Source organism: Plasmodium knowlesi (assembly GCF_000006355.2).
Source record: "Plasmodium knowlesi strain H genome assembly, chromosome: 1".
In the NCBI taxonomy this organism is placed as follows: Eukaryota; Apicomplexa; class Aconoidasida; order Haemosporida; family Plasmodiidae; genus Plasmodium; species Plasmodium knowlesi.
In genome coordinates, this window is record NC_011902.2 from 9,879 (window position 1) to 487,378 (window position 477,500).

General features: G+C 38.8%; 97 protein-coding genes and 6 non-coding genes across 103 annotated transcripts; 52 read left to right on the plus strand and 51 right to left on the minus strand.

Moving 5' to 3' along the window:
• Positions 1-584: 584 nt before the first annotated feature.
• On the plus strand, positions 585-6,812 carry PKNH_0100200 (SICAvar, type I (fragment); the record flags this gene model as incomplete). The annotated part of the gene is made up of 5 exons (XM_039113730.1): positions 585-1,244; positions 1,763-2,485; positions 4,596-5,255; positions 5,484-6,149; positions 6,369-6,812. Coding segments are annotated over 5 exons (3,153 nt in total), but the record flags the coding sequence as incomplete, so codon positions are not given.
• A 4,275-nt stretch (positions 6,813-11,087) lies between these two features.
• On the plus strand, positions 11,088-13,716 carry PKNH_0100300 (SICAvar, type I (fragment); the record flags this gene model as incomplete). The annotated part of the gene is made up of 2 exons (XM_002257463.2): positions 11,088-11,600; positions 13,282-13,716. 2 exons carry the CDS (start codon positions 11,088-11,090, stop codon positions 13,714-13,716), a joined length of 948 nt encoding a protein of 315 aa, XP_002257499.2.
• Positions 13,717-14,378: 662 nt separating this feature from the next.
• PKNH_0100400 (Plasmodium exported protein, unknown function) lies at positions 14,379-15,875 on the minus strand (the record flags this gene model as incomplete). The annotated part of the gene is made up of 2 exons (XM_039113731.1): positions 14,379-14,984; positions 15,804-15,875. Coding segments are annotated over 2 exons (678 nt in total), but the record flags the coding sequence as incomplete, so codon positions are not given.
• A 1,534-nt stretch (positions 15,876-17,409) lies between these two features.
• Positions 17,410-18,331, minus strand: PKNH_0100500 (uncharacterized protein; the record flags this gene model as incomplete). Its single annotated transcript, XM_002257465.1, has 2 exons — positions 17,410-18,066; positions 18,263-18,331. 2 exons carry the CDS (start codon positions 18,329-18,331, stop codon positions 17,410-17,412), a joined length of 726 nt encoding a protein of 241 aa, XP_002257501.1.
• A 3,547-nt stretch (positions 18,332-21,878) lies between these two features.
• On the plus strand, positions 21,879-22,223 carry PKNH_0100600 (small exported membrane protein 1, putative; the record flags this gene model as incomplete). The annotated part of the gene is made up of 1 exon (XM_002257466.1): positions 21,879-22,223. The coding sequence occupies one exon, from the start codon at positions 21,879-21,881 to the stop codon at positions 22,221-22,223; it is 345 nt and encodes a 114-aa protein (XP_002257502.1).
• A 3,388-nt stretch (positions 22,224-25,611) lies between these two features.
• On the minus strand, positions 25,612-26,098 carry PKNH_0100700 (conserved Plasmodium protein, unknown function; the record flags this gene model as incomplete). Its single annotated transcript, XM_039113732.1, has 2 exons — positions 25,612-25,713; positions 25,889-26,098. The coding sequence occupies 2 exons, from the start codon at positions 26,096-26,098 to the stop codon at positions 25,612-25,614; spliced, it is 312 nt and encodes a 103-aa protein (XP_038969360.1).
• A 9,531-nt stretch (positions 26,099-35,629) lies between these two features.
• On the plus strand, positions 35,630-37,729 carry PKNH_0100800 (chitinase, putative; the record flags this gene model as incomplete). The annotated part of the gene is made up of 1 exon (XM_002257469.1): positions 35,630-37,729. The coding sequence occupies one exon, from the start codon at positions 35,630-35,632 to the stop codon at positions 37,727-37,729; it is 2,100 nt and encodes a 699-aa protein (XP_002257505.1).
• Positions 37,730-38,806: 1,077 nt separating this feature from the next.
• PKNH_0100900 lies at positions 38,807-38,879 on the minus strand. Its single transcript has one exon. It is a non-coding gene; the product is annotated as a tRNA-Ala (tRNA).
• Positions 38,880-39,459: 580 nt separating this feature from the next.
• On the plus strand, positions 39,460-39,543 carry PKNH_0101000. Its single transcript has one exon. It is a non-coding gene; the product is annotated as a tRNA-Tyr (tRNA).
• Positions 39,544-41,157: 1,614 nt separating this feature from the next.
• PKNH_0101100 (centrin, putative) lies at positions 41,158-42,044 on the minus strand (the record flags this gene model as incomplete). The annotated part of the gene is made up of 4 exons (XM_002257470.1): positions 41,158-41,198; positions 41,321-41,422; positions 41,742-41,847; positions 41,970-42,044. The coding sequence occupies 4 exons, from the start codon at positions 42,042-42,044 to the stop codon at positions 41,158-41,160; spliced, it is 324 nt and encodes a 107-aa protein (XP_002257506.1).
• Positions 42,045-43,705: 1,661 nt separating this feature from the next.
• On the plus strand, positions 43,706-49,078 carry PKNH_0101200 (conserved Plasmodium protein, unknown function; the record flags this gene model as incomplete). Its single annotated transcript, XM_002257471.1, has 1 exon — positions 43,706-49,078. One exon carries the CDS (start codon positions 43,706-43,708, stop codon positions 49,076-49,078), a length of 5,373 nt encoding a protein of 1,790 aa, XP_002257507.1.
• A 995-nt stretch (positions 49,079-50,073) lies between these two features.
• On the plus strand, positions 50,074-50,610 carry PKNH_0101300 (uncharacterized protein; the record flags this gene model as incomplete). Its single annotated transcript, XM_002257472.1, has 1 exon — positions 50,074-50,610. One exon carries the CDS (start codon positions 50,074-50,076, stop codon positions 50,608-50,610), a length of 537 nt encoding a protein of 178 aa, XP_002257508.1.
• Positions 50,611-51,651: 1,041 nt separating this feature from the next.
• Positions 51,652-55,551, minus strand: PKNH_0101400 (uncharacterized protein; the record flags this gene model as incomplete). The annotated part of the gene is made up of 1 exon (XM_002257473.1): positions 51,652-55,551. One exon carries the CDS (start codon positions 55,549-55,551, stop codon positions 51,652-51,654), a length of 3,900 nt encoding a protein of 1,299 aa, XP_002257509.1.
• A 1,722-nt stretch (positions 55,552-57,273) lies between these two features.
• Positions 57,274-57,705, plus strand: PKNH_0101500 (conserved Plasmodium protein, unknown function; the record flags this gene model as incomplete). The annotated part of the gene is made up of 1 exon (XM_002257474.1): positions 57,274-57,705. The coding sequence occupies one exon, from the start codon at positions 57,274-57,276 to the stop codon at positions 57,703-57,705; it is 432 nt and encodes a 143-aa protein (XP_002257510.1).
• Positions 57,706-58,842: 1,137 nt separating this feature from the next.
• Positions 58,843-60,786, minus strand: PKNH_0101600 (conserved Plasmodium protein, unknown function; the record flags this gene model as incomplete). The annotated part of the gene is made up of 1 exon (XM_002257475.1): positions 58,843-60,786. One exon carries the CDS (start codon positions 60,784-60,786, stop codon positions 58,843-58,845), a length of 1,944 nt encoding a protein of 647 aa, XP_002257511.1.
• A 4,960-nt stretch (positions 60,787-65,746) lies between these two features.
• On the plus strand, positions 65,747-72,802 carry PKNH_0101700 (erythrocyte membrane-associated antigen, putative; the record flags this gene model as incomplete). Its single annotated transcript, XM_002257476.1, has 1 exon — positions 65,747-72,802. The coding sequence occupies one exon, from the start codon at positions 65,747-65,749 to the stop codon at positions 72,800-72,802; it is 7,056 nt and encodes a 2,351-aa protein (XP_002257512.1).
• Positions 72,803-74,896: 2,094 nt separating this feature from the next.
• PKNH_0101800 (conserved protein, unknown function) lies at positions 74,897-77,056 on the plus strand (the record flags this gene model as incomplete). The annotated part of the gene is made up of 10 exons (XM_002257477.2): positions 74,897-74,900; positions 75,068-75,132; positions 75,296-75,373; positions 75,493-75,582; positions 75,759-75,853; positions 76,004-76,096; positions 76,191-76,257; positions 76,402-76,538; positions 76,745-76,817; positions 76,970-77,056. 10 exons carry the CDS (start codon positions 74,897-74,899, stop codon positions 77,054-77,056), a joined length of 789 nt encoding a protein of 262 aa, XP_002257513.2.
• Positions 77,057-77,852: 796 nt separating this feature from the next.
• PKNH_0101900 (uncharacterized protein) lies at positions 77,853-78,467 on the minus strand (the record flags this gene model as incomplete). Its single annotated transcript, XM_002257478.1, has 1 exon — positions 77,853-78,467. The coding sequence occupies one exon, from the start codon at positions 78,465-78,467 to the stop codon at positions 77,853-77,855; it is 615 nt and encodes a 204-aa protein (XP_002257514.1).
• A 3,403-nt stretch (positions 78,468-81,870) lies between these two features.
• PKNH_0102000 (uncharacterized protein) lies at positions 81,871-84,978 on the plus strand (the record flags this gene model as incomplete). Its single annotated transcript, XM_002257479.1, has 1 exon — positions 81,871-84,978. One exon carries the CDS (start codon positions 81,871-81,873, stop codon positions 84,976-84,978), a length of 3,108 nt encoding a protein of 1,035 aa, XP_002257515.1.
• Positions 84,979-85,944: 966 nt separating this feature from the next.
• On the minus strand, positions 85,945-97,716 carry PKNH_0102100 (conserved Plasmodium protein, unknown function; the record flags this gene model as incomplete). The annotated part of the gene is made up of 1 exon (XM_002257480.1): positions 85,945-97,716. The coding sequence occupies one exon, from the start codon at positions 97,714-97,716 to the stop codon at positions 85,945-85,947; it is 11,772 nt and encodes a 3,923-aa protein (XP_002257516.1).
• Positions 97,717-99,180: 1,464 nt separating this feature from the next.
• PKNH_0102200 (conserved Plasmodium protein, unknown function) lies at positions 99,181-108,027 on the minus strand (the record flags this gene model as incomplete). The annotated part of the gene is made up of 1 exon (XM_002257481.1): positions 99,181-108,027. One exon carries the CDS (start codon positions 108,025-108,027, stop codon positions 99,181-99,183), a length of 8,847 nt encoding a protein of 2,948 aa, XP_002257517.1.
• Positions 108,028-111,143: 3,116 nt separating this feature from the next.
• Positions 111,144-121,436, plus strand: PKNH_0102300 (basal complex transmembrane protein 2, putative; the record flags this gene model as incomplete). The annotated part of the gene is made up of 1 exon (XM_002257482.1): positions 111,144-121,436. The coding sequence occupies one exon, from the start codon at positions 111,144-111,146 to the stop codon at positions 121,434-121,436; it is 10,293 nt and encodes a 3,430-aa protein (XP_002257518.1).
• Positions 121,437-122,267: 831 nt separating this feature from the next.
• PKNH_0102400 (NOL1/NOP2/sun family methyltransferase) lies at positions 122,268-125,528 on the minus strand (the record flags this gene model as incomplete). Its single annotated transcript, XM_002257483.1, has 1 exon — positions 122,268-125,528. The coding sequence occupies one exon, from the start codon at positions 125,526-125,528 to the stop codon at positions 122,268-122,270; it is 3,261 nt and encodes a 1,086-aa protein (XP_002257519.1).
• Positions 125,529-128,821: 3,293 nt separating this feature from the next.
• On the plus strand, positions 128,822-134,485 carry PKNH_0102500 (conserved Plasmodium protein, unknown function; the record flags this gene model as incomplete). Its single annotated transcript, XM_002257484.1, has 1 exon — positions 128,822-134,485. The coding sequence occupies one exon, from the start codon at positions 128,822-128,824 to the stop codon at positions 134,483-134,485; it is 5,664 nt and encodes a 1,887-aa protein (XP_002257520.1).
• Positions 134,486-136,635: 2,150 nt separating this feature from the next.
• PKNH_0102600 (uncharacterized protein) lies at positions 136,636-139,053 on the plus strand (the record flags this gene model as incomplete). The annotated part of the gene is made up of 1 exon (XM_002257485.1): positions 136,636-139,053. The coding sequence occupies one exon, from the start codon at positions 136,636-136,638 to the stop codon at positions 139,051-139,053; it is 2,418 nt and encodes an 805-aa protein (XP_002257521.1).
• A 1,829-nt stretch (positions 139,054-140,882) lies between these two features.
• PKNH_0102700 (uncharacterized protein) lies at positions 140,883-142,569 on the plus strand (the record flags this gene model as incomplete). Its single annotated transcript, XM_002257486.1, has 2 exons — positions 140,883-141,467; positions 141,667-142,569. The coding sequence occupies 2 exons, from the start codon at positions 140,883-140,885 to the stop codon at positions 142,567-142,569; spliced, it is 1,488 nt and encodes a 495-aa protein (XP_002257522.1).
• Positions 142,570-150,048: 7,479 nt separating this feature from the next.
• PKNH_0102800 (SICAvar, type I) lies at positions 150,049-164,676 on the plus strand (the record flags this gene model as incomplete). The annotated part of the gene is made up of 13 exons (XM_039113733.1): positions 150,049-150,198; positions 150,299-151,196; positions 153,969-154,111; positions 154,449-155,105; positions 155,660-156,280; positions 156,652-157,272; positions 157,538-158,036; positions 158,489-158,598; positions 159,078-159,686; positions 161,006-161,623; positions 162,203-162,925; positions 163,258-163,947; positions 164,263-164,676. The coding sequence occupies 13 exons, from the start codon at positions 150,049-150,051 to the stop codon at positions 164,674-164,676; spliced, it is 6,753 nt and encodes a 2,250-aa protein (XP_038969361.1).
• A 3,482-nt stretch (positions 164,677-168,158) lies between these two features.
• PKNH_0102900 (KIR protein) lies at positions 168,159-169,903 on the plus strand (the record flags this gene model as incomplete). Its single annotated transcript, XM_002257488.1, has 3 exons — positions 168,159-168,185; positions 168,392-169,279; positions 169,613-169,903. 3 exons carry the CDS (start codon positions 168,159-168,161, stop codon positions 169,901-169,903), a joined length of 1,206 nt encoding a protein of 401 aa, XP_002257524.1.
• A 1,375-nt stretch (positions 169,904-171,278) lies between these two features.
• On the minus strand, positions 171,279-174,896 carry PKNH_0103000 (calcium-dependent protein kinase 3, putative; the record flags this gene model as incomplete). The annotated part of the gene is made up of 1 exon (XM_002257489.1): positions 171,279-174,896. One exon carries the CDS (start codon positions 174,894-174,896, stop codon positions 171,279-171,281), a length of 3,618 nt encoding a protein of 1,205 aa, XP_002257525.1.
• Positions 174,897-177,071: 2,175 nt separating this feature from the next.
• PKNH_0103100 (E3 ubiquitin-protein ligase, putative) lies at positions 177,072-189,856 on the minus strand (the record flags this gene model as incomplete). The annotated part of the gene is made up of 8 exons (XM_039113734.1): positions 177,072-177,097; positions 177,383-177,519; positions 177,697-177,831; positions 177,985-178,145; positions 178,245-178,366; positions 178,528-178,624; positions 178,806-189,473; positions 189,776-189,856. 8 exons carry the CDS (start codon positions 189,854-189,856, stop codon positions 177,072-177,074), a joined length of 11,427 nt encoding a protein of 3,808 aa, XP_038969362.1.
• Positions 189,857-193,831: 3,975 nt separating this feature from the next.
• Positions 193,832-197,593, plus strand: PKNH_0103200 (phosphopantetheine adenylyltransferase, putative; the record flags this gene model as incomplete). Its single annotated transcript, XM_002257491.1, has 1 exon — positions 193,832-197,593. The coding sequence occupies one exon, from the start codon at positions 193,832-193,834 to the stop codon at positions 197,591-197,593; it is 3,762 nt and encodes a 1,253-aa protein (XP_002257527.1).
• Positions 197,594-198,077: 484 nt separating this feature from the next.
• PKNH_0103300 (protein phosphatase PPM12, putative) lies at positions 198,078-201,977 on the minus strand (the record flags this gene model as incomplete). Its single annotated transcript, XM_002257492.1, has 1 exon — positions 198,078-201,977. One exon carries the CDS (start codon positions 201,975-201,977, stop codon positions 198,078-198,080), a length of 3,900 nt encoding a protein of 1,299 aa, XP_002257528.1.
• A 1,299-nt stretch (positions 201,978-203,276) lies between these two features.
• On the minus strand, positions 203,277-204,281 carry PKNH_0103400 (peptide chain release factor 2, putative; the record flags this gene model as incomplete). Its single annotated transcript, XM_002257493.1, has 1 exon — positions 203,277-204,281. One exon carries the CDS (start codon positions 204,279-204,281, stop codon positions 203,277-203,279), a length of 1,005 nt encoding a protein of 334 aa, XP_002257529.1.
• Positions 204,282-205,684: 1,403 nt separating this feature from the next.
• On the minus strand, positions 205,685-209,112 carry PKNH_0103500 (mRNA cap guanine-N7 methyltransferase, putative; the record flags this gene model as incomplete). The annotated part of the gene is made up of 2 exons (XM_002257494.1): positions 205,685-206,238; positions 206,355-209,112. 2 exons carry the CDS (start codon positions 209,110-209,112, stop codon positions 205,685-205,687), a joined length of 3,312 nt encoding a protein of 1,103 aa, XP_002257530.1.
• A 2,348-nt stretch (positions 209,113-211,460) lies between these two features.
• PKNH_0103600 (conserved Plasmodium protein, unknown function) lies at positions 211,461-213,791 on the plus strand (the record flags this gene model as incomplete). Its single annotated transcript, XM_002257495.1, has 1 exon — positions 211,461-213,791. One exon carries the CDS (start codon positions 211,461-211,463, stop codon positions 213,789-213,791), a length of 2,331 nt encoding a protein of 776 aa, XP_002257531.1.
• Positions 213,792-214,962: 1,171 nt separating this feature from the next.
• PKNH_0103700 (conserved Plasmodium protein, unknown function) lies at positions 214,963-219,000 on the plus strand (the record flags this gene model as incomplete). Its single annotated transcript, XM_002257496.1, has 1 exon — positions 214,963-219,000. The coding sequence occupies one exon, from the start codon at positions 214,963-214,965 to the stop codon at positions 218,998-219,000; it is 4,038 nt and encodes a 1,345-aa protein (XP_002257532.1).
• A 1,384-nt stretch (positions 219,001-220,384) lies between these two features.
• Positions 220,385-222,940, plus strand: PKNH_0103800 (origin recognition complex subunit 2, putative; the record flags this gene model as incomplete). Its single annotated transcript, XM_002257497.1, has 1 exon — positions 220,385-222,940. One exon carries the CDS (start codon positions 220,385-220,387, stop codon positions 222,938-222,940), a length of 2,556 nt encoding a protein of 851 aa, XP_002257533.1.
• A 438-nt stretch (positions 222,941-223,378) lies between these two features.
• On the minus strand, positions 223,379-225,877 carry PKNH_0103900 (DNA replication licensing factor mcm7-like; the record flags this gene model as incomplete). The annotated part of the gene is made up of 1 exon (XM_002257498.1): positions 223,379-225,877. One exon carries the CDS (start codon positions 225,875-225,877, stop codon positions 223,379-223,381), a length of 2,499 nt encoding a protein of 832 aa, XP_002257534.1.
• Positions 225,878-228,610: 2,733 nt separating this feature from the next.
• Positions 228,611-236,753, minus strand: PKNH_0104000 (inositol-phosphate phosphatase, putative; the record flags this gene model as incomplete). The annotated part of the gene is made up of 2 exons (XM_002257499.1): positions 228,611-229,262; positions 229,423-236,753. 2 exons carry the CDS (start codon positions 236,751-236,753, stop codon positions 228,611-228,613), a joined length of 7,983 nt encoding a protein of 2,660 aa, XP_002257535.1.
• Positions 236,754-239,682: 2,929 nt separating this feature from the next.
• Positions 239,683-242,904, minus strand: PKNH_0104100 (RNA helicase, putative; the record flags this gene model as incomplete). The annotated part of the gene is made up of 1 exon (XM_002257500.1): positions 239,683-242,904. The coding sequence occupies one exon, from the start codon at positions 242,902-242,904 to the stop codon at positions 239,683-239,685; it is 3,222 nt and encodes a 1,073-aa protein (XP_002257536.1).
• Positions 242,905-244,237: 1,333 nt separating this feature from the next.
• On the minus strand, positions 244,238-245,041 carry PKNH_0104200 (40S ribosomal protein S29, putative; the record flags this gene model as incomplete). The annotated part of the gene is made up of 3 exons (XM_002257501.2): positions 244,238-244,246; positions 244,394-244,493; positions 244,986-245,041. The coding sequence occupies 3 exons, from the start codon at positions 245,039-245,041 to the stop codon at positions 244,238-244,240; spliced, it is 165 nt and encodes a 54-aa protein (XP_002257537.2).
• Positions 245,042-246,344: 1,303 nt separating this feature from the next.
• On the minus strand, positions 246,345-248,262 carry PKNH_0104300 (cysteine-rich secretory protein, putative; the record flags this gene model as incomplete). Its single annotated transcript, XM_002257502.2, has 8 exons — positions 246,345-246,443; positions 246,628-246,659; positions 246,811-246,889; positions 247,058-247,122; positions 247,510-247,645; positions 247,824-247,866; positions 247,990-248,054; positions 248,158-248,262. The coding sequence occupies 8 exons, from the start codon at positions 248,260-248,262 to the stop codon at positions 246,345-246,347; spliced, it is 624 nt and encodes a 207-aa protein (XP_002257538.2).
• Positions 248,263-249,259: 997 nt separating this feature from the next.
• On the minus strand, positions 249,260-250,498 carry PKNH_0104400 (ATP synthase subunit C, putative; the record flags this gene model as incomplete). The annotated part of the gene is made up of 4 exons (XM_002257503.1): positions 249,260-249,303; positions 249,431-249,551; positions 249,810-249,911; positions 250,265-250,498. The coding sequence occupies 4 exons, from the start codon at positions 250,496-250,498 to the stop codon at positions 249,260-249,262; spliced, it is 501 nt and encodes a 166-aa protein (XP_002257539.1).
• Positions 250,499-252,346: 1,848 nt separating this feature from the next.
• On the plus strand, positions 252,347-256,057 carry PKNH_0104500 (importin-7, putative; the record flags this gene model as incomplete). Its single annotated transcript, XM_002257504.1, has 1 exon — positions 252,347-256,057. The coding sequence occupies one exon, from the start codon at positions 252,347-252,349 to the stop codon at positions 256,055-256,057; it is 3,711 nt and encodes a 1,236-aa protein (XP_002257540.1).
• Positions 256,058-256,325: 268 nt separating this feature from the next.
• On the minus strand, positions 256,326-262,001 carry PKNH_0104600 (conserved Plasmodium protein, unknown function; the record flags this gene model as incomplete). The annotated part of the gene is made up of 9 exons (XM_039113737.1): positions 256,326-256,338; positions 256,473-256,540; positions 256,708-256,803; positions 256,993-257,047; positions 257,222-257,321; positions 257,450-257,780; positions 257,900-260,209; positions 260,342-261,150; positions 261,296-262,001. 9 exons carry the CDS (start codon positions 261,999-262,001, stop codon positions 256,326-256,328), a joined length of 4,488 nt encoding a protein of 1,495 aa, XP_038969363.1.
• A 1,046-nt stretch (positions 262,002-263,047) lies between these two features.
• On the plus strand, positions 263,048-263,603 carry PKNH_0104700 (conserved protein, unknown function; the record flags this gene model as incomplete). The annotated part of the gene is made up of 3 exons (XM_002257506.1): positions 263,048-263,063; positions 263,238-263,322; positions 263,516-263,603. 3 exons carry the CDS (start codon positions 263,048-263,050, stop codon positions 263,601-263,603), a joined length of 189 nt encoding a protein of 62 aa, XP_002257542.1.
• Positions 263,604-264,512: 909 nt separating this feature from the next.
• PKNH_0104800 (conserved Plasmodium protein, unknown function) lies at positions 264,513-265,102 on the plus strand (the record flags this gene model as incomplete). Its single annotated transcript, XM_039113738.1, has 2 exons — positions 264,513-264,812; positions 265,049-265,102. The coding sequence occupies 2 exons, from the start codon at positions 264,513-264,515 to the stop codon at positions 265,100-265,102; spliced, it is 354 nt and encodes a 117-aa protein (XP_038969364.1).
• Positions 265,103-266,319: 1,217 nt separating this feature from the next.
• Positions 266,320-266,598, minus strand: PKNH_0104900 (60S ribosomal protein L37, putative; the record flags this gene model as incomplete). Its single annotated transcript, XM_002257508.1, has 1 exon — positions 266,320-266,598. The coding sequence occupies one exon, from the start codon at positions 266,596-266,598 to the stop codon at positions 266,320-266,322; it is 279 nt and encodes a 92-aa protein (XP_002257544.1).
• A 2,769-nt stretch (positions 266,599-269,367) lies between these two features.
• On the minus strand, positions 269,368-274,677 carry PKNH_0105000 (conserved Plasmodium protein, unknown function; the record flags this gene model as incomplete). Its single annotated transcript, XM_002257509.1, has 1 exon — positions 269,368-274,677. One exon carries the CDS (start codon positions 274,675-274,677, stop codon positions 269,368-269,370), a length of 5,310 nt encoding a protein of 1,769 aa, XP_002257545.1.
• A 7,190-nt stretch (positions 274,678-281,867) lies between these two features.
• PKNH_0105100 (conserved Plasmodium protein, unknown function) lies at positions 281,868-283,661 on the plus strand (the record flags this gene model as incomplete). The annotated part of the gene is made up of 1 exon (XM_002257511.1): positions 281,868-283,661. The coding sequence occupies one exon, from the start codon at positions 281,868-281,870 to the stop codon at positions 283,659-283,661; it is 1,794 nt and encodes a 597-aa protein (XP_002257547.1).
• A 1,022-nt stretch (positions 283,662-284,683) lies between these two features.
• PKNH_0105200 (DNA mismatch repair protein MSH2, putative) lies at positions 284,684-287,251 on the plus strand (the record flags this gene model as incomplete). Its single annotated transcript, XM_002257512.1, has 1 exon — positions 284,684-287,251. One exon carries the CDS (start codon positions 284,684-284,686, stop codon positions 287,249-287,251), a length of 2,568 nt encoding a protein of 855 aa, XP_002257548.1.
• Positions 287,252-287,857: 606 nt separating this feature from the next.
• PKNH_0105300 lies at positions 287,858-287,930 on the plus strand. The gene has a single exon. It is a non-coding gene; the product is annotated as a tRNA-Thr (tRNA).
• An 854-nt stretch (positions 287,931-288,784) lies between these two features.
• Positions 288,785-288,856, minus strand: PKNH_0105400. Its single transcript has one exon. It is a non-coding gene; the product is annotated as a tRNA-His (tRNA).
• An 879-nt stretch (positions 288,857-289,735) lies between these two features.
• PKNH_0105500 lies at positions 289,736-289,808 on the plus strand. Its single transcript has one exon. It is a non-coding gene; the product is annotated as a tRNA-Lys (tRNA).
• A 958-nt stretch (positions 289,809-290,766) lies between these two features.
• On the minus strand, positions 290,767-290,839 carry PKNH_0105600. The gene has a single exon. It is a non-coding gene; the product is annotated as a tRNA-Lys (tRNA).
• An 882-nt stretch (positions 290,840-291,721) lies between these two features.
• On the minus strand, positions 291,722-297,364 carry PKNH_0105700 (conserved Plasmodium protein, unknown function; the record flags this gene model as incomplete). Its single annotated transcript, XM_002257513.1, has 1 exon — positions 291,722-297,364. The coding sequence occupies one exon, from the start codon at positions 297,362-297,364 to the stop codon at positions 291,722-291,724; it is 5,643 nt and encodes a 1,880-aa protein (XP_002257549.1).
• A 3,347-nt stretch (positions 297,365-300,711) lies between these two features.
• PKNH_0105800 (rhoptry-associated membrane antigen, putative) lies at positions 300,712-303,703 on the plus strand (the record flags this gene model as incomplete). Its single annotated transcript, XM_039113739.1, has 6 exons — positions 300,712-300,805; positions 300,934-302,049; positions 302,217-302,963; positions 303,130-303,177; positions 303,399-303,440; positions 303,615-303,703. The coding sequence occupies 6 exons, from the start codon at positions 300,712-300,714 to the stop codon at positions 303,701-303,703; spliced, it is 2,136 nt and encodes a 711-aa protein (XP_038969365.1).
• A 2,029-nt stretch (positions 303,704-305,732) lies between these two features.
• On the plus strand, positions 305,733-307,748 carry PKNH_0105900 (AAA family ATPase, putative; the record flags this gene model as incomplete). The annotated part of the gene is made up of 1 exon (XM_002257515.1): positions 305,733-307,748. One exon carries the CDS (start codon positions 305,733-305,735, stop codon positions 307,746-307,748), a length of 2,016 nt encoding a protein of 671 aa, XP_002257551.1.
• A 2,132-nt stretch (positions 307,749-309,880) lies between these two features.
• On the plus strand, positions 309,881-313,993 carry PKNH_0106000 (conserved Plasmodium protein, unknown function; the record flags this gene model as incomplete). The annotated part of the gene is made up of 1 exon (XM_002257516.1): positions 309,881-313,993. One exon carries the CDS (start codon positions 309,881-309,883, stop codon positions 313,991-313,993), a length of 4,113 nt encoding a protein of 1,370 aa, XP_002257552.1.
• Positions 313,994-315,192: 1,199 nt separating this feature from the next.
• Positions 315,193-316,158, plus strand: PKNH_0106100 (mediator of RNA polymerase II transcription subunit 10, putative; the record flags this gene model as incomplete). Its single annotated transcript, XM_002257517.1, has 1 exon — positions 315,193-316,158. One exon carries the CDS (start codon positions 315,193-315,195, stop codon positions 316,156-316,158), a length of 966 nt encoding a protein of 321 aa, XP_002257553.1.
• A 3,943-nt stretch (positions 316,159-320,101) lies between these two features.
• Positions 320,102-323,086, plus strand: PKNH_0106200 (E3 ubiquitin-protein ligase, putative; the record flags this gene model as incomplete). The annotated part of the gene is made up of 1 exon (XM_002257518.1): positions 320,102-323,086. The coding sequence occupies one exon, from the start codon at positions 320,102-320,104 to the stop codon at positions 323,084-323,086; it is 2,985 nt and encodes a 994-aa protein (XP_002257554.1).
• Positions 323,087-324,418: 1,332 nt separating this feature from the next.
• PKNH_0106300 (RAP protein, putative) lies at positions 324,419-327,780 on the plus strand (the record flags this gene model as incomplete). Its single annotated transcript, XM_002257519.2, has 3 exons — positions 324,419-327,285; positions 327,457-327,516; positions 327,690-327,780. The coding sequence occupies 3 exons, from the start codon at positions 324,419-324,421 to the stop codon at positions 327,778-327,780; spliced, it is 3,018 nt and encodes a 1,005-aa protein (XP_002257555.2).
• Positions 327,781-329,041: 1,261 nt separating this feature from the next.
• PKNH_0106400 (ribosomal protein S8e, putative) lies at positions 329,042-329,821 on the plus strand (the record flags this gene model as incomplete). Its single annotated transcript, XM_002257520.1, has 1 exon — positions 329,042-329,821. The coding sequence occupies one exon, from the start codon at positions 329,042-329,044 to the stop codon at positions 329,819-329,821; it is 780 nt and encodes a 259-aa protein (XP_002257556.1).
• A 1,413-nt stretch (positions 329,822-331,234) lies between these two features.
• On the plus strand, positions 331,235-333,967 carry PKNH_0106500 (cytoskeleton associated protein, putative; the record flags this gene model as incomplete). The annotated part of the gene is made up of 3 exons (XM_039113740.1): positions 331,235-333,212; positions 333,453-333,655; positions 333,869-333,967. The coding sequence occupies 3 exons, from the start codon at positions 331,235-331,237 to the stop codon at positions 333,965-333,967; spliced, it is 2,280 nt and encodes a 759-aa protein (XP_038969366.1).
• Positions 333,968-334,911: 944 nt separating this feature from the next.
• PKNH_0106600 (conserved Plasmodium protein, unknown function) lies at positions 334,912-335,247 on the plus strand (the record flags this gene model as incomplete). The annotated part of the gene is made up of 1 exon (XM_002257522.2): positions 334,912-335,247. One exon carries the CDS (start codon positions 334,912-334,914, stop codon positions 335,245-335,247), a length of 336 nt encoding a protein of 111 aa, XP_002257558.1.
• A 265-nt stretch (positions 335,248-335,512) lies between these two features.
• On the minus strand, positions 335,513-335,722 carry PKNH_0106700 (DNA-directed RNA polymerases I, II, and III subunit RPABC5, putative; the record flags this gene model as incomplete). Its single annotated transcript, XM_002257523.1, has 1 exon — positions 335,513-335,722. The coding sequence occupies one exon, from the start codon at positions 335,720-335,722 to the stop codon at positions 335,513-335,515; it is 210 nt and encodes a 69-aa protein (XP_002257559.1).
• Positions 335,723-336,692: 970 nt separating this feature from the next.
• PKNH_0106800 (conserved Plasmodium protein, unknown function) lies at positions 336,693-339,758 on the minus strand (the record flags this gene model as incomplete). Its single annotated transcript, XM_002257524.1, has 2 exons — positions 336,693-337,490; positions 337,659-339,758. The coding sequence occupies 2 exons, from the start codon at positions 339,756-339,758 to the stop codon at positions 336,693-336,695; spliced, it is 2,898 nt and encodes a 965-aa protein (XP_002257560.1).
• An 898-nt stretch (positions 339,759-340,656) lies between these two features.
• On the plus strand, positions 340,657-342,053 carry PKNH_0106900 (EKC/KEOPS complex subunit BUD32, putative; the record flags this gene model as incomplete). The annotated part of the gene is made up of 5 exons (XM_039113741.1): positions 340,657-340,692; positions 340,958-341,446; positions 341,587-341,655; positions 341,823-341,895; positions 342,016-342,053. 5 exons carry the CDS (start codon positions 340,657-340,659, stop codon positions 342,051-342,053), a joined length of 705 nt encoding a protein of 234 aa, XP_038969367.1.
• Positions 342,054-345,213: 3,160 nt separating this feature from the next.
• PKNH_0107000 (heat shock protein 90, putative) lies at positions 345,214-347,947 on the plus strand (the record flags this gene model as incomplete). Its single annotated transcript, XM_039113742.1, has 2 exons — positions 345,214-346,626; positions 347,141-347,947. 2 exons carry the CDS (start codon positions 345,214-345,216, stop codon positions 347,945-347,947), a joined length of 2,220 nt encoding a protein of 739 aa, XP_038969368.1.
• Positions 347,948-349,353: 1,406 nt separating this feature from the next.
• PKNH_0107100 (heat shock protein 86 family, putative) lies at positions 349,354-352,026 on the minus strand (the record flags this gene model as incomplete). The annotated part of the gene is made up of 1 exon (XM_002257526.1): positions 349,354-352,026. One exon carries the CDS (start codon positions 352,024-352,026, stop codon positions 349,354-349,356), a length of 2,673 nt encoding a protein of 890 aa, XP_002257562.1.
• Positions 352,027-353,498: 1,472 nt separating this feature from the next.
• Positions 353,499-354,431, minus strand: PKNH_0107200 (inner membrane complex protein 1d, putative; the record flags this gene model as incomplete). Its single annotated transcript, XM_002257527.1, has 2 exons — positions 353,499-354,227; positions 354,399-354,431. 2 exons carry the CDS (start codon positions 354,429-354,431, stop codon positions 353,499-353,501), a joined length of 762 nt encoding a protein of 253 aa, XP_002257563.1.
• A 1,067-nt stretch (positions 354,432-355,498) lies between these two features.
• PKNH_0107300 (Cg8-like protein) lies at positions 355,499-356,143 on the minus strand (the record flags this gene model as incomplete). Its single annotated transcript, XM_002257528.1, has 1 exon — positions 355,499-356,143. The coding sequence occupies one exon, from the start codon at positions 356,141-356,143 to the stop codon at positions 355,499-355,501; it is 645 nt and encodes a 214-aa protein (XP_002257564.1).
• Positions 356,144-359,917: 3,774 nt separating this feature from the next.
• On the plus strand, positions 359,918-362,596 carry PKNH_0107400 (heat shock protein 110, putative; the record flags this gene model as incomplete). The annotated part of the gene is made up of 1 exon (XM_002257529.1): positions 359,918-362,596. The coding sequence occupies one exon, from the start codon at positions 359,918-359,920 to the stop codon at positions 362,594-362,596; it is 2,679 nt and encodes an 892-aa protein (XP_002257565.1).
• A 700-nt stretch (positions 362,597-363,296) lies between these two features.
• PKNH_0107500 (protein SCO1, putative) lies at positions 363,297-364,250 on the minus strand (the record flags this gene model as incomplete). Its single annotated transcript, XM_002257530.2, has 1 exon — positions 363,297-364,250. One exon carries the CDS (start codon positions 364,248-364,250, stop codon positions 363,297-363,299), a length of 954 nt encoding a protein of 317 aa, XP_002257566.2.
• A 2,528-nt stretch (positions 364,251-366,778) lies between these two features.
• Positions 366,779-370,253, plus strand: PKNH_0107600 (chloroquine resistance transporter, putative; the record flags this gene model as incomplete). The annotated part of the gene is made up of 14 exons (XM_039113744.1): positions 366,779-366,869; positions 367,074-367,339; positions 367,566-367,644; positions 367,765-367,858; positions 368,020-368,152; positions 368,360-368,431; positions 368,630-368,705; positions 368,846-368,928; positions 369,105-369,155; positions 369,324-369,380; positions 369,558-369,650; positions 369,780-369,824; positions 369,975-370,029; positions 370,174-370,253. The coding sequence occupies 14 exons, from the start codon at positions 366,779-366,781 to the stop codon at positions 370,251-370,253; spliced, it is 1,275 nt and encodes a 424-aa protein (XP_038969369.1).
• Positions 370,254-372,675: 2,422 nt separating this feature from the next.
• PKNH_0107700 (cg1 protein, putative) lies at positions 372,676-375,840 on the plus strand (the record flags this gene model as incomplete). The annotated part of the gene is made up of 1 exon (XM_002257532.1): positions 372,676-375,840. The coding sequence occupies one exon, from the start codon at positions 372,676-372,678 to the stop codon at positions 375,838-375,840; it is 3,165 nt and encodes a 1,054-aa protein (XP_002257568.1).
• A 722-nt stretch (positions 375,841-376,562) lies between these two features.
• PKNH_0107800 (glutaredoxin-like protein) lies at positions 376,563-377,543 on the minus strand (the record flags this gene model as incomplete). Its single annotated transcript, XM_002257533.1, has 1 exon — positions 376,563-377,543. The coding sequence occupies one exon, from the start codon at positions 377,541-377,543 to the stop codon at positions 376,563-376,565; it is 981 nt and encodes a 326-aa protein (XP_002257569.1).
• A 389-nt stretch (positions 377,544-377,932) lies between these two features.
• On the minus strand, positions 377,933-385,408 carry PKNH_0107900 (Cg2 protein, putative; the record flags this gene model as incomplete). Its single annotated transcript, XM_002257534.1, has 1 exon — positions 377,933-385,408. One exon carries the CDS (start codon positions 385,406-385,408, stop codon positions 377,933-377,935), a length of 7,476 nt encoding a protein of 2,491 aa, XP_002257570.1.
• A 1,146-nt stretch (positions 385,409-386,554) lies between these two features.
• Positions 386,555-390,531, minus strand: PKNH_0108000 (Cg7 protein, putative; the record flags this gene model as incomplete). The annotated part of the gene is made up of 2 exons (XM_002257535.1): positions 386,555-388,417; positions 388,813-390,531. The coding sequence occupies 2 exons, from the start codon at positions 390,529-390,531 to the stop codon at positions 386,555-386,557; spliced, it is 3,582 nt and encodes a 1,193-aa protein (XP_002257571.1).
• A 1,055-nt stretch (positions 390,532-391,586) lies between these two features.
• PKNH_0108100 (conserved Plasmodium protein, unknown function) lies at positions 391,587-392,233 on the plus strand (the record flags this gene model as incomplete). The annotated part of the gene is made up of 2 exons (XM_002257536.1): positions 391,587-391,827; positions 392,025-392,233. The coding sequence occupies 2 exons, from the start codon at positions 391,587-391,589 to the stop codon at positions 392,231-392,233; spliced, it is 450 nt and encodes a 149-aa protein (XP_002257572.1).
• Positions 392,234-392,896: 663 nt separating this feature from the next.
• PKNH_0108200 (ribonucleases P/MRP protein subunit POP1, putative) lies at positions 392,897-396,766 on the minus strand (the record flags this gene model as incomplete). The annotated part of the gene is made up of 4 exons (XM_002257537.2): positions 392,897-392,940; positions 393,105-393,197; positions 393,344-393,721; positions 393,901-396,766. The coding sequence occupies 4 exons, from the start codon at positions 396,764-396,766 to the stop codon at positions 392,897-392,899; spliced, it is 3,381 nt and encodes a 1,126-aa protein (XP_002257573.2).
• Positions 396,767-398,204: 1,438 nt separating this feature from the next.
• Positions 398,205-399,746, minus strand: PKNH_0108300 (lysophospholipase, putative; the record flags this gene model as incomplete). The annotated part of the gene is made up of 1 exon (XM_002257538.1): positions 398,205-399,746. The coding sequence occupies one exon, from the start codon at positions 399,744-399,746 to the stop codon at positions 398,205-398,207; it is 1,542 nt and encodes a 513-aa protein (XP_002257574.1).
• A 1,616-nt stretch (positions 399,747-401,362) lies between these two features.
• Positions 401,363-402,616, minus strand: PKNH_0108400 (prodrug activation and resistance esterase, putative; the record flags this gene model as incomplete). The annotated part of the gene is made up of 1 exon (XM_002257539.1): positions 401,363-402,616. The coding sequence occupies one exon, from the start codon at positions 402,614-402,616 to the stop codon at positions 401,363-401,365; it is 1,254 nt and encodes a 417-aa protein (XP_002257575.1).
• Positions 402,617-404,572: 1,956 nt separating this feature from the next.
• On the plus strand, positions 404,573-404,770 carry PKNH_0108500 (conserved protein, unknown function; the record flags this gene model as incomplete). Its single annotated transcript, XM_002257540.1, has 1 exon — positions 404,573-404,770. One exon carries the CDS (start codon positions 404,573-404,575, stop codon positions 404,768-404,770), a length of 198 nt encoding a protein of 65 aa, XP_002257576.1.
• Positions 404,771-405,508: 738 nt separating this feature from the next.
• Positions 405,509-412,735, minus strand: PKNH_0108600 (conserved protein, unknown function; the record flags this gene model as incomplete). Its single annotated transcript, XM_002257541.1, has 3 exons — positions 405,509-406,500; positions 406,613-409,327; positions 409,567-412,735. 3 exons carry the CDS (start codon positions 412,733-412,735, stop codon positions 405,509-405,511), a joined length of 6,876 nt encoding a protein of 2,291 aa, XP_002257577.1.
• Positions 412,736-415,172: 2,437 nt separating this feature from the next.
• On the minus strand, positions 415,173-425,227 carry PKNH_0108700 (conserved Plasmodium protein, unknown function; the record flags this gene model as incomplete). Its single annotated transcript, XM_002257542.1, has 7 exons — positions 415,173-419,762; positions 419,921-420,152; positions 420,342-421,069; positions 421,247-421,391; positions 421,540-421,667; positions 421,805-422,533; positions 422,678-425,227. 7 exons carry the CDS (start codon positions 425,225-425,227, stop codon positions 415,173-415,175), a joined length of 9,102 nt encoding a protein of 3,033 aa, XP_002257578.1.
• A 1,521-nt stretch (positions 425,228-426,748) lies between these two features.
• On the plus strand, positions 426,749-428,266 carry PKNH_0108800 (uncharacterized protein; the record flags this gene model as incomplete). The annotated part of the gene is made up of 1 exon (XM_002257543.1): positions 426,749-428,266. One exon carries the CDS (start codon positions 426,749-426,751, stop codon positions 428,264-428,266), a length of 1,518 nt encoding a protein of 505 aa, XP_002257579.1.
• A 2,004-nt stretch (positions 428,267-430,270) lies between these two features.
• PKNH_0108900 (conserved Plasmodium protein, unknown function) lies at positions 430,271-436,414 on the plus strand (the record flags this gene model as incomplete). The annotated part of the gene is made up of 1 exon (XM_002257544.1): positions 430,271-436,414. The coding sequence occupies one exon, from the start codon at positions 430,271-430,273 to the stop codon at positions 436,412-436,414; it is 6,144 nt and encodes a 2,047-aa protein (XP_002257580.1).
• A 428-nt stretch (positions 436,415-436,842) lies between these two features.
• PKNH_0109000 (uncharacterized protein) lies at positions 436,843-437,955 on the minus strand (the record flags this gene model as incomplete). Its single annotated transcript, XM_002257545.1, has 4 exons — positions 436,843-437,022; positions 437,266-437,434; positions 437,540-437,719; positions 437,870-437,955. The coding sequence occupies 4 exons, from the start codon at positions 437,953-437,955 to the stop codon at positions 436,843-436,845; spliced, it is 615 nt and encodes a 204-aa protein (XP_002257581.1).
• Positions 437,956-438,815: 860 nt separating this feature from the next.
• On the plus strand, positions 438,816-440,087 carry PKNH_0109100 (DNA repair protein RAD14, putative; the record flags this gene model as incomplete). Its single annotated transcript, XM_002257546.1, has 1 exon — positions 438,816-440,087. The coding sequence occupies one exon, from the start codon at positions 438,816-438,818 to the stop codon at positions 440,085-440,087; it is 1,272 nt and encodes a 423-aa protein (XP_002257582.1).
• Positions 440,088-440,411: 324 nt separating this feature from the next.
• PKNH_0109200 (conserved protein, unknown function) lies at positions 440,412-441,835 on the minus strand (the record flags this gene model as incomplete). Its single annotated transcript, XM_002257547.1, has 5 exons — positions 440,412-440,488; positions 440,624-440,710; positions 440,874-441,092; positions 441,227-441,464; positions 441,596-441,835. The coding sequence occupies 5 exons, from the start codon at positions 441,833-441,835 to the stop codon at positions 440,412-440,414; spliced, it is 861 nt and encodes a 286-aa protein (XP_002257583.1).
• Positions 441,836-443,002: 1,167 nt separating this feature from the next.
• Positions 443,003-443,774, minus strand: PKNH_0109300 (60S ribosomal protein L34, putative; the record flags this gene model as incomplete). Its single annotated transcript, XM_002257548.1, has 2 exons — positions 443,003-443,296; positions 443,616-443,774. The coding sequence occupies 2 exons, from the start codon at positions 443,772-443,774 to the stop codon at positions 443,003-443,005; spliced, it is 453 nt and encodes a 150-aa protein (XP_002257584.1).
• Positions 443,775-446,334: 2,560 nt separating this feature from the next.
• PKNH_0109400 (conserved Plasmodium protein, unknown function) lies at positions 446,335-447,114 on the minus strand (the record flags this gene model as incomplete). The annotated part of the gene is made up of 1 exon (XM_002257549.1): positions 446,335-447,114. One exon carries the CDS (start codon positions 447,112-447,114, stop codon positions 446,335-446,337), a length of 780 nt encoding a protein of 259 aa, XP_002257585.1.
• Positions 447,115-447,964: 850 nt separating this feature from the next.
• PKNH_0109500 (uncharacterized protein) lies at positions 447,965-449,071 on the minus strand (the record flags this gene model as incomplete). Its single annotated transcript, XM_002257550.1, has 1 exon — positions 447,965-449,071. The coding sequence occupies one exon, from the start codon at positions 449,069-449,071 to the stop codon at positions 447,965-447,967; it is 1,107 nt and encodes a 368-aa protein (XP_002257586.1).
• Positions 449,072-449,588: 517 nt separating this feature from the next.
• PKNH_0109600 (50S ribosomal protein L1, mitochondrial, putative) lies at positions 449,589-450,743 on the plus strand (the record flags this gene model as incomplete). Its single annotated transcript, XM_002257551.1, has 1 exon — positions 449,589-450,743. The coding sequence occupies one exon, from the start codon at positions 449,589-449,591 to the stop codon at positions 450,741-450,743; it is 1,155 nt and encodes a 384-aa protein (XP_002257587.1).
• Positions 450,744-451,478: 735 nt separating this feature from the next.
• Positions 451,479-454,877, minus strand: PKNH_0109700 (cell division cycle ATPase, putative; the record flags this gene model as incomplete). Its single annotated transcript, XM_002257552.1, has 1 exon — positions 451,479-454,877. The coding sequence occupies one exon, from the start codon at positions 454,875-454,877 to the stop codon at positions 451,479-451,481; it is 3,399 nt and encodes a 1,132-aa protein (XP_002257588.1).
• A 2,035-nt stretch (positions 454,878-456,912) lies between these two features.
• On the minus strand, positions 456,913-457,461 carry PKNH_0109800 (uncharacterized protein; the record flags this gene model as incomplete). Its single annotated transcript, XM_002257553.1, has 1 exon — positions 456,913-457,461. One exon carries the CDS (start codon positions 457,459-457,461, stop codon positions 456,913-456,915), a length of 549 nt encoding a protein of 182 aa, XP_002257589.1.
• Positions 457,462-460,462: 3,001 nt separating this feature from the next.
• On the plus strand, positions 460,463-463,066 carry PKNH_0109900 (conserved Plasmodium protein, unknown function; the record flags this gene model as incomplete). The annotated part of the gene is made up of 1 exon (XM_002257554.1): positions 460,463-463,066. One exon carries the CDS (start codon positions 460,463-460,465, stop codon positions 463,064-463,066), a length of 2,604 nt encoding a protein of 867 aa, XP_002257590.1.
• Positions 463,067-464,414: 1,348 nt separating this feature from the next.
• Positions 464,415-464,867, plus strand: PKNH_0110000 (conserved Plasmodium protein, unknown function; the record flags this gene model as incomplete). The annotated part of the gene is made up of 1 exon (XM_002257555.1): positions 464,415-464,867. One exon carries the CDS (start codon positions 464,415-464,417, stop codon positions 464,865-464,867), a length of 453 nt encoding a protein of 150 aa, XP_002257591.1.
• A 429-nt stretch (positions 464,868-465,296) lies between these two features.
• PKNH_0110100 (histone deacetylase complex subunit SAP18, putative) lies at positions 465,297-467,543 on the minus strand (the record flags this gene model as incomplete). The annotated part of the gene is made up of 1 exon (XM_002257556.1): positions 465,297-467,543. One exon carries the CDS (start codon positions 467,541-467,543, stop codon positions 465,297-465,299), a length of 2,247 nt encoding a protein of 748 aa, XP_002257592.1.
• Positions 467,544-470,945: 3,402 nt separating this feature from the next.
• PKNH_0110200 (regulator of chromosome condensation, putative) lies at positions 470,946-473,012 on the plus strand (the record flags this gene model as incomplete). Its single annotated transcript, XM_002257557.1, has 1 exon — positions 470,946-473,012. One exon carries the CDS (start codon positions 470,946-470,948, stop codon positions 473,010-473,012), a length of 2,067 nt encoding a protein of 688 aa, XP_002257593.1.
• A 1,853-nt stretch (positions 473,013-474,865) lies between these two features.
• Positions 474,866-475,380, plus strand: PKNH_0110250 (protein MPODD, putative; the record flags this gene model as incomplete). The annotated part of the gene is made up of 2 exons (XM_039113746.1): positions 474,866-474,994; positions 475,237-475,380. 2 exons carry the CDS (start codon positions 474,866-474,868, stop codon positions 475,378-475,380), a joined length of 273 nt encoding a protein of 90 aa, XP_038969370.1.
• Positions 475,381-475,432: 52 nt separating this feature from the next.
• On the minus strand, positions 475,433-476,461 carry PKNH_0110300 (coatomer subunit epsilon, putative; the record flags this gene model as incomplete). Its single annotated transcript, XM_002257558.2, has 2 exons — positions 475,433-476,290; positions 476,444-476,461. The coding sequence occupies 2 exons, from the start codon at positions 476,459-476,461 to the stop codon at positions 475,433-475,435; spliced, it is 876 nt and encodes a 291-aa protein (XP_002257594.2).
• Between the last annotated feature and the right edge of the window lie 1,039 nt (positions 476,462-477,500).

Consider the following 477,500-nt stretch of genomic DNA (forward strand, 5'->3'; position numbering starts at 1 on the left):
GTCAGAATGTGGTCTTTGGGGTGTCAGAATAGGGTCTTAGGGGTGTCAGAATAGGGTCTTAGGGGTGTCAGAATAGGGTCTTAGGGGTGTTGGAATAACGTCTTAGGGGTGTCACAATAAGGTGGTAAGGGTGTTAGAATAAGGTGGTAAGGGTGTTAGAATAAGGTGGTAAGGGTGTTAGAATAAGGTTGTTGGGGTATTAGAATAAGTTTGTAGGGGTATTGGAATAAGGTTTAAGGGTATAAGAGTAAAGGTTCCACGGTTTAGGACTTAGGTTTCAGGGTTTAGGAATAAGGTTCCAGGGTTAGCTTTAGTTACTTTAGGGGGGGGAGAGGAAAGACTCCTCGCCGACAGGGACCGGATACTACATACTAACCGGATACTACATACTAACCGGATGGTAGAAATCAGGATGGAAAAAGAAAAAAAAAAAAAAGAATGTATACTTATACATATACATGTATAAGTATATGTATGTATATACATATACGTATGTATATGTATATATGCATATGCATCTATGCATATGCATATATATATATATATATATATATATATATATATATATATATTCCTCTTTACAGAACGACTTTTGGAAGAAAGGTGGCGAAGTTGACAAACTATGGAATGAACTATCCAACGCCATGAGGACAAATGGGGACAAAGACAATGGAAATGTATGTGGTCAAATGGAAGATGGCAGTGCCACCAATGGTGGCACTGCCTCCAGACAAGCGACTGACCCTGAAAGGAAAGCATGCCAACATCTTACAGCAGGTTTCAACCAACTAAAAGAAAATCCATCTTCCAAGGACAGTAATTACCCCATCTTGAAGAACAACCCACTGTTAAGACAAACAGTGGGTTGTTTCCTTCTTAAGGAATATGCAAAAAAAATGCAAAATCAATCCACATGTGTTATCACTTCCGGTTTAGAGAAGGCTTTCAAGTCATGGAAACCAGAAAAAAATGGACGATGCGCGAGCGGTATCGCCTGCATTGACTGTAATTGGGACGATAACGAATATGACAGCTGCGACGTGAAGATTACCACAAATGGCACCCCATCGAATGCAAAGACCGCAGTTGGTACTGTACTCGACGAGAAAAAAAATGAGTTGAAATCAACTATGGACAAAATAAACGACACGAAGACCTTATGTCAACAACTCCAATGTGCCGCACCCAGATGGTTCGAAAGGAACAAAGTAACGAAGCAAAATGGTACTGATAACAGGACTTGGGTAAGTATTACTACCAATAGGCAACCTACCACCACCACAGCATTGTGGGATAGGGAAAAAGGAAAAAAAAAAAGAAAAAAAAAAAAAAAAAAAACTTTCTTCTGTTTCCTGGTTTAGGAATAAAGGTTGCATGGGTGTTAGAATAAGGATGTTCGGGTATTCGAATAAGGTTTTAGGGGTGTTAGAATACAGTTTGAGTGTATGAAAGTGAGGTTTTAGGGGTGTTAGAATAAAGTTTGAGGGTGTTAGAATAAAGTTTGAGGGTGTTAGAATAAAGTTTGAGGGTGTTAGAATAAAGTTTGAGGGTGTTAGAATAAAGTTTGAGGGTGTTAGAATAGGGTTTTAGGGATATTAGAATAAGATTTCGGGGTTAGTTTTAGCTACTTTAAGGGGGGGGAGGGGAAAAACTCCTCGCAGACGGGTACCGGATACTACATACTAACCGGATGGCACACCAACCGGATACTACGCACTAACCTATCAACTACATATATAACCTTTTTTTCTTTTTTTTACAGTGTGAATTTTGGAATGAAGGTGTCAAACCCGAACTGACGAACTTGTTCACAGCAATTCAGACGGATGGAAAGGGCAAATCAAATACAATCACTACTGCCAGAACATGCCAGGGCTTTGGTTATGGTAACACTGATAGTGTCGAAAGAAAAGCATGTAATTATATCGCGGCAGGACTACAACACATTAAAGGCATTACAGGTAGTAGTAATGGTGTTGCACAGTCTAATGATCAATACAAGGAACTGCTCGATAGAGCAGTTGCTTGCATTGCTCTTAACATGTACGCTGATCAAATAAGAGAAAAGTCGAAGGATAAATGCCCCATTGATGAATCTAAAATACAAAGAATGTTTGATTTTTGGAATGCAATTAATAATAATTCGTGCTTGACCTCTGCTAGTCGTGCTAATAATAAAAATTGTTTTGTTTGTAAAAGGCTTCAAGGCTCATATTTTGCTGATTGCAATCTAAGTGTTTCCAACACTTTGGTTGATACAACATCACCACAATCTGGTTCAAGGACAACTTGCACTGATAAGGACAACAATACCAATAAGAATGTCTCCAAAAAAATCGACGACTTGCTCAAAGAAGAATCTAAAATGGAAGGAACATTAAAGGAAATAAATAAAATGAACGATTTCTGTACTCAACTCCAATGTGCTGCAAGGAAATGGAAATTAGCAAACAGCAAAAATGGGCAAATTGGAACACTATCTTGGGTAAGGATGGACAAATGCATATACATATGCACATATATAGTCGTATATATGTACATATATATGTATATATATGTATGTATATGTATATATATGTATAGATGTATATGTATACATATATGTATATGTATATATATATATATGTATATGTATATATATATGTATAATGAAAATGGATGAAAAAAAGAAAGTGAAATAAAAAAACAAAATAGAGAAAGGATATTCAGATTCCGCGTTTAGAAATGACGGTTGTTGGGGTGTTGGAATAATGTTGTTTGGGGTGTTGGAATGATGTTGTTTAGGGTGTTGGAATGATGTTGTTTGGGGTGTTGGAATGATGTTGTTTGGGGTGTTAGTATAAGGTGGTAGGGTTATTGGAATAAGGTGTTAAGGGTGTTAGAATAAGGTGGTAAAGGTGTTAGAATAAGGTTGTATGGATGTTAGAATAAGGTGGTAAGGGTATTATAATAAAGTTGTAAGGGTATAAGAGTAAGGTTGTAAGGGTGCTGGAATAAGGTTCCACGGTTTAGGACTTAGGTTTCAGGGTTTAGGAGTAAGGTTCCGGGGTTAGCTTTAGCTACTTTAGGGGGGGAGAGGAAAGACTCCTCGAATCCACCGCCCAATCCAAATCCATCTCCCAAGTGAAGGATACCTTATCCACTATCACTAACATGAGTAAGTCTTTCTGTACTCAACTCCAATGCGCAGCAAAACAATACCACAAAAATAAGCATAATGGTGCGCAGCCCAAACCGCCCCTATCATGGGTAAGAATTGTGTGTCGCCTTGGACATAGAAATAACATATATACTTATACAAATATGTATATGTATAAATGTACATATATAGTCGTATAAATGTACAAATGCATATGTATATGTATATGTACACACATATATGTATATATGTATATATAGGTATATATAAGCGTATATATGTATATATAGGTATATATATGCCCATATATGTATATATGTATATATCTATATATATGTATATATGTATATCTATATCTATATGTATATGTGTATAATGAAAATTGGATGAAAAGGAAGAAAGTGAAATAAAAAAAACAAAATAGAGAAAGGATATTCAGATTCCGGGTTTAGAAATGAAGGTTGTTGGGGTGTTGGAATGATGTTGTTTTGGGTGTTGGAATGAAGGTTGTTGGGGTGTTGGAATGAAGGTTGTTGGGGTGTTGTAATGATGTTGTTTGGGGTGTTGGAATGATGTTGTTTGGGGTGTTGGAATGATGTCATTGTGGTGTTGGGATGATATTGTTGTGGTGTTGGAATGAAGGTTGTTGGGGTGTTGGAATGAAGGTTGTTGTGGTGTTGGAATGAAGGTTGTTTGGGGTGTTGGAATGATGTTGTTTGGGGTGTTGGAATGATGTTGTTTGGGGTGTTGGAATAAAGGTTGTAGGGGTGTTAGAATAAGGTGGTAAAGGTGTTAGTATAAGGTGGTAGGGTTATTGGAATAAGGTGTTAAGGGTGTTAAAATAAGGTGGTAAGGGTGTTAGAATAAGGTTGTAAGGGTATTATAATAAAGTTGTAAGGGTATAAGAGTAAGGTTTTAAGGGTATGGGAATAAGGTTCCACGGTTTAGGACTTAGGTTTCAGGGTTTAGGAGTAAGGTTCCGGGGTTAGCTTTAGCTACTTTAGGGGGGGAGAGGAAAAACTTCTCGAAGACAGGGACATCATACTACATAACCTACCACCAACCAACATACTAACACAACCAACATACTAACACAACTAACATACTAACATAACCAACATACTAACACAACACAACCAACATACTAACATAACCAACGTACTAACACAACCAACATACTAACATAACCAACGTACTAACACAACCAAACATACTAACATAACCAACCTACTAACACAAAGAGAAGAAAAAAAAAAAAAAAAAAGAAAAGGACATATATATACACATATACATACATATGTAAATGTATATATGTATATATATATATGTATGTATATATGTATATATATATATATATATATATGTATATATATATGTATACACATATGTGTATACATATGTGTATACATATACATATATATTTTTTTTTCTCTTTCTTTTCTTCTTTTATGATCAGGATGACATAAACCTTGTCGTTAATGAAGAATTAAAGAAACTTCTAGAACATATTACGGATGATCAGAAATGGGAATCCGTTGCCCAACACTGCAATGGCAGCATTGGTTCTTCGACAGACGACACACCAGGAGAAAAAAAAGCAAAGCAAAAAGCTTGTAAGCTTTTTGCTTTAGGTTTAAAACACATTTCTGATATTAAAGACAAAAACCAAAACGACGATGTTGTACCACTTAAACAAACTATGATGTGCGCAGCACTTAATCTTTATGCTGATCAATTAATTACAAAAGCAAAAGATCAATGTCCTCTGGATGGAACTAAATTGACGGATGCAATACAACACGCTTTTAATAATAGTAAAACCATTATGAATGGAGGAGCTTCATGCAAAACTGGTAGTACTAATTCTTGTTTTGTTTGCAAAAGAGAAGAAAAAACTTTTCACAATTGCCAAATTGGCCAAAATCAGAATGACAAAGTAAAGCCCAAATTGGAGTCATTGCTCAAAGACAACGACAAAACCAACCCCAACAACATGGACAAAACACTAGAGGAAATAAATAAAATCGAAACTTTCTGTACTCAAGTCCAATGTGCAATCAAACAGTACGGAAAGTCAATAAATAATAAAACGGGCCCAAATGGAACAGTTAGTTGGGTAAGGGAACCCACATTAATAACAACTACATATATATATATACTTATACGTATATATGTATATGTATATACGTATATTTGTATATGTATATGTATATATGTATATGTATATATATGTATATATGTATATATGTATATATATGTATATGTGTATACATATGTGTATACATATGTGTACACATACATATATTTTTTTTTTTAACTCCCTTCCTTCTTCTTTAATTATCAGAGCGACATAGACAAGGACGCCAAAGACGAATTAACGGAACTTCTGGATTATATGATAAAACCGGATAATCAGAAGGACGTTGCCGAATACTGCAAAGACAAAGAAGATAAATGGAATGCAATGGGCCATAAAGAGGGCAAAACAAATAAAGCAGCTTGTTTGCTTTTTGCTTCAGGATTAAAGCACATTTATACCCATGGTATTGTCCAAAAGAATGGCCAGGTTAAGGATCATGTTAAAGGCCCATCGTTTGAACAAACGATGGGTTGTTTATTTCTTAAGGAATATGCAAAACAATTGAAAAAAATGGCAGAAGAACAAAAAAAATATAGGGTACATCCTAATTGTAGTGTAGATTCTGGCATAGATCATGCTTTTGAAAAAAGTAAAGTCATTATGCAAGCATCATCTCAATGCAAAAAGAATGTTAATAACGACTGCTTTGAATGCGACCTAAATAAAGGTTATGACAAATGCTCCATTGGCGATGACGATGTAGGAAATAAAGCTAAAAATCTGTTCGAAGGGGAATCGGAACAAAACCATATGCAACAAACTTTAGAGAATACAGTCTGTCCCATCCTTCTTACGGATATCCTTACCCCTTTTCTTCCTTTGGCTCCTGTCTCTATTGGTCTTTCTGCTATGGCTTATTACCTTTGGAAGGTAAGATAAAAAAAAAAAAAATTAATAAAAAAAAATATATATATATATTTTAATGGACAAAATTAATTATTAAAAGGAAAAAAAATTTTCTTAATGGTTAAAAAAAAAAAATTTTTTTAATGGTTAAAAGAAAATAAAATAAATGTGTAAAAAGAACATTTCACAATCTTCTTAACAAAAATATCTTTTCATTTTTTTTTTTTTTTTTTTTTTGTGTAGTATTTTGGTCCTCTTGGTAAAGGAGGACCACGTTTCAGAAGATCTCCTGCTGAAATTCCTGGTTCATCGATACAAGAACACCTACTCGATCATGTGGAAGAAGCTGGTCCACATGAATATCAATTGGTGAAGGAACGAAAACCTCGTTCTGCTCCAACGAGAACAAAACGTTCTGGTCCCGTGAATCGTCGCACGATTATTGAAATTCATTTTGAAGTGTTGGATGAATGTCAAAAAGGGGACACACAAGTGAACCAGAAGGATTTTCTGGAACTTTTGGTTCAAGAGTTCATGGGATCGGAATTAATGGAAGAAGAACAGGTTCCTAAGGAAGAGCTTTTTATGGAAGGGGTTCCTATGGAAGAGGTTCCTATGGAAAGTATTCCTTTAGAGCAGGTTCCAATGGAACGTGTTCCAAATTTAGGTTCCGGGTTTATGGTTTAGGGTTCAGTGTTCACAGTTTAGGGTTCACAGTTTAGGATTCACATTTTAGGGTTCACAGTTTAGGGTTTAGTGTTTAGGGTTCACAGTTTAGGGTTCACAGTTTAGGGTTCACAGTTTAGGGTTTACAGTTTAGGGTTTATGGTCTCAGGTTCACGGTTCAGGGTTTAGGGTTTAGGTTTGACGGTTTAGATTTTATGGTTTCAGCGTTTAGAGTTTAGTGTTCACGGTTCAGGGTTTATTGTTTAAGTTGAAGGATATTGGTTTCACACCTTTTGTCTTTTTTTAATTATGTGATAAACAGACATAAGGAGTTTGAATATTCATGTTATTTCTTAATTCTTTTTAAACTTCTTTTATTATTTATTTTTTTTTTTTTTTCCTTTTTATTTGTTCTTGAAAAAAAGAAAAAAGAAGAAGATTTTTTCTTTCACATTTATTCCTTATTTTGTTTGTAACTTTATTTATTTTTTTTTTTTTTTTGGTGAAAGGACAACTTTCCTTTATAGGAAAAAAAAAAAAAAAAAAAACATTCTTCTTTTTCTTTTTAAGAACACACATTCTTTTTTTTTTTCCATTTTCAAAAAATATTTTCTCTTCCTTTTTTCTTTTTGCGCTTGCGAAAAATATTTTTTCTTGTTCTTTTTTTTTTTTTTTTTTTTTTTTTGCGGAAAGCAGGAGGATGAGCGCTCGCTCATATTGTGATGTGTCCTGGCCGCGCACACCAAAAAAAAAAAAGAAAAAAGAAAAAAAGGACGGTAGATGATGAAATATATTACAGTTGCAAAAGGTCACAAATATAAAGGAAAAGCACACACTTATCCGGCACAAGGAAAAATTGTGTGTACATACGTGTTGGCACAAACAACTTTATCGAAGTACACATACACATTACACCAGAAATTTATACAGAATAACGGGAATATGCGAAAATGCCTGGGTTCAGCGTCCCGGGTTAAAAGTAAAGTTAGTTCCGTGTTAAGGGTAAAAGTTGGTTCCGGCTTAAGGGTAAAGTGGGTTCCGGGTTAAGGGTAAAGGTGGGTTCCGGGTTAAGGGTAAAGGTGGGTTCCGGGTTAAGGGTAAAGGTGGGTTCCGGGTTAAGGATAAAAGTGGGTTCCGGGTTAAGGATAAAAGTGGGTTCCGGGTTAAGGGTAACGTGGGTTCCGGTTAAGGGTAACGTGGGTTCCGGTTAAGGGTAAAGTTGATTCCGGGTTAAGGAGTAAAATGGGTTCCGGGTTAAGGATAAAAGTGGGTTCCGGGTTAAGGATAAAAGTGGGTTCCGGGTTAAGGATAAGGTGGGTTACGGGTTAAGGATAAGGTGGGTTACGGGTTAAGGATAAGGTGGGTTACGGGTTAAGGATAAGGTGGGTTACGGGTTAAGGATAAGGTGGGTTACGGGTTAAGGATAAGGTGGGTTACGGGTTAAGGATAAGGTGGGTTACGGGTTAAGGATAAGGTGGGTTCCGGGTTAAGGGTAAAAGTTGGTTCCGGGTTAAGGGTAAAAGTTGGTTCCGGGTTAAAAATAAGGTGGGTTCCGGGTTAAAAGTAAAGTTGGTTCCGGGTTAAAAGTAAAGTTGGTTCCGGATTAAAAGTATGGTAGGTTCCGGGTTAAAGTTAAAGTTGGTTCCGCGTTAAAAGTAAAGTTGGTTCCGGGTTAAGGATAAAAGTGGGTTCCGGGTTAAGGATAAAAGTGGGTTCCGGGTTAAGGATAAAAGTGGGTTCCGGGTTAAGCATAACATAGGTTCCGGGTTAAGGGTAAAAGTGGGTTCCGGATTAAGGGTAAAAGTGGGTTCCGGGTTAAGGGTAAAAGTGGGTTCCGGGTTAAGGGTAAAAGTGGGTTCCAGGTTAAAAGTAATGTTGGTTCCAGGTTAAGAGTAAAGTAGGTTCCGGGTTAAGAGTAAAGTAGGTTCCGGTTTAAGGATAAGGTACGTTCCGGGTTAAGGATAAGATAGGTTCTGGGCTAAAGATAAAATAGGTTCTGGGCTAAAGATAAAATAGGTTCCGGGTTAAGGTTAAGGTGGGTTCCGGGTTAAGGATTAAAATGGGTTCTGGCTTAAGGTGAATGTAAGATCAGGGTTTGGAGTTATGGTGATAGTAGGATCATGGTTTAGGTTTAAGGTGAAATTATGATCAAGGTTTAGGGTTAAGTTGAAAGTAGTATCAGGGTTTAGGGTTAAAGTGAAATTATGATCAAGGTTTAGGGTTAAGTTGAAAGTAGTATCAGGGTTCAGTGCTAGATTGAATGTAGGATAACGGTTTAGGTTTAATTTGTGTAGAGTATAGTTTTAGGGTTTAGGGTTTTGGTTTAATCTTTCTAGAGTATAGGTTTAGGGTTTAGGGTGTAGGTTTTATGTTTGTAGAGTATAGGTTTAGGGTTCATGGGTTCAGGTTTTAGGGTTTAGGATTTAGGTTTAAAGTTTGTAGAGTACAGGTTTAGGGTTTAGGTTTAATGTTCTCATAGTATAGGTTTAGGGTTCATGTTTGAGGATTTTGAGCTTATATTAATGTTCTATGGGAGAAGAATGTATAGGTGTATGTATGGGTGGATGAAAATGGATCAAAAAAAGAAAAGGCTAGTGATTGTATAGAGGAGGAGAATATGATTTGTTTGGGAAATAAAATAAACATAAAGGAGGACGAACAAACAGGAGGAAAACATAAGGGAAGGAATTAAAAAGGGAAAGAAGAAAAGAAGAAGAAACGAAATGAAATGCAAGTGGAAAAAATGTATTATGCAGGAGAGTTTGCGCACATTTTTTTTTTCTCTCTCCTTGCTTTTTTTTTCACTCTTTTCTTTTATTCCTTATTTCCTCTTTTTTTCTTTTTCTTTTTTATCTATTTTCCTTTTTTTTGTTCTTTTTTTAATATTTTTTTTAATTTATATATTTTTTATTATTTTTATTTCCTTGTAAATAAGGAAATGTTTTTTCCTTATGGTGGAATACTCTAATTAGAATGGGAAATGAATTGTATAGTAGTTGGAAATGTGGGAGATGTTCTTTTTTTTTTTTTTTGAGAATGAACTGTTTTATTTTTAGAATGTGGTGGATGTTCTTTTTTTTTTTTAGAATGAACTGTTTCTTTTTTCTTTTTTTCTTTTTTTTTTTTTTAAACTTATTCTTTCTAATAAACCTATAATTTATAATAAGCCCATTCTTTTTAATATAAATATATATAGAGAAGGACACACAAAGAAAAAAAGAATTTTTTCTCACATGTTAAGTTGAAGCAAAACTAAATACAGTACAAAAGCAAAACCAACACACTGGAGAAAAAATGGCACCTTTTTCTTTTATAATAACATCCACATTAATCTTCGTATAGCTATAACTATGGCACCGGACACAGTATCACAATCAGGTATGAATACTAAAAAGGGAAAAATATATATTTATAATATTTTTTACAACTATAGGAGAAAATTTTGTGTGGGCTGAAACGTATATATATATGTATATATATATTATATATTATTTTTTTATCCCCCACACCAAATTTTTATTCATATTTATTATTCATGTTTAAGGAAAAAAGGGGGGGGGGATGAAAGTGTGAGGGATGGAGGGGGGAAGGTTTCAAGTGTATAGGCTTCCGGGTTTAGGGTTCCGGGTTCAGGGTTTAGGGTTCAGGGTTTAGGGTTTAGGGTTCAGGGTTTAGGGTTTAGGGTTCAGGGTTCAGTATATAGGAGTAAGATTCCGGGTTTAGGGTTTAGGGTTCAGTGTATAGGAGTAAGATATCGGGTTTCGGGTTCCGGGGTTTAGGGTTCAGTGTATAGTAGTAAGATTCCGGGTTCCGGTTTTAGGGTTCAGTGTATAGGAGTAAGATTCCGGGTTCCGGTTTTAGGGTTCAGTGTATAGGAGTAAGATTCCGGGTTCCGGGTTTAGGGTTCAGTGTATAGGAGTAAGAGATCGGTTTCCGTTTTCCGGGTTCCGGGTTCCGGGTTCAGGAGTAAAGGTCTTATGGATGTTAGAATTCAGATTCCGGGTGTTGGAATAAGGTTTTAGGGGTATAGGAATAAGGTTTTAGGGGTTTAGGAGTAAAGTTTCAGGGTTTAGGAGTAAGGTTCCGGGGTTAGCTTCAGCTGCTTTAGGGGGGGAGAGGAAGACTCCTCGCCGACCGGGACCGGATACTACATACTGACCGAATGGCAGTGGCGGTGAAACCGGAAACTACACACGACAACCCGACAACCAAAAAAGGAAAAAAAAAAAAAAAAAAAGAAAAATTTTGAAATCATAAATTTGAACATCTCTTTATTTCATTCACTTTTCAGGACCAATGTCAAGTTCGAGTTCAAGTTCAAGTTCAAGTTCCGCTTCTTCAGGTTCAGGTGGTGGTTGGTGGGACGTAGGTCTTTCAGGTGGTGTTGCTCGTGCTCGTACGCCAGCACCAGCCGCACCTTCGGCTAATTCCAGTATAACGAGTAATGTATTTTCCGCTATTCGAGGATTTTGGAATTCTGGGTCACAAATTATTGAGAACGTGCGAACAAGAATTGCGACTGCGCTGTCTCCAGTTACATTGATCACATCAGCTTCATCCGCCATTAATAGTGTTTCTAATGTAGCTCCCTCAGTTATAAAGACAGTTCATACAGTTGTAGGAGGTAAACTAGAAACTTCTGCTCCAGCACCTACTCCTCCTCAACCAGCCCAACCGGCTGCACGGCCTGAACCAGTTACTCCTGCTCCCCCCACGAAGCCTACAAAACCATGGGATCGGCTTATCCCTTTTGTTGCGTTGGCTCCTGCTACAGTTGCTATTTCTATTTTTTCCTACTTAATCTGGAAGGTAAGCAATAAAAAGAAAAGGAATAAAAAGAAAAGGAAAAGGAAAATAAAAAGAATGAAAAGGAATAAACAAAAAAAGGAATAAAAGAAAAGGAATAAAAGAGAAGGAATAAAAAGAAAAGGAAAGAGAAAAAAAAAAAAAAAAAAAAAAAGAATAAAAAAAGAAAAAAAAAAGATTGAATGAATGAATGTGTATGGGGTGTATATGTATAAGATTTTGCATTTTTAGGTTGTGGGATTTATAATATTTTACGGTGTATATGTGTAAGATTTCGTATTTAGTTTTGCGGGATTTATAATATTTTACGGTGTATATGTATAAGATTCCGCATTTTTAGGTTGCGGGATTTAATATTTTACGGGGTATATGTGTAAGATTTCGTATTTAGGTTGCGGTATTTAATATTTTACGGTGTATATGTGTAAGATTTCGCATTTGTAGGTTGCGGGATTTATAATATTTTACGGTGTACATGTGTAAGATTTCGCATTTGTAGGTTGCGGGATTTATAATATTTTACGGTGTACATGTGTAAGATTTCGCATTTTCAGGTTGCGGGATTTATAATATTTTACGGTGTATATGTGTAAGATTTCGTATTTAGGTTGCGGTATATAATATTTTACGTTGTCTGCGGGATATAATATTTTACGGGGTGCATGCGTAAGATTTCGCATTTTTGGGTTGCAGGATATAATATTTTACGGTGTATATGTGTAGGATTTCGGATTTTTAGTTTGCGAGATTTATAATATTTTACGTTGTCTGCGAGATTTAATATTTTTTGGTTGCGAGATATAATATTTTTACGGTGTATGTGTAAGGTTTCGTCTTTAGGTTTGCGTGATTTAATATTTTTACGGTGTATATGTGTAAGATTTCGTATTTTTAGGTTGCGAGATTTATAATATTTTACGGTGTATATGTGTAAGATTTCGTATTTAGTTTTGCGGGATTTATAATATTTTACGGTGTATATGTGTAAGATTTCGCATTTTCAGGTTGCGGGATTTATAATATTTTACGGTGTATATGTGTAAGATTTCGTATTTAGGTTGCGGGATTTAATATTTTACGGTGTATGTGTAACATTTCGTATTTAGGTTGCGGGATTTAATATTTTTACGGTGTATATGTGTAAGATTTCGTACTTAGGTTGCGGGATTTAATATTTTTACGGTGTATATGTGTAGGATTTTGTATTTAGGTTGCGGGATTTAATATTTTTACGGTGTATATGTGTAAGATTTCGCATTTTCAGGTTGCGGAATTTATAATATTTTACGGTGTATATGTGTAAGATTTCGTACTTAGGTTGCGGGATTTAATATTTTGCGGTGTACATGTGTAAGATTTTGCATTTAGGTTGTGGGATTTATAATATTTTACGTGCATATGTGTAGGATTTCGTCTTTAGGTTTGCGTGATTTAATATTTTTACGGTGTATATGTGTAAGATTTCGTATTTTTTAGGGTTTAACGTTATAAGAACAACAATTATGGCATGTTATTTAGATGTTTTGGGGGAAAGATTCTTTTTTTATTTTAATCCAAAAAAAAATAAAATAAAATAAAATAAAAGAGAGAAAAAAAAAAAAAAATAGAAAGAAGAAAAAATATAGCACTCCATAATCTTCTTAGCATAAATATTCTCCCCCTTTTTTTTTTTTTCTTATTGTAGTATTTTGCTCAACTGCGTAAGATAAGACTCTACAGAAGAGCTCCTTTAAGAATTCCCGGTCCATCCGTACAGGAACAACTCCTTGATCATGTGGAAGAAGCTGGTCCACATGAATATCAATTGGTGAAGGAACGAAAACCTCCATCTGTTCCAGCGAGAACAAAGCGTTCTGGTCGCGATCCTGCTGATGGTGGTCGCGTAAATCGTCGAACGATTATTAAAATTCATTTTGAACTGGTGGACGAATGTCAAAAAGGGAACACAAAATTGACTCAGAATGATTTTCTGGAACTTTTGGTTCAAGAGTTTATGGGATCCGAATTAATGGAAGAAGAAGAACAGGTTTCTAAGGAAGAGGTTCTTATGCAAGGGGTTCCTATGGAAAGTGTTCCAATGGAACGTGTTCCAATTTTAGGTTCCGTGTTTATGGTTTAGGGTTCACAGTTTAGGGTTCACAGTTTAGGGTTCACAGTTTAGGGTTCACAGTTTAGGGTTCACAGTTTAGGGTTCACAGTTTAGGGTTCACAGTTTAGGGTTCACAGTTTAGGTTTGTTGTTTAAGATGAAGGATATTGTTTTCACACCTTTTGTCCTTTTTTTTTTTCCTTTTTATTTTTTATTTGTTCTTGAAGAAAAAAAAAAGAAAGATTTTTTTTTCCACATTTTTTTCTTATTTTGTTTGCAAAAAAATTTTTTTTTTTTTTTTGTATATCTCTCTGATATAGCTAGGCAACTATGCCAGCGAAGGACAAAAGCTTTGCGTCCCACACAATGAACACACTTCGCGAAACTGCGCAGTGACAAAGAAAGTGCCCTTCTGCCAGTAAAAAAAAAAAAAAGAATAAAAGTATAGTTCCATGATTTTTAATTCGTACATGTACGCACGCATAAATTCATTATCACTTAGCAGTTTCATTGCACCTTTTGCCCTATCATATAACAGCAGAAGGAATAACTTTGTTTGTTTTTTTTATTAAATGTTATGATAGAAGGCTTTTTAGAAACAGAAGTGAAGTTTTTTTTTTTTTTTTCCTTTCCCCTCTTCTACTTCTACATTTTCTTATTCATCTTTTTTTCTGCCCCTTTTCTTAAATTCGTTCATGTTTTTGCATCAGCGCCCAACTCTACGCGTCCGTATTCTCTTTCTAGGTATGGTTCGTTTGATTTATGAGCATTCTGTGAATCATGTACGTATGGAACATTGCGGAAATTGTTTTCTAGCATTTTCCTATATCCTTCCTGCACCGTCCCTTTCTTTGTTTTCTTTAATACACCATATGGATCCGCATTCCATCCCAGCTTTGGAAGTACAACTGAATAATCTTCATCCATGTCTTCTTCTCCTGCTTTACGTGCAAAACACCTTTTTAATACCTTCTCAAAATTTGCTGTCATTGTTGGTTCGAAATGTTCCCAGAAATCTAATTTTCTCTGTCGATAACTATCCATTTCACTCTTCTCTTTGTTAATATCTCTAGCTCCTACAAATGTGGATCTACCATCCTTATATTCCTTTTTCCCTTTTTTCCCTAATAATGTTTTATTTGTTTTTTTCTTTTCTTCTTTTTTTTCTTCTTTCTTTTCTTCTTTCTTTTCTTCTTTTTTTTCTTCTTTTTTTTCTTCTTTGCTTGCTAAATTTCTACCTACTTTATTATGTACTTGTAATAAAGTACTCACACCCTGTCTTGAAAAATCATCTTCGTGCTAAAAAGGGAAGGGGATGATATGAGAAGGAAATGAAATGAAAGGAATGATATTGGTTGATAAGTTAAATGAATGGATAGGGAAAAATCAGCTGCTTGAAAAGGAAAAAGAAAAAAGGGGGAAAGGGAGGCTCCTGGTTTATAGTTTAAGGTTTCCACGGGTATAGGGGTAAGTTCTTCAGGGGTGTTAGAATAAGGTTGTGGGAGTGTTAGAATAAAGGTTGTTGGGGTGTTAGAATTCGGATTCCGGGTGTTGGAATAAGGTTATAGGGGTGCCATAATAAGGTTGTAGGTATATTAGAATAAGGTTGTAGGGGTATTAGAATAAGGTTATAAGGGTATTAGAATAAGGTTATAAGGGTATTGGAATAAACGTTTTAGGGATGTTGGAATAAGGTTGTAAGGGTGTTAGAATGAAGTTGTAGGGGTATAGGAGTAAGGTTCCGGGGTTAGCTTTAGTTGAGTAAGGGGGGATGGAAGATGGAATAAAAGTAAAAGGGGAAGAAAAAGGAAGGGAAGGGTATGTATGAGAAGGGAATAGGGAATGGAATTTAGGAGGAAAGGGGAAGGGAAATATAGGAGAAAGAGTAAGGAAATGTGAAGGAAGGGGGGGAAAGGAGTAAAGAAATGTAAGTAAGGGGAGAGGGAATGTGTGCTAGTGGAAGGGAAGGGCAAGGAATCCCTGCCCTTCCCTTCCTTTTCTTTTCTATCCTTTCCTTTTCCCTTATGTATGTTGTTCTTTGTAATAATAAATATATATATATATATATATATATATGTACAAGAATTCTCTCAATAGCACAAATATTCTTCATCTTACATAGTTGGGATGTTGCCACATGTAAAGTACAAAAGCTAATAGTGAAAGTTTGGTAAAAGAGAAGGGTGCCATTTTTTTTTTTTTCTTCTCTTTCAAATGCTTTTCCTTATTTATTCTTTTTAAGGGTAAAAATAAAAAAAAAAAAAAAAGTTTCTTAATGTGTACGAAGCTTTTTTTTTTTTTTTTTTTTAATATATTTTTTTATCCTGGTCATAAGTGAAAAAATAATATATATATATATAATTTGCCAACAAAAATTAAATAAAACGATAAACAAATTTATGATATTATATACTCAAGAAGAAAAAAATAAAAAAAGAAAGAAAGAACGAAAGAAGGCATTATAGTTAACCGAATGCTGGTTAAAGGAGGGCATTCTTATATGGTACGAATTTGCTAGCGGCCACCCGGCGCCCCCCCCCCTTTCGCCATTACGAAATGAAAACAAATTCATTGCAACGTCCATATCCTATTTAGATTTATCCTTTTCTGCATGCTCCCATCCCCTTCCACAGATTAAAAAGTTAGTTTTCATTTTTTTTTTTTAATATAAAAAAAAAAAATAAGTAAAAAAAATTGACGTCGCTAGTAGTTTGTACGGCTCCAATTTGCATGTATAATTGCATGCTAAGATCATAAAATTCATATATCGCGTGAACGGACAGAACAGTTCTATATAGATGGTTATATTCTTTCGTTAGGGTTTAGGGCTTAGGGTTTAGGGTTCAGGGTTTAAGTTTCAGGGTTTAAGGTTTTAGTGTTTATGTTTTAGGGTTCAGGGTTTAGGGTTTAGGGTTTAGGGTTTATTGTTTAAGATGAAGGATATTGTTTTCACACCTTTTGTCCTTTTTTTTTTTCCTTTTTATTTTTTATTTGTTCTTGAAGAAAAAAAAAAGAAAGATTTTTTTTTCCACATTTTTTTCTTATTTTGTTTGCAAAAAAATTTTTTTTTTTTTTTTTTTTGGTGAAAGGACACCTTTTGTTTATAGAGAGAAAAAAAAAACATTCTTCTTCTTTTTTTTAAGAACATTATTATTTTTTTTTTTTCCACTTGCGAAAAAATATTTTTTATTCGTTTTTTCTTTTTCTGTTTGCGAAAAATATTTTTTCTTTTTTTTTTTTTTGGGTGAAAGTACACCTTTTGTTTATTGGAAAAAAAAAAAAAAAAAAAAACATTCTTCTTTTTTTTTTTAAGAACACACATTTTTTTTTTTTTTTCCTTTTTAGTTTTTCCGTTTGCGAAAAATATTTTTTCTTCCTTTTTCTTTTTTTTTTTTTTGTGAAAGAACATTCATCCTTTTTTTACAATACTTTTTTCTTTAAGAACGTTATTTTTTCTTTTTTTTTGCACTTGCGAAAAATATTTCTTCCTTTTTTTTTTTTTTCCGCTTGCGAAAAGAATGTCTTGACCTAGAGTGGACGATGCCTAGAGTGGACGATGCCTAGAGTGGACGATGCCTAGAGTGGACGATGCCTAGAGTGCCTCGTTTTAACTGTGGAAGCCTTGATGTGTTATATACATATATATATATATATATATATATATATATATTTTCCTGTTAAATATACCCTTGAGAGTGTAATGTTAATGGGCGTCGCAGGCGGTTTATTTTATTGCAATCCGAACACTAGAATATATACATGCTATTAATACAGAAATTGCCATACCACAAGTCATCCATGCAAAAGGTGTTTGGGGACCTATAGGAAGGACCACAATCAAACCTATACAAAACAAAGCTAATATATATAAGAGCGATATGCGAATTACCTTAGGGGATAACAATGCTCCTGTTCTTTTAATTTTCTCTATATTGTATAGCAATTTATTAAAAAATCCTCTAGGTCGAATTTTCATTCGTCCATATCGTGCCATATGCGGTGCATCGAAGAGAGTTTTATGTGGGCCTCTATATGACACTTCATGTGGGGCTCTATATGAGAATTCATGTAGGGCTTTATATGGGACTTTATGTGGGCCTCTATATGACACTTCATGTGGGGCTCTATATGGGATTTCATGTAGTGCTTCATAGAGTGTTTTATGTGGTGCCTTGTATGAGGCTTTATAATTTGTACGAATTCCTTCTTTTTTAAAAATGGTGTCTACACTGCTCGAAAGGGTAGACATGCTGTCATTATGACCACCATAACCATCATTATGATGATGATGACCATTATGGTGGGGAAATTTGGTCTTTTGCACTTTCGTAAATAGACTTTCCATGGAAGTGCTATCATCTAACGTGCTTAATGCACTCACCTAATAAAAAACAAAAAAATATCATAAAGGTATAACACTACAAAATGTTAAAATATGTACGAAAAAAGAAGGAATGGTCTAAGGGGAAGGGGGGAACGGTTCCCCTTCCCCCTTTTTTACGCTTCACCTATGGATCACAGCGATGAATGATATAGCAAATACTCAAAATTTTAAATTTTCCCAGTTCATATCTTACATAGTTGCCGAAACATTGCCAGGAGTATACAACAAAGATGAATAGAGGAAGTTTCCTAAGAGATATCATTTTTGTTGTTTGTTGTTGTTCTTCTTCTTATTTTTTTTTTTTTTTCCTCTTTTCTGATAAATTTCTTCTAATACTTATTTCTAACAATACCATACTTCAGCTCTTTCCCCTAAGCACATGTGCATTGTTAAGGGGTGAATTCCACAATTTCCGAGGAATGGGATTTAAAAAATAAAAATAAAATAATAAAATAAAATAAAAAAAATAATAAAAAATAAATAAATAAAATAATGAAAGTGCGACCACCCTCCATATGCTCTTATCATTTAAAATATTTTTATAAGATTTACAAAATTTTGGGCGCAGCAAATTCTAAGGCTACACCGAAGCACTACGCCTATGGGACATTCCCCTTCCTGATCAGAAACATGTTATCCCCACCGGAAGATATGTGTATACTATTATTCATTATTACATAGATAGAGTGTACTTCCGCAGAATGCGATATTCTTCCATCCACATAATAAATTAATATCGCCCTATTGCCATATTGAACAGCAGAGGCCTGTATAAATAGTGAATGTGATATGTGTCCACATGTGGAGAGAAAACATTTCTTTCTAAGAACGATATTTCCAAGAGACCATAAAACATGGAACAATTAAATGTTTCAAGCTCTTTCCCCCTTATATTCCTATTTACCTTATAATATATATATATATATATATATATATATACTATGGCAAAATAATAATTGTTAACCAAATTAAAAATAAATCTTTGTACTCAGTGTACAATCACAATACGTCCTTAAAAGGTATTATTCTGTCCTGCTGCATGTGCAGGGGTTCGATAATCCACGTAATACGCTATTTCTCGGAAAATTTTCAAATAGTACATTTATACCAAAGGGACAAAATGTCTTTTATATCATGTATTAAATTCCTTAACAATATTTTTACTACACAAATTGGAGTACACGAAAGGAATTTCCTTCTAACAGTGCTCCATAGATTATATTGTTGAACAAACAGGAATAACCATTATACACCTAACATTAGAACAGTTATAATATATGTGCAACTATTATACACAAACGTACGCGACATGCTGCACGTGCATATTCCCGCATAAATATATTTTCCCCGTAATCCAGAGATTGGAATCAGGAGATCCCATTAATTTGTCTTTTCAGTTATTTAATACGTTATATTCTACAATAGCACACAGGGCGGAATAATAATATTCTCACGAAATAACCCATATACGTACAGTACAAATTTAATATGTTCCTCTGCTACAAAATAGGACATTATGGACTTGGTAACTTCCTTATCCTTGGATTTACTTAAAAATAAGCACCACAAGCATAGAAGCTATTATTTATAATGAAAAGGCCTCTTGGACCCTTTTCCTTCAAAAAAAATATTTTTCCTGGTTATATATACATATTTTCCTTTATTTATTTTTACACCAGGCAGTGTATATAACCTTTCCTTTATCTTTTATTCATTATTCCGCGCGCAAAATATAATTGATTATTACATGCATTTGAATGACATAACATTGCGGTACACGCATACACAAATAGAAACTTCAAATAAGGTAAAATTGTAATAATAGCATAATAGAGGCGTTAAAGTACAGTTATTGCGAAGAACGATAAAAAAAAAGAAAGATGATATATTAAAATTAACTGTTCCGGTAAAAGCGAAAAAAAGAAATATAGCAATTACTTTTGGAGCGCAGGAAAAACTGCCTTTCAAACGAATGAAAAAAAAGAACGCAACATATAAATACTAAATTTCTTGATATGGATAAATGAAGGAAAATATTCATCATCATATAATTCCCTAAAAGTAAATTCTTCACTATCATCCATTCAGAAAAAATATATTCAATCCATGCATATACATTTAATAACTATGCCCATGATAATATTTATGCTAATAAATAACGTAGGGAACATGAAAAACTAGCTCATTCTACTCATACTCTTTTGTATATGTGCATACTGAGCCAAGGGCTTGAAAAATTTAGCCTCACACTAGAATAGCAATTATTTATTAACGTAAGCAAAAAATACAAAGTATGACAACAACATAGAAAATATACGACAATTTTCCAGCTCCCCGTACCTCCACATTTTTTCTGTTATATGTTACCCTTTCATTCTCCAAAAGTGTACTTCCTAATGATACAGACACTTTAACTATTCCGCAAAAAAAAAAAAAAAAAAATCAGCATTAGTTTTATATAAACCAAAAAAACGCAATTTCTAAATTTTACAAGAAAATTGTACCTCTTTATAAATTATTTATCCCACCATATTAAAATTCTGTATTCTTTGTTAAAATTAGTGAAATGTTCAATTTTCCAAAATTAAATTTGAAATCGCTTCTTTTCGTTGATGCGTCATTTTATTTTTCACTATAATTTTTTTTTTTTTTTTTTCTTAATTTATAAAAGTAGTGTATATATTGCTTCTTATGCAATTTTAATTTGATGAATATACTATATTATATTATTATTCATTATAAAACATTATTTTTAAAGTATTACAATTATTCAGAAAGAATATATATATTCTTTAACTTTTCCAAAAAAAATTTCGAAATAGCAAAAAGTTTGTGCAAATATTCATTGTTTTTTTTTTTTAACAAATGTTATATAATATTATGAAAGTTTGTTAGAACTGAAAGTTATTTTAAATTTCTCAAATAAAAAAAATATATATATACATTTTTTTCTATATAAATGTATTTATCAAGAATAATAAAAAATGCTTCCCGTAAATTTTAACATTTCATGATTCCTATACGTAAGATTTTATTATAATTTTCCAGTGCTTTTTTTTTTTATTTATGAAACCCTACGTTTGCTTCATACAAGTATAAGAAAAAAAAAAAAAAAATTAATTCGAACAGTAACATTATTTTGTTCAGACGTTTATTCTTTAGAAAAAAAATATACCAATATAAAAATTGTTATATGGTAACAAAATATACATTGACCATGCTACAACTTCCTTTTTACAGCTATATAGATACTCAAATAAGATTGACACCCCCAGACAGCTGATTTAATGGTATACCTTCCTAATAAGGTAGTGCAAATACGCTCATCAAATATGTGTGCATTATGGATACGTATGTACTCCATACTGCTATCCACATGTACGTCCACATCATTTTCCCTACCCATCCGTCCTCTTCGCTTATTCGAAAAAAGGAACCTTAACCCTCACCCACCTTTAATGCATAACTTTACTGACCGAATAACTAATTTGTTATGGACCCTATACGCTCTTTCTTCCCCATTTGCATATATCTAGGATGTGAATATTAATACGCGCGGATCTTCGCATTATATATATGTACTATATGTATTACCCCCTTGTGTTCTCTTAATATATACATGATAATGACCCATCTGTTTTCTCATCCCATTTCAGAAAGAAGAAAAATTTAGTAATACAGAACAGTTATCCATTCAGCTGAACATACCACTCAGACAAACAATTATAATCCTAAAGTATACTTCAAATCAGATTAACTGAGTATAATAAATACCTTTCTTCCTTTATCTAATAACGCAATAAACGAAAATGTATCAGCAAAGGAATTTCGACAAAGGCGACCCCACTTCGACGCACCAACGCCAATTTGAAGAGTCAGATGACGGTATACCAGGTTATGGAATCCCTCCAAACCCAACCATGATAAACCTCACTGGTAACCAAGACTCACGATCAAACCTAATGCAACAATTTGGAATAAACAACAAAACTGTATCGCAGTTTTTAGTAAACATGTTCGTCTACGTTGCTGCTATATTAATTAGTTTAAAAATATGGGACTACATGTCTTATAGCAAATGTGATTATTATAAAGATTTATTATTAAGAATTGTAAGATACCAGTCACATATGAATGATGTTAAGATGGCCTAAGCGATAAGTAGGAATAATAAACAGCGGGTCCATTTTATAAAACTGGCAAAACCTGAAAAGCGCAGAAACTTGGGCCAGCATGGTGGTGCTACATAGCATCCGATAAGTATAACATAATATTATCATAATGTAGTAATATATAGCTGCACATTCATTTTAGTTCAGTTGATAAAGAACAGAATAAAATACACCCTCAAAAATATGCTAAGGAAAAGTGCTAGTGCAATTCACTTCAGGTCACCATAATGTCTTTTCTGCATATATGATCATCGAACTATTCCACTTATACTATTCTAGTATATATATTTTTTTTTATTATTTATATGTGCACATGATTAATGCCCACCGCACTCCTTCCGTCATCATTTTTTGCCTACACCTAGGGAATATTTTAAAATATATATATTTTTTGTTCTGCGTAGTATATATCATTATATACCCCTTTTATCAAGTCGCAGCGTGTTCTATATTTATATATTGCATACGATTTTTATTTTATTTTTTATATTTTTTCCTTTTTTAATTAAAATTTATTTTGCAGAGCAATTAAATAAATGTTGTATATGTATATTTGCAGACTTCTCAGTTGTATATATATATATACATTTATGAAAATTACTTCTGTATCAAATAAATATTCCTTCTTTTTGGGGGGAATTGGCAAGCTCTGCATAAGAAAACGTTTCATATTTTTTATTATTTTCTACTTCTCTTTTCCTCGTTTTATTATTTTTACGTTACATATTCTTATTATGTGTTCTAATGTCATATTAATGTCTTCGTGATGTAATGGATGAATAAGTAAAACTTTAAAATAAAATTCTGTTATTAGATTTGCTATTCCTGTGACCATATCTGAAGTTTAACCGGGAATGAGTGTGGGGAGAAAGGAAGGAGTGCCTCCCTTAACTACTTTCTAAAAAATGAACAAGGTGAAAAATGTTTAAGCAATTGTAAAAAAAGAAAATAACAATCCTGGAGCAAAAAATTATGGTATTCCCTAATGCGATACATTTACTGCGCGTGCATATCTGTCTTTTTTTTTTTTTCTTTTTACTCGTCCAAAGGAGGAAGATAAATTTTCCCACAGATAAATTGCAAAAGTTGACCTCACTAAAATGATATACCATACCTAGTAGAATTATTTGCCACAGTAGCAGAGGTTGTATAAATAGAAAATTATGCCGCAGAGTGGATGTTATATTTCAGTGGCTTCCCATGTTTACTATCTTTATGGGAGAACCTTATTCATTATCTATCCTGCATAATTCATTATTTGATACATATGTATCACTTTATATAACGTTAACTTTTTCCTTATTGTCTTTTCCCTTTTCTGACAAGTCAATCTACTCTTCGCACCAGTGAGAACATAATTTCTGCACGCTCCCTACCTTTAAAAGACTGATAGCACAATGTCAAACTACCTAAGTAAATATTCTCTCATTATTTTTTTTTTTGTAATGTGACCTTTCTGCATTATTTTTAATGTCCTTCGCTCCTATTTGACATGTTTTGTTTCTTCTACCTTTAATGCTATAAATGATATATCACTACTGAAAAAATATATTTATATATATATAATCCACGTGAGCAATATGATACAATCTTCTACATTTCACGTCTATATGAAGTAATTCGACAAACGCTCAATGGCGGTCAAATGGGGAAAAATATACCGATTGTATTTTCTCCCTTCCAAAAAGAAAAATCAAACAAGTAAATTTAAGCTGAGCATTAATCATACAGCATGGTAGAGGGTTATTGTCCTATTAGGACAGAACAGGGAGTAACATGTGGATTACCAAAACGTGAAAAAAAAAAAAACGATATTGTTATATTATTCTCTGTTTTTTCTTGTCCTTAAGCAATTAAAATGTTTCACTGTTTTGCACAAAATAAAATTAAGATTCTTTTCTTCTTCTGTTCCATATTCTTGCACAACATTTTATTATTGTTACTATTATTATTTATTCCCCCAATTTTATAAACTATCTATGTGTAATAAAAGTCCGTTAGTTGGAACAAAGGAAAGTGAACATACTTCGTAGTATCTTCTCATTAAACAAATATATAACTGTGAGTGCATGAAAAAGGGAACCTCAGTTATGATATGTACCCTACACGAATAAGATTAGAAAAGTGGACACTCAAACACGTAAGGAATTGTTCTCCATGTGCATAGTATATAATATAACACTATAACGAAGAAGCTTTGTGAATATCTTCCTACACGATGAACTAAAGAGAACAATGATAAAATTAAAACACCAGAAGGGTGTCACATGTGTAGAAGACAGTATAGTACATATATCGTCCTTCTAACAAAAAGGATCATTCGCCAAATATTCCAAAATGAACAGTCATCCAAATATAACTTCCGCCTTGCCGCATATATTTTAATTATTAGCCAAAGATGATAAGGTAACAGAAATGTTCACTATCGGTGTTCGATCGTTTCAATGGGGCAACGATGGTCACCCTCCAAATGCACAATATCCTCTTAACTAGGTAAAAAGCGGACTCTTCCTCCTGTCCGGAAGGAGTAACGCAAAAAAAAAAGGACGAATTCACCACTATAACCCTTTACATTATATTACATTAGTAGAAATTTGTTTTCATTCAGTTTTTGAATAACGGGAATATATGCACACATATATATGTACATATGCAAATATCTATGCTTATATGTATATATTTCATTTAAGATATTAAGTACAAATTTAATTCTTACATAAAGTTATATTTTAACAATTTTCTCCGCTGATCCATTTATCATTGAGGTATTAGTATATCACGGCTATTATAGAAATGTGATCGAGAAACATGTACAATACATAAACATTGCTTTTGTTTTAACTAATGGTGGGGGAGAAAATAAATTAATATATATAATATACATGTATGCCATTCGCAAAGGAAAAAAAAAAATAAATATATATTATTTTTTTAAATTAAAAAAAAAAAAATTATAATCTAATGAATCGCTTCAAAACATAAATTTTAATTAAAATACATGAATTGCCGCGTGACAAAAAAAAAAAAAATAAATAATAAATAAATAACACCTTTACACAGCAGAGTTATTATATGAAGTGATTCTTTTTTATTCAAAAGTGTGCACACTATAGTATCCATATTTAAGAACTCATATAAGTGAAAACTGTGGGGGTAATAGAAAATATGGGGCACATATATATATATATATATATATGCATGGATGCATAGTATCTTATAACATTGTTCAAACAGGGCATCCTAATAGAATTATGTCTAATGTGCAAGTGTGCTGCACCTCCTAAGGTACTTAACCATCATTTCCTCATATATGCTCCTTCTTCCGTATTAATTTTTCATGTTATTTCTTTCCTTTTTTTTTTTTTTTTTTCTAATGTATTTGATTCATTTCGCTTCCATGGAACTCTCTATATGGACCGTGAGTTGGCAGGTTAACATAGGAAAATGATTCATGTCTTGGCACGTCATTAACCTGAAATGTGAGAAAAAGTCAAATTGGAATGATATTATGAGCCAACAATCGTCTAAACAGGGGTCAAATGGGCAGTTAAGCTTTAGCCCGAAGCACGCCCTCTTTCTCAGTCATCAAATTAACGAAAAGTTAATTATCCTTAAAAAGAATGTTATGTGCACAAGTCATAACTTACCCTATTTTTGTATCGGCGAGTATAGTATAGCATTACATAAAACACAAGGATACCAGCAAAAACTCCTTGCAAGAATCGAGGGTCCGTGAAAAAATAACCTTCCCTGTTTAAATGGCATCCTCCAAGAGCATGCTTAATCGCACTAATATCATCTGCAGTTGTTGTATAGGGGTTTGTGCTACCTGTGATTCGGAACATCCTCACTAACATAAATTCTTTTGAATTCTATTTTTTCTGGTAATTCCTAACAACTCGTAAATGAAGGAAATATTCCTAAAGTGGAAAAGTCACGGAATGTGGTGTTATCCGGTGGAACCATGAAAACGTAATTGTGCAGTTGCAGAAAAAAAAAATGTTCATTAAAATGGGTAAAAATCAAAGGTGGTGGGGGGGAAAAAAATGAAAGAGCATAATGTGAAAACACAAAAGGGGCAAACGTCTTTTTTTGCTTCTTACTTTGTTGCCTATTTTTAGCTTTCAATCACTGCAGTAAGATAGCGCTCGCAAATGGGCAGAGCAGACATATGGAGGCAGAACGAGGTAAAAAGTTATATATATTTTTTCCGTACGCGGAAAAAGATATCGGTATTGAAATCTGTTAATTCGCCGGAAAACTCTTCCTTCTGTCTTTATTTATATGCGATAAGCGTTCGCTGTAATTTATATATATTTTTTATGAATACAATTTTTGATGTATTATAAAGTTAATATATTCTGTACGCAGGAAAAAAATATATTTACGGTAAATTTCTTGGAAGAAGTTAATACATTTTAATTTGACATAGAAGAAATGCACTTAAAATGTTTTACTTATAGTAATTTCGAAAGAAAAAGATGATTAATTATGATGGATAATAAAATTTTAAGTTTACTCTAAAAATTTTAAATATTGTATGTTGATGAATATTATATATAACAAAATCGAAAAGTGTTCCTTCTTCATTTAACATTTTATGTATAAATCGCAATTTTTTTAAATTCCTTGAAGATTTATATTATATTATTTTAATATGTTATTTTATTGCTTCTTTTCAAAGTTAATGGTATGCGAGATATATGCACGTAACTATAGCAAACGTAATAATGCTGGATAAATATATATTTTTACTAAAATGGCATAAGCACATAATATAATATGCTCAATTGTTAGAAGAAAGTTATAATATATTTATAAATTATATTATTTTTCTTTTTTCCTTTTAAGGTTCTTTGTTATCCGATTTAAAATTTTTTTTTCGTAGAATTTTTTTTTTTTTTTTTTTTTTAATATTTATGAATTGTAAAATTGTTCGCGGACATAAATAAATAGCAATATTGCATAGAAGAAAAAGAAGCAAAGCGAAGCATGCTTTGAAACCCCCAAAAAAAACGAAACATGGAAATTACCTTATTTTCCTTTTTCCCAAGATTTATTTTATCATCACTATTATTTATAACAGCATAATTTCCACCATTTATTTCTTCTCTTCTTAGCATAAAAAGTGATCGATCCATTATTTTATATTATCCTTTAAATATTATTTATAGTTTATAATTGAGGGATAATAATTTCTCTTTCTGCGGAATCGAATCATTTTTAAGTATTTTAGTTCGCCCGTAAGGTAAACTACCGTTTGTTTTAGAACACCGAACCAAAGCAATTATCGCGAATCACTCTTAAGGAGCTCAGTCAATAATTGTCTGTTCGTTTATCTGTTTGTTATTTTTTATGAATCCTAAATTTTCAATTTTATAAAATTTACATGAAGGGAGTAATGCCTAATGAATACTAGGAGAATTTTCCACTATATGTCTGTGCTTACAGTAGCATGCATAACTTGTGTATAAATAACATACCTAAAGAAGCAGGCTTCTTTGCTTTGCCCCTTGACCTATTTATAACCTTTGAAAGGAGATGAAAAGACATTTGTAATATATATTTTTCTTATTAAAGCTTAATATGCATTTTACGTCTTTACTAATTTGACCGCATTTTTTTCTGGAGCACCCACGAAAGAAAGCATCACAGCCTCGTTCCTTGTCTCCTCTTTATGCTTTCCTTAATCCTAGATTTTTATTGTAAGGCGTGGAATAATTTAATACTATAAATAATTTAATATGTGGAAAATACCCTATAAATCACCTACTAAGTTAATATGTGAAAACTGTGGTTGCATAGGAAGGGCTGGAATTATTAATAATAAATAGCTATACGTATTTTTATATGCTATAGTAACTATATCTATAGGCGGGGGTTGCTATATAATATATATAATTATATGGGCATATATACTTTTTTTTTACAAATCGGAAGTCTACGCCCATTATCTTAGCATTCTTCACAACATTCGTTTGTTTATTCCTTCTGGGGCTACGTCGGGGGATAAGTAAGTAGAATAGTTCCCCTTTTTTTAAAATTTAAATATTGTAACAAAAGTACATTTATGTATGCCGTTGTAGTGCAGAAATATATATATATATATTTCATAATTTTCTTACGTTTTAGTAAAAGTCTATATCGAAGCGGATTTGTTCGTGCTAAGAAAGGGATGAAAGCAAAATATCCACATTTATATAAGGGAAAGAAATAGTAAATAGGATGGCATTAATCGTTTACGACATTTCGTATAAAGCTGTAATATTTTTTTTGTGATAAATGAGTTCACATATAATTATTATTTCTGTACTATGCAAAAGCGTGCCTTTTAAGGGGCTTTATAAATTAGGCCCCAATGGGGAGTTTACTTTTTCCCCCTTTTGTTTATTCTGCTTATTTAGCTCTCATACCTAATTGTTGTCATCTTTATTATTCTGATTGTTATTTTTATATGGCCTATTTTATTCATATGATTCACTGAACTGTCTTTGGCTCTCTCCCTGACATGCCACTGGACACTCACAGTGTCTTTATTTGTCCCATTCTTACAACTCCGCCAATTTCCCTTTAAGTCCCTTTTCCATAGAGCGAAATGGGTATATGCGCTACCACCTTTCTATGGTAACGGGAGGAACGAAACAGAACACCTGGTCCAGTGGGCCTTCCCCGTTCATTCTTGTTCCTTCTGGTAGTAAAATCATTGACTGATACATATTAGGCTATGGAGCTGCTCAAAAATTCTACAACATTTAAACAGTGTTCTGTTCTGAAGTACATTTGGGTGCACGTAATAAAAAGTTTCACATATTTTTCTGTTCGCACTATTATCAAACGTGAATGTTTTGTGCATATACTTTCCCTTGAATTAAATCTTTTATTTGTGTATTTTCAAATTTCCTGTTCTATAAAAAGGTTTTTTTCTGAGGTGTTAAAAACTAAACAGCAGTTCTTTTTATACTGTCACAATCCTTTAGGAATCAGCGTTAACAGCTGAATCTTACCGCAAGACAATGAATAGCGGACGTCATTTCTCACAGCTCCTTACTTATCTAAATGAATTTTTTTTTTTTTTTTTTTTTTTTTTTTTCATATGACAAAGTGGTTTAAATGATGGTTAGCTTTTATCTCACTTATTTGTGCAAACACTATATACGTCAAGTATGTGAGTATGTGCAATAAGAAGTGCTAACACGAATAGAATAGGAAATATTGCATCGTCCTACCGTAAACATTGCGTCACATAGAATAAACTAAATAAAAATGTGCACGCCGCTATAGTTTCTCTTCCCTCCTACGTTTGTTTCTAACGTTTTACCAAATTAACATTACTGAACGGTGTAAGCAAGAGCAGCGTTGTATTTATGTACATATAAATATATGTTATATACGAATGAGCGCATGTGTTCCTTTCCCCCCTCATCGTATCCTCCTTAAAATGCATCATAAATGCTTTATAATTTGTAGTTGCAGCACTTTAGTGTGTCTTACTTTTTTGGACTAGTGAGCTAACTGGTACAACGGTACGTGCTTTTCTTATGTTTCTTGCATACAGTACACTTTATACCTGCCGTCTAAACTGAAACCACATATATAATGTAATACTTCCTACTATATAAAACTTCTTGGGCGTTTTCTTTTTAAAAATGAGTAAAAGTTATGCAGCAGGATAAGTACTCACCGTTGTCAATGGTAGGCCCCTCCTGTAAAGCACCCGAACGAATTCATGCGTACAATTATATGACAAACTGAAAAAAAAAAAATTTTTTTTTCTTTTTTCTTTCATATGAATCCATCACCAGTTCTCATAAGTCCACGTACGTGTGCGACAATACTAACGTAAAGTGTAAATTGCCCAGCACAGCATGATTTCTCCATTGTTTTGTGCAGCAAAGGAGTAAACTCGTGCACCCACGAAATTACATCATGCTACATATATACTAACGTATGCGAAGACAAAAAAAAAAAAAAGAAATTCTATTCATTAACCGTTCAAAATAATTTAAACATACGTTGCTTTAGTATGAACCTGGAAAAGCGAAAAGCATAGGAGTACACCATACGTATAAATCTTTGCACATTCCTAAAAATATCTTCCTATGAATAATGAAAAAAAAGAATTCAGTAAAATAAAGTTAAATCACTCCTTCCTCTAATTTCTCATAAAGAACGGCATATGGATTCTTCCATTTTCCCAGCTTATTGGCTTTTTCTTTTGCTGCTATTTTATTTTTCCATTTTTTTTATATAAGAATTTGCGTTTTCGAAAAAAGAGAATTGTTGTTATTACAAATAGACATCAAATAAAGACGCATAAAACTATTATGCGTAACACATTTTTTTTTTTTTTTTTTTGGCACAAGTGTAACAGAAAAATGTGAGAATCAATAAATCAAAATTAAAACATCATAAGAAAATAGCGTAATATAACAAACAAACAAGTTCTATGTGTACTTTTTACAGTGTCACACCGAAAAAAAAAAAAAAAAAAAAAAGAGAAGAGAAGAAAAAATAATAGAAGAAAGAAAAGTGTGGTCTTAGGAGGAAAGAAAAAGACAAATTGAAAAGGATATAATATATGTACTCATCTCCAGAACAATAGGAATTCCCCCTCTATCTATATATATATATGTTACAGGTTCCACAAGGGGGAAAAAAAAGAAAAAAAAAAGAAAAAAAAAAAAAAAAGGGGGGGGCGGAGGGGGGACTTACTGTACGGCGAATTTTGTACGAATATTGGTGAACACAAAAAAAAAAAAAATTCTGTACATAAATAGTAGAAACGTAACGCACAGAACTTCGAATATTATCTAATAAAGGGGGAGCATCACATATTATTCGGATTCATATGAAACAAATGGGCAAGGAAAAGGAAAAGAAAAAGGAAACAAATGAGCAAGGAAAAGGAAAAGAAAAAGGAAACAAATGAGCAAGGGAAAGGAAAAGAAAAGTAATAAAATGAAAGAAAAAAAAAAGGAGAATACATGCAAAACATACAGTGAATAATTTATATATTTAAAAAAAAAAAAAAAAAAAAAGAAGAAGAAAGAAAAATAGTAATTTGACCTTGCCGTTAAAGGAGTTAGTGCCCCACGTCTTGTACATGCCAAACTCCCTTGGGAGTAATCTTCTCACTGTTCATTTGTATCGAACTCATTTTCCCGTTTCCTATATCATTTTTGGGACGTTATCACATAACCACAATGTTTAATTTTGTACATACATCTCTGAAATAGAGGAATAAAGAAAAAAAAAAAAAAAAAAGGAAGAGGTGGTGTGTGTGTGGAGGGGGTACATATAAGCATCACGCGTCCAGAATGATAATAATAGTACTAATATATCCATACATGGACGAACAAATGGAACAAAACATCTTGTCCATTCAACAGGCCACTTAAATGGAGGCACGGACGACGTGAAGACATGCGCATAGTATTCCCATTCAAATATGATTTGCATTACCTTTTTCTCCATATAATATCCTAATGCGAAGAAAATACTTAAAACTAAAATTCCATATTTCAGTATTTCGCTGTAATCTATGGGGCATATATCGCGGGATACGTGCGCACAAATATTTAGACCATTCCCCACTGCTCTTAATAAACGCGTCCTTACAAGGGCAGATTGTTGTACTTGCATATTGAATGAGTAATACTTTGATGTTCAAAATGAATGGTCTAAATTCTTGAATTTCTTTTCATAACTGCATCATCTTTGTAATCCTGAATAGTCCAAAAAGAAAAAAAAAAAAGAAAAAAAAAAAAGAAAAAAAAAAAAAAAAAGGAGGAATATATGAGTTAATAAGGAAAACACTTTGTTTGCGTGAAAAACCACACGGACATGGGATCAAAGCATATGTACTATATGTGGGAACACCAAAGAAGGAAATACAGTGGATGCGGGGGAGGAGGTGCTCACGTGGAATTTCAGCGGAATGATGAAGGAAGAACAATGCGCATAAACCAAATAATAACAAAATATAGGCATGCACAGAGAAGCAATAGGTAAATGAAAATGACTTACTCGTACTTCTGTGCCCGAGCAGACCATATTGTTCACTCTTCCGCTTACATACAGCTTTAAATACTATAATTAATGCTGAGAGAATGTCAGTAGTTCCCTTTTCCTAAACGTTAATTCTCGTTAATGCGTTAGTAAGTATTCGAATTTATTTTTCTTTCAATCTGACATTTTATTAGATGATTAACTCATAATTTCGGAAGAAAGAACTAAGCATTAAAAGAATTCTGCAGATTCTTTGTGTTCTTTTTTACTATTTTTTTATTTAATTTTTTTTTTAATGTTTTATTTATTTTTTTTTTTTTCTACTATTTTTTTATTTGAATTTTTTGCTTACTATATTTTTATTTAATTTCTTATTTTTACATATAATTAAAATTATCAATTGGCTCTTTTGTTTTCCATTTACTTCTTTTTACCCCTGCATCATATCATGAATGATTTTTTTTTTTTAATTATTTTTGTGTGGCATAGGAACCAAGAAAAAATCTTCGCCCGATTTTACATGTTCTTAAAAGGTAACCCTTTCATTTGTTTTCCCTAGAACTAAGGAATTATGTTATATAATGTGTCAAAAAAGAAAAAAAAAAGAAAAAAAAAGAACGTAAGAATAAATTTAATCTGTAATAGGAAAAAAGTTGACCACGTTATAATGGAATTGTTCATATTACTTAGACAGAAAGATTTTTCGGCTTCTCAGTGCTAACCATGCTAAAAAAAAAAAAAAAAACGGCACAAAAATAAATTCGTACCCCAATTATGAAATTCCGAACTTCTCATATATTCACATTATATTTCCACTTTGCCATTATACAATTATGCTCCCGTGAACACGGGTGCTCTATATCCTGCTCCGCCGATATTTAGGATTGGGGGGTACATGATTTTAACTTGGGAAGTTCTTCATTATACTGCATATATTATACTCGGCATTATCTTTTGTTACGGTGCCTTTTCCGCCCTTTTTTTTGCAACTAATAAAAGTTCATTAGCGCAGTTAATAGAGAATGGGAAAAAAACGGGAATCCTAAACCTAATAGTTCCTTTCATTGAGCATTACATCCCGAGTCAGGACGATCCCAATAATAGGGTCACTCTGAGAAGGTTGTAAATACCCACCTTATTTTAATGGTGAAAAAGAGGGTGGAATAATTCAACCGTTTACTATTATTACTATTATTATTATTTTCAATAATAACTTGTGTTTTTCTTTTTTCTCTCATTCTCCTTAAAAAAATTTTCTCCTTTTTTCTTGCTTCCAAAAAATTTGTTTTGGTTTGCTAAGAACTATAATTACTTTATCCTTCTTTTCTCCTATAAACCCATATAAATATCTTTTCAGTTACTACAAATTCACAATTTTCATTTCTCTCAACCCCACTACGATTTGATAGACATTTCGGTTGAGTTACAAACGGTAGGTATGCGAATAAATGAAGCTCATGAGAGCGCCAATTTCTTTCCACCCAATGTTGTTGAACAATGGAGGCGCACAACACACTATAAGGCTGTTCTTTCTTCTTTTATTATGCCTGTATTTATTTTATGGAGGCGCACGCGATGTTTAGGAAAGCGAGGTAGAATTATATGACCAGTACATTTCATGCCATTTTTCCAATTTCCCCTGCTGTCAATTATTCTATAATAGGGTTAAAAAAGACGTAGGATATTTTTTATGGCACCTTAATACTTTGCTTTATAGTGACAGTAGCACGTACATATTATAATGCACCAATTCACACAGAGTATGGCATACTCTTACGGAAATCCTATGGGAAGTTTTTTTTTTTTTTCGTTGTTGTTAATCACCATTAGACAACATGTATTCATCCGTATGAACGACGTGTATTCGGTTGGTATTTGTGTTCGATCAAAATTAAAATGAAGGACAAATGGGACAATATGCGAATGTGCCTGGTGTTGCTGCTACTCTGTTAAAGCGGAAATAAAATGCTGATTAATTTTTAGATAAGAAGACTTGCTTAAATATTAATACAGACATATTAAATAACACTTGTATCATTATAATAATGAATTTTCGTTACTGGGTTGTCCTATACAATTTGACTTTTTTTTTTTTTTGTGAATGTAATTTCCCCTCTTTTTTCAGGAACAGGTTTTTCTGCGGCATCCGCAATATGTACTATTTTTTTTTGCACATGATTATGTACCCATGAGTCAGATGTGTCCGCCTTTTCGGATGCGCTAAATTATGGAATAACATACTTTATTAAAAAAGGATCAAACTGATTTAACAACATTATTATAAGAAAAAATGTGAATAAATCCGTTCATCCATATTTCGTATATTTGAAAGAATTAATGCATACCCCTCTGCGTGTAAAAGTTAATGATACTCACCATCCTGCGGCACATTACAAATACACGTTTACACTTGCAATAATTGTGCGCCACGCCGTATATATAATTCACTTATTTTGCATTTATGTAGATCCATTTTCCATATATTCATAATGTCCATTCAGATATTTTTATAAAGAATAAATAAATTGATTTATTATATAACTATGTCCAATCTGAGTAGTCCGCTATCTGTCTTATATATATATATATATATATATATATAAGACTAGCGTCTAGCTCCTTTTTTCATCATGTACCTATATGCAACAGCTATTTTTTTTTTTTTTTTTTTTTCTTTTTCCATACTCTTTAGCTAGTTTAGAGTTAACGAGAATTGCTTGAATTGTGACATTGTCTTCTGGGTTGATAGCTATAGATGGAAGTTATATGTTTTTTTTTTGTTTTTTTTTTCCCCCCTTTTCCATTCATAGCCATATGCATATAGCTTTTTTCATTCTTTTTTTGTCGGAATGTTTTAGCTAGCTGAAAAATCACTATGAATATTTTACATTCTTTGGCCTCTTTTCCCTGAATAGTCATGTACATATAGCTTTTTTTTTTTTTTTTAATGTAACTTTTTTCAGTTGTAAAAAAGTTTTTTTTTGTTGTTGTTGTAGCTAGATGAATGAAAAAATGTTTAACAATTGTTTTCATATTTCTCATTTAATTTAATTAAAATTTAATTATAATTTAATTTAAATTATATTTAATTTAATTGTCATTTATTTATTTTTTATTTATTTATTTTCTTATTTTGTCTTAATTCTTTTTACTTTATGTTTCTTGTTTTTTATTCTGAGTTCGTCATTCTGTTTTTTTATCCATATGTGTGTTTCCCCTTTTCTAGCATTTTATTTTCACATTTTTGTCTTTTCCATATTTTCAACTTCATTATTTTTTCTTGTTTTTCGTATCTTCATTTTTTTAGTTTTTTTGTTAACTTGTCTACCCTTTTCAGTTTTTCCATTAGCATTTTCTATAATTTTTTATTCTTCCCCAAAATGAATACCTTCAAGTCTCTCTTCTTAATTTTTGCTTCTGTGCTTTATTGCACACATTCCGTAAGTCTTAAGGGCAGAAATACCAGAGGAGATAATCATGAACTAAATATGATCATGGATGGCGTAAGTAAACTACAACTGACCAAAGCGCACAACCAATCATTCATTTCTGGCTTATACACCGACGATTCGAAAAAAGTCATTTGCGAATGTACATGCACAGGAAGTAATAACATTGAGGGTGGAAGCGGAAGCGGAAGCGGTTCCGGAAGTGGCAGCGGTTCCGGAAGTGGCAGCGGTTCCGGAAGTGGCAGCGGTTCAGGAAGTGGAAGCGGAAGCGGAAGCGGTTCCGGAAGTGGCAGCGGTTCCGGAAGTGGCAGCGGTTCAGGAAGTGGCAGCGGTTCAGGAAGTGGAAGCGGAACAGGAAGTGGAAGCGGAACAGGAAGTGGCAGCGGAACAGGAAGTGGCAGCGGAACAGGAAGTGGCAGCGGAACAGGAAGTGGCAGCGGTTCAGGAAGTGGCAGCGGTTCAGGAAGTGGCAGCGGTTCAGGAAGCGGCAGCGGTTCAGGAAGCGGCAGCGGTTCAGGAAGTGGTAGCCATGATCGAAAACCTCCAAGAGAAATTTTAGAGGAATATAAAAGAAGAAAACAAGGAATAGTTGCAGGATATTATGGTTCATGGAATAGTCAAGGAGATAGGGCCAAAAATATGACAGATTCTAGCTCAATGGTATCAATACTGTACATCGCGTTTGCTCGTATAAATATGTTTTATGATGTATCCAGACCATTTAACGGAAAGCAGAAATTTTTAGTAAGGAAACATGGACTGGAATATGAAACTTACGGAGTTATGCTAAACGAAATCAGGCGTATAAGGAAAGCTCGCCCAGACATCATATTAATTCTATCATTAGGAGGAGAGACGTACATGATAGATATTACAAAAGATATTGACTATATGGAACAAATAGTTAAGCTTGTGAAAGATTTTGACTTAGATGGTGTAGATATTGACTGGGAACCACATGGCAGCTTTAACAATCTAAACGAACTGAACTATTCAGAATATTATATTAAATTAATCAACTTAGTAAGAAGTAGCATTCCAGAGGAGAAATTAATCTCCATATCGGGATCATCCAACGCAGCATTATCATGCGTGTCCGTGAATGAAACATTTTGCAAAGACGATGACTCTCCATATAACACGAACTACTTGTCTGAACAAATGGGTAAGAACGATGAGTTATACAAAGCCTCAACTATGTTATCTACAGGAACATTTGTCAATATTTTTAACAGAGCAAAGGACAAAATTGACCTTGTATTTATTCAGACGTACAACTTAGAGACGACGAACCCAAGTATTATGGTAGACATGTATCTATCCCATCTCTATTTCGGATTGAAATATAACATCACAGTTTTGCTAGGATTTTCACTGGAACATAACCGAGGTGGCTTCAGCCCAGATGACAGAGCATTAGTCGAATTAGTATCAAAAACTATTCATGACGAAAATCATAAGCACAATCGGGCAGACGGAGTAGGAATATGGCACTTGTTCATGAAAGAACAGATGCCAAGTGGATCATATGATATAGATGCGTTCCTCACGAATGTATGGAAACATTTAAATCCCCAGGTACAAGTACCAAAAGATGTAGTTACTACTCAGAACCCTGACGACTGTAACAGTATAGATGAATATATTTCTGGACTTGTTGTGTCTAAATCAGGCGTGTATTACAAACACAATGGTGCAATATGGAAAACTAGGTCATACTCAACCCGTGCTCCTGGTGTTGACAGATATGAATGGGACTTGGTCAAAATATGTTATGAAAAAGCGTGCAACGGTATGGCAGCCCATTACTTTAACACTGATTATCAAAATGGATCTATAGTCATATGGAAAGGAGAAGCTTTCACTATTAAATGGTGGCAATCTGGACCTCCTGAAGGAGCGGCGTTGGAAGCATATGAAAAATTGGAAGCATCCGCATGTCCAGGACTCTCGGAATGGAACAAGGAGCACCCACACAAGCCACTTGAGGAAGACATTCCCTATGAGCAAGAGCAAGACGCCCCATTATAAAATGCTACCATAGAATAACATATTTTTCATGCGTTTGAAGCTAAGCATACAGGGTGTAGATCAATGCTTCAATATATTATCACATTTTTTTTTTTTTTTTTGTATCATTTTACAAAGAGTTGCTTCTTTTTTTTTTTTTGTTTTAGCTTTTTATATTGTTAAGTTTGTCTTTTATGTTTTCGTGCGTTGAGTTTAAAATGTGCTTATTTTGTTTTTTCAATTATGAGCTATGGAGCTCTGAAACGAATTATAAAAGCGTTGGCATTTAGTTCCGCTATTTATATATAAATTAAGAAATACGAGAACAAAATACAATACAATAAAATACTGAGGGAATGGTTCAAATAAGCACTGGAAAATTCATTTGGACAATTATACCTAGGTATCTACTTTCCTACTCACAAATGATAACAGTTCGCTCGTAAAGACTGCGTATTGGTAAAAATTGCACAAGCAATAGTTGGAACAAGAAGGAGGTGCATATAGTGTGAATAAATTTTCCATAATGTGCGCGTGGACGTGTATTGCAAATCCGTAATGAATTTTTCTTACCCAAAAGATGGAAGCAGAAGGAACGGCTTGGCAACCTTTTTTCGAATATTTGGCAGGCACAACGAGAATATATCTTCCTGCGCAAAATTTACATATTTTAATTTTCCGTTTTATTTTACTACACAGTGATTTAATTCACACTCCCTCGTTTAAAGTAGTTTCAACAAACGTAAAAATATAGGAATGCATAATGAACATATCATTTTAAAATTTGCAGAAGTCTACCAATTCGAGGAAAGGAGAATATATTTTTCCTATCACGAAATAATTACCAAGGAGTAAAAATTAACTGTACTTTTATTACGAATATATTTTTCTCCTTAGGAAAAATGAAAAGAAGGGTCTCAATCTTTATTCATTGTAAAAGTGACAAACAGTCAAAATTAAAGCTTCCCTTACATATATTAAAAATTCTCTGAACTTAAAATGTAAAATACAGAATATAATATATAATAAAATATAAATAAATATAAAAATGAACTTTCTTACTATAATTTCCCTTTTTAATATTTTTATAATAAAAGATGGACGACCGGGGTATCGATCCCCGTACCTCTCGCATGCTAAGCGAGCGCTCTACCACTTGAGCTAGTCGCCCTTAATCAGTTAGTGCTCCATCAAAAACTAATGAAATACGTCAAATCGCACATAAGATGTATTTACCCTTATTTCCGCACCATCATCCTTACTAATGGAAACGCTATTTTTCCTTTCCCCTCCCCCGTAAAAAAAAAAAAAAAAAAGGATTAAAACCCGGATCGCATAAAAATATACAAAACTCTCGCCTCGCACTAAATAGCAAATAGGTACAAAAATGATCATATATTTTTTGGGTCGCCCAGCGCATGCCAATTTATATACAAACAGTTATATAAATGTACATACGCACAATTAGAAATCCTTTAAAACATTTTAAAGAAGAAAAAAAAGAGAAAAAACGTTATACAGGCAATACATCTTTAAACATATCTTGAAAAAACACTTCCATCTCCAAATGCATTCTTATGCAAAATGGGCATTTATATATGAACTCTTATATGGCGGGAGTAAGGGCCCGCATATAATAAAAGGGGAAAAAGGAAATCTGGAATAACGGCACGCACTATAGGTAACGCAGTATATTTTATAATGGGCTCGTGCATTATATTATGATCTGTGAAGAAATCTTACTAGGCATACCGATGATAGCTCAGTTGGTAGAGCGGCAGACTGTAGTTGTAATGGTTATCTGTTGGTCACCGGTTCGATTCCGGTTCATCGGATTTTTTTTTTCTCTCTTACAAAAAAAGATTAAAAATAACGGAAAAAGGGAAGAAAATTAATTATGCAAGATCAGAGGAAATTATGGAAATTCTTTTTAACGCCAATTAAAAAAAAAAAAAAAAAAAAAAAAAAAAAAAAAAAATTTTGCTCTTTTTAATGCATACTGTTAAAATCATATGCTTTACCGTTTTTTAGGCTTTTCCAATTATGCTCTTACGTAATATGCGCGACTCATTTCGCTTCGCACGCTATTTACAAATATATCATAAATATTATTGTTAGACGTTGAGAACGATAAATCTATTCGATGTACGCTTAAGGAAGAAATTTTATTTTTCACTCCTACTGCGAATTGTGTAAAGAAATGCAAATAGAGAGGTAAAACAAAACTTCTACAAAAAAATTCCCCTAAATGTTCTTGCCTGTTCATGTTTTTTTTTTTTTTTTTTTTTACTGAGTAGTGCTAATGTGATGGAGAAATAATTTTTCATCACCCAGGGGGACTTTATGAATTTAAAATTCGGATGCACAATGCGTGCCTTCAAAATTAAACCTCTTTTGAACAACAAATGAACAGGTTTGCACACGAATTAACACATTTCTGTGTCCTTAGAAAATAAAATGAAAAAAAGTATACATTTCTTTATATGCAACAAAAAAAAGGAATTTTTTTTTTTTTTCATCCTTCATTTTTCATTTACAAAAAAGGAAGTTACGGTTTTCTCCATATAACTGTTCCTGCCCAAGTACTTTACACGGAAAAAAGTGGAATTTGCGTCATATCGAAAAGTTTTTTTTCTTCTCCACACGTCTTAACCTTTGTTGTGTATTTCTTTTTTTCTATTTTTTTTTTTTTTAAGTAAAACTAATTAAAACATACACTGGTGTGTTCCATTTGTGGACGTTTTTTTGCCGTTCCCATTTGTTCATAAGAAAATTTAGTCTCACAAAATATTGTAAAACTTAACGCGTTAAGGGAATGTACGTCCTTCTTTTCGTTCGCCAGCACGCGTAAAGCTTAATACATAGGTATGTAAAATATTATAACATTAGACATTATTCGTAGTGTTATAAATGTCCCTCTAAAACGTGTGGGCACTCCTACGGGATTTTCTAGTTCAAAATATGAACGGGGTCGTGATACAGAAAAAAATGAGCCCTTCCTCCATTTTGCTAAATCGCTCCCTTCTAAATTTCGCCTTACTTTTTATATTTCATCCATATGGTGAAAGAAATATCTAATTCTGTAACCTTACGAATTATTTCCTCAAGAAAAAATTTTATATAACGCGTGCTTGCTTATGGGGCCCATTCATTTGGCATCATCCTAAATGTGTGATCTTCTGTTTTATTTTATTCCGTTGTATTCTTCGAATTCGTAAAATTTAACAATTAATTAATCCCACGGTGGACACCGACACAGATGCTAGCATGGCCAATACAAGCATCAGTATACCCACCTAGGGTTGTAGGCATCCTCCAAATGAATGTGTTACACCATTGAATGAGCTAATTCTTTGCGCTCTGGTTAAGGTGATATGGAAGGAACTCCACAGCTGCGTAAAATCGGCTGTTTTGGTAGGAGCAGTCCCTTGCTTTACCTGCCCTACGTTTTAGTTTGAATTCACAAATATCATATATTCATTGAGCGAAACTGTAAAAAAAAAAAAAAAAAAAAGCATTATTACATAGGATGTGTATATGATAAAGCCAATGCACATTTCTGCAAAAGCCAAACATGTCCATATATGTAAAACATAGCACCCCTCGCCTTACTCGTTCCTGAGGAGTTTAAGTCTACTTTGATGAAAAATTTTATAAAGTCTGGTTTTTTCATATTCTTCAAAACGGATGTAATTTCTTCTGCGTCGATTAGACCTTAAAAAGAAAGAAAAAAACAAGTCGTTACATAAAGGGGTACACACACATGTACTCCATATACACTTAATGCCAAAATAAACGTATCTACTCGCATGTGAAAATATCCCTTTGTGCCGGAACAAATAGGGACAGCGATAAAAGTGGATTTAGAATAATTATGCTAATGTGTTCGTCCTCTCCCTACAATAAAAATTCGTGCCCTCTAACACGTCACAATTTAACCATCCAACAGAATATCCACCACCTTGAGCATGTCCAGAATACGATATACCGATAAGCGCTCGCACCCTGGACGTGCTCAATCAAATGAACTCACCATCCCTGTTCAAATCATATTGCACAAATTCTCCGTACACTTCTTCCTTCTCCTCTTCGGACATATCAATCAGCATCTGATTTAACGGTTCAGCTCCTCCGTTTTTCTGATAAAATGATGCACAAAAAAAAAGGGGTTAAAAATAAATATGAAATAGATTGTATTTATACAGATGCATTCGCTATCTACATTTGCCAAAAACCCAATTCACGCTGTTTCCCTTTTTACCTGAGATTTTATCTTTTTCCAAAACGTTCCAAATAGGACCGGGATGAAAATTAGCTTCAGTGATGACAGTCTCATAATATCACAAATGACGTTTATTTAAAAAAAAAAAAAAAAATGTTCGCACAAAAAGGGGGAAGAGTTTATAAACAAAAAATTTTAATTGTTAATTTTTCGGCTATGTACCTTCCTTTGCAACTTTACCGTAGACTACACATATGTGTAAAGTATATTTGCAATTCTGCGAGATGCAGTCTGTCTTCTCCTCAAGACGCAAAATGGAGAGTCTTAAATTGTGAGCTGTTCGGCTAAAAACGCAACACTAAAAAATTGCAAGCAGAAAACTTCAACATAAATATATACTTCCCTCCTATTTTACATATACATGCGCGAGTACAACTTCAATGAACTTAATCTCCCAAATTGATGGGACCCCATATAATAAACTGATGAAGAGATAATATCTTGTGTGTTTATTATTTTTCCTTTTTTTTTGTCATTTCTCTCAACTGAAGAAGTGTTTCATAGTTACCACATTCTGCTTCCTTTCCCTCCGCCGTCATTATCATATGCACTTAAAAAAAAACTTTGCGCTGTCGCGTTAGGAGGATTAAAGTGACTCGACAAGTCTCAACTTGCGAACAGGATGAAAAAAAATAAAAGTAAGCTTCCGTAATGAAGGTTTCTAAAATAACTCCCTTTTTACCATAATTATTCCCCTAACATGGGTTATCACTTTTGTGAATATAAAACACGCTTTGAAATTCCTTCTCGTCGTTCCTCAAAAATGACAGTAGAATATTTAATATTAAACGCAACTTTTAATATACTTTTAAAAAGGTTTTCTTGTTGTGGAGAAGTGTGGAGGTATTTTCAATTTCCTCATATGTGCAGCAAAGGACCTATTAAAAAGGTACTTTTTTTTTTTTTTTTTTTTTTTTTTTTAAATGATGTATATGGAATTTTCTTTTATTTCTCACAATGCAAAAGTAATTGTGGAAGTGTACGTGCATGTATATACTTTACCCATTCCCTTTCAAAAAAAATTGTTCTTCACCCATCGTTCCTATGTTCACAATTGTTCCAAGAAGAAGTTGGTAGATGGATATTCTCCGTTTATTCGCACAACTACTTTGTTTTAGCTTAATTGTCACGAAATTTTTCGTTATTTTATTTATTTATTATTTTATTATTATTTTTTTTTTTTTTTGTTGTTTACAAATCAGCTTGCTCTTTTGGCTCTACTATATTGAGCAACATATTAAAAAATAATTCCGAACAACAGGAGGAAAACAATGTGTTATACATTTTGCATATCAGCAGAATGAACAAGATAAAATGGGGGTATTCGAATTTTCCAAATGAAGGTTCAACATTTCCCCCTCATTTCATTATGTACATTTTGAATAGTTCCTCTATCGCTAATGCCACACATAAGAAAGATTTTATAAAAGGAGAGCAAAACACACACGCGCAAGCGGGGACCTACGTTTGATTTATCCATCCCAGTGACAGCCCCTTTTATCGGCATCCTTTACTTCTCCGACAAGTTATTTAAGACCAAAGTGCGCGCCCTATATATTCATTCCCCGCCCTCGTCTTCCACAAAAAATGAACAGATCAAAATAACCAACATAAGGTTTGCCTACACATGCATGAGCCCATTTTGAACAACTGCTCGTGCACACACGAACATACTAACAACACGTGCCACCACGCGCGCACAGGTTGTTGACAAAATGGCTGGTGATGAAAACCCGAAGGAACAAAATTTAGTGTTCGATACCAAAAACAGCATAAATCACCTGACCGGGAATGAATTCTATTTCTACTCTAACGACGATGCTGGGATGTATAAAAAAAGGATGCCCTGTGCATTCTCAATTCGGGATCCAAGCATCAGTGAGCGTGATAAATTACCTCTCATAACGACGAATGATAGAAAGGTAAAGGAGGATAAAGTGAAAAACTTAATGAAAAACGAGAAAGAAGCAGAAAGCAGCAAACCACAGAGAGATATCAAAAAAAAAAAAAAAATGGGCGAGACAAATGATTATTTCTACGCTGACAATATAAAAAGGAAACACACATATGAGGAAAGAGAAAAATTTGTTTTTGAACAGGAAGTAGACAAAGTACATGATGTGTACAATGTGGAAGAAATAATGAAAATTATAAACAAATTAAATTCTATAAGGAAAGAAATCGAAACGGTCATATACACAAAGTTAGAAACAAAATACGTAGAATTTCTCACCATGTCCAACAAGATTAAAGAAATTGAAGAGTCCATATCAAATATTAAAAATTCAGTGGCAGAAAATACTAGCGAGTTGAAATTCCTGCAGGACAAGAAATATAAAGAAAGTATAAACATAGTTAATCTTGTGAAGAGAAAGAAAAAATTACAGAAAATAAACTTAACAATTTTAACCATATATATTATCCACATATATGAAAAATTAATTTTTAAAAATATCTTAAGGAAAGATTATGTGTATGCATCCCTAACGTACTTCGAGCTAGCCAAATTTTTGAATACACATGGAAAATTTCTCGATCACCTTAACTGTGTGAACTATTTGAAGGAGAAAAATTTGGTAGATTATTTCAACAGATTGAAGCAAAAAAATCAGACAAATTTTGTCGAATTCTTATTTGCAAATAATGCGAATAAAAATTTACAAGCACAGTTAGAAAAGTCCTTCAAAATTTATTTCTTCCTTTTTAAAAAAAAAACCTCCAATTTTATCGAAAATTTGCTAGCCTATGTCTATCAATGCTTTCGCAAGATTTCAAAGCAGGTTATTTTTTCCTTCGTAATTGTTAGCAAAAAGGGCGGTGGGAGCAGAGGTACCCAAAGGGAAGGAAAACAAAAAGGAAGTCACCGAGATCCTCCCGAAGAACAAGTACAGAATAATAATAATAAATACGTTAAAAGGGAAGAAATGAATAACACTACCATACAGTACCTTGAAGAAGAAAAAAAATTATTTTCCTCAGAAGACAAAGAAGAAATAGCCCAACATTGTCAATTAAAAAAGAATGATTCGCACAAAGAGGGGATTAATAATACTCCTCCACTCTACCACACAAATGTACATCAAATTTTGAATGAAAAAATCCCCGACCACGAAAAAAATTTCCCACACAGTGGACACCCTAACCATAACGAAGGAACAACCCAGGATCTCCCACATAGTACGGGTAATGTAAAGGATGTTATAAGCCCAGCATACCAAAATGCAGAGGAGTTAAAAATGGGAAGTAATCAAAACGCACATAATAACTCCCCTTCAAATGAGAATAGCCCAATGGACAAACTCCAAATTGATATAAACCAGCTTCAGGAAGAAGAGAATTTTTTGTTTATTCCGCTAAATGAATTGGTACAAAAATTAAACGAAAAGAGCTGCCTCCTTTCGCTAGTTAAAATATACGAAATTGTCTTTGATGTCTTGAATAGGTATGACTCCCTCATCATTTATTTATTAAATTATCCAAGAAATGAACCATCTAGGGGCGATGTTAAAGGGACAAGGATGGGTACCATCTCATTTAATGATAACAATAAAAACGAAATAATATGTGCCGCGGGCGATTTTTCTAGCCATAACACCGATGGGGTAGGTGGCACCCCTGGAAGATATTACCCTGATCAAACTAAAAATCCACAAAACGACCATTCTGAGGATAACGAATTAGTGAAAGGCGACTCCGCTTTAGAGAATGAACACTCCTTGGACCATGTCAACTGGGAAGGAAATTCCCTCCAAGGAGGAAAACACCCTGATAACTTCAGCTTCTATGACCTGTTCAACCAATATAAGAGCGAAAAACGCTTTCCTTCTTTCTCAAAATTTTATCATATGATCAATGGCAATAGTTCTTCACCCGAAATAACTGATTTTGTAAAAAACGTCGACATTGAAAATTGCCCCTTTGTAGAATATTCGCAAAAAATTAAAGAAAAAATTGAATCATATTTGAAAGATAGGAGCATACATTATGACCGTTCCCAGGCTTTCCTGTATTTTGCACTGGACAATGCGAATAAACTGATAAGTGCCAAAAATAAGTTCCTAAGGAATATAGAAAAAGCGCTGAAAACGATTATCGAACATATGAAATTTGAGAACTTTGATTTTCATTACATATTACGGTTTTCAGTAGTCACCATTATGTTCTGCCTGAATTCGTTTCTCTTCGAGAGGAACTCATCTAACGGTCGCATCTACCATTTGGTGGTAAAAAACCAGCGTGTAATTTTTCCAAAAGAAGTGCACCACGCAAAGGAGGTTCAAGAAGAGGAAGTAACGCAGAGCCAAACGGAAGGACAACAAAATGGAAAAAATCCAATAATGCGCAACGAAGAGCAAAGCCACGATAATCCTCGGAAACGCCACAATACACACATCCAAACAGAACAGCGAAAACTTATTAACAAAAATGAAGGGGAGCTTATAACCAATCTAGATGCGCATCAACTGGGAAGTAAAATGGAATGCAAAGAATTTGACAAAATTGAGAAGGCACAAAATAGACAAAATATCACAGAAGAAGCACACCCATGCCCAGCTCATATTGTCGATAACGGAACGAGCGAGAAGAGTCAATCGGAAACGCAGAATTACCAAACAGATGTGGAACAAATATGCAGGGAATATTTTCTGAATGAATGTGTACCATTCCGATTTGAAGAAGAAGAGAAACGAACCAAATTCTTCTACGATTTGCTTAAAAGTAGTCTCATTTTTCAAGAAATGGAAAAAAAAATTAAAAATAATTTCCTCCATTTTTTTTACCTTAATGGGAAAAAATTAAATGAGACCATAAATAAAGACAACTGGGTTCGCATACCTGCAAGGATAAATCAATGCATCTTTAAGAAGAAATTCTATTTTTTTCATGTTATATCGTTATATAAGAAAATGTTTTACGATTTTCTGAATGTTCCCTTTTCGGAAAATCCCTTAATCAGTTTTAACTTCAAGAAGCTAGAAGAGAATTTGTCTTCCCATACGGACTTACCCCCCGATTATACGAACACGCACAGACATGAAAATTGGGTCTCATCTAAATTGAGTAATCATGCGAAGAATGACACCAGTTGGAGTAAATCCACCACCCTCTATAATGATCCATTTGAAGTGAAAGAAAAAACGAATAATCGTGACTCAGACGAAATGAGAGAAGAGGCCTACCTGAACAATGCAAACAAAATGATGAACAAGGTGGAAAATTTCTACATTATTAACTTTGACATGGTTTTATCAAAAAGTAGCAGCATGCTCATCTGCGTTCTGCAGAATTATTTAATGCTGGAAGAACTTCTACCTAATTTGAAGGAGGAAATAAAACAGTACATGTTAAAAGTAATCGATTTTTACATGTACATATTATGCTGCTATTTTATGAAAAGGGATACCTTGGAAGAACTTCTTATTGACTTAAAAAAGTGCAACGACAGGTTAGGCATAAACAACTTATTTTTTATTATAAAGAAACAAGAAAAGTACAAACATTTATACAACTTTTTAATTTTTTATACGGAAGAAATTAGAAATAATTCGCATAATTATCACTTTTTGGATGACCATAAAAATTCCCATCACCCTATCCAAAATAAATACAACGTAACAAATTGTACCAATGTGACGGATGGCTTCTGTCCACCTTTCAGCTTAAATAACTTTTGCAAAATTTACAGTTCCACGTGTCACTACGCCATTTCGGAAAAAATAATTTCCATCGAGTCTTTGTACTGCTTGCTTAGCAAATTGAAAGAAGAAACAATGCAATCGGGAAAGGTTCTAGCGGAAGAAAAAACGGTACAAGTGGGAGTATTCAGCGGGTGCAGTCATCTGCCAAATGGAAAACCCAATCAGACAAAGAATAACCAACGCAGCAATACTATGAGTAACCATGGTAGCGACGCGGAATGGGCTTCCCTTCGGTCCTTCTTGGAACAGAAATTGCACATCGTGGATGAACTGCGAATTTTAGCTTATTGCGATTCACTGTATGATCTTGTAGACAGCAGTAACTACATCAGTGAAGTTGTGAAGTTAGTTAACGACGCGTGTAGTGAGCTCGGAGGGGGGAGGAATGCAAAGAACGATAACAACATTGGAACAAAGAAAGATTTACAGACAAATTTACGAACAAATTTCCAAATGCATATGAACCAGTTCATGAATTTGTATATTAACATACTGAATGACGCGAAACGAAAATTAACGTTCTGCTGCGACGGAGTCGTATCTGTTGTAGTTCACTACTTACTATGGAATTTAATAAACTACATTTTTAACCTAAATAACATAGAAATTATCCACCAGATTAGGAGTGAAGTGCTACCAGTAGTAGCCCCCTGTAATAGAAAAAACGCAGCAGAAAATCTATCTGCCTCAAAAAGTAGCAGCCAAGGGAAGACAAATCAGCGTGTTCCTATCCCAGGTGTTATCCCCAAAGGGAGAGAAGAATTTATGGTAAATAAGAACAAGGAAGCCAAAGTTTTATCCCGTCGGAAAGATATAAAATTAGCGGGAACCAACCTCATCAGTAATAATAAATCGGATATACGCGGAGAAAATACACAAAAGAAAAGTGATTATTCTACCAACAGCAACAACAGTGGCAACACTCTTGGGGATACACCTCAGAACGTAATAAACACCCTAAAAAATTTCTTTAGCAGAATTTCAGAGTCTATAAATCATCATATAACCACTTTGGAAAGAGAAGTAGAGGAATACATATCTCAAAGCGAGAGTGACAAAAATCCCATCTATGATATACGCAATTCTGTCTACATGAATCTATACAGAGAGCTAAAAAATGTGCACTCGAAAAGACACAGATTTTACTATATTTTTCTCGCAAAAGGGGTAAATTATTATGATCAATATGTAGATCTCCATTTGTGTAATTTGCCTAAGCTCGACAAATTGGTTAAATGTGCAAATGCAGACTTCTTCCAGTATAAGCATGTGCATTCCGTCATTTTAAAGTACCACTACTCTAAGCTGGTATCTGAGAGCTACGTTAATCAGTACGAAATGAGCATCTTGAAAGAAATACAAACCAAAATAAAATCACGCATTGTGTGATGGGAAAGGAAGAGCAAACGGCAGACAACTGACCCCACGAAAAGAGCACACTCATGTGTGTGCAAACCTGTACATACATGAGCGCGATGTCATAGACCTGCGCGCGCGTCATCTACAAAAATGCATAAACTTGTAATATGCAAATGGCTAGGGCTTCCGAAAAAAGTCAATCTCTGCAGACTGGATAAATGAGCTCATTTGCGCCTTCAATGAGCCTTCCATTTCAGCAACTATTTTTTTTTTTTTTTTTCGCGTATTCAGTTCACATTATCGCTACTTCAAAGCGCATGATGTTTATTAATGAAACTGTACCCTCATGCCTTCAACACACTCCTGATATGGCCCGCATTTTAATTCTCTTAAAACCTTTTTGATGAATTAAATTTTATATGAAAAAGTTTTGATGTGATGTCGCGATAAGGTACATTTTACGCTGTGCTGTAATGTGCACAATTGTGTATACGTACATATGCATGTATTTGTTTATTTGTATTTTTTTTTTTTTTTTTTTTTTTTTCCACGATTAAGAAAATCATGGATCTCAACTTTTTTTTTGTAAACACAGTGCTCATTTTTTTAAAAAAGAAAGTTGCTTCGTTCCTCTCCCTCTGGATCTGCAAGCTGATTAAATTTGTTTTTTAATCCCCCCAATTTGCATCACACGGATAGGGGAAGCAGCGCCTCCAAATTTATCAATTTTATTTCCCCTTTTTTACGTACGCTCCGTCTCAATTTCGCAACATATGAAGCGAAAGGAAAAATCCATAACTCCCAATCTCGTGTTATCGAAAATGCCGAATTGACAAATCCGCAGAAGCGACTTAAAGTAAACGGTTAAGCTTTGCCAACGTTGAAACGGATAAAGCGAGGAAAATTAGCGCCACTTACGAGGGTACGTATAAGCATATATATATGGCACACTTCGTATGTTAAAAATCCCCAATTGACCACCAGCCTGAGGCCTTCCCACGCGCTGCCAACGGAGCCACCCCAAAATGAACAGCTACAAACCCGAAAACGAAAACCCTGTGCTGTACAACTACAAGGAAGACGACCAAAACCACCATATCCTTAACGAACAAACGATAAAGGAGCACTTATATAACCCAAGCGACCTGTGTAACCTAAACTACAAGGAAGATCAAATAAGTGTAGACGAAATTTATGATATGCTAAGGGATATAAAAGATCCCGAATATTCCTACACATTAGAAAATTTAAAAATTATTGAGAAGAAAAACATTTATGTAAATCTCCAAGAAAAAAATGTCACTGTTTATTTTACTCCAACCATTCCAAACTGCTCCCTAGCTACGCTAATCGGTTTAATGATAAGTATTAAATTACAATTCTCTCTATCCAACTGTTTCAAGATAAATATATACATATTCCCAGGGTCCCATAATTCTGAGCATTCCATAAATAAACAACTGAACGATAAAGAAAGAATCGCAGCGGCGATTGAAAATTCCCACTTGTTCAATGTCATCAAAAGTAGCATCACATACAACTATCCGATCGTTAATTTTTGATGTGTACTCACAACTGATGTTGCATAACGCTAAATGAGGATCCACTTATATCATATCAATGGTAAAGACATTATACATTATGCGTCCAAAAGTTAGCATCATATAATATGTAACTACACGTGGAACCTCCTTTTATCTAGTTTGCACAGTTCCACCTCTCTAAAATTGCCTTCTATATTAACGTATAAATTTTGAGTTTTTTTTTTTTCACCGATAACACATCCTTAAAATAATGTTTAATCGTTTATTTTCCCTCCACACTGGATTGTTGTGTCCAAATTTTGAGGACAGTGCTGGACATGCTTTTTGCGTGCACTGTCGAACATGCATTATTTAAAATTAGAAAAAAAAAAAAAAAAAAAAAAAAAAAAATTCCAAATGGAAACAAAATGAGAAGCAAATATTCATGGAAATTGAATCAAATATGTCGTCTGGGCATGTCTATCATGTCGAGGATGCGTGCCAAACACGCCGTGGATGCATGCCGAAAATACATAAAAATTAATTACAAATTGCTGTACATGTAATCTTCAAAAAAAACGTGCACGGTACGCAACAAGTAGTATTAGTAAAGCCAATATAGCAATCAGACAGGGGCACAAATGCATTTAAAAAGGTGGAAAATTTTATTAGGGTTGTGCGAGGCCCTTCCTTCTACAACCGAGACGAATGGAAACGCCCCTGTGAGACTATATTTTTGTAGAATGATAAACAAAGTGAAGTGACCTCATGAATCGAAACATGAGAGCACATCAAGTGATACATGAAAGGGTCACTTGGTACGCAATGTAACCCCCCCCAACATACAAGCGCATTGTCCGCCCACTAATTTAATGCACACCTATACCACGTGGACCAACATTAACACAGAACAGCCGACGAAACCTTCCTAAACAAATGCAATATATTTTATCCTCATCCGTGATGATTTACTTCAAAAGGGGAATGACCATAAATAGGTGCAATGGGAAGGGACGCATTCAAACTCAATGAGGTGTGCACTCAATGTACCAACTGTACAGAGCAGTTATGCTATATGCCCTACAATGAAAAATTCACTATATTTTTGTAGTATAAATAATAAGTCATTTCAGGGGAGAGCAACTGCACGCTGTTCGAATTGTCCTTAACGAACAAATTTTGGGGGGACTCCTCTTCGCTTTCTTGAAATGGTGAACCCACATAATGATCCAGATTTTCTCTTATTAGTGAAAATGAAGGCTTTTTTTTTTCCTCCATTTTTTTCTTTTTTCTCCTTCTACATTCCCCTCCTTGCTGCAACCTGCGCTCTGTACGTTCATCCACCTCATAACAAAGGAAATTCTCCTTACCAAAATAATAAGAGGATTTGTAAAAAAAATACATGGGGGGGGGTTTATAATACCCTGTATACAATATTGGAAAGAGGGAAGAAGGGTGGCTTAAATTCTGAATGCTAATTTTATTCTTTATAAATAAATTTATGTAAATAATAATATACTTCCAAATATGATCATCTATATTTTTATGTTTCGGTTGAATATTTTCTATTACGTCAAATTCGTTTTCTTCCTCGATAACTTCGATGTTCGAGCCTATCAATTCAAAGTCGGAGATGAAGAAACTCCAATTATTTAGGTGTTTGTTCTTTAATACTAGTAAGTAATTCCCTACAGTGCAAAGGGCCACCAGCATGTCATAACATTTTATCCACCTTATCTCTTTGAATCCTTTGTACGCAGAAATGTTTACCTTCACTGCATTCTGTAAATCCATGTGTTTCAAGTCGTAAATGTATAGTGTGTACTGTCCAGATTTTAGCGACACAACAAGCAGGTAAGATTGGTAAATGTCTTCACTGAAACAGCACACTTCGTACACTTCCTTCTGAATTGGATTATGAATCGTGTGATACAGACATATCCGATCGATGTAGCTGTACAGGTTATCATCTTTACCCCCACGCATTGAAGAGCTGCTATTTGCCACTTTACCGGCAGAAATGTTATTTTCCAACTTGTCCTGCGCCCATCCCGTTGTGCACTGCTCCATGGAATTCCCCTCATCCGATACAGGCATCCGATTCGAATGGCAAAATTCCCCTATGCTGTGGGCACTATACTTGTACGTAACCTTGTACAGGAACACTTTTTCCAATGTCCTCACGCACAGCAAATTTCCCTTCTCCCTTATGGCAATATCAAGCGGGGTTGTTATCCCCAGGTGTATTTTAAACAGAAAACTTAACTCTATTTTTTCGTCAAGAAGGTTTTTATCCTGCACCTTCCCCACGTAATTGTCGAATATTCGGCAAATTTCATTCGATAAGCAATCAATTTTGGAATATACTATGTTATTCCTTCTTAGCAACTCCCCTTCTTTGTTTCTCTCTTCCTCCACGGTAGCATGCCTCTTCACGTAATTCATTTGGAATGCGAGGACATATGATGGAGTTCCCACATATATGTACTGCTTGTTCTTGTCTATGTCCCTATGCGTATTAACGTTTTCTAAGCTGCTTTTATTTTTTAGCAAACTGTGCGGAAAATTGAAATAGTCGGTTTTTTTCTTCCTAGAATAATCAAATATATAGTAATCATTTTCCTTTTGGAAAATTTCCTCGTCTTTTTCTTCCTCCCTGGGAATGTTATCTCTTAGGGTTTCTCCCTTTAGAAGGACATCCAAATTGTCGTATATGTTCAACGTGGTTGGTAATTCCTTGGATCTCCTCTTGCTCCTTTTTTTGTACACACAGATCGGGAAATATCCACTCAGCATTTTTTTTAAAATATTCCGACTATTTTCATAATTTTCGAAAAATTTGATTAACTGCATGACAACTTCGTTCTTATCTTCGTATACATTTGCACCCTCTCTCTGGATTTCACTCGGGAGGAGGTTCCCGTTGCTAACGGAGCTCTCCGCAGGGTCCATCATTTTTGCATTCCCTATTGTAACTTCGCTCGCCACTGCTCTGGGCAGTCCACTGGGCAATCCACTGGGCAGTCCACTGGGCAATCCACTGGGCAGTCCACTGGGCAGTCCACTGGGCATTCGGGTATTTACTGCGCTAAGCAATTCTAGGGCGTCTCCCGCCTTAGTCACAGCTTCGCTAAGAATTGCCTCCCCTACCTTTCCCGCGGAGCACTCCATTTTACTCACACTATTGACCTGGTTATAGACAGAATTTTTGGAGGCATCCTCATTCACATATTTTTTCTTATTCCTCGATTTTCTCTTCGAATTACGTGCGTCTTTCCTCACATGCAAGCTACTCTCTCTGGCTATTTCCTGAAATGTGAAGTTCATCTGTTCATATGAGATCGTGGGGAGAGTCTCATTAACGTCGACGATGAAGTCGTTCATGCACTCTGCACATAGACCACGGGGATGCACATCACGCGGGGAAGTCGTATATTGTACACTCCGGTCAGCCATCGCCTCCACGTACACCCTGGATACATACGGTATTTGCTCCTTCAAACATAAAACAAGATCTAGGACATAGATGTTTACCTTTTCATCTCCGGAGTAGAGCCTTTTCTTCTTAAAATCCACGCACTTTACTTCGCAGATTTCAAAGTTTCTAATTTTGCTAGAGTTCAAACTTGTGTATAATTTATGATAATATTTGAAAAGGCTTAAATGCCCCTTCGATGGGGTTGCTTCATCTTGGTAGCACCCAAGGGGGGGCGATTCCATCTCTTCACAATTTTTACTACACTCAGAGATTTCCTCGCATTTATTTATAGATAAATCAGAATTGGATCCAAAGGGACGCAAAAAATCGTTATTTAAACTACTACTGTTCAGGAGAGTACTCTCTTCCCTCTCTTTATATTTATTTTGTTTATAAAAAAGATAAAAATATTCAGAAAAGAAGCAAGGGAAAAAGAGCTTCCCTGAAATGACCGTCTCGATTCCAATGCAAAGATATAACAAATCCATGTACACTATTCTGGTTATGGCAAATTGGCACATTTTAAAAATGTACAAGTATCTCTTCGATACACATAGTAGATACTTGTCGTTTTTTATAAACTGTATTTTCTTTATATGTACATTTTCATCATCAAATTTATCGTCTACACTTTTCCTACTGTTGCTTTCGTTATTTCTGCTTCTCGAATTGGTTGTGTTTTCTCCACTTCTGCTCACATTTCTCTGAGATTTCCTTGAACTCTTTTTCACTTTCTTCGCCTGTTGTCCCTTTGGTGAAAGGAGCTTCCTCTTATGGGATTTTATCGAGTCTTCGTAACAGATGGAATCATTTCGTATCAGCGAATTCTCCGGAAATTCATTTCCATTTTTAATTTCTGCATTTGGGGTCGCCCAACATTCCTCTTCCTCCTTGGTGCTCCTCAAATCCTCGTCACAGTTGAGGCTTCGTCTGTTCTTCGTCTCCCCCAGGTGGCAGCACATGACGAGGGGGTCAACATGTTCGGCGTGATCAACACAGTTAGCTTTATGAACTTTATTAGGAATATCAATATGGCTGGTGCGCTCATCATCGTTCAGGCTACCAATCCCACTTGTACTTCCAACCTCGTTGCTGCTAATGTTGTCCTTCCTTGTAACATTTCCGCTCGTACTGTTCTCATTCTCGATCTCTCTATCATTGTCATATTCATTTCCTTCGTCTTCTACACTCGCTTTGATGCCCTTACCATTCACCCCACTACACGTACTGCCATGTATTTTGCTCTCCTCGAAAACGTCCTGCTTCAGATAATTTTCCTTTTCATTTTCATCGTAATAAGTATGTTGCAGTAGTAAGGTGCCCGTTAAAACGTGAAAAAAGTAAAGGGATGTCTTGGACGCGGCCACAAGAACACTCCCGCTTGAATTTACGTCGAAGCATAAAAATTCTTCATTGTCGTAATTCTCTAATTTGTAAAAAACATCCTGTAATATGTTCTTTCTTATTTGTCTATTGTAAAGATGGCTAATGCAAATATCCATTATATAGCTGTGGTATCATCTTTTTCGCTGGCGTTTTCTCCCCCTATTTTTTTTAGCAGTTCATTTGAAGTGCAACTACCTTTCTCGCCAAGCTCCTTTTTCACAGAGTGGTGAGTGCTATTTTACTATGTTCGTTCGGTTATATCCGTGCTCTTTAATATATCAAACCGCGAGGTCACACAGCCGCCAAAATGTGCAAACTGGTTGTGGTTAGATAAAAGCGTTTTCCCTGTACGACATTCTAGTGTTCGGGAACAAATGGAAGAAAAAAATTTCCACAACTTTTTAGGAACGCCCTCAGGTAGCCAATAATTTTGGCAAGGGAATAATATATGTTCTTGTGTGCGAACTTATGCACGTACGTATGTACAGAGTTACATCGGGACTAACGCTCAAACTCATGCCTAGGCAAATGAATCCACTAAAAAGGGAAACAAACACAAACACAATTAACATTTAATCGTGTTTTCCAAAGTGGTATTTTATGTATTCATCTGTTGGTACTTTTAATTTTAGCGCTTGTACGCTTGCTGATATTATTATTTTTTTTTCTTCTTCTTTAGTTTGTTAAACTTTCAAAGAGGTTACCATCAGCACCTTACCAAAATAATTCAACGTTGACAATTTTTGAATGATGAACATTATTACACATGAACAAAAAAGCCTTACCAATGTGTGTTACTTAAAAAAAAAAAAAAAAAAAAATGTTTACATATTTTTTACTCTTTTTGGATCCTGATTTATGTGCATATCCAATGATAAATATAGAAAAATGAAATAGAGCAATGGGCAGTAAAAGGAGCGATAACAAAACTAAGAGCAGTAAAATCGCCCGAAAAGGAAAAAAAATTAAAAGCAAAGTAATAGTTAACACTTGTTCTTCAGACGAAGCACCTACAGAAGCCATAGAACTATATATTTACACTTACATGGATGTTTCCCCACAATTGCTTATAACACATATACACTTGTTACGCTCACAAATTGCACGCCAACGATGCACATATTTTTTACGTTCCTTTTATACCATCATATCACTTTCATGTTCACCCAATGTGGGTGAAACTAAATGCTCATATGTGTTTATATGTGTTTGTAAAAAATGCATACGCACTGAAATCAGTTTTGTAAGATAAATTGCCTGTTAACTTAATCCATCCATTGGGGCAAATGTACAGATTTCCTTATTTTTTTTCCTCCATAAGAGTAAAAAAAAAAAAAAACTTTACAATGCTGCTGTATTGTCATTTCTATCTACAATGTTTTCTTTTTTTTTTTTTTTTTCTTATTCCAAGAACGAGCACATATATATAGGCAAAATGTACAAACACCCCTCCTTTTTAGGCCCATCGCAACTTCAACTCTTTTAAAAAACGATCTTGCAAAAAAGAAGAAAAAAAACAAGAAAAAATTCCAAAAGGTTTAAATGTCTTTTTAACTCATTGTTATTTAATGGTAAACTTTTTAAAGGAGCTTTTTTTTTTTTTTTTTTTTTTTTTTTTCCTGTTCATTTTTCTACGCATAAAAACAAATATAGCCAAAGCCAAAATTGAAAAGAAAAAAAAAAAAAAAAAAAAAAAAAATGACTTCTTTCAGATACCCATAAGATATTAAAGCAAACATCCAGCAAATGCAACAACCTGCGAAAAACATACTTTGAAGTAAGAATAAAATTTTAATGCTAACCCCCAAATAAATGAAAGCCTTTTCGTACTGAACAAAATGCTACTTTTCAGAAGGAACTTTTCCAGATTTATAAATAATAATACACCCAAGAGGGGCGTGCGAAAGGTTTTACATAAAAACGTAACACAGTATAATAGGTATACGCCAAATAGCAACATTGTAAATCAACAAAATGATAATAACAAACTTGTTAGAGGAGGTGGGGGATTATTGAACACCTTCTATGAAAGCTTCATATATGGTTGTGGGTTCTTTTTAAGCAACCGATTGTTGGATCAAATATTCGGCCCGCGCACGTACGACTCCTTTAGCAACAATATGGATTACTCAAATGAAAATGTGGGTGGCCATCCCCCGGACAATTATAACAGTTACCCTAGTGAGAACCTTAACAATAATGATCCGTCCATCAATGACAACGATTTTCAGCAGGACATAGGTCTTGACGATGACACGTTTGACTTTTAAAAGGGCCCAAAAGAAGAAAAAAAGAAATTGTGAGGCTATGCAAGATCCTGGATCCATTAAAATAGAAATAATTACACAATGGAGACTTATTAAAAAAAAAAGTCTTCTCTTCTCCGAGGGAAGCTGAAGGATGTTATACCTCCCTGTTTGTAAATATGTACACAAGACATACGTGTTAAAGACAACCTGCGGAAGTTTTCCAGCTAAGTGGATTTAAATATACACACCGTCGTGTTGGTCATTTTATCAATAATTGGGTGTATTAGACCCGAATTCGAATAAAAAAAAAAAAAAAAAAAGCAACTTTTTTATCCGTTTAATGGAACGGGTGCACGCATCACCTGTTGATAAACATATAAACGATGTTGATCCATTTTTCTTCCCATATGTACCTGTGAAGGTATGTGAACAGGTAGGATGTGTCCATATTGCCCCCCTCGAACTATGTACAACTAAATTTTTTAGTAAACATCCCTTATTTTTGTGAAATAGAGCAAATGTGGCAGTACCTGAGCGAAGTCGTTTTTGGGGAAAACCTTTAAGGCATACATCTTGAAGCCTCTTCATAATTAATTAATTAATTATTTTTTTACCTCTGAATTTACTTTCATTTGCCTCTTTATTTCAATCCCACCTCTGTTGTGCCATATGACCAACTGTTCATTTCGTTTACCCCCTTGTTTTGTCTTTGATTCATTTGCTGTCCATATGGAAGCATGTAAGTACTTGTTTACCTTTTTTTTTTTTTTTGTATTTTTATCAACCCAGTTATTTACAAAGAGTGTATTACGCTCACCATCTGCCCAAACAAATATATTCTTTCTTTAATAGCAACCGTATGGTGTCTAGCAAAATTGTACTATTAAATGAGGGGCGTCTTGAAAAAACGCTTTTCAAATGTTGGAATAATGGTGAAATTACACAAAAAAAAAAAAGAACGACAAGCGTATGTGGTAACACAAAAATAAGGACCAAATTAGCCAAAAATAATGTGTATGGCTACATTGGGAAAATGGGCACACAAATTGACACAATAGTATAGAACAAATGGACACAATAGTATAGAACAATAGGACACTGTGTGATAACATGGCAGGAGAGAACTATCTCCCCCCCCCCCCCTTGCGATGACGAAGCTTATAGAAGCTCCCGTAACATTTTCTCATCCAAATTGTTAGCATCATCATAGTCAAAATTTTTCTCCAAATTGACGTATTTCTCCTTACGGAAGTGGAAAATCAAGTTTTCCTTGTCGAACCGTTGCAAATAAATAAATTTTCCGCACACCGAAATGTCACATATGGTGCACAAGACCACATCGCCAACTCGTTTATCGTCAAAATAGTGAAAATTATTTTCCTTATCGTACAACACCCCCGTCAGTATGTTATTTTTATAATTGTACAATTTTTGGTTCCTACTGATTTGCACTTTTGACTTACTTAAAAAGAGACTCTCGTTTATATTTCTCCATACGCGGCTAAGTTTCCTCCCATTTCTTTTCCTCTTCAAAGAGGACCATTTGACCTCATTGGATAGAATATTTCGAAAGATAATATTTTTTGCGTTTAAATTAAAGCGGAAAAATATACTTTTGCTACACCTATTCACCTCGTATATGTATGCATATATATTTTTCCCCACAATTAGTGAATGGCTATATATGGCCTCTTCATTTTCGCTTAAATTGTTGCACACGGAATTGACAAGTCTACCACTGTTCAGGTGATAGCTGCTGGACGTAATCTGCGAAGGAACAATTTTATTTCTTCTTCTTATACCCCCATTGGAAGATAGTTTGGCATTTTTTATCTTCACCAAAGAGGCTCCAAAATTGTGCAGCGCGTTGTACTTGTCCACAAATCCGTTTATTTTGTAACAGATGTTGTGTCCTTCTAGGTCCTTATACTTTATCAGTAAGTTATGCGCGCATGGAAATATATACAAAATGTGTATTAAGTGCTTTTCAAAGTTAAGAAGTTGATTACTATCATCAGCGCTGTTACATATGGATAGAATTTTCCTCTTAATTTTGTAAAACTCATCCGCACCATTATCCGTGTTTGGCATGTTATCTTTTCGTGATTCGGGCGAAGATTTCTCATATTTCAACGCGCTTCCATATTTTTCCTTCCAAGGAGTGGATATTCCGTCTTTACGAAGGATCTGGTTAGAGCCATTCACCCCCTTCTTATAATGCATCCCCTCGCTGGACAGCACCTTCCCGTATTCACAAACGAGTGAACTGTCAAAAATTCTCGGGAACAAAATAGGGATAACTGAAAAGATACTTCGTTTTGAAAGGTTGATCTCGTATAGCTCTATTACATCCTGGTAAAGATGGTGCAAATCTATGAAATTGAACGAATTTATTTTTAAAAAGTTGGAAAAGAAGGAACACAACTCAATAGCATCTTCGTAAATTACTTTTGTGTACTTCTTCTGCGAAAGGATTTTTTCCAATTCTTCCCTAAGTGCCTTCCTTAAATCAGCTTTTCTTTTCCCATACAACTTTTGGAGCAAATTATTTTTCATTTTCATTTGCAAAGTTAAGTCCCTCTTTTTATTTTCCCTACTCGTATGTTCAATAACCCTTTCGTAATAAATTAACGCCTTAAAACTCTCAACAAAGGACAGATAAAAAATGCAGTTCGGCAAGATAAAATATATCTCCCATAGCAATTTCCCCTTGAAGGAATCCTTCAAACATTTGAAAATGTAATGATAGTTAATATCCACTGAGTGAATGCTCCTATTTATGGGAATATAAATACCGATCAAATTCCTTTTCATGATGCTTCTATTCCCTTGTTCGTCCGAACAAAATTTAAAGACATTCTTCCCTTCCTCACATTCCTTCTTACCATTTTGGGGGGTATTTTCCCCCGCTGTGTTTATATTTTCCCGTACATTTACTTCCCCCCCATAGTGAAAATCATTCCATAAGTTATAAACCTTTTCGAAATTGTGATCTGTGTGTACGAAATTCATCACCTGACTTTTTCGAAAAAAAATTTCAAAAATGTCTTTCCGGGGTTGTTCACTACCATGTGAATATGTGCTTTCCACATAATGCACCATCTGCTTAATTTCACTTATTTTGCTTATGCGCACTAGGGGGATCCTTTTCGAAGCAAACCATCGTTTCGTAGAGTTCCACCGTTTTATAGTAGCCCACCCCCCAAGGGTGCCTTTCCTCCTCGTCAACAAATTGCTTTTAAACGCCGAATTCGAAAAGTACCCCATTTGAATTTATTTGTCCTCTTCCCCTTTTACAAAATTTCCATTTTCCCTAGGGGACTCGCATCGGGTCCCCTCTGGAACAAGCATATACATACACAAATTTAAATGTAGAACTCACCATTTATGCTTCTCCTTTTAGGAAAAAATAATTCCCCATAGCAGTATTCCCCCAGTTGGCCTGGTTCTCTATCCCTCTCTCCATTTATTCGCAATACATTCTTGGCCACATTTACACCTCAGCAAATATGCAAAAATGGCGTCATCCTTATGCGATTCCCTTTTGGAATATTATTTTACCGGGCGTTAAAACTGCTTCTATCTTTCTTCTTCCTAGCAATCGACTGGTAAAGGGAAGAAATGCCTATCCGATCTTCTCATTTATGCACTGCTTTTTTTTTTTTTTTTAAGGTGCAACGTGTCAAGCGCGTGAGCGTTGTGGGAGACTTGCATGGTACCATTTCGTGTGAATCCCTTACATCGCTACTTTTCACCATGGGGATGAAAAACGAAACATAAAAGCATTCGCTCTTAAGTCGAAAAGAAGGAACCAAGTAAAGATAACACATTAAATGATGCTTGGGAAGAACCCCCTTCCTCATTTTTGTAAAAAAAAATAGGAGCAGTGCCTCATATTTGAGAGTTACCAGTTTGGTCATATATATTTTTTTTTCCAGTGTCACACGGGCTCCTCGTGTGTAGGCATGGTAGTGGAAATAATATTCAGCTAGCTTTTTCCTCCAAAACATAACAGGCGTAAAACCGCGAAAGGACAATCGTCCTTCACAGTTCATACAGATGATTAATACGCGTACGAGATGCACACAGAGAATACCTTTGCTTTCTTCGCGATTTCTTCCCATTTTAATCTTAAAATTTTTTTTCGTCCCTCTACCACTGCTGGTGATAAGTGGTGATAGGAAATAATACCCTCCACAAAACATTCTTAATGTTTCCCTTTCTGCTTCATTAAATTTTTGCTAAGCTTATTTTTACACAATGGGTAAAACGAGTTTTAGAAAACTGGGGCAGGTAATTTCTCTACCTCTTTCGCCAAAATGGAGGCACCTATATTTTCCACTCACGCGAAAATTCCAACAGCACAGATTACCCTACTTGGCAAAGAAAATTTAGCACACATTTGCGAATACTTCAAAATGGAGAGCCAAAACTTCCTTCTCTTCACACTCCAGCGGTCTTACTTCTATGCGAAGTATGAAACGGTACATGCCTAATCCTAACATGAATCCACTGTACATTTATTTGTATAAGCCATATCAGGGGTTCATAATAAAATTTTCCCATTGATGCACGGGTTCAAGGGGGGTAACCCTTATAATGGGAACCAACATAAAACAACACATACTCCACAGACATGACTAAAAATGCCTTGTCGTTCAAATTTGCAAAAATAGGAGAAAAGATCTATATGAAATAAAATATGTCGTAAAAACATCGAATAAAAATGTACAAAAAAAAAACTGTCATATTTGTTCGCGCTAATGTGGACAGTGACACACGCGCACTTGATGTTCACTTGCGACACTCCCCTTATGTTCGTTTAAAATTTTCATTTTATTGTAGTTCCCCTTTTAAGGAAAAAGGCCCACCGTAGGCGAAAAAAAAAAAAAAACTAACATTACGTACATCATGCAAAAGGTGACAAAAGGTATTACTTCATCTTCTTATCCTACCCATTTGAACCTTTTCAAAATAAGGAATGACAGTTGAAAGCGTTGCCTTTTTTTTTTGTTGTTGTTGTTGCGCTATCATTGTGCAAATGCAGCTCTGAGAAGAGGACCCAAGTGACAAAATGAACATGGGGTTTCACCTCCTACGCAAGATGCTATATGTGTACACCACCCCATGTGAAGTGTTTTTTATTTTTTTCTCATCATACGTTTATACATGTGCCATGAGGAACAATTACAAATTACATGTTCCAGCGTCGAGGCATATTCCGACATTTTCCTTCCAAATGCTTCCTTTTAAAAAAGGAAAGAATAAAACAAATAAAAATAAAGTGACAAGGAATGCCATGCTCCTTTTGCATTATTTTTTTTCATTGGACTATTTACTACTTTTCCGCTTTAGCGATAAATGTGCGCTCCATCATATACATGATTATATACATGCACATATATTCCCTGCGTAGCTTTTGTGCATTTTTTTAAGAAAATTAAAACACCCCTGTGTTAGAACCTCTTATGGAATTTCGCACATATGCAAAAAAATGAAATAAAATAAAATAAAATAAAAATAGAAAAAGAAAAAGAAAAAGAAGAAAAGTGCATAGGATGATTATGGGAAGCCTATGTAAGAGCATTAAAAAAGTTGCTAACGAAGCTTTGAAGAGTCGTAAAAAGAGCACACACGAGGAACTCGTACGTCGATTTAATAAGGAATATATAAAACTAGTTTAAATGTCATACACAACAGCGGAGAGGCGCACGAGAGTGTACATGTTTTTGCGAATAATTCTACATTTTTTTTTTTTTTTTTTTTTTTTTTTTTTTTCTCTTTATTGGGAGTGTACGCATTATTATGTACATATCCTGATATATATCCATTAAGTGCATCCTTGGATGGAGGGGGGTGTACCGGATTGCATTTTTTTACATAGCATTTCAAATGGGGGCATTACAAGAGGGTTCATTCATACGAATTGTTTATGTAGATAAACGTATGCTCCCGCGTGTGAGCACATACGAATGAAACATACATATATATATATATATATATATATATAATTTTTTTTTTTTTTTTGTGGTGATGCATCACTCTTCGTTTCATCCTCTTCTTAACACTATATACATACGTATGTAGTTAACGCGTGCATTCTTTCCAATAAAACACTTTTTCATTTTTTCCCCTCTCCACAGCTGTTATTTTTGCTGAATTGCCATGGTGCGTAGTTAACATTATATATGGAAGAAAACAAAACACCCCCCCCTCTTCCTTTTAAAAAAAAAGAAAAAAAAAAGAAAAAAAAAAAAAAAAAATATTACATTATGCATACGCATTACTCGCAGCACTTGTGTACATATCACAACAATTTTGCCAATAATTTTTAAAATAAAAATATTCTATTTCACCATTTAGGCCAATTAATTATATAAGATTGTGAATTCTCAAATATGTACATTTGTAGATATATATACTTATACATCCATGCATCCATACATTTTTCATAGTTCGCAAGTTTAAGCGCATCAAAATTTATTTACTTGTTTTGGTACATTTTTTACACCGTGTTTTCATCCTTTTTACTTTTTTTCCCCCCTTCTATTTCTTTAACTCCTTCCTCATCCACACAGCCATTGTTATTGTATAGTTATTTTCAACCTCCACTTAAGGAGATATATGTTGAATACGCCAATGCGTACCTACATACCACTTGTACACATGTTATATATGTGAATTTAACTCCTACTATAGCCTGGTATTTGCGCGTATGCCATACTTACATACCGTATTGTGCTCGTTTGCGTGAACCCAACGGGAGCAAGCAGTTCAATTTGTGTGCCTTTAAATATATGATGCTATACGCGTAGCCATTGAAGGGTTAAAAGCCAAAAGTGCGAAGCAAAAACCAGAAAAAAACAGTAAAACAGCAATCCCCCAGGCATATGCCCAAAGGAGGAAGCGTCAGCTAAACGAAACAAAAACAGAGTAAGCTTATGCAGGCGCCAACGCGAAACTGCAAAAAAATATTCGAAAAAATAAATCATTCAAGCAAAGAAAAACACAAACGAGTTTAACATTATATAGATATTCTTTTTGAGAAAAAAAAAAAAAAAACCTTTCATTTTGTTAGCGTAAATATGTACATATATTTACATACATATAAGTATGTATATATACATGTTAGTGCATGTCAATACATATACATTCCCAATTCTTACATTTAATTACGAATCTCGTGAATTATACACGAAATTTTTTGCTAAAATATGCACGTGACACAGATGTATTGGGAATAAAAGCAACATATGCAGCCAACATTCCCTGTGTAGTTTTTTTTTCCATAAAAAAACATAAACCTGTTTGCGTACTTTTTCTATTTTTCCATCATCCCCATTTTACGCATTTTTCCATTCTTGTTGGCCTTCACCTTCTTTCCAACATATTTTCATATTTTCCTTATTCATTTCTTCTTTCCCCTTTATTTCCATTTTTTTTACAATTTTTTCCTTTGTTTTTCATCTCCCCAATTTTACTACATTTTTACTTATACTTTTTGTGTACAGCTCACGCGCGCCTACAAACACCTGCTGTGTATACATACCCTTGCAAGTATTTATTTTTTATATCCTTATGCCAGTAGTCGCAGACCTCCCTTTCCATTGAAGGGCCCCTGTACAACATACGTGCCTATCTTTTTATTTACCTTCTTTAAATTTTCCTTTGTGGCCCAGTTTATTCCAAAGTTCGTATCAATTTTTTCCTTTTTCTAAACGAGCTTTGTATTTTTTTTTTTTTTTTTTTTACTTGATCCGTTCGCCGGCAAGTAGAGGTATGCAAGAGGCCATACCCATGCATATATGTTTCTTTGCATAGTGTATATATATGCGTCCCTGTGACCACCTACGCAAGCACACATTCATACGCGCATGCTATATTTGAACTAAGCGAGTAGTAAAAATTGTCTCGCTCTGACACGGCACACACGAGTGAAAGCAATCAGGAGTATTCAGAAGCATTCATTCCCGTTCCTTTCATCATTTTCCTGTTCCAGCGTGTCCAGGAACCACTCGCGAAGAAACACATTCGGAGCATTTTCCAACAAACCCCATATGACATGATTTTAAGAAGACTACAAAAACCGTTAGCATCCTGCCGATACATGTACATTTTTTCCCTAATTAACCTGCTGAAATCAGCATCGAGTACCCTGACAAAGCCTACGTATGCGTACATTCACAATTGCAATAATATTACGTTATCGCATCCCAAAAAAACCAATAAATCAATTTTAAGCAATTGTTCGAACAAGAAAAACTATAATGCTTTTGTATGCACAACTTATAAAAAATATAAAATGAATAGAAAATTTTCGAGTTCCATAAATATGAATAAGAATAACGAAAATGAAAATGTTTTAAAAGATAATAATAACATCTCTGCATTTAGTAAAAATACCAGTGATGTTAAAAATTTTGCAAACTTTAAGCAAAGCAGCAGGAGTTCTGCCTTCGGTAAACGATACAGCCATGGCAGCAAAAGCAGAAGCAAGGTATCTTCCGGCAGTTATGTTGGTGCAGGTATTGGCGGTAGTGGACTAGGCGGTGATAGCGTTATCGGAGTAGGACGCAGCAAGTACACCAGTAGCCATATCTATTCGTCGAATCATCGAACTCACCATCCAAACCAAATCAACAGAGAAGCGGGAAGCAAATATGAAGAATCCAGTTACTCCCTAAACGAAGCCAAGTTAAATACAAATGCGAATTATATGAATTCGAGCGTGAAGGAAAACAGAGGGGGAGGAGGTTACCCCTTGAACAGTAATGGCCCCAACATACAACCCGTCAATGAAAGTAGTAAAAGCATTCAGCACAACACCAAAATGAGTAGCTTTAGTAAGGATAATATGTTGCGCAAAGGCGTAAAGGAGGAAAGTATGCATGGCCACAGCGGCTTGGCCCCCCAAAGCAGTGCCAACAATGTGATAAGCAACATGGATAATGCTAAAAGCGGCATTAATAACAACAGTGGAAATACATCGGGCGGTGTCCATCAAGATAATAATCAGGTGAAAAGCACAAACTACAGAGATGCAAGAAACAGCATGAGCGGAATTGGAAATAGCAGAAGCAACAGCATGAGCGGTAAAAAAACAAACATGGAAGGGATAAAGAGCATGAGCATAAAAGACAACGAACGATTTAACTACCTAAAGGAGAGCCGAGTCAGCACCGTCAGGTACACTGGAAGGAATGTCTATACCTCAAATAAGAAAAATATATCTACGTATAACACGAATTTGAGCACCGTGAACAATGGCAACCTTAAAAAGGGTGGTGAAAGTGCCTGTTATGAACAGAACAATTTCAAGAGAGAAACATCAGATAATTTAGTTAATAGTAATGTCAGCATGGCAGAGTTAAATAAAAACGTTGGGGTTGCTATTGATCCCAATATTAACATGAACAGCAGTGACATGATGAACAAACTAAGTGCGAAGGATTCTTACGGAAAAGGCGAAGGTGCCAACAATGATGTAAACGTTGGCGCAAATACCGGAAATAGCAACCGAACTGAGAACTCACGGGGCGGCAATGGTCGAAGCAGTAATGGACGCAACGGAAACGGTCGGAGCTCTAAGGGTCATAGAGGTGGTCGTAGAAGAAACAGCAACATAGGTGCGAATAATGCCCTCGCGAATAGTGCAAGCGTTAACAATGCAGGTGCGAATAATGCAGGTGTGAATAATGCAGGTGGGAATAATGTCGGTACGAATAATGCAAGCGTTAACAATGCAGGTGCGAATAATGCAGGTGTGAATTATACAGATGCAAATAATGCTGGTGGAAATAACGCAAGCGGAAATAACCTTGACGAAACTAACCTTGGCTTAAACAATCCTAGCGGAAGTACGCCCAGCGGAAACAGCGGCACCGGTCGAAGTGGAAAAAGGGGAAGCAGGAGAGGCGGCAACAGGAACAGGAGAAACAGCAACAACAGCTCGGGTGCGTTCAAGTCCCTCAGCATGATGAAAAGCAAAGACGAAAAAATGAATGAAAATTTTGACAATACAATGGGGGAAAATGAGTACATCCAGGAAAATGCAAATAATTTAAGGGGCATAACGGAGAATCAGTCCGTGCACATGGACGGGAGCAGAAATAACAAGATGATGTCTTATGGCGCGAACACGACCATGGGCGGAGGCCGCATGAGCAACATCGGCGTAAATGGCGTGCAGAATATGCAGAGCATGCAAAGTATGCAAAATGTGCAAAACATGCAAAATATGCAAAATATGCAAAATATACAAAACATGCAAAATATACAAAATATGCAAAATATGCAAAATATGCAAAATATGCAAAATATGCAAAATATACAAAACATGCAAAATATACAAAATATGCAAAATATGCAAAATATGCAAAATATGCAAAATATGCAGAATATACAAAGTATGCAAAATGTGCAGAATGTGCCAAATATGCACAGCGCAAAGAGCCCCGAGCTCGGAATGAAAAGCTCAAGGGAAAATGAGAAAGCAATTCCCGGGGCAATGATGAATACGACGAGAAACATGTCTTACGATAACAAGAGGAACAGCTACATGAATGACGCCAACCAGGCGAACGCGCATGAATCGAAAAAGAGCGAATCGTACGCAAATTACTCCTCCTCCAATAGTATGAAAACGATGAGTCAAATGAACACCATGAACAGCATGAATAGCGTGAACAGCGCAGGAAGCATGAGCGGTCTAAATGTTCCTATGGACGAGCAATACAGCGGAAGCAAACAAAGCTGCAACGTGAGGACCTCGACGCCCTTCGCAAATATGGAGGCAGATGCATTTCAATTTCACGACTTTAACGAATTCGTAACATACATGTATAAGGATGAAAACATTTTAACTCTTTTCTACATACGAAAGAATTACCTCAAAGCAGAGTCGCGCGAAGAATTCGTAACCGAAAATGACAAAATAAAATATTCAATCATATGGTCTTTCCCTAATGATGAAAAAATTACTGTTACGGGGACACATAGCACAAAGAAGTTAAGCAAAAAGGTGTGCGTGAAAAAAATGCTACAAAAGTTAAAAAACATCTCCGTTTTAGAGATAGACCAAATGACCAAGTGGATGATCAACAGCTTAAATGTGATTCTCAAGGTGGAGCATAAAAACATGGAAACACAAATGAACAATAATAACATGTATTGCACCAGCATAGAATGGAAAATCAACAACAAAATGTATCACTCCATGGGAATACATGTACATGAGAAAATTGCCGAAATTATTGCAACACAGAACCTGTACATGATTTTGTATGACATCAAGGATCAGTTGGTTAAAGAAATGGAAAGTGGAAAAATGACTAGTCAACAAGGTGTAGCAGGTGGCATGAATAGCGGCAAGGTACACGAAAACAGCCTCTTCGATAAAATGATGAATAACAGCAATAACAAGAGCTACGAGGATAATGTTGCTAATAAAATGGGAGGGAAATTTGATTATGGAAAAGGGCAAATAATGCAAAACAAAAATATGATGGATGCTGCGGCTCCTTACAAAAATACAAATCCCTCGAATAATGATTTCAATACACAAGGCATGAATAATTGCAACACATATTATAATCCGAATGATGGGATGCTACACCCCTCGTGTGCTGATAATCCAATGATGCACTCCATGCAACAAGGCGGTGTTCCCATGAGTGGTACTCCTGGTGCTGCGGTCAATATTAACCCAGGCGCCAGAGCTGGAAACAGCATGGAGTTGGCAAACGCAAGTCAAGTTGCAGGAAATAATAACCTGAACATGAACTCTATGAACTACCAAAATGGAAGTAGCATGGGCGGCATGCCTATAATGAACGATAAGAATATTGGACCAGGCGCAGGAGCAGATCACATGAACAGCTTGAATACACCTGGAATGGTACCTCCAGCACCCGTCATAACGGATCCAACAGAACTTATCGCCTACAATTTAACGAAACAGGATTCAGGGAGCATCCAAATGCTAAGGAACAACATTGCTTCAAGGTACAAAGTGCAACAAACGGAGAACTTCGAGCAGGTGTATAATTTGTTCAAATGTACACTCCAGTGGGAGTGGAAAAATGGAAAAATAGCCTGCAAAACTAAAAGTGTCGGTTATGGTACCACCAAAAATTTGGCAAAATGCGAAGCAGCCTACGATATGCTAGTGAAAAATAATCTCATTGAGTACATATCCTCCACAGATAGAAAGAACGCTCATTATATAAAAGATTTAATACAGAAGGATGTGAACAAAGCCATGAAGCTAGCCATTCAGTTTATTATGCAGTATAGCAGTAACGCATGGTCCATTTTTTTAGTTTACCTTTTGCGAGAGTTGCTCATAGATGGCAATTATGACCACATCAATAGGCTCCTCACGACTGTAGTGGAAGTCAGCAAGGAGGGAAGAATGGAGGCAGATAAAATCAACGAAAGTAACAATTCCAATGCGGGTGTGGGAAGTGGCACAAACACTGGTAAAATGGATGGCAGTCATTCGAACAGATCGAATAGAATAAGCAGCAACGGTCAGAATCACGGAATGTACAGCAACAATGCAGATGGAGAAAACTACGTAGACAGCTCAAGCAACCTATTCTTCTGCAACCCGTACATAAAGAACAGAAGTGACAACAGCAATTATGTGCATAAGCTCGTGTCCATAGATTTGTGGGAAAAATTAATCGATGAGTGTGTAGTTATTTTAAATGACAAACTCTGCTTCCACTGCATAACCCTCTTGAAGGATGTAGAGCTGGATTACTCCATTTTTATTTCCAAGTGTGCTCATGATTATTATAAAAAATACAGAATTATGTTAGCCTTAGAATTTCAAGCTAATTTATCACAGAGTATTCAAGAGAAACGAGATTTCGAATATTTGCATGAAAATAAATCGTTAATGTTAAAGGTAAAAAGTGCAACTATGCCAATTTTATCATTCACCTGTACCTTAACATTGGAAGAAAAGGAATGGATGAAGTCGACACAAATGAGAGAAGACGACATTGTGTTACTAAAACCGTGTGACATGATGCTCACGGATGAAGATGCCTGGTCCAGCAGCCTCATCGGTACCATTACAAGTACAAAGAGTGACAACACCGTTTACAACATCAACGTTAGAATATTCTCTGCTGAAAATACCAGAAAAGCAAATGTGAAGTATAGCAAGTATAAGCTCTTCCTTCTATTGAACATTGTGACACATGAAAGAATGCTACAAGCCCTGAGGGCCATAACCTTTATAAGTTCCATTCCAACAACGAACCAATCGCCCTACGTGTTTACCCCCGAAATTCGGTTCCTCATACTCCACTCGTACAATAAATATTCAAAGCACATTGCACAGACGGGGAAATTGAACCACGAAATTGCTGAGCATGAACAGATTAAGATGGATTTCCACAATAATGAATCGTCCAAAAATAATGCACAAGAAGATTTACTCACCCAGTACAGTGGGCAAGCAAAGAACCCCTACGGAGATTTACTTAACGATGCACTGAACAAACAAATTGGAAAAACACACACAGATGATATTGATCAATATTTAATCGAATCCATCAATTTGCCAACAAATTTGCCGCTAAACGATTCGCAAAAATTGGCTTGCCTTAGTGCTCTAACTAGAAGACTAACCCTTGTGCAAGGACCTCCCGGTACAGGAAAAACCCATGTTGCTTGTGCCATAATTGACAGCTGGCACAGGCAAAATAGTAACAAGAAAATTCTGGCTGTGGCAGATTCCAACGTTGCAGCTAATAACCTTGTCGAAGGACTCAAAAAGAGAAACATTCAAGCAGTTCGAGTGGGAGCAGGAAGTGACAGCGATTTTCATGAAGAAGCCATCATGGATTTCCACCGATATAAGGATCTCCTAAAGTTGAGAAAAAATAATTTACAAAAGGAAGCCAAAGTTATGAAAGCTCTATTATTCCTGGAAGCGGTGAGAAAGTACAACGTTGTTATAGCCACCTGTGTCGGTTCAGGACATGAAATATTTGACAATGAAAAGTTCGAAAGAGTAATTATTGACGAATGCGCACAATCCATTGAACCTTCGAACTTAATCCCGCTGGGACACAATTGCACTAATTTGGTCCTGATTGGAGACCACAAACAATTACCACCAACTATCATATCATCAGATGCTACCAAATTAGGTTTAGATAGATCCCTACTAGAACGATTTGTCATGGCCAAAATCGCCCCCGTTCATTTACTAACCACTCAAAGGCGTATGCATCTAAGTATTTGTACCTTTCCAAATATCCATTTTTATGATAACAAATTGAAGACTGAAAATGTCACCGAGGAAAATCGACCAATTATTAAGGGTTTCTTATGGCCAAATCCAAAGTGCAGATTAGCATTCATAGATGTTTCTCTTGGAAAACCAGGAAGTAAATTTGAAAATGCTTACGGTACTTCCAAGTTTAATTTGTACGAAATTGAGCCCCTAATCGCTGTGCTAAAATCTATTGTAAATGAGGGATGCGTATCCGTCGACGAAATAGGAATTTTAACAGCTTATGATGCGCAGAAAGTGAAGTTGAAGAAAGCGGTTCAGGATGCGTTCCCATATGAGGCAGCATGCCGAATAGAAATTGACTCCATCGATGGTTTCCAAGGAAAGGAAAAAGATTTAATTTTATTTTCTGCTGTTAGATCAAATGCAAATAACGAATTAGGGTTCTTAAAAGATGCGAGAAGATTGAATGTCATGTTGACAAGAGCTAAAAGAGGAGTTATCCTATTTGGAGATCAGTTCACCCTTGCTAATGATCCCGAAAATTGGCTACCCTGGCTCAACTGGATTTCATCCAAAAGGGCAGTCGTACATATCACAAAACTGAATGAACACCTAGAAAATGCAGATTATTCTCTGATAGATAAACTGAACAAAATAAACAAGACTGTTAATTTGAAAAACGTGAACGTATCCGATAATTATTTCTTATACGGAAATGACACCGGATTTTCGAACGACTACAATGAGCCGCAGAATTATAATCAAAACGAAGAAGCAAACTTCACGGTTGGTATGAATGACGCCAAGGAGGAAGTGGAGCCAGTTGAAGAAATTGTTGAGAACTGGGAAGATCTACTCTGAAATAAAAAATATCACTTTTGTGAAGAAACAATTCATTTGCTTTGATTTGTATGCTTTTTTGCACATTAAGATTCATGTGTGAATTGGTGCAAAAGGGTTCAAGTGATGAAACTACAAGATTAATTCGTTATATATATATATATTTTTTTTTTCTTGTTTCTTGTTTCTTTGTTTAAGCAAGTGCTAATGTGCGAGTGCGCGAGCCTTTGTCTTAGGACCAGTGTTCTCTCGCGGGATAGCACATCATGAACATTCCATGCCACAATTTAAAGACACCACTTTCAATGTCTACTGTTATGTTTGGTCTATAAAATTGAAAAAAAAAAAAAAAAAAAAATTTCGTTTTTTTGCCATCTTATTATTACCTTTACCATTTTGCCATTTTTCTTCCACACTGTTACACTGTTTTTATATATAGATATATAATTAATTTTTCATGCAAAGGTGATGAACTAATCCCAATTTAGTTGTTCCATTGTGCTAGTACATGTGTGCAAGAATTAAATGTGTACCTGAGCTGCCTTCCCCCGTGCACAAGTCGTAGTTCAGTGCAATAAGAACGCGCAGTGAAAACGGGGTCGCATATACATATAGACATGTACAAATAAACATATTTGCATGAATATATATATGCGTGTGTTCATGCATGCCTGCGTCGTATGGACAGAGGGAAATGCCCAAGGAAAGGTACATCTTACATCTGTACTACTCTCGCATGAGATGTGTAGCACATAGCAATCTACATTTCATTTTCCAACGACACACTATTATTTTAACTTTTTTATATAGATAATTTTTTTTTTTTTTCACCTCTCCAATGCTATATATTGTTTATATGCTATCAATACAAACGCCTTGTTGTCATTTCTCCGTTTCTCGCATGTGCCGCATCAAATGCCATATCGTGCAATATGGGGCTCAACATACGGAGTATAATGCGGAGGTGCAAACGGAGCAGTTTACCAAGCCATATACCACACAGTGAACGGGGCAGTAAACTATCCAATTTTATATAGGAACTTTTTTCTTTTTTTTTTTTTTTTCTTCACCCTCTATTTTTTACAACGAACAGTTAACTACCCCATTAAAGATACAAATTAATTTTTTTTCCTCTTTTTTTTTTTTGTACGCATAATGTAAGAATAAAAAAGACAAGAAAGTTTGGGTACCTGCTGAACTCAGTGCTTAGGTTGGTACTCTGTCAGACGGGTAAGGGAGAAGCGCACAACGTACGGCTAGCGCAGACACGCACAAGTATATATGTACATATGTACAAATGAACCATGCAAAGTATGCACTCTTGCGTTACTGGGCGCTAACACCCTTACACATCGCGGTTGTACTCCGTAAAGGCTGTACCCGATGCTAAAAAAATGAAAAAATAGAGAAAAACATGTATGAGTGAAGTGAAATATAACACAGTACGGCATGGTATGGGTAATGCGAAATATAATTTCCCTCTTTTTGCATCCTCTTTTCGAAAATGTGAAGCCTAAAAGCAAAAGGGAATTTTTTCATGCCACAATTTTCCCGTCCCCAAGGAAAGCATTCTATTTTCCCCCTTTGAATAATTCCCGTAGGTGTTGAAAAGCAATTTTTTTCTTTTTCTTTTTTTTTTTTTTTTTTTTTTTGCGCCACTATTGCCAGCTGCTACTTTTTTTTCTTTTCGCTTGTGTTTCTTCCTTCCAGCTCTGTACGCATAATCTTTTTAAAGTAACTATCGAAGGGGTATTTTTAAGGAGAATAACGCTTTCACTCGTTGGGCTGTGTGGAAATAATTGTGTATCCCCGGAATAGAGAAAAAAAAAAAAATGGAAAAATTGAATGATTAAATGATTGAATGATTGGCCAAATGAACAGCTCACAAACTTAGCTAAAAAAAAGAAATAATATTGTCCTAATTTGACAAAAAAAAAAAAAAGATAAAATAAAAATAAACAAACTGAGCGAGTATTTTCACCCCCCCCGCGTAGCATAATCGCACATTTTGTCCGAATGTCTATATATACACACATTTATTTGCAAAAAAGAGGGTAGTCAATCCAGGTTCTCTATTATGCAACATAATTCCCCCCATGTATGAAATACTTTAAAATGGGTAAAAAGAATCGAGAAGATGAAATGATGCAACTTCCTCTTAGTCACGCGCGGGGCGGAGGGCTGCCACTTGAACAAATATGCGTTCATTTTTTCATGTGCCACCCATACCAATGTATGCTGACTTTACTTACTCTCCCCTACCACCACGCTCTTCCTCCTGTATAGAAGATTTAGCCAAAAGCGGAATCTACAGCAAACAGTTCTCCCTCAGCCAAAGCAAGCACAGCAGCGTAGGACACCAAAGCTCATTGGAGCAGATCCACCTGCGAATATATCTGCCAGTGGATTCACCAGCAGTGACCCTTTCACACATACACCCACACAGAAAGTCACCCAAAACTTATTAAAATCCATTTTTACACTTACCCACCCCTGGTGTGTTCCCACTCACAGGAAAGGTTGCAGAGACTTGAAAAAAGACTAAGCGGGCTACACTTTAGCATCGAATTGCAGAAAAATGAAAAGATTGAGGTAATTAAAAAAAAAAAAAAAAAAAAAAAAATCCTAAATGTGTAATGCATGATGCGTAGTAAAATAATATATACTTTGTCCGAACACTGCCACACTTTCCTCTTTTTCACATTTTTAAGAAACTAAACGAGAAAATCAACCTCCTGGAGGAGAAACTGATAGAAATGAACGAAAACTCAAATAGGACCTTCGAAAAATTAAATGAAAAGGTAAGGGCAGTGAACATATTTCTGCAGTGGAGTCTATCACAAGAGTATAGGCCAATTGCCCCCCTATGCCCATCAAAATGAAATGGTTATTTTTTTTTTTTCATTTCATTGGGCACTTATGTAATAAACAGATGTTCCCTCTTTTTCATTCAATGCATATGTATATGTACCTGCAGCTGAACGACATCAAAGTGGACGTTAATAATTACAAGACTGAATTGGAAGAGTTCAAAAATGACCACAAGAAAAAACTAGAAATCCTTCAGAAGAAGTAAGCAATCGCGTAGTAGTGTGGATAAATGTATCCCTGGTCGATATGACCCCCCAATCCCTCTGCTAAGGTTACAATTTTTGAAGATGAATTACTTGCATTTGTTCACTTGTACATGTGTCCATCATTGTTGTGTACTTTTCCCAACAGGGCTGAAGAATTCATAGACAAAGAAAAGGAAGAATGGAACAAACTCAAAATAAAATTAATAAAAGATTTTCAAAATAAGACTAGCTTACTGAAGTACTACATTACAATAATGCTCATGCACATACGTATACATACGATTACATGCTTAAGCATATTCTGCCCACTTGTTTGTCTTCCCCCCCTTTAGGGAAGAAATGACCGAGGAGTATGGATTATTGCAAGAAAAGGAAGAATCACTCAGAAGATTTTACGACGTAAAACCCTTCCATCCGTTGATGTGCTCTCATCACATGCGCATCATTCCTACATACATGTACATCAACGAAAGAATACAATATAACGTGAACCACCCATGAATGCTCAATCACCTTTATACACTAAATTCACTCACCCACTAGAATGAAATTGCCAACATCAAATCGGTTGTCCAAAATGAAATAAACGAGAGAATAAAAACAGAAAAGATTATCCTACGGGACGTAGATGATAAAGTCAACGAAATTATTAAAATAATTAAAAATGAGAAAATCACTAGGTAAATATGTTGAGTGTTTTCCAGAAATAGAAGAATAGGATGCATCAAAAAAAAAAAAAAAAAAAAAAAGGGAAGAGGGAAATCCTCTTTTCTTTCTTTATAACGACTCATACGTAGTGGAAAAATATACACATAGATACGGACACGGATGTGAATGCTGATGTGGATACATATTTTCTCATTCATGCCAACTTCCCCTTTTACAGGGAAAACTACTCGGAAAATCTCGTGTCCCTCATGGAGCAGTACTTTTCGCGAATAAAAAAGGAAATTGATAATGTATGCAAATTATAATAGGAGGATTACCATGGGAGAACAAGTGGATACCTAATTTTCACTTGCCTGTGTGAAAAAAAAAGAAAAAAAAAAAAATCAACTGCAAGGCCTACCGCCAAACCGTCATTTATTTTTTTAATTTTTCCTCTTCAAAGGAACGACTCGAAAGGGAAGACACGGAAGAAACGCTGGTTCATTTAATGGAGGAAGCTCTGGATAAAATTGGAATTCCATTCGCATGAAGAAATAGAAGAAGATGTGGCCTCTCTCCCTTTGCATTTTTCTTTAATAAATTTTTGTACCACTACTCTAATTCAATTCCTGTTTGTAATTTTTTTTTTTTTTTTTTTTTTTTTTTTTTTGCTACTTTGTTCCGAATGATCAGTTCGGAAAAAAAAAAAAAAAAAAAAAAATTTCCAAATTTGTCCCTTTTTTTTCATTTTTTAGCGCATCACCATGTGGCCACTAAAACACACGTGAAAACAAATACACATGTGATGTGGCCTTTCTTTTTTCTTTTTGCTACACTTTCTTATTATCCCCATTTGTGTAACATAATAAAAACTTTATAATCTATATTTTGTTTTAAATAATTTGTGCGTTTGTTTTTCAAAAACAGCAATAAAAACTACCAATTTAAAAAAAAAAAAAAAAAAAAAAAAAAACACTTCAATAAATTGAATTCTAACATCACGCATAAAAAAAAAAATTGTCCAGATAAAACGATTGGCAAGATAAAATTTAACAAACCGAGCAAAATGCTAATGTATTCGCTCAGTGGACATTGTAAATAACGGGGGAATGGAGAATGAGTTGTCATCTTCTTCATCATCCTCATCATAAGTATGCGCTTGGGACGCAGATACATCTCCCCGCGTATGCATCAACACCATGACGCAGGGGCATGTCCATGCGTCCATGTCGGAAGGAATATTTATTCTTTGGAAAATCGGAGTAACGTTGGGGATGGGTCTGGAAACGTTTCACAAAGTTTGACAAAGCCTAACACAGGTCTGACCTAGTCTAACCTAGTCTACCCTACTTACATGGGTCGGGCAAAGCGTCCAGCTTGGTACAGTTTAACAAAGTTCTGAAGCAGTTTTTCTCGCTGCACGCTTTGCACTCTTCATTGCACTGGTCCTTTGCGCATTGCTTGTTGCATGAAATAAAGGTACATCCGATGAAGGAGGAAAAGCAACTTAAACACGTTGGAGAAAAATCAATGTTGTGTTTTTTCATATATTTATTTACACATATGTCTATTAAATACGGTTTTGCCGATGACACCTTGGCACAGTCAAAAAGAACTTTGTAAAAATCATTGGAAGCAACGCTATTCGATTTGAACAAATGCAATATGTACTCCCTAAATTGGTTCGTTTTTAAGTTTATATAATCTTTAAGATTTTCTGGATTTTCAATTTTATAATTCTGACTTAGGAACTTCTCTCCATTTATTAACCTCTGCTCGATGTCACCTGTACATCCTTTGTTGTCACTTCTTTCAGCAAATATGCTCATGTCGTTATGGTAATTTTCACTTGAAGATTTGTTATTGTTGTTAATACCATTACCTTCCAGGCAGAGTACATCCATTTTGCAGGCCGCGCTCACAAGAACGCTAAAGAGGAGTCCCTTAACTGTATAATTCATTTTTTACAAAAAGAAATGGTAAAATAGCAACGTGCCTTCTTCTACAATGTCGCAAGGTTGTTTTTACTCACACGGGAGGATTTATTTTTAAGTATTCAAAAAATGTAAAGGGTTCGTCCAAGTTTGCAAAAATGTCGAAAAATATTCCAAATTTTTTGGCAACTGTTTAGTTGTATAGGCTTATTATATATGCGTAGCTCAAAAATGCGTACAGAACGTTTCTTCTTCAAACGTAGAATTAGAACATGGTAAACATAAGGAAAAGAAAAAAATAATAATAATAATATTATTATTAAACTTCCTATTAATTTTTGCTAAAACGGAGATCACACAAATAGTTCAGTATTGCATAAGTGATTCAATTAAAAATCATAAGGCTATATTTTTTTCCTGCTATTTTAAACGTACTTTTTTTTCTTCTTCCTTTTTTTTTTTTTTTTTTTTTTTTTTGGCATATTAAAGTGACAGTTTATTTTATTTTTTACTTCTCCTCTGAAGCTTGTCGCCACCCCTCACTACGGTTCTTTTAACCACTTGGCTAAAATGAGAAACTGTTTCGGCTGGATATAAAATAATACAATCCCGCTTAAACGAAGAAGAGGGGCTTCGTAAACATATAATTTCATGCCAACGCCGGTGCCTATATATATAAAAATAACTAATATATGCACTATATTATTATGTTACCGGGGGGGGGATATGCTACTCTACATCTGATCCTGGCCATTTAAACCACGCTACTGGTTGTGGTGCTAGGTGCGTAAATACTAACATAAATGATATACCCATGTATGTGATGGCAGAAGCTGTTCTGTGGGACGGGTCAAAGCATGCATATTTTTTTTTTATGCAAAGGGGAACGCGCTAAATATATAATATATTATGTACGCGTTCATGTATATGCAGCGTTGGATAAAGGAATAAAAGCACGAAAAAAAAAAAAAAAAAAAAAAAAATAGGCAAGCGCAGCGGTGGACCAGAAAAGCGACAAATCGCTTGTGCCACCCAGAAGATGTTGTTCTGTATTTGTGCATAAACCAGAGAGGAGGATTTGAGAAAAAAATAAATAAAATATAAAAAATCGCTCCAAATAAACAATCTTAACAGCTGAAAAAAAAGAAATATAAAAAAAATAGAATATTGAATATATGATCACTAACTGCTTCACATTGACCGAATCGAACCCTCCCCCTCCTTATGCTTATATACCTCGCGGTGCACAAAATTATTTATTAATAACCCCTGTACCTCCCGACTAATCCCATATGCTGACTGCAACTTTTGAAAAAATGAATTCGCCCATTGCGTCGCGCTGACTTGGCCAGTATGTATATACCTCCCAGAAGCCAATTAATTCCTCTAATTGGGGTGTTACACATAGCGTACTATAAAATCTGTTCATATAAAACAACGTTGCGTGCATATACCTCTACATCCCCCGTGGGGAAGGCGAAAGCGTGAAGGCACAATAATATGGACCGTAACCCCTATTCCAATTTTTAGTCACATTACTCACAACTTAGATATGTGAATTTTCATTGCGCATACGAAGTGGGCGAGTTTTTCATTTCGACGGGTGGCCCGCTCTACGTAGTAGAACAAATCATGTATTTGCTAAAAATAGAAAGGTATTTCTCATCAGAGTTGCATAAAAAATGGTCGATCAGCACACATGTGCAGAACGAAATTGGAATAGATGCATTAGACTTCATTGAAAAAATCGAATTATAAAAATTTTAAGCCAAAAATGAATACCCCCAAATGGGTGTTTTTCTGAAAAGAGCAAATTTTATGAACTTACACATTTTGAAGGCAAAAAAAAGAAAAGAAATAGAATGAGATGAAAGGAAGGCGGCATCATATTCTTTCACATGGACGTAGATCTCGTAGAGGCGCATACAAATAACGATGCAGATTGTCCCACCATTGTGACATCTGCACACTTATTTGCAAAGTCCTACCCGTATGTTATGCCCGCAGCAAAAAATATAGGGGGAGGAAAGATTCTTCCTTGTAAAGGCGCAAAAATAAAAGAACACTACAAAACTACGTGTTGGAACTTTTCTTTGCCTGTCAATATATCGATGCTACACCTATTTAGTCACTTAACCAATGTAATGGGAGAAAAGAAAAAAAATAATAATATATGGTTCCACTCATTGAGCGTATAAAACTACCCCCACCGATCATCACCTTTTGTGTCCTTATAACTGTTGCACTTTAAAAAAAAAAAAAAAAAAAAAGCTAAAATGGAAGCAAATTTTTATATAGTAGAATTTTCAAGGAGAGTAATAATTTCCTTACATACTTAGAATAAAGCGTAATGTGAGGTAATCCCATAAGACTATTCATTTTTTTCCCAATAACCATTCGAAGCTTTCGTAATGGATCCTGATTCCTACTATAACTAATTTACACTTACCACAATTATTTTGAATTATGAAATCGTTCTATTTTATCGTAGTATATGTGCTATAAACGGGTGAAGGAAGTGTGCGTACCCACCAATTACTCTTATGCCAATTTGAATGAAATAAATCTTGATCCCTTTCCCCGTGTCGTCCTTCTGTGCTCTTCTCACAATAGGGCGACATTTTATTCTTTCCCTCTACTCGTCTGGTGCGAATAATTTAGACAAAAAAAAGGAAAAAAAAAAAAAAAAAAAAAAAAATCTGTACTGTGAATATATATATCCTTTTGCCAAATATATGTACTTATAAACCCTTCCAATTTTATTTTCCCTTTTTTTTTTTTTTTTTTTTTTTTTTTTCCGGGGGGCTAAAGTGTGCAATGTAGGCAGGCTGTCTCTGACACATGAAGTTAGCAAAAATGGACAGCACATAAATGCAAATATGCACAGTGCCGCTATGTTTAGTCTGGTAATGGATATCCCTATATTGTTTTTTCCTTTAAATTAAAATTAAAAGCATCAATTTTGTAGTCCGTTCCGTGAGGCTTATCTTACGCCCCCCAAGGAGAGGACAAACAATGCACAAAGGAAGAATCTTCACACTTTTTGGGGATGCATCTAACTGGGTACCCCACTGCAGTATAGAAGATTATATGTATTAACACACATGTGTACTTTCTCCGCATTGTCATAATTTTTATGCATATATATACGTATGTATATATATTCACCTAAGTTGATAACCCCTCCACCCCCCCCCTTCGAGAGGCAATGCGTACGCGCATCACTGCACGTACGCCCTCAGTTATTTAACTCCATGGGGATAACAATTAATTGAAATGGGTAGATATTCAAGAGAAACACACAGATATACACACACACACATACATATATATAACACGTGTATATGAGCCTCCTAACCTGCGCACACCACATTGCCCTGTTCTGCCAATCCTCATCACCTATTTCTTTTATGAATAAAAGGAAAGCAAAATGTTGAAGAAAAAAAAAGACACAAATGTAAAGGAAAAGTTAAAAACGAACACTGACGCAATGAGCAAGAAAAATTGGGGGGGAAATGCCAAAGCACAAATGATAGATAAAGAGGAAGACTTCAAACACCTGGAAGAAAAGGAACATGAAATAGAAAAAATATCGAGAAGAATTTACGAAGAAAATAGTAAAATCAAAAAAATCAATTTACATCATAAAATAATTAAGGAAGAATTTGAAAAGAAAAAATTAATCGATCAGAGTGATAAAAAAAAAAAAAATACTCCTGATTATTACAAAAAAATTACAACAAAATTACAGAACAACATAAATAATATTGAGGAATACATTAACAACATTACAAATGATATAAACATTCTAAAAAGCTCCATAGATGACGAAAGAAATGAAAGAATTATCTACAACAACAATATGAAAATTCTTGTTAATGAGTACAATACTTTAAAAAAAAACATCAGTAATTTAGCTACACAGGAAAAGGAACAGAACTCGCAAAATGAAAAACTAAGAGTGGAGCTGAATGAATTAGTAAAAGAAAAAGACAACCTGGAGAAAAAGCACAGAGAAGATTTCAAAATGCTGCAGCAAAAATTGAAGGAGCAGAAAATACTATCCTCTGAACAGAAAATACACGAGCTAATCAAGATGAAGTACAACTGCAAGGAAAGGAGAAATAACAAAGCAGGCGAAGGATCCGAGGACGAGTTGGAGCGAAGAAACGAAAGACAAGCCACCTCCTCAACCGCCACCAACGATAATAACAGTAGGAACCTCTCTGGAGAAGGAAATTTCGCAAATGACAACTACTGCCTCCTAGAAGAAGCAGAGTACGAAGATGAAAAGAAAAGAAAATTGAACGCAAAAATAATTCTCCTAAAGAAACTGTGCCTGAGAATCCTATTCATTAACGAATATCAAAAGCAAAATATTAAAAAGTTGGAAGAAAATATCGAAAATATGAACAAGGCAATAAATTCTATAAGCATTTTGACATCCAAAAAAGGAGATTTTGATCACATCATTATAAATTTAAATGCGTCCAAAGAAAAAAACTACAGTCTTATTTCGAGAATTAATCTACTGAATTACGAAACGAATGTTTTAACCAAATTGAATAAAAAAATGAAGGAGAAATTTAAAAATATCAACCTCCAAAATGACGAAATGTCTAACCTCAAAAAAGAAATTACAAACAAAATGAACGACAAAATTAATCATATTAAGACATCTCTATTGAATAATCAAGAAACCTGTAAGTTAAAAAAAAAATGCTTTCACGATTGTGTCATGTACTTGAAATGCTTATATGATTTTATCAAACAATTTGAAAATATGAACAACAAATTAAATTTAAGGACACAAATTATAAATAAAGAGAAAAACTTCCATTTTAATTACATCCATAAATACAATGAAGAAATTCTGGTCGATGAAAATCACCTAAATGACTTTTTAATATTTATTGAAAAATATATTTACGCTCTTAATTTTTACCTTCCTTCTCCTACATTCAATTATAAAAACTTTATCATTGAGAACCCCAATTTTAGCCTTCTCGGTTCTGCCTTATCGGCGCATTCTGTAGATGTTGGTTCGAACGAGAATGCTCAGATTAGCGCACTCAACTGTGTCAACTCCGAAAATGAACTCGGAGTGTCTGAAGGAATTTCTCCTCAGGAAGACGAAAGTTTGATTAATGAACCCGTAAGTAAAGGGCCAATAAATGTGGACCCCCTCAGTGTTGACAACACCAACCACGGAGTAGATCAGCTTGCGAGCATTCCCACAGAAGGGAACCAAGCGGAGGAGCATCATACAGAGATAAACGAAAAAAATTTTGCATCCAATAAAGTGGGAAACGACCCAAGTGAAACATACCAAAAGGAGGAAGAACACCAAGACCAATATATAAAAGAGAACGAAATAAGTGACAACCAAATTGACCAACACACTGCAGCGAATAGCGAGAGGGAAAATCTCAATGCACAAGTAGAAAAAGAAGACCATATGTTAGAAGATGGACACCAGAAGGTAGAAGAGGAAGAAAAAAATGCTATAGAGGGAGAAGAACCAAAAGGGAAGGGACCTCAAAGCGAATCAGAACCAAGTGATAACTTGGAAGGTGGGAATGGACAACATCGTAATGATTTACTAAATGGGGTGAATGAAGGTGACGCGTCGGAAGTGGCACCGAAGGAGGGAACTTCAACTGGCGAGCAAGTGGAGGATGAAAGTACACCAAATGAGGAAGAGGTGAAAGTGTCAAATGAGGAAGAGGTGATAGTGCCAAGTGAGGAAGAGGTGAAAGTGTCAAATGAGGAAGAGGTGAAAGTGCCAAGTGAGGAAGAGGTGAAAATGCCAAGTGAGGAAGAGGTGAAAATGCCAAGTGAGGAAGAGGTGAAAATGCCAAGTGAGGAAGAGGTGAAAGTGTCAAATGAGGAAGAGGTGATAGTGCCAAGTGAGGAAGAGGTGAAAGTGTCAAATGAGGAAGAGGTGAAAGTGCCAAGTGAGGAAGAGGTGAAAATGCCAAGTGAGGAAGAGGTGAAAATGCCAAGTGAGGAAGAGGTGAAAATGCCAAGTGAGGAAGAGGTGAAAGTGTCAAATGAGGAAGAGGTGATAGTGCCAAGTGAGGAAGAGGTGAAAGTGTCAAATGAGGAAGAGGTGAAAGTGCCAAATGAGGAAGAGGTGAAAGTGCCAAGTGAGGAAGAGGTGAAAGTGTCAAATGAGGAAGAGGTGAAAGTGCCAAATGAGGAAGAGGTGAAAGTGCCAAATGAGGAAGAGGTGAAAGTGCCAAATGAGGAAGAGGTGATAGTACCAAATGAAGAGGAAGTGAACACACCAGAGGAAAAACTGATAAACACACCGACAGATACGCAGGAAAATTCGCTGAACGAGGAACCACTGAATGCACCAAACGAGGTGCAGGCAACCCCCCTGGCCGTAGATCTAGAGGGAGAAAACCAAAACTACAATTTAAACCATTTTAATTCGCGCAGCATTGAATACGATAAGCTAAAAGAAGAAATTCCCGCAGAATTGTTAATGAAAAAATATGACTCTAAAAAAAGCCCAACGACTGCAAATTAGGTGTGGAACACAACACACCAAATTGCCTGTCCACAGCTGTTAGTGCAAAAAAAAAAAAAAAAAAAAAAAAAAAAGTGCACTTCTTTCCTTCCCCTTTCAAATCTTATAGCAACATATATTTTATGCAGTAATATGTACACTTTTTTTTTTTTTTTACCCTTGTTTTGAAATTTTTAAAAGACGAAAAAGGAAAAAAGGAAAAAACAAAAAAACATTTAAAAAAACGTTTTCATCATGTTCCTTGTTCCGATAATACTTTTTAACCTTTTGAAGGAAAATAAAAGGATAGGCGAAACGTTATAATTCTGTTGAATGGCGCGGGGAGAGGAGTTTCCGTACATAAGGTAAACAGACAGATTCTCTCATCAGAATTCTTTCACCTATCCAACAGGGGGCAAAAATATAACATATATTGTTCTAAACATGTGCCGTTTTATGTTTACACTCCGGCAAATATGAAATTAAAGAAGACCTCCTCCAAATTGTACACTACCGTTTTCCTGCATTCGTTGCATTATCACAGTGTTAGAAAAGAAGCATCCGGGGAATTTCACCTGCCCGTCTGCAATGTATAGGAAGACGCCCCTCAAATGGACGTTCCCTCGAGGTATCTCCCCTATGCGCAGAAAGAAAAAAAAAAAAAAAAAAAAAAAAGGGGGCCATTTGAGTAAATCTTTTTTTTTTTTTTAACCAGTTAAATTGTAAAGATGTTTACATACAGTTTGCAAAAAAAAAAAAAAAAATAAAATAATAAAATAATAAAATAAAATAAATAAAAAATAATAATAGAGCAAATGCACTTCACACAGGTGTAATCTCAAATGGAGAAGTACTATAATGGAATGGTACACACACCCGTTAAAAGAGCACTTCCTTGCTGATGGGTACAATCTATTAAAATCTTAATAAAGCATATTCAAAATTAACAGGTGTGAAACTGCGTTTTTCCCACGTACCACCACCCCTTCAAAGGACCTGATTTAGCAAAGACTCCAGGGGGTTCCTCTTAGTCATTCTCAACAACTCATATATGTACAAATACACCTTTGCTCTACTGGGGCCTTCCAAAAAATGATAAACCGTGATTAGCTTATTTAGGAAGATATAACCAAAATGTTTATTTTCATTGTAGCATTTTTTACGTAACATGTGCAAAACCAGATGGATTATTTTTCTATAATACGCATAGTTGGATCTGTTTGGGGATTTTGCATGCGTCCTATTCAGCAGCGTGCTGTGTATATCTATGTGGTAACTTTCTATAGCCCTTTTTTCCCTTCGATGTTGCTTATTCTGCAAATGGTTCTTCTCCACAGAACGTTTTGTCAAATTACATGAACTAAAGTAGCTATGAAGGACTACAACATTTTCGAGAAAAATCATCACCTCGTTGAGCACAAAACTTAGGTCTTCATTTAGGAAGGAATCTTCTACCGCCACTTTGGTCGAAATGGAATTTTTAGCAAACTCTCCGTTCGGAACTCCCCGATCGAACAGACTTGTGCAAATGTTAAATAAATTATTGAACATAATAAATATGTACTTTACAAAGGTTCTACATATCTTCAAATTAGCTTTTCTCATCTCTCTAATATTCGTTGTATGATCTGCAGTAAGGTTTCTACCTCTCTGTTTTCCATTTCCATTTCTTACACCTTGATTCTTTACATTAATGAAGAGGTTAAAATATTCCATATGGAACAAGTTGATAAAAATGTAATACAAACTCCTATTCAAATTTTTAATAATTTTTACCAAGTCTGAGAAAATATTTAAATTCGATTTCTTTAACTTGTTTCCTTCCTTACTTATAATGAAGGTGCTTCTAACTTTAAGAGAAAGGTACTTGTGGAAATTGCTGTACCAGAAATTCCAGAACTCGAATGGGTTATCTTTACTTAATTCCCCTTTTTGGTTGATCAGCTTTTGTGCGTTATTTAGTATAAACCTTTTTATTTTTTTTTTTTCCTTTTTCAGAAGCGCATTTGTAAATATATGTGCGTAGTCTACACTGGGGTAGAACAAATTCGAAACGATGTTACTTACAAAGAGGGAGAGGTAAAAAAATATTTCAGACGTTTTTTCGTAGCTCTCTTTAAAGATGTAACCCATTATGTATCGATTTTTGATTATTTTTTCTATGTGCTTTTCGTTCGACAACACAATGGTAAGGGGTTCTTCCTTCTCCCTCCTGCTTCCGCTAACATTTGGTTGTGTTTTTATTTCCCCCCTTCTGTTTCTCCTTTCCCCAGTTATCGATTCTCCTTCTTCAGACTCACTTTTGTGCATTCCCTTAACAAATGATTCCTTCTTGTTGAGCGTATAACAAGGATCCCATTTTCCGAAAGAGCCAACTAGTTCCTCGCTTTTCCCTCCTGAGCAATTCGCTTCAACATTCATACTGTTCATGTAAAACTTCTCATTTTGACCATCCATGTCGTAAAAATTTATCACCGGCATGGTGAAGGACGTGGGGTAATAAAATGCTATTTCGTCCTGGAACAACTTCTGATGCATCATTCGATCTAGCCACAGCAGGATATTATTCTTGGTTATCAATTTCAGCACGAGGTTGTTTTTGACGTAGTAGGCCACATCGCAGTTGTTCTGATCCGTGCCACTGGCACCATTCGTCCCATTGGTTGCGTTCTCTAATGCGCGGCTTGCATCATAGTATACGTGGTCACTACCCTTTTCCTCCTCATCCGCGTCGTCGTCATTACCTCCGTTGTGCTTCTTCTCCTCCGCTCCGCCACCTCCCATGCAATCAAACTGCATATCCTCCAGGTGCAACACACCACTACACATGACTAGCAGAATTAAAAACTTCTTCAACAAATTGTAGTTGAGGTAATTACTAAAAAACATGGTCAGGTAAATCTCAAAAATATTATTTTTATTTAATATGTTCAGAATAGTTTTTATTGCATTTTTATGATTCTCCTTAATGTATTTCAATTTATCTACAGTTTCTCCTTCCTCTTCATTATTGGCAACATTATTCCTCTTCTCATTCTCTTCTTCCACATCTTCATCCTCATTTTGAAAATCGTAAATCATTCTATGGTTCACGTTGGACGTTGCGAAAAAACTCCTATCGATGGTGTTACTTTTTCCTTGTTCGTATGCTGCACTACCACTGTATGGGTTGTCATCCATATAGTCACCATTCTGATCATTCCTGGTGGTGTAATTTGCATACTCTTCATCATAGTTTTGATATTCCCCTTGCGATTTTTCCCCATATTCTTCATCATCCTTTTGATCGCTTTCACCCTCGATCTCCTGGACGCATCCCCTCAGGTCATACCTCGTGGAGAAAAGCGCCTGGGTCGAAATGATCAAAAAATTAATAACATTTAGCGACATAAAATTCGTCTTCCTAAATTGGTTATTCAAATATGCGTGGAAAAAATGAACCGAAAAGGTCTTGTTCCTAATGAGATTCTTCAGAGTGTCTCTGAAGCCCTTTTTCTTGTAAATTTCATTTATTAAAAAAAAAGAGTAGGTCGACACGCAGGGATTTATGTAATAAGAATTCGGGTCTACTGAATATTTTAATTTCTTCATAAAGAAGAACAAATAAAATAGTTCCTTGAACGGAATAACCAGCATCCTTTGTTTTTTTTTTCTCCCCCCGCTCTTGTGCATAATACTACCACTATTCTGGTGTCTTCGTGAAGGGCTATTCTTCCATATCACGCCGTGATCTGCTTCTTCTCCCTGATCAGTTGTGCCACCAAATCTCCTAAACGAATTTAATCGTTTCCTAATTTTATACAGAACAAAGGAATTCTCAATAAGCTGGTAAAATATCGACAACCCCTTTATGCTAATCATCCTCACTATAATGTCGTTACTACTCAAACAAAATATTAATATTTTCAATGCATTCATGGAGAAGGTTTTTATCCATTTTCCAAAGAAGTCAATATCGTTAAGAAGGTATTTCTTTAGCAACTTTCTGTAATTCTTTTTAAAATGAATATCTTTTATTTTTCTTCCGTATAGTAAATCACTACTGTCGACTATACAGTCCATGTTGATGCTGGTGGTGGGGGAGTTGTTCCTCTTCATATTTTCCAGTTTTCCTTTTGCGTAACTTTTCTCCTGAACAGCGCTCCTCACTGTGTAGTTTCCCTCGTCCCCGTTCTGCTGATTATACTCATTGGAGAAGTTCTCTGGGTCAACACTTCCGTCATCCTCATTAACATTACCAACGCCATTCTGCTTGTTATCCCCATTTTTCTTGTCGCTCTCTCCATTTTGAAACTCCTCCTCTGCATCCCCTTCATCATTTTCCTTCTGTTCCTCCTCCCTAAATGTGCTGCAATTTTTATAAGCGTTACCTTCATATGGGCTGTTCATAAAAATGCTCGTTCGAATGGTCTTTCCATAGTAAATCATATTTTTGACATTCGTTTTTTCCTCCCTGTCCAGTAAATCTAAAATTCTTGTGGATTTGTGTACGCTGTGGATTTGTTTAAATTTTATGCAGAACTTGCAGTTCCTATTATTCTTCTCGTTTTTCTTCAAATGGTAAAAGTGTTCCTTCTCTTCATCGTACGAGATAAGTTTGCTGGAACTTCCAAATGGGAAGCCTCTCTTCGTATATTCGTTCGCCCGATCAATGCCTCCGTTATAACTGTTGTGTGCATCCCCATTACCACTGTTCCCATCATATGTGTGGGAGAAATCCCCCATATCACCTCCAACCATATTGCCCCCACTGTGTGCCCCACCTTTCCCCTCATCTTCATTGTTGTCATAGTCAATATAAAAATGAATATCTGGGTACTTCCTTATGTAGTTCTTTATCTTCCGGTTAATCTCTTGCATATTCAGCAAATCAAAATTTAAAAACACATTTTCATTGCGATATGACGTGTACAAAATTCTGAAATGATAAAAAAAAATTCTCAACTTTTCTGCCATCAAGACAAAACAAAAAATTAATTTTCCAACTATTAAGCAAAGCAAAAAGAGGTAATCATAAATATTATCTTCCAACTTTATTCTATGTGCTAAAGAAAAAACTTCCCTTTTGATATATTCATTTTGGCTCATTATGCAATGAGGGAGTTTTGTCTTGTAAGGATTCAGTAGGAGTTCCCCTTTTTTTACCCTCCAATCCGTTTCGTGGTAATCACTGTGGAGTCTTAACTTTTGCTCATCCGATTGGATACAACTGGGACCATTTGCAACACCGTTGCGGAAGGCGCTGTGGTTAAGGTCCTCCCTTAATGGGTAAATTTCCCTCTCGCAACATTTACTCTGCCCTGAACTATTCATGTGGAGATAAAACAAAAAGTGCTTTTCCCCACTTTCCAACTTTCTGCGCACATTTTCATTTATATAAAAATAGAGGCACGTCTTATTGAGCATGTTCGTATCCATATTCAGCCAATCGTATCTACGATCATTATTTAAATTAAATTCTTTAAATTTCAACACTTCATCTATTAGCTTATTGTCCAGAATACTTTCCATCGTGATCGATTTCAAATAATGAGAAATGTCAACGAAGAAAATACTTCTTATGTGCACATCCACACTTTCGAGTGTGTAGTTGTATGCTTTCTTCAGTCCATTGAATAGATCCCTGTTTAGCGTTTTCAAACATATGGCTTGCGTTTGGGGGGTATTTTCTCTGTTCTGATCATACCATTCTTCGTAGAAGATTTTTACCAGTTTTAGGATGAACAGGAGGGTGTTCTTGCTTCCGCTGTGGTATTCATCATTGCACTCGTCCTTATACTCATCACTGCGCTCATCATCATGCCTTCCCCCATGGGTGATCTTCCCATCCATTCGTTTCCCTCTAAAGGATTCCAACTCCTGCACAATCAATTTCCCTATATGGGAATTTCTGAAAAAAGCCTCAACCAGCATTACCGTGTCCATGTTCCTTAACTTCACATATTTGAGAAGTAAAAAGAAGGCATAAAAAACGGCATACAATTTTTTGCTCTTTTTCAGCTCACCCATATCATGCTGACTAAAAATGTATATGTACTCCTTCATTGCATTTTCATAATAAAAATAATTTTTCTTTCCTCTTGCACAAAACGCTAAGTCCGTTAGTAGATCGTAAAGATAATCATCCACTATCCTTTCCAACTTAAATTTCCCAACATTCTGATTCAGCATTTGTAAAAGTAGAACAAGTAAAATACAGTGGTCGTTTCTTCTTCTTAACGTTCCTTTTCTTAAACTCTCGTTATGTATCGTTTCAGCACTATTTCCTTCATGGTTAATATCGCTCTTATTACCAGGTTGGGTAGGATAACTGCTCATTTTCACGGAATTGTTGACGCATCCATTTTGAGTCCCTACAGAGGCACTACCTCCACTATTTCTATGTCCACCTTCTTCTCCGCCACCCCTTTTCAATCTTTTGAAAATGCCTTTGAAGAAAAACGAGGTAATTTTCTCGTAGCACCTCATCATACACTTCCCCTTGGGAAGGTCATTTTTATAGAAGTAGCCATAAAAGTAGAAAAATGCGACTTCACATATTTTCCTTACAACGTCTTTGCCGTACTCCCGAAGCAATTGTCTCATACGCTCTTTTCTACTTAGCATGCTTCCAACAAAGTACAAAACTGATAAAGCTATAAATAGACAATTTTTATTTTTTGCTTTCTTTGTACTTAACAACAGAAAGCTAATTCTGTTTCGCCTTCTATAAATAGATTTGTATGCGTGTACAAATTTTTTCAAATAAATTTCCGCTAGAATGTCTGAGAAATTATTTCGTGGCAGTTTAAATACTTCTTCGTGCGTTACGCTCTCTAAACGGTGCATATCAATTTCCTCGAACAGAGGAGGGGTGTACTTATTTTCCATTAAGTAAAGAAAAATTATAAAAATGTCATTCTCCCTGATGTTGTTACAGGTTAATTCCTCTGGAATGGTCTTTAAATCGAAAAGTTCCACGTACCTCTGCAGGACTTGCGCTTCTACTTCTCTCTCTATATCCTCACCCCGCTGCAAATGTGTTCTCTCTTTTTTAATGCCCCGAAAAAAGCAATGTTCGGCGGTGCTCATATCAGGCGTGCCATTTTGTCCTGCTTTTATACCGTGCCTAATAACTCTTTCCACAATGACAGAACTTAGCGGGGAACAACTATCGCTGTACCATTTATTAACATATAACATGCACAACTCATTTAGGGTATCGCTCATTTTGCCTTCCATATGTTCGTCTTGCATGATGGTGTGAACTAGTAGGGGCACAATGTTGGCGCTGCTTCGCTGCATGCCTTTCATGCCATTTTTTAGTCCAAGGTTGAAATTGTTTTTCTCCTTTTCCTTACGCATAAGGTTGACGAAGAAGAGAGCGATCTGTTTCAAAAGAAAAAATCTGTATTTCCCCATGGCTTCTTCCTCCCCATTTGGATCATTGCCGTTTTGATTACTGTCATCCTTAGAGGAAATATATCCCGCTATTAACTTCTTCATAAAAAATCCCTTCCCATCTAACATCTGCAGCAAAGACAGAATCATGAATGATAATTTCCCCTTAAGTTGTTCTTCCCCTTCTTTTGTGTCATCTTGCGCAATGATATGGATCAAATGAATAAGGCTTTCCCCTACGAGTTTCTTATACTTCTCGCTTTTTATATTAAACAGTTGAATACTCTTACGCAAGTAACACAGGATAAGATGCGCGAAGTGGTGAACAATGGCACGATTCGTTTTAAGTTCCTTCTGCAAATGATTCAATAACATTACAAATAATCCATTTTTAAAAATATGAATGAATAAGGAACACATGGATCTACTTAAATTACGCACATTTTGAAAGAAATTATTTTCGTCATATTTTGGATCTCCTTCTTCTCTTCTACTTCCACAACTAGCAATTACATTCTTAACATCTTTGTATCTTCTTGTGTGTTCCACAAATGCATGAATGCTTGTATTTACAGAGGCACACAGGGAAAGGAACACCTCCACCGTTCTGCTGATTTTGCCCATCAACTGCAGTAGCGTGTTGGAATCAACGTTACCATCACCATTTAGGTACACATAAGTGGTGAAGAAATAATTAACTATAAGGGTATTAACATTACACAGGTTGTAAAGAAGCAGTTCAGCTTCTTCACATTTTTTCCTTATCCCCTCCAGATTATCTACGCTGGTGTAATAAAACGTAACGTTATTATGTTGTAAATAAAACTCCAACATAGTTTCCCCTCCCTTTGGAAAACCCCCATCAATCTCAGCTTTACCATTTTTCTGCCTTCCAAAAAAGGAACCATTTTGATTATTATTTTCCTTGTTAATGACACCTTTTTTTTGTACCTCACAGCATAGTTGTTTTATTTCCTCCTGATACTCTCCTAAATTTTTCTTTCCCATTTGAACCTTCTCAATTTCCTTTAAAAAGTTATCTACGGTTTGTAAAAATGTTGCAAAATTGGCAAAGGCAGCATTCTGCTTGTTCGATTCGTTCTCATATTCTACACTTTGTTCAGATCCTTCCACCATTTTGCTTACACCCGATGGATTAAACCCAGTGGCGTTGATCTGTGTACTCTCCCCCCTTTGGCTATCACAGAGAATCTCCCTAGTTTGTAAAAAGTCCTTCTTCCTCGTAAAGGCACAAAAAAGTTCCCCTAAACTTCTCTGGTTTTTTAACTTTTCCTTCACAATAACATAAACATAAGGATTCAACAGCAAAACATATTTTACATAATTCAGGTAGTTCATATACACCTGTACGATGTCCTCAAGGGTGTAATCGAACACATCACCAGCGCCTCCTTTCGTTTGCTTCTCCTCCTTGATAACCTTCATAATTGGTATTCCCTTCAGCGCAAAGTTCAGATTGCTCGTAAAGAACAGTTCTACTAGGAGCCCGAAAAAGGGGGAGACTTCGCTCCTAAGCGGGTTCTCCTTTTGGAATTCCTCCATACTTTTCTGCACCCCGTCGATGGAAAAAACATTCCTGGACACTTCATCAGATGCGCACCTATCTTCGTGCACCGCCCTACTTCTATGCAAGTTAAAAAGGCGACAAAAAACGGACAGAGCAATGACGAATTGGCGCAAGCTACCAATGGTCCTCAGAAAATTCAAAAACAAAAGTACATCATCCACATGACAGGAATAGAAAAATTTCGTCTTCCTAAGCATCTTATGTACAAGGGTTTCCACGAAGGAGTAAAACGCCAACTGCACATCTGATGCACATTCATCCTGTGTTGAAAGAATCTTCTTCTTGTAGTACGTCAAAATAGGTAACAAATTATCTAATAAATGATAACTTTCAAGGGGAAAATAATACTTCTCGAAAAATAACTTAAGAAATATTTGGTACACGTTCTCGTTAATATTTGCAAAGAGTTCAAAGTTTCTCACTTCTATAATTCTCTTCTGACTGTACAATTCATTTAATATCTTTTTTCTCAATTCACTATCGTCGAAGAGATTGATAAAATTTGTTACTAACACAAAATGGTACACATACAAATTGTCTGTATTTATGTGCACGTCGTTCAGGAAGTAGTGCAACTTAAGGATGTGTTCACGCTTTTCCTCATTTTTTTCATTTCTTGTATTCACAATTTCGTGGTCCTTGGCGCCGATGTTAAACGTGTAGTCATCAGAGTCGCTGTGGTGAACTGGGACGGTTTGCAAACCGGTGCGTTCAGCTGGCACATTTTTTCTTTTCCCAGGGCTGCCATTATTACGGGAATCCTTCTTACTATACACCTCATTATTTTGAGCCCCCTTAATCTCATTTATAATGTACCTATTTATATAGGCAATGTCGAACAGATAGTATGAACTAACGAGGTTGTAAAAGGCCAGGGATAGATCTTCCTTTATCCTGTTCATCAAAATGGTTTTATTCACCCCTTGCGGGAAGGGCAGAAAGGAATCCAGGGAAAGTACAAACATGGAAACACACTTGTAAATTTCGAACGTGTAGTGCAAGTAGCACATAATAAAATAATTGTAGTAGTTGTGTTTATCTCTCTTGGTAAACATTTCTACAATATACTTGGTAATATTCATGGGGATGAAAAAAAACAAAACTTCTTCAATTTTTTTCTTGTAATTTAATTCGTTATCCAAAAGGTTCAGATAATTGTTAGCTTCTTTCACATTTTGCATCACCACCCTTCGATCCATTATTGCTCCTTCACTGTTTTCTGTAGACCCCCCTTTAACCGCATCGTACAATTCTAACAAAATTTTGTAATGAATTACTTCTCCACATAGTTTTAAAAAATTTGTATTTCGCACCACTTCGTTATTGACACTTTGGTACGCATATCTGTATTGCAGAAAATTGGGGGGAGTTTGTCCCGTTTTGTTCAAGCAATCATTATTTACTAACTCACTGACGCTTCCTTCTAGTTTCTTTTTCTTCCTTCTCAAATTGTCTTCCTTCTCATCGTTTGGTGTCGCGCTGTTCATTTTTCTCTTCCTCTCACTTGTCGCGAGTGCAGTGATCCTTTCATCGTGGCACAGTTCAGGTATGTCCTCATCCCGTTTGGTGCCACTTGTACTACTCCCATGAATATCGCTAAAAGGAAGGCTGAAGTACCAACTCACTTGTATTGGTAAGCAATCCATTTCTTTTTTTCTCCCCCTGGGAATGTTCCTCCCATTGGTCCTATGCAGGAAGAATATTTTACTAACATCAATGAAGAGAAGCAGAAATAAAAAAAGGTTGTCGTCACATGTTAAAACGTGTAATTTGCTGCTCCCATAGTAGAGGTTGATAAAGTGTTGATACTTTTCTATACTGATTACAATAATATAATGGTTAATAAAAAAATTTATTTTTAAGTCGGTTAAGAAGGTAAGGAAAGCATTATTCACTTTACTCTGAATTTGCTTTTCATCATTGTAGGATTTATCTCTCAACAGAATAACCTCCTCCTCTTCCTTCACGTGACGCGTGATTAAGTATTGCTTCGTTTCTCTTATGCAGGTAGTTATATACATATCTAGGTTTGTGAAGATAAGGCAGATTCGACGAATGTCTCTTTTTTGTATTTCCATCACGAACAATTCATTTCCCACTTGCGCATATTTTCCATTTTCCATGCTGGTTGCACCATCGAGCAAATCATCATACATTTGGGCTACCTCCACTCCCTTGTTCTTCCTGTTCCAATTTACGACTAGATAATAGGACGATGCGGAGGGAGAAAAATCCGATGGAGAAAGCCTTTTTTTTCCCTTCTTTTTTCCCTGTCCCTCTTCATTATCTTCTCCATACGAAGACTTCAAAAGGAAGATACAATTACTATTAAACTTGTCATTTTTGTATATTTGGCTGAACTTCCTCCTCTTTAACAACTCGTTTATAAAAAATAAAACCGTCGCGTCCATCTCACTCTGTATATCATTGAAGAAAATTCCCACCAATTTTATCACATTAAAAAAAACGTTCATATTTTTATATGTCTCACTTTTCTCCAAAATTTTGTAAAGACACAGAATAATGTAGTGTCGTAGCTCTTCCCCACTGTTGCAGTATATTTTGCGTATCTCTTCACATACCGTGTTAAAATAACTGTGTATTTTGTCCCCTCTCGTACTATCTAAATAGCAGTATGCACACATGACTAGGAGCGCCACCCTCACTGCTTCGAAATCTCCCTTGTTGACCGGTCTGCTATTCGCTTCTGCCTCAAGTGTAGCACGTTTACTTCGCTTTCTTCTTTTCTGCTTCTCCTTTTTCCTATCTACAATCTTCTCTTTAAGCATTTTCGTTTTCCCGTTTTTCTTCTTTATTAGCATTTCTGCGTAAAACTCGCAATTTTCCACAGACCTTTTTTTTCTCCTTTCATTTGCTACATTCTGAACAGTACCCGTACCCCTGTTCATTAAGTGCTTATATATGAGTACCACTTCGTTTTGAAAATTGTAACTGCAAAGAAGAGTTCCGTCCTCTTTCACGTAGTCATTACCTGTGGAGTGCTTCTTGCACCCCTTCCTTGTATCACGAGAGTACCCTTCCTCTGAATTGTCGTTATTTTCTGAGTCATTCTCCTTCTCTATTGTGGAGTCATCCCCCGTCGGAACACTTTGATCATCCTCCCCATCGAGGATCTCCCGCCGCGCCCTTTCCACCTTGTCGTCAATCACGTCGTCCAGCTCTTGCCCACTGTTCCCCAAATGGGTCAACTCATTTTTCCGCTTCAAGTCGGAAACGGTTTTGAGATTTTTTTTCAATTCAATCAAATTTAATAACAACGAGGAGGAACGAAGAAGAAAATGAAACTTCTCATGGAAAAGGAAAAGGTACAAAATGACATTTAAAATAAATATTCGGTTATAACTGAAGTTGTTCAAAATGGCAATTTCCAGAAGACTCATTTGTTCACAGAGAAAAAGACCTACATTTTGGAAGGCCTCTGATTTGACAAACTTTTTTTGGCACTCATCCTCGGGGGGGGATTTCCCCAACTTGTTCCGAAGGAGCCAATTCAAACTATAAAAAATTATTTCAACATATCTCAGATTAATGTTGTGTACTGATTTCGTTCCTTTAGTTTTCGCAGCCTCCAAGGATAACACAAAAATTATTACATCCAGGTAGTTATTATCAATTAATATATCCACACACATGTTGTAATCTTCTTCAGGCAGGTCTCCATTATTTTTTATCAGCCCATACAAGCTTTTCAGTCCTCTTTCGATCTCCTTCTCATTGTCGCTATTTAGCTGTGAACATATTCCCCTAAGCGCGCTCCTTAACATCTCCATCGTGCAGAAGGTCAATTTTGGTTATTCATAACCTGGAGGGTACATATTATGGACGATTTCAAGTGTTGCTACTCTATCTCGCCACTTTGGAAGATTACTCAACTGATCGACCTGCTTATTCAAGGAAGGAAAACACGCTTTCTCTTCTCTATCTCTAAACACAGAACTTCTTCGTTCCTCCCATTTAGCCGCTTTTTACAATTAAAGAACAGATGGGAGTATATTATCCCGTGCGTTTTTTTTTTTTTTTTTTTCCCCTCCTTGTTACTTATGCTCCCACATATGAGCTATAATGCGGGCGTTACGCAATTGCATAAGTTCTGTAGAGGAATCCCTAGGTTTGGGGTTCCAAATAAAAATTCACTTCAAACACGAACAAATTGGAAATCTCACAAACGTGCATTTCGATCATAAACATAAAATGATAAACATTAAAAAAGAACACAAAAAAAAAAAAAAAAAAAAAAAAAAAAAAAGTTATACGTACATTTATGTATATATATTACTTCGATGCGCGAACATTCAAATGTATTCAAACATTATTGCAAAAAAGTATTCACTTGTTTTTTTTTTGTAACCTTTTTGATTAGTTCCTTAATGCGGAACTGCGGAGTGGGCATAGAATACCTGTTTGTTCCAGCGTCGTAGGGAGAATATGTTGGGTCATGATTTTGTGACATCTTGTGCCTATATCGTAGCATCGTGCCGATCGGCCCAAGAACAGAACGATCTACCAAATTGCCGGTACCACGTGGCTTGGCGCCATTTGAAAAAAAAAAAAAAAAAAAGTGCATACGTGCATATGCGTTAAGAAAGAAAAAAAAAAAAGAATACACCTGTGTTTCCGTTTGCGTATACTCTGATGTATAAGTTTTCCAAACAAAATACTTATTTAAAATTATATATATATATATATATATATATATATATATATATATATATATATATATATATATATATGTAAACCTTTTTACGCGTTTTTTCCACATTATTGTAAAGCGTTTCATGAAGTAGGAGTACGCGCTAAAAAGGGGAATCATGAGTATCCCAACTGGACATGCAATCGACGCCAATTGAGCGCAAAAGTATGCACTGTGGATCTGCAACAAAAGGGGCACTTTCCGAAAAGTACTGCTAGCGCAAACATGTAGGGTATGTGGAGCTCCCCCCTTGTGCATCCTCTCCCAAGTCGATTCACGCATGAGCATATACGTAACCGTGAAAAAAATGATATCACTCCATCACTCGCATTTTTTTCCGCACACTTCTGCGGAAGAGTGGTATTTTCCACGTCGGCGGGAAAAGTTCGACCCATGGGGTGGCATTCCACAAAAGGGCGAAACTCAAATGTGAGACATGTACATACATATTATACATATATACACACATATGTATAATGTATATATGTGCATGTATGTGGTGGCCCCCTCCTCTGTGCGCAACCAGAAGAAAACTCCCCCGTCGTTATCCGTACTTGCTGACGTACTCTTGCCACAGGAAACTCATCACCTTCTGTACGAAATGGTTTCTGTTGTCGGGGAAGAAATACTCAGAACTGTTTAAAACGATCCCCTTCGGGAAGGTGATGAAAAAGAAAGTTAAATTTTTAAAAAAGTTCTGCTGGAGGGCGAACTGCCTAGCGAGCTTATCTGTCAATTCCTTTCTGCGAATATGATCCACACATCCTCTGGAGGCGGGGGCGGTTCCCTCAAACAATGCCTCTCGTATATCGTCGCCAAGAAATCCCATATGGACTATGTAGAGTTCGTAATTATTAACGGAATAATATTTGCTACTCAAATAGTTAAGCAACGTACTATCGTACAGTAAAAATTTTTTTTTTTTCCGTTGCTTTTCCATAAATGAAGTTTTTTCCATATCGTTGCTCATGTCACCTTTGTAACTATTGTTATTGCAATCCTTATCGTCTATATCTGATAAGTCTGAAAAAGGGGGTGTCTCATCAGTGTGCCATTTTTTGCCAACAGTCGTGTCATCCGCGTTCTCCTCATCACTCTCCGACACCTTCGCGTTGTCCCTCTTCTTCCCATTTCGCGTAGCCCTCTCATCAAAAAGTTTGTTATAACTATTCGTCAAGATGTTTTTATTCAAATTCAATTCGAAAAAGGTAAAAACATCTTTCATACATAGAGGGACCGTTAAATATTTCGTGAAAATTTCACGCTCTCCAGAAATGAAGGCGTTATCTTCAGCATTGGCGTTAAAAAACGTCATGTTCATATAGGAGTTATCGACAAAGTCTTCCGTATATCCCCCCGTGGTAATGTCATCCCCCTGAGGTACACCCCTGCGTATATTTCCTGGCTTAATAAACAAATTTTGTTTCTCTTTTTTGCAAAAAAGGGAAATCATTTTGTTGTAGTTTCGCCGCAATTTGGTTCTTTGATCGTTATTTTTTATCATGTAAAATATTCCCAGTTTTTTTAAAAAGAACATATCCTTTTCTAAAAATAATTCATGTAAGAGATTTTTGTCTTTCGTCCGCTGTGGGTGTGTATTTTTTCGAAACGAATTTCTCATTTTCGTCCTTAGGAATTCTTCCTCGATGATGAAAAGAATTTTTGCAAGTTCGATATCTTTCGGGGGGGTACTTCCCCCGTCGACGCTCTTACTACCAGGGATGCGGATCCAGTTGTTACTACTCCTGGGAAGGTCACCATATGTGTTAAGTTTGGTAAAATCCAACCCGCTGTACTTAGTGGGTAATTCCTCCCTCTTCTCTTCGCCACCAAAGAACGGAAATGGTACACCTTCCCCCTCAGCTAAAAACTCCCCCAATAACCCGCTCAATTCGTTTAGGGGACCAAAATTATACATAAAATTATTCAATAGGAAGGAACTGTTTTTGCACTTCATGCAAAACAGAACAAAGGAAGTGACAACGACGTAGAGATAATCCTTGTTAACCTGAGACACACTACACATTTGCAGCAAGCCGTCTAAGATCTTCTGCTTCTCCCCGAAGTGACTATATATATACGCTAAATATATGCACTCTTTTACCCAAAAGAGGTGGTGAAAATAGTGGAAGAGTTTCTCATGATCTAATGTTAATGAGATTGTTCTTTCCTCATTTCGAAATTTCTCCCGGGCACAGTAGAAGTCTTGTAATCTCTCCCTAAATGTGAAGTGATACTTCGGCTCATAAAACAGGATTTTATTTTTAATCAAATTTAACCTTTTAGAGGATACCCTCAATTTTAGCATGACATACCCTTGAATGAGGACGGGGAAATTTTTCAAAAGCTCGTCCACGTTTATTTCGTCGTCTAGTTTTTCTTTAATAATTATTTTGCACAGATGGGCAAGGAAGTCAGCTATGCATAGCATGACGTTGAAGGGAATGTCCACGTAAGGGAACTTCTTCGGAGAATTTTCATTGTTTTGTCTTTTCCCCCCTGTGCTTCTCACCATTGGTTTTTCGCAACCAAGTCGATTTTTCCATTTCTCATAATTTGGCGAGTTCTTGAAATTTTCTTCTTCCCCTACTTTGACAAATGCTCTCGTGTTGTAGTATTCATCCGTGGGCATATATACAGAGTAGTGATTATAGTAGTTATCCCTAAAACGAGTCACCACCGTCTCGTTAAAAACAGTGATGAATGCGAATTTGATGTAGGAGCCCAAGTCATAATAACTCTTCCTTGAGTCCATTTCGATTTTCCCACTTCTCCTCGTACTTTTGTAAATTTTTTTCAGCAAAATGTTAAGTATGGAAATGGCATAGATCCACAAAGACGAGTCCTCATGAAACAACTTAGCACCTTTTAAAACATTCAAATAGACAAACTTTATTTCTTCTTTTTTGATTCGCTCAAAATTGGTAATACATTTAACATACATGTACTTCTCATAAGTGCTGAACCCTTCGAAGTAGTTGCTGAAATTGCAAAAGATGTGGCCATATGAATTGTTAAAGGAGCTAAAAAGGGAGAAATATTCAAATATACTTACTCGACATTCGTATAAGATGTGTACCCTCCTTATAAACTCCTCATAAACTTCGTAATACCTTTTCATGTTCTGACTTATATTTTCCGTAATTTTTTCAATCATCACTTGGAGGAGGATGTAAAAGATTCTTATGAGTTTCGTTACATACGAGTATATATTCAACACAGCATCCTTTATCTGAACATCCAACTTTACATAATTTATCAGCTTCATCGATTTTATGAGCCTTCTCAAATGATCAAACAGTTCGGTTTTGAACAGGTGTAGAGACTTCACATCTTCCCCCTCCATTTGGAGCAGAATATTCAACTTAACCTGTTCATATTCTTTATCCTTCCTAAACGAATTTGCATCAATGTCGAGGAAGTTCCCTACTTTTAAAAACCCCTTTATGTAATTTTCAATTCTGAGTAAGTTGGAATAGACGTGATAGAGCATATTTTTTTTCTCAATATTTTCTACCCTAATGAGGGATGTATTTACCTCTTCATAATACTTATAACAGAATAAATAAATCAGTGTCAAAATGGTACCGTGGTCATTCACTATAATATCATTATTTAATTTGTAATTATCATTTTGATAAAGGAACAAACTAATGTCCTGCTTTGCGTATGTGCTTCTTTCTTGTACCAAGAGATCAGTTCTAACAACTTTCCTCCTCGACATGGAACTATTCCCACCATGCAACGTTTCATCTTCGTCCTCTGATTCTGTGCATGCCAAAATGTTATTCGTTGCACTTACGCATTTTTTAATTTCGAAATCTTTTTTTATAAATCTGTTCATAAATAAAATAGTCATATTGGAATATTCGTTTGAATCAAAGTAGTCAGTCGAAATGCACTCCACGCCGAGGTTTCTTATCCCAATCAAATTGCAATATGAAATGAGACTCACGTTTTTATCATCAAGTTCTTCAAAATACTGTACAATGATTTTGTGCATCCTATGGGATAGTAGTTGCATCGTTCCTTTGAGGCCCTCACTTTGCTTTGCTTCAACATCACCATCCTTGACGTCAAAATGGTTAGTTATATCCTCCCTTAAGGGGATCTCTTCGCACACAAAGCAGTCGAAATTTTTCTTATGATAAAATGTTAAGACACGGTAGAGGGAGCAGAGACCATAGATGACGTACTTCGAATCATACACGAGGTCGTTGCCCAGATTGGTAATAACCATTTTGAAGGTGCTAACCATTTCGTACACATCTATCACTTTTTTTATGTAAAGGTACATCATAACATTCGCCAGGGGGATAATCGCGTTGTCGACTTTTCTCTGTAGCGACTTTACCAAGGAGTCGTAAAATTGTCTGATCGTCTCGTCGAATGTGTGGCTGTTGTAGTGCTTGTACAGGTAGAAGCAGAGGTTCCCGATGGATATGAAAAAGTGCAGGTTCTCATCATCGTCGCGTTGTTCCATTTTCTCCACTTCCCGTTGCTCAATGTCCCTGCCACTGTCGCTCTTTTTCCCTCCCCCAAGGGGTAGGTATTCCAAGTGGATCCCGTCGCCACTGCCCAATTCACTTGTGTGTAGAGCCAGAATCATTGAAATCTCGATGCCGCTTAAATTGGTGTAGTAGCAACACGAACTCAGGCACAGAAACAGAATATTTCGCACCTTGCGATTAGCCACTTCCTCCAGAAGGTTGGTAAGAAATGTATAAAAGTTTGGAATTTGGGAAACGTTCGTGTGAATATAATTTAGGCAAAGAAAAATCAAAACCACTTCGTTCTTATTGCCCTGCAATTTTCCATCGTGCTCCTTAATATATGAATTAATTCTCTCATAAAAGAAATTTAAAATCTCGTTAATATCGTTGTTGTGCTTACATAGGATACTCAATACGGGGTAAAACACATAGACGTTCAGATTATCCTCACCTATGATTCGCCGTATTTCTTCGTACATTCTGTTGCAGATGATTTCGTATGTGACTCTTTTCTTACCTACTTCCGCAGAGGCTCCACCCCCCTTCGATTTTTCAATAGGCTTCCCCGTTTTTTGGATCTCCTCATCAGCTGCTTTCCCCTGTACGTGCAAAATGAAGTCTTCCCCAGCGTCAAACTTCCTTTGCATCTTCTCGAAGAAGCAATTCAGCACGTAAAAGAAGAAAGAAACGTAGTGGACATGAAAAAAAGGCAAGTTCTTCAAAATGGAAATAATCTCCTCAAGGTGTTGAAATTTATCACTGAGCAGTAACTTCACATAATAATTAAAATTAGAAATTTTATCATTCTTAATGTTCGAGTAGAAAAGTTTGTACAGGACCCTCACCAGATGGTTGCTATTGCTGTTATTCTCATTCCTCAGGTTGTATAAGGACAGGTTGTTTATTTCGTCCTTCAAAAATTCTTTCTGTAAATTTTCATAAATGTTTTGGTGAAACTGACTTTTCATGAATGATTCATGTACAAAATTTTTGTCGAAGAAGAGACTTAGCAAATTCTTTTTCTCTTGAACATTTAGTTCACACACCCCAGGGTTCATACTATACATTGTGCTGCTGTGGTGGTTAATTGTACTACTTATATTTTGGACTTCATCATATGGTCCACCTTCGCTTGGTTCAAAAAAAACCCCACTGCCACTGACGCTACCCCCTTGTGTATTCACATCAAAATGTTGATAGTACACTGGATAAACCTCCGACATGACGTTAACAATTTCGGCCAGGATGCTCTCATTGTTAACGCTCAGCAATTTGTACAAATCTTTAAAAATGTATTTCAGCTTTGTATGGTACAGAATATCATATTGCTCGGCGCACAGCTTCTCCTTCTCATATATCATGTGCTTGATGTAATGCCTCGTGAAGCAAACTACGGAGCAGATGATGTCTGCACCCCCATTCCCTCCACTACCCACCGTATTCTTTAAAAAGTTCTTCTTCAGTAAATTATAAATAATTTCAAACTCTATGTACTTCTTCATCGAGAGGATTACCAAAATTTGTATGCTCATTTTTATAATGCCATTTTGGACCTTCTCAACATAACCCTCCTTCGAAATACCACTTTTGTACTTTTTAAAAAAGGAGTTTATCATCTTTATGATACTATTGATATAATTGCTAACGTTGTAAAATCTGCACAGCTTCAACAGTATGAGCACATTTTTTAAGTCAAAAAGTACGTTAATATTTTCCTCTGTCATGTATTCGATGTTGTTCCAGTTTTCAGTACAATCCTTCTCATGTGGTTCATCTAGATTGGGATTCCCCCTCCCTTTGTTGCTCTTCTGAATAATATGTTTACTCTCCACACCCACGATATTCTTCCCACTGTGACTTGCCAACTCGAAGGTACCCTCCACATACTTGAAGTACTTGCTGATTATATTTTCGTTCACATCCACTAATTTGTCGTAGCAGTGTAGGAGGTACAATTTGTTGAACGAAAATTCTTCCCAAAGGTTACCCTCCGTTTTATGGTAGTAGTATGCTCTCATTTTCCCTTCCTCACATGAATTCGATTCTATTCCATCTTCGGTCGGGTTAGCTAACTTATCAGAGGGGTACCCTGACAATTCTCCCTCCTCACCTGTTTTGCCACTTCCGCTGCTCAGCAAAATACATATGCAGTTATAAACAACTGGAATGTTCCTATCACTGCATCCGATTTTGCTCAGCATGTGCAGGATTAGGCTCCTCAAAACAAACGCATGCCTACGCGCATCTCCCTGGCCAGAAGATTCGCCAGAGGGAGAAGGGCCCACCATTTTGAAGCTCCCGCCCTGTACTTCGCAGCTTGAGAAAGACATCTTATATACAAAAAGCAAAGAAGGAATAAACCACAACAAATGAAACGAATTTATTAAACAGTAATATGACATAAATTTAAAAACGTAAAATAAATTACACTCAAATAGAGACAATATCAACAAATTGATATAAACAAAATTCACTTTGGATATATTTTCATTTTTCAAATTTTCAAATGTATTAATACAAAATTTTGTGTTCATCTTAAATAGAACAAGTAATTCTCTGTTTTTTAGTACCACGTTTATGCATCGAAATTTGTGCTGATCGTTTTCACACATTTGGAAGAAGCGCATCAAATAAATCAGATCTATGTAGACAAATATTTCGTGTAAATAAAATAAAATATTATTTACACATAGGATTTCCAAAATATCTTCTTTTGTTAAATTGTTTGATTCACTCGTTAGATAATTCACCTCCTCCATTATGTTTTCCATTATGCTGAGGTGGTTTCCCCCACTACATTTTGTTCTGTAGAACTGGGTTGAGGGGTTCCCCTCGTGAATACCATAATCCAAATAGCGGGCCATTCCCATATCTCTCCTCCTTAAATAGCCCCCAAAACAGTTATTATAATTTTTGAAAAACGTAACCCACTTACTCTTCAGCCTCCTCGATTTATCCAGAATTCTTCGATTGACTCCGTTCGAATTTTCTTCGTTCTTCTGGTTAAGGTTGTACTCAAGGTGAATAGGAATTGTTAAGCATAGAAGCAACGGCGAGATATTAAATTCGAAAAGGTTCATCTGCTGGGGATTCCACTTGGAACGGATTGAACTGTTGTCTCCGAGGACACTTCCCTCCACTTCGTTCATATTACTATATGCTTCTCTTTCACATCGCTTCGGTTCTGTTATCCCCTCTGTTTCACAGCAAAATTGGTCCCCATTATCTGCATAGTTAACCGAGTTGTATTCTTCACATTTTACATGGGCCTCCTCATTAGACACCACCTTTGTAGCGCCTTCACCTGGTATGTTGGCAGGACCATCGCTTCCCCTGAGGAATACCCCATTTGGATAATAAGCCTCAAGCAGTATATCTAAACATTCTAAAATGTACATCACTGTTTCATTTTTGTCAATATTTAAATTGTGAAACACCAGAATGAGAAAAAATATGATCGTTTTTAACACGTGGTAAAATTTGTCCTTCAAGGAATGCATATTTCTCCTTAGTAATCGCAGAAATCTCTGCAAAGGCTCCTGCACGCACCCGTTAAGGTAACTTATGTCGTATATTTTGAAGGCAAATATGAGGAGAAACAGCACCAGGTGTTTTACCCTTTCTTCGGCGGCGTTTCCGGCGAGTTCATGGGTGTTCATCTGGGCTTTGTCAGGTAGTTCGCTACTGAAGGTTTCATCGTTCGGTACAGCATCATCCTCTTCTTCACCGTCTGTTTCTTCACAGTCTTTCTCTTCACTTTCTGTTTCTTCTTCGTCCTCCCCCTCCAAGCGCAGCTCCCCACAGACGATGCCCATGCAGAGCTCCAGGTTGTACGCGTTATACACATTGCGCAGGTTCAGTATGCACAGTGCCACTATGTACCTGTGCAAAATCCGATTTCTCCGCACCACCTCATTATTCAGAAGTATGTGATACACAGTTCCTATTTCGAATTCATCGCAGTAGGAAATAATTTCCTTAAAGATATTCACAACGCATGCACATAGTTCGGCTTCATTTCTGTGTACATTTTTAAAGCTGAGCTTTTCTACATTTTTCAAAAAAATATAAAACACATTTTTGACAAAACTTTTATCAATGTTGATTAGTTTTTTTAAAATGTTCACCAAGTTGGTGTTGTCATTGTCCATGTCGTGCATTTCATCTTTGACATTCTGCTCCTTGGAATGCATCAGGTAGCTTTTCTGAATATCACTTTGATTAAGAAGAAAGTTTTTTTTTCTTTTTTTTTTTTCTTCTTCCATATCATGGGGATCCCCGTGCTCTTCATGTAGACCTCTCACAAACAGCGTAAAGATCGTTTCGATCAGGATGTTCACCAAATCATCATTGCAAATTAAGTGTTTGCAATAATTCCCGCTCTGTGGAGTAATCCCATTTTTGCTGCTCTTAATTTGAAAATCTACGTAAATTTTATCTACTAAATAATTTATATGCACACATCCCTTGAGAACACTGTTGCAGATGAACTGAAGAATAACTTTTTTGGCATTTAAAAATTCGCGACTAAAGGTACACAGATTTTTTTTTCTCAAGGCAAAATAGTAAGAATCTTCTTCATTCACCTTTTCGACGTTTTTATGCTTCACGCATATTTTGTATTGTTTGCTAAATTCCGATTTATTTTTCCTTCCGGCAGTTAAATGTAACTCCTTGCTCCTTTTCAAAAGGTTATAATTAAACAAAAAATTTTCATTGTAGGAGTAATTATTTTCTTCTAAAAATATGTCAATAAGTTGTATCACTACTTGGTTGTCTTGTCTTTTTCCTTCATTCTGACAAATTGCATTTAAATTTTCCAGAAGGATATTTTCATTTTGCGTGTACTTTATGCTTTCTATAATTTTGGCGTATCTCTTTTGCTCCTTTTCATTCATATTTGCATGAGGTCTTCTCTTTGCACCGAAATGGGGATTGCTCAGTTGAGAAGAAAATGTTTACCCTCCTCCTTCCCAGTTGCCGTTCGAAGCGCTGTTCACGAAATGACTGTCCTTACTTTATCAGAAATGCGTTTTTCTTGGCTGTTCCTCTTCTTTTCGTTATACTCAGACCGTTTCGACGTCGCAGCGGGATGGGGGGAGGAGGTATATCCACTCTCCTATAGTACACGTATGCATACAGCACATAGTTGCATGTAGGCCTATTCGTGTATATGCGTTTAGCATATGCCCCGCGCGCATGATATCCCTTCAATTCTATTATCATAAAATGCACATTTTTGTAACTAAAAAAAAAGGGGGGAAAAAAAAAAAAATGTATTTCCTATACATGCATGTGGCGGTATATATATTCGCTAATTCATTTTCTCTTTTTTTACTTTTGTCATTTCTTCATCCGGTCGTGCGTATTGCGCAAAATGGGGGAGTATCTCTTATTGGGAATTTTTTTTTCTCTCTTTTATATGCACAAAATTTTGCGCTTCACCGATGGGGAAATGCCTACTACATAACACAGTGCTCCCATTCATGGGCATATTCAGTGGAGTTTTAATTTTTCCGCCTTCACTTTTGCACTCGTTGGGGCGCAACTAACGTGGAATAGGTACATATATGGCTGTGCATAATGTAGCACCATGACACCGTTGTATGATTTCCTAAATGTACAACAACAACAAAAAAAAAAAAAAAAAAAAAAAAAAAAAAAAAAATTCCCTCTATCTTGCAAATTTATGTAAATGCAAATAGTTCAAAGTTGTCAAAGTGCCTGTTCGTACCGCATACTATAGATGACCTGCTCACCCTCCACACATATCTGCCATTTCTTGTAGTTCATAAGAAGGCCAATAAAAGGATACTAATGTTTGGCCGCATTTTTCGCCCATTTTCCTCTTATGTTTACACATATTTGTGTGTAAAGGACTCTTTCTACAATTTGGGCAAATGGGGATGTAAAGTTCATTTACCCTATCAGGTGCCAAATGCCCTGATCACAATTGATATTACCTCCCTTTTTACCTCTAGGATAGTTTTCACCCACGTGGGGGTTACGATTCACCCATTTGACAATTTCTCCATAACTCTGCGCGCAGCTACGATTGCATTATCTGTGTACGTACATAGATGTGTACATTTTCGTTGGTCGGAAGGTAGAACGTCCTTCACGAACACAGCAGTTCCAAAGCAAAGACATGTGTCGAGGGAAGTGTGACCAATATAGAAAGAGAATCCATCTCATTTTCTCCAACCGGAGCAGTGAACAAGGGTTTATAAGGTAATTCCTTTCACGCGATACAGAATGTTTTCTATGGAAAAATCCCCAATTTAGCTCGATTTATCCGTCTTTAAATGCCAAACAGGAGTCCACACAGTATGTATTTGTTGTGCAGGCGTATTTCTGCTTACATGTATGAAAGCACGCATGCCCCAGTGAAGGCTCCTATTTTCGTATACATGAAAAGTACCCCATACAAAAGACGTCCTGCAACTATGCCATAGAATTTGACCATTTCCCCAGAAAAAAAAAAAAAAAAAAAAAAAAAAGGTTAAGATATTTTTGTAAATAAATCTTTTAATGGAACATATACCAAAAGTGTCACATTTGAGGGGGCATAGAAAGTTGATGTATGTTTGGGGGAAAGATAAATTACGACCTCCGAAGACACTTCAACTTGTCCTCATTTGTATTCTTGTCGCATGAAATATCATTAAAAAAAAAAAAAAAAAAAAGGAAAGAATTCACCTTACGTTTGGCATATGTGCAGTTACACATGTGTACAAATGCTTACGCCTCCTTGCCCATTACTTTTTTAAAAAAAATAACAGGTTTGTTTTTACTAAAATGGCTAAGTGTTCTCATTTCTGGGGGGTTACTCAACTGCGCAATGTTTCTTTTGGCCATGAAAACAAAAAAGGAGCTGAACAAAAAGGAAGAACAACCAAAGATGGCAATGACACATTCCTCTGCTTCCCTTTCCCAAATACACATTTGTGTGAAGGCATACACGGAGCTTTTTCAAAATAAACACCTCTGTTCCGCACACAGAATTAACTTAAAAAAAAAATATATATATATATATATATACCATATGGTTGTTTGTTAATTGTCGAATAGAACAAATTTCAACTTATTGTCCTTATTCTTTTTTTCTTTTTTTTCCCCCCCATTTTTTATGCGCAAAAAAAAAAAAAAAAAAAAAAAAAAAAATATATATATTATCCTTTCTGTGTACAAAAACATGCACACATAGGCAAACGGAAAATACACTAAGCATTAACAAAGTTTGTATAAATTTGGTTAGGACAGTGCTAAATTAAGAGTTAACAAATGTTTCGTTAATTCGGATGTTTGAGGAATGCTATGGATGCCATGCATTTCTTTTCTTTTTTTTCACACTTGTATGCCACTTTTTGTCACCTTGTTTCCCTTTGCCCAATTTCCGCGTTTTTTTTTGAAAATCAGGAAATAGGGGAACTCCCATTTTACGATACCCTTAGAAGATTTCTTTTGTTCGATTAATTTTTTTTTACACATTCCATTTCTTTCGCGTTTGTATTCATGTTCACCTTACGTTTCATTAACTTTTTGTCGGCATCATAATTCGTTGCTAAAGAGAATGATAACCCCTTTGTCTTTTCCGTAACTTTTTTGAAGACCAAGTGAAAGTTGTCTTACGTGCGAATATTTCCGCAAAGCTGCGAAAGTACGCTTAACTCTATCTGATTGTTTTACATATATGGGTATGTCTACGCCCGTGTACACGTGCTGATGAGCGAAGCCTCCTTCACGTGAACGAGCCACCTTACCCGCGTAAATATTTGTCCCCTCTATTTGCATGCATGTAACTCGTCTGTAAATAGCTGAATTTTTCTGTACACTTGTAACTATTCCCCCTCAGTGCATACATATCTATGTCGTTATGATGATATTATCTCATCTTGACATTTTAAACACCCCACGTTAGCACACATATATGCACCTACACATATGTATATAGCCCCCACGTGTGCATCGTGCCCCATTTTTAGCCAAGCAAAAGACGCCATTGCCGCGCAGAATGAACGGAATTGCCGACCTGAACAATTCATATGAGGGCAACCTGGAAAACGCCACAGCCTCTCACAATGTGGAAGCAAATGACTATGTGATGGAAGGAAAGACTTCCCATTCTTCTACCTTCACCAGAAAAAATGAAAAAATGGATCAAAAAAAGAAAAATAAGCAGAACGAAGGGAAAACAAATCCGCATGATGGGGAAGAAAAACACAACAATATTACAAATGAACTTTTGATAAACCATGACGAAGTGGCTACGTCAAATACGCAGAATATGAACATAACACACAGAGTGAAGAAGGATTCAGTGGTGGAGAAAAGACGAGAAACTTTGAGCATCAGTTCTTCTAGGGCAATTTTTCTAAAAAAAGAGAAAAAATATATGTTAGGTTGCCACTTCACGAAGGAGAAATGTCAAGAAAATATCGAAAAAATAAATGAGAAAATAAACTATACGATGAAAAAGATACTAAAATTGTACAACGACTCAAACAAGAAGCAATATTTATCAAGGTTATTTCAAATGAAAGACATTAGTTGCCTCTTCAGTTGTATGTTCTTCTGTCTACTAATTATATTTTCGATTATGAATGAATACGTCGGAGTACTACTTTCCATCTTGCTACTTATCATATCCATACAGCTAAAATTTAGTCGGTCAAATATGGCTTTGCTCAACTCTATTGTTGCCATTCTTTTCATTTCTATAGCCACTGCCTATTCCTTTTCGAACATAAAATTGGAGAACATCCACGATAAGACCATTACACGGATTGACAGCTCAAATGCGAGCACGAATAGGAGACTATTAATCCTGGAGATGGTCATATGTCTGGCTTATGCTTCCATCCTATTTATATATATGCTCTCACTACGGTCTGTAAAAAGGTGCAAAGAAAAACACGTCTGGATATATCACCACATAGTTACCCTTTTCAACTTCCTGGATGTATGCATCCTCTTTACCTTTGGAGTCCTAGCCTTTTTCTTTATCTTTATTTGCCTTGGCGAAACTTTATTTATCATTATGTCATTCATATTATTTTCGACCAGTGTCCTTACTTACTCTCTTCGTAAAAAGAGCAGCATAGGGACGTTGATATTCCAAACAATTTCGATCATAACGAATTCCATTGTAGCTAGTACGTATTTATCGAAGAACACAGCAACAGAGAAACTGGCAGAGCTCCCTCCTGACGAATTAGGGCAATTAACGAACAGCATATTCCTATTCTATATGATCTTTCTTATATTTTTTTTGGTTCTTCACCTATTGTACATTTTTTATATATTCTTTTCCCACAAGAATTTCCTATCCAAGTGTTTTTCCCAAAGATCTGTGTACTACTCGAGTGTCTTCCCGCACCCCGCAAGCGTTGCAGATGATGAATCCGGTGATGTACCTAACTGCAGTGCGAACGGTCAAAGTGATGAAAGCAGAACACTTAATAAGAAATATGATGGATACAGCAGCGGGAATCTTCCGAATAAGGGGGAGATCCATTTTGTGCGTGAGAAGTACCTGCTCAGTTTAGATGATGACAACAAAATCCTGAATATCCAGAGGAGAAGCTGCAAGCAGGTGCATATCGATATGGGAAAATACACATACAACGAGCTTCATTTGTACAAGCACCTCCTTCTCAACACATTGGTCGAGTTGAAGCGCTCGCGGTGGAGACGCAGAGGGAGAGGGAACGCGTCCAGGGGGGCAAGGAATAGGGACAGAACGGGCATAAAAGATAAGGCCAAACGGAGGAAAGCCACACATAAGAAGACCAAACAAGGGAAGCTTAGTATGGATGGAACAAAAAGACTCAAGCGAGTGCAACGGTTGAAGAGCCCACAATGCCAAGGAAACAGGCAGACGGAAGATTTTGTACTAAGTATCAACGAAGAATCGTCCGAATACCAGACCAATCACTATAATACAGATGAGGGTCCCAACACACAAGCAAATAAGAGACAATGTAGGAGGAAAAACAAAAAGGGTGAACATAGCTGTGTCCATTTTTTGCTAAAAAATTTATCCCTCGTTCAAAAGGAAAGAAGTCGGAATAAAGTCGGTCCAAAGAAACCACTGCAGAACCATCATCTTTACCTTACCCACTGCGAAAACGACATATATTCCCCATCCTCCCTATTTTACTCAAAGTACACATACATAATAGATGTTTTGCTGGAAAATTACGATGAGCTTATATTTTACTTAGACCGAAAGAAGTTCTTCTTTAAGCTATGCGAGTTGGCTGAGAAGGAAAATCGAACTACGGACAGTGAAAGAATTTCCTGCCAAAATTGTGCACGCGAAGGGGATATATTGAAACGTGGATCGACTGTAAACTCCAATGCACTTCTACAGAAGAGTAGCATGAACGATTCATCATCTCCTTTATCGGATCCAACTTTGGAAATTATCACCGAGTCGCCATCCCTTCATCAAGAATATTCAGAATCAAGCCCTGTAAAGGATGGCTCTATTTCTCCATCCGAAGAAAAAAGTCCCAATTACATGCACAGAAATTGGACTGAACAACCTAGAAGTAATATACACCTAACGAACGAATACGGAGAAGAAAATGAGGGACAATCGATAAAGGCGCAAGGCGATACAGGTGGTTTGATAACTGGTGCTTCCAAATGGACAGACATACTCAACAGAACCGAAGATGAATTAAACGAGTGTTACTCACGCTTCATGCTAAACGCAGAAGGAAAGGCAACAAAGGAGAGAACCAACTCGCTATTTAGTAATCTGAACAATGATTATATGAACATTCCAGTTTTTTCCTCGACGTTCAACTCCTTCAATTCCAACTCCCTCACTTCCAATTCCCACACTACCGACACAGACAACAAAAAGGCAGAGAACTACTTCTGGTACTACTCCCCCGGTATTATCGGAAGGGTTTACAAAGAATGGCTAAAATGTAAAAATTTAGATTATAAAAAAATGAATAATGATTTTTATTATCTCTTTGCTAATTCGAATAAGCTCCACGAATTCATAAAGTCCAATCACAGCACTCTGGAAAGACAGGAAGAAATTAAACTCTTCGATATTAGTCAAGTGCTAAGTAGTAATAACAGCATTCTAAATTCCATTCAGAAATCCTTTTCATCTCTTAAAACATCTCACTTGTTTTCTGATGAGGTACCCAACCACAGTTCCTTAAATAGAATAATAAACACCTTTCTCATGGACACCAACAGCGACATAGAGAAACTATGCATGGTTGATTGTAAGAAGGTACATTCATTTTTAGAGGACACGAACATAAATAAATTTCTTTCATCATTGTATGATCACAAGGGGAACGAATTTACCCAGGGAGAGATGGATTATTTCTCCCCATCAAGACTTACTCCAGATTTGATTGAGCAACTGAACCTGATCGTTGGTGAGAAGAAATCGGAGGATGGCACACAAATGAAGGACTATTCGTCACATGTGATGGGGAAAGTGCCTCCCTATGATGCTCTTTGGGATCATGATATAAACGATCTGAATGATGCCCCCAGAAAGGAGAGGCAATTATTACTGCAAGATAACATCAATGGCGTGATAAACCTCAGCACATCACACCTGCAGAAGGAACATGAGGAGAACTTCGACCTGAATGACCTTCTAAATTACGCCGAGTCACTGATTCTGCAGAACAAGCAAAATGAGGCAATCAAAGAAAGCGAACTACTAGGAACAGGCAACACAGGTAGCACAGAAAATACAGAAGTGCAGATGCAAAGCGACTCGGACGCTGACTCTACCGACATAAAACACTTTGATGAAATTTTAAGCAACTTTATTAAAAATTTCGTGTCTACTCGGGATAGCAAGGTGACACATAGTACCCCCGAACAGAGTGAACACAAGAATAACGACAAAATGAATTCCTTGAAAAATATAGAGGAAATATATTCAAATATAAAGAAAACCATATGTGATGAGGAGGCAAGCAGGGCGGTCACCAGTCGAGCTAGTGTCAAAAAAAATGGAGAATCCTTAGCCGAACAAATAATCCACACCAAGAAAAAAGAGATATATCTAAAAAAGAGAAACGTGAAAAATGAGCAGAACCTTTCGAATGAACTACAAAGAAGGGAAGACTCAAATGGGAGGAACAAATTAAATAAAAGCCTCGCAACAGGAAGGACAGAACACCAATTAAGGAACCTTAACATAGTGAAGAACAAGTCCAAAGGGAGCATCGAGTGCTTAAGGAAGAAGGGAAAGAAGGACACGAACCAATGGACATACAACACATTCAATGAGTATATAAATAACGATTTAAATCTTGAAAAAAAAAAAAATAAAATTGACAGCAAAGCTGTTCCAGGGAGGATAAATTCAGTATCCTCAGATGATGTAAGGGCAAATATAAAGTTCACCCTAATTTGTAGTAGCAGCGAGGAAAATGTCAAAGATCAAAAAAGGGGGAAAAAAAAAATTCTCGACGAAAAGAAGATTCACGTTGAAGATACCCATCTAGGTGAGACACAAAATTGGGGCAACATCTCAGAAGGGTTTCTTCCTGCTTACGGGATTCATGGGGGATATGCACAGACAAAGGATAACAAATTTTTATCATCCCAGAAAGGGTTATCGTCCAAGTTGAATAGGGTAAAATTGGAGAGAGAGAAAAAAAATAAACCTAAGCAACGCATAGACGGAAAGAGCAAAGAATCAACCCGTAGTAGCGTCAGCAGCACACACGAAGGGGGAATCTCTAATGCAGAAAGGAGGAATGAATCCTACCATTGCTTACACGACAAGGAAATGAACGATGGACCAATTGGGAACAGAATGCACAGTTCAAATAATTACATTGTAGATGATAGGGAAAACTCCAACTTCAAGGATTACACGAAGAAATCTCTCCTTGAAGACAATAAAAAATGGAAAGGCAAAAATGAAAAGTGTAACGAAACGGAGGAGATGAAATGGGACATTGCGAATAATACGGAGAAGGGGATTCTGTTAAATGGGAACGAACTTCATAGTAGCGTGGCCGCATCGATATTGAAATGCCCCCTCAGTCAAACAGAAGGGAACAGCAAATACAGCCATGAAGAGACACAAAAGAGCCTCAAAATGGAAAACTACCATCTAGGTGAGAACAAAGAAACACCATCAAACGAGCGAAAAGAAAAAGGAAACACGAAATGGAATCATCATATGGTGAGTGTAAATGTAAGTAGAGCAGACAGCCTATCGCCTGTAAATGAATACTGCATACATAGCAATCGAGTGAGTTACAATAATTCCAGCAACTTGGATTCGCCCCAAACTTGTGAGCGTCCTGGTGAAGGAGACCAGTATGGAGGCGCCTATCGCAAAGGGGAGTTCGCCTACGTTTCTAGTTGCCCCAAAAATGGTGAAGAAAAAAGTGATGATTCTTACAAATTTTCAAATGAACAAAAAACGAGCAGCAACTTTAACCTCGACACCCATGACCTCATAAAAGATTTGAAAAAATATTTATGCTCACCTCCAAACAGTGTCGACCTGGAGGATAGCAATCTGAATGACACGTTTCTACTGGAGTTTATCAACAAGTACTTGGAGAATAGCAACCCCTGTGAAGTGAGTGTATACAACGAAGTGGTGTTTGACGAGGCAAGTGTAAAAAAGGATAGGCACCAAGTTAGCACTGTGCAGAATCATGAACAGAGAGATGGAACCGTCATGAGGAATGCAAAGGAAAGAAAAACACAGTACTATCATCTGTATGGTGATAAAAAAAAGTGGCAGAGAGAACAAGACAAAAAGCTAAGTGGGGCACTATCCCACAATTTTTACGATGAACACATTGTAAATTTCCTTAATACGTACATGTTTGAAAACAGCGACCGCTTGATGAAAAATTCTATTTTGAAAGACAAGGAGGAAAGTAATATGAAACTGGAAAAGTACACTGGAAAGGCTAGACTACCTCTGGATGCTCAGTCTGCAATAGTCTACAAGAAGGATGAAAAGGAGGGTGGTTTCCTCGAATTCAAATATGCTAGTACACATGGTAATGACAATCATTATGACGGGAAGGGGAAATTTCACATCGATTTTCACGATAAACAGGAGAAGACGAAAAATAAGGAGGAAAACTTTACCCCCAAAGGAACTCACTTAAAGAAGAAACAAAATGACACCCATTTGGAAGGAAGTAATTTCCATGAGAAGGAAAAAAATAAATATTTTTACAACGATGATCAGATAAGCATTACCGGGGAATACGCACCATGGAAACACGATGAAAAAAACACTTACATCTACAAGGACCGAAACAAGGAAGGAAACCTCTCTTCTCACAAGAGAGAAAACATGTTTGAGGAGTTAATTATTTCCAAAGGGAAAGAAGACAAGGTAGAAGAACAAAGCCAAAAGAATGTAGGGGAAAATGAGATGAAAAAAACGAGCAGTGATATCTTCTACAGTATAAGCAATTTGGAAAGCCTTAAAGTAGATGAACCGTTGGCTCACCTGGGTGGTAGAATGAACAGTAACAATCTCCATGCAGGAGAAGAAAAGGAAAAAGAAAAAATAATTAAAAAGGCGGATTTAAATTTAGTCTTACAAAGTAGTGGTAGCGAAAAACAAAGTGATAGAGCTTCCTCGTCCGATGAAGGAAACTATGCGAACGGTGTGGAAGATTTACCAAAGGAACATCCCCTTCATATTCATAAACCAAATGTGAATATATTTGATCAAGCGTACGGATTTGAAAGCAAATTGTCCGATGTCCTTTCATCTTCGGGTATTAAACCTTCAGGTATTGAACCCTCAGTTATTAAACCCTCAGTTATTGAGCCCTCAGGTATTGAACCTTCAGGTATTAAACCCTCAGTTATTAAACCCTCAGTTTTGGAGCCCTCAGGTATTGAACCCGCGGGACTATTAGTCGGAAGCGATGCTTTGTACGAATCCTTCGCTTATAAAAGTTTCGAAAATATCGATCATTTGAAAAGAAGGACACACGAGCTTAGCAGTAAGAAAGCAAAGGATGATGCGAGTGGCGACTTGGACGAACAGAAAGCCTCAGTCATAGTCAATGTGGCCATGGATGAATCCAACTCAAAGGGTAGAATTGAAATCCTTCGCTATAGCGATCTTGTCAAGGGGGGAAGTGATAATAGGAGCAGTTGTGGTGAGGACACGAAGGAGGGACAGGGTCAATCGCCCAGCGTTTCTTTACCCATTTCTAACCATTCAACGGTGCACGACGTAGGGAAAATGAAAAAGGAGTACGACTACTTCACGGGAAAAGACGCAATAAGTTCAGGTAAGAAAAAAGAGCTAAAAAAAGTTCAGCCCAATCCAAGTAAAGGTCAAATGGGAAGCACGCAGGTAGACGAAGAAATCGGGAAGGAGAAAAATTACTTAAAAAACAATTTTACCAATTATGAAATTTACGAGAGTTCAAAAATTAGCGGAAAAGACGCCAATAGCGGTGGCACGGATGACAGAACTGGCATAAGTGCAAGAGACCCATCGAACAACCAAGTGAGTAAGCAGATGGAAATGAATCTTTTCAATAAAATACCCCCTTCCCAGGAAGAGAAAATAATACAATCTAAGCGTAATACAAAATTGGGAAAGGATTCCCTCGGAGATAGTTACAAGAATATTAACCATGTAGATGCGCTCCAAGTGGACCATAACATTGTCACGAAAATGATGACCTATGACGAGCCAGAAGCAGGAGAAATTCCACTCCCATGCACATATGGAGGAAAAATCCACAAAAATGTTGGAGGCGCTCAGAGCAACTCCTTCTTGTCGGGGGAGATATCCTCCTCTATGGGAAGAAAGAACCTCATGGATTCGCAAAACGTTTCATCGGCTAACCATATAAATGATAGGAACAAATCTGGCTTCGCCAACAGCGTGATAGGAGCCCAACAGAGCATGTCTCAAACAAATGAGCAAAAGAAGGCGCGCAGTAATTCCTATAAGCATCACTTTCTCGGAAGGGGAACAGGTGTGATCATTGGTCCTGGAGGCGGAAAGGATACCTCTAATGGGGGAGAGAGAAAAAAAGATGAAGCAGAGAAGGTGCATGCGGGCGAAGTGATCGAAGCAATCGAAGGAGACATAGACGAGGACGATGAAGACGACTTCTCCGAACAGTTTTCCTCGAAGAGTAAAATACGAAAGAGTCGGAGACCTCCCAGGAGTAACACCAAATTGACGCTCACGGAGAAGATATCCGTCAGGTTAGGAAACTCGCAAAGCACTGAAAGCGACTTGGAGGAGAAAAAGGGTACAAGGGAAAAATGGAATTTGGGCAGCTCAAAGCGTTATAAGGAGGGAAATGATTTGAGCGCAGGAAGGAAAAAAAAAGAAAACTATACCACCTTGAGAGGATACATGACAAAGAAGAGGGATCACATTTTCGACAACTCAGACTACATCAAACACTTTAATAGCATCATTAAAACTTATTCGTGGTCACCGGAAAATTTACGCATAGGCGAGAATAATTATTCCCTGAAAAAATATAAGACTTGTATAGACACGGCTAGCACAGAAGATAGTGATGACGCATCTAAAATGACATACTTCGTGAAAGATGTCCTGGGAGAAAACTCCAATTCGATTTCTTCATCAAGTGGATACGAAGAAGTAGACACGAGGAAATACAAGAAGGAGTTCAGTCGTGAAGCAAAATTACATCATCCTTTAAAATTGCGCAAAGAAAAGCGTAGCGAATACAAGCACAAAGAGGTTCATGGGGACGTAATTCAATGTATTAAAACGGACACCCAAGAATCCTTCATTGAGCTAATTGAACAGGGCAATATTTTTCCCACCATTAGATGTAGCAGGGACGGCGGTGGTGCCCTTCATCGTAGTCTGCCCTCAAACGGTTACAACAGTTTTGTGAAAAAGGGAGGGATGTTATCCACGAGGGGCACTTCAAATTATTCTCCTTCTTCCAACCATTCCAATTTTTCCCATTCCTCCGATCAAGGTGAAATCCCCCAAAAGATCAACACACAGACGTACGTTATGAACGAACGCAAGGAGGCCTCCAAGGTACGTAGCGTGTCGGAGAATGGTATCAACATGGAAGACATAAAAGTGTTCACAGATGACGGGTACAATGATGAGTACAATTTTTTTTACAACTGGAATGAAGTAAATAACGAAGTTAATTATCAAATGAACAAAACGGAAAATTATAAAAAAATATATTCCTTGAAAAAAAAGGGAAACAGTGTGAGGCTGTTCAAAGGAAATCTTAACAACTCACGCAGAAAACTCCATTTAAGTGAAGACCTTTATGCCGATGGTGGTAATTTACGAGTCAAGGGAAATAATAGCAATTCTCCATTTTACAATAACACAAAACGGATGCGAAGATCGGTCACTATTGGGGATTCCAACTCGAGCAATTTCTACAGATTAGAAAAAAGGGGCAAGAAAAATGCAAGTTCGTCGGTGAACGCATTGGGAGAGGATACCGCACGGAGGAGGTCCACGGTGAAACTCGCGAACAGTGCGTACGACTCTACTTACGAAATGAAGAACAGCTTAGCAAAAAGAGAACACACAAAAAATAATAATTCGTCTATCATTTCATTTAATGAAGAAAAGTTTGCACCAAAAGACATGACCATTACAAAAATTATGCCGCACTACGAATCGCTTCATATAAATTCTAACTTCTCTTTCGAATCTAAGTATACAGGAAATTTGTGGAAAAAAATGAAAAGAGGGACAGTTGTGGAGAGGACTAATCTAGAGGACAGCACCGCCATCGACTCTCTCAGGGGGAAGTACCACACAAACCATGACAACTATTCGAACGGGGGAGTTAACACAGGTAGAAAGAACAATTCGAAGGGGAGAGTAATGAAAAGCGCATTAAGCAAAAGGAAAAAATCTTTAACGGGGGGACAGAGTGATACAAACTATTTGGCATCATACCTATCGCAGGATTCCCAAAAAAATTTTGTTCACGAATTAAAAAAAAAACTGGCCACAAAAAATGCCCAAGGGAAGAATAGCCAAATGGGAAGCAACAAAAATAATAATGGTGAGAACCAAATGTCCAAAAAGAAGACTTACATTGATCCCCAAAAGCTTACCAGTGCTATTCGAAATTTTAGAAATTACAAAAAAATGTCTCGTGAAAATATGAAAGCGGTACAAGTGAAATTACCACCAAAAAACAGAGAAGCTAAGAATTACAGACCCTTAAAATTGCGCTACTCAGTGGACAACTTTTACAATGTTATAAATAGCGAAGACGACGCAAATGAAGACATGTTCATCCACAGGCACGACAAATGAGCCCGCGGCAGTAGTGTGCATAATAAGCGGGGAGGGGAAAAAAAAAACCCTTGTTTTTCAAACTCAAGTGGAAAAAGTGCACACATATATGCGTTAACCATTATATCCATTTACAGTTTGCATATGAGTGTGCACTTTTATTAAGCGCGCATCTATTTGTTCAAAACCCTTTGTGCACGCTTCTCTAAGGTGGGCATCTACTTTTTTCGTCATTTAATGCTCTTTTAGTGGGTGTGTGGGGGGAGAACTATACCTTTTCCATCTTGGCAAGGCCTTACGAAAAAGGACACTCCTTGCGAAAGAAAAAATTGTTTGAGTCATTTCCCCCCACGCGTTAATTTTTTTTTTTTTCTTACCAATTTTTTGTCATCATGAAAACAACGTAACGACAACCAAGTTGTGACATTGTGACAGCTCAAACGTATTGCAAAATTGTGAACGCAGTTGGATTACATGTGTCCAGCATTGCGCACAAGGAAACGGAAAAAAAAAAAAAAAAAAAAAAAAAAAAAAAAAAGGAAAGAAGAAAAAAAAAAAAACATACACAAATGCACAGTGTAAAGGAACGAGCAAATGAATTAAAATCGAACAACAGTGTAGCCGTAGCGTGTGCGCTTAACATAAGCGACTCACTCAAATAGCAGATCACCTGTCAGGCTAAAAGTGTAACATTCGCTATTTCGAAAAAAGGTACTTTGTTGGTATGTCCACGTAAAGAAGAACATGCAACGGTGACATACTGGATGATACCATTTTAAATAACTAGGTGGCGAACACACACATTCAGGGGGTAGCACAAAAATGTAACTCAGCAGAAAAATAAAAATTTTTCTAGTTTAAGATGTATGGCAGCATGATGATGGAGTTCTTATCAATGCTAATGTCCACAAACAAGTTTCCCTTATTTGCAGGGATAGCCAAAATTTGTTTATTCCTATTGAGGGTTAACAGAATATTTGGAGAATGTTTTGTCAGTTTTGCCGTCTGTCTAATGGTGTCTTTCGTGATGTTATTTATTTTCGACTTATCTACTTTTATAAGATCTAGGATGGCATCGCTTTTCACCCAAATGGTGTTTACGTCACTTTCCCCTTCTTGGTGGTCCGTGATGGGCTCTTCTGTTTTTTCCACCCTGGCTTCGTTTTGGTTTTCCTCTTTTGCTTCGCCTTCCTTCTTCACTTCTGCTTCTATATCTGCATCCTCCTCCTTCACATCTGCCTTACGTTCAGCTTCCCCTGCCGCCTTGGCCTTGGCCACGGCCCTGGACAGGGTGCTCTTCCGCTCACCGATCAGCTGGTTCATGTAACCTTCAAAGTCAAACACCCTCTGGTCATTCTCATAAACAGGAGCAAAATAACTTTTTATAATTTCCTCCCTACATGTCCTGTCCAGCAAAAATGTATCAACTTCTTTAAAGAAAGGCAAGAAATTCAAGCACCCACTGTAGTTTATTCGGTAGTAGTTTTCCACTCCGTTCTTTTTATTCTTATCTATCTGGATAACGGTTATCCCCGCGCTGATAATCTTCAGCTTTATTTTTGTGTAACACTCTAGGATATCCTTGGTGTGCTTGCTGACCAAATTTATCTTCTTGATGTTCACATTGATCCTCTCGTCGATCGATAATTTTGCAAAATTGGAGTCATCCTTCAGGTGAATATACAAATTATTTTTTATGGACATAAAATTGTCATTCAGGTTGAAATAGTTTTTTACTCTATTTAGAAGGTCGTGCGTTGGGCGCAGTTTCTCATAGTACTCCAGGCTCACGTACTCTTGTTGCTTGGTCATTTTGCGCTCCTCCCGCTGGGCTCCTTCCGCTTCCTCATTTTGTGGATCATTTTTCGAACCCAAAATTACTTTTTCTTCCTTCTCTCCCTCAGTTTCCTCTTCCCCTTCGCTCCCCACTTTACATTCCGACGTGCTATCAACCTCACCACCTATGTAACTTCTCAGTGCCTCCTCACTCCGCCTATTAATGAGATTTATTACATCCCCTCCGTGTCTTCTAACTGGCTGGAAACTCCTCACCATGTCGTCACTGTCTATCATATTGTAGTTACTACTCAAATTGTCATTGTCAATGAGGTTGTATTTGTTCGTAACTTCGTTGCTCGTCACAACATTGTAGCTAGTCATCACATCGTCAATGCCAATTACGTTGTAATTATCTTCCAGATCGTTCTGCTCCACCGCCTGTGCGCTCTTACTCATTTGTAGGTTATTGTCTGAGGAAAATATTTTACCTTGATCACTTTCTCTGGACTGCTTGGAAACATAATCAGAAATGTAAACAACACCATCCATCGATTCGGTATTCCCATTTTGTTCAGTACAATTTTTATTTACCTCATGGGATGGAATAATGTTTCCATTTTTTCCCTTGTCCTTTTTTTTGCTTCCTTTTTTATGTCTTCTATATTTGTACTTTTTCCTATATTCGTCCTTATCCGCCTTGTTTAATTTCGTGTAAATTTTTTTTTTTTTTTTTTTTTTTTCTTCCTTCCACTGGGGCTTCCCACACTTTTTAATAACTGCTATGAAAAAACCCCCCGCGTTGTAATGATGAGGAAAAAATCGCTTCACGTATTTCAAGTTAATTTCATTCATGAATTCCTCTCCCGGAGTAAACATCCCCTGTTGTATTTTGTCGTAAATTTTTTTATATTTTCCATGTTCCTTATTTTGCAAATAACTACAATACTCTTCATACGTATCAAACCACTGATCATCCATCATCACTTTCCATTCAGTTATACCTTGTTTAAAATTTAATTTGTCTATAAGTTCGTTTCCAAAGTTCATTAATTTCAGGCAGTTCCTATTTTCTACCGAATTGAAAACTTCGCAAATAACTGCCTCATTTTCAATCGGGTTTAGAGAGCATGTGCTGTACACAATGTTTCCACCTTCCTTGGTCAATTCGATAGACCTTTTTAAAATACTAACTTGCATTTGAAATAAATTGTAGGCATTAAATGGGTTCCAATTTAACCAGATATTTCTGTCCTTTCGCACGGTCCCATCACCACTGCACGGGACATCACATAAAACGGAGTCAAAGTACCTCTTCTCATTTGTATTTCCCTCATCATCCTTCATATAAATATAAGGGAAATTAATTGCGTTGTTGTTTGTTACCACTAGGCAATTGCTGTGTATATTTTTTAGCCGATGGAACAACATGCAACACCTCTTAAAGTTCGCATCATTAGCGATGACGACTCCAGTGGGGTTACTATTTGAAATCAGTTCCTTGTAGTGTCCGTACAAATGGTTGTCTGCGTTGAGGATGTACTTAAAAAATTCATCGTCGTATTGATTTCCGTCTAGTGCGTCGTGCAGACTTCTGTACAGATTGTTCTTCTCATCAGAAGGGGTATTTTCATGGTTGTTGTTCAAGCGAATGCCACTTTCACTGCTACCGTTACCAAGTTGGATGCTATCATCGCCGCTTAGGCTGCTATCGTCATCGACTAAATTGGCATTCCCTTCACCCTCCGACGTGTGCACACCTCCAAGGGACCCGCTCAAAGGGGACGAGTTCCTCTGAATAAATTTCCGAATCAAATAATTTTTCACATTTCTTTTGCTAATGAGGTGCATGTAATCCACAATTTGAGCAGTCTTAGAGCCAGGTGCTGCGCACATGTCCAGAACAAAATAATTTTCTTTCAGCTTCAGAAACAACACTGGCAACATGCTTACCAGCTCCTGTCTAAATATGTACCCGCTCTCATTTAAGTTTATTAAATAGTTGTACAAATTTTTATAATTTTCATCTTTCTTAATTTGGGACCTAGTCAAGTATATCTCATACATCTGGTCCCATTCATTCAACTTTGTAATTGCATAGTTGTCCTTGCAAAGATGTTCCAATTTCTTTTTTATATTTTCGTGAATAAAATTGCTGTACTTGTTGTTGTTCAGAACGCGAAATGTGATTGGTAATTCTGTGTTTATAACTGTCATAAAATTTTCCACTTCATCTTCGTTGATTATTTTCTGATGGATGTAATAGTTGAAGAAATTTTCATTTTTCTGTAGCAGGCTCGTGTTCTCGTAGTATGGGACGTCTTCCTTGGCCGACATGATTGCCTCCACGGGTGGTGGTGATGGTAGACGTGCAGTCTCCTCTTGTTCGAACTTTTGAGCGTTCTTTTATTTATATATATTTTTTTCCTTTTTTTTTTTTTTGCTCGTTTAACTGCGCCACCTATTATTATGCACAAATGAGGGGCGTAACGATTTTCGTTTAACTGGGCTGGCACTCCTTGCGCTCAACCGTCGTTGCGGCCTTGTATCTTATTTCGTAAGCCTCTATTTTGCAGAGGAACTACATGATTCTGCTGCTTTATGCAGGATTCACCGTTCGACTTTATTCAGCTTCGATTTATTTTGCTCTGCCTTTGATTTATTTTTTTTTGTTTTTCCCCTCTATATTTGGCTTGCCAACTTGTACACTGTACCCGCACCAAGTGATACTTTTTAAAAATAATTATACGATCAACGTGTTCGCCCCTTGTGGCGAAATGCGGTTTCTGTACCTCTTCATAGGTGGGCTTTCCTCACAATGGTACTTTGCTTTCTTCCGCTATCTCAAAATGTGATTTATTTAATGCACAAGAAGTGCTAGTAATAATACTTATTATGCCCCGCGCCTTAATTTTTTTTTTTTTTTTTTTTTCTTTTCCAATTTTGAAAAAAATGGTGCGGTGTAAATCTGTTCATTTTGGCCTATCAACAATCGTGCGCTGTGATTAATAGGCAAGGAAGACTGAACAGGCTACATAACGGTTTTATTCTGCTTTATTTTTTTACTTTACTTTTTTACTTTATTTTTCTACTTTAATTTTCTACTTTATTTTTCTACTTTAATTTTTTTTTTTCATTTTACTATTTTTTTTATTTTTTTAACCCCTTCGTAAAATGAAAAGTAAATTTCCTCCGCGGTTATTCCTCTCCGGATGGAAAGCGAAAAAGCTTTTTCGTGGACGCATGGCGTATTGGCTAATCACCAATCGGTTCAAGTGAGGTGCTTTTTTAAGCCCTTTTCCCGAATTTGCAATATGATAGTGTTGATACTGTCAGATGCTCATCTTCCCACACTCATCTGCGTCTCTATAAAAAGATACATTACGCGTGATTTATTTTTGCAGAACAGAACTACGGTTACGTATGCGTATAAATTTGGCCACTCCTACGCGTGTTAACATTTCGGAGATCCCCGTTGAGTAACTGTCCTCTCCTCCTATGTCTGAACTAGGGCCCCTTCGAAATATGAACACGTAGTCGGTACATGAAAAGGAGGAAAGCACCACTCGAATAATCAAGAGGGGTAGTAGTTGTGTAACAACCCATTTGACAACTGTATTAACTGACCAAAAGCAACAAAAAAAAAGAAAAAAAAATTCCTTCCATTTTGTCAATTCTGTGCATTTAAACCCAATTGTACGAATAAAAAAGTGACCAGTCCAATTGGACAAATGAGGAAAACTCACATCATGGTACATTAATATTCCTTTTCTTATTAACTCCTTAAAGTTACTAATCAAAAGGAATACACAAACGTCTCATTACACCAATTTAGCATTTTTTTTTTTTTTTTTTTTGTGTAACCTTTGGACATTTCACGGATCGTACGTGTTGATATGCGAATATTTTTATGGCCTAACTGTTGGATGTTTTATTTTGGGTACCATATTCTCGCCCGTTTTCTCGTTTTTGGTCCGTTTGTTCTGTTCGACCGTATGTTCACTTATCAACATGTCTAAGAGGTACGCAGAGTATTTCTGCATTTTGGAAAGGGGCAAAAAGTACCACGGACCATTTTTCTACCGCGATCTCTCTGACATCCGGTTGATTAGTTAAAAAAAGAAATGTATGCAAGTTTATACATATTGGGAAGTACCATATGAATGTACCATACGGAGAGGACGTAGCAAAACGTCCGTACCTTTGCGCGTCAACATTTCTCCTTCAAAATGAAAAATACATTTAATGAGCGCCTATTTCTACTAAAAAGTGATGAACAAATCATTTTTCGTATGCGCTCGTCATGCCCATTTGTAAGAACCAAAGGCATACTATGATGTGAAGAGAAAAATTAAGAAAAAATATAACGTAAGGGACGAAAAACTCTTGGAGGATTTATTTCCCCTTATAATTCAAAATTATCCCCACTGTTTCATCATGAACATCTTTAACTTTCATTTTTTGGATGATAATGTCCTGTATGCCAAAGGTCTGCAAGCACGTTATGCAGTATTTCGCCCGTTCTTTGGCCCCCCCCTTTCATATGTTTTTTTATTTTCCTTTGCAAGGTTTTTGTATACAATCTGTGCATAATCTTTGTATATTCTGTTAATTATTTTGTGCATATTCTGTGTATATTTAGGGTACAGGTTGGCCATATTTTTAGTCCCTTTGTCGCATGTTTGCTATTGGCACTTTTTGCCCCTCGTGCATTTCGTCTGCCTGTACAGTTTCTTAACACCCACCTGATGCATGCTGAAATGCTACAGTTAAGCAATGAGGACGCCAGTTCTTTCGTTCCTCAGGCGAAAATTTTGCAAGTGTCAAGGGAAGTGCGTACTCAAATGCGAACAGGCAAAAAAAAAAAAAAAAAAAAAAAAAAAATTAACATAGTGCAGTATATATTATGTGGGAGAAAAAATTGCAAATGTGTACATATATATAAAAGTTGCATACTTATGTCACACCTTTAATGCCGCGCACCATAAGTTTGCGAAGAAGCAGAAAATGCCAACACAACCAGGCAACCCATTTTGAGCAAATCTAAAAAAAAAAATAAAAAAAAATTTATAACAAGGAGAAATTTTCCAGGACGTTTTTGTAAGAGCATACAGGATGCACTTTTTTTTTTTTTTTTTTTTTTTTCTTTTCCCCTATCATTTGAGTGAAAATTCGGCAATTTTTTTTTTTTTTTTTTTAGTGATATTGTAGTAGTTGTAACACGTATTCTTACTTATGTCCACGAAGTAATATATATATATATATATCTTTTTCTTAGTAGGTGTATTGAACGTAGTAGTTACAATATTTATGTGCGCGTGTAAATAGCGCATGTGGGTGTCTATCTCCCCTTCCACTATTACACCCATGTACATATGTGAAAATTAGCGACACCCCCCCCGTGGGAAAAGGGACATCTTGTCCATCAGGTATAGAGTTGCCCTTGAGTACATAGTTTCCTTTGGAGCGCTCACTCCTGATCACTGCGCTAATGTACCCCTTTATTTCTTACAAAACATCAGAACATCACCTCTTTACCATAACAGCAGTGTGTGCAGTGGCACATAATATTAGAGAAGACCTCTTCTCACCGTGTCTATGTCTGTTTCGATTCCATCCCTCTGAGCAAGATGCGAGACAAGGAGATGGAAAAGAGCGGGCGCCCTTCCTTTACAAAACGGGCAGACTGGAGCCGAATAAATTTTACCTTCCTAGTATTTGTACTGGGAATTAAAACGGTCTTTTGCATTTTACTTTTTATATACCAACATGTGTTACTGTTTTTTATATTCTTCATGTCCACAGTCATTTCCCTGTACTCCCTAGTTGTAAACACCTTCAAGGCATTAACCCTTTATATAATCATTTTAACGTCCATCCTAACGTCGATCTTCTTGTCCTTATTTAATATCATACACGTAGAGTATATATCTAACGTTTTTAAGGATGTGTTCCTATCGACGGTGTCATATTCAGTATTACCCTTATTCACATTAGAATTTTTTGTAGCGGTTATTTACATATGCTTGAAGAGGAGAAGAAGGGGATACATCGAAAAACGCTTAAAGGAATTAAAAATAATCATCGATGGAGGGAGAAATAAAGAGAAAGGAGAAAAACTCCTGTCGCTGCAAATCGATTTGGAGAAAAATGAACTTAACACATATGACAGGACTTATAAGTACTACTTGACTAATTACAAAAACAAGAAATACATCTGCATTGAGAAGAACACTGATTATTCCAGTGACGGGGACGATCAAAGTGCCCATCATGGCGGAAACGAATACGTCGATTACAATGCCACTTCATCTAAACGTTCATCTTTGAAGAAGCATCGAAGTAGCAGTGGTAAAAAATCCCTCCAAGCGGAAAAAATCGCAAATAAGGGATCCCCCAAAAGTGACTCCCTGTCCTATTACCATGTCAGCGAGGATTTAAGTTTTATCCATTCGGGAATTAAAAAATATGCTAAAAAGAACGAAAAAAGTAATGCGAAAAAGAAAAAATCGGGAGGAAAAGGGCCAGCGGAAAAGTATACCCACACTGCTGGTACCTGGAGTGATGGCTATGGTAGCCCAATGCACAGTGCAAGTTCTCACACAAAGGGTAGAAAGCACCAATGGTGCAATGACAAGAATAGCATTACTGATAAGGAGTGCACCAACTTGGTGAACAATGAAAGAGAAGATGAAGCAGAAGGCACATCCATTATTTCACAAGAGCCTCCATCACAAACACAGTTCCTAACGCAGCAGATCGAACCATGTAGTAACAAAACCATGTCTAACAGTTTGACGGAGACCCTACCGAATCAAACACCAGAAGAGGGGGAAAATTCCAAAAAAGGTTCCGCAGAATATATAAAAAATTCTTTTTCATTAGACAATTATGAAGAAGTAAATCATATAATAGAAAAATTTATAGAAAAGAACAAAAAGGAAGAGACTCCAAGTGCAGATTCCACGTTTGACTCCACCAAACAGACTGAACAACAAAATGGCGCAGAGGATACTGTAGAGAAGGTGGACGAATTAGACATGGAAAGTAAAAAGAGGAAAATGGATGACGACCTCGAGCAGAAAGAGCTACCACAGAATGAGACCCCACCAGGATCATTCGACCCTACCCCGTTACCAAATGTACAGAACCAGACAGAAGAAATGAATGTACACAATGACGAAGAAAAATGGGACCATCTATTGGGCCGTATGACTTCGCAGGTAGAGGAAGAACTCATAAATATTTTGACAACCCAAGGCTGTGATCAGAAGGAAGAAATTTACGCAGAATGCACAGTTGAGGAAAAAAACGCTGATCAATTGGCGTACGTAGAAGATCATCATGATGAGATCGTCGCAAAATTCGAAGCACAGCAATATAACCAGGGAGACGAGCTCCATTCAACTGTGAGTGAGATGGAGGAGAACAAAAAAAAGCAATCGGATGATAAAGAAGTAGACCTAAATAACATATCTGACAGGATGGATAATCCCGTATGTTCTGGCACCGCCGATATGGAGGAGGAGACAAAACAAGTGGACAAAACAAATAATCAAGAACTTTCTATGGGTGAACAGTATGACAATTTTAAGAAAGAAGAAATTGATGCACAGGAAAATTACCAAAGAGAGGTGATACCCGTAATTAGCTCCACAAATCAAGCGTGTGAGCACACCGGAAAGGTAACGACTATCCATGATGGAGAGTCCCACCTAGAGGTGCAGCAGCAGATGGAAGAGCAGTCGGATGAACAATGGAACGGGATTCCCACGGAGCATCCGTCCGAATTGCCATCGGGTGAATCATCACAGTTACACATAGAACAGGTCACAGCTCTCCCAAGTTCTCCTGCTTCGAACATGCCAAATGGGAAAGAAGAGAAGGACGATGGGGATGAAGACAAGGGTGACAACTCTTCGGAGTCTAAAAAAACACATGAAGATGAAGAGCAGGTGAAAAATTTTCTCTGTACCAATTTAGAGGATATCAACCTGCTAAAAAGTGCAAATTACGAGGTAGATACAAAGGAGTGGATAAAGCTAGAAAAAGAGGATATAGAAATGTTGAAGCGATCTGTTAACATCGACAACATTGAACACATACCAATTGATGATTTTTACACAAAAAATATAAAAGAACGTGGTTCTAATCTATTTTCCTACTCCATTCATTCTAGTAACATGTCTGAATTTCTCAAAATCGGGGTGGACCAAAAGGCATGTGCTAGTTGGAGTGCGCAACAAGAGGAGAGCCTAACGAGTACTGACGACATATATAAAAAAATAAATTTTTCAAATTTGGAAAATAATAAAAAGTGTTATGTCACCCTTTTTTCTGAAGAAGTTATCCCCGCAGGGGTCCTTAACGAAAAGGAAAAGATCACAGAATGTATGAACCTGCAACAAATGGAGACCTTCCATTTGGACTGTAACGAAATGGATTCAGGGAACGAATCTTCTCATGTAGAAGAAGCTAAAGAAACGAGTGAAACTCACCCATCGAATGATTTTAAATCGGGTGAAGATTCCGATCAAAAGTGCAGTCAGGAGAAGGTGCTCGATCATGGAAAAGAAAAAGAATCCAATGAAAAAGGTCTATATCCATTTGAACAAATGAACATTAGTAGTAACGCCTTCACTTCCAATTTATACACAACGGAACATGGTGAGTATAGAAATTACGAGGAGGTCATGAAAGACAATTCGAATATTGCAGAGGCATTTCTCAATAGTGGCATGTATGGGGAGAAAAGCGAAATGGGGAAAAGTAACATCAGCGATGAGATTCTCCCAAATAGCTTCATCAACCCAAACGAAAATATCATCCTTAATTACAGCAGTTGTAATGATGGCATGCAGAGTGTGCCAAATAGCTCTCTCATTCTCGTCAAAGGGGAACAGGGCACGAAAGAATCAGAGAACTCGACAAGAATCTTCAATCGTGGAAGCGACTCTAACAGCGGTAACATCAATGATCCTACTAAATGTATGGACAATAAAGATATGAATAAAGAACAGGAGGACACGAGGAACATGGGAAGTAATGGCATGTGCGAATCGACCTCCATATTTAAACAGCGGAAATCCTTTTTCGAGAATTTAAAAAAAGACAAGCCATTAAGCAGCCACCCCGCAAAAATATTTCTCAGCAATGAAAGGGATGTCCTCAGAAAGGTGAGTGGAAAAAGTGAAGGAGAAGTACTCAACTCTAACTCGTCCATAAATCAACGCAAAGAAGGGAATATCCCAGTGGCAGAATCAAATATGAGCAGTTCCATCCCCAATGAAGAAGATAACCAGACGAACAAAGAACATTCACTAGAAAAATTTGCAAAGTTAAAGAAAACGAAAAATATAAGTGACAATTTTTACATCATAAACGACAAAATGAAAAGCAGTGGAAAGGAAAAGAAGGACACTTCCCTTATGGGAATAGCGCCAAGTGAGCAACTAACACCCTCAAACGATTTGGAAGGTAGGACTACAACCGACACCCTCAACACACCCAATCGGGATAAGGAAAACGAAATGGAAAAAATAGAATGCATGGACGAAATGGCCAACTGTGAGAGTAATAAAAAAATCACGCAACATTTTGTCATTTACGATCAAAGCGATTTTGCAACTCCCAGTACAAAACTGGATGAAGGAACACTAACCATGGGGGAAGCCCACAACTTGGAGAAAAAAAAAAAAATCGAAGGAACCACACCCAACACAGTAATCACCCTTAACAACTGCACCATTAATTCGAATGCGGACATGCATATAACAGAAGGGAAAAAATATATGTTCAGTTCGGCTACACAACTGAGTAAGGATATTTTCATAAATTTAGAAAAAGTAGAAAAAATAATTCACGATGTAAAAAATGAAAGCAGTTATCACGAGGTATCCCTCCTTAGTCAAGTTAAGGAGGTTCCCACGTTTGGTAGCAGTGAAGAACCCAACCCCCAAAATAAGAAAAAAAAATTCACAGAATTAAAGAAGAAGACCACTCCTATGAACAGCAATCCTATAAATGACACATTCCCAGCGGAAGCTACAAACTCGAAGATCAATGAATTCCCCGACATGAACTTGGACCATACGAAGGAAGTCTTGCCAAGTGGACACATATCCATCGGCGTCATGAATTCTGAAGCGTCTCCCTGCTCCGGCGATTTGCTTTCTCCCGCTGATAAATCCCTTCTCACGGTCTCTGCACCGGTGGACAAATTTGAAGACGAATTTTTTAATATGAATTCCTGTGACAGCAGTGTCATGTATAAAGACTTCATGGACGTAATGAATTCGGAAGTTCGGCCGGAGGTGGAACATTTGGAGGAAGCAGAAGTGGATGCAGTTCCAGAACTAGTAGAAGTTATTCCAGAACAGATGGAAGTTTTTTCAGAGCCCATGGAAGCCACTTCAAAGTCAGTGGAGGCGTCTCCCCAACAGCCAGATAATAACCTCCCACATGGAACATTGAATTCCGCAGAGGAAGAGGGAGATGCAAAGTCGGAGGAAGAACCTAAATCAAGGGGCGAGAACGACGCAGCTCTGGAGAGCGAAAATATCCACGAGTTGAATAGTCTGCCCCCACAGGAGGCACAACTAGGAATGGGGCAAACAGATCTTATGAGGAATTCAAACCATAGCTTTGACGTATCATTCGGTGTGCACACGGATAAGCATAAGATGGACGATAAAAATTCCTTAATTGATAATTTGAAAGAGAACGAAGCAATTGACACGGCAGGGGACCTAAAGGAAAATTACACAAACGAAAAGTGCACAAATAATGACGCAGATCAGCAACCCTTTATTAATGACAAGGTGGAGGGAGAAGATAAGCCGAACGAGGAATTAACTGGCAAGGTAACATTGCAAGAGGAACTTATAACAAAGGACAACTTCGAAGAGGATGAAACAGAGTCAATATATCCAAATGAAGAGGATAGTCCAGTGGGCAACGCAGCTATATATGAAAGTAACGGAATACCCCCTTTGAAGGAGAGAAATGAAGACATAATTTCTTTGCCCACAGAACAAGTAATAGATAATTTAGAGAATGTAATTGACCCTCCCATGGTAGAAGAAAACACCGGGGGTGACAAACCAAAGGAAGAAATATCCCCAGATGAAGAACACAGTGGCGGTGAAATTATTGACAATAATAATCATGTGAATGTCTCTGAGAAGGCAGAAGCAGGGGTGAGCGAAAGTCCAAATTCATCCAAACTTAACCAGGAGAAGACTAAAAATTATAGAAATAGAAAATACAGTAAACGGAGAAATAGAAGAAGATGATCAGTCACGTCTCGAACTGGGTATAGGAATGGGGAGCAACATGCTAGGCTCATGTTAAGATATATATTAGTATTCCAGGGGGGAGTTAAAAAAGAAGTAAATAACAGCATGTCACTCAGCAATGAATACCCAAATGGAGAAAACTACATATTAATTATATCACTTCGAAGCTATTAAGAAGATAAAAAAAAAAAAAAAAACATCTATATGTGTGAATCTTAATGGTGAAGCCTGATAACACACATGACATCCTTTTGACAATTTTTTATTTTTCCCTTTTGGAACTTCCAACCTGGTCCATTCTTCACGATGGAGAAACATTCCCTTTGCGCAAACGCTCTCAGTGAGCTAAGATTAAGAGTTTTTCTTTTTCTTTTTATAATTGTATTTTTTTTTTTTTTTTTTTTTTTATAACACTGGAATATTATTTTATTCCTCATAACTATTTTTACAGTTTCATTCTTTGTCATATTTACAAAATTCTGCTTACCATATGCGTATTATCAAGTGGAGATATATATATTTTTCTTTTTTTCCATCTCGATTGTTTTTCCAATACACACTACGCACAGTGGAATGTTTATGCTTAGACAAGCATACATATCATAGGTTCAAAAATTGGCTAATATGGAATGTGTAAATATATGTGTGCACGTTTCCCCATTTTATGATGGAAATACAGAGCGTACTTTGTACACCGCAGAACATTGCTAGCGAGGAGAGGTGTACACCCTCCACATCTGCAGGTAAACACAGAAGGAGGATGAACCACCAGTGGGGGTCATATTTGGGAAAAGAGCCAATTTACACGAAAGTGCGTCCATATGCGTGTCTGCACTATACGCGTTAAGCAGAGCAATTGTAGAGATGCACTTTCGCATAAGTACGAGTGGCCAAGGGTTTGGTAAAACCAATATGTCTGCATATCCTTTACCCTAAGGAATCATTGCAATGGGGAAAAATTTTCTACATAGTGCTCCCGAGGCACATTTAGAAGAATGCTTTAAAGGGGAGTGATCGTAGGGGATACTTAACTTGGGCGAAGTTACGAGTGCGGACATTGTACACACCGTATATATATTTGATCGTCCATGACAGATCAGTAATCCTTCGCGATTTTGTGAAAATTGCACAATAGGAACAATCATCCTGTAAACATACGTGCAGAGTTAGGCTTCTCAAGCAATTGTGCAGTTGCTCGATTTGAGGAAATGCTTCCGTTTTGCCTTTTTCTATGCGCTTTCGTAATCACCGCAGAATTTCCACCTTCTTTCAAAGATGCTCTACATGTGCATTTGAACAGGAAGCTGTGGTTGGCCAATTTTTGTTTTTACACTTCCCTCATGGTGCTGTGGACGTTAGAAGGTTTGCAGTATTTCTACAGAGCATTATGCGCGCGTGTGTTTTATTAGCGCATTCATGATGCATTCATGTATGCCTTTTTTTTTTTTTTTTTTTTTTTTTTTTCTTCAATGTATACATTAATGTGTTTGTATTCCTGTGGCCCATATTCTGCCCGATGGACGAGGCCTTTTGGCAATTTCCACCGCGGGGTATAAACAGATAGTGACACTCGTAGGCTAATTATTTTTGTTCACCTTGCACCTTACACGCCTCCCATTTTGTGAGTCCCTCATATCATGTACCTCGCTTTTTTTTTTTTTTTTTTTTTTTTTCTCACCTATTTCATATTTTCAGTTGCGCGAAAGACGCTTATCGCATTTCAGCCGATTGTTAAGCGCGCCATCCGATTTTTTGTTTAACATTTTCTAGTGAAATGCATACACGTGATTGCGTTGCTATTCGTTTGTCACCCTTTTTTTTTTTTTTTTTTTTTTGCAATCCTTGCGTATTTGTGTAACAGGGCAAGGGGGCATTTTTTTCTTTTCTTTTCTAAATGGATACGTTTGACATCCATTTTGAGAGAACTCCCTTCGCTGTATTTCCTTCTGCTTTGTTTTAAAAGGGCGTACCATTCGAAGTTCACAGCGCTTGAAGGTGAACTCCTTCATTCGTCTCCCCCCCTTTGGTACGACGAAGCAGAGGAGGCGAGGGGGGAGGACCTGTGGTCCACGGCGAGCACGTAAATGGTGTTCCACCAAGTTTGTAACTTCTGAATTATTTTTCTTCGCATTGCTATATTTTAACAAATGTCCTACACCATGGAACTGGAGCACTTCGACATCGGGATAAACCGAGTGGAGCAGAGAGACCAGAAGGTCTACTACATCATCCTAATTCAGTACAAAGATCTAAAGTACGAAACCAGTAGGAGGTACAGTGAGTTCGAGGAGCTCCACTGGGAATTACTTCACATGGGTTTTTCAGCCCTACCAAATTTACCCAAGAAAAAATTAATGGCCTATAAAAACGCAGATTATATAAACTATAGAAAGAAAGTACTAAATTCTTACATGCACAATTTATTTATCCGGGCGGATGTGAGATGTTGTGCTTTGTTTCTGAATTTTATTTTATTTTACGACAAAATTAATTTGTCCATAGAAGTCGTTAAAACCAAGCTGCTGAACAGTATAGGGTCGCAAAAATTTTCCATGAGCGATTTATACATTAACGAAAAATACAATTTTATCATTTGTGTGTATGAGGATAAGAGCAATTTGAGCAAGCTGGGAAAATTATGGTCCATTATTGAGCCAGATATAGTTGGGGAGATTAAGGTTTTCACTTATAATAACGATTTGACATCCACATTTTGCGAAACATACAAAGAACAAACCGTATATAAGGCTAGAAACATTGTGTGTGCAGAATTGCAAAATGAAGTGATAATATCGGGGGATGATGGAAAAATACACATTTATAAAATTGACACCCAGTTGCTAACCCTAACTTATGTGAAGAATATTCCTTGCCACAATGATACCATTTTAAAAATGATGAGTTTCAATGCAGAATTATTTTGCACCTGTGGTTATGATAACGCCTTTAGATTGTTACGATTTAGTGATTATAAAATTTTAAGTGGAGGAAGATGTAATAAACGTTTGGATAAGGATAAAATTACTACATGTCACCTGATGAACCATGGAAATATCGTCCTTGGAACAGACTGTTCAGTTTTCTTTATTTACAATATGATGACCAATCCTCCTCTCTACCTAGATACCAAGAAACTCAAGAATGGCGAAAAAATTAATTGCTTCGCTAACACGGATAAGTACCTATTTATAGGATACGACAACATCATTGCGTGCTACAATTACCATTATAGCAATGAGGCAAAAAATGGGAGGGGTCTAACATTAAGTGGGGCCTTCTCAGAATGTGTGCCTAACCAGGATTCACCAGGTGCTAGACACACCTATGCGCAAATCGGCGAAAAGGAGCCTCTCCTCACCAAACTAATAGTGGACAATAACATGTCGGCACAGTACATCCCACCATTGCTCTACGACAATACTGTTCTATCCCTATGTGTTAACAAAGAGAAAAAAGTACTCTACGCAGGGTATGAGGACGCAATTGTTATCTGGTCCATAACGAGCGGTCTGATCGTTTCAGCTTTCCATGGGCATACAAATGGGGTGCATGTTTTAAATTTTTTGAGCAGTTCAGGTTTTTTACTCTCAGGGGGAGATGGGGGGAATTTGAAAGTATGGAAGAATGACATAGATAATTTTCAAATATGGAAGCCGAAAAGGAAGAATTACAGAGCCTACGAAACGACAGGGATCAACCCCCAAGCAGTGTACGCCGGGTCCTCCACACACGGAAACACGCAGCATAATAATTTCAATTTTAACGAAAGTGATGATGGTGACGACCCCGATAACGGGAGCAGTCCACAGAGCGAGTCCATGTCTATTGATCACTTGTTAGGAGAAACGAATAAAAAGTACGACTACCAAGTATATGATACGTCTAACTACAAGAAGGACCTAATTAATTACAATGCATCAACAAATATAAACAGTGTTAACTCCTCCATCAGTAACTTTTTTTACGATAAAAGTATGAGTAATGCACCTCAGGAGTTTCTCTCCGATGCGAGCAACCTGGATGTTTGTATACTCACAAACCTCGAAGACCGAGGCCGAAGCGCTAGCTACGACTGTGATGTTGATGCAAATTTTAGTAAACCAGATAATTCCTTTCACGCAGCACAATGTAGCCAGGACTTTAAGCAGAATAATACGTATTACTCCGTAGTTAAGGAGGATGTGAAGTTCGACCATAGTGGACAAAGTAGGGAGCATTACCAGCATGATCAGTCTAACGGGCGTGATCACGAAGATTGTGACGTGCCTCCCATTGCACGAAATGAATACGGGGCGAACTACGAGAATGCGGGTTCCTACGGGAAGACGGAACACAACGGTGGTCACCATAGTGGTGGTTACCGAAGTAGTGCTCACCAGATGGGCGTATATGGAGAAAATTACAACAGCGCTAGTGCCCCTCAAGTGCAACAGAACTCCGATGCGGATGCACCGAATCCAATAGGTATGGAACACAGTAATGAGGATGCCCAATTCAGTAACTTAAAGAGGGACATCGTTTACGTCAGTGACGAGGACGATGATTTGATTTCGGCCTTTAGGTAGTCCCTTTTTTTTTTTTTTTTTTTAAGTTCATTTTTAGATCCCGCTCTTTTATACGGAACTCGTGCCACGTGTGCATCAATTGTGTGCCCACCTCTTAGGGCTAGTTCAGTTCGAACTTTGTATCATAGATGCTTCGCACGAATGCATCTTTTCTCTTTTTTTTTTTTTTTTTTTTTTTGTGTGTGTGTATGATAATATATGACTCTCATTATTTGCAGAGGTGCCCAATTCTTTTGTGAGTACCCAACCCGCTTCATCACAGCTTGCTGATGAACTTCCGTCGCATTGTGCCAATGCGCGCGATATTATCGGAGTTGTAAACATTTGCAAAGAAAATTCCGTGCATCCGATTCTCCCTGTATTGTGCCTTATTCACAATGTTAACACATCCATGCAGGCACCATTTGATCATATTCCCCTGCTAGCATGCTCAAAACATACATCCCACAATTGCGGCACATGAATTCCATGAACTCAATGAAGTGTACAACATAATCCACATATGAGCTTTTCATACATGTCACATATATATTATGCAGATCGTACGTACCCCATTGAATGGATATTCCTCGAAATATTTCCAGGGTTTTAGAATATTCACATAGGGTAATTTTTCTTTTTCATTTTTCTCCTCAAAAATTGGGAACTCCTATTATGGGAATAACAGGAATAACTGTGTAATTAATATTTCCCTTTTTTTTATTTTTGTTGCCATATATTCAGAAAGAAGCGGCGTTCGATATTTACAGGAGGATTGAGATCCTTTCTGTTTCGAAGAAATTTCTACATTTGATCATGTGCACAATATTTCTATAGTTGAACACCAATATATATTTTTTCTATGTGTTTATATATTATTATCACATATATGTTTCAAGCTAAATATAGAAGAATAAAATTTTTCAATGACTCGAAAGAAGGATAAATATGGCGAATATATTATGAATGTTTCAAGGGGAGGTATATATGGAAATTATGGACATAGCATTATTTGTTTTATTTACATTTCTTTCTTTTTAAGTTCATATTAATCTATATAATATCGTCCCAAATAAAGTACTCATTTGTGTAGTCATCCTTCCCGTTAGCTAAACAACGGTGCATTTTTTGCATGTATATATGTTGATTTTTTTTTTTTTTTTTTTTTTAATATTTATTCGTTCTGCATTTTTTATGCAATTTGCTCTTTTTCTAATGTTCATCTCTTCTAATTTTTTTTTTTTTTTTTTCTAGTTCAATTTTATATAAAAATACTTGTTAATTCTCTTTCAGTGGTTCTAAGATAACTTGCTTTTGTTAAATTTTCAAATAATTTTCTGTTCCGGCTTTCCTTTTCATTTTCCGTATAATTATAGAAAATATATTCCGTGAAAATGCTGTATATTAATAAAAGGAGAAAATGAAATTAAAATAAAATAGAATAAAATAAATTTCCAATGTTCTTAAGCTGAGCTCGCAGTGCGACTAGTATGTATATTTATTGGTAAATAATATATTAAGTATTCTGCAATATAGATCAGCATCTGTAGCAAAGTTTCTAAACTATTATACACTTTCCCTTTTTTTTTTTTTTACCATTGAACAGTAATATATTAGATTCTTCCCTTTTTTTTCTTTTACTTTCAATTATAGGAGCATAGAAGAAGTAGAAAGACAAGAAAAGAGAAAAAAAAGAAAAAAAATAATAAAATAAAATAAATAAAATAAAAGAAGGGGACATTTTTACTCTAATAGTTTTTATTTAAAAGGAGTACAAATTAATAATGTACTCTTTAGCCCTTTTTATATAAAAACCTTCACGCATAATTTACATAATATATTAGAACAAAATGGCATATCACACAGGCTCCCCCTACAGCCTCTACTCCATGATGGACGTTAACAGTCCATTGAGTTCCTTTGGTGAGAATTATTATGTGTCCGAACCTTACCATCCTCCGCATACCCCCGTTATTAGTAACATGTTTCACGGAAGCTTTCCGAGTTATTACGAAGATGATGATGATGATTATTATAATGAGGAAGATTTTCTTATGGAGGAATCAGAAATCAGTCGACATCTGAAATCGGACGAAAATAAAACAGGGAATGTTGAAAATAAAACGGAAAAAATCGAAAATAAAACAGGGAATGTTGAAAATAAAACAGGAAAAGTTGAAAATAAGACGGGAAACGTTGAAAATAAAACAGGGAATGTTGCAAATAAAACGGGAAAAGTTGAAAATAAGACGGGAAACGTTGAAAATAAAACAGGGAATGTTGCAAATAAAACGGGAGAAGTTGAAAATAAAACGGGAAACGTTGAAAATAAAGCAGAAAAAGTTGAAAATGAAGAGAAGAGCATAAGCAACAGGAATAGTAAATTGACTTTATTTCAAGCTGTTATGATCATGGTTCTTGTGATGAGATTAGGGGTAAGTTGGAAATAGCAGAAATTATTACGCCCTCTGCGCGCGTTGCATCCGTTTTTTCTGCTGGCGAGTCTGCTGTAAACTGCGCGAATGGAATATTCATAATAAATGTAGGCTGAAACGTGTAACTAACGCGTAAATGCTGCAACAAAAATGCACATGCATGTATAAACACCTCTTACCCCCCCCAACTTTTCTGCAGAGAAAAAGGTGCAAGAGATTGAGGAAGAAGCATGAAGCCAGGAAGAAACTATTAAAATTCCTGGACAAAGTGAACGAAAGAATTAAAAAGGACGATCTTAAAATGGAGAATAAGTTAAAGAGGCTGAAGGTGAAAATACAAAAGGAACGAACAAATATGGAGAAAAAATGGAATGATAAAAGAAAAAGAGTCAGGGATGAAGTAGCCCTTAAACCGTCAAAAGAAAAATTGCCTGGAATAGGCCCATTCTACGACGAGAACAAAAGACTCTTGGATAGGAAATTGGACATTGTAGATATGAATTATGAGAAGTATAAATATAATAAAGAAAAAGAATGGAATGCTATGAAAGCACGTTATCATAAGAATCTGAAGAAGGTACATGATAGACAGCAGAAGAGGAAACGGTTGAAGTGCAGACGAATGTTCTTGTTTGAAAGGAGGTGGAACTTTGGACCAAAAACCATGCATAAGTTCCTGAAACAGAGAGGACAAAAAGTGGAGGAAGCTAAGGTGTTAGATATGATAGGGGAATTAGGGAGAATAGAAATAGTGAAGGCGCAGAAGGAGGAAAAAATAGCAGAAGTGCATAAAGCGGCAGAGGAGGCAAAAAATGGAGAAGCGGCAAAATTACAGGCGGCACATGAGGCAAGAGTAGCAAGAGGGGAAAAATTGGCAGGATTGATAGAAGCAGCAGAAAGAGCGGAAGCTGCAAAGAAGGCATTGGCGACTGCAGCGGCGAGGGAAGAAGAAATGGAAGAAGATGATGACGATGAGTACTATTATTATGTGGATTCTGATGATGAATATTATGATGATTCTGATGGTGAATATTATGATGATTCTGATGATTATTACGATGAACACCCCCCCGAGCACGGCTACGAGGACGAGGATGCTTAGTATTCTTAAACGCTTTGTTGTGAAATGATCGTTACAACACTTGGCACAAGTTTGTTAACCGTATAGAATAAATCGCATCGACATGAAAAAAATCTGAATAGAGTTTTGAGCTTATTAGTAAATTGGAAGGATGAAATTTCTTGTAAAAATTGTTGTTATCTGTTTATAAGTGCTCATAATTATTCTTCCCCTCCCCCCCAAAAGGGAGAAATGAAAAATAAAAAAAGAAGAAAAGTTTAGAAATGGGCATATTTGCAAATACGGGTTTAAACTTTTTACAATATTTTCACGCATCCCATAAGCATGTCGTCAGTGGGCATATGCGTACGCGCCCCACCACATATAATGTGCACATCCGCGGGCAGTGCCCATTACCATATACCCCCTTTTTTCTTTTTTTTTTTTTTTATCATTGTGTGCTCCTCAAATGTGTAACACAACTGTTGTAATCTAGTCCCCGCGCCTGGGGGCGGGGGGCGTAGGCTTGATAATTAAATTCTGTGAATAGCGTAGGAACTTATATATTATGCATTACACGTGAATTATGCGCTCATTGTCTATAACTGCACATTTTCTCTTTTACCGAAAGAAAGAAGGAAGGAAAGAAAAGGAATAAAAGAGAAGGAAAAGGAAGAAATGTAGATAGAAGGACACGTAAAGGAATGCACCGGAGAAAAAAAAAAAAAAAGGGAAGGAGGGACAAGTAAAGGAATGCGCAGGAATAAAGGATAACACAATTTTTTCTTTAGCGTGATAAATAGTGTCTCACATTCAGATTATTACATTTTTATTAAATAAATAAAACAGTTTCTTCAGTGAACATAGTTCCCCATCCGTCTCTTCCTTTTTTATTTCATTTTTTCTTTTTCCTGGAAAAAAAAAAAAAAGAACCTTCCCCCTAAATCATCTAAATACTAGGCCATAATTGTTGTTCTTATAACCTTAACCCCTAAAGAATGCGAAATACTACACATACACCCGTAAAATATTAAATTCCGCGGACAGCGTAAAATATTATATCCCGCAACCTAAAAATGCGAAATCTTACACATATACACCGTAAAATATTATAAATCCTGCAACCTGAGAATACGAAATCCTACACATATACACCGTAAAATATTATAAATCCCGCAACCTAAATGCGAAATCTTACACATATACACCGTAAAATATTAAATCGCGCAACCTAAAAATGCGAAATCTTACACATATACAACCGTAAAATATTATAAATCCCACAACCTAAATAGGAAATCTTACACATATACAACCGTAAAATATTAAATCGCGCAACCTAAAAATGCGAAATCTTACACATATACAACCGTAAAATATTAAATCCCGCAAAACTAAATACGAAATCTTACACATGTACACCGTAAAATATTATAAATCTCGCAACCTAAATACGAAATCTTACACATATACACCGTAAAATATTAAATCCCACAATCTAAATGCAGAATCCAACACATATGCACCGTAAAATATTATAAATCCCACAACCTAAAAATGGGAAATCCTACACATGTACACCGTAAAATATTAAATCCCGCAACCTAAATACGAAATATTACACATGCATCGTAAAATATTAAATCTCGCAACCTAAAAATACGAAATCTTACACATATACACCGTAAAATATTAAATCCTGCAACCTAAAAATACGAAATCCTACACATATACACCGTAAAATATTATAAATCCCGCAACCTAAAAATGTGAAATCTTACACATATACACCGTAAAATATTATAAATCTCGCAACCTAAAAATGCAAAATCTTACACATATACACCGTAAAATATTATAAATCCCGCAACCTAAAAATACGAAATATTACACATGTACATCGTAAAATATTTTATCCCGCAAAACTGAATACGAAATCTTACACATATGCACCGAAAAAATATTATAAATCCCGCAACCTAAATACGAAATCTTGCACATGCACCCTAAGAAATGCTAAATTTTACGTAGAATATAAACCCTGAATCCTGTGCACCCTGAATGCGAAATCCTGAACCCGCAGAGCGACACCCGTATTCTAAAGTCTTAAACATAATACCTGAAAATCGACCTTTATTAAACTGAATTTTAGCACCCCAACACGAAACTAGACCTCTATACCATGAAACCTAAGTCCTATACCCAGGAACGTTAGTTCTATACCCAGGAACGTTAGTTCTATACCCAGGAACCTTATTCTAACACCGTTAAAACCTTATTCCTGTACCCTTAAAACCTTAATCCCATACCCTAAAAACCTTACTCCTATACACTAAAACCTTACTCCTATACCTGTGCAACCTTATTCCTATGCACTAAAGCCTTTATTCCTATATCTTGGAAACTTACTCCTATGCCCTGAAAACTTACTCCTATATCGTACAATCTTACTCCTATACCCTAAAACCTTACTCCTATACCCTAAAACCTTACTCCTAAACCCTGAACCCTAAGAACCTGAAACCCTAAGAACCTGAAACCCTAAGAACCCGAAACCCTAAACCCTGAACCCTAAACCCTAAACCCTGGAACCCTACTCCTAAACCCGGAACCCTACTCCTAAACCCGGAACCCTACTCCTAAACCCGGAACCCTACTCCTAAACCCGGAACCCTACTCCTAAACCCTAAACCCTGAACCCTAAACCCTGAACCCAAAAACCCGGAACCCAGAAACCCGGAACCCAAGAACCCGGAACCCAAAAACCCGGAACCCAAGAACGCGGAACCCAAAAAACCCGGAACCCAAAAACCCGGAACCCAAAAAACCCGGAACCCAAAAAACCCGTCCACCCTAAACCCGGAACCCAAAAAACCCGTCCACCCTAAACCCGGAACCCAAAAACCCGGAACCCAAAAACCCGGAACCCAAAAACCCGGAACCCAAAAACCCGGAACCCAAAAACCCGGAAACCAAAAAAACCCGTCCACCCTAAACCCGGAACCCGACACTCTACATCTATGTTACTTTTGGAAGGAAGAAGAAGAAGAAAATGTAGAAGAATCGAAGCAGAACATAAAGGGGAAAGGAAAAGGGAAATGTCTTTTAGGAAAGGAGGAAGAAAAAGAAGAAGGTTTAAGGAAGGAATAGAAATGTCTTTTAGGAAAGGAGGCAGAAAAAGAAGAAGGTTTAAGGAAGGAATAGAAAAGTCTTTAATGAGGACAGAAAGGAAATGCCTCTTAGGAAGGGAGGCAGAAGAAGAATGGTTTAAGGAGGACAGGAAGGAAATGTCTCTTAGGAAAGGAGGCAGAAGAAGAAGAGTGGTTTAAGGAAGAAGTGAAATGTCTTTTAGGAAAGGAGGCAGAAAAAGAAGAAGGTTTAAGGAAGGAATAGAAAAGTCTTTTAGGAAAGGTGGCAGAAAAAGAAGAAGGTTTATGGAAGGAATAGAAAAGTCTTTAAGGAAGGAAAGGTTTTTAAGGGAGGAATGAATGAAAAGTCTTTTAGGAAGGAAGGAATAGAAATGTCTTTGAAGAAGGAGGAGAAGAAATGGGGAACAGGAAGGTGGTGAAGGAATGTGGATAAGGTATGTGGAAAAGGAATGAAAGGAGAAGGAATGAGCAGGAAAGGAATGTGGAGAAGGAATGTGGATAAGGAATGGGCAGGGAAGGAATGAGGATAAGTAATGAAGAGAAGGGATGTGGATAAGGAATGAGCAGGGTAGGGGTGTGGATAAGGAATGAGGAAAAGGAATGTGGATGAGGAATGGGGATAAGGAATGAAAGGAGAAGGAATGAGGAGAAGGAATGAGGAGAAGGAATAGAAAAGTCTTTAAGGAAGGAAGGAATAGAAAAGTCTTTAACGAAGGAAGGAAATGTCTCTTAGGAAGGGAGGCAGAAGAAGGTTTAAGGAAGGAATAGAATAGTCTTTAAGGAAGAAAGAAGGAAGGTTTAATGAAGAAAGAGTAAAGAAGGAAGAATAAAAAAGGTTTAAGGAAGAATAAAGAAGGATGAAAAAGAATGGTTTAGGAAGAGTAAAGAAGGAAGAAAAAGAAGAAGGTTTAAGGAAGGAAGAAAAAAGGAAGGTTTAAGGAAGGAAGAAAAAGAGTGGTTTAAGGAAGGTAGAGTAATAAAGGAAGGATGGTTTAAGGAAGGAAGAGTAATAAAGGAAGGATGGTTTAAGGAAGAAAAAGTAGAATGAGTAAAGAAGGAAGGTTTAAGGAAGGAAGAATAAAGAAGGTTTAAGGAAGGAAGAAAAAGGAGGATGGTTTAAGGAAGGAAGAAAAAGGAGGAAGGTTTAAGGAAGGAAGAAAAAGAAAGAAAGGTTTAAGGAAGGAAGAATAAAGAAGGAAGAGTAAAGAAGATTTAGGGGAGGAAGAAAAAGGAAGGAAGAGTAAAGAAGATTTAAGGTAAGAAGGTTTAGGGAAGGAAGAGTAAAGAAGGTTTAATAAAGGAAGAGTGAAGAAGGAAGAATTAAGGAAGGAAGAAAAAAGGAAGATTTAAGGAAGGAAGAGTAAAGAAGGAAGAAAAAAGAGTGGTTTAAGGAAGGAAGAAAAAGAGTGGTTTAGGGAAGGAAGAATAAAGAAGGAAAAGAAAAAGATTGGTTTAAGGAAGGAAGAGTAAAGAAGGAAGAGTGAAGAATGGTTTAAGGAAGGAAGAATAAAGAAGGAAGTAAAAGTGTGGTTTAAGGAAGGAAAAAAAAGCATGTTTAAGGAAGGAAGACTAAAGAAGGAAGGTTTAAGGAAGGAAGAATAAAGAAGGAAGATTTAAGGAAGGAAGATTTAAGGAAGGAGGAGTAAAGAATGGTTTAAGGAAGGAAGAAAAAAGTAAGGTTTAAGGAAGGAAGAAAACGAGTGGTTTAAAGAAGGAAGAAAAAAGGAAGGTTTAAGGAAGGAACAAAAAGAAGGTTTAAGGAAAGTAAAAGAAGGAAGAAAAAGTGTGGTTTAAGGAAGGAAGAAAAAGAATGGTTTAAGGGAGGAAGAATAAAGAAGGAAAGTTTAAAGAAGGAAGGTTTAAGGAAGGAAGAAAAAGAGTGGTTTTAAGGGAGGAAGAAAATGATGGTTTAAGGAAGGAAGAAAAAGAGTGGTTTCAGGAAGGAAGAAAAAAGGGAGGTTTAAGGAAGGAAGAAAAAAGGAAGGTTTAAGGAAGGAAGAATGAATGAAGGAAGAAAAGGAATGGTTTAAGGAAGGAAGAGTAAAGAAGGAAGGTTTAAAGTAGGAAGGTTTAAGGAAGGAAGAAAAAGTATGGTTTAAGGAAGGAAGAAAAAGAATGGTTTAAGGAAGAATAAAGAAGGAATGTTTAAGGAAAGAAGGAAAAAAGGAGTGGTTTAAGGAAGGAAGGAAAAGTGTGGTTTAGGGAAGGAAGAAAAAAAGTGGTTTAAGGAAGGAAGAGTAAAAGAAGGAAGAGCGAAGAAGGAAGAAAAAGAGTGGTTTAAGGAAGGAAGAGTAAAAGAAGGAAGAGCGAAGAAGGAAGAAAAAGAGTGGTTTAAGGAAGGAAGAGTAAAGAAGGAAGAGTACAGAAGGTTTAAGGAAGGAATAAAAAGATGGTTTAAGGAAGGAAGAGTAAAAAAGGAAGGTTTAAAGAAGGAAGAGTAAAAGAAGGAAGAGTAAAAGAAGGAAGAGTACAGAAGGAAGAAAAAGAAGATTTAAGGAAAGAATGAATGAAGGAAGAGTAAGGAAAGAAGAAAAAAGAATGGTTTAAGGAAGGAAGAAAAAGAATGGTTTAAGGAAGGAAGGAAGGGAAGAATGAATGAAAGGAAGAGTAAAGGAGGAACAGTAAAGGAAGGAAGGTTTAAAGAAGGAAGATTTAAGGAAGGAAGAAAAAAGAACGGTTTAGGAAGAGTAAGGAAGAAAAGGAATGGTTTAAGGAAGGAAGAAAAAAGGAAGTTTTAAGGAAGGAAGAAAAGAAGGAAGGCTAAGGAAGGAAGAAAAAGAATGGTTTAGGGAAGGAAGAGTAAATGAAGGAAGACTAAAAAAGGAAGGATGTAATGTAGGAAGAGTAAAGAAGGAAGGTTTAAAGAAGGAAGAAAAGAAGGAAGGGCACGATTCTGAAGGAAGAAGAAGAAGAATGTAGGAAGAAGGAAAAAGAAGGAAGAGTGAAGTAGGAAGGTTTAAGGAAGGAAGAATAAAGAAGGAAGGTTTAAGGAAGGAAGAGTAAAGAAGGAAGGTTTAAGGAAGGAAGAGTAAAGAAGGCAGGTTTAAGGAAGGAAGAAAAAGAGTGGTTTAAGGAAGGAAGAAAAAGGAAGGTTTAAGGAAGGAAGAATAAAGAAGGAAGGTTTAAGGAAGGAAGAGTAAAGAAGTTTTAAGGAAAGGAAGAGTAAAAGAAGGAAGAGTAAGGAAGGAAGAGTAATGAAGGAAGAAAAAAGGAAGGAAGAAAAAGTATGGTTTAAGGAAGGAAGAAAAGGAAGGAAGGTTTTAAGGAAGGAAGAAAAAGAACGGTTTAAGGAAGGAAGAGTAAAGAAGGAAGAAAAAGAATGTTTTAAGTAAAGAGGAAAAGAAGGAATAATGGAAGAGTAAAGAAGGTTTAAGGAAGGAAGAGAAAGAGTGGTTTAAGGAAGGAAGAAAAAGAGTGGTTTAAGGAAGGAAGAGTAAAGAAGTTTTAAGGAAAGGAAGAGTAAAGAAAGGAAGAGTAAAGAAAGGAAGAGTAAAAGAAGGAAGGTTTAAGGAAGGAAGAAAAAGGAAGGTTTAAGGAAGGAAAGAAAAAAGGTTCAAAAGAAAGAGAGGAAGAGAAGAAATAGAAGAAAAAGGAGGAAGAGAAGAAGAAAGAAAAGAAGAAATGAAAGAAGAAAAGAAGGAAGAAAAGAAAAAAAGAAGAATAGGAGGAAGAAAAGAAGGAAGAAAAGGAAGAGAAGAAATAGAAGAAAAGGATAAAGAGAAGAAAAGAAAAAAAGAAGAATAGGAGGAAGAGAAGAAGAAAGAAAAGAAGAAAAAGAAGGATGTTTTAAGAAGGGAAAAGGAGAAGAGAAGGAAGATTGAATGAAAAGAAAAGAAGGTTTCTTAAGGGAGAAAAAGAAGGAAGGATTAAGGGAGAAAAAGAAGGAAGATTTAAGGGAGAAAAAGAAGGAAGTTTTAGAGGGAAGATAAAGGAAAGAAGAAGGATGCTTTAAAGGAGGAAAAGAAGAAAGGAAAAGGAAGTTCCAATGAAGGAAAATAAGAAAGGAAGAAAAGAACGTTTAGGGAAGAGTAAAAGAAGGAAGAGTAAAGAAAGTTTAAGGAAAGAAGGAAAAGAGTGGTTTAAGGAAGGAAGAATAAAGAAGGAAGGTTTAAGGAAGGAATAGAGAAGAAAAGAAGGAAAGAAAGAAGGAAAGAAGGAAAGAAAGAAAGAAAGAAGGAAAGAAGGAAAGAAAGAAGGAAAGAAAGAAGGAAAGAAGGAAAAAGAAGAAGAAAGGGAAAAAATATATTCTTACTTCTTTGTTTTCCTTTCTTTTTCTCCTTTTTTTTCTCTTTTTTTCCTTCTTTAATTCTATATATATAATATATATATATATATAAATTTTTTGTGACGACGACGAAGACATACAGCAATCATGGCAACAGCAGTAGCAGGAGGTGTTGGAGGCGCCGGTGGAGGTGGAGGTGGAGGTGGTAATGGCGGCCGTAGTTCGTCCTTAATGGAAGCATGGCTGGAGAAATTGAAGGGGGATGGGGAATTAAGTGGTAGTGCTGAGGAAATTACAGTAAGTGCATATACATATATATACGTACATATATCCATATACATATACATATACATATACATATATGTGTGTATACATATATGTATCATCACTGCCATAGACGAAATTGAAGAAGAATTTGGAGGATGAATGGGAAGAATTGAAGACTTCCTTAGAGCAGCCGGGGTCCACGGAAATATCTAGTCTGTGTGCGAGCGTGGGGAGCCTCGTGGAGGGTGTGTGGACTGATCAGAAGGAGGCTTATCTGAAGAATTTATGTAAAGGAATAGTCGAAATAAAATATTTCATGAGTGGTGTTGAAACAAAGAGAGAGGATAAGGGTAGAGGTGGTAAAGATGAGACAGCACAAATTAAGCAACTCACGGATGCTCAAGCTTATCCCCGCTGTATTGTTGGATCCGTCGCTCTGAACGAATTGTACGGCGATCATTGTAAATTGGATGGCATTATAGGGGAAATATCGACCACAATGAACAATAAATTAAGGGGGTATCCCACGCAGAATGGGCAGAGCGCTGAGGACCAATTGAATAAATGCCAAGGAATTACGAAGGAACAACTATTCATTGGTAAATCTATTATAGGCAATACAATCAAACTGTGGGCCGAAGGGGATAGGGCGAAGGAAGAAAGGAAGAAGAGCAGGGACCAGACAGGTGGAGCCCTGAGGGTGGGGTACGTGTGGAGGTACTGGCCAAATGTCTGTGGGGGGAAGGGGAAGCAGAAGGAGGAGCAGCATTTGCGGGAACTGAGAAGGAATAATGCGAAACATATGATGTCATTTCTTACAGTGGGCGATGATAACATGAGCAGTGGGGCCGATACTGATGGAAAACCGACTTTAGGTGAAATATTAACTGACGACAGTTACACCGTGGAGAAAGACCAACTGAATTCAGTACTATCAGTATTAGTCGAGGGCAGTACGGGTGAAGTGGACACTTCAAAACTGCCGACACTAATGCAGACCTTAGAGACGATTTCGAAGGAAACTAAAGGTAAGTATTACAGCATTATTACACTCTTAATGCACCATGAATATATTAATATATTACATTATTAATGGAAAGGTGGAAGGAAAGGAAAGGAAAGGGAAAGGGAAAGGGAAAGGAATCGGAAAGAGAAAGGAATAGGAATGAGAAGGAAGAGGAACGGGAAGGAACAGAAAGAGGAGGAAGGAAAGAGGAAGGGGAATGGTCTGTTTAAGGAAAGGAACAGAAGGAAAAGGAAGGGATGGAGAAGGAAAGAAGGGGAAGGAAAGGAGGAAGAAGAATAAGGAGAAGGAAAAGAATGAGCAGGGAATGAAAGAGGAAGGAAAGGGGGAAGGAGGTGGAAGGAAGGGGAAGGAATAGAAAGAAGGAAAGGAGGAAGGGAAAGGAAAAGGGAAAGGATTAGGAAGGGAAGGAAAGAAGGGGAAGGAAAGAAGGGGAAGGAAAGAAGGGGAAGGAAAGGGGGAAGTAAAGAAGGACAGAAGGAAAGAAGGAGAAGGGGAAAGGAAAGGGAAAAGGAAAGGGAATGAAGGAAGGGAATTAAGAGGAAAAAAAAGGAAAGGGAACAAGAAGGAAAGAAGAAGGAATAAGAAGGAAAAGGAAGGGAAGAGAAGAAAAGGAAGGAAAGGGAAGGAAAGGGAAAGGGAAAAGAGAAGGAAAGGGAAGGAAAGGGGACAGGGAAGGAAAGGGGACAGGGAAGGAAAGGGGACAGGGAAGGAAAGGGGACAGGGAAGGAAAGGGGACAGGGAAGGAAAGGGGACAGGGAAGGAAAGGGAATAGGAAGAGAAGAAGGATGAATGAAAAGAAAAGGAAAGGGAATAAGAAGGAATAGGGAAGGAATGAAAGAGGAGGGAAGGAATGAAAGAAGGGGGAAGGAAAGAAGGAAAGGGGGAAGGAAAGAAGGAAAAGGGGAAGGAAGTGGAAGGAAAAGGGAAGGAAAGGGAAGGAAGTAAGGGGAAGAAGGAAAGGGAAAGGGAAAGGGAAAGGGAAAGGAAAAGGAATAGAAAGAGAAGTAAAGGGAAGGATTAAGAAGGGAAGGATTAAGGAGGAAAGGGAAAGGGAAAGGAGAAGGGGAAAGGGGAAAGGAAAGGGAAAGGGAAAGGGAAAGGGAAAGGGAAAGGGAAAGGGAAAGGGAAAGGGAAAGGGAAAGGGAAAGGGAAAGGGAAAGGGAAAGGGAAAGGGAAAGGGAAAGGGAAAGGGAGTGAAGGGAAAGGGAGTGAAGGGAAAGGGAGTGAAGGGAAAGGGAGTGAAGGAAAAGGGAGTGAAGGAAAAGGAATGAAGGAAAGAGAATAAGAAGGAAAGGAAAGAAGGGGAAAGAAGGAAAGTTGAAAGGGAAAGAAGGAAAGGGAAAGGGAAAGTAAAGGGGGAAGGAATGAAGGAAGGGGAAGGAGGTGGAAGGGGAAAGGAAGGAAGGGGAAGGAAAGAGGAAGGGGAAGGAATAGGAAAGAGTGTTTATTTGTGGGGGTAAGGGAAGAGTATTTAGGGGGTAAGGAAGGAGTGTTTAGGGTGTAAGGAAAGACTATTTAGGGGTATAGAAAGACTGCTTAGGGGTAAGGAAAGACTACTTAGGGGTATAGAAAGACTACTTAGGGGTAAGGAAAGACTACTTAGGGGTAAGGAAAGACTACTTAGGGATAAGGAAAGACTACTTAGGGGTAAGGAAAGACTACTTAGGGGCAAGGAAAGACTACTTAGGGGTAAGGAATGACTACTTAGGGGGGTTGAAGGAATGACTACTTAGGGGTTAGGAAAGACTACTTAGGGGTATAGAAAGACTACTTAGGGGTACAGAAAGACTACTTAGGGGTACAGAAAGACTACTTAGGAGTAAGGAAAGACTACTTAGGGGTAAGGAAAGACTACTTAGGGGTATAGAAAGACTACTTAGGGGTAAGGAAAGACTACTTAGGGGTAAGGAAAGACTACTTAGGGGTAAGGAAAGACTACTTAGGGGTAAGGGAAGACTACTTAGGGGTATAGAAAGACTACTTAGGGGTAAGGGAAGACTACTTAGGGGTAAGGAAAGACTACTTAGGGGTAAGGAAAGACTACTTAGGGGTAAGAAAAGAGTACTTAGGGGTAAGGAAAGACTACTTAGGGGTTAGGAAAGACTACTTAGGGGTAAGGAAAGACTACTTAGGGGTAAGGAAAGACTACTTAGGGGTTAGGAAAGACTACTTAGGGGTAAGGAAAGACTACTTAGGGGTAAAGGAAAGACTACTTAGGGGGGGTGAGGAAAGACTACTTAGGGGTATAGGAGGACTACTTAGGGGTAAGGAAAGACTACTTAGGGGTTAGGAAAGACTACTTAGGGGTAAGGAAAGAATGTCTTAGGGGGTAAGGAAAGACTACTTAGGGGTAAGGAAAGACTACTTAGGGGTATAGAAAGACTACTTAGGGATAAGGAAAGACTACTTAGGGGTAAGGAATGACTACTTAGGGGTAAGGAAAGACTACTTAGGGGTAAGGAATGACTACTTAGGGGGGTTGAAGGAATGACTACTTAGGGGTTAGGAAAGACTACTTAGGGGTATAGAAAGACTACTTAGGGGTACAGAAAGACTACTTAGGGGTAAGGAAAGACTACTTAGGGGGGGTAAAGGAAAGAAGGTTGTTTAAGGAGGGGGGAAGGAAAGAAGGTTGTTTAAGGAGGGGGGAAGGAAAGGGGGAAACAACATACACATACACAACACAATTTCATCTTCCTTCTTTCCACCATCCTCTTTCCATCTTCTTCTTTCCATCTCACATGATCTTCCATCTTCTTCCATCTTTTTACAGCTCAAGAGTGCATCCAAAACAACAAAGACAACGTAGACAATAACAACAGCTTCGCCAGCACGGGCAAATTGTGCAATCGTCTACAATGTATACAGAATTACTTGAATACAACAGGAACGACACCAGCAGGAAAGGCAGCAGAAGTAAGTTGGAGAATGGAATGAACATATACATATACATATATGCATATATACATATATGGACATATGTGCATATATGTATATGTATATGCATATACATACATATATATATACATACAAATATATATATATATATACGTACATATGCATATACGTATATATGTGCATATGTGCACATACATGTATAAATATGTATATATATATACATAAATGTATATGTATATATGTATACATACGTGCATATATACGTATGTATGTATATATGTAAGTGTATATGTATATGCATATGCATTTATGCATATGCATATATATATATATATATATATATATATTCCTACAGGCGGCCCTGTGGAACGACGTCCAAACTCAAGTTACCAAACTTGCTACAACTGTATCTAACAATGTGGGGAGCGACAGCGATGCAGACGGTCTGTGCAAGGACGTTAAGTGCCCCAATGATGGTGAAGAGGAGTGTGTGAGCAAAACGACATGCAACATTATGGCTAAAGCATTAAAGGAGGTATATAAAAAAGGGGAAGCGGACCAAGAGGATTATCGAATATTCTATCCTACCCTTCGTTGTGTAATATTGAATGCATTCGCAGATAAATTAAAAGATCGGGCGAACGAAGGTGGTTATGCTTGCGCTGTAGAGGAAGGAATAGAGGGGGCCTTTGCTGCAGCGCAGGAGAAGAATAAATATAAGGAATGGTGTAATGGGAATGGTAAGAATGATGGTTCCTGTCAGCCATGTGGAAAGCAGCATCAGGTGTGTACGGCTTATAGTATTAAAGGGACCACCTCCCTGGTGAGCAAAGTGATGAATGAGTTAAACAAAAACACCACCAACATACAAAAAACCTTATCCGAAATAAGTAATAAGGTCTCTTTATGTGATCGTATGAATTGTATAATAAAACAATGGATTGATAACAATACATCAGGAGCAACGACACCAGGAGCAGCAACGACAAGAGGAGTGTCTACGACAAATACGGTAAGGGGGAGGGGGACATGAATGTACATATATACATGGATCTACATATATATACGTATGCACATATATACATATACTTACACATACGTACATACATACGTACATACATACGTACATACATATGTATATACTGATGTATATACATATAGGCGTATATACATACACATATATACATACATATATGTTTACGCATGTATATGTATACGTATATATACATACGTATATACGTATATAGGTATGTAGACACATATATATACATTTCCATGTATACACATATATATGTATATACATACACATATATACATACATATATATACATACATATATATACATACATATATGTTTACACATATATATACATTTCCATGTATACACATATATACATACACATATATATGTATACGTATATATACATACGTATATACGTATATACGTATGTATACATATATGTATGTGCATACGTATATGTATGTATATACATATGTATACATATATGCATATGCATTTATGCATATGCATATATATATATATATATACATTACCACCCTATACAGGACCAATTCTGGGGTGAGAAGGGTGATGTTATGAAATTGTGGAATGAATTAGCAAAGAAAATGAAGGAGACAAATGGAAAGGTGAATGGACAATGTGATTTATTTGCAACTGACGCTGAGAAGTGGGCATGCAAGTATTTGCATGCCGGCTTCACCGAACTGAAGAGCATTTCCTCGTCCATAACAACTAATGCAGGTGCTTACGAAACCCTGCATAAAGACCCATCGTTTGTCCAAACGATGGGTTGTTTCTTACTCCATTCCTATGCAAAATATATGAAAGACAAAGCAACTTGTAATATTGAAAAGGGGATAACACAGGCATTTGAGTCATGGAATGTAAGTTCTAATGGTAATTGCAGTGGCACGGAACCTTGTGTTCCGTGCCAATGGAATGGAAAAGACCATGAAAGTTGCACAATTAAAACAAATGGAAGCACTGACCCAAATTACAAGGTTGAGGAAAAATTGAAGGACATCGTCAATGAGGACAAGGACACCAAAATAAAGGAAATGCTATCTAACATAAATAAAAGGACTACTTTATGTGACCATATGAAATGTATAGCATCCCACTTAAGTTCCACAAACGGACAACAAAAACAATCGAATACATCTGCGGTAAGTAGATTGAATCTGCTGTAAGTAGAATTGGGCGGGGGAAAACAACTCTACATATGTACTTACATATACATACACATACATCTATGTATATAATGTACGCATATATGTATACGTATATGAATATACATCTGTATGTATGTACTTATGTATGTATACATATATATACATATGTATATATGTATATGCATATATGTACATATACATATACATGTATGTACGTATTTATGTATACATATACATAGATGTATAGATGTATACGTATGTATGTATATACATATGTGTATATGTATATATGCATATGCATTTATGCATATGCATATATATATATATATATATATATATATATATACTATCACCATCTTATACAGGACGAATTCTGGGGGGAGGCTGGCGATGTTAAGAACTTGTGGAAAAAATTGGTAGAGGAGATGAAGGAGAATGGCAAAACGGATCAGAATGAATGTAATCAAGTGAATGATAATGGCACCAAGAGGGATGCAATTCATTCTGAAAAGACGGCATGCAATTATTTGCATGTCGGCTTCACCAAACTGAAGGATATTACTGAGTCCATAAATTCTAAGAGCAATGACTACCCAACCCTGCATAAAGACCCATCGTTTGCACAGACAGTGGGTTGTTTCTTACTTCATTCTTATGCAGAACATATGGAAAAAAAATCTACTTGTGTTATTACTGCTGGTATAGAGAAGGCTTTCACAACTGCTGGTAAGATTGGTAGTGATGTTACTTGCCAATGGAATAAAAGCGACTATGAAAAATGCAAAATTAACACAAATGGAGGCAGTGGCATCCCAACACAAACGGAAGTAAAGAACAAATTGAAAGAAATTGTCACGGAGAATGACCCCAAAATAAAGACCATGGCGGAAGCTGTAAATAAAATGGACTTATGTGACCAAGTCAAATGTGTAGCAGCCCGATGGAGGAAAGAGAAGGACACGAGCGGTTCACCACCACGTGATTGGGTAAGTAATGGTATTTACGCACATATACACATACATATGTACGTACATGTATACGTATATTTATACATGTATACCTGTATGTACATATACGTATGTGTATAAATATGTATGCGTATACATATGTATGTACATATACATGTATATATATATATATATATATATATATATATATATATATATATATATATATATATATATATATATATATATATATATATATGAATTTATGCATATGCATATATATATATGTATATTTCAATTTCAGAAGAAAGTGTGGGAAGGCGAAGACGGTGTGAAGAAGGAATTAGGGGAACTTTCTAAAAAGATGAAAGAGAAGACGGATGCTGCATCCTACTGCACTATGGATGAAGGGAAAGGAAAGGAGGCTTGCCTCCTTATAGCAGCAGGATTAAAAAACCTCTACAATACAACTACTGCTGACGACCTTACGGCGTCGTTCCAAAGAACGATGCAATGTGTTCTATTAAATGCCATCGCAGATAAATTAGAAAGTGACGAACTGCCGTGTAAGGATGAGAAAAGTGTTCAGGCAGGGATAAATCATGCTTTTGGGACGGAAAATGATAACATTAGGAGTGGAGTATCCACATGCAAGGATGATGTTAAGTGTTTTAAGTGTGTTAGGGAAAAAAATTTAATGAGTTGCACATTGAATAATGACGATAAGAATGTAAAGGAAAAAGTAGAACCCATGCTAAAAGCAAATGATACATTCAAGAAAGAATCTCTGGAGAAGACCATATGTAAGTAGACATTTTTTTTCTCTCCTCCAACCTACCAATAACAAATATATGACCATTCCACATCCATTCCACATCCATTCCACATCCATTCCACATCCATTCCACATCCATTCCACATCCATTCCACATCCATTCCACATCCATTCCACATCCATTCCACATCCATTTCCAAAAACAAAAACAGAAAGAACAAACAAAGACAAAAATACAAAAACAAAAACAAAAACAATAACAATAACATTATATGTATATATACATATATACATATAAGTATATATATGTATACATATACGTATATGTATATATGTGTACATGCATATATATGTATAAATATATATGTGTATATGTATGTATATATGTATATATATATATATATATATATATATATATATATATATATATATGTGTATGTATATATGTGTCTATGTGTTTGTCTGTGTCTGTTGGTATAGGTAAACCATGTACTGGGGAAGGGAAGAAGGATTTCTGTCAAGAACTTAATTGCGTAGTAGATAAATGGGGAGAAAGGAAGAATGGAAGCTCAAGCGGAACGACTACCTGGGTAAGGAATGTGTTGTCATGGTCATGGTCTGGTGTGCTGATGGTGGAATGGAAACCACAACATCCATAACAACATCCATAACAACATCCATAACAACATCCATAACAACATCCATAACAACATCCATAATAACATCCATAACAACATCCATAACAATAATAATAACATCAATAACATCAATAATATCGACAACATATATGTTTATATATACATATTTATATATATATGTATATATATGTATATGTCTATGTGTACATATATATGTACGTGTATGTATATATACATATATATGTATATATATGTATATATATGTATATGTCTATGTGTACATATATATGTACGTGTATGTATATATACATATATATGTATATATATGTATATGTCTATGTGTACATATATATGTACGTGTATGTATATATACATATATATGTATATATATGTATTTGTATATGTATATATATATCCCGTTTTATGTTTAGGATGACATGAAGAGTGACTTAGAAAAAGAACTAAATTCACTCCTAAGTGCCATGAAGACAAATCAGACCGCCGTTGTGGACCATTGCAACAACAGCGACTGGAAAAAAGACGACGCCGCGGGGGACGCAAACAAAACTGCTTGCAAGCTGGTTGCAGCAGGGCTGCAACATATTTCGAAAATTCAGGAATCTCACTCCACGATTCAGCATAAGCCCTATGATAACCAAGAGTTTAAACAATTAGTTTCTTGTTTAATGTTAAAAGCCGTCGTACAAAAAATGAAAGAAGACAGCAAAATTTGTGACATAGAACCGGGAATTAGGGTCGCTTTTGCAAAGGCAGGCACTATTAAAACCGCACATTGCAAGAATGATAAACCTTGCATTGTTTGCAATTGGAGCGACGGCGACTATAACCAACTTAATAATTGCAAAATTGGCACTGGCAATATCAACGTAAAGGACAAATTGGATTCATTGCTCAAAGAGACGAAACATCAGACCAAAGTCGAAGAAACCCTCCAAGACTTACTCAAAACCGACAAATCCGACACTCTATGTCCTCGTCTTCAATGTTTAGCATCAAAAGTGAAGTTATCAGGCAATGAGGTAAGTACGAAATGAAGTAATAGGGTGAATAGGAATAAAGAAGAAGAAAAAGAAAAATGAATGAATTAAAAAAAAAAAAAAAAAAAAAAAAAAAAATATTCAGATTCCGGGTTTAGGAAAAAAGGTTGTAAGGGTGTTAGAATATGGTTGTAGGGGTGTTGGAATGAGGTTCTTGGGGGTTCGGAATAAGGTTGTAAGGGTATTAGAATAAGGTGGTAAGGATGTTAGAATAGGGTCTTAGGGGTGTCAGAATAGGGTCTTAGGGGTGTCAGAATAGGGTCTTAGGGGTGTCAGAATAGGGTCTTAGGGGTATTAGAATAAGGCTGCAGGGGTGTTAGAATAAAGTTTGTAAGGGTGTTAGAATAAGGTGGTAAGGGTGTTAGGATAAGGTGGTAAGGGTGTTAGAATAGGGTGGTGAGGGTGTTAGAATAAGGTGGTAAGGGTGTTGGAATGAAGGTTGTAGGGGTATTAGAACTTAGATTTCGGGTTTAGGAGGAAAGGGTCAGGGTGTTAGGACTTAGATTCCTGGTTTTGGAGGAAGTTGTCAGGGTGTCAGAAGTAAGATTCCGGGTTTAGGAGGAAGGGGTGAGGGTGTTAGAACTTAGATTCCAGGTTTAGGAAGAAGGTTGTAGGGGTGTCAGAATAGGGTCTTAGGGGTGTCAGAATAGGGTCTTAGGGGTGTCATAATAGGGTCTTAGGGGTATTAGAATAGGGTCTTAGGGGTGTCAGAATAAGGTTTCAGGTGTGTTAGAAATCAGATTCCCGGTGTTAGAGTAAAGGTTCAGGGGTATTAGAATAGGGTCTTAGGGGTATTAGAATAGGGTCTTAGGGGTATTAGAATAGGGTCTTAGGGGTATTAGAATAATGTTGTATGGGTGTTAGGATAAGGTGGTAAGGGTGTTAGAATAAGGTGGTAAGGGTGTTAGAATAAGGTGGTAAGGGTATTGGAATAAGGTTTCAGAGTATTGGAATAAAGTTTTAGGGTATAGGAGTAAAGGTTTTAAGGTTTAGGAGTAAGGTTTAAGGGTTTAGGAATAAGGTTCAGGGGTTAGCTTTAGCTGCTTTAGGGGGGGAGAGGAAAGACTCCTCGCCGACAGAGACCGGATACTACACACTAACCGGATGGCAAAAGAACAGGATGGAAAAAGAAAAAAGAAAAAAGAAGAAGAATGTATACTTATACATATACGTATGTATATGTATGTATACATATGTATATGTATACATACATATGTATATATGCATATGCATTTATGCATATGCATATATATATATATATATATATATATATATATATATATATTACTCCACTTATACAGGACAAATTTTGGACTAATGATGGTGACGTTGGCAATCTATGGAAAGAACTGGCGAAGGAAATGAACACAAAGGGCACAGAAGAACAATCCTCATGCAGCACAGTCGACACTAGTAGAACACCCACCGACCCTGAAAGGAGGGCATGCAACCATCTTACAGCAGGTTTCAACCAACTGAAAAAGGATCCAACTTCCAACGGTAGTGACTACCCCATCTTGAAGGACAACCGACTGTTAAGACAAACAGTGGGTTGTTTTCTTCTTAAGGAATATGCAAAACAACTGCAAAAAGACTCAAAATGTGTTATCGAAGCAGGTTTAAAGAAAGCATTTCAAAATAATAAATCTTCATGCACGAACAATGCTTCGTGCATTGAATGTGAATGGGATGAAAATTTGGAAAATTGCGACTTAAAGATTGGCAGCGACAATAAGAAACTTAATGAAAAATTTAATGAATTGCTCAAACAAAACAAAGATAACAACTTAGAAGAAAACTTGAAGAAAATAAACCACATGGATAACCTATGTGATTACATTAAATGTGCCGCACCCAAATGGTTCCACAACCAAAACAACAGCAAAGCAGGGAGTACTGGTAATCCAACGAAGACTTGGGTAAGTATTACTACAACCAACACTACACCTGAGGGGTAGTAAGAAAAAAAAAAAAAAAGAAACAAAAAAATTCATATTCCGGGTGTTAGAATAATGTTGTAAGGGTGTTAGAATAAGGTTGTAAGGGTATAGGAGTAAGGTTTTAGGGTATTGGAAAAAGGTTTCAGGGGTGCTAGAATAAGGTTCAGGGGTTAGGAGTAAAGTTTTTAGGGTGTTAGAATAACGCTTTAAGGTTGTTGGAGTAAGGTTTCAGGGGTTAGCTTTAGCTGCTTTAGGGGGGGAAAGGAAAAACTCCTCGCAGACAGAGACCGGATACGACACCCACCGGATACTATACGAACCGGATATTACACCAACCGGATACTATACCAACCGGATACTACACCAACCGGATACTACAACAACTGGATACTACAACCGGATACTAAACGAACCGGACACTATACACCAAACGGATACTACACCAATCGGATACTATACACCAACCGGATACTACACGAACCGGATACTACACAAACTGGAAACTACACAACCTACTAACTATATATATATAACCTCTTTCTTTTTTTTTTTTTACAGTGTGACTTTTGGGATACGACTGTTAAGGACGCACTGGAGGAGATGTTCAAGGAAATCGATCAGAATGGAAAGGACAAATCAAAGACCAACAAGAATGTTGTATGCAAAGCGTTTGGTGATGATAATCCTAATAGTGTTGAAAGAAAAGCATGTAATCATATCACAGCAGGTTTAGAATACATTAAAAACATTACAGGCAGTGGTAGTACTACCCCTAAGAATGGTCATCAGGATGATGATAAATTTTTTAAACAATCTATGATGTGCGCAGCACTTAATCTTTACGCAGATAAAATAAAAGAACAAACGGACAATATTTGTCCCATTGATGAGAAAAGAATAGAAAAAATGTTTGATGATTGGAATAAACAGAATAATCCAAATTCTTCGCCTTCGCCTTCGTGTAAGAGTGGAGTTTATGATTGCTTTGTCTGTAAAAGGGATGATAAAATTTTGGACGGTTGCAACCTCCTCGTTGATAAAGGTCTCATTGGAAAATCAACACCATCACAACCAAAAGGAAATTGCAATGATAACGATGAAAATAAAAAAGTCCAAGAGAAAATGACCAATCTCCTCCAAACTGAACCCAAAATGGACGAAACATTAATGAACATAAATGAAATGAAATCTTCTTTCTGTACTCAAGTCCAATGCGCAATAAAAAAAAAACTAAGGAGCAACAATGTACAAACACCCTCAACCGGAACAACACAACCTTGGGTAAGGGGCCGTAGACAACTACATATATACGTATACATAAATGTACATGTATATATGGATATATGTATATATGTATATATATGTATATGTATATATGTCTATATATGTATATGAATATATGTATATATGTACATATGTATATATGTATAGATGTACATATGTATATGTATATATGTCTATATATGTATATGAATATATGTATATGAATATATGTATATATGTATAGATGTACATATGTATATATGTATATGTATATATGTATATATATGTATACATATGTGTATACATATACATATATATTTTTCCCTCTTCTTCTTTTGTTCTATGTTTAGAATGCCTTGAGCGATGAGATCGGAAAGGAATTAACGGAACTTTTAAAAGATATGAACGACGCTAAAAAGCAGTCGGACGCTGCCAAATATTGCAATGACGACAACCTCCCATGGAATACTAAGGGCCATACAGAAAGGCGAACAAATAGAGCAGCTTGTTTGCATTTTGCTGCAGGATTGAAGCACATTTATGGCCACGGTAATGGCCATGTTAACGGCCGTTCCCACGGGCAACAGGGTGGCCATGTTAATGGCCCATCGTTTGAACAAACGATGGGTTGTTTATTTCTTAAAGAGTATGCAAAACAATTGCAAAAAGTGGCAGAAGTGAAGAAACAAGGAAATAGTTGGGTACATCCCTATTGTGAAATAGATAAGGGCATAAACTACGCTTTTAGCAGAAGTGAAAACATTATGAAAGAAACATCTCCATGCAAAGATACTAATGGTACTAATGACTGTTTTGTCTGCATACAAAAAGAAGACGATTATAATAATTGCAAAATTGGCAATGACGATATAGGAAATGAAGCTACAGAACAGTTCAAAAACGAATCGAAGCAAAAACTAATGCAAGAAACATTAGAGAATACAGTCTGTCCCATCCTTATTACGGATCTCCTTACCCCTTTTCTTCCTTTGGCTCCTGTCTCTATTGGTCTTTCTGCTATGGCTTATTACCTTTGGAAGGTAAGATAAAAAAAAAAAAATTCTTTTAATGGTTCAAAGGAAAAAAAAAATTTTTAATGGTTAAAGGAAAAAAAATTTTAATGGACAAAATTAATGGTTAAAAGGAAAAAAAAATTTTTTTTAATGATTAAAAGAAAAAAAAAAAATTTTTAATGGTTAAAAGAAAAAAAAAAAAATTTTAAATGGTTAAAAGGAAAAAAAAAAATTTTTAATGGTTTAAATAAAATAAAATAAATGTGTAAAAAGAATATTTCACAATCTTCTTAGCAAAAATATCCTCTCATTTTTTTTTTTTTTTTTTTTTTTTTTTTGTAGTATTTTGGTCCTCTTGGTAAAGGAGGACAACGTTTCCGAAGATCTCCTGCTGAAATTCCTGGTCCATCAGTACAGGAACAACTCCTCGATCATGTGCAACAAGATAGTTCACATGAATATCGATTAGTGAAAGAACGAAAACCTCGTTCTGCTCCAACAAGAACAAAACGTTCTGGTCCCGTGAATCGCCGCACGATTATTGAAATTCATTTTGAAGTGTTGGACGAATGTCAAAAAGGGGACACACAATTGAACCAGAAGGATTTTCTGGAACTTTTGGTTCAAGAGTTCATGGGATCGGAATTTATTGAAGAAGAACAGGTTCCTAAGGAAGAGGTTCCTATGGAAAGTCTTCCAATGGAACGTGTTTCTATTAAAGAGGTTCCAAGTTTAGGTTCCGGGTTAATGGTTTAAGGTTCAGTGTTTGGGGTTCACATTTCAGGGTTTATGGTTTCAGGGTTTAAGGTTTAGGGTTAACGGTTTAGGATCCATGGTTTTAGGGTTTAGGGTTTAGTGTTAATGGTTCCGGGTTTAAGGTTCACAGTTTAGGGTTTAGGGTTTAGTGTTAATGGTTCCGGGTTTAAGGTTCACAGTTTAGGGTTTAGGGTTTAGTGTTAATGGTTCAGGGTTTAGGTTCTAGGGTTGACGGTTTAGTTTTTATGGTTTTAGGGTTGACGGTTTAGTTTTTATGGTTTTAGCGTTTAGGGTTTATTGTTTAAGATGAAGGATATTGGTTTCATACCCCTTTTTGTCCTTTTTATTTTTTTTTTCCCCCTTTTTATATTTTATTGAAAAAAAAAAAAAAAAAAGGAAGAAAAAAAAGAAAGATTTTTTCTTCCACATTTATTTCTTATTTTGTTTGCAAAAAATTTTTCTTTTTTTTTGGTGAAAGGATACCTTTTTGTTTATAAAAAAAAAAAAAAAAAAAAGACATTCTTCTTTTTTTTTTTAAGAACACACATTCTTTTCTTTTTTTTTTTTCCGCTTGCGAAAAATATTTTTCCTTCTTCTTTTTTTTTTTTTTTTTTTTTTTTTGCGGAAAGCAGGACGATAAACGTTCGCCCATATTGTGATGTGTCCGGTCCGCGAACACCAAAAAAAAAAAGAAAAAAAAAAAAAAAAAAGGACGGTGAATGATGAAATATATTACAATTGCAAAAGGTCACAAATATAAAAAAAAAACACACACTTATTCCGCACAAGGAAAAATTGTGTGTACATAGGTGTTGGCACAAACAACCTTATAAAAGCATACATACACTTTACACGAAAAATGTAGACAGAATAACGAGAATATACGGAAATGGCTGGATTTAGCGTCCCGGGTTAAAAACAAATTTGGTTCCGGGTTAAAAACAAATTTGGTTCCGGGTTAAAAGTAAAGTTTGTTCCTGGTTAAGGATAAAAGTGGGTTTCGGGTTAAGGATAAGGTAGGTTCCGGGTTAAGGATGACGTATGTTCCGGGTTAAGGATGACGTAGGTTACGTTTTAGGGATGACGTAGGTTACGTTTTAGGGATGAGGTAGGTTCCCCGTTAAAAGTAAGGTTGGTTCCGGGTTAATCGTAAGGTAGGTTACGGGTTAAAGGTAAAAGTGGGTTCCGGGTTTAAGGTAGAAGTGGGTTCCGGATTAAAGGTAAAAGTTGGTTCCGGGTTAAAAGTAAAGTTGGTTCCGGGTTAAAAGTAAAGTTGGTTCCGGGTTAAGGGTAAGGTGGGTTCCGGGTTAAGGGTAAGGTGGGTTCCGGGTTAAGGGTAAGGTGGGTTCCGGGTTAAGGGTAAGGTGGGTTCCGGGTTAAGGATAAGGTGGATTCCGGGTTAAAGGTTAAGATGGGTTCCGGGTTAAGGATAAAAGTTGGTTCCTGGTTAAGAGTAAAGTTCGTTCCTGGTTAAGAGTAAAGTTAGTTCCGGGTTAAGGAAAAGGTAGGTTCCGGATTAAGTGTAAGGTGGGTTCCGGGTTAAGGATAAAAGTTGGTTTCTGGTTAAGAGTAAAGTAGGTTACGGGTTAAGGGTAAGGTAGGTTACGGGTTAAGGGTAAGGTAGGTTGCGGGTTAGGAGTAAGGTTGGTTCCGGGTTAAAGATAAGGTAGGTTCCGGGTTAAAGATAAGGTAGGTTCCGGGTTAAGGATAAAAGTGGGTTCCGGGTTAAGGATAAAAGTGGGTTCCGGGTTAAGGATAAAAGTGGGTTCCGGGTTAAGGATAAAAGTGGGTTCCGGGTTAAGGGTAAAAGTGAGTTTCGGGTTAAGGATAAAAGTGGGTTCCGGGTTAAGCATTAAAGTGGGTTCCGGATTAAGGGTAAAGTAGGTTCCGGGTTAAAGGTAAAAGTTGGTTCCGAGTTAAGGAAAAGGTAGGTTTCGGGTTAAGCATAATATAGGTTCCGGGTTAAGGATAATATAGGTTCCGGGTTAAGGATAAAAATTGGTTCCGGGTTAGCGATAAGGTAGGTTCCGGCTTAAAAGTAAAGTGGGTTCCGGGTTAAGCGTAAGGTAGGTTCCGGGCTAAGGATAAAAGTTGGTTCCGGATTAAGCATAAGGTGGGTTCCGGGTTCAGGATAAGATGGGTTCCAGGTTAAGGGTAAAAGTTGGTTACGGGTTAAGCATTAAAGTGGGTTCCGGGTTAAGTCAAAGTAGGATCGGGGTTTAGGGTGAATGTGAATGTACGATTAGGGGGGTTAAAGTGAAATTATGATCAAGGTTTTGGGTTAAGTTGAAAGTAGTATCAGGGTTCTGGATTGAGGTAAAAGTAGGATCAGGATTTAGGGTTAAGTTGAAAGTAGTATCAGGATTCAGTGTTAGAGTGAATACAGGATAATGTTTTAGGTTTAATTTGTGTAGAGTATAGTTTTAGGGTTTAGGGTTTAGAGTTTAGGGTTCAGCGTTTAGGATATCTGAATTAAGGATTTTGCGATATACTTTTTTATAATTAATTTGTTATGCGGAATACATGTATGTCCTGTTTCTTAATGATTCCTTTATATGGGATGGGGGAAGTGCACTAGATGGGCTGAGGAGGATGAAAAATATATAAAAATGAGAAAAATATGTGCGGGGATTTGTTGGAGTGCATTAGAGGAAAATGGAAGAATAGGATTAGCAGAATATAAAGAAGAATAAAGAATAAAGAAGAATAATGAGTAAAGAAGAATAAAGAGTAAAGAAGTATAAAGAGTAAAGAAGAATAAAGAGTAAAGAAGAATAATGAGTAAAGAAGAATAATGAGTAAAGAAGAATAAAGAGTAAAGAATAATAAAGAGTAAAGAAGTATAAAGAGTAAAGAAGAATAAAGAGTAAAGAAGAATAAAGAGTAAAGAAGAATAATGAGTAAAGAAGAATAATGAGTAAAGAAGAATAAAAAGTAAAGAAAAATAAGGAGTAAAGAAGAATAAAGAATAAAGAATAAAGAGTAAGGACGAATAAAGAATAAAGAAGAATAAAGAATAAAGAAGAATAAAGAATAAAGAAGAATAAAGAATAAAGAAGAATAAAGAATAAAGAATAAAGAAGAATAAAGAATAAAGAGGAATAAAAAGTGAAGAGAAATAAAGAGTAAAGAAGAATAAAGAATAAAGAGGAATAAAAAGTGAAGAAGTATAAGGCGTGTACAGAAATAAATTGTAAGGTATAGAATTAGTTGTGTTGCTTAGAAATTAACGCTTAGAGGAATAAAATAAAAAAAGAAGAAAAGAAGGAATGAAGTAGGAATGGAAAAAAAAAAAGAGGAAAAAGAAAATACCCCCCCAAGTGTGAAACCTTCCTTTTATATGTCATTATGAAATGAATATCAGTTCCTACATGTATTTCTATGTAATTTGGAACTTCTGAAAATAACTTGTCAGGATTGTTTTTTTTTTCTTTTCATATATAAATTTTTTTGTATACCTATGGAAATATATCAAATGAATCATGACGACGGCGAATGGAATATTAACGGTAAGCTCTATTTTATTTTAAAAAAGAGGGGGTTATATTTCAGTAATATTATCTTCATATATATATATATATATATACTATACACAATATAATAAAGTAGAAATGAGAAGTATATATGTATGCATGCATTTATACATGTATACATATGTATATATGTATTGGTATATATGTATGTATGTTCCATTTATTTTATATTTTTGATTTAGGAGGGATGTGTGAATAAATTACCTTCAAGGCAAATGTATAAGAAGTTGGAGGGGGATGGTCAAGGTAAATGTGATGAAGAATGGGATGACGCAAAGAAAGTGAGGATGCAGCTGAAATCGTACAACATACCAGAAAATGCTTGTAGTAAAATTATGAGTACACTATGTTATATAGAAAGGTTAAGGAGGAGCAGCAGCGATAATGGGATTCCAGAGGAGTATAAATTTTTTTATTATCACGTGGGTGACATATTATTGAGAGCAGATAAAGATTCGATGTTCGAGCAATATATGGATAAAGTGAGTAGCATTATAGCGGTGTATGCGAGTGAATTGTCCAAACATTTCTGGACCCCCGATAGTACCGTTAAGGTCGACTTCCCAACACGCAAAACAGTATTCGATTATTACAAAGACAAAAACACTATACAGGATCAACTGAATGGGGGGAAACAGCAGTGTAATGCTAAATATCATGCACACTTAGAAGCCATAGAGAAAGCCTATGAAACTGAGCATGGAAAATGTAGTGGCAACAGAAGCAGTGATTGGTGTACTAAATTTAAAACATATTTCCCAGATTATGAAACTGATGGTAAAGACAGTTTAGACTTAAAATGTGAGCAGGTGGATAATGGAAGTTCCCTCTCAAGTAGCGACTGTGCGCTGGACATTAAAAATACGAAAGAGAATGAGGGGGCTACTATTACATATCGCACGGAAGAAACACCTGCCCCGGAACTCGATTCCACATCCAGTTCAACAAGTTCCTCACATCAACCTTTCTCTTTTAATAACTTCTTTTCTAATGAAAACAATATGGTTACATTGTCTTCTGCTATGGCTGGAACAGTTGCAATTCCATTAATTGGTTCCCTTCTATATAAAGTACAACAATTATAATAATAGAAATAACCATTACACATATATATACATATACATATATACATATATATACATATATATACATATATACTTATATATACATATACATATACACATATATATACATATATATACATATATACTTATATATACATATACATATACACATATATATACATATATATACATATATACTTATATATACATATACATATACACATATATATACATATAAGTACATATACATATATATATACACATACATATGTATATGTATATGTGTATATATATATGTCCTTTTTTTTTTTTTTTTTTTTTTTTTTTTTTTTTTTTCAGTATACTGATATATTTGATGGAATAAAAAACTCCCTCTTTGGTGGCAGCAATAATACAGGAGGAAGGAGTAGGGGAAGAAGATCTACTTTTCAACACAATGATCAACATTTTGACGGCTTGGATTCTTCTACAATGGGAGACGATTCTTCCACCTTAGGTGGTAGCTCCACCGATATTTCTACCATCTATAATGATGATGATGGAGGACGACGTCGACCAACCGGAAGAGGAAGAACACAGGCAGGAATAAATAATGGAAGACCAGGAAATATACGTTATTATGCTACATAATATTCCTTTTCCTTTTTTTTCCTTTTCTTTTCTTTTTAATCTTTTTTTTTTTTTTTTTTTTCCTTCTTTTTTTTTTTTTTTTTTTTTCCTTTTTTTTTTTTTTTTTTTTTTTTTTTTTAATTCTTAAACTTTTTTTTTCTCTTTAATATAATGAATTAATTAAATTACATTTTTTTCTTTTTTTTTGGTATGTTGAATTATTAATTTTTTTTTTTTTTTTGCAATATTTCAATTAATGTTTTCTCTTTTATTTCTTTTTTTTTTCTCCCTGTGTTGATACACACCGCAAGGTTCTCAAAAAAGAAAACAAAAAAAGAAAAAAAGAAAGAAAGAAGAAAAGGAAAAAAAAATATACGTAAGATAGTTCCACCATGTTTGAGCGTTGTAACACACATTCTTATAAAATTTGTGTCCTTATATTCCCTCCTTCCCTGGGGGAGGGTCCTATTGTTCGCGCAGTTTCCCCTCCCCCCCCTTTTTAAGGAAATTGAAGATAAGCAAAGAAAAATTTACAACAGGAGGTGAAAAAGGAAAAAAAAAAAAATAAAAAAAAAACGAAGTCATTGTTGCAGCTACCCTCACCGTTGGGTTATTTACCTTCTGTCTGCTCCCCCTCACTACATTCCAAACATTTCAGTGCTCATCGCTGTTTTCCCCCTTTTGAGTCTGCTCGTCCGTTCGGTCGAATTCTTAGATCCCTCATCTTTGATATTCATATTGCTTGAAAAAGTTGTTTGCAGGACTTTTACGTGTTTTCCCAGTTTTACCACGAATAATCTACATCCCTAAGAGGGATGCCCCCATGTTATGAGGGGAGGGGTACCTTATCCAGGGATGGTGTACCCCCGCCCCCGACATATTTAATATGCCTGTTCCCTTATACTTTTCCCTAGCGCTTTAAGAGGGGACGTTCAGGAAGACGAAAAAAAGGCAACATTCAAAAATGAATATATTATCTACAAAATTCTATTGAAATCAAGTTTTTCAAAAAAAAAAAAAAATTACAAAAACATACGGTACTAAAAAAAAAAAAAAAAAAAAAAGGTTATATTGTGGTGAGTGGGTGTAAAATACAGTTGGTAAATCTTCACAAAAAAAAAAAAAAAAAAATTGAAATTGCCTAGGCCACAAACCTGTGGCATAAGCACAAAAGGATGCGGGAAAAAAAAAAAGAGGTCTCGATTGGGTGTGAGCCGCAAATGAGCGATCACGACGTAGTCCTGGGCAGTCCGTTCGAATTTAAAAAATTAAAAACAAGTGGGAAATATTTAAAAAAAAAGGGGCAACCGTTCTGCGAAGATGTGCGGAGGGAAGGTACGTTCTTCATGAGGAATACACTCGCTTCCTCCATGTCATATTTGCTCCCGCGGAATGGTCAGGCGAAAATTTTGTTTTCCAAAATTTCGGAGACGCTAGTATACTGATCGTCGAGGTCAAGCGATAAAGACCGCCTCAAAATCTCAATCAGGTAAATATTTTTGGCATTGATTCTGATCTGATTAAAATCTATTTTGATGTTTTGCAGTTTCTCAATTTCCTTCAAATTATTGTCCAGGAGGCAACTATTTTTGCAAAAATAAATATTATTATTCATTAGGTGTACATCCATTAATTTCACAAAATAAGTGCAGGTTACGTTATGGAACAGGAAGGAAAAAGGAATTACTATGTCCTTATTTTTTTTAATAACTTCATTTTGCCATCTGCTGAGACTTTTCCCTTCAAATAGGTAAGGAAAATTTTTAAAAAGAATTAAAAAAATTGTAACTCCAATGCTATATATGTCTGTCTTTATGCTATATATTCCCTTCAAGCAGTACGGAGACATGTACTCCTTCGTCCCAACAATCAGATCGTTCCAAATTACTTTGTCCCCTTCGTTAATGAATGTTTTCTCCGTGTTGTCTGTGCATGCAGATAGAAATCCATTCTCTATCTGACTTATATAATTGTAATTAAGGGAGGCTGTTCTCTTGCTGTTCCTGTGTACCATTATATAACTATCGGAGTAGGGAGGGTACATGATACAATTTTTCCGCTCTTCATTATTCCTCACAAATTTGTTAATGTACGTGTTATTCGAGTAGAAGTTATTCGTTAGGAATTGGCTTCTGCGTAGAACATCTCCCCCCCCTTTCGCATCGTCCTCCCTCGTGATATATTCGCAGTTGTATGAGTGCTTTGGGAGAGCTTCGTTCACTTGCACGGAATTGGCGTGTACGCTGTTTTGGGCAAAGCTAGGATTGGTCAAGATACGATTGGTGCAGTTCCCATTAGTGACATCCACTTTGGTGGCCCCTTCCTCCCTATCGCAGCTACCCAAATTATTCTCGTCCAACCCCTCCTTTGTGTCGCTGCCATACAGGTAGTTGCCCCTCCCCACAGATACATCAAGCTCCCCATACATGTAAACACACATATCAAAATCAATTATCACAACCTTTTCGAAATCCTTGTCCTTGAACATGAGGTTGTCCAGCTTAATATCTCTGTGAATGATTGAATTTGCATGCAGAGCGTTAATTCCGTTCAATAGTTGGGAAATAATATCCTTCGCCTTCTCGAAAGGAATTTCTTCTTTGGATACATATTCGACGAGGTCTGTCCCTTCACATAATTCCATGACAATGAAAAAGTGAGAAGGACTCTCCAGTACATCATAAATCTTCACTACATTATCATTATTAATCTTCTGTACAATTCTGTAAATACTTAAATATGTACTATAGCTCATAATAGACAGTTGCTTTTCCTTGTTCACACTTTTGATGGCTACGTATCTTCTGTTGTTCGTGTCAAAGCACTTGTACACAAAATTGGAGCAGTTATCTTTTATCAGCTTTACCATTTTGAAGTTCTTCCAAATATGTTCGCAACTTCTTAGGCACTCCACAAATTTATTTCCTATGTGCAAGACACAGTTTAGATCGTTCCGATTTATCGCACTTTTGTTCCTATTTCTATAATCCCATTCTTTATCCGAATGATCAATCCTTTTTTCTTCCTCTTTGGGAGTATCGTAACTTTCCTTGTTCGTTTCACTCTTTTTGACCATCCAGTAAGGGTCCTTCTCCCTGTAGCCATATATTCCGTGACTACCTTCTTTCGTTCTTCTCTTGCCTTTCATTAGATTATCGGAGTTTACTCCAAATGACTTATGAGAATTGACCCATTCTTCGTGACTATCATATTCAGGGAGAGTTGTCTCCCCTTCCACTTCGCTTGCTTCTTCCGTCTGCTCACTCTTAACGTTCTCCTGGAAATACGATTGCCACATTTTTGTTCGTCTCCCCCGATGATTTCTATTTTTTCTTAGATTGCACATTTTGTAATTATTTTTCCTGCTGTGCATTTTTTTAACAGGGGCTTTACCTTTACATTTGAGACACACAATGGACCATTTAACTTTTTGTTTTGCTCTACACATGCTTCTGCGCATTGTTCTGCTTTTGAGGGAATAGGCCAACTCAACGGTGCTATATATTCTGTCCCATTTGGTTAATTCTGTTCCACTGTGCGTGCTCATGGAGCCCCTTTCGGGCTTCGCTCCTTGTTGATTTCTATCTGCGCTCATATCATTAGAAGATTTAGAGTTTCGAGTTATCTTTTCCTCCCGTATACTTTTTATCCTACCAATAGAAAAGGGGTCTCCCCCAGATTTTTCGCCAAAATGAGTTCCCACATTACTTTCCCTGACAATCGGCACATCTTCTTTATCAGCACGATATCCGTTGTGGCCCCCCTTAAAGGACTGACTCCCCTTTTTGCTCTTCCCTACAGTGCCTTTGGTTTGTACCCTATTTAGATTATTCCTTCTGTGCAATGTTACATCAGTTGTGATAACAGTCCCCCCATGGCACTTCTTATCCGTTCTACCAATTCGCACTACAGATTTTCCCATCCTGTTCATAATGCAAAGAAGGGAGCTATCCACAAGGTTGATATATCTTTGACATAATTGAATTATATTCTTTATGTATTTATTCCTGCCAATTCTATTTTCCATAATTCTAATAACCTTTGTGCGATGGAAAAACCCCATGTTCCCCCGATCAACAAATCTTTTTTGTCTAATTTTTTCCATTTCTAGCATGTGAACAATTCCCACACTTCGCTTAACCAGTTTGATGAACAGTACTCGTGATCTTCTTTTACGAGTTTCCAAAATGGGATCATTATAGATGCATTTCCTTCTACTTATTCTGCTTATTTCCCTCTTATACAGATGGTGTAGTTCCGTCCACATGGGTGTAACGTCCAGTGGACCACCTTCCCATTTACTAATCTGTTGTATCAAATTAATGGCCCTCTGATTCTTCCTCTGTGACAGGAAGAAGCGCACAAAAGAAATAACCCTCATGATATTTTTTTTTATCTTTTCAATTCGGTACTGAGCCACAAATGTGAGGTAATGCCTATCGAGTGAGTAGTTCGCACTTATATCTTTCCGCCTGATCAATGTCCTGTGACAAGGGGAAGACTTTCTACTTCCTTCACACACATGCAGGAGCATACACGAATATTGCGCTTCTTTCTTCAAATTTCGACTGCGCTGATCGATGTGATGATTTACTCGGAGGGTGTTCCTTCCGATGTAACCCCTCGTATCTGTTCTTTCCTCTAAGACCTTGTTGCCACATCTTCCATTTAGACAAAAACTATGATCGCAGCTGATGTTACAAATGGGAAAGCAGCGAAAGTGGCAAGACTCATCCGCCTTAGGCTCCACCGTCGTGGTATTATCACTGGCCTTAATATCTTCCTTTGATGGTGTTTGTTCTAATGCAGGTAACACCTGCTCCTCTGGATCAGCTTCGAGGAAACTACTTCTGCTATTTGTGCTATTCGAATGAGTTCCATTCACAGCATCTCCTTCCCCCGCTCTCCCTTTGCGCAGAAGGGTATTGCGACTCCCCGTGTACTTCTTCCTTTTCCTTTTTCCTTTAACTATTTTAAGAAAATAATTACACATAAAGCATTTATGTATCTTCATGTTATGGTGTAATAATTTTTTTTCTTTTTATCAAGTTCTGAACAATTCGTGTGAAAAGTGCTAGGAACTCTGTTCTTCATAATCCTAAGGTTGAGATGAGTCCATTTTGGGGGCAGGGGGGTTAAGTTGTCCTACACTGATAAATGCAGACAAAAGCAGCGAAAAAAAACTAGGGCAAAAACGGAAGTAAAAAAGAGTACCTAACTCTAAATTTAAATGCAAATGGGAGCTTAAACGGAATGGCAAAATACATACAACTAGGGAATCACATCAAAAAACAAAGCAAAAAGAAAATGTTAATGATCATACGGAATGAGCTACTACTTTTTTTTTGTTACTTTTCCTCTACAGGGCTGTAGCAACCTGAAAGGTTTCACCCGGCGGATTCGCTGATGGTGATGTGTATATGTCGTGCGCTCGTTCCGTCTCTCTCTCAATTACATTGCATTTCACTCTCTCTGTCTCTCTGTGCTTGCTTGTTTGCTTGTTTGCTTGTTCGTTTGCGTGCTCCGTGCTGATCAAATGAGTACGTATGAATGTACATGCGCGCGGTAGAATGGCAAACTAACAAAAATGTAAAGCTAGCAATATTGTAAAAATGCAACACGACAGAATGAGCAAGCAGCCAAACTGCACGTTCGAATGGAAATGTCTTTTTCTCTGGATGTGAATGAGAGTAATTCACCGTTTGAGGAATACAGTAAAATAGCGAGGTCTCCGCTCTGCATCACTCGGTGCACACCCTACGGGCTACGTATCCTCCGTTGCAGTGTAGCGCCTTTTCCTTCGTTTCTTTTTTGGGTTATTTATTTTTATGATAAGGTTAATGTTAAAAATTAGAAAATATCATGCTCCCGGAGTTGCAATTTTTTTATTATGTTTCATTTTTATCTTTTTATAGTTTACCTCTTTGGTTCTTAATTTTTAATTTATGATTTTACTTTATTTTATTTAATTTTTTTTTTTTTTTTTTTTTTTTCATGATCTTGTATATTTGTTCAGACTTTTTACAACTTTGGAAATATTGCTGAATTTTTCTAATTTTATTCCTACGTAAAATTAGATTTTTTCCTATTTTCCTCAAGTTTACAAAAGTGTAAATTTCTTATTTCCCGCAAAAAATTAAGCGAAAAAAATATCTTGTCTACGGTATTCTCATCCATAAGAGGAAAAAAATAAAAAACTCGAAAAAATACTCATAAATATATTAAAAATTATATTCAAAAAAATATTAAAAAATATATTCAACAAAAAATATTCAACAAAATATTCAACAAAATACATCAAAGTAAACAGCTTTAAACTGCGTTAAAGTAATTTTTTTAAAAATGTACGTAAAAGTTGGCGAAGTGTGTACCCGTAATTTGTTTTCCGTTTAGGGGTTATTTTCTCTCTCATTCGCGCATCGTTCATCTGTTCACTTTTTTTATTTTATTTTTTACGACTTTGGTTGTTTTGCCCTATTCCGTTAACTGGTGAACATATGGTAGTGACACTCTTTACCTCGGGTGGCAATTAGAATTGTGCACCTAGACCAAGGGGGGGAATGCGTGAGAACAAAAAAAAAAAAAGGGGATACTCACTTGGCACTTGGCACGTTTTGCGTGCTATACACACTTTCCGGGATCAGCACCTTCCACCTAGTTTACACCATTCCTCCACTTTACAACACACTTTGCACTTACAACTTAGCCTTTCCCAAATGCCCTTCTGCGCAATCATCCTGCTAACAGTATTCTAAACAAATTTGTGAGTTAAGAATTACGTTAAGGGGAGGTTATACGCATACAAGGTTTATTTTATTCTTTCTTTTTTAATGAATTGAATGGTTGTGGATGGAATAGTGGGCCTGTACACACACATATAGGCACAATGTGTGCAATAAGGAAAAAAAAAAAAAAAAAAAAAAAAAATTCACACAGGGCATGTAACTCATGTCCTCTATGCACACACACACAAAAAAAAAAAAAAAAATCAGTGTACTCGTATGGCCTTATAAAAATGGCAAATTTCCGAGAAGCTTACTATTTTCCCATATGGGTAGAACGATAAACTTTCATAAATAAGGCTAAGGCAAAATGCCATTTAGGGTTGCTACTTTGAACCCCAAGATCTTGCAAAATGCGCACCGTGTGAAGAATACCACATTGGGAACTCAGTTAAGCTTCCATGCAACTACGATAAGGAGAAAATCTTCTGGCCTATTGCGAAAAGATATGGGCAAAAGGGTGAGAAAAAGAAAATTAAGCGCAAAATAATTTATCAATGCGGGGAAAGAGGGTGATATATCTGGCAGTATAGTCGTATGCTTGCTAAAATGCACCTATACTTATGTACATGTACTCGTGCCTGTGCGTCCCGATACTGGGCGATCAGCATATGCCTAATTATGAGCAGAGCTCAAACCGACATATGTAATGCACACGGACACGCATAGTGGTGACAATAAGGCACCCCTCCGGCAAATGATCCAAAAATGTTTTTACCTTCATTAATGGCGTACAACAATCTGTTCCTGAGCTTTTCTTTATTTTTATAATCGGGAATTTTTAAGTAGTTGGTACAGGTCATTACACTGGGCAAATCGTTATTGTCCTCCTTCTTCACAACTTTCATTAGAGGCCTACAAAAGAGGGAGAGGGGTAAAGATCAGAAAATTGGCAAGGCGACTTCAAGTGATACTTTGCAAGGTGCCAAATGGCAACACGCTTAATTGGGCGAAATGGTGGGGTAACTTGTGCTCCTTTGCATGTCACCGATTGAACATAAAAAAACGAAGCGACCCACGCATGTTACTCACTTCAAAGCTGCAAATCCTTTATTCGGCAAGGCAGACGTTCCGGTGCAGAACTTAACAAACAGTTTCCTCTCTTCCTTGTTGAACTCCGATAAAATTTCGATCAGGGTGATAAATGTAACAGAATCGTTGGTGTACCTGAAGTGGTGAGAAGGAAGGAAGAATGAGGTAATTTCATGTGTGCCACACAAATGAGTGGATAACACATACAAATGCACACACCAGGGATAATCACGCATTTCGTTTTTCTTTCATTTTTTTTTTTTTTTCTTTTTTTTTTTCCTTCTTTACCCATGGTCCGGCTTAATATATGTCGACAGGTGCAGCTTCGTCCAGTGTTCGTCATTCTCGATATTGCTGCCGAAGAGGTACTCGCAAATTTCCTCTTCATCAAATATGTTGGTGCACAAGAGGGGGGCGATCGTGCTGAAGCCGAAGCGGAAGGCCCATATCTGCAAGGACAAAAAAAGAGATATATGCATGTAAAGCGGTTCGCACAAAAGCGATGCACACACACACACATGCTTGCTCAGCGTCCCGTTCAACTTTACCTGAAACTTTATCCCCTCGTATAACGAATACTCGATGGTTTTATTTATGAACAAGTCCAGGTTTTCGTTGTTCACCGCAATGTTGGCTCCGTTCGGGATTAGCTCAACGGGTGGGTCGCTCCCTGTCAAATTGGAAAAGGAAATCATGTGCATTCCATATCACAGTGAAGGGCATGTACCAACATGCAAAAGCACACCGCGCAGAAAAAGCAACAGTACTGCGTACCCGGGGAGGCACGGTTCACAATGCCTCCCTTTCGCCCCAATACGAATGGCCAATTACCTAATAGGGTAAAATCGAGCATCAAATCCTCAACATTCTTGTTCTCCTTTCGATACTCCAGCAGTTTATTTATGCTGCTCATGTTGACTCGGTCGATCTGCACAGGGAGAAGGGGAAAGGTGGGGCGGTAAAAAGAATGTCAACTGAGTAACATAACTTGAAGAAACTTTCATTAAGCTCCTCTCAAACGTAAATGTGCAAGCGGATGATCACAAATATCGATGTTAATCACTCCTTCTATATGGAGCCAATTCTCCTGATACTCCTGACAGTATTACCGCTTGATAGTGCTGAAACTTGGAGATGTTAACATATCCGGAGTTGTTCATAACCAGGTACCAAAACAGAGGGTGCAAATTAACATTTACGTTCCTATTGTCTGTTAAAATTTTTGCACACAACTGACCCAACAATTTGAAGTACTTAAAGAGTCTATTTTCAAGGGTGTCTTGTTCAATATTGGTTATCTTCTTTCTGCTCTTCTCGTGCAATTTCTTTTGAAAGTTTTCACTAAACTTTCTGCCTACATTGTTGGCCATCGGTTTGTTTGATTCATCCTTATTACTCTTGTTCTCAGCAGTATCCTCCTTGATTTTTTCATTTGCTTCATTGGATGTCTTTAAATTAATTTCCTGTGAAGATGATTTGTTTTCCATTTCGCTTATGAGTGAAGTGATAATATTTTGTGCTACTGATGGAGATAAGTTTGCTTCATCATTTAGGTTAATTTTTCTTCGTGCCTCTTGCTGTCTACTTACCTCCATATCATTATCTTCCTTCATAAAATGCTCCTCGAAGTCTTTAGTAAATAGCTTATATCGCTTGACATGCACACTTTTGTTTTCCATTTCGCTGGTCTCCTTTTTCTCATTGTCTGCGATTTGTTCTTGTTGAACATCGCCAGAGAGGAGATATTTCTTTTTGCTGTCTTCACTTTTCACAATTTTCGTATCCTCCTCCTTATTCGTTTTATCAAGTTTTTTTTTCTTCCCCTCGTCTTCCTTACTTTCTATACCCTTGTCCAACAATTTACAACAGTGCCTCTCAGCTTTCTCCTCCTTTATCGACACGTTGTCTACGTTTCTGGAGCTGCTCCCTACACCCGACACGTTCATCGATTTGTTTGGCGTTATGCCTATTTGCGAATCCTTTATTTCGTTAGATTTAGATGCATGGTGTTTTTTGCTGCTTGGCCTCTTATCCGTTTTCTTTTTCTCAATATTGCTCTTTCCTGTATTTTCCACCACCTCTTCCGAATCGAATTTTTCCTCTTCCTCGGATTGGGAGGCGACACGTTGTGGGTCTTTGCCTATCTTACCTGTGCTACTCGGCGTATCCCCATGAGGGTCAATTTTTTCAATGCCCTGGTTTACTTCCTCTCTGAAGTGGTCAACTGCAGTTCCCCCCTCCTCTGGAGCGCCTTCCCGTGCCTGCTTCATTTGCACACTTTCTGAGCCTTCCACCGGTGGTAATCCCTCCTTGGTATCCACCACCTTCCTCTCACTCATCAGACTCTTCTTCTTACTTTCCTCCTCCTGCTTCTCACTCGAGCCTACATAACACCTAATCCTTTTCTTTTTATTTTTCTCAGAGTTAATATATTCCTCTTCCCCTAATTTAATTATGCTCTCCATTCTGGCGTCAAACCCAGTGTTCTTTTTGTACGAACACGCGTTGCTCGTTGCGGGGGTGCTTTTCTTTACACTTGAGTCGGTCTTATCCTTGCGATAATTCTCACTATAGGTGTTCTTCTCCCCAGGAATATCACCCTCTTCCTCCTCATAATCCTCATCATCCTCCATGTTGTCCTCCTCCGCTTCTTCATCTCCCTTGTTGATGTATTTTTTCTTCTGTTTGTTTTGCCCTTTCGTTACGTCACTATCGGTAAACAGTTGGTCGTCCCCCTTTTTATTCCTCTCACTCGTACCTTTGGCTTGTTCATTTTTTTTCTTGTTCCTCTTGCTTGTGCTGCTGACACCACCTACATTCGTTCCATCCCCCCCGGTACATGCATTATTCTTTTTCTTGATCTCATTTTTTTTACTACCTTTTTTAATATTCTCAGAATTCTTCTTCCCCTTTTTAGACTTCATCTTGTTTCCTAGGAATTCCATTTCGGATAGATCTTCGTATTTCCCGAAGCTGTTGCCTTCATTGGTAAACACATTGGAATTCATGGAGTAGAGGAAATGGTTAATTAGGCTGTTCACTGAGTGGTAGCTGCTTCCGTTCGCCCCTTCGGTAATAACATTTATGCGTCTGTTTAGCGATGACGACGATGACTGAGTTGGGTTAGCATTTTGCAAATGGTACCCCTTGCTACCGAGGTTGCCAAGGTGGCTGGCATACGCGTAGTAATTATTTCCTCCACTGTGTGCTCCTCCATTTATGTTGTTCGCGCTGTTCAGTCCCATCAGCTCCGAACTCTTCGGCTTCTTCAGTAAATTAAAGTCGAAATTATTTAAGTCAATTTTGTAGGAAAGGGGGAATAAGTAAGTATCCTCCAATTTGAACAGTTTTAGTTTTTCCTTCTTTAATTCTTCTATCACTTCATTGTAGAATTCTAGCGAAGGCCCTAATCCCGTGCCCTCCTCATTGAAAAACTCGATGTCCAAATACGATGGAGTAATAAAATTTGAATTGATAAAATGCATATGATTAAATATTCGAAAGGACGAGTCGACCATCTTGTTTCGGTGCAATTTAATCTTCGTCCTTGGTAAAGTTAAAGTTGTATTATCGGATAAAAAATTAAACAGCTTTTTCTTATCACAGTTATATGTATAATTTGCACAAACGGAGAGTAGATGCTCCTCCGTTAGGGACTTATTACCGAAACTTATTTTGTCGTTGAACTTTTCCACTACTTCTTTTATCTTCTGCTTGTAATTATATAAGCCTCTATAATTTCCAAAATAAACTACCTCAAAGAATAAAAGCCTTATATCAATGTCCACCACAAAATTGAACAGGTAAAAAATCTTATATACCCATGATGGGATCTTTTCACTGAATAGGAAGAGAGGATTATTCAAGTAGTACATCACCTTGTTGTTAATGCTGTTCAGAATGAAGCACTTTTTCTTTATATCTTTTATGCCCACCACAGGATTTATCTCTCTATCAGGAGTATTTCCTTCACTCTGCCCATGTGCTACTTCCGATGCCCTTTCTAAGAACTCTTCCTCCATCAGGATATTCATCTCCTTTATCGTTTCCGCGTTTAACATTTCGTTGCAACTTGACTCGACATCTCGCACTTTGCACATGGAATTATCCCCGGCTTTGTTATTCAAGTAAAACGTCAGTAAGGATGGAATGTCACACATATTAAAATGCCTACACAACAAGTAAAGGAACTTGAAAAACATAAAATTGTATATGTTCTGTAGGAAAATATCCTTATCTTCGTCTCGTGCTTGTCCAGATTTTCCCTTCGCCCGTTGACCTGAACGACTACTCATTTTTCTGGCACATTGATCTTCCTTCCGAGATCCACCACTACGCGTCCTCAATCGTGCAGAAACTTTGTCTCTTTTCACAATTTCGCTGTACATAGGCATGTAGTTAAATAGGAGGTACTGCTCTTCCCCACTTGGAATAATGTCATTCTGATGGTTACTTTCTTTTGCTTGTTCCCCTATTATGGTGTCCTGGTTGATAATTCCACCTTTGCGATACTTCACATATAGAGACCTTTCCCTCTCTCGATTTCTATGAATTCTATCCACGAGACTTTCCCTTCGCCATGTTCTACTGTCCTCCATATCACTCTCCCCTTGATGCACCAGAAAGTGAATGTTGTGTAGATGCGTACTCAACATCACGTCCTTATTAATGTAGTGTTCATCCAAGAAAACTAACTCGGTCACTTTCCTCATTTCGGTTTTTAAAAAGGTTGACAAGTACATCGAATCACTCTCCACACAATTTCTCTGCGACAAGAAAAGATTCAACTCCTTTTTCCTGTAGTGCTCTTTTAGGTAGTCTATCAAGAAGGAGGGTTTCTCTTCCCCCTCCGAGAGGTGCTCCGCGTAGGGCATTATCTGGTCTGCATCATACTCGTCTGCGTAGTATTGCCCATCCGTGAGGTCCACGTTATTCACCCCTGCACTTACGTCAGCCTTTTGATCGTTGCTCAATTTCCCCCTGGTTTCCGAACCGTCATCCCGCGCTTCGTGCTTCAATTGTTCCTTCTTTTTCGTATCCTCAGTAGGATCCCCTTTCAACATGCGGAAGAAGCACTTTTTGGAGAGCTCCCCCAATCCCCCATTTTCCGCAACATTCCCATTCCAGGTGCCATCTCGCAAATCATCCGCGTTGTATAAATTCTTAACCAAGTCGAAGGAAATGTTAAAAAAATTAAACTTCTCGCTAACAATTCTACAGTTTAACGGGGTTTCAATGCTGGATTTGATTTTCCTAAAGGTAATGGGATCTACATAACTGTAAAGATCGTCCTGGTTTTCTCTCCTCTCGTATAACTTCCTTCTCGTTTCCTCATTCAGCTCCACTGCATTGTTGTTCGTTTTCTTTTTCTTAGATACAATGTGTATATTGCCTTTACCACAGAAATCATCGGGCAAGAAATTCAAGCAAGAAAGCTCATTCTGCTTTCTCTTTTTAATTACCTTGAAATTTATACTATGAGTGTTGTTTCCGATCTGCGAGGGATAACCATCACCCGTGTAGAGAGAACCACCAAGGGAATAGTTCTCCGACGCTGAACTTCCATTTCCATGCCCATTCCATAGATACCTTATTTGACTTTTCATTTGCCCATAATGTATAGGAAGTAATTCTACAATATCGTTGTACACGTAAAAATTGTCTGTGTTGTAAAAAATATTCTCTTCATTAAGGCAAGCTGAATTTCTCCTCATATAATACAGATCGTTGAGTTTTATGAGATATTCGGAAAGGCACGAATAGTTGTGTACATCAATACCGTTAACTGACAGGATAACCAAGTCATCCTCCTTCGAGTAGTACTTTGCATTAGCATTTCTGTTGCCTCTGCTTAGATTTTTCTTTATGTAGTTTTCTACCTTATTGAGCGAATCAAATATGTTGAAGGTGGCGTGTAGGTTCTTTGGCCTATCCTGATAGTTCCTTCCTAAGAAGAGCAGTCTGTGGGTAAGATCCTTGGTGTAAGCATTTCTGTTGTGGACCACACCTCTTGGGCTTCTTTGCAATTTTGAAATTCCTCCTCCGATGCTCGCGCTCAGTTGCTTCTTCTCATCATTTATGTCTTCGACCATTTTGTTGTCCTTCCTGTGATTCCCGACCTCATCCTTGGTAGCTCCGCATTCAGATAATTTTTGTCCTCCCTGAGAAGTTAATTCGTTCAGCGCAGTGGACTCGTTTGCTTCACTTTCTGCGCTCGCTTCGGGAGAGCCCTGATTCATCTTCTCCAAAGACAACGAGATGGGTAAGCCTTCATTGAGGGAACTGAAAATCGACACGTTATCCACGTACAGACCGTTTCTCCTCAAATGCACAGGGAAATGACAATTGTAGTTATTATATATGCTCTTGTTTTTCTTTTTATCAAATTCTGTGCTGTCATTATTATCATAAAATAAATTTTCGTAAAATGAATCCTTCGGAATGTAATCAAAATGTTTGTAATTGCTTCCAGTGAAATAATCGAATAGATTACTATGTCCCTTCTTGCTTTCATTCAATTTGTTGTTTTTTTTTTTCTTTTCTTTGTTTGCCTTGTCCATCATTCCTTCTCTTTCTACTCCTGCCTTGCTGTGCACGTTGTCGGCATTCCCTACCATTTGGTTCTTCGCTTCGTCGGGATCTCTTTCCCTTATGATTTCCACTTCCTTGGAGATCTCCTTTAAGACGTCGATGATGGGTATGACTGGGTTGCCCCGGTTAGCTTCGCGGGATCGGCGCGCTTTATTATTGTTCTGTGTGTCCTTCGCGTCGTCAGCCTCATCTTTTTCCCCTATCTGGAACTCCCTCTGGATGTTCTTTATTATCCGCATCTTTTCGCAATTCACGTCAAAGGCGACCTCCCCTTGGTCCTCTTCGCCGTCCTCCCCCTGGATGTTCCTATTCAGCTGACCATTCCCTTCATTCCCCATTTCCCCCGCGGCAGCACCATCATCTAATATGCCCCCCTTGCAATGTGATGAACCCGCATTTTTCTTTTTCTGTTCAGCCAATTCGATACGGCTACATTTGCCACTAACCCCAACGTTCTCCTCGTCCTTCTCCTTCTTCCTTCTTTGCTTGATAGATTTAACAAAAGCATCATTGTTGTTTTTCCTGTACTTGGGGATAAATAGAGAATTGAGGTTTTCGCTTTTTAGCGACGGGAAATCATCGTAGTTTTGGGTCCAGGAATCCACGTTACTACTTCCCTCGTGATAAAAAAAATTGGATTTCTCTAAAGGTGTGATTCCGCCCTGCTCCTTTTTCGCACCACCATAGCTCCAGCTGTTGTTAGGAGCCTTCCTACTATCTTTGAAAAAGTATATGGGCAAATTGTCATGTACGTTTAGGCACTCCCTTGTCAACCGAATGAGTAGCGAACACTTTGTAAAGGACAGGTTATTCATAATTAAATAATAGTGGTAAGAGTCGAAAATATCTGTCACTACACCTTTCATTCTGTTCAGTTGCACTTCATCAATATCATCGATCACTTGGTCTCCACCCAGTTCGTAGAATATCCCATACAACCTTCTCACGCTGTTCAAAAATAACCCCCGTACGACTTCTCCCTTTTTGTTATGGTTATTAAACAGTAGGGCGTATAAAAAGATGTACAGTCTAACATTTCTGTCGATGCTTTTTAGCAAATTTAGAACGTTTCTCCGATTGATGTCGCAGCATGCGAGGGAACTGTACTTATTCTTCAAGTCGTTATTCCCTTTCTTACCCATTTCACTTGGCCCGTCCTGATAAAACAACTTCTGGAACAGAAAAAAATACAGACGCTTTGCCACATTGTATTGGTAGAAATAGATGGAAGCGTCTTCCCCCATGGAGGATAGATGACCAAACAGATTAACCAAATAGCAATAACTCAAAACGATACCATTGTAGCATGTGCGCTCGTCAACAATCAGGTGACTTAAACGTATGGGTTGGGCGCCATTCTCCATTTTGTTCTTCTCCTTGGCTAGCTTCATATTTTGGTAGTTCAAAAAAATCACCTCAAATTCGAGGGAAATATTCTTCATTTCCCTTTCCCAATTGAAAAATAGGAAGTTGATCCTTTCACATCGGCCCTTTCTAACACCTTCACCGCAGTCCCCTCCTTTCTTATACAGCTCGTAAAAATAGCAAAACATAATATTGTAGATTTCTTTGTTCGGACACAAGTATTTACCCTCACAGGTAGAATACATATCGTCCATTTTCTTTTCCAATATTTTACTAATGATATTCTTTAGCACGTGTAGATGGGATCCATGGTTGTCCGATAGCGGGTGCAACACATGGGCAGTGCCTTCACAAAGCGCATAACCATTTCTATTAACGAATGCTGTATTTCCTCCCCTCTCCTCATCCTTTACAGACTCGAACATCGAATTGCCCCCAATGAGTACTGCAAAGTGCTCCACAATTCTACACATGATAATACCACTAATGACTGACGACTCCGATAGGTTATTCAAAACGAGATTCCTGATAAAGGCACACGTTTCCTTGTGGTACAGAAAAATGTACTCAAGGGAGTTGACAAACTCCGCATCCTTACTCAGGGTCAAAGATATTTTATACATCGAAATGAAAACAGACAATGTGATAACTACGCACAAATACTTGATGTCGAAATAGACAGTCTCCTCGTATATTCTGTACACACTCGGTATGATCACCTTTATTAGGGTGGCCAGGTGGTTAAAGTGGTTCCTATAAAAATCCAACTTATGTTTCTTCACGTCCACTGGAAACGTGTTCGGCATGTATCCATCGGGGGTATTGTCGGGGGGGAAAAATCCATCATCACTCGAATCCACTTCAACGTTGTTCTTTCGCCCGATGCTGCTGTTCTTTCCGTCTTCCTCATCTGCGCCTTGGTTTTTCCCTTGCTTCACGAAGGCCTCGCCACTTAGATTCGTGCCCATGTCGTAATCATAAATCACCAACCCGTTAAACGTACACATTGGCAAAAAGGAGTACAGCGTAAACAAAAGGTACAGAGTTAAAAAGTTATTACTTTGGTACTTCTCATTTTGAAAGATCTCGCTAAACTTGCTCAGGAATTCACTGTTACAGAAATCTTCAAGTATATTATCACTGTGATGTACCAAGATAGAAATGATATAAAAAGTCTCCATGAAGGCGTACAAGTTATCCTCAATTTTACACTCTATCAGCAACTTAATAATATTATTTCGAATGTTAATGCTGTATATGCTTTCGATCTCTGCGCAGAGCTTGATGTGAGTGCTTTCGCTGCTATTCAGATGGATAATATTTTGAAGCAACTTGTTTTGGTGGTGCACAAAGGTGGCATTCTTCTTTTCGTCCTTGGATGGGAACGTGCCTTCCATTTGGGGGGAATCTTTCTCCCTCTCTTCTGCGCCATGAGAGGAAGATTCCCTCATAGGCTTCTTCGAACCTTTACCCTTTGATCCGCTAACAGGGCCAGAGCCTTTTAAAAATGAACTCAGAAAACTGACATTATCATTCGACTTGCTATTTTTGAAGTTGATGCTATCGGATAATTGGTCATCCAAAATGTACACATCTTCGTCCTTTATCTGCTCCCTCTTGGCTCCCTTTCTACTACTTTCTTGGCCCTTGTTTCTGCTGTCCTTCGGGTCTCTTCCCCTTCTGTCGTATTCGCAGCTGATCAGGTTATCATCTTTCTTTAACTTGCTCCTCTTCTGAACCTGTCTCTTTGATTTCCTCCTTCTGTCCTCTCCATCTATCTCCACTTCATCATCTTCGCTACCCTCACCAACGTCTATAATATTGGGCACTTCTCCAGCTTCCTCCACATCCTCGCCATCGTCCACTTTTTCCTTTGTGCAATTTTTTGGTTTCTTCTTGCTCTTCTTATTAGTTGAGCTTTCCTTCTTCTTCTTCACCTGCTTGTTAGACTTTACTTCACCCAGATGTTCATAGATAGAGTCATCCCCAGTATCGTTGCCTCTTTTCTTGTGAAAATCACTCGTTTGCTCTTCATCCGATATTTCGATCACTTCCCCTTCACGGGGATTATCTCCCGTTTGTTTCTTTGCCCTTCCGCTTTTCACAAAGGGGGTACCAGTTAACCCCTTCATTTTTCCTTTTCCCTTTGCACCAGAGGCACCCTCCTGTTCGCGTTTTTTTTTTTTCCTTTTATCAGTCTTCTCCATCAATTTACTCAGATACGAGTCTCCCTTGGAATCTTTTCTACGCGCCAAGGAGCTCCCCTCTTTTGCACCTGCGCCATTATCGGTGACGGAACGCCTCGTTTTCGTCCTCAATTTGTTCTCTTCCTCCAACCGAACGATGATCATTTTATCAAGGAGAGATCTCCAAAGGGTGCATATAATATTTAGTATATGAATATAATGGAAATGAAAAAAATTTGTAAAAATGGAACAGTAAGGAGTTATATATTTCGTTATGTGCCTATGCTTGCTGATATTGTTAATCATCTGGATGATACAGAAGAAGATTTTTTTCTGAATGTTTACATTGTAGAAATCTATATGCATCAACATGTACTTTATACTTTTTTTTTTCAAAATAAGCATAGGATCTTTCTCTACTAACTTTTCGAAAATTTTTAAAATCACTTCAGCAACATCAATGTATTCAATGTCGTTCAGTTTTCTGTTTAGGATATTTATACCGTCTTTGTTGTTAATTACATACCTTATGGTTTGGGGGTATATATCCAGAATTGCATATATACAGCACGTGGCCGTATAAATGATATTAATATATTTTACATCTATTGCACATGCATCGTTTAGAAAATTTTGTTCATTTTCTTCTGTGACACTTGATTCACATGATTCACTGGATGAGTCGCTCGAATTGCTAGAATAGGAGAAGAAGTCAATGCTTTCATCTTCGGAGTTTATTATTATTTCTTTTTTCACTCCTCTGTTGGTTGCTTTCTTTTTTGTTTCTTCCCCCTTTGGCTTGGCACCTTGTAGGGCCTTCTTCGTACTTTTAGTCTTCTCCCGCTTGGCTTCTTTGTTACTGCCTTTGTTTAATCGATCATTGATACGCTGACTGGCTCTTCTGCTGGTCCGTTTATTGACGCATCCACTCGCACGCTTTTTTTTACCTTCGTTGTTGCTTTTATTGTTTCCCTTGCACTTTCCCCCCTTGGCTGCATCTTTCCGCTTTTTCTTCTTTCTCCCCTTTGCATTAGCATCGCTCAAGGCAAATTCGCTGTCGCCTTCGCTAGCCTCGCCAACGTTGTCTACCTCGTCCACCTCATTGTCTTCCCCCTCTTCATCATCCTGATCATCATGATCTGCGTCGTCCTCCTCATCGTCTTGACACTCGTCTACTTCTTCTTCCTCCTCATAGTCGTCATCGTCATCGTCCTCATCCACCTCATCCTCCTCTTCATCATCATTGTTGTTGTTGTTGTCATCATCTTCTTCTTCTTCTTCATCCTCATCCTCCTCATCAACATTTCCATCTTCATCAAAATCAGACGCATAAACCCCTATACGTTCCTGTATTATCTTAAAAAAGCTATTCAGCCCGCTATCCATCGTGTCCTTAATTTTCACTGAGCCCATATTTTTGGCACTCCCCACCCCTTTGCCCTTTTTCTTACTGCCACTCTTCCCACTCCCGACATTACCACTGTTGCTGTTCCTTCCATATGCATTGTTGTAATTCATGTGTGGCTTATTAATCACATGGATCAGTACGTTGATGTATTCTTCCATCTGGGAAACGGACAACCCGCCATCTGCAGACAGGTTCAGCTGTTCGTAAAGGTCATTCAGGGCAGCTAGCTGTGAAGGTGAAAAAAAAAAAAAAAAAAAAAAAAAAAAACATGTGAAGAAACTGTCGATGATACTTCAGACATTCCACTTAAGAGCATATACACACAAATGTCCTTCCTTTCACTCAAAAAAGATCATTCTCGCATTTTTCAGTTTCATATTTACACAGGAACAGCATGTACAGACATGTACTGATCTGCATCTGCGCCGTTACAAAACATATCACAGTGGAAAAAAAAAGAAAAAAAAAAAGTCACGTTTGTCCTGAAGTAGGTTCGCACGTATTGCGCAAAATCAAATGCAAAGCATACCTTTTCCGATTCTTCTCCATTCTTTATACTATTCAAGATATACGAATTATGCATATTTTCATAAACTAAATATTTTTTCATTGTGACTTTTTACATCTGAAGGTTACATGGTTGAGTATCTTCTCCTCTCTTCCTGCAGAAAAGGCGCTATGTTGAACTTCCTTAAAACGCAGTGGACAGATCTGTGCTGCGCGTACGTACAAAGTGAAGGGGTAGCTATTCAAAGGAGAAGCTACCTGATCCAAAGGTAAAACTTCGTACACACTACTGTATAAGGAAACACGAAATGGACAACTGCGTAACTCTTGAGCCTTGGTATAGCATTAACGAGATTTTTTTTTTTATTTACACTTAAAGGGAAAATATATTTTTGCAAAACTAAAATATATTTTTATATGTATACATATATATACAATTGTCAAAAGCGCTAAAATGTATGACCCCGGGGGAAATACGATACGTTAGCGCGTACTCGCACGGATGTCTCCCTGGATGAACAGAAAAAAATGTGTACAAAGGTTCAAAAGAGGTGAAATAAAAAAATATTCCATTCCTTTAAAGGGGGGCAATGGGGACACATGACGCGTGTGTGTGATTCTTCAGTGATGACAGGTGGTTCGGTTCAGATGTGTATGCGTGGCAGGGCACGCATAGCTGGTTGAGTGTAATTTGGGTGAGCGTGCTTGGGTAAGTGTAGCTGGGTGCACGTGCCTGGACTGGTGCTCGCTATAAGGTGAATATGCAACAGGGCGAATGCCCATAAGCAAAAGAGGCAAAGGGATGGTGTCCCCGTGCGAACGTTGCAGATCGATTCGTACCCAGGATAAGAGAATTTTTTTAAAACAAGAAAAAAATTGAGCGTTCAAGAAAACAGTTGCTCTGCTATTGTACATAAGTTTACTTATCATTAAAATGAAAATGTAATCACAATACAACTTTCATATAAAAGAAATAAAACTTAAGCACTTAATTATGCTTTATCTGTTATTTTTCCCGTTTGCAGGAAAAAAGCACAGTAAAATTTTATAACATGACAAATTGTGGATTTTCTGTGCCTTTGCTTTTTTTCGTTGTCGCGAATGTAAGCTTTTCCTTAGCAATTTTTTTTTTTTTTTTTTTTTTTTTTTTTTTTTCGTTCGCAAAGTTGTTTTGTTTTCCTTCTGCTAACTTTTTTTTTGTTTCGTCCTTTTATTTATTTTATTTTTTTTTTTTCCTGATTATCAGTCCCCCAAATTTGTAGTGTACAAATGGTGAGGGGTCTCTTGTACGAGCGGCCAAAATAATAAAGTACGCCAAGCATTACTCGTGTGAGTATGAACATAACGCGTGTATTACATGCATACATACGTATGTGCGTATATATACATATATATACATTTATATATGCATATATTTATATATAGAAAACGTATGCATAGGTATGCGCCTGTATGCTCGCATGAAGGCCGAAATGTACATTACGTATATATTCCCCCGTACGCATGCGCATGTGAGAGAAATATGGGCAATTAAATAGAAAATACATTATTATGACGTGCGAAATATTCCATATGCTTATGTGCTTTTTTTGCTTGTGGCTGGCGTATTCTGGAAAATGAATTCCCCTGACATACACCTATCTTACCGCACATGCTCGCAAGCGATCGCAGCTTGTATGAGAGAACAGTGTCTGTAGAAACGCGGGGTAGAGGGCGCGTCGAGGCACGCCTTAAAAAAATTACGAAAGAAGGGAAAAAAAAAAAAAAAAAAAAACGAACAGGAATGATACACGCATATGCGTGCATGTATAAATATGTATATATATGTACATGCGTATGTGCTAATATTCGGCCAGCACTTATTTACGGTTAAGCCAAGGGGTGGAAAAAAAACGCCGCAGGACTCCTCACATGTTCCGTGTCAACATTCACGTTTTCCACAGAAAAAAATGGCACTTCAAAAAAATTACGAGCAGTCCCTCAGTTCTACAAAATAATAAAACACCCATTTATATAGTGCGACATACAAGGGGAAAAAAAGAGCTCATAAATTTCTTACATTAACTGTATGTCGCGCATATTTTTTTTTTCTTTTTCGGCACAATTCCAAATATTCGCAATTCCGCACGGCGTACACATAATAATACGCACAATACTGATATACAAGTCTGTACACATGCGCACCTGCTTGAGAGGGCATATTTTCCATTCCAAACGAATTAGGCCAACGCATTATATTACACCAAAGAATGCCTACATATTTGAAGCAGGTGTTACTGGCGCAATATTTTTCATATTTTATCATTAAGAACTCCCCACATTACATATGCTTCTGATGAAGCCTCACAAAAAGTTCATGACCACTTCGTAAGGTAAGAACATTGAAAAAAATATTTCTCCCGAGGGATAACCCTTTCCTATAACTTTATAATTATGTGTGATGATAATGGCAGACGCTCTAGAATAAGATAACCCCTCCCCCTATAGATGCTCAACGAAATTGTTAAATTTGCTTCCACCACATAGCACACAATGCGTTTACTTTCTGATATATGAGTACATAAGGCAGTTGTGTGAAAAATGTCACTGTCTGCTTATGAAAATGGAAGCAAGGGTACACTGTGCGATTACCGTATACTTTCCCTAAATGAGCAGGAGGATAAGGACTTATCTCCGCTATTTCTGCTTTATCTGTGTGTTAACGCCTGCGTGTAGTTATCCCTTGTGAAAGACGCAAAAATGCAAAGAAGATAGTGCACTGATTAAAGAAACATATTATGCACAATGTAGCGCACATAGGTTTTCTACTTAGAACTACACACAGCGAGGAAATATTAAAGTTATAATGCAGCGCGAAGCAGTTGCAATGCGCCGCTCCATTTATATTTGACGATAAAGTAGCCCCCCGAATGAGTAATCTTTATAACCTCCTACACGTAAATGGAATGTGGAGTTTTTAGCCTTTTCCATTTTACACCTTTATTTATGAAAAAATGGTTATTAATATTTAGTCTTTCCTAGCAGTTTCACGTGCTCCTTCATAAAAGAACCCATTTGGGGTAGGCAAACCGTGTTCTTCCTTGCCCCTCGTTTCCTTCGCAAAAAAGGAATGAAGGAATATTCATTCGGTACACGCTTCACACATATACGCGCGTATATAATGTGTGAAAATTTTTTGCCGATTTCTCTCCTTTCACAATAAAACGATGGACAGCTACAAAGTTGGTGCGGATAATCCCGAGAATATGTCTGCCCGCTAACAGGAAGGTTAATAAAAATTGTTGTTCCTCGCGAAAAATTCGCATATTTTACAAATTCAAAGGATGATAAAAGCGTTTTCCATCATTCCTATTGTGCATTTTTCTTTTTTACTCCCTCGCAAATTTTTAATCCTACTGCAAAAAAAAAAAAAAAAAAAAAGTGTAAAAACGCAGTAGAGTATTGCCGCGCGTATGACTCGTAGGCTGAACATATTCATGTATGTCACTCACAGATGTGTCCACCAAGTTGTGAATAATTTCTTACGATGTTGCCGGAAAGTATGATGTAATCTCGCACAGTTCCTTTTGCCCCTCTTCCCCTTCCATCAGAACGTGCTCTGTTTATCTTCTCAACTTCAACATGTAATCCTCCAAAAAAAAAAAAAAAAAAAAAAGCAAGCAAACATGCAAACAAAGAAAAAAAGAAAAATAATAATTGCGACCCCCAATATACTCAGTATTATAATCAAAATTGCGCTTAAAATTTAAAATGTTACCGAAAAAAATAGTCGAAGAATCATGTGAAACAGAGATAAACACAAAACTCTATCACTTGGAAGGTATTCGAGAAAAAAATTCAGAAAAGCCGATGTTCGTCGCCCTGGCATGAGAACTCCCCTGTATATAGAAAAAAGCTTCTACACTCTCACTCCTCGATGTATGAGATGTATATATAAATAAATAAGCACACAAGTATATAAGTACATGTTAGCTGCTCTCAAAAATAAGACTGTGTAGTTGAACCCCCCCCCTTTTCAATGTTACCTATGCATACCATTATATGAGCATGGGTGTGCACTGACATATGTTCATCAAAAATGGGGAAAAATGCATCATACGAAAATGGATTCCTAATATTTGAAGATTACAATTTTGTTACGTATACCAAAAGGCGCGGAAGGAAAGTCGACTGGCAAGAAAGAAAGAAGCATTTGCACAATTTCAATGTTAGCGCTTATCTTTATAAACCCTTCAAAAATTGCAATCTTAGCCTAGTCAGTAACAACGCCAACTTAAGACGAGCCACAGAAAATAAACTTTTCAAAAGGGTTCAACTGAACATAAAATGGCTAATTAAATATATTACCAGAATAAAAAGCAGAGTTAAAAATATTTATTTATTTGTCAAATTTGTTAGCTCCAAATGTATACTTAAATTGTCTACCTTCTATTATTTAAAGTACATTGTGGAGAGGATTTACGATGCGAAGTTAGAGTCATCTGTACGTGTAGTCTTACCCGTGTCAGATTTGCACAAGCTTTACTCCTTTGTCTATCACCAAAACTTTTGCTTTATGAATTATTATGAGGAGTTTCTGTCTAGGAAAGATGCGCGCCGATTGAGGCGCTTCTACTGTCCTGTCGTAGTGATGAACGGTCCCAATAGGGCCTTAACCCTTCCATATGAGAGAATGTACGGTCGGGACGTTGTAAAAATATGCACACGGGGGGGGCAAAATGGGGAGAATTTGCCAAAAGGAGAACTACACCCCAATGCTAATAAATTCCAGCGCACAGGTGCCAATACTACAAAAAGGCAGCGGAAAAAAGGCATAAAGATAGAGAAAGAAAAAATAAAAAGGGCTATAGGGAAAAGCTTGCACACAAGCGATATAGGCCTCTTCGCAGGAACCTTCGACAAGATACATTTCGGGCATATACTACTTCTTTTTTACTCCATTCTTCTAACAAAAAAATTTTACTATGTCGGATTATACAATAATAAAAATATCTATAACAAAAAATATGCACAAGAAATTGACGACTTGAAGTTACGGATTTACAACATATCGGATATTCTCTTTTTAATAAAAAATGTCTACCACGTTGATTTTTTCTTTCTCAATTTTGAGCATGTCATGCCATTTATAAAGATAAAAAATTCTCATAAAATTTTATTTCAAATTATGATTAATCAGAAAAATGAGTTATTGCGGGAGCATCACCAAGCGGGGTATAATAAATGCCAAGTGTCCACCCCTTATCATATGAAAGGCACGCCTGTGAATACTTGGACAACAGAAAGGAGAGACTTACAAAAATACCTCTCCCGTAGGAGTACGAAAAGAGGCGCAACACAGTGTAAGGAAAAAATGGATCAGGCGGTAGACCATTTCAGTACAAATGAAATGAAAAAGAAAATTGAAAAATATTTACTTTTTCACCTCGGCATTGTAAAAACAAAGGGATACAAAAAGAAGGACAACAAAATTATCGTGTTGAAGAGAATACATGATCCCTTTTCCTTCGCAGTAGATATTAACGATTTGTATTGCTTAACAATGTCCAAGGAATCTGAGGCCAATGGATATATTTTGGTAAACAAAAGAAAATTACAAAAGGAAAAGGAAAGTGCACATTCAAATAAGAGGCCAAGGACAGGAAGAACCACCAACCTGGAATGTCCAAGCTGCAAACATATCAACGTAGAACCAAGCGGAGTGAGCACCCATTTGGAAAAGCCAAGAACATGTTTGAATATTTTTGACACAATCAATTTAGGGGATGGAGAGAAAATCAGCTCGACATTAATCAGGGAGGAAAATACATTTTTAAAAAAAAAAAAATTTGCAAAATTGCTAAAACACTTTGTAGACGCTTGCTTATTCTTTCACATTGACCACTTCCTGATACAGATGTACGCCGATATTTTTTTGCACAAAAATGGCAGGACCCCTTTTAAAAAGCTCTACATAAATAAGGTGAAAAATTACTTTTCCAAAGGAGAAAGAACCAAATGGGAGAAGCACGAGAGTTGCAAAAAGAGTGGCCATAAAAGTGGCAAAAAAATAGATCATTTTATTGTTAACGATTTTTTCAGAAACTTGTTCGTTCTGTTGTCTTTTTTCGTCAACCATTTTACCGATCTAGAAAATCGGTCGAATGATAAAATTCAACTTTTTCTCAAAATATCCATCGCGCTCTCTTTCTTTTTTTACAATAACATGATTTTTCTGTTAGTAAAAAAGAAGGAGATGTTAATAAATCAAAACTTCCGAACCAACCACAAGAAGGTACAGCAGAGAATAAGCATGTTTCACCCGTGTGATGACAACGCATTGCGAATTTACCTGACCAGGGTGGAAGAGCCCCTCCAGGAGGAAGTACTCAACCAGGTTCTCGTATGGATCCTTTCAATGATATCCCTTTCCGTGCTGTGCAAGTTTTACCATTCGGAAATTCTGCCAAGGGTAAAGAGGCAAAAGCCGGCACATGTTCGGAAATCTTCAAAATGCAGGAAGTCTGCCCATTTAGGGGATGCAGCGCAAAAAATGCTGAATCCAAAGGAGCGATATTTTCATCCCTCTGTGTCAACGCGCAGTGATACAAACAAATTGAACAAAAAAGACAACCCACATGGGGATGAAGAAGAACTGTCCGAAAAGCTAGCCCGTGGTAATTCTTCATTAAGCAAAAATAATTACACTGTATACTTTTACAACTATTCGAAGGACAGAGGGCTACACAGAAGGGGTCCCATCGTCACACCGTACACCCTATTCAACCGTGCATTAACCAGGAGGTTCAAAATGAGGAACCATCTACTGCGTCAAAACCCTGAAATTGCGCAAGCGGCGGATTCCTCTTGCGTGGCAACGGTCGGAGAGAGTATGCCGTGTAGTGACATACCAGAAGTTAAGAGTGTGCCTCGTGCTTGTAGTACATACAACCCAGGTGAGTCACACTGTCGGCAAAAGTTGCGAAGCGGGGACAACGATCGCAGCGTGCGGGCGAGTGTGGACAAGCCAGGAGGAGATACGCACGTGAGGATAAGACAAAACGAAGTTTATCACGTTCCATCATTAAAAAGGGAACCTATAATTCTGAACAATTTGTATAAAATAAAAATTAGGAGTGAAGAAAACGCCACCATTTGGATAAACAAAATGAGTAATAAAGAAATAGAGAATTACGTCAAGGGAAAAAACACAGATAGCAAGAGCTGCCACAATGAGAGGTACACATCGTTAATGCAAATACATATAAATAAGGGAGACGATATTTTCCTCTTCCGAAAGGCGCTGATATATAAATATCTGGACAGCTACTTCATCTCTTTTTTCTCCTTCTACTCCATAAAGAACGTGAGCATAGACGAATGTGTTAAAGGTACCCCCACAAAATATAAAAAAATTGATAATCTGTTATTCCTCTTTTTGGTGCAGTTTGAGAAGCACATTGAAATGGTCGTAAATAGTTTTCTTAAAGGGAAGTGGGAATTAAAACCAAAAAGAAGGGAAAGTTCCTTTGACCCGTACGTCCTCTACCAGAAAAGGTATTCGCTTATTCACAGATACTTAGTTATGAATTTATCTCCAGTTAATAACTACCACTTAGACTTTGAACGGAAGTACGATTTTAAAAAGGGAGAGGCCACCTTTGTAGACACACCCTTTCACATCAAGATAAGAAATTGGGGATGTACCAAAGGGGGTACACCTGGAGAGACCTCCCAAATTGCCAACCATTTGAGCGTGCTAACATTTTATAACACAATTTTTCAAAACATTTTAACACACGAAAATTATTACTACCCCTTCTTCGCCTCACTCAATTATTTGTATTTGGATGATGCTTGATTCATCTGCATGTGGAAAGCATTTTCCGTGTCCCGCGGGGAGGGGTTCTTATCCCATTCATTGCGTCCATTTTTATCCACACGTTTTGCCTCTCCATTTTTAGTTTTTTTTTTTTTTCTTTTAATTGTTGGAATGCAACCCGCAATGTTTTGATTAACACACTTGATCTCTCTTTGTCCATCCTCTTTCCCTTTTTTAAGTGTTCTAACCTTGTTTTGTTGATATAACTCCCTCTAAGCCTTCTTCATTTTACACAAATGTAATTTTGTGTGCACCGATGCGGATGCTTGCGGGACCATTTCGCCACTTTTGCAAATATGCCACTTTTTTAAAAAGTTCATTTTTTCGCGTGCAGCACATAGCACATGGGAAAAAAACACACAAAAACATGAAAATGCAACGAAGCAGACAAAACAAGGAGGGATGAAAGGTTACCCAAACAAATGTGTGGGAAAAAGAAAAAATGTCTTTTTTTATTTTCCCGCTAACAGTATTTGTTCTCCTTCACCAACGAAAGTACGACAGTTATATCGTCCGGCTTCCCCATATTAAAATATTTCTTATATTTATCAAAGATGAACTCTGATATTGGCGTTAAAATTATTTTATCGCTGGACTTGTTTGATTGTATATCATCGTAGTTAACTTTATCAAACAAGTGCGTTTCCTTTTCATAGATGGATGAAGGGGACTCCTTGGAAGGGTGCTTATCGTTTTTAATTTTGTCCAACGGATTATACATGTGTGCATTGTGAGGAGAACTTTCTTTTCCTTTACCATTCATATTTTCACGCTGTGCGTTGTAATTCTTCCTTCTCTTCCTTAGCAAAGTTTTGTTCACCTCTTGGTTGGCTAAAATGCTGGACAACTGCACAATCTCATCACACGCCTTCTTCATGTTTAAGTAAATGTTGTTACTTTCGTCGAAGAGGACAAGATCGGTTGGCTCGTATGGAAAAGTGCCACAGTTTATTTTTCTTTGGACAATAATTTTTTTTTTTTTCTTTTCTCCTCCACTTTTTATACCGCTTGTACGATAACTATCGTGCTCTGAATTACCAGGAAGCGTATTCTGTTCCATTATCCACTTATCCGTGTCGTTCGTTTTTTCCCTCCTCAATGGACATACCCGATCGTTTGCGATTATTTCCGTTGTCCTTTGGCGCGCCCCCCGCTGGAGTACATTTCCAGGCCAGTCAGTCGACCCGTTGGTAACTCCACAATCCTCAACCCTAGGCTTAGCGAAATTACATACCCCCCCGGGCCCATGTGCTTTTCCCTGCGCATTGGAATTGGAAGCCACTTTCGAGTTACCCTCATTGTCCAACGTGAGGTCATCTGAATCTGTGTCTCTTTCAGAGGGATTCCCCAAATGGTCATTCTTTTTTAAATGCGCTCCAATATTGAGGTTCTTTCTATTTAATGACCCACGGGAATGTTCAGAATAACTGTTGTCATTTTTACCGTAATCAATTTTTTTTTTCTGGGCGAACAAGTTACGTGCACCCTTTTTAGCTTCATGTAAATTTCGTTTTGGCCCCTCTCCATGGTGTTGTTCTTCGTTCCGACTTTTGTCCGCCTTTGGGAGATCTTTTCTTCGTTCCGATTCGCCTTTTTCTCCCCTGTCGCTTTTCTCCCTTACCTTTTCCCTTCTCCTTTCCTTCGCATTCATCGAAAACATGCTCTTTAATTTAGAAGGAAATTTCAACCGTAGCATGGCCGTGCTTATGTTGCTCCTATGCTTTTTGCTTAAGAAGTATTTTCGTTCCTTCTCTTTCTTCTTTTCTTCATCCAAGTTGTTCTCACTGCCGTTTGTCTTATTTCGTCGTCCACCTGTGTAATCAAACGAATTGATATTTCCTGACAACAGGTCCCCATTTTCCGCTTCTTCCTCCCCATCTGGGATGACCTCCAATTTGTGCACCTCCCCCTTCATTTCGTTCTTGCCTTTATTATCCCCCTCTTCAAGAGATAAAAGTGAATGGTTGTCTTCCTCAGAATGTTGAGTATCGGATGACTCACCATCCACCGAATTCGGTTTACCTTTCCATTTGAGCTCTTCCCCGTCTTCTGCATTAACATCCACATCAGAAGCCTGATTTATCGCACCAGAAAATGTGCGTTCCGATTTCTTCCCCTTTTTCCATTCTCCCAAAGTGTTGTCCTTCACCTTGCGTAATACACTGCTACAATCATCATAAAAATTATAGATCTCTTTTAGTTGGACAAATTCGTTACACTTAACTGTGTAGAAATTATTGAACAAAATTTTCATAATGTCATCGTCGTATAGATTGTCGAACAATCCATCACTTCCACTTATTATAATGTCATTATTTTTTACGTCAATGGTGGCGTATTCACAATATCGGATGCACTTTGAAATTATGTCGTTATATGTGCTCATTTTAATCTTACTGGGTTGGCTCAACCTGTTTGCGTCTGATCCCCTTGTGCCTACACTTCTCCTTCCCCTATTGGATGCTTCCTTATCCACTTGACCTCCCAGAGTAGAAGGCATGAATGTTATTTGGAAAGGACAGTTAAAATAATGTTGCTGCACTTTTGACTTGTAAATTATATCGAAGTGTTTCTTATCCGTGTCAAAGCACCTAAATCGATAATTATTAAATTGGTTAACCTGGACACACTTTTGGCTGTTTTCCCCACTCCAGCTTCTGTTCATGACCGTTCCTATTTCAGGTTGGTAATTCCCATCAGTAGATTTTTCCTCAACATACTTTAGATAATCCTCCCCCCCTTTGTCTAAGGCCGAAATGTCCGTCCGATCCATGTCAAAAAAACGCAATAAATTTCTATACCCACTTTCATCCATAGTATTCACGGTTGAAAGTGGTTGGTTTTCATTTTCGTACCAGTCATTCTCTGTGGTGTGAGAATATTTCTCGCCTAGGGGGCACCCTGTCTTCGTATTAGAATAACTCCCTGTAATGGGGTCAGGGAATGTAGTTCCATGGGGACAGTCCTCTTCCTCCTTCACCACAAAGGTTAATTTTCCTATTTTGTAATTCTTATCAGCCAAGTACGCTTCAAACTGTTCACACATATCTGCAGTTAGCTCCTCTTCCATGTATAATGTGATAGACTTACAATCTCCCGAAGCACCTTTATCTCCGATTTCCTCTTTAAAGAGTTCTTTTCTGTAAAGCTCCTTCCTCTCTTCATACAATCCTTTTAGCTTGAATTTGCCTTCCTGTGCGGTGTGATCAAGAGCAACTTTTTTGCTACTACTCACATGGGATGAACTAAGAGCGGGTCCCTTTGGCGACTTGTACCTCTTCGATTTAAAACCCTGATCAGTCGCATTCAATGGGTCCCCAACGGTTTCCTCATCAGGGGGGTCATTACACATATCTGCATAAGTGCCATCTTGCAGCGTGTCCGCAAAAGCACTTTCCCGTTTGTAAGAATTTCCCAAAAATTGATTGGCTCCCATGTTGCTCTGCACCGCCCGGATGCGTTTATCTGGAAAGATACTCTTCCTAAGTCGTAGTATCAACATTTGGCAATCTCCAATTGTGCAAATATGCAACCTTTCCTTCTCCATAGATGAGAGCAATAGTGTGGATGCTCCCAAAAAGTTAGACGAGCACGCGCTTCTACATACAACTGGCTTGAGCACTTCCTCTTCCCTATGTTTGATGCTGTATTGATCAAAGACGACCCGATTTTGCTCCTCAAATAAAGCACTGTTCACACACCGGTGTAGATACAAATTTAAGCATTTTTTCAAAAGCTCATTTGAAAAATTGCCTACATTTATTCCACTATTTTTAATGGAAGAAACTCCATCTGCTATGGCTATCATGTTGTCAGTACAAAAAAACGCATCCCCATTTTGATAATTCACATTTTTTTTTTTCTTTTTTTTATGAGGAATTGAATTAGCTCTATGAAGCAGGATGTACTTTTGTTTTTTCATTTTTTGGTAAAATCTGTTCATTACGTATATGTTATCTTCCCATGACATTTTTTCTTTTTTCCTTCTCCCCTCCTTTTCAGTGAAAGAGCTGAAGAAATTTAAAAAAATGACTTGGTAAAATGATAACGGAAAATCTACATATTCAATATTAAACATTTCATTAAAATGGTTCTCACAGTACTCATTCAAGTTTGATATATATGTTCGTGTGCTTCCATTCGATCCACTCATTCGTAAGGCTTCTGTGGAGTTCTTCTTCGCGTAATGTTCAAACCCACACAAGAAATCATTGTCTATCTGTTCAACGTTCATACAGTTTATCTCGTCTAGGTTGTCTCCCAAGCCTATTACAATTTTACATGTTTTTAAAAGTCCTTCATCCCCCATACCTTCATTATCCGAGTTGCTTCCACTTAAACATTTGCTCAGGAGCTTCTGCATTTTGTTCGTTTCATATTGTACTCATGTGGAAGTTAAGAAATCGGAATGTTATTTTAAACACAGTGTAATCAGGCGGAGGTAGCGGCGAACACTTGTGTGCATACCACTTCTACACCGTGGAGTGTTTTCCCTCTAAAAGGGGATGCGTGGGAGGGAGGTAGATTACTCCAGTTGGTGTGTATTAATACCTTTGGCTATACACCCATTAATACATGCACATTTGCGCGTGAAGCAGCTAAGGATAAGGGGGTCACTAATCAAGGGAGGAATCTCCGTAGGACCATTCGCTGCGTTACGCCTTTCCCATGTGTCAACTTATTTTCCAAACACGTTTTAACTACACACTGGCGCTCGGGAAGTTCACACTTGCGGCAATCCAGGGGGATGTGTAAAACTGCTCAACTACTGGCACATTTATTCTGCGTAAAATTAAAGGACATTCACATATTTTTAAAAACAGTTTAAATGGGGAAGAAAAAAAAGAACAAAAAACAAAAAAAAAAAAAAAAAAAAAAAATATATATATATAAATGTACATGCACATACATATATATGACAATTTCCTGGAGCACTGCCAAAGCGCCGAAATTGTCGATCGGAAAAAATTGCTCCAACGGAGAGAAACAAACGTGGGAAATAAAGCAGACGAATGGAAGATTTTCCTCCTCCCCTATTAACTGTTGTTTGCGTATTTTACACCTCACATCATATCGAAAAGGGTGTAGGTGACCACTTTGCATGCATTGCAAGAGAGCGCCGAACGAATAGGGAAAGAGAAAAAAAAAACAGCAGAAAAAAAGGGAAAAACGAAAAAAAATTGTAAAGAATGAGACGAATATGGAGGGGAAAAGTTTATGTGCAACCATGCAATCAATATTAACCATTTTTTCCTCCCTTCTTTTACACCCGTTTTTTAATTTTCCATTCTGGAGACTCTCCTCTTTTCCTTTCCACATAGAGCTGCCCTTAGAAAAACAATTACTCCCGACCTACTTGCAGTATTGTACACTATAGTTAACGAACAGGGAGAACAAAGAGGAATCTTCTGTTGTTATACAATATGTTCTCAGTGGAAGAAGCCCCCAATTGGCAAAGGAACCCTCAATATGCTTAGAAATTATAGAATAGTTTTCCGTCTTCAGTACACATGCCCATGGGAGTGTTCACATATACGTGCTTCCTTTCCACATTCGCTTCCTCCCCCTCACGTTGGAACAAATTATTTTTTCCAAAGATTCATTCCTCCCTCTGACGTAAGCCCCAGCAGGGTTCCATTTATTCACACCCCATTTCCCCCTTTCAAAGATACTTCTTATAAGCATCTACGAACAACTCAATTTCACCCTGAGATAATACCCTATCGACATCGGTCGAGAAGACATTCGTCCGTGTGTCCTTTATCATTTTATTACCATACAAAATATAATTCCTAATTTGTTCTCCAAAATGTGTTAAACTTTTATTTGAGAATTCATATTTTTTGTTCTTCAATGCCTCCAGTTGTAAGTATAGGAGCTTTTCATATATCGTCTTTAATGCAATTCGTTTATTAAGAATCTGTGATCTCTCACTTGATACCTTCACTGAAATGTTTGTTGGTTTATGCAAAATCCTCACGGCTGTTTCAACTTTATTAACATTTTGTCCTCCCTTTCCTCCTGACCGCATGGTCTGAATAACCAAATCGCTCTTGTTGAGTGGAATTTCATTCACGTTAATATTTCGACTGTTCAGGGTTTTTTTCACGGGGGTAGAACTACTTTCTGCAATGTTTAAAAAATTTATGACATTGGTATCGTTGTAACTTAGTGTGGGGATCACATCGACCTTTACGAAGGATGTCATCTTTTTATTTTGTGCATTGAATGGGGAATTGCGAACCATTCTGTGAATCCCCTTCTCTGATACGAAATTGTAAAAGCTATATTCTCCATCGATTTTTATTTCCACTTTTTTTATTCCTACTTCGTTTTTGCTTAAATCCATCACTTCGTATTTAATATTCTTCTTGTTTTTCAATTTTGATAAGTACTTCATGTACATATTGTATAACATGCTGCAGAAATCACACGCCTCTGTTCCCCCTGTCCCTGAAGACAGTATCAGTGAACAGGAGTTTTTAAAATATTTAGAATAATTTTCCACATCCTTTCTGATGTAAGAACTTAAACATTTCTTGCTAACCCGCTTGACACTTTTGCACAAAAAAGAATATCTCCCAGCACTTGTAATGCGTCTGCAATTAATGGTAATAGACATGGCTACAAGGACGAGGAGAAATATTAAGTTGTCATTGATATTCATATTTTCCCCATACCTCTACTTTTTTTTTTTTTTTTCTTCTTCTGCTTCTTTTTTCTTTTTATATGTGCTCCGGTTATTGTTGTGCGATCAGGGAGTCATCTGCATGGAGGCAGTCTGCATCACGACGACCTCCACAAGTGCCTGCTCAGTGGACCGTTTCATGCTTCGTATCAGAGCACCCTTCAAATTCCTATCATATCGATTTGGTTACATTCTAAGGAGAAACATGGAAAACTATTTTTCTTTAATTTCGCCGCATCCCCTTTGTTCAATCCCTGTAGGTGTTTCCTCCGGGAGGATGGCACACCATGTATTTTTCAGGTTCCGTTAGGTTGTCGATTCAGCACCTTCGCGTTATTCACCCTACTTTGGTGTTCACTTTTTTTTTTTTTGCAGACCTTTTTCCAGTGGGAAGTTCTCCCTTTCCACACGGCGAACTGGCGAATCCACCTCGACGCAACTTTTGATGGCTTAAAGTCGTTTATAAAAGGAGCCAACCGGGGGGAAGCAAGGAATGTGGAATGGCCCCTAAAGTACGAAAAGGGTTATATATTTATCTTCATTTTTATCTTTATATTTATTTTACTATATTTTATTTTATACCTGAACCATTGAGCACTATATTAAGAAATTCACAAACGGGGCGGTCATTTTTCTCACGCAATCGATCGTACGCAATACTATGCAGCGTTCCACGTGCAAAAAAAATGATCGCCTCGTTTGTCGTTCACCCGTTTGTCGTTCACCCGTTTGTCGTTCACCCGTTTGTCGTTCACCCGTTTGTCGTTCACCCGTTTGTCGTTCACCCGTTTGTCGTTCACCCGTTTGTCGTTCACCCGTTTGTCGTTCACCCGTTTGTCGTTTACCCGTTTGTCATTTTTGCTTACATTCTTAATGGTACATAGTACCATAATGTATGCTCGCACATTTTCTGTCATTCTCATCCCCCACCTTGGCGATGCACAGCGGGAAGTTACACGCCAAACGTCTGGGATTGTACATCCATATTTTTCCCATTGGGTTCAAAACGGAGCATTCAAAACGCTTTACTAATTAAAAAAAGTTTTTAAAAGAGAAGGGTGAATGTTCGCACGGCGATGCGCGGGTGGACTTATAAACGGAGGAAGATTACTGAGGAAGTAATCTTGGTGTGGGCTACTTTGGGGAACGCTGGACTGAAGCCAACCGAGAACGGGCTTCCCAAAGAATGCCTTCGGTAACACCCCACAAACCATTTGGAAAAACAAAAAATGAGCCCCACGGGTTCATATTTTATGGACACAACAAAAAAAAAAAAAAATAATAAAATAAAATAAAAGTCCATTAAAGAAGGGTCAACGGAATGAGGGCCCCACAAAAGGTGCCATAAAAAAAAAAAAAAAAGGGCCTTCACTAAAGCACCGCTACACCACTCCCAATATGGACGCATCGAAATTCTTTTTATAAACATACACATGGTACAAGGAACAAATATCAAAATAAATTTGGGAATCCCTATTATAGCCATGAATTTTATTAATCCTCATTTTAATATCGTCAAAAATGTACTTATTGATTGTTTTATTGATTAGGTTAAAGTATTTTATATTTTGGTACTTCTCGTATGTCTCCATGTTGTTGGTTATGTAATGAAGAAACATGATGGCGCTGTTGTTGAATAGCTCAACCATGTTCAATTCTTGCAACCTATCTTTTAAATACTTCTGCGGAATGACAAATTCGTTCGCGTCAATAGTATCATACAGGTAAAAATAGTATTTAATTCCCAACGTATTTTCCAGGGCATTTTTTATCAAATTGTGAAAGTAGTCGTACTTCACCTGAGACACTGTGCTGTTGCTGTTGACGAATTCTACGAATTCTTCCAGACACATTTTATTCTTAAAAATTTTGAGAAGATTTTCCTGGTCGAAGCGGATCGTGAACAGGTCGTTTTCGAGCGTCAGCGTAATGGAGTCTGCAGGGGGGGGCGGGGAGAAAGGCAACATGTGGTGAACAGAAACGTTTAGACGGAGCTGCAATGCCTTGCTATGCAGAAACTTGTGGCTCCTCTATACCACTTGGTGCACTAACCGCTAACTACATCCGTGACGGAGCGCTTCATCAAAAAGTCAGTCAGCGTGATGGTCGAAATGGTAGTCGCCAAGAGTAATCCTTCACTCTCCAAAAAGTTTTCGATAATCTTAAAAAATTTTTTAGATGACTTCTCATTGTACACCACGTAATGCATTGCCAAATTTATCGAAATTATGTCAAAGGTGATATTTTTATTTTTCCATTTTCGGAAAAACTTATTATTTAAAATATCCCCTTGGAGAAATAAAAAGTTGTCTTGATTACACAAGCCTTTTACATCATTCTGACTTAAGCGTTCCTTGGCCAACTCGATTTCCTTCCTGGATATATCCAGCCCAACATAGACCTTATTTTTCACCGTGTTGTATTTGAGCATGTCTTGTCCATGGCCACATGCAAGGTCCAAGATTTTCGAGCCATACGGCACAAAAAACAGGATCATTATTCTCTTCACCTCATTGTTAAAGATGCGGATATATTTGATGTTGGACTTTTTCAACAAAATAACTTTTTTCTTATCGTAATGCTTCCTGATTTCTTCATTCACATCTCCTATCATCTTCGGGTAGAAATAATCGAACTTGGTGGTGTTGTTCTTCAATTTGTTCATCAAGTTGATTAGGCACTCAAAGTTTTTGTAAAAGTTGTATATCACATAGTCCAGCTTGTTCGATCGGCCTTGCCTCTGGCCGAACATATCACTGTGATCGCCACACCCGTCCCGGTCCGCAATCACTCCGACATTCGCGTCCTCGATCTGTGCAATCTGGGCAATCTGGGCAGTCTCGCCAACTTCCCTCCCCTCCTCCAGTTTTTTAAACTCGCGTACAACCCTCTCAATGTCCACGTAGATATCCACATTCACCTTCCAGTCCTTTTCAAGCTCGAACAGCTTTCCCACATCTTTTCGTCTATTTCCCTCACCCTTGGTATTTGAATACCCCTCTCCCTTCAATTCATACATTTTGATGATATCCAAATTGTTGGAAAAATCGGAGTAGTCCATGTTGTAGTCTATTTTCACATTTTTCAATTTTTTATTTTTGGCCACATGTAGAAATAGGCTGCATCCCTTGTACTTTTCGTCGCAGCAGAAGTTGTAAATTGAGATGTCCCTCACGTATCTTTTTTTTATCTTGATGTTCTCTTCATCCAGAGCCCGCAGGTTGGGTTCTTCTCCTGCCTGACTCCCCCCGCTGACTCCCACGCTGCTTTGCCCATTTTTGTGCTGATATATGTCGTACTTACGGCGGTGCGCACCATCGGTGGAGATGGCCCCATTTGAGTTGACCCCCGAGGTTACTCCCCCCCCCAACAGTGGCTCAAACGAACTCAAATTCAGACACTGGTTGTACGAACTATTCGGGTAATAGACGCAGACGGTGTCGCTTTCGACCTCCTTAAACGCACTTATGATCGTTCCGTCACCATCCCTCGAGTATATGATTTTCCTCCTATACAAAATTTGATTACTGTCATTAGACGAATCATCCGATTCGGTAGAGTTGTGTTCACTCGATGTGGCATTAGCTTCATGATCGCTGTCTTCTTCCACTAGCTTTTTTAACTTTTCCATGTACACCTTATCCTTATCAACAATTTTTTTCCCCTTCTTCCTTTTTTTTTTCTTTTTCTTCCTCATTTTTCCATTGAGCAAATGCATTTCCTCCTTCTTCTTTTCCTCGTTATACAAATTTATCAGTGCGTCACTTTCGTTCGATTCGCTGCAAGTACTGTTTTCCTCCAACTCACTTTGCTGATTCGCTTTTTCCTGGCGTGTCTGGTCATCGTTTTTATCTTCCTCACGCTTTTGATCTGCCGCTTCCATCTTCGACTCATGTCCTTCCTCTGCAGCACCTATCTCTCCAATCAGGTGAGGGCTGCCCCCCGCCTTGCGTGGATCCTTCCTTGTGTCGTAGTAGTACCACTCCTCCAGTTCATATTTTTTTTCCAAAATTTTGAACTTATATTTACTTTTGTGGATTTTGAACAGATCCACATAGATATAGTTCAGCACATCTGTGTCGATATTAAATTTGTACTTGTAATTATTGTTACTAATTTTCTGGAGAATAATTTGATTAAGAATTGGTAGATTTATTAATTCATCATTGAAGCTTCCTCGCAACTCCACCATGCTGCTGTGTATGGACAGAAAATCGCTCCTGTCACTATGTAAGTTCCTCTTCAAGAAATTTCTAATCTCTAAGTTTATTTTATTTTCTATATTAACATATTTGTACTCGTCAAAAATGGCGTAGGGTTTTATCTGTGTGCAATTGTCTTTATAAAATAAATCAATTTTTATTGCATCATTAATTTTTAATTTTTTTTTTATCAACATATTTATTTCGTGGAAAAGATTATTCTTGTCGATGATTATTTTTTTCTCTCCATTTTTGTTTTTACGACTGTCCCTTGATTCTCCTTCCTTCTGTTCACCCTCCCTTCTTCCGTTTTCCCTGGGGCCTTTCTTCTGCTTTCCCCCCTGTTCCTGTGAATTTTCTCCCGATTCTTTTTTCCGCTTCACATGAGAAGGACACGACGGACTATAATAATTTTCTCCATTTTCTTCTATTCCCCTTTTTTTTGAATTTCCTTTTTCTTCTCTAATTGATGTATCCTTCTCACCTTCCTCCTTCATGCCTGTGGCGCTTACCTCATTCACGTTGTTTGCCTGGCTTGTGAATGTATCTCCATGTTGGTTCGCGTCAGGGTTATTTTTTGGATCTTCGCTTAAATTCTCACTCTTCATATTTATTCCTCATGTCAATTTCGATTGCAGGTCTTCGTAAATTCTGTCCCTTCGGATAAACGTGCTAACTAATGCTGTACATATAATATACTCACGGCATACATTACACAGAAGTATTCCGCTTTAGTTCCACTATGGGGAGAGTTATACGTATGGTTAATTCTTTAAAGAATTGTACTTATTTCTCTCATTTTTCGTTCTCCCATTTTTTTTTTTTTTTTTTTTTTTTTTTTTTTTTTTTTCCTTCTCGCTCTTCGGTCACACCATTATGTTTAAACGTGCTGCACAATTTGTCACTACTGTTGCCTTTCCCTCATGATGGATTTTCTCGATACATCATCCATAGATTTTTTTTTTTTTTTTTTTTTTTTTTTTTTTTTTTTTTCATTATGAATGAAGAGCAGGGAGGGAAAAGCAATTAAAGATAAAGCGAACCCGAAAGGGTAATATCTCCTCTGATCGTTGTAATGCCCCTGCATCAGTGATAAGGCGCGATCCCCCATGAGACATAATTCTACTTTAAAAAATGATCCAAAAAAAGAATGCACCAAAAATCGCAAAAAAAAAAAAAAAAAAAAAAAAAAAAAAAAAGAAAACGGCGCTACAAGGTGATTTTACGTAAAAACTTCCCTTATACATTATCCTTAACTGAGCGTGCACACTCGGAATGAGCGCCAACACGACATTAGGTGGATGACACTGCAGAGGGAGCGTTGGCGTCTAGGGAATTAGCACATAATTTACCTATGCACAATATGTGTATACTCGCAAGGCATGGACAATAGGACATGTCGTCCATTGATCTTCAGCCACGGGCACGCGATTCCTCTTTTGGAGCCGCTATAAAAATACAAAAGGAACGCGCCAGGGGATCCGCCAAAAAACGCTTCGTCATATGGCGAGAGAGACATGGAAATAAGAATGCCCACAACACATTTTAGCCATTTTCTCGAGCATGTCCGTGCACACAAGGATAAGTCCTCGCTCTACCAAAGAATAGTTTTTTTTTTTTTTTTTTTTTTTATACTGTAAAAGGAAAAAAGAAAAAAAAAAACATTCAATACGGGAAGTGGAGTCTAAATAAATTATCATTTCTCCTTCCAGGGGAAGGCGTAGAAAAATTTGCCTGCACCGAAATAGAAAGCCACGACTTGCATGCCTATTCGAACAAGTACACGTGTCCCTATATGCACGTGCTTAACTACGCGCATGCGTGTGTGTACCATCCCTCCGACAGAATAATTCACCCCAACCAGTTGCCGCTGTGAGTAGCCTGATACAAGCAGTGCTAAACGAGCAAAAAGATAGAGCGATGAATGGCGCAAGAAATAAAAAAAATAAGGAAGTAGCGAACTGACTAAATAAAGAAAGGGGGGCCGCACCAAGGACAAACGATTTAGCATTAGACGAACGGATTCCAAGCACCAAGTAGCAACAGTATTTACCAGACGGTTGCATATGAATATATTTTGATGGGCATAATTTTTTTTTTTTTTTTTTTTTTTTTGCTACCACTTTTCCTTCTTTTTAAACGCAACCAAGGGATGGGCGTTTTATGTTAGTTGTGAATATCGCAATGCAATACTCCGCAATTTGTTAATTTATTTCCTGCGTTCGTCCGTTCGTCTGTTCTTTTTTTTTTTTTTTTTTTTCTTTTTTTACCCGTTTGCGCGGTTATGAGGTTGCGCCTTTATGCTGTTACGCGTTGATGCTACTGTTCAGTCATTCCTCTAGGCGATTTTATGTTCACCTTTTTAAACACTCATGGTCCTGCCCCCTCCCCCTGTGTCGCTCCGCTGTATTCCAAAGAAACGCGAAGGTGCAATTTTCCCCTCCCATCCGTTCGAAGGACGAAGCCCACCACCAGGGGCCACTTCCTACCCTCCACTGTGAGCAGACATGTTAGCAATCAATTTGGACCCTCTCTAAAGTGACACTCCTAGGAAGGAACAGAAAAAGCAATTATAGTAGTGTGTCCTCATACATGCTCACATATATACATATATATATATGTATTTAAAGATGCAAAATTAGTTGGCCACTTCTTTCCCTGAAGGGCTAAGTGCGCTGTGCGAATCCACGTTTGTGTGGGAATAGAATCATGTCCATCCCCACTTGTACACGCGGTAATGTTTGTCCATATCCATGGTACAGCTCATCAATTGGGAGGAAATAAAAACGCCTAGTATTTCCTGATAGTATCAAAACATCAGCGACGAGCAGAATAACACCCATCGTGAAAACACATCATCCTAGAAATTCCAATAAAGACAATCCATCTGAAGCGTTTAAAAGGTGGCATGTAACTCAAACAGATCCGAGCACAGTCAACGAGAAGATATTAAAAAATGCCTCACAATGACGCCGCTTATCATCACGAGGGAAAAGAACACATGCAGATTAGCCGGAAGGTGGTGAAACACACGCTGAGGAGGAAACGAAGTGACAGTTATAATGGGTCTATGAGGGATATTTATTCAGAGGATGGGCAGGCAAAAAAGGGAAATTGGGGGGAAGAGGAACATTGCGAGGGAAGTCAAATGGAGAGCCACACACCTCCGAAGATGAGCGGGATTAATGCAGAACTAAGTAGAGGGAGGTGTCCATTTCGAAACTCCTACGTCCACGTACTATATTTTAAAAAATTAAAATTAAATAAAAAATTGTTCGAAAAAATGAAAAACAAAAATATAGTCATATATTTAAAGTATAAAGAAACGACATGCACAAGTAAAGATATTCAAGTCACAGGCTCGGAAATAGCTAATTTATATTTGAGCTTTCTCATAACCGAGCCTCTTGTAGAACATGAAAAACAAATCATCAAAATATACATCAAATATTTTAAAGACAACAAATATAAAATTCTTTCATTTGGATTTGTTGAATTAAATTTTCACGAGTTCACGGAAAAATTTTATAAAAAAAAAAGCTACATGTTATGTTACGACAAAAATAACAATAAATATATTTTTGGCTACTTCGTCTTGTTGTTGGCTAATCAGATAAAGTGGACCATATGCAGCAGGAAAATCTCTCATGAATTCATTGACAAGTCTTACTTCGTATGGGACAGAAATAATTATGATCATCAGATTTTTTACATTTGTAAAAAAATTCAGAGTTTTCTATTGCAATCTGTTCACTCCCCAGGGGATCCTCAGGGCCATGCCTTTCAAAATCGCGCCCTGCTCAAGCATTTCGGCGTCACGCACAGCTGCCCCGGGACGTTCAGGTGGAGGGAGTCACAGGAGGGGACACCCGCTGGGGGAAGAGCGTCTAACATAGTGGGTGAAGAAGAAGGGGTAAACTGTGGAGGAAGTGGAATACAGGAGAAGACAGAAGTTTCTGGTAGTGAGACCCATCTGAAAAGTGCCCTATGCGGGTCCTTAACGCGCCTGGGGGATACGTACCCAAGTGAAGAGAGCGATAAAGATGAACAAGAAGGACTAGGCAACCAAGATGATATCATCAAAAAGAACCCCTCAACAGAAGGTCCAGAAAAAACGGATACAAATGACCATCAGATGGAAGAGCCGTACGAGTCTAACGAATTTAACAAGTTTAACGAGTCTAAAACTTCACCCCTCGCAGAAGATGGTCATATAGAAAATTGTGCCACGGATGAAGCAGAAACATGCGTCTCATATGCAGCGCTGTATGATGCCACCCACTGTTTGGAAAACGTAATAACGTGTCCTTTCTCTTCAACGGAGGATGTAGCTCAAACAATACAAAAAGAGAATACTTCAAATTGCGCTGAAAAGAATAATGTGGAGAGGACAAATATACATGAGGAATGCAAAAATGTAGAAGGCCATAGCGATGCGCATAAACACTCCGAATTGTCCGAGAAGGACTGGTCTTACTCCGATGCGGGGGATGCTTACGATGAAACGCACAAGATAGAAGACGACGAGCCGCTGGAGGAGAATACTTTCGATTTAATGCTATGCAAAAAAGTGGAAAATATTCTAAACAACGATGTAGACCATTTTGTAGAGGAAGTCCAATTTATTCTCACACACTTAAAAAAAAAGATCATAAAAACAGGCAAATTTTTTGAGGGGCAGCTAAAAAATGAGTACACTGACATTGAAGTGGTAGCGAAAGAACACGCCCCAGAAAAGGGGGATATGAAAAACGAAAAGGATGAGGATATAAAGAAAAAAAAAATTAGCATTGCGCATCTGACAAATGGTGAAATACAAAGTGAACAGAACTGTAATATAAAAAAGGATATACTTAGCATTTTGCAAAATTGCGTAAACACCACTTCGCTTTATATTAAATCCGTTTTAAAGGACAAAAATGTAAGCAAACAGGAGAAGGACATTTTTGTCGTGTACGATGATATCGTAGATAATATAAAAAAGGCAATATCTCAGTTTTTGCTAGAGGACATAAAATCACACGAGCAAAATTTAAATATTTCGCGGATGAAATCCATAAATTTACGAAAAAAGAAAAAAGAAAAAAAAAATACAAAGAAAAGTCAATCTGAATCGCCTAAAATGTGTGCCCTCGATAGGGAGATCGATGTATCCTCCGAAATGAGCATTAGCGAGGGTTCGAAGGACCAAAATAAGAGCTACATCGGGATACACGTGTCGACGGCCTTCCGATATTACCAGGAAAAGTGGAAGCGGAAGTTGTCCGGAGTTCGCACCTACGTCTGAGAAATCATCCTACGACAATCATTCCTTCTTTCCCATCTCGTAGCCGTTACGCACAATTTGTGCGTTTTTGTGTCACTCTCCCTATTTTGCGATAATTTTTTTTTTTTTTTTTGTAATTCCTAGTTTTTCTCATTTACATGAACGTGGTAGCAATGTTTGTTTGTTTTTTTTTTTTTTTTTCTCGCCCCATTTCAAAATAAGGAAAAACATTTTTTTTTGTATTTACCTGTGTGCATGTACATATACGCAGTCGTGTGTGTACGCTCTGCATATGTATCTATGTGTTTGTCTCGAAGCTACTACAGTGCTCGTCACCTCGTCATAGAACGATGCTACTTCATTCCACGACCGTTTTATCTTATTGGAAATTTTTTTAGAAAATTGGAAAAGCAGGGAAAACTGTGGTAAGCTCCGGAAGAGTAGGTGTTACATACGCTTTGGCTTCCTTTCCTACGGGGGAAGGGTTGGAAAACCTCGAGCAGTTGGCACCAACCTCTCCTGCCTTAAGAATTATATTTTTTGGTGCGTATGACGGTTTTTTCTTCCAAACGCAAAGCGCATCGCCCTCACCCACTTATGTCATTAATTGCGTGTAAATGGAATAGGATCATTTTGAAAGAACAATATCTATATCATCACGTGTTTACTGCAGAAAGGTGAACCTATCCGTATATGCAGACGAAAAATGCACCATAAAAAAAAATAAATAAAATAAATAAATGAAAAAGCCATGAGAAAAATTGTTAACAGCCCACAACGGTAACCCAATTCAGCCTCGGCAAGGTGTCGTAAAAATTGAAGTGTTAAAAAGGTATCATCTATCCTCCTGCAATGCTCATATAAAATTACATTCCACCAGTTTAACTTTCGCTAGTTGAATATCTCCATTTGGTGGAAAATGATCTTTTTTTTTTTTTTTTTTTTTTTTTTCCCCTGTAACATTGCATGGTACAATTTGTGCAATTTTCGCTAGCTGATGAAGTTGCTACTACCGCAGCTGTATCGCATCACCGCGACTGACTAAACATGGTAGGGTGAATAGTTTGCTAACCCGAGCAGGTGGGGGGCTCAGAACGGGTACATTGGACCATTCCACAACTTTCTGCTTTGTTCCTGGGCACACCTCTCCAATTTGGCACTTACCCACTTCTCCGCTAAATGAACGTGGACAATGTTCCGAAGGGGAGCAACCCGAAGCATGAGCAAACTTAAAAGACTCATTCCAGCAAGAGGTGTGAAAACATCTGCCAGATTTTTCACCTATGACCACTTCATCTTCAACTTCGATGACGTAGAAAATTTAAAAAAGTTAAAAGGACTAAACACGGAACCGTTGGTGATACAAACCCAAAGGAAGAAGGACAATTATGAACACATTTTAGATCAAAGTAAATTAAAAAAAACAAGAAGATTGCTCCTTCTTATTCGCAAAAAATTAATAAATTATGAACAGACCCCTCTGAATAGGTTCTACTTCATATTCTATAAAAATGTGGACTGCCTCTCCGAAGCCGAAGTAATCGATTTGTTATACTTGGCCATTCGGAATAGGAAATATTATGCGCAACAAGGGGATATAGAGAGCAGCTTCGACAGTGCATCTGGTGGTCTCTATGACGGGGGGAATACTTCCATCATCGGCGAGGGAAGCGACCTTACCAGGAACAACGTACAGGACATTTCTGATCATGTCTACACCAATGTAGGTGATGCGAAAAATATCACTATACGTAACTGGAAGAATGAGCACCTCGGGGGCGACAATCAGAAAGAACATGAAGGCTGTGCATCAAAAGCAGAAAACGCTGAATGGGGTGACGACACAAATAATGATGAAAATTCTCATCTAAAATGCAAACAGTTTCGCTCCGTCGCACAGAATGGGAGTTCCAATTGGTTCGTGGCTATGGAAGAGGATGCGGTGGATACCAGAGAAAATCATAACTACACTCAAAGACGTAACAATTTTAAGCGTAGTAATGTAGATTATGTACTGAGGCTCCTGTCCTCCTTGAGGGACTCGCTAAGGGAAAGAAAAATTGGCATGGAAAACACTATTACGTTGCTGGACGTGTATAAATTATCGTACTGTTTGCGCCACTACAGAATGGTAGAGGGGGATAGTTTCATAGTTACGTATATGTGCGCTTTACTAAGAAAAGAAATCAGTTACATAAATCAAAATAGGTGCGGCTACGAAATAAGGGACAATGAACAGTTAAACATTCTGCTAAACGTTCTTATTATACATCACAAGAAATTGAATGGGCATTTTTTTAACCTCCTATATGACTACCTATTTACAGTTCTTAAAAAGGAAATCTTCAGCCTGTCCTCCAAGAATGTATGCCTACTATTACAAGTGAATAATTTCCAGGTGAGTAAATACGATCCTTTTTTTCTTTCCTTGCTTGGGGGAGAGTCAACTCCATCCACGATAGTACCGTGTAGTATGGCAAACGAAATGTCGAATACTTCACAGATAAGCACCTCGCTAACCATGCCGGACGTGAATTACCTTCTCTTTTACCAACTGAAGAACGGTGCAATGAGGGATACACCCCGATTTGACCTACTCACCGAACTCCTTGCCAACACACCCGAAATGACTTCGCAAAAAATTCAAAATGTACATCTCCTATCTTTGCTACTGCTACGCCGTGACTACTCCAAAAGGTATGCTAGTGAGACGCACGACAATTTTATGCAAGTAGTTTATCATATGTACTCTTACCTGAGGAAGAATATGAATAGCTTATTAGGAAATAAAAAAAAAAGAGAAAAGCTTTTGAATGTCCGCTTTTTAAGAACATTTTCTCTAGCTCTATCTCTGATAGGAAATAATCTTCATGTAAATGATGAGTTGTGCCTCTTCGTACTTTACCTTGTAACCAATCCGGAGCAGATACTGACCATCGAGGACTACATAGATTTGCTAAGAATGTCCCATTTTTATAACTTCCAAAAAGAGCTATATTTCAGCAGGAGTGCTCTCTACTCTGATGATAAGACGTGCTTCTACATCTATGGTGGTGATGGTGGGGGAAAGCAACGGTACTTCCCCCTGAACTGGGAGCGATTATCAAGTTACATTTACGAATGCTTAAAGGTTATATATTCTTTTAAGGAGGAAGGAAGAACTTGGGTTGACACCCCTGGAGGAGATCTCGAGAAGGGTAGACAGCTGGTAGGCACTTCCAATGGGATAACCATTAAAAAGGAACAACATGTGGGTCATCCATCCAGGGCAGATATTACTAAACCTGCTACACTTGCAGAGGTGCCCCAACCAAATGGTAACCTAGAAACGTACCCTCTGGAGGGACACCCAATGGATGGGCCAAGCGGCATCGTTGAAAACGCCTTTAGAGTGAAACCACCCTCACAGTGCCTAAACAAGCAAAAAGTGGCAAAAAAAAACAAAAGCTACTATATGCATATCTTGGATATCCTACCATCGATACAAGAAGAATCAAGAAATAAATCTTTTTATAATCATCTGTTGCGAATATTCCAAAGAGACGTGGGCCATTTTAACCTACACGTGTTCGACTTAGACAAGATCCTATTCACGTATAGTCTCCTTAGCATAAGAAAGGAGGACCTCTCCTTGAATATTTTGAACTTACTAGAAAGGGTAAAAGAAAATCTAATGAGGAAGGATCATCCATTTGAAAAGGAAAAGTATCTTCTTCATTCTCTCTGCAGCATACTTTTGTCGATAGTTGAATTGAACCTCCTTCCAAACGTGGACATAAAAATTTTCGAGAAAAAGGTTCTTACGAATATCCATTCATTAAATGTCGATGCTATTCTAACTCTGATGCAGTACTACATTTTGAAGGGAGCAGAGAGCACCGGGATGAGTGTACACACAAACACGATTGCGTTATTGGTTCTGCATTACATTAAGAGGAAGTACGTGCTCCCGAGGGATAGTCCAGATGCAGATGCAAACCCATTCGAGGAGCTAAAGGGGGATGTGAATTATCCCACCATCGAGCATTATCTACACCAAAGGGGTATTCAGAATGGGACAGCCGCTTCCAAGGGGGAATATCAAATGGGGCAGAAGTTCAGCCGAAATGGAGACCCTTCCTGTGTTCCCCAAAACGATGCAGTGGAAAACGGAAGTAATTTTTGTATCGCCTTTGAAAAGATAAACGAAGATGATTTGTACGAGTTTCTACTGCTAAAATTTGTATTCATCTATCTCGTCACCCATACCAGCCTGTTTCATGATAACATCAAATATCATCATGGGGAGGAGAGGCAGTACCGCACCATGGTAAATAATCTTAACAGAATTATCCTTCACCTGAAGACTGACTTCTCCGACATGTTGTTAATGGGTCTGACTGATGGCGTCATAGTAGACGATGAAAATGACGTACATACTTCCCCCAAAAGGGTCCCTGCCAGTCGGAAAAATATCGGAAGGTATAAGGACGAAGCAGAAGGGACGATTCTGTCCATCTGTACGGCCCAAGGAGTAGAAAACGAGCACAGCGCAAGAACACAGAACCAAAATAACATATTTAGCCGCGCAAATTTTCGCCTACTCACGAACTATATGACGTTCATCCTTAAGCATGATCTGAATTTTCTCACGAATGATCGGATTTTCCACGAAGCAGTGGCTATACAGCATTTATTTGTTAAAAAGTTCAAAAGCTTGTACTACAGTTATAAGTACTCATTTGTCTATCGAAAATTAATGCTTTCATTAATTTGCGATATGAGGAGAAAATGCTCCATTCGGATGAATTGCCCTTTAAGTGCCCGCCAAAACAGCACAAGTGACATGGAAAAAATGAACATAAATGAGTACACACAGATATTAAAGCTATTTAGTGTCCTTTGTTCAAAGGAGGGAATGGAGGGAAACGCTTTTTACAGCTACTTAACACAAAACTGTGTGCAAATGTCTACCTCGCAGCAGCCCCAACAGTATGATATTATACTGAATCACCACTTAATTTACGACATGAACAAGAGTGAAATTGTCAGTGTTCATTTGAATGTCCCTTTTTTTAACTACATCATTCCTATGCTCATTGAGACGAAAGCCTTTTCCGTTGCAGTACAGGTGATTTTCACCCCCACGGAAAATGTAGATACGTATGCAACACTCTTCAACGTTATGTGGGCGTTCTTAAAAAGTTATAATTATGACGTGATACTGATCAAGAGAAGAGGGGAAGCGTAAGGGCAGGGGGATTATATTGTCCATCCCCTCCATGCTTCTGCACAGTGGAGTGGATCCACGGAAGGTACTCCACCCCTGCACACATACACGTTATTGCTCTACCGAATTGGCACTGCATCGTTTGGTGCTTCATATAATGACGTATAAATTGAAAAATACGTTATAGGCATTTTTTTTCTCCTCCTTTTTCTGCATTTCCTTTTCCGCTTTTTTTTTTTTTTTTTTTTTTTTTGTTCCTCTTTGATACCCTTTCCACAGTAACTCCTACACTCGAATATTTGTTATAGAAAAAAATAGACGCAACTGCACAATATGCACAAAAAAAAAAAAAAAAAAAAAAAAACAGACACAATTATGCAGTGTGCAGAAAAAAAAAAAAAAAAAGTCCTTCTTTCCCCTAGGGAAAAATAAATGATGCTGATCCGTAGGGACAAAAATTGGCTATTCAGTTTGTTTTTCAAACTGTATTAAGGGGCGGAAAAATTGAGGGAAGACAAGCGTGGTACGGATGCGAAAGTAAGAGGCCCTTGACAGAGCCTTTCAGTTTTACCCGATAAAAAAATAAACGAGCTGACTAACTTATTTCTTCTCCCACTTCCTTTTTATGATTTCTCACCCTTCCTTATTTTCTCCGCATTTTACGTGGGCCACAAAAGCCCCCCAAAAAAGCTAAAATCATTGCAATGAGTAGCTAAGAGGGAGCTACAAAATTAGCCACAGCATTGGGCACTCAGCTTCCAAACAATCTAGGCAAAAGAAACCACCTAGAATAATTCGTGCGTTCTGACGGCCATGCCATTCGGCGCGCACACCAAAAGGGGGGGGAGTAATACGTGTCAACCAATGTTGAGGGAATAAGCGGGCGTCTCTTCATGGCAATGTTTGGTCTGCCCGATTGGTCACCCCGCTTCTTGGCACCGCTTCTCAGCACCCCTTGACGCAACACACGCGATGGCCAAGCGCGGAATTCCCCATCCTTCTTGTGTGGCTAATTAAATTTTGTGCATGCGCCAGAAAAAGATTACAGCGCATTTGTTAAATACAAGGATTGTGCATACATCATCACACACATGGGTGTTTGACGCAGGTTGACTACCAACCGAACGAATGATCACATGTTTGCCCTTTTTTTTTTTTTTCCCCCCCCCATCCCCATTTTGTGACAACCCCCCTCCTTGCGTGCATGCATGTATACACAAATGTGTGTGTGCTTCTTTCAAGGCTAACGCTAAAAATCTCGTTCAAAAAAAAAAAAAAAAAAAAAAAAAGGCAGAAAAAATATCTAGTCCCATTTTTGATAGTCACCTGGGAGGTTGCATCTTTGTAAGCACGCGCATCCCTCCAGCTGGCTTAAAATTTTATCAACGCAGATTAGCCGTACAGAATGATGCAGAGCATCCAGGTGAACTCACCCAAGAAAGTGGTGCGGATGCAAGAAGGAAGTGACGAAGATGAAGAAAACGAAAAAGAAGAATACCTCATCACCAATCTTACCGAAAAGAATAAAAATATGCCTAGTCTTATAGTCCGTATTCCAAGTAACATGAATAAATTTTTAAGCAAAGAAGAGGTAAAAATAAGCTTTAATGAAGATATTAAACTGCCTAATAAAAAGGGGAGCAAAAAGTTGCGCTCCTTTAAGATGGAGCCATCTCCAACAGGCATCTGTGAGCAAGTGAGTGAGAAAACCATGGAAAATACCTACGCGAGTTCCGATATCAAAGTGGACAGTACGTACCAGTCGGATGGGACAGATGGAGGGGTTACCCCTAGAAGCGGGTTGGTCCACGAAGGGAGCGACCGTGAAAGCAACGACGACAACAACGATGACGACAGTGATCATGATAGTAACGACGACGATGATAGTGACGATGATGACGACGAAATGAGTGAGGGACTCATCAAGACATTCAAACAGAACTACGTGGAGAAGCACGAAAAGGACACAGGCAATGAAAGCGTTACCTTCCTAAGGGAACACACAAAAAATGAACTAGAATACTTTCTTCAAAAAAAAAAATTACACAGTTCATACGAAATGAATATAAATGACATTATCAACATCGACTATGATAAGCTCAACGAGAAAAATATCATCCCATACTTTTTAACGAACATGTTCGATGCAGAACAAAAGAAGAAAAGAGAAAAGTTGAAGCAACTATTGGAGGCCAAGCAGAAGTCCATTCTGGAGAGATCAAACAGGAGGCATAAGAAACAAATGGAGAAGGAAGTCAAGGGCCATCAGAAGGGAAAACACAGGCGCAGTTCCAAGGGGGACAAACAGACGAAGGGCGAGAAGGTGCACAGTGCGAAATTGAAAAAGGAGAAGGGTAAAAGTGGAAATGTTGATGAGGAGGATGAGGATGAAGAAGAAGAAGAAGATGATGACAACAACAATGATGATGAGGAGGAGGAGGATGAGGTGGATGAGGACGATGACGATGGCGACTATGAGGATATCTATAGCAGGAAGAGCCAGTCCGATGAGGGAGACGACTCGTACGAGCCTGTCCCAACCGGCGGAAAGCGGAAAAAGAAGCAGGGGGCCAAGCTAGTCGGGTTAAAGGATAAGAGGACACGCACCGAAGAGGGAGACAACGAACAGGAGGATACATACCTGGACGACTTCGATAAAAATGTCGACGTAGACGCAGAGGTTGATGTGAATATTTACAACGATCCGACGCTGTACGGAATCGAAGGAAGTAGTGACTACACGGATGGGCTAAAGAGCGACGCAGAAAACTCGCAAGAGGAAGAAGAAACAAAAGAACAACAACAGACGGGAAGCAATTCAAAGGGATCGAAAAAAAAAAAAAAAAATGTAGAGGAACTAGGAGAGGATGAAGAAAAAATAGATGATATAATAGATACAGAAACGCAAAAATTAATCTCCTATGATTATTATTCCAGTGTAAATATAAAGGAGGTGGTAAAACCCAGTTATAAAATAAAATCATTAACCCCATTTATTCCCATTGAAGAAAATATCGACAATTTAGATCACGTCCAAAAATTGCAATACCTCATTAAAAATCTGCCTCACACACATATAAAAGAAAAGAGGTCTCTCTACCACTACAATATTAAGCAGTTTATCAAGTGGAAAGTGTATCTAATGAATAATATAAATATTTGTCTTTACGGAATAGGGTCGAAATATCACGTGCTCAATCTCTTTTGCAACATATGTCTAAATGACGGTAATAAATGCATTGTTTTAGGATTCGAAGAAGAAATAAATTTTGAAGAAATAATAATACGCATATTGGAGTACCACTATAAGTACAAAACATCAAAAAATTTAAAGTCCTTTGATTTACTCTACGAATTAATACATAAAGTAAATGAGACCAATATACCCCTTTATTTTGTTATACATAATATAGATAACGTAAAATTATACCCCTACTATGAATACTTTTCTTTTATGAGTCAATATGATAATATTCACTTCGTTTGTTCCATTGATGATGTTTCCTTTGAGCTTAACATGAACTTTAAGAATATCAGCTCCATTAATTTTCACTATGTCAAGTGCCACACGTGGTTAGATTATCGTCACGAAATTTTGAGGCAGTGGAATAAATTCCTCCCCGAATGGGTCTTCAATAAAAAGTGCGAAGAAGTAGATGTCAAGAAAAACATAGAAACTATATTAAATGCACTTAGTATAAATCATAAGAGACTCTTTAAAATCATTGCATCCATCCAGTTGGAAAACCTGGAAAAGGGCATCTATGGCGTGGAAAAAGAGTCCTTGCTCCAAGATAAGCGAATATTTACCGTCGGAGCGTCCAGTATCAGAATAAATTCCCTTCTTGTTGAGTTCGTGTCCCACAATGTTATTACCGAAACGAGGCTCAAGGAAGGTAACACTTTCCTCAAAATAAATGCAGACAAGGAGGAACTCAAGAAGGTAGCTGAGCAGTTGTGAGGTGTAGAAAACGGCTCCCTCCAACAACTTCACGCTCTAAGAAAAAAGCAGTTAAAACTCCTACGCACCTTCCCTCCCCCTTTTTTTTTTTTTTATAAACATTTTTTTTTAGTCTATAATTTACAAGTTGGAAAAACTTCTTAATGTTAAAAAAATTCGAGGGCCAATGCGCTTGCGCATGTAAGGTGTTGAAAAAAAAAAAAAAAAAGGACATCCGGAAAAGCCGGAAGAAAGATCGTTAAGAAATTCGTGAAATTTACTTATGCCGTTTTGGCTCTACTGATGTGCACTCGGGTGTGTGTCCCATTAGTGCATTTACCAATGTGTTGATCTGTGTATCCCATCTCCGTCTAAGTCGTCATTCCTTCACTGCAACATCGATTAACCGTGTAACCGATAAACTGACTAACTAAACCAACGGACCAACCGAGAAACCGCTCAGAAGGCGTCCGCCTCCTCGTCGGGGGCGTCCGCACCATCGCTGTTCGCCTCATCATAATCGTTTTCATCATCTGCGTTGTAAACATCATTCGGAAATGCAATGGCTGTGTTGTTCTTGTTGATGGTGAATACAGTGAGCTCCACGTACTTGTCAATGGTGTTAAAAACGTGGGCTTTGGTAAATCCCTTGGTTACAGCCTGCCTTTCGATTTCTTCGATCGATATCCATCCATTCCATTTTTTTTTCTTTTCCATAATCTTCTCCTTTATACTTTTAATAATATTCATAATTTCAGTGGACGAATCTTTCCTTCTTCTTTTTTCCGTTTGTTGGGAGACGCTAGCCTTGGACTGCTCCGTTAATCTGATGGCTTCTTCAAAATCAGCCGTCTCTATCACATCGCTGTCTCTCAATCTGGCTAGCGCCTGTGATATTCGAAGAATGGCTAACAGCGCTCTCGGTGTTGTATAATTAATACGGGTGTCGTTGTATCTTTCCTGTTGCGATTCTAGTTGTCTGGAAGAAACATACCACTGGGTAATTTTGGGGATCAGATCTGGCGAAATCGTGGGTTCTTTTTTTTTAGCTAGCTGAATAAACGCCCTTAGTACTGTTTTGTCAATTTCTTCATAACTTTCACTACTCAATTCGGATCTTTTCTTTTTATCATCATGAGAGTCTGCGCACTTCAAAATGTTCAGCACATGTTCAGCTAGCTTCTTATCCTTATCCCGATCAGATATGTCCAAAAGTAGAAACTGTAAATCAAATCTGGTCAACAACGCAGCAGGCAAATTCATGTTGAGCATAACGGATTTCTTACAATCGTATCTGCCATTAATAGGGTTTGCAGCCGCTAATACGGAAGACCTTGCAGGCATGTTACTGCAATGACCAGCTTTAGCTATGGAAACAGTTTGTTGTTCCATAACTTCATAAATGGCTGATCGATCAAATTCGTCCATCTTGTCAAATTCATCAATGCAACATATTCCTTTGTCTGCAAGGACTAACGCTCCTCCCTCTAAAGTTGTTTCGCCTGTATTGGGGTCTTTCAAAACGGCTGCAGTTAAACCAACGGAACTACTTCCCTTTCCTGTTGTGTAAATTGATCTAGAAGCAATGAGACATACTTTCTTCATTAGCTGACTTTTTGCAACTCCTGGATCTCCCATGAGTAGTATATGTATATCCCCTCTTATCATGCCCCCATCTTTTTTTTTTCTTGTGCATCCTCCAATTAGCTGTAGCAGTAAAGCCTTCTTCACATCGTCATGTCCATATATTTCAGGGCCAATATTAAAGGCTAACCTTTCGTACAAATTGGGGCTATTTTTTAATGCTTGAACTTCTTCCATAATTTTGTCATAGTTATCAATATGCTCGTTAAAATTTTCTTTATTATTTTGTACGTAGTAAATATGAAAAACCTTCTCTGCAATGAGTCCCCCTTTTAAGGCTTGAAATCCACTCTTCGTGACTGGCATCAAAACCCCTGTGAGGGTGACAGACATCCCAGGTTGTACAGAAGTGGTGGATTCACCATGAATTATACAGTTCATACTTCTTGGAATATCTCCTTCTGGTAACTGGCTAGGTAATTCCTGAACCTTAATTTCTTGGTACTTTACAAATTTACTTAACTTGGCTTGAAATTTTAGTGACCCTCTAACACCATGCACATTTGTGCATCCTGGGCAATCAAAAAGAGGCATAAAAAAAGGACCATCCACTGCTTTATATGCAAAGACATGACATCTATCACATTCATAAGTGGCTACTTGTATCCTTGGCTTCAATTGAGTAGCTCTAATAACTTCACATTCGAATGTACTTAAAGAGCCTATACAGTCTGCATTCACTACTCTCATTTTTCGAACCAAATCTCTTGAACTTGGGATTAGTATAATTTCAAAATTGACTCTTAAATAGGCTGGCAGTTTATATTCTTTCATTCTTTCTTGCCTAATTTCTTCTATTGGTTTAATCATATCCCTAAATAAGTTGTTAAATGCTTCTTTTTCACTTTCGTCTGTGGAATACCCACTAAGATCTTCATTATTTATTCTTCTCAAATTCTTCCTCTTTATCTTCTCGCTTTCGTCTTCCTCTCCATAACCCTTTACAAACCTTTTGAAACATTCATCGGACAAACATTTGTCTGCGGCGGAGTACAGAAGCTCCATGTATCTGTGTGTGTTCGTCATTATCCCATTGTACACGGAGTAATCGACCTCCTTGTTTTCTTTGCAGAAATGCTCCCTCAAGTCGTCCAAATATATTGGTAGTAATTCCGTTTCGTGATTGTAAATCCTTTGCAGGTATCCTTTATATTTTAACTTCCCCCAGTTTGTGTGGTTCGCCGAAGGATCTTCGAACGTATCGAAAAAGGTAACCAGCTCGTCTATGTGCGAATTGTAATTCTTCACCGCTTCTAAATATTTGGTGTGGTTATCATCCACGTAAGTCCTTATCTCCATTTTCCTCTCCCCCATTTTTGTACTTTCAGGTGTTACTGGGCAACTTTCGGGGGTGGGGATCGCCACGCGCTGGGCAAAACAGGGGGGCACCTATATTTATGCACACTAATATGTATACTAATATATCTACTAATATATCTACTAATATATCTACTAATATATCTACTAATATATCTACTAATATATCTACTAATATATCTACTAATATATCTACTAATATATCTACTAATATATCTACTAATATATGTGTTTATATGCATTTATATTCATTCACGCGTGCACAGCTGGGACCCTCTCCCGCGCTGGCTTATGGAAAATTACCAATTTACTGTGGGCAGGCGGAGAGTGTGTGTTTTGGGGAAACCCTCTCAAGGAATTTCCGCTAAACACAATTGAAACGGAAGGAACTCTCACCCATATATGCCTCACGCATTGATAAATACACATCCACGCGCGCTACTTCGATTGACATATGTGTATTTTGGCCAGAATAAAAGGAGAAAAAACGTGAGCACATTTTTTTCATTTTTTTTATCTGTGCGCTGCTTCGTTTGCTCTTCTAAAAAAAAAAAAAAAAAAAAAAAAAACGTGCGGCACAATTTGCTGTGCTAAACAAACGCTTAATGGCTTAAAAAAATACGTCACAATATACTAGCACGATACGGATACCATTTCGTCGTCGAAATTTCTTTCGTAAAAAAAAAAAAATTATTATCAGGGAAACGTCAACATAGGCGAACATAACTATTTCGCTAAAAATAGACATAGGGGGTTTTAAAAAAAAAAAAAAAAAAAAAAAAACTGCAGCCTTCTTCGCGTGAATGTGTTCCTGATACATGAGAGACTACGGGCGTTTTGTGCGACTCAGAAGGGGAAAACCCGTATTGCGCCCAACACACATGCATTATTTCACGTATACGCGGATACATAGGTTCGAAAAATAGAACGTGCGTTTTTCAAGAAAGGGAGCATTTTGCATTTTCCCATTATTGTTCCATTCATTATTCGCTTCCTTATTTTTGTTCGGTTCGATGTGCTGTGACGCCTTTGCCGTTTTTTCTTTATCCCCGCAGGGCATCATTTTGACATGCCATTCATTTTAAGACATAATGGACAACAGAAACAGGGTTTAAATTCCCTCCTTCCGATATATATTTCTAAGTGTTTATGTAGGCAAAGTGCACTCATTTTATACTTTTATCGAAAGGTAGCCTATAAACTTTCCTTAAAAGGCCAGCTCCACATGGCTCCCCGTGTAATTGAAACATGTGCCACCCTATATATATATATATATATATATGTATACATGTATCTCTCCATTGAGGTCTCTTTCAGAGTGCCCCCTTTAAAGGGAATGAACTATTTGCTGATCCGCCTTAGGACAAACGAGCAGGTTGCTTCACCCCCTTTTTTTACCCCATGAATGAAAAAGCGTGCAAATGTTACATACCGCAGGACAACACAACTTTATTAAAATTGCCTCTTTAAGTAGCGAGATGTACATTCGTCCCTTCATATTCCCCCCTGGAGAACCCTTGATAATAGACATATCTACCCTTCTTAAAGAAATAAAAAACATCTTCTTTTTTTTTTTTTTTTTTTTCCTTTTGTCCTCATTTGAACAATTCGTTGTGTTGTGAAACGTTTCAAAGTGATGTGCAAATTCAAAAAAAAAAAAAAAAAAAAAAAAAAGCAGAAGAAAATGGAAACGCTCCTTAAAACCGGAAAACATACTTTTATAAGTTAAAAATTGACGCGCTAAAACAATGGGTCCAATATGGACTCCATCAAAAGCGTTAATTATTTATCACTCCCCCTGGTTTCTCCTTTTTGCCATTTAGGCGAAAGAATTCATACAAAAAAAAAAAAAAAAAAAAAAAAAAAATGAATACAAAAGGAGATATATAAATATATAGATAAGTAGATAAATGAATAATTAAATTGATAACTCCCTCTATGTGCATGTATCCAGTTACGAGGCGGGGACATCCACACGTAGACATACACGTGAAGGATAAGGATTAGTACACTCCACTTCACGGCATACACACCCACCCTATTGGACGCATGGCTCACACAAGATGGCACTTTTCCAAATTCGTATTAGATTAAGTTAAATGTCGTCACATCACAAATAGAATACATATGATGGAGGGAGGATGAGAAAAATAAACAAATGATATACATTAAAGTAAATTCCATCCTAATATGTTACTCATAATGCACACGAAAATCTCATATCCCCGTAAAAACATCGAACAAGGAGAGGGGGGGGGGAGAGAAAAACAAAATTTATAAAAATATAAATTTGGAAAAAAAAGGAAAACAAAAAAGTCTACAAATAATATACACATAAAAAAAAAAAAAAAAAAAAAAAAAAAGGGGGGAGGAAAGAAAAATACACTAGTGGGTGAAGTCAAATTAACTTCACACACATACGTAAAAATGTACATATATATATGTATGCTTGCCCACATGTGTATTCCCCCCTTCATTACACATTTGAAAATCAGTGTTAATTTTTATTCTCTGTTTGGGTTCCCGTCCCTCCATTGTTTAACACGTACATGTTATGCGCAAAAACACACGTGCATTGCTGCAGGCAGATAAGCACTTGCTTGTTTAAGAGGACAGGATAGAACAGGGAAATAACAAATAGCAAAGCTCAAACGACACGTGGCTAATGTCATCATTTTTTTTACTTCCTCGTCTCGTTCAAAAATATAGAAGAGCTACTCCCCCGCCATATCATTTGGCGCAGGAAAAATCGTCCAGTCGATCCACATTTTTCATTGCATCCTCATGAAACGAATGGTCATGCATTTCATTTTTAAACTTGCTATTTAAATTATTTGAATAATTTAAAATTTGTGAAATGGGGTAGCCGGTGTATTTGCTTAGGCCATAATTATTGGGAAAAAAATAGTCCAGCAAATTTCCGTTCTTATTGTTACTACTGTTGCTTGTGTTGCTCGAATTTTTTACAAAGCTGTTGTAGTCATCATTTGTTTTCATACTGTATGAGTTAAAAAGTTTATATTCGATGTCCTTCTTGTCAAAAAAAACTTTTAACTCTATAATTGCACTCACCGGTTTGTGATCACTTGAGAAGAAATTGTTATGAGTCTTATAATTTAAGTAATTAAAATATATTCTATCGTTATAGTAAAAATCATTTGCATCATCACCCTCTGGATTTTTGCTAGCCAGTTGTTCTCCCCCTTCTGTCTGCTTCAGCTGACCGCTCTTGCTCTTGTTCAGGTCGTCCTTCTTACCTCCCTGTGGGCCACTTCCTTCCTCATCCTTCTCAGGTTGGAAAGCTTGTGTCATGTACTCCTTCCGTTTCTTCTCCAACTCCGACAGGTGTATTAGCTTACCGCTCACCAGTATCCGATCGCACCTTTAGGGAGAGGAAAAAAGGCGAACAAATGAAGGGCAAATCACATGCACCAAGACATGCAGCAAGACATGCAGATCATTATATGCAAATAAATGAAAAAAAATGGCACAGGAACTAGCGCCTACACATGCAGCCACTCTCGCTATGCATCGAAACTTACCAAGCAGGAGTCCGCCTCACGTCGTACATGTTGGAGTTTTTCTTGTACTTGTACGTGGGGTTAAACAAGATGGGGTGCTCATAGAAGAGGCAAAATGGCAGAATGTTGTATAGCTTGTTATAAATGAATTGATCATAATTTAACAATTGGTTGGCATTCTTATTCGCAATCGACTTGAAAACCTCTTCATGATTTTTATTGATCCTAAAATTGAAATCCCCACAAGCGAAGAAATAATCAAAGTTGAAAAGGTTATTCAGCTCCTGGTTCTGGAAGCTATTGCTAAGAATAGTCTGCATTTGGTTATTCCTTTCGAACATGTTCGTTTGTCCTGATGCCAAGTGAATATTGTTAAAACAGAAGGAGTTAAACCCGAGGCGAAATTTTATCGACACACTTCCCTTGTTACCCGTGTTACCCTTCATGCCAACCTTCACTTTACACACATCAATTTCTCGTATATAGTCCACTAACCCCTCATCAATAAAAATGATGATGAAGAGCCCTATCATGGATACAGACTTCAGTTTCACATATTTAAATTTTTTCAAGTTTAAAAAATACTTATTTGATTCGTTCTTCAAAAAAACATCCTTACCTTTGAAGGGTACTTTTTCTCCCATATTCTTATAATCACTGCCAGGGTATTCATCCGAAGCAGAACTCCTTTGCGTATTCCTTCCTTCCACGTGGCTATGCGTCCTCGCGCCTACCTTTCCTCTAAGACAATCATCCATGTCATCCTCTGCCAGTTGTATCAAATTAACCGAGCTTCTATTTTTGCTCTCTTGAAAAACATCTTGCATGCTCGAAAAGTGAATGCTATTCGTGTCCGCTCTTTTTCGATTTTCAGATTCGCCACACATATCATCGTCCATCAGTTTTTCCTCCTTCTGATTCATATAACTCTGTTTGCTTCTTCCCACTTGACACTGTTTATCCTCTTCGCTGTGTCCATTATTATGCACACTCATATCCTCCAAATCTCTCCTGCCTCCTTTCCCACTGTAATGATTTCCCCCTACGTGATTATTTACACCGTATGTATGATCGACCAAATTGAAGATATCTCTGTTGCTACACATGTTGTTTACCTCCCTATTGGAACTACTGATAAGGTTACCGTCAAAGAGCTCATTTATATTCGAGCTGATATTTGTGTCGTTGCTTTTTATGATATTCTCCCCTAGTAAGTTGCCGCCATTGTTATCCCGACCCCCTGAAACGTTTAGAAAATTGTTACTTTGGTTCCTTTCTTGAGCATTCGAGGGGGCCCTACTACTTAGGGGGTCCTCCTGAACCATCATCTTCTCGTCGGGCATATTCCTGTTTGGCAACTTGTTCTGTTCATCTGGGGTGCTAGGCGAAACCGACGGAACGAACAAACGAGGATGAGTCTCCTCCCGATCCTCTTCCAAGTTGTTAAAGTAATTATTCAGAAAACAATTCTTCGAAATGTCCAGGATACCATTCTGATCGAAGCTTCCCCTCTCTCCCTTCTGGGTCGAACTCCTTGCGTTGGCAGTATTGACAGGGTTAGCAGTGTTGGAAGCGCTCCCCATGCAGGACGCGCCCTCGCACATGTATGACTCGTTAAAACTCTTCAAACAATATTCGTAATAGTCGCCCTTATTAATCTCTTCCTTGTTAACACTGCCTCGGTTATCATAGGTGTGGTGGGGCGTGCCGACAGAGTGCTTGGTGAAGCCCCTGCTTTCCTCGTTGTCACCATTAATAGTGCCGATTTTACTCCTAATGTACATTTCCTTTTGTCTCTGCGACATCTCTGCCAGGGACTGGGTAATTTTCTGCTCGATCTTCTTCTCCTTAAACTTGTCTTTCATGTTCATCAAAATTCTAAATCCCGTTAACTCCACCACCTCTTGGAAGCAAAACACATACATATCAATGCACTCGTTGATCTCATTCAGCCAAGACGAAATATCATTCAGTTCGTACAGGTCATTTCCACATAAGTTCCATGTGCCTGCCCACAATTTTACAATTTTTTCCTCATAATCATTATTAGTAATTTTTTTTTTCCTATTTGAACTTCCCATTTTCGATTCATCAAAATCCATGTAGTAATGATTTATAAGGTCGTGATTTAGATAATCGCTGTACTTGTTCCTATTCCTCACGTTGTAAACATAATTTTTTTTTTTATATAGATTCTTCATGTATACTAGGTCGCTTTTGTTTTTTTTGTCCTTGCCTTTTTTGTTTACATTTTTTCGTTTTTTTTTCTTCTTCCTCCTTTTCTGCACGTTATTCTCCGAGTAGCTACTTCCACTTCGGCTTCTGCTACCACTACTGCTACTGTTGCTATTTAGTGTGTTGTCCGCACTGCTGTCATTATTTACATTTCTTCGTGGATGCATATCGCTCATGGAGGTAGATTTCCCATAGGCCTTTTCCCTCTTCGTTTGAACAACTTCTTTGCTTTCGCTCTCCGCCAAATGCACCTTGTTCGTCTTCTTCATCTTGGCCCGCTTACTCGATTTTACTATTTTACGTGTGTCCTTTATGTGAGGTGATTGGCATGCTTCCTCCTGCTGCTCTTCCGAATCCTCTTCATCGTCCCTCCCCTTGTCATCCTCAAAATTTACGTCTTCCCCCAGAGGATAATCTACCAAGGAATGTCTCTCCTTTGCATTCCTTCCTTCCATCTTCTTCACTTCTTCATTTTTGCTGGGCACTCCAATTCTGTTCTCCTTGTTTCTCCCCCACGTTAGACGCCCTTCATCTTCCTCTTGCTCCTCTTCAGGAAGGCTACTACTATTTTCAACCCCATTCTCACTGGAATCGCTGCTATTGCTGTTAAACTCAGATGCCTTATGCTTGCTTCTACCCATTGGGTGATTCTCCATGGAAGTATCCCTCTCCCCTTTAATGTGCCCTTCAGCCGGATGTGCATTCGTGATTTGTGCATTCCTTCCATAGGGTAGGTATGGAATAGAGAGACCCATATTTCTGCCCCTTAAACCGAGGAAGCTCTCCTTATTCATAAAATTGCCGTAATTTAAAAAATAGTTGAAATCTGCCCCTATAAAATTTCTTCTTTTACTTTTGCTGTATTTGCCTGTGCACAAAATAATATCGATACATTCCTGTCTGAAATTATCCTCAAAATTATTTTGATAAAATCTTTCAATTGATTTTATCGCATGGTCAATGTTTGTGCTTAGGGAAGATCTTCCTACATTTATTTGCGAAGAAAAGACGCTACCTGTTCCTGTATAATGGGTACTAATAATGTCTCCATTTTCTACCCACATTTTCTTAAAGAAATGTTTTAAGATATGTACGTATTCTTCAGGCTGTTCTTGTCGACTGCTAAATTTCCTTTCATCTTCCCGGTCGTAATTACTGTATGACATTCTGTGTTTCTTCTCCTCCTTTTCCATTCTGCTCATAATTTCGCTCTTGAGGCATTCCCTCTTGCCGCCACCGCTGTTGAGGCTACTACCATTATTCACGTTGCTTCCACCATTTTTAACACTGCTCGCATTGTTGATGCTGCTCTCGTTATTAACGCTACTGGTATTATTCGCGCTACTGGCGTTGTTCGCGCTACTGGTATTGTTCGCGCTAATTGTCTTGTTTGCGCTACTCGTATTGTTTACGCTGCTCACAACGTTTGCGCCTTCCTCATTTTGGTGGGTTTCACCCTCGTTAATATAGCAGTAATCCTCAAACAAACTACAGCTACTGTTGCTACTCCCCTTACTGTACTCGTAATTCTTGCTAATACCAGATTTCTCAGAAAGCTCCACCAGGTAGCTATCCGTCGGGAGGGTAGTCACTATTGTCACGCTCTTGCTATTAAACAGTGTATTAAAATTCTTGTAAAAGCACAGATGAGATTTCTTCACTGGCTTTAAAAATATATCATTTTTTGATACATGCAATACATACAGAATGAAGAAGAGAGTGTAGTAGTACTGGAAGACGTTGGTCCTGTCTAGGCAATCCAGACAATTCGTTCTAAACACTCCGTTTTGAAAAACGCATGGATGGTTCTGTGTGACATTGTTGCTACTACTGTTGTTTGTATTGGCTCCATCCTGGATTACAGTTTTCGATGTTTCCATAAAAAAAGACACGTTCTTTATCTCCTTCAGTAGAACTTTATTAATAAAATCGTTCATGGCATCTTCGAAACTTTTGTTCTTTACGGAAATGTGAAAATCATATTCGATGTAGTTAATAAAATTTTTTTCTTTGTAATGTTTGTCCTTCTTAATATAGTTAATCAGCTCTATCATTTTTTTTGTCAATTTTTTTTCGTTGTTTTTGCTTTGACTAAGGAGATTTATGTAGTAAATGTTGTTACCATAATTTGTAATCAACTTTTTGTTGTGTTCCTTGAAGGCCTTTATACTTAGCAGTGAAGACCGCTGTATATTTACGTGCGATGACATCGAATGCTGCTTCCAGAAAAGTGGGATTGATCCTCTTATTTGGACTAGGGAGATTATTCTGTTTTCGAAGTTACTATCACTATTGATGCACCCATGACTGCCTCCGCTGCTCTCTCCGGTGGTAACTCTTTCGTTATTAACATTTGCTTCGACAATGCCTTCCCCAGCAGGTGCCTTCCCTTCTCCTTGCGGATAGGACATTTTTCCCAACGGGTCCAACTCCCCCTCATGCATATTCTTTGAAAGATTTATTGGCGCGTTAGCTACATGTGACACCACATTTTCTGGAGCTACATCGGCAGTGCTATTTTGTACCAATCCCAAATTGTTCATTTGGCTCTTGTTGAGAGTTCCCAAATTAATACCCACGGATGAGCGTCCTCTCTCACTCGCCTTTTGCTTCTTCACATTATCTAGAGCCAGGTTAGCCTTGTCAAAACGATTCAAATAGGTAACATTCCTATTGTTAATTCTTACAATTTGCTCCGTCTCTACATAGTTAGCCACATAGCCATCATCATTGATGCCTCTCTTATTAAATCGCGTTCCACCCAAGACGGAGGAGCGACGACTAATGAGAAGCAACTCTAAGCACCTCCTATTTATTTCAATAGAAGTGTAAGAAATGTAACCCTGAATTACTGAGCAAAACCAATTATCATCAATTTTGCATTTACACTTGATTTTTTTAATCATTTGATAATTCCACATGAAATTTTTTTCGCTTACATTTAGGAAAGATCGTTTCCTATGCGTTGACGATGAAGAAAACATGGGTTCTACATCTACCTCTTGGATATTCTTTTTCGTTTTCTTTTGAATACACTGCGTTAAGTCATAGTCATATGAGTAGTACATGTGTACTGTAAGAATTTTTTGTATCATTTTTAACATTTTGTGCATGTCCATTTTTATATTCATTTTTTTTTCATCCGTTTTCATACTTTGGTCATTTGCATTTTTGAGGCTCAGGGGGTAGGAGTTCCTCTTCTCACTATGTTCGCTACTTTCCACCACACCAAGGTTGTTCCTTACGTTGAAGTACGAGTTATTAATGAGGTCCTTCAGGTCCCCCTTGCTTTCCGTAGTTCCATTCTTTGGCGAATTCCCTACCGACTCCTCTCCCCTATTTATTGGTATACCCTTATCTTCCTCAACATTACTACTAGCTCCTTCATTCTTTGATCCAATTCTTCCCTTCTTTTCATCATTATATATGCACATCAAATTTTGGTAGTAACTATCGTTATTCCCGTTGCTAGGCACCCCTCCATCCGCTGCTTCTGTTCCTGCTATATCACCCTTATCATCGGGGAGGTTTTCACCAGGTGGCCACAAACTAGATTTCTTCTCATTCTTCCCACAGTTTAAGGAATTATTCTGATCATTCTTTCCTTCCTTTTCATATGATTCCTTGATATCATCATGAAGTAAATGATTTAATTGATTTTCCTGTCCAACTATTTGGTTTTCAGCAACTGTCAATTCCGCAATGTCCTTCTTCCTATCCGTAAACAAATCGTCAATCAAGTTAATGTTTATTTTTGGAGAGCCAATGTGTTCTTTTCTGTCACCATCATCCTTATTTGCATAAGGAGCGTCTGGTTCTGTTGTGATACTTTTATTCTTATGATTATTGGCACCGTAGGTACTAATGCCATTTTCCTTTTCCATCTCCTCTCTACCTCTGCAGTTATGTTCACTATTCGTTACCCTTTTTGGCCTGCCTCCATTTTCCTGCCGAGTGAACTTTTCCTTACCGTTGAGGACTTGCATCATAAATTCGTTTTCGTCCAGTGTAGACGAATTCGTATTCATCATTTCTTCCTCGTTCCGTTCCATTCCCCCGCGGGTGTGGCTGCTGCTACCAGCTCCGATACTGCTGCCAGGAAGGCAGCTAGTAACACCCTCTATAACGTTGCCTGGAACGACGCCTCCACCACCACCAGTAATTGCACCACCACGGCCATCATAATTCGTGATGTCTGAAATAATGTTCAGAAAACTTTTATGGTTGAACTGATTTGTGAGCCACCTTTTCGCAGTATTAAAATTGAGGATTTTCTTATTTTTCTCCTCTTTCTTGTTATAGTTGCCACTTGTGTGGGTTCTATAATTCGTGGGTTCGACCTCCATTTCGAATTCACCTCCAAATTTGTTCCATGTGCTGGTACCCCTGTCTTCATTTATCTTGCTACTTTTATTTGCAAAGTGCTTTCTGTACACATCCTCCTGGTCCATTTGGTAGTTTTTCTCAATTTCATTGTCTGAACTGCCTGGCTCGAAGGAGGGATCGTTCGAGTTCGCCTTCTGCTGGGCACTGCCCACCCTGTGGCCACGATGGTCATCATGGTGATCACCAGGATTCCTGACAAACTTGGCTATCGCCGTGCTGTGACTTTGACTGCTATTGTTTATAACCTCAAAATCTTTGCCTATATCTTCCTGATTAACGAGGTGATCGATAAAGTAACTATTGGAGTTATCATCCACATTCAGTGCATTGCTAATAATGGTATTAAAGGAAACAATGTTAATATTATAAGGGATGTAATGCACCTTCTCTATTTTATATATGCTCCTATATTTGTTTAAATAAAAGAATTTGCACAAGAGCTTCCATTTATCTACTACAAAAAGAAATAACTCGTCCTTAATTTCTATTGTACCAATTATATTATCTATGATTAGCTCACTTATTACGTTTCCAAATTTTTTGCTCTTCTTCCTGATTTTGTCTTTATTTATTAATTTCTCCGTGCACTTTCCACTATCGCGGAAAATGAATAAGGATGGTACCTTGACCTTATCATTTTTGTTGTCTTTTAAATTCTTTATGTAGATTATTTTAAATACCTTTTCGTATATTATTAACAAGTACCTTCCTTCAGTGCTATATGCATTCATCAGCGTTGCTTGGTGTCGATGTATATATATATATATTTTTTTTTTTTTTTTTCGTCTGATATATGGGGGTGCAGAAATTCTTACGTCGTACACGTGGTGTATTGCAGCTGCTTGGATTGCGTGCAAATGGTCTCTCAGAATACGCGAGGAAATCAAAGGGGCAGAGCTAAATTAATTCGAGGAACGAAAACAAAAACAAATCTGGCAAGAACAAATATGTTTACTACACAAAATATAACCTTTTAGTGTGTATATACTTGTCCAGCTTTTGTTACCTCCCAACGATCTGATACACCTTCCACGTACACAATGCACAGATAAGTACAGACAAAAAAAAAAAAAAAAAAAAAAAAAAAAAAAAAACTCAGATACACTCGTGCACGTTTACCCCCTCAACAGGACGCAATGATAAATTAACAGATTCTCTCGCACTAGATAAAAGGACGAAGAGTTTATCTGCACATGTGGGTGCCCAGGGGGGGAGGAGTTCCGTTGAAGAGCGGTTTGATCTTCACATGTTAATGTGCACTTGTAACAACGTGCGCACGAGCGCGATAAAATGAGGCCCCACTTAAACGCTAACACACACTACTACGCAGGGAGAAAGTGCTCACTCCTGGAAGGTGAAAAAATACTTAATCGCGCAGGAGTTTTCTATGCGCCTCAAAAATGGAAAAGACACATTTGTTATCTTTTTAAATAAGCTCTTTCACCATCTCTCGTTTCACTTTTTTTTTTTTTTTTTTTTTTTTTTGTCATTTTAAAGGGAGCAATTTCACTTGTACTTTCGCTGCTGTTACTAAATAGAGATTAAAAATTTTCAGCAAATTATGCGTAACGATTTAAGGGGCATATAAAAACATAAAACAAAATTTATTTGCAGGATGAGTTCACACCTTTTAAAGGAGGCATATACACACAGTGTGCGTAGTTATATCACGTTTGAGGGTGCGGAAAGGATTACAACTATTTGTTCGCGCACTCGGAGGGGTCCTGCTCCTACTGGTTGTACTGTTGGGGGATGCATACGTGCACTACGCACTGATTAAAGTAAACTTCCCAGCTGTATGTGCGAAGTAGTCATATCACAGTGTAGTCATTACTGCAAATTCGCGCGAAGAAACAGTTCGTGCCTCCCAAGTCGATCATCTAGCTCGCCTGGATGCAGCCTGCGCGCAGGATGATGCAAAAGCGAAATGCCCCTGTTGAGCGTACGAATGGAGTTGGGGGGGGGAGGTGAATTGCACGCACATGAAACACGTACACAGTTGCGAACATTCGTGGCCTCTTACACGCTGCGTGGCGCGCCACATAAAACACAAACAAGGAGGGGGAAATTCATAAACTTTCAGAACACACATACGTCGTGTGTCGTACAGGGTGTGTAATACGTAGTACGTTCGTATGTACATGTACGGGCATATTCATACGATAATACGCATCCGCTTGTGCGCTCGCTTATTCATTCAAAAAACGCAGAGGCGCGTGGATAAGTTTCATAAAAGGCGGGTTAAAAGGAACACAACAATGAAGTTTTCGCAGTATCTTAAAAAGAATTAAAAAATTACGAAAAAAATAATTGTACATTTGGGGTATACATACGTATATGTAACGTATATATTTGAACATATGCGTACTGCTTACATTTTATATGCTTTCCCTTTTGCTGTAATTTTTCCAGAGTGGATTATTCCTTTATCCATGCATTTAAAATTTTTTTTTTTTTTTTTTTTTTTCGTCTATTCGGAATAGAAAATTTATTAAAAAGGAATAAAAAAAAAAAAAAATAAAAAATAATCGTCCAACGAAAGCTGCGAACTCTGTTTTAAATATTCTTGATGTGTAATTTTTCCATTTTGAACAATTAAGGAAAAATCGTAAAGGGGTAAAAAATACGATTTGTGCCAAGTTCAAATAACCTATCACAAAGTAATTATAATAAATATCAAGGGCATTTAATAAATTGCACCATTTTGTGTAGCGATTTATCCCCTCGAAATAATCACCTTTTTTTTTTTTTTTTTTTTTACTTCCCCTTAGGGAAGGGACAAGTGTCATAATCGCCGTAATCACCATCGTCAGATTGACAAATTTTCGCTGCTCGAAATGATGGTCCTTTGCATTCTCCCCTTTTTAGTGCCTCAAAAGCATGCACCTGCCCAAGTGTACATGACTGACGAAAGAAATCGCTCCGCACTACATACACTATTTATAAAGAGGAAAAGAAAAATACGCACACGTTTTTTCATTCCCGAATGTTACATCCGCTTGGGGAATTGTCCCACCTTCGCGCCTCGTATAGGGCGCAATTTTTTTTCACTTTTTAAAACAATATGTTGGAGGAGGAAAAACAAAAAAAGAAAAAGCTGGCATAACATTTTCCGAAATGGATCCTTCCTTACCACATTCCCGTTGAACAGCTACACACAACATATATGGATGTAAGGTGACACAAACATTTTACTCCGCTTTATCATTATTTCTGTTCATCTGCGAACTGTCTGTTGCGTCACCGCGTCGTCAGCATAACACTTACGACATACACATGTGAAGTTACAAAAAAGGAGTGAAAAAAAAAGAAAAAAAAACTCCAACGTAGAGCTACAAAAATGAGTGTAAAAGAATAAAGGAGAAAAGTACTCCCTATTTTTGTGTTTCTCCTCTCGTGCGACACCTCCCGAACGATTAACACAAATGTTGAAGAGACTCATGTCCACGCTGAAAAGAAGCGGTCGCGTCGTACCAAGTCTATCTGGCCTGTTCGGCAAACACCTACTTGCAGCTACATGCACAGATAGCGTAATAAGCAAATATAGTAAAGACCCTTCCTGTTCCATTTTTAAGACAAAAACGGGAATCCCCACCATACGATATGCAGCAATCTTCCGCCAATGTACAACCCAATTTGGTTCTGACAAGGACACTTTTCCTAAAAGTATGTCTTCTTTTGGTGCCTCTTCTCCTTGGTCTTCGCCTCATCCTCATAAGTAGGCATATTGTCCAAAACGATGGTGTCTTCTTCATATTTTGCCTCATCCTCATTTTTATTCTTTTTCGTTTTTCTTTTCTTTGCTAAAATTTGCAGCGCGCCGTCATCCAACCTCTGCACAGAGTTATATTCATTGCTGTCGTAAATTTCCGCTTTTCTATTGGGGAATCTGGGGATCTTCTCATGGCCCTTAAGAATTCCTTTCTTTATTAAGCGCTTACGCTCTTCGTTCATTTTATTATAAAAGTATAGTTTTTTGGATAATATTTTATTTTTTTTACTTAGGCAATTTCTCCTTGGGGAAATGTGTAAAGCTTTTCGCCCTCCCTTTTTCTGGTACCTTTTTTTCTTCTTCACAATATCGTAGTACTTATTTTGCAGCTTGAGCATTTTGCTTACTTTTTTGTTTAAGTTTTGAAAGATTATTTGTTTCTTGTCAACCGTTTTTTCGATGATGTTGTTAACTAGTGATGTATTTTTTTTGCTAAAAAATGAGGTTAACGTATTGCTACTTCCGCCACAATATGTACTGCCATTGCTATGCGCCACTTTACTGGACTTGTAAATATAATCATTTATATTATTGCTAATGTCGTAATTTATTATGTCGCAATTTTCAAACTGTATGCCCCTGCTAAATATATTTGTGCATACCAAAATGTTTGTTTTATTTTTTTTGAAATTTCCATAATTTTGACTCCTTTCCTTGTAGCTCATTTCGTTGTGAATACAACTCACCTTGTACTTGAGTTCGGTCAGCAGGTCAGCAACGTTCTGCACGCTTTTTCTCGTGTTACAGAAAATTACATGTCTACTGAGGAAATGTCTTTTATCCATACCCCCCTTCACGCCGACACTACTTCTCGCATCCTTACTGTTTAGAAGCTCCAACAGGAGAGCAGTTTTTTCCTTATTTTTGCTATTAATAAATATGTGTTTCATTTCGGAGCTGACATCGTGGCTCTTCAGGTGTATCACCTCCTGGATATGCTTACTCCTCATGTTGTTGGCGAGAAACTCGCTGATGCAGAAGGTTTTCGTCGCCGACACGAATATGGATATGGGGATGTTCGAGCTGAGGGTGTTCTTTTCATTTTCGGCTCCTCCACTGTTCAGCACTCGAATGACTTCCGCACGTTCGTTCCTTTCATTGCGCTCTGTGATTTTCCTTTCGGTGCTGCGAGGGCTGGCCTCTTCGGAGGGATTTTCCCCATTGATACTGCTTCCCGCACATGACTCATTCGTTTCTCTTTCTCCATCAGATGATTTGGGGGCACCCGTTCTGTAACTTCCGTCGTCGGCACCATGTCCCACTTCACCTTCTTCACATATATCTGGACTCATCTCATTATTCCCCTCTTCCTGTGCCATGTAACCTCTTATTTTTTGCCTTATTAGACTACTCTTGCGTCCTCCACGACGGGTACTCCGACGTGCTTCTTCGTTTTCCAAGTCGAAGTGTTTTTTTTGTCCTTGGTGCCCATCCCCATGAGGATCACCAGGGTGATCATCTTTGAGAACATAACTGGGGTAGTCACCCACATTCGAATCCTCAGCCGAGATCCCCCCCCTAAAATAGTACATGTTAGTGTAGTTCTTTATATGGTTAAACACAAGCTGTAACTTTCCCTCGTTGAATGCATTACACATAGTTTCTGCCTGCTCCACGACAACGTATTTTAAAAACTTAAAATTGTACAAATGCTTATTTCTGCAGTTGTCTATTTTTTCGAAAATTTTATCCGGGGTGCCAACCAAAATGTCGATGTTGTAATTTATTGCCTTGGAACTTCGCTTAACATTTTTACTAATTCTTTTTAAAAAATCGTTTGTCTTGATGAACTCGCTCCGCATATTTGTGAACCCCCCCAGGTGATCCTCATCATGGGATTGGTACAGTTGGTCCGCGTAATCCATCCGTGGAGCCTCTCCATCAGGTGAAGGAGATAGCATTTCCACGTGAAACTTTTTAACAGACTTCCTTTTGTACAAATATCCCCCCGCCAGTAGCTCAATATTTATGTCAAAATTTTTTAAAAAGGAAAAAAGTTCGAACGCAGCTTCCCTAGTGTTTGTTAGAATAATTGCATAAGGAAAGAAAACATTTTTTTTATGCTTCAAACAGTTCAGTTCATTGTTCTTTTTATTTTTTACGTAGCTCCTGCTGACGTTGTAATTTTTGTACTTGCGAATATATATGTATCTGTTTCGTACTCTGTGCTTTTCATAGGCTATATGAAAAAAGAAATTGTCCATTCTTCTGTTGGCACATATTAACTTTTCTCTCTTCCTAAAAACTTTGTTTCGAAACTTTTTGTAATTATATTTATTTAAAAAGTGGTAAAATTTTGATAGGCTTTTCATAATTTTTTCATTGTTCATGTAAAAGTTGTTTAATATTGGAAGGAAATAGCTCAGTGTCTTTCCCGTGTTATCTGGACTCACGATAACGTACACATCGTTGAAGCATTTTCTTTTTTCTCCACCTGAGTTGGCTTCCTCCCTGTGTGACGGCACAGCCGTTGGTAGCCTTCTCTCATGAGCATATCTACCAGGAGATTGGCGCCCCCGAAAGTGCTTCTCCCCAACTTCCTTCCCCCCGTCACCTGATTCATACTTTTCAACGTCGTAAAAATCCCCCCTCATGTTAAAACTCTCCTTCAAGTAGCCATTAATATGATTTCTACTTTTCAATATTTCTCTATACACATCTACCTTCTGATCACATGTGACCAATTCCGCTCCTCCCTCCGTCGACTCTCCCCTTCCCTGTAGCAACAACGGTATTACGTTCCTCTGAATTTGCGTCGGGGTAACAATCTTCATTTCATTCAGTTTCAAATATACGTCTGTTTTGAAATTAAATTCCAGGAAGCTTGCGCTTTGGAGCCCCTCCTTGAAGTTCACCCCCTTGAAGTTTGTTCTTCTGATATGTATGCGACTCGCCTTTTGGTCCTTCCGACTGGGATCCTCCGGTTTGTCTTCATTGTGGTCGTCCCTCTTGTCAGTACCCTCGCGCGATTGACCCTCTATTTGCAGTCCCCCTCCAGAGATAGCAGTGCTGTTCCTGTTCCTGCTCATTAACATGCCTTTAAACATTTTGCAAACGCCAGGCCCTCTACCCTTCCCCCCCAGGCTTCGAATATTGGGACCCCGGATCATTTTTTTTCCGCCCCACTTTTGGCATTATAGAGAGTACAGCAGGGAACGCACACGAGGGTATTGGTAGTAGCACCGGTGTGCCGATAGATAAGGAAAAAGAAGAACTAGAACTAGAAGAAGAAGAAGAAGAAAAAAAAGGAGGCACCCTCATTCTACTCTTCCGATTAAATACAATCACATCATCTGTGACGGTCCCGCGACGTCACTTAAATATGTTCTTACATAATGGAATACATCGTGTCACTTCTTCTGCCCTGCATTAAGTAGGAATAGGCCTATGTACACACGCCTACACCTTCACTTGCTACGTTTGCGATCAAACTTCAGAGTCGAGATGATTCCCCCGGTACCCACATAGCACAGTGATTACTTTCACAACGGAAAAAAAAAAAAAAAAAAAAAAAAAAAAAAAAAATGGCAAAGCCAAAACGACATAACAAAAAAAAGAAAAGTTAAAATTTTGCCTAACGAGGTGAAATCAGTGAGGATGAAAGAGCCCTCTTTGTTGCTTTTCCATCACTTTGGGAAGTGCTTTTTTTTTTTTTTTTTTGAAACCACGGAAAATGAGCAAGATACTCCTAGAATGTAAAAGCAGAACGAACTGTTCATGCCAGTTGAACACACATGGGAAGTGCATACTGATAATAAAACAATAGTTAGGTAACCCCCCATTTATAAATATATTTTTCCTTTTCTTTTGCCTACTTATACTGACGCAACGAAAGGTTCCTTTCCGGTATGCGGAAAACAACGTCGAGGAAAAATAAGAACATGTGCTTAATTTATTTGCTACATTTTAACCTTTCTCAACTTTCTTCCCATTCATGGAAAAAACTACTTATTCATATGTTAAAATAATTTATTCCAGTTGAAGTTGTAATAAAGAATGTGTTACGCGAAAACGAAATATAAGCTGAGCAGAAATTTCACAACATGACACGTGGACACAGCAAAAAGCGACACTCTTTAAGTAGCGCATCGCTGTTCAATTATGTCAAAGGGGAATACTCCGCTCATTTACTTGTACCCAATTTTAACGCGCTCTATTTTCATTTAAAAATAAAAAAAAAAAAAAAAAAAAAAACTTTCCGTGCAGCGTTCTTTTCATTCGTTCTATGGGGACATTCTCGGCCCTTCTGTCCTTACGCTTCGTTGTACTCATGTAGGAAACTCATAATCGGGGAGATTACATGATGGCGATCTATTCTTTATCTTATTTTTTTTAAATTTTTCTTCACGCAAAGTTTCACACGCAGGTTGAAAATTTCCCCTTGAGCGGCACATCCCTATCCTGTGCTGTGAAACAGTCAGCATTCGTATGGTCCCATTATTTTTACCTATACTGTGGGTGTGAAAAAAAAAAAAAAAAAAAAAAAAAAATTACGCATATTTATAAAAGGTGAAATTCTGTTTGGTCCGCACAAACGCGCATGGGCAAGGTTGCTAAAAGGGAAGACCTCCAATATACTTCGTAAGCTTATATTCGTACCTTCTTAAATCCAATAATGTCGGCTCTTTCTCTGAAGCACTGTCTGCATATGTTGATGTTGTACTTTCTAATTATGGCATGTCTGTTCGAGCACACGCGGCTGCAAAGGAGGGAAAGAATAATGGGGTGTTAATTTGAATCGTAATATACTCATTACAAGCAGGCCATTGCAGGGGTGGTTGCACAGTGATACATTCAGCGTGGAAATCTACTATTCTGTGGGGTAACTTTCCTCTCCTTCATCTCATACATAATGATGAAAACAAAATGATCCACATGATTATTATAACCCATACATATTCGTAAGTGACGCAAAGATTTATTTCTTTAAAAAAGGGCCACTATAACATTCGCCCTCTGTTCACTCCGCCTCTTCTCCCGCTGGGTGTCATTACAACTATGTTAAATATGCATACATCTCAATCACATATGCGTACGTAGGTGTCAGAGGCGAACTGCTAAATATTGGAGGTTTCCCCCCTGTTGACACTCCCCAGCGTAAATTTCTCTCTTCGACAATTTCAATCGCTTCACCATTCTAGCCGTTTCCTTTACCCCACATTTTAACCCATTGGAGCGGGGGATGACTTACCATTGCCTGGATCCCTGGCCGTACTTCTTTGGATGAACGTTCTGAATGCAACCCATGGTTTATATCTTTTTAAAAAATGGCGAAGGAAAAAAAAAAGTGGAAAGAGAAAAAATGGTCACGGTTAATTTAACCTTTTTATAATAACTTTCTAAAGAAAGAAAAAATTATGCCCTTGAATTTATTAGTAGGTGAGGGAATATATCTTCGTCAGCGAAGTTTAAATGTATTTTCTTAATTCTTATGATGGAAAAAAATTAAAGTTTCTTATTTAACATAATTTTTTTTTTTTTTTTTTCTTCTTTTTTATTAAATTGCAAATTATTGTTATTTATATGCAATTTTTCGTTAACGCCTTTGAGCATATAAAACGCTACTCCTACACTTGCGGAGGGGAGCTTCCGTACCCATATATAAATATTTATTCATGTATGCACGCGTTGGTTTGCCCAATTACGACATTTTCATGTGCGCGGAAAAAAGGAAGTTTTCTAGGGGCTGGGCGGCGTTCCCATACGGGCAACTTTCTTAATATTAGAAACCCCGCGGTTGGTGTTTGCGCTTTGTATATTGCCGCTTGGTTTTCCGCTTGTTGCTGCGTGTCGATTTGGTTTAGTCCTTCAGCGCGCCAAAGGGATCATCACATAATCATAAATTTTCGTGTATGCAGCAATGTGAGGGGGAAAAAAAAAAAAAAAAAAAAAAAAACGCCACGTCATTTTCTCTGAGGAATGGATCCCCATAAATGCTAATCTGCAACTTAGCACTCCCCCATGACATTTCCCCCCTAAATGGGTAAAATGAAAAGTAAAAAAAATACCAGTTAAGCGGTTATCAAGTTTGTAGCAGCCTTTTCCTTTTTTTTTACCTTTTCTTTTCCATCAAACGATGTTGTATATTTGTACATTTTTATACATTTATGTATGAAGAAATGTATATTCTCCCTGGCGCGCTCCATTTTAGCCCCAACGGCGCGAGCGACATAACATATCAAAGGGGCGAAGGGGGAAACTGCGTAAAATCGAACAAAGTTGAGTATTACCCGTTCGCGCGTCAGAAGGGTAAACGCAGATAAACAAAATGAGGGAAAAAAAAAAAAAAAAAACGTAGGAAAGCGAAACAAAGCAACATTTAGAACAAAACAGTTAATTTAGCCCATGTTCGATGACTTTGAGGAAAAAAAAAAAATGATCGAGGGAGAGAGTCAAGGGGTTTCCCTAACTACTGCGTCGTTTTTTTTTTTTTTTTTTTTTTTTACACAAAATGGAATATGCTTCACGCGAATTGCAAAATTTTAACTGCATTTTACCTTCAATATTTGTGCGAAACGTTTTAAATTCGTAAATATATCCACAAATCTGTTTATGAAATTGGCAAAGGGGGGAGATCATTTTGACTTGTCTCACTGCCTGGTCGTCTTTGTTCTGGCGCGAATGCGAAATTTTCCCAAACGAACATTGGCTGCGGAGGTGCAAAAAGAGGAAAAAAAAAAAAGTAATAATAAAATAAATATTTTACCGACTTCTACATTCTGCGAGTATCTCCCCATTTATATAAGAATAGTGTTTTTCCCCCCTAGAAAAACACACAAACAGTTTGGAAAAATTGCAGGAAAAAGGTTTTCATCCTTTTTTCAGCGGTTTACGTCAAGCGTCCCAACGTTATCGGCAAAATGACCTGCACAGTTGTTTTAAGAAAAAAAAAAAAAATTTTTAACGCAGACGCTGATTTTCTAATTTAACGCCAAACAGACACACTTCCACTCCATATAGTGTGAAATCACTTTACAGAAAGAGCATCTCAATTGTGGTCTTCTTAATGTGCGTACCTGGCTGATTGGTGTTGTTGTCATATTTACAAATTAAAACCCCCCGGTTACCGCAACAGGCACTAGAACATCCAATGTGCTATGAGGTGGAAAGGTGTGCATGCAGAGGTCACTCATATCACTGTGTTGCACGCTCGGGGTGAATTCTTTGCTTTTTTGTGACACGCGAATGTGTGGATAAGTACATATATATATGTGAGTAATGCGTAGGTGTAAATGCATGCATAGCTGCTCGCGCGCAAAATACCTCAGCGCTGTTCCATACAACCCTTGTGAATTCAAAAACTGTGTCATCCCCCCGGCGGATGGGTCCTAAGGAGAAGGCAAAATGTGCACATGTGAATATCCTCTGTGCATGCGACCGCTAAAATATAGAAATAATGAATGCACTGGTAAATTGTGCTTATCATTTCGATGGACAAATATATGAGATGAATTTTTTTTTTTTCTGTCCTAATCAGAAGGGGGGATAATTCGACGTGCGTGACACTTGGAACATTGCTCTTCCGTCAGGCATTTATATCCCTCTAGCCGCTGTTCCATTTTGGGTAAACCTTTTTAAATACGTTCAATGGTGACTACTTGCCTATTACAGGATGGAATAAGGCAACAATAGAGGCACTCCACATGTTCCACCCATTTTGGCCACGCGACTTCTTTTTCCATCCCCCTTTTACTTGCTCCCATTTAGTGTATTACCTAACTCAAAGTCATAGTTGTTAATGCCTTCATACCATGTATCGACTGCTGATTCAATTTTGCTCTTGGTCGAAATTGTAAAATAATTTGTGTTTATTTGGTTCACCAGGACAGTGCAATTGGACATGTCCTTTATCTGTAGAAGGGGAAGGCAGTTCTATGTGCAGATTTGTAGGACCCCTTTTTTTTTTTTTTGAAATCAAAAAGGATTCGAAAAATGCTAAGCGTGAATCGGTTCTGCTCAATTCTTCATCCTCTATACAGAACACTTCTTGATTATGGAAAGGGGGAAATTAGTGAAATTGTCGTTTAACCAGTTTGGCTTCAGCGCTTGCAGCCTCTTCTAAATGTGTGCTCCTTCACCGGGGGTTCAAAAAAAAAAAAAAAAACACATCCATTATATAACCCATGTACCAGAAACGGTCAATTTTACCCTTATATGGGACCTACTCAAGTGCTATTAAAAAGAATGGAATTTACCAGTGCAACGGATCGGCGTTATGCTTCATCCGCAAATCATTGTGTCTTTCTCTAATGGAATCATTCTGCGGAATGCAGACAGAGCGTATGAATATGACAAGGCTCATGGGGATTGTAAAAAAAATGATATTTGTTTTTTTCCTTTTCCTCCATTCAGAGAACGTTTACGTTAAAAGAGCAAAAACTTCCAGCCACTGCTTTACACGAGGAGATGCGCGAAAGGTATAAGAAGCAAAATAGGGCAAAAAGGTAATGCAGGCGTCTGTCCACCATTGTGCGTGAAGAGATATCGGCGTTAATTTTATGTTGCTTTAATAAACTTTCTTTATTCTTTCTTTTTTCGAATTAAGGTTAAGAGCCATGGGCAATAATTACTCATAAGATATGGCAAAAAAAAAAATGCGCCTGCTCATTTCTTCTGTGGGAGAGTGCACTCATGTGTGTGGACATAGAAAAGAAAAAGGGCTTATTAACCTACCTCCCCTAATATGTGTAGCAAAAATTTAAGTGCAATCCGAAATGCCGAATATTAGTGTGCTTCCACTTTTAAGTGTAAATATCCAAAGTGAGAATAACACACCCGTTTAGTCGCCTCTCTCTAACCGTTGTACATACATTAGATGATAAAACGGGAAAAAATGCATGCACCTTTTTTTTTTTTTTTTTTTTTTTTTTTTCACATTTTCTAGAAGATCAGCTATCTTCACGTATACAGTGACCAATTGGTCTTCCAATTTTAGGAGCAATTAAAATTCCGTTTGAATGAACGTATGCCTTGTGCTACTGCGCAGCGTTGTTTTTCTTCCCGCGCACGCAGGTTCGCACTGTCCTGCTTCGTTCTTTAAAACATGGAGGGAAAAAAGGCTCCACAACTGCGGATACGAGTGCAAAGTATGAAAATTCGCACTTACGCATGTATATGGACACATATACGAACACACAGGAGTAGATATATTTTTGTGCATACCTACATATATGCACCCCCGCGATGCAAAGCAAAAAACGCAGTTTCCGGAACTGGTAATTGAACCGAGAAATTTAAATTGTGGAAGGTGGTGGCAAATTGAAGTTCTTCTCACCCAGCAGTTTAATAATTTCGCGTGGTCATGCATATGTCACTTTGTCATTAAATAGAAAAATTTAATTCATTATTTAATTAAAAAAAAGTTGCGTAAATTCCTTGTGCATCGACTCTTGGGGCATATAAAAATATGCATCTATGTGTGGCCCGCTTTCCTCTTCCACTAGTCTCCACAAAAATAACCTTCCTTCATGAATACAACAGAACAGCACTCATCAGGACACAAATGATACCTATCAGAAGAAAAGGGGGCGACATTTACACATTTTTGGCCCAACATGGGAAATACCGATGGAGGAATGCGAAAAAAGGGGGAAATACATAAACGGAAAAGGAGCTGTAATCATCACAACGCCTTACCCAGAAATTCCAAGAATCCCATCCCGATCAGTGTGTACGTGAACAACTCGTCCTTGATTGAAGGGTTTCTACTCGTTCCTAACACCAAGGCTGAAAATAAATTACCGATACCTTGCGCAACCTAAAGGCAATTTTTTTTTAAAGGAAGTTAGTTAGAATGTGTTTAAGACGGTTAAAGGTGTCATTCCATATTTTTGGTTGTTCATTGTTCTGCCACTTCCATTTCAACGTTTATCATTTTGACGTATTTCTCAATAATGCTCAGTTATTCTCGCTTTATGAACAGGGGCCGTTGTGCTGGCTAGTTAGCTATTTTTTTTTTTTTTTTTTTTTTTTTTTTTTTTCTCTCTTTTGATTGGCTAGCTCTCTGAAGACTTACCCCTCCTACGGACATCAGCGCAATGGCTGCGGACAGACTGGCGATTCCACTGTCATGTCTAACGCCTAGTTTCTGGTTGACACAGCTTCGTTCGTCATTCTTCTGTGTAAGGACGGGAAAAAATGGAAAAAATGGAAAGAATGAAAGAATGAAAGAATGAAAGAATGAAAGAATGAAAAAAAAAAAAAAAAAAAAACGGGGAAAAAAAGAAAAATATGAAAAATGTAACAAAAAAGGACAATCAGCTGCTTAAGGTGCTGCGCCACTGGGAAGACGCCATAGAGTAAACGCAAAAACAACACTAGGGCGGCCATCGTTTTCATTTATGAAGCACGAAAACAATGCAATACTCCAAATGGTTGCACGAACAGGGCGCATAGCAAATGATGGAAGTGTAAAAAAAAAAAAAAAAAAAAAAAGGGAAACTGTCATTTACACATGTGTGTGCAAATTACCTGCAGAAGTGCATTGCAGTTGGTAGTATTAACGGTCCTGCTGATGAACGGAGACGTGTGATAGTACTTCACGAAGTTGTTTGGTTTATTAAGTTCGCTGCAAAAAGAGCTGCCTCCAATTCTGGTCGAGATACTTCGATTGGCCGCAAAATATCCCGAACTCAAAAAGGAGCTCTTAAATTTGAAGTTCTGAAACAGCGAAGAACTTAGCGTGTTGTAAAAAAACTTATTCATTTTGATGAGTTTGGCTTGTTTATGTGTTGGTGTAATGGGTGTAAGGGGGGCGAATACAGGGGATAACACAACGTAACTCAGGAGAACGCAGCGAAAGGAATATAATTATACTTTTATGGTGAAATAATTATTCACGCAACAACTATATGCCAACCATACAGAATTATATGTGTAGGGTTTTCAGGTGCTATGTAAAATCATATAAATGGGTGTATCCTCAAGGGTTTTTTTTTTTATTTTTTTTTTGTATGCCTTTATTTGCACTTTTCGCGAAATGGTAGAATGGTGTACAAATGTTTTTGCGCTTCCAGTTTTATGTGCTTATCACTGAAGGTGTTTATCGAGTGGAAAAAGAGTATGTTCATTCTTTTTATTTTTCACAAAAAGGGAGATAAAAACATAGGGGAAAAAAAAAGAAATAATAAGAAAAGAAAAAATAGATGTGGTGTTTCTTCTCTGTGCAGAATGTTTTCTTCTTTTTTCTTATTTTTTAATCTTGTCGAAAATCTCTCATATTACCCTCCATCGAAGATTAATTTTCGAGTTAAATGTGCCGCTTGCACTTATGTACATACCGCTGAGCGGATTCCGGCGACACGAGGATACGTCGATGAAGCGGACGGTGGATTTTATATATGCATTACGCACATACACGCGGTGAAATATCTACATGCCTCAGGTGCCAATTTTTTAATTTTTCCTTTTTTCTTAAGGCACACGTGAAATGCACATGACTGTCAAACGGAAAAAAAAAAAAAAAATCTGAAATAAGCCCATATGCCCAAAATAGGTCAAATGGATTAAACAGGGCAAATAGATTATAAATAAGCCAACCCGACCATATCCATCCGAACCAAGAAAGTGACCCAAAAAAGGCACAAAAATGATGCACAAACGGTGAAGAGGAAACCCGAGAAAATTTTCAAATGCCTAATTGCCTACAAACGGAACAAAATTTGGGGGACGAAGCCAGGTCAAGCCAAAGCGAAGCAAAACACAGTGGCTTAAAAAAAAAAAAAAAATTCTTTTTTCACCTGTACAGCATCGAAACATATGCACCAAATTTCTCACCCCCAACCGTTTCTGCAAGGGAAAACATTTCTCATTTTCCACTTTTCATCCCCAGCCGTAAATACGCTTATGAGCTAGTTTCCTTCTTTCCTGTTTCAGGCTAAAAAAAAAAAAAAAATAATTGAATAATAATAATAAAATAAAAGGCAGCCGGCCTGAACAAAATGATATGCCCCCGCATACCTCGATCCCTGTAGCGTTTGCCGAGTATGTTCTCCGCATATAAAATCACATATATATGTTCATTCATATAAAAATAGATTTCAAAGGTAGGGGAATTGGCAAACCGTGTTAATTTTCTCTGGAGTAATCGCTGAATGGAACAAATCATGGAAAGGATGAGCCCCCATTGTATACAGCTATGAGCAGAATCATCGCGTGTGCTTTGGCAAATTAAGCGGAGGGGCCCACTCCAAGTACTGGAAGCCCCACTCGCGCATATCCCTGAAATCTCGTGACACTTCGCGAAATTACTTTACCAGAACGGGTGTCCCACCACATGTGTGCGTACGGCAGGGTATAATAAGTAAACTTGCCTTTTTTTCCCATTGTTCGATACTCATTAAAAGGAGGAACTATCGTCCGATCCTCACCCCCGTGTGTTGACAACATATTCATCCATTCCACCTACGTGCTCCACCATTGTGAGATAATTTTCAAAAGGTGACATTGCCTCCACCTGACACCAAAACGTATAATAGCCTCCAAATTCAAGGGAAGAAGCGCAAACAATTGTTAACTCTCCCCCTCCAGATAATATCACCTTTCAGAGGCACCATGAACACCAACCTGAGCACGGAGAAGTTGTGTGAAGTGTTGGAAGGATCCATTAGTGCGTCTAAGGAGAAGAGGACACAATGTGAGGAATATTTGAAACAAGTGTGCAAAGTGGAGGGGTACATACAAGTAATTCTGAACATTGTGAAGAGTGCCAACATAGTGGATGACAACATAAGAATTTCAGCTCTCATTTTTTTAAAAAATACCATAAAAAATAATTATGAAACTCTCAAGAAGGAAGAGATCAGTGGCCTCACGAAGGACATATATGAAATTTTCCTTTACCTGGAAATGAAGGACAAGCAAATTTACATGCAGTTGTTCGAAATAATGAAGGTACTAATAAACAATAGCTTTCCAGAACATTTTGTCATTTTGGATAATATACTTAATGATGTTAATCAGCGGAAGGATGTGAGGAGGCTGTACGTGAGTCTCTACTGCTTGAAGTTAATTTTTAAAAAATTAAAAATAAGAAAAAAAAAAAACAATGAATTGTACACAGAAATGCTGAACAAATATTTTTACCCACTCATTAATTGCCTTTATGATTTAAGCTCCCTTGATATAAACAACAATGAAGTGTCTGAAATACTTTGTATCATTTGCAAAATATATCATTATGTTAATGACAATTTTTTTATTAACGAGGTGATCATCCTTGAGTACATGGACAACTACTTTAGCCTCTTCGATTTTATCCTTAAAAATGAAATCGTCGTCTCCAACTATATGGACGATGAGAGTTACCTGAAAACTTTGCCTCAGTATAAGTGCAAGAGAATCGTTTTGGATATTGTGACTCGCCTGTTCTCTCGATATGTAAATACAAATTACAACAAATGTAATAACGAAATTACGGAGAAATTCTGTCATGCCTTTCTCAACAAATGGCTATGCCCCTTCTTCGAAGATTTAATCATCATCCTCCAGAGCTATCACAAAAATAAAAAGACACTAACCGATGAATGCTTGGTTTACATTCTGCAGGGGCTATCATACGGAGTGGAAAATGCCCTTATCTATAAAAACTACATAAAAAATAACTTTGAGTTTTTGGTGAGAGATGTTATTTTCCCCCTCCTCTGCTACAACGATGATGATATAGAGAAGTTTCTTTGCGACCAATACGACTTTACCATGAACATTTTTAACACCTACATTGTAGAGGATAAAAAGGCCAGCGCTACTTCTTTCATAAAAGATTTGACTCGCTACCGGGGATCCAAACATATTTCCGAGTTATTTCACCTCTGCGAAAATGTCATCAGTACGTACAACCAGAATTATCATATGGTGTATAGCAAATTTGCCAACCAGGGTAACCAAGACGAAGCCATGGTGGAGGAATTACTTCGAAACGAGTTTTGCAAATACAAGTATGGTGCCCTGAAAATATTGGAATGCCTCTACAGCCGACTCTGCGATAAGAAGAGAAATATGAACATCGAGCAATTTCTAAAAACCTATGTAGAAAATGACTTGAACAACCCTAACCATTTAGTTTGTTACCAGTCTATTGTCACCTACTGTTGCTTCATTAAAAAGGTGCAACATTTTAACGATGTGAATGGCCTTGTCCGCAATTACGAGGTTGTTCTAAATCATATAGGTAGCCCCAGCCTACTCATCAGGGTAGCCAGTGCATCCTACATAAAAAAATTCTTTAAAATAAAAAATGACTACCTCAAGAATGTTATTATCAAATCTATTCCTATTCTTATTGAGCGTCTACTCAACGTGATTAAGGAGGTAAAGTGTGAGTACATCGTTATGACGCTGGATAACTTGGCCTATACTTACAAAGATTATATAACGCCCTACGTTAACGATGTGGTTATCACACTTTGCACCAGTTTTGTTTTCCTTATTAACAAGAAGGATGAGGAAGAGAGCGCGCATAATTCACTGGAAAATAGTCTGAGACATAACCCCGACATGATCAGTCACACGCAGGACAGTGCGCTGAGAAATGATAGATACTCCCTCATGAATGACGATGGATACAACATCACAAAGAAGGAAAAGAAAACGGAAAATGAAGAACTAGATCTGAATTCTGTTATCCTGTCCATTTTAACAGCCATTTTGAGTCTACTGGATTCGGTGGATGAAGGGAATAAAGAACAGATTTACAAAAACACCATGTCATACTTATACGTTGTGGTGGACGAAACGTTTAAGTCACCTTCCATTGATTATCTGGAGGAAGCGCTCTCCTTGCTTACGAACATTACTTACTATCTAGATATAGACAACGACGTGTACCTTCGCTTTGAAAAACTTTACGACATTTTCTATTTCAATACGGATGAAAATTTAAAAATGCAAGAATTGAACTGTATTCGAAATAACCCCCAACTTATTTTAAGCACCGATTTGATACTCTCCGAAAAGACCACCGATGTGTACTTTTACGACTTCATCTTCGACCTCTCGTTCAGCATTGGTGTCTTTGACAACATCATCTCAAAAGCGACAGAGCAGTTTGTTAATCTCTACAGTGAAAGGTACGGAATGAAATATATCCATATGGTTTACCGTTTAGGCATATTCGCTCTGCACTCCAGAATAGTCAAAGATAGTTGTAAATTATTTTTTATTCTATTCGAAGCAACGGTGAAGATTAGGGGAGTGGACGAACTGGTCATCCCAATCCTCACTGCGTACTGCATGAAGCTCTTTAAGCATGATGAAGCATCCGCCCTTATGGATCAGAAGAAAAAGAAGAAGGAACTCACCATGGAAGCAAAAAATCAAAATGTTAATAAGAATGGTGATGAAGACGATGGAGCAGATAGTATATGCAGTGAGTATGATGAAGATATCCTCAGTAAAACAAGCATTGAGTACATTAAAAAACTATTCTATTCTATCATCATATATGATGTAAATCAATTCTTTCTTTTTTTTAATAACACGAATAGGACTAACTATATCTTGTCTTTCCTTTCTAATCTTTCCGATGTCCAAATGAACAACACTAGGAAGTTGTACATTCTTGCCATGAGTACCATCTTAGATAATATGCACAACTCGCATATCAGCGTACACATGGGGGAGGCAAATTCATTCATCCTAAATATTGTTAATGTAGCCAAGGTGTATTACGAAAATAAGAATGAGCAGAAGGATTCATCTGAAAAATCCTTCGATTCAGAATCTTCATCAGGGGATGAAAATAGCGAAGTAGACATTGATGAAAATGAGGATGCCACGAATGATAAGGCATTCAAACTAATTAAAACAATTGAAGCTTTGGAAAAAAAAAATGAATTAAAAATTAAGTTAAAGGAAAATGTAAATTTAAACAAATTGGATGAGATAGCGAATCAGCAAAACATAAACAACTCTGCTTCTGGACAAAACATGAGCAGTAACAATTTTACTAACAAAGATATGTTGAAGCAGTATAGTACTAATGAGCAACTCTTACAACAAGACAACACACGCAGGCATCAAGATGAAGATGATGATGACGACGATGATAGTGACGATGATGATGATGACGACGACTGTTCAGACTACAGCAACGACGAATACAGAAAGGGATTCTTTGACGATATTAATGCTTTCAAAATTTTGTACGACACCACTTCAAACTTCTACGGAAAGTACGAAAGTGTTTACAATGGTGAGATTATGCAAAAGATTAAATACCTCGTAGATGCTGATCTTAATGCGCAGTTGCAGGAACCCACCAACTGATCCAACCGGGGAGGACCATACGGCCACCTTAACTCATGTACTAGTAACAATTGTAGTGTCCACAGGGTGCCAGTCTTGAAGAATATTTTCTTCCCACCCCTTGAGATACCATTTCAATGGTGTCACACGCGCTTAGACCAACGTTGCTCCTTGCTGCACGTTTAGCAGAACCAGCTTGGTCCTCCTTTGCATTCCCCATTGTGAAAAACATTTATTCTTCAAATTTGCCATCTGGAGACGCCATTTGGTGATCAACCTCGAGTCGAAATTACAATAAGGCTCTATAAAAAAAAAAAAAAAAATAGAAAAAAAAAAAAAATAGAAAAAAAAAAAAAATAAAATGAACTTTTTTGCCTTTCCTATACATACCGAGGACATGGAACCTCCGCCGATGTCGCAACCCCCACATCCTTACTTGTTCAAAATGTCCATGTAGAGGAACTTCTTCTCATCGCTAATATTTTGGTAGGAAAATATGTTTACCTGAGGGGTGCGAATAAAGGGGGAGCAGCACGTTTACACAGATAGAGAAACGGAACGTTACATAACTGTCATCACGCCTTTTCCGGAAAGCTGCCGCAAAATTGCGACTACACGCACATATTTCTACGCAGTTTTTCTGTGTGTATGAAAAACCATCGCCTTCCTACCAGTTTTTTTCTCTTCTCGATATCCACATCTGCGAAGTTACTGCTGCTATCGACCATTTGTAGTTTGATCAGGTTATAAATTTCTTCTACACACATCTGTCAAGGGGGATAAAAAAAAAAAAAAAAAAAAAAAAAAAGAATTTATAATTTAAGGGGGCAGTTGGAATCGTGATAGTAATGCAACGGGTATATAAGCAGATGGTTCATTGCATATGTTGCGTTTTCTAATTGAGATTCCTCCATATCACGCAGTTTGCATGCAATATGGCTCTTTCCTCTCCTTACATCGTATTGGAACTTGTCTAAAAGGGAAATGGCTTTTCTGACGATGGCATTCTTCCTGCAGGGGCAAAAAAAAAAAAAAAAAAGCATAAATATATATTTAATGCATGATGATGTATGTATAATAAATGTACGAATAGTAATACCCACACGCAGGAGGAGATAGGTGCGCATGCAGATTCATACGGACGGATGCGCTACGTTGATATTCAGGCACATGGCAAATTCTTACAAAACATTTATGACATGACTCATGTGCACATTTTCCTGATCCCCTTTTATGAGCATCTTTATTTTGCTCAAACAATTGTTCAAGTGGTTTAGGTAATCGCCTGTCAGGAGGAAGGTTAACGGAAACATCACGCATTTGTTTGAAGCAGCTATGCAAGCAAGTAACAAATGCAGTTGCCCACGCTGCTCTCGAGGTTCCTATCTATTCCACAACCCATTGCAAACTTACGATGATCCGAAATGAACGCCTCTGTCTTCTTGACATGGAGGTACTCCTCGATACAGGCACTTAAGAAAGCATACACAGCATCCGCACCGACCGAAGACACCTCGAAAATGTTCTTCCTTATCTGTAGATTGTTGTTTATAAAGAATATAATGTCATACAATTTGTGCATCCTCTCTTGGAAGCTTTCGCCGGAGGCTAAATCCGTGTCGACTTTTTTCCTCAGGTGCTCCAGAACTATTTCGCACTGCCTCTCTTTCTCCATGTTAAAGAGGAAGGAGAAAAAGGCGTCCATGTTATTCATGGCATGAAGGTCTTGGCTTTCGATGTATTTCTACGAAAAGGAGAGGGAAAAAGGAATCACATTTAAAGGTGCATTATTTTTAGGTGTTCTGTTAGGGTATTATCGAGGTGTTCCATACTCCGCTACATGGCACTGTTGTTCTGGCCTACCTTGTATATTCTAGTCGCAATCTCATCGATCACAGTGGGGTTGACGCGAAAAATTGCAGCCAGTCGAAAAATGTTTTCCTTGTACAGGGATCTGTTTTCGTCGTTGATCAAATCAATAACGTAAAGAACATAGCGCTCGATAATGCGATGGAGCAAATTGTAGTTGGACTCCATAAGGGAAAACTTGACATAGTACTGTTTTCCCTGTGATTTAATCAAGTCGAAGTTTTTATATATGGTGAGAATCTCGTTAATGTTATTCACAAAATCGCTGTCGCTCCTATAAATGTAGAAATTCTCCTTCACCGAGCAGAATATTTCATATGTCTGCAAATAAATACACCTCATTTCAACGTCAGCAGCTTTTTCTTCAGACAAATTTAAAAAGTTAACAATTTTTTTTAAATACACATTTTTTATATTCTTATAATTCTTATTTAATATATTCGTTTTTATAATATCCTTAATCATTTTTTCATATTCATCAATGAGGAAAATATCGTGTATTTCTTGAGCGTTCTTCATGTTCAATATTATTTCATACATATATAAATTTTTTCTCATTTGGTATAGATTTTTTTTGGCTTCCTTAATTTTGTTTATGTACATTTTTTTGCAAATTTCTTCAAATGAATCGTCATCGATGTGGTCAAAAATATCTTCCTTCCGAATGATGAAATTTTCCTTCTCGGATACACTTCCTTCTCCCCCTTTTTTGTGGCCCTTCTTGTATTTCTCCCCGTCCAAGGACTCCATAAAATTGATATTTTTATAATCGAACAAATTTTCCTGCCCAATAATTTTGTACTTGTCATCCACTTCTTTCATTTTGCTTAAATACTTTGCGCATATTTTGTCTAAGAACCTTTTGATGATGTTATCTTCCACCTCCCTGTCTACTTGGTCGTAATTTAAGTTAAAAATTATTTTCAAGATTTTCCTTTCTGATTGATTTTTCATGTGTTTTATTACAAATTCTTCGTACAATTTTTTTCGATCCTCTTCGGAGAGTATGCCATCTTTTCCATCTCCTCCGTCTTCTCCCTCAAGGTGATCTTTGTAGATGATCCTTTTGAGTAACTCCTCCTCGTCCGCCTCGGTGGGAAGGCCTTCCTTCGCTTTTCCGTCAGGGGGTAATTCCATAACAGACAGCTCGTCCGGGGATGATCCATTAGCAGCAACTCCCTCCCCGGTTTCTCCATCTCCAGTTGACACTTGCCCAGGTGTTCCTCCCTCAGATCCTCCCTTTGTCGCTCCCTCCGCCTTGCCGCTCCGGTCCAGCGACTTATAACAGTTAAACGCGAACAGATCGTCCAGGCTAAAAAGATCGCCACTTGGAACTTTCAATAATTTTTTTTTCTTCTTTATTTTCTTATACACATAAATCAAATTGTGTATAAGGCGTAGACATTTTTCCATATTTTCCAGCTTCAAAAAAATGCCAATATTTTCCTTGGTTTTAATTACAAAATTAACCAAAATATTTTTTATTATATTTTCCGTTGCGGCATTCGATATGGATATTCCTTTTTTCAAAAAAAATAAATTATCATTTTTGTTCTTCATTTTCTTAAAAATTAAATTGTTAATTAAAATTCTGTACTCCCTGTAGATATAATCGTAGAGGTACTTTTCCAGATATTTGTCCATGTATTTTTTATCCATATGTAAATATTTCCTTAAGAAATTTATATCATTCCATTTGTTCAGGAAGAGTTTCTTTTCCTCCAGATCCTTTTTTTCCTTCTCTGCAATGATATCTTTCTTGTCTTGATTTTTTCCTGATTTTTCCGCCTCCTCATTAACAATGTAATCCACACTACTCTCCAGGTTTCTGTACATATTGTCGTCCGAGTCGCCTATGGATGCATCTTCCTCCCTGGCGTCGTCATCCAGGTCAGTTGAATCGTCATACTGGTCCGCTCTGTCACCTTCCTCATGCACAACAATATCTTCTCCTCCCAAGGGGGCATCTCCCAAATTGTCTTCCTCTTCACCTATGTACTTTTCACCCGCCTTACCACCCTCACTTGCTAGCCCATTGGTCTCAACTTTACCCTCCTTCTCAAGGGAAATAAAATACACAGGCTGGTAATTCCCATCTTCCATAATTCCCTTAACCATGCTGACGAAAATTTCTTTGTGCACATCCTCCAAAATGGCATTATCCAAAGTAAGGAAGTCAATTTTTTTCACATCCTCCAGGACACTACTGGAATTCTTCTTGTTACTGAGAAGCCCCCGGATGTGAGCCTCGTAGTTTCTCTTCATCGTTTGGAGCAAACTGTCATTGATCGTTTTTTCTTTCACCTGCATCGGGCGGGGGAGGGAGGGAGAGTAATGAAGGGGAAATTGTGTGAATCACACGAGGGGTGTCCATTTATACAAAGAAACGGTAACCATTCATATGCAAAAACAGTGACTGGTCCAGAGAACACTCACCCCCATCTGCTGTGCTATATGTTCCAGGAGGAAGTAGTTAGAGATGCGGTTGTGCCGCGCGAAAAAAGGAATGTGTAGACTTTTCCCACGGTGGAGATTCAGCCTCTGCACTGAATCCACATCATATTTAAACATAACATTCAACAAATAAAAAATATAAAAAATTCTCGAAAGGATAGAATCCCTATTTTCTCCTTTCTCGATAGAATTCGCATTGTACTTGTTTGCCACAAGGCTTATAATATTTTTAATATTTTCTTTGTTGTTTCGGAACAGCTTATGATACAGACGCACAAAGGAGTTCAACACAAGAAGGACATCTCCATCCATCGTTTCATTTGTACATATTTGCTTATACAAGTAGTGAGAGAACATTTCATTCATGGAGTTTAGAACATCATCCAAGGTGTAGTTGTACTTTAGCATGAATTCCTCGATCTTCCTCTTGGTCAAATTATTTATCCCTTCGTAGGCAAAATAATTGGAAAATAAAATTCCGAACAAATCTTCCGTCACGCAGAAATATTGATTGTACTTATTTATAAATAAAAAATTCAGTAGCATGGAAAAGGCCCCTATTTTACACACATGCAAATTTTTTAGTTTGTAGACCAAGTGAAAGTGGTTTCTTAACAGGAACATTTCCTCCAGTTTGATGCATCTTATGAGTTCCTTCAAGGAAAAGGTCAACAATCCACTAAGGAAGAGAAAACAGGCGTACTTTATAATGTTTGCGTTTTTCAGGTAGAAGGAGATAAAATTACACAGCGTCTTCCTGGAAAAAATGTTGTCCTTCTTGGATGGTTGCGCTGCAAATGTAAAAAAAAAAAAAAAATAATAAATAAAATAAAATAAATATATACGCCTATATACATATATATATGTATGCATATATATTTACATGTGTATCTCCCCACGTTGATTTCTGAACACGCCAGGGCTCATCTTACTTACCGCTGGGTACAGAGAGAGAGGCACCTCGATTATGCATCACATCATTAATGTAGTCGTAGTAAGACTGCACACTCTGATAATTCCTCAAGGCGCTCTGCGAATTCCCATTTTTTCTCTTCAAATAATAGGATAGAATAAAATTTAAAATGTTGTGGTTCTTCTTCTGCTTCTTCTCCTTAAGATTTTTCATTTCATTAAAATAATATTCCATAGACCTTTTCTCGCTACCGGAGTAGCCAAACTTGGAAAAAAATTCTTCTTCATTTTTTAAAGTTGGGAGATAGTTAATCAATTTAATAATTTCTTTTTTTCCCTCATCATCTTCTCGTGCTGCTTCAAAATTATTCTTCTTCAGATATTCTTCCACATCTTCGTAAGAAATTTCATCCTCCTGCAGGTCCCCATCGTTGGGGTTGTCATGATCCAGGTTGTCTTCCCCCTCCTCATCATCGCCGCCATTTCCATGCCCATCCTTTGAATCCTCGCTGAACAATTGGAACGAACTGCACCATTTTCTCTTCCTCTCGGGCAAAAGGTAGTTCGACTTTTTCTTTTCCCGTCGGATAGTATAACTGGGGTGTTTCCTCTCTAGCCATACCTGGATATATGACTTCACATTAACCTTCTTATAATTTCGCAGTGCGTGAGAAAAGAACTTTATGAGCAGCACTACCAGGAGGGTCAGCTGGAGGGGCGAGAAATGCATCATTCATTTGTCTTGTAGGGGAAGGTTCTCAACCGAGTGGTCGGCCGGGCGCTCCTTCTTGTGTATGTGTGTGTCCAGAAAAATACACCTCGTCATTCGCCTTTTACCCCTTGCGCCATTGGCCTGTCACGCAGGTTGCGTGCGTTTTTACAGTCCCCTTTTATGCCTCCGCTTTGGGGAGTTCTCCCTTTGATTCTTCTCCTTCCTTCTTTTTTCCGTTGTAAGAAACGTATCTTGCAACGCTTTCGCCGCACTATTAACGTGTAAATCGTTTTTGCTGAGGAGAAAACCCTTCGTGGAGGCGTCAAATGGCAAGGGGGTCTATACGTTCATACGTAAAGGCGACACAAGTGCAGTATTGGGGTTTCCCCGATCAGTCACTTGAGAACAAGGCTCTACGTAAAACTCGCATGCAAACAGCGGAAACTCCCTCTCAAGCGATCTTAAAAAAATTAGGTTTACACTTACTGGTTGAGTTACCCCATCTGGTACCTTATGCGAATTGTGTCGCTCTTCCCAAAATGCCCTCACATGGAGAGACTTGTTAATTGGAACATCTCGGCTTGTGTGTTTTATTATTCATGATTAGTGTGCTCATTGTGTTGCATTATCCTTTCCGTCGCGCTCCCCTTCCCTTCGCCGTGTTGTGTATTTCCTTGTGTGTTTCCTTTTTTATGCATATTCTCTTTTCCCTTCTTTTTCCACCCCATAAGCGATGTAACACATAAATTTAAAAAAAAAAAAAAAAAAAAAAAAAAAAAAATTGCGTACACATCCGAATTTTCTCTTCCACGCGAAGCGTCATCCTAAGCTTACGCATTGTAGGTAAGTATAGGATCACTCACAAGGACAACATTTTTTTTTTTATTTCCTTTTTATGGAAAAAAAAAAAAAAAATCGATAATGAGTACTCGTAACAAAGGAAAAGTATTACACATGCTAAGGGAACGAAATTTACGACTGAGAAAAAGGTGACTGCACGAACACAATGTTCTGAATTCTTTCAATGGGCGATTTCTTTTTTTTTTTCAGAAACAACGTAAACAATGAAGGAATATGCAAGTAATGCTACATATAAGACTGGTTTCTCCTTTTTTGTTTAATCATTATGCAAGCTAATTAGCATTACATACATGTAGTTGTCCTTGTTTATCTTTTCTCTGCATATTACACACATGTACAATTTCAAGCAAGAGAACATATAGCAACTAAATCACCCTCCATTTCGTATGTCAGATGAACACAATGACGACAAAGGTGAAGTGCCAAAATGTGAAAACGAGTACAGTGCCCTGCTGGCCTGTTTGGATACCTTTGACAGGTTTGACTACATCAGGGGGATATCCCCATCGTCATCGTTACCCCTACCATGCCTCCTTCATAATGAATTCCTACGCTCGAACCAATATGTGAACCACCATGTGAACCTCCGTGTGTGGTTAACCGCACAGTGGAGCCCTACCTTTCCCACACCTGTACTTATGGCGTACCCCTAATCATCTCCACCTGTGCAGAAATTGGGCAAAATGTCAAAGCGAATTGAAGAAATTCCGCGCGTGCTATAGTGAGGACAGCAGACAGAGGAATGGGTCAAGCGATTAAGCGAAGACTTGGCAGGGAAATCATTTCTCCTTTCCCCACCAGACACCCCTGTTGCGTCAGGGCCTCCGTCCTTCATTCGTTCGTTTCAGTGTTAACATGTTACTGCGTTCCCTCTTTTTTTTTTTATTTCATTTTTTCGTCACAGTCGATTGTGCTACATTTGCAAATCTGCACACACGTTTATATTAAATGCCCACCGCTGGGGAAAGACTCCTTTTTTTTCCGCGTGCACGGGGCACAATTTCCATCAAACAACATTGTTATGACTGAATGGATAAACTTAAGTATAGACAAATGGGTGAATAATAAAAATATATTTGCTCTCTCTCTCTTTTTTTTTTTTTTTTTTTTCCCTTATAAAAATTGTAACATTTTTTTTTTTTTCTTAATTTCTACTAGCACCGTGTGTGTGCTGGCACAGTTGTCCGAAAAAAAAAAAAAAAAAAAAAAAAAAAAAAAAGTTGCAATTTTTACACCCAAGGTGGAACAGAAAAGTTGCCGTTGTTCTATCCATGATGGAACAAAAAAGTCGAGATTTTTTCTAATATGCAAAAAAAAAAAAAAAAAAAAAAAAATTTCTATGTTTTTGCACAAGGCTAATCCTGCTACATATAGTTATTCATACCGACAAAATGAGAACTGTTTGATCGCCCCCCCTTGAGATATTCTAACCGCGCAACCAAGTGGCTACCCTTTGTGTCCATTTGTATTTGTCCATAACACGTTTTAACACATTCTAACTCATTTTTCCTGGGTAGGAGGCTACCCTCATATGCTTGCACAGTCAAGCGTGACAGAAAAAAAAAAAAAATAAAGTAAGAAAATAAGAAAAAAAAAAAAAACTGTGCAAAATAAGAATGCCTCTACTCCAGGCCAAAGCAAAAACACTCAATAGTGGAAAATCTCAAAATGAACAACAAATCTAACGAAGACATAGATAATAAAGAAGACAATAATATCGAAGTTAAGAAGAAGAAAAAGAGAAAAAAAAAAATTATAATTAACGTTAGAAAGAAAGTTCTTCGAAGGGAGGAAATAACTATTGATGATGTCTCCAGTTCGAATGCGCTGAACGAAAGTCTGACGGATAGTCGGAATGGGAAAAGCGTTTCAAGAGGGAAGTACGTCCGCAAGAATAGTAGTTCGAAGGGGACCGCCATGGCAGTCCAAAAGGCTCGTTTCTTCGATCAAGAATACAACATCCGAGAGGTAAGGAGGGAGGAGTGCGGCAAAAGACAGAAAATGAAAATGGGAGGTACATATAAATATGCTAATATATGCATGATTTCCTTTTTTTGCTACTTCTATACAATGTGTCATCAAAGGTGAACGTGGAGGGTCCAAGTTTTCACCACATGTTAGACTCTCCAGCCAACTAGGCACATTGGTTCATTCTCCACGTTATTGGTTTCACTTATCTTTTTGTCCTTTCCTCCCTTGCGCAGATTCCAAATTGCCCCATTTCTGAGATACTCCTAAATCGCAAGAAAAAAAAATGAACAATTGCATCCAAGATATATTTCCTATTCACACCCTGTGATGTCTTCTTCAAAGAGGTGAAGGCAATAATTTCCATTACAGTGCAAGGTTCGCCTTTATGCTAAGGATATCTAAGAGGAGATTACCTTAGTTCGAGCAGTTATGCTGAACTCGCAAATGTGTTCAATAATCACACAGAACGTGGAAGTGTGCAGGACACACTTGGGAGTATCCTCTTGAACCGTTCAACTTGTCACATGTGATTGACACCCAGTATGCGGCCTCGTACCTTGCTATCTGAGAAAAACAAATATTCCTTGCCTTTTGGTGTATCCATCTTCGCGCCCATCCGCTTATACAGAAGAATAAAGTGGAAACGCTGGAGCATCATTGTCCTGATGGCATCAGAACAGTCAAAGTAGTCGGCGTTGCGTGAATGTGGCCCTATACTGCGGTGTCCAACAAATCGGAAAATCCTACAGCCGCCGCTTTACACATGCACAAGCTGTATAAGGACCAATGACCCCTTTGTGACAAAAGGGCTACATGTAGGAAGATTCCCCCCATCCATGAGATAACGTCCAATTGGTGCTAATTTTTCTCCTCTTAAGGGCATTTTTTCGAGCTCCTCCTTGTAACCCCTACAGCACGTTTGTCATCCCGCTGCACCCTTGATGTTCATGTACACATTTTTATTTATTTTTTTTTTTTTTTTTGAAAGAGAAGTTAATTTTTATAAGTGATAGTTGTTACAATGCACAAAAAATGCATAAAAAAAAAAAAAAAAAAGAAAAAAAAAAAATACCTGTGCCTTGCCAAGCACCTGCGCAAGCGTATATATATGCACGAATGTACATATATGGGAATGCATGTGGGAATATACAAACTTGTATATGTATAACGTGACCACGATGAAACAAGCTCGATGGGGCAAATGTCTGAAACGTAATTCAAATGTTATGATTTCCCTCATATGACGTACTTTCCGCGTTGCCTGCGTTCTTTCATCCGGTGATTTGCCTACCATGGGTCAACGCGGCTACAACAGCCCCGGTGCCAAGCGGCTAATTATCCACCGTTAAATTCTCCTAATCTACGAAGCCTTCTCGCAAAAATTTCGCAAACGTGTACTCGCACTAATCGTGGGGGAATTTCCTCCCCTCAATACGACAGCTCTCCTCTCCATGGTGTTCTTGTTATGCCTAAAGGAAATCCTACCCATCTGACAGCCATACAATTATCTTTGCTTTGGTTTGGGGGTACTTCCCTCGGTGAATTTATTTTTCAATTTCCTTCTCAAGGTTTTAATATATCTGCATCGGCCCGTTCCAATAGTATTTCTCCTTTTGGCTTTGATGGACCAGTTGAATCTTCTCTTCTTGGCACTTGGGTATCCACATGAAGCGCATTTTTTCTTTTGTAAATGATAACTCCTTTTCCCACACCTTATGCAAAGGAAGTGGCTCTTTCCATTTCGCTTTCCGAATGATCCTGTTCCCTTTCCTGCCTTACCCATTGTTTACGTGTCGATGGTATTATTATAAAGGTTAAGTAGTGAACGGCGAGTTGTTTTCTTGTCACGCGCTGACAGTAGTATAATTTATGCTTGTTTTACTTATATTCTCGTATGTTATATGAACAACGTATACATTTAAAAATATAACTTCGTTGTTTTTTTTTTTTTTTTTTTTTTGTGAGGGAAACTGAAATAATTTCTCTTTTTCTGCTTATGCGCGTGGAAAAAAAAAAAAAAAAAGCGCTTCACCCTTTTTTCTTTTTAAAAAAATGAGATACGGATAATTAATGGTTAAAACGTAAATTTTTTACGATGAGCGGGTAAAAACGATAATAACGGGGTTTCGATGGGGTGACTTTTTCTTTTTTTTTTTTTTTTTTTTTTAAAAAAAACCTTGCACTTGGCTCATGGAAACGAACGCGAACAAAATGCTTTCGTATTGTAGTTTCTTCCGTATGGTGCTTATTATGCTTAACCCTCTGCGTAGGGCAAATTATTTTTGCAAATTGCTTGGGAGGGGTTACGGGAGGCGCTAAGTTCGAATGCGATGGGAAAAATATTCTTCCATGATGGCATATTTACGTTTGGCCTTCTACATGGAGCCGTAACGCAGCACATATAGTTATATACATACGTACATTTTTTTTTGCACCGTGGAAATGTTCCTTCCCGACAGAAAATTAGTGTGCCTCCGCATATTTATTTTTTCCATTAGGCGTAAAAAAAAAAAAAGGAGCATATAATATATCGCTACGTACGTGGTTTTATTTGTTACGCATTATTTTTCGAACTGTTTGATATTTACCTCATTTTGTTCTCCCCTTCTTTTTATGAAACATAGTATAAAAAACAACCCCGTCAGTTGTCCCATATATGAAATATATTTAGTATCTCCCCCCGCGCACGTGCAGAATATACAACATTACATATATATCAGGGGTGCCATTCTGTGTAGCCCCAACCCAAATGGGCAATTTCCTATGATGTTGCGCTTTCCACATATTATGCACGAACATTTTAACATTAGCCAAAGTAGGGACCTGCTGCAATGCACAGCATTACATTTTTATAATCCTCCCGTTCATTACACCAGGGGGTTATATTCTTTTTCGCCCTCAGAATGGTTGAGGGGGGTAAAATAACGCATTATTATTGTATATTTATATATACATATGCCCCATATACGCAACCTTCTTTTTTAGAGCATTTTTTTTTTTTTTTTTTTTTACCCCTCGAGATGGTACATAAGAAGGCATCTATTATAAATGTATATACATATGTACAAATATTCGTAAATTTCCATTTCACAAAAAAAAGCTGTAAAAAGTAACGCATTTCCTTTTTTCTTAACGAAGCAATTATTCCCATTTGGTCAAAAAAAATAACCAACTTTGTTTGTGACCCCTCCCCCTTAATCACCCCATTTATAATTTGCCTCAATTTTTTTTTTTTTAAAATGCGGGAAAAAAAAAAAAAAATTATGAACAGATCATATATTTTTTTCCTACAAAATATAAATAAATTGTTTCTCTCTTATTTAGCTAAATTTCTCACATCACGAAAAAAAAATAATGTTTAAATTGGAAGGCGCCTTTAGGTAGAATAACACAATGTAGTGAAGTGGCATGAATGCATCCCCCCAGGTTCACACTGAATTTTCCGCTGTTGTGATTATCTGATTCCTCTTAATAATAACTCTTCACCCGTGAGGTTCTTTGCTAAAAAACCTCCCCATATACGCAGCAGATTACCCCTTCATTATAAGAAGCGGTAGCTCATTTTTAACTAATAGTGAAATAGAAAAAGAAAAAACCAAAACTCACAGCCCTCCTTATGAACACACCCTTCGTTGACCACCTCAACCACCAATGTGCCAAAATTACGATAGTTTAATCATCCCTCACCCCCACGAACACATAATTATGTGTCCACACATTGCACACCTTATGATTGTTATAAATATACTATTTTGGTAAAAGTTCTTCCAAATGAATTCTACTTTTTTCATCTAGTGGGGAAACCCATTTCGCATTTCGCACCACCAACGTTTTTAGCGTTTTATTCAAGTAGACGCAAGAGAGGGACTGTAAAGGAAAAGGAAAAACGAATGCGGGAAATACGAACATTAAATAATAAAGCATAAGTGAGCGTAAAAAATTCGAATGAGCAAAAATTGTGCAGGGGATTCAACACCAAGGCTAACATTTAATGCTGGAGAATGCAAAAAAAGGTAAAACTGCACCAGCGCTAAAAATATAATAACCCAAAAGATCTTTACACAGGGGGGGGTTATATAGAACCTCCGCAAAACTATATTTATTAACCAATTTTCTGCCCTTTCTACACACACGGTTAAGGCTAACACAGCACATGCACGGTTGGCACAGATTTAGTGCTCCAAATTACACTTTCAATTTGTGTCCAGTTCGTGTTTTAGCATGGGGACATTTTACTACATGTCTCCTCGGCATATACATGATGTGAACGGTGATTGGTACAGTCGCAGATGGGTAATTTTACAAAAAAAAAAAAAAAAAAAAAAAATCCAAAAAAAAAAAAAAAGAAAAAAAAAAAAAAAGAAAAGAAAAGAAAAGAAAAGAAAAGAAAAAAAAAAAAGAAGAAAAAAAAAAAAAAAAAATGGGGCAAAACGTACAAAGCGGTCCTATACCACTCAGGCATGTGGAATACTACCCCTAAAAAAGGGAGTTCCTCCTACAACCCCTTTCAACGTTCTCTCCCTTTTTCTTATTTTCCCCTTTCCTTGGCGAATTAAAAAACGTTCAACTTCCAACAAAACTGATCGTCGCGCTTTCTAAAAAGGGAGACATTCTCCTTCATGAGCTTGTCTATGCACTCAGGAGGGGCATCAACGTTGGTTAGTTTTTTGCATGAATCCATAATGTCCACATAGGAGTACTTCTTCCTATTTTGCGTGTTGCCACTTGGACTGCTTTCATTGGTCGCTATACCTACGTTGACGATGCTGCCATTTACTGTGGCGTCCTCCATTTTATTCTTATTCTTTGAGGCCCTTTTCTCGTCAGTATTGACTGCGCCTTTGTCTTTATTAGTGCCAATTTTGTTTGCGAAATTTTTCTTTGAAGCGCCAATTCTTGCGGACACCTTGTTGGTGTGTTCCTTGGCATCACTGCTACCCGCTTGTTCACTTTTTGCAAGAGAATCCTTCTTATTTTTTTTCTCCACGATTACATCATCATTTTGGTTGTTACCTTCATCACTCTTTTCCGCTTCGGTGGATTTTCCATGTTCCTCCTCATTATTAATGCAGTCCTCATTATCCTTCTCTGCGCTGGTATCATTTTCCAAGTCGCTGTTCGCGATGAAGTTCTCTTCCTCCGCTTCATTCGCTTCGCAGGATTCGCCCATCTCGAGCGATTTCTTCCTCTGCGGCTGCTGAGAATGATGATGATCCGCCTGATTGGCCATTTCACTATAATTATCGTCTTCCTTCTGCTTCAGATTCCCCTTCTTCCTGTCGTCCTTCATTTTTGTTACCTCGTTGCTCCCCAAATCTGTGGATACAGTAGTCATGTCGTCCTTCTTCTTGTTATCGCTCTTTTTCTCTGCGCTTTTCCTTGCGCTATTTTTCTTATTATAATAATTTTTTCCACTCTTCTTTTCAATTGCTTTGTTTTCATTCTTCGCCATCACGCTGTTATTACCACTGTTATTTTCGTACATTACCAGGGGGTCCTTCTTATTAAGCTTCTGATTATTTCCCATAAGTTTGCTACCGCTCTTGCTGTACTCTCCGTTTGTCTTCATGGCGCTCTTATTATTACTGCTGCAGTTGTTGCCGTTGCCTGCGCTCGCTCCGTTGCCCCCGCTTCCCGTTCCTCCTCCATTTCCCGTGCTCCCCCCGCTACTTCCATGGTTGCCGCCTCCGCTGCTGCCGTTTCCGCTACTGCCATTTGTACCATTTCTGTTGCTGCTAGCTCCGTGTCCATTATTATTCCCACTATTGTTGTTGTTGTTGTTATTTCCATTGTAGGTACTGTTGTTACAGTTGCTGCTGCTCCTACTTCTATTATTCTTCCCTCCGGTGGTTCCATTTTCGCTGGCACCACTTCGGTTGTTTTTACTATTGGCGTTGTTGCCTGCGCCTGCCGAACCTATGGCACCTTTTCCATTATCCGCATCCTTTCCACCTTTGGTCATTCGATTATGATGGTGTGATGTTCCAGAGGTACTTGTGGCCCCTCCCATCTTATCATTCACTCCATCCACATGATGGAACTTCCTTCCATCGTCCACATACTTGTCACCCTTATTGTTGCTTCCACCATCATGACCCACACTACCTTGCATATTATTCGTGTGCATATTACTACTGTGCATAATATTGCCGTACATATTATTTCCGTACATGTTACTAAACACATTGTTGTAATTCGTGTACGCATTAGCAAAATAGCCGGGGGCGTTATTACCTCCTCCGCTTGCTCCTCCTTGGGGTGCTCCAGCACCTACTGAGCCTGTCATTACTGCGTTGTTAAAATTGTTGTCGCTCACTCTTCCCATATTGTTACCGTCACCACCTCCCCTAGAAAATTTACTCCCTTTGTTATTATTGTAACTGTACTTGTTCTTCATATCATGCAAAGGACCATATGCATTCGAATACATGTTGTACCCTCCTCCACCGTACGAATCACAGAAATTAACATTTGGATACATGTTGTACGCTGCGCTATTCATGCCATAGTTGTAATAATTCAAATAGGCATCGAAGTTGGAAGCTCCATTGCTCCCAGTACCGCAGTGTCCATAAATACTACTATCATAACCATTCATCGTGTTCGGCATATAATACATGTTGTTAAAATTCATGTATTGCTTGGGCCCCATTGGCATCCCTGAAGTGGGTATCATATTCAAATGGTTTCCACTTGTTGTTCCTGAGATACTACCGTTCGGCGTGGCCGTCGCTGCGTTGTTTGTGGTGCTAGACCCACCAACACCAGTGGAGGAGGAAGAAGCCATGGCTCCTACTACACCATTGGGGGAGGTCGAATTGTGTGATCCAACCAATGTTGACATGGACCCAGTGCCAACACCAGTACCACCGACACTACCGCCATGTGTACTTCCTCCATTTATACCGGCACCATTCACACCGCTCATAACACCTCTACCGTTCGTTCCCATCGCAGACGCGTTGGTGCTGCTCCCGCCGCTATGGTTATTTCCTTGGTTGCTTCCACTCACATTGTTACTATTCCCTAGCGTGGTAGCCGTAGACTTGAAAATGTTATTCTCTATAATGTTTTGTATCTTCTGCGTGGTCTTAATTCGAACGTTTAACTTTTTATCATTAACAGATTTGGTCTTTAAATATTGCGCTAGCGACTCCGTCTTCTTTTCATTCCTCAACGTGATGAAGATAGTGTTATTCACGTCGTTCCTGATATTTAGAACATCCACCCCCTGGATATCGGGGCTACTAAGAACGATACTCTTAATCGTATTAATGTGGTGCGAATTGATATCTCTTATTATGATAACGTTTCTTTTATTATTTAAATTCAACAAAAAGTTTTTGTTGTCCTCTTCGACGGGGATCTTCGTGTTACTACCCGAGTCCACTGCGCCACCTTTAGCAGCGTTATTTGAAACTTCCTTTACATCTTTATCGTTATTTTTAACTTCGATATTTTTGCTCTTGTCCTCAGGAGAGGAGGAAGTGCCTCCTCCTCCTTCACCCGCCATTTCTTCTACAACTGTGCTTTCCTTCTCATTTGCACCTGTTGCATCAGACTCTAATACGTTGTCCTCCCTCTTGAGTGAAGAACATTCCTTCACAGCAGCCTCTGCTTTATTAACATCTACAGATGGTGGGGCAACATTCTTATCCTCTCCTTCTTTAAGGGAATCATCCCCCTCCTGTGACTGCTTCGCCTCTCCGTCCTGTTCATACGATGTGTCATTCAATCCAACATGGCTGCCACTAACATTAGTGCTGCTCTCCTTTCCATCTGTAGTTACAACTTGTGGGTTGGTTACCTGAGAAGTGGAAGCATCCTGATCAACTTCCATTTTTTCCGTTTCCTCTACACAACCCTCGTCCTCCTTCTTATCCAAGTTGATGCACTTCAAGTCGTTTAACACATTCGCCAGAATGCTAGTGTTATTTTGCGTGTTGCTGTTAACTAAGGGGGATATGTATGGATGCTTGGCTATTACGTCAATGCTAAGTTTCACATTATTATACATGAAGTATAACAAATAATCATCTGTCATTATATTTTCCCTTTTGAAAATCTCGATGACTCTGTTTTTTATTTCACTGTACATATTTGACGAAGACATATTTTTATAATTTTTCTTTTTATTCTTATCATACAGGTACTTTTTATTCCTCCGATTTTTCAGGTTATCATGGTAGGGGGTGTTGTGTATATTAGGGTTGTAGTTCGATCCGCCAAAGTACATATTATTCATATTGTAATAATAATAATTGAAGGGGAGATAATTGTAGAAGTCGTTCATCATACTGCTGTAATTAAAGCGAGCATCGTAACTACCATCATTGTTATACCCTTCCGGTACTACTGCTCCTGCGGTAGCGCTGGAAGATGCTGCGGGCGTGGATGCAGGGGGAGGAGTCGTTCCCGAGGCGCCTCCACTGGTACCTCCACTAGCAGCTCCGCCAGCACCACCTGTGCTACTTCCAGTCCCAGCAGCAGCACCACCGCCTCCAGCGGAAGAAGGCGCTCCGCTGTACATTTTTCCCGAAGAATAATAATTAGATAACTCCATATTCTTGCTCTCACTATCATCCATGTAATAACTGTAAGGATAATTGCACGCATAGTTAGGCAGATAGTTATAATTGGGGTTGTTATTATTGTAGATCATCATATTATTATTCATCGGATCCATCATCATGCCTTCATTGGGGTTGTTACTGCTACCGTGATTGTTAAAACCATCGTAGGTCAACGAGCTGCTATTGTGACGATTGTTGTTCATGCTTCCACCACTGTTGCCGCTACCATTTCCGCTACCGTTGGGGTTGAAGTTCCCACTTATATTTCCTGACATACCCCCACTAACATTGTTGCTGAGCATACTCGGGGCTGGGCCTTTGTAATTCTTACCCCCCTTTATACCGTAGTTATTCTTATTACCCTTATAATCATATTTGTAGCTAGTTTTATTTGGGTAGTTACCCACACTTCCGCTGTTCGTGCCTCCGTTGCTGGCGTTACCGTTGTATCCTCCGTCCAAGTTCTTACTTTCACCCTTCACAAAGCTTCGTTTTTTACTTGGATCCTTCACAGCCGCTCCGTTGTAATCGCTGTGCTTATCCCTACTAACTAAAAGCTCACCGTTCGTGTTGTTGCCCTTCGAGTATGGGTACACGGCCCCGATGTTCTTCCCTATTTCGACGTTACCACCGTGGTTACTACTACTGCTATGATTCCCGTTATTATTATTTTTGCCACTTCTCCAATCATTATTCGCACCGAAGTTTCCGTAGTGGGCGCTATTTCCAGAGGGGTCTCTTTCTTCAGATTTATTCCCTCCTTTCCCCTGCTTTATGCCTTTTCCGTGGCCTTGGACTGAGCCGTTCTTTACACTACCTCCGCCAATACTGCTAACGTTGTCGTTATTCGTGATAGCAGACGCATTGTTATCCTCTTCGACCTTTTCCTTTTCGATGCTTCCTTCCTCCGCACTTTGGTTTTCCTTCTTCCTCCCGACACCACTGCCGTTGTCTACGTCATCTGCGTTGGAAAGCTTATTATTTTTTTTCTTCTTTTTCTTCTCCTCCTCCATTTTCTCTTCCTTCTGATTATTAACATCTTGATTTTCTTCCTTGAGCTTCATTTCATCACCCTTATTTGTGCTGCTATCTTCTTCCTTCTCTTTCTTCACACCTGCCATGCACTTGGCTTGACTCTTTTCATTTACATTTTGCTCCAACTCTTTACTACTGTCACCACAATTCTCTTCGCATATACTTGCATTGTCTTTAACATTTTCTTCACTACCCTTGGCCGTTCCTCCATTTTTCGCAACCTTCTTTCTGCTAACGCTGTTGTTGCTGTTCATTTTTTTTTTTTTTTTTTTTTTTTTTTTACGTGTGAATATTTAAAAGACTGTCGAATTTTTTAAAATGGGACTGAACGATGTGAGTCCAAGTGGGAGGATGCTATACACAAAAAGGTGTGTATATGTCAGCACGTACGTTTATATATATATATATATAGGTACGATATGTACACAGAGGGGAATATACAACGGGGGATGATCCGGGCATACAGGGACGCAAAAAATATATACCTGTACGACGAATTCCTGTCGAAAAGGAAATCTTCGTTTGATCACTCAGATACATGTAATTACTCACACATATACATGCGTTTTAGTCTAACAAAACACTCCTCCCTGTCATGTACACTCTCGCACGGTACAATATATAGTACATGCGTCGTGAGCACCTTGGGACAAGTTTTTCATTCATGCCTCCGCAACTACATATGTGTGGACGGATGGCCGTTGATGCAGGGACACAAACAATACGGCTAAACGTGGGCAGGCACGTATTCGCCAACGAATCTTTTTTTAAAGTATACGTAAGTATATACGTATGAAGGCATATATGTATGTAGTTCTCTTTTTTTGTTTTGTTTTGTTTTTTTTATTTTCTCATTCTCTCATTCTCATACTCGAAACATTAAAAGATAGAATAAAGTGGTCGCGCAGCAGAGGAATATATTAAAATAAAGAATAAAATGTGAATTTATTTTTTTTTTTTTTAATCTCATTAATAAGTTGTATAATATGAGGATAGCATACCACAAGCGCTCATGACTCTTCTCACATATTTTCTCTGATTTTTTTTGGGGGGGTGGCGTATTTTTCGTTGTTTTGTTATTTTTTGTGACTATATATTGTCGTTTTTTGTTTTTTTCTTTTCGCTTTTTAATGCTTTTTATTCTTGTTTTTTGTTTTTTTTTTTTTTTTGGGTATACATAACAATTGTGGGGAAGGCACCCTGTAGACCCCTTCTCTACCTTTCAGGTTGCACAGAACAGGAGTGACACACAACGTGGCAACATACACTCGCATAAATGCGAAGGTGTACGTGCCCCCGGGTACTTGTGTGTGCGTACAAAAGTATGCACACACAGCATATGCACACCTACGTACGCACTTAAGGACGCATATGTAGGTATATATATATATGTATTCATATATTTGTACAGGCACATGCAACGCGCGGCTCTACGCTCACACGCACACGTACATACACGTTGATACGTGCGGACTTGGCTTTAACACGCATAGAGGGGCATACACGCAGTGAGCGCGCGTTCATATATACAGCCCCTTATTGCGTTAAACAAACTTGAGCGTATATATAGCCTTCCAATTTGGCATATTTTTTACGCTTATAAAGTTATATACATGAAAATACATAGAGGGGGGAAATGAAACGAAGAAAGGAGGGAAAGAAAACAATCTTTGGAAAAGGGGGCGAGGAAGAAAAAAAAAAAAAAAAATTGAAACAATTTTGTTCCTCTTAATTATAACAATTAGTAATGTTCATTTAGCACATGTACACATATATAAATACATGTACTCATATGTATGTGTGGGTATATATGCACATTTATATACTTATACATACACACGTGCACGCGAATATTCGATGGCTCATTCACTTGATCATCTTACAAGAGAGTAAAAACAAGCACGGTTCGCGCGCGGATGTATTACATTCGGGGGTTGCTCCTTCGATCCCTTTAAGCTGTAAAAAGGTACGATGTACGCACAGGCGGGATCGGGCAACGTAAAGCGGTGTGAGGCGACATAGAAAGCAGCGTACAATACAGCGTGCATATTTATCATGTACGTATGCATGTATGTACTCCACTGCTACATGCCCCTTCACGCTCAAGCAAAATTACTCGCTCTAGCCGTTTATGTATCACTGCAATTGTTCATCACGTGGGGTAGTACTTAATTGCATATAGCATAGCCGCGTTCGTATGTTCGCAGCAAGCATTTTAAAAGGAGCAGCATTTGACACATACAATACATGTGCTTATCCGTACATGTGCAAATGTGAACATAGAGGGGCAGGGGTACCCAAAAGGCAGTACCAAGGAAGTAGTATATAGCGCCCTAAAGGTAAAACCCTGGAGGTATATACCCAGAGGGCGGGCAGCACCCAGAAGAAGGGGCCAAAAGTGTACTCAAAAATGTACATACAAATTATGTACCACAAGCAAACACGAACGTGCGCATTTGCTGCTATATAAAAACTCGCTAAAATATCATTACAAACTTTTGGGGGGGGGAGGTATTCACAAAGGATGTATATGCATGGAGAAACTCAGCTTCCTATAAAAAATAAAACACATATGTTTTATTCCTGCAGTTATATAATGTTTATTTAATTTGTCGCGAATTGTCGCATACTTTCGCGAATTTTACAAAATTGAATAATGACCTCGCTTTACAAATTTAAACGTTCAACATTGATATATGTAAAAGCGGGCATGGCGCATATGCAAAGTGTTATGGTTAATTACAATTGAAGAAATGCGCATATTAATAAGCATATGCCAATATTTGCTATAAAGGCCAAATGCCTATGCATACGTATAACACGCTATAAAATACAAAAGCGTATCGTTATGTATTATTATCCTCTTATATTATATATATGCATTTTACCTGCGCGCAAACATGTTATAAACATGCACGATTCACCATTTCACGATTGCTCATACACGCAGGAAACGCAATCTTATTACTCTTCCCGTGCTTTTTTTTTTTTTTTTCAAATGATACGTGTATATAAATATATAATATATATACAAACATAAATACATGGTACTAACATTGTATGCATTACCATATGATAGCACGTAACATGCATAACCTGGCATGTACCATCCTTACGTGCGCTTTACTCAAGCACATCCCTTTTGCGCCGTATTTCAAGGAAGGCATAAAAAAAAAAAAAAAAATGCGCTAAAAAAAAAGTTGTGTGCCCCTATTATAAAAAATAGGTAAAAGTATACAGAGAGAAAAAAAAAAAAAAAAAAAAAAAAAAATCGTGCATGAGAATTTGAAAAGTAACTTTTTATTTTTTTCCCACATCCGGTGCGCGGGTATTCATAGCATAAATATATATAATATTATTATGTGATATCTTTAGCATATATATCTACGTCCGCATCGTCCAAATTAGCAAAGCGGGTTTTGCATAAACGCACGGACACATGCTCATAAATGCAGAGCAAGCACCACGTACATATTATGAGCATATATGTATATATATATATGCATACTTCGGCAAATCCGCAGTTTTCTTTTTTTTTTGCTCTCTACGCGTATGTAAAATGTATATATAATATGTATATTATATCCGTATTACATACCCTTCCCAAGTGAACTTCAAAAGGCAACTGCCAAAATAGGGTCAAAACAATTAAGCACGCGCACCTTAATAACATGTGAGAAAACGGGTATGCATACTCGCAATGCATATATATAAAATGTATTTAAAATGTTATATGCGCGTGGAACGGGGTGTAAATATAAAACGATACATGAATATAAATGTACTTGCGCACTGCTCCTATGAAGGTCGCGTGGTACATGCAGGTTTATACACGCCGCATGTGAAAGTACAGTAAAATGTGCATACTTATTTTTAGTAGGCACAATTAAATGGATAAAATTGCCTGCACGCATGGGATGGACATACCAGCTATGCATTTAAAGTATATATATGTTATGTTGTTCACATTACAAGCGCGTATTATACTAGGCATTTATGCCACGTAAAGGTACGTGCACCTTGATGTAATAAATATACTTTTCACGCGTGTATGCGGGGGCCACTTCCCTATATGCAGAGAAATTATGGAACAAAACAAACAAAAATTTAACAAGGTTTTGAGAGGGAAAGAGTAGTGGGATAGCTTCTAATGTGTTAATGCATATCTATATACGTACGTATGTATGTATGTGATGTACAATATGCATAGAGCGCGGGGGCTATATGTAGGACGATAAAATGCTGCTTCCTTGGCAAGGAGGAGGGAATGGGGGAGGGCAATGCGTGAGTTGAAAGAAGTGTGCATTTAATAGTGGCGAATTAAAAGCATCGCTATCAATGGATGGGTCACACTTCATTGTGAACACGCCATACGAATACAGTAATTATGCACATACAGTTGCAGTACATTTATCGCGTACGAATGTCAAGTATATAGTACATGCATAATATTACATTATATTATACACGCGCATATAATCGTACGTATATAGATAAAGTTGGAACGTGTTTCGCATTGACAAAATGCACATGCCAACGGACTCCCATCCTTTGCCGTTACACAATTTACCAATTAAAGCATTTGCATTCAGAGGGGGACTCGCTTTACGGAGGAAAAAAATAAAAGGTGAATGCATTCGTATCAGCTTGAAAAATATGTAAAAAGTGAAAAAAGTATGGAACTCATATGGGGTTGAAAATTGTGCATCAAAAGATAGAATAACTTCAACAGCAAAAGGGAAAAAAAAGAAAAAAAACAATTTAAAAAAAAAAAAAAAATGTATGTACTATTTTATGCATACTTCTTTTTGCCGTTAACACATATGATTTTCCATTAAGGGCCATTCTTTTTAAAATTTTACTCATTGGAATAGTAGGTATACGTTACATACATTCACATCATAGGACAGCCCAGTTGTATTGGCATGTATTTTTTCTAAATGTGCGGAGTGATAGCACTCACATAGATTGAAGGAGTAAAACATTCGGTAACCATAAGCAATCACAACAAGCAAAAATGATCATACATTCGTCCGTATGTGTACGGTAGACACATACGCAATGGAAAATAACATGCAACCGTGCAAATCTCTGCGCGTTAATCACCTGTGCGCTCACAATGTTTGAGGCATCCCTACCGATGGTGGAAATAGGTGCCAACAATGCTGCATATAATTGTAATAAATAAGGAAAAGGTGCTTATCGGGTAACAAAAAAAAAAAGAAGACTATGAGATAGTCAACATATGTGTGTGAAGTTCATCTTCTTCAAAACATGGAAAAAAGCAATGTTGTTAAGATGCGAAGCGGAAAAGAACAAAACTACAAAGTGAAAGACGAAAACGCATTCCAGCGAATGAGGCCCCAAATGCTTTTTAAGAGCACGATGAACTTTTTTAAAAATTACACAAAATTTTTAACAAATAAATTGTCATAAATTCACTGGATCATAATCCCCACTGTTCACCCAGGCGTGTGTACAACATGTGCTTATATTTATACAGCATCCTGAAGCTGCCCAACGCAGCATGAATAAAACACCTGCTTAACGATAACCGATACGACTATGCATGTTATTTGTTCGAGTGAATTTTTTGATATGCTTCCCTACGTTTGCGCATGTTTGTTTCTCTTCCATATACACAAAGGGATTTAACTTTTAATCGTCTGTGTGTACATACGTATGTGGGTGTTGTCATGCTGCAATGTACACTCACAGGAGTGGTATGTAAGATGAAAACATACACGCGTTGGCTAACACATGTATATTAACGTAGACTCCGGTAAATTTGCTTATGTATGCCTGAAAACGTCCAGCAATTCCTTAGCCATTGTCAAGCTTTACACATAAATAGTGTAAAATGAGTGAAAATAGAGGCACGTAAAAAAAAAAAAAAAAAAAAAAAAAAAAAAAAACTCAGCGCTCATGTTCTCCTTTCCCCAGTTACTACCACCAATTAGTTATTTTTCACATACACGTCCATTAAAAAATTTTGCCAAAATTTTACTGAAAATTTGATCTTTATTAAATCACCGTGCTAAAAGTGGACATATAGAGAAACGTGTTTATGCATGCCATGTCAGGCAAAACATAAAAGCCGTAGGTGCGCGGTAAATATTTACCAAGAAAAATTTATAATGAGAATTTTGGTTATTTTTCTTATTTGAAAGGGATAGCAGCAGTACACTGTTCTAACATGCAAAAAAATTGGGGGAAAAAAAAAAAAAAAAAAAAAAAAAATGGATAAAAGCGTAATGTATGTGTTGTGCATGTACTCAAACAAGTGTGCTGATCTTATATACGCGAAAAGCGAGCCGCATGGGCAAAATTGGAAGGGCAATTTACTCACTTCAGCAACAACATCGTTCTATGTAAGCACACACATGCAAACGTTAGCAGTTGTGAAAAACGTCTCACACATAAATGTACCCATTTTATCAATAATAAGAAACACAAAGAAGTAGGTCTAGCTCTTCTTTTTCACCCGACTGCGATAGGAGTGTATAACTTGATTGAACAATATATACGAATTTTTTACAACACTTTTGTCTCCACAATAGGGGAATAAATTACTTGACATTCTTTAGAAGAGGTCTTATTTTTTTCTCTTCAGTTATTCTTTTTGTGAAATGGTCAAATGCAGAACTACAATTTTTACAAATTTTCCTCCATATAAAAAGTTTAAAATGGTCTTCCTTTATCCCTTTATCTTTTTATACACTTAAAGTAACATCGCTGTTGCTGAAGTTGCATTTATGTGGATCAGCACTGCGACGAAATTTTCCCATACATAACTGTAATAGCAGTTGCCAATTAACCTGACCTGCTCAGGTAAATTTTTTTTTTTTTTTTTTTTTTTTTTTTTAACCAAATAATAGCTCGATAACGCACCTGTTTAGCTATTTCTTTCTTTTTTTTTTTTTTTTTTTTCTATAAACACCGCATGGGTCAAGTAGTTTTTCTCCCATTTCATTTCATTTGTATCTCCACATTCAGAAGCATTTGGGCTTCATTTTTCCATCCTACTTTTGGGAAAATACAAAAGGGGAGAGCAGCCTGATGTGTTGCTCATTTCTTGTGCTTCACATGTCTCCACGCCGTGCTCCTACATAATCGTCCTCGCTTCTATGAAGAGCTTCATCATGAACATATAGAGCATAAAAAATTGCATAGCCAAAACGCTGCAGGATGCTTAAAATGTGTGAACAGAAAGGCAAATGTTAAATACATCCAGAAGGTATCTCAAAACGATGAAAGAAATGAAACAAAAGGAATAAAGTGACCCCCTCCAAATGTAGAGCAATGAACGAGCTGATTATATAGCAAGGTGGGGGAGGACTGTTTACCACATATATGTACATGCCCCTCACTTACGCTAACCCTTCTTATTTTCAAACATGTGTGGAACTATTATGCACAGTATATGAACATAAGGGAATAAATAATGATTAAGAGGGCATGCTGCGTAGCGATAACCATCAGAAAGGGGGGTACATTATCAAACATACCAGGATATAAAAACACAATTGTGAAGGACTTAATCGATAAGGTTACGAAAATTAAGGAGAAGAATAAATTTTTTAACTGCAACGAGTATTACGATTTTTTATTTCGTAACTACGCTACGCATATTTGCTTGGACGACTCTTTCAAGCTTTTTTATTTACAAAATAAAGACGGCTACTTTAGCAAAAAATTGATGCGACACGTATGTTACATAATCAGCAATGCGTCCATTTATAGCTTACTAAAATTTGGGAAGGAATACATCATAAATCACCTGTCCGAGTGTAACATTTATAAGTACAAATGCGTTTTCCAAAATGAATACTATCACTTTGTGCACAACCTTTTGCTCCTTTGCTGTCTACAGTTATGCATGCCGTCAACTTTGGAAAAGCTCCATCAAAAAGAACAGCAGAAAATAAGGTTAAAAAATTTGCACAAGTTTTGTGATCCCATGAATTATGTAACACCACAAGGTTGGGAAAGTGAAAGGGAAAATAACGCACCATGTAATATGGAATTTTTGTCAAAGGTATACAAATGCTTCTGTGCGAATCATATAGTTCCTTTCCCTCTTATGAACAAATTTATATATCAACTTTGGTGCGAAAATTATTTGCAATTCAATTTGAGGACGCTTACCCTCAATTCCCTCTATGGAGGAGCCTCAGTGCAGTCCACCACGAGTTTACAAAAACAACAGGATAAAAATGAAAACCCTTTACCCATATGCCAAATTAGCAAGATGCTGCTTTACCTATCCAAGTGTGACTTGCACTTTTACTATGAATGTATTATAAATAGGTATTTTCACGTCATACAAACGTATCTATTTCGGTTGGCTGACGCACCAGTAAAGGATTTACCCCTGACGCATGTTAACATTGACAGTGACATTTCTAATGGGGAAGAAAAAATTATAGATAATTTATTAGTAAGCCTAGTGAACTTCTTATCCTCTTCGTATGTAATGGGCAATGTCGAGAAGAAAATTTCTCCCATCATTCTATGCACCTACATCACGTTACTGCTATTCAAAAGGTTATATGAGAACCATTTCGCCTATTTTAACTGGTCTAGTTATAATGCAACCAAGAAAGAAAATGTAAAAAAGGGCGACTTTCTTCTGATAACGCAGAGGAGTAAGTCTCACATGCTCAGTGTGTCCTTTGCAAAAAAGTGCTTCCTACTGATATATGTTATAAACAGACTTGTGCACAAAATGCCTGAAGGAGTCATACAAAACTGGAATAAAAGGAGAGGAGAATTGAACAGCACGACAGATATATTTAAAAAAAATGATTCACTTCAAAAATACATGGATGTGATAATACCTAAGCGTAGCCCCAGCCTCTGCAAAAATACAAAACATTGCGAACGCCGAGGAGGGCTCCCCCAAAATAAAGACAAAAACAAACAAAGAATTGTAAAGCGCTTGGAAGAATTATTTACAAACAGGAACTTTAATTTTCTCAGCTTTCTTAATCTCCCCTTTTTAAAAGTGCTGCATTTTTACTCGTTACATCACCAGTATGGTAATAAAAATAAAGCAAATGGAAACTGCAAAAAATCTGTTCTAGAGAGGGAAATTTTTCTCTTCTTACAACAGTACATAAGAAGGCGATTCCCTCAATGGGAATGCACAAGTGGTGGAACGTCCCCTATGGCCTTCTTTACCATCGATATAGAAATACAGAAAAGGCAACAGAGAGAATGCCATTCAGACGGGTGAGCATATAGTCATGTCCTCCTTTTTACTCTCTACTAGTACTCGTCCTCTTGACTTCCTTTTTGAAAAAATTACAATTTGATTCCCAGATTAGGTTACTCTGAGGGAGGTTTTCCCTTACATTGTTTTATTTGGGGGTTATAAGGAACATTGCTGTACGGACAGCGTGCCTTTTTTTTTTTTTTTTTTTTTGTAACTCCATTAACTGCGCATCCGCATTACTCATATATATATATGAAGGAACAATTTTTTTATTTTCCTTCTATACCGCTTTTAATTTATAACTCATTTTTACCTTATCTCAAGAACGGACGAAAAGCACGTCCAACATAATTTGCAATTTATAATGGAACCTTTACTTGTCCCCCTTTTGTTGTCTGAGTAGAAAAATAAGACAAAGTTGAAAAAACATTTTTCCCCTTTTTTCTCCTATAATATCCGAAAATTTTCCCAAAATGAAGCATATCAGCGTTGAGTTTGCAGAGAAAATTTTGTGAACTTTTTAACGCATTTGTTTTTTACGACCTATGGGGATTTAAATTCTTGTCAGCAGTGCGACAGCACACGGCCTACAAAAAAAAAAAAAAAAAAAAAAAAAGAAAAAAAAAATACACATGTGTAAGTGCTTTGATTTCCGCGGTGAATAAAAGCTCATATCGTGTAAATGCATGCACATAACTGCTATGGGCAAGGAATAAAATTCTCCTTCACGGCTGAAGTTTGCTAAGTTGACTTAAACAACGTGATGGTTTTTTTTTTTTTTTTTTTTTTTTTTTTTTATTTTTGTGGAGGCTGTAGCTGACACTCTTTACACATGTGCAAGGAAAATTTGGTTGCTTCCCCTCAGCGCAACGTTAATTTCGTATAGGACGCTGTGAAAGGCTGAGTAATCCACTCCGTGCAATCGCACAGTTATTTTGTTTGCACATGTATCATTACTGCTTTGTACGGCAAGCTCGTATTTCCATTTCTGCAGCAACTTGGGAAGTGCCTCTTCTTTCGAGTGTTTCTTCCGATTTGAAAAAATGAGCGAAGATATTTTATCCAAGGTGGGAGACCCCCACAATGGGAAATCAGATGTGGGGAGTTTTTCAAAGGAGAGTGCGGACGCTGACTCCCCTAGTATAGATACGAACAACGCAGGATCCCCCACAGTAATGAGCTTTAACATGGAAACAAGGAACAACATCAAGTATGCAGGAATCTGCATCTATAACATGAATACGAATGAGTTTTCCCTCTGTGAATACATCGAAAATGAACACTTCACCATTTTAGAATCATTGTTGATACAGTGCAGACCTACGTGCTTCTTATACCTCTCCAATAACGATAAACTGGACGATAAAAGGATCAAACTAATACTAAGTTTGTGTGAAGTAAAATATAGAGAGTTAGGAAGGGCTGATTTTTACAACACATGTTCAATGGAAAATGATCTAAGTAAGTTATTAAAACCAACAGAAGACGTGAAGAATTGTATCTCCTTTTTTAAATTGAAGTTGGCTTGTCGGTCATTCACCAGTATCGTCAAACATATGAACCTTCTCAATGATTACAGTGCTACCAACAAATGTCTACTAACAAACTACAATATAAATCGATACCTAAAACTTGACAGAGCAGCGACGATCGCTCTGAATGTTCATGAAGAGCATATGCTAGGAGAAAAAAAGACAAGCTGCAAAAGAGGGACCAACAACACTCTCTACACGTTCTTAAACAAATGCAAAACAAAAATAGGGGAACGAAAGCTTCTACAGTGGGTAATGCACCCGATAAGGGACGAAGCGAAAATTAATGAAAGGCTAGACATGGTCAGCATATTAAAAGAGGACGGAGTGATGAGATCCATGATACAGTCGGATTATCTTCGAAAAATTAGCGACCTCGATGTTATAATTAAGAAATTAAAAATTGTTAACAGTACCACGGGTGAAGGGAAGGAAGAAAACGTCGCGCGTAGAATAGGGGGAGGAAAAGTTAAGGGGGGAAAAAACATGTGCACTATTGAAGATTTGGTAAAAATGTACGATTCTGTAGTGGTGTCGAAACGGATCTACTACTGCTTAAACGATTACGCAGGTAAGTATAGGAACACGTTGGAGAAGAACTTTCTGACGCCACTAAAGGAGGTGCTAATCAGCCTGGACTCCTTCGTAAAGCTAATCGAACTAACGGTAGACTTCGACGAATTATCAAACAACAACTTTTTAATATCTCGTAAATTCGACGAACAGCTAGAAAAACTAGCTAGCGAAAAGGATGAAACGTTAAGAATGATAAAGGAGCACAGACAAGAAGTGGAAGACGACATTAATAATCTCAAAGGAATTAGTAAAAAGAATAACGCCAAGGAAGACATAAAATTGGTCGACTGTAATATTAATACTTTTCTATTTAGAGCAGTTAAAAAGGATATATCTTCAATTCAACAGAGAAAAAAAACTTACTTCCAAGTGAGGATGAATAAAAGTGAAATACTTTTTACTACAAACAAACTGAAGGAATTGTGCAAAAGGTATGAATACATATTGCAAGATTATAATATGGCGCAGGAACAGCTAGCTAGTAAGGCTATCCAGGTAGCTTCATCCTACTGGGACCCCACAACAAAATTGTCGAAACTGATAGCACAGATTGACGTACTGAGCGCATTCGCCTTTGTCAGCGCATCTAGTATTTCGGTTTATGTTAGACCTATTGCGGAGACTAACGGGCAGGTACTACAACTCATAGAATCACGACACCCCTTGGTTGAGTCCAATTTTCTCTTAATGAATAATTTTATTCCAAATGATGTACACATGAATAAGACAGACAAACGATTGAATATTATCACGGGCCCCAATATGGGAGGAAAAAGTACGTACATAAGACAGATAGCCTTAATATGCTTGATGGCGCAAATTGGGTGCTTCGTCCCTTGCACATATGCTAGAATACCTATTTTTTCTCAGATTATGTGCCGAGTGGGTTCATCGGATATTCAACTTAAAGGCATATCGACTTTTTTTTCCGAGATGATAGAAATTTCAGCCATTATAAAGAATGCAGATGAGAATACCCTTGTGATTATAGATGAGTTGGGAAGAGGTACCTCCACGTACGAGGGGTTTGGTATCAGCTGGGCTGTCGCTCAGTACATTCTGAAGAAAATAAAATGCTTCTGCTTATTTGCAACTCATTTCCACGAAATGTCTAACCTGGAAGATGAATACCAAGGGGCTACTAACAATCATGTGGGCGCTAAAATTGATCCAGAAAAAAAAAAAATTTCCTTCCTCTATGAAATCAAGAAAGGCTATGCTGATAAGAGCTACGGAGTACATGTGGCTCAGATAGCCAAACTGCCACAAAACGTTATCGACAAAGCCTTTGAAAAATCCAAGGAATTAGAATCAGTTGAAAATAGGCACTACTTTCGAAGCAAAATGACGGGAACTAATCAGGACGATGTGCAGAAAAGGGACATGCAAAACAAAACCTACGATTTACTGCGCGACATTTTCTCCGCAACAGATGAGGAGCAGTTCATTTCGCATGTCGGGCAGCATACCACTGCTTTGACGGAGATCCTTCACGAGATGTAGCACCACGGGAATGAATGAGTTGAACAGAGAAAGTGTAACGCGCTTGTTGAAGATGTGGAAAGGTCAGCCCGTTTAACCACGTGGTCATATGAGTAAAACAAATAAGGGGAAGGCTCTTTGTCCACTTCTCCTGCAGGTTCCCTTTCTCTATTTGCTATATTTCCACTTTTGGAGGAAGGCGAAAAAGAAAGAGGGGGGAATGAAGATATGCCACCTTTTGTATGCACTTCATTTTAAGGAGCGTCCCAAATAATCACGCAAAAAAGGTATACACCATTTTGGTGCAGTATATTTTTTGCCTATTTTTCGTTCCCAACTTAAACTCTAAAATGATGGACGCTTCTGCTCTTTTCGGGCTCCTCTGTCACTTTGAAATAGTCAAAAAAAAAAAAAAAAAAAAAGAGAGAAAAAAAAATAAAGTGAAAATGGTGAACTCATATTTATTTCCGAATTAATCCGCTTGGATTAGCCATATGTGGTACAAATATGGGCGAATTTACAGTAAAGGCATTATGATGCGAACTAAAAACTTTCATATATATTGGTTATTAATTCTCCTACGAAGGCTTTTGCTTATGGGAGATATGCCCAGAATTTTATGAACAAGCCTGCATAGCTTAGTTGGTAGAGCATCCGCCTAGTAAGCGGAAGGTCATCGGTTCGAATCCGGTTGTAGGCTCTTTTTATTAAAAAAAGGGAAAAAATAAGGGAAAATAATATTATACGATTGGAAACCAAAAACAGTAACAAAATTGATGGAGAAATATTTTAAAAAAGTGAATTCTTTTCCATTTTTAATGGTGGTATATAAGAAAAGAAAAAAAAATTATTTATACATTATTGTAATTTCATTTTTTACTTGCTACTAATTTCGGGGACGATCTCTACTTCCTACTTGGCTTCCTCACAATTAGGCGGCCCCCAATATTATGTGCTTTTCTCTAAAGAAGTATTAAACTTTTTGCGCGCACGGGGATGAATTAATAACAGCGTGCCGAGCAAATTACTAAGTCACATCCCCAGTTCAGTACCCTTTCCAGGTGGTTGTCCTTACTATACCAACAAAAAAAAAAAAATTCAAATATTTATTGTAAAATGACTAGTATCAAATGAATGATGGGCAAGAAATCAACAAATGGCGATTAGGAAATAGGATAAAGTACTACTTGAAAGAAAGAAAAAAAAAATCTTCCGTTTAGATATGCCAAAAGTGAGTTTACCCACCAGAAAGAAAACTTATCCTATATGGAAAATGACCTTTCGCATACATGGGGGGGGGGGAAAAATAAACTGTCCCAATAGAGGCATATTTGTTTATGTGTTCATAGTGCTTCTCTTCTTTGGGCCGTAAAAGAATGCATAAAACCTTTTAACATATAATTTTTATGGAAGAATAAAATAATCAAGGAAATATGGTAATAAAATGATAACATAATTCAAATATTATTATATTATCTAAAATACTAATTATATTGCAAGCTTAAATAATTTTTTTTTAAGGTATATTTTTTTTTTATTTCCTTCTAAAAAAATTGTCCAAAGCAGGATTCGAACCTGCGTTGCCACATCCACAGTGTGGAGTCCTAACCACTAGACGATTTGGACATTGTATTAGGATATGGACCTCTTATGTTATCTTCACATAACAGCTATTAAAAAAAAAAAAAAAAAGAAAATACTTTAAAACAAAACAAAGTAAAATCCTCATAACCTTTTATCAATTTTTTTTTTTTCGCCACTTTATTCGCTTTATAAATCCTCATTCATTTTCAGTTCGGTGAATTAAATAAATTAAAATTATGGTCTCAATTATTGTATACTCTTCGCGCGCACTTAAAAAAAAAAAAAATACCGGTCACCCAATATTCCCAAGTGACAGTCGATGAATCTAATTACCCATTCCTTATATGAAAAAATTGGCAGAGCACAAAATTATATTATTTGCTTACCCACCGTGTTCAATAACACGTTATTCTATATTCATTTACTCATTTATTGGCACCCTTAACAACCTCCCTTTTACGACGCTCTCCTGCTTGGGCACCCTCGTTCAGCGTTCACTACTTCTACATCGGAAGTAGAACACTTCGCTGTGAGACAGCGACCCAAACAATCGTTCCTTGTCATCAGAAAGAGTAAATAAAAAGAGGAAAGAAAAAGGGGAAAGAAGGTTATCACAAATGGGTATACCCTGATATTCACGCATCTTAATTATTTCCGGGGGGCAACGTAAGGAAAGCGGAAAAGTAAAGAAAAGGGCCCCAAGAACCTTATACTTGAAAAGAAAAAAAAAGAAAATTTTTATTGATCCTATGCACAGCTGTGATTGTAAAGAAAATGAAAAATAGCATCAGAAGAGTGGACATATACTTTACTGTATATATATATGTGCATATAAATACTTACGCCTACTTCGGAAATTTTTTTTTTTTTGTCGCACCACATGCACTTCTCGTGACCTTCGCATAGGGGGTATTAATTAATGCTACCTTAGCTCAGTCGGTAGAGCGCCAGACTCTTAATCTGGTGGTCAGGGGTTCGAGCCCCCTAGGTAGCTTAATGAAAAGTAAGTTAGCACTAAGAAAATAATAATTTTGTATTTTCCAATTTCTTTTTTTATAACTATTTTTTTTTATACATTAAATATTTTCATTTTTAATTTATATAATATTAATATAATTCTTGTAATAGTGATTAAAATTGTTAGATTACGATGCTCACTCCATATATTTTTGAAAACAAACTTATTTGAATTAGAGAGGTATTCTTAACCTTAAGAAGGAGCAATATGGTAATAGTAGTGCCTTTGTTTCCCATGAAGAAGCATCGGAGGAAGGAGCACCTATGCCCTTATTTTACATTCCATCGCCTTAGCCCATCGTTTGATCAACCACAGAGTGGGTTTCAGCCAAGCTGTAGTTATAATAATAACAGGGCGGCACCCTCCTATTTGGGAGACTTCCATTTTTTTTTATTACTACCTCGTATTCGATCCCCCCAGAGGGACAACTGTTTTGCCGAATTGGAGTGGATGAAGTAGAAACCATTTGGTCGATGGAATCCACTAGCTAAACACATGTGAAGCTAAATAAATTTGAACTCATCTTAAAAGAAAATTAGAAAAAAATGGAAGCAAACCGCGAACACATATAGTAATAATGCTTTTTGACTGAGTGGACTAGAATGAACAACCCCACTTCGATCCGTCTTCCCACCAATTCACATGGGAATAACAACCCGTCAATCTTTTTATTTCAGTGTTTAACGTTGCGCCTGATACGAAAATGTGTGCTGTAATGCTGTGCTACTCTAATGCATATGCATCGATTCTTCAAACTCGCAATATGAGAAGAGAAATTCACTAATATTGCGCTTTAACCTTTTGATGCACGAAAATGACACTTCCTCTCAGATAAATAACATATAAAAATAAATATATTTTTTTCATATCTATTTTTTAAGAAAAAAGAGAAAAAAAATTCAAAAAAATTTAACTATTGTTTTTTTTTGTTGGTAGCCTCCTAGGGGACTCGAACCCCTGACCACCAGATTAAAAGTCTGGCGCTCTACCAACTGAGCTAAAGAGGCATCTGTTAAGGTATAGTTCTCGCGAAAGGATAATGTTTTTTTATAAAATTAAAAAAAAAAAATTTTGTCTCTTTATCTTATATTGCACAAGCAAATAACGATTTCCTTTTTCGTTTTTTTTACAAAAAAAAAAAAAAAAAAAAAAAAAAAAAAATTCAAGCGAAAAGGAGAAAACAAAAATATATATTCGCTAAGTGCGTATAATTTATACATCTTCCTTAACTATGGGAGGGTAGTAAAAAGATGCAATTTCCTTTTGCCCCTCCATACAACCTGTTGACACATTTCGCAGAAAAAAAAAAAGAAGCGAAACTCTTCGCAGAATTTTATAAAGAATATTTTTTTTTTTGGCTACTGGAACAGTTTTACATCTCACTCTTTCGCCTTTACTGAACAATTAATATGTCCAGTAGTACATCAAAAAGAATTTCGAACAAAGTTATCAATTTTTGGTCATGTCCAATTAACCAATTCATCCTTTCTGTGTATGTCCATATCTTTTTTCTTCTTTTTTGGGCCTGTTTTAAGAAGACCTCGCGATGGACTCGTTCAAAGGGGTGAGAAAAAAAAAAAAAAAAAAAAAAAAAAAAACAACGATGGCGATGACGATGACGGAACAAGAAAATTATGCACATGACCAATTCGCTTTACCTACCGTAATCTGAGTAGGCGTTCACTTAACCCGCACATTAAAAAAAAAAAAAAAAAAAAAAGAAAAAATCATCACATTACTTCGTGGGGTACATCACATAATCGGGCTTTTAGCTTCATTCTCTGTGGGGGATCAAATAACATAAGACGCACTCCCTCGCAGAAAAAAGTTGCACATGTAAAAACACACCTCCCACGTGTGTGTACATCTACCATGTTAAAGTCGCTTCCTCACTGTCCCGCAAATTCAGCTGAACCGTTTTGCTCACTTGGTTGCCCCTGTGACCCTTCGCCGTTAGGCCCTCGGTCACACGCAGGAACGTTCAGTTCTGCGTTCGATGCGCTTGCGTTTTGTCCAGTAGATTCCACGTACAAATGGGGGTACACGTGCGGGTTGGTTTGGTAATACAGTTCGTTGTACATCTGCAGGGGGGCGTGCTCGTATACTTGTCCATACTGCTGCTCATATTGCCTACCGGAAGGAGGCTGCATAACTGGGGGGTTCACTTCATTGTAGATCCGCTGGCTTGAATTTCCCTCGGCCGGCGGGTTCGGGTCGCTATACGAGTGTACCTGATATACGGGTTCAGGGGGGTAGCCATACGTGTTCGCTGACTGCTGCATCTGCTGCGGGGGGTAGTTGTTTGAGCTACCTTGATTTATCTGTTGATTGGAGTAACTGTAAGAGTTGCCCTTGTGTATCTCCTGCTGGGGGATGGTGTATGCGTTGTCCTCGTAAGGGCTGTTCTGGTACCCCTGTGGGGTGAAGTTCTGCTGCACGGGATTATACAGATTCGCATAAGCACAACCGTTGTGTATTCCCCACACTTGGTCATTCGCTATTTCGTATGCACTCCTGTTTAGCTGCTCATTCGGATGTACGACGGTGTCTACGGTGACCTTAACCTCAGCATTCAAATGATCGTCAGGTCCAACCTTACACATTTTAGAGTTTGGTTGAAGAAGGTCTCCCCCTTTGTTTTCACCAATTCTGGGATTTTTAAAAACGTCTACATCCTCCACATTCTGCATGTACTGCCGACAATCAGGCACATTTTCGTAAAGGAAAATTAACAAGTCGGTAAGCTTCTCAAATTTGGTTTCTAACTCCCTTTTTTCACTACCTACCTTTTCATAATCACGTAACACACGCATGTGTTGTATTTTCAAGTCGTCCATATCGTTGACCGCAACGACTTGGCACTCCTTCTCCTTTAACCCTAAATCGATTCTGACCTGGACCAGTTCTGATTCTACCTGCTCGCACTTCTCCTTCATCATTGAGTAGGCGTACATCATGTTATTTATTATGTCATTTTTCTTTTCGATAATTTTATTTAGATATATTTTTTCCTCCAAGTGTGTAACTTCTTGTTCGTTTAGTTTTTCTCTGAGATGGCTAACATCCTCACTCATTTGTGCCATCGCTTGAGTGCTGCTTCTTCTTCCTCGTGTCACTCCCCCTGCTTTTGTCTTCTTTGCTTTACTTTTCACATAATTTTTTCCATTCATTTCCCCCCCTTTGCTGTAAAAAAGGGGTACTTCATTTTTTTTTCGCGCTTGCCTGGTGTGTTGCTGTTCACTTGAGGCATTACTGTGGTTGTCCTCATCGAGCGAATAATCTTCACACTTCTTCCTCTGAGAAGCATCCATATCGTAGTCATCATCGTTCCCGTTGCTGAATTCGAAAACTTCTCCGTCCAGCTCTCCTTGGGAAGATTTTTCACCCTCTGATTCGCTCATCATACATTCAGGGTCCCCAGAGGAGTGACTCCTCTTTATGAGGTACCCACTTCTGTTCCTACGTGGAGGGTCCTTACCATATGCAGAACCTTTGGATTGCTCAAAAAAGTAGGTTAACATGGAGTGGTGGATAAAATTGGAATAAACATAATGGATGCAGAAAATGGATATTTCCCTAGAGTAATTAAAAAAATATTTCTGCTTCTTCATATTGCAAATGCTTTTTATATTTTCATGTGCATTTTTGCATTTTTCAAAAGAGACAAAAAAAAAATATTTTTCATCAAATGTGAATTTACAGAAACGATTTAAACAATTGTACATAATGTTAAAGAGATCATTCTGTATAAGAAGTTTTACGATTTTTCTTTTTTCCTTTTCTTCATTCGACTTGAACAGGTAGATAGCTATATATACGCATATAAGACACCTGTTTTTTTTGCATCCCCATTTGTTATTTAAAATGGCAATTAAAAACTTAACGGAGTCCATTTGTCCTTTGAAATTTTTTCTGTATAAAATTGAATTTATTCTAAACGTTAAAACACTTTCGCTAAAGTCTTCGTTCTTTCTCTGAATATGTTGTTTCCACACTCCGTTGTAATGGCCTGTGAACAGTGCACTGTAGTACATCATCTGTTCAAAGTTAATTTTTGCAATGCTTAAAAATTCATCAATAGGAGCTAACGCCTCATCAGGGTTATTGCTGCTCGTTAAGTTACAAACTTTGAGTAGCAAATTTGAAAGATTCATATATTTTAAGAAAAATTTTTCCTTCTGAGGAATTTCCTTATCTTCTGAAATTAACAAATCGCCTCTCTTTTCCCCCCTCTGAAAAGCCTCCTTCATTTTGAGAAGCAGCTTCGATACTCGTCGTACAGTGTGCATCACGCAGTAGTTGAAAACCGTCCCTCGGGAAAGGAGAGACTCCATTAAGTACTTGCCCACTTGTGCGTGTTTTCCCCCCAAAAAATAAAAGAACTCATAAATGGTGTTGCAGAAAACCCTCTTCCGATCGTACAGAAACATAATCAACAGCAGGTCCGCATATTTAATTTGTTTCAAATGTTTCATGTAGTATGCGAGCACTTGTTCTAGGTGGAAGTAGTTCGTCTGCTTGAGGGAAGCGTTCACAAAAGAATTTACTTTGTCCTGTTCATCCCTTAACTGGGATGACTCCTCTCCACCAGAACCAACATCGAAGGAGGTTAACAAAACCCTTACACAGAGGCTCTCATCCTGGAGGAGAAATTTACAGCACATGTTTAGGATGCCAACAAAGTGGGTATTCTTGAAGGTTTGCATAATTTGCTTATTTTGGCTATGCATACTGCTACCGAAATGGAAACCTCCTCCTTGTCCATTCCCTGTCTGACTGCTCCCCGGGAAGTTACTTCCAATACTGGCACCTACCGGGGTGCTACCCGAGTGACCTCCGCCACTCTCGCTATTTGGGAAGACGATGCTCGCGCTGAGGCTTATGTTGTCTTTTGCAGTAGCACTGTGGCTAGCGCTATTGCTTCCTCCTGGAAGGGGCGCATTGCCATCTCGACTAAAATCAACAGCTATAAGGGCATCACTACCCGCGTCATAGTTTGAGAAATCTTCATTCCGACGATGACCTAGCTGATCTGGTCGCCTACCATCATTAGCATATTTCTCCATATATATACACATAAATTTGAAAAAAAAAAAGAAAGAACTTTCGAAAAATCTCTCCTTCTGTAAAATGAGCAAAAATTTTGTACATGACAAACCTGTATAGCTATTTACACCCTCAACTTTGCATGAGCTAGCCAAAATGTCTAGAAATATATTAAGAACAAAAATTGAATTTGAAAAATATTTCTTCATGTCATTTTTAAAAATATATATTATCACATTATACATGTTAAGAACCAACTTGATGAACTGATCGAATATGTTCAGTTCATAAATGTACTTGAGCCCAAATTCACTGCTCATTATTAGACACTTAAGAAGGAGTAAGCTGCTTTTTAGGTCTATGTTTATAGAAATGTTGTCTAGATATATCTCCATACTGTTCTGCTCATTTGGCGGTTTCTCCGTCTGGAAGGCTATCATGTCCATTGCATCAACTTGGGTGTGGTTCATTTCTTCTCTTTTGTCATTCCGCCTATTTGTAGTAGGGTGGGGAGAGATTTTTGTTTTCCTCCTTGGCACCACGACGTCACCGTCATCATACAAAAAGTACAAATCACTAATTGGTTTAAATAAGTACGTGTGTTCATCCTGAATTATTCTTATCACCGTTTCAATAAATCTTTCATACGTTATGATATTTCTAACTTCCGCGCTGTACTCGGAGACCAACAGGAGAAGGAGAATAACTTCATTTATAAGATAGGCGTCTTCATTAGAATCTACAATTGCCAACAATTTTGAAAGGAAGTGATTTTTGCTCAGTATTAACTTATCGATTGTGTTTCTCACATTTTGTATCTTCCCTTCCCGGTGCATTATTAGGCATACATTTTCTTCACAAAATGGAATTTTTTTTTTTTTTTTTTTTTTTTTTTTATTCTCTTCCTCTATCTCCTCATTCACCGTTATGAACTCATTCGAAATGTCGGAGCTGAAATATGCAGAACTTTCTTCATTTTGATTATCTTCATCAGTGCTCGAGTGAGACGGTAGGTTTTCATTACTGTTGTTTTTCTTCCGTTGTTTAGTAACCTCGTGAAAAGCTGAACTGCAAGATGATGGCAGGCGTGGTGAGGAAGCTGCCCCATCCGACTTGGGACATCCTCCCTTCTCCTTGAACATTCTACCCGTCTGTCCCTGTAGTGCATGATCACTTATACTTTGTTCATTAGATGAAGCTGAGTAGTCAGTGAATGAATCATACTGTCCATGAAATTCGTCCCACCTCTGTTCATGATGCAGCTTTTTTAAAAGTCGTCTTATCTCTGCGTCTTCCTCATCGAGGAATAATGCAGACGAGAATATTTTCCCACTCTTGATGGAACAGAATTCGTCCTTGTCATTAATGTAATAATTTTCATTTTTTTTTTTATATGATAATTTCTCCTCAGAGCAATTAAAGGGGTAACTAATCAAATGAGGGTAGAAAAACCTCCTTCTTCTCAAATTGTGGATGACTCGCTTGTACCGTTCATAAATTTTTTCGGCAACCTTCTGCTGTTCCTGCAAATTCACGCCATTCATATTTGAATGTCTGTCGTGAAACAAAATTTGGAAGCACCTCAATCCATACAAATTGTAATAATACGGAGAGGAGACATGATTCGAAAAGGCAATGTTATGATGCACGTACAAGTAAAAATTTACATTGTCATATATATAAAGCTTTTGCAAGAGGAGGACCAACTCGTAGGTAATAAATTTTGAGTTCTCCAACTGCAAGTGCAGAATTCTGAAAAGCAACTGGCATTTGTTGGTTTCCTCAAAAAATAGGTTAAGGTAATTTATGTACCTTTTCAATTTGTTGCAATTTATTTTTACACATTTTTTTTGGAACATGTCTTTGTCCAAGCAGATAATTTTGTTCAGATATTCTGCGCTGTTCAGAATAATTTCTTCTAACAATGTCCATACACCATTTTGCTCCAACACCTCGGCTTTGTGTCTTCTGGCCTCCTCGCCATGGAGGCCGTCCTGCTTATCTGTGGCGCCACTGCCATTAGCGTTTGCGTTTGCGTTTTCACTTTCTTTTGCAACGGTTGAAGTAGCACAACGCACACTTTTCAACTTCTCAAATAGACTAATGACACCCATAAGTTTACAAAAGTTCTTGATACGCAACGTGGCCATATGCTCGTCCTCCAAATCCACGTTATTTATTTTGTTGCTTTGTTCCTTCTTTTCATTTGTGCCACTCTTCCCACTTATTATTTCCCCCTTGGAGTCCCTCCCACTTTTGGCATTTTCCGTGTATTTCACAACTTTATTAATCACGGAGAGGTAGTCACTCAAGGAGATGATGTCATCCTCCTTTTCGTTGTTGTTATCCTGCACGATATCCTTATCCACCACTTCGTGAATATCCTTCAACCACCTCTCTATATCCTCCGTCCTGTTTTCATTTTTCGGTTTGCTCTCTTTGGACGTGCTGGCTTTTTGTAGCCTTTTGAATAAGTGGTACGCCATGGAGTGCGTTTTTATTTTTTTTTTTTATTTTTATTTTTATTTTATTATTTTTTTTTTTCCTCGCCGATTATAATTCAATGCATTAGCAGGGAAGGCCCTTTTGCGGACCATACGTCAAAACACACACCTTGGGATAAACTGTGAGGAGTAGGTTCATAGCGCTTCGAGAGGGATCGGCGCAAAAGAAACGAACAAATTGTTCCTTCCTTACGTTGAGGAATTTCCTCGCCGATTCATTTCGTCGGAAGGGATGTCCGCTTTGCAGTTTCTGTGCTGGCAGCCCTTGTTAAGCGTTGGCACTACAGCCATTTGTTCGCCTTTTTCGACTTTTTTTTTTTTTTTTTTTTTTTTTTGGGGCTTCTTTTTCCTTTTGCCCTCCCGAATTTCGCTGGTACAGTGGGGTTGTACCTTTTCCTTTTTCGGGCGGGGTGCTAACGGACACACTGAGCTCGCGCGGAAGCGGAGGAAGTAATAGCAAAGCAGTGTTGGTGTTCCACACCCATTAGTGAGAACGCATATGTGACGCTCGTACGGGAAAAGGAATCACACACACAAAAAAAAAAAAAAAAAAAGAACAACTTTGGAAAAAATTATGAACATAACGATTTGCACCAATTTCTCCACCGTACCAAAATATCATTGAGACCGTTTTAACAGTAACCTTCTGCTACTTTCATTACTTATTATAAGCATAGCATGTGTGTCGGCGTCGCTCTTCAGAGCAAGTGTAGGTAACGCATCTCAGTTGTTACTTTTTCTCATGACCATATGTGGTAGACCACTTCCATTGGGGGATCATTTTTTTTTTTTTTTTTTTTTTTTTTTTACTGGATATTTTAAAAAACGGCAATGCGATAGAGTTTGGAAAAGGAAGTTAAAACAAGCCCGTGTGCGTCGTGACAGGTCACCTTCAAACAGACCTATCTCCTACGCAAAACGAATAGTTTCCACCGATTGGGTATATGCTATCTCCATTTTGTAACAAATTATTCATGGGGTTACGTCCTTTTTTTTTTTTTTTTTTTTTTTTTTTTTTTGTGCATTTAACATTGGAATGGGAATTGTCTACGGGGGCAGGTCTACTTTCTTCGCACGTAATCAGGGTGATTCAATTTACGAAGGCAAAGGGAAATCTCATAAACATTTGGCATTTTTTTTGGTAAATATTGGGGAAGTGGAAGCCATGTCCACACAAACAACAGCTATCTTTTTTTTTTTTTTTTTTTTTTTTTTTTTTGCCATTTTCCCCTTCAAAGATGCATCAAAAGTGAGGAGTGAGGAAAACAAAAAGAAACACACATGAATGTCCTAATGAGCTGTGTAAGTTTCTCACTTAATCTATCAATCGGACATGTTGACGCAAAAAGGGGGATTCATTTTTCTTTTTTCCCGATTCATTTTGGTGGCTATTCGTACATAACTGCGCACTCGTACTCCAGTTCGGTGAAGAAACAAATGTATGTACATTTTTTATCTGCCTTTTTTTTTTTCTCCTACCCAAGTAATGTTAAGACTCTTGTGTCTGTGCAAATTGCGAGTGCATACAGTGCGGAAGCGTTACAAATGTGTATACATGTATTACAAGGTGCGGCAATATGTATACTCGCTCTCCTACGCTGCGTATTACATCGGCTAGCCCATATGAAAAATAGAATTGTTCATCCTTGGGAAGTTAGGCAGATCGGACAACCATGACACTTTGCACATTTTACAAAAATGATGTTCAGCGCGTATTGACAGGGGGGGGGAAAAGCGGGCGAAGCATATGCACCAGGGGCACTTCGTCAACTATACAATAGCATCCTTCAGAGTGCGCCTGTGTATGCACAATTGCACATATATATATGCGTTCATACATATGTGCAAATGTTAGCATGGGCCCAACAAGGGCGAGAAATAACCTCCAAAAAAAAGGAAAAAAATATAAAAAAAGAAAGAAAATAAAAAATGAAAAGAAAATAAAAAAAGAAAAAAAGAAAAAAAATAGCTCATATAGATTGTGCTCCCCAGTGCAAACGAAAAGTGCAGCATGCAGACGTGGGTGGATGCGCACGTGTGTACATGCGTGAGGTGGCAGCTGCGGTGGCCACCCAGACAGATATGTACACAGGGCAGTATTTTTTTCCATTTTCCAATTTTCCTTTTTTTTTCTATTTTCCTATTTCCCTCTTTAACACTTTAACCATGTGCAAATTGCCAATCTTGAGTAGGCACTTCAAATGCATAATTAAAGTAACACTCATGCTGGCGGTGTACGAGTAAAAAAAAAAAAATGCAATAAGGTGTAAGGGGGAGGAAAAATAAAGTAAAGCAGAGCAAAAAGAAACGAAACATAAACAAGTGGGGAAAAAGGAAAAGAAAACATATTTATGTGTATACATGTATAATGCCAAGTTGTAACAATCTGACCAAAAGCACTTGACGCAGTGCAGTGTAACCATTGAAAAAGACAGAAAGAAATCGGCAAGTAAAATAGAAAAAGACAAATTGGAATAAGCGCAAAAAAAAAAAAAAAAAAAAAACACATTACAGAGGAAACCAAAACAATTCTTTTTTTCGTTAACAAAGGAATGCTAATATTTTTGTTAAACGCGGAAGTAAAAGAAGAACGCCAACTTCCATTATTTTATTTTTTTTTTTCTTCTTCCCCTGTGAATAATTCTGTTCTGTAAATCTGAACAACATTCTATGACTATTATTTATTTTTTTATTTTATTTTATCTTTTTTTATTTTATTTTTTTTTGTTTTAGCTATTTGTACCCAGTTTGCTTTTTAATTGAGTATTAAGCTAGTTAGCTGTTTGTTTTTCTTTTTTTTTTTGTGAAGCAGTCGCCATAGTTGTATTTTCATCGCGCACATTCTGCAGCAATATTGTACCAACCTGAGTTCGCTTCTGGGGAATAAAATCAGTCGCATTCTCATGGTTTAATTATACGCTTAAGTGAAAAACGAATGTACAACTGCATGTGCACAAGTGTGTGTGTGTACAACTCATCAGGGTGATACGAACAGAAGCGTGTCTTTATGTTCGTTCAAAGAACACATTTTTTTAAGAGGCAGATTTGCAAAAACGACATATTTCTCTTTACTCACTTCTAATCTGCTTAATGCCCTCCTGAGTTCGTTAAGGAAGGAAGGAAAATCACAGATAGGGAAGGAGGTACAACAAGTTTTACTCGTTTGCTATATGTGACTGTCCTTTTTTTTTTTTTTTTTTCTTCCTTTTCTGTACATTCTGTTAATTCATTGTATCTCCATTGCATTCTCACTTGCAGTTTATGATAACCCTCCTTGCCCCCCCCTGCTATTTCCAAACCGTCCTATTTATTTCCCGACCGAGTCAACCATGAATCTTCTTTTGCTGTCTTTGCTTATTATACAAAACGTCACGAGCTATTTTGAGAATTTTAAAAATGGAGTCAACACACAGTTCGTTAAAGGTAGCTACAAAATGAGGGATATGCCTCAGATGTGATAATGTCTTCACATGCGTCTATTTCTGCAGCCTGCTTATGCCTGAACACCTCTTTATTTCTGCACCTATCTACTTCCCCACACACATACGCAGAGAAAGTGAAGTATGGCCCTGGAAACGAAGTGCACAATTTGAATACTCTATGCGGGGGAGACACCCAAGGGAACAGCGCAGCGGCTGGCTCATATTTCAAGTTACACAATTCAAAAATTGACGTGAAAAAGTTGGACTCCCTTTTAAACGGATCTAATTATCTGAACCCCCTTCATTATCTACTAAAAAGTAGTGAATCCATGAAAATACTCGCCAACTCAGCTAGCCAGTTGTCATCATATAGGTTATCTCGAAAACTGAATGATGATTCTTCAGACTACGATGATTCCTCAAACTACGACGATGGGGAAGACGAAGACAGTTTTATAGAAACGGATGAAAATGACGAGACAATCGATAAAGACCAAGATAATGAAGAGAAGGATCAGTTCGATGACCAAAACGCAGAAAGCTTTCTCGAAAAAGATGAGTACGACGATATGAATGATAGCGATAACGATCACGACGCTGAGAGTGATGATTTTTCCGAAGACCATGAAGATAGTTTCCTTGAAAAGGATGAATACGATGACGCCAGTGACAGTGACAACGACAACGACGAATTCTATGATGAGGATGCTGACAGCTTTCTAGAACAGGAGGAGTACGAAGATGTAAGTGATAATGAAAATGACGAATTCGATGAGGAACATGGGGGCAGCTTCCTAGAGAAGGAGGATGGCGATGAGGATACCAATGACTACAATGGAAAGGATTACCAAGAGGAATACCAGGGTAAAATGACTGACGATGATTACCCGGATGAGTACGTTGGACTGGACGACCTGAAGAAAGGAAATGAAAGTAATTTAAAAGAAAAGAAAAACAAAGATAAGGAAAGCTTTTTAGAAAAGAACGTGAATGGACACACAGAGGAAGAAGATGAAAAGCACAGTACCTTTGTGTCCAGCTACTTAGATAAGGACAACACAGATGATAAATACAACGACGAATTTGATGATGAGGAAAGCTTTCTAGAAGAGGATTCGTATAGCAATAATAACGATGAGGAGACCGATGACACCTTCGATAATTACTACGAGGATAGCTTCTTGGAGCGCGGAAAACTCGGAATGTCATACAGTGATTACTACGAGGAGGATGCCGACGAGGAAGGTAAGCACAGGAAGAGGGCGCGAATGAAACGTATGCGCTCAGGAAAAGATAGTTCGTAAAACTAAAAATTTTGAAACATAACCTTTCAATAACTTGCTATTTTTGTGTGACTTCTTAACCCCCCCACACACCCACACATACACACCCACCCCCTCTTCTTTCGGCAGACGCCAAGGGGGCCAGCGAAGACGCCTTCGACAACCACCACTTGAACCAGATAACCACCACAAACGATGTGCACTCATTTATCCAGAAGGACATGGGATACCTTGACGAAATAATCAATGAAAACGAAACTATAAAGGAGGCTGTCAAGAAAGGATCCAAGAAAGGAGTGAAGCAATCCATGAATAAACTTAACCTTCTTGACGAAGAAGACTTTGACGAAAAAGAATCATTTACAGATGAAGAACTAAATGGGCTCATGGAAGAAAATATGGATGCATCTAAGTTAGATGCGAAGAAAGCTAAACCGAGCTTGAGTAACTCGGAAAATAAGAAAAATACAACCAACGTTGAGGGTAAGAGTAGCGCCCCCAACGTCAACGCGGGAAGCTCGACCACCGCATCGAACGCCACTATGAAGACCAAGAGCGAGACGAGCAAAAATCAAACCGATTTGTCGAATGAAGATCTGTTCAATGACGAACTCACAGAAGAGATCATTGCAGATTCGTACGAAGAGGGAGGAAACCTAGGAACCGAGGAAGGTGAAAGTCTCACAAATTCACTTAACGACAAACTCCTAGACCAAGGAGTGAATGAAAACACCCTGCTGAACGATAACAATATGATTTACAACGAACATATGGTTCCACATAAGAAGCGAGAATTGTACATCTCTCCGCACAATCATGCCTCTGAGACAAACAATAAAAATGACAAACAGCACGCGGTAGATGCGGACGCCTTGGGTAAGTGACGCGAGGGGAAAAAAAAAAAAAAAAAAAAAAAAAAAAAGAGAGAGAATATGAAAATTGGAGAAAAGGAGAAAAAGAACAAAGGAAAATACGACTTCTTACATACCTCCTTTTATGTTTCCCCATCACATCTCCGACTTTTATTCCGTCCTGTTGACAGACAAAAAACTGATGGCTCATGAACTGCTGGAGCTAGAAAAAGGAGAAGGTAAGTTTGCCCTTCCCGTGGGGGATGGCTTTGCTTATCCGCAATGTGCGCATCGTGTCAATGTGAAATAACTGATGTTATTAGTGCCTCCTCGTTCAGGCGTTCTACAGGGCTATGTCTCCAGTTCGTGCTGGAGCTTGGCGCACCGTCAGAGCAGTAAACACAACCTCTAACGACAATGTACATTTCTCCTCAATCCTTTGCCCCCTTCGCTCTAATAGGCAACAACTCAGTCATTGTAGAAACGGAAGAAGTGGATGTTGGTAAGGAGAGTAGTCGCTTTTAAAAATTCACCACAGCTTGTGCAGTGTCCCATTTTGGAGAGAACGATCTGATTTTTATTGAAACATGTACGAATAATTAACCTTTCCTCCTCCGCTATCCTCTTTTTTTTTTTTTTTTTTTTTTTTTTCCTTTTTTATCCTCGCCTTTTATAGACTTAAACGGAGGAAAATCAAGCGGCTCCTTTTCCTTCCTCAGCTCCGTTGTTTTCTTGCTGATCGGATTACTATGTCTCACTAGTTAAGGGTTAAAGAGAAGAAAAATTGGCCTTAAACGGAGAGAAAAAAATGTTATCTGGAAGATATACACCTGTTGATGACAGAACTACTCTGATGTGTATACAAAATCCAAGTTGATGGATAAGTCGGAAAAAAAAAAAAAAAAAAAAAAAAATTTACAGAAAAAACAGACAAATCAACTACTACCCTGTGTGGGTATATCAAACCATCGGAACGTCCATCTTGTCCACACTTCGACCCCCATTTTTAGTTTTTTTTTTTTTTTTTTTTTTTTTTTTTAATTTTTTACTTTAGGCCTTATTTTTGTGTATTTAATTTTTGTTTGTTTCCGTCCTTTGTTTTGTAGTTCATTTTTGTGGCTTTCATTTTGTTCCACATTTGATGTGACCCACTTGAGGCTTCATTCTTCGGCCTCCTTCCGGTTTATCATCCCTCCCCACTGTCGTTTTTCTCATTGCGATTTTTAAAAAAAAAATAAATTTCCAGACGGGCTACAGTGCACAGTGTCGCCTACGTAAAGAATTTTAAATGAAATGCATATTTCTTTCGTCCCACTCGGGAAGGATCCAACGGTTCCGTTTCTCTCAGACAAAAATTTTGCCTTTCCCGCCTTGTGTTGTCTCCGTAGGTACACCTTACGGGTCGTTAGGGGCCATATACAACCGTTGCGTGGTGCCCCCCCTGCGTGGCAATTTTCAGTAGCTTTTTTTTTTTTTTTTTTTGCTCTTCCTTTTTTATAACAGTTACACTTAAGATATGCGCCACTAGGTTTGGATCTCACCAGACCGGCACCCCTCGCGACCCATTCAAGCAGAATTATATGGAAGAAGGGCAAAATGACGTTGGCGACACATTTAAGTTTATGTATTTATGCCTATATAAGGGAACGAATGCATATTTTCTACAGGGGCAATCATACGCTTCACCTCTCCCTATTGGTTTGTCGATAGCGTAAGCGACGCGGTACGGCTAGCGAAGCAGTTCGCAACGAGCTGTGCAAGGAAAAAACTGCCGACTGATAGGTTTGCTCGCTGTTGCCTATATGATGACTATTTTTCATAACCGCGAAGCGCTTAGCCGACAGTTAAAATATAGTAGAGGGTGCATTTTGCAGAGGTGGCTCTCCCAAAATATGAGTATCCCCATGTAGGCACCGTGCCACTCCTCTATTAGAAAAAGTTTTTTTTTCTTGTCGGCACCGTCGTTGCGGTGGTTTTCCAACTCGGGTAATCGAAAGGATCACAAAAGAGGGCACGCTCAAAAAAAAAATAAAAATAAAAATAAAAAAATAAAAAAAGAGAAAAAGAGAAAAATGCACAAAGTAAACAAAGCAAACAGCCAGAGATACGAATGAGGGGCGAAAACACAATGTGAAAAATTTTCGCAACTCTCCTGAGGATCCGATCACACTTTCTTACAACGCCTTCTAGAGAAGGGGCAATTTTGTGGTGAAATAGTTTGTGGAGAAATTACCGATCCACTTGAGTTTATCCTTGTAGAACATAGTAGCAGCGGAGCGGGGGGGCGAAAAAAAAAAAAAAAAAAAAAAAAAGAAGGTTATGTGCCAAAGGGGTCTTGTAGAGGAAAAGCAAAAAGCTTCCCTCTATGCATATATGCTCATGTATACGTATGCATAACACCAACGTATGCTTGTACTAACATAAATCTTTATGAAAAAGTGCAAGGCGTGGGTCTGAGTATGCCATTTCACCCCAACTTGGCCTCTTCAAAAACGTCGGCACCCCGCGCCGCAGATGTAAGCGTGAATGTGGTGCGCAGGTGACAGTGGCCCAATTCGAGACGACACAACTGGGGCTAACCAGTTATCTCAATAAGAGGACAAGCAAGCACACACTAGTAGGAACAATTGGAGAATTGTAATTCCTGCAGGCGCGTGGTGAAAAGTGTCTATTCCACGGTTTCACTTCTGGCTAAGGTGAACTTGTATCGTTTTCACGACTTCGGCACATCGCCACCTTCCCACGTTGAAAGTTCTTAGCCTCCCCCCCGGTGCACATCTCCCTTCCCACCAGAATGAACTTCCCGAACATTTCCAAAAAGATGGTGGCCCCGGGAGGGGGCGGGATGAAGAACAGCGGAGGGGACGACAGGGGGGGGGAGCACATCACCGGGAATTTCGACCCCACAGCGTTGGAAAGAGGAGCGAAGGCCCTGAAGGAGCTGGATCAGTCGTCGAATTCGAAGAAAGCATTCGAACTAATCAAACTACAGGAGCTAACGAAGCAAAAGGAGTATGAAAAACAAATGGAAGAATTATCATTACAGAAGGCGCAATATCTTAGCAACAAAATGAGAATTGAAAATGAAGAGAAAAGGAAAACCATAAACTACCAACAAGAACAGGAACGAATCACAGCCGAATACAAAACGAGACTTGAAGCAGAAGCATATCAGAAGAAGCTACTAGATCAACAGAAACAAAATGAGGAATGGCTAAAAAATCAACATGAGCAATATTTGAGACAAGAAAATATTCGAAAAAGAAATGAACTGGAATTATTAAATTTAAAAATGAAACAGATAAAAGAAGAAAAATTACTGGAAAGAGAAAACATGAAGGCAAAAATACATGAAGAAAATAAAGGACTCATCGAAAGAGAAAGAAAAAACCTTGACATCCATTTGAAGACCTTAAGATTGAAAGCAGATGAGGAAAGAAAAACCAAGTTGGAAAGTATAAATAAATATTTTGAGCAATTTAATAATTCTATGTTTCTATTTTTAAATGATAAAGAGAGATTGTACCGATTTGTCTTGGTAGTTACACTTACCTCTGTGGGCATTTATACTACAAAACATACCACTAGATTGATACGATCCTACGCAGAGACGAAACTGGGAAAACCAAAGCTTATAAGAGAGACATCCTTGTGGCATATTAATAAATTTTTTGATATTTTTAACTTAAAAAAAAACATTCTTTTGATGAAAAAGATTTTAAAAAAGAGAAACATAAAGGAAAGTAACTTCTTTAACAACATTGTATTAAATGAAGAATTACAAGAAAAGCTAAGTTGGTCAATTAATAGCTTAACGAATTCAAAAAGATACGACCTTTACCTGAAGAATATTTTACTTCATGGTCCGCCAGGTACAGGAAAAACATTATTTGCGAAAACACTATCCCACTTCAGTAATTTCGATTACATAATAATTAATGGAGGTGATGTAAGTGCCTTAGGTGTTCATGCTTCTGTAGAGCTGAACAAGATTTTTGACTTTATAAAGCGAAGGAAAAATAAAAAGTGTGTGATTTTTTTTGATGAAGCTGAAGCGTTTTTGAGAAGAGGGAGAAATGAATCATCGGCTCATTTTTCAGAGAGCCTTCGAAATGCACTGGCTACTTTCCTCTACCACACAGGAACAGAATCAAAAAAATTTTGCATAATTTTAGCTACCAACTGTAGGGAAATTCTAGACCCTGCTGTGATAGATCGAATGGATGAGCAGTACATTTTTGATTTCCCCAAAATTAACGAAATTAGGAGAATGCTTTCTCTTTATTTTAATAAATACGTCTTCCCTCTGAAGAAGTACGACATCGTTGTAGACTCATCAATAGATGATCTATACCTGGATGTTTTGGCTAGTCGTCTCGTTGGTTTATCAGGAAGACAAATTTCTAAACTTTGCCTAAACATACAGAACTGTGTCTTCGGTAGCAATTCTAAGGTTGTTTCGAAGGACCTCATCGATTTAATAGTTAGTTGGAATTTAAGCAATTCCTTTGAAGCTCGCGGGGAAATGCAGACCAATATGCACGTCGCTGCTCCTACCCCAGGAGGATCTGCCAGTGGAATTTCGCCCGGTGCCACTAAAGAGGGCGAATCAAACTCAGGCACAAACTCCGGGAAAAACTCTGGACCAAACATGGGCATGGGTGCAAACATGGAGCCCAACTTGGGCGAGAAACAATCCAACACGGTGACGACAGCATCAATGGCAAGATCGATCACAGGACTCAATGGGGATGATTCGAAGGAAGATAATTCACCTCAGATCAAGACCAAAGTAGGGATGGAGCATTAAAAGGTGGGAACAGGCGGGAGGATCTTATATTTCCAATTTTATCGGAAGGATAAATTTTTTTTTTTTTTTTTTTTTTTTTTACCAAGCCACTATGTCACTATGTTACTATATTTGTCCCTTTTATCTTTACCGCAAAAATCGGAGTGAGTCCAAAATATGGTAGTGCACCCTGGCTTGGCTAGCACGTCTGCGTAGTGGTGGCTGTATTACTATGCCCGCACAAAAACCCTTCAATGCGTTCATATTTGCATACCTGTGGAATGCAACTTTCTTCGTTTAGAGGCGTAGCAGACGTAACTTTTCCTTCACCCTTATTTTTTTTTTTCCGCTCTTCCATAACTTTGCATTCGATTTGGTGGGTGCGTACGCAACAAAGCTTTGCGTCTGTCGAAGCAAACGGGAAGTGGCCAGGCAACACGTGCATGCATAGTGCCTAGGTGAATATGTGTGCTTTATGTGAAACCCGTAAAGAAGTAAATGTCGCCGTGCTGCAGATGTTGCTACTCGCACGCAGACGCAAAAAAAAAAAAAAAATTATTACAACGGAATTGTACATCTAAGGTAGATATGTTCTATGTGCATCTTTGCGCAGCTAACAAAAGGGCTAAACATGGAAGTGAGTACTCGTTCTATTGGGAGGTACCGAGAACGAATCGCTCTTGTCGGCCACCCCCCACATCATTGCCACTTATAAAAATATAGAACACTTGTTTAGATCAAGCACGAAAAAAGAAACCCGTTTCAGCTTTGGGGGGAGAAAAACCTTCGGTTCATGTCGGCATTACGTTTCGTCATATTTTTTAGCGTTTTTCTACGCCTTTTTATATTTTAATTTTATGTTAATTTTTTTTTTTTTTTTTTTCTGTTTGATGAAAGGGCAGCATGGCAAAAAGGACATTAAAAAAAGAATTCATCTAAATTTGTTTATTCTAGAATTGCAAATTTCCTCGAAAGAATGAAAACCGTTGATTGGTATTAGCAATTCATAAATTCTTATTCCATTTTTTTTTTTTTTTTTTTTGACCAGTTATTTTGAGTACATCGTGAGTTGTCGATATATGGTTGCAAAATAGCTACCCTAAATCGGTAACACTTAATTTTTTTTGAATTTTTTTTTTTTTTTTTTCAGTAACTGCTCCGTTTTGCTCTACCCCCTTTTTGTGCCCCCTTTCCAAAGGCCAAAGCAGTGTACGCAATTTTAAAGGCGGTGCGCCACGAATGCCCCCTTTTTATTCAGGAAGGGTAAGTGCGTTCTTCTCTTGCCACTTGTGGTTGTCCCCTTTTTAATGACTCGCGTATGAATTTTACACCTTCGCGAGTGAGGAAACCTTTTGTTTTAAAATTTCTCATTTTGTTTTGTATGAGTAATGTATTGAATTTTCTTTAATTGTGTGTGCGGGGGAGCCTGTGCGTTTTCTAGCCATGCGCAGGGGCACCTGTGCGCGTGGACGTATACATAATCGTCTTTATAAGGGAGCACATAAGTGTTTTCACCAGGGCGATTCTTCACAGAGGAGAATAAACACAAACGCATCCAATGTGCCAGCGTAAATAACTTCCTTAGTAATGCTTTCATCTCTGCAGTGTGCGTAGTTAATAGTGACGGGTGACGGGTGAAGGGATTGCCCCCCCCACGTGCGTGTGCTACTGTCACTTGCACTGCTAGCAAATATATATCCGTCCAGAATAGTGTGGGGTTCGTGAATAAAGGAGGAACTGATTTTTCCAATCGAGTGTGTACTTTCGCCTGTGAGAAGAACAGGAGGGGGTGTTACAAGTGGAAGAACACCGAACGAGAGTAAGATAAAGCAACGTGGGAAAGAGGAGCTAAGGGATGCTCTTCTTAAGGTTACCGGAAAAAGTACATATAATCGCAGAAGAATATCTATAAACGGATGCCAAAAGGGGAGATTAACCTGAGCACTCTGTCTCGGTGTAATTAGTGCGTTACATTATTTCCGACCCCCCCCCTGTGTGATTACATATGTACATGTACGCACACACATGGGTTGTGAAGTAGAACAGCCCCATTTCCTCCTTTTTACCCTCCGCTAGAGGTAATAAAAACAGCCTTTGCAGCTTTCTCTTTCCCGCTTTATACTTACTGATAAAGTGAACTGAGCGAGGCAAAAATGGAGGGGATGTTGGATATCATTGGGGAGGGAAACAGAATGATAGTGCTGAAACAGACAAGTGGCTTGAAGAGAAAGACTCCTTTTAACGAGAACTGGAGCAGCGTAGTGAAGTCGGGAAGGACACCTTTGAGAGGGTCCCTGTCGCCAGACGCATACTTCCACATTTTAAGGTACATCCATTTCTACAGTTATGTATTTCTAAAAAATACTGTGATAAAAGTTGTGAAGGAAAGTGAAGTGAAAAATGTGAATATAACTTTGCAGTATTATTGGCTAAATAAAATGTGCTACAGGGAAATGAAGATCTTTGAAAACAACTTGCTTGTCCATAACAATTTTGTCGTGTTCGATTCACAATTTAGCGACTTCGTGAAGCATTCGCTTGAGTGGTACACACGTGGCAACACCTTGGCTAGTAGAGTTTTCAGCAGAACCAATTACATTCTATTTGATGGAATAGAAAAAATCAAGATGTACTTACTCAAGCATTACAAAAAATTTCTAGCCTACTTGAAGGAAAATTCGGATAACATTGTGGAGGAAATTTGGACAGACATGAAGGAATTTATTAAACACGTAGCTGATGAGAAAAAATTGCAACATGTGAAGAAGCACATCCTTTCCTATCTGAAGAAAACTAATTATAAGGATATTTTCCCACAGGTTTTGAAATGTTTTGAGATATATATAAAACAGTTAAAGCATTTTGAACGATTGAAAAAAAAAAAAAAAAAAATGGCTTCCTCCGGAAAAGTTATATTTAAGGCAATTTATGATTCGCATAATTTTATTTATCGTAAGAAGTCAAAAAAAAATCGTATTGGGTATGTGGAAGAGGATTTATTTGCCATTCCCCCTTTTTTGCTTCCATCTGATGGCCACGTAGATACGGGGGGAGAGTTACAGTTGGGCTATCCAGAGGGTGCCGCAAGGGGAGACACCATTGAACTGAGAGGAAACAACCATTTCCCTGATCAGTACGTAAGTGTCGAACTAAAGTTGAAGTGCGGAATGAAGGACTACAGTGATATGGTGGATCGGTACAACATACAACAATTAATAAAGCAGAGGAATAGGCACTACAAACATTTGTCCCTGTATGTACCAAGTAATTTTTTCGAGCTAACTTATTGGGAGATATTTAGGAATTTAAATTTGGCTTTCCTATCTAATAGCAATAATGTCCATCTGTATGTGAATGGTAATAGGACAGTGGACACTGCGCTGCACTCGATGGACCACTTCAGGCATTTATTTTATAATGATCCTCTTGGTCCCTTCGGGGGGGAGAAGGATCCCCAGGGCAAATTGTACGTGGCCCACCTAAATAGTGATCGCAGCGGTAAAACTGTCCTACCTTGTGCAAGCACGGAACAGATGAAGCAGACACAGCACATAGAAGGGTCGTTTCCAGAGGGAGAGGTTACCACCGCAAAGGACAAACGAACGGATGAGGACATCATGAATGATTACTTAAAGCAGTTGAATCGGTTACAAATGGAAATGTCGTGGAAGAGCGCGAATAGATACAATATTTTGGACTACTGTCATAGGGTTGGTTCAGACGCCTTTTTAGAAGGAGAAAACTGCGGTTTCCTTGCCAAGTGCGCCCATGATTGGTGGGCATCGTCTAAATGGCCTCAGAAAAAAAAACTCTCATATTTTGGTCACCCCTACATGAACTACGCCTACCGAAACTATATTTTCAGCAACAATTTTTTTTTCAAATACGTCATTCCGTGCACTTGCCAGGAGGTGCGAAAGGCCCTGTTGAGCCTAAAGAAGGGAGACTATTCCATGTGCCTCAAAAAATTGGTCACTATCTTCGACACCTATAAGGATATTTACTACATCAATTTGATTACCCTCCTGAAGAACGTGGCGCATATAATTTGCGAACGATGTGTCATTGTAGCCCCAACGTACTTGCACCACAATCCTTTTCTACGAATTAAAAGGAAGGAGAACACCCTTTGGAATGTCAATTTGGCAGAGCTTGAGGAACAGAATGGAGGAAAATCCTCCTCTAATAATGCCCCTCATCATGGTAGCCAACGCCATAACCGTGCCACGACCACCGACTTTATCCTAGCATGCCGTAAAAGCTTCCCCTTGAAGGAGTGGAAAAGAGATTTACTGCTCTTCCTGAAAGAAGCACAAATGGACAAGACGAAATGGAAAAAATTATTGAAGGTGAAATTCACTCAGCTGAAGGAAGTCTACAACGAAATGAGTAACACATACAGTAGTGTGTTCAACAAATTGCAGGAGGATTACCTGACCATGCTTATGCAAAAATTGGGTGTACAAGAAAAAACGTGGAGTGAAGTGCGCAGTAAAGTTGATGAAATTTTCATTCATAGAATGAAGAACGACTTTGTCTACCTCTACGATAGGAAGGTTAAAACGAATTATTACTATAACTGGTTTATTACAAATCAGTTTAACCTTACAGTGAAGTTGTACTTTCAGCAGTGCCACTATCACCTCAGAGGATTATTGAATCAAATGAAAGTTATGTACACAGAAAAAGGGTACGAAGAGCGGATCAACAAAGCGATTGCTCATCTTCAAGGCAGAGTCAAAAAGGCACTCTGGAATTTCGCAACAAAAAATGAATACAGTTTCGAAATACGAGAAATCTCCCATTTAAGGCAGCAGAATGGTGGAAATGCCAACCTGATAAACTACCTCCTCTTCCGTAAAAATGAATTGAACAAGGACAGGTACAGTGTGCAGACGAAGGCGAAAAAGGAAAGGCTAGTCATGCTGATAAACATAATAGAGAAGGAAAAATTTTTATTCTATAAACTGCTGTACTTCCACTGTTTCAGTGCAGGACAAATTCAAATTGTCCACTGCATGTTACTTTTGATTAAAATATTTGAGAAATTATTTTTTTTAAAAAAAAGTGAAGATATATTTTCCAGCTTTGCTTACTACCATGCAAGTTTGGAGAACTTCACCTCCACAGACGGTACCAACAGCTATATTGAGGGGAATAAGCACCTTTCCCGTTTTATTGATGTCAAGCGAATTAGGGCTCTCTCACAATGTGTGTTAAGCAACCCTCAGAAGAAGGGAAGTGATGAACCCCTTCCCCAGGCGACGAAACGTAGGGGCACACCCAAACATTCCGCCTTCACGTACCTACAGAATACACACTTCCTTATGGGCAACGAACTCATTATCGATGCTATAGGGGTAGTAAACAAATTCACCAAATCAAGGCTGAGTTATATACAGAGCGAAATGAAGAACCATACACGCAAGCTCTATTATGGACTCTACCGCAATGTGAACCAATACGCTAAAAAATACATACCCATGTATAAGCCCAGCTTGAAAAAGAAGGTTAACAGAAAGAAGCTAATGCGACGCATGTTAAGCAGCGAGACATTGATAACCATGGAGCACTTTAATTATCTGACGAGTGAATCACTTAAGTCCAAATTGAACAAGAAGACAATTATAGTGAACAGGAAAAGGGATATTCCTAAGAAGGCCATGAGGATTTACAAAAATATGATATTTTTCATTTGCCGCTTTTTAATAAGTAGGACACTGTGTGATAACAGCACCATTTTTAATATTTACGCGAAGGAAGACAACAGATACGACGATGAGGAAGTACTCCAGCGGTTGGAAGCCAATCGATTCAAACCGTTAATTGTGAAGCGAAGGGGTAGAAGCCGACGATCACAGGGCGTGTCAAATGTCACATGCGCGAACGGTGTGGACCAACAGGATGGTAACGCCATGGACGGGGAAAAGGAAGCGAACAGTGATCAGAAGAGTGTCGACTCTCCTCCTACCGCATTGTGTACGAAGAAGAAGAACAAAAAATATATTCCCACAAAAAGGTTCACGTCTTATGCATATCCACTTAGAAGTACCCATCTCCGAAGGGAAAAAGAAAAATGCAGCAGAGAGGATAATCGCGAATTTCGAAAAGTTGTGGAAAATACCTACATCCCACGAGGAAGTAAGAAAATATTTTATCGCATTAGTTTGATTGACGTATCTATGAAGTCTATAAGTAAAATGAGTTACTGGGAGGAACAGATGTCCCAGATAATTTCCCACTACAGGGAGTTATGTGCGCTTTAGTTTTTATTGTTTTTTTTCTTTCTTTTTTTTTCTACTCTCTTTCATTTTCCCTTTTTTTATGCCTCCCTTTTGTTGCTTTTTTTTTTTTTTTTTTTTTGTGTTTGCATGGGGTTGTCATCAATGCGGCCATTTTTTCCATTCGCTTGTTGTGTCCCTTTGGACAGACATTAAGAACTTCCTACGCGCATCTCCCCCGCATGCTTTTTTAATTTTCCTCCCCGTAAAATGCACACCCTTTTTTATTCCACCCACGTCAAGACAACTGATGCATAGAAGAAGTAAAGTGGTGAATTCACCATTTATGGGATCGTCTGGCGGCACACCTGAAAGGAGGACCATACCTAACGTTTTCCGCCTCGTGGGCTGCGTCTCCATGAGGAAGGGTCAAATTTCTTTCCTTCTTGGATGTTCTTCTTCCCAAACGTTTTCTTTTTTTCCATCCCTTTTTATTACAAAAAAAAAAAAAAAAAAAAAAAAAAAGAGCCGCCTTATTTTATGCCCTTTTCTTGATGCATTATTGAGAGGTTGACGTTCTCCCTATGGTAATTTTAAATTAGCTAGTCGGAAGGCGTGACGCCATAACAGCACATGGGGATGTGCCAACCCGACTGGTGTTAAAAACCTGTTGCTGCTAAAAGTTGGGTACATAAGCATTGATGAATTGTTTTGGCATGATCGAAATGAAGGGACCTGCACCAAGAGGGGGGATACTCACCAAAGGTACACATAATAAATAAATGGCATTCCAATTAATGCCAACCCCCCTTTAGATTTATTTTTTAAAAAAAACGCATCGGTGACTACATGGTCGGTGAATTTCCCCTCACGCGCGGGGGTTTGCTTTGGTGAATCATTTTGTGCGGAGTTCAATAACCATTTCTCTGCACTGTGACAAAAGGGAGGAGGAAGAAAAAAAAGATACATTGATCACCTCTGTGCAGCGAGATTGGCCACCCCATTTGGAGAAGTATCATTTTGCAACTGCTCTTTATACGAAGGGGATTGTTCGAATGTGGGGGTACAGTGTGAGGAGGAAGAAAGATAGAGCCAACAACAAAGTTTAAAAAGAAACGTGGGTGAGGGTACGTCCGGATCATTGGATTCATATATCTGGAGATGCTCGTCTCCTGATAATTCCCATGCCCTTCTCACCGCTCCATTTGACAGCTCATCGAAGGCGTCCAAATTGAAGCCTCAGAATGAGCGAAGGTAAGGGAAGAATCAAGTTAAAAATTCATTTCGGAAATGAGACGGAGAATAATGACCAAGCAGTGGCAAGCGAAAATGGAAATCCCGTCGAATCGACTGACTTGAAAAGAAGGAGTGGTCATGGTGAAGATGGGTCAGATGGGAGAGAAGACGAAGGAGAAGGCAATGAGTCGCTGCATGAAGGAGAAGGGGACAGTTGCAAGGGCCGAAAGAGGCACAGGAGAGATCGCCTTGAGGAAAGAATTACGTCCATCATTTCTAAGCTCACCAGAATAGCTTGCATTTGCGAGGACAAGAATAATCACGTAACCGACAACAGCAGTGTCACACATAGTGGGGAGAATAGCGACGAGGGTAGTCGTGAGCAGAGCCGGGAAAATAGCCACACACACAGTAATGATAACAGGCGGGAATACCTCCGAAAATACAATCGCGGGTACAGCGGCGACAACAGTGGAAAGTACAACATGGATAACAGTCACGAGGACAGCCGTGAGGAAAACAACGAAAATAAAAACTCCCAAATTTGCAAAAAACTTACTAAGGAAATGTACAAATATGAGAAGAGCCTGATGAGTCTCAATAACTTTATCAATAATAGAAAGAACAGACTGGATGAAGTTACCTTCCCTAACGGACTAATTAAAGCTGTAGATAATTACCAAAGTCCGGAAGTCTGGATTTACAATTACCTTCTTGTGGAGTGCAAGAAACAAAGCGATAAATATCGTAACTTAATACAGAATATTGCCGCGTTCGATAGCACCCTTAAGAATAAAATTATGAATGAAGAGGCTGATGGGATCACGATGCCTGTGTATGCCTCCCTTGCTCCCAGTAAGATGGGGGGTCTTCCAAAGGGTGGGAAGAACTACTACGAAAATGTGCATGTGCCGAAGGAGCTCGCGGAGGCGTACTTTGAAGAATTGAAGAGGCGGAAGTTGCAAAAAGAGTGAGCAAGCTGCATCGCCAGATATATAGCATACAGTAGATCAAGCATCACCCCAACTAGGCACTAACACAAGGGATGACACGTATGCACCTCTATCTGGTGAAACCTCCTATTTGTGTGTTCCACCAATGCATAGTGCGATGTCCCATCTAATCAGTCATTTATTTGTTCGGCCTTACCCCCTCTATTTGGTATTTAAATTTTGTCTCCCATTTCTCAACATTTTGAAGTAGGCCAAATGTCATAGCATCTGGACATGCAACTTTGGATATAATCGTGCCGTTCCTCAGTCTGGGGAAGTGAAAATTTTGCTACGAAAAATAAACTAAAATGTGGGCACTTCTTAAAACGAACTTTTTCTTTTTTTTTTTTTTTTTTTTTTACAGTTGTCCTTATATTTGCCGCGAAGTGGTATTTTACTCTAAATTTTAAGGTTCTATATGTGTGATTGTTTACAGGGGAAATATTATAGCAATTGTTTGTTTTGTTTTTGTAACTATTAATGTGTATGCATCGCGCATGAGAAACGTCTTATTTATTATTATTATTATTATAATTTTTTTTTTTTTTTCTTTTTTTCCATTTTGTTAAATTTGTGTAGAGGATAGGTAAAATGCGTCCCTGCACGTGGGAAGTTATTCCTCACGCCTTTTTTGTTATGTGCGCGCGGGGATACCTCCACCTGGGACATAGCGAACGGCACATAACAAAAAAGGCGTGAGCAATAATTCTTTGCAAAAAAATTGGTTCATATGAACATGCAGGCTTTTTTACTATGATCATCTCTGTCACTATGGGTATTCGACCAACCGATCACCCGCTCAAAGAACAAACCCCCCTTTATGGTGGCATACCACCCATAGTTATTGCCCTCCATCAAGTAGGTTATTTTTTTAAGTAATGGCCTCTACTACCAAGGCGGAACATTAATATAAGTTGCGTTTTCTCTTGGTGATAATATCTCCTCATCTATGTTGATAATTCTTTTACCTGTGTTTCACTGCACCATTTAACCATTAAGGAGCTAACAATTGTTACGTTTTCAAATGTTTTATATTGTGCATGTTTGAAACTTTTTTTCTTTTTAAACCACATGTGCAAGCTCGCATATCGGTGTGGACCTTGCGTCGAGAAGTTAATTAGCCACATTTCCCTGGCAGGTAAAAAGCTGAATAGGCACAAATGAAAATATCTTTAAGGTGGAGGTGAAGTCTCATCACAACATGACAATATCATATCAATCCCATTTGTTCCTTTTCCAACACACTTAACGTTGTGTGTACATTTGGAGGGAATACCCTCATGTTCATATAAGTTTGTGCATATAGAAGGACCACGGAAAAAATATCGGATAGATTAATTGTCCTTCCGAATATTGTCGGCACTTGGTGGAGTTTCTCCGCCTATGCATGCACATGAGCAAATACATGCGCGGTGTAAAGCGTGTATTTTTTTTCTGCATGTTTTTCCCCTTGGTATACCAAAATTTGCCGTCCGACGCAACTTCCCTGCGTCCTTTGCGCCACCAGTACTGTCGCCACGGCTTGATGAGGGAAAAATGTGCAATCTTTCCTTTCTTGCTACCTCTTCCACGGAGAAGCTTCATCCAGCAATACGGATGGGAGGAAAAAAAAAAAGAAAAGTAATAATAAAATATAACGGGATAATACGCAGCGGTACACAGCGAAACGGAACAGAGCATACCAAAATTGGCTTCTTCTCATTTTCCCGCAAATGGTCATACAAAAACTCTCCACCAGTTGACATAAAAAAAATAACCTACACAGGAATATGCAGAAGTACACGTTTCTGCTTTTCTCCTGTTGTTGATGAGCTTCTACATTTTTACATTCCTCCATTGTGTCAATATCAATCCGCATAAAAACTCTATGCAGTCCATATCTACGTTTTAATGCTCGTCCCACTCCCCCGTATAACATGTAGTACGTCTGTAGGTATAAGCGAGTAAACATGCGTGCACATAGTTAATAGGCGTCAGCTGTCCGTGCATACCTCCCGATGGAGCCGCTTTTTAAAATGAAACTTTTGCGCCCTATTTAATTATTATTTTTTTTTTCCTCGTTCTTTTCACCATCGGAGTTCACATTTTATCGCATGGCTGAAGAGGGGTTCCAAGTTCCTCCGTTTGAAAATTTACTCCACATTCGTCATATGGAAAGTACATGCATGCGTGCTTGTACATGTTTGTGCGTTTATACATGTTTGTGCGTTTATACATGTTTGTGCGTTTATACATGTTTGTGCGTTTATACATGTTTGTGCGTTTATACATGTTTGTGCGTTTATACATGTTTGTGCGTTTATACATGTTTGTGCGTTTATACATGTTTGTGCGTTTATACATGTTTGTGCGTTTATACATGTTTGTGCGTTTATACATGTTTGTGCGTTTATACATGTTTGTGCGTTTATACATGTTTGTGCGTTCATACAGTTTGCGCAGTTTGTACGTACAGCCGTGCGCAAATTCCCCTTCCATGTGCGTCGGATGGACCTCCACATAGTGCGAAGAATGGCACATCATGCCTTTTTATTTTCCCCGGCGAAGAATTAAGCACGCTGCTACGCGTATGTATGAAGAATGTACAAGTACAGAGGACATGAAAAAATGTAGAGAGGCTCGTCGCTCCTTTCATTGCAGCTTCAGCCGTTTCTTTTTTTCTTTTCTTTTCTTTTTCTTTTTTTTTTTTTTTTTTTCTTTTTATTTCCAATCACATAGAAATATTGTTAACATGTTTTCAAAGTAGGCATATTATATATTACACAGGTATGTATACAAACGTGTACAAAAAAAGAAAAAAAAAAAATGTGCTTACTTTTTTTTTTTTTACATATATAATTTTACATATGTTTATAAGCACATATGCTTGTTGGCCCCCAACTCTTTGGTCTTCCTTTTCCTTGATTTCTCCCTATTTGAAAATTTTATTTTTATATTTTCCGCCAGCCACCTTGCTTCAGTTTAGCCATATATATATATATTTTTTTTTTCATGCGTAATTACATACGTATCATTGCAGAGTTATACACTCAGGTGCGTTTTTGAAGAATTTGTTTTTATCACCTTTTATCTTTCTTATATATATATTATATATATATATATATATTATTCTTTTTTTATCTGACCTCTTTATCCTCCTTTTATTTTGCCATTGTCGGAAGAAGTCTTGGGAGGTGTGAATCAGCGCGGGCATTGTCGGGCGCGTGTGTATGAGCGGCATATGTGTACGCCTGAGAGGAAATCGTTTTTGCCCACTCACGAGGAGCACCACGCTTTGCGCTATTGTCACACATTTTCGGCGATCGTTACGTTTGTTGCTTTCTTCCCTATCAGATCCTGCGTGAGGACCGCGGCAGAGTGGCCACGTTTACCTGAGGTTACTCATTGCATATACATGCCCCCGTTGTGCAGGCCAAGGCACACCAACGCACATGTAGCCAAAAAAAAGGCCACACCCCACACGTATGAAGGTGCTTAAATCCTGTACCTAGGCCCGCGCAGAACATACCCGCAGCGCGTACCCCATTGTACATGAGGAAATTATTTCAAGGAGTTCGAAACATTGAGGCGAAGCTGTGGAAGAGACCCGAAAAAAAGGACCACCCACTTTTTGTGATTATCACTCTCCACGAGTGCGTCCACAAGAAGGTCCACTCGTCAGTCCGTCCGTCCACCTAGCACACATAGGGGTAGGTGTAATCGCTCATTGACGTACACCGCTACAGTCGTGTGAGAATTACCCACAGCTGTGAACACTTTTAATTTCCTTTTTCCCAAGAAAAAAAAAAAAAAAAAAAAAAAAAAAAAAAAAGCTTTGGTAATCAAAAATTGAGAAGCAATGAAGAGGTAAAAATTGTGCAGAGAAAAATAATGAAGCAGTGACATAGCAATTTATTTAAAAAAAAAAAAAAAAAAATTTCATATAATGAAAAGTATAGCAGAAATTAAAGGGTGTCAAAGTGAACATTTTAAGAACAAGTATAACAGCACAAAGAAGAATAAAAAACGAGTTGGTGATTTTCGTAACTTCTGCAATTATAGGAGGGTTAAAAAGAAAGTTAATCGCAAAAGTGACAGAGGGAATCAACATTGGGATGCAAAGGCCATAAAAAATAGAGCGATTTTTTTACACACAAAATTTTCAAAATCTTTAAATAAAATGGAGACAAATAAAGGGGAAGAAAAAAAAAATTTTTTGAAAAATTGGAACATGAATTATTTATCCAACAATTTTAGCGCTTTTATGAAGGGTGCGGAGAGCGTCGCTGGGGACAGGGGCCACAACGATAAAAGCAGTCTTAATGCGCGCAGCGCGCACAGCGGAAACCGTTGCTTTCTGAACCAAAAGGTGGACCCGCAAAGGGGTGGCGACGCTCATAATGACGGTGTCAGCCACAGAGAAGGGTCTAACGAAATGTACAGTCAAGGGAATCGCCCCAAGGTCTACGCTCCCCAGCAGAATGGCCCTAACCTCCCACACACAACGTGCAAACAGGTACAGGGCAATTCCCCAAATGTAAACAATTCCCATCCTTATGAATATGTCCAGTCATCAACAAAGGAAAATAACCACTATGGTGATATCAGAGGGGTATGGGAGAAGATAAAGAGCAGGAGTGGTCTATCCAATTTTGTAGAAAGTGTTATTCAGGATGGCGTCAACGCAGTTAGTGAGACAATTGGTGCTTTCAGCGATGGTGGTTATGTGAAGGACCCCAACAGAAACGACAGCCGGGGTAACCACATCGGGAGCATACATTATAACAGGGTCGAGTACGACCCTCCTTACGGAGATCAATCCGATGAGAAGGAAACATACCACATAGCATCAAGCAACAATAGAACGACCGGTAATAGTAGTAGTCAAAATAACGGCAATGGGAATAGCCAACATAGTGGAAAGGGTGGAAATAACACCCAAAATAATTACTACAGTACGAGCACAGGAGGGGGCACGAACAGTAATAATTATAACAGTAGCGGAAATAGCGGATATAATAACAGTGCGAGTGGGTATGTAAATAGGAGAACCCCCAATGGAGGAGGAGGCAACGACAACAATGATGATGGAGATGGCGATGATGATGGTAATAATGGGCACTACGGCGGAAATGGCAGGTGCGACAATAACGGGGATAGTAACGATGAGGATGATGATAATGAAGATGACAATGCAGATGGAGATAGCGATATACATGGGGAGCGAAGCAACGATCGGAGTGGACATCAAAACGAGCGAGTCCACGACCCAGGTGATCCAAATGGGAAGATGTACTACTCCATAAATAATGGCTCGTCTGCATCAGGAGCGTCGTCATACATTAATGCAGATTCCCAGGCGTCGAATAACGGTGCGATGAAACATCAGTACCAAAAGAAGCGCAAAAGTGGACGAACCAATTGCCCTGCTACGAACGATAACAACAATGAACAAAGTAATCACAGTGCAAGTAGTGCTAACTTCATAGGGGGAGGGATCAGGAGCAATGGATATGGTGACTACAATAACGGCGGTGTAGAGTATGGAGATGTGGAGAGAAGGACTAGTCTTAATTTAAGAAGAGGAATTAACGATGGTAATATTGAATATTATAATTCGTACCCCACGGAGGGTAGTTATGACAGATCCGCCACGGAAGCACCCAGTCATAGTCGTGGGAATTATGATTGCAGTGGTGGTCATTATGGTGAAAACTACGGAGAAAGTGTCCCGGGGGGGAAATACATTAGCAGTCGTGGGGACGATACGCATGGGGGCAGCGCAGTCGGAAGGAGCAATGGCGCCGACAGCGAGAGCACGTATAATCATGAGAGCAACTTAGACCCCACCAACAATTCCACGATGAGTAAAAATATTGGGAATAAAAGAAACTACGCAACCAATGTAAATTATAAGGACATGGGGCTCAACCCTAGTTACTGCAAACAAGGGGATGGCAACAGCAAGCAAATAAGGAAAGGCCGGGATAGCGGCGACAGTGGAGACAGTAACCATAGCAACCATAGCGGGGACTGTGGTGGTTGTGGCGACAATGTTGATCGGGGAGATGGCAATGACGCAGAGGATCAATCTCAGAAGAGACACGTGCACGCCACAAATTCGGATATGCTGAACCTGGAGGACAGGAAGAGAGAAGCGGAGAAGTACAAAGTGCTTGGGAATCAAAGCTACAAACTGGGCTATTTTGAATCTGCCATCGACTACTATACGAAGGCAATTTCATACGACAACACTAATCATGTGTATTACACGAATAGAGCCCTCTGTTATAAGAAGCAGAAATTGTGGAAGCTAGCGAACAGTGACGCAAGGCAGGCCTTAAATTTGGAGGAAGAATCTGTAAAGGCTCATTTCATTCTTGGATTGACCCTTCTACATCTGAACAGCTTAGAAGAGGGCTTAAAAAAGCTAACGAAAGCTAAGACCCTTTCTAGTTATTTAAAAGACTCAAACGAAAGCGAAATAAACAGATACATATTACAAGCAAAAAAGTTAATTTATCTTCGGGATGAACAGAACAAACAATTGACTTACACAGAGTTGCAGTCATTCCTCATTGATAAAATAAGCCTACTCAACCAAATTGGCTACATATCGAATGAGGAGAAATCTTTACGAACCCAACAGACAGAAAATCTTTTTAAGGAAATTTTAAATTCCTTTCAAAAGAAGCAGATACCAGATTATTTGTGTTGTAAAATATCAATGTGCTTAATGAATGAACCGGTTATCACTCCTAGTGGTATGACTTACGATAAAATATTTTTGTATGAGCACGTTAAGCATAATGGGTCGTTTGACCCGGTTAGTCGAGAACAGTTCTCCATGCGAGAGGTTATTCCCAATTATGCCATCAAAGAGGCGACGGATAATTTTTTGAAGTGCAACCCGTGGGCCTTCGAGGAGTAGCAAACTTCCAGCCGGGGGACACTTGAATAATAGTGGGAGACAATTATCCGGTGTGTGACTGCGAAGTGGGAAAGATACAGCTAAACACGCCTAATTTTTTTTTTTTTTTTTTTTTTTTTTTTTTTCATCATCTATACTTTCCGAACGTCATGTCGTTTTAAAGGGAATTCAACATAACGTGACATGGAACCCATTTTTAAACTCCCTCCCCCCCCCTAATTCCATCGTTTGTTCATAACGAAGGGGTCGCGTGGTAGCCCCCCCAACTTGTTACCTCTCGTCCCTGTGCATGCAATTGTGTGAAGCATGTCGTGTGTGCAGTCTATGTGTGCAGCCTATGTGTGTAATTTTTTTTTTTTTTTTTACCATTTTGAAGAGGAAAAGGAAAAATGACGAGAGAGGAGCAAAGGGGCCCGCTATCCGATCGTGTGAGTGTGTACCTATTTGTTGGCATATACGACTAGGCATTTCCCCATCCCCCCAGCGTATCCTGGCCCCATATGTATATGAGCTCTTCCCTCTAACGCATTTTTTTTTATCTACCCCGTTTATTGCTCTCGTTATTGTTATTACTTCCATTTTTTTAATTTTTTTTTTTAATTACGAACCTTTTTTGAAGTCCCAATAGGGGGCGACAGCATCGCCTATATGGTTAATTGATGAGTTAGATTTGCACACCCTTCTTCACCTTAGCACCCGTATTCGGAGAACACATCTCATTTTGGCTTCATGCACTCACCATTACTAATGGTTATCATTTTCATATGGCTAACGCGCTGAGTACGTCACTTTAGCCTCATTCAGTGTAACCATCTTTTCATGCGGTATGCAAGGTGGGTATTCCTTTCCCCCGAAGAATTGTACACTTTGGGATATCCCATTTTCTATTTGCGCTTAGTGTCGATGTTTCGAAAGGGTGGAGCGAATTTGCCAAAAGGGTGCAACCGGAACGAATTGCCTCCCATAAATGATGTAACGGATCCATGTAAAAGGCAAAAAAAAAAAAATAATATAATATAATAAAAAAAAAAATATAATGGCCCATGAAGCGTCTCCGCCTAAGGCAAGCCTAACAGCAAAAGGCGAATTGTGTGAAGGGATGCAACAACGATGGTAGCAGCTTCTTTTTATCTTTTATCGAAATGGTAAGTACGAAGAATTATGTAGTATCCCCTAGGAGAGTAGCGCGTGCCACTTCTTTTTCACCAACGTGGAAGTTAGGTGATTTACCTGGGTCCCCGCGGCGCACATTTTTTGTTTTTTTATTTTACACAATAGTTGGGGGAGTCACCTCTCTCCATATCACCCCGCCCTGAGCGATGAGCGGCTATAATGAACGTTCTTAGTTACTTGCTTTGGCTGGTAATTTATTCGATACTCCTCCTGAGCCTTTCCCTCGCATTTATTCGAAAGTCCCATTCGGTTGTAACAAATTTTAGTTTGTTAAAGAGGGCGCAGGGTGGGAATTGCTATCATCTGATAAGCAGTTATGCTAAGAGAAGGAAGTCGCTTCAGCTGCTCCCTCCAAATGGTGATAAGGACAGATGTGTGAGAAGATATCATATCCTTTACTCCCCTGATGAACGGGGGGGGGACCATCACCATGGGGGTGGCCATGGACATGGGGGGAAATCTGAATTTGTTCAGAGCTTCAACAAAAGGAACTGCTTTTTAAAACCAGCAATTTTTGCAAAAAGGCAACAACATAAATTGTGGGCACATGGAGGAGATTCTTTAAAGCAGGTCGTGCAGCATGCGACGGAGGAGGGTGTAAAGGGAGCAGGCACAAATAGGGAGAAGCCCCCCCATGAAGAAGTAGAATCTACTCATTGGGATGACCAATTCGACCTTATTAGCAACCATATATTAGTTAGTAAAAATAGGAAATCCATAAAAGATCTCATGGAAGCAGGAATTTGGGGAACCCCAAAAGAGAATATCAAAATGATTAGAGAGAGGACAAACAAAAAAATAAATTGGAATTACATTTTAAAAAAAAATAATAAACTTTTAAATGATAATGTTGATCATATATACAAGGAAATTTACAACAAAGAAAACGTGGATGATATTTTTTTCGTGTTCGATACCAACCCCTATAACTATTTAAACATCACTATGAGTGTCTTTTCTCTGTACAAAATTACCGCAAGTTATTTGAATGAAAGAAGACAGAGAGTGGGGTCTTCCCTTAAAGGAAAGAAGGTCGACGTGTTGTCATTAGATGAACCAAGTAAGGGTGCACTGAATGTAGTCCGGCCGAATGATAATTTCTTCACCATGGACGGAGGTGGAGAGGATACCTACGGAGAGGTAGACGATCGAAATATTCTCAAGATGAAAGAAGAAAGGAAGAGACTGAATTACATCGTACGCAACAGGAATTTTATGAGAATAATAGGTAGCATAAACAAGCATCTAAAAATTATATATAAAATATTTTCTACCAATGAAAAGTTAACAAGGTACGAAAAAAACAAAGACATGTACAAATATATTCCGTACATAAATATCAAGGACATCATCACCATTTTGAGATGTTTCTCTATTTTGAAGTTGGAGCACACGAATATTTTTAAGTATATATATTTTTTCCTGGTTTTTTTTATGGACGAGTTCGATATGTTTCTTCTGTGTGAGGCGGTGTACCTTTGCTTGGTGAAGAAGATTTACGTGCGCCCCCTCTTCCTCAACTTTTCGAAGCACCTTTTGAGGTACCTGCGTAGGGGCGATAAAGGATGCGCTGAGGGGGGCAGTACAGAACCTGTTGGGGATGTCACAAAGGATGGTTCAAACGATGCCGCTATCGGGATCGGTGGTGACCAGGCCGCACTGTATAATGAAGTAAACTTGGAAACCTTCTGTCGCAACATGGAACAGGCTCTGCGAAGGAAGGATCCCGAACCCGATCACTTTGCTTCTTCCCCTTTTCACATGAAACATTTCACTTACTCTATATACCACGATGCGAACTACTCCTCCTTAAACAGCTCGCAAGATGAACTATTGAAGGAAAAGGCACGAATAAGTGATGACATGAAGAACAAATATTCTGCCCAGGATTTGAGACACGCCAAAAAGGAGTTTATCGATTCAGACCAAGTACAGACCAAATCCAGCGAACCCACAAAAGTGAAATCTCCCCCGGTGGTGGATACTGGACGCATCTGCTTCCCTGTATACTGTGTGTACACTCTGTGCAAGTTCCCCTACACAAATGTACAAATATTAAATATGATAATATCAGAAATTATGGAAAAAGCATCAGAGCTAAGCATCGAAGAACTAATCCTATCATTTTACAGTCTTGCTGAGTTGGAGGTGGATGATCGAAAATTTTTGAATGTTCTGTTTCTGCGAATTTTTAAGTGTCTTCATTTTTTAGATTACAGAAATAGCGGCCTGGTTACGAAGCTGATAAGAGCGTTGTACTTGGTTGATGGAGATATTTCTGCTCCCCCCGGTGAAGAGAAACGTTATCAACAGGTAAAAACACTCATGATTCACTACCTATCGAAAATGGTCCTTCATAATCGAAACAATTATACGCCGATCGAATTGGTAGACATCATTCGGTACATGTCAGCCTTCTCATACATCGACAAGGAGTTTTTCAATTTTGTCTATGAGATGCCGTTTTTACAAAATTTGAATCAAGACGCGTTGGATTATTACAAAAACAACATCTACTTTAATCAGTCTTATTATGCCTACACGAAGGACAGCAGCGTCAACACCCCAATCGAGATAATGGTGTGCAAGCTGTATCAGTCATACTTGGCGTATCGTGCGTGGGGGATGAAGACACCCCAGATGGATGATTTGCCCGCCTTGGAATCCATTCGCTCGAACAACGACAAGGTGAACCCATTTAAATATGGACCAAAGCTACTGGAGCTGTTCAAACAGACCTACACAAACAACATGCGCATATCTTCGTACAGTTCCTCCTCGCTGCACTACGAAATAGTAGACATAATTAAAAAAGATTTAAAGATACCGTGCCATGTAGAATATGTGACAGACAAGGGGCTATTCATTGACATTGTCATACTGCGCAAGGACTTGATTAAATTGGATACTTCTTTTTCTCGACTTCGTGACATCGCCATAGAGGTGAATGGTCCATTCCACTACAAGACCAAGTCATACAATGGGGGAGTTCCTCCACTCAACACGAAAACGGTCGTCAAGCAAAGGTGAGCGGCAAGCGGAGGGATCGGCGGGTCGTCCTGGCTCCTCCAGGTTGATTGTTCCCCATTTTGGCAATCTTTTATTTTATTATTTTATTATTTTTTTTTTTTTTTTCAATTTTTTCGGTATTTTTTTGCTATTTTTTTGCCTTATTTTTTTGCCATTTTTTTCCGCAGGCTGCTCGAGCATGATAAGTGGCACGTCATCTCGCTCCCCTTTTGGGAGGTGAAGCCATGGTAGGTTTGGGAGTCTCACTAAGGAAGATGCCGGCACAACAGCCTGCCTGGACTTTTCACCCCCATGTTGTTCCCATGTTGTTCTCATTTTGTTGCCATTTTGTTGCCATTTTGTTCCCATTTTGTTCCCATTTTTACCCCATGTTTGTCTCTTTTTTACCTCCCCCCCGCAGGTTCACCAAGAGCAGGAAGGAAAACTACATCATGCGAGTTCTTCCAAATGAACTGAAGTCCTTTTTCAGTGACAAAGTCCAGGCGTCTTAATTTTACCACAAGCTGGGCGCTCCCATTGGTGGTGAATGTCGACATGTTATTTGATGTGATCGCCACTTCGTAACATCACATCACATCACATTTCATTTTTTTTTTTTTTTTTTTTTTTTTTTGTCATTTGGATCATGCCGTGGGGTTATTTGGAAAGCGTACCACTCAAAGCGTGATCGCTCGTATGGACACCCCAATGTGGGATGCGTATTCCTATTTTCCACATGCCCCCGAATTATCTTCCTCCCATTTTACTCCTCTAATAAACAGAGAAAAAATAAATTAAAACATCTCATAGGGGTACTCCCTTGTTTGGAAAAAACAAAAATAAAAAATGTCTTCTTCACTTTTTCGTAATTTTTAAGTTGCCACATTTGGGAACAACTTATATGCATATGTAACATACCATGCATCCTTTCGTGATGAGGACGAAAACGGGGGCATTTCCCCGCGCCACTTTCATGTGCCCCTTTTTTTTTTTTTTTTTTTTCTCTTAAAAAATCCAAACAAATTCAATTTACCACAGGAGTGATTGTTACTCCTTTCGTATGTTATAGAAGGACACTCGCATTCCTCTATCGTTCTGTTTGCGTAGCGCGTTCCCTGGTAAGATAATAAATATGAAAAAAAAAAAAAAAAAAAAAAAAAAATACGCCTCGGTGTTGGCTAAGCACTCTACTGAAAATTTAACGCGTCGTAGTGAGCAACCCTTCAAAAAAAAAAAAAAAAAACAAACAATAAAATAAAATAAATAAATAAAGCAAAGTAGCCCCTATATGGTTACTATATTTGTTTAAATATATATGTCACCCTAACCGCGCTAGCCGCTACGTCAAATTTTCCGAAATGCCAAAAGTGCCATCAGTGGGGCTGTTCAATTAAGCCACGAAGGCATTATCCCTGATATGCCCAAATGGTTATCAAGAAAAAAAAAAAAATAAAAAAAAAGAGGCGAATATAAGCGTGAGGCTGAAGCAAAACGATTGATTGACTGATTGGATGATTGGTTGACCGTTTGGATTTTTCAGGAAGAGTGATGAGAACAGGCAAAACGGGAAAGATCAGAGTTCCCGTTATCCTACTTGGGTTATAATCGCTCGCAAGTGACTGTGAAAAAAGAGGATTCACCCCCCTTAAGAAAATTTCTTGGAGACGAACCAATTCACATTGGCAATCTTGAACTGATTAGGAAAAGAACCCTGGCGCGAGCACGATAAAAACCCGTTGCCCTTGAGAGACACCCCACCCCCCTGTAGAAACCATGCCACAGAACGACTACATAGAGCTGCACCGCAAGAGGTATGGCTACCGCTTTGACTATTTTGAAAAGACGCGGAAGAAGGAAGCGAGAAAAGTACACAAAGAAGCACAGAAAGCAAAGAAACTGAGAGGCATAAAGGCAAAAATATACAACAAGAAAAAATACACAGAGAAAGTAAATCTAAAGAAAACGATAAAGGCCCATGAACCAAAGGACGTAAAAACCAACACAAAAATAAATGATGATAATGGATTGCCATCGTATCTACTTGACAGAACCCAAGTGAAAGGAACAAAAGTTTTAACTAACCTACTTAAACAAAAGAGGAAAAGCAAAGCAGGAAAATGGGAGTTACCTATCCCGAAAATACAAGCCCTAAACGAGGCAGAAATGTTAAGGGTTGTCAAATCTGGAAAGAGGAGAAGAAAAACATGGAAACGACTCATCGACAAAATTTCTTTTGTTGGAAATGATTTTACCAGGAAAAATCCAAAATATGAGAGATATATTCGACCAAGTAGCTTACGTTTTAAGAAGGCCAATGTATACCACAGTGAATTAAAGACCACCTTCTCTCTCGATATAATAAGTGTTAAGGTAAACCCGCAGTCAAATTTGTATACGAACTTAGGCGTTATTACAAAAGGTACCATCATAGAGGTGAACGTCAGTGAACTAGGGCTTGTTACGCAATCAGGGAAAATTATTTGGGCCAAGTTTGCTCAGGTTACCAACAACCCTGAATTGGATGGATGCATAAATGCCACACTCCTCGTGTAGGAGAAGTGTTGCAACCGTATCGTAAAGATGCAGTGTCTGTCCAACGTTGGATAGGTGTTCTTAAGTTTGTGCAGATCCCCCCCCCCCCCTTTGCCGATTTGCTTCTCCATTTTTGTAACATTCGCTTGATTTGTCCGGAAGGTACTAGGAAGAGGACACACACGTAGAAGAGGATACGCACACGCCAGGTGTTCTTCTGCGGAGCTGTTTTCCCTTTTTCCACCCCACCCATGCGTACATATTAAACTTCCCACATGACGTAGGAACTTTTTTATTTCGCATTGTTTTACCTTCCCCGTTTTCCTTTTTTTTTTTTTTTTTTTTTTTTTTTCATTTTTACTCTTTTTAGTACTTCCCTAAGAAAATTTGTTTACACCCACACGTAACCGTGTCAAATGAGCTTTGCCTGTATGGCTTATTTGAAAGAACGTGGATACCGTTTGTCTTGTTTTTATGCGGCCAATTGATGGACCGATTTGGGAACCCCTCTTTCCACCCCGCGATGGCAATCGTGGAAAATTTACAAATCTTCCTTCGCGCCACCTGAGAACGGAATGGCATTTCCTATCGTGTCATGATTTGTAGGCACAGTTCTGAGCTGTGGGATAGGAAAAAAAAAAAAAAAAAAAAAAAAAAAAAAGCGAAGGTCCGTAGAAAGGTACAACTCGTTTAGGGGGACCGGAACCAAGCAGTCGTCTGTAAGTAGGCACCAGAGTACCTAACCAAGAGCCTGCCTACGCGCGCAAAATGAGCGGCAATTTTAATCTCCCCACTTCTATCATACACCAGCCTCTCATTCCATTTTTTGCTTCTCTATTTTGGGGGGAAAAAACTGTTGCGACTGACGATGCTGTAATTTTTTTTTTTTTTTTTTTTCTAGTAAAATATGTGTCCCCCCCCCCTTTAGTGCACATTTGCGTCCATTTTACGAAAGGGTAATTTTGAGGAGTCCATCTTAGCGAAAAAATAAATCTACCGATACACACACACGAGCAAATTTTTTAAGTACGTAAATAATTGCGAGCACGTGCCAATTCGAAGCACGTAGGTGTACGCTCCGTGTGTCGACGATTGTGCCAACGATCCCCTTCTCGTCCTGAGGTTAGCACCAAGTGTTGCGCCTAAATTTTGTGTCCACAAGGGTCCCCCATTTAGGGCAAGAAGATTGTAACCTTTCCTTTTTTTCTTCTTCTTTCACATCCATTTGGAAGATTAAAATTTATCACCTATCAGTAGCCACCTTCACGACTCTTCATCCTCCCGGGAGGGATCCAAACCCGTGTAGGAAGGAAGCATAAGCGTAAGGGAGGCGGGGAAAAAAAAAAATAAATAAAATAAAATAAAAAAATAAAATAAAAGTGGGAAGATTCACCCCTGTTGTTTCTTTTCCAATTTCTATGCCAATCACATCAAATGGAAAACGTGTTCGACAACAAGAAGGATCTGTCCGTTGGGATGCGCGTGTTCAGCTGCGCTTTCGGCGATGAGAAGGTGGGCGGGGACGCGGCAGATGGTGAGTCCAGCTCCTCCTGCACGGAGGAGCTGGACAACCAAGTGGCGGACGAAAATTTAATCAGGTATCTCTTCAACGAGCAGATAAATATAAAGGTAGGCACGGTGCGCTTCATAGGTACACTGAAGAATCACCCACATCCGAACAAGACGTTCTATGGGATCGAATGGGACAAGAAAAAGGATGGAAAGAACTTTGGAGATTTCAATAACGATGTTTACTTCTACCCCTTACACCTACTCACAAAGGAGAAAACAAAAAGGTACTATAACTTGGATGACCACACATTGGGTATACCTATCGAAAGAGACAAAAAGCTTGTGGGAGAACTTGGAACTTGTAAGGAGCTACTTAAGCCCTGCTCATTCATGCCATTGGAAAAAATACACGTAGGGTTAACCTTCTTTCAAGCTCTACATTTCCGATACACATATTTCTTCACGGACTCTGATCTCTACGTAGAAGATTATCAAACGAAGAAGACCAAGCGGGTTCAATTTAGTGGAATCACAGAAGCAAGGAAGTATTTCCAGAATTTCTACCAACTCACAAATATAACCCTAAATAAATACTTAATATATACCTGTGGAGGAGATGACAAGATAATGTTTCACAAGCTTCGTAGCTTATCTCTCTGTGGGAATCTGATCAGCCAGTGGAAGGATATTTTTCACATTATTAGCTTGGCTAGGGAGTTGTCTTACCTCAACGTGTCGGACAATAAAATGTTAAAGTTGAATCTGGAATCGGTTCAACGGGTCTATCCGTGTGGCAACCTGCGCGATTGCCATGGTGGCTGCCAGTGTGGTCATGATAGTGAAGATAAAGAGGGACAACATCAGGAAAGTACAATCGATGCGGGGGGGAATCCACTCATATGTAGCCACTGCATGCAGGACAATCTAATCCGATTTGAACAGATTAAAGAACTATGCATTGACAACACTATGATAGAATGGGAGGATGTTCTAATTTTGTCATTCGTTTTTCCTAACATGGAAACACTTAGCTTGAAAAAAAACTACCTCACACGTATCTCAATGAGCGACATTGACCTTGTCAAATCTCCCGTACTTTTGCAGTATGTCCAAAGTGGCAGACGTGAGAAGGGAACTCCTTCCGAAACGCACAATAGATTTCCACTTCATTGCCAGGCGCAGCAAGGCGAACCTACCGTGGGATCGTACGTGTCGATGGATGCGAGGGAGAACACTCCGACCAACGTGGTGACCACTGTGGGGGAGGAAAACGAGGGATATATACACACCTTTATGAAGTTACATAAAATAGTACTGAACGATAACTACCTGCACGATTACGAAGACCTATTTTCCTTTATTCACCAGGTGAAATCCATTCGAGCCGTCTTCGTAAAGAGGAACAAATTTACAGACAGGGACGACTTAGTGACCGTTGCAGAGAGGGTATGTTCATTGACGGGAAAGGAAGACATGAGGGATAAGGAAGTAGAGCAAAGCGTGGAAGACGGAGGAGAGAACCCCCCCCATGACCGGCTTCAACGGATAAAGGAAAAATTCAGCCACCTAAAAGAGCTCCTGCTGGATGATAACAAAATCATGAACTACAAAACCTTGCGAGATTTGTTCTACATTTTTTACCACCTGGAGACCTTAAATTACCAGAAGGGAAAAAACAATATCAAGGTGAAGAAGGACCTCCGTTTTATATTAGTGGCCATCCTCCCCATGTTGAAAACACTCAATCGGAGCTACATAAACAAGAATGAACGCATAAATTCGGAGCGTTTCTTTATATCCCTTTACCAGAAGGACGACGTAGTTAGGGTGTTTAACGAGGCTGTGCTCGGCTGCCGCCATAGTGATCGTCTGGAATCCATGCACTACGAGGCTTTGCAGGGTGAGATTGCATACGACATACACCCCGGTCGTACTTTTTCCGTATATCTTTTTGCACTATTCCTACACTTGCGTTACACCACTTATGCACTTGCGTTACACCACTTATGCACTTGCGTTACACCACTTATGCACTTGCTTTACACCACTTCTGCACTTGCTTTACACCACTTCTTCACTTGCTTTACACCACTTCTTCACTTGCGTTACACCGCTTCTACACCGTTTTGCCCCCTTGCAGACCAACCGAGCGTCGAAACCTCCAAAGGCATGCAGAGTAACTTAATCAATATCACCATCATCCCCGAATTTATAAATTCCAAAAAATATGAAATCGTAAAAAAAAAGGTCAACAAGCATATGAACATAAAAGACCTAAAGTATCTGTGTTCGCGTCTCTATTCTGTTCCCCTCCCGAAGATGCAGCTATTTTACACGGACGAGGTAGGTCATACGAGATAAATGCACAAGGAGAAGCACTCCTTGTGCCGTCTCTTATGTACAGATCTCCATATTTTCCTTACGCCAAGATAGACACGTGTTATCCGTTTTCGCACTTTCCTTTTGGACATTATATACGACTTCATTCCACCCACCATGCGCATTTTATACCAACCCATTTTGGGATTTTTTTTTTTTTTTTTTTTTTTTTTTTAGAACAACCCTATGTGCGTTGAAATTGTGGACAGCAACTCCAGTCTGTACACCTACGGAATTGACAACAACTCGAAGATAAAAATTACGATGGAACAGTAGATGGATCCTTGGATGAGTTTCTTCTCGTTGGATGGAGGAGGATGCTCACTTATGCATGTACAGGTGTATGCACGCTGCGCCATTTTTTTTTTTTTTTTTTTTTTTTTTACGTACTTTTGTGTCACTACAACGTACCACCCCCAGCTGTGCTTCTCTGCGTGCGTTCCTCAAGGGAGCAGCTATAAGTTTAAGCGGGGTTGGTGTTATCTCGTTTGTCATATTTTCACTTTTTTTCATCTGGTCACTTTCTCATTTTTATGGAGAAATGTCAAAAAGGAGGCACTTCCCAGCTGTGACAACTCAAGGCACCTTGGCCTTATTTATTTTTTTTTTTTGTAAAAATTTCCTACCTCGTTTGTTGTAAGACCGATCAACGTAATGCTAAAAATGTGTGCACGTGAATGGATTCCCACACACATACACCCCTCACTAGTATACCCATGTGGAAAGAAAAAATCATTCCACGAGCGACGTGTGTGGAGTGGAAGACAACTATGCACATGACATTTATTTTTTTATATTCCTGGACGTACGTTAAAAGGAGGTAAAAATAAGAAAAAAAGGACAATATGCTAAAATGGCACTTTCACTTCATTCCATTTGACACGTAACGGTGGGGGTACAAAGACCTTTCCTTGTCTCACGAATTTTAAAAACAAACAAATGGCCAATGTAGGCACACCATTTTAGAAATATAATCCATTTACATTTTTTTTTTTTTTTTTTTTTTTTTTTTCTTAAAGGTGAGTTTATCACACAGGGGAAGGGCGGTGTTTGTAAAGCCTCTATGCATGTTTCCTATCATGCAACGAGGACAAATTTAATTTTGGGGGGCATATAAAAAAAAAAAGGGGAGGAAAAAAAAAAAAAAAAAAAAAAAAAAAAAGACGCGCTTACAAAGGTAGTTACAAGAAGGCAAACTCTTAACAGGTCCTACACAAACCATGGAGGAACGTCCCACGGGCATGAGGAGTCTCCCCTTGACGGAAAAAAAAGGCGGGACGAACAGGTTAATCCAGTCCAGCCCGGACATCCCCACAAAGGAAGAGCTAGAGATATGTTTTCATCTGCCCAACGGAGAAACTCTTACAATGATGGAGAACGGAGGGATAGAAATTGGTCACTTGAAGCTAAAGCTATCGAAATTGTTGGGGAAACCCTATCAGAAAATCTCCTTAACGTACAATAATATGTCCATGATGGATCCTTTGTCTATTATCGACGTGATTAAGATGGCGAGTTTGGAAAAAATCCACATCGAGGTGGGTTATTCTGACTAATATGCAGTCTTACTTTTTACATCCTAAGTGGATACAAATAAGTTCATCTTTTACTGTTTTTTTTTTTTTTTTTTTTTTTCTCTCTCTTCCTTTGCAAACAACTGAACTGAAAAAAAAAATTAAATAATCGTTTTTCCCAAAAATATAATCACTTTTTTTCTACAGTGATTAGGTAAGAAAAAATTCGTCTTGATTTTTTAGTGTTCCATTAAGGCGGCTATAAAGATGGGGGCCCTGTTTGAAGCCCATACCCCCTTGCCTACATCTACAACTTCCTCTCGTAAATATTATAGCAGAGAAGCTTGTCCATCATGTCCGCATGGGTCAGGATCATCCTCCTGCAACAGTATCTCGTTAAATTTAGTTCGTCTAGGGCGTCACACTTGGACACCCCTTCTTCTAACTTCTTTTCGTACAGGCTCCACAGATTTCCTATAAGCTTCCCGCAGGTGAAACAGCGCACGGGGATGATCATTTTGTGGTTCTTCCTTTTTCTTCAAGGGTGTTGCTTCGACTGGCACGGTAGATAAAACGCGCGTAGGTGTATATGTATATTTATAGGTTTTTCTTTTTCCCCTGAAAATGGGGTGCTCCTCATTCGTTGCCTGTCTGTACCCCTTCTGCTATGTACCTTCGCTTCACTTCTTCACGCTGTCCTGGCGGAAAGGAAACTCCAAATACGCGTATCATGCAAAGCCGCGTGCGAATCGTCTTCTCACTAAGCAGTACGTTTTACCACTGTTGCTCAACGTCTGCGTCGTTTTACTCCGCATACATATTTTATATACATATGCATAAATAAGGCTCTTTTTTTCAATGTCCCTTTTTTTTTTCTACTTCCCCTGGGGCCCACTTTCTGCTGTACTGTGTTTTCCCAGGTTGCTCAAACGGGAAAGTAAAGCTTTTTAAAAACAAGGAACAAAATTGTTCAGTTGATAAAATAAACAAAAGGGAAAGAAAATAACCCACATGTTTGTTCGCATATTTGCTAGGTTCTCTCTTTTTCGCGTAACAAAAAAGGGTAAAATGAAAAAAAAAAAAAAAAAAAAAAAAAAAAAAAAAAAACGGGGTAAAATACAACGTTGCGAATACTGAATAAGGACTTATAGCCCCTTTCGGATTTTTTTTTTTTTTTTTTTTTTTTTCCGCCTTTTTTTACCGTGAAGCAGCGCTTCCCTCCGCAGCTGCCAAAAAGAGAAGGAGAAAAGGAAAGAAAAAATATAAAGGGATGAAAAAGAAGAGGCAAAATTGATGAGGGAAATGAAACGGAGGGGGAGAATTAATTAAACGACAGGGTCAGGATGGTGCAAAAAATATCCAATGGAAATATGCTGTGCAAATGGTGGCCAAATGATGATCATAATTCTTTCTATGCTTTTGTCAAAAATTTTCCGAAATATTCCTCCCTTAAACTCATCAGCTTTGGTGTGGCACCCCACAGGGGGCTACAAGTTGTACGCGACGCAACTCATGTAGCGCTCCACCTTGCGCAAGATGTGATAGAAGTTGTGCTTGCACTTGTCCCTCTTGCCCTTTACAAAAACACCAAACTCCTTCCCCGACTTGCTAACATTTTCCGAAAAGGAATAAATATCATTGTTCGATATAAACTGATCGGAGTAGTTAAAAATGGTCGATGCGTATGTCTTGGGTTTTGTATTTATTTGATACTTTGATTTGGTCATGAAGTTTATTACATGGTTTGGGGGAAGGGGGTCAGTCCTACTTGTGCTGTCTTCCCCAGGGTGACTGGGCCCCATACGTTTTCTTCTATGAAAAACGTACATGTCGTGCCAATCTTGTGAGTCCAATCGGGAGATATCTACTTCCGTCCGAATGAAACTCTGGCTTTTAATTCCTTCGATCACGTTGGAGAAATTTAAAATGGGGTTATACCTTAGAATTTTATCTATACCGATGAGGTGCCTGTTGACAACATTGGCCAGGTTGGTGTAGTCCTCTTTCTCGACGCTTGAAGTGATGGTCATACTTTTTTTCTTGGTCTCCAGAAAATCAACGAACATTTCGTCACTCACTTCCTTTGCCTTCTTTTTATAGTTGCAGTAGGCAACGAATTCTTCATGCAGGTTGTTCACGTATTTGATCATACTGCTCAGTTTTGTTGTATGGTCCGATGGCTTTCCCCCCGCCTTGGTCGTCATTTTGTTGTACCCGATGGTGCACCCCTTGTCCAGGAGGTACTCCTTCACCAGTTTAAAGTTCTGTTCGAAATTGTTCAGGTCCTATACGGGGTAAAAAAAAAAATGCGCCATGTTTGTATATATGTATTGAGAGTATATATATATATATATATATATATATGTGTGTGTGTGTGTGTGTGTGTGTATTCGGAGTGATCACTACGGACGCGGCAATTAACTCGCCACTTGGGTGGTTACTCCTGGGCGTACACTTAACACGTGGATGGAGAGGTTCTCCGGCTCGGGGGGCGCCACGACGTTGTCGTAAAAGAACTTGTGGTTATTTAAGTCAAAAAGGTCGACGGGGGCAGATGCATCGTCGCTCTCCGCCTCTTCCTCCCCCTCAACATCATCCGGAAAGATTGACTGAAGCCACAGCCAAAACACAGCCCGTAGTTGTTCAACGTGGAAAAGGTTCACGCCGTTCTTATACACGTGGCAGACTCTATTATACAATGCCGGATCATTCAATAGGAAGAACTCATTAATGGTTATTTTATCGGTTAGCACATGTTCGTAGTTTACATCATCGAATGGTTCTTCCTCTACATTGTTGCTGTGATTTACGGGGTGTCCACCACGACAAGGCGACGCCCCCCCTCCTCCTACAGAGTTATTTCCTCTGTTCGAAAACGCGCTCTCTTTGTTGACACCCGTTCCTTGTGTGCATAATTTATTTTTCACATTTTCTCTGTCCCTTTCGAAATCGACTTGCACGGTGAACATGGCATTATGCATGAGGTCCACTTTTGTGTTTTTACTCCCCATTGCTCTGACCCTATCGGGACACTTTCTTCCTTCAATAGAATTACTGAGGTCGTCCAAATCTGCAATGTTAACGACGACATTGTGTGACTCCATGTAGGTACTCACTAACGAGTTGAATTTGTGAAACAAGAGGAGTCGGTTTTTGTCTAAATGTTCCATATGGTTTATGCGTTGTCTTATTTTCCTCTGTAGTTGTATCAACTGACTGGTATGCTTGTTGACGTTTCGTGTCAACTCAGGGATATACATTTTGACATCGTCATCTGCGACCACGCGCAAGTTTTCACTTCCGTTGCTTCGGTTGGAAGTACTTCCTGTTGAAGCCCCCTCTGTTAAGTCTTCCAACATACCGGAAGTGCGCCCATATCTATCGATGAAATTTTCTTGGTATGTTGCGTAGTCGTAGGTTACGTATTCCTCTAAAGTGAGTTCCTCTTCCATGGAAGTTGCATCCCCCTTAGGTGAATCCCATCCCTCCGGGTCGACACAATCGTCGTACACCTTCGTACATATGCTTTTCTTCTGACTGAAGGGTTCACTCTCCCGTTTTGCAGAGAACATGGTGTTCCTCTTTTTTAAGTACTCATTTTCGCTATGTTCACTCGGTCTTCTGAACTCTCCTCCTAAGGGTTCATGCCCCTTGATTTTTCTGTCACCCCTTATTTGGGTTCTACCTTTTTGCTCATTCAGAAACTTGTACATGTGTCTATACTGGAAAAGTTCCAAATCGTAGGGTCGGTTCGAAAGCAGAAGCATGGCTTCATTTATTACGTGAAAGTAATCTTCCTCTTCTTCGTTTGACTTTTCCATCGTTTTTTCCTGCATCTGGTTTGTTCTCTGTCGGGTAGAGGTACTTCGTCCTCCCCTTGGCTTCATACCACATCTGAGATCCCGGAAAAAAGACTCATAAAATGTCTGCCTCTTATCATAGTGCTCAAATAATTTGGTGCAGTCGATTAGGAACCCAATACATAGGAGGAGCTCCTTACACATTTGAAAATTGCACTTAAGAAGGTGGAACAGTCTGGGGTACTCAAAATATTCAAGAAGAAGCACAGCCATGGGGGAGATTATATTAAGGTTATCTACATAAGGAGCATTATCCATTCCTAGTTCTTCCACGAAGTTGTCTTCTCCATTTCCATCTTCATCATCTGTTTCGTCTTCGTCATTAGGGTAGGTGCATTCTTCTCCCCAGGGAGTATTTCCTACGTCGCCATTCCAACCTGAGGGGATTTTCCTTCCCGATGTAGTACACCCCGAATCATCCTTTCCCCTGGAAAATATTTCATGCTCCACCCTGGAAATTTCTTTCTCTACGTACGCGCTGTAGGTCGGTTTGAACCTCCTCTTAAAGCCAAAACAATACAGTAGGGACAAATCATTAATGAGAAAGTTGTAACAAATGATAACCTTCTTCCTCCTCTTCCCATTTTTCTCGTACTTTCCTCTTCTGAGCAAATCTGCCGTTATGTAGTCTATGCCAAAAAAGTTGAACACCCTGCAAACGTGTTCTAGGCTCTCCTTGATTGAGATATTCATGGGGTGTACAAAAGGTGGTCTGTCTCACTAGATTGAAGTTTCTGATAAAATTCTCGGTGTCTTTAAATAGGGGGGAGAAGCTATCCAGGGTGCACTACGGTAAAAAAGAAAGGGCAATTTTATGCAATTCCCCAATGCGAAGAGGGGAGAATTCCCTTTTTTATGGGGCATTTTTTTTTTTTTTTTTTTTTTTCTCACTCAACTAAGGACAAGTTAGCAAAAAAGAAGAGAAAAAAAAAAAAAAAAAAAAAAAAAACGGCTTGCCCAATGGAAGATCTGTTGTTAATACGCCGTCTTTAAATGACCCAATTGTGGAGACCTCCGTGCATTGCCAAGGCATCCACAACGGAGTGGTGCAAAATTAAGCGAAGCAGAGGGTCAAACAAATTTTTAACCAATCTGGAGACACACCTAACCAAGTGAGCGTTTCGTATGTGTCACACAAAAAAAAAAAAAAAAAAAAAAAAAAAAAGGGATAATCTTCCAAAGTGAGAAAAAGCGAAAATTTATTCATTAATTTATTTATTTTGTAAGGACGAATTTCACCTTTTTGAAAAAGCGCATTTGAGTGTCCCTCTCGCGGGAGCCAATTTATCTCAGTTTATAGTGTGGATAGAAAAAAAAAAAAAAAAAAAAAAAAAGAAAAAGAGAAAAATAGGAAGTAGCCCCATTTCGCTGCCTCTCAAGGAACGCCTTTGGAGACCGACCCCATGATTTTTCCCAAGGCTACTTTCGAAGCAAGCTGACGAGAGGCTTCCATATGTCATGAGGTCTGCCAGAATTTTCCCGCACAGTAAACAATCGGGATAATCAAATATACCTTTTATAATTGCCACGCGAATTGACCAATCCATGGCAAGGTAAGAAAAAGGTACTCAACAAGGAAGAAGAAATTAACATGGAGTTCTCCCTCATATCAGCTGGATCCGATGCGGTAAAGCCATGGCAGAAACAAGTGGAAAAAAAGGAAAACTACATCTTTTTTCCCCGTGCGTTCACTATTCCGATGTTTCACTTATTTAAAGCCACGTGGCACAGGCTACGAAAATTAACACCTGGACATGGTCTTTCATTTCTCTGCGTGTCTACATGGTGAGCAACCTCCCTCATGATAACATACATCACATCTCATGGTCTTTCTTTTTTTTTTTTTTTTTTTTTTTTTTTTTTTTAAATTGCCCTCATTGGGGTTATTGCAGAAAATCTACAAGTGCGTCTTCATTGGGAAGGAGGCAGTGAAGAAGGAGATTTTCCGAAAATATTATCGACACAAAAAAATAGATGCGAAGATTCGAAAATTAAGAGTTTCTAACGAAATCAAATTCACTAAAAAACTAGCCAGTATAAACATAGATGTACCGATTCTCTACTTTGTTGATGTGAATGAGAAAAGTTTGTATTTAGAATTTGTCAAGGGGTGCACCATTAATCAGATTCTAAAAAATGTAAAAGAATATGAACCAAATGTTCCTAGGTGCATAGGAAAAGTGCTAGCCAAAATACATAATGGGAATGTAATCCATGGAGACTTCACAACATCGAACTTGATTTTGAGGAACTCCTACATTGGTGATGTATGCACAATTTTGGATTCTTCCACCGGGTTGCCTTACCAGTTGGACGACGCTGACTCCATACGCCTCTGTGTTATTGATTTCGGTCTATCATTCTTGTCCGCCTCTGTTGAGGTGAGACCAAATGATATTGTACTTCTTTCCGGCATGTATCCTCCATGCAGATTAGCTCAACTTGTGTGCACCTTTGAGTGTACATTCCAGCGGAATAGAGACTGACGCGACATTTCTCCTCCCCATTTCACTCTCTGTAGGACAAAGCAGTCGACCTGTTCGTACTTCTGAAGGCCATCAAAAGTTTCCACAGCGAGTTCGCACTCCTGGTGAGATGAGTCATTTTCATGTAGCACATATGAATGAACAATTGGCCCATCATTAAGTTACACCCTTAAATGTGTAACAAAAACCAACACCCCCATGATAATGATGATGAACCGACTGACTTTCTCCTTTTCACCCCCCCCTCTTCTCTTCCTCACGCATGACACAGGAGGAGGACATCCTCTCGGGGTACCAAACCAAATCAGACAATTTTGATGAAATAAAGAAGAAGTTAGAAATAGGTAAGGCCATAGTTTGGGGCATCTCTTTACACGACATTACATACGGCCATATGATAAGGAGAATTACGTGTGGCACACTTTGCTTCACTTTACGCCTTCTTCTTTTTCACCTCGTTTCAGTCAAACAGAGAGGTCGCAAGAGACCCATGGTTGGATAGAACTAACATATTCAGCGATGAGAGGAAGAAATAACAAGAACAGTTGATCCTTCCATCTGGATTCGCACCTGCTTGAGGATGATTCCTCAGGAAGAAGACATGTTTTTCTGAAAATAAATTGAGCCTCTCCTCCCCTCCTTTGATGATTTTCTCATTCATTTGTGCCACTTGTGAAGTCCTTCCTTGTTTATTTCACGAATTTTCTGGATTCATTTTTTTTTTTTTTTTTTTTTTTTTTGTGTGTGTACTTTGGTAGAACAAACTTAGGGGTATTTATTCATTCATTTTTACATGCAGAATTCTTTCATTCCGTAGTTATAGCTTTGTGTGCATATATAATGACGCATGCTTCTGCTCTTATCGAAGGGAAGTTGCTTTGCCCGTTGATGAATTTGACGCGGAAAAGTAACCTCCATATACGTTCCTTTCATTTTCAGCTAACAAATAAACGCGGTAAAAAGGGCGCGACGAAGGAGAATTTGAAGAATAAAAAGCTTCTCCTAAACATTTGCGTGTTGCAAACTTAGGGGATAGGCAACACAAAAAGCTACGTTGTCTCATGTGCTCCTAAACAAAGGCATCCATAAAAAAACTACACACCAATTTTTTCATTTATTTTTTTTTCCTTTCCAATGAAGGCACAGTGTGTGACCACACGTTGCCATTTTGACGAGTGTTTTATAAATCAGGGGAAAGTCCCTGCGTTTCCTCGCCATACATTTTTTTCCTAAACATTCGTTGTATGTGGAAGACCTTGTTACGAATTCAAAATAATGGGAGGTACTCCTCTTTTTCACCCTATGCCGGTTTTGTATTTCCATTTGGGAGAGGAGAACATGTGGAATGTGCATGCATTGGGGGATGGGGGCATTTCTCACTTGGAAAAGAAAAGAAAAAAAAAATAGCCATATGTGCAGGCGAAAAATGTGAATGCCAAGGTGAATTTTTTCCCTCGCCAGATTGAATATATCATTATGTAGGTTAAAACTTATATGCGGAAAAATCCTGCTGTATTTTTTCTACACTTGTAATTTTCTTCTGAGTGAGGAATGCGTGTTTCTTTTTTTTTTTTTTTTTTTTTTTTTTTTTTTGCCCTCACTTCCTCATATGACACCCCCCCGTGCATGTACGTTTTTTTCTCAAATGTGCTTTGGAAAAAAATGGGCTGCAGAAGCTAGCAGTAGGGGGTGCGCCCTTTCCATAACAGTCCACGGGGGCTACCTGGACAAACGGCTAAATCCGTAATGGGTGAGTATTCCCGTGGGTGTACTCCCCCTCCAAATGTGGTATAGAGGTACGTATGGCACACTTAGGATGAAGAACTACAAAGAGGGTAAGTACATAGGAAGGAAAAAGTGGGTTTGCTTGCACTTGAGGGGAGTAAAGTGGGGAGGGTGAACAGATAATGATGGAAAGGGCCGAATAAATTCGGCACATTTGCACTTTATGCCGCTACAGAATAAAAAAAAAAAAAAAAAAAAAAAAAAAAGGGGGTTAAAGGAACAGAAAAATGGAGGAACCCCTCCTTTTTTTTTTTTTTTTTTACGCTTCTTCCGCCGAAGAAAAAGTAGCCTGTGCGAGCTGTGAACCGGTGTTTCTCCACACCGCATGTTGGTACACTGCGGGATGAACTGCCTTGGTCGCTCACTCGCTCGCAAAACACGGTTAGCAATTTCTACAATGATACGACGCGCATATAGAAAAATATAAAAAAAAATATATATATATAAATATATATATAAAAGTATATATATAAAAATATATATATAAATATTATATATATGTATGCACATGTAACTCAATTTGCTTGATGCCATCTCGAGATGGTCCCCGGCGGGGCATACAGGTATATAAAGCCTGATGGGTGGTGCATGCGGCAAAATGATACGCCCCGCCCTCCTGCCATGGGGACCACGACGAATCAATCGCATTTGTTGCGTCACAGCTTAGTGTAGAATTTTATTAGTAAGCAGTATGCCTGAGGAATACGCACCCTATATGAGGTGGGCATACAAGCAGCTTATGGATATAATAAAAATATGCCACCCCCTAAGGAAAAAAAAAAGAAGAAAAAAAAGGCCCCGTGCGAAGGGGCCATTGGAACCATTATTTGATTATTGACGTTCTTTTTTTTTTTTTTTTTTTTTTTTCTTCCGGTTGGCTTTTTCTCATGTGTTTAGTGGTGAAAACAATTTTTTTTTTTGTCACGCTAGGGATTTTAAAAATTAAAAATAAAATAAATATTAAAATAAATTAAAATAAATTACAAATAAAATATAAATTCAAAACGAATTAAAAAAAAAAAACACTTCACCCACGTCGTGAAAAAAAAAAAAAAAACATCTTTTCGAATATTTCCCAATTGAATAAATTAAGGAAATAACAAAAATAAAGAAAAGTTACTCTCTCTAAAGTGATAAAAACACAAGGAAACGTTAACCCCCCAGAATCGCATACTGCGCTGGATTGTGCTAAATTGAGAGCAACTTCCCCCCTATAACTGTGAAGGAATTTTTCCCACCGTTCGCAAGCCTTTTCCCACACAAGGAAAAAAAAAAAAAAAAAACAGGTGCGCCAAAAAGAAAAAAGTGAGATGTTATGGAATGTGGCAAAAAAGGGGCTTTCCCATTTTTTTAAAGTTAAAAAAAAGCGCTCTAACTGTGTTGTCCCAATTTTGCATGGCGGAAAGAGCATTGGGGCCTGACCCATCTGCATTTTAATATCGTGCTAGGGAGATTGATTCTACCCAGTTCGTCACCACTCAAAAAAGGCGCGCATATGTGTACTGTGTGTCCCGCAAATTAAGCCCCCCCCTCCCTTATATATTCGTTCCACCATATTTTGGTGAATGCACAAAAGAAGGAAAAAAGAAAAAAAAGAACATTTTGATGACAATAACATTGAGTGTGAAAACTCTCCTTCTTAAGGCGCGTTCACCAAAATAGTGAAACGAATATATAAGGGAGGGGTCTTGAGCGGAATTAAGTATGCATATGTGCGTAAAAAAAAAAAAAAAAAAAAAAAAAAAGGCACAAATGGTATGAACACATGCAGATGCATTACCGACTCATTTATTTTTTTCTTTTCCTACCCCATCACGCAGACAAGGAAATTTTTCCTTAAACCCCGAAACCCATTTTGCCAACCCTGCTAAGCCAAAATGTCAAAGGAAACCTTCGCATTCAATGCCGATATTAGGCAGTTAATGAGTTTAATAATTAACACATTTTATAGCAACAAGGAAATCTTTCTGAGAGAATTGATTAGTAATGCAAGTGATGCTCTGGACAAAATTAGATATGAATCCATTACAGATACGCAGAAATTGTCCGCGGAACCAGAGTTCTACATTCGTATTATTCCAGACAAAACGAACAACACGCTAACAATTGAAGACTCTGGTATTGGTATGACAAAAAATGATTTGATCAATAACTTAGGAACAATTGCTAGATCAGGAACGAAGGCATTTATGGAGGCTATTCAAGCCAGTGGAGACATTTCTATGATTGGTCAGTTTGGTGTTGGTTTCTACTCAGCCTACCTTGTTGCGGATCACGTTGTTGTTGTATCGAAAAATAATGATGATGAACAATACGTGTGGGAATCTGCTGCGGGTGGCTCTTTCACTGTGACGAAGGATGAATCCAATGAAAAGATAGGAAGAGGTACAAAAATTATTCTTCACTTGAAGGATGACCAATTGGAGTATCTAGAAGAAAAAAGAATTAAAGACTTGGTGAAGAAGCACTCTGAATTTATTTCCTTCCCAATTAAGCTATATTGTGAAAGACAAAACGAGAAAGAAATCACCGCATCTGAGGACGAAGCAGAGGAGGAAGATGCTGATGGAGAGAAGAAGAAAGAAGGAAAGGATGAATTGGAAGAAGGAGAAGATGCTGACAAGGAAAAGAAAGAAGACAATGAGGAGGAAGAAGATAAGGAAAAGGGAGATGACCACCCAAAAGTGGAAGATGTAACAGAAGAATTAGAAAATGCGGAGAAAAAAAAAAAGAAGGAAAAGAGAAAGAAAAAAATACACACCGTTGAACACGAATGGGAAGAATTAAACAAACAAAAACCTCTCTGGATGAGAAAACCTGAAGAAGTCACCAATGAAGAATATGCTAGCTTCTACAAATCCCTGACGAATGATTGGGAGGATCACTTGGCTGTCAAACATTTTTCTGTTGAAGGACAACTAGAATTTAAGGCACTTTTATTTATTCCGAAAAGAGCCCCCTTCGATATGTTCGAAAATAGAAAGAAGAGAAACAACATCAAGTTGTATGTTAGACGTGTCTTCATCATGGACGACTGTGAGGAGATTATCCCTGAGTGGCTTAACTTCGTCAAGGGTGTTGTCGATTCGGAGGATTTACCACTGAACATTTCCAGAGAATCCTTACAACAGAACAAAATTCTCAAGGTCATTAAGAAAAACTTAATCAAGAAATGCCTTGACATGTTTTCTGAACTAGCCGAAAACAAGGACAACTACAAGAAATTTTATGAACAGTTCAGTAAGAACTTGAAGCTGGGTATCCACGAGGACAACGCCAACCGTGCGAAGGTAGGTTTTTCATTTCTATGTAAAATGTGGCACTGCAAAGGAAAGGGCGTATCTAGTTTGCATATCAATATCCCGTCCTTACAAAATATCTATCCAAATTTAATTACATGCACGTGAACCTTCCAAAGGGGGAAAACGCGTGCATGTCCAGACGTTTGGAAAAATAATTCGGGAGCAATCACACTCATAATCATGTGGGGTGTTATACTCCACTGATTAGTCATTGAGTGGGTTGTCTTTTTTTTTTTCCCGTTCGCTTATCACCTTAGCATGTGTTTATTGTTTGCCCGTGTTATGTGTATATGCACATAGACGGGTGAATAAGACGGCCGAGTGGCCACGACAATTAAACACATTGAGTCATGGAAGCGTAACAAAATATACCTGAATAGTACTATATAAGAATTTGCTCTCTGTTTATGTTTCTTCGTTTGTACCACCCCCTCCCCCTATTGATAAAATTATTTTTCATAAATTTCTCTCCCCCCCCACACACAATACACACCTTCCATAGATCACTGAGTTGCTCCGCTTCCAAACCTCCAAATCTGGTGATGAAATGATAGGACTGAAGGAATACGTAGACAGAATGAAGGAGAACCAGAAGGATATCTACTACATCACGGGTGAATCCATCAACGCAGTGTCTAACTCGCCATTCTTGGAAGCTCTCACGAAGAAGGGATTCGAAGTGATATATATGGTTGACCCAATCGATGAGTATGCAGTACAACAGTTGAAAGATTTCGAAGGAAAGAAATTAAAATGTTGTACCAAGGAAGGTCTCGACATTGATGATTCTGAAGAAGCGAAGAAGACATTCGAAACAATGAAGGCTGAATATGAAGGTCTATGTAAAGTTATAAAGGATGTACTTCATGAGAAGGTAGAGAAAGTTGTAGTTGGACAAAGAATAACAGACTCACCATGTGTTTTGGTTACATCTGAATTTGGATGGTCAGCCAACATGGAAAGAATTATGAAAGCTCAAGCTTTAAGAGATAACTCCATGACTAGCTATATGTTGTCGAAAAAAATTATGGAAATCAATGCACGCCATCCAATCATTACTGCTTTGAAACAAAAGGCAGATGCAGACAAGTCAGACAAAACTGTTAAAGATTTAATATGGCTTCTATTCGATACTTCTCTCTTAACCTCTGGATTTGCCCTTGAGGAACCCACCACCTTCTCCAAGAGAATTCACAGAATGATTAAATTGGGTCTGTCCATTGATGAGGATGAAAACAACGACATTGAGTTGCCACCCTTGGAAGAGACCATCGACGCTACTGACTCCAAGATGGAGGAGGTTGACTAATCCTATCCGTCCAAATTCATCACACATGAAGAAGTAGATTGCCTGCTCAACTTTATGTATTGTTCAAATTATTTCATGAACTCGCGAAGCCAAGAGAGAGGCAAGAAAAAAAAAAAAAAAAAAAAAAAAAAACACGCGCTGTGTCTGTGCATATGGATTAGAGAGACTGGCCACGGTTAGGAGACGGGGTGAGCGGGAGATACCGCCGCGCGGCTGTTCATTTCGTTGCGCCTCCACCTATATGCAGCCCTCTTTTTTCATTTTTACTCCCTCTGCATGTTACCGTTTCGGCACACCTCGCAGGGAGGCTATATAGCACATTTAGCACGTGTGGCACACATAGCATACATACATATATAAATGTATAAATATATAGTATATATATATATATATATATATGGGAAAAAAAAAAAGAAGCCACTTGTTTACTATTTCCATTTGAATGTTGTACCTGTGTGCATGTTATTTTTTCTCCTTGTTGTGCTCATGTGTACTTTTCAACCCCCCGGTGCGGAGAGTTGTTAATGTGTTTATGCGCAAGTGCACTGATGGATACCGAACAAATCCACATGCATAAACTCCTGCACATGTTTTTCTACCCATTGTGAACTTCAGCATGAAAAAAAAAACAAACAAAAAAAAAAAAAAAAACAACGTCAAAACAAGCATGAGCATATATGAGCAAAAAAAAAAAAAAAAAAAAAAAATTATACGAGGAAAAAAGACATTTATAAATTTTAAGAATATATTGGAACATATTTTTGTGAATGATCAAATGGAAGGAAATATGGCGATCATATAAAGGAAAACCGAAACCTGAACCCTTATTTAGGCGTCCTACCGTCTCGGTAACACTTTACCATATGGTATGCGTCTACACACATGTGAGTTTCCCTACGAGTACAAATTGTGCATGCGTTCAAAATACCAAAGGGGACGACAACTTTCTACACTTGCCTCCCTGAGGTTTATACACCATGGAGTGGTCTTCATGGGCTTCTCCACGTTCGTCCACCCGTTCTGATGTACTATTGATTATAATTATTTTGGAATATCTAATAATGTTTTTTACATTTCCACGGAAAAAAAAAAAAAAAAAAAAAAAAAGGCGAGCACCACTGCCTATGGGAAAATGCCCATTTACACGAACAAATGGGTTGAGATATAATGATGACATGACATCGGCACAGTGTGCACTTAACATTTTTTTCTCTTTTTTTAAACGAATTTGGGCATTACTAAGGACAGATGCAATGAGGAGTAACGAAGTTGCCGCTGTTGGACCCCCCTCTCTCCGTTCTCATTTCTCACCGCAATTTCAAAAAAAAAAAAAAAAGGGAATTATGTAAAACTAATCCGATCGAGGAATCCAGTATGATGTCGGTCATATACATCCATCCATCCAATTAGTTATTTTTACTCTCGTTTAGAATTGCCTCGTTCTGCTTTCGCAAAACTTCCTTCAGGTCACTTATGAGGGCATTCTCCCTATTGGCCCTCTCCTCGTAGTTAAACATGGCAAGGGCCCTCTGCTCCTCAGCGCTGTATACCTGATTTTCCTTTCGCATACGGATTGCGTTCATTCTTTTGTGCCTCGATCCACTCATGACATAACCAAGGCTCTCGAAATTTTCAATCGCCTCAGCAGACAACCCGACTTCTCCTCTTCTTGGAATTCTCTTCCCCTTTTGTACGAACTGCGCGATTGCTTGCCCCTCTCCGGGCATCATTGCCACACCATAATCTATTTGTTGATTCGCTAATTTAACATTCACATCCAGTGGCTTGGGTCCTATGTCGCTTCCTTCTCCGGATGAGTCTTCACAGTCTCTGGGGGGAATTCTCTCTCCAATAACGTTTCCTCCTTTTTGCGCTTCGAGCAATTCTTCTTCCTTCTCTTCCATTCCTTTCCCCTCCATTCCTTTCTCCTCCATTCCTTTCTCTTCCATTTTAATTTCTCCAGATTTCTTTCCATCTTCGCCTGATCCCTGATTGCTCATGTCCATATCTTGTAGAGAGTCGTATCCCTCGCACAAGAAGGACAACGACGTAGCAGACGTAGGGGCTGCTTCACTCTTTTCCCCTTGGCTATCAGAATACTCCTCGTCTCTTTTCGCTTTGTTTCTTCTTTTTGATTTCTTCTTGTTCTCTTCATGCTTGTTATTCCTCTTTTTTTTTTTCTCCTCATGTTTACTCTTCCTCTTTTTTTTCTCGCTTCGTTCTTTCATCTCCTCATGTTTTCTGTGTTTATGTTTTTTCTTGTCTCGCCTGTGACTGCCGCTGTAACTGCTACTGTTGCTTCTGTACCTGTGATGGTTGTTCTTCTTGGAGGATTTTTTCTCCGCTTTGCTCTTTCTTCTTTCCACGGATGATCGCCTCTTTCCCTTTTCAATGCTCCTTTCCCTTTCTATTTCTCCTCCCGACGATACACTCCTTGAATATTTATTTTCCTTCCTCTTCCGTCTGCGTGAAGTATGACTACTATTGTACCTTCCCTTTTCACCACGAGAGCGCGACTTGGAAGGGGAGGAACTGTCGTTCCTCTTTCTACCGGTGTTACCTTCATCATCACTACGTCCATCAACATATGAGTCTCCCTTATGGTGCTTTGCCCTTCGAGTCTTTTCACCTTTTCTGTGTTTATTTCTATTTTTTTCATCCCTCTTGGTTCGCTTCCCCCCGCGCTCGCACCCCGAGGACACCCTATCATTATCTTCATCGTCATCACCATCGTCATTATCATCGTGGTCATCATCAGAGTTCGGCACGAACTTCTTCCACGTAGTTGGAGATAACGATTTAGATCGTCTGAAAATTTTGTTCTGATCAAAAGGTAGACCAAATCTGTAATCATTTTTTTTTTGCAACCACTGTGTGTAGTTGTTCCAACTCTCCTTGGTTGTGTGGTGGTAACCTAAAGGGACTCGGAAAAATTTCTTTTCTACCTTTTCTCCTGTCTTCTGATTGTACAAATATCTGTTTTGTTTGTCTTCCCTCCTGAAGTGTGTGTGATCATCATCCCGCATTCGACTTCCCCTTTCTCGTGCGTTCAATGGTATGTGCCTCTCTCTGCAGGGGTCTCTCTCCCGGCTTCTTCCTCTGCCCTGGCTTCTACTTCGATCCCGGATTCGAATGCGATCTCGGCTTCTCCCCCTGTCCCCGCTTCGAATGCGATCTCGGCTTCTCCTCCTATCTCTGCTTCTCCCCCTATCTCTGCTTCTACCTCCCCTGGGGCTGTAGCGCCCAGCGACCATCCCGCCGCGGTACTCCCTCCTGTGCTCTCTTTCGGGAGAGCTAAACCGAGGGGAGTTACTGGTACCCCTTCTATAATGCCCGTTCGGATTATTACGATTCATTCTATTTCTGTCGAGGGGGATATACAATTCCCTGCTGTCATAACATGGTCGTCTTCTCACCCCACGCGATGTGGAGCGATTCATCGTGGAGTTACTTCCTCCTCTTATACGTTTCCTATTCTTCCGGTTTGGATATCCTTTGCTTAAGCTTCTGTCTTGAGACACGCTTTTTTCCTCTTCTTCTACAACTCTTCCGTTTTCCTCATCACAAATTCCATTCTCCCTTTTAAACTTCTCTAGTTTTTTTTTCAATTCAGCTCGCAAGGTTTCTCGGTCCTTCTGTATTGGAGCGTGTTCTTCTCTCTTGGTAGTCTGTCCAGCGGGCGCGGGCCCGCCGTTGCCGTTGCTTCGTTCGCTTGTCGTGCTTCGCCTGCTACTTCCGCTTCGAGCACTTTCACTTGCGCGCCCTACCCAACGGGCACTATATTCCTCCTTCAGTTTTCTTAACTTTTCCTTCAATTGAAGAAATTTGCTTTTGTTATCACTTTTTTCCTGTTCAGTGGTAGCCTCGTTTGGGCTCGGACTCTCCTTTCCGTGTTTCAACGAATCTGCGCTATTGGCATCATCATTTGCACCGCTATTATTGACACCCTTGAGTCTTTTTAGTTTCTCCTTAAGTTCCATATGCTTTTTCTCAAACTGTTTTTTTTTCAGTTGGTCAATGGGGTCTTCCCTGCTACCGCTGCTACTTACAGCATCGCTTTCTTTGGCGACGCTACTCATCGTGGATTCTTGTACTCCTTCTTACCCTTGGGTCTGTGCATGGGGTTAGCATGCGTAATGCGTAAGGGGGTTCTTTTTCTAATAGTTATATGTAGAGGTGAGTAGGTAGCGGGACTTGCAAGTGAGTACACTTCTGGGGGCGCCTTCTTCGTTACATAATACTTTTTCGTGGGAACCCTAGCTAAGTCCTTCCTCTCCGTGATCGGCGCAGTATGTCCGTCCCAAAACTGGGCCCTTCTTTTAGGAAAGAAAAAGTACTCTTCCCACAAGCGTCCGCGCTCTCGTGTATGGAAAATACCAACTTTACAATTTCGAGCAACGTGCTTTCTGTATCGTCACGCAGAGGATACAAAGTTAGCCGTTTTCATTCCGTGTGAACTGTCCCCTCAATAGGATGCTCACCAAATAATCTTCTAACAGATATATGTATCAAGCCACGTAGCCATATGCCTAAAAAAAAAAAAAAAAAAAAAAAAAAAAAAAGGAGTTCCACCTGTTTCCTCGCACGCTTAATGTTCTCTGCAATTTTTTGCATACCACATGCGCCACAAAAAGTACCGGTTTGGGGGAACAGTGTTGACATATGTGTTTCGCGCTCTGCAATTTTGAATGATATGTTCTTTTTTCTTTTTCTTTTTCTTTTCCTTTTTTTTTTTTTTTTTTTTTTTGCCACGATTTTTCTCTTTAAATTTTCCATTCAGATAAAGTAATATAACCCACTTGTTTTGCTCATCTTTTTTTTGCCTACCCAACGCAGGAGCATCTCTCAAGATGACACCGTTCTGCTTTGTATCATTTTCCTTCATGCAATTTTAAGCGAATTGCTCTTCCTCCTTTCGAGTTTTCACATTGTGTGGGAAGAAATAAAAAAAGGCCATTTTGCAACGGCAGTGATGCAACTCCAAAGGGGGTATATCACCAACAACATGTGCATCTGTCTCCCCACGTTCCGCCCCTCCCGGCTGTAGAACATTTCCTGATTTTGCCATACAACTCAAGCTTCCAACAACCACACCGCAAATAACAAAATTGACACGTCTTAATTTTTTTTTTTTTTTTTTTTTTTTTTTTTTTTTTTTTTTTTACCTTCCTCGAAGGGTTGTAAACAATGTTGGGAAGGATAAGAAAAAAAAAAAAAAAAAAAAAAAAAAAAAAAAAAGGAACACAAGGGGGAATGGACGAATGGGGGAATATCGCCTCTGTGCATCTAAGCAAAGTTGCAAACTGCACTACCGCGAGAGGGGATCCCCTCCAACTTGATCTAAACTACATTTTGTTAAAAATGGACTGCACAAAACAGTTGACGTGTCAATTGATGCAACGCTTAAGGGCATAACTGCGATGGGAAGAAGCAATGGGACACATTCCACAGTTGTGTGTAATGTGTTTCTGCGCACCTATTCGATAAAGCTTTTTCCAAGACAGATTGATATAACTTCCTTCCCTACGTAGATGTAGCTATTGGTGACCATTCACTCTTGCACAGGAGGGGCGTGCTCGATGTACTTGCGCTCTTCTATGGGGACATCACAGGGAACAGGCGCGATAATATTTTCGTAAACGATGTATGGCTTCTCAACACAACAATCCACGTAGATAACCTCATCTGTGTACCTGATCAGAGGGATGATTTTCTTACGGATTGGAACTATTTTAAAATTATCTCTAAATTTTAACATAGGAACTTGAACAGGTATGACAACGGGCTTGGGAACCAAGTAGGTGTAATCGACATTGACATTCTCCTTCAAGCAATTAACAATTTCGATATTTTTTTTTAATTTGGGAACGAACAATGTTTCGAACTTGGGTCCACCATATCCATTCTCACCATTAAATATGTTAGATGTTGGATGCTCTGTAGTTACCCCCATTTCATGTGCGTACTTTGTGTTGTAAAGCTGACCTGAGCGCGGCACCACCCTTGCAGTCGAATTAGTCCACTTTTTCACGGCTTCTTCATTTTCTCTTTTTTCTTCCTTCTTCAAATTTTCATATAATTTCACGAGATACTCCTCTCCCTTTTTGACATACGTATTAACTTCTTCTACCAGCTCGATTGGCTTGTAAAATGCGTTTATCTTCTCACATTCTGAATGAATGGTGCGCTTGGTGATTGGCTTTACAACACTTATGTGTATGTCGTTTTCTTGGTTGATGAAATCATCAGTTTGGTTAATTACAACGCAGTTTTTATCCTCCTGACGAGTAAAGGGAGAACAAAAAATGGGGATTCCTCCACCATGTGTAGCGAATATGCAGCTAATTCGCTAAAGCTGTGTGCGTCCTTCCGCCTTATTGCGCTATTTTACCCATTTGACTATTTTGCTATTTCCCATTTTTTTTTTTTTTGTACTCCTTCTCGCCCCTACCTGTGTGTATCCATCGTTCAGTAGGAACTCCATTGTAAGAACTGATGCTCTTCTTTGTAAAAATTGATGCAAGTGGCGGTGTGCAGCTGGATATACACAGTTGTGTGCACGTACAAATGTTTAGCTTCACAAATTGATGATTTTTAAATTCCCAAGAAAGTGTAAATAGTGTGAGAGACACATATGTAAATGGTACACGATGGGCGTAGTTCCTTCCGCCGCTGTTATGCCTCTTTTCCCGTTCTCCCTAGGATACTGGAAATGGAGCAAGCGCATCACATAAATTTATGCGTGAGCTACGACAAAATGGAGCATAAAAATAACATTCATTCTAGAGGAAAAAACAACGGACATGGTGAAAGTGTACAAGTAGTTTATCCGTTCAACCTTACGACATTTCCACACCTTCGAAGACTTAATGAACAACTTCCCCTTCGTACAACAGGTGAATAATTTTAAAAAACGCATGAACTGTTAAGGTTTAAGTGTTTGCGTAAGTGTGCAAAACAGCTAAAAAGGGGAGCAAATTCAAGTAGACAATTTTTTTTTTTTTTTTTTTTTTTTTCCATTTTCGCTATTTTACCTGTACAGTTCAGAAAAAAAAAAAAGGCAAGTACATTGTGTGATTTTTTTTTTTTTTTTTCTCTATTTTGGCTATTTAAATTGTAGGAGCGTTCATTCAAATGATGGTTGTTAAAATATGGGAAAAATGTAGATCAGTTCGTCGTGGAAACATCCCCACCATGAGTGAGCATGCGTTTAAATAGGTCTAGAAAGACGTACAAAAAAAAAAGAGATTCACGAAAGCGAAGTGAATCGAGATGAACCTCGCTGGATGTGCATATGAACGTGTACGTTTGTACGTACTTAGGTGTGTGTTTATCTGCCTCATTTTTGTGCTGTTGCATTCCCCAATATCGCAGTGCACCAATCTCTAACGCGATTATAATTAAAGATGAGATCATGCAAGGCTGCATAAATATCGTCCCGATTTCTCAGAAAAACTGATGGAGGGACATGCACTCGAGAAAGAAATTATCGCAGATCTGCCGCGTCGCTTATTCGGCAATGTTTTCTACGGTCATCCTTCTCCTGTCTGATTAATCCGCGCCGGCTTCCCCCTTTTCTGCAGCCTCTTCTTCCCTCTTTCGCAAAAGCTCGGTATCGTGGTGATACTTACTCATGTGTAGGTAACATGGGTGAGGGGGCAAAAAGTCTTCCAGAATCCAGTGTGGTCCTCTTTCTTTTCTTCTCCGATCGAGGTACCTCGTAATCGGGTTGGTGTTTTCAGCTCGTTCTCTTTCCTTATTGGCCTCCACCCATTCGACGGTAAATCTCTTTGGTTTGATGCCCAAATAGGACACATGGTGAAATGTAAAGGACAAACCAAAGGCAAATAAAAAATAGGGAATAAAGGCCAAAGGCAAAGGGTACTGTAGTAACCACGCTAGTAGGGGCCTATGATCCTTTGCGAATTCTCCCTGATAATAGGTGTGAAAAACTCCAGCCGGTCTTAAGTTCCATCTTTCCCAATTGTACTTATGGTTGTAATATCTCTGGTTCAGACGATATGTTTTTGGTTCCCCATTTGGCAAAAATTCCCTTGGTGGAGGTTCCGGCAAATTTATCCCCAAGGGTTGCGACGCAACATACCTCTTCAGTATTCCGTTAACATTTCTCTTCATAAAAATGAAGCTTGGGCATTTCGCATTAGACCTCTTGGCCAAATTCGATCGCAGCAGCATCTTCGCTTTTCGGTGAAAGGGAATCAAATACTTTTGCTGCGCCGATTGTGTTTGGTTATATGGAAAACTTCGGCACAGAGTGGGATTCTCCCTAGACGAGAATGAATACGTGGTATACCCTTATATGGCGTGCACATTCACGATGCGGGTATGCGTTCCCACGCGGTACTAGCAGGTATATACTAGCGTAATGACGTAATGGCGTAATGTTGGAATGGGGAAAATGTGTGCTGACGGAAAATGGGATGAATAAATTTGTGCACGGGCGTTCTCATTCATTCAGTTGCCTCAGCCTAGTTACTGCAAAGTAAAAGGGGGAAAAAATGGCCATGCACATTATTTTAAAAAGAAAAAAAAAAAAAAAAAAAAACTCTTCTGTGCTCCGTGCGGTTTCCCTGTACGTTGGCACTTTTTCTAATGAAAACGCGTTAAAGTAATATCGTCCCCCATTAAGCTGGGTCGAACTTGCGATGTGCCCTCTTGATACCTGTGGAAGAGTAGTACATACGCCATGAAAGTTATACATTCGTTTGGGTGTTCCCTTGGTTCTGCTACTTCACTCTGTTTCTCTTTTGCACTTACGACTGGTGTGCAGTTGCGATTATACCTTTCGACGGAAGAGGCAACCCAGCAAATGTGTTCATCACTTGATTTTTTTTTTTTTTTTTTTCCCCTCCACTGGGTCTCCATAAAGTTACGCAGAATACAGAGCATGTATGACGACATATGCAAGGAGGGAAACTTCTCCTTATGTTCCTGTGGTAACCCTCCAAAGCATGTTACGCAGTTACCGTGGGGTGACTAATACTCTTCGCGGGGGGCAAATTGCAAAAAAAAAAAAAAAAAAAAAGGTAAATAAAAAGGCAAGTGTCGAATATATTTATGTTTCTGTAAATCTGTGCACACGTAATGAAGCATTTTTTTTTTTTTTAATTTGACGTTATGAGATATTACAATGTGGAAGTGCATCATGTGCGGAAAAGAAGAAAATTCTTTCGTACGCTTGCCGCATATTTTAAAGGTTATGCCCAAATGGGGCATCCTTCGCTGCGTTAAAAGTAAGGTGTTAATTTGCACTTGAACCTTCTCCATTTTTTGTTAAATGTTTGTGGAGTGATTAACTGATCATTGTTCAGAGTTGCTAAAGAGGGGGAGCAGGTACAGAGTGGGGGCACTTCCGTTGTTCTCCTCTTCATCCCTCCTGGATGAGGACAGAGTGAGAGTGTCTACCATATGCCCAAATGTTCACATTGCATCGCTTACAAAATGACAGCAACACATTGTCAGTCATTTGGAAGGATGTAACAATGGGAAGAAAAAAAAAAATTGTTGTTCCTTTAGGTCAATCTTTCTTATAAATAAGAGGAAGTGATCCACCGTATTGTGTGTAACAGGTTGAACAGCCAAACGACAGGAAAAGTACATCTAGGTGTCCCCACCTTTGTCATTATCAAAGAAGGAAGTTTTTTTTTTTTTTTTTTTGTGCCATTTGGTTTTCCCCAATGGAAGTTATAAAGCCGCTTCAGAGTATTCACCCTTTTCCATAAACATCACACCTTTGCCGTTTCTATAATTTTACCCCTTCCTTTGTGGTGACTGAGGCTGTACTTAGCACACCTTGCTTTTGCACACTCCATTTGAAGGCCTAGACCTTCCTAAATAATTTGTTTCCTCTCCTCTAACCATTTCGCCGAGTCACTTTGACCAAATCTTCCGCGTAATGAAAAACCTCCGGCGTGGTGTTATCAGAACGAACGAACCTTTTTCTTCCTTTTCACCTTTACATATGCGCAAAAGAGATATGCAGAACGGGAATTAGGGAGAATTATTTCGACGACATTTCGCATGAAAAGAAGGCCCTTAAAAGAAAATTGTACACCCCGGGTATATGGTAAAGCCAGACCTGGCCACGTGTGTGAATACGCATTATACATTTACACGTCAGTTTGTATGAACAAAAGTTTTGTTTCCATTTGTTGGCCTTCTTTTGGAGTGGGCGATATATTCCCATGTGGCTAAAAATTCCAACGTTGCTATCCGCGCATTTTTGCCACTCCCACACAAACGTATGTGGCCTCTTCATTTGCCCGCATTCGGAAGAACGAAAAGCGCATTTTTTTTTTTTTTGATGATTTAAAAGGAAAGAGGAAAAAAGAAAACTGTAAGGAAAAAATTCGTACGAGAAAACGGTAAGAAAAGGAAGCAATACAGGGAAGAGGCAAAAGGGGAGCGGTAAAAGGGGAGAGGCAAACGTGAAATGCCAACCAAAAAGTATACCCCACCAAAAAAAAAAAAAAAAATAGCATCGCTACACTGATGCCCCTGCGCAGGTGACAATCCCTTATTTTGCGAGTAGCGACGCCGAGTGTGTCAGTATTGCAGGCTTTTGCTTCGCGGGGCGACTCCACCATATAGGGCAGATAAGCATTAACCAATAAGCAAACATTTCACTTGTTCCTTAAGCATACGGTGAGGAGTTTGCATGCACCCCCCTACACGTAGCTATAAAAACGTTTTGTACTCGCTTCACCCTATTTTGCAGAAAAGTTTTTTCAGCAAGCTTCTCCTCATAATGGGGCATTGCATGTTTGGCAAAAAAAAAAAAAAAAAAAAAAAAAAAAATTAATTTCCCATTCGGTACTCTCGCCATTTTTTAATGCCCCTACCAGTTACATTTTTTTTCGCACAGCGTAGGTAATACCACATATGTTATGTGCCTACATGCTTGGCACAATATATATTATATATTATTACGTGTATTCCCCGCAGGAAAAAAAAAAAAAAAAACACTACTTGCTTGGTTCCGCTTTGATCGTTCTTTTTTTCGCCACATTTCCCCTCCGTGGGTATAAAAAGCGAACGTATGGCCCCGCTGAGCTACGGCACATTCCACTCCACAACCTCATCTTGTGCTCCTAAATCCGGCACAATTTGTGCCCCTCAGTTTAAGCACCACAAAATTTATTTGGCAAAAAAGTGAGGACCATAAAAGGAGTATATACATAATTTCAATAACTACGTACCGTACATGCCTAACCCACATGCGTAAGCACAAAAGTGTGACCATAGTGACGAGAACCTTCATGCCATTTTACCCCCTACAGTTTTGTGCGAATAATCCCGAGGTTGAATTTAAAAAAAAAAAAAAAAAAAAAAAAAAGCCTTACAAAAAAATTGTTTAACGGAAAAAATTGAAAGCACATGAAAGAGAAATTTATAAGAAAGTAAAAAAAGGAAAACAAAATAAAATAAGAATAAGGAACATCAAATTGTTAACCACTTGGAACGCGAAAAAAAGAAAAAAAAAAGCAGCAAACAGAAATTATTACAAGTGAACTAAAAAAAAAAAAAAACATCTTTTTAGTACGCCTTTTTTTTTTTTTTTTCCTTTTTTTTTTTTTTTTTTTTTTTTGCCTTCAAGGGAGATATCTACAGGAACCAGGAGCAACTAATTGGGAGAGAAAAAAACAGAAAAAACAAAAGAAGGGCGACGCAACCTAGAGAGCAAAGCGGCAAGAAAGAGCCACTGCACACGAAGCAATAACCCCCCCCATACATATATAGAAGAAGTAATATTTGGCTTTATCGCCGAAATTTTGTTACACAACAATAACCCCCTCCTTGCGTTAAAGGATACGTGATGCACCTGGTGTGCATGTGACGTACACACTCCGTTATACATCGCATATCCCTTGAGGAATTATTTCCCACCTGTAAAATTACATATCCCTGACAGACCACCCACCCTGTTACCACCTCATACGTGTAGAAACTATGTCAGTGCTCGGAATAGACATAGGAAATGATAATTCCGTGGTCGCAGCCATCAACAAGGGAGCCATTAACATCGTGCGGAATGATGTGTCGGAGAGGCTGACGCCCACTATGGTGGCCTTCACGGAGAAGGAGAGGTTAATTGGAGATAACGCCTTAGCGAAAGTGAAATCTAATTTTAAAAATACATGTAAGAATATAAAGAACCTCATTGGAAAATTAGCGGAGCAGGCTGACCAAGACGATATCGAATTGAGTGAATCCTTTGGAAATATAGTTCCATGTGAACATAATTATCTGGGGTACCAAGTGGAATATAAAAAGGAAATGATGGATATAAGTGTGGTGCGAGTTTTTTCAACACTTCTCTTTTCTTTAATTAAATTGGCAGAGAAATATATAGGAAAAGAGTGCACTGAAATCGTTTTGTCCTACCCCCCTAGTTTCACAAACAGCCAGAAGGAATGTCTGCTTGCAGCGACAAAAATAATCAACGTGAACGCTTTGAGAATTATTAGTGACAACACAGCCGTTGCTTTAGATTATGGAATGTATAGAATGAAAGAATTTAAAGAAGATGTTGGTTCAGTAGTTGTTTTTGTTAACATAGGTTATGCAAACACATGTGTATGTGTTGCTCGTTTTTTCTCCAATAAGTGTGAAATTTTGAGTGACTTGGCCGACACCAGTTTGGGGGGAAGGAATATCGATAATGAACTTATCAAGTATATCAACAACGTGTTTATCAACTCACATAAGATGAACCCGTTATATAAAGTAAGGTCGAGTGATCTGTGCGAAATGGGAACGGGCAGACTGAACCCATATTTTATAACGCCCAACAATGAAACGAACAAAATCGATAATAAGATAAGAGTGAAGCTGCAAGATGTGGCGGTGAAGACCAAGAAGATTCTATCAGCAAACAACGAATCTTCTATACATGTGGAGTGTCTTTATGAAGACTTGGATTGTCAGGGATTCATAAGTAGAGATAATTTTGAGGAATTGTGTGCCCCGTTTTTCCTGTCTAAATTGGAAGCCTTATTAAATAAAGCCATGCAAGTGAGCAAACTGAAAATCGCAGATGTACAGTCGATAGAAATCTTAGGAGGTTCCACTAGAATCCCATTTATACAGAAATTTCTGCAACAGTATTTCGACAAGCCATTATCCAAAACGCTAATTGCAGATGAATCTGTCGCCAGAGGTTGTGTTCTCTCAGGAGCTATGATCAGTAAACACTACAAAGTGAAGGAGTACGAATGTATTGAGAAAGTAACGCACCCGATAAGTGTTGAATGGCATAATGTCAATGATCCATCCAAGTGTAAGGTGGAAAAATTGTACGACACAGATTCATTAAAGAAGAAAACGAAGAAGGTAGTCATTCCGGAGAAGGGGCACATAAAAGTGACTGCTTATTATGATGATACCCCAGACTTGCCACCACACTGCATTAAAGAATTGGGATCTTGCCTCATTAAAGTGAATGAAAAGAATGACAAAATTGTGGAATCACACGTAATGACAACTTTTTCGGAAAGTGACACATTCACGTTTTTAGGCGCACAGACAGTATCCAAAACGGTGATTAAATCCAAGGAGGAGAAAAAAAAAACTGAGGAGAAGAAAGACATACAGAAGGGAGACGCAGCAGGTGGGGCGGAAAATGCAGATGCGTCACATGAAGGGGATACAGATGAGAAGGAAAAAAAAACAAAGGAGGATGAATCCAATGAAGGTAAGGAAAGCAATACCGATGAAGCAATTCCCAATGGCAATGCAACCTTATCTCACCAAAGTGGAAACAAGGCAGAGCTAAAAAAAGGAGAAGAAGGAAAAATACAGACATGCTACACCACCCTACCGATAGAAGTGATCGGAGCTCCACGATCCTACACTACGAAGGATATCTACAATTTTAGCGAGGCAGAAATTAACATGCAACATAGTGATCTGCAAGAAGCAGAGAGGTTGAAAAATATAAATGAGTTGGAGACAATTATATATGAAACAAGAAGCAGGCTAAACGGAATGTACAAAGATTTTGTCATGGACGAGGAGAGAGACTCCATCCTACTATCCCTGGATGATTACGAAAATTGGATCTATGATAATATTGAGGAAAACAAAAATGCTTTTATAAAAAAAAAAGAAGAAATTAGAGAGAGAGTAAAAGATATCATTTATAAATATGATACGTACAGTGCGAAGGAGAAAAACTTGGGAAATATATTGAACCACTTGAAGAATATCATTGCACAGTGTGAAAAGAGACCATCAGAGGAAAGTCAAAAGATTATTTCGAGGACGAGAAATTTCCTGGAGAATATTAACGTGATGCAAGAGAAGGAAATGAAACAGCCTCTGTACGAGGCACCGCTGTATAGCCTCAAGGATATAGAAAATGAATTTAACGACATCACACAGATGGCGCAGAAACATTTCTCCAAACTCGAGGCAGAAGAATTAGCGAAGCAGAAGGAGAAGGAAAAGCAGGAAAAACTGGAGAGGGAGAAAATGGAAAAGGAAAAGAAAAAACATCAACAAGCCGATAGGAAGGATGCCGACGATAGTGCCGAGAAGGATAATAGTAAGGATGTCAAGGAGACCGACGAGACGGATAACTCCACCAACAAGGACAATCAATGTAACACGGAGGACAAGGATATGTAATTTCGGAAGGCCAAGGAATTTGTGTGGGGTAGAACAGAGGGAAAAGCCTCCACACTCCTCCCCCGCCACACACACACACACAAACACGCAAACAGACAAACACACGCGTCTATCCTTTTTTACAAGTTCGCAATGCGGAATAGATCAGCGTATCTACGCGTCTTGGCATCGTAGCGTGTCATTTTGTATAAAGGTCGAGATTGAGGATGCCTTGCTTCTGCGGAGCGCCTTTTTTCCCCCTCGCTGTTACGTACATATATATGGAAATGCGTCCTTTTTTTTTTTTTTTCTTTTTTTCCTTCTTTCTTTTTTTCTTTTTTTTTTTTTTCTTTTTTTTTTTTTTTGCCTTCATAAACGAGTGGTTATATATATGTGTATGATAGTTGCATTCGCGTGGGGATTGTCTGTAGATACATGTACATGTGCGTTGTGTGCAAATATGTCAACCGGCACGTGTATGTTTCCCTTCACAGTGACCGTACATATCATATATATATATATATATTAAAAAAAAAAAAAAAAAAAAAAGGTGAACTTCCAACAGGAAACGAATTTTTTTTTTTTTAATTAATTTTAAAGTTGTACGTTATGTCCAAACGTTTGGGGTGCCCGGAAAGGGGCATGATATCAAATCAGATTTCTATAAACTGAGTGAAGGCAAAGGGATTGTTTTTTTCTCCTTTGAAGGAAAAGCCCCCCCTTAGTGAGATGTATTGTCGAGGGTCGTCCCCGAGGTTACCTCTACCGTAGCCCCACTCTGTAAATGAAGATCGATGTAGTGGGATATCCTGTCCACCATCTCACTAGTGGTGCAATTTTTTCCGAAGAAATCAACAAACTTACCATCCACATCCAGTAGGTAATGAATTATTGAATGATCAATGAGATAGTTATAATTGTTGGCAATGTTGGAGGGATCTCCACTTTTTGTATCCGTTTTCGCAGTCTGATCATCCACGATATGCTCATTGTAATATACACGAAATAGCTTGGCTACTTTTTTAATTTGTTCCTTGGTGCCAGTCAGTCCAACTAACTTGTTGCTAAAGGAACTACAGTAATGCTTCACTTGGGCTAGAGTATCCCTCTTGGGGTCGACAGAAATAAAAACAGGGGTTATGACATCCCCATATTTCTTTACAATTTTTTCAATGACGATAGTTTGTTTCTCCAACTCTTGTGGACATATATCTGGGCAATAAGTGAATCCAAAGTAAATTAAGCAGAATTTTTTTTTGAAATCCTCATTTGTTACTACCTTCCCGTCATGATTAAAGAGAGTGAAATCGCCCCCTATCAATGGCATGCCAATGTTCTCCACTTTGGTTACCCCAATTTGCCCCTTCCCCTTTTTCTTCTTTTCACATTGCAAGAGGTAGAAGTAGAGGATGGGAAGAGACAAAGCTAAATTGAACCCTAAGCATCTCCATGTCAAGAAAAAGCTTTTTTTTTTAATCTCTTTTGGTGGATCTTTTCTTCCGCTTGTGAAGTATCTAAGGCCATTTTTTTCTATGTGACTTTGGCTCCATTTCCACTTTGGGAGATCACCCAATCGTTTTATACATTTCATCATGGCGCAGTGTGATGTGTAGTGACCCCTTCCCCCCCTCTCTGTGTGTAGCCTCCTCACACTCAAGGAAAGGATTCGCTTCATTTGATATGCAAATTATTGGAGGGTTGAAAAGGGGCAGGGTAGCAGTTTCGCAAAAATTGCTTTACCTGTGTAGGTGAAACTGGTTGATACAACCGAGGGGGAAGGCAAATAAGCACACACTGGTAGGAGCGTACCTATACGCTAATATAAATACATACATATATACATATGTTACATATACATATACATATATATATTTATACATATTTACACGTACATAGTTCTACATGCATTTATATATTCATATGTATGTGGGTCCATTTGCGCGGCTTGCCAAACGCCCCTTTTAAGGGTATCTCCCCCTCCTAGTCGCCCTTATCCTCGCCCCCCCTTTTACCCTACCGGGACAAGAGCATACTTATCTTTCCCACACAGCAGGAAGGCGCAGCAAAAAACGGTCACGACATGCGGAAAAAAAATACAAAAAAAAAAAAAAAAAATTGCCAGTAATTGTTCCTTTTGTGCCGATCTGTTCGTGTGTTATACGTGTTCACGTAGCTGCTACTTTCTCCTTTTCGCGCGGAATGAAATTGGTCCCCTTTTTTTTTTTTTTTTTTTTTTTTTCACTTGGGATAATTAGGGAACACACCACGTGAGTATTCGAGGGGAACATAAGCCACTATATGAACATACAAGGAATTTTTTTTTTCTTTTTTTGTGTAACTCCGGTGCTTGGAGCTCTTTTGCAGTGCGGCAATTTCGAACCCGCCTTTGTGTACTTCGCGTGCATGAACCCCTAAGAGTGGACGGACGGACAAGATACATGGAGGACGGGTACATATCTCGCGCCTTCTGCGATGTATAGATTCCCCACGCAGATGAATCTTTCCCCGATAGCGCAGTTAAATTCTCTTTTCAACTCATCAGCGCAAATTTAGTTGACTGAAAAGTTGTAATTTTTTTTTTTTTTTTTTTTTTTTTTCCCGAGCTGAGCTCTTCAAGCGAATCTGTAATATAATATATGTATATGTAGGGGGCTAACGCCGTTATATGGCTCGTGAGGGCAAGGGTGCCCTTCTTCGTTCTTCGCCTTTTAGAGCCCCCAAACCCGGGTAACGGTTCTTTTTCTGAGCCCCACATCACTTTTGCCTATTTTAGGTCATCGAGAAAAGGAATGGCATTATATTATTATTAAAACGCATTTTTTCACGCCACGTATGAAGTATATTTACTACGGTTCTATTTCTATATTTACCCCTTGCGCGGTTTTGCTTACCCCTTCTTTTCCCATTTGTGCTTACCAACTCTAAGGTTCTTTTCCCCTGCGCCGAAAAAAAAGGGAAATAAAAAGCACCGATTCTAACTATAAAACAAACGCATAGAAAGCACATAGCACAACACCTATTTATTAGGAAAACTATATATATATAATATATATATAATATATAAATATAATATATATATATATACTTTTATAGGCCAGATGTTGTACGTGCTCTCTTGTATAGTTAACCCAAGCCCCCCACCATAAATATTATATAATTTTCCGCGGCGAGCGCCCCCTTTACAATTGTTACCAATCCAAACCCGCCCCCAAGCTTCCCCGCCTCTTGGCGGTAGTCATTTTTTTTTCGCGCATCTTTAAGCACAAACAAAATATAGAACAAGAACCTTATTTTAGAAATTCCCCTGCCCCTTCCCCCCTCAGTGCGTTCCGCAAAAACGAATCATCATCATTGTTCCTGGTTAATTTAAATTCGACACGTTCTTTATTTTCTGAAATTCTACTCGTCCCCTTTTTTTATTTAAGTAAATAAAATGTAGATATATAATACAACGCGTATAAAGCGAAGCCATCATCTTTTTTTTTTTTTTAAAAATAATAAAATAACGAAACAACGAAGCAACGAAGGAACGGACCAACAACGCAAAGAAGCAACAAAACATACGACAAGGGTAGAAACAAACTGAATCGAGCCGAATGTAATCCAGTGAAATCAAGCAAGAACGGCATAGGATAATTTTTTTTTTCTCTCTCTCACCCCTAATTTTTTTTTTTTTGTTAAAGTGACATGCACGGGTGGAAGTGTAATTTCAGAAAATCCTGCTAGAATTTTCTAGAGAATTTTACCAGATATTTTTGAGGAACCTTTTTCTGATCAAACATTGTTTTGAAGATTCTTTTCCTTTGTTTTTATTACTTTTTTTTTTTTTTTTTTTTTCACACTTCCGCTGCACCTTGCCACTGATTATAATACGTTCCCCTTCCTCTCATGAACGGGGGCGTTCTCTTGGTTCTCTTCCACAACCGTGGGACGCATTCTCCCCGTGCTGATTTGCCTTCTCTGTGCGCAAGCGCGTAGTGCTTCATCCGCACCTACACAGGCGGACGACTTGTTCAGTGCATCTCCCCGGTTTGCGATTTCCCACGCGAATAACAGATTGGCGATGCGGTAGAAGAGTCGTCTAGCCGGAAGAATATACACCACTCAAGTCACGCCAACCTCGTCACGCCATCCTCATCACACCAAACAAGTCACACCATCCGAGTGACACCCATTCTGCTTCACCGCTAAAACAAACACACAATGAAGATCTTGAAAAAGAAGAAAAAGGGGAACCAACAAATAGTTCCCGATGAACGTTACCGGGAGTTGGATAGCCACGCACCAAATGAGAGTAAGGAAAGCAATTTAACAGAGGGTCAATCTGACCATACTATAGGGGGAATGCACCTGACAGGGGTGTACCTTATAGGAAAGTAGTGTGACAACCCTCTTCCGCCTTACCCACGAACGATACTTTACTATTTACGGAAGGCACTCCGTTAACCACCGTTCCAACCATATCGCTAAATATTACACTTCCTCTTCCCCCCCGCAGATGAAATAGCAGATGAAGCCCCCATGAGCAGAAAAATCCTCTATTATTTGAAACTGGTTTACCATGAAATACGAGAAAACATTACCATTTATCTCCTCATTATCCTATACCTCTGTGTATGTGTAATGAATAAAATTATGGCAAAGAGGACACTGAAAAAAATTGGGAACTACAGTTTTGTAACTTCGGAGACACACAATACCATATGCATGGTCGTCTTCTTTTCCTTGTATTTTATTTTTGGTCGCCGGGTCACATCTGCCAAGGTTAGCAACGCACATGGGTTCTTTCCCACCGGTCCCACCATCAAATTCCTCTTCCATATGTATATATACATTATTGGAATGGGTGGGATGGGGGCATTCTGAGGACAGGCAGACAGATTACTGAAGAGTGAATTCCACTTTTGATGTATCCAAAATGCACCAATGGAGCATGCACCTTTTTATATACATCTTCACCACTTTACTTTCACCTCTACCCTTCTCGCAGGAGAGACACCAAAACTTTGGGCTTCAATTTTTGCTGATTTCGTTACTGGACGCCTGCTCAGTTATCATTGCATTTATAGGTAATTGGGGAGAGGTGCAGAATGGAAGAGATGGCTAACGTGGTAGATGCCACTTTGCTTTTCTTCAACCACGTCTATGTTCAACTACACCTTTTTTTTTTCATTGCCCCCAATCCTCAGGCCTCACAAGAACCACTGGAAACATTCAGTCCTTCGTCATGCAGCTCAGCATTCCGATAAATATGTTTTTCTGCTTTCTGATTTTACGATACAGGTATGGGAAGAGGCAAAACAATTGTGGGGGAGGCTCCCACCCCAAGCGCACTTTGCCCTTCCTTATTGATACCTTCCCATAGATGCATAGAGGAACCCCATTTAACGTGCACATTTGGCATTTCCCCCCCTTTTTTTTTTTTAATTCCCCCCCTCTCCCAGATACCACCTGTTCAATTACGTTGGTGCATCCATCATTGTACTGACCATCGCTATTGTGGAGTTTATACTGTCTTTCGAAACGCAGGAAGAGAATTCCATCGTGTTTAACCTCGTGTTGATTGCCTCATTGATTGTAAGTTTTGGAGCGATCGTTTTGGGAAAACCCCCTTCGGATGGTTCAGCTGTACCTACATGGATTACTTCCAGGGACTGTTGACATGGCGCTGCTGTCGCGCAACTCTTTACCCGTCCCTGATCCCCACCCATGGGCTGACCAACGGGCTGACCGATGTACTCGCCGATCCACTGAATGATGATGTAACCACCCCTCCCTCTGCAGCCGATGAGTTTTTCCAACATGACCAGAGAAATCGTCTTCAAGAAGTACAAGATAAATATCCTGCGCCTAAACGTAAGGACATCACTTCATCTGCTCTCCTGAAAAAAAAAAAAAAAAAAAAAAAAAGAGGGAACCGAGTTAAGGACAAATATAACAAGTTTCATGAAGGGACATCCCTTTTTGCCCCAAGGAGTGTGTAGAAGAATGAACCGATTATTCGCAACATTGGACCATTTCTCCCCCCTTTTTTTTTTCCCCTCCATCTAACAGGCCGTGGTTTCTTTCTTCCAAATATTCACCTCCTGTCTGATGCTTCCGATGTACACCCTTCCGTTTTTGAAGCAAAGTAAGCATGACTTGCGAATCCTGGTGGGATTTTCAGCATGTTGTACTTTTCCACATCTTCATGGCTCTTCACAAAGTAGATGCCGATTCATGGATAACTAATTTTTATTTGCACCTCTTTTACTTTACTCACCCCCTCAGTCAATTTGCCCTTCTCGGAAATCGGAACGAATATAAAAAACGGATTTAGATGTTTGATACTTGGACAAAACACTATTGTGGAGGTATGCACAAGGAGAAGATCTCTGTGTCTGACTTTTTTTTTTTTTTTTTTTTCTTTTCTTTTTATTTGCAGACTTGTTTAGTGCACTTTGCAGGGAGGGAGCTTACCCATACTTGTTTCTTCCTCCCACTTCTACTTTGCTTCATTTTTTTTTTTTTTTTTTTTTTTCATCTCCAGAACTGTGGATTGGGAATGGCCAAGATGTGCGACGATTGTGAAGGAGCATGGGTAAGGGCTGCGCAACGAGATGGAGAAAATTTACAGATGTATAAGCTGAACGATCAAAAGGGGGAGTGCTCGAATGATCACCCTGCAGACCGACCCCCTAATGTAACCGTTATGATATATATATATATTTTTTTTTTTTTTTTTTTTTTTTTTTTCCTATCTCCGCAGAAAACATTCCTAGCGTATTCCTTTTTCAATATTTGCGATAATTTAATCACCAGCTTTGTAAGTACACGAGGGAGGAGAGAAAGATATGTTCTCCATGGCGGAAAAGGAGTGTATCCCCCTTTTTATAAAAGTGATGTGTATCTTTTGTCACCTTATCTATGCAGTTACTTATAGTTATTAATGCCTCCCTACTTCATTTTTCATTTTTTCTTTTTATTTTCCCTCCTTCTACAGATAATAGATAAATTTTCGACCATGACCTACACCATCGTCAGTTGTATACAAGGACCAGCAATAGCAATCGCTTACTACTTTAAATTCCTTGCGGTAGGGCCCCCTTCCTCATGTCTTTTTTTTTTTTTTTTTTTTTTTTTTTTGTATTAGATTATCCCTACACTCTTCCATTTTTTTGCATTTCGTGATTTACACACCTCTCTTCCTTTTATTTTTTTCCAGGGAGACGCTGTTATGAAACCCCGAGTGTTGGACTTTGTCACTTTGGTAAGGCAGAGTATATGATATTGTGGGTCGACTCTCTTACGTGTGATCATTTGTCGTACGTGCTCCCATTCCTATCAAAATGAACATTCATTCGTTCATTCATTCGTTTATTCACTTGTTCGTTCTTTTTTTTTCTTTTTTCCTTGTCAGTTTGGCTACCTCTTCGGATCAATCATTTACCGCGTTGGAAATATAATTCTTGAAAGTAAGGCAACTAGCATTTTCCCATGCGGAGGTGAAGTTGGACTTCCCATGGGTTTTAACATCTCACAATTGCATCTGCTTTGCGCTTCCCCCGCACCTCATGTGACATATACTTCACCCACCTACAACCAAATTTTCCCCTTAGAAAAAAAAATGATGGAAGCTGGCAATGATGACGACTCAGAGGGAGAGCTAACAAATGCCGAATCGATAATAACACAATGACGCCATTGACATGATCAAGAAAAACCGCTACGGTTCAGTCCATCCATGCATCGAATATTTTCTCTCCAGATAAGTTGCCCCTACATGTGGGACTAATCATGTCAAGACCCGTTCACCCAAATAAAGTTAAAGCACAGCGCCTTTGATTACGCTGTGAACTTACAACGAGGGGTTTATACCCCCCTTAATTAACCCTTCCAAAATGGTCTCGCACATTTTACGTGTGGACCAACTGCTACTCCGTCTTGTTGATTAACCGTCTTCTCATGAACCAATCACTTTTTTAGTATGACATTTGTAATGTGTGTACCCTCTTGTCATTTTTTTTTTTTTTTCCTTTAATCATTTTTAATTTTTTTTTTTTTTTTTTTTTTTTTTTTTTATTATTTTTAATTTTTTTTTCCCCCCTTACTCCATCTTGTCGTACTCCCATTTCATGCTATGTTTGAGCAACTTGTCTATCCCCCTAGGGGAATATATTAAAAAGACGATAAAAAGAGAAAAAAAATGAATCCTATATTGATCGAAGTAATAGCGATAAACACAGAACGGAAGATAAGCCTCTTAACTGTGGCAGATTAAGCGCCCCCCCCTTTTTTTTTCTCCACTGTCGTATTTTTGTAATTCACTAAAAAATCAGATTACCAAAGATTTCAAAATTGCAAACATATTTGTTTAAAGAAAAGAAAAAGAAAAAAAAAATAATAATAACTGCTCAGTAGCACATGGATTTTTTTTTCTTTTTTTTATCCTTTATTCAATCGTTTTCCGGATATGTACAAGGAGCACACGTACATGTGTATTGTCTATATGTGTGTCCGTGCATTTGGATATGCGCAAGGGCAAAATGGAACAGGTCTGTCTGTAAATCTTACCTTTGTGCATTTCCGTGGATCTACTTATATCCGTATGTAAAATGTTTTTCTTTCCATTTTAAATAATGTTTAGAAGACTTTACAATTATATTTTTTTGGTTTTTCATTTTTGTAAAATATAATCAAGATTTAATCTTCTAACTGAAAAATCCAAGCAAAGTGAAAATCCACATAGGAATTACTTTGATGTGTAAGGTGAAAAAAAAAAAAAAAATCCATGTGCAGAAATCCGAAATACCTTTCGCCACATATTTTCGAGATTTCCCAAAATTTTTTTTTTTTTTTTCTTTTCTTTGTTCTTGCAACTGGATTTGTTCATCATGTTTTTAGTGAATTACACGACTTTTTGTGGTTCCAGGGTTCTTTTTTGCCTCCTCACACCAACCGCTGTCTGGACGGTACTGGCGGAACTACGGCTTCTTTCGCTAATCGCTCCTCTCAAATGAACAACACAATTTTTGGCTAAGGTGAGCCATCCTCCCGGGATATCCTCCAAATCGTCTGCGAAATGAATATGCCCATTTGGGGAGGAGCTCCGTCCCATGGCACAGATAACCGGGAGTACCTACACTTCTAAACTGAATTTTCCTCCTGATCAAATTATTACCAATCATCACATGGGGGAGGTAACACAGATGGAGGACTGAACCCCTCCCCCATGTGATGCTTGGTAATAATTTGATCAGGAGGGCAGGTGGGAGTCTCCCAAGAGGGAGCCCTATTTGTAAACCAGTTGACACAGAGCGTAAACAGGTTTATAAAATTGCATACATTCAGATGTAATATATTTGTGGAAGGGGAAGGGAAGCCCCCCCCTGTGCATGACATCTTCTGTTCAACAGGAAAAAAAATAATAAAAAAAAAAAAAAAAAAAAAAAAAAAGAGGCTCGTATCGCCAAGCAATGAATATGGCCCGCTAAGCTACGGAACCATAAAATGCACTAAATCAAAGTTCTTTATTTTGTAAAACGGGGGAGCGCAGCAAGGGGAAAAGAATAGAGGAATACTGGGGGGAAAGCTTTACAAATTATAATGCACGCATAGAAGGGAAGGGTGAAAAAAAATGTAGCAAAGAAAAAAATTACAAAACGGAAGGCGAAGCGAAAAAAATCACGAACGAACGACATATGCATGCGTAAAGCGGTGTCAAAAAAGGGGAAATTCTCTGCGTGGTCCCTTCTTTGTTCCTCGCGTTTCCTTTTTTTTTTTTTTTTTTTTTTTTTTTTGTGAAGTCTGCACGTTGCACCTGACATATGGTTCCAGGGGGCGACGGAGTTGTTTGAGAAATGAACACCCAGCGGTGGGTAAGTAGCAATTTGCAACGGTTTAAGTGGCAAATTCCGACGGTTACGCAGTAACACGCGGAGGATAAGTAGTGACCAGTGAGGTATAAACAGGAACCTGCAGAAGAGAGGCAGTTCAGAAGCGGATGCGAGACGGACGAACCAATCGACGAAGGACCCCCTCGAAGCACACACAGCGTCAAGCACCGTGAACCATATGATGAATATACCAACTCCTTTGCAGAAAGAAAAACAGAGGGGAAGATGCGACCCATGCCCGTGCCTGCACTTGCATCTGTGCTTGTTGCAGTGACGCTCACCCAGCTACTATTATTCCAATGTTTTGTAAATACCAAATATGATGTGCAGTTAGACTACACCATCCCTATCGAGTTCCTCCACAACGACCGTTCGCACAAATACACCAACGTAACAATCGGGAATGATTCCTTCTTATGCTTCTTTGGAAAATCAAACAAGTTTGGTGATACCGGAGATGGGGGGACTTCTTCTGCCTATGAGGATGAGGGGGAAGAGGTAGCACAGTCGGGGTGTAATGATTTGAGTCTGTTTAAAAATGGAGGAGAAGCACTCAAACGGATGAACAAAGATGTGGAGGAAAAATTACATCGAAACAATTACCTCTTGAAGTATTCTGAGGGGCAAGGAATATATTACAAATTACATACAAAAAATGACCCCCCCTCGTTAGGCACAGGGGGGAGGGGAGCAGTCCAAATGGTTGGAAGTAAAATAGAAGCGGGAGAAATCACCCCCAAAAAAGGAGGACAAGAAGAAGGAAGAAGAAGCACAACAGGGAGCAGTGATGGATACAGAGAAAGCAACCAAACAATAAAGAAAGGCCACACTGGAAGGATGGGATTTCCAGCAAAAAGCAAGCAAAGCTCTAACCAAATCAACGTAGCTGAACGGAAGAATAAGGCACGCTTAGCCATACAATGCAAATTCCAAAAATTATACGACTACATTTTCTACAAACACAAATTCAATGTGTATCATAAGAATAGAACTTACCGAAACGTGAACGAACAAGTCTTGCTAAAAAATCATATGATAAAGGGGAAAATGCTCATCATAAAAAATACGTGTATTAATGCCTTTACACCTTCGAGTGAGAATGAACTGAAAATCTGCCTGAACAGATCCATCTCATTTATTACGAAAAAGTATGATCAGAAAAAAGGTTCAAGTAAGAACGGAAAACACAAATGTGTTTGTAGCTACCAGAAGGACAAAGATTTACTCTTCGTTAACAACACCGTCGTTCAGTATTACAGCGATGGGACATATTTCTTCGAAGTCCTTTTCATATGTGGAAACAACAACTTACGAGTTAATAGCTTCGAAAAATTGCACAGACATTATTTCCCTTTGATTTTCCAGATATATGAACATGTTCAGGCGAATTTAACTAAGATGTACAAAATTATTTTAAACAGATGGACAAACAACAAGCCTTACTTTTTTAAAACATTTTCCATGTACAAATACAGTGAGAATTATTACAGAGCGTTAAAGGATAAGCTAAATATTATGCTGAATGCATTTTTTCCAAAGGTAACACACCTTTACCGGGTAACTCTAAGTGCCTACATGTTCTGTGATTACACAGACAGGGTAAACCCACCAAATCATTTCCTGCTAAAAGGGCTAATGAACAAGTGCTTCCAGTTCAGTAAACATGACGGATATATTTACGAAGTCTGTTTGCCCAACAGTGTCATTCGATATCAGAAGGACGAATACGATAGAGTAAAATACCCACTTACTTTGCTTGGTTCTTCTGATCGCTCTACAAATGGAGGAAAACCTTTTTTCGAAAAAATGTATGATGCGTTTCCTGTGCTCAAAATGAATTATAGGCTTCGTAAAGATGCAGAAAATGATCCGAAGACACAAAAGGGAGTAATTAATGATTCGGCTGTTATATCGATTACGGGGCAGGAGGACAATGATCATGCGGTTGTCTTCTCCGGGGGGGATTTCTCCTCGCAGGGTTATTCCCCTTCTGCGAATCAACTCTCTGGCTCACCCATTTTAGCGCCCTCTTCGGCGACTGTCCGTTCGTCGTCGTCGCTTTTTTCGGCATCCCCATCCGAGTACACTCAAAATGGTGATAACGGCGATAGCCACGTTGGTAATCACCATGGGAATCACGCCGATAGTGGTGATGGGCGTAACCAAAATGCGCACCCGCTCCTAGAAACCTTCAAAGCCACAATTACGTCCCTGAACGAGGCCGCCACGCCCCCTCCTCACTTCTCCTTTGCCGCGAACCGAATTCCATACATAAGCACATACATGATAGACAAGCCAGTGGACATTTTAAAATACGAGAACGAAAACTTCTACAAATCTTTAGCCATTGACTTGAAGGGAGAACGGTGCAGAGACTCTCTTGGAGATGTACATGATTACAAAACGACCATCTACTTTGACTGCTCTTTGCATTACCAGAATGAGACGCAGACAAATATAATGAACATATTCCAGACAACGGAATGCCACTACTACGTGCATGTGTCCTCTCCCGTGCTCTGCGCCCACCCGATTCTTCACACATCCGTGACACCGCAGAACGAAGTCATACGATGTTTCAGAAATGTGTTCGCAGCAAGCGCCCAAAGGGTTGGTCGCTCCAGAGGCAGAAGCGGAAGGAATAGTGCCCCCGAGAAAGGGGACGAGGGAGAGCCCGTACTAGACGACCCCTACCTCAGTGACGCAGACAAACTTTACCTGCACCAGTTTCAGGAAAAAAAAAAAAAAATGCTACAGAAAAAAAACATGCACACACTCGAATCCGTGCCCACGAATACTAAAATGGAGTTTGGCGTAAAATATGACTTCGGGTTAGGGAATTATATCCGAAGAAGAGTGTACAAAGGAAATCCCATTTTTCACATTGGCAACATTGTGAGGCATCGATACTGGAATTACGAAGCAGTAGTGGTGAGCTGGGATTACATGTGCTACGCGCCAGACGAGTGGAAACATCATTTCTTTTTAGAATATCCAACCCAAGTTCAAAACTCTGTGCATTACCTCCTTTTGGTTAATAAGGACGGGAAAAAGGGAGGCACAACTTTGCATGACCGCTCAGCATACCAGGACCATCCTAACAAACGTACAGAAAATTCACACGCGAAACAGCCTAGAGAGGGAACCGCTGACGTGGCGTGGGAAAACATACGACTCAACGTGAGCGAAGAAAAACCATTCCATGATGACCACTTCAACTTTGCTTACGTTCCCGAGTCCAGTTTGGTATATGGAGATAAAATGGTTTACAGCGAACATTTGTCGCAATTTTTCGAACAGTACAATTCCTTTTTTCATTTTTACATCCCCAAAAAGGATCATATAATTTGGAAGCTTTTCCCCTATGACTTCTTCAACCTTATATTCTGACCTATTTACCCGATCACTCTATGATGCCTTCATTCGGTTTGCTCCATTTTTTTGTAGGACTCCCCACACACAATGTAGTGTTAAAAATGTGACAATTTTTTTTTTTTTTTCTTTTCTTTTCTTTAATGTTTTACCTGAACTGTTCATGTTGTTTGCAGCTGCTAGCTAAAAAAAAAAAAAAATCCTTTTTTTTTTTTTTTTTTTTCCTGTATGTTCAGGCAAAATTCGCGGTGTGTCGTATCCAAATATGTACACTAGTGCACACACACACAAACAGACCCTGAGTGTGGACTGTCCATTTAAGTACCCCTCCTACATGCAGTGTATATATTCATAAATGTCACCTCTTCGTTGTACATTTTTCATTTTTAATTCTACGTTTCATTCGATGGATTAGCCATCCAAAAGCTTTTTTCCTACCTGAGAGGAGTCTCTCTCTCCAATTTGTGCTTTTCATTCTCTACTCAACTTTTCTTTTGTACGCATCTCAAAGCGCGTTTTTATTTTTTCACGTTCAATTGCGAACCTGTTTGAAACAGCTTTATTTTGGATGACGCCCACGGGGGAGAAAGAGGTGAGGGGAGATCGTTCCCCTGGGATATAAAATGTACGTGACACAAGAGGCACACATGTATAGCTCGGCAAACTTGTGTATGGGAAGTTTAGCCCCTCGTTGTTGGCTCCTTCCCATGAGGAACTCATCTATCAAGAACACCACACTGTTACACATCCTCCAAGATGCCCTTTAGCTTTTTTCCGTCATGTAATTCCTGCAGTTTATCTATACCCCCTACGAATTTCCCATTTACGTACAACTGTGGGAAGGTGGGCCATTCGGAGTAAATTTTTAAAGATTTCCTCAACTGTTCATCATCCAAAATGTTGACAGTCCTAATTTCTTTCACTTTGTTTAGCTTCAAGATGTGTATTGCTTGTTTACTATATTTACAAAATGGGTTTAAAGCTGTACCCTTCATGAAGAGAACTATTTTGTGTTTTTTAATTATACTTTCGATGAAGTTAATTACATCTTCTGTTAACTCTGCTTCTGTTTCGCTTTCGCCTGAGGTGTCGCTGCAGGGTTCGTCTTCGAGACTCCTCATTGGGTTATGTACTTCTTCACTGCTCATTTGGACGTATTCTTTTTCACTCCCCATTTTGGTGTGTTCTTCGTTACTACATTGATTTGTCTTCTCCATTTCGACATGATTCCCCTGGTGGACATTTTCCCCCAATTGGAAATTACTTCCCTTACCATTTTCACAGTTTGCTTTGCGTGCAAAAATTCCTTCTACTGTTTTCTCACCGTTGAAATTGATCCTTTCACATTCGACCAGTTGGACGCTCCCATGGCAGTTGTATCTCCACAGGGGTTCCCATTCCTTCCGAGAATTTTTTTCACCACTTATTTTGTTCACTCCCTTTACATTTTCTCTTAACTCACTTAACTCACTTTTTGTTTTCCCTTCATTCGAAGCTATGGCCGTGTTTTTATGAGGCAACAGTGTTTTAATCCCCCACGGTTCTCTTTTCCTATTTATGCTTGTACCTTCCAAATGGACCACTTTGCTTTTTTCTAACTGCGCAGGGGTACCATTATCGTTGTGCAAACCACAAATTGACTTTCTATTCGAGAAGGCTTCGTAAAGTGGGAAGCCGCCGAGCAGGCAAATCAAATGAGTTACCTTACTGTTCTTCCTCATTTTGTTTCGCTTAACATTTGGCGGGAAGGAAGGAGTTCAAAGCGGTAAATCACAAACGTTCGCTCTAGTGTGCAACATCAGCATATATAGGCAAAACATACGCGTGCTAGGCGCGCACATGTTGCTACATACGTGCGTAGGTTCTTTTTTAATTATTTTCCCCCCGCTGTGTCACGCATGTGAAATGGGAAATTCATTTGTACATGGTCACCCGCGCGCAAGGGAAGGAGCTTTGCGGAATTCGCAAAAGGTACGGTTTGTGGTAAGAGAACGAGGAAGAAAAAAAAAAAAAAAAAAAAAAAAAAATATTAAGGGTAAAGGAAAAAGAAAATCAGTGTGGAGGAAGGAGTTCCTCCTCCTAATGACAGGACGCCAACATGTGACTTCTCTCACCCACCGTCGTTGTTCTTCCCCTTGAGCAACAATTCGAAGGTGGAGCGGTGGAGGACGGTCTGCGTGGCAACGAGGGAGTAGTTTGCCATAAGGTTGTATTTCTGCAAAATGGTCATCACCCTCTGGTGAGCGACATTTAAGTCGATTTTGTGCCTCACCAAAAATTTCACGAATGGTTCGTCATTTATGTGCACCTCCTTTAAGTTTTTAATTGGTAGCACTGATGATATTTTAAACGTGAGTGTCACGCTTTCGTTCGCTCCCCCCATAATGTCTTTAACCTCCTGTTCATATATTTTTTTTTTAAAAGGGGCGGGCATATATTTCCATATTTTGTAAATTATGTTAATCGTTTTTTCTGTTGCGGGGATGGGATGGAAATTACTTCCTTTACCATCATTACCTCCTCCCGTGGTGATAATTTGGTTACCTCTGCTTGGAGTTGGCAGATCACCACCTGTATGGGTTTCCTCACCATTCAGGTTAGCCATAACCCCTCTTTTCCTTTCTCCTTCCACGAGATAACCACCGTATACCGCTTCCTCCACAGGAACAGCCACTTCGATCCACTTATTGCGGAAAATGGAGGTCCTCTTTTTCTCACCCGCCACGGCAATCAGTTCATCAACCCCCTCATCAGGTACAAACTCCATTTCAACAAATGGCATTGATACACCTTCTGTGGTTCTAAACATCCAAAAGGTTAAATGCTCTCGGTAAGACAAAACGGAGTTGAACAACAGAGAAGACAACTCACATATATTCTTCTTATCGAATATTATCTCATTCACGATGCGAAAAAAGGAAATAACATTAGAGTGATTCATCTTTAGGAGCCATATTCTAGCATAGTTGTAAATTATATTCAGCGCTGAATTAATTTTGGAGTTTTCTTTCAGTATGTTTTGTTCTTCCAGAATGAATTTCCTCGTCTTTTTCACACCACCGTGGTTATCTACTACTTGCCCATCCCGTGTGGGCACTTTTCCCCTACTTCGATAAAACCAACAGTCCTCCTCATCCACACTCTCTCCAACATTTTCGAAATATATTCCAACTGAATTCGTCCAGTAGTGCATATCCCCTTTGTACATGTTTTCTCCTGACGAGGCAGACCTTCTCCCTTTCTCCATGAATCCAAGTTGTATTTTTTCCCTATTAAAAAAGAACATATTTTCACAATCGTTTTGTGTTTCCCTACAGTTGGTCGTTACTTTGTATGTGTTCATCTTCTTAAGAGCATCATCCTCGTGATGGTCGTTCCCGATATTCTCACTTTTTCCTTCCTCCCCTAATGGATTCCACAGTTTTCCCTCTTTGTATGGGGGATATGCATTTTGGGGCTCCACAATTCGAAGCGCATATGCCCTCTGGATAAAATTCTCCCCTAACCATATTTTTTGATATTTTTTTTTTAAAAAAATGTCATCGTTGAAATGGGAATATGCATTGATCATATGTTTCAATTTGTCCATGTTTGTTTGGTTCATGTGAAAGGGCGTGCTGATGTAATTCGTTGTGTGTGTGTATTTTTTCCCTACTGGATTGTCTGTTTCGTTTTCCCATTTCACGTTTTGTATTTCATCTGATATGACTTCACGCAGGCGGTGCTCATCCCCCCTAAAATTATCTTCTGCGTTGTGCTCCCCATCCTCCTCTTGAATCTTTACCTTCTTATGCTCACTTCCGTTGCTATAATGGCCTTTACTATGGTCGTCCTTGCCATGGACACTATTTCCGTCACCACTCGCCTGCAAACCTTCCTGATTCACCTCCTTGGAGTCACCCAATATGGCTGAATAACTCCTCTTGCACGTTTTCCCCTCTTCGGGGGATGTGGTGTCGACGTACAAATCCTTGGTGCTGTAAAGGAACCACACAAGGTGCACAACTATTTCATTATCATGGCGGTGTCCTTTTGTGTGACCCTGGGAGGGCGCCCCCCCCTGTCCGCTCTGCATTTCCACATTTGCGTTTGAGTTCGCGTTTGCCTTTTGGTTAGCGTTTGAGTTCGCGTTTGCCTTTTGGTTCGCGTTTGAGTTGGTGTTTGCCTTTTGGTTCGCACCTCGAGGGCTATCCACCGCAGGGAGCTTTCCCCCCGTTAGGGCGTCCCCTTCGAGAACAGTCGCCGGAGGACACCTCCTCCTAACCGCAGTTACGTGCTGAAAAACATCGCCTATATCAGACAACATCAAGGTAATATCGGAATGGTGAAGTTTCATCTGACCCAATAAGACAAGCCAACATTTTAGCGCCTTCAAAAATTCCACAAAAGGGTACAGCGTGGTGTAGAGAAAAAATGGAGGAAAGAAAAAAACCTCCGACAGGACAATCTGGTTTTTCATCTTAAACAAGTACTTTATATTTAATATAAACAAGTCGTATTCTTCGAAAATTTTAACATCATTCTCCATGGCTCCATCTCCAAGTGAAACATATTCTATTCCTTCCAAAGGGTTACTACTATCTCGTTGTGGATTTACGTGACCACTATGGAGATCTCCACTCGGAGTATAGATGGTAGACTGGTTTACCCTTTTCAAATTTATAATATCGCAAAAATGGGAAAAGAGATAGATAAATAGGTCTTCCTCATCCAGGTGGTCGATGAGTATGCCGCTTTCCTTTGTGTTGGAAGGCACTCCATTTTTTAGAAAGGTTCCTTCCACTGTGGTTGTGTCATTTTCGTTTGGGTGGTTCAATGGGCTCTTCTTGGGTGAGGATCCATGTTGATCTCCACACTGATCGGCATGCCTATCACTATACTGGATACCCTTCCCATTTTCCAAATGAGGAGACGACGAGCTCAACATTCCTGGAATATTGTTTGTAGGCGCTTGTCTCTGCTGTATGATCCCTCTCTTCTCCTCATTCGTATATTTTCCTTTATCATCCCGTCGCGGATAAGATCCCACCTGCCGTTTCCCCCTTTTGAAGAAATTTTTTACTGAGATCTCCCTTCTTTGATGTCTGCTCAAAGATGTGTCCCTGTAATGCGGGATGATGACAATTTTGGAGAAATCCTCTGGGTGCAAAATTACATAAAAAGACAACACCCCCTTTTCGTTTCTAAAAGATTTTAATGTCACCATAACGGTCATGAGGTTAACATAGTCAAATTCTATGTCGTGCAAAAGATCTACCTGATGCAAAAAAGGAATCTTCATCAAGTGTTCATTTGTCCTATTTATTAGAATGTAGAAATTATAGTGAAATTCAAAGGTTAAAAATAAGAATCGGAGAAAACTGAAAATGCTTTTTTTTTTTTTTAAATACAAGAAGAGCTTTTTCTTCTCTCGGGAGAATAATTTATTAATACATTCAAAGGGGGAGTTAACGGCTATATCGAAGAAAAGTAATTTTTCCAGTGTCTCTCCTTTATCGCTTGTTTGTTCTATCCTGCGGTTGGGGGTCATGCTGTTTGCATCTCCTTCACCTAGGCTTTTTGAGATGTGCTCTTTATTTTGACCGCCATTTGCGGGATGGAGCCCACCAGATGGATCATCCAACTGTGCGGATGTTATGTCGCCACCATTGAGAATATCTAACACAACAGAACATGTGATTTGTTTGTTAAAGCCACAGTGATACTCAACGTTGATATTTGCCAAATGACAGATGCGGATGGATATATCAGGGGTCATTATTTTTTCCAGATAATACAACTCCGGGAAGAAATTCAACACGGAAAATATTTTATTCATAACTGAAAAGAGGTGAAGAATGTTGGCTGAAGAGGAGTCATCCTTAAGCAGTAGGTACATTTTTTTCATTTGCACCCACTCCTCCGGGGGTCCCTGTGTCCCTTCTCCTCCCAGTGGCTCTACCTCCACATTTACGGCTACGTTGGACAACATGAAAGACACTTCCTTGTTTCTCTTCAAATCCAAATCCCTTATCTTGAGTAGTTTTTTCTGCTGAATGGGTACTTCAAAAAAAAAAGATCCACAGGTATTCACCTTTATTATGATGGGGAATTCGCTTCTTTCATGGTTATTCAGAAACTCCCTATTTAAGTATTGCTCTGCGTCTTGCTCACATTCCAAATGGAGCAAATAGTTATTGATGTAGTCTGCTGGGTATTTCTCCTTCGCGTGATCCTTTGGGTTCACGTCGGTTGGGTTGCGTTTTTCCTGGCCGACATCACCGCTTTCTCTACGAGGGGCCCGTTTCCACTGATTCCTATTCACGAAGTACTGAAGGTCGAGGAAGCCCTTGTTCTTCTCTTTCTTCAGTCGCTCGTACATTTGGTCGGAGGCGAGTTTAAGTGTAGACTTACTCCTTGGAGCTGTGTCCCCTGCATGGGAAGTTTCGCCACTCTGAACGACCCTTCCGCTGAATTTTCCATCCGTGGAGGGGTTTACACAAAAACGACTGCAAAAAACGGGACACCGAGAGTTCATTTGTAGCAGTTTTCCCAACGTACAGAATAAATTTGAAAATCGGTTCACCATATCCCGTACACCGTCCAGATAATCTTCGAGGTGACTTCCAATAGGGTAGCTCCTATGTATCACTGGAATAGTAAAAAAGTACCCCTTCTTGCTCTTCCCTTCTTCGCTACGTAGATTGTGTATCCCTAAACTTCCTCCCTTACTATCAGATATAACAATGTACGTTTTGTATATGCAATCTTTTTCAATCAACAGGATAAGCAACAGGGGGGTGTGATCATATGTGTAGATGGTGAAGTAGAAGAGTGAGAAGAAGTTTTGACGGAAGGGATCTTGGGGTTGAGAACTCTTCTTCTCCTCCTGGGGGGTCTCTTCATTATATCCACTGCCCTCGTGTTTCTGTAGGGGGACAGTTTCGCTAAAATTGGACTCATCAAGATTAATTCCTTGCAAGTTGTCAATGCGATTTGCCTCGCTAGGTGTTCTTCTTCCTAGGTGAGAATTCCCCTGCGAGTGAGACCATTTGTCTGACTTTTCACCCCCAGACACTTGCACCAATTTCCGAAGAGCCTTCTCAAATGTTGTTCCTTTTGATGCATCCCCCCCATCGATGGACCCGTCCACTTCCTCATCACACGGAAGATAAAAATAAAAATCGATAAAGGAAAGAAAGCTCTGCAGGAATTTCGTCAAAACAATATTTGCTGAGTAGTTGTATTTCTTTAAGAGGTCATGGAGTTTTAATTTTTCTACAAAAAAATTGGAACAAAATTTATCCTTGTCTAGCTCGTAGGTAAAGACCCTTCCTGCATTTATATTCAGAAATCTTTCTTGCAATTCTTTGTACATGTAGACGTATAGAGAGAATCGTTTCAGGAGGTATACGACATATATAATCAGCTTAAGGTCGTAGTGGAGACTGATCATGTCGATAAAAGCTTTGCTCTTCCAGTGGCATATGAAGGTGAATTTTTCACTTTGTCTACTTAAGAAGAGGTTGATTTTCTGTTCGTAGAAGGTGTAACGGAGAAGGAAAAATGGGTTTCCGTTTTTCTTCCTCACGAGCACTGTTTTAATGCGATTTTGCAAAGTCGGCACTCTCCCTTTGACGTCTCCCCGGTTGTTGCTTTTCCCGTTGTTCCTTTCACCATCCGTTAAGCTGTCCTTACAACGCACCTCCATACGGATGTATCCCAAATGGAAGAAGTAATCTTGTATCAACTCATGCACACCAATTGCGTTATTTTCGAAAGAGGTCTCGCTACTTTTGAGGTGATCGGTGTTACATACCCCATGGAGTGACTCCCCCTCGGATGTGCTGAATGCCTTTAAAATAGAAAACAAAAAACGCGTTACACAATTGTCCACCCGGGATAACCAACTCTCCAGGTGAATATGAGCCGAATCAAAAATGAACAGATTTTTCATCCTTCTCTGTAATGCACCACAGTAGACAAATTCATAGTGCGATAAAATGTCATTTGTAAAAAAATTTTCCTTTTCTCCTTTTTTAAAAAAACTAAATGGCCACAGAAACATTTTTATATCCCCATTTTCATTGTTTAGGACAAACTTGAGGATCATTTTTTTTTTAGTATATTGATCTAGTAGGGGTATTTTCTCAAAGCACTCATACATTCCTTTGGTGAATTCGAATTCATACAAATGAATGTCTAGATGGAGTGATGTATCCTTATCTGTCAGACTGTAGTTGTAGCAAGAGGGAGTCATCTCTATTGTGTTATTCGAAAAGCATTTATACATAGAAACTTTCTTCGCGGGGTATTTAAACGTGTTATACTGATTTATACAGCCTTTAAAATATTCCATAATTTGTACAGTACAATAAAAGTGACTGATTCTGTAAATTTCGTAGAGCACATCTGCCAATGGTAGAGTCTCCTCTGTCTGCGTCCTTTTTTCCCTTCCCCTGTGATAGTGCTCCTCGATGGGATTCATTCCTCCATGCCACATTTTCTTCATTTGTATTTTCTTGTCTCCTTCTATCTTTAGCAAAAAGTCACCACTATCGGAACTCTCCATATCGCTAACTTCGGAGGGGGCATACCCCTCAGGGGGAGCGTCCAACTGGGGCAGGTCCACCGATTCAGCCATTTCGCTCATCTGATGGCCCGCCATTTTTTCGCTCATCTGATGACCCGCCATTTTTTCGCTCATCTGATGACTCGCCATTTTTTCGTTCATCTTCTGCACGACTCCATAGCTCACCAATCTGATGAGGTTCAAGTTATGAGAAGAGTGCAAATTCATCTGGCGCAAAAAGAAAATGTCCGCCTTGACTATACTCCATGTAACAAAGTCGGTAATAAGAGACACCTTCACCTCATTAACCACATCTAATTCTATGAGTCCATCAGAAAATATAAAGTTTACTTTATCCTTAGGTATCTTAGATGAATAATAATTTATTAAAAATTCATCCACAATGCGTTTTTTTAAAATGTTTATTTCATTCATATCTAAGTTTGGAATGAAAGAATCGCTCGGGTTCATTAAAATTTCCTTGAACAGAAGAGGGAATCTCGTGTATTTCCCTGTGGATAATAAGTCTATGGCACACAGAACATTACTTTCGTTTATTTGGAGATCCATTATTTTTACTTTACATATATATAAATCATACTGATACTTGTTCTTAAGCTCTCTGTAATTTTCCTTATATTCTAAAATTATTTTAATTATATCATTAATTTCTTTATAATTTTTTTTCAATTTGTTTATCTCCAGGAGCTTTAAGAAGCACTCCCTCATGTGTCTGCAGTACTGGATGAGGGCGCTTCTAAGGTAGTCACAGTTATCTCCGTTGTCGTTATCCACTCTATCACAAAAGAGGCTCCAGTCGTTTATGGATCTCCGCGCTACTTTTTTCAGTATCATTCCGTAGCTGATTCCCTTGTAGTCGTCATAACAGTCGTCTCCGTCGCGATCGTTATGATCGTCATGATCGTCACCTTCGTCGTACTTATCTGGCTTGTTTGCGGTGTGAACACCATCCGCAGATGGGGCATCCCTGTCGATGGGCCCGTCCTGCCGGTCCTTCCCACCCATGGCCATCATTTCGGAAAAACCAAATTCTTAGTGCTCTGTACAGACGGTACACATAATCGGAGGTGTCTTCCGTATGGCCCTGCACATGGTGTCTAGCGCATGGGTTACTTCGAACGTGCGTTTTCCCCGTAACCACTCGATGGAAGCCGAATCTAACTTCGCACCGTCGGTGAATGATCAGCGTGATAGCTCCGTTAAGGCTTTTCTCCAACTTCGGGTGCAATTGCGGCTGCGGCGACACTGATGCTTCTCACCGCCGAGTTGGTTGCACTCAAAGGGGGGGGGTAACGTGGATGAGTCAATAGCACCACAACAGAAAAAAATTATTTTGTCAATTTTTTGTGAGTCTCCAAGAACAAAATTGAGGTGACAAAAAAAAGGCGGATGCCCCAAAATGACAAATTAAAAACTAGGGGGGGGCACACATGTAGGCAAGAACACGTGTTTGACAGGTACACGTGTTTGACAAGTACACGTGTTTGACAAGTACACGTGCTCGACAGGTACACGTGTTTGACAAGTACACGTGTTTGATAGTAATGTATATGCGTGTATACATTTCTCTGCACGTACACGTGCAAGTGAACGAATTTCAGAAGGCCAATAGGATGGCCTCTTTTCCATTTAGAAAAAAAAAAAAAAAAAAAAAAAAAAGTGCCTAACGTTCCTTGAATCGCTCGCGGGGGGGAAAAAAAAGAAATAAAGCGACCATCTGATGTAGCAACGTGGAAGGGGCGCTAGAGAAAAGGCCCTTCCCCCCTTTTGCGGGAAAAACTCCTTTTCTTGTACCTTTTTCAACCACATTCTGTGTGAGAAATATAAAATAACGTATTCGGTCCCCTTGCCCAGATTGGGCATGCAACAAGAAATGGTTACTCAGGGAGCAAGCGATGCCCTTATTTTTTTTTTTTTTATTTTTTTTTTTTTGTAACATGCGCAGAATACCAGAAGCGATTTGGTACATTGTAGCTCTATATGGAGCAGTCCTTAAAATGGTATAAGTCAGTATGATCCACTGCACATATGCGGTGCTTCCAATTACCTCTGATCCGTCCACTTGAATAAGGGAAAAGTGTCAAGTGCGGAGGGGAAAAAGGGGTACCAGGTGTGTGGACGTTCTTCCATCACCTTCCCAATTGCCCCTGCCTCCCTTTTTCAAAGTAGCCCGTTTAATTTCTTCTTCATGTTTTTTATAATAGTGTCGTCCTCATTATATATTCCTGTTTCGATGAGTCGCTTTATTTCTCTTTTTAAATTTTCGATCATTTTTGCATTATCGCTTGGCTTGTCCCTTTTTGCAAATCCATCCGTTTGTGAGATCGGGGCGGAATCCTTTGGGGGGGCGTGTTCGCGTTTCTCACTTAGAAGTTTGGCGTGTGGAAGCGCCTCCCTGAAAGGAGCACCTATCCCTTTGGAGGGGATGTGTACCCCTTTGCCTTTTAAAAGGCTCCTCTGGGGGGGTGGGTTCTTCCCCTTAGGGTGCTTAACCAAACTTGCGTGCCTTCCTAGCGGGGGCGCCTTCCGTAGTGGATTCCTCCTCAGAGTTCGTGATGGGTCTGTGCGGATGGCCAATGCTTCCTCCGGTAATTCTACTGTGTATGCGTCCATGTACTGGTTGTTGGGGGACTGACTCACTACGCGGTCTTCTATCCGGTCTAGTGATTGGGCTACTGACAGGTCTGCCAATCCATCTGATGAATCTCCGAGCCAGTCTTCAGGGGATGCCCGGTCCAACTCCTTCACCTCGGCCCGCAGAATCAGCCTGACCTCCTGTACATCCCTCAAAATGGAACGAACCTTTTCCTCCAACAAGTCGTCATTCGTCAAGTCATAAATTTGTTCTATCTGTGGAACGAAATTCCCAATGAGCTGAATAATTCGTTTTCTGTTTTTCCGCACGGTTTTTATGTAGCTGTTGTTATGTGTAGCTCCCCCCTGTGCATCCTCCCCGTTATGTGTGTATCCCGCCCGATCGCGGGACAGAACCGTTTGTTGCTGAAATAACTTCAGTCGTTTCAGTTCGTCCTTGAGCTCCTCAAAGTACGTTTTGCTGATAATGGCATTATCCCTACTGTTGTACTTGCCCAAAATGCTCTTCATCTCTTCATTTTCCTTACTTAATTTTTTCACCTTTGATAGAGCATTTTTATAACTGGAAAGAAGCTGATCATTCTCTTTTACGAGACTTTCCTCTAAATGAGCTTTCCTTAACTTTTGCTTAAAATAGGCCAATGACTTTTCATAAGCGTGTTTAATTTTTTTTAATTTTTTTTCCAGCATATATATTTCGTCATTTAATTGTTTGTCTTTTATTTTCACAAGATTTTCATTTTTTTTTACATTTATTTGTTCTTCCTTTACTTTGATTATAATTTCTTTTAATTCGTTTTTTTTTTTTTCAATTTCGTTTTTTCTTTCCCTTTCCATGGCTTCATACCTTTTTATCAGTTTTTTCATCACATTCTGTTCCCTTCTCTTTAGCATCTCCGCCATTCTCCTTTCCTCCTCTTCTTTCCACAGCTTGAATTCATAGATGTTGCACGGGATGGCTTCATTCTTTGGTGGACATTTAACCAGATGATCTCCGCTCTGGTCTGGTGTGAGCACTTCCTCTTGTGGAGATCCAACCTTTGCTCCAACTTGATCACCCCCTCCTTGCCGTGCGCTCAAAAATACATGCACACTCAACTCTGATGTTAAATATTTCTCTTTAAAAACGTGTAAATAGAGGGGAACGCAAAATTCAAACTGGTAGTAATCTCTCTGGGGAGGTACTCCCCCTTCGTTCATCAGTGTAGCCTTCAACTCCTTGGATACGTTTTTGAGGGGGAAATCCCCCACTCCGATGTTGATTCCGCTGCGAATACATTCGTTCGGGTCGCTTTGGATACCTTCTGCTTCAGGGTCCTCTTCGCGCAGAGCCAGCTGGAAGTGCACCGTTTGGCCTTCGAGTTGGTCGCAGGGGTCTGAATCCTTTACCTGGAGGTCGTGGCTCACGTGGCAATTCTTCAGCTCGATCTGAGGGGTGTAGTTAAGGTGGCGTGTAGTTAAAGTGGTGGGTAGTTAAAGTGGTGTGTAGTTAAGGTGGTGCGTATTTAAGGTGGTGTATAGTTACAGTGCTGTGTAGTTAAAATGGTGTGTAGTTAAGGTGGTATGTAGTTAAGGTGGTATGCAGTTAAAATGGTGTGTAGTTAAAATGGTGTGTAGTTAAGGTGGTATGTAGTTAAGGTGGTATGCAGTTAAAATGGTGTGTAGTTAAAATGGTGTGTAGTTAAAATGGTGTGTAGTTAAAATGGTGTGTAGTTAAGGTGGTATGTAGTTAAAGTGGTGTGTAGTTAAAGTGGTGTGTGGTAAGACGATAGCTACGGAGTTATCTCGCGGCAATTGCCCTCTCCCGCAGACGCGTTACCCACCTGCCGATTCTCCTCGAAGGGGTAGAACGAAGACACGAAGCATCGATCAAGCAGACCCGACTCGATCTTCAGGAAAAAGTCGCTCTGCCGGGTCTTCCTTTTTTCTGCATAAATATTACTCAGTTCCAGGATGTGGCAACGCTCCACGGAGAGGAACAAGTTCCACTTGAGGATTTGATCCTTGGGGGAGTCCACCTCCTTCTTGTGCGCGTAAAGTCCGGACTCCCAACGGGGGGAATTGCTTCCACCCTCGTGGCGGTACTTCTCCTTCGTGTAACGCGGATGGGGGGATATGCTACTGTCGGTCCCATGGCCACTTTGACTACCATTCGCATTAAATTCACCACCGCTACTTCTGCACCTCAAAGAATTGATAAGCCTCTCCCCACCTTGTTCTCCCCCCCGAGCACGCACACAAATAGACATGATCGTGGCTTGAAAGTTTAACGATGGGACAGACCCACTATGAGTGCTCAATTGACATGTCATCCTTTCCATGTCTTTGTAACGAATCCACAGGTTACTACTTTTTTTATGATGGGAAAAAAATACTCCCTTCCTTTCTACCTCCAACTTGATCTTATTAAAAATAATGTGTATGTCGTTGAGGCGGAAGTAATCATAGAGTTCTTCCACTTGGTCGATTAGGATCAATGAAAAGTGACAGCCCATTGGAGAGTTGTCATCCTCATCACGCCGATTATCATTAATTCTATCAGCGTCTCTCCCCCCCGGTGAAGCGAAACCAGATTCGTTTCTCTTCGCCCCACTGGTGCTACCATCATGGTCATCCTTCAGTGAAAGATTTTGAAGCATGTCCCCCACGGTAACTTCCACACAATTTTGGCGAAAAAAACTCTCCTCATATGTATTAAAGTTGATGTGCAGGTAGAATAAATTGGTCATGTGCCAGAGATTCACTAGATGCCAGTACTTCCGTGCGCGTTTGTCGACGGGTTCACACGCGTAGCGGTCGTAACACGGGGCGTAATACAGGTCGCCGTGATCGGAACCGCACCCCCGTTTGCCACACCCCTCCAAGTCCCTCCTCTTTAACATGCACTCTTCAAACTTTACCGAAATGGAAAAAATAAAATCGTTGCTCACGTAAAAATTACTAATATTCTCGTACTTGTTATGATGGATAAATTCAAAGTCGTCACTTAGCAGATCCTTAAATAAACACTTGAAATATATCTGTCCGTTTTTAAATTGAATGTCGTCCTCTACTAGGTCTACGCTTTTTAGGAGGTGTATTTTGTTTCTCCCCTGGCTAGTTGGTCCGTTTGGTTCTCTCTTCTGGTTGGCAAGTAGTGGGTGCTTTTTCCTTTCTGCGTTTGCCTGGTCTGCTGCCACCCCGTCCTCGTCCACCCCGCCTGTATCAACCCTTGCCAAGCCGTCACCGTCACTCTGTTCACCTATTTCATACTTCACTTTGCTAATCTGTATGTACAATTCCATATGTTGGGAGAGGAATGTTGCAATTTCGGTTATGGTTCCATTGAGCAGACATTCGTATTCATTTTTTTTCTTCTTCCTTAATATTTGATGAAATTTTTGTATAAAGTACTGCTTCGACTTGTTGAATGCCTCGATGTCATTGGCCTCCGCCAAGTTGATAATGAAGTTGTCGCAGAGGCTACTTTCATTTTTTTCTATACTCTTAAAGATTACGAACTTGAGGGTTACGTGGACGCAGACGATTTCTTCTGTATCCATTGAATTGCGCGCACATGGGGGGATGCCCCAACTTTTTGTCTTTGACCGTTCAAGGGGAGGGGGGGGTGCTCAGTTTTTGAATACCGTCGGGCTTCTCCTTCCTAACAGCGCAACCAAAGAGGTAGGCTCGCACACCCAGGCGCGGAGAAGCGGAAGTGCGTGATAAACGCTTATAGGGGGTTCTGCGCCAAGGTGTGCTCATTCCCAAGGGCGTTTGCGAATGTGTGGGCGCGATGTTTTGCAGCCCAAGGCATATTTGCCAAGCCGTGCAGGGGGGCAAGAAGGCACCAGTGTCTTGAGGTAGTGAAGCGGAACAGAAGTGGCGACGAGGAAGAGAAGCGTGGGAGAATGTGCGAAGAGAAGAACCATAACGAATAAAAGGAAGATAAAAAAAGCGTGAAGAAAACACCAAAGAGGGGACAAAACAATTACAAGCTACGCCAAAGGGAAAACGAGAAATACCCTATGCGCTCCTCTTTCATTTCTCGACGTTCGTGTAATATACACCTACTTTATCCCTCAGCACACAAAAAAAAAAAAAAAAAAAAAAAAAAAAAAAAAGAATCCGCCTTTTTTCCCTTCTTCCCTCAAATATTGTGAATGCTGCTTAGGCTTTCCAAATAGGAAAATGAAAAGAGGCCTCACCACGAACTATGCGTCTCTTCACTCCTTAAGATTTTTTTTCTATCCAAAGGGAAAGAACCCAATCATCACTGTACGAGAGAAAATAATACATATAATCAAAGATGCACTTTGCGCTAAATTCAACGGAGAAGGACGAGAGAAGAACTATTGGGCTCGCCGAACAGTGAGCAAAAGCGACAAAAAAGAATAAAAAGGAAAAGGGATTTGTCCCCTCGTGTTTGCGGCACCAAAAGAGGGGAGAGAAGCTTCCTCCTGTTTCGCTTCGGCTCATCCTTTCACCACTGACTGGGCGTTAATCACACCTTGCCGCCTCCGCAAGGAGAAGTCTTGTCAGGAAAAACGGGGAGATCGCTCGACACAGGAACACAGATCAACTCACAATCCTTGATACTCTACCCCTTCCCACAACGATGATGAACGATATAGATAACCTGGAACATATTACCCATGATGACGGCATATACGATGAGAAAAACTTCAACGCGTACGATAGATTTGACCAAGACAAGGATGACGAAATGCTCCGTCAACGCAAGGTGGGGATGCTCATCTCTGAAAAGTATCTATCCGACTTTATAAACCAAGACATTTTCTTCATCGGGGAGATTGTGGACAAGAGGGACAAGTTGATTAGCCTTAAATCGGTCAATGGTAAGTCTACAGGGGTTAAGCGCCTGTGGTAGGTGGAACAAGTGCTATTTTTAATGGGGCACACCCCTTCCCTCCACAAGCAAAAACCAGCTCTCCACTGCCGTTATCGCTACTACCACTGTCTTCACTGCAACACCACAAATGCATGTCCATTTGGACAGAGAAATACCCCTCATTCGACCCTTCTTACCACACAGGCAATTGCGTCGACTGCATCATCAGAGACAAGCTAATAAACGAAGACGCCAAGTACATAGGGATTAAAGGCACCGTGTCGGACGACTTAAAAATAATTGAAACGAGAGGCATCATCTATTTGGACGATGTCAATTTTGAAGTGGTTAATGAGTATGTAGATATTTTCATGGAAAATGCCAATTCGGAAGTTTTTTTATCTTCTTATTGAAGGGAGGGTGGAGTTATGACGTGGAATTTTTCTCTGTCTGGTTTGTCCTCCCTATGTAGGGACATCACAATACCATTGTCCCAGAGTTATCTGCGTGATATTGTTATACATCCATTCTTCTTATCCACTGCGTGGATCCTCTCTCCCCATTTTTCCTTTTTTTTTTAAATTAAATAATTCTGCTTCCCTTACTAAGTAAGGATAAAGAGCGTCATCAAATTAATTTGGTTAACTGACCATCCCCCCACAATTTTTACCCCCATGTTCATGTGCTTTTTTTCTTTCTTTCTTTCTTTTTTTTTTTTTTTTTTTTTTTTTTTTGTTTAAAAATTCATCTAATTCACATTATGCACACACAAAATAATTAAAGCATACATGATGTAAGTTAGAATTAATTGAATTTGAAAGCTGGGTGGGAGGTTCCACCATGTGTATGTGTTCCATTTATTTATGGACACATCGTTAGGGGGATAAACAGGGGCACGTGATTGACAAAAAAAAAAAAAGAAGTTACTGAAGACGGCAAACCTTGCAACGAATTTGTTCTACGGTCACATGAATGGCCAAATCCATGTCTTTTCCCCAAGTGGCAAAAACCATAAATGGAAAGAAATACACAATAAATGTTCAGTGGTGTCAATTGTGCCGAGCCTGAAAAGCCTTTTAAAAAGGTAAATATTTATCTTCCGTTATGAGAGCTAGCCAAACTGCAAGGAAAAAAAAAAAAAAAAAAAAAAAAAAAAAAAAAAAATTTAACACATGTGTGCAAAGGAAGCGAAGATGAACTGTCTATCAAGTAGCAGACGGGCGATTTTTTCCCTCTTCTTTTCTAGCAGATCCTAGCGTCTTTTGATCGCTTCTCCAAACGTACCGTGTGAGTAGTACACAGAGTCGATATTCCTGATGAGCGCGAGGAAGGGAAACTCCCTTCCCTGGGTGTTTATCCTGATTTGGTCCGATGCAACTGCGAGGGAAGGATAGCAGAGGTGTGCATGATGAAATTTAAGTGTGGGAGAAATGGGTGAATACATATGGGGATATAAACTCGGGGGTATACACATCGTGGTCTCCCCCACGAATGTTGCACACATGGAAGCACTCAATCCTTACGCAGGCGTAGGACAAATGCGTGATTGAGTAAATTCTCCAGAAGGAAGAAGAAGGAGATATGGGCAACTCCGCATCCGCGGCCCTTCGAAAGGACGTGTCCCCCACTGGACACGTAGCCAATTATCTTCCTGGAGGCCAAAATTATTTCATCGTCTTTGTGTTTTTCGCCACGGTTGGCGTCTGACTCTTCGTCTAAGTGATATATCTGGGATTCTGTTTTTGCTGAGGCAGGGGGTGCATTCCTCTTCATGGCTTTGCTTTTGTATCTGCGGTTAATTGGCTCTTTCAGCTTCTGTACCTTGTTGCTGTTCCTTCCCCTGTTGACTGTTCTTCTTCGGTGTAGCAACCACTCGGTCATTTTGTTCGTGTCCCCGTGTTCTACGAAAGGGTGGAAAATAAATAAATAAATAATAAATAAAAAATCTTAATATGCGTTCCACATTATGCTGTACCAGGCTAATCTCCCTCTCTCCCATACGTAGACGCTATAAAGTGCATACACCCAAATTAGTATTTCCCTCATATGTGGTGTGTTTTACACCCTATGAAAAACTTACTCATAAAAAATTTCACCAACTGTTCCATCGTGAGAGAACAAACATGCGAGAGGCGTTGTGGCGTGCCCTCCTTGTAGGCATGAACATACACAGAAATGAAGTAGGTTGAAAAAACGGAAAACTTGGCCTTGAACTCATCAATGAAGTTGTAGAAACCGTCCACGGTGTCCAAGACACATAATCGTTTTAAGGAAATGGATAAAAAGCGGTGCAGGAAGGTCTTCAACAGAAATTGATTGTACCAGTCACTGGCCCTTATAATTTTTATGTGGTTGTTGTAGGGGAAAATGCATAGCCAAGAATAATTAAAGGGGCTGTTTATACCGAGACAATAATAATTAATTCTCTTCCTTAGTGGCTTCTTAAAATATTTATTTCTGGCTAGCTCTTCTCTGAATTTGTTATATAAAATACCACCATGCGAATCAGGAAAATCTTTTGGATAACATAGGAAGTCTGAACACTTGAGTATCTTTTCCCTTTCTTTTAGGCCGATGGCTATACATCCATTACGCACGAGGAGCTGGAACAACACTGAACTTTTTTTCCTTGCTGGGGAGAGAATTAAGTACCTCTGATTACTGTTACACGTTTGGTTGATGACAAGGATGGGAATCTTAATGTACTTTTTAGAATTTTGCGATATGGTAAGTTTGTTTTTTTTCAGTTCTGCGTAAATTGCATTTGTCTCCTTGTCGCCTGTTGTTTTGTCGATCTCTTCTCCATTTTTTCTTTCGTCTTTCGATTTGTACAAGAAATCTTCTATGTAGCTTTGTATTACCTTTTCGTCGTTCGTGGATTTTTCCCCGGGGGGCTGTCCTTGCCCTTCCTGTGGCTGCAATTGCGGTTGCGACTGCGATGATTGCCAGCGCCTTTTCTTCCTCCTCGTCTGCGGGGCGGGGGCGTCCCCGTCCAAACGGAACAAGTCCCCGAGCGCTACGCCTGACATTCGCTTCTCCCGAAGGATATCATAACTCTCAATATTTTTATTATTTCGGAGCATTTTCAATATACTTGTTTTCACCTTTTTCTTTTTTCCGCTGCGGACATGCTCGTACTTGTTTACTCTTATATTTTTTATCACGTTCTGTTTGATCCTTTCGTTCATCAGTATGTTATTGTCGTAGGGGCTGAAACTGCTCGCTTTTAACGTTGGATTTCCGTTTTTTGTTCTTAAATAGTCTAGGGCGTTTTCGACCAGGTCGATGTCGTTCTCCTTATCATTGTCATTATCACTGTCGTTGTCCTTGCCGTTGTTGTTTCCTTTTGACCCTTGAGAATGGGAATCACCGGCCTTGACATTTGGGGCATCCCCTTCCTTCCCGTCTAGGCTTTTCCCACCGCGCCATTTTTTCACCGCGCAGTCACTAACCTTATAGTTAAGCAAGAACGGGCCGACCGCCTTTGGCAAGAGGGCATACAGCGGAATGACAAAATCGTACGGCAATGTGACATTCTCATAATCGAAGCGATAAAGGTCTCGCTCGTCCCGCACAGTGTACTTACTTTTTATTTTTAAAATATTCAAAAGCAAGGGGAAGCTCTCTGGACCAATTAATTCGTACATGCATATATCTTTCACGTGTTTTATTTTAACTGCTCCGTTAATATTTTGAAGAATTTCCATAACCTGTTGCAAGCACAGGGGGTGCACGAATATCCACAAGTCTCTCTCCCGACTCTCCAGTTTGTTGTTGCCATTTTGTTTCTTGTCTTCCTCGGGGGATTCACTTTTCTCCTGACCAATGCTAACATTTAATTTAATATTTTTTTTTTTTTTTTTTTTTTTCTTCTTCAAGTACATGTCTGCATTTATGTGGGCGCGCCATAGGAAGTGGGCCGGACAGACGAGTCCATTTTTCGCGTTAAAAAAGTTGTCCTCCTTCCTCGTTACTGTGTCATCATCGGGCTGATAGATAAACATTTTTCCTAGGAGAAAACCCAGCAGGTATTTCCTCCTCAGCATGTTTGCCTGTTCCACATTTGTGCACGCCTTTAGCATGTCCACTATGGCTTTCTCCTCACCAGTCAATTGAATAATCTCCACATAGGACATGTCGTGGATTAGTGATTTCCTCTTACTATACCTGAAAATCCTCCTGCTAATTTTACTGCAATTTTTTAAAGGAAGTTTATAACCATAAATATTTGCCATATGAAACCTCCTAGAATGATATGAGTGTGTTTCCAGCCATTTTTTTTTTTTTCCTCTGAGGATAAACCTCTTATAGAAATGTTTATAATGCAGCATTGGATTTTTTTTTTTTTTTTTTTGTTTTTTTTTCTTCTTCATTTTTGGTTCAGAGATTAACATTTCTTCAAGGGTTACTTTCTTACATGTTAGTGGTACTCTATAGGGGTTAAAAGACATGCACCTCCTCCTCCTGTTCTTGTGAATACGTTGGAAGCATCGCTTAAAAATATTTCTCTTCTTCAACGTGTTTCCAAAAATAGTGAAATCTTCCTCTTTCAGAGAAAAAAAGGAAGATATCCACGGAACAGTGTCGCAATTAAAAAAGTTGGGCTCCGCATTCGGGGTCACTTCGTACACACTTTTGTAAATATTTTCTTCTTCCCTTTCGTATATACCTTGAGCGGTTATTCTGTTCCCTTCCATGTGGTGGGGATTTCCCCCTGGACTGGTATTTAGCTGAACTGTCTTAGCTTGTCCTTTGCTCTGTTTCTTCAGTATGCCGCTCGGGGGTGCCCTCTCTGCGCCGCAATCACCCTGACGGTTGCTCTGACTGTGCCCATCGGTGTTGCATCCGCCAGTGTTGTTATTGCCGTTGTTGTCGCTGCGTCTGACCTGCACAGAACCCTCCTCCCCACCGGCCGACCTGCTCGGGTCATTCGAGTGCCCCGCCATAATGGTGTACTCGCTTAAAATATACGCATATTCTTCCCCTTCAGAATCGAAGCGCCTAACTTGCGGATCCTTCTTCGCGAACTCGCCCAGCGGGGGGGGGTGTATATATAGCTAGTAAAATTATTGGAACAAACTCCGAAAAAAAAAAAAAAAAAAAAAAGTTATTTATGCGCAAAAAAAAAAGAAACAAAATTTGCAAAAGAGCGCTCGTCGTGCTACTCCATAACGATGAACCGCAAAGTGGGGGAAAGATTATTTACCTTAACAACACCGTTTGTGGGCGGAAAAAAAATAAAAAATAAAAAATAAACTGTTCACGCAAAGTGCTGCACAAAAAAAAAAAAAAAAAAAAAAAAAAAAAAAATGGGAAAATGTTCCGTCCATATGCTCCGCTTGTGCAAAAAGTTGATCTTCAACTTTGATATTCTATAACGCCTGTTTCTTTCTCCCCTTGGTAGCTTATTTTTACTATGTGCACAAGTGAGCTAGGCTAATATGCCAACGTTTCGTATGCATACACAAACATATGACTCCATCGCCGGTGAAGTCCCCCCTTTTCGATAGACACTCCTCTGTTTATCGATCCCGTTGCAGCTACTTTTTGACAACGAGAGTGATTTTATTTTTGTGTTACTTTTTTACGCAACGGGTAAAATTCACCTCGGGGAGAGAAAAAAAAAAAAAAAAAAAAAAAGGCTCCCTTGTGTGGTCAACATATGTTTGGGGCCACGAAGGGGTGAAAGTACAGTCCGATGAGGTAGTGAAGCACTTTCCTTCCGTTGCAACCATCATGCCTGTGGGGCAAGTGCCACCATTTTTTAAATACTAGCAGGAGGGCGGTTTGTTAATCTACTTGATTAAAACAGTTCATATGAAAAAAAAAAAAAAAAATGATTCCTTCTTTTTATAATTGTAAATAAGCGAGAATATGCAATCGTATTGTACAAAAAAAAAAAAAAAAAAAAAAAAAAAGAAAAAAAGAAAAAGAAAAAGAAAGAAGGGATTCATAGCATGGACAATGTAACACGTAAGAACGGGTAACCATGCCGTTATTGGTGGCTAACTATACTTAATGCTCCACTTAAACCCGTTAAGTGGCGACTCCACAGATGCAAATCTTATAATACATTAAAGAAGGTAACATGGACAGACGGGAAGTTACACTTATTCTGTCTGTCCAGATTCTGACATGTAATCTGCTTGAATTTGTCGTGAACTGTCCAAATCAGGGTGTGTTCTTCTCTATAGCGCATGCAAACGTATGTCCATAAGGTATGCTCACGAGCAGATGCAGCAAGTGCGCATGGAATTTTGCTCTTCTGGGAAGATTAATCCGGGTCGTAAATAAATTAGTACATGTGAGTACAATTGGAGGTTTTCACCCCAACCGAGAGAGGAAAATCCAATCAAGTTATATCTCTTAAAGAGAACATTCGGTTTATGCTTTGACGCACTGCAGGTGAGAAAGCCAGTCCATAACCTTTTTCAGAATTTTTTCATTGCCGGGTTCCAGTGGTAGAATATGGTCCATGTCCTCAAGGGTGAACAACTCCTTGTTCTTCGTTTTAAGAGCATTAAAAAATTTCGACACCCCAGTGTACGAACAAGCGCTATCCAGTACAGAGTGCACAACCAATATATGTACATCTTCCGGAATGAATTTCATATCCTTGTGTAAGGTATCTACTGCCTTTAAAATTTCATTCCCGAAACGGTTCGTTATGGCTTTATGGTAACAGTGGGGGTCGAAACTGAAGAGATCATTAATGTAAGGAAACATTTCAAACTTCAAAGAAGGGCTCAATCTCATGGTTGGAAGAAGAGCAGATGCAATTTTCGCTATAGGTATGTAAAAGTATTTATATTCTGGCTTCTTCTTGAGGTCATCTAAAGAAATCATACCCGCTAGACTAATCACTCCCTTTATGTTTAAACGCTTAATAGATTCATCTCCTTTTTTATCTCTCAATTCTAAAATTCTTAAAACGATATTTCCTCCCATGGAAAGACCCATGAAGTAGAATGGAGGAATGTCATTTTTTCTGATATTGTTGGCACCATTGGGGGTTTGTTCCGTACTGGATGGAGAATTGCCAGGCGTGATATGAGTTCCTTGTAATGTTTGGTCATTATCGGAGGTTGACGTAAGGGAGGATTCCACATCAATAGACTTGTCAACACCCCCACCACCTTCTGTTTTTTTTTTTCTTTCTTTTTTCTTTTCCCCTTGTCCGCATAATGAGTCGTATACAATGTTAGCATACTGCACCACATCGTTAATTATATCTTGAAAATTATTTATGTGAGTCTTCACATTTTTGACACACCCTGACTGTCCATGGCCTCTCATATCTAACCCGTAGACTGAATAACCATTTTTGTTGAAATGCTCAATCCAACTGTCTTTGTAAATGTAGTAATTATCTGCATCCTTCAGAATAGCTTTCTCCTTGCTCTCTATTATGACATTATGCTTTAGGTATTCAAATCTCACATGGGAGTTTAGAGCATGAACTAGTATTATGATACCAATGGGCTTGTCCACAACCCACTCGTATGTCATCAGCTCTAGTCCATCTCGACTTTTGAAGGATCCTGTCTTGAGGATATCGTTCTGGGTTCCTTTACTACTATCATCCGCAGCCTTCTTTTCATCCTCCTTAGGGGGCTCTTTTGCCACTTTATCGGCTAACTTATTAGGCGTCTCTTTTGCCACTTTATCGGCTAATTTATTAGGCGTTTCTTTTGCTGGTTGACTTGTGGCCTTTTCGGTCTCATTTGATATTTTTTTAGCGGATTCAATTGAGGAATTCTTCTTCTCAATCTCTTTTTCTGTCACCTTCTCTACCCCGTTTGCCATCCGATTTGCTGAATGGTTGGCGCCTCGGTTGGCCGCCCTATTCCCTCCCCTGTTGTTTGCCCTATTTCCGGGCCTATTATGGGACCCCCTATTGGATCCTCTGTTTGTGGCCTCTGCCATGGCTTGTCTGTGTGTCAGTGGTGTGGAGTATCTGCACAGAGAGAATTACCCAACAGGTTGTGATCAGATGCAAGGGGGGGGGAGAGAAAAACGAAATGGAAAGATAAGTGACAGGGGAATATAGTTTGAAAAATAAATATGCGGATAAAAAAAGGAGCGGAATTGAAAATGAAGGGTCAGAAAAAAAGAAAAAAAAATTAAAAAAACTGTAGAGAACAAGCGAACCAAAAAAAAAAAAAAAAAAAATAAATAAATAAAAAGTAAAAGGACAAAAATGTAGAAAAATAAAAGTGCAAAGATTAAAAAACTGCAAAGTGAAAAAATTAAAAAATCAAGGTTAAAGAAAACCTTCAGCGGAAGAATATAATTGACCAAATTGTTCAGTTATAAAAGGAATTAACTTATTTGTAAAATAAAAAAAAAAAAATACAAAAGAAACAAAGGGGTGGAGCGGTGGAAATAAGTAAAAGGGGAAAAATAAATTTTTTTTTTTTCTAATGATGGATGAAAAACAACGCATCTAAAAAAGGTTCGCGTTGACTACTATTTTTTTTTTTTTTCATTCAAATGACTCTCTTCGCGGGCTGAAAAAATTTTGACAAACATGGGGACGTGCAAGTATACCGTTTTTTTTTTTTTTTTTTTTTTTTTTTTTTTTTTTCTAAATGGTGGGGGAGAGTATAAGCAAAATAAAATAATTCTTCCTTTTAGGGTGATGTTCGGGCCTGCTGTTGCCATGAGATCTTTTTCTTTTCACGTGCCTCTCTCCATTTATAGGGAGATCAACTTTGAGGAGTATTAAAGCGCTACAATATGAGGATCGCCTCAAGTGATGATAACACAGTGTGCTGACATGTATACACTATATAGAATTATTTTTTTTTGCACCATTTTCAGATCGATCCGTTAAACTTCTCGCCCCTTCCCCTATATACCTGTTGATCCGTTCTACAATATTATATACACGTTCCTTCAACGGGGCAAGAAAAACACCATTAACGGAAATCCCGGGAAAGCGGCGCCCTGCCTTCTTGGGGGGGGATCGTAAATTTCCCGCCTGATATAGGGTGCGGAGATGCATGTCCACACATATGTTATTGGTTTATATTTTTCTTCACTCCTCGAAGTGTGGAAAAATATATTTAAAAAGAAAAAGGCGTCAGGTCGGAAAAGGGTGGTTAAATGTATGATCCGTTTTGGAGGAACCTCAATTTCGAATGATGCGAAAAAATAATGCAAAGGTAGTAATTCAAAAACAACGCAAACAACACAATGCCAAGATGATAATACCGAAAAAAAAAAAAAAAACAAACTACAAGAACAGCTTATGTGTACATTCGATTGTATTCCCCCATCGGGAGATTTGACACTTGTCGCGTGTTGCGACGACATGCAGTGCAGCTTCGGAACAAGTGGCAAAAAAGGGAACCTACTTTGGCACTGTGGAAAAAGGGAGGCCTACACACGCCGCAGTTTTATGCGGGCGCAATCGGGCGTAGCACACATGGGATGAATTAACGAGGGTGGATTTTAACTGGGGTGAATTAACCAAGGGGTATTCAACTGGAGCGGGTTAGACTAAGGTTAGGGTAAGGTTAGGGTAATGTTAGCGCGAGCTAGCTGCCGCTTGCATCCGATCGGGAGAGGGAAGACAACCACGCAAGGACCTTCTCTAGAACGCGCTCATTGCCCGGTTCCATGGTGAGGACATGGTCCATATCGTCAAGTACGTGTAACTCCTTAAGGTTGGTATTAATTTTTTTATAAAAGGTTTCCGCACCCCCAAAGAAGCAAGCACTGTCATGTCTTGAGTGGACGAAAAGGATGGGGATATCCTTTGGAATATGATGAATGTCCTTATTTAAATTTTCAATGGCGTTCAGAAGCTCAAAGCCCAACTTGCACGTTATTGGTCTTTTATTTCTATTTTTATCGTACTTAAAAATTTGATTAACGTATGGATACTTCTTAAAGTACAAGGATGGCGTGAGTCTTAGGGTTGGAAATACGGTGGCAAAAAATTTTCCACAAGGTATGTAGAAATATTTGTAAGATGCTTTGGAGGCTAATTCGTCTATGGATATCATGCCGGCTAAACATATACATCCTCTTATGTTTAGTTTGGCACTATGATCTTTGGATTTGCCCAAAATTTCTAATGTCCTTAGTACTATGTTTCCACCCATGGAGAGACCCATAATGTAGAAGGGAGGCGTCTTGGTGTTTTTCAGGTTGTTGTGAATGGACCATGAGTTGTTGTTCCTCTGCGCGAAAGAAGCAGGCGAAGCAGCAGACATGGGGGATGAAGGAGAAGTGCCGGAAGTGGGGGAATCCGCCGAACCGCTCTTACTCGTTTCTGCATTCATTGCATCCTTCTGACCCCGTAGACAGATAACGTCGTGCACCCTATTAATGTACTGTATCAGATCATATACCAGATCATCAAACTTTTTCACGTTTGTTTTTAAATTCCTCCAACCGTCAGATTGCCCATGTCCCTGGTGGTCCATGCCATATACGGAGTAGCCATTTTTGTTGAAATGCTCAATCCAACTGTCTTTGTAAATGTAGTAATTATCTGCATCCTTCAGAATAGCTTTTTCTGAGCTCACTATATCTACGTTGTGTCGCATGTACTCTAACCGTACATGTGTGTTGAGTCCATGGACTAGGAATATCACTCCTATTGGGTTCTTTACTTGCCAGGAGTATGTCTTCAATGTCAGTCCATCTCTATTATGGAATGAATCTACTTTGGGTTTTCCATCCAAACGGGCACTACCGCCAGAGCCTTTTGGGCTTGTGGAGCTAGATCCCCCGGCCGCACGGCCTCGCCTGTAGTCGCGTTCCGCGGTCTGTGTCTCGGCCATTCGATTCGCAGGTAGTAGTAACTGCGGTTGTGTTGGTGGACGGGCAGCACTTACCAGGCCAATGACACAATGCCAAGAATAGGTAATCTGTCTTCGTAATCACGTTACAAAATGGAGTAACAAGTTCGCTCAACAAACAAGTGCTCCTATATGCACTGTGAAAAAAAAAGAAGGAGCAGTACAGGTCATGGTTTCTCCGCCCCTGATTTTACCATCACTGCCTTATTTCCTACACACAAAGTAACACACAGACGACGGAGGTAAGGTAAATGGATATCACTACCTCACGCAGTCGCGCTAAACAAAAAAACAGGGCTGTTCTGCAAAGAAATGCCCATGTGAGAAACACATATGCGATATGAATACAGTCTCAATGCGGGCATACCTTTGGTCATGCATTTGCGCTTTGCTATGGGACATTTCTCAGCGCCTCAAAAGGGGAATAAAAAAAAAAAAAAGTAAAAACGAACGGAATGAGAAAGGAAAAATTTTTCCCTAAACAAATCGCAAAGAAATAATATACTAATCTTTTAGCATGAAAGAAACGCATCACTCATGTGCAGAAAAAAAAAAAAAAAAAAAAAAAAAAAAAAAAAAATTGTCAACTTCGTCAAAAAGTTTTTTTTTTTTTTTTTTTTTTTTTTTTTTTATAACATGTTTTGGTATACCCACCATCCGGTTACTCCCGAGTGCACCCACGTATGGTTGACATTACTTTGGAAATGATCCAGGACCTTCGTGGAGGACACTTCGAAGGGATAACTTCCTGATGCGAAGAAATACAATGTAGTAACTGGGCCATATGATGTATTACATAGCCAAGGAGAAAGTGGACACATGGACTGCAATGCCAAGTGGGTGGTACGGCGGAACGATTGAAAAAGGGTGGGGGTACCATGGAAGGTGAACTCGTCCGTTCGGGAAAAATACCCTTGGACAACCCGTTGAAATGGAATTGCCTGAAAAGATGAATGTTACACACTCATCGAGGGGAATAGAACAGAGAGTAATATCAAACCCCATACTAAATTGCACCTCCCCCCTTTTTTTTTTCACCTTAAATTACTCTCTTCCTAATGCGAGGCTCATGCAGGAACTCATCGGGGTGAGGCAAGCACGAAATAAGACGCCACAAGGCGGAACTGGAACCACCACGAAAGCAACCCCCACGAAGTGCTTTCTTCGCTCTCTGCCTCCCCTGCATATGCATTTCCTCTTCTCACTGCCTTCTGGCCGCACTAAGCAGAACGCTTCATGTTCCCATCGTAGAAGCACCCCATCCAGAGTAAATCATCTGTCCCTCCACTTCCAACTAGAGGAATGTAATTTATTTTTTGTCCCTCCTTTCGTCAACGTTTAAGTTCTTTCCTACGGGTAGCTAAACTGTACGCATCAATCATTATGGAGTCATTCGTTTGGCAGATTCTCCCAGGTGTACAATGGTGCATATCTCGCTAAGCGTTCTTCCCGTCGGAGCGATCCCCTTCGTTGTTGCGTTTGACTTAACGGGGGGAGAGGAATTGTAGAAAACCCCATGGGGTGCACTTTCACATGTATCAGTATAGGTGTGGGTCAACAGGTGACGGCTATTGGTTCTTCCCACTAGGGTAACAAGAAAAAAAAAAAAAAAAAAAAAAAAAAAAAAAAAAATACATGCATTGATACATATACATATGTATATCTGCATTTCCCCTGTAACCTCTGCGCGAGTTACTTTTTTCCACCCCGCGTAGTCATCCCCCCCCCGGTGAAAAAGGCCCACGCGTTATTCCCACCTGTGCGTGCATCTCAATGCAGGTATAAAGTAGTACTCACACTCACCCTTTTGCAGAAGTGCCTATGTTCGCCCAGCTACTTCCACTCCTTCTAAACCACAAATGACAATTCCAAATGTTTATCTCCCCACTTTTTAGGTGACTCCTATTCCCTTTTAAAATCAAGACGAGAAAAGGAAAAATGCCGTTGGGGGTTCCTTTCAGGAAATACTTGTTTATTGTATCCACATCCTTCTTGTGCATGGCTATGGGATCTTGTTGCGTCCACCTGGTGATGAAGCCCGAGATGAGGGAGCACGACATTTCCAAGCACCTGCAGAATCGGAACAGTGCCATCCAGGAGGTGCAACGGGAGATCCTCCGCCGGAAGACATCCTAGGGGGGTCAATCGGTGGAGCGGCCAAGAGACAAAGCGAAATAGAGAAACGAAGTAACCAAGGGAAGTAAGCAAGCGGAGGCCCAAAAGAGAACCACCTTCCCTGCGTCCCCACGAACTCAAAGGAGAACTTAGTGTCATATGAATACCGCCAGAAAAAAACACCTTAGCAGGAAGGTAGACCCCGTTATGTTCCTTTGTTGGAATCAATACACTGATGAACCTGTACGTGCGTCCTGGTGCGTCATTTTTTTTTTTTTTTTTTTTTTTTTTTTTTTCTTTTTTTTTGTGTCATGAGGAAAAGAATACATGCATATGTGTATGAACACATGTAGACATGAACGAAGAACTTTGAAACAAAAGCAGGTGATAAGTTTCCCTGGGGAAAAATAGTCACGCAGGGGAAATTCCATTCTCAAGAAACAGATGGGCACTTGTGCGGATCTGCTTATATGGAGGTCTACAAATTTATCAACACTAGACCAAATTTTCTCCAGGAGTTCTCCCTCTCTGGTACCCGCAGAACAAGTGGTGGAGGAATTTCACGCCCCTGGAGGAGGGTTAAAGGGGATTCTCATTTGAAGGTGTCCCTCCGCGGGAGGAGCGGCAGGTTGATCAATTAATGATCAATTAATGATCAATTAATGATTGGTTTGATGAGTTTCCCGTTATAGTCCAGGTGAACGACGCGACAGTGATCACGTCCATTTCCCAATCCCGGCTACATGTGGTGGGGCACTTTTATATGTCCGAATCGAATATAGACTTCAGGTGAGAAGGGGCGACTCTATAAACCCAGACGTTGCCCTCCCGGCGGTCCAATCTAGATGTCCTTTGCCTAGCCCTTTTCCTAGTGACAATAAGTTCTCGAATGTCTTCAATAATTTCTCTGTTCAGTGACCAGTAGGAGTGTCTCAATGTGTGAACATTTGATCCTAACCAAGTGGTATCAATGACATCTACATCTAACCAATCACGATTATCTCTACAACAGTAAATGGGTTCTATTCCCGTAAAAACGAGCAGTGTATTCCTAAACATAGGTGGCTGATGAACGAACTTGTGGTGAGCCATATCTTTGTTGGCTTTGCCCTGATCGTTCTGTATGGATATTTGTTCATTGAATTCGTTTGAATCAACTCTGCCCCTTTTTCTATAAAAAAAATGAAAAACTTTTTTTAGTTTCTGTACAAGGGTAGTCATCATTCCTTTGTTTCTCATTTGCTCATTTGATACATCGAAATTTTCACAGTCAAAAAAGGAAGAAACTAATTTTGGTCCCTGGCAACTGTCATCACTTTCATTCGTTTTGTTTCTAACTGGAATGGAAAAGTAATCCAACTTGTTGCTATCGAAGATATAGTTGTCCAGTCCATTCGATCCGCTATGAGAGTTGTTTTTGCATATGTTTAAATCGAATACATTTTTTCCAAGGGACTTGGTTCCACTGAAAATTTCTGCCCATCTTAATGCCTTGTCGTTTGAATCACAATAAATGGATATTACTGTACAGAAGGAGCGAAGGAAGACGTACTCCTTGTTTACAAAGTCACTTAGGTAGTACTCTGGGTTCATCATGGTGAGGGTGATGAGCTTCATCTTGGTGAGGTTATTTGTCGCCGTTTCTTTCTCGTCGATGGTGGAGAAGAGGTCGCTCTTTACGATATCGTGGAAGGCAAGCAGGAACATCCTGGTGCCCATACTGTGCGTGATGATGTGGACATGCCGGATTCCTGAGAAGGGTGGAGTTAGAAACACAATTATGGTGATGTGTTATCAGGGTGATGGTGGCAGATGCAGTATTACTTCTTGGGGGATAGTTCCTTACTCGCCCCCCTCCATTACCGTTACTCCGTAGCGTATCCAGGAAGCACTTGAACGCGTGGTGCCCCTTCTTGTTCTTTGAGTTATCCTTGGCGATGAAAAATTCGAGAAAGTTCTTTCCAGAGGGCCAGTTGAAAAGGAAAAGCTTAATATAATTAGGGAAGTTGCCAAAGGAAGCCATCTGTCCCAGAATTTGGAGAGCCTCGAGGTGATTGGTATTATAGCCATGGATAAAAATGACCGCTTCTAGACAACCGGCCAGTTCACATTTTATCCAACCGTCTAAACTGAGCTCCTTGATGTTATCTATCCAAGAGTACAGTCTTTTGTTTGTCCCCTTCTTATAGTTAAGTGTATTTTTCTTCCTCTTAATAATTTTTATTTTTACCTCGCTGTCTTCGAATTCATTTTTTCTAGTCTTATCATCAATGAAGTTGCAGTTTTTTTTGTTAATGTAACCAGTGATGTAAAGGCCCCTCTCGGCATCAATAGATATATGCAAATCAGTGTTGTATAGAATGCCAAAGTTGGGCATGTGTGGACATAAGTTCTGTAGAATTATGTTCATGCATTTTGTTTTATATGCATTTGTTATTGTGTCGGAAAAGAAAATATTTTTTTTATTTTTTTTTATTTTTAATTTTGGCAATGTTCCTGAAAGTGCCCTGGGTAGGAACGTCCTCCTTGCCCCCGAATTCCTTTTCTTTATATATGTTTTCGTTTTGTTCTTTCCCTTTTCTTTCGTTTGTATGTTTTTTTTTTTTTTTTTTTTTTTAATCTTCAATTGTTTGAATTTTCTTAGGTGCAGTAAGGTGTTCGTCATGCTGTATCCGATGTGCCTTTTGATTTTCCTCTTCACTTCGGTCCCTCCGTTGATCTCTCCGTTAGGTTGGTTCTCGTCTCCTTCCTTGGTTCTATATCCCTCCTTTGTTGGTGTTACCTCCTTTGTTGTAGTTACATCCTTTGTTGTAGTTACATCCCTTGTTGTAGTTACCTCCCTTGCTGTAGTTACCTCCCTTGCTGTAGTTACCTCCTTTGTTGTACTTACCTCCTTTGTTGATGTTATCTCCTTTGTTGCGTCTAGGATTGCTGACCCTATGGAAGGTTCCACAGAGTTTCCTACTTTGTTCCGTTTCCCCCCGTCTTCCATGTGCATCTGCACCCTTTTATGCCCCGTCTTCCGGCTCCCTCTGCGTGTCTTTTTCACCCCCGCCTTGAGCTCCGAACTTAACTTCCCAGATGCGATAGCTAATTCGTGTTCTGCCAGGCTCTTCCTTCTTATCCTTGACGTCTTTGCTACATTCGACTGGTGACGCGTGATCCCTCGTTCTTTTCCCCCGGTCTGTGCTATGTCATCACCGTGTGTAGCATCGTAATCAGTGCCTTCACGCTTATCATACCTATTGTGCGTTTCGTCTATATCACCTCCTTGCCTCGCAAACCCGTGCTCCATCCGCATGTCCTGGCACTTCCTCCTTGGTCGGATATGAACCTGATCCCCTTTCTCCAATTCAAAGTCAGGGGAGCTATCGTTCCGAGAATGATTGTTCCATCTGCGAGACCGTTTCTCCTCTTCCGATATGTGGTAGTACTTTTCCCTACTTCCTTTACCCTTGTCCATTTTTTTACATGACATCTTTTTTTTCTTTCTCCTATGCTTATGCTTCTTTTGTATCTGTGTGTGTTCATCTAACTCTGTGACATACTTAACTGGTCTTCCAGATTTATGTTCAAGGTGTCTCCCTTCTCTCACTTTGGTTGCACCCATTTCGGCGCGCCAACCCTGCTCGATGTCAGTGATATGCGTATCACCTTCATCCATCAAGGTTGGCATTTCCTTCGCATCGAAGAGATCAGGAGGGGAAGTAGAAGAAGAGGCGGAAGAAGAAGAAGAAGATGAAGTGGATGAACATGATGAAGAAGGAGGATGACGCAAAGAGGGAGAAGAAGGAAAAGACAAGGGAAATAATGGTGATGAATTACGGGAAAAGTTTTTCTCCGGAAAAGTGGAAGATTTATCAATGGCGCTCTGCACAACTCTCCATCCCTTCTGTGGGTGTGCTTGTTGTGATTGTTTCTCCTCCTCTAGTTGGTCATTTTCCTCTTCTGTCAATCCATTGCTTGTGTCTATTTTCTTATTCATCACGGAATGAGTTTCATTATCCAAAGTCAGATCGTTAAGATCGTAGCTCAGATTGCAAATGTCATCATAATTTAGTAACTCTCCTTTTAGAAATGGTTCATCGTTAACGATGGAAGGGGGGGCCTCATCGTACATGATGGACGATCTGTTGTTGGATCTTTCTCTATGGTTCTCTTTACTGGAGGTACTGATAAACCTTCTTCCTTTTTTCTCTTCTATTACTTCTGTTTCTTTTTTTCGTAATCTTTCCATTGTTCTTCTTCTCCTCCTTAGACTCTCCGAATACATCTCATCCATATCGTTATGGTGGCCAATTTTTTTCTCTTCATCTGGCTCGACGTCATCGGCTTTTCCTTCTCCATCATCCTCACTGTCTTGTAGAAGCTTGGCGTAGTCAACGCGCAGTATGTCGTTGCTAGCTCTTCTGATGTGTAGGTACTCAGAGCATTCCTTCTTTTCCATAATACCGTGTTTGCCTTGATCATTGTTTTTTCTCCTTTGGTTGGGGCTTGTTAAGTTCAGGTCGTAGAAAACTACCCGGGGAAAGGTTCTGTAGAAGGCTCCGCTTACACAACACTCCGTGTCCGCCAGACCTGCAGGTGGGTGAAAAGGTGCAAATGTAGATATATGTCCTCGTTGGTATGGGTTATCGGGCGATCGGATCGAATTTGTGCATTCTCATCATTTGTCATGTTATTTGTCATGTTATTTTTCATGTTATTTTTCATGTTATTTTTCATGTTATTTTTCATGTTATTTGTCATGTTATTTGTCATGTTATTTGTCATGTTATTTTTCATGTTATTTTTCATGTAGATTCTCCTTTCCGAACCTATGTCCAAATCGTTTGGTTCGCAGTTAGTGCGTCCATAGCCAATCTTTATGCACATGAACCCAGATCCCGTCTTGAAGTCGCGGCACTTGAAGGGGCCCACAGGAATACCGTGGAACCAGTACCCAATGAGCACTTCCCCCTCCAAGTTGATCCCCCGCCAGTAGCCGAACCCGTGCGGTCTTCCCTGTTCGTCCAACTCTCCGATGTAGAAGATTATGTAAAAGTTCATGTTCCACTGGTTTCGCGTATGTGCATGAGTGGTTCCTTGCCACCCGCATGTACGTTTAACAGTTTCACCGCTTTCAGTACTATGAGCACTTTGAGTCCTTTTAGTTCTTTGAGCACTTATGCCACTTGGTGCACCTATCACCTTGGCATGATCCCCCTTGTCTTGCACCGAGTTGGAATCATCCCGCCTGAACAGATGCCTGAAAAGGGAACATCTCTCCTTCCTAATGACAATGTTGTAGCCAATGGCACTCCTCGTGTTGCTTTCCAAATTATCCTGCGTAAAGTCGTCCTGCTTCTTATAAAGAGAATTAAACATGTAACTGTTCATCTGATTGAGGTAGTAGGCATCGATATTGTTTGGCACCCTGAACTGAATAACTTCCTTCTTCACAATAGTGTAGGAGCTCAAAAAAATGGTATCCAAATAGAATTTGAGCAGATGGGGATAAATCAACTTATGGTAAGTGGCATACAAAGAAACCAGAGTCAACAGAATGGTGTAAACTAGTAAGTTCAGTGTGTCAATGTAGAACACATCGTATACCCTCTGCATGTGGAGATTAAAGTAATCCTTTTTATCGAACACCTTTGCTTGTGCTTTGGCTATCCCTTCCTCTTTTTTCAGGACCATAAAATTCGCATAGATGAGGATAGGAATTTGAGCAAAGAAAAGGAGCATAAATAAAATGGTTAGTCTCCCTGCTAGCAAATAATTTGATGGGATACCCAATTTTAAAAGGAGGAAAATACAAACCAACAGAGAAACATAACAGATGGATTGAATGATTCCATCCATATCGTGTACATTCAAAAATAAGTTAGAGTCATTGTACCAGACAACGTTTATATTATTCGATTTTTCACTAGAGAGGGTACCACTAGATGTGGTTAGATTTTTCGATACCTGAGTTATTATTTTGATTATTAGGGCATAGAGGATGATGTACGTTGCGCATTTCACTGAACTGTAGTTGTAGAAGGTGCCCATGTACTTTCTCAGTAGCTCTCTGTATTTCATGAATTTTAGAGTTTCTCCAAATCCGTGAACATTACCATCAAACTGTGCATGTCTTAGGTTCATTAAACTGCTCAGTTGGTCTTTGTAGTTCCTTCCTCCGTTTTTTCTTCTCTCCGATGTCCTCTCAATTTTTAATGCGTCTTTTTCTTCTCTTCCGAAGGTAACATATCTGTTTCGCTTCTCTGCGGGGACTTCGTCTGATTCCTGTCGTTTGTAAATGTACTTCACGTACGCATTTTCCATATCGCGTCGCTTCTCTCTGTTCGTTAGTTCGTTCAGATTTACCTTCATTTTTCCTGCACTGGGAGTGGATTTCTCCTGGTTCAGTAGGTCTGCCTCTCCCACATTCAATTCCTTTGACTGTTCCATCTGCTTCACTTTCTGCTCCGTCCTGGAGCCACGCTCATGCCGCTTCCCCCCAGAGTTTCCCTTGCTCACCACGGTACCCGCCTGAAAAGCGTGGGATCTCAAATCGGGCATAGTAATTTGGACTGCCCTCAAGTCGCTATCGAAGGAGATGTCCACGGAGGGCCTCCTCGTGGCGATGCTTTCTCTTCTCAATTCACCCCGTCGTTGATCATCATCTCCACCCTGCTCATTCACCATTATTTCGTTATTGCGCTCGTTGAACAAGTCTCTGCTCCTGGATCTACAGAAGAGTGCATTTGCGCTGTGGCACATGCCGTCTTTTGGAACAGTCGAATTTGCCTGGGGTGGACGATCCACATGATGAGCTTTCTTTCGATTTGATTCTCTCGACAATTTCTTCCTTCGTTTTTCTTCACTTGCGGAGACTTCTATTTTATCCCTCCTCGATGGGAACCCATCGGATTGTCTTTCCTCCCTTGGACATTTCCCCTCTTCCCTTCCATAGCCCTTGGTCACTGCATTATCTGCACATTTCTCCTGCTTGTCCAGTTCAACGCATGACATACAACTGTTGTCGTAAAAAGGCGTAGAAACGTTATGCGCACAGGAGAATGCTTTCTGTGTGTTGTCACTAAGGAGACTGTCTACTCCAAGGCGGGTACACAAGTCTTCTCTCACCACACAGATCGAATTTAGTTCGTTAAATTGAATTTTCACAAATTCGTTTTTCACTTCTCCTATGGGGAGAGGTTCTTTTTTATGATTATCTATTGTCCTCTTTTTTAAGAGGGAAAAATGAGTTCTTCTTTTACTCGACTTGAGATCCTCCGTTTTTCTTCCCACGTGGATGAAATCCTCCCATTCTGAATGGGTAGTGGTTTTCATGACTGGTCCATCTGTATTTCCAATGGGTGGGTTGCATCGATTCCCGTTTGATAATTCACTAATTCCTCCCCTTGGATTTATGACAGATATACTCCTCTTGTCCACCTTCAGTGAAGCTTTTCCCGGAATGTGATAACCGTAAGATGTCTTCTTATTCACTCTCTTTACCTTACATATTGTTCGTTTGTCGATAAATCTCCGTTTACAAATGATTCTATCGTAGGATCCTCCAAGTGGAGTGATTACAATATCATTTATTATAATTCCTTCTCTTTGATTACCATGGTTGTGTTTATGGGGAAACAGAGTACACATGTTCGTTCTGTTCCTCTGTCTCCCCTTGGAGTATACATTTCTACAGGAAGTGCACTTTCCTCTTGTGTGATATTTCTCCCTTCCATTTCTTCTGAGATGAAATCTGAACAATTTGTGGTGGCTTTCCTCATCTTCCTCAGACACGTCGTAATTCTCATAATCAAAAAGCAAAGTCCTCACATACTCATCATTTTTTATTGTTCCTACGTTTCCATTTTCGACGTAGTTTATCCCTTCCTTTAGGAGTATGTGTGCTACTCGTTGCTCCTTTGTGAGGATCGAATTTTTGTTAGGGAGCATTCCGCTCCTGTGTGTTTTCATCTTGATGGGGTCTCTGCGATTGCCCATGATTTTTGATCTTCTGTCATTTGGGGTTCTGTGCTTTGTTCAGTTATGCTCATTGCGTCTTTGGGGATACTGCTTCTTCGCTATTCGGTGTCATATGGGCGAAAGGATCCTATGAAGGGCGCACACACGCCACTACTGCGTCGATTATTCGTAATATGGAGACCAGACAACTAAACGTACGTAACACAAATTGGGGAGTGATCTCGCTGTAACTCCCCATATCACCGCAGCTAAACAAAAAAATTACTTCCACTTGGAAAAAAAAATATAGTACAATCAAATTGAGCACGCGCACTTGAGTGGAAGAAAGGAAATGTAGCAGAGCGAGAACAATGGCTATTCAAGCAGTAGGATTTGTAACTGCCCACACTGATAAAAGGAGGTTCCTCTAGAGTTCCACAAAAGAATGCGTCGTCACAAACTCAATCGCAAAAAATACAAATTGGCTTATAAATACATGATGAAAATGTGAATCGGCAACCACCCCTTCTGGTACTTCTACATACGTGGATGTTGTTTGTACTTGACGAAGTAGACACCGAAGGGAGTCTTCCGACTATGGTTCAGAGAAAGAACTCTTCCACTACATCTGTGAACAGGTAAGCCTTAATGCATGGAATACAAATAGGGAGAGAAATATACAAAATATTTTTATAATCGTACATATACACATGCGCGGTGTCTTGGTTTGGTTCGATCTTGTTCGATCTGGTTATCCCTCCTTGCACGTATACGCAGGGGTGAACACATGGGAGGAGACACATCAAGGGAGTCCCATCAAAGGAGTAGCTGGTGATAAATTATACACTTATCAATACAGCGCTTTTACGATGGACTTCCCATCCAGTTGGCCCCTCCACGTGGGCCACCGATCTACTTCCTGCTAGGCGGATGCAAGTACGACAAGTGTGAGCCGATAACTTGCGCAGAAATATTACACACGCTTTTGAGAGCACATGCACCCGTTCAGGTTAATATGGCCCATGCGTCTGCCTCAGGCACAAAGGTGGGTAAAAAAAAAAAAAAAAAAAAAAAAAAAAAAAAAAAGGACTGAGTCAAATAAATATCCGCCGGACGTGCGAAAAAAACGGCTGCATGGGGAAAAGATCAAATGAACAAACGATAGGACGAATGAAAAAATGAATAAAACAAAGGTATCGCGAAATCTATAGAGGGTCAAAAAAAAAAAAAAAAAAAAAAAAATTTACACCGCCTAAGCCAATTGAGAAAAACACCCAACTGTTTCTCAAGGGGACAAAATACACTTTGGTCATTTACACGGAACGAAAAAGCTGCTTATGTGTACACCTTAGGAATTTTCTTTTGTTCCATTCGCATGAATTGAAGAATATGCATTACGGGAAAAAAAAAAAAAAATGCATAACCTGTGTAGCAGCTGTTCTACAGTTACAAACTGAGCAAGTCACATCCTGTGCGTTTTGGAAAATTTCCCCTTTCCCGTTTGTGCACTGTTTTTTTTTTTTTTTTTTTTTTTTTTCCCGTAATGCGTATCCCCCTGTAGAAATGTTTATTCTTTTCCTACATAATCCCTCAACAGTGTAGGTGCCCTCACTCCTCATACATAACTTTTATCTGTGTGCACATGCGGCATGTCTGCCCCTACGGTAAGAGCTAAACAAAAGGGAGAGAGCCAAGGGCACGCGAATAAAAGTTATGTGTGAGGAGGGGGAGTTACCCATTTCGTGCGGCAAATTTGCTAAAACGTTGGGGATCCTCGTGAATTATTATTCTTTTCTTTTTTTTTTTTTTTGTAAAGGACTCTATGCCCACTTTAATTGGAAAAAATAATGGATGAAGAAAAGAAGCCTTATCTGGGGTGTTTGTCCAAACCGAAATAGGCTTCGCGAAATTATTTAAAAATGGGTTCCCTTCTGAGGTCACACTGATAATTCCTGCTTTTGCCAAAGAAGACCTGTGTGTTGCATTTCACCCCGTGTAACTGTGCAGACTGAATTTCCCATCCTATGTGGGTGAAGAACTTGATGGTTAAAAAGGGAGACGGAAGCACTCCGACCCACAGATGTTACATCCCTCTACGGGGTAAGGAAATTTTTGTTCAAGACAAAAATTAGAAAAAAAAAAAGAAAAAAAAGAAAGGATTTACATGATAAAGGGTGAGAAAGGGAATGACGTGTACATGTTGACACAGTCTACAGAAATTGATGTATTCAGTAGAACAATCGAAATGGGACACAAAGTAGTAGTAGAAGAAGGCATAGAATGAAGGATAGACGAAGGGGTAAGCGGGGTAAAAAATGGACAGCAGAACGTAACAAACAAACAAAAAAAAAAAAAAAAAAAAAAAAAAAAAAAAAAAAAAAAAAAAAAAAACACGATCGCGCACACACACATGTGTGTGTAAAAACGCTTACACAATGTTTGCGCGTGTAACTGGGATGACCTGCCAATATCCGCTTCACAATTTCGCTCCTTCCACTGCGACAATGTCCGATGTGTCGCTTTCCTCCTTCGTTTCGGACGACGCTATGGAGCTGCTAATGGAGTCCAGGTTAGCATATTCTTGGAGATCTCCTTTCCCCCCTTTGCGAAGGCCAAGTACAGAGGTTAGGGTACATTCGGAGGAGTCATCCGATTTACCATCGCCTGAAGGGTTATCAAAGGGTTTATCCGAGAGCTCCTCGTCTGAGTTTCCTCCGTGGTTTTCGCCCTCTTGTGTATCCCCACCGTGTGCCTGTTGCTTCATCGTTCTGCCAATCACCACGTAGTACTTCCACAGGGACAGGTACTTATTGTAGTAGTAGTACTTGTAATGGTTCACGTTGGTAACGTACTTAAAAATGAGGGAGTAGAAATACTTTTTGGTGAGAGTGTTGTCATTTCTCCGTTGACTATCGATGAGGACTCTTCGGAGGTTCTTCTTCTTGATGATGAATTGGAGGAAAGGTGGCCCATACGTCCTAAGCAAGTTTTCCTCCTTTTTCTTTCTTATCGTTTTATGGATGAGATCCAATTTCTTCGAACACGTCAAAGTGGCACTCCTCATGAAGTTGATGATTCTGTGTTTAATTATTTTCTCCCTCTTAAAGCGGACGATATCAAAGTTTTTTTTTTCTATTTTTATTTTGTTAATGGAAAAAATGAGAAGGAAGAAAAATTTCTTCACCATATTACGATTGTGTCTTTCCTTGAACTGGTTACCCTTGTCTGTCAACTGCCGATCAAGGAGAGACTGTCGATGCCAGTGGGTAATCACCCGCGCTACCATCTTCTCCTGTACACTCTTGTAATAAACAAGTGAGTTATATTCACAGTAATTCATCCATTTCCGTTCCACATAGAAATGTTTGAAAGAAATAATGCATTCAGATTTCCTTCTATATGTTAGGAAGTCATTGCTTAAATTTTGGAGGTACTCATTTTCTTTGGTGTAATTTTTAAAGCGGGTCCACTTGTCTAGGCATTCTAACAAGGTCCTCCTGTTTCTTCGACACTGAATGGTCTTTTCACACAATCGCAAGTGATTGTTATAAAAGAACACATTGGTGAGAATGAAGAAGATTGTCCTGCATTTGTGAAATTTTCTCTCTATTGTATACTTGAGAAGTAAATTGTGTAGGTGCATTTTTTTTTTTTTTTTTTTTTTGTAAGCTAAAAGTAGGGATAAATAACGCTTCTTCAATTTCTCTTCTCGTCCTATTCTACACGTTTCTAACTTAATTCTAATCGCTTTGCAATGGTGTGCATAATCCTTGAGGGATTTAAATCCGCAGGACAATAACTCAGTTCGGCAGGCGAGTGCATAAGCTATTTGTTGTTTCACAAAGGGGAAGGATCCCCGTGCCAGGAGGTTGTATTTCTCAGTCATGCTTCGCAAGTCGAAGTAGAAGCAGAAGATGTTCTTCGTATAGATATTGCACACGTATAAATTTAATCGATTTATAAAAGAACAAAATTTAAAATTGTGAATCCACATGAGAAAAAAGTTTTGTATGGATCGTTTCCTCTTTCGCATGGCAAATTCGTACAGATTTCTCCATCTGTTGAATATAATTTGCACTACTTTGTTCCTCTTAAACTTTATTACGTTGTGAATTTCCTGCAGTTGCTTCGTCCTCTGTGTGTAAAGTAGCCAGCCGTTTAGGCTCCTGCGAAGTAACTGCGTGTTCCTGATGAGGGTCATCCTACACACAATGCTCTTCACATGTTTACACAATAAGTAATGATTGGCCCAGAGGGAATAGTACCTCCGTAAGAGAGTTCTCACCGAGAATTGCTCACAGTACAGATGGATTCGTCTCCTGTTAACCCTCACCAATTTGTTCTCCCTAAGCATGGAGAAAATTTTTCTCGTCACTGTGAGTTTTGCTTTTCTGGTGTATTCCCTAAGGGAGACACTCATCTGGAATGTTCTCCTCAAATGCCGAAAATAAAATTGTAAGATATTTCTTCTTCTCCTATTTTTCACCTTCTTGTAATGGTGATATGTCATCCATTTTGAGAAGAAGCTCTTTACGTAAAAGGATTCCCACTTTTTTATTTTCTCTTCATGCAATTTGCTATTGTCTAGCAAGTGTTTTACCCACTTGTGGAAGAAGACGCGTTTTTTTCTTCTCATAACGATAGAGTAGCTCTCTCTACAACTTTTTCTCTTCCTGTACTTTTTACTCCATAGCTCAAACAGATGCTTCATCTGGCTAAACCGAACAGACGCACATATGTATACCTGCAGCTTTGTAATAGTGACATTACGCTTAACTAAATTATAGTGCACGAGGAAACACCTCCTTAGTGTGGAGAGTGCTCTCCCTTTAATAAAACTGTAATACTTGAATTTGTGCACCACATGTGTGAAGAGCTTCCTTAAGAAGTGCTCATTGATCATGCGAATAAGTAACAGATATATCTGCTTCTTTGCGTAAATGCCAAGCCAGGAATCGAAGTGACACCTCAGTATTCTCCTTTGCATACGCGAACGTACCAGACAACCCTTTTGTTCATATCGATACAGTAACAACCACACGTAGAAGAAAGTTCTTTTTCTCTTTTCATTGCTGTGTTTCATTACAATGGAGAAATTCCTTTTCTCACTCTTCTTCGACATATGAACAGATATGTATCTTTCCAAATAGTTCTTCTTCACCCTCCTCTCGACTTGCTCTTTCAGTTTCAAAAATTTCTCCTTGTCATAATTTCCTACTTTTATTAGCCCATGCCAGTAGGAAAATAAAAGCCTGATATGTTTCTTCAAAACCTGCTTTCTCTTAGTCTTTATTTCTTTCACTTTGCAGTTGAATGATAGAACCCATATGCCAAAAAATTTTTCTAAAAGTTCGTTTTTTTTTTTTTTCTCTAAGGTAGCTACTCTTCTACTGTCTTCCTTCTTATGTTGACTCCTCACTAAACTGTACTGCCTCCACCACTGTGTGCATCTCTTCAATCTGCTAAAGAAGAGGTGCACTTGGATTAGCTTCTCTCTACCTATGGAGCACATTATGGAAAAGTGAACACTCAGAGTGGTTTCTCTAAAACGTGTTGCTATGCCACTTTTTAAGGTTTTAACAAAATCGATCAGGTTCCTTTGCAGGGCACCACTGGCTAGGCGTCTCATCTGGGGGGTGCGCTTTATGGGAATGCTCATTCCTATGGAGGAAATTCCATTTCCAGAGCTCTGCGAGGAGAGAGACGTGTCTACCTCACTACTACTTGGCGTTGATGATCCACCACAAACTTGGGTACATGCCTCATCTGCAGTGTGTGTCTGGTTAACAGTGTTTGAAGGTTTGTTCAGTATGACAACCTTCTCCACCGTGTCCACTCTCACCCTTTCCTGCATCCCTCCGAGGAAGGAGCGCGTCGCGTTGAAAATTTGGAGAGCTCTGCTTTCGTGTGACCCACCCGCGGATGACACAGATCTCCCCAGAAGGTAGTAAACGAGAAGAATCAGTTTAAAGTTGGTATTCAAATCAGAATCCTTTCCATTAACGACTTGAAAATAAGAGAAACTTCGCTTTCTTTTGAAAACCTTCAATAACAACTTCTTCGTTTTGAGGGAGAGGAAATTGAAAAAAAAATGGTACAGGAAATTGAATTTCTTCTTGAAATGATCGAAAAGGGTGTTGATGTCGTAGAGGTCGAACATGAGAAGGTATAGAATCATTAGTCTGTTCATGGGGGTGTTCATTAAGGAGTAACAAACCTTCTGGTAGCTGTAAAAATGGCTATTCTTTCTTTTGGATCGTTTTTCTATGATGAAGTGGTGGTTTTTCTTCTCTATTCGTCCCATCTGTATATCCATTCGATTCATCTGAATGAGCGTTTTAAATTGTTGATGTGTATTCCACCTGGTTAGTCGCTCCTCTATCTTCACGTCATCACCGATGTTGTCGCGTAGTTCGTTCTCTCTGCTTCTGTTACTTCCATCCGTTCCATCGGTTTCATCACTTCTTGCACTTTCTTCGCATGTAAAATTCAACTCGGATGCAACTCTCCTATTGTAACTGCACGAAAGCTCTCCTTTGTATCCCCCCACACAGTTGTAATTTCTCCCCTGGGGGTCAACTCTCAGGGTTGCGTGCCCACAATCGAGGATCTCCTCAAATGGGGGGATGCTACACCGAGAGGGATAAACCAGAGCGTGTATCCTGTGCACTAGAGCTACCTTCTTGTAACAATTTTGAGCCTTCACGTGTAGTAGAGTAATGAAGACACGAGCTTTCTTCTGTAGTTTCACCGCATTGTAAAGTTTCCTGTGGAGTCGTTTCCTTTTCACGAAAGTCTTCCACCAAAGGAAATGCCTCTTGGTTCGGTGCAACACGCTCTTCGCATCCACTTCACGAACGATTGCATTCCTCCTTATGGACAAATCATGTGACCGCTGAGAAATAAAACGAAAATACTTCTTCATTATCAACTTTGAGTAGAAACGATTAATCAAGTCTTTTTCCAATTTTGTCCTTCTACTCTTGGCTAGTCTCTCCTTGAATGAATTGAAAACCTTCCTGATCGTTTTCTCATGTCTATCCTTTTGCAGCTTCGATAGTATTTTCTACGAAGGGGATAAATGGGAAAAGGGGATGAAGAAAAAAATAAAAAATATAAAAATAAAAAATATAAAAATAAAAAATAAAAAGAAGGAAATTATTGATCCAAGTAACTTATTCGTTCATTGTAGAACATTTTGAAAAAAACTCCTCTCATACGAACCTCCCGTATGATCATGATTTTCCTGTATGCCCTAATTTTGTAAACACCCTGTTGATACATCTTCGCTTTCATCAGGTCTTCCATCCTGTGTAACAGAAGCATAAGGTACCTTGTCCTGTTGATTCTCCTCTTAATTTGAAAAAAGATGGCTCCCTTTATTCTGTTTGCCTTTTGTCTCTGTATTATGCGAGCGATCTTCCTCTCTTGTTTCCGCTTTGTAAGGTAGGCCATCCTGGATTTGGGGGGGGGAGACATCAGGCACATAGGGGTTGATGATGGGTTCAGTTAAAAAAGGCGTACACTCAAAATGCACGAAAGAGAGGTTCGACAAAAGATGAAAGAAAAAAATACGCCAACACAGCAGAGGGAGGAGGATTTCCCCACCTCACCCTTTGTGTGAATCGCAAAATGAAAGTCTTACCAGACAAGGAAGAAATGGCGCTGCAATCTACGTTCGCCATTAATCCTAATGGAATAAAAACTGAATTTGGCTCTTTTGATAAACTCAAAAAAGTGGAGCATTGCGTTGAAGTATTTCTTTTTCCGTTTGAGGGTGAGCACCTGGAACCCCCTTTTGAATGCACTTTGCCTGCGTCGGTGTAGCTGTAAAGCTGAGAAAGCTCTTATTTTTAGGATCGAAGAAAATAAGTGTGCAGCCTTTCTGTTTCTAAGTCTATTGCTACGGTTACGCTTTAAAATGGCCCAGATTTTTCTTTTCATTTTTTCTTTCTTCTCTACTAAAAAGTTGGTAAGCGTCACTTCTATGTGCACGTAGTAGTGACTACATCTGTACACAGCGACAAACGCTTCACTCATACATTTCTTTATTACGAAGGAGTATGTCGCATGGATAAGACGCTTAATGTTTCTAGACTGTTCGGATCTGATTCTCCACAGATGGTTCACCTTCCGTAGGGTGTTAGCATTTCCTATATGCCTAATTGACTGTATTTTAAGTTGGTCTTTTTTTTTCCTCCTTACTTTTTGATATTTTTTCTTCCACTCTGTGTAGTACTTGCTTTTGATTGTTACTACTCTCCTCTCAATTATTTTTTTTTTCTTTATTTGCAATTTGGCTTGTCTTCTCCATTTCTTTAGCATCCTTTGGCAGGTCACCACGTTGGTGCGACTCCTCAGGAAAAGCTCCACCTTTTGGGGGGGGTGAGGGGAAGAACATAACGGAATGGGAGCATCGGTAACGTTGCGAATTTTTTTTTTTTTTTTGTGAATGTGCACATGGTGGAGCATACACAAGGGTGTAGCATACACAAGGGTGTAGCATACACAGGGGTGGAGCCCACGTTAATGCAGATTCTCTCAAGTTACCCGCTTCATCTTCTGACTGTAGAGCAACAAACCCGCGAAGTAAACGAGGCACACCTTCCATGAAATAATTCTCTCCATCTCCTTAAGACGCACGTTCAGTATGAAACGCGTGTACCACTTGCTAATGATTTGTAGCTTCTTCTTCCTGCGCAGATCAGAGGTTCAATCCAAATGAATAAATTCAATGGGCTGTATCCCTCAGGAGGTATTTACACGGATTAATTACGTATCTAGTGTGTACTACCTCCCGATCTACAGGAACGAAAGGAGCTCTCTCCCCTCTTTCCAAATACCTGTTGAAGAGACTTATCATGTTGGAGAGAAACGCCTCCTTATTCCTCCTTATTTGAACGTAGTTTTTCCACTTTTCGAGGAATCTCTTGGTGAGGAATTTCGCCTGGACACGCTTCACGTGGGCAATCTGGGGGTGGTGAAAGGCATTACATTACATTGAGCGGTGTAGATGTACATGGTACGATATTTACAGTGAACATATGCGGTGACGATGACATATATGCTGGCCGGTGATGACGCCGGTTCTGATAACGGAAAAAGTACCTTCGTGCGCCTCATATTCCGCAGTCGCACGTAGATAAAGAAGATGTTGAAAAATCGGCGCTTCAGTTTCATGTCCAAGTGGATGAAGGCGGCCCTGATTTCCTGGCGCTTTTCTAGGAATGCTCTGGTCAGGTGCCTCCACCTTCGAACGCACATCTGCTTTAAGTATGATTCTGCAATAGTATTCAGTGCATTAAAGAAAAGAAGGTTCTTGGAGTATAGGAAGAGAGCCTTGAAGGCCCTGCTCTTGTACTTGCGTACGTAATAAAGATTGGCGATTTTTTCCTTAACTTTTTTTTTCCTCCTTCTGTGTACATGTCGGAGTAGACAATCGAAATACTTCTTCTTCTTTCTCATGAGTACCGACTTGAAGAAGAGCAGAATCTTTTTTTTCTTCTCCCTCTTTTCTCTGCTTATAGATACCCACCCTTGTATAATTTTTTTCATTTTTTTTTGCCGATTTCGGAGACCAAAACATTGAAACTTCCTGCGGAACGTGTAGTATTTCATTCGGAGAGACAGCCAGGTGGAAAAGATTTTGCTCTTTATTTGCATCTTCTGTTCTTGGTCGTACTTTTTTTTCGCCTCCTGAAGGGCTTTCTTCTTCCTTACTAGACCCCTAAAGCGGGAAAGACAACTCCTTTGGAGCTCCTTCCTACACTCCGCTCTGAACCGCTTGATGCGCATGCATTCGTTGCGCCAGGTGTCCACGACACGTTTATAAATTGCCTATGGGGGAGGAACGTGGCATGGTGTGGTGGCATGGTGTGTTGACATGGTGTGATGACACGGTGTGATGACATGGTGTGGTGACATGGTGCCAGATACCCATGAGCACATCTCGTTACAGGTTCATTGTGCAGATCTGCTTACCATTTTTAGCGCGAAGCACAGGTAGGGCAAATTGTGGCGAAGCTTGCGCAGGCTGACGGCGAAGGGCACGGGGACGAAGGAGGAAATAATGTTAAGGGACCTGTAAACGAACATGGCGTTGTCGTACAGAGTTCCTATGTTCGGAAGGAGACCCTTCCCCACGAGGTACTTCTTATGAATGAAGACAAAATTATTTAGGTTAAAGTTTATGTTAGAAAAATTGACAATGTCAAGGAGGGTTTTCCCGTTGCTTTCTGGAGATAACAAGCGACACTGTAGCAGAGTTTTTAACATAAAGAGGAGGAAGAAATTTCCTTGGTCGTTAAAATGATAGTAGTGAAGGATATCCCTCTTATAGATGCGCACATAGTCTATCCATTTGGAGAGAGTTCGCTTCTTCACCCGGTTAACAAAGTAACTACGCATTTGTTCAATAGAATGCTTTCTCCTCTTCCTGTAATTCTTATAATCCCGCAGAAGAGAGAAACATCGTATGATTAGCTTATACTTATATTTACTGTGTAAGAGGATGTACTGCGTGGCATTGATGGTGTAACGCTTCTTCCACTGTTGGAAGGTACGAAGCAGTTCCACTTGGTTCTTCTTCTCATAAAGAACTATAAACCTCTTCTTCAGACTGAACGATTTATTTTTGTGTCTTCTCAAAATTAAAAAAAATTTTTTTTGCAAGGAATGCGACCTTCTTTCGAAGTGCTTACTAAGCATTGTGGTGATTCTTCTCGCCTCGTGTAAGGTAAAAACCCACTTGTTAAAGTATACACTAAGCACGTTTTTACTATTTTGTCGTGCCAGAAAGTTGTATGACCTTTTTAGGTTTCTCCTCTTTTGGACATATCCTCTGAAGATAGAAAAAAATTTCTTCAAATGGAACTTCTTTACCTTTTTAAGGTACCGAGAGTAGTAGTTCCTAAACTCCACTTCTTCTTTATAGCGACTAACCAGGAGAGAAAAATACAGGTGAGACAACTTCTCCTTCATGTGAAAACTAACCATACGGAAGGATTGTCTCTCCCTCTTTCTCTTCTTATGGTACAGAGCAAAATGCACGTAGCACTTGATTATCAAGTTTTTATTGTAGACACTTTGTATTTGCTCATTTTTCTTTTTTTTTATTAACTTCCTTCTATATCGTTCCTTCCAAATGACAAATTTTTCTTTTTTCTTTTGTCTTTCCACTTTTTGCTTTGCCCTCTGTAACGTTTTCTCCTTCTCTGCGTAGGTTCTCCACTCACTAAAGATATGAACAAGATAAATAAAATTTTTTTTTTTTTTTTTTTTATATTTGCACATCCATACATTGTACTGTTTTCGGAGAAGGTTCTTCTTCCTCTTTTCCACCATTTTTTCGAACACTCCTTTGATATATATTTTTTTTTCATTTCGATAGAGCCATAGTTCGTAGAATTTTGCTAGTAACTTTCTCTTGTACAGTTTATCATACTTGTCGGCTCTCTTCCTCAGCTCCTTCTTCTTCCTCGCGTAACACACCCAGTGTCTTTGAAGCTTTCTCAATGTCTTGAATGTAAAGAACACGTTTGCCTCATTGTATAACTTCACTTTTTCTTGGACACTCGTTGTCTGCATTCCACCAGTACTCATCCCCCACCCCACCTTCTTCGTAAGTTTATCATATATGTTACATAGCAATTCTCCATTTAAATAAATTTTTAGCAAATTTCGGTTATTCTTATGCATGAAAGACTTTTCGTTTTGCATCGGGTTCATGTTGCTCCTTGCCTGTACATTACATAGACTCATCGGATTGCCTTTCAGTTTGTTCTGCATCCTTCCGCCCTTTGTTGTTCTTCCCTTCATGCCGCTACTTCTTTCTGTCTGATTGCTCCTGACCGCCACGATGCTAAATTTTCTTGGTGGACTAAGTTCGCATATGTGCGTGGTTTCCTCCGCAGGCCCCTTCCTCCTAAGGGTGGTCATTTTGAGGGATCCTTGAGGAAAGCGTTGTTCGTAAGGTATATTTTCGCTGTAGGGGGTACCTTCCTCACGTGAGATGTGCACTCTCTCGGCGTGCACGCGGCACACCTGGACGGATTCACCCGTAGGAGGTAAGCAATCATAAGGTTCACACTGATCGTAATGTTGGCGCTGTTCGTATTGATCGTAATGTTTGTAATGGAACACATCTTGCGAAGCGGAAAAGATATCCTGCATGCTGAGGAGGTTGTTATTGTCCAACGCCAAGTTGTGAACATCTTCTCCATCCTGATCATGCGGGATGTATTCCTCTTCTCCATCCTGATCATGAGGGATGTATTCCTCTTCTCCTTCCCTCCCATCGGTGTGCACCCTCAGGGGGTACTCACAAGACACTTTATCATGAATTATATTTTTACAGATAATTACTAGCTTGTTAAGAATCTCCCTTGAGAGTTGGTTCGTTGTGCTGTACTTGCGCGTCACGTCATAGTACTGTTTCATAATGGTCGGGAAGTTCAGTTCCTCATTGTTGTAATTGCACTCGTCTGCTGACCTGTATATAATTTCTTTTATTATGTCGTTGGCATCTTCCATTGTTTCGACATGGGTGCGCTGTGGAGTTACGGAGAGGGGATTTACCCTGTGGAGAATTCTCCTTCTAGTCTGCCTACGTGAGTTTTCACTCCTTGACAGCCACACCTAACTTATGCGCCTTGGTATGGAGCCGTCTTTCCCCCTCTAGGCAGACCCCTTCATTTTGTTGCGACGGGAGCGGCAGGGTATACTCCTCTGGCGCGTGAAGAACTCTCCTCCAGTGGTGTGATTTGGGGAGAGGGGTGTCCTCACTAAAACAAAAAAAAAGGCACCTCAGGGAAATACTAATATTGACTGACCATTCCTACGAATTAGTTTGAAAAGAAGCAAAAGGGATAACTTCTCTTTCGCGTAAGTGCAAAAAAAAAAAAAAAAAAAAAAAAAAAAAAAAAAAAAAAAGGACATTTTTTCATGCCTTTGGCTTGTTTTTTTATGAACGTCTGTGTGGAATATTTTTTCCACCCTCGTGAGACTTTTCCAATTTTACCCCAGAGTCATCTCCAAAAAAATTGGGGCCAAAATTCTGTAAATTTCCTTTTCTCAATGTGTGCTTAAAATTTGCGTACTTGTGTAATGGAGCCCCGTGTCGCCTCCACCCCCGGGGGTAAAGGTACTCTCGTTGCGCTAATCAGTTTTTACAAAATTTCCCCACCACGCATGCATGTGCTTCACCCATCCAGTACAGTACAGTACAGTACAGTACATTTTTTTTTTTTTTTTTTTTTTTTTCCCTTTATCATTTTATTTATTTATTATTATTATTATTATTTATTTATTTTTTTTTTTTTTGACCCACTTGGCAATTTTCCCGCCACACCCACCCCCTTTACGTAACTTGCTAACTTTAAATTGTTCGCTCTCCAAATTTATTTTCCCCCCCAATCTTCCCGACTGGCTGCTCTCCCTCGGTCAAGATTAAAACAGAAATTCTCGACAAAAGGGTGACAATTCCTTTTTTGGGAACCGTAACCCATTTGATTGAACTGCTACCGTTTTAAGGAAGGGGCAATTCACCTTCTGGCGAAGAGATGGATTTTTCCTCCCCGCGTATGCTCAAGATAATGATGCTGAAAAATTGAAAAAGAATTGTAAAAGGGAGACAAAAGGCTGCCTCTTCACTTTCTTAGGGGCATACATCTCTTTCCTGCATTTTTAATTTTCCCGATAATTATAAAAAGGTGGCATACCATATACTTACGCACAACTTTTGTGGGAATTCTCTCCCTGCGTGTAGGTAAGAGAACTCTCCACCATTTAAGGCTAACAACAAAGGGAAGTTAACCCTTTTTTTTGGGGGTCTTCACCTTATGTGGCGTGCAAATTTTGTAAATGTGCGGTGAGTATACATACACGACCCACTTGTTCTGTACATGTACAAGGGGAGTGGCAAAAAGAGCGATTTCACAAACAGGAGAAAGAGCTCTCGCAATCAGCAACGAATTGGCACATTCAACGGAATAATAACACCAGACTATAGTCCAAGCCTAGTGCCTTTCTAAGGAACATCATTACCACTTCAACATGCAGAGCACGCTCTTAAAAAACGTGCAGGGGCACCTGTGCAGAGGCCGAAATGGCAGTAGGAAATGCTCCCAACAGTTGGTGCACTTGAACCCAACAGAGGGGGCACCCCTGGGTGCCAGGGGGGTTAGTTCTGTTGGGGGCTACGCCCGCAAGTACACAAAGGAGTGTGTTGACCACCATGTTTCCCCCTATGTGTGGCACTTCACCCTTGACTCCTCATTTTCACGCCGAGCAATAATTTCCTCCGGCATCTTGAGCGGCAATTCCCACGCCTTTCGAACGTATGGCGAATGCCACGACATTCTTCCAGTAGAGACACAAAAATTGAAGCACAGCATGTTGCCAAAACATATGAACTTCGCCACGAACACGAAGAGCAAAAAGACCGGAAAAGATGCGGACGGAAAAAAGGACAGTACAAAGCAGTACGAAGGATCTTCCCAAAGTATGACGAATGATCCATTTAGTGAAGGAATAAATGAGTCAAGCGGATTGAAAGGATATCCTTATGAAGGAATGGAAAATATAGGAGAAAAAAAAAAAAAATCCAAATTGAAGGTATTAGTGTACCTGTTCATCATCTCCTTCGGAGGATACGTCAGCTACAAGGTGTACCAAAATGACATGAACTTATCGAAAGCGGAGGAAAGCATAGTAAAGGATTTCGTCCACCTAATATACACTTATGAAGAAAAAATGAGCAAACAAAATTCCAAGTTCATGACCTGCTTGAGTGAAAAATTAAATAAACAAATTGCAATGTACTTCCTTCAGTTGGATGCAGACAAGAGCTCAGGGTTCCTCATCAGTGATGCGCTCTCCTTTTTATCTGACCTGAATATAAAAGAAGATAACGCCATTGTAAAAAGTTTTATAAAAAATGGCGTCGGAAAGAACATGGAAATGAAGAAGTTGTCTGGGTGTTCTCTACAACAGTTCGCGGAACTCCTAGAAAGCCTCATCCTCGTTAGCAAAACGAAACAAGAAAATGGATTGGCACAAGGGGGGGAAATCCAAACTGATAGCAACCAAGATAACAATTACCTGAATGTGCTACAAAATTATTTAAACTGCCTCGTTACCATTGTCAAAACGTCCAACTTATATTTGTATATCCAAATGAAGAAGAACGCGGCATCGTCCTCTGCCTCCTCTTCCGAAGGAGGCCAGGAAGGAGAACAGATAGATGACTTAGAAATGGCCATCCTTAATAAGCTCACCAAGTACAATGATAAATACGTACAAAAACAAAATTTGACTTTGGAATACTTGTTAAGCAAAGAGGAGTTATCTAATTTTAAAAAAAATGCCAACCTGTCCAGGAGGGAAGAAGAGAAGGAGTTACTCCTGATCGAGAAAAAAAAATTGGAAGAGAAAATCCAACTTATGTTGAAACTGCAAGAGAAAAAGAACCTAACAGAAACGGAAATTAAGCGTCTACAAGATTTGAAGATAAAACTGAGAAACGTCAAATATACGATAAAGAAGGAAGAGCTGATGAAGTACTTCCAGTGAAGGCATACATCAGATGGGGGTTTTCTTTCCACATGTATACATGAAGTAATGGTTAATACACGTTTATCGTGTCCCCGCAAGGCGCATGTTATTGCTACTGTTATTGTTGTTTCTGCTGATATATATATATATATTTTTTTTTTTTTTTTTTTTTTCTTTGAAATGGCCTTGTTTACCCCTATTGTAATTAGCCACGGATCTGGGTTAAAATTTTTTCGTTTGCCCATGTGGTTTCCCATTAAAAATTTTAAGACGTTGCGTTGTGAAATTTGCACCTCACGTTATGCATTTTTTTTTTTTTTTCTTTAAGTGATGCACGTTTCGTGCGAACCTTTTAAATGACACTTGTTCGGGGGATCCCGACCGCTTTACTAAAAAAAGGGAGCATGCTTCCAAGTGGTTATCCACCAAACAGGGAGAGGGAGAGATTCCCCCAACTCAATAAGTGCAGCCGACTTTGTAGGGGCGAAAGAACGGTATACACATGATATGCACCTCCATCACTGGAAACATGACCGTTGCACAGCCGCCATGACCCCCTTTGTGATGAGGTCACAAAAGGGTGTGTGTACGTAAAGGGAAATTTAACTCTCTATCGTGGAGTTGGCATACATTGGGGGGTAACGCTGTTTACTGGTCCCCATTTATTTTTCTCTACATCATCATCAGGGGAAGGATATGCCAGAGGAAGGAATGTCAATGAGGGGTTGTTACTCACCCCCATCCACACTAACCTTGACTCGTATTGAAACATAATGCAATGTGGAAGCGGTGTGTATGATGGGGCTAATTACCTGCATTCGTGCCTCCCATTTTGGCATGAACAGTTGGGGCGAATGTTGTGAAAGTAGTAATTCGTCCAAGTCGCCCACAGGGGGGGGGTGTACATTTACGTGCGCCCTGTGAAGGGAGGTTACTAAATAAGTAGAAAGTCGCCCAGTGGGAAAACTGGCCAACCCACCAACGGGGCAACCGCCCGCAGGTATATTAAAAAAAAAAAAAAAAAAAAAGGTGACTGCGTGAACAACTTCCCCACATGCAAAACGTATGAACATACATGCACACACGCATACACACATAAAAAAAAAAAAAAAAAAAAAAAAAAGGGATTTCCCGAAAAAAATTGTTTAAGACCCACTTAAAAAAAAAAAAAGGCAACACAGTTCTCTTACGAGACTGAGTGACATTGCCTCATCAGATTGTAACAGATTGTTTCCAACTTTTAAAGATTTAATCAATTAGCCAAAATGTGCACTTAATTTTCACCTTGCCTGTTCAGGTAAAAAAAAAGGTGGTGTACGTATTATTTGTACATTTGTCCATATGGAAATTGCTCCTTTGTAAAAATGCGCATTTGCATGCTTATATTTTTGTTTGTGATAACTTCATTTTAGCTGCCCTGAATCTTCAATCAATCTGAAATTACATTCCTTTCATCCTTAACTTTATTTGCCTTTTTTGTCGCCATTTTTACACCTGGCCATTTGCGCCTTCTCATTTTCGCATTTTTTTATCGGTTGCCTTTTTATATTTGCTCTTCCTTGGGTGTCGCCCCCCTTCAGGGATCACGCAAGATTGAGGCTATTTGTGCGAGCCCCTCTTTCGACTACCTGTACAACTCCTTTTAGCGACTATTTGTGCGACCCCTTTGGGGGCAATTTCTTTTTCTGTTTGTTCGGAGCATTTGTCTGTGCTCATTCACGTGTGTACGTGCTCGTGCGAAGGGGCATGCATACCCATGTCTGCACATTACCTGAGTATATGCTCTGCTACACGTTCGCTCGTGTCGAGTGAGAAAAAACATGGGGCATATTTTCCCCCGGAGTTCTGACAACCCAGCGCGCTCAAGTAAAAATATATGGTTGCGCCGTGGGATGCACTTTTTAAGAAAGTTCCATCGTTTTCGCGTTGATCTGCACAGTACATGCTAATTTACTTGTCAATTGTTAATGTTTGTCAAAGGGATTCAACGTCTGTCAAATTGTTCCAGCTTGTGTCACCAAGATGAACCAAGTGGCAAGTTTTAAAAACGAAGGGCGACGCAACTGCGTGGGACAAGGCGATGATGGAGGAAGACTCAAAAGAGAAAAAATAAAAAACATTTGCAAAAAGATAAATCACCTCAAAAGAAAAGTATGTAGCTCCACTGACTACTTTAAGTGTGTTGAAATTTTATTTCACAAGGCCGGATCGAAATGTGCTGTCCCAAAGAGGAAGAAGAAATCTGTGAAGCGTGGGGGAGGGCCTGTCTCTGCCTCCCCGAAGAGGGGCATACTTTTTAGGGGGAAAATTAACCACGTCGAGTTTTTTGATGCTCCGAAGTTGTTCGCTCTTTTTGAGAAGCACGCAGGGGAGGTGGTCCATGGGGCGGTCAATACGGGAAGTCACACAGAGGGCAATACGGAAGATCACTTTGCAGCCCAATTGGCTAGGTACAAACCTACATTAAGCAATGGCAACGAATTTGTTTGCTCTTTAAGAGAAGAACCCTTATCGCTAGAGAAGAATGCATTACCAGGCACAGAGAGAGTGCCTTCTCAGACATTCCAATCCAGCGGAAAGGATTTAATTTGTTGTAACCACCAGTGGGGCGATGTCATAAGTAATCCGGGATGCACATTGAATGGCAATAATGCGGAAGAGCCCAGATGGGTGAATGATGATCAGCCTTCCGGACAGGTCTTCACGAACGAGGGAAAGATAAATGGAGAAAATACCCCACAGGATAACAAAAGGAAGAAGAAGCAAGTGGATAACTTAGGCCATTATTCCAGCATCAACAAGAGGATGAAATTAGGCAAATGTGAAGATGACGAGAACACAAATAGAGTTTCACCTGAGCAGTTAAAAGTTGATGTTGCGCAGTTGGCACCGAGGCAACAGGTCGAATGGGACGATTCACCTCGAGGCACACGCATGAAGTGTGTTCTACAAGATGTACCCATTGGACAAAACGTGTGCCATGTGAAAGATATGCCCCCCTCTTATACCGGTCGAATGGCCCCCAAGACAATTCTCCAGAAGAGAACCACAATCATTGAAGAAGGCATTGTCAAAAAAAAAATTCTAATGCTAAAAATTTCAAGTATAGTGTTCAACCATGGGGAAGGGCCAATGGAGAAAACGAGCCAAGTCAACACTTTGGGAAATGCTCTCGAGGGGAGGAAGTCTATTCAAACTGATGAGGGTAATGATAGCTATGTGATGACTATACCCACTGATGAAGTGCAATCAAAATTGTCCAGAAGGTTCACTACAGATGATAAGTACATGGAAGATGAGATGAAAATGGAAGAAGATATTCAATTCGTATACAACTTATTCTGCATTTTGGTTGTCCATATGAATTCTCTCTTTAGCATGTGCACTGAACTGCTTCGGTACAACTTTTCTGACTTGACGTTCGAGCAGAAGGAGTTGTCCAGTCAGTCCAAGAGACTCATTAAACTTATACGTGAGTATCAGAAGGAGGAGAGCTTCGTCATTCGATTCGCGAAATACATTTTGAGCTTTTGCCGGCGGGACGCCCACATAGGGAAGGGGACCAACAAGCGTCATTCTCAACATGGTTTGCAACCCCCTCGCAGAGGAACCATAGCAAACTTGGACATGAAGTTTTTGAAGAAGATAATCAAAGCACTCCTCAAATGGAAACAGCAGGACCAGAACATTCAAGTCGTGATAACACAGAACAAAGGGGACAATCAAACGAACATATTTAAAATAGAAATAGGCAATCACCAGATGGTGAAACAAAACTTCTACGTGAGGAAACTCTACTTCTGCAAATACAACGGTGAGCTGTTTACCTATTTAAAGAGACTCTCCGCTGTACATTCTCAATCCAATTGGGGTTCTACTGAGGGGGAGAAGAATGACCCAGATGGAATTAACACGGGAGTAGATAAATTCGATGGAGATGCAACGAATGAAGTAGCTCTAAACCGTGTGAGTCTGTACCAGAGGTGCTTTTCCCCCCTGTGGAAGACCAGAGAAGGGGAGGCAAGCGCAGAGCTAAAGGAAGGAGTCGAATTGAACAACGGTGCAGAGAAAGCGTCACGGATGAGATGCACAACAGGTTCATATGAAGGTATAGAAAATTATCATTCCGCTAGTGATACTGATGGTTCTTTTGAGGGGGATCCAAACGAGGAAGGAGAGGAGAACAGCATCTGCTTGGAACTTTTTTCAAGCAGACAAAGTAACCTCACCAAGAATCAGATGAAAATTATTTTCTATTTGAATAAAATATTAACGGAAGAAATTAGATGTAGCCAGGACTTACGGATTCGTTCAAAAAGGGAAGTGGAACAAACGGAGATTCTCCTTTGGGAGGTGAAAAGGTTGCAGGATATCTTAAGTAGAAGTGACATCGGTGTGAAAAATACCAGAACCACTGAAAGGGTTCTATACAAAACGGTGCAAATGGAAAGAAGTACAGAGTTTTTCCCTCACCAGGATGGAAAGGACACGCACCTAATGGAGCAGACAACTTTCGACGAGAATGAGATTGATCAATCCATTTGGAGGAGAAACACAGAATTATTCAACGTAACAAATGATGCCCATGGTATGGGAGGAAGAAATTCCCTTTCTTTCACGGCAGCGGAGGGGGAGAAATGTGTGAATCCATTCTACCACCCCGATGACTTCACAAAGGGGAATCTAATAAGAGCGTTCCCCTATGAGCAAGGAATTATGGTTACCTCTTCCAAGGATGATGGAAATATATCTAAGGTGAGACAATTAATTGGTAAAATTTTCGATGAGTTGATGAAATGCCACGTGAATACTTCCCATCCGTGTGATAAAGATATTACAACTAAAGTAGATGCAGTGGAGGAAGGACATAGGGAGCAGCCCCCCCTTGAACAAGATCCGCGAATCAAAGAACTTATGGAAGAATTGCAGATGGTGAAGAAGGAAAATTCTGAGTTTGCAGAATTTTTGGAGAGAGAAAAAAGGCTAACTTCCCAACTAAGTTTGGAGGTAGAGAAGCAGAAGGAAGTTCTCATGGAGGTGGAATCGAAGCTAGAAAATGAACGGAAACGGAACGAGGATCTGCGAGTGCATCTCGAGAAAGAAGAATTAGTGAACGACGCGCTCTTTTCGCAGATGGAGGAGGAGCGCAAGGTGAACAGCGACGCGAAGGGGAGGTTGGCTGAATTGGAGACCAAGTTGGAGGAGGAAAAGGGAAGAAGTAACTCATTGGAGGAAGAGCTAGCTGAAGAAAGGGAAAGATGCAGTTTGTTAGAAGCACAGCTAACGGAAGAAAGGGAAAGATGCAGTTTGTTAGAAGCACAGCTAACGGAAGAAAGGGAAAGATGCAGTTTGTTGGAAGCAGAGCTAACGGAAGAAAGGGATAATGTAACCGCACTTAAGACAGAGTTGGAAGAGGAGAGGGATAATGTAACAACCCTTAAAACAGAGTTGGAGGGGGAGAGGGATAATGTAACCGCACTTAAGATAGAGTTGGAAGAGGAGAGGGATAATGTAACAACCCTTAAGACAGAGTTGGAAGAGGAGAGGGATAATGTAATCGCACTTAAGACAGAGCTGGAGGGGGAAAGGGATAATGTAACAACCCTTAAGACAGAGTTGGAAGAGGAGAGGGATAATGTAATCGCACTTAAGACAGAGCTGGAGGGGGAAAGGGATAATGTAACAACCCTTAAGACAGAGTTGGAGGAGGAAAAGGGAAGAAGTAACTCATTGGAGGAGGAGCTAGCCGAAGAAAGGGAAAGATTCAGTTCGTTGGAAGCAGAGCTAACGGAAGAAAGGGATAATGTAACAACCCTTAAGACAGAGTTGGAGGGGGAAAAGGGAAGAAGTAACTCATTGGAGGAAGAGCTAGCCGAAGAAAGGGAAAGATTCAGTTCGTTGGAAGCAGAGCTAACGGAAGAAAGGGATAATGTAACAACCCTTAAGACAGAGTTGGAGGGGGAAAAGGGAAGAAGTAACTCATTGGAGGAAGAGCTAGCTGAAGAAAGGGAAAGATGCAGTTTGTTGGAAGCACAGCTAACGGAAGAAAGAGAAATAGTAACAACCCTTAAGACGGAGTTGGAAGAGGAGAGGGATAATGTAACAACCCTTAAGATGGAGTTGGAGGGGGAGAGGGATAATGTAACAACCCTTAAGATGGAGTTGGAGGGGGAGAGGGATAATGTAACCGCACTTAAGACAGAGTTGGAGGGGGAGAAGAATGTGAACGACTGCTTGAGAGAAGAACTGGAAAAGGAGAAGGAGATAATTAGCTCCATTGAAGGAGAGTTACAAAACGAAAGGGAAACCAGAGCATCGATATTCGCACAGGTAGAGAAGCAGAATGAACAACTAAAGCAACAGGAGGAGGAAATGAGAAGAATGAAGAAAGATTTGGAGGAACAGATAGAGAGAAATGCCTTCTTGGAAGGAGACAAAAAGGAGTTACCCTCCGTGAAGATGGAAAAAGATAAAGAAAAAGCAATAATAAATCTCATTGATGAAAAAAAAAAAGAATTTTCAGATGAACCAAAGAAAGAGATAAACTACGGACACCTATATGATGAGTTTGTAGAAACATTGGTGGAGAAAGAATCTCTTGAAAAAGAAAATGAATTCATGATGAATCATTTTAATGAGAAGATAGAAAGGCTTAGGGAGCAAGCCAAGTACTTCGATGAGAAGATAAGTCACTACAAAAGTTTGTGTGAATCGTACGAAAGAACAAACATGCAAGTGGATAGATGCATGAACAAATTGGATGAAATGATAGAGGAGATAGAATTGTATCCGAACGTGAGTGATGTTAAATGGAAAGAAAAGCTAGCTAACATTAAGAAGGTCGCAAAGGATATAAAGAACATATATGAAGTGGAGAAGGTGGTGACAGATAATCCCCTCCTTGATGAAATAATTATGGAGAAAAATATCCTTATGGAGAAGATCCTACAACTGGAGAGTGAAAAAGCAAATCGACCTGTGCAGACAACCGATGAAGGAGAGACACAAAGTCGGAAGGATATTCCAGATGAAGAGACAAGGAAATACATGGAAGAAATGAACTTCAAATCATTGAGAGATTTTTTTTCATTTCATTTAAATATTCTGAACGAGTTCAGTTTTACAAAAAATTGCTACAATCAGCTGGTGGAGGAGAATCTAATGAAAGGGAGGGAGTATGAGAATGAAATTGCTCTGCTGAAAAAGATGGTGAAGGAGAAGGAGAGCGAAGTTGGTGTATCGGATGAGAACTGCAAGTCGCTTATGCTGGAGGTGGAAAACTTAAAATACATTCTAAATGACTTGTTCACCTGTGGGGGCGGTCGGGTACGCACAGCTAAGGAGGAGAAAAACTCTCCAATGGTGCAGGGGAGAGTGGGAGAGAAATTGTCTCCATCTGTAAAGGAGAAAGTGGAGGAGAAATTGTCCCCATCTGTAAAGGAAAAAGTGGAGGAGAAATTGTCTCCATCTGTAAAGGAAAAAGTGGAGGAGAAATTGTCTCCAGTGGTGCAGGAGAGAGTGGAAGATAGCGTACTTATCTCTGCTCTGCAAGAAGAGTCTATGGTCACTAAGGAGTTGTCTCATATAGCCCCAAACGAATCGACCTTGTTGGCGGAAGAGGTGCCTTCCGTGGGGGATGCCTTATCATCGGTGTCCCCAGAGTCTGCCAAAGACAGAACCCTGCAGCGTACCCCCGTAACGGTGGACAGTAAAATTTCGAGAAGCGGTCGAAACAGCAACGGTGGCGCGGCTTCGAAGGGAAGGAGAACAACGCCTCGAAACGGAGCTGGTAGGGGGAAAAGAGGCACAAGCAAAGAAGCGGAAAAGAAAGGGGACAGCAACGATGAACACAGAGATGAACGCAAAGATGAACACAGAGATGAACGCAAAGATGAACATAGTGGTGGCCGAAAGGATGAACACAGTGGTGGCCAAAAGGATAAACACTGGGAGGAACGAAAGGGGGAGAGCCAAAGTAGGACTGAAACCAAGACGAACAAAGAAACGAGTGGAAATAAAAACTGCCGAGGCAACAGGAGCAGATCTGGCAGCAAAAGCATCCACACGGAAAGGGGCAAAGTCGGAAGTGATTCGTTGGTAAGCGGCAGTGTGGCAGAAGAAGGTGGCAGGAAGTATCAGCTGAGGAGTAGCAACAGGAGGAAGTAAACGTGAGGGAAGATGGTACCCCCTAATTTTTTACTTGTTTACTCCTTCTTTTCAGCCCAGCAAAAGGTGTTCTGGTCACCTGATCAGATTGAAGAGAGGTTCATCCATCACCTCGTCCTTTTTTTTCTTTCCTTTTTGTCATCTTATTAATAAATAATATAACGAACTTTTAAATTTAAAAAGAAAAAAAAAAAAAAAAAAAAAAAATGGGACAAATTTGGTTGCCACTTCATATTTTTTTTTGTCTTTTCGTTTTCACGTGTTTTTTTTTTTTTTTTTTTTTTTTTTTTTTTTTTTTTTAAATTTAAAAGATTCTATGGGCACATATGTTTTGCTGCGCGTGCAGGCGGACGGACAATCAGGTTTGACAAAAGGGGGTCGATTGGAGCGGGTCGACTGCAATGGGTCGATCCCGCCACGAGGCAAAACTACACATTAAAAAACATCATATAGATGAAGATAGGAAAACACATGCAGAGGTTGTCGAGGGCACCGCCAAAAAGTTCTAACAGGCAGATGGACAATCCTAAGAGGAGCGTGTGCAGGTAATTTTCCACGTAGTACAGGGACACGAGTGACACGAAGAAGCAGGCCAGAGTGCCATGCAGCTGAAGGGGGAGGGGAAGGGAAAGTGAAAAAAAAAGGGGGGGAGCGTTGTATAGGTGAGGCAATAACGCAATGGTGCCATTACACAGTGACTGAGTAACGCAACGGGGTGAGTTGCCCACCGAAGTGCCATCACATGGTAATGTTGAACGTGAGATGGTGATCCTCTGTGACAAGGCACTCAGCAGATGCACCCGGTAGAATAGTGCGTAAAAACGACTCCAATCGATTTCTTCTTCCCTTACTGTTTTCTTCCTGTAAATGGAGTAGGCGGGGAATTGTCTGCCCACGATGGCAGCCATGGGATCGGCAAAAAAAATGGGTGTCAACACGTAGAGCGGAAGTTTGAAAAAGAAAAAAAGTGAGACGACTGTGTTGTAGACGATGATTCCTTTGTCTCGGTAGACACCAAATCTGTGATTGGGGGGGGAGAAGGTGAATAGGTGGCAAGCTGAGCAAGTGAAGGATTACCTTTGAGTGGATGAATGGCCCCCTAGGTGGAATCGTGCAGAATCATACCTGAATGGACAGATAAAGCAACGAAGGATAGATGTGACAGCTATCAAATAAATGAACAGAACGTAGTGGCTTCCCTTCCCGGTGTTGATAACATCGTTCACTTGAGGCGATCTTCTATTACCGTTTATGTTCATGTCGAAGAGGAGGATGATTAGCCCGCAGAGCATATGGGCTAACTTTCTGCAGAGGAGGAGGGGGAAACGAAAAGAGGTTTCATATAAACGATCGGACTAGCCACACCACAGTGGGACTGCACCAATGCAACTGGACCAATGCGATTGCACTAGTAGATGCAGTAACAACCATGGACGGAGAGTTTGTCCTTCGAACCTTGCGTAAAACTTGGGGATCTTCTCCCACCGGTCGAGCACCGTCACAAGGAGCGCCACCACAAGGAACAGGATGGTGCAATTCATTTTGCGTATTTTTCCGTTCACATGTAAGGGTGGGAAGGAAGCGACATGTGGGCCACGTCGATGGAGGTGTTATAAATGAGAATTCCCTTTTTTTGCTATGACATGCAGGGCCCCTTTCTCTTGGATTCTTATTCGCCCTTTGTATTCATATTCTCTTCACCCCGGGGAGAGAGTATTGCCCCTGGTTCGACGTGACATAACTCCCCGCAACTGACTGGACCTTCTCTGCAGATGTACTTTGAAAAAGATGGACTCAGGAAGGGGGAGAGTAGCCTTCATACATGGCAAACATGAGCAGGAGGGGGGCCATACGAATTAGCGGAGAATCTATACAATTTTTGTAGGTCACTCTCTGCGCGCAAGGCGTGGTTCTAAATTTAAAAAAAAAAAAAACGTCCATAAGGATGGTGAATCTGCATGCGGAGAAAAAAAAAAAAAAAAAAAAAAAAAAAAAGGGAAACGTGACGTATATCTATATGATGGTTTATACAAGAGCTTTTATGTGCATTAACATGAGTGTTTTTTTTTTTTTTTTTTTTTTTTTTTTCTCTTGTACGAAGCATTCATGGATATAGCTCCTTTTGCGCCTCTGCACAAGAGGAGACCACCGAGTGTTTGCAAAGTAACAACCCTGTGATAAGTCTGGGACACATGGTTTTTTTTTTTTTTTTTTTTTCTCCCCCTTGAAGAATTCGTCCGGGGGAGGGCGGCATACTGATGGACAAACGTGGTGCATGCGAGGTTCCACTAAGGTTCGCCCTCCCCCGGATGGATTCTTCAAGGGGAGGAGGACAACCAAACCGATCCAACTGAGAAGAAGCAATTGACTAGAAGGGTATCTGGGCTGAGCCACCGCAACCATGGCGCATAGCGATGATTCGCAAAACGAAAGGGAAGAAGCGAATTACAACACCATTTTGTATGAACAGAACCTAAAGGACGAAATAGACTACTACGCGGAAGAGTTACCCCACATAAACTTTTATTTGAAATTCCAAAGAAAGAACTTTTTGCAGGAGTTCCTACAGGAGGTTCTGGTGTTGCCAAGTGGGATCAGATCGGATGGGGATCAGGCAGGGCAAAGGGAAGGCACAGCTATTACCGTGGATGAAAGCAAGGAGGTGGCCATCCAGGTGGAGGAAAGGGAAGACACGACTATCCTGATAGGGGAAAGCAAAGACACTACTACCCCCGGGGAGGGAAGTGCCCGCGATAATGCAATTCGGCGAGATGTGGAAATAGAGGAGGTTTTGAATGACGGGGGTTTTTACGTGGAGGACGACTCCGGGGGGGAGGAACCCCCATACGGAGAACCCCTTTTGGAGAAACCGCTCTTAGAGCAGCCATATTTTGTACCGACCCCAGAACATCACTACGAAGATGGCAACCTGAGGGATAACCTACTGAGGCTAACAGAAGGAAGTGGCGTCTGCAGTGGCAAAAGCGATCTAACCCACCTGAACGAAAGCGATGAAACCATAAAATATATAAATGATATTTTTCAAAAAAACAAGCATAAATTCCTGTTCAGCGTGGAGCGGCAAATAGAAAATAAAGAAGAGCTTATTCTACAAGAATATTGCTTTTTATGTAATAAAAAAAAGAAATTAAACAAACCCCTATGTGCAGTAAACATATACATATGCTACGATTGTAAAGTGCAGGATAGTAACTTCAAGATGATATCCCTAAGCAAGTTGGTAAGGAAATATTGCCTGAACAATTATGATTTGTCCAAGTACGAAAAGCAGCTAGCTCTTTTATGTACGAAGAACCCACGTGGATACTCCAAACAAATGAAGCTATACTTTGTTTTTCAAATAAAAGAAATTGCTATACGCAAGCATGGATCCATGGAAAAAGTGAAAGAGATGTATACGTCGAAAATGTTAAAGGCATTTAGGAATACACAACGAACTGTTCAGTCGTCGAAGAAACGGAAGAACCTACACAGGATGATCAAACCTCAGACCATTTACAGCAAGAAGGTTAAAAAGGCGGAGGAGGAAAAAATTATTTGCGATAACAGTGAACACGAGTTCGACTCCCCAACGTGTACCAACATGGAGGATTCCCTTTACGTGAAGAAGTGCAGGAAGTGCGCCTACCAGGTGGAGTACATGCAGTTCTGAGGCGGGGCAACAACGTGATTAGGCATGGGATCAGGCAGGTGGTTAGGCAGGTGATCAGGCAGGTGATCGGTGACATGAACAAATCTAATTGGTTACACATGGAAGTGTCCTACTACCAAAGCGCGAAAAAAAATAAAATAAATAAATAATAATATAAATAAATAAAGGGAGAAACGGAGAAACGTCAGAAGATAAAATTCACCCCGAAGACCACCTTACACAGTGGCAGAAAAAGTTCATCCCCTTGCTCAGCTTCCAGGAAAAGGTATCGCTACTCCACACAACATTCGGATGCATTCTAGATGGTCTTCTCTACATGGCAGTTCAGTCAAAAAATCTTTTAATATTGTCTGAGGGCTCCTCCTTCAAGTTGTAAACGAAGGTGTACCAGTCGATTATCCCTGAAAAGCAGAAAAGAAAAAAAAAAAAAAAATAACAAATAAATAAAATAGCTAAAGTACCCCATTTTGTGGTTCCTAACTCTTTGCTCATTTCTACATGACCAGGTCAGATGAACAATGTTCATATTTGCGAACCATCTGACGGGGCCCACTCGTGAATTCTGCTTATGAACTGATCCTTCGTTAGTTCGGGGAGGTCGCTAAAGGAGGAAAAGACGCATTCTGCAGGGGGAAGGTAAGTAAATGGAAATGTTCTCACTGACCCCCCAATAGGCACTTGTATAACCGCCCATTAGGGAAAAATCCTTCCCACTTGAACATAACCTCCACATCTTTTTCATCTTTTTCATCTTTTTCATCCTTTTCCGTTCGAGAATTCACTTACGCATTGCATCGTTGGAAATGGGTTGCTCACTCACATAGTCGTTAATTATTTTTAAATTAATTTTATTTCCAGTGTTGATGGCTGCATTGGTGCCTGTGCCGGTGGCCGTGTTCATTCCCACGCTGCTACCCGTGTTGATAACTTTGTTTTTGTTTTTGTTTTTGCTCTTGACGAACTCGCTAATTTTTCGACAGTTCTCTACATAAACGATCGGGGACACTGTCGTTGGGGGAAGGGGGGATCACACACATGTAATGGGTAAGATAAGAAGGAAAGGAGTGTTTTTACACACCAGAGGGGAAAGACGTGAGGGACAGAGTAACTGTGGAGTGACTTCCACCATGGAAACTCACCAGGGATGCTAATTGAGCCCTGGTTCTTTATTTGCCCAGTATTGATAGTGAGGGGCCATTCGAATTCAGCCTGTCTCAGAAAGTTTTTAAAACTTTCGAAATTTAAGGTGTGGTTTTTAGGAAGGAATAATTTCTGCCATTTTTTTTTTTTTTTTTGATTTTTGTTCAGCTCTATAAAATCATTGTTGTGCGAAATAACGTGGCCTAATAATTCTTGGTCAGACAGGCGCCCGAAAATCTGCGCGGAAGGAGAAAAGAATGTACTCAGTGTATAGGTAGAGAAGAAGGCAACTATATACTGGTGCTAGTTGAAATAAATGTTCCTCTAGTGAATCGAACAGATGGAACCATTATCTTTAACTGATTTACCTTAATTATGTCGAAAACGAGGAATGCAGAGACATGTCGTTGCCGACCCCGCCTGAAGGTAAGGAGGCTCTTCTTGAGGTAGAGAGAATTGCTTTTCCAGTTTGTCTGTAGCGTGGTGCTGTGCGAATTCCTACTTAGTGTGTAACCATTTTGTAAATACTTACATTCGCCAGTTATTAAGTGCGTATGTAGTATAAGTGTGATGAATAAAATGGGAAGGAGTATCTTCGTCGCAGACATTTCTGACTTGCTGTGTGTGCTTTGGTCTGCCCTGGCGTGTTCAGCACCAGTGCCACATGTTCAACAGCTTAGCGTTGTAATACATCTCCTTTATAACCCCGCCTCTCAAATCCACATTCATCTGTTTGCAACGCAACCTGCTTCTCCCCCCTACGAGGCGTGCTCAAAAAAAAAACTGGAGCAAGCGCATAGTTGAATGTAGGGCGCACTGTAGGAGAAAGCAAAAAGGATTCACTAGGTGGCTAAAGTAACTATACAGGGGAGTACAGTGCAACCTCTTTTTTTTTCTTTTTCTTCTTTTTTTTTTTTTTTTTTCTCCCAAAATGAGCATCAAGTTATGGAAACTGCGATAGTAGTGCCAGTAATTTACGGGTGCGTATCACACAGTAAAGGAAAAAAAAAAAAAAAAAAAAAAAAAGTTTCACCCTTTTTTTTTTTTTAATCTTATAATGAACGGAGATATTTTCCCCCAACACGTTACTACCAATTGGAGTAACCACACCAACGGGTGCCTACCAGACGATTTCGGCAAATGTGCAAAACACTAAGATGTGAGAAAAAAAAAAAATGCTACAGCCAAGCTGCTCATGTGAATATTTATGGATCTTCCAAAAGGATAAGTTTTTAAGTTACGTTTCCCTTTTAATTTTCAAGCAAAGTATCCTCTTTGACCAAGCCGTGGTGGGCACGACTAACAGGGTTGGAAGAAACACCATGACGCCACATCCTCTACAATAATGCGTGTACCTCAACATTGGCACTTCCCTTTTGAGCGCTTAATTAAAAAATTTTAAATGACTTATGTAAGTTTGATATATATACACTAACAGGTGCAACAGCGGGGTATAGTTAAAAAAAAAAAAAATAATAAATAAAATGAAATACGAGAAAAGAGAGCAGTTAAGAAGGGAGTAGAGATAGGAAAAAACTGTTATGCGAATATACACAACTGCGTATGCGTATGAGCCAATGCTCTTGGGGCGAAGAGTTGCAAAACCTGTGGGAATCTCACGCGGAGGTTGAGCTTCCACCTATGCGCACATAATATTTCTGACATTCTCTCCGCAAGAGGGGGTGTGCGGTTGGGTTGTCTATATCATTGCTTTTCCTGCACATGTATATATTTCCCTATGGGGGAGGTGGTGTTTGGAGACAAACTCTTCTCATTCATCTTCCTTTTCGCTTATCAGCGACCTTCTTAACCTTCTTGTTATCAGTTGTAGCTTTCTTTGCATCCTTGGTTGTTGATTTTTTCTTTTCCTTTTTAACTTTCTTCACCTTTTTCTCCTGTTTCTTCTTTTCCTTCAATACTTGTCGAACACATTTCTGCTCCTCAAAAAGGAAGGCTCTCATGATTCTTTCTCGAATGCACTTGGCGCATATGGAGCCTCCATAGGCCCTGGAAACTTTTCTATCCTTTTTCCTCGCTCGGCGGTTGTCTGCTGGTCGAAGGGCCTTAACCTACATAATGGGAGAAAAAAAAAAAAAAAAAAAAAAAAAATATATGAACTGTTCAGGTAAAAAAAAGGACAAAACTAGCCAAAAGGGCAACACTTCACGAAGAAGCAAAAACATTAATGCATGAAGTATATATACAAACTGGTGCGTGGGGAAATGGCGCGACATGGTATAGCACGTATTTCTCTCGTTAATCCTTAATTTAGGGGAGAAACTCGATATACATATTGTACCCATGTGCATTGTATATTATATGCCCCTCTCTCCCGCGCTAACTCCCTCATGTCAGCCACCACTTTGCTTCTTCACTCGTTGCACTTACCCCCTGAATGGCCATTTTACAGTCGGCGCATTTTGGCTTTCCGGCCTTCTTCTTCACTACATGGATTGTTAACCTTCCCCCGGGCGTCCTTACGGGCCTCACTTTGTTCGACTTGGTGTTGTAGTGATTGTGTTTACGATAATGAACTCGTTGTGCCATTTTGAAAAAAAAAAAAAAAAAGAGGCGTGTGGGATTAAAGGTTTAGAAAAAAAGGGCGGGATCCCGAAAAATGTTGCGTGAACAGGGCAAAGTCTTCTCTTTAACTCGTACGGCAAAGGAGTTACCGTAAGTATGAGCGTATATATTTATATGTTTTACCGCGCGACTGTTTCACTGTAGGATGGCGGACGAGCCAAACTGATAAAACTGAATATGCAAGGCGATAATAATTGGAAATGCCGATAGGCTAAGGTTGCTAACTCGCGTGAACGTAAGTACAAAAGTGCGAAATGCGCCTACGCTTAATCTAATCGTGTGATTGAACGTATGGATGAATAAGCAATTACGTCAGTTGTTAACTCTTTTTTTTTTTTTTTTTTTTTTTTTTATGCTTACGAAAAAAAAAAAAAATAATAATTTCCTTTCCTCGCAACTGTGCATAAAAGATCATAAACGTGATTGATAAAAATTTTTTTTTTCAAATTGGCGAATTAAAAAAAAAATAATAAAAGAAAAGAAAAAGAAAACGTATACGTAATGTTTACGTACAATAAATGGGGCTACGTTCTGCCGCAGGTGACCCTAATAAAAATATAAATTTCGGGCATTTATATTTGTGCATACCATACGGCATCGCCAGGCTCCTCTTCTTCGATCCCAATATCATCGCTACCGCATATCACGTGGGAAAAAACCTACCTCTCCCCAAAAAGGCATTTTTTTTCCATCTAGGTGCTGACGTGCCAAGTGATACGGTACCAAAAACCCCTGCGCATTTATCGCAATGTTTGCAGGGAGAGGTAAATGTTATATATGCTAATGGGGGGTGGAGGAGGAAATTATTGGCGCTTGCAATAATGCGGCATATAAGGGGGGTGCGCACATGCACGTTTCTCTTTTATACGCATATATTTTGTTCCTTGTTGTGGTTTCCCTTCTTCACTTAAGCACCAAAAGATCTCATCCAGTCCGAACGACGATAATGAAAAATGCGTTAAGTATTTTACTTATGTTCACATTATGACGGCAACGTAGCAGCGCCCCCGCTTTAAATGCACCAAGCCGTGAAAAAAAGGCATATAAATATATATCCCACTTTAGCAGGACCTGGGCGGAAAATGTCGCTGCTGAGTGATACTCCCTCTAAAGGCTTCAAAACAATTGCTCTTACGTAGCTAATACCTATATCCAATCGGAAAAAAGCGGAAGGCACAATTTTTAGATAACATGGGAAGGAAATTAATGAGCCACTTTACCTTACGAGTTTATCTTAAAGGGAATATTTTTAAACAAAAAAAATTTGAGTAATACTTTGAAGCATTTCCGCCCCCCTGATTTTTGCAAAGAAAAAAAAGAACATATGCTGTAAAGGTAGTCAGACGAGCCGAGTCGATAGGAAAAGGAAAAAAAAAAACGCTCGAGCTTAAAGGGGTTGACTTGCGCGTGCGGCACCGTCAGAACTCGGCAACAAAGTGTTTCGCAGTGTTGCGCAATGTTGCGTTTACGTGTGGTATTGTATTCGACCTGGGAAAACGGAAAGAGTGAAAAAATGACTGTAAAAAAAAAAAAAAACTGATGGAAGAAAAAGCCATGCTAGGAAAATCACAAGGAGCAAATTTGAAAAAACAAAAATAAATAGGGTATATATATATATATGTACTGACCGCACACGTTTGCTGCATCCTCGCCTTGGGGTAGAATACAACATAATTAAAATTTGTTCCTGAAAAGATACGCACCTCGGGGGGAAAAGTTCTCTCCATATATAGGAAAAATCAAATTTTCCAATTTCATGGCTACTTTTCACAATGGGTGGTTAATTTTCCATTTTAGGTGGAAGCATATGTTTACATTTCGAATGATCATTGCAGAGAAGCATAAACATGAATGATGAAAAAAAAAAAAAGAGCGCTGCGCACCAAAAGGGAAAAATGACAAAGGGTTTGGCATTAGTGAGGGGAAACCTATATGAATAAGAATGAAGTATATTCCCCACCATATGTCAGGAATAAATTCCACAGAAGTAATCTGCTAACCTTCTTACACGACTGAATATGGACCACACGTTTACCAAGGAAACGTGCGAAATTTTTTCAAGTCTTATTCGATTACACCCCTCAGTTTGCATTGTGACAAGAACAAATGCTAGTATGAACGTTTACCTGGGTTTACCAAGTGGGGCCTAGATCATCATTGCTAGGTAAACCACACTAGCGAATTCGTGGGCAATGCACACAAAAAGGGAGAATATTCTCCCCCTCGGGTAAAAAGGTTGCTCCATTTACGTCTACATATTTTACAAACAAATTTGATTTAAAAAAAAAAAAAAAAAAAAAAGAAAAGAAAAGCGGAATCTTATTTAAAACAAATGGGAATAGGTGGATATTTTTAGGAGGAAAAAAAAAAAAAAAATGGAAGGGAGGAGGGATTTTGAATCCGCATGGGATGCCCTTATAATGGTGGAAACAACCCCACAATATCGGTATGTTTGCGCCACATGCCCTTTAAATATGAAAAAAAAAAAAAAAAAAAAAAAAAAAATGGGAGGAACGCAACACAGCTAGACATACATGTGCCTAGGTTTCTTCGTCACCACCTTGTCCTCCACCCCCACGGTAGTTTTGTAATTTTTTAAAAACATCAAGTATTTTTTAAAACCACTGCTCGCGTAGGAAGCCAGGTCGTTTTCGAATGCCTCCGAGTAGTGGTCTAGAGGTAGACACTCGGCTGTGCAGAACTTGCTTTTCATATTATTCTTCTTCTTCTTCTTGCTATTCCTGTTTTCATTCTTATTTTTTTTTTTGCTAATTTGGTTGGTCTCTTTCTTGCGCATTCCTTCTTTCGTCTTACTTTTTTGGTTTTCCTTTTTATGGGCATTATTTTTTAACGCCCTGGGCATGAAGAGGTTGTCGTCGTTGTACAGTTCGTTTTCAGAATCAGTTGAGAAGGTATCGTCGGTTCGGATGGACTTATTTTTGTTCCCTTTTCCCTTCGCTTTAGCCTCCTTCACAGCTACCTTTTTTTTTTTTTTTTCCCCCTTTTTCGCTACCTCTTTGTCCTTTTTCTTCGCCTCTTTTTTTGCCTTCTTCTTTTTGTTCTTTTTTGCCGTTTTATCGGCCTTTTCCAAGCTCTTGCGTACTTTCTTCGCTTCACATGCGACCTCCTCACTTGCATCCTCAGCGTGCTTCTTCTCCGCGTGACACCCGTCTGATTTATCACATCCTGCGTCACTACCACCCGCAGTTAGATCTTGATTGTCTCCATTTTTTGTCACTTCTCCTGCTGATGCATTCACTGTAGACTCTTCCCCCCCCGGGGGAGGAACATCACTCATATGCATGTTTGTTTCACTTTCTCTTTTTTATTTTTTTAATTTCTCTTCCAAGTTAACTTTCTCAATGGCCAAAAAAAAAAAGGAATGCTTCAAAATGGCATAGCAAATTATACACTGCGCCCTGCAGCTACGCCAAATGGAATTCGCAGAAAACGACAATTTTATTACTTTTCCATTAGGACGCTTTACTTTCAACCCCCATTTTCTTTCCTATGATGAAAAAGGATGGAAAGAAATAAGTCGGAAAAAAATAAACGGAACTGTTTTGCTACCGCGGCGGCTACCACTGTAAGAATACAAAAACTGAACGGTTCTTTTTTTTTTTTTTTTTTTTTTTTTTTTCTTCTTTCCCCACCTGTATACAGTATTATACAGGATGCCTCATATATCTAGCCTGTTCAAAAATAACGCAGGCAAAAAAAAAAAAAAAAAAAAAAAAAAAAAATAATTCACCGCCAATAAAATTTCCTCATCCACAATAATATATTTTATATATAAACTTTAATTATCTTAAATCACCACATGTTTACAAAAAAAAAAAAAAAAAAAAAAAAAGGAAATTCCTTTAATGGGTTTGACGCGGGGTGATATCTTCTTTTTGTCTTCTCCTCTTCCCTTCCTTTTTGGTGATTTCCCCCGTTCTGCTTTCTCTACGCCGAAAAAAAAAAATGTGCCCTCTTTAGGTGAATCACCCATCTTTACTGACAAAATATCGCGGCACAAAAAGGTAGCTGCTCGGAGGGATTCAAGGTGACTCATGAGACTCTCTCCACCACATCGCCACATCGCCACGTTACCAGGTTGCCGTGTCGCAAGGTTGCCGTGCGCCACGCCACGTAGCGACGTGTTCAGCACGCTACAAAATCAGGATGACAAAAAAGGTGAGCACGCACAAAAGGGCCGAAGCGGCAATTATGAGCAAGGACACGAAGAAGGAAATATTTTTACTCTCTCCCATTTTCTTCGTCTTCTTATACACATCAGTTATATTGTCTAGGTTTGATCGTTGTTTGTTTGCCGACTGCTCAAGCATCATGTTGTCCTCCACAATTATATCCCTATACGTTAAAACGTTTTCTTTCATTTCCTGTGCCAGTAGGCACAACTCTTCATCGATATTTTCACCTGACTTGTTCATATTTTTTCTCGATTTCATTTTTTTATGCCAGTCATTTTTTTTAAATGCAAAGGAGTATTCATAGAGTAGGTTATCATATTCATCAATTTGCTCGCTCCATTCTTTTAGTACTTCATCATTTAGGCTTTCCGCTCCATCGTAACTTTCCTTCCGCTCCGATTGGACTGGTGCGTCCTGGTCTTCCTTTGAGAGCGATTCTTCCACTTTATTATATCCCCGCTTTGCACACGAGAGACTGTGCGATGGGGTTTGATGATCCTTCTGAACAACGTTGGCTTTTGAGCATGTATCCGAAATTCCTCCCACATTTTTTCCCATGGCATGTTGAGTAGGGGGAACCTTCTCGGAAGTAGTTGCGCATTCGTTGTTCATTTGTGCCGAGGCCCTAGGGGGGAGAGTTTCCCCTGTAGGGTTATCCACATCGCTGTTACCGCGGATATCATAGTTACCATCCTTACCACGATCATCGGGGTTGGCACGATTGGTGGAACTGCTAAGGTCATCATGATTGGTTCCTTTCCCGAAGATGAGCGGGGAAGAGATTCCCTCGGAGTGGACACCTCCAAGAAAATTGTCTCTGTTCCTTCGAAGGATCCACTCAAGGCTCTCCTTCTTATTAATAATTTTTTTCAAAATATCCTGTTCGGTTATGTCGTCGGGGGCATTTATCCTATCCTTTAAGGAGAGGGAAAGGTCGGTGATGTATGATTTCAACTCATTTAGGAAGAGGATAATTGATTCATGTTCTTCATTCTGTTCGTTAAAATTGTCACATGTTATTTCAGCCTCCCGTAGGAACTCAAAGATCTCATCGAAGGCTATCATTTTGGCATGCACCCTCCTTCGCGGGGAGGAGCAAAAAAAAAAAAAAAAAAAAAAAGGGCGGACAAGAGAACCTCTCCGCAGGGGGTTATTGTTGCAGAGTCATCATCTTTGTGTCCTCCCCCCTTTATTGGGGGTTCCACGTCAGGGGGAGATAATCCAGATGGCACTTACAAAAAAAAAAAAAGGAAAACTTTTTTTTTTTTTTTTTCCCCCTTAATTTGTCCTTGTAAAATTAAAAAAGCTTAAATTTTACCTTTGCGGGGTTAAAAAAAAAAAAAAAAAAAAAAAAAAAAAAATACAAAATGGGGACGCCGAAAAATTGCAAAGTCTCACCCCACCTGGTGCGCACACCCACACCGGTGGATGAATACCACAGGCGAAAAATGCAGTGAGAAAAAAAAAAAAAAAAAAAAAAAAAAAAAAAGGATCCGAATTGATTACAAATTTGATTCAATCTAATCCACTTCACTTGGTTTTTGGTTCGTTACGATTTGTCACTTCGCCATTTGCGGGCGCGATGAGGAGACTGTTGGTGTTGCAACCCCAAGTGGGGAAAGGGGGGTTCCAACCGAAGGAACCTTTTTCCAAATTTCGAAGATGGAAAAAGTACATTCCCTTTTATGATGTGAAGAAGAGGCACAAACAAAGGACGGGGAGTGAAGAAATAAATGAGGTGGAAAATATAAACGCAAGTGGAGTTACTAAAAGCGATACACAATCCAGTTGGAATGAGCATATAAACGGAGAGACAAATCAACACCTTAGGTGCGAAAACCTCGTTCCCCCTATAAGCCCTATGAAGGGATTAAAGCTTCTCCTAAGCTGTAGACATGTACAAAGTAGGTATCACGATAAAAGTGATGATGCCTCCCCCATGGAGAGTACCGGCAATGAGGAAAAGATTAACTTTAATTTAATCATCAAAATTGATATAAAGAGAGAATCCCTGAGGGGCATGTGTAACCTTCCTCACAGCGTAGACAGAAATAAAAAAATATTAGTCTTAGTGGATGAGGATCATCAATCCTTGAAGAAAGCAGGAGCAGATTATGTAGGGTTAGAATACATTAACAGAATAAAAAACGGATGGCTAGATTTCCACATATGCCTGTCCGATTTTAAGAATATCAATAAAATCCTTCCGGTTGCAAAAATATTAGGACCGAAGAAGTTAATGCCAAATGTTAAATCGAATACTTTGGTACACAACCTGGTGGACGCCATCCTTTCTATTAAAAGTGGGAATAGAATTGAGTACCGAAGTGAACAGGTAGATGCAGAGACCTTTGATTTGTTCAATCACATCTACCAGTTTAGAAATGTGCATTTGGGCTCTATAGCCAATCTCAGTGTTAATATTGCTTCTACCGAAATGAACCCGTATGACACGCTAGAAAATATCAAGTGCTTCGTCACAGAAATTTTGAAGTGCAATGTGCACTCAAGTCACATGGAGAAGGATGCCAAGGTCACCTTCACATGGCCACCCATCACATGTAAGAGGAAGAAGAAGAAGATGCTGCACCTGCAGGGAGGCAATCCCCTCCTCCTCGGTGGGGATCAGAACTCCGAGTCCTTCATCCTTGGGGCCTATGTCACCGTACCTGGCATCCCAAAAATATTTCTCCACCCGCAACTCCTTCTACCCCATTCGGATGGCTACTCCGTCTAGGAGGTAGGAAAGGGGCACTTTTTGGTAGATACGTGGTTATCGCACTCAGCTACACGAACATCGCAAAGGAGCGCGCACGATGCGACAACTGTGCGTCCTCCTTTCTTTTCTCCTTTTTTTTTTTTTTTCTTGTTAAAATGTAACGGCTACATGCAAATGAATGAGTTAGCCCCCGGCAGATTTACCACATTGGGGCATAGAAAAAAAGGACAGACGCGCATGCATACATACATACGTGCATGCATACATACGTGCATACATACGTGCATACATACATACATACATACGTGCATACATACATGCATACATATGTGCATACATATATGCATACACAAAGACAGATGAGAAGGCATAAAATGGGGCGCATTAATGGCGCAAACATGGGTGTGCGGGGGAAATGGAAAAAGCTCATGCCGCACCACTCCGTGGTAGCACACTTCACAATCTTCGCATCAGCGTGAATGTCGCTATGCATACCATTTGTTACTCAAATGGAGATGCTCTGTTGAGCTATCCCATCCGCTTGGGATGACAAAAAAAAAAAAAAAAAAAAAAAAAAAAAAAGGAAGCGTTGTTTCGGAAGGTGGGGAGAGTTTATTACCATATATGTGGATATATCCGATAGTAAAGAAGAGGGTAATGTCTTTTTGCAGGGCTTCCTTCTAGTAATAAATAGAGTACATCAGGCAGTCGTAGAGAAACCAGAAAGAACATATGAACGGGGGGAAAAGCTCCTCATTCGAAGTTCTGAAGGGAGAGCTTCTCCTTAAAGCGCTCGTACTTGAGGACATCCTCTGGCCTAATGGAAATGCGGGCATTTTTGAATGCCAATTCGAAGTGCTTCTTGGCGAGGGTAGGCACGGGATCATAGTGTTCATCCGCACCCTGCGTTCGTGCACCTCCTTTCTCCGCCTTCCTTTGGTTAATCAGATGGATGGTTTCCTTAATGGCTTCGTTCACAGCACTTTGACACAGGTTGGTAATATCCGCACCCGAAAATCCTTCAGTCCGTTTTGCCATATCATGAAGATCTACATCCTCACTAAGGGGTGTGTTCTTCAAAATGGCTTTAAAAATACTATATCTACTTTTATAATCTGGTAGAGAAATATATATGAGCTTGTCTAGACGGCCTGGTCTCGTGAGAGCCTTGTCAAGAATATCTGGTCTGTTTGTCGCAGCGATTATGAAAATAGTTTTTTTTTCATTTATTCCATCAATTTCTGTGAGAATTTGGTTGATGACTCTGTCACTTGCATCGTTGTTATTGTTACTGTTGCGTTCCTTTGCTAGTGAATCTATTTCATCGAAGAAAATAATGCACGGAGAAGCTGCGCGTGCTTTATCAAACAGGTCTCGTACATTAGCCTCCGACTCACCAAACCACATGGTTAACAATTCTGGTCCTTTCACAGAAATGAAATTTGCGTTGCATTCATTAGCAATTGCTTTGGCTAATAATGTTTTCCCACAACCGGGGGGGCCATAAAGCAATATACCCTTATTGTAATTAGAATTAAATTTAGTGTACAGGTGTTTATATTCCAGAGGGTACAAAATAGTTTCCTTCAGTTGTTCCTTTACCTCCTGCATTCCTCCGATATCATCCCACGTCACGGTGGGGATTTGGACTTGTCTTTCTCTAAGCGAACTCGGGTTGCAAATGTTCAGTGCATGTTGGAAATGCTTTGCTTTTATTGTTAATTTGTTAAGAATGTAGGGTGGGATTTTCTTCGTCCTACTGTCGAATCCTTCTGTACCTTTGTTGGAGGAATTTGCCTTTCCGCCTGACCCCCCCAACTTGGCCGAAGTATCAACCGATTTCGATTCTTCCCTTTGGAAAAAGAAACCCCTTTTCTTTTTCTTCTTCTCCTGCTCCTCTCCACTAGGTAATAGATTATTTCCTTCCATATTGTTACCAACCCCACCACTACCCCCCCGCTCATCAACACTTATTTTCATAAATTCGATAAAATCCTCCTCATCCAGATCCAAAAAGTGCACATGTTCCTTGATACATTGAATGGCTGCTTCAAAACACAGCTGTGCAAGATCTGCACCGACATATCCATGGCATTCCTTAGCTATTTTTCTTAAATTAACATCTGCATCTAACTTCATTTTCTTTGTTTTAGTTAGTAGAATTTCGTATCTACCCTGTTCATCTGGAACAGGTATTTCTATTTCTCTATCAAAACGACCGAAACGCCTTAAAGCAGGATCAATGGAATTGGGTCTGTTGGTGGCAGCCAGAACTAACACGTTATTATTTTTCTTTAAGCCATCCATGAGAGTTAATAATTGTGAAACGACTCTCTTCTCCAACTCGTTGGTACTTTTGCTCCTTTTATTTGCGATGGAATCAATTTCATCTATGAAGATAATACATGGTGTTTTCTCGCTAGCTTTTTTAAAAATCTTCCGTAACTTCTGCTCAGATTCACCTATGTGCTTCGACATAATTTCTGGTCCATTGATAATGTAACAGTACGCATTACTTTCATTAGCAATTGCCTTAGCGATCGATGTCTTTCCTGTCCCTGGAATTCCATGCATAAGTACCCCCTTGGGAGCAGATATTCCTATACTGATAAATATTTCTGGGTACTTTAGTGGTAATTCAATAAGTTCTCTTATTTTATTCAATTGCTTCTTCATCCCTCCTAGATCCTCATAGGTAATGTCATCTGTGTGCTCTTCGTAATCTTCTCTGTTCAGGTATTCGTCGTCCAGCGTGATGATGGCATTGTCACCTACGTAGCCGTACTGCTGGGAGGTAGGAATGTCCACTCGTCCTTCATGAGTAATTCCACCCGACATTCCATCCGACTTGTCCTGTTCCTTTTCATTTTTTCCTTCCTCTCCCTCCTTCATCAACTTCACAACCCTAAACTCGATCTTCTTCCCTTTATGTGAGATGTATAAGTTGGTATTCTCACACAGCGGTTTGAAGCTCCCTTTTAGATATGGCTTTATTACCTCCTCCTCCAACTCTCTCTTACTTAACCCTCCTACGGTGTCACTAAAGGGGCTAAGCACAACATTTCTCAATGGACTTACTTTCACTAATGGGTATATCTTAATAATATCGTTGTGCATGAGTCTCAGGTTCTTCTTCATGGCAAAGGAGATAACCACGAAATGTTTATTTAACCTTCTGTCTAGTTTTGTAACAGCTAACATCTCCTTTTTCTTCTTTCCTTTTAAAAGAACGGTGAACCCCTCACTTAGGTTTAACTCCTCCATTTTTTCCTTACTCATATATATTTCGCAATTATCTATGTTCTCGTCAATATTTTCGACGAGACAGTAGGATTTGAACTTTCCCGTATCCAGTGCCTTTAGTAGGAAGTTGGTTTCCTTATCATGGTCAGTCCCTCTACTGGGCCGATGCGTCTGTCTTGAGGGTCCCTCCTCTGAGGAAGGTTCATCTGACTGCTTCTCCGTCGACTGGTTTGATGACCATGGGTTCTTGTCTGGATCTGGGGGGTTTCCACTTCCTCCATACCCACTCCCTGTGGAATCTCCTTCTTCCTTCTTACGCGCATCGTCCTTGTGTTCTCCGAATGGCCAAAATTTGCTGATGAGTCCTTCAATCAGATTATTTTGCAATATATGCATTTGCTCCTCCGAGGGTGCCTTTCCTTGGCTTGTTCGCTCAATGGACGCACACCTATAATTTGTTTCATCACCAAGACGACTGTTCTCGTTACTCGTACTTCTTCCATCAGCAACGATTTCTACCGAGGACGATTGTTTCTCCTCCTTGAGCACTTTACAACCCCCTTGGTGGTTATCCTTCTGACTAGAGTTCACATTGACCACGTAACTCTTCCATTCGTCTTTTACTCTCCTATGAGACGAATCATCTTTAAAAACGTCGCTACTAATGGAAGTGAATTTTCCCCTTTTCCTTCCTAGAGGGAAAAAAATTGAATTGGAAATTTTTGTTCTCTTAACAAAAGGAGACCTACTTTGGTGGTTTGCACTTCCGAGCATAAAGCGGGTGTCCTTTCTTAATCCAATTTGATGTGCAGGCTGGGCGATAAAGAGGAGGATGATGATAATGACATGAGAGAAGGACAGGAGCGCTTTTCGGGGGGGGGAAGGAGGTTGCATTTTTTCTCCTTTCATCCTTTCTATTTACATTTTTGGTGGCCTGTATGCGAGGGGTTGTGTGGCGAATCTTGGAGGTATCCTCTTAAATCAATCTGACGGCTGCGTGCACTTGGTATAAATGTCCCACTGGTCCTTTCTACCACTTGGCCCACTCTCCAAACTTCACCACGAGGTACACTTCTCCAGATAACCCCCGCAAAATCGCACTCGTGACGAACTACAAGGGGGCGCAAAAACCTTCTCGCTGTGAAGTTGGCTCTTCGTTTCACGTGGTCCTATGGGGATGCCTGTGTGGGGGAAGGAACTTAAGTTCCGCGCATCCTTCGCATGTATCCTCGCCTATACACCTGTACGCCCTGTACGTGGTGTTCGTGGGGTGAGAAGTACGAGCAGGGTGACAGTTTCGCAGTCGTTATTAGCTGTCACATCGCCGCTGTGATGCCGCTACGTTGCACTGCTCGATTGCTTGGCGCTTTAACAGTTGGTTGTGTAAAAACGGTTACACAGTTTTATCAACATTCTTGCGACAGCCTGTTATCCTTAGGCACGCGTGCAAGAAAAAGGTATCTACAAAGTGTATCTATACACGCACGCCGGGGAAAGGGAGAAAAAAAAAAAAAAAAAAAAAAAAAAAATCTGATCAAGATGAGCAAGCTGAACAGGCAAGGTAATTTTATTCCATCATGTAAAGTTTTTTTTTTTTTTTTTTTTTTTTTTTTTTTTTTTCACTTTTTGGCTACCTGCGGCGGATGGGTGAGGGCGGGACATATCTTTACCCTTTCCTGAAAGAGAGGCACTACACCTCATGGGCATAGAGGTTTCCATTGGCTCCCGTATACTTGTTGTGGGGTGGCGTGGGGGCAGGGAGTTCCACATGTCGGCGCTTTGAACCTTGCAACGGAAATATGGCACATGTGCGATGGAATATTACTGACGCCATGTGAAGAGAGCTAACCGGTGAAACTTCCTTTCCCATTTGATTAAATATCACACGGGGAGGAAGATGTTAAGAATGTGGACCCTACATTGAAAATACGTATTTCCATTTACTCAGTCCTCTGTCAAAAAAAAGGGAAATACCTATCCATGTTAATTAAAGGAACAACTGTATCGTGGTTTTAGTGCACCCAGGGAACAGAGTTAAGCTAAGCTATGCTAAGGCGCCCCCAAGAGAGGAGTTTGTGGAAAAGGTTCAAAGTAAAAGGTTTAACCCCCATTGGAATTGTGACGGATACATAACCAACAAACAGGAGATTCATTTCTTTTGTCAGGTGTTTCAAAAGACCTCCTTTGGTTAAACAAAAAATAAAGCAAGGAATAATTTATTTTCAAATGAAGTTAAAAAAAAAAAAAAAAAAAAAAAAAAAACCTAAAGTTTAATTTTTCGTTTTTTCATAAAAAGAGAGGACGAATCAACAGAGCGGAAGGGTGTACAGCAACGAATGCACAAGTTTATGCATGAGCTTAGACATGAGGGAGGAAAAAAATCACCTCCCCCCAAAAAAGCACACACATAGTGCAGGTACAGATACATAATTAATATTTAACAAAAGTATTGAACGCATCATTAGATTTGAAAAGGAGGAAATGGAAGGGGGCCAGGTAGGCAACGTAAAAAAAAAAAAAAAAAAAAAAAGGATAATCGCTTTGTAAAACATAAAAAAACCTACGACATAGGAGATGGCATGCATTCACACACAGAGGTACGGGAGGGGGACGAATCATCACTATTTACTATGGTAGACAAAAAAAAAAAAAAAAAAAAAAAAAAGAGCTTCAAAAATTTCGGTTCTTGCGTGCACGTTCACCATGCGTTTTATAAGGCATATTTGTGCGATTGGAATTTTGTGGATAACTGGAGTGGAGGGGGATAACATGCTTCGGTTGACTCTGCTCAGTGTGTGTAGGGGGTGTGGCCAGACGATCAGGCGATGTTTAGGGCACCCACGCTGGTACGAACATTGATAGCCTTGCAGGCTTCGCCTCGTTCGCTTCGCCTTGTTCACTTCGCCTTGTTCAGTTCGCTTTGCGCTGTTAGTTCGGATCCGCCTCACGAGTGGTCAATAAGCTTGTTCTTCGAAATGTAGTAAATGGAGAGGGCGGACATGGTCCCGGTGGCGTGGACGAGGAGGTGGTAGAGAGTGCTATAAGAATTGTAACTAAACCTTTTCCCGGTTAAGTAAAGTACTATCATAAAAATGGTTGCAAGGAGCCAAACAAAGAAACACATCGAATTTATGCTGAATGCGTAGATAGCGTGAATTATGCAATTAATGAAGGCCATGGTTATGTCTATCTTCCTCCGTAATCCCAAAGTAGGTTTATTCCAGTGTATTATGGAGGATAAAAGAAGCCCACTGTTAAAAATTGCAAGGTAGTAGAATTGGCAGTACAGAGAGAACATCAGGGCGAAAGACAACTGGAAAGAGGAAAAGAACAAAATATGTTGGCATAGTTCTGTTACATATTTACAGTGGGGCATCTTCTCCTTCATTATACTTGGGCTGTCCGTGCTCTCTTCGCTTTCTGAGGAGGTTTCCTCTGTCTTGTTTCCGTAGCGTCCATGGGTGTATTCGATTATTCGATCGTAGATTCTCATTTTGGGGGGTAAGAAACGGTGAAGGGAGCGGTGCAATTGTCCTACGCCCTGCTCGGCGTGCTTCTCTGCGAAGGCCGCTCCTTATAGGCGACGCCCCCTCTGTCCCGCCACCCAATCGGTGTAACAATAAAAAAGGAGAGATAAAATACGATCGAAAAATAGGACTCGAAAAATATATATATATATATATATATATATTACATAGTGTTATCGAATTGCAAAATAATTTTTTTTCTGTGTAGAAAAGGGCGAAAACAGCTTCTGCCTAAAAGGTGGCTAATAAAATTATGAAGAATCACTAGTCTCTCCCTCCTTCTGTGTATGTCTGGTATGCTATGGACACGTACGTGCTGTGCATCTTTTTTGTAAGCTATCCTAGTTTTTTTTTTTTTTTTTTTTTTTTTTTTTTTTTTTTCTTCCTTCTACTTCTTTTCAGTTAACTTCGTGCAGATGATTCCTTCTTGCAAAATATATGTTGTATATACCTGCTTATTTGCGCGGGCGTACACACATGCGTGTTGGGTGTTCCTTGATAATCTTCAACACTTAGAGCACTTCCAGTGCTTCGAACCCTTCCTTCGAGGTGTGGATGAGATCGGCACACTTGTGTAGTGGCTCAGTAAATGTAGAACGTCGAACGGGGGGAATGGAAAACGACAAAGTATGCAAAAGGAAGTTTCCTTTATGGAGGATGACAGAGATCCCCCGGGTGAAGTTTCCACAAAACGTCGTTTGGGAACACCCCCAGGGATGTATAAAAAAGGGGCAAAAAAAAAAAAAAAAAAAAAAAAAAAAAAAAAAAAAAGTTGAATAAACGTGGCACAAGCTCGGTATGAGGATGGCACACATAAACGGAAGGAGAACAAGAAATGTAATACCCACAGGGTAACAACTATTCTGTACGGAATGATAAAAAAAAAAAAAAAAGAAGGACTAATTTTATGGTAAGCTGCGAATAGGCAATGGATCAATACGGGTTGGTGCTCTAAAAGTAGGGAGGATAGAGTTGTGGGTAGGGTTCAGCATAAAATTCTTTGATGCACCATCCGCATTACCACTAAACTAGGCTGGCGAAACAGTGGTGGTGCACACATCTACCTAGAAGAAAGGGACTACAGAGTGATCCTCTCTTTTTTTTTTTTTTTCTTTGCACATTGCAAAAGTGGAGACCAAGTGAGGCATATGAAATGAATCCAAATGAGTGTAGTTACTAGGAGTATCTACATAATGGCACGCAGAAATGTTAAAGATAAATAGAACGTAAAGACTTATCCAGTGATTTCTCTAAGGGATGCCCCAGAACAGTACGCTAAACGACACCCTCTACACACATTTTAAGTTCTGTGCTCGATGGCGTTCTTTTTTTTCTATCCCTGTAACAGCCAGGGGGCGTTCTCTCTACCGAGTGCACCTACTCATATATGGTTCGTGCGGTGCATATAAGTACAGTACATGATTTCAATGTAATATATATATTTTTTTTTTTTTTTTTTTTTTTTTTTTTTTTGACCTTGTGTCGAGTACCTATTTAGAAGGGTCAGGCATGGACCTGCGCACATGCACACATCCACGTGGTGTTGCTTGATTCGCGAGCAGAACCTAACGGCAAAAAGGTGGAGCGCAAAAAAAAAAAAAAAAAAAAAAAAAAAGGCAAATTTCGCAAGTTTACAAGGCACGAAAAAAACAGTTGTTAAAAGAAGAGCAACGAGGTGTAGGTAGCTAATCGTTGCGACGTTCAGAACTACCCCTTCTACTAACAAAAAAAAAAAAAAAAAAAAAAAAAAAAAAATAATTCGGTAAGAGCGAGCGGAGGAGTCCTTAGTGTACAGGTGTAGGTTTTGTTTTTGTGGCTCCCTCTAGGTGTGCATATTTCTTAGTCGCAAATACCTGTACTCTAGGATGTAGCAACTCTACGATCCTAAAAATGCGTCTCCCCCTTTGTTACGCGGTTAGAAAAAATATTAAAAGAAAAAAAAAAAAAACTACTGTGTGTGTATATAATAGCAGAAAGAGGTGGTAACCACGGCAAGGGAGGTAAAAAAAAAAAAAAAAAAAAAAAACATCAACACAGTGTTCCTTACACAGTAAAGATGTGCGTTTTTTTTTTTTTTTTAATGTACACTGCCTCTGTACGCTATTAGAGCAAAAATAAACTGTGCGCAAATGTCCTGATGTTTGCTTCGCCGCAATAGGGGAGGGAGGAAGAAATTTCAAAAGAATGGGAAAAGGTAACTCCCGCATGCGGAGGCGACATATAATTGCATGGCGGGACTGTACGCTTATATAAGGACACGAAATGTATGTTTAGGATTTCTTCTGCATGTACACTTCGCGGCGTTGTGTACCGTGGGAGCTAGGTTCAGTAAATTCCTTCCTACCATTTTTGGCAACAGGGATTTGTGGCTCATATGCTCATAGGAATTTATTCCCGTTTAGGGAATATTTTTTTTTTTTTCTTTTTTACTTTCATGTCTGCGTGGTAGATTCTACCACGTGGAAAAAGGAGCGACTGTTATGTATACACATATGTGCATTCGAACTTCGCGACCAAGGCGAAGCGCATTTTGCGAAAAAAAAAAAAAAAAAAAAAAAAAAAAAAAATGCTTCCATCTGAAGAGTAACTCTAACGAGCCGTATATCTACATAATAAAAATGCTAGTCAGTTCTGCGGAAAGGTAAATTGTGCGCTATACGTACGTAGTTGTTCAGGGGCCCTGCTTCTTGCTCCTCCGTTGAGCGCTGCAAAAAAAAAATAAAAATAATAATAATAAAATAAATATATAAATAATATACATATGTATATATATGCATATATATGCATATATTCATATGTATATCCATGGATGGCAGAAAACGGGGATAATTTTCTCATCTGATCGGGGATGCGCCCACTTCCCGCATTTCCAGGCGTGTTTCGCGGAACCCTTTGCAGAGGAGCCGACCAGAGCGAAGGCCATAGTCTAGGCTACAGGATTCATCTCCCCCCTGCCGCGTCACCTTAATGGCAGTACTTAGCAGAAGGCCTCTTGTCCATTTGGAGAAGGCAAAACGGATTTGGGTGGTACAGAATGGCTTTGGAAAAAGGAGGTTTGCGCAACTAGGTGGGGGGAACAGTCAACATGGAGGTGCCAACCCTCCCGCTAGTAGCAACCAACATGGAGGAAGCGACTACGCTGTAAGTGGTATAAAACATGGAATTGGTGACTACCCCATTAGTACCTCCAAACAACGAGAACGAACCAAAATGAACGACTTCCACTACTTCAATATTTTTCTCCTCGAGGGAAGTGACTTAGTTAAGCTAACATCAAAATACAATTTTTGCGAAAACAAAAACATGTACGCGTGCATACTTCTGCACCTAAGCAGTGTCTACAATTCCATCCCAGTTAGGGACATCGTGAAAGTTTTAAAAAATATACTTGAGCAGAACAAGGCATCCTTTTCACACCACTTGGTGAAGGGAAAGAAAATCATCGACTTATATAAGCATTTGTGTAATCATCTGGAAAAATTGAATACAGCACAAGTAATTGACTTGCTTACATGTGCCTGCTACACGACACAAGAATTTCCTGTGAAAAGTATCCAACTGCTATGTAGAGTGATTCTTTCCAAGCCGATGAGCTCTTTCCATCCTAGACAGATACACGAAATCTGCTCCTGCTTAATAAAAATGAAGAATGAATTTTCTATGAGGAAGATAACTTATGATGACACTCTCCATGTTAAGATGGTGGAGCATGTGAAGGGAAGAATTGTGGCATCCGATGCGCAGGCCTTTTTTGAATACCTGCCTCTCTATGTTAACCTCTCCAAGGGAATGCCACCCAGCGATTGCACTACCCAAAATAATGTTACGCCTGAATATGGCTTTGTGGCCTCCTCCCACGAACGTAACCTCAGGAAGACCTCCGAACTAATTTTTTTCAATCACCTGAGCGAGCTCAATCGTGAATCCCTCCTCGCAGCAGTGACTATATTAAAATGGTTGAATATAGGAAACCATTCAATTTTTTTTCACATGTGTGATGCGTTCGTGAAGCATACTTTTAAGTTGGAAACTAAATACGTGGTGCGTTTTTGGAGGAAGTGTCACAGTCTGAGGTTTGAAAAGGGAGAGCAAAAGGGGCATGTGGATGGGGGAAAGGAAAGCATATCTTCGGATGAAACACTTAGGAGAGTGAAGGGAGGAGTTAACAACCCCGGTGAGGAAAAGCCCATGGATTACCCGGGTACAGTTAAAACGGGTGAAATTTTATCAGAGGGGAAAAGCGTCAAAGGGGAAGAAGAGGAAGGGAGCAATGTGTTGTTGAGTTATATAAACAGGAAAGTGTATCACATGACACCTCCTGAATTAGCTCTAATTACTCACGGTCTGTACAGTTTCGTGGAAAACATGAAGCAGTACTCGCAACTCAGCACCTTGCGGAATAACATGAATCTCCTATTTTCGATGGCTGTGCAATACGTTTTGAATTACCTTGATAGGGGGGCTCTACACCAGGATGGATTTCCTCCAAATGGTACCATCCGCAATGGTACTACTGATCTACCACTCACATCCAGAGGAGACGAACCCACCAATATTAACATGAATACGGACTATGTCTACATATCTGAGTCGGGCATACATGTTAGCAGGGGAAATCGGGACGAGATTCATCTCCCGTCAGATAACTGCTCTGGAGATAATTTGCCTTTAAGTGACTCCCCCCAAGGGGGTCCCTCCTCTCGACGAGTCAACCTTACACATGCGTGCGATATCCTGCTGAACATTAGCTACCTGAACACGAGCCAGAACCACCGAAAAATTAAAGACGCCTATGATTGTGTGAAAAAGATTATCACGCAGGAGAATTCTTCAGTCCAATTGGACCATCTGTTATCGCTCCTACTGTGCCTGTCCAACTTTTATCATCGAACAAGAGACAACTATGTGTTCCATTCATACAAGCAGATCCTACATATGCTGGAGATGAGGAAACCCCAATTCAATGCACACCATTTTAATAAGCTCTCCGTAGCTATTACTCCGTTGCTACAGGAAAAGAACAACTTAATTGACAGCTATGCCCACCTGGTTTGCTTCTTTATCGAAAATGAAGTAGTTCCTCTCAGGTCATGTGTGTTTACACTACAGCATGTAATGAAGAAGATCTGTATCAAGCTAAGTGATCCTCTGGTGAAGCTTCTTTTAGTAATCATCCGTCGTATGGAGAAATTCCTGAGCGATGTACGTGCGCACATTACGCGCAACAGTGCTGACAACGTAGGGTATCAAGGCAACCGTGATGACCTTCACGATAATGACAGCCCAGACAGTTGTGCTAATCGCGAAGCGCTCAGGCAATTCCTCCTTCTGCATTCAATCAACGAAAGCACGCTCACCTGCGTCCTTGTTAGCCTGTCGCTTATTTTGCAAAATGCGAAGTACGGCACGGGGGCGAGGGACGAAGCGGCAGCGCTTTTGTGCAGAGTGGTCTCCTACGTGTCCACTGCTTCTTTGGAGAAAATTCCGAAGAAGTACATTCACGCGGGGTTATTGGACGCGCTCCCCCCCGATGATAATAGGGTTAAGAAGGTTCTCCTAAGCAGGGTGTAGAGCGATTGGTGTGGTATCATATGAAGTGTTGCCCCACTCTGCGTCCACATTTTGGCTTTTTTTTTTTTTTTTTTTTTTTTTTTCCGTTTTAGCTATTTGCACACATATTATGTTCTTTGATCGAGTATTGAGCTAGCTATTTTTTTTTTTTTTTTTTTTTTTTTTTTTTTCCATTTGATGCTCTGCACTGTGCAGGTAAAATGTGTGAATGTGAGGGTTGCAGACCTACAGACTTGGCATGCACCGTTAGGCTGGTTTGTTTAGCTTGGCTTCTTTTTTCTTTTTTTTAATTTCCCCTATTTTGAAGGATCAACTGATCCAGGCAGGAATGAGGTTGCGTACACGATGGTCCAACGATTTGGACCTTTCCTTGAAGTGTGTAATGCCTTACAAATCATCGAAATAGGTGGAACCTCCTCATTCTAAACAGAAAAAATCAAAGTTTAGTGGTGCCACATTAAATTGAAAAAGCAGCGTGAGAGGGAGGAGAGTACCTACCGGTTGTTTCCCATTTTGTAGTTGTGCCCATCCCATCAGGATGCTACTTACGCGCAGTTATGTTTTTTTTTTTTTTTTTTTTTTTTTTCAAAATTTTTCAATATATTATTTGGACTTCACTTTGCTAATCCTTTGGGGATCTTTTGTAAACGACTGTTGGATCTTCTCACCTCATTTGCGTCGCGTCCGTGGACGTCCGCGGGGATGAAAAGTAAAAGCATTTTTATTTTAATTATTTTTTATTATTTTATTTTTTATTATTTTATTTTTTTTTTTTTTTTATGACATGTTGAGGGGAGCACATAGGAAGGGCATGAAACGTTTTCCCATTAAACACAAATTGGTTGCTATAAATCGATTGGTGAAATTAGCGCAAGGGGCAGTTGTGCGAATGAAATAACTACTAGCACCAGAGCCACCTCTTTGCTGTCGCGCTTATACGTACGTAGCGACTGTTGGAAGGGGAAAAAAAATATATCGATTTGTTTGACGCGACATAAGTTGGAGTGTTTTTTCCCACGGGATGCTCCATTTTGTTTTTAAAGCAACCCTTATTTTCACCTTTGAGTGTAACTTTCTGCAGGTTTTTAGGGGAAGTTGGTAAAGGGAGCCTACCCACGGAGGGATGTTGTTTAATATTCTCCGTTCATCCCCCCCACATTAAGGAGTACGGAAAAGGGAAGAGCAGCCCACTCCGTTGCACATCAGTGAACACAACCGTTAAGCCATAACTGACGTAGCGTTAGTACGCAGGCGTGTATACATATGGGGGGACCACTTAGGGACCTTGCTGATGCAAAGTTAAGACAAGGTTAACCTTTGTCGATCTACCAACCGAGTCAATCACAGGATGAATCCGAGTAGCAACGAGAAGAAGAGAAATCTGCCTCCGTACGCAGATGATAATGGCTACGATATGCCCCCGGCCGGTGCACCGGCGAGCGTAATGCCGACTAACGTGATGCCGAATAACGTGATGTCGAATAACGTGCTACCGACTAACATGGTACAGGCCAACGTTAGCAGCCCCCCCGCCATGACAATGCACAACCCTTACTTCTACCCTGGGGCGATCATCCCTCAGTACCCCTTCAACACACCCATGTATCAGCAGCCCATGAGCTATGGCCATATGATGCCTTACGGCGACTACGGTTACGGGAACAAGCGGTTTGGGAAGAGGAAGAAAAATTATCACAATTATTCACGCCAGCAAAACAGTGGTGTGTCCATCCTGAAAGAAGCCATTGTGGACCCCTGGGCCCAACAGTACGCCAAGTACCCAAACATAATTTTTGATTGATCTGGAAGGTTAGAAAAGTGTGACAAGGTGTGCAAATCTTCCACACAAATGTGCACCCCCACCCCCTTGGCATAGCTTCACCCCCTCTATTGTGATTGTTCATGGTCTCATTATGTTATTCGATCTGATATATATGTATGTATATTCTTTTCCTTTCCTTTTTTTTGTTTTCATTTTTCCACCCAGTGAGATAAAAAGACGAAGGTTGATTTGTACACCGGTCGGAGGCATGAGAATTCCTTTTTTTTTTTTTTTTTTTTTTTTTTTTTTCCTTTTCCCATAATCGTTCTTTGAAGGAGAGGAAGTTTTTATTTTATAAAAACAAAGTTGACTTAAGGTAAAAATGTACACCAAGTAGTGTGGTAAACGGTAGAAATGCTATAGAGCGGGACGCATAGCTGCTGTTCCAGACCGCTTGGTGTACCCTATCTATGTGGGTTTCCCCCCGAACATGATGGAGAGGAGCAGAATGTCTCCGATCTCATAGTTCAACGATAGCAACGTCTTGTTGTCCTCGCGGTAGTTGTACTTGGTACTGTGGACACGAGACAAAAAAGTTAGTTCCTTTTTCTCGTTGGAATATACCTTGAATACCCAGTGGGCATCCCTCTTGCGGCTCTCCTGATAAAAATCTTTTACTAACGTTACAATTTCACGCATCGTGATATCCAACCATCCATATATCTGCAGCTCGTTGCTCTGTACTCCGCTTTCTTTGGAAAGTCTAACGTCTTCGACGTTATTATATTCTTCGTCTAGTTTATAGAACAAGCGCAAAAGAAATGGACATGTCTTCTCCCGATTGATCATCCCATTCGGGATTCTAACTTCACTCAACCTATTGTTTCCATGCTCTGGGTAATGCTCATGCCTTCTGTTTTTAGTTAAAACAGTCACATCTTCTTTATACTCCATCTTATCATAGTTGTGTTGTCCATGCGGTCGAACAATCTGACTGTGCATCATCCATCCATATGTCGGTCTCTCCATTCGATCCTCCCTTTCTATATATATTTTCCTTTTTTCAAATTCCCGATGATGTGTTTCTCCATAGGGTTGCCATTCTCGGTCCCTAAACCTAGGCATTTCCTCTTCTTCCTCCTCCTTTATCATTCTTGGTCTCCCGTCCCTGAAGGGGTCTCCTCTCTTCATTCTGGAGTGTAAAAACTTTTCATCGTCTTCATCATGGTTGTGATGAATACCATCCTTCCCTCTCCTACCTTCAGCCCGCTCTCCTTTTCTTCGTACCATTAAGGTACCATAATGTGGCATCCTTCCTTTGGCTAGATATCTCTCGTCACTTCTAATTGAAACGGCCAAATCTGCGGATTCAGCATCACTCAAGTAGGGCCTCCTTTTTTTACGCGTGGGGGCATGATTGGATCTAGATTGCACCTCATGGGAAGAGGTGTCTGTAGCGGATTCATACTCATATGCATCAATTCTTTTCCCACTTCGATTAACCTTATAAGCTTTATTTTCTTTTATTAGCTTATTTTTTTTTTTGTCCATGCGTCTTTGTTCACTTCCCCTTCTTTCATCCCCCCCTAGAGTATTTGTATGCCTCTTTGTGGTGCCTTTGTGTGAATGTCTTCTTCCAAGTGGGCTCCTACTATCATCATGGTGATAGTTATGATGCTCCTCTGATTGAGACTCCCCTGAGTTGCCTCTCCAATAATGATACTTTTCGTAATTGAACTTATCGCGTCGGGGTTCCACCTTTGAGTTGTATTTACGCGTTTGTTCTTCACTACTTCTTCTTCTGCTTCTTTTTCCACTCCGATCATCTACCAACTTTTTTTTTTTTTTTTTTTTTCTCTTCTTTGATTCTTCTTCTGAGGTTAGACTGATTGAGTAGGATGGTTCTCTACTTCGTTCCCTCATCGATCCGTTTTTTTTCTTCATCACATAATTTCTTGAGCCCTTCCTTTCGTCTTCCCTTTTTCTTTTGCTTCCCTTCTCTTCATCGTATCTATGATGGTGGTTCTTACTGGAAAGGTAATCACTACTCACTTTTTTGGGGATTTTCTTTTTTTTCTTTTCATGGTGAGACTTGTAATTCAGGTCGCTTATGCTCTCCAGGTCCATATCAGCATCGGTGTAGCCGGTGGAGAGGCTAAAACTGCTTAGCTTGCTATATCTTCCTTCTCGTCCTCCGGCTTCTCCACTCCTGAACCTGTGCTTTCCCTTCTTTTTGATCTCCTTTTTCCTTTTTCGTTCTTTTCTCTCTCGACTATGATGACTATAGAGACTTTCTCCACTTCTATCGTGACTGTTCCTGCTAATGTCGCTCGCACTTCTATAGTGGCTATGGTCGGTACGGCGTCTTCGCTTCTCCCCCCTGTCCTTGTGCCTCCTCATTCTGTGACTGCTACTCTCTTTTTCAGTTTTCTTTTCCCTCTTCCGTTTCCTATTGCTCGTCTTTCCGAAGTCGCTAACGGAGAGCAGACTGATGGAGCTCCTATAGGATTTCTCAGAGGTGTCCTCTTTTATCCTCCCCTTATTCTCCTTAAGCCATTTCCCCTTTACACCAGTTTTGTTGCGCTCATCACCAGACTCACTTTTACCTTGTCTTGATTCCACATCTTCCTCCACGAGTTTCTCCTCCCCATCTGCACTTTGGGTGTCGTTCCCCTTGTCCTTTTCCAGAAAGGAGCTTCTCTCGCTGCTACTCATTCTCGAATGGAAACTTTCACGGTGAGTAGAAGAGATAGAAATATATTTTGGGAGGGAGTATCACTTCTTTCCATGTCTTGGTTGCCCTTTCCTGTGGCGGTGTGTCATCCAGTGTATACTATGCCCCCGGTAGCGCGTTCTCCCTATTCGGCGTGCAGAACAAAGGAAACACACTCGTGTCCCTCGATCACGTAACACAAGCCCAATGTCACCCTTTCGTTAACTGTACCGAACTTTGTGCGAACGGGAGGAGCTACAATGTGTGAAGCACCTTCCTTACTGCCAGTATTACAAAAAAAAAAAAAAAAAAAAAAAAAAAAAAAAAAAAAAATATACGGACGGACGGACCTGAAGAAGGAGACCTACCGAGTGGAGAGAACCCCCTCATCAGGAACACGTGCCAAGCGGTTAGAACTCATATACATTCTTCGGGTAGGTACACAACGTAAAGAATGCAACCTCCAAAGGATCAGCATAAACAATGGAGCTTGTTACGCGAAGCAGGTACATGCTGCAATAATCCCCACGTCAATTTGCCTCCTTCCAGAGAGCATTTCCGAATTACCTTCCAATAGGCGGGAGAGGAAAAAAAAAAAAAAAAAAAAAAAAAAGTTTCATGCTTTATGGATCACTCCACTGTAAAGAGAGTATCATCAACATACCTTCACATGTGACTTTTTTGGCCAAGTGGAAAGGACGTAAAAAAAAAACGGAACGGTCACACTTTATCGATCCCTCCAGGTATAGTAACTGCCGCAACCGTTGGTTATCACATATGCCTACACAAGTACCTCTGCTTTTTTTTTTTTTTTTTTTTTTTTTTTTTTTTTTAACTATTCCAATTAATTATGTGCGGTGAGTTATCATCACCGAGTGAGGTGACACAAATAAGGAGAAAAGAAGAACCCACACCTAATTGTTCGCTAAGCCCCTGCGCATTTTTGTATTTCCCATCACCCATACGGAAGGAGGAAATAGTAACATTATATATTTTTAGTGAGGAATACACTACTATTACCAAATCGGAGTTCTTTTCTCTTTTTTCTTCCTTCTTTCATCTTGCCCTCATTTTAGGCACATGGAGGAGAATTCGCAAGGCTCCTTCCCCCCTATACCTCCACGTATATATGCGTGAATGTAACTACCCAAGTGAGGACAACCGTCCAAAAAAGAAAAAAAAATGCATAAAGGTTGGAGTGGTACACCCTCCTCCTCTGTAAAGTGCTATCACTAATGTGATTGTGATGTATGAGGAAGAAAAATATCCCACCGGGAGACCAAAGCAGTGGCCATTTGAAAAAAAAAAGAAAAAGGGAAGGAGTTAAAGGGAAAAGGAAAAGAAAAGGAATAGAAGGAGAAGGAAAAAAAGAAAAAAAAAAAAAAAAAGAAAATGAAGCAACCCAGTAGAGAGGTACACATGAGCAAATGAGACGAAGGCGATGTGACGGGGCTGATGTAATCAGGGTTAATCCGTTTCAAAGCTATTTTCCATCCTCCAAATGGCACATGTGGCTTACACTTGTCATATCCCTTTTAAGGGTTGGAAAAGTCGACAGGCAGTTCTGTCTGACCCTTTATCATGAGTACCAAATAAATGCCTACTCAATCTGACGAATAAATAGCGTACTCCAATTGTTTCCGATTTGAGTACCAGGTATTATGAATGCAGAATGTTCCAAGAGAAGACGCGTTATCACGTTGGTTCGCTCAAGTGAGCAATGAAATATCTACCCTTAATTCATCTTCATTTAAGCTCCGCCCACTGTAGATTTTTCTATTACATGCTTACAAATGGGGTAGAGGATAAGAGAGGGACTTCCCCTCCGAATGAAAAACAAAATGGCCATCCCTTTGGAGAATCTCCCTTGTCATATAAACGAGCCAATTATGTTTTTCATACTCGTACCTATTACGGTTTAAATGTATCCATCCCTTTAAGCCTTTCCTAGTCATCTCATGCAAGTCGATGGGATATACATCAGCTACCTTTCTATATTTCGCTCAGCAGAGCCAATTGAACAGGGGGGGAGGAGCACTTCTTATATTTCCTCCGTTTGTGCACACAGCCAGAATTATTAATTTTTTCATAAAATGAAAGGTGTCCATTTCGCTACTTCCCACTAAGGGAACCGCTTAGAAAAGAGTAAAAAATGCACCTTTTCATATGGCCCGTCTATAATTCCCTCTCTCGCGTTGTTGTCATCCGGCTGCACGCGTAACCATGCAGACCCAGGTATCCAAATCATGAGGGCAATTTCTTACACACAATGAACATGCGCACATATATATGAGCGATATGGCAATGATAATTGACAAAAAAAATGGACAAACGTTTCTATTACTCCAAGTCAATCATTTCCCCCCTGTGGGAAGTTCTGATCGTTGCTGCGCTCCGGACACGTTTGCAGCGGTGAACATTTATAAGCGCTTCGTCATCCCACGCTATGCCACGCAACATCACATTGTGCCATCTTTATTTTTTCTCCACTTCCCGAACCTTTGGGTATTAAAATTCTCCATGGCGGAGCACATGCATGCATAAGTGAAATAGCGTCAAACACCACATACATACATATTGGATTGTGTTTACGTGTGGCTGCACGCCAATGAATTCTTCATCTCCAGCTAAACTGGAATTCACGTCCATGTGCACATGTGATTTCCCGCCAGTGGCGCAACTCGCGCACTATATGGGGGCATATACGAACGAAAACTACACACGTACATGGATATATATACAAGAGAGCAGCGTACTCCAAAAAAAAAAAAAAAGCATTCGTGCGAAATGGATAAAATGAATCAAAATGGAGTAAACAAACATTCACCATTTTTGTGTGTCCTTCGGAATCGTTAAATTCCGTCCATGACAAACATTTTTTTTTTTTTTTTTTTTTTTTTTTTTTTCTTATGTACAATATGTAGTATAGTGCAGGAATTCGTTTCGTGCCCCTTTTTTTTTTTTTTTTTTTTTTTTTTTTACAAAAATTTCCCCCCCCCGCGATCAATTTTTTGTTAAAAAAAAAAAAAAAAAAAAAAAAAAAAAAAAATGAAGAGCGAAACAACGGGAGAAGTTAACTAGATCAAATTAACTGCTAATAACCATATTTTTTTTTAACTCTCCTGCGTATGGGGGTGTATTCCTGTTCGTATGTATATGCCCACGGCTGTGCGCCCGGCGGCGCCGTTATACTTCCCCCGCGATTGACGTGATACCTTTCCTCACGTTGACGCAGTGCCCCCATCATCACGTCTATAAGGAGGATTTCGAGGTGGTAATTATAAGAGGTGATAATAAAGACTGTGGAGCAGTGCGACGACCACGACATTTTTTGTATCACGGTCGGCACCCCGCAAATCATCGCAATCGCAGCGAGCACTCACCCACTCACCCTCCTTGCGCGAATGAAGGTGAAGAACACGCTATTCATTTTCGGGTCAGGCGAGTGCGGCCAATTGCCGCCCGAGTACTGCGCAGACTACGTGCAGGTGAACCCGACAGCCGTGCATAACCTTCCGAACGACATCGACCAAGTCGTTTGTGGATCGATGCACACAATCATAAAGACCAAAGATGACAGGTTGTTCTCCTTTGGGTGTAATGACATGGGCGTTCTCGGACGAAAGACCCATGCCAATAGCGCCAAGGACCCAGAACACTCTCCAACGTTACTGAACTTCACTAGCAACTCAAAGATTAAGAAGATTACTTGCGGAGATAATCACACTGCTCTTCTCCTAGAAAACGGAAAGGTATACATTACGGGGGGGTTTAGGGATTCTTGTGGGGTTCTAGGAATTCCTTCTTTTCAAAAAAGGGGAGAAATAATACATAAGTCGGAAGAATTCTTGGAGGTAAATTTTTCCTATGCCTACGATGGGAACACTTCACATAGTTACGCTGAAGAGGTACAGAAAGCCATGGAGAGAGGTGTCATAATAAGTAACATAATATCGGGAGAAGATCACCTGGTTTGTCTAGAAGAGAGCGGAGAGTACATATACACCATGGGAAATAGTGACTCATGCCAAGTGTGCAACACCTTCTACGATGTAGAATTTGCCAATGATATGAGGAACAGATACATCTTCCCGAACCGCTACCACTTCAAGGATTTTGGGCTCCCATCAAAGTTTAAAAACATTTACTGTGGTGGTAACAACACTTTTGTTCAGTTAGAAACATCTCTAGATGTTTATGCAATAGGAAGAAATGCCTACGGGTCATGTGGTGTATCTATGAAAGATAATATCATAAAAAAGTTTGCAAAAATTGAAGAGTTGTCATCGAAGGAGATAATACAACTGTGTGGTGGACAAAGCTTTACCGTCTGCTTACTTAAAAATAATGACATGTACATTTGGGGGAACCGAGAAATATTGGGCATGGAATCTGAGGAAGATGCCTACTCTCCTCAAGAGCTAACATTCTTCAAAAAGAAAAAACTTCTTATAAAAAATATTTCTTGTGGAACGGACCACTGTCTAGTGTTAACGGAGAGTGGTAAACTTTTCGGATGGGGCACAGGAGGAAATGACTTTGAAGAAGATACATGCATAGCTGTCATCGAAAAAAATGAACCATCAGAAATTGCGTTCCATAATTTTGTTACCAAAAATTTTGCCAAAGGTAGGAAAGACAGCGAAGTATCAATTAGCAATATTAAAATTCTATCCTTTGCAGGGGGATCATCCCACTGTGCTTTTATTACATCACATGTGGATTCGGAGAGAATGTCTATTAAAAGGGGTCATGAAGAAGTATATGAGGAAAACGATATGTTCGTGAAGAAACACAGAAGGGAAAACTTCCTCCAGATGGGAATGGATGAATTGCATGTGGAGAAGGTACATGAGGGAGATGTCCATTTAGAAGGTGCCCATTTAGAAGATGCCACGAATGAACAAGGTGAAGATCCTCTCCATATGGACAAACCTGACAAAGTCGGAGATAGGGAAAACAACAAAGGAAGCTTCTTCAAGGAACTTTTCTACAACCCACAAACACCAGTTAATAGCCAGTACTACATACAGTCAAAGGATTTAGAAAACATGGATAGCGAATTTGTAGGCACCGTGGATAAGACCACCGTGAGTAAGGATACTCAGAAAAGGAGAAGAAGCGTTAAGACCAAGCCTTACTTAAGCAACGAAAGCCCAACAAGGAGACAACCAAGGAGGTCTTGCAAAGAGAACATCAACCTGAGTGAAAAAACTTATAGACAGTTTTACCAAATTGTGGACACCCCTATATCGAAGAAAAAACGGAAGACGACACCTTCTTCTATGACAAGGAACGTTAAGATGAAGGTATCTCCATCAGAGAGGATAAACAAATCTAGGTCTGTTGGTGGAAAGCGAGAAAGCGTAGAAAGGTCTTACTCTAAGAGAGACAACCCCAAACATGAATTCGATTCGCAGACACCTGATGCGAAGGTTGTCCGCGGAAAATCGTCCAAAATGAAGAGTTAGATGGCTCTTCTCAAGGGCATTCAAAAAGTTCTTCCCCTCATCTCTATCACTCTTTTTTTTTTTTTTTTTTTTTTTTTTCTCATTCGTGAAGCATATGTGTATGACTACGCTAGGGAGTGATGCGGGCAACCTCAATGCGTGTGTATGTTTGCCGTGCGGTACAAGTCCACTCTATCTCACAGATGCGGGTACTGTATTATCACCGCACTCACCCAATGAGCTGTGCATTTTATTATACCAACCCACCTTATTTCGTTTGTTTCATTATTCTTAGTCCTATCCTTTTAGTGCATTTTCTTTTAAGAAGCCCGGCACTGTGTCACCGTTTGGTTGCCCGTCATATATATATTCATTTTGTCATTGGGGCACCACGAAGCATGTCTGACGTGGTGCGTCTAACGTGGCCCTCGTAACAGGGGAGTTTTACTGATCGCATGCTATGCCCATGCTATGTCCCACCCCCGTCTTAGCCATTTGTACACTATCAGAATTAATAAAGCCAAAACTGTATTCCTAGGAAAAAATAGCATTTCCCCCCTGTACTCTGCCGCACGGGGAAGGGGAGGAACTCATTCGCCTTGTTCACGTTGTCCAACTCGTACGTGTATATGATATGAGCGCTTAATGTATGGTTGGCGTAATAGTTTTTGGGGCGCTTTTATTCTTTCGGCTCTCACACATGCCGGATAACCGGAAATCGCTCATAGCAAGTTAAGCACCATTTGGCAATGCTCATTTATGGAATGTGCATGTATACATCTATGTTGCCTACCTTTAGAACGGGTGCGAAATTGTTATAACGCGAAGGTCTCATGTGATTTCTACTTCTGGTAAGCTCCACGGATTGACCAACGAATGACCGATAACGGTTGACTCGATCTGTTTCTTCCTCCAAAATTGGATGCATAGGAATCTGCAGGATATACTTCTCAGTGCACCCTTCACTGAGAACTCTACGTCTCATGCAAGAGTGGCTCTTGGTGAGTGCTTATGAAAGAGGCTACCACACCTCTCTGCAGTGAAATTCATACTGCATGTAAGTGTTGTCACGCGACGGATTTAAGAGAGGGGCCCAATTTTTCTACCCACCAGAAAGCTTATTTTCTACGTGTGCAAATGTTTTTTTATTTTTTATTTTATTTTTTTTGTATGAACAAGCAATATGGATATGTGCCTATTTTTCGATCCTTTTTGGGCTAGATAAACCATTTTTTTAATGAACACGAAATGTAATACATGTAGCTTTTTTTTTTTTTTTTTTTTTTTGTTTACTACATTTAGCCATTTTTGTATGAACAGGCAATAATTTTTTCACGATTTTTTTTTTTTTTTTTTTTTTGTATCCTTCTGTTTCCCTCATGGCAGTATGCGAACAACAAGCCTGAGGTAATGCTCCCAAGTAGAGGCCTACGGTTTTGCCACTACCCGTTCAGTTGTTCTCACAGGAGTGGGAGATAAAACACTGGGAGATTGACATTTGGATGGGTTTATTTCATATAGCTCGTGGCAAAGCAGATTAATACACACGTCAGGCGAAGAAGCATGTACCAAATTGGGTACCCACCACTACTGTAGAAGCACTTGCACACTTGCAAATGTGAAGTTGTACATCCACGTAATTTCGATACGCACTCTGGGATGCTTCCATGGTGAAAAAAAAATATATATTTTTTCCATTGTAAGTAGAACAAGAGTCGGTCACTTTTTATATTATTTTACAGCCCAGCTGCAAACCCTAATTCGGTTTCAAAAAAAAAAAAAAAAAATATATGATATAGGGGGAATCAATCACTCCTTGAAACTACTTTTTTTTTTTTTCTCCCCCTGGATAGGAAAAAACCATTTGTTTCACCATGATTAAGTCGCCGTTTTACAGCTTTAACAAGAACTCGTTGTTGGTGCAGTGTTTCAAGGGGGCGTGTGTCTACTACCTTCCGCAGAACTTGGCCGTTATAGGCGCTTTTCTTTATTACCAGTACAGGGTATGACGGAGCGAGGTGGAGCTAATGATGAGTGGAACCGAACGATCAACAGTCAGGGGAAGAACTGCGTGGACGGTTCCCTCATGTGTACCCGAATGGTGCTAGGGAAGGGGCATGTGTGGGAACTCTCCTCCTCCCTTCTCCCCGATGGGGCCGCTATTATATTGTTACTATTATTTTTTCGTTTTCCCCTTTTTCCATTTTTCCATTTTTTATTTAATTCTTTTTTTGCTTCTTTTCAGGTGAGCGAACACACGGGCGGCAAGCGTGTGCCCGTGAAGAACTGCGACGAATCGATAGACAACTTTTTGGCGGCCAAAAAGTTAAAGCGGGATGAGGTAAAAGTGGAGTGGCGGAAAAATGTGTGCCACGTGTCCCTGACGTGATGAGGGGGTTCGCCTGCCTCCTGGACGAAGACCATCTTTTTACTAGGAGCAGCTAAAACTGCGCAACGAAGTTATCGACGGCATCATCTATTTTCTTCAAAACGGTTAAGCTTTCGTGCAAGGGGAAGGAATCATAAAGCTTATCCAAAAATTCACTCGCCTCGTCCAGATCGTACAGATACAAAGAGCATGTAATGATATTGTAAATGGCATCCCCATTTGTGGGATCTTCCCTCAGTGTATTCTTGAAAAACTCCTTCGCATCATTGAACTCGTAGTTTAAAATATTTGACACACCCTTCCCATTGAGAATGACGGTGGAGGAGTCATTCACGGTGGATTCACACATAGACTCCAAATCATCAAACATTAAAAAAGCTTCTTTCTGATTTTCTGTATATAGGTAAAATATGGCTAGCATAATTTTTACAATGGGTATTTCATCATTCATCCTTTTGTATTCTTCTATCATTTGACTGGCCAAGTCGTATCTATTGATCAGCAGGAGAAGGATAATTTTGGCTGATATCACTTCTATTGGGCCATCTGCTAACAATTCAAAACATTCCTGTAACTTGTTGCAGTCGAATAGGAGTCTACTTTTAAGGATCTTTCCATTGGTGGTCGTTATTTTGAATTTTTCCACTTGGCTCAGTAATGCATCCTCTGTTTCCATGGCCATATCTCCCTTGGCCTTTTTCTCCCTTAAGTAATAATGCTCATAGTATTTGTATAACCATTGGTGGTTTTCGTTTGGAGACTTTTTCAAATTTAGTAGCGCCTCCTTCTCGTTCCTTCGCATGTATATTTGATATATATACTCTTCCGCTTCCTTGCGCTCCTCTTGGCTAGCTGTCTCCAAGCTCCTCAAGCAGTAGTTCTCGTACCCCGCGTAGAAGAAGTCACGAATCTGGGGGAGGTAGAGTAGCATGCTTTTATATGTACAACAATGTGCATTTCTTTCCCCGCGCGATTGCAGGAGGAAGGGGTGGACGGGGCGGAGCAGTCATCTGATCATTCGCCGCTCATGCAATCGCGCAGTATCTTATGAGCCTATACTCACCTGCAGTGTGCCATCCATGGCGGGTGTCCCAAAGGGTGGGTGATACGCGTTAGGGTCAGGGGGTGGGGAAGCGTGCCCAGGCAGGCACGTTTGGGTTGCAAATGGCGGAATTAGGGAAAAAAACAAGTTGGAAAAGTAACACTGGTGTTACGGAATGAAGTAGGGAACATGGGCGGGTAGGCGCATCTCTCCTCCCAAACGCGCGCTTAAATGAACACTAAACGCGCACTGCCATCTGGTCATAAAAAAAAAAAAAAAAAAAAAAAAAAAATATGAACAGATCAGGCGATTTTGCCACTTTGTCATAGTCCTCCTTACCCATTTTGTATTTTTTTTTTTTTTTTTTTTTTTTTTTTTCTCTTGACCCGTTGGGCACGCATGACCAACAACGAACAAGTGACAACCATTTCCCCCCTTTCCTGTGCATATGAATTTTTTCCACCCCAGCAGGAGATACTTCTCCTCGCGTGGGCATGGCCTGATCATCCTGCGTAGGGGTGAATCGAATGCTACTGACCACTATTTACAAAGGTGCCCTCTCTGCACGTGGAAAATGGGAGTATACTGTAGTAGCTGCCTAGTGGTGAAGGGTGAAAAGGATATCACATCCTTCCACGTGCGACCTCGTCCATCCTGCGTTAATCAAGATGGCACTGGCGTGGAAACGGAAAAAAAAAAAATGAAGCATGCTCTTAAATTGGGTGGAAATGGCAGATCTGCCTCGAAATGACACAAGTATTCTTTGGATGTGAAAAAAAAAAAACACACACACACTCTGTACGTATACAGGGGGGATGGGTTGATTAAAAAGGCATGCTCACATATGAATTGCAAAAAAAGAAAGAAAAAAAAAAAAAAAAAAAAGGGAGGTATGGATGGAAAGTACAACCAAATGACACAAAAACATTGGGTTTCCAGTTTGCTTCATCAATCGGTGTCCCACTTGTTACGGATCCTTCAACAAGTGGAGGGGGATAACATAAATTCATGGTTTTTATTCGCTCACAGGATGGGGCGCTAAAAATTGGGCCATGTGCCCAAGGAGGTCTTCACACGC